The 434046-nt window shown below is 32.5% G+C and overlaps 20 protein-coding genes and 5 long non-coding RNA genes across 49 annotated transcripts; 10 read left to right on the top strand and 15 right to left on the bottom strand.

The window, feature by feature from the left end:
- The first annotated feature begins 49537 nt into the window (after positions 1-49537).
- Positions 49538-64950, top strand: LOC126918419 (uncharacterized). Its single transcript, XR_007711319.1, has 2 exons — positions 49538-49962; positions 64830-64950. It is a non-coding gene; the product is annotated as an uncharacterized LOC126918419 (long non-coding RNA).
- Positions 64951-89740: 24790 nt separating this feature from the next.
- LOC126918390 (ADP-ribose pyrophosphatase, mitochondrial) lies at positions 89741-91417 on the top strand. The gene is made up of 2 exons (XM_050726257.1): positions 89741-90516; positions 90614-91417. The coding sequence occupies exons 1-2, from the start codon at positions 90258-90260 to the stop codon at positions 91246-91248; spliced, it is 894 nt and encodes a 297-aa protein (XP_050582214.1). The 5' UTR covers positions 89741-90257; the 3' UTR covers positions 91249-91417.
- LOC126918376 (uncharacterized) lies at positions 91285-95533 on the bottom strand. The gene is made up of 4 exons (XM_050726231.1): positions 94100-95533; positions 93459-93731; positions 92598-92813; positions 91285-92489 (listed from the first exon to the last, which is right to left on the bottom strand). Exons 1-4 carry the CDS (start codon positions 94358-94360, stop codon positions 92010-92012), a joined length of 1230 nt encoding a protein of 409 aa, XP_050582188.1. The 5' UTR covers positions 94361-95533; the 3' UTR covers positions 91285-92009.
- Positions 95534-95863: 330 nt separating this feature from the next.
- LOC126918382 (peroxisomal biogenesis factor 3) lies at positions 95864-97293 on the bottom strand. Its single transcript, XM_050726245.1, has one exon. The coding sequence runs from the start codon at positions 97291-97293 to the stop codon at positions 96175-96177; it is 1119 nt and encodes a 372-aa protein (XP_050582202.1). The 3' UTR covers positions 95864-96174.
- LOC126918416 (mitochondrial import inner membrane translocase subunit Tim8 A-like) lies at positions 97159-98304 on the bottom strand. Its single transcript, XM_050726297.1, has 2 exons — positions 97944-98304; positions 97159-97591 (listed from the first exon to the last, which is right to left on the bottom strand). Exons 1-2 carry the CDS (start codon positions 98034-98036, stop codon positions 97403-97405), a joined length of 282 nt encoding a protein of 93 aa, XP_050582254.1. The 5' UTR covers positions 98037-98304; the 3' UTR covers positions 97159-97402.
- Positions 98305-98413: 109 nt separating this feature from the next.
- On the bottom strand, positions 98414-100330 carry LOC126918396 (NADH dehydrogenase [ubiquinone] flavoprotein 2, mitochondrial). The gene is made up of 4 exons (XM_050726265.1): positions 100152-100330; positions 99506-99568; positions 98975-99433; positions 98414-98842 (listed from the first exon to the last, which is right to left on the bottom strand). Exons 1-4 carry the CDS (start codon positions 100206-100208, stop codon positions 98669-98671), a joined length of 753 nt encoding a protein of 250 aa, XP_050582222.1. The 5' UTR covers positions 100209-100330; the 3' UTR covers positions 98414-98668.
- Positions 100331-105331: 5001 nt separating this feature from the next.
- Positions 105332-217766, bottom strand: LOC126918353 (netrin-B-like). Its single transcript, XM_050726174.1, has 7 exons — positions 215277-217766; positions 156742-156930; positions 124457-124606; positions 123046-123141; positions 112241-112309; positions 111365-111575; positions 105332-110614 (listed from the first exon to the last, which is right to left on the bottom strand). Exons 1-7 carry the CDS (start codon positions 216643-216645, stop codon positions 110470-110472), a joined length of 2229 nt encoding a protein of 742 aa, XP_050582131.1. The 5' UTR covers positions 216646-217766; the 3' UTR covers positions 105332-110469.
- Positions 217767-221525: 3759 nt separating this feature from the next.
- LOC126918334 (uncharacterized) lies at positions 221526-235782 on the bottom strand. Of its 6 annotated transcripts, none has more exons than XM_050726111.1 (12): positions 235413-235782; positions 232226-234662; positions 232015-232148; positions 231772-231907; positions 231488-231646; positions 230963-231101; positions 230645-230874; positions 229829-230145; positions 227737-229161; positions 227499-227658; positions 227254-227422; positions 221526-226725 (listed from the first exon to the last, which is right to left on the bottom strand). In XM_050726111.1, the coding sequence occupies exons 2-12, from the start codon at positions 234525-234527 to the stop codon at positions 226539-226541; spliced, it is 5358 nt and encodes a 1785-aa protein (XP_050582068.1). In that variant the 5' UTR covers positions 234528-234662; positions 235413-235782; the 3' UTR covers positions 221526-226538. The 6 variants fall into 6 exon arrangements, with proteins under 6 accessions (XP_050582068.1, XP_050582065.1, XP_050582069.1 ...); XM_050726108.1 differs by having other exon boundaries at positions 229829-230151; positions 235413-235781; XM_050726112.1 differs by having other exon boundaries at positions 229829-230151; positions 230645-230862; positions 235413-235781.
- Positions 235783-235948: 166 nt separating this feature from the next.
- LOC126918360 (gephyrin) lies at positions 235949-240831 on the bottom strand. 3 transcript variants are annotated; one of them, XM_050726183.1, is made up of 12 exons: positions 240743-240831; positions 239511-239612; positions 239230-239381; positions 238979-239166; positions 238289-238502; positions 237728-238012; positions 237596-237662; positions 237416-237530; positions 237066-237341; positions 236847-236986; positions 236559-236746; positions 235949-236491 (listed from the first exon to the last, which is right to left on the bottom strand). In XM_050726183.1, the coding sequence occupies exons 2-12, from the start codon at positions 239539-239541 to the stop codon at positions 236261-236263; spliced, it is 1887 nt and encodes a 628-aa protein (XP_050582140.1). In that variant the 5' UTR covers positions 239542-239612; positions 240743-240831; the 3' UTR covers positions 235949-236260. The 3 variants fall into 3 exon arrangements, with proteins under 3 accessions (XP_050582140.1, XP_050582141.1, XP_050582139.1); XM_050726184.1 differs by lacking the exon at positions 240743-240831 and adding an exon at positions 239913-240068; XM_050726182.1 differs by lacking the exon at positions 240743-240831 and adding an exon at positions 239710-239867.
- LOC126918350 (carnitine O-palmitoyltransferase 1, liver isoform) lies at positions 240455-254929 on the top strand. 7 transcript variants are annotated; one of them, XM_050726153.1, is made up of 16 exons: positions 240455-240637; positions 245857-246020; positions 246141-246277; positions 246369-246645; positions 246825-247148; positions 247446-247645; positions 248294-248498; positions 248575-248682; positions 248767-248792; positions 250249-250314; positions 250799-250861; positions 251138-251252; positions 251427-251696; positions 252865-253014; positions 253086-253295; positions 253372-254929. In XM_050726153.1, the coding sequence occupies exons 2-16, from the start codon at positions 245880-245882 to the stop codon at positions 253474-253476; spliced, it is 2397 nt and encodes a 798-aa protein (XP_050582110.1). In that variant the 5' UTR covers positions 240455-240637; positions 245857-245879; the 3' UTR covers positions 253477-254929. The 7 variants fall into 7 exon arrangements, with proteins under 7 accessions (XP_050582110.1, XP_050582116.1, XP_050582117.1 ...); XM_050726158.1 differs by having other exon boundaries at positions 240511-240529; XM_050726156.1 differs by lacking the exon at positions 240455-240637 and adding an exon at positions 244874-245025.
- Positions 254930-255978: 1049 nt separating this feature from the next.
- LOC126918388 (protein SET) lies at positions 255979-261518 on the top strand. 2 transcript variants are annotated; one of them, XM_050726253.1, is made up of 5 exons: positions 255979-256353; positions 256956-257145; positions 257693-257898; positions 258012-258276; positions 258386-261518. In XM_050726253.1, exons 1-5 carry the CDS (start codon positions 256096-256098, stop codon positions 258409-258411), a joined length of 945 nt encoding a protein of 314 aa, XP_050582210.1. In that variant the 5' UTR covers positions 255979-256095; the 3' UTR covers positions 258412-261518. The 2 variants fall into 2 exon arrangements, with proteins under 2 accessions (XP_050582210.1, XP_050582211.1); XM_050726254.1 differs by having other exon boundaries at positions 255982-256353; positions 257702-257898.
- Positions 261519-264721: 3203 nt separating this feature from the next.
- LOC126918337 (fibrillin-1-like) lies at positions 264722-284794 on the top strand. 2 transcript variants are annotated; one of them, XM_050726119.1, is made up of 19 exons: positions 264722-265199; positions 268198-268503; positions 268926-269186; positions 269759-269906; positions 270167-270381; positions 270921-271073; positions 275840-275992; positions 276130-276267; positions 276812-277070; positions 277174-277346; positions 277548-277876; positions 278130-278710; positions 279030-279124; positions 280056-280393; positions 280917-281398; positions 281537-281861; positions 282214-282466; positions 282786-282915; positions 283403-284794. In XM_050726119.1, exons 1-19 carry the CDS (start codon positions 265118-265120, stop codon positions 283806-283808), a joined length of 4827 nt encoding a protein of 1608 aa, XP_050582076.1. In that variant the 5' UTR covers positions 264722-265117; the 3' UTR covers positions 283809-284794. The 2 variants fall into 2 exon arrangements, with proteins under 2 accessions (XP_050582076.1, XP_050582077.1); XM_050726120.1 differs by lacking the exon at positions 270921-271073 and having other exon boundaries at positions 264723-265199.
- A 3011-nt stretch (positions 284795-287805) lies between these two features.
- Positions 287806-307514, bottom strand: LOC126918347 (serine/threonine-protein kinase PLK1-like). 2 transcript variants are annotated; one of them, XM_050726149.1, is made up of 8 exons: positions 306124-307514; positions 296877-296981; positions 296056-296172; positions 293674-293888; positions 292195-292618; positions 291206-291639; positions 290798-290931; positions 287806-289935 (listed from the first exon to the last, which is right to left on the bottom strand). In XM_050726149.1, the coding sequence occupies exons 1-8, from the start codon at positions 306922-306924 to the stop codon at positions 289592-289594; spliced, it is 2574 nt and encodes an 857-aa protein (XP_050582106.1). In that variant the 5' UTR covers positions 306925-307514; the 3' UTR covers positions 287806-289591. The 2 variants fall into 2 exon arrangements, with proteins under 2 accessions (XP_050582106.1, XP_050582107.1); XM_050726150.1 differs by having other exon boundaries at positions 290798-290928.
- Positions 307515-309190: 1676 nt separating this feature from the next.
- LOC126918355 (pleckstrin homology domain-containing family M member 1) lies at positions 309191-312077 on the top strand. The gene is made up of 2 exons (XM_050726176.1): positions 309191-311782; positions 311873-312077. The coding sequence occupies exons 1-2, from the start codon at positions 309839-309841 to the stop codon at positions 312035-312037; spliced, it is 2109 nt and encodes a 702-aa protein (XP_050582133.1). The 5' UTR covers positions 309191-309838; the 3' UTR covers positions 312038-312077.
- Positions 312078-312717: 640 nt separating this feature from the next.
- On the bottom strand, positions 312718-317338 carry LOC126918357 (spindle assembly abnormal protein 6 homolog). The gene is made up of 5 exons (XM_050726178.1): positions 317270-317338; positions 316962-317195; positions 316326-316852; positions 315501-316249; positions 312718-315218 (listed from the first exon to the last, which is right to left on the bottom strand). Exons 2-5 carry the CDS (start codon positions 317151-317153, stop codon positions 314668-314670), a joined length of 2019 nt encoding a protein of 672 aa, XP_050582135.1. The 5' UTR covers positions 317154-317195; positions 317270-317338; the 3' UTR covers positions 312718-314667.
- A 1104-nt stretch (positions 317339-318442) lies between these two features.
- Positions 318443-403396, top strand: LOC126918602 (inositol-pentakisphosphate 2-kinase). 5 transcript variants are annotated; one of them, XM_050726674.1, is made up of 10 exons: positions 318443-318762; positions 340947-341171; positions 354005-354076; positions 388313-388520; positions 394554-394758; positions 399651-399850; positions 400252-400674; positions 400756-400959; positions 401205-401560; positions 401730-403396. In XM_050726674.1, exons 4-10 carry the CDS (start codon positions 388329-388331, stop codon positions 401947-401949), a joined length of 1800 nt encoding a protein of 599 aa, XP_050582631.1. In that variant the 5' UTR covers positions 318443-318762; positions 340947-341171; positions 354005-354076; positions 388313-388328; the 3' UTR covers positions 401950-403396. The 5 variants fall into 5 exon arrangements, with proteins under 5 accessions (XP_050582631.1, XP_050582632.1, XP_050582629.1 ...); XM_050726675.1 differs by having other exon boundaries at positions 354005-354080; XM_050726672.1 differs by lacking the exon at positions 340947-341171 and having other exon boundaries at positions 318443-318740.
- Positions 323546-325107, bottom strand: LOC126918604 (uncharacterized). The gene is made up of 2 exons (XR_007711375.1): positions 324124-325107; positions 323546-324049 (listed from the first exon to the last, which is right to left on the bottom strand). It is a non-coding gene; the product is annotated as an uncharacterized LOC126918604 (long non-coding RNA).
- On the top strand, positions 359410-365106 carry LOC126918603 (protein BTG2-like). The gene has a single exon (XM_050726677.1). The coding sequence runs from the start codon at positions 360179-360181 to the stop codon at positions 360695-360697; it is 519 nt and encodes a 172-aa protein (XP_050582634.1). The 5' UTR covers positions 359410-360178; the 3' UTR covers positions 360698-365106.
- Positions 376138-379831, bottom strand: LOC126918606 (uncharacterized). Its single transcript, XR_007711377.1, has 2 exons — positions 377862-379831; positions 376138-376660 (listed from the first exon to the last, which is right to left on the bottom strand). It is a non-coding gene; the product is annotated as an uncharacterized LOC126918606 (long non-coding RNA).
- Positions 380795-384640, bottom strand: LOC126918153 (uncharacterized). Its single transcript, XM_050725795.1, has one exon. It carries the CDS (start codon positions 384638-384640, stop codon positions 380795-380797), a length of 3846 nt encoding a protein of 1281 aa, XP_050581752.1.
- LOC126918152 (uncharacterized) lies at positions 384661-386071 on the bottom strand. The gene is made up of 2 exons (XM_050725794.1): positions 384944-386071; positions 384661-384870 (listed from the first exon to the last, which is right to left on the bottom strand). The coding sequence occupies exons 1-2, from the start codon at positions 386069-386071 to the stop codon at positions 384661-384663; spliced, it is 1338 nt and encodes a 445-aa protein (XP_050581751.1).
- Positions 388534-389311, bottom strand: LOC126918605 (uncharacterized). Its single transcript, XR_007711376.1, has 2 exons — positions 388789-389311; positions 388534-388700 (listed from the first exon to the last, which is right to left on the bottom strand). It is a non-coding gene; the product is annotated as an uncharacterized LOC126918605 (long non-coding RNA).
- A 1401-nt stretch (positions 403397-404797) lies between the features above and the next one.
- Positions 404798-427285, top strand: LOC126918600 (neurofibromin). Of its 3 annotated transcripts, none has more exons than XM_050726667.1 (25): positions 404798-405133; positions 407612-407936; positions 408031-408249; positions 408389-409076; positions 409353-409623; positions 409713-410090; positions 410178-410364; positions 410807-410848; positions 411002-411075; positions 411331-412202; positions 412601-412902; positions 413062-413623; positions 413725-414273; positions 414377-414571; positions 414834-416922; positions 417307-417447; positions 417522-417780; positions 417850-417965; positions 419037-419153; positions 420208-420267; positions 420691-420893; positions 421812-421998; positions 422346-422608; positions 423838-424008; positions 424164-427285. In XM_050726667.1, exons 1-24 carry the CDS (start codon positions 405074-405076, stop codon positions 423923-423925), a joined length of 8247 nt encoding a protein of 2748 aa, XP_050582624.1. In that variant the 5' UTR covers positions 404798-405073; the 3' UTR covers positions 423926-424008; positions 424164-427285. The 3 variants fall into 3 exon arrangements, with proteins under 3 accessions (XP_050582624.1, XP_050582622.1, XP_050582621.1); XM_050726664.1 differs by having other exon boundaries at positions 404799-405133; positions 420181-420267; XM_050726665.1 differs by lacking the exon at positions 424164-427285 and having other exon boundaries at positions 420181-420267; positions 423838-423961.
- Positions 427006-428433, bottom strand: LOC126918607 (uncharacterized). Its single transcript, XR_007711378.1, has 2 exons — positions 427431-428433; positions 427006-427357 (listed from the first exon to the last, which is right to left on the bottom strand). It is a non-coding gene; the product is annotated as an uncharacterized LOC126918607 (long non-coding RNA).
- A 159-nt stretch (positions 428434-428592) lies between these two features.
- On the top strand, positions 428593-432820 carry LOC126918601 (electron transfer flavoprotein-ubiquinone oxidoreductase, mitochondrial). 3 transcript variants are annotated; one of them, XM_050726670.1, is made up of 8 exons: positions 428593-428738; positions 430064-430171; positions 430293-430641; positions 430715-431021; positions 431099-431340; positions 431416-431810; positions 431893-432114; positions 432510-432820. In XM_050726670.1, exons 2-8 carry the CDS (start codon positions 430081-430083, stop codon positions 432671-432673), a joined length of 1770 nt encoding a protein of 589 aa, XP_050582627.1. In that variant the 5' UTR covers positions 428593-428738; positions 430064-430080; the 3' UTR covers positions 432674-432820. The 3 variants fall into 3 exon arrangements, with proteins under 3 accessions (XP_050582627.1, XP_050582625.1, XP_050582626.1); XM_050726668.1 differs by lacking the exon at positions 428593-428738 and adding an exon at positions 428918-429176; XM_050726669.1 differs by lacking the exon at positions 428593-428738 and adding an exon at positions 428919-429164.
- Positions 432821-434046: the final 1226 nt, after the last annotated feature.

Here is a 434046-nt window from a genome sequence, read left to right as displayed (position 1 = left end):
TTTTAAAGAGCATTTCTCGACTAAAGTTTAGGCAAAGATTAAGGATACATCTCTATTCTTTGTCTACGCCCCGGTCGGAAATCGCGCACGTAATATAATTTCGTTTCAAGAACATTTATCTTACATAATTAATTAGTTACAATTAATTCATATTTCACGAAGTAAGCTTTACTAGTAAGTGCTAATACGTTTCATCGTGACGCGACAATTGATGGTGGGAAGCAGTTGAATTTCACGATGCCTAACGTTATCTATGAATGAGAAGTCGCATGTTTTTATCCTGTTTAGAACAGGATATACGTGACATTAAATGGAAATTATGTCTCAGGTTATGAAATACCGACCTGTCAAAAATCAGATTGTTTCTTACGCCCCCTGTGATTTCTTACGGCGAACATAGGAATCATCACAGATAGACTCATCAGTGATTACACAACGAGTATACAGCATAAATCCTGCATCTTATGGTCCCATGTTCAAAAATATCGATCGTGTGAAAGAAACAGAGTGTTTGTTACGCCCTTCGCAATCTATAGCTGTGAGTACAGGAATTGTATTCAATCCAACCAATAAAGTTGGTAATGGAAAGGAAAGGTACAAGTATACAGTATGGGATACGTAACTAGAACCGAGTCGATTACTGCACAAATAATAATTTTAATGAAAAATGTTTCAAATAAAAATTTAATGATTTCAAGGAAGACATAATTTAGTATGATTAGTTTTTGGTAATTATGTGAAAGTCTCATCATCATCGGTTTCGATGAGTTTTTAATATATTACTGGGGGCATGATTCTGAACAACTTTTGTCTATGGATGCATGTAACCGCCGTTCAGCCCTAAATATTTCCGAGATACTCGTAAAAAGAACTGGAAAAGCTATTCTTGCTACACATTGAATCCTGCCCATTTGTTTACATCCATCAATCATCAATCTATTTGTATTTGTATCATACTTTGGGAATTTAAATAAACAGCTATGAAAACCTCACTCACAACTGCACATATGAGGCTGCAAGAAATGCTTTCGAAAGTTTACTTCAATATGTATGTAGCATAAAAAACTTGAATCTGTGCATGCTGCATCTCCGAATCTGTTAGTTATTCTCTATCGGTATTAAAAATCGTTTAAGAGTTAAGAAATCTAATCGTAACGATATTATATGAATTTTTAAATTTATGTAATAATTACTATCAGTTGGTGCAGTTTTTAATTGAACGAAAAATGATTCAGACACCCAATGAAGATAATAAAGACACACAAGGATTGCCGGTCACCTTGCAGCGACCGGATCGGGAGGACTAATCCAAACCCAATACATTAATGATATTTATGTGTAATTCATGTATAAAATATTTCTTACAGCTTCGCATATTCACTTCTGCGCGGGGCTTATATCCGAAGGATCTGTAATTTCACTAAAATATTAAAGTTACAATATCTTTTAAACTAATCATTTTTCATCCCAAGTAATACATTTGTGTAGGGAATTAAAAAATGTTACAAGATTAAAGTTATTATATCTTTTAAACTAATCGTTTTTCCAAAGAGATATATAGTACCACTTAAAAAAGTTACATTGATACTAAAATCTCTTTGAATAAAAATGTAAAAAGATATTGAAATATGTTATATCTACCTATCGAATTTTCGCCCATGAAGTCAAATAATTTTCACCTAAAACATTTTTTTACATGTCTAATACTTACTCTATTAAAAAATCTTTACTTTTTCCGATCGTCTTTATCATTGTGCGAAATGATAAATGCGAGTTAAATGGACATGTGTACATACATATATTATATGTCGTATATACATATATTATAGATTTTGGATTTCTTGGTGAAAGTATAGTTGCCAAATCTCATCCTACAACGCAGTTGTCATATTTCGATTGGGGTTTGGGTTAGGGTTAAGTTTTTCTTTGGATGCTGTATATACAGGTGCTATCCTTACGATTTCATAGCGTAATGTATACGATCCGGTTTCATAATCTCAATCGTGAGAGCGCACGATATTTTGATTGTTTTTACCTTCCTGCAAATTAACGTATAAACCGATTTTAACTTTATGGATTTCATTTTGTACACTTTTTCAATACCGACATGTTCCAATCTAAACTTTTTTCTGTAAAATCATTATTTTTCTTTCTACAGACGAAAATCCCGTCTCTTACGCACTTATGCGTTTTTTTTAGCAATGACGCCAAACTTTTTACGAGTCTCAAACATTTTATTTCTAATGATCTTGCAAACTATTTTGGGCAAGAAAATTACCACTTTATAATTTTCCCGAATTGTGGATGTTTCAAAGGCTAATTCAAATGGCTAATAATCTTAGACAGATATCCGCAATATGTGAAAGAGGAAAAGAAGCAGCTCAGATTGGAAAAGGGAGAGAGAGAGAGACTGGCAGACAGACAGACAAACAGAGAAAGAGTGAGGGAGAGAAAACCTTCTGAATAGATCCAAAACTGTCAAGTTATTTGAAAATGATCGGACTATTCGGACATAAGACTGGAGCCACACGAAATGCCTTGTAGAAATACATTGTCGTATGTGGAAGTTGACACATGAACGGTGTGCGTTACCGTCAACACTGCTTGCAACTTGTATTACTTTTTTCCCGACACACCTAACTTCATATAGCTAAATTAAGCCATATGTGAATTATGCTACATACTTTTCATAGAAAGTCATTGACGCCTGATGTACACATCTTCGTCTTTGTCGTTTTTAACTGGGTAATCAAAGAGAAGACATATGATATGATCGCAACAAGATCGTAACGAAAAATGTTGCACCTCTGTACAGGGCTTCAAATGTGTTAACTTTCGCCGTAAAATGTCAAATAAAATATGTATAATAAAAAAATGTAGAATAAAATGCAAAAATAAATTCTCATGTTGTCTTTTAATACATGCAATTGTTACATACCTTTCCTTCCTCTTAGTTCCACTATTCCTTTTGTAATCAAATTTTAAAATTTTTGAAAATTTGGATAGTAAAATAATTGTTACGTCGCGTGAAAAGTTCCGCGCGACGTCCTTCATTGTCTGACCGTCAAGGTCAGACACCCATGGAAAGCCCTCAATAAACCTAAGGTTCCACCATAAACCATAAACTTGTAGTATCGGGGAAAATTTGGATATAAATTTTTCCTGATACTATTTGTAATTTGTAATTTATTTACAATAAATTAGTTATACAGATATTAATTAGACAGAAAACGATGATTATTTAATTTAGAACTAAATGTAACAATCTTACTCTAATTCGACCACTCTCGCAACTGGACAACGCTAACAACTTAATCTCTCAGCTACGCTAGTAACTCACGCAACTCCACAACGCTAACCACTCGATCTCTCAACAACGCTATCAACTCTCGCAACACGACAACGCTAACAACTCTACTCTTCGACTCCTCGATTAACTCTGACCTCTCGACTCACTCTCACTTCTCGATCAACCGCTCAACGCTTCTCGATCAACAACTCTTTAAATTCAAATCGTCCTCCTCCATTAGCGTTATTTTCTCTCTAATCCCATCCTGTTAACGCTCCGCAAGAACTAGGTGACTTTAGTCACATAGGCTTTTTTCCCTATGTAAACTAACAACCGAAGAACAGACGACATTGTTTTGATCGATCTCTAATCAGGCTTTTTCCTTACGATACTACATTCGGTCATTCCTGACCATCACATCTACCCTCAGATGTGCTCATCATCACTGCTCTCATTTACATCACTAACACCTACGTTCCACCACTTCATGTGGTCGGCTGCAGTGGAAGTTGTACGCGGCCCCTCGTATTCGCCTTCTCGTTGCACTATGTAGTGGTTATTCCGCAGGACTTTCATCTACGCGGTACGCGCTTTCACCTTCGCCGACAAGAGGTCGAATTGATAGCTCGTCTTCGCACTATCTCAAATTCTCTTGCAGACGCCTCATTCTCGCTTTTGATTCGCTTATTAGAACTCGCGACAGAATTTGTTTGTACGTTCTCGACATGAGATAAATCTACCTCACGCACTCCCGTCTCTATGTCTATTTTAAGGACCTCCGGAAACCCGGAAATTTCGTCCTTTATTCTACGAATGAAGATATCTCCCCCCTTCATGTTTATCGCATGCAATTTCTACTATTAGAACTACTTTAATAATATAATTAATAAAATATTTTTTTCGAATCATAAGAGGCATCACAGTTTGCTGTTGAGTGCCGAAGCGCGTAGACGTGTGTCTAGTGCCTTGTGAAGTTCTCAAAACAACACGTGACGCCCATCTGTCGAAAGCAAATCTAACAAATCTAGCCAAGTGTTCTCAAACGTGCTAGCAGAAAATCCAACGCTACTAATCTCTGACCCGAATAACAGCCTCTCAATTAGTTATTTCAAATTGAATTAACTAGCTCGATGACGGCCCAAACATCTCAAACAGGCTCTCCGGAGCTAAGTTATAACAGCGCCGTTCTTCCTCCCCCGTGGCAAAGGGGCAATACATCTCTCTTTGCAAACGACCAGCACACGAAAAAACGCAAACTGGGAACAATCAAGACAAATGTGAACAAGTGTCAAACTAAACCACCAGTTAGCCAAGTGACCACCTACAACAGGTTCTCAATACTTCTTTTTTTTTTTTTATTTATTTATTTATTAGAATATTTACAATCAATTCTCGTTGAGAATTTTCAGTAACCTCATTTGGCGTGATATAATGACATGGCTTATAGTAGTTTTTATATTGTTGGTTCTAGTAGAATCTAAGGATTTAATCTAGAGGGTATTTTCTTTTTAGTCTGCGGATCTGGTCCGTCGTGTCTAGTAGTTGGGTGACTAATGGGTTGTGGTGGTTGTTGACTCTTACGTTATATCTGCTTCTGGACTTGTGTATTTCATCTTTGACTGTAGGTATCTTGAGGTCGCGGTGGATTGCTTCGTTGGTAACATACCAGGGTACATTTAATAGGGATCTTAGCGTTTTCGATTGGAAGCGTTGGAGTATTTCAATGTTGGAATTACTTGCTGTTCCCCGTCGTTAGATTCCGTAGGTCCAGACAGGTTTTATTACGGTCTTATAGAGCGTAATTTTGTTCTGCGTGCTTAGGTTGGAGCGACGGCCAATGAGCCAATAAAATTTTTTGAGTTTGTCCCTGAGTTGTTTGGATTTGTCTAGGATATGTTGTTTCCAGGTTAATCTCCTGTCCAGATTCATGCCCGGGTATCTGACTGTGTCCTTGTTGGGAACTATTATATTGTTAATGGAGACCTGTGGGCAGGTTTGTTTTCGCAGCGTGAAGGTTACATGTGTGGATTTTTTTGAATTAATTTTGAAGCCCCATTTTTGGAACCACTTTTCCATGGAGTCGAGACATCGCTGGAGAGTGGATGAGGCAATTACCGGGTCTGCGTGGGTAGCTAATAGCGCTGTGTCGTCGGCAAATGTTGCTATTGTTATCTCGTTTGATATAGGTAAGTCGGCAGTGTAGATGGAGAACAGTAGGGGTCCGAGGACACTACCTTGGGGTATGCCGGATTCTATTGGGAATGTTGCGGAAGTGGCGTCTAGGCATTTAACTATGAATTGTCTGTTGGTTAGGTAGGATTTTAAGATGGAGTAGTATGGGTGGGGTAGGATCTTTTTAAACCTGTATAGTAGCCCTTCATGCCATACTTTGTCGAATGCCTGTTGGATGTCTAGGAATACCGCTGAGCAGTATTTTTTCTTTTCAAGGGTTTGGCTGATCATGTGGGTTATGCGGTGGATTTGCTCTACTGTTGAGTGTTGTTTTCGGAAGCCGAATTGGTGGTCAGGGAGTGTTTTCAATTCTTCTAGGAGTGGGAGGAGACGATTCGTGAGCATCCTCTCGAATAGTTTAGACAGGGTAGGTAAAAGACTGATTGGGCGATAAGAGGTGGTTTCATATATTGGTTTACCGGGTTTAGGGATGAGGGTGATTAGTGAGATTTTCCAAGCCTTGGGAAAGTGTTGAAGGCGGAGGATAGCGTTAAAGATTGATGCGACGAGTGCAATCCCTTTTATGGGAAGTTCCTTGATTACTTTATTTCCTATTAGGTCGTGACCTGCTGCTTTCTTGGGGTTTAGGCGACTGATTGCTTCTTTAATCTCTGCAGAAGTGAAGGGCTCAATAGGAGGGGACATTTGGAAGGGAGTGTGCAGGTATTCGGTAACGTCTGCAGCAGCTACGGAGGAATGGGGTTTGAATACTTCAGACAAGTGTTTGGCGAATAGGTTGGCTTTTTCTATAGGGCTACGCGCCCATCCGCCTTGCGGGCGACGGATTGGAGATATTATTGGTGGGGGGCGCGTGAGTTTCCTGGAGGCCTTCCATAGTGAGTAGTTGGAGTCGGCTGTGGGGGACAAGCTGGCGAGATATTTGTGAAAACAGTCATTATTGTAGTTTTTTATGGTTTTGGGTAGTTTTCTAGTTGCGTTGTTTAGTTTGCGTTTGTCCTCCGGTGTTCTATGGGTCTGCCATACTCTTCTTAGTCTACGTTTTTCTACAATTTTTTTTGATATGTACTGGGGATATTCGTGTTTGCTGATGGACGTTATTGCCGGTGTGGAGAAGCGGATAGCGTTTATTATGCTCGTGTTTAGGTATTCCGTGGCTGCTTCGATTTCTTCATTGGTTTTTAGTGAAGTTGAGGCTGAAGTTGTGTGTGTGAAGATTTCTCTAAAGAGCTGCCAGTTGGTGTGTTGGTTATGAATGGAGCCATTAGGTGTATTCTCGATGATAGTTGAACTGATTGTTACTATCACGGGGGAATGGTCAGAGGAGAGATCAGCCGAGGAATTGATTTGGACGTGTCTTGACGAGATATTTTTAGTTATGAGGAAATCAAGGAGATCGGGTATTTTGTTTGTGTCGGTGGGCCAGTGTGTGGGTTCGTATGTGGTAAGGTAGTTGAGGTTGTTGGTTATTATGCTGTTGAGGAGGTTTTTGCCTCTTACTGTAACCAGTCTGCTACCCCATTGGGTGTGTTTAGCGTTGTAGTCTCCTCCGGCTATGAATCTGTTGCCCAGGGTATCCAGGAAGTAGTCGAAGTCTTCTTTGGCGATGGAGTGTCTGGGAGGGCAGTATACAGCTGAAGTGGTGATTGTACCATGACAGTCCTCTATTGCTACGTTTGTTGCTTGGTGGTAGTCTTTCTGGAATGGTTGAAGTTCGTAGTGCTTGATGTTTGACTTGATTATGATTCCGGTGCCGCCGTGAGCCTTTCCGCTGGGGTGTTGGGTGTGGCAGAAGTTGTAGCCGTGTATTTTGAGGTAGTTTTTGTCGGTGAAGTGGGTTTCGGATATGAGCATCACATCGATTTGCTGTTGTTTTAAGAATAGATCTAGTTCAGATTTGTGCTGAGCTAGACCGTTGGCGTTCCACAGAGCTATACGCATTGGTTTTATTTTTCTTCTGTGCGTATAAATTTGTCCATGAAGAGTGTGAGTAGTGACAGCAAGTTGTTAATTTGCTCAGTTTGCTTCTCGATAATTGCTTTTTCGAGTCTGGTAAAGTTGTCTGTGTTTTGTGGGGTGGGAATTCTATTTTCTGTGTGTACACTGTGTGTTTTCGAGTTGTTTACGTTTCTTTGTGTTGCCTGGGCATAGGACATTGATGGTGCGGTGAGTTTTTGGGGTCTAGGTTCTTGTATGGTTATCTCCTTGGGTCTCAGTTTTGGATACTTATTATTATGTAGTGTTTTATAGGCTGAGCATCCTTTGTAGTTCGCAGGATGCTCTCCTTGACAGTGGATGCACTTAGCGGGGGTTTCAGGGGATTTGGTCAGGATTGGTCAGTGGGGTGATTACCTGCACATTTTACGCACCGGAATTTTGATTTATTTATAGGAAATATGGTTTTATATAAAAATTTTAAAAATTTATCGATAGGGCATGAGCCTATTAGCTTAAACTTGGCCTATTATATAAATGTTAATTTTAATTATTATTATTATTATATTTAATTATTATTTAATTATTTTAAATGTTATTTTTATAAATAATATATTTAAAAAAAATTTCGAAAAAAAAAAAATATTTTTCTTTATAAAAAATTTATCTTTATCTTTATAAAAAATTCATTATTTTTTGAAAAAAATAGATTATCTTTTATATATATACAAGTGTATATTAATATATAATTATTAATTATAAATATAAACAAATTATAATTTTAATATAAATATTTATATTATATAAAAATATATATATATATTTTAAAATTTAAACCAAATAAATATATTATATAATTATTTATATAAATATTATTGTTTATATAAAATATTATTATTTAATAATCTTTAGATATATAATTATTTTGTAAAATATATTGGGAAACATAAATATCCTATGTATCGGTGTCTGTCTTGGCGGCGTCTCCTCCGTTCGAGCTCCAGGCCTTGGCGTTGCTGCGCGTGTACGAAAACCTGAGCGGCCTGGGTTCGGGCGAGGATTGCTACCCGAAATTAGACCTGAGGAATGATTCCCTTAGATTGGGAAAAGATGCAGGAATGCTCCGGCAGCAATTCGAAAGAGGTCCCGGGATATTCCTGTTAACCGACCGCGGGGTTTCAGTCGGTAAGAGTCCGACACTGGCCCCCGCTTCCCAGAAGTGAGACGGGGTGACCATTTCCCCACGCAAGGAAAAAAAAGAAATGATTTTTTGAAGATATTTTTTACCACTGAGCTGATAAATCAAATAACAATTGAAAAAACAATTATGCTGTAAAAATGATAGGCTGAGGACACTGTTATCACATTCAATTTGGTGTAATGTCACCAAGGAAGAATTTTGGCCAATCCAAGGAAGCATCTTGGTAAATGTTTTATAAATTATATCATACAAAAAGATAAAGAAATTAAAATTACAAAATCATATTTTCAAAGATGTAAATATAGATAAATTATTAGAATATAATGTTTGTGTAAGTTAATTTGCGCATAAAATCGTTTTACGCTACCAGTAAGACACGCGTCACATATGCGTTGAATCATATCGAGTTGCTACTTGTATTGATTGTATTGATTAGTATAATATCTAGATACAATAATCTCCGACTGGATCGCAGCAAATTGTCAACTTCCGTGGTGCGTCAGAGAAACCTCTGTTCTTCGGATTACGATTATGCAATTACATACATGCAAATATCGAATGTTGCTGTAATTACATGACAAAAAATTTAAAATAAATAAAATAGTCAGTTCGTAACAACCGTAATATATCCGTGTTTTCATACAAGCCAGACTCTACGTTATTAACTTTGACTGAAAAAATAGATTTAAATGTACTTAAAAATACAGTTATCTAGATTATTAGTTCTAATCAGCAGAGCAGCTCTACAACCTCTTCACGACGATGGTCGTATGGGCAGTTTCGGGGTTAATGTACCCTGTGGAAAGGACAAATTTTGATGGGCGCGCATCAAGTAGGAATCTGCAATTTATTCTTATCAAAACAACGTGTAGCATAGAAAGTAAAAAGCAGATATACGTGTAATGTATACAAATTTATTAACTCATTATAATTTATTCATTTATTATTTATTTAAAAATGTGTGTTACAACCGAATGTTACAACCTTCCGAGTGAGACAAAAATTCTGTTCTATCCGTGTTTTTCGCTCGTGAGCTTTTCGTTCGCAGTCGGACCATGACCTTTGCACCATAACATACCGCAGCTAAACAATGCAATTTTACCATGACTATAGATTTTATTGAATTACGCGAATACAGTGGCTACCGATATACAATGATTAAAGATTATGTTCAATTCTATGAATTGGCAATGTAATTAATTACAATGGTTATATAATAAATCACTTTATGTGCATCGCCGTGTATGTGTTTGAATACATAGGATTGGATATTATTCAGCTTGTTTTGAGACCGTCGGTCTGACAAGTCTCTGAATCCTGCCCGCGGTGTTGGATGTTCGTTGTTCATTGGTAAGATGCAGATGTTGGCCATCAGCCGTTTGACAATCTCAGTGGCTGTCCTTATTGAGATGATTTTGGTAACGCCATCCTTGCCTTGAAGCATCTCGGTGATACGGTCGAATCTCCAACGTGAAGGAAGAAGGCAATCCTCCTTGACCACCGCTATAGTGCCCAGGCAAAAATCCTCTGGAGTAGCGATGCGAATAGCATCCACGAAATTTCCATCGTTGTTAGAATGAATTTCTCCAATTTATATAGGATAATTTCTAAATTTCTCTGCATACAATGAACCAATGGAAAGAATTTAAGAATGCGTCTGTGGACTCGTAAACATCGACCGACTGCAAAGGATCATCTCTCCATAAAAATGACCGTTGCTCGCGTGTTATAAGAACTTGATTATACGATTATACACGTCTTAACGCAGTGCTCTGTATAAATTCTCTAATTTATCGTCAGCTGTGCACAATGGACGTTTGAGCCTCTCAGCGCTAACAAACGATACAAGACGCGATTGTAGTTTCTGAGGGTCGCACTTATTGTTAGTATGTTCGTTCGAGAAACGCCTCCAAATCTACTAAAGTTTCCATGCGGCATTATAGTTATCGTCGGACATTGCCAATGCTTTAAGCGTCCAGATCATCCTCTCTTCACTGTAGACTTTAAATATAAATAGTGAAATTGCTCAATGTTGCTCAAGGATTCGTTTTGATTGATCAGCGATTCAAAGTTATTGCGGAAGTAATCGCAAATGATGCGTAAAAGACAGTGGAATGGACGGTAATTTTATAGTAGCCGGCTGCGGACACTGCAGGAGACGCACTCGTTTCTAACTGCCTGATTCGCGCTGTTAATTGCGAGAGTGCCTTCGAAACGAATAATCATTTAGATATGTCTGAGTCTCGTACATCAATTTAAAATACAGATCTTGAAACTCTTTCGTTGATGAAATGTGAGATTCCTCCTCCTCACTTCCCTTTTCGAGGTACGATTGAATTTGTTTCTGAATAGACAGAAAGCGATCCATCAGCGGTACACTCTTAACGATCCACTGACAAATGAGCTCGTTAGGCGCAATCTTTCCTTTCGTTCTCCAGAAATTATCGAATTTCGAGAGGTCTGATGTAATCCGAAGGCGTTCAAGTTTCAGTAAATCGAAATCAACCCCCCTTCTTAGTGTAGTCATCGTTCAACGCAAAACAAGCAATATACAAAACTCGACGATTCACTGCAATGCAAGTTCGTGAAGATGTTTGTTTGTCAACGACTGCAGGCTCCACACCTAGCTACTGCGATGTGCCTCGTCTTGAGTTTCCAGTACGCTGATTACCGATTAATATCCCTCTGTCAACTGATCTCTGGATCCGGCATGTGCTTCCTTCGGATCTGACTCTCGAACTTCTTGCACGTGGTCTCTGACTGACTTTGCTTCTTCTTAGCACACTAGCACTATGAACCAGACTGACTCGTCACACTGAGTATCGACCTGATCGCGTCCGAACAAACTGGAATTGTGAGCCGATTGACGAAGGAAAGCAGTTTATAAACCCACCCCCAGAAAGTAGTTCTTCAGTCCCACTCCATAACCATTGGTTTTCGTAAGATGGAAAACAATAGTTATGAACGACTGATTTCCCCTATTAGCCGACTACCGATCGCTTAAAATGAGAGTGGGGAGGATAAAGATTTCCTTAATTCACCGAGTGGTTTACGACACTCTTGAGCCTTCAGGAATTTTCAGGTTTACACCCTTCTTAGACCCCATTCAGCAGAGTCATAAACCCTTAACTTTCCAATTGTCTTGAACAACTACCGTTCAAATATTGAAGAAATTAATCGCATATTCATAAAATTAGGATTTAGCATTAAGAAAGTTTCTTATTCTTGTAACGGCACATGAGACAGAGGATAAATAAAATTATATTGTTGTTTTGTATCCGGACTGCAGATCTTGTATCAGATTGCAAGTAATAGTCTGGTCAAAATAGAAATTTCAAAGAACAGAAATTCCAACGGAGCTAAATTTTGGTAGAGAACTTGGGTACACCAGTAGAAATGAAGGGTGAAAAGTCCCCATTGATCCCATGTGTGCTAAAAAAGTTATTCAAGGTTAAAGTTAAAATTTTCTGATTTTTTTAATTTTTCTTGAAAACGGTAAGTTTTATCGAAAATATAGCCCAGACAAAAATTGGAGATCATAAAATTATCTACAAAAATGTTCCGCATAGTGGTTGTTGACTCTTGTGTTATATCTGCTTCTGGACTTGTGTATTTCATCTTTGACTGTAGGTATCTTGAGGTCACGGTGGATTGTTTCGTTGGTAACATACCAGGGTGCATTTAATAGGGATCTTAGCGTTTTCGATTGGAAGCGTTGGAGTATTTCAATGTTGGAATTACTTGCTGTTCCCCATAGTTGGATTCCGTAGGTCCAGACTGGTTTTATTACGGCCTTATAGAGCGTAATTTTGTTCTGTGTGCTTAGGTTGGAGCGACGGCCAATGAGCCAATAAAATTTTTTGAGTTTGTCCCTGAGTTGTTTAGATTTGTCTAGGATATGTTGTTTCCAGGTTAATCTCCTGTCCAGAGTCATGCCCAGGTATCTATCTGACTGTGTCTTTGTTGGCAACTGTTATATTGTTAATGGAGACCTGTGGGCAGGTTTGTTTTCGCAGCGTGAAGGTTACATGTGTGGATTTTTTTTCATTAATTTTGAAGCCCCATTTGTGGAACCACTTTTCCATTGAGTCGAGACCTTGCTGAAGGGTGGATAAGGCTATTGTCGGGTTGGCGTGCGACGCTAATAGCGCTGTGTCGTCGGCAAATGTTGCTATGATTATTCCTGTTGATATTGGTAAGTCGGCAGTGTAGATGGAGAATAGAAGGGGTCCGAGGACACTGTCTTGGGGTATGCCCGCTTCTATTGGGAAAGTTGTGGTAATGGCGTCTGCGTATTTAACCATGAATTGCCTATTGGTTAGGTAGGACTTTAGCATGGAGTAGTAAGTGTGTGGTAGGACTTTTTTAAGTTTGTAAAGAAGCCCTTCGTGCCATACTTTGTCGAATGCCTGTTGAATATCAAGAAATACCGCTGAGCAGTATTTTTTCTTTTCGACGGTTTGGCTGATACTGTGTGTTATTCGGTGGATTTGCTCTATTGTGGAATGCTGCTTCCGAAAGCCGAATTGATGATCTGGCAGAGTTTTCAGATCCTCTAGGAGTGGAAGGAGTCGATTCGTTAGCAACTTTTCGAATAGTTTTGACAAAGTGGGTAGAAGGCTAATTGGACGATAGGAGCTAGTTTCGTGTATTGGTTTTCCGAGTTTAGGGATGAGCGTAATTAGTGACGTTTTCCAGGTTTTGGGATAGTATTCAAGGCGAAGAATTGCATTGAAGATTGAAGAAATGAGTGCAATCCTTTTTACGGGTAGTTCCTTAATTGCTTTATTACTTATTTGATCATGTCCCGGTGCTTTCCTGGGGTTCAAACGATGGATTAGTTCAGTAATCTCTAGAGAAGTGAAAGATTTATTAGGGAGAGACATTTGGAAGGAAGAATGCAGGTATTCCGTTATTTCCGGAGCGGTATTGGAGGAATAAGGTTTAATAATATTAATTTAAAAATAATTTTTATTAATGAGTATTTAATAATTTAATAATTTATAAATATTATAGATTTTAAAATTAAAATATATTAATAAGTAAATGTATATTAAAAAAAATAATAATAATAATAATTTTTAATTTATTAAAATTAAATATAACAATGATTGAATTAGTAATTAATAAATAATGTTTTAAGTTTAAAGTTTATTTCTATAAATATATAATATATATATAAGGAATTCGGCAAATTTAATATATCCACCTGTTTAACAAAAACATGGCTTATTGAGTAATAATTTTAAGTCAATTCTGCCCAATGATTTTAAAAATTTAATGGCTGCAGTATAATTGACTGTACAAAGGTAGCATAATCAATTGTTTTTTAATTAAAAACTGGAATGAAAGAGTTAATGAGATATACACTGTCTATTATTTGTATTAATTTTTTTATCAGAGTATATAAATATTATATTTATTAGGGTTATTTTAACTGTAATATTTTATGGATTAAATAATTGGTCTTTATATTTTTTATTAATTTTTATATTTCATTTAATTTTTTTAATTATAATTCGAGGGGTTTTACCACGAATTCGATATGATATTTTAATAAAAGCGTGTTGACTTGAATTATCAGTATTAATTTTATTATATTGTTTTTTAATTTATTTAATAAAAGAAATAATAATATTAAATTATTAATATTATAAAATTAATAAGAATTATAATCTATTAAATTATTTATATTGTGAATTTAATAAATATTTAAAAATTTTAATAGAATTAAATTTAAATTTATTTAAATTTTAATAAAGTTAAAAGGTTTATATATATATATATATATATATATATATAAATTATTATAAATAATATAATTAAATTTATAAATTTAATAATTATTTAATGTATTTAATTTAAAAATTTTATAATTAATATTTTTATTATTATTATTATTATTATTATTATTATTTATTTTTTTAAAAGTTAAATATATTTTAATTTTATTCAATTTAATTTGAATATTTAAAATTTTATATGATATATATGATATATAAGTTTTATATTTAATATATATATATATATATATATTAAATAATATAATTATTATTATTAAAGATTAATTAATTAATAAATTTTATATTTATAAATATATTTTTAAAGGTTAATATGTTGAAGGTTAATTAATTAAGTTAATAGAAAATTTTATTTCTATAATATGATTTCAAATCATAAACTTATTCAAGTTCATTAACTAATTTTTTAAAATTAAATCTCATATATTATTTATATAAAATGATAAAATTATATATGTAGTATCTTAATGGGTCTTAGAGGGAAGGACAAGTAATGATGTTTTGATTTAATTAATAATATTCGAAGCAACGAAATAATTACAATGCTGTCGTACGTCTTATTTTCAGACGCGGCTTTCGACTTCCCGATTCACACTCTTCGGCTTCTACACTCGCTCGCTCTCGCTTCTCAATTCACACTCTGCACACCTTTTGCATCCGTCCTCTCCGGCTTCTCAACTAATACTGACTTTAACGTCTCTTTGTCTTTTCCCGCCGTTCGAGACACGTGTCCCGAAACGCCCGTGGCCAGGGTCACGCGGGCCCTTTCCACGAAACTATCCACTTAAAAAGGATCGACGACACATTGATGTACCCGACGATGCGGCGGCTCTCGCGACATTGTTTACGATTCGGCAGATATCTTAGGCCTTTTGTCCACGATACTACATTCGGCCATCCTGCAATAACATCTGCCCTCAGATGTGGTCTTCAATTTCGCTATCGTCGGATGCGTCGTCTTCGGCGTTGAGGACCCAAGGCTTCATGAAGTCGGCGGTCGCCGACGTGTGCGTAGGCCCCTCATCCTCCCCTACTTTCTCCACCATGTATCGGTCATTCCACATTGTTCGCAATACCCGGTACGGACCTAAAAATTTTCCCCCGAATTTTAAACCTGGGCCAAATTGAGTTCTCTTAATGGCTACCAGATCTCCCCTTAGGTACTGCTTCGCACTCTTCCGTCTTTTGTCGAAATTCCTTTTGTTTTCTTCTTGCGTCGCAGCGATCTTCCTTTTCGCGTCCTCACGTAACTCACGACGCTGTTTTTCGAAATTCACGCCCCACTCTTCGTCGATTAATCTTCTGGTTACATATCTATCGGCCTGACTACACGTTGCGGCATCTAAAATCTTACGGACTTCAATGCCCTTCTTCTGTGCGCTTCTCAACCGTGCAATCAGCCCGTCCTCACACTCAGCCACATACACAGCACCCGGCAGTGAATTTCTACTCGGGGTATCCGCGTACTCCATATTTTTGCCCGGCCTATGACATACCTGACACTTAAAATCGCCTTCGTTTTTTCGCAACTTCACCAAGTCGTCTATTTCTCTTTTCTCAGACGGCGCCAGTCTTCGCGGTCTTTGTACTATGGGTTTGTCGCTTTTCAACACGATTTTCGCGGTTATCCCGACATCCCGCGTCTTCTCTGGCTTATACCCCCTAACGATATCGCGAATCGCTTCACGGTAGTGAGGTTCCTCTATGTGCGCTACATCTATCTCGTCAAACTGTTCTATCACGTTGACCCTCAATATATCCGACGCGTCTTCGTGACCGTCAGCCTGCCCGTCGGCCGTCATTACCTTCGTAAATTCACCCGAGGTCTCATTGTCAGCGGAACCCAAACCATCAAACTTAAGTTTACAATTTCCTAGCGGTGGTGATCCTAACCACGCATACTCGTCTGATCGTATGAACGTGAGATCACTACCCGTATCTACTAACGATGTAATCTTACAGTCATCTATCGACACTTCTTTCACGTACTCCTTCTTCTCGGGCCTCGAGATGACGTAAGTCTCGTTTGGTCGTGCAGTACACTTCGCCGCAACATGTCCAAATTCGTTGCAGCTAAAGCACTTCACACCTTTCTCTTTCTTTGGACACGTAACACTTAAGTGATCGTCACCGCCGCAATTGAAGCACCTTTTGGGATCACTGCTCGTTTGCCTCGACTGCTTCCGTATTGCTGATCGTTCCGCTTCATCGTCCTTGCATTCCCCAAATTTTGTTTTCGCCCTCATCTCACTTTTCATCGCTTCATACCGCTTGAAGCGTTCCTTCAGCTGCTGCATATTCCTGGCCCCGTATAGTATGGCTTTATTCGCGACCTCATCGGGAATACCCTGGATAATATAGTCGATTACCGACTGTGTATCGACTCTTCCTTGTCCCGCAATCTCACGCATATTATACATATACTGAAGCAGACTCTCGTCTGTTCTTTTCGTTCTATGTGCTAATTCTTGATGTACCTCCCGGTCACTCACTATGTCTGGGAATTCATCTACCAACGCCTTTTTAAACTTCGCCCAGGACTTCGTGCATCGTTCTTGGCGTGCGAAAGCTTGAGCAGAGCCTGTGAGAAGCTTCCTGGCGAAAACCACCATGTGGATGTCCGACCAGCCACACACTTCCGCCATTTTCTCGAAATCCCTTATCCATTGGCTCACATTCGGTAGGTCATCTCCGCTGAATTTTCCTAACGAGTCTTTTACGTCTTCAAACGTTAACACCGTGCACTTAGGCTCGTCTTGCCTTCGTCGTCTTACCACTGGAGTCACCCAAACTCCGCCGTCTTGACTACTGAGATCGTGATTCCCTGGACCGTTGCCGTCTAAACGGTCCCCAATCACGCCCATCTCATCGTCATCGTCGTCTTCTAAAACATCATCGTCGTCGTCGTCTTCTTCTCGTGCACCGTGTTCCCGCTCTAAGCGTACCGCAGCCAGCAATCGCGCTACCAGCTCGCGCTTTCTGCCCGCTAATCTCAGCCGTCGTTTTCTCAGCTCGTCTTTTAACTCAGGTATTCGCATCTGAGCCACCTGCTCGTCAGTCAAATCTGCTTCTCCTGCATTGTAGTCACTCATCGTTCCGAAATATCACTTTCACTTGTCACTTAGCGCTCTAGATCCCGGCTCGAGCCCCCAAAATTATGTAGTATCTTAATGGGTCTTAGAGGAAAGGACAAGTAATGATGTTTTGATTTAATTAATAATATTCGAAGCAACGAAATAATTACAATGCTGTCGTACGTCTTATTTTCAGACGCGGCTTTCGACTTCCCGATTCACACTCTTCGGCTTCTACACTCGCTCGCTCTCGCTTCTCAATTCACACTCTGCACACCTTTTGCATCCGTTCTCTCCGGCTTCTCAACTAATACTGACTTTAACGTCTCTTTGTCTTTTCCCGCCGTTCGAGACACGTGTCCCGAAACGCCCGTGGCCAGGGTCACGCGGGCCCTTTCCACGAAACTATCCACTTAAAAAGGATCGACGACACATTGATGTACCCGACGATGCCGCGGCTCTCGCGACATTGTTTACGATTCGGCAGATATCTTAGGCCTTTTGTCCACGATACTACATATATATAAAATATATGAAAGTGAATAATATATTTAAATTAGTATAAGGATATTCAATTATTTGTCCTCCTAATCAAGTTAGTATAATGAAGATATTAATAAATCATCAATATATAAATTTATTAATGAAGTAGAATTTATTATTTTTTAATTTATTAGAATTAATAAGAGGAATAATATATAAATTAAAAATAGATATAAATAATATAATTATATAATAATAATAAAATTGAATATGCAAATAAGAAATATAATTCAGGTTTAATATGAATTGGTGTAATTATAGGATTTGCTATTTTAAAATTATCAGGATCTCTTAATATGAAAGGTAATTGTAAATTAATTAATATAAATATTGCTAATGTAAAAATAATGGTGATTAAATCTTTAATAGTAAAATATGGATGGAAATTGATTTTGTAAATATTTATTTTTGAATGAATAGGATTTGAAGAACCTGTAATATGTAAAATTATTAAATGTATAAATACTATTAATAGAATAATAAATGGTAAAATAAAATGAAATGAATAAAATCGATTTAATGTATCGTTATTAATTGAAAATCCTCCTCAAATTCATTCAACAGTAAATTGACCAATATATGGAATTGCTGAAATTAGATTTGTAATTACTATAGTACCTCAAAATGATATTTGTCCTCATGGTAAAACATAACCTAAAAAGGCTGTTGCTATTGATAAAAATAAGATTGATACACCAATTGATCATACTTGAATTAATTTAAATGAGTAATAGAATAAATTTCGTGCAATATGAAAATATATAATTAAAAAATAAAATGAAGCTCCATTTATATGAATTAAACGAATTAATCATCCTGAGTATATATCTTTTATAATATTAGAAATTCTATAAAAAGCAATGTTAATATTAGGGCAATAATGTATAGATAAGAATAATCCTGAAATAATTTGAATTATTAAAAATATTCCTAGAATTGAACAAAAATTTCATATATAATTAATGTTGATTGGTGTAGGTAAATTAATAAATGATAATGGTAAATTTAATATATGAGTTTTATAAATTATAGAAATTATTTTTTTCATTTTTTTGTTCGTAAGTTTTTATTTTTAATATAACAGATTTTTGTTATAATAAATAATATTAAAATTAAGAAAATAATAATTATTAATAAAATTAAGTAATTTGGTTTATAATATAGATTTTTAATAATTTTGAATTTATTATTTTTGTAAAAATTAAAATTTAAATGTTTAAGAATAATTTTTATTTTATAAATTTGGAAAATTATAGTTAATAAAATAAATGAATTTAAAATTAAAATTTTATAAGTATTGTTTTTTTTTTTTTTTATTTTATTGATTAATCTAATAAAATAAGAAAATATAATTAAAATTCCTCTAATGAAAATAATTATTAAAATGTATAAATTTATTGAAAAAATTTGTTTTAAAATTAAAGTATTAAATGTTATATAAATAATATATAAAATTAAATAAATTAATTGTTTTAAAGGTGAATTGAAGATATTTATATAAAAATAATAAATAATTAATATTAAATTAATATTTAAATTTATGTATATAATAAGATTAAGAATTAATAAAGTTTTCATTTTTATTTTTATTTAGATTTTGTTATATTAATATTATAATTAAATTTTTAATTTACAAAATTAATGTTTTTATTAAACTATAAAACATTTATATTTAATTAACAAAAAATAGTTTAATTAAAATAATAATTTTGGGGATTATTGATATTTAAAAAAAAAAAATTTTTTTTGAAATTTAATATAATTTATATATATATATAGATATATATATATATAATATTGAATTTATTTTAGATTATTTAATTTTGTAATATAGTGTTTTTAATATTAATTGTTGTATTAAATTATAGAATTTATTTTTTAAGATTTTTAATTGGAATTAAATATTTAATTGCAATAATTTTATTTTATTTATTATCAATAGATTATAGTGGATTTTTCTATTTAATTTATTTAATTTATTCTGTATGTGAAAGAGTATTAGGATTATCATTATTAGTAAGAATAAATTATGAATATGGTCATCAAAAAATTAATTTTGTGAATTTAATATAATGAATGAAGTTTTAATTTTATTAGTTGTAATATTTTTGATAAATTATATTAATTTTTATATTTTGAGAAATTTAATATTTTTAATAAGATTTAATATTTTTAATAAGATTATATTTTTTAAAAAATATTAGATGAATTAAGTGAATTAATATTGTTGGAGGTTTAAGAAATAATAATTATTCTAATTATTTAATTTTAATAATAATTTGAGTATTTGGAATAATTTTTTTAAATTTAAATGAAATAAGAAAAAGTTGTTTAATATTAAATTTAATTTTATTTTTTTTAATATTATTAAATTTTATAGCTATAGATTTATTAGTATTTTACTTTATATATGAATCTAGATAGATTACTATTAATTTTTTATATGGTAATAGAATGAGGATATAGAGAGGATCGAATTTTAGCCGCATTTTATTTAATATTTTATACTTTAGTATTTTCTTTACCAATATTATATTTAATTTTTAAAATATTAGAAAGAAGAGGTAGAATAATTTTTTTTTTTTTATTAGAGATTAAGAAATTTAAATTTGATTATTTTAATTTTATTTATTTATTAATATCTTTTTTAATTGAAATTCCAATATATATATATATATATATATATATATATTTCATGGATGATTAATTAAGGCACATGTAGAAGCTTCTTTTTTTAGATCAATAATTTTGGCTTCAGTAATATTAAAATTAGGAAGATATGGAATATTACGATTAATTTTAATTTTTAAGAATAAATTTATTAATTTATCTTATTATTTAATAATAATTAATTTATTTGGAATATTAATTTTAAGAATAATATGTTTATTTCAATTTGATATAAAATTAATTATTGCTTCATCTTCAGTGATTCATATAGGAATTATATCTATAGGAATATCAAGGGGTTTAAAAATTGGTTTATTAGGAGGATTATTAATAATAATTTCTCATGGATTAGTTTCTTCAGGTTTATTTTATTTAGTTAATGAAGTTTATAAACAAACTAATAGACGAATTATTTTTGTAAATAAAGGATTAATTAATTTAATACCTTCAATATCAATAATATGATTTATAATATGTGTATATAATTCAGGAGCTCCAATTTCTTTAAATATAGTAAGTGAAATTTTTTTTATTAATAAGATTAATTATATGATATAAGTATTTATTTATATTTTTATTTTTTTTATTGTTTATTTAGATTTATATATTCAATTTATTTATATAGATTTATTCAGTTTGGAAAAATTTATAATTTTAATATTAATTTAATAAATAGAAGTTTATTAAATTATTCAACTTTAATTTTACATTTATTACCATTAAATTTATTTATCTTTAATTTATTTTTTTATTTAAATAGTTTAATTAAAAATATTGAATTGTGATTTCAATGATATATAAATATAAAATATTTTAAATTATTTTAAAAATAGTTGTTTTTGGAATTATATTAATTATAATAAGTTTAATTTTTATATTTTTTGGATTTTATATTTTATTTATAAATAAATTATTTGTTTATGAATGGATAATTTATAATTTAAATTCGATAAAAATGAATTTAATTGTAGTAATTAGGTTTAAATTATTAATATTTATATTTTTAGTTATATTAATTTGTTCAATAATTTTATTATATAGAGTAAGATATATAGATTTAAATAATAAATATTTAATTAAACGTTTTTATTATTTAATAATATTATTTTTATTATCAATCATTTTTTTAATTTTAAGGCCTAATATATTAACTTTATTGTTAGGATGGGATGGATTAGGATTAATTTCTTATTGTTTAATTATTTATTATCAAAAGAATTTAGCTTTTAATTCAGGAATAATAACTGTGATTTTAAATCGTTTAGGAGATTCAAGATTATTAATAATTATTTCTTTTATAATAATTTTTGGTAGATGAAATTTAATTTTATATAATATAAATTTATTAATTTTATTTATATTTTTAGTTATAGTATTTAGAAAAAGTGCACAATTAGTATTTATAATTTGATTACCTGCTGCAATGATAGCTCCTACACCTGTTTCTTCTTTAGTTCATTCTTCAACATTAGTAACTGCTGGGATTTATTTATTAATTTATTTATTAATGCTGAGCTTATTTATAAGTGCTGAGCTAGACCGTTGGCGTTCCACAGAGCTATACGCATTGGTTTTATTTTTCTTCTGTGCGTATAAATTTGTCCATGAAGAGTGTGAGTAGTGACAGCAAGTTGTTAATTTGCTCAGTTTGCTTCTCGATAATTGCTTTTTCGAGTCTGGTAAAGTTGTCTGTGTTTTGTGGGGTGGGAATTCTATTTTCTGTGTGTACACTGTGTGTTTTCGAGTTGTTTACGTTTCTTTGTGTTGCCTGGGCATAGGACATTGATGGTGCGGTGAGTTTTTGGGGTCTAGGTTCTTGTATGGTTATCTCCTTGGGTCTCAGTTTTGGATACTTAATATTATGTAGTGTTTTATAGGCTGAGCATCCTTTGTAGTTCGCAGGATGCTCTCCTTGACAGTGGATGCACTTAGCGGGGGTTTCAGGGGATTTGGTCAGGATTGGTCAGTGGGGTGATTACCTGCACATTTTACGCACCGGAATTTTGATTTATTTATAGGAAATATGGTTTTATATAAAAATTTTAAAAATTTATCGATAGGGCATGAGCCTATTAGCTTAAACTTGGCCTATTATATAAATGTTAATTTTAATTATTATTATTATTATATTTAATTATTATTTAATTATTTTAAATGTTATTTTTATAAATAATATATTTAAAAAAAATTTCGAAAAAAAAAAAAAAATATTTTTCTTTATAAAAAATTTATCTTTATCTTTATAAAAAATTCATTATTTTTTGAAAAAAATAGATTATCTTTTATATATATACAAGTGTATATTAATATATAATTATTAATTATAAATATAAACAAATTATAATTTTAATATAAATATTTATATTATATAAAAATATATATATATATTTTAAAATTTAAACCAAATAAATATATTATATAATTATTTATATAAATATTATTGTTTATATAAAATATTATTATTTAATAATCTTTAGATATATAATTATTTTGTAAAATATATTGGGAAACATAAATATCCTATGTATCGGTGTCTGTCTTGGCGGCGTCTCCTCCGTTCGAGCTCCAGGCCTTGGCGTTGCTGCGCGTGTACGAAAACCTGAGCGGCCTGGGTTCGGGCGAGGATTGCTACCCGAAATTAGACCTGAGGAATGATTCCCTTAGATTGGGAAAAGATGCAGGAATGCTCCGGCAGCAATTCGAAAGAGGTCCCGGGATATTCCTGTTAACCGACCGCGGGGTTTCAGTCGGTAAGAGTCCGACACTGGCCCCCGCTTCCCAGAAGTGAGACGGGGTGACCATTTCCCCACGCAAGGAAAAAAAAGAAATGATTTTTTGAAGATATTTTTTACCACTGAGCTGATAAATCAAATAACAATTGAAAAAACAATTATGCTGTAAAAATGATAGGCTGAGGACACTGTTATCACATTCAATTTGGTGTAATGTCACCAAGGAAGAATTTTGGCCAATCCAAGGAAGCATCTTGGTAAATGTTTTATAAATTATATCATACAAAAAGATAAAGAAATTAAAATTACAAAATCATATTTTCAAAGATGTAAATATAGATAAATTATTAGAATATAATGTTTGTGTAAGTTAATTTGCGCATAAAATCGTTTTACGCTACCAGTAAGACACGCGTCACATATGCGTTGAATCATATCGAGTTGCTACTTGTATTGATTGTATTGATTAGTATAATATCTAGATACAATAATCTCCGACTGGATCGCAGCAAATTGTCAACTTCCGTGGTGCGTCAGAGAAACCTCTGTTCTTCGGATTACGATTATGCAATTACATACATGCAAATATCGAATGTTGCTGTAATTACATGACAAAAAATTTAAAATAAATAAAATAGTCAGTTCGTAACAACCGTAATATATCCGTGTTTTCATACAAGCCAGACTCTACGTTATTAACTTTGACTGAAAAAATAGATTTAAATGTACTTAAAAATACAGTTATCTAGATTATTAGTTCTAATCAGCAGAGCAGCTCTACAACCTCTTCACGACGATGGTCGTATGGGCAGTTTCGGGGTTAATGTACCCTGTGGAAAGGACAAATTTTGATGGGCGCGCATCAAGTAGGAATCTGCAATTTATTCTTATCAAAACAACGTGTAGCATAGAAAGTAAAAAGCAGATATACGTGTAATGTATACAAATTTATTAACTCATTATAATTTATTCATTTATTATTTATTTAAAAATGTGTGTTACAACCGAATGTTACAACCTTCCGAGTGAGACAAAAATTCTGTTCTATCCGTGTTTTTCGCTCGTGAGCTTTTCGTTCGCAGTCGGACCATGACCTTTGCACCATAACATACCGCAGCTAAACAATGCAATTTTACCATGACTATAGATTTTATTGAATTACGCGAATACAGTGGCTACCGATATACAATGATTAAAGATTATGTTCAATTCTATGAATTGGCAATGTAATTAATTACAATGGTTATATAATAAATCACTTTATGTGCATCGCCGTGTATGTGTTTGAATACATAGGATTGGATATTATTCAGCTTGTTTTGAGACCGTCGGTCTGACAAGTCTCTGAATCCTGCCCGCGGTGTTGGATGTTCGTTGTTCATTGGTAAGATGCAGATGTTGGCCATCAGCCGTTTGACAATCTCAGTGGCTGTCCTTATTGAGATGATTTTGGTAACGCCATCCTTGCCTTGAAGCATCTCGGTGATACGGTCGAATCTCCAACGTGAAGGAAGAAGGCAATCCTCCTTGACCACCGCTATAGTGCCCAGGCAAAAATCCTCTGGAGTAGCGATGCGAATAGCATCCACGAAATTTCCATCGTTGTTAGAATGAATTTCTCCAATTTATATAGGATAATTTCTAAATTTCTCTGCATACAATGAACCAATGGAAAGAATTTAAGAATGCGTCTGTGGACTCGTAAACATCGACCGACTGCAAAGGATCATCTCTCCATAAAAATGACCGTTGCTCGCGTGTTATAAGAACTTGATTATACGATTATACACGTCTTAACGCAGTGCTCTGTATAAATTCTCTAATTTATCGTCAGCTGTGCACAATGGACGTTTGAGCCTCTCAGCGCTAACAAACGATACAAGACGCGATTGTAGTTTCTGAGGGTCGCACTTATTGTTAGTATGTTCGTTCGAGAAACGCCTCCAAATCTACTAAAGTTTCCATGCGGCATTATAGTTATCGTCGGACATTGCCAATGCTTTAAGCGTCCAGATCATCCTCTCTTCACTGTAGACTTTAAATATAAATAGTGAAATTGCTCAATGTTGCTCAAGGATTCGTTTTGATTGATCAGCGATTCAAAGTTATTGCGGAAGTAATCGCAAATGATGCGTAAAAGACAGTGGAATGGACGGTAATTTTATAGTAGCCGGCTGCGGACACTGCAGGAGACGCACTCGTTTCTAACTGCCTGATTCGCGCTGTTAATTGCGAGAGTGCCTTCGAAACGAATAATCATTTAGATATGTCTGAGTCTCGTACATCAATTTAAAATACAGATCTTGAAACTCTTTCGTTGATGAAATGTGAGATTCCTCCTCCTCACTTCCCTTTTCGAGGTACGATTGAATTTGTTTCTGAATAGACAGAAAGCGATCCATCAGCGGTACACTCTTAACGATCCACTGACAAATGAGCTCGTTAGGCGCAATCTTTCCTTTCGTTCTCCAGAAATTATCGAATTTCGAGAGGTCTGATGTAATCCGAAGGCGTTCAAGTTTCAGTAAATCGAAATCAACCCCCCTTCTTAGTGTAGTCATCGTTCAACGCAAAACAAGCAATATACAAAACTCGACGATTCACTGCAATGCAAGTTCGTGAAGATGTTTGTTTGTCAACGACTGCAGGCTCCACACCTAGCTACTGCGATGTGCCTCGTCTTGAGTTTCCAGTACGCTGATTACCGATTAATATCCCTCTGTCAACTGATCTCTGGATCCGGCATGTGCTTCCTTCGGATCTGACTCTCGAACTTCTTGCACGTGGTCTCTGACTGACTTTGCTTCTTCTTAGCACACTAGCACTATGAACCAGACTGACTCGTCACACTGAGTATCGACCTGATCGCGTCCGAACAAACTGGAATTGTGAGCCGATTGACGAAGGAAAGCAGTTTATAAACCCACCCCCAGAAAGTAGTTCTTCAGTCCCACTCCATAACCATTGGTTTTCGTAAGATGGAAAACAATAGTTATGAACGACTGATTTCCCCTATTAGCCGACTACCGATCGCTTAAAATGAGAGTGGGGAGGATAAAGATTTCCTTAATTCACCGAGTGGTTTACGACACTCTTGAGCCTTCAGGAATTTTCAGGTTTACACCCTTCTTAGACCCCATTCAGCAGAGTCATAAACCCTTAACTTTCCAATTGTCTTGAACAACTACCGTTCAAATATTGAAGAAATTAATCGCATATTCATAAAATTAGGATTTAGCATTAAGAAAGTTTCTTATTCTTGTAACGGCACATGAGACAGAGGATAAATAAAATTATATTGTTGTTTTGTATCCGGACTGCAGATCTTGTATCAGATTGCAAGTAATAGTCTGGTCAAAATAGAAATTTCAAAGAACAGAAATTCCAACGGAGCTAAATTTTGGTAGAGAACTTGGGTACACCAGTAGAAATGAAGGGTGAAAAGTCCCCATTGATCCCATGTGTGCTAAAAAAGTTATTCAAGGTTAAAGTTAAAATTTTCTGATTTTTTAAATTTTTCTTGAAAACGGTAAGTTTTATCGAAAATATAGCCCAGACAAAAATTGGAGATCATAAAATTATCTACAAAAATGTTCCGCATAGTGGTTGTTGACTCTTGTGTTATATCTGCTTCTGGACTTGTGTATTTCATCTTTGACTGTAGGTATCTTGAGGTCACGGTGGATTGTTTCGTTGGTAACATACCAGGGTGCATTTAATAGGGATCTTAGCGTTTTCGATTGGAAGCGTTGGAGTATTTCAATGTTGGAATTACTTGCTGTTCCCCATAGTTGGATTCCGTAGGTCCAGACTGGTTTTATTACGGCCTTATAGAGCGTAATTTTGTTCTGTGTGCTTAGGTTGGAGCGACGGCCAATGAGCCAATAAAATTTTTTGAGTTTGTCCCTGAGTTGTTTAGATTTGTCTAGGATATGTTGTTTCCAGGTTAATCTCCTGTCCAGAGTCATGCCCAGGTATCTATCTGACTGTGTCTTTGTTGGCAACTGTTATATTGTTAATGGAGACCTGTGGGCAGGTTTGTTTTCGCAGCGTGAAGGTTACATGTGTGGATTTTTTTTCATTAATTTTGAAGCCCCATTTGTGGAACCACTTTTCCATTGAGTCGAGACCTTGCTGAAGGGTGGATAAGGCTATTGTCGGGTTGGCGTGCGACGCTAATAGCGCTGTGTCGTCGGCAAATGTTGCTATGATTATTCCTGTTGATATTGGTAAGTCGGCAGTGTAGATGGAGAATAGAAGGGGTCCGAGGACACTGTCTTGGGGTATGCCCGCTTCTATTGGGAAAGTTGTGGTAATGGCGTCTGCGTATTTAACCATGAATTGCCTATTGGTTAGGTAGGACTTTAGCATGGAGTAGTAAGTGTGTGGTAGGACTTTTTTAAGTTTGTAAAGAAGCCCTTCGTGCCATACTTTGTCGAATGCCTGTTGAATATCAAGAAATACCGCTGAGCAGTATTTTTTCTTTTCGACGGTTTGGCTGATCATGTGTGTTATTCGGTGGATTTGCTCTATTGTGGAATGCTGCTTCCGAAAGCCGAATTGATGATCTGGCAGAGTTTTCAGATCCTCTAGGAGTGGAAGGAGTCGATTCGTTAGCAACTTTTCGAATAGTTTTGACAAAGTGGGTAGAAGGCTAATTGGACGATAGGAGCTAGTTTCGTGTATTGGTTTTCCGAGTTTAGGGATGAGCGTAATTAGTGACGTTTTCCAGGTTTTGGGATAGTATTCAAGGCGAAGAATTGCATTGAAGATTGAAGAAATGAGTGCAATCCTTTTTACGGGTAGTTCCTTAATTGCTTTATTACTTATTTGATCATGTCCCGGTGCTTTCCTGGGGTTCAAACGATGGATTAGTTCAGTAATCTCTAGAGAAGTGAAAGATTTATTAGGGAGAGACATTTGGAAGGAAGAATGCAGGTATTCCGTTATTTCCGGAGCGGTATTGGAGGAATAAGGTTTAATAATATTAATTTAAAAATAATTTTTATTAATGAGTATTTAATAATTTAATAATTTATAAATATTATAGATTTTAAAATTAAAATATATTAATAAGTAAATGTATATTAAAAAAAATAATAATAATAATAATTTTTAATTTATTAAAATTAAATATAACAATGATTGAATTAGTAATTAATAAATAATGTTTTAAGTTTAAAGTTTATTTCTATAAATATATAATATATATATAAGGAATTCGGCAAATTTAATATATCCACCTGTTTAACAAAAACATGGCTTATTGAGTAATAATTTTAAGTCAATTCTGCCCAATGATTTTAAAAATTTAATGGCTGCAGTATAATTGACTGTACAAAGGTAGCATAATCAATTGTTTTTTAATTAAAAACTGGAATGAAAGAGTTAATGAGATATACACTGTCTATTATTTGTATTAATTTTTTTATCAGAGTATATAAATATTATATTTATTAGGGTTATTTTAACTGTAATATTTTATGGATTAAATAATTGGTCTTTATATTTTTTATTAATTTTTATATTTCATTTAATTTTTTTAATTATAATTCGAGGGGTTTTACCACGAATTCGATATGATATTTTAATAAAAGCGTGTTGACTTGAATTATCAGTATTAATTTTATTATATTGTTTTTTAATTTATTTAATAAAAGAAATAATAATATTAAATTATTAATATTATAAAATTAATAAGAATTATAATCTATTAAATTATTTATATTGTGAATTTAATAAATATTTAAAAATTTTAATAGAATTAAATTTAAATTTATTTAAATTTTAATAAAGTTAAAAGGTTTATATATATATATATATATATATATATAAATTATTATAAATAATATAATTAAATTTATAAATTTAATAATTATTTAATGTATTTAATTTAAAAATTTTATAATTAATATTTTTATTATTATTATTATTATTATTATTTATTTTTTTAAAAGTTAAATATATTTTAATTTTATTCAATTTAATTTGAATATTTAAAATTTTATATGATATATATGATATATAAGTTTTATATTTAATATATATATATATATATATATATTAAATAATATAATTATTATTATTAAAGATTAATTAATTAATAAATTTTATATTTATAAATATATTTTTAAAGGTTAATATGTTGAAGGTTAATTAATTAAGTTAATAGAAAATTTTATTTCTATAATATGATTTCAAATCATAAACTTATTCAAGTTCATTAACTAATTTTTTAAAATTAAATCTCATATATTATTTATATAAAATGATAAAATTATATATGTAGTATCTTAATGGGTCTTAGAGGGAAGGACAAGTAATGATGTTTTGATTTAATTAATAATATTCGAAGCAACGAAATAATTACAATGCTGTCGTACGTCTTATTTTCAGACGCGGCTTTCGACTTCCCGATTCACACTCTTCGGCTTCTACACTCGCTCGCTCTCGCTTCTCAATTCACACTCTGCACACCTTTTGCATCCGTCCTCTCCGGCTTCTCAACTAATACTGACTTTAACGTCTCTTTGTCTTTTCCCGCCGTTCGAGACACGTGTCCCGAAACGCCCGTGGCCAGGGTCACGCGGGCCCTTTCCACGAAACTATCCACTTAAAAAGGATCGACGACACATTGACGTACCCGACGATGCCGCGGCTCTCGCGACATTGTTTACGATTCGGCAGATATCTTAGGCCTTTTGTCCACGATACTACATTCGGCCATCCTGCAATAACATCTGCCCTCAGATGTGGTCTTCAATTTCGCTATCGTCGGATGCGTCGTCTTCGGCGTTGAGGACCCAAGGCTTCATGAAGTCGGCGGTCGCCGACGTGTGCGTAGGCCCCTCATCCTCCCCTACTTTCTCCACCATGTATCGGTCATTCCACATTGTTCGCAATACCCGGTACGGACCTAAAAATTTTCCCCCGAATTTTAAACCTGGGCCAAATTGAGTTCTCTTAATGGCTACCAGATCTCCCCTTAGGTACTGCTTCGCACTCTTCCGTCTTTTGTCGAAATTCCTTTTGTTTTCTTCTTGCGTCGCAGCGATCTTCCTTTTCGCGTCCTCACGTAACTCACGACGCTGTTTTTCGAAATTCACGCCCCACTCTTCGTCGATTAATCTTCTGGTTACATATCTATCGGCCTGACTACACGTTGCGGCATCTAAAATCTTACGGACTTCAATGCCCTTCTTCTGTGCGCTTCTCAACCGTGCAATCAGCCCGTCCTCACACTCAGCCACATACACAGCACCCGGCAGTGAATTTCTACTCGGGGTATCCGCGTACTCCATATTTTTGCCCGGCCTATGACATACCTGACACTTAAAATCGCCTTCGTTTTTTCGCAACTTCACCAAGTCGTCTATTTCTCTTTTCTCAGACGGCGCCAGTCTTCGCGGTCTTTGTACTATGGGTTTGTCGCTTTTCAACACGATTTTCGCGGTTATCCCGACATCCCGCGTCTTCTCTGGCTTATACCCCCTAACGATATCGCGAATCGCTTCACGGTAGTGAGGTTCCTCTATGTGCGCTACATCTATCTCGTCAAACTGTTCTATCACGTTGACCCTCAATATATCCGACGCGTCTTCGTGACCGTCAGCCTGCCCGTCGGCCGTCATTACCTTCGTAAATTCACCCGAGGTCTCATTGTCAGCGGAACCCAAACCATCAAACTTAAGTTTACAATTTCCTAGCGGTGGTGATCCTAACCACGCATACTCGTCTGATCGTATGAACGTGAGATCACTACCCGTATCTACTAACGATGTAATCTTACAGTCATCTATCGACACTTCTTTCACGTACTCCTTCTTCTCGGGCCTCGAGATGACGTAAGTCTCGTTTGGTCGTGCAGTACACTTCGCCGCAACATGTCCAAATTCGTTGCAGCTAAAGCACTTCACACCTTTCTCTTTCTTTGGACACGTAACACTTAAGTGATCGTCACCGCCGCAATTGAAGCACCTTTTGGGATCACTGCTCGTTTGCCTCGACTGCTTCCGTATTGCTGATCGTTCCGCTTCATCGTCCTTGCATTCCCCAAATTTTGTTTTCGCCCTCATCTCACTTTTCATCGCTTCATACCGCTTGAAGCGTTCCTTCAGCTGCTGCATATTCCTGGCCCCGTATAGTATGGCTTTATTCGCGACCTCATCGGGAATACCCTGGATAATATAGTCGATTACCGACTGTGTATCGACTCTTCCTTGTCCCGCAATCTCACGCATATTATACATATACTGAAGCAGACTCTCGTCTGTTCTTTTCGTTCTATGTGCTAATTCTTGATGTACCTCCCGGTCACTCACTATGTCTGGGAATTCATCTACCAACGCCTTTTTAAACTTCGCCCAGGACTTCGTGCATCGTTCTTGGCGTGCGAAAGCTTGAGCAGAGCCTGTGAGAAGCTTCCTGGCGAAAACCACCATGTGGATGTCCGACCAGCCACACACTTCCGCCATTTTCTCGAAATCCCTTATCCATTGGCTCACATTCGGTAGGTCATCTCCGCTGAATTTTCCTAACGAGTCTTTTACGTCTTCAAACGTTAACACCGTGCACTTAGGCTCGTCTTGCCTTCGTCGTCTTACCACTGGAGTCACCCAAACTCCGCCGTCTTGACTACTGAGATCGTGATTCCCTGGACCGTTGCCGTCTAAACGGTCCCCAATCACGCCCATCTCATCGTCATCGTCGTCTTCTAAAACATCATCGTCGTCGTCGTCTTCTTCTCGTGCACCGTGTTCCCGCTCTAAGCGTACCGCAGCCAGCAATCGCGCTACCAGCTCGCGCTTTCTGCCCGCTAATCTCAGCCGTCGTTTTCTCAGCTCGTCTTTTAACTCAGGTATTCGCATCTGAGCCACCTGCTCGTCAGTCAAATCTGCTTCTCCTGCATTGTAGTCACTCATCGTTCCGAAATATCACTTTCACTTGTCACTTAGCGCTCTAGATCCCGGCTCGAGCCCCCAAAATTATGTAGTATCTTAATGGGTCTTAGAGGAAAGGACAAGTAATGATGTTTTGATTTAATTAATAATATTCGAAGCAACGAAATAATTACAATGCTGTCGTACGTCTTATTTTCAGACGCGGCTTTCGACTTCCCGATTCACACTCTTCGGCTTCTACACTCGCTCGCTCTCGCTTCTCAATTCACACTCTGCACACCTTTTGCATCCGTTCTCTCCGGCTTCTCAACTAATACTGACTTTAACGTCTCTTTGTCTTTTCCCGCCGTTCGAGACACGTGTCCCGAAACGCCCGTGGCCAGGGTCACGCGGGCCCTTTCCACGAAACTATCCACTTAAAAAGGATCGACGACACATTGATGTACCCGACGATGCCGCGGCTCTCGCGACATTGTTTACGATTCGGCAGATATCTTAGGCCTTTTGTCCACGATACTACATATATATAAAATATATGAAAGTGAATAATATATTTAAATTAGTATAAGGATATTCAATTATTTGTCCTCCTAATCAAGTTAGTATAATGAAGATATTAATAAATCATCAATATATAAATTTATTAATGAAGTAGAATTTATTATTTTTTAATTTATTAGAATTAATAAGAGGAATAATATATAAATTAAAAATAGATATAAATAATATAATTATATAATAATAATAAAATTGAATATGCAAATAAGAAATATAATTCAGGTTTAATATGAATTGGTGTAATTATAGGATTTGCTATTTTAAAATTATCAGGATCTCTTAATATGAAAGGTAATTGTAAATTAATTAATATAAATATTGCTAATGTAAAAATAATGGTGATTAAATCTTTAATAGTAAAATATGGATGGAAATTGATTTTGTAAATATTTATTTTTGAATGAATAGGATTTGAAGAACCTGTAATATGTAAAATTATTAAATGTATAAATACTATTAATAGAATAATAAATGGTAAAATAAAATGAAATGAATAAAATCGATTTAATGTATCGTTATTAATTGAAAATCCTCCTCAAATTCATTCAACAGTAAATTGACCAATATATGGAATTGCTGAAATTAGATTTGTAATTACTATAGTACCTCAAAATGATATTTGTCCTCATGGTAAAACATAACCTAAAAAGGCTGTTGCTATTGATAAAAATAAGATTGATACACCAATTGATCATACTTGAATTAATTTAAATGAGTAATAGAATAAATTTCGTGCAATATGAAAATATATAATTAAAAAATAAAATGAAGCTCCATTTATATGAATTAAACGAATTAATCATCCTGAGTATATATCTTTTATAATATTAGAAATTCTATAAAAAGCAATGTTAATATTAGGGCAATAATGTATAGATAAGAATAATCCTGAAATAATTTGAATTATTAAAAATATTCCTAGAATTGAACAAAAATTTCATATATAATTAATGTTGATTGGTGTAGGTAAATTAATAAATGATAATGGTAAATTTAATATATGAGTTTTATAAATTATAGAAATTATTTTTTTCATTTTTTTGTTCGTAAGTTTTTATTTTTAATATAACAGATTTTTGTTATAATAAATAATATTAAAATTAAGAAAATAATAATTATTAATAAAATTAAGTAATTTGGTTTATAATATAGATTTTTAATAATTTTGAATTTATTATTTTTGTAAAAATTAAAATTTAAATGTTTAAGAATAATTTTTATTTTATAAATTTGGAAAATTATAGTTAATAAAATAAATGAATTTAAAATTAAAATTTTATAAGTATTGTTTTTTTTTTTTTTTATTTTATTGATTAATCTAATAAAATAAGAAAATATAATTAAAATTCCTCTAATGAAAATAATTATTAAAATGTATAAATTTATTGAAAAAATTTGTTTTAAAATTAAAGTATTAAATGTTATATAAATAATATATAAAATTAAATAAATTAATTGTTTTAAAGGTGAATTGAAGATATTTATATAAAAATAATAAATAATTAATATTAAATTAATATTTAAATTTATGTATATAATAAGATTAAGAATTAATAAAGTTTTCATTTTTATTTTTATTTAGATTTTGTTATATTAATATTATAATTAAATTTTTAATTTACAAAATTAATGTTTTTATTAAACTATAAAACATTTATATTTAATTAACAAAAAATAGTTTAATTAAAATAATAATTTTGGGGATTATTGATATTTAAAAAAAAAAAATTTTTTTTGAAATTTAATATAATTTATATATATATATAGATATATATATATATAATATTGAATTTATTTTAGATTATTTAATTTTGTAATATAGTGTTTTTAATATTAATTGTTGTATTAAATTATAGAATTTATTTTTTAAGATTTTTAATTGGAATTAAATATTTAATTGCAATAATTTTATTTTATTTATTATCAATAGATTATAGTGGATTTTTCTATTTAATTTATTTAATTTATTCTGTATGTGAAAGAGTATTAGGATTATCATTATTAGTAAGAATAAATTATGAATATGGTCATCAAAAAATTAATTTTGTGAATTTAATATAATGAATGAAGTTTTAATTTTATTAGTTGTAATATTTTTGATAAATTATATTAATTTTTATATTTTGAGAAATTTAATATTTTTAATAAGATTTAATATTTTTAATAAGATTATATTTTTTAAAAAATATTAGATGAATTAAGTGAATTAATATTGTTGGAGGTTTAAGAAATAATAATTATTCTAATTATTTAACTTTAATAATAATTTGAGTATTTGGAATAATTTTTTTAAATTTAAATGAAATAAGAAAAAGTTGTTTAATATTAAATTTAATTTTATTTTTTTTAATATTATTAAATTTTATAGCTATACATTTATTAGTATTTTACTTTATATATGAATCTAGATAGATTACTATTAATTTTTTATATGGTAATAGAATGAGGATATAGAGAGGATCGAATTTTAGCCGCATTTTATTTAATATTTTATACTTTAGTATTTTCTTTACCAATATTATATTTAATTTTTAAAATATTAGAAAGAAGAGGTAGAATAATTTTTTTTTTTTTTATTAGAGATTAAGAAATTTAAATTTGATTATTTTAATTTTATTTATTTATTAATATCTTTTTTAATTGAAATTCCAATATATATATATATATATATATATATATTTCATGGATGATTAATTAAGGCACATGTAGAAGCTTCTTTTTTTAGATCAATAATTTTGGCTTCAGTAATATTAAAATTAGGAAGATATGGAATATTACGATTAATTTTAATTTTTAAGAATAAATTTATTAATTTATCTTATTATTTAGTAATAATTAATTTATTTGGAATATTAATTTTAAGAATAATATGTTTATTTCAATTTGATATAAAATTAATTATTGCTTCATCTTCAGTGATTCATATAGGAATTATATCTATAGGAATATCAAGGGGTTTAAAAATTGGTTTATTAGGAGGATTATTAATAATAATTTCTCATGGATTAGTTTCTTCAGGTTTATTTTATTTAGTTAATGAAGTTTATAAACAAACTAATAGACGAATTATTTTTGTAAATAAAGGATTAATTAATTTAATACCTTCAATATCAATAATATGATTTATAATATGTGTATATAATTCAGGAGCTCCAATTTCTTTAAATATAGTAAGTGAAATTTTTTTTATTAATAAGATTAATTATATGATATAAGTATTTATTTATATTTTTATTTTTTTTTATTGTTTATTTAGATTTATATATTCAATTTATTTATATAGATTTATTCAGTTTGGAAAAATTTATAATTTTAATATTAATTTAATAAATAGAAGTTTATTAAATTATTCAACTTTAATTTTACATTTATTACCATTAAATTTATTTATCTTTAATTTATTTTTTTATTTAAATAGTTTAATTAAAAATATTGAATTGTGATTTCAATGATATATAAATATAAAATATTTTAAATTATTTTAAAAATAGTTGTTTTTGGAATTATATTAATTATAATAAGTTTAATTTTTATATTTTTTGGATTTTATATTTTATTTATAAATAAATTATTTGTTTATGAATGGATAATTTATAATTTAAATTCGATAAAAATGAATTTAATTGTAGTAATTAGGTTTAAATTATTAATATTTATATTTTTAGTTATATTAATTTGTTCAATAATTTTATTATATAGAGTAAGATATATAGATTTAAATAATAAATATTTAATTAAACGTTTTTATTATTTAATAATATTATTTTTATTATCAATCATTTTTTTAATTTTAAGGCCTAATATATTAACTTTATTGTTAGGATGGGATGGATTAGGATTAATTTCTTATTGTTTAATTATTTATTATCAAAAGAATTTAGCTTTTAATTCAGGAATAATAACTGTGATTTTAAATCGTTTAGGAGATTCAAGATTATTAATAATTATTTCTTTTATAATAATTTTTGGTAGATGAAATTTAATTTTATATAATATAAATTTATTAATTTTATTTATATTTTTAGTTATAGTATTTAGAAAAAGTGCACAATTAGTATTTATAATTTGATTACCTGCTGCAATGATAGCTCCTACACCTGTTTCTTCTTTAGTTCATTCTTCAACATTAGTAACTGCTGGGATTTATTTATTAATTTATTTATTAATGCTGAGCTTATTTATAAGTGCTGAGCTAGACCGTTGGCGTTCCACAGAGCTATACGCATTGGTTTTATTTTTCTTCTGTGCGTATAAATTTGTCCATGAAGAGTATGAGTAGTGACAGCAAGTTGTTAATTTGCTCAGTTTGCTTCTCGATAATTGCTTTTTCGAGTCTGGTGAAGTTGTCTGTGTTTTGTGGGGTGGGAATTCTATTTTCTGTGTGTACACTGTGTGTTTTCGAGTTGTTTACGTTTCTTTGTGTTGCCTGGGCATAGGACATTGATGGTGCGGTGAGTTTTTGGGGTCTAGGTTCTTGTATGGTTATCTCCTTGGGTCTCAGTTTTGGATACTTATTATTATGTAGTGTTTTATAGGCTGAGCATCCTTTGTAGTTCGCAGGATGCTCTCCTTGACAGTGGATGCACTTAGCGGGGGTTTCAGGGGATTTGGTCAGGATTGGTCAGTGGGGTGATTACCTGCACATTTTACGCACCGGAATTTTGATTTATTTATAGGAAATATGGTTTTATATAAAAATTTTAAAAATTTATCGATAGGGCATGAGCCTATTAGCTTAAACTTGGCCTATTATATAAATGTTAATTTTAATTATTATTATTATTATATTTAATTATTATTTAATTATTTTAAATGTTATTTTTATAAATAATATATTTAAAAAAAATTTCGAAAAAAAAAAAATATTTTTCTTTATAAAAAATTTATCTTTATCTTTATAAAAAATTCATTATTTTTTGAAAAAAATAGATTATCTTTTATATATATACAAGTGTATATTAATATATAATTATTAATTATAAATATAAACAAATTATAATTTTAATATAAATATTTATATTATATAAAAATATATATATATATTTTAAAATTTAAACCAAATAAATATATTATATAATTATTTATATAAATATTATTGTTTATATAAAATATTATTATTTAATAATCTTTAGATATATAATTATTTTGTAAAATATATTGGGAAACATAAATATCCTATGTATCGGTGTCTGTCTTGGCGGCGTCTCCTCCGTTCGAGCTCCAGGCCTTGGCGTTGCTGCGCGTGTACGAAAACCTGAGCGGCCTGGGTTCGGGCGAGGATTGCTACCCGAAATTAGACCTGAGGAATGATTCCCTTAGATTGGGAAAAGATGCAGGAATGCTCCGGCAGCAATTCGAAAGAGGTCCCGGGATATTCCTGTTAACCGACCGCGGGGTTTCAGTCGGTAAGAGTCCGACACTGGCCCCCGCTTCCCAGAAGTGAGACGGGGTGACCATTTCCCCACGCAAGGAAAAAAAAGAAATGATTTTTTGAAGATATTTTTTACCACTGAGCTGATAAATCAAATAACAATTGAAAAAACAATTATGCTGTAAAAATGATAGGCTGAGGACACTGTTATCACATTCAATTTGGTGTAATGTCACCAAGGAAGAATTTTGGCCAATCCAAGGAAGCATCTTGGTAAATGTTTTATAAATTATATCATACAAAAAGATAAAGAAATTAAAATTACAAAATCATATTTTCAAAGATGTAAATATAGATAAATTATTAGAATATAATGTTTGTGTAAGTTAATTTGCGCATAAAATCGTTTTACGCTACCAGTAAGACACGCGTCACATATGCGTTGAATCATATCGAGTTGCTACTTGTATTGATTGTATTGATTAGTATAATATCTAGATACAATAATCTCCGACTGGATCGCAGCAAATTGTCAACTTCCGTGGTGCGTCAGAGAAACCTCTGTTCTTCGGATTACGATTATGCAATTACATACATGCAAATATCGAATGTTGCTGTAATTACATGACAAAAAATTTAAAATAAATAAAATAGTCAGTTCGTAACAACCGTAATATATCCGTGTTTTCATACAAGCCAGACTCTACGTTATTAACTTTGACTGAAAAAATAGATTTAAATGTACTTAAAAATACAGTTATCTAGATTATTAGTTCTAATCAGCAGAGCAGCTCTACAACCTCTTCACGACGATGGTCGTATGGGCAGTTTCGGGGTTAATGTACCCTGTGGAAAGGACAAATTTTGATGGGCGCGCATCAAGTAGGAATCTGCAATTTATTCTTATCAAAACAACGTGTAGCATAGAAAGTAAAAAGCAGATATACGTGTAATGTATACAAATTTATTAACTCATTATAATTTATTCATTTATTATTTATTTAAAAATGTGTGTTACAACCGAATGTTACAACCTTCCGAGTGAGACAAAAATTCTGTTCTATCCGTGTTTTTCGCTCGTGAGCTTTTCGTTCGCAGTCGGACCATGACCTTTGCACCATAACATACCGCAGCTAAACAATGCAATTTTACCATGACTATAGATTTTATTGAATTACGCGAATACAGTGGCTACCGATATACAATGATTAAAGATTATGTTCAATTCTATGAATTGGCAATGTAATTAATTACAATGGTTATATAATAAATCACTTTATGTGCATCGCCGTGTATGTGTTTGAATACATAGGATTGGATATTATTCAGCTTGTTTTGAGACCGTCGGTCTGACAAGTCTCTGAATCCTGCCCGCGGTGTTGGATGTTCGTTGTTCATTGGTAAGATGCAGATGTTGGCCATCAGCCGTTTGACAATCTCAGTGGCTGTCCTTATTGAGATGATTTTGGTAACGCCATCCTTGCCTTGAAGCATCTCGGTGATACGGTCGAATCTCCAACGTGAAGGAAGAAGGCAATCCTCCTTGACCACCGCTATAGTGCCCAGGCAAAAATCCTCTGGAGTAGCGATGCGAATAGCATCCACGAAATTTCCATCGTTGTTAGAATGAATTTCTCCAATTTATATAGGATAATTTCTAAATTTCTCTGCATACAATGAACTAATGGAAAGAATTTAAGAATGCGTCTGTGGACTCGTAAACATCGACCGACTGCAAAGGATCATCTCTCCATAAAAATGACCGTTGCTCGCGTGTTATAAGAACTTGATTATACGATTATACACGTCTTAACGCAGTGCTCTGTATAAATTCTCTAATTTATCGTCAGCTGTGCACAATGGACGTTTGAGCCTCTCAGCGCTAACAAACGATACAAGACGCGATTGTAGTTTCTGAGGGTCGCACTTATTGTTAGTATGTTCGTTCGAGAAACGCCTCCAAATCTACTAAAGTTTCCATGCGGCATTATAGTTATCGTCGGACATTGCCAATGCTTTAAGCGTCCAGATCATCCTCTCTTCACTGTAGACTTTAAATATAAATAGTGAAATTGCTCAATGTTGCTCAAGGATTCGTTTTGATTGATCAGCGATTCAAAGTTATTGCGGAAGTAATCGCAAATGATGCGTAAAAGACAGTGGAATGGACGGTAATTTTATAGTAGCCGGCTGCGGACACTGCAGGAGACGCACTCGTTTCTAACTGCCTGATTCGCGCTGTTAATTGCGAGAGTGCCTTCGAAACGAATAATCATTTAGATATGTCTGAGTCTCGTACATCAATTTAAAATACAGATCTTGAAACTCTTTCGTTGATGAAATGTGAGATTCCTCCTCCTCACTTCCCTTTTCGAGGTACGATTGAATTTGTTTCTGAATAGACAGAAAGCGATCCATCAGCGGTACACTCTTAACGATCCACTGACAAATGAGCTCGTTAGGCGCAATCTTTCCTTTCGTTCTCCAGAAATTATCGAATTTCGAGAGGTCTGATGTAATCCGAAGGCGTTCAAGTTTCAGTAAATCGAAATCAACCCCCCTTCTTAGTGTAGTCATCGTTCAACGCAAAACAAGCAATATACAAAACTCGACGATTCACTGCAATGCAAGTTCGTGAAGATGTTTGTTTGTCAACGACTGCAGGCTCCACACCTAGCTACTGCGATGTGCCTCGTCTTGAGTTTCCAGTACGCTGATTACCGATTAATATCCCTCTGTCAACTGATCTCTGGATCCGGCATGTGCTTCCTTCGGATCTGACTCTCGAACTTCTTGCACGTGGTCTCTGACTGACTTTGCTTCTTCTTAGCACACTAGCACTATGAACCAGACTGACTCGTCACACTGAGTATCGACCTGATCGCGTCCGAACAAACTGGAATTGTGAGCCGATTGACGAAGGAAAGCAGTTTATAAACCCACCCCCAGAAAGTAGTTCTTCAGTCCCACTCCATAACCATTGGTTTTCGTAAGATGGAAAACAATAGTTATGAACGACTGATTTCCCCTATTAGCCGACTACCGATCGCTTAAAATGAGAGTGGGGAGGATAAAGATTTCCTTAATTCACCGAGTGGTTTACGACACTCTTGAGCCTTCAGGAATTTTCAGGTTTACACCCTTCTTAGACCCCATTCAGCAGAGTCATAAACCCTTAACTTTCCAATTGTCTTGAACAACTACCGTTCAAATATTGAAGAAATTAATCGCATATTCATAAAATTAGGATTTAGCATTAAGAAAGTTTCTTATTCTTGTAACGGCACATGAGACAGAGGATAAATAAAATTATATTGTTGTTTTGTATCCGGACTGCAGATCTTGTATCAGATTGCAAGTAATAGTCTGGTCAAAATAGAAATTTCAAAGAACAGAAATTCCAACGGAGCTAAATTTTGGTAGAGAACTTGGGTACACCAGTAGAAATGAAGGGTGAAAAGTCCCCATTGATCCCATGTGTGCTAAAAAAGTTATTCAAGGTTAAAGTTAAAATTTTCTGATTTTTTTAATTTTTCTTGAAAACGGTAAGTTTTATCGAAAATATAGCCCAGACAAAAATTGGAGATCATAAAATTATCTACAAAAATGTTCCGCATAGTGGTTGTTGACTCTTGTGTTATATCTGCTTCTGGACTTGTGTATTTCATCTTTGACTGTAGGTATCTTGAGGTCACGGTGGATTGTTTCGTTGGTAACATACCAGGGTGCATTTAATAGGGATCTTAGCGTTTTCGATTGGAAGCGTTGGAGTATTTCAATGTTGGAATTACTTGCTGTTCCCCATAGTTGGATTCCGTAGGTCCAGACTGGTTTTATTACGGCCTTATAGAGCGTAATTTTGTTCTGTGTGCTTAGGTTGGAGCGACGGCCAATGAGCCAATAAAATTTTTTGAGTTTGTCCCTGAGTTGTTTAGATTTGTCTAGGATATGTTGTTTCCAGGTTAATCTCCTGTCCAGAGTCATGCCCAGGTATCTATCTGACTGTGTCTTTGTTGGCAACTGTTATATTGTTAATGGAGACCTGTGGGCAGGTTTGTTTTCGCAGCGTGAAGGTTACATGTGTGGATTTTTTTTCATTAATTTTGAAGCCCCATTTGTGGAACCACTTTTCCATTGAGTCGAGACCTTGCTGAAGGGTGGATAAGGCTATTGTCGGGTTGGCGTGCGACGCTAATAGCGCTGTGTCGTCGGCAAATGTTGCTATGATTATTCCTGTTGATATTGGTAAGTCGGCAGTGTAGATGGAGAATAGAAGGGGTCCGAGGACACTGTCTTGGGGTATGCCCGCTTCTATTGGGAAAGTTGTGGTAATGGCGTCTGCGTATTTAACCATGAATTGCCTATTGGTTAGGTAGGACTTTAGCATGGAGTAGTAAGTGTGTGGTAGGACTTTTTTAAGTTTGTAAAGAAGCCCTTCGTGCCATACTTTGTCGAATGCCTGTTGAATATCAAGAAATACCGCTGAGCAGTATTTTTTCTTTTCGACGGTTTGGCTGATACTGTGTGTTATTCGGTGGATTTGCTCTATTGTGGAATGCTGCTTCCGAAAGCCGAATTGATGATCTGGCAGAGTTTTCAGATCCTCTAGGAGTGGAAGGAGTCGATTCGTTAGCAACTTTTCGAATAGTTTTGACAAAGTGGGTAGAAGGCTAATTGGACGATAGGAGCTAGTTTCGTGTATTGGTTTTCCGAGTTTAGGGATGAACGTAATTAGTGACGTTTTCCAGGTTTTGGGATAGTATTCAAGGCGAAGAATTGCATTGAAGATTGAAGAAATGAGTGCAATCCTTTTTACGGGTAGTTCCTTAATTGCTTTATTACTTATTTGATCATGTCCCGGTGCTTTCCTGGGGTTCAAACGATGGATTAGTTCAGTAATCTCTAGAGAAGTGAAAGATTTATTAGGGAGAGACATTTGGAAGGAAGAATGCAGGTATTCCGTTATTTCCGGAGCGGTATTGGAGGAATAAGGTTTAATAATATTAATTTAAAAATAATTTTTATTAATGAGTATTTAATAATTTAATAATTTATAAATATTATAGATTTTAAAATTAAAATATATTAATAAGTAAATGTATATTAAAAAAAATAATAATAATAATAATTTTTAATTTATTAAAATTAAATATAATAATGATTGAATTAGTAATTAATAAATAATGTTTTAAGTTTAAAGTTTATTTCTATAAATATATAATATATATATAAGGAATTCGGCAAATTTAATATATCCACCTGTTTAACAAAAACATGGCTTATTGAGTAATAATTTTAAGTCAATTCTGCCCAATGATTTTAAAAATTTAATGGCTGCAGTATAATTGACTGTACAAAGGTAGCATAATCAATTGTTTTTTAATTAAAAACTGGAATGAAAGAGTTAATGAGATATACACTGTCTATTATTTGTATTAATTTTTTTATCAGAGTATATAAATATTATATTTATTAGGGTTATTTTAACTGTAATATTTTATGGATTAAATAATTGGTCTTTATATTTTTTATTAATTTTTATATTTCATTTAATTTTTTTAATTATAATTCGAGGGGTTTTACCACGAATTCGATATGATATTTTAATAAAAGCGTGTTGACTTGAATTATCAGTATTAATTTTATTATATTGTTTTTTAATTTATTTAATAAAAGAAATAATAATATTAAATTATTAATATTATAAAATTAATAAGAATTATAATCTATTAAATTATTTATATTGTGAATTTAATAAATATTTAAAAATTTTAATAGAATTAAATTTAAATTTATTTAAATTTTAATAAAGTTAAAAGGTTTATATATATATATATATATATATATATATATATAAATTATTATAAATAATATAATTAAATTTATAAATTTAATAATTATTTAATGTATTTAATTTAAAAATTTTATAATTAATATTTTTATTATTATTATTATTATTATTATTATTATTATTATTATTTATTTGTTTAAAAGTTAAATATATTTTAATTTTATTCAATTTAATTTGAATATTTAAAATTTTATATGATATATATGATATATAAGTTTTATATTTAATATATATATATATATATATATATTAAATAATATAATTATTATTATTAAAGATTAATTAATTAATAAATTTTATATTTATAAATATATTTTTAAAGGTTAATATGTTGAAGGTTAATTAATTAAGTTAATAGAAAATTTTATTTCTATAATATGATTTCAAATCATAAACTTATTCAAGTTCATTAACTAATTTTTTAAAATTAAATCTCATATATTATTTATATAAAATGATAAAATTATATATGTAGTATCTTAATGGGTCTTAGAGGGAAGGACAAGTAATGATGTTTTGATTTAATTAATAATATTCGAAGCAACGAAATAATTACAATGCTGTCGTACGTCTTATTTTCAGACGCGGCTTTCGACTTCCCGATTCACACTCTTCGGCTTCTACACTCGCTCGCTCTCGCTTCTCAATTCACACTCTGCACACCTTTTGCATCCGTCCTCTCCGGCTTCTCAACTAATACTGACTTTAACGTCTCTTTGTCTTTTCCCGCCGTTCGAGACACGTGTCCCGAAACGCCCGTGGCCAGGGTCACGCGGGCCCTTTCCACGAAACTATCCACTTAAAAAGGATCGACGACACATTGACGTACCCGACGATGCCGCGGCTCTCGCGACATTGTTTACGATTCGGCAGATATCTTAGGCCTTTTGTCCACGATACTACATTCGGCCATCCTGCAATAACATCTGCCCTCAGATGTGGTCTTCAATTTCGCTATCGTCGGATGCGTCGTCTTCGGCGTTGAGGACCCAAGGCTTCATGAAGTCGGCGGTCGCCGACGTGTGCGTAGGCCCCTCATCCTCCCCTACTTTCTCCACCATGTATCGGTCATTCCACATTGTTCGCAATACCCGGTACGGACCTAAAAATTTTCCCCCGAATTTTAAACCTGGGCCAAATTGAGTTCTCTTAATGGCTACCAGATCTCCCCTTAGGTACTGCTTCGCACTCTTCCGTCTTTTGTCGAAATTCCTTTTGTTTTCTTCTTGCGTCGCAGCGATCTTCCTTTTCGCGTCCTCACGTAACTCACGACGCTGTTTTTCGAAATTCACGCCCCACTCTTCGTCGATTAATCTTCTGGTTACATATCTATCGGCCTGACTACACGTTGCGGCATCTAAAATCTTACGGACTTCAATGCCCTTCTTCTGTGCGCTTCTCAACCGTGCAATCAGCCCGTCCTCACACTCAGCCACATACACAGCACCCGGCAGTGAATTTCTACTCGGGGTATCCGCGTACTCCATATTTTTGCCCGGCCTATGACATACCTGACACTTAAAATCGCCTTCGTTTTTTCGCAACTTCACCAAGTCGTCTATTTCTCTTTTCTCAGACGGCGCCAGTCTTCGCGGTCTTTGTACTATGGGTTTGTCGCTTTTCAACACGATTTTCGCGGTTATCCCGACATCCCGCGTCTTCTCTGGCTTATACCCCCTAACGATATCGCGAATCGCTTCACGGTAGTGAGGTTCCTCTATGTGCGCTACATCTATCTCGTCAAACTGTTCTATCACGTTGACCCTCAATATATCCGACGCGTCTTCGTGACCGTCAGCCTGCCCGTCGGCCGTCATTACCTTCGTAAATTCACCCGAGGTCTCATTGTCAGCGGAACCCAAACCATCAAACTTAAGTTTACAATTTCCTAGCGGTGGTGATCCTAACCTCGCATACTCGTCTGATCGTATGAACGTGAGATCACTACCCGTATCTACTAACGATGTAATCTTACAGTCATCTATCGACACTTCTTTCACGTACTCCTTCTTCTCGGGCCTCGAGATGACGTAAGTCTCGTTTGGTCGTGCAGTACACTTCGCCGCAACATGTCCAAATTCGTTGCAGCTAAAGCACTTCACACCTTTCTCTTTCTTTGGACACGTAACACTTAAGTGATCGTCACCGCCGCAATTGAAGCACCTTTTGGGATCACTGCTCGTTTGCCTCGACTGCTTCCGTATTGCTGATCGTTCCGCTTCATCGTCCTTGCATTCCCCAAATTTTGTTTTCGCCCTCATCTCACTTTTCATCGCTTCATACCGCTTGAAGCGTTCCTTCAGCTGCTGCATATTCCTGGCCCCGTATAGTATGGCTTTATTCGCGACCTCATCGGGAATACCCTGGATAATATAGTCGATTACCGACTGTGTATCGACTCTTCCTTGTCCCGCAATCTCACGCATATTATACATATACTGAAGCAGACTCTCGTCTGTTCTTTTCGTTCTATGTGCTAATTCTTGATGTACCTCCCGGTCACTCACTATGTCTGGGAATTCATCTACCAACGCCTTTTTAAACTTCGCCCAGGACTTCGTGCATCGTTCTTGGCGTGCGAAAGCTTGAGCAGAGCCTGTGAGAAGCTTCCTGGCGAAAACCACCATGTGGATGTCCGACCAGCCACACACTTCCGCCATTTTCTCGAAATCCCTTATCCATTGGCTCACATTCGGTAGGTCATCTCCGCTGAATTTTCCTAACGAGTCTTTTACGTCTTCAAACGTTAACACCGTGCACTTAGGCTCGTCTTGCCTTCGTCGTCTTACCACTGGAGTCACCCAAACTCCGCCGTCTTGACTACTGAGATCGTGATTCCCTGGACCGTTGCCGTCTAAACGGTCCCCAATCACGCCCATCTCATCGTCATCGTCGTCTTCTAAAACATCATCGTCGTCGTCGTCTTCTTCTCGTGCACCGTGTTCCCGCTCTAAGCGTACCGCAGCCAGCAATCGCGCTACCAGCTCGCGCTTTCTGCCCGCTAATCTCAGCCGTCGTTTTCTCAGCTCGTCTTTTAACTCAGGTATTCGCATCTGAGCCACCTGCTCGTCAGTCAAATCTGCTTCTCCTGCATTGTAGTCACTCATCGTTCCGAAATATCACTTTCACTTGTCACTTAGCGCTCTAGATCCCGGCTCGAGCCCCCAAAATTATGTAGTATCTTAATGGGTCTTAGAGGAAAGGACAAGTAATGATGTTTTGATTTAATTAATAATATTCGAAGCAACGAAATAATTACAATGCTGTCGTACGTCTTATTTTCAGACGCGGCTTTCGACTTCCCGATTCACACTCTTCGGCTTCTACACTCGCTCGCTCTCGCTTCTCAATTCACACTCTGCACACCTTTTGCATCCGTTCTCTCCGGCTTCTCAACTAATACTGACTTTAACGTCTCTTTGTCTTTTCCCGCCGTTCGAGACACGTGTCCCGAAACGCCCGTGGCCAGGGTCACGCGGGCCCTTTCCACGAAACTATCCACTTAAAAAGGATCGACGACACATTGATGTACCCGACGATGCCGCGGCTCTCGCGACATTGTTTACGATTCGGCAGATATCTTAGGCCTTTTGTCCACGATACTACATATATATAAAATATATGAAAGTGAATAATATATTTAAATTAGTATAAGGATATTCAATTATTTGTCCTCCTAATCAAGTTAGTATAATGAAGATATTAATAAATCATCAATATATAAATTTATTAATGAAGTAGAATTTATTATTTTTTAATTTATTAGAATTAATAAGAGGAATAATATATAAATTAAAAATAGATATAAATAATATAATTATATAATAATAATAAAATTGAATATGCAAATAAGAAATATCATTCAGGTTTAATATGAATTGGTGTAATTATAGGATTTGCTATTTTAAAATTATCAGGATCTCTTAATATGAAAGGTAATTGTAAATTAATTAATATAAATATTGCTAATGTAAAAATAATGGTGATTAAATCTTTAATAGTAAAATATGGATGGAAATTGATTTTGTAAATATTTATTTTTGAATGAATAGGATTTGAAGAACCTGTAATATGTAAAATTATTAAATGTATAAATACTATTAATAGAATAATAAATGGTAAAATAAAATGAAATGAATAAAATCGATTTAATGTATCGTTATTAATTGAAAATCCTCCTCAAATTCATTCAACAGTAAATTGACCAATATATGGAATTGCTGAAATTAGATTTGTAATTACTATAGTACCTCAAAATGATATTTGTCCTCATGGTAAAACATAACCTAAAAAGGCTGTTGCTATTGATAAAAATAAGATTGATACACCAATTGATCATACTTGAATTAATTTAAATGAGTAATAGAATAAATTTCGTGCAATATGAAAATATATAATTAAAAAATAAAATGAAGCTCCATTTATATGAATTAAACGAATTAATCATCCTGAGTATATATCTTTTATAATATTAGAAATTCTATAAAAAGCAATGTTAATATTAGGGCAATAATGTATAGATAAGAATAATCCTGAAATAATTTGAATTATTAAAAATATTCCTAGAATTGAACAAAAATTTCATATATAATTAATGTTGATTGGTGTAGGTAAATTAATAAATGATAATGGTAAATTTAATATATGAGTTTTATAAATTATAGAAATTATTTTTTTCATTTTTTTGTTCGTAAGTTTTTATTTTTAATATAACAGATTTTTGTTATAATAAATAATATTAAAATTAAGAAAATAATAATTATTAATAAAATTAAGTAATTTGGTTTATAATATAGATTTTTAATAATTTTGAATTTATTATTTTTGTAAAAATTAAAATTTAAATGTTTAAGAATAATTTTTATTTTATAAATTTGGAAAATTATAGTTAATAAAATAAATGAATTTAAAATTAAAATTTTATAAGTATTGTTTTTTTTTTTTTTTTATTTTATTGATTAATCTAATAAAATAAGAAAATATAATTAAAATTCCTCTAATGAAAATAATTATTAAAATGTATAAATTTATTGAAAAAATTTGTTTTAAAATTAAAGTATTAAATGTTATATAAATAATATATAAAATTAAATAAATTAATTGTTTTAAAGGTGAATTGAAGATATTTATATAAAAATAATAAATAATTAATATTAAATTAATATTTAAATTTATGTATATAATAAGATTAAGAATTAATAAAGTTTTCATTTTTATTTTTATTTAGATTTTGTTATATTAATATTATAATTAAATTTTTAATTTACAAAATTAATGTTTTTATTAAACTATAAAACATTTATATTTAATTAACAAAAAATAGTTTAATTAAAATAATAATTTTGGGGATTATTGATATTTAAAAAAAAAAAATTTTTTTTGAAATTTAATATAATTTATATATATATATAGATATATATATATATAATATTGAATTTATTTTAGATTATTTAATTTTGTAATATAGTGTTTTTAATATTAATTGTTGTATTAAATTATAGAATTTATTTTTTAAGATTTTTAATTGGAATTAAATATTTAATTGCAATAATTTTATTTTATTTATTATCAATAGATTATAGTGGATTTTTCTATTTAATTTATTTAATTTATTCTGTATGTGAAAGAGTATTAGGATTATCATTATTAGTAAGAATAAATTATGAATATGGTCATCAAAAAATTAATTTTGTGAATTTAATATAATGAATGAAGTTTTAATTTTATTAGTTGTAATATTTTTGATAAATTATATTAATTTTTATATTTTGAGAAATTTAATATTTTTAATAAGATTATATTTTTTAAAAAATATTAGATGAATTAAGTGAATTAATATTGTTGGAGGTTTAAGAAATAATAATTATTCTAATTATTTAACTTTAATAATAATTTGAGTATTTGGAATAATTTTTTTAAATTTAAATGAAATAAGAAAAAGTTGTTTAATATTAAATTTAATTTTATTTTTTTTAATATTATTAAATTTTATAGCTATACATTTATTAGTATTTTACTTTATATATGAATCTAGATAGATTACTATTAATTTTTTATATGGTAATAGAATGAGGATATAGAGAGGATCGAATTTTAGCCGCATTTTATTTAATATTTTATACTTTAGTATTTTCTTTACCAATATTATATTTAATTTTTAAAATATTAGAAAGAAGAGGTAGAATAATTTTTTTTTTTTTTATTAGAGATTAAGAAATTTAAATTTGATTATTTTAATTTTATTTATTTATTAATATCTTTTTTAATTGAAATTCCAATATATATATATATATATATATATATATTTCATGGATGATTAATTAAGGCACATGTAGAAGCTTCTTTTTTTAGATCAATAATTTTGGCTTCAGTAATATTAAAATTAGGAAGATATGGAATATTACGATTAATTTTAATTTTTAAGAATAAATTTATTAATTTATCTTATTATTTAGTAATAATTAATTTATTTGGAATATTAATTTTAAGAATAATATGTTTATTTCAATTTGATATAAAATTAATTATTGCTTCATCTTCAGTGATTCATATAGGAATTATATCTATAGGAATATCAAGGGGTTTAAAAATTGGTTTATTAGGAGGATTATTAATAATAATTTCTCATGGATTAGTTTCTTCAGGTTTATTTTATTTAGTTAATGAAGTTTATAAACAAACTAATAGACGAATTATTTTTGTAAATAAAGGATTAATTAATTTAATACCTTCAATATCAATAATATGATTTATAATATGTGTATATAATTCAGGAGCTCCAATTTCTTTAAATATAGTAAGTGAAATTTTTTTTATTAATAAGATTAATTATATGATATAAGTATTTATTTATATTTTTATTTTTTTTTATTGTTTATTTAGATTTATATATTCAATTTATTTATATAGATTTATTCAGTTTGGAAAAATTTATAATTTTAATATTAATTTAATAAATAGAAGTTTATTAAATTATTCAACTTTAATTTTACATTTATTACCATTAAATTTATTTATCTTTAATTTATTTTTTTATTTAAATAGTTTAATTAAAAATATTGAATTGTGATTTCAATGATATATAAATATAAAATATTTTAAATTATTTTAAAAATAGTTGTTTTTGGAATTATATTAATTATAATAAGTTTAATTTTTATATTTTTTGGATTTTATATTTTATTTATAAATAAATTATTTGTTTATGAATGGATAATTTATAATTTAAATTCGATAAAAATGAATTTAATTGTAGTAATTAGGTTTAAATTATTAATATTTATATTTTTAGTTATATTAATTTGTTCAATAATTTTATTATATAGAGTAAGATATATAGATTTAAATAATAAATATTTAATTAAACGTTTTTATTATTTAATAATATTATTTTTATTATCAATCATTTTTTTAATTTTAAGGCCTAATATATTAACTTTATTGTTAGGATGGGATGGATTAGGATTAATTTCTTATTGTTTAATTATTTATTATCAAAAGAATTTAGCTTTTAATTCAGGAATAATAACTGTGATTTTAAATCGTTTAGGAGATTCAAGATTATTAATAATTATTTCTTTTATAATAATTTTTGGTAGATGAAATTTAATTTTATATAATATAAATTTATTAATTTTATTTATATTTTTAGTTATAGTATTTAGAAAAAGTGCACAATTAGTATTTATAATTTGATTACCTGCTGCAATGATAGCTCCTACACCTGTTTCTTCTTTAGTTCATTCTTCAACATTAGTAACTGCTGGGATTTATTTATTAATTTATTTATTAATGCTGAGCTTATTTATAAGTGCTGAGCTAGACCGTTGGCGTTCCACAGAGCTATACGCATTGGTTTTATTTTTCTTCTGTGCGTATAAATTTGTCCATGAAGAGTATGAGTAGTGACAGCAAGTTGTTAATTTGCTCAGTTTGCTTCTCGATAATTGCTTTTTCGAGTCTGGTGAAGTTGTCTGTGTTTTGTGGGGTGGGAATTCTATTTTCTGTGTGTACACTGTGTGTTTTCGAGTTGTTTACGTTTCTTTGTGTTGCCTGGGCATAGGACATTGATGGTGCGGTGAGTTTTTGGGGTCTAGGTTCTTGTATGGTTATCTCCTTGGGTCTCAGTTTTGGATACTTATTATTATGTAGTGTTTTATAGGCTGAGCATCCTTTGTAGTTCGCAGGATGCTCTCCTTGACAGTGGATGCACTTAGCGGGGGTTTCAGGGGATTTGGTCAGGATTGGTCAGTGGGGTGATTACCTGCACATTTTACGCACCGGAATTTTGATTTATTTATAGGAAATATGGTTTTATATAAAAATTTTAAAAATTTATCGATAGGGCATGAGCCTATTAGCTTAAACTTGGCCTATTATATAAATGTTAATTTTAATTATTATTATTATTATATTTAATTATTATTTAATTATTTTAAATGTTATTTTTATAAATAATATATTTAAAAAAAATTTCGAAAAAAAAAAAATATTTTTCTTTATAAAAAATTTATCTTTATCTTTATAAAAAATTCATTATTTTTTGAAAAAAATAGATTATCTTTTATATATATACAAGTGTATATTAATATATAATTATTAATTATAAATATAAACAAATTATAATTTTAATATAAATATTTATATTATATAAAAATATATATATATATTTTAAAATTTAAACCAAATAAATATATTATATAATTATTTATATAAATATTATTGTTTATATAAAATATTATTATTTAATAATCTTTAGATATATAATTATTTTGTAAAATATATTGGGAAACATAAATATCCTATGTATCGGTGTCTGTCTTGGCGGCGTCTCCTCCGTTCGAGCTCCAGGCCTTGGCGTTGCTGCGCGTGTACGAAAACCTGAGCGGCCTGGGTTCGGGCGAGGATTGCTACCCGAAATTAGACCTGAGGAATGATTCCCTTAGATTGGGAAAAGATGCAGGAATGCTCCGGCAGCAATTCGAAAGAGGTCCCGGGATATTCCTGTTAACCGACCGCGGGGTTTCAGTCGGTAAGAGTCCGACACTGGCCCCCGCTTCCCAGAAGTGAGACGGGGTGACCATTTCCCCACGCAAGGAAAAAAAAGAAATGATTTTTTGAAGATATTTTTTACCACTGAGCTGATAAATCAAATAACAATTGAAAAAACAATTATGCTGTAAAAATGATAGGCTGAGGACACTGTTATCACATTCAATTTGGTGTAATGTCACCAAGGAAGAATTTTGGCCAATCCAAGGAAGCATCTTGGTAAATGTTTTATAAATTATATCATACAAAAAGATAAAGAAATTAAAATTACAAAATCATATTTTCAAAGATGTAAATATAGATAAATTATTAGAATATAATGTTTGTGTAAGTTAATTTGCGCATAAAATCGTTTTACGCTACCAGTAAGACACGCGTCACATATGCGTTGAATCATATCGAGTTGCTACTTGTATTGATTGTATTGATTAGTATAATATCTAGATACAATAATCTCCGACTGGATCGCAGCAAATTGTCAACTTCCGTGGTGCGTCAGAGAAACCTCTGTTCTTCGGATTACGATTATGCAATTACATACATGCAAATATCGAATGTTGCTGTAATTACATGACAAAAAATTTAAAATAAATAAAATAGTCAGTTCGTAACAACCGTAATATATCCGTGTTTTCATACAAGCCAGACTCTACGTTATTAACTTTGACTGAAAAAATAGATTTAAATGTACTTAAAAATACAGTTATCTAGATTATTAGTTCTAATCAGCAGAGCAGCTCTACAACCTCTTCACGACGATGGTCGTATGGGCAGTTTCGGGGTTAATGTACCCTGTGGAAAGGACAAATTTTGATGGGCGCGCATCAAGTAGGAATCTGCAATTTATTCTTATCAAAACAACGTGTAGCATAGAAAGTAAAAAGCAGATATACGTGTAATGTATACAAATTTATTAACTCATTATAATTTATTCATTTATTATTTATTTAAAAATGTGTGTTACAACCGAATGTTACAACCTTCCGAGTGAGACAAAAATTCTGTTCTATCCGTGTTTTTCGCTCGTGAGCTTTTCGTTCGCAGTCGGACCATGACCTTTGCACCATAACATACCGCAGCTAAACAATGCAATTTTACCATGACTATAGATTTTATTGAATTACGCGAATACAGTGGCTACCGATATACAATGATTAAAGATTATGTTCAATTCTATGAATTGGCAATGTAATTAATTACAATGGTTATATAATAAATCACTTTATGTGCATCGCCGTGTATGTGTTTGAATACATAGGATTGGATATTATTCAGCTTGTTTTGAGACCGTCGGTCTGACAAGTCTCTGAATCCTGCCCGCGGTGTTGGATGTTCGTTGTTCATTGGTAAGATGCAGATGTTGGCCATCAGCCGTTTGACAATCTCAGTGGCTGTCCTTATTGAGATGATTTTGGTAACGCCATCCTTGCCTTGAAGCATCTCGGTGATACGGTCGAATCTCCAACGTGAAGGAAGAAGGCAATCCTCCTTGACCACCGCTATAGTGCCCAGGCAAAAATCCTCTGGAGTAGCGATGCGAATAGCATCCACGAAATTTCCATCGTTGTTAGAATGAATTTCTCCAATTTATATAGGATAATTTCTAAATTTCTCTGCATACAATGAACCAATGGAAAGAATTTAAGAATGCGTCTGTGGACTCGTAAACATCGACCGACTGCAAAGGATCATCTCTCCATAAAAATGACCGTTGCTCGCGTGTTATAAGAACTTGATTATACGATTATACACGTCTTAACGCAGTGCTCTGTATAAATTCTCTAATTTATCGTCAGCTGTGCACAATGGACGTTTGAGCCTCTCAGCGCTAACAAACGATACAAGACGCGATTGTAGTTTCTGAGGGTCGCACTTATTGTTAGTATGTTCGTTCGAGAAACGCCTCCAAATCTACTAAAGTTTCCATGCGGCATTATAGTTATCGTCGGACATTGCCAATGCTTTAAGCGTCCAGATCATCCTCTCTTCACTGTAGACTTTAAATATAAATAGTGAAATTGCTCAATGTTGCTCAAGGATTCGTTTTGATTGATCAGCGATTCAAAGTTATTGCGGAAGTAATCGCAAATGATGCGTAAAAGACAGTGGAATGGACGGTAATTTTATAGTAGCCGGCTGCGGACACTGCAGGAGACGCACTCGTTTCTAACTGCCTGATTCGCGCTGTTAATTGCGAGAGTGCCTTCGAAACGAATAATCATTTAGATATGTCTGAGTCTCGTACATCAATTTAAAATACAGATCTTGAAACTCTTTCGTTGATGAAATGTGAGATTCCTCCTCCTCACTTCCCTTTTCGAGGTACGATTGAATTTGTTTCTGAATAGACAGAAAGCGATCCATCAGCGGTACACTCTTAACGATCCACTGACAAATGAGCTCGTTAGGCGCAATCTTTCCTTTCGTTCTCCAGAAATTATCGAATTTCGAGAGGTCTGATGTAATCCGAAGGCGTTCAAGTTTCAGTAAATCGAAATCAACCCCCCTTCTTAGTGTAGTCATCGTTCAACGCAAAACAAGCAATATACAAAACTCGACGATTCACTGCAATGCAAGTTCGTGAAGATGTTTGTTTGTCAACGACTGCAGGCTCCACACCTAGCTACTGCGATGTGCCTCGTCTTGAGTTTCCAGTACGCTGATTACCGATTAATATCCCTCTGTCAACTGATCTCTGGATCCGGCATGTGCTTCCTTCGGATCTGACTCTCGAACTTCTTGCACGTGGTCTCTGACTGACTTTGCTTCTTCTTAGCACACTAGCACTATGAACCAGACTGACTCGTCACACTGAGTATCGACCTGATCGCGTCCGAACAAACTGGAATTGTGAGCCGATTGACGAAGGAAAGCAGTTTATAAACCCACCCCCAGAAAGTAGTTCTTCAGTCCCACTCCATAACCATTGGTTTTCGTAAGATGGAAAACAATAGTTATGAACGACTGATTTCCCCTATTAGCCGACTACCGATCGCTTAAAATGAGAGTGGGGAGGATAAAGATTTCCTTAATTCACCGAGTGGTTTACGACACTCTTGAGCCTTCAGGAATTTTCAGGTTTACACCCTTCTTAGACCCCATTCAGCAGAGTCATAAACCCTTAACTTTCCAATTGTCTTGAACAACTACCGTTCAAATATTGAAGAAATTAATCGCATATTCATAAAATTAGGATTTAGCATTAAGAAAGTTTCTTATTCTTGTAACGGCACATGAGACAGAGGATAAATAAAATTATATTGTTGTTTTGTATCCGGACTGCAGATCTTGTATCAGATTGCAAGTAATAGTCTGGTCAAAATAGAAATTTCAAAGAACAGAAATTCCAACGGAGCTAAATTTTGGTAGAGAACTTGGGTACACCAGTAGAAATGAAGGGTGAAAAGTCCCCATTGATCCCATGTGTGCTAAAAAAGTTATTCAAGGTTAAAGTTAAAATTTTCTGATTTTTTAAATTTTTCTTGAAAACGGTAAGTTTTATCGAAAATATAGCCCAGACAAAAATTGGAGATCATAAAATTATCTACAAAAATGTTCCGCATAGTGGTTGTTGACTCTTGTGTTATATCTGCTTCTGGACTTGTGTATTTCATCTTTGACTGTAGGTATCTTGAGGTCACGGTGGATTGTTTCGTTGGTAACATACCAGGGTGCATTTAATAGGGATCTTAGCGTTTTCGATTGGAAGCGTTGGAGTATTTCAATGTTGGAATTACTTGCTGTTCCCCATAGTTGGATTCCGTAGGTCCAGACTGGTTTTATTACGGCCTTATAGAGCGTAATTTTGTTCTGTGTGCTTAGGTTGGAGCGACGGCCAATGAGCCAATAAAATTTTTTGAGTTTGTCCCTGAGTTGTTTAGATTTGTCTAGGATATGTTGTTTCCAGGTTAATCTCCTGTCCAGAGTCATGCCCAGGTATCTATCTGACTGTGTCTTTGTTGGCAACTGTTATATTGTTAATGGAGACCTGTGGGCAGGTTTGTTTTCGCAGCGTGAAGGTTACATGTGTGGATTTTTTTTCATTAATTTTGAAGCCCCATTTGTGGAACCACTTTTCCATTGAGTCGAGACCTTGCTGAAGGGTGGATAAGGCTATTGTCGGGTTGGCGTGCGACGCTAATAGCGCTGTGTCGTCGGCAAATGTTGCTATGATTATTCCTGTTGATATTGGTAAGTCGGCAGTGTAGATGGAGAATAGAAGGGGTCCGAGGACACTGTCTTGGGGTATGCCCGCTTCTATTGGGAAAGTTGTGGTAATGGCGTCTGCGTATTTAACCATGAATTGCCTATTGGTTAGGTAGGACTTTAGCATGGAGTAGTAAGTGTGTGGTAGGACTTTTTTAAGTTTGTAAAGAAGCCCTTCGTGCCATACTTTGTCGAATGCCTGTTGAATATCAAGAAATACCGCTGAGCAGTATTTTTTCTTTTCGACGGTTTGGCTGATACTGTGTGTTATTCGGTGGATTTGCTCTATTGTGGAATGCTGCTTCCGAAAGCCGAATTGATGATCTGGCAGAGTTTTCAGATCCTCTAGGAGTGGAAGGAGTCGATTCGTTAGCAACTTTTCGAATAGTTTTGACAAAGTGGGTAGAAGGCTAATTGGACGATAGGAGCTAGTTTCGTGTATTGGTTTTCCGAGTTTAGGGATGAGCGTAATTAGTGACGTTTTCCAGGTTTTGGGATAGTATTCAAGGCGAAGAATTGCATTGAAGATTGAAGAAATGAGTGCAATCCTTTTTACGGGTAGTTCCTTAATTGCTTTATTACTTATTTGATCATGTCCCGGTGCTTTCCTGGGGTTCAAACGATGGATTAGTTCAGTAATCTCTAGAGAAGTGAAAGATTTATTAGGGAGAGACATTTGGAAGGAAGAATGCAGGTATTCCGTTATTTCCGGAGCGGTATTGGAGGAATAAGGTTTAATAATATTAATTTAAAAATAATTTTTATTAATGAGTATTTAATAATTTAATAATTTATAAATATTATAGATTTTAAAATTAAAATATATTAATAAGTAAATGTATATTAAAAAAAATAATAATAATAATAATTTTTAATTTATTAAAATTAAATATAATAATGATTGAATTAGTAATTAATAAATAATGTTTTAAGTTTAAAGTTTATTTCTATAAATATATAATATATATATAAGGAATTCGGCAAATTTAATATATCCACCTGTTTAACAAAAACATGGCTTATTGAGTAATAATTTTAAGTCAATTCTGCCCAATGATTTTAAAAATTTAATGGCTGCAGTATAATTGACTGTACAAAGGTAGCATAATCAATTGTTTTTTAATTAAAAACTGGAATGAAAGAGTTAATGAGATATACACTGTCTATTATTTGTATTAATTTTTTTATCAGAGTATATAAATATTATATTTATTAGGGTTATTTTAACTGTAATATTTTATGGATTAAATAATTGGTCTTTATATTTTTTATTAATTTTTATATTTCATTTAATTTTTTTAATTATAATTCGAGGGGTTTTACCACGAATTCGATATGATATTTTAATAAAAGCGTGTTGACTTGAATTATCAGTATTAATTTTATTATATTGTTTTTTAATTTATTTAATAAAAGAAATAATAATATTAAATTATTAATATTATAAAATTAATAAGAATTATAATCTATTAAATTATTTATATTGTGAATTTAATAAATATTTAAAAATTTTAATAGAATTAAATTTAAATTTATTTAAATTTTAATAAAGTTAAAAGGTTTATATATATATATATATATATATATATATATATAAATTATTATAAATAATATAATTAAATTTATAAATTTAATAATTATTTAATGTATTTAATTTAAAAATTTTATAATTAATATTTTTATTATTATTATTATTATTATTATTATTATTATTATTATTTATTTGTTTAAAAGTTAAATATATTTTAATTTTATTCAATTTAATTTGAATATTTAAAATTTTATATGATATATATGATATATAAGTTTTATATTTAATATATATATATATATATATATATTAAATAATATAATTATTATTATTAAAGATTAATTAATTAATAAATTTTATATTTATAAATATATTTTTAAAGGTTAATATGTTGAAGGTTAATTAATTAAGTTAATAGAAAATTTTATTTCTATAATATGATTTCAAATCATAAACTTATTCAAGTTCATTAACTAATTTTTTAAAATTAAATCTCATATATTATTTATATAAAATGATAAAATTATATATGTAGTATCTTAATGGGTCTTAGAGGGAAGGACAAGTAATGATGTTTTGATTTAATTAATAATATTCGAAGCAACGAAATAATTACAATGCTGTCGTACGTCTTATTTTCAGACGCGGCTTTCGACTTCCCGATTCACACTCTTCGGCTTCTACACTCGCTCGCTCTCGCTTCTCAATTCACACTCTGCACACCTTTTGCATCCGTCCTCTCCGGCTTCTCAACTAATACTGACTTTAACGTCTCTTTGTCTTTTCCCGCCGTTCGAGACACGTGTCCCGAAACGCCCGTGGCCAGGGTCACGCGGGCCCTTTCCACGAAACTATCCACTTAAAAAGGATCGACGACACATTGACGTACCCGACGATGCCGCGGCTCTCGCGACATTGTTTACGATTCGGCAGATATCTTAGGCCTTTTGTCCACGATACTACATTCGGCCATCCTGCAATAACATCTGCCCTCAGATGTGGTCTTCAATTTCGCTATCGTCGGATGCGTCGTCTTCGGCGTTGAGGACCCAAGGCTTCATGAAGTCGGCGGTCGCCGACGTGTGCGTAGGCCCCTCATCCTCCCCTACTTTCTCCACCATGTATCGGTCATTCCACATTGTTCGCAATACCCGGTACGGACCTAAAAATTTTCCCCCGAATTTTAAACCTGGGCCAAATTGAGTTCTCTTAATGGCTACCAGATCTCCCCTTAGGTACTGCTTCGCACTCTTCCGTCTTTTGTCGAAATTCCTTTTGTTTTCTTCTTGCGTCGCAGCGATCTTCCTTTTCGCGTCCTCACGTAACTCACGACGCTGTTTTTCGAAATTCACGCCCCACTCTTCGTCGATTAATCTTCTGGTTACATATCTATCGGCCTGACTACACGTTGCGGCATCTAAAATCTTACGGACTTCAATGCCCTTCTTCTGTGCGCTTCTCAACCGTGCAATCAGCCCGTCCTCACACTCAGCCACATACACAGCACCCGGCAGTGAATTTCTACTCGGGGTATCCGCGTACTCCATATTTTTGCCCGGCCTATGACATACCTGACACTTAAAATCGCCTTCGTTTTTTCGCAACTTCACCAAGTCGTCTATTTCTCTTTTCTCAGACGGCGCCAGTCTTCGCGGTCTTTGTACTATGGGTTTGTCGCTTTTCAACACGATTTTCGCGGTTATCCCGACATCCCGCGTCTTCTCTGGCTTATACCCCCTAACGATATCGCGAATCGCTTCACGGTAGTGAGGTTCCTCTATGTGCGCTACATCTATCTCGTCAAACTGTTCTATCACGTTGACCCTCAATATATCCGACGCGTCTTCGTGACCGTCAGCCTGCCCGTCGGCCGTCATTACCTTCGTAAATTCACCCGAGGTCTCATTGTCAGCGGAACCCAAACCATCAAACTTAAGTTTACAATTTCCTAGCGGTGGTGATCCTAACCTCGCATACTCGTCTGATCGTATGAACGTGAGATCACTACCCGTATCTACTAACGATGTAATCTTACAGTCATCTATCGACACTTCTTTCACGTACTCCTTCTTCTCGGGCCTCGAGATGACGTAAGTCTCGTTTGGTCGTGCAGTACACTTCGCCGCAACATGTCCAAATTCGTTGCAGCTAAAGCACTTCACACCTTTCTCTTTCTTTGGACACGTAACACTTAAGTGATCGTCACCGCCGCAATTGAAGCACCTTTTGGGATCACTGCTCGTTTGCCTCGACTGCTTCCGTATTGCTGATCGTTCCGCTTCATCGTCCTTGCATTCCCCAAATTTTGTTTTCGCCCTCATCTCACTTTTCATCGCTTCATACCGCTTGAAGCGTTCCTTCAGCTGCTGCATATTCCTGGCCCCGTATAGTATGGCTTTATTCGCGACCTCATCGGGAATACCCTGGATAATATAGTCGATTACCGACTGTGTATCGACTCTTCCTTGTCCCGCAATCTCACGCATATTATACATATACTGAAGCAGACTCTCGTCTGTTCTTTTCGTTCTATGTGCTAATTCTTGATGTACCTCCCGGTCACTCACTATGTCTGGGAATTCATCTACCAACGCCTTTTTAAACTTCGCCCAGGACTTCGTGCATCGTTCTTGGCGTGCGAAAGCTTGAGCAGAGCCTGTGAGAAGCTTCCTGGCGAAAACCACCATGTGGATGTCCGACCAGCCACACACTTCCGCCATTTTCTCGAAATCCCTTATCCATTGGCTCACATTCGGTAGGTCATCTCCGCTGAATTTTCCTAACGAGTCTTTTACGTCTTCAAACGTTAACACCGTGCACTTAGGCTCGTCTTGCCTTCGTCGTCTTACCACTGGAGTCACCCAAACTCCGCCGTCTTGACTACTGAGATCGTGATTCCCTGGACCGTTGCCGTCTAAACGGTCCCCAATCACGCCCATCTCATCGTCATCGTCGTCTTCTAAAACATCATCGTCGTCGTCGTCTTCTTCTCGTGCACCGTGTTCCCGCTCTAAGCGTACCGCAGCCAGCAATCGCGCTACCAGCTCGCGCTTTCTGCCCGCTAATCTCAGCCGTCGTTTTCTCAGCTCGTCTTTTAACTCAGGTATTCGCATCTGAGCCACCTGCTCGTCAGTCAAATCTGCTTCTCCTGCATTGTAGTCACTCATCGTTCCGAAATATCACTTTCACTTGTCACTTAGCGCTCTAGATCCCGGCTCGAGCCCCCAAAATTATGTAGTATCTTAATGGGTCTTAGAGGAAAGGACAAGTAATGATGTTTTGATTTAATTAATAATATTCGAAGCAACGAAATAATTACAATGCTGTCGTACGTCTTATTTTCAGACGCGGCTTTCGACTTCCCGATTCACACTCTTCGGCTTCTACACTCGCTCGCTCTCGCTTCTCAATTCACACTCTGCACACCTTTTGCATCCGTTCTCTCCGGCTTCTCAACTAATACTGACTTTAACGTCTCTTTGTCTTTTCCCGCCGTTCGAGACACGTGTCCCGAAACGCCCGTGGCCAGGGTCACGCGGGCCCTTTCCACGAAACTATCCACTTAAAAAGGATCGACGACACATTGATGTACCCGACGATGCCGCGGCTCTCGCGACATTGTTTACGATTCGGCAGATATCTTAGGCCTTTTGTCCACGATACTACATATATATAAAATATATGAAAGTGAATAATATATTTAAATTAGTATAAGGATATTCAATTATTTGTCCTCCTAATCAAGTTAGTATAATGAAGATATTAATAAATCATCAATATATAAATTTATTAATGAAGTAGAATTTATTATTTTTTAATTTATTAGAATTAATAAGAGGAATAATATATAAATTAAAAATAGATATAAATAATATAATTATATAATAATAATAAAATTGAATATGCAAATAAGAAATATCATTCAGGTTTAATATGAATTGGTGTAATTATAGGATTTGCTATTTTAAAATTATCAGGATCTCTTAATATGAAAGGTAATTGTAAATTAATTAATATAAATATTGCTAATGTAAAAATAATGGTGATTAAATCTTTAATAGTAAAATATGGATGGAAATTGATTTTGTAAATATTTATTTTTGAATGAATAGGATTTGAAGAACCTGTAATATGTAAAATTATTAAATGTATAAATACTATTAATAGAATAATAAATGGTAAAATAAAATGAAATGAATAAAATCGATTTAATGTATCGTTATTAATTGAAAATCCTCCTCAAATTCATTCAACAGTAAATTGACCAATATATGGAATTGCTGAAATTAGATTTGTAATTACTATAGTACCTCAAAATGATATTTGTCCTCATGGTAAAACATAACCTAAAAAGGCTGTTGCTATTGATAAAAATAAGATTGATACACCAATTGATCATACTTGAATTAATTTAAATGAGTAATAGAATAAATTTCGTGCAATATGAAAATATATAATTAAAAAATAAAATGAAGCTCCATTTATATGAATTAAACGAATTAATCATCCTGAGTATATATCTTTTATAATATTAGAAATTCTATAAAAAGCAATGTTAATATTAGGGCAATAATGTATAGATAAGAATAATCCTGAAATAATTTGAATTATTAAAAATATTCCTAGAATTGAACAAAAATTTCATATATAATTAATGTTGATTGGTGTAGGTAAATTAATAAATGATAATGGTAAATTTAATATATGAGTTTTATAAATTATAGAAATTATTTTTTTCATTTTTTTGTTCGTAAGTTTTTATTTTTAATATAACAGATTTTTGTTATAATAAATAATATTAAAATTAAGAAAATAATAATTATTAATAAAATTAAGTAATTTGGTTTATAATATAGATTTTTAATAATTTTGAATTTATTATTTTTGTAAAAATTAAAATTTAAATGTTTAAGAATAATTTTTATTTTATAAATTTGGAAAATTATAGTTAATAAAATAAATGAATTTAAAATTAAAATTTTATAAGTATTGTTTTTTTTTTTTTTTTATTTTATTGATTAATCTAATAAAATAAGAAAATATAATTAAAATTCCTCTAATGAAAATAATTATTAAAATGTATAAATTTATTGAAAAAATTTGTTTTAAAATTAAAGTATTAAATGTTATATAAATAATATATAAAATTAAATAAATTAATTGTTTTAAAGGTGAATTGAAGATATTTATATAAAAATAATAAATAATTAATATTAAATTAATATTTAAATTTATGTATATAATAAGATTAAGAATTAATAAAGTTTTCATTTTTATTTTTATTTAGATTTTGTTATATTAATATTATAATTAAATTTTTAATTTACAAAATTAATGTTTTTATTAAACTATAAAACATTTATATTTAATTAACAAAAAATAGTTTAATTAAAATAATAATTTTGGGGATTATTGATATTTAAAAAAAAAAAATTTTTTTTGAAATTTAATATAATTTATATATATATATAGATATATATATATATAATATTGAATTTATTTTAGATTATTTAATTTTGTAATATAGTGTTTTTAATATTAATTGTTGTATTAAATTATAGAATTTATTTTTTAAGATTTTTAATTGGAATTAAATATTTAATTGCAATAATTTTATTTTATTTATTATCAATAGATTATAGTGGATTTTTCTATTTAATTTATTTAATTTATTCTGTATGTGAAAGAGTATTAGGATTATCATTATTAGTAAGAATAAATTATGAATATGGTCATCAAAAAATTAATTTTGTGAATTTAATATAATGAATGAAGTTTTAATTTTATTAGTTGTAATATTTTTGATAAATTATATTAATTTTTATATTTTGAGAAATTTAATATTTTTAATAAGATTTAATATTTTTAATAAGATTATATTTTTTAAAAAATATTAGATGAATTAAGTGAATTAATATTGTTGGAGGTTTAAGAAATAATAATTATTCTAATTATTTAATTTTAATAATAATTTGAGTATTTGGAATAATTTTTTTAAATTTAAATGAAATAAGAAAAAGTTGTTTAATATTAAATTTAATTTTATTTTTTTAATATTATTAAATTTTATAGCTATACATTTATTAGTATTTTACTTTATATATGAATCTAGATAGATTACTATTAATTTTTTATATGGTAATAGAATGAGGATATAGAGAGGATCGAACTTTAGCCGCATTTTATTTAATATTTTATACTTTAGTATTTTCTTTACCAATATTATATTTAATTTTTAAAATATTAGAAAGAAGAGGTAGAATAATTTTTTTTTTTTTTATTAGAGATTAAGAAATTTAAATTTGATTATTTTAATTTTATTTATTTATTAATATCTTTTTTAATTGAAATTCCAATATATATATATATATATATATATATATTTCATGGATGATTAATTAAGGCACATGTAGAAGCTTCTTTTTTTAGATCAATAATTTTGGCTTCAGTAATATTAAAATTAGGAAGATATGGAATATTACGATTAATTTTAATTTTTAAGAATAAATTTATTAATTTATCTTATTATTTAATAATAATTAATTTATTTGGAATATTAATTTTAAGAATAATATGTTTATTTCAATTTGATATAAAATTAATTATTGCTTCATCTTCAGTGATTCATATAGGAATTATATCTATAGGAATATCAAGGGGTTTAAAAATTGGTTTATTAGGAGGATTATTAATAATAATTTCTCATGGATTAGTTTCTTCAGGTTTATTTTATTTAGTTAATGAAGTTTATAAACAAACTAATAGACGAATTATTTTTGTAAATAAAGGATTAATTAATTTAATACCTTCAATATCAATAATATGATTTATAATATGTGTATATAATTCAGGAGCTCCAATTTCTTTAAATATAGTAAGTGAAATTTTTTTTATTAATAAGATTAATTATATGATATAAGTATTTATTTATATTTTTATTTTTTTTATTGTTTATTTAGATTTATATATTCAATTTATTTATATAGATTTATTCAGTTTGGAAAAATTTATAATTTTAATATTAATTTAATAAATAGAAGTTTATTAAATTATTCAACTTTAATTTTACATTTATTACCATTAAATTTATTTATCTTTAATTTATTTTTTTATTTAAATAGTTTAATTAAAAATATTGAATTGTGATTTCAATGATATATAAATATAAAATATTTTAAATTATTTTAAAAATAGTTGTTTTTGGAATTATATTAATTATAATAAGTTTAATTTTTATATTTTTTGGATTTTATATTTTATTTATAAATAAATTATTTGTTTATGAATGGATAATTTATAATTTAAATTCGATAAAAATGAATTTAATTGTAGTAATTAGGTTTAAATTATTAATATTTATATTTTTAGTTATATTAATTTGTTCAATAATTTTATTATATAGAGTAAGATATATAGATTTAAATAATAAATATTTAATTAAACGTTTTTATTATTTAATAATATTATTTTTATTATCAATAATTTTTTTAATTTTAAGGCCTAATATATTAACTTTATTGTTAGGATGGGATGGATTAGGATTAATTTCTTATTGTTTATGTTGAAAATAACAACGTGAGTTCTCGCTCGCCATCTATATGCTGACGGTTAGTTAGAAAAGAAGTAACTAGAAGTTGTTCCTAGACACGGTCGATAAACCTGATCGATAGTTTTAGGACCCCTCTTGCCTTTTTTTCTTTCATTCGTTTGTGACCCTTCTAAGTGTGTGCAATAAAGGTTTTTCTGCTTCGAGAAGTGTGGATGTATTATCTATATAACATAATAATAACTAACGCGATCCTACCTCTAAAACATAAAATAACAACAGGTTATGGGCCCAGGTTCGATAATTAGTTATTATTTTTATTGAAAATATTTTAAATAGTGAGAATATTAGGGAGCGCAGAAGATAACCTAAAAAAAAAAAAGGAGGGAGCACGTGGTCGATGATTCAGTGTTGAATATCGTAAAGACGCCTTATCAAAAAAAAAAAAAAATTGCTTGAGTTATAATACAATAATTAGAAGAACATAAAAATGTCGAGCGGAATGAGTTCTAATATTGAAAAACTAAACAGAGAAAATTACGACACGTGGAAAATGCAAATGAAAGCAATACTCGTTAAGGATGACTTATGGGAATATGTGGATGGTACAATAAGTAAACCCCAAGCAGCGGATGAAGCCTCTCTATGGAATAAAAGGGATGGTAAAGCCCAAGCTGATATTATTCTTGCCGTGAGCTCGAGTGAGCTATGTCACGTGAAGCATTGCAAAACTTCACACGAAATATGGAATAAATTAAAGGAGGTTTACGAATCCAAAGGGCCCGCAAGGAAGGCCACGCTCCTGAAACAATTATTGTTCGCGAGAATGTCCGGTAATGAAAATATGTCCGATCATTTAAACAATTTTTTCAGCCACGTGGATAAGCTAAAGGAAATGGACATTGAAATCGCTGATGATCTGCTGTCAATCCTATTGTTATACAGCGTCCCGAACACGTATGAAAACTTTAGATGTGCGATCGAATCGCGGGATCAATTGCCTACTCCAGATGTACTCAGGACAAAGCTATTAGAAGAAGCTAATTCCCGTCGCAATTCGAATGCTGCGAGCGATCACCAGGAAACCCTACAAGTGGAAGATTCAAACAAATACAAAAGGTATGACAAAAATAAAAATTTCTTAAATAAGAATGGACTTACTAAAGCTAATAAGGCAAAACACATTGAATGTTTTTATTGTCACAAACGTGGACATAAGGCGAATCAATGTTTGAAGAAGAAAAGCGACGATCATAAAGCTCAACTAGCGCAAGTCCCTGAAATACCCAACACTGAACAATGCCTACATATTTCCAACATTCAGGACGAAGATAATCAGGGTAATAGTATTATTACTGATATCTCGTTGAATACAAATATGGAATTACCGAAGGAATGGTGCATTGACAGTGGTGCGACGTCACACATGTGCTGCGACATAAACTGTTTTGAATCCATAGAGCCAATCAAAAATCAAAGGGTAAGATTAGCGAATGACAAATTAGCACAAATCAAAGGTAAAGGTACTGCAATACTATTTAGTTACAAAAAAATTAAACTTGAAAAATTCCGATTGGAAAATGCATTGTACGTACCAGAATTAAAGGCAAATTTGATCTCGGTATCAAAAGTTACAGCGAAAGGAAAAAGAATCATGTTCACAAATACGACGGCCACAATACTTGGGGAGAAGGATGAGATCATTACCACCGCAAGTCGCAAAAGGGATTTGTATATTATAGATACAAAACCTGAATATGTTGGTATGGTGTGTGAAAACAAAAATACACTTATGGACTGGCACTACAAATATGGACACTTGAACGAATCTGACCTGTGGAAATTAATAAATAAGAATATAGTAAATGGTCTACCTGACATAAGACGGAGTAAAATGAATGCTTGCGAAATATGTCTGAAAGGCAAACAGGCAGCAATCCCAATACCAAAGAGGTCCGAACCAAGAAAATTGGAAATATTGGAACTGATACATTCTGACGTATGTGGTCCCATAAAACAAGCATCTGTAGGCGGAGCAAGGTATTTTGCCACCTTTATAGATGACACTTCAAGGCTAGTACATGTGTATATCCTCAAGACAAAGGATGAGGTTAAGAGCGCATTCTTGAAATTTAAAGCCTTAGTTGAAAGACAAACAGGAAAAAGGATAAAAGCCCTCAGGACTGACAATGGTTTAGAATATCTAGGAAAGGAGTTCACAAATGAATTGGAAAACTGTGGTATTCGCAGGGAATTTACAACTCCCCATACACCTCAGCAAAATGGAGTGGCTGAGCGAATGAACAGGACACTCGTGGAGATGGCACGATGTATGTTGATACAGTCAAACTTACCTATTCATTTTTGGGCGGAAGCTGTTAACACAGCATCATATATTAGAAATAGATGCCCAACAGTTCATGGTAAAACACCATATGAAATTTGGCACAAAAGAAAACCAAATGTGAATCATCTAAAAATTTTTGGCACTGAAGCTTATGCACTAAATAAGCGGCCCGATAAAGGTAAGTTTGAAGCAAGATCAACAAAATGCATTTTTGTTGGATACGCCGACGAAGCAAAAGCATTCAGATTATGGAATCCAAATAAAAGAAAGGTTTATTTTCGCTTCTAACGGAGTAAGTGCAATTTTAGCATCTCCTAGACCGAATTTCTTCACCATATCTTTAATGTATTTCTCTTGACTTACCCTAACCTCTTTGGTTTCGTTATTTTGGTAGAATTGCAGACCCAAACAAAAATTCAACTTTCCAAGGTCTCTCATTTCGAACCTTTTTATTAAGTTCTCTTTTAAATGATTAAACAACTTATAGTTGTTAGTTACTACTATCAAGTCATCCACATAAACTGCCAGTATGAGGATTTTATCTCCATCTCTTTTTGAGTAAACACAAGGATCTTCTTCCATTTGTCTAAGGTTGAGTTCTTTCAAGAAGCCATTCAATTTATCAAACCATTGTTTACCCGATTGCTTCAGTCCATATAATGACTTCTTCAAGTGATATACATGATCTTCCTTGCCCGATACCTCGAAATACTTGGCTTGTTGCATGTAAATGTCTTCCTTTAAGTCGCCGTAAGTGTACGCCATGGTTATATCCAATTGATATAAGTCCAATTTCAATTTGGCAGCTAAAGCCATAATGACTCTAATGGAAGTCAATCGAGCCACGGGAGCGAAGGTTTCGTTGTATTCTATGCCCGGTTTTTGAGCAAAACCTCTCGCTACTAATGTAGCCTTTCTGCGCTCAACCTCTCCATTTTCCTTGTATTTGGTCTTTAAGATCCATTTTGATCCAATTGGAGATCTATTCGCTGGGCACTTTACCAATTCCCAAACATCATTCTTAATCAAGCCGTCATATTCTGTTTTCATGGCTTCCTTCCATTTTTCGGCATGGGGTCCAGATAACAATTCATCCACTGACTCGGTCAAATTATCATTGACTAATTGCACCATTTCCTGATCTATTGGGACTGTTTGGTAAATTTTTCTTGGCCTGCCTACGTTTCCTGTACGTATTATGGTTGGTCTTCCTCGCCCCCTCTTAACCACAGATCCATCTTGGCCACTATTTTCATTTTGATCCATGTTTTCATCATCATCGTGTTCTTGCTCTTGAATCTCTTCTGCGGTTTCCTCGTCAAGTTTTTGGTTTATCAATTCATATTTGAATTGTTCATGTTCATTTTCAGTTTCATCATTGTGGCATTCAATATTTTTTAGGAAGGAAACATCTCTACTTATTATAATCTTTCTTTTATTTGGATTCCATAATCTGAATGCTTTTGCTTCGTCGGCGTATCCAACAAAAATGCATTTTGTTGATCTTGCTTCAAACTTACCTTTATCGGGCCGCTTATTTAGTGCATAAGCTTCAGTGCCAAAAATTTTTAGATGATTCACATTTGGTTTTCTTTTGTGCCAAATTTCATATGGTGTTTTACCATGAACTGTTGGGCATCTATTTCTAATATATGATGCTGTGTTAACAGCTTCCGCCCAAAAATGAATAGGTAAGTTTGACTGTATCAACATACATCGTGCCATCTCCACGAGTGTCCTGTTCATTCGCTCAGCCACTCCATTTTGCTGAGGTGTATGGGGAGTTGTAAATTCCCTGCGAATACCACAGTTTTCCAATTCATTTGTGAACTCCTTTCCTAGATATTCTAAACCATTGTCAGTCCTGAGGGCTTTTATCCTTTTTCCTGTTTGTCTTTCAACTAAGGCTTTAAATTTCAAGAATGCGCTCTTAACCTCATCCTTTGTCTTGAGGATATACACATGTACTAGCCTTGAAGTGTCATCTATAAAGGTGGCAAAATACCTTGCTCCGCCTACAGATGCTTGTTTTATGGGACCACATACGTCAGAATGTATCAGTTCCAATATTTCCAATTTTCTTGGTTCGGACCTCTTTGGTATTGGGATTGCTGCCTGTTTGCCTTTCAGACATATTTCGCAAGCATTCATTTTACTCCGTCTTATGTCAGGTAGACCATTTACTATATTCTTATTTATTAATTTCCACAGGTCAGATTCGTTCAAGTGTCCATATTTGTAGTGCCAGTCCATAAGTGTATTTTTGTTTTCACACACCATACCAACATATTCAGGTTTTGTATCTATAATATACAAATCCCTTTTGCGACTTGCGGTGGTAATGATCTCATCCTTCTCCCCAAGTATTGTGGCCGTCGTATTTGTGAACATGATTCTTTTTCCTTTCGCTGTAACTTTTGATACCGAGATCAAATTTGCCTTTAATTCTGGTACGTACAATGCATTTTCCAATCGGAATTTTTCAAGTTTAATTTTTTTGTAACTAAATAGTATTGCAGTACCTTTACCTTTGATTTGTGCTAATTTGTCATTCGCTAATCTTACCCTTTGATTTTTGATTGGCTCTATGGATTCAAAACAGTTTATGTCGCAGCACATGTGTGACGTCGCACCACTGTCAATGCACCATTCCTTCGGTAATTCCATATTTGTATTCAACGAGATATCAGTAATAATACTATTACCCTGATTATCTTCGTCCTGAATGTTGGAAATATGTAGGCATTGTTCAGTGTTGGGTATTTCAGGGACTTGCGCTAGTTGAGCTTTATGATCGTCGCTTTTCTTCTTCAAACATTGATTCGCCTTATGTCCACGTTTGTGACAATAAAAACATTCAATGTGTTTTGCCTTATTAGCTTTAGTAAGTCCATTCTTATTTAAGAAATTTTTATTTTTGTCATACCTTTTGTATTTGTTTGAATCTTCCACTTGTAGGGTTTCCTGGTGATCGCTCGCAGCATTCGAATTGCGACGGGAATTAGCTTCTTCTAATAGCTTTGTCCTGAGTACATCTGGAGTAGGCAATTGATCCCGCGATTCGATCGCACATCTAAAGTTTTCATACGTGTTCGGGACGCTGTATAACAATAGGATTGACAGCAGATCATCAGCGATTTCAATGTCCATTTCCTTTAGCTTATCCACGTGGCTGAAAAAATTGTTTAAATGATCGGACATATTTTCATTACCGGACATTCTCGCGAACAATAATTGTTTCAGGAGCGTGGCCTTCCTTGCGGGCCCTTTGGATTCGTAAACCTCCTTTAATTTATTCCATATTTCGTGTGAAGTTTTGCAATGCTTCACGTGACATAGCTCACTCGAGCTCACGGCAAGAATAATATCAGCTTGGGCTTTACCATCCCTTTTATTCCATAGAGAGGCTTCATCCGCTGCTTGGGGTTTACTTATTGTACCATCCACATATTCCCATAAGTCATCCTTAACGAGTATTGCTTTCATTTGCATTTTCCACGTGTCGTAATTTTCTCTGTTTAGTTTTTCAATATTAGAACTCATTCCGCTCGACATTTTTATGTTCTTCTAATTATTGTATTATAACTCAAGCAATTTTTTTTTTTTTTTGATAAGGCGTCTTTACGATATTCAACACTGAATCATCGACCACGTGCTCCCTCCTTTTTTTTTTTTAGGTTATCTTCTGCGCTCCCTAATATTCTCACTATTTAAAATATTTTCAATAAAAATAATAACTAATTATCGAACCTGGGCCCATAACCTGTTGTTATTTTATGTTTTAGAGGTAGGATCGCGTTAGTTATTATTATGTTATATAGATAATACATCCACACTTCTCGAAGCAGAAAAACCTTTATTGCACACACTTAGAAGGGTCACAAACGAATGAAAGAAAAAAAGGCAAGAGGGGTCCTAAAACTATCGATCAGGTTTATCGACCGTGTCTAGGAACAACTTCTAGTTACTTCTTTTCTAACTAACCGTCAGCATATAGATGGCGAGCGAGAACTCACGTTGTTATTTTCAACATAAACAATAAGAAATTAATCCTAATCCATCCCATCCTAACAATAAAGTTAATATATTAGGCCTTAAAATTAAAAAAATTATTGATAATAAAAATAATATTATTAAATAATAAAAACGTTTAATTAAATATTTATTATTTAAATCTATATATCTTACTCTATATAATAAAATTATTGAACAAATTAATATAACTAAAAATATAAATATTAATAATTTAAACCTAATTACTACAATTAAATTCATTTTTATCGAATTTAAATTATAAATTATCCATTCATAAACAAATAATTTATTTATAAATAAAATATAAAATCCAAAAAATATAAAAATTAAACTTATTATAATTAATATAATTCCAAAAACAACTATTTTTAAAATAATTTAAAATATTTTATATTTATATATCATTGAAATCACAATTCAATATTTTTAATTAAACTATTTAAATAAAAAAATAAATTAAAGATAAATAAATTTAATGGTAATAAATGTAAAATTAAAGTTGAATAATTTAATAAACTTCTATTTATTAAATTAATATTAAAATTATAAATTTTTCCAAACTGAATAAATCTATATAAATAAATTGAATATATAAATCTAAATAAACAATAAAAAAAATAAAAATATAAATAAATACTTATATCATATAATTAATCTTATTAATAAAAAAAATTTCACTTACTATATTTAAAGAAATTGGAGCTCCTGAATTATATACACATATTATAAATCATATTATTGATATTGAAGGTATTAAATTAATTAATCCTTTATTTACAAAAATAATTCGTCTATTAGTTTGTTTATAAACTTCATTAACTAAATAAAATAAACCTGAAGAAACTAATCCATGAGAAATTATTATTAATAATCCTCCTAATAAACCAATTTTTAAACCCCTTGATATTCCTATAGATATAATTCCTATATGAATCACTGAAGATAAAGCAATAATTAATTTTATATCAAATTGAAATAAACATATTATTCTTAAAATTAATATTCCAAATAAATTAATTATTATTAAATAATAAGATAAATTAATAAATTTATTCTTAAAAATTAAAATTAATCGTAATATTCCATATCTTCCTAATTTTAATATTACTGAAGCCAAAATTATTGATCTAAAAAAAGAAGCTTCTACATGTGCCTTAATTAATCATCCATGAAATATATATATATATATATATATTGGAATTTCAATTAAAAAAGATATTAATAAATAAATAAAATTAAAATAATCAAATTTAAATTTCTTAATCTCTAATAAAAAAAAAATTATTCTACCTCTTCTTTCTAATATTTTAAAAATTAAATATAATATTGGTAAAGAAAATACTAAAGTATAAAATATTAAATAAAATGCGGCTAAAATTCGATCCTCTCTATATCCTCATTCTATTACCATATAAAAAATTAATAGTAATCTATCTAGATTCATATATAAAGTAAAATACTAATAAATCTATAGCTATAAAATTTAATAATATTAAAAAAAATAAAATTAAATTTAATATTAAACAACTTTTTCTTATTTCATTTAAATTTAAAAAAATTATTCCAAATACTCAAATTATTATTAAAATTAAATAATTAGAATAATTATTATTTCTTAAACCTCCAACAATATTAATTCACTTAATTCATCTAATATTTTTTAAAAAATATAATCTTATAAAAAATATTAAATCTTATTAAAAATATTAAATTTCTCAAAATATAAAAATTAATATAATTTATCAAAAATATTACAACTAATAAAATTAAAACTTCATTCATTATATTAAATTCACAAAATTAATTTTTTGATGACCATATTCATAATTCATTCTTACTAATAATGATAATCCTAATACTCTTTCACATACAGAATAAATTAAATAAATTAAATAGAAAAATCCACTATAATCTATTGATAATAAATAAAATAAAATTATTGCAATTAAATATTCAATTCCAATTAAAAATCTTAAAAAATAAATTCTATAATTTAATACAACAATTAATATTAAAAACACTATATTAAAAATTAAATAATCTAAAATAAATTCAATATTATATATATATATATATATATATATATATATATATATATATATATATATATATATATATGTCGGATTAAAGTCAGGATTATGGGGATGGGCGTTTAATGAATTTTCGTTGGAATTAGCCATTGCCGTGATACAATGGAGAGTTTATTAGCACGGGCTTATTAACAAGATTACGCACTAGTGATGATGACCTTAGGTTCGAAACGAATCCGCGGTCACGGGATGGTAAACGTATGTTCTCGCACAGTTCAAGTCTAACTCTTTATTAACTAGATGAGATGTATTCGCTGGTTGTAAGGTGGCACTGTCATTCGTCGATGAGATCGTACGAAAGAATGAATCTCCGTCTCGACGATGTCGTCGAGGAAAACTATATTGGGTGGGTCTAAGGATATGAGATCCTCGGATTCGTCAAAGAAAGCTTTCTTTCCAAAGGAGAGGGAAATTAGCGCTGTTGCTAATTGGTCGATCTCCATATCGGCGTTTTGAAAGAGATGCTGGCCGCCCTTGAGGGGAGGTTGTTGACGGGGGGCAACGCTCGTGGAGGATAGGTTTCTCCTATCTTCCCGTAGTTGCAACAAAGTCTATTTGACGGACTTCGCTTGACTAAATCTTAAGATCTATAGCGGGTCCTTACGTTAGCTAAACATACGCCACAAAGGCATGCCGACACCCGGCGATCATCTTACCCGAAGGACAAAATCTGCGTGTGGCGGGCCGCGGGATAGAAACTATTGAAGTATTTACTGCCACGTATCGCTACGACTATTTCTTTTAAGGAGAGGTATAGAGTTACTCTGTGCCTTTGTTAGATAAAACGTTCATCCCTTTGACCGCGGCTACGTTCGGCGACTGATTGTCGCCTCGAGCCCAAGCTCATGATCATAAATCTCGAACAATCGGAGCGGCATTCGTTTAATCCAAGTTACAGAGTTGCGGTATTCCCGCGAATCCAAGGAGGAGCTCCGGCGTTCTTTCATCTCCGACATATATATATATATATATATATATATATATATATATATATAAATAATATTAAATTTCAAAAAAATTTTTTTTTTTTTAAATATCAATAATCCCCAAAATTATTATTTTAATTAAACTATTTTTTGTTAATTAAATATAAATGTTTTATAGTTTAATAAAAACATTAATTTTGTAAATTAAAAATTTAATTATAATATTAATATAACAAAATCTAAATAAAAATAAAAATGAAAACTTTATTAATTCTTAATCTTATTATATACATAAATTTAAATATTAATTTAATATTAATTATTTATTATTTTTATATAAATATCTTCAATTCACCTTTAAAACAATTAATTTATTTAATTTTATATATTATTTATATAACATTTAATACTTTAATTTTAAAACAAATTTTTTCAATAAATTTATACATTTTAATAATTATTTTCATTAGAGGAATTTTAATTATATTTTCTTATTTTATTAGATTAATCAATAAAATAAAAAAAAAAAAAAAACAATACTTATAAAATTTTAATTTTAAATTCATTTATTTTATTAACTATAATTTTCCAAATTTATAAAATAAAAATTATTCTTAAACATTTAAATTTTAATTTTTACAAAAATAATAAATTCAAAATTATTAAAAATCTATATTATAAACCAAATTACTTAATTTTATTAATAATTATTATTTTCTTAATTTTAATATTATTTATTATAACAAAAATCTGTTATATTAAAAATAAAAACTTACGAACAAAAAAATGAAAAAAATAATTTCTATAATTTATAAAACTCATATATTAAATTTACCATTATCATTTATTAATTTACCTACACCAATCAACATTAATTATATATGAAATTTTTGTTCAATTCTAGGAATATTTTTAATAATTCAAATTATTTCAGGATTATTCTTATCTATACATTATTGCCCTAATATTAACATTGCTTTTTATAGAATTTCTAATATTATAAAAGATATATACTCAGGATGATTAATTCGTTTAATTCATATAAATGGAGCTTCATTTTATTTTTTAATTATATATTTTCATATTGCACGAAATTTATTCTATTACTCATTTAAATTAATTCAAGTATGATCAATTGGTGTATCAATCTTATTTTTATCAATAGCAACAGCCTTTTTAGGTTATGTTTTACCATGAGGACAAATATCATTTTGAGGTACTATAGTAATTACAAATCTAATTTCAGCAATTCCATATATTGGTCAATTTACTGTTGAATGAATTTGAGGAGGATTTTCAATTAATAACGATACATTAAATCGATTTTATTCATTTCATTTTATTTTACCATTTATTATTCTATTAATAGTATTTATACATTTAATAATTTTACATATTACAGGTTCTTCAAATCCTATTCATTCAAAAATAAATATTTACAAAATCAATTTCCATCCATATTTTACTATTAAAGATTTAATCACCATTATTTTTACATTAGCAATATTTATATTAATTAATTTACAATTACCTTTCATATTAAGAGATCCTGATAATTTTAAAATAGCAAATCCTATAATTACACCAATTCATATTAAACCTGAATGATATTTCTTATTTGCATATTCAATTTTATTATTATTATATAATTATATTATTTATATCTATTTTTAATTTATATATTATTCCTCTTATTAATTCTAATAAATTAAAAAATAATAAATTCTACTTCATTAATAAATTTATATATTGATGATTTATTAATATCTTCATTATACTAACTTGATTAGGAGGACAAATAATTGAATATCCTTATACTAATTTAAATATATTATTCACTTTCATATATTTTATATATATGTAGTATCGTGGACAAAAGGCCTAAGATATCTGCCGAATCGTAAACAATGTCGCGAGAGCCGCGGCATCGTCGGGTACATCAATGTGTCGTCGATCCTTTTTAAGTGGATAGTTTCGTGGAAAGGGCTCGCGTGACCCTGGCCACGGGCGTTTCGGGACACGTGTCTCGAACGGCGGGAAAAGACAAAGAGACGTTAAAGTCAGTATTAGTTGAGAAGCCGGAGAGAACGGATGCAAAAGGTGTGCAGAGTGTGAATTGAGAAGCGAGAGCGAGCGAGTGTAGAAGCCGAAGAGTGTGAATCGGGAAGTCGAAAGCCGCGTCTGAAAATAAGACGTACGACAGCATTGTAATTATTTCGTTGCTTCGAATATTATTAATTAAATCAAAACATCATTACTTGTCCTTTCCTCTAAGACCCATTAAGATACTACATATATAATTTTATCATTTTATATAAATAATATATGAGATTTAATTTTAAAAAATTAGTTAATGAACTTGAATAAGTTTATGATTTGAAATCATATTATAGAAATAAAATTTTCTATTAACTTAATTAATTAACCTTCAACATATTAACCTTTAAAAATATATTTATAAATTTAAAATTTATTAATTAATCTTTAATAATAATAATTAAATTATTTAACATCTATATATATATATATGTCGGGTTGGCGTTAAGATTAGAGTTAGGCCGTCATTACCTTCGTAAATTCACCCGAGGTCTCATTGTCAGCGGAACCCAAACCATCAAACTTAAGTTTACAATTTCCTAGCGGTGGTGATCCTAACCTCGCATACTCGTCTGATCGTATGAACGTGAGATCACTACCCGTATCTACTAACGATGTAATCTTACAGTCATCTATCGACACTTCTTTCACGTACTCCTTCTTCTCGGGCCTCGAGATGACGTAAGTCTCGTTTGGTCGTGCAGTACACTTCGCCGCAACATGTCCAAATTCGTTGCAGCTAAAGCACTTCACACCTTTCTCTTTCTTTGGACACGTAACACTTAAGTGATCGTCACCGCCGCAATTGAAGCACCTTTTGGGATCACTGCTCGTTTGCCTCGACTGCTTCCGTATTGCTGATCGTTCCGCTTCATCGTCCTTGCATTCCCCAAATTTTGTTTTCGCCCTCATCTCACTTTTCATCGCTTCATACCGCTTGAAGCGTTCCTTCAGCTGCTGCATATTCCTGGCCCCGTATAGTATGGCTTTATTCGCGACCTCATCGGGAATACCCTGGATAATATAGTCGATTACCGACTGTGTATCGACTCTTCCTTGTCCCGCAATCTCACGCATATTATACATATACTGAAGCAGACTCTCGTCTGTTCTTTTCGTTCTATGTGCTAATTCTTGATGTACCTCCCGGTCACTCACTATGTCTGGGAATTCATCTACCAACGCCTTTTTAAACTTCGCCCAGGACTTCGTGCATCGTTCTTGGCGTGCGAAAGCTTGAGCAGAGCCTGTGAGAAGCTTCCTGGCGAAAACCACCATGTGGATGTCCGACCAGCCACACACTTCCGCCATTTTCTCGAAATCCCTTATCCATTGGCTCACATTCGGTAGGTCATCTCCGCTGAATTTTCCTAACGAGTCTTTTACGTCTTCAAACGTTAACACCGTGCACTTAGGCTCGTCTTGCCTTCGTCGTCTTACCACTGGAGTCACCCAAACTCCGCCGTCTTGACTACTGAGATCGTGATTCCCTGGACCGTTGCCGTCTAAACGGTCCCCAATCACGCCCATCTCATCGTCATCGTCGTCTTCTAAAACATCATCGTCGTCGTCGTCTTCTTCTCGTGCACCGTGTTCCCGCTCTAAGCGTACCGCAGCCAGCAATCGCGCTACCAGCTCGCGCTTTCTGCCCGCTAATCTCAGCCGTCGTTTTCTCAGCTCGTCTTTTAACTCAGGTATTCGCATCTGAGCCACCTGCTCGTCAGTCAAATCTGCTTCTCCTGCATTGTAGTCACTCATCGTTCCGAAATATCACTTTCACTTGTCACTTAGCGCTCTAGATCCCGGCTCGAGCCCCCAAAATTATGTAGTATCTTAATGGGTCTTAGAGGAAAGGACAAGTAATGATGTTTTGATTTAATTAATAATATTCGAAGCAACGAAATAATTACAATGCTGTCGTACGTCTTATTTTCAGACGCGGCTTTCGACTTCCCGATTCACACTCTTCGGCTTCTACACTCGCTCGCTCTCGCTTCTCAATTCACACTCTGCACACCTTTTGCATCCGTTCTCTCCGGCTTCTCAACTAATACTGACTTTAACGTCTCTTTGTCTTTTCCCGCCGTTCGAGACACGTGTCCCGAAACGCCCGTGGCCAGGGTCACGCGGGCCCTTTCCACGAAACTATCCACTTAAAAAGGATCGACGACACATTGATGTACCCGACGATGCCGCGGCTCTCGCGACATTGTTTACGATTCGGCAGATATCTTAGGCCTTTTGTCCACGATACTACATATATATAAAATATATGAAAGTGAATAATATATTTAAATTAGTATAAGGATATTCAATTATTTGTCCTCCTAATCAAGTTAGTATAATGAAGATATTAATAAATCATCAATATATAAATTTATTAATGAAGTAGAATTTATTATTTTTTAATTTATTAGAATTAATAAGAGGAATAATATATAAATTAAAAATAGATATAAATAATATAATTATATAATAATAATAAAATTGAATATGCAAATAAGAAATATCATTCAGGTTTAATATGAATTGGTGTAATTATAGGATTTGCTATTTTAAAATTATCAGGATCTCTTAATATGAAAGGTAATTGTAAATTAATTAATATAAATATTGCTAATGTAAAAATAATGGTGATTAAATCTTTAATAGTAAAATATGGATGGAAATTGATTTTGTAAATATTTATTTTTGAATGAATAGGATTTGAAGAACCTGTAATATGTAAAATTATTAAATGTATAAATACTATTAATAGAATAATAAATGGTAAAATAAAATGAAATGAATAAAATCGATTTAATGTATCGTTATTAATTGAAAATCCTCCTCAAATTCATTCAACAGTAAATTGACCAATATATGGAATTGCTGAAATTAGATTTGTAATTACTATAGTACCTCAAAATGATATTTGTCCTCATGGTAAAACATAACCTAAAAAGGCTGTTGCTATTGATAAAAATAAGATTGATACACCAATTGATCATACTTGAATTAATTTAAATGAGTAATAGAATAAATTTCGTGCAATATGAAAATATATAATTAAAAAATAAAATGAAGCTCCATTTATATGAATTAAACGAATTAATCATCCTGAGTATATATCTTTTATAATATTAGAAATTCTATAAAAAGCAATGTTAATATTAGGGCAATAATGTATAGATAAGAATAATCCTGAAATAATTTGAATTATTAAAAATATTCCTAGAATTGAACAAAAATTTCATATATAATTAATGTTGATTGGTGTAGGTAAATTAATAAATGATAATGGTAAATTTAATATATGAGTTTTATAAATTATAGAAATTATTTTTTTCATTTTTTTGTTCGTAAGTTTTTATTTTTAATATAACAGATTTTTGTTATAATAAATAATATTAAAATTAAGAAAATAATAATTATTAATAAAATTAAGTAATTTGGTTTATAATATAGATTTTTAATAATTTTGAATTTATTATTTTTGTAAAAATTAAAATTTAAATGTTTAAGAATAATTTTTATTTTATAAATTTGGAAAATTATAGTTAATAAAATAAATGAATTTAAAATTAAAATTTTATAAGTATTGTTTTTTTTTTTTTTTATTTTATTGATTAATCTAATAAAATAAGAAAATATAATTAAAATTCCTCTAATGAAAATAATTATTAAAATGTATAAATTTATTGAAAAAATTTGTTTTAAAATTAAAGTATTAAATGTTATATAAATAATATATAAAATTAAATAAATTAATTGTTTTAAAGGTGAATTGAAGATATTTATATAAAAATAATAAATAATTAATATTAAATTAATATTTAAATTTATGTATATAATAAGATTAAGAATTAATAAAGTTTTCATTTTTATTTTTATTTAGATTTTGTTATATTAATATTATAATTAAATTTTTAATTTACAAAATTAATGTTTTTATTAAACTATAAAACATTTATATTTAATTAACAAAAAATAGTTTAATTAAAATAATAATTTTGGGGATTATTGATATTTAAAAAAAAAAAATTTTTTTTGAAATTTAATATAATTTATATATATATATAGATATATATATATATAGATATATATATATATAATATTGAATTTATTTTAGATTATTTAATTTTGTAATATAGTGTTTTTAATATTAATTGTTGTATTAAATTATAGAATTTATTTTTTAAGATTTTTAATTGGAATTAAATATTTAATTGCAATAATTTTATTTTATTTATTATCAATAGATTATAGTGGATTTTTCTATTTAATTTATTTAATTTATTCTGTATGTGAAAGAGTATTAGGATTATCATTATTAGTAAGAATAAATTATGAATATGGTCATCAAAAAATTAATTTTGTGAATTTAATATAATGAATGAAGTTTTAATTTTATTAGTTGTAATATTTTTGATAAATTATATTAATTTTTATATTTTGAGAAATTTAATATTTTTAATAAGATTTAATATTTTTAATAAGATTATATTTTTTAAAAAATATTAGATGAATTAAGTGAATTAATATTGTTGGAGGTTTAAGAAATAATAATTATTCTAATTATTTAATTTTAATAATAATTTGAGTATTTGGAATAATTTTTTTAAATTTAAATGAAATAAGAAAAAGTTGTTTAATATTAAATTTAATTTTATTTTTTTAATATTATTAAATTTTATAGCTATACATTTATTAGTATTTTACTTTATATATGAATCTAGATAGATTACTATTAATTTTTTATATGGTAATAGAATGAGGATATAGAGAGGATCGAACTTTAGCCGCATTTTATTTAATATTTTATACTTTAGTATTTTCTTTACCAATATTATATTTAATTTTTAAAATATTAGAAAGAAGAGGTAGAATAATTTTTTTTTTTTTTATTAGAGATTAAGAAATTTAAATTTGATTATTTTAATTTTATTTATTTATTAATATCTTTTTTAATTGAAATTCCAATATATATATATATATATATATATATATATATATATATATATTTCATGGATGATTAATTAAGGCACATGTAGAAGCTTCTTTTTTTAGATCAATAATTTTGGCTTCAGTAATATTAAAATTAGGAAGATATGGAATATTACGATTAATTTTAATTTTTAAGAATAAATTTATTAATTTATCTTATTATTTAATAATAATTAATTTATTTGGAATATTAATTTTAAGAATAATATGTTTATTTCAATTTGATATAAAATTAATTATTGCTTCATCTTCAGTGATTCATATAGGAATTATATCTATAGGAATATCAAGGGGTTTAAAAATTGGTTTATTAGGAGGATTATTAATAATAATTTCTCATGGATTAGTTTCTTCAGGTTTATTTTATTTAGTTAATGAAGTTTATAAACAAACTAATAGACGAATTATTTTTGTAAATAAAGGATTAATTAATTTAATACCTTCAATATCAATAATATGATTTATAATATGTGTATATAATTCAGGAGCTCCAATTTCTTTAAATATAGTAAGTGAAATTTTTTTTATTAATAAGATTAATTATATGATATAAGTATTTATTTATATTTTTATTTTTTTTATTGTTTATTTAGATTTATATATTCAATTTATTTATATAGATTTATTCAGTTTGGAAAAATTTATAATTTTAATATTAATTTAATAAATAGAAGTTTATTAAATTATTCAACTTTAATTTTACATTTATTACCATTAAATTTATTTATCTTTAATTTATTTTTTTATTTAAATAGTTTAATTAAAAATATTGAATTGTGATTTCAATGATATATAAATATAAAATATTTTAAATTATTTTAAAAATAGTTGTTTTTGGAATTATATTAATTATAATAAGTTTAATTTTTATATTTTTTGGATTTTATATTTTATTTATAAATAAATTATTTGTTTATGAATGGATAATTTATAATTTAAATTCGATAAAAATGAATTTAATTGTAGTAATTAGGTTTAAATTATTAATATTTATATTTTTAGTTATATTAATTTGTTCAATAATTTTATTATATAGAGTAAGATATATAGATTTAAATAATAAATATTTAATTAAACGTTTTTATTATTTAATAATATTATTTTTATTATCAATCATTTTTTTAATTTTAAGGCCTAATATATTAACTTTATTGTTAGGATGGGATGGATTAGGATTAATTTCTTATTGTTTAATTATTTATTATCAAAAGAATTTAGCTTTTAATTCAGGAATAATAACTGTGATTTTAAATCGTTTAGGAGATTCAAGATTATTAATAATTATTTCTTTTATAATAATTTTTGGTAGATGAAATTTAATTTTATATAATATAAATTTATTAATTTTATTTATATTTTTAGTTATAGTATTTAGAAAAAGTGCACAATTAGTATTTATAATTTGATTACCTGCTGCAATGATAGCTCCTACACCTGTTTCTTCTTTAGTTCATTCTTCAACATTAGTAACTGCTGGGATTTATTTATTAATTTATTTATTAATGCTGAGCTTATTTATAAGTGCTGAGCTAGACCGTTGGCGTTCCACAGAGCTATACGCATTGGTTTTATTTTTCTTCTGTGCGTATAAATTTGTCCATGAAGAGTGTGAGTAGTGACAGCAAGTTGTTAATTTGCTCAGTTTGCTTCTCGATTAGTTTTTCGAGTCTGGTGAAGTCTGTATTTTGTGGGGTGGGAACACTATTTTTTGAGTGTTCACTGTGGGTTTTCGAGTTGTTTATGTTTCCTTGTGCTGCCTGGGCATAGGACATTGATGGTGAAGTGAATTTTTGGGGTCTAGGTTCTTGTTTGGTTATCTCCTTGGGTCTCAGTTTTGGATACTTGTTATTGTGTAGTGTTTTATAGGCTGAGCATCCTTTGTAGTTCGCAGGATGCTCTCCTTGACAGTGGATGCACTTCGCGGGGGTTTCTGGGGATTTGGTCAGGATTGGTCAGTGGGGTGATTACCTGCACATTTTACGCACCGGAAATTATGGTTGCAGTATTTCTGCGTGTGGCCGTACCTTTTACACCTTTTGCATTGTACTATCTCTTTCTTTATAAGAGGTGGTTCGATCTTAACTATGGAGTTCATCAGCCGGTTGACGTTGTAGATTTATTTATTGTTTTGTTTTTGCTTTATATCAATAAAGAATAAGGATAGTGGGTTTTTCGTGACTCTATGCCTAATGTTGCTAATGTTAGTTACTTTGTGGCCAAGTTTTAGAAGTTCGAACTTTAGTTCGTGTAGGTCGACTGAGTGGTAGATATTGCGTAGCACCACAAGAAAAGGTCTTTCTTGCTTGAGCTGGTATGTGTGGAAGTTTGCATTCAAGGTTTTTAGCAACTTAGTTAATTTTCTATAGGCGTCTGGGTTTGTCGACAGAATTTTTATGTGGTTATTATTAATTTTTAACTTGTAGTCCTCTTTGCTGATATCTTTCTCAATGGACTTTATCATTGTTTGAATGTCGATGACGTCGCCAATGAATATTGGCGGGGGAGGGGGAATTCTTTGGGTATATAGATTATTTACCGTTTCGGTTGTGTTCATGGAGTCTTCTGTAGTTTCAAGTATTGAGAACCTGTTGTAGGTGGTCACTTGGCTAGCTGGTGGTTTAGTTTGACTCTTGTTCACATTTGTTTTGATTGTTTCCAGCTTGCGTTTTTTCGTGTGTTTTTTCGTGAATTGCCCCTTTGCCACGGGAGAGGAAGAACGGCGGTGTTATAACTTAGCTCCGGAGAGCCTGTTTGAGATGTTTGGGCCATCATCGAGCTAGTTAATTCAATATGAAAAAACTAGTCGAGAGGCTGTGTGAACACTTAGCTAGGTTTGTTGGATTCGCTTTCGACAGATGGGCGTCACGTGTAGTTTTGTGAACTTCACAGGGCACTGGACACACGTCTGCACGCTTCGGCACTCACCAGCAAACTCACATACCCAATGGGGCAGCAGACTTGTCACAGCAAGAGGCAAAAACCTCTTGAAAAGCATAATCACCAACAATCTCAACTACCTCACTACATATGAACCCACATACTGGCCCACTGACACTAACAAAATTCCCGATTTACTCGACTTCTTCGTAACCAAAAATATCTCGCCTAGATATGTCCAAATCAACTCCTCGACGGAACTCTCTTCTGACCATTCCCCCGTTATAACAACAGTTAATTCAGCAATAATCGAAAACCCACCTAATGACTTTATTCACAACCAACTCACCAACTGGCAGCTCTTTAGAGAAGTCTTTAACCGCTCAACCTCTGCCTCAATCTCACTAAAAACGAAGGAAGATATCGAAACTGCCACAGAATACTTAAACACGAGCATAATAAACGCTATCCGCTCCTCAACACCTACTAAGACTTCTATCAGTAAATACGAATATCCCCATTACATATTAAACAAAATCATAGAAAAACGAAGACTAAGAAGAGTATGGCAAACCCATAGAACACCGGATGACAAACGCAAGCTAAACAATGCAACCAGGAAGTTAACCAAAATCATTAAAAAATACAAAAATGACTGTTTCCAAAAGTACCTCGTCAATTTGTCCTCCTCTGCCGACTCCAACTATTCACTATGGAAGGCTTCCAGGAAACTCACGCGTCCCCCGCAAATAATCCCACCAATTCGCTGTCAGCAAGGCGGATGGGCACGAAGCCCTACAGAAAAAGCCAACCTCTTCGCCAACTACCTATCCAACGTTTTTAAACCTCATTCCTCCAATACCGCTCCGGAAATAACAGAATACCTGCATTCTCCCTTCCAAATGTCTCTCCCCATTCAACCTTTCACTTCTCTAGAGGTTACTGAATTAATCCCCAGCAAAGCACCGGGACATGATCAAATAAGTAACAAAGCAATTAAGGAACTACCCGTAAAAGGGATTGCACTCATTTCTTCAATCTTCAACGCAATTCTTCGCCTTGAATACTATCCCAAAACCTGGAAAACGTCACAAATTACGCTCATCCCTAAACCCGGAAAACCAATATATGAAACTAGCTCCTATCGCCCAATTAGTCTTCTACCTACTTTGTCAAAACTATTCGAGAAGTTGCTAACGAATCGACTCCTTACACTCCTAGAGGATCTGAAAACACTGTCACATCATCAATTCGGTTTTCGAAAGCAATATTTTACAATAGAACAAATCCACCGAATAACACATAATATCAGCCAAACCCTCGAAAGGAGAAAATATTGCTCAGCGGTATTCCTTGGTATTCAACAGGCATTGGACAAAGTATGGCATGAAGGGCTTCTACACAAACTTAAAAAAATCCTACCACACACTTACTACTCCATCCTAAAGTCTTACCTAACCAAAAGACAATTCATGGTTAAATATACTTAGACGCCACTATCACAACATTTCCAATAGAAGCTGGCATACCCCAAGGTAGTGTCCTCGGATCCCTGCTGTTCTCCATCTACACTGCTGATTTACCAATATCAACAGAAATAACTATAGCAACATTTGCCGACGACACAGCGCTATTAGCGTCCCACGCCGACCCGACAATAGCTTCATCCACTCTCCAGCGAGGTTTTGACTCTATGGAAAAGTGGTTCCATAAATGGGGCTTCAAAATTAATGAAAAAAATTCCACACATGTAATCTGCACGCTGCGAAAACAAACCTGCCCACAGGTCTCCATTAACAATATGACAGTTCCTAACAAGGACACAGTCAGATACCTGGGCATGACTCTGGACAGGAGATTAACATGGAAACAACATATCGTAGACAAATCTAAACAACTCAGGGACAAACTCAAAAAATTTTATTGGCTCATTTTCCGTCGCTCCAACCTAACCACGCAGAACAAAATTACGCTCTATAAGACCGTAATAAAACCTGTCTGGACCTATGGGATCTAACGATGGGGAACAGCAAGTAATTCCAACATTGAAATACTCCAACGCTTCCAATCGAAAACGCTAAGATCCCTATTAAATGTACCTTGGTATGTTACCAACGAAGCAATCCACCGCGACCTCAAGATACCTACAGTCAAAGATGAAATACACAAGTCCAGAAGCAGATATAACGTAAGAGTCAACAACCACCACAACCCATTAGTCACCCAACTACTAGACACGACGGACCAGATCCGCAGACTAAAAAGAAAATACTCTTTAGATTAAATCCTTAGATCCTACTAGAACCAACAATATAAACTATTATAAATCATGTCATTGTATCACGCCAAATGAAGTTGCTGAAAATTCTCAACGAGAATTGATTCTAAATATTCAAACAAATAAAAAAAAAAAAAAAGAAATCTTATTATAGTTGCTTGCGCAGAACCGTAAAATGGTATAGAAAAATTGTAATAGTATTAATATGCGGAACTTACCTCGTAAATGCGTGGTATGTAGATAGGAAATGGGGTACTAAAAGTATAAAAATTTTAAAATTTCGCGAAAAAATCATTAATCATCTTTTAAGTACAGTGAATCCCTACTGAGAAGAAATGCCAAGTAAGAATGAAGTACTGCTAAAAAAACATTCACATTTTCTGCAGTCATACCAAGCGCCCGCGAGAGAAACGAGACAGCGGTGTAAACAATGTTATAAACGCATTTCTAGAATAAAAGGTAGAGAGTATGCCGCAAATAAAGCCAAAAAAATAACAACATATTGTGATCGTTGTAAGGGCCAGCCGGCACTCTGTCTGACATGTTTTAAAAAATTGCATAATATATAATTAATTATGTTAAGTTTATAATATTGAATTGTTACGTTTTTATTAGTTGAATGTCTGTTTATAATATTGAGATAAAATAACATAAACCTATGTTTTTACTACCTATCTTGTGAAATACAGGTGTGACCCGCCGTGATACACGTCGCCTCACGGAACAGATACGTGTGACATGAGATATTAACAAATATCATAATCAATTCTATAAAAAATTATATTCAAGCCCAAAATTTTCAATTTTTTTATTTCATATTTTGTATATTATAGCGATCCGAGTCTGTTTCTGAATTGTAGCAAATTGCTCTTCGTTTTCTATTTTGTGGCGACATTTTCAGGTTGAAGATTCTAAAAAATTATAAAGATACGGATCGGCATGTTAACACTTTACCGACCAATAGTCGATTAATCGGTTTTTTGTCGCCGACGCTTACCGACCGATAGCCTATTAGTAGGCTTTTTCTGCCGACAATCTTTTTTATTATTTGAGCATTTGCTATTTAGTACTAAAGTACCTTGCTCAATTGCATCAGTTGCGTTGCTTTGTAAGCTCCCACAGTTTTATACCTATTTAAAAAACCTCCCGTTCACGATGAACGAAAAGAATGGTATTGGAGAATAAACCGAAACAGAGCCGGCGCCAGGGAGAATCTGCGCTTGAGCTGTCGGTCGGACATGCGTATGCTGTTGAACCGCCAGCGGTCAGTAAAATGTTAAAAAGAATATCTAATAATGGTATATTTATTTTAACGGAAAGCAACAATTGATATCTGACACTGATATATCAGAAACAAAGACTATATATTCTGCCTGTATATTGTTAACACCGTTGCAAAACGTTGCGAGGATAAAAATAGTGTGAATCAAGACAAATGAAATAAATCACCACGTATCTATCACTATCATTCACTACGAAACAATGAAAACTGGTGGTGTCCGTCGTATTATGGTTTGTTAAATCGCAATTGGAATACATGTATTTCTTATTATGTGTTTCATAATGTTTCTCTGAACTAAACAAGCGAGCAAAATTATATAAAATTATGCAATATACGTTCTGCATTACATATTATAACAAATTTGTAAGTGCACAATAGACATTTAATATATACACATAATGTATAAAAAGCAAGCGATAAATAGCAATTAATTTTAATTGATACCCGACTGTCTGCAATGTCTCTCACGTGGTGAAACATCGTAGTCTCCGCAAAGACTGACAACCACTATTCTCATTAACTAAATCTAAATGATTGAGATCATTCTCGATTGTGATTATGTTGACCATTGATTTAATTATAATTCCTACCGCTCCAGTAGCGCTGGTATCTTATTTTATATTAAACCGATAACGTCATATGTGACACGGAAATGATATGGGGGTTAGGTGATCCAAAAACGTAGGATACGAAAAGTTATTAAATGTCACGTCTATTCCTTTAATACCTTATCGGTGCTTGTATATAGCTACCTGTCTTGATAAAAGATTCGAAGAGTAAAAGAGAGAGAGAGAGAGATAACTGACGATGATTGACGATTGTTTTATTTTTTAAATGTATAGCAAGCATAGTGATCAAGAGTATCACGATATTCAATAATATTTAACTTTATGATCGAACTTAAAAGTAGTTTGTTTTACTTTATGCGGATAGTAATTATTAGAATGATTCATTATAAATGCAGGCAAGGTTTTTACCCATCTAGTAATGTAAAACGTTTCGAAGTACCTGAAAATAAAGTGGCATGGAACATTGAATATTCAGAATATAAGCCAATTAAATATACCGCTCCAAGCCTCAAGGGAAAACCATGGGCAGATTTGGAAATCGATGATATTTCATTTCAACCAAAATGGAATGCTGTTGATGGTAAGCAATTCATAAAAGCTTTACATATTTGATCAATCACTATTAAAATTTTGTGCATTATAATATTTTTAAATATGTATTAATTTATTGTCAACAGGAAATGTGAATCGTAAAAGTTTTACAAATGACTATGTTATAAACGAAGATGGTTGTCCTTTAAATCCCATTGGTCGTACTGGTATCATAGGACGTGGTCTCTTAGGACGATGGGGACCAAATCATGCAGCAGATCCAATTGTGACCCGTTGGAAACAGGATATTACAGGTGTAACAGAAATAAATAAAGATACAAATAAACCAATTTTGGAATTCGTTGCTATACAAAGACAAGATTCTGGAGAATGGGCTATTCCTGGTGGAATGGTTGATCCAGGTGAAACAGTCTCAAGAACTTTAAAAAGAGAATTCATGGAAGAAGCCATGAATTCTTTAAAAAGGGATAGAGCAGAAAATGAAGAATTAGAAAAATCTCTAAGAAAATTTTTTGAACAGGGAGAAGAAATTTATAAAGGATATGTAGATGATCCTAGAAATACGGATAATGCTTGGATGGAAACCGTAGCTTTAAATTTTCATGATCATGATAATAATGTTCTTGGAAATATAAAGCTAGTGGCTGGTGATGATGCACTTAATGTACAATGGATGGATATTGATAGAAATTTGAACTTATATGCTAATCATAGTGAGTTTATCAGAAAGACAGCAGAAAAACGTAACGCGCATTGGTAAAGACATTAAAATTTTTAGTAAATAAAACGTGCATAATTATTTTCATCTTTTATTATATTGAAGATTACAAAAATTGATCGAGATCGCTTATATACATACAGGAGAATATGATATTTTGTATGTATCAGTTTGTAGAAAAAGAATAAAATCACATAATATAAAATGAAAACAGTTAGTGATGATAATTATCATAAACTCTTTTCATTTACTGTGCCAATCATGTGTTCCATAAAGCAGAATTAGTTGATAACATATTATATTCTAAATATACATGTACAATGTATATATTCATCATAAATAACAACGTATTTTTTAAAAGTCTATAAATTGAAGTATCATTAAAAACTTCATATCTCCTCATTAAACTAAGTATCTTACCAAAAATGTCATAAAAAGGAGATATTTGTTTATAAATATGAGTTTATGTAATATAAATGGAAAAAGATATAAATATAATATAAATGGCATACATAAAAATACTTTTATATGTATTACAATACTTCCAGATCACAAATTTTATTTCATGAATGTCTTAAAACAACTCTTGGCAGTATGTTCTACTAAATAAATATTTTTTTAAAAATACTGTATATCCTGAATAGATCTTGTTATAGAATTAGTCAATTAATATTTTTATTTTTAATCTTGATAATTCATAATATAATTGACGTAAACGTTATAAAAAAAAAATATATATATAGCATATCTCAAATACACGAAACATTACATTTCATTTTTACTTTTAATAATCTTGCTACATTCTAACATGTCACATTACAATTATTTGACTCCACAGAGACAGGTAATATATTTCGTTTACTTAACCCAAAAATATTGAAAACAAATTCTATAGAATTCGTACATTCTACCACGGTTTGCTTATGATCAGAATCTTCTAAAAATTCTGCTTCTGATTGTGTATATAATACATTATTATAATTAATTAGCTTTTTAAGAATATGATTCATATCCTCATTATTTTGCATATGCTGTAAGATATTTGTGCGCTCATTCGGAAGAATTGTATCAATTTCTTTTCGTTTAACTTGGTAATAATGTTTCTCTAAATCTAGCGCATGCTGCGCTTGTCTTTGTCCTAACTTTGCTGCTTTAATAAAATAACTTCGAGCTCTATCAATATCTACTGTAAAACCACCTCTGCCTTGAGCATGAAAAACTCCTAAATTATATATAGCATCTGCATGACCTTGTTCTGCTGCATCGTTATAATGTTTGGCAGCCTAAAAAAAAAAAAAATATAAAACTTAATAAGATGTAGAATTTTGTATTCTTTATGTAACAATTTGTAATTTCCATACTAAAATATGTATACTTTTAACATATTATACCTGCATGTGATCAACCAATGTTCCAAGTCCTAATTCGTGACACAGTCCTAAATTGAACATACTAGCAGCAGATGATAAACTTGCACCAGCAGTAAAATGTTTTATAGCATCTTTATAACGTCTCTCTTCTAAAGCTTTCAAGCCATATTGAAGTTCGAATTCAGCCACAGTTAATTTATGAGTATTGGCAAATTCTTTGGTAGCTTCTTTTAAAGCCTAAGAATGTAGAATAAAGAATAAAAAAGAATAAAAAATAAATAAAGAATAAAAAACTTTTTTAAAAAGATTTTTTTAAATTTTAGATAGGTTTATAATCAAGATAGAAAAAGCTGAAAACAGTTAATTCTGAAATAACCAAAATTATATTTTGTTTTTATATAATCTTGTAATATATATGAAATAAAATTATAGTCATGGCAAATAAAATTTATGACAGTTTGTTACTTTTAGAATAAAATTTCAATATTAAGTGAATAAGAATATGTTTTGGAAAGGAAATGTAACAAAAAATTTGTCAAAATCTTATATCCGTTATGTTTTGCTTTTTTACAATGTTACATATTATATTATTAAATAATGATTTACAATTGAATATTTAAAATTAAAATTATTTATTAAACCACTGATTATAAAGTAAAGTACTAAAACCATAATGAAATCTCATTAGATATACATATTTAACATTAAGCAAATTATAGTTATATTATAAATTTGTATGAAAGAAATATATAGACCATTAAGAATTAAAATATATGATATAAGGTCTAAATGTAAATATTACTTTAATTAAAGAATGTTATCTGCTCTCTATTATAAATTGTTTTGTCAGTGATTATAATGTCTGCAGAATAACATTGTCACCTCTTCAATGGTGATAGGCCCAAATGGCTTTTCTGGTTTCCATTCTGCTTCATTGTTTTCTTGAGCATGTATTTTATTATTGGCGATACAATTAATAATAGGCAAAATGTGTTTTGGTTTTAAATTTAATACTTGATCAAGTAAATAAGAAGTATGTACTTCTGGAACTTGTAATAGTTTGTTTTTTAAGGAATCAACTTGTTCTTTCTCAAAAAGCCTTCTGCGAAGACATAATGTTTGGCATACCACCCATCCAACAGCTAATACACTTGTCTATTAAAAAAATTATCATATTATTTATCCAAAAAATAAAAGTAATTTAATTATTGCTATTAATATAATAAGTTAAATGTTATAAGAAAAGCATATTTACTAAAATATAATCTAATTTGAAATTTTGAATATGATTTCTATGAAAGTTTAGACTTAATTGTAATTTAATATAAAGAATATTGAGAAAGAAAGAGAGAAATGAAAACAAAGCTAAATATATATATATATTCAGCAAAAATCTAAATGTAAAATATATCACAAAATGGAATTTTACATATATAATTTTAAAAAGAGTTAAGTTTTTCTAAAAGAATATATTAAGTGAAAGGATTATAGATAAGAAAAACAAACAGAAGGGAGCAATTTACCCATCCTATAGCTTCTGACCAAGTGTATTTTGTATTCCATTTGGAATCATGATCTTTGTCTTTTGTACCACTAGCTTTTGTTGATCCACAAAATTCTTTATTAACAGGAAAAGATGGTAGTAACAATTTATGATTACACGTCAAATTAGCTTTAGTCTCATTTTTTGTATTCGATTCTTGAGGCGTTTGACAATAAACGTTTGTACGACATGCACGTCGTTCCAGAGTTTTACGAATACCACGAGCTACTAATTTCCACATCGTGCCAGTTGATTATGATACAGAAAGTATTAAAATTTTTTAAAGTTGTAATGTTAAAAGCTTCTATCTACATACATCTACATCGCATGGGAAAAAACGATACACTAATGTAAAAGTGATTAGTAAAACTGACAGTCGAATCACTGATACTATACTATGGATATGATCGCGGCCTTATTGTGTCTTCAATATGTAGCGCCACTATCGTTCGACTGGTCTACTTCACCTTCCTGTACTTCCTTTTACTCTCACACGTTTTGTCATTGTGTCCACTAGTGTAAAATATTGAGTGTTGCGAGTGCTAAAATTAATATGGTCGCAATGAAGTCGTTTCACGTAGCATCGCAAGATTTTGTGTCCTTAGTATGCTTAGTATGTACGTGGTTCTTCACTTATCTCGAAACCGGCGCTCGTGAGAACATATGAGAGTAGCAATAGTGTAACATGTACGCTTATTACTATAATCAAATGTCGCTCGCCATCTATAAGCTGTTACTAGAAGCATCATTAGGCTAGAACACATAGCGGTTTGGTCGCCGATGAAGGACTTTAAATTTGACGTCACAATAAGGAGAAGACGATCGCTAAAATAGCAAGCCTTGTGTTTTCGCTCGACGATTTTATGTCTCTGCGCGCTCCCGAAGCTTCCAAGCAAGCAAGCGCATCCAGTTCTTTTCCCACACGTAATTCAATTGTTTTCTTTTAATAACTGATACCTTGAATTATGGTTATCTGAAATGTAATTAGAACATAATTTTTTTTATTTAAAATTGTGTTCAAGTGCCAAAATTATTAGCGAAAATGAAAATTTTCACATTCCTATAAACATCGAAGTCTTCTTTTTATCATTAGGTAATTTTCATTTTTAACATATTAAATATTCTTCTATGTCATATTTCAAAATTTGTTAACGATCATTTTCTACAAATTGGCCACTATCTTATGTTCTTACGAGCGCGGGTTCCGAGTTAAGCGAGTAACTCTGTACTATATATATCAAAAAGTCGAATTCTATAATCTTTTCTATAAATTGCGCGCGCAATCGCCCTAAGTGTATTTTAAAAGTAATAATAAATACTTTTAAAAGTAATAATAAATGCTTGAGAATATTATACGCCATGCATTATATTCTTAAATATAAATTTTTAAATGAACAACTATCTTCTTCTACCTTTGTTGAAATTAATAAATTATTAAATTAATTAATTAATATACTACATTAATATTACAATAAATGTAACTTGACATTTTTAGACTAATAATTTATTAATTAATTAAATTATTAATTACTTATTATTAAATATTGTTAGATATTATTAATTATTATTACATTAATTAATTAAATTATTAATTAATTAATAAATTATTAGTCTAAAAATGTCAAGTTACATTTATTGCAATATTAAATCATTTACATGGAAGCGTTCATTTTTGCTGTGTTTAAAAAGATAGTATAAAAAGAAAATGATATAAAAAGAAGTATCTGTGAAAAAGTAAAACATATTTCTTAAGAATATTATATATTGTAATGAAATAGTTCAGAATATCTTTACAATTCTATTTTTGTAGTGTATATGTGTAATAATAGGAATTTCATGATACATTTTAAATATATAGTTGGACACTAAAGTGCTGATATCCTTTTACAATCTTTTACTATGTTATTCATTCCATAATTTTGTTTGAAATAAAAATTATTTGTGTTTAAAGAAGTATTTATAGCTACTTTTATCAAATGCAATTCATCATACTATATTTTCGTATATCATACATATAGTGCTCTGTGTACGGTATGAATATCTTAGTGGTTAATTTTAAAAACTAAATGCCTCATAAATATTTGCTCCAAGTGTTTTAAGTTCATTATTTGTTATAAGACGTTGTAACAAATCGCTTTGAAAATCTTTTAATGTTGGTTTATCTGGTACTTGTCCATTTATAATTGGTATTATTTTAGCCATTGGCATGGATACCTTATTAATATTTATAAACGCATTTGAATCATACTTTGTGTTTATGCTAGTTTGACTCGATGTTCCTGGTACTGAAACACCATTCTGAATAGTTTTACCATTTTCTACTATAGGAGAAGCAACAAAGAATGCAGAAATGTGGTCCACTAGTAAACTAAATCCGCTTCTAATACTACTTTGTGTTAAATTTTGTACTTCTTCACTTTCTAGAAGATCCAATGTTTCATTGAATAATTTTAATAATATAGGTGTTTGTTCTTCCTCACAATTTGATAATAGCATGTATTCAGCAAGATTTTTTACAGGATCTTTTGAACTGTCTGCAGAAAGAGAAGATGTTAAGGCCCAGTATATTTCTTCTATGTCTCTTAAAGTCAATTCTTCTTTCAAACAAATTGATGCTGTTATTTCTGCCACCTTGTCTTTTATGAGTAAACCCAATTTTTTAATTCCTTTGTATATAAAGTGACTTGAAAGTGACATATATTTTGTTTGTACAACATTTTCTGTTGTTGTACCATTAGAATTCTGAATATCCTTGTATACATGACCGCCCATTACGTTAAATTGAATTCTTATTAACGTTGCTAACATGGCATATGAATAAACTACTAAGGCAGATCTAGCAATTGCTAAAACTTTTAATTCATTCCAACATGATACTTTATCAGGACAACCATTTCTAAGCTTATCTACAACAGCATTAGTATCCAAAACTTTTATTATAGAATCTTTTAAAGTTAATGTAAGAGACATTATCATCTGACTGCATGTTCTTTCATTACATTCAAAATATTGACGTCGCTTTGATCTGTCCAGCATATCTTTTATTTCTTTCTCTTGCCATTCTCGAAGTCTACGTGCTGTATATCTGACAAAAATAACACCGCCAACTATGATACCTCCCAATATAAACTTTCGTCTATGCCGGTTCACAAATCCACGAAGACTTGAAAACATTTTTTTTACATAAATTGTATAAAATGTTGTTTACAAAATGTTATGTATCATAAATAGTAACAATATTTTTGCTCAATTAACTATGAAAGTGTCTTAATCATGAAATAATTTATTGCACATTCACTTCTGCAGGATTAGTTAAAACTGTATTTCTTGATCTATATGCAATAAAGTTACTTGTATCGATAAACCTCTCTACACAATTTACAATACAACTTCGATTAGTTGAACTCAAGGAACTACCAGGTGTTCCAATACAGAGTTGCCAGCAAATATCAGTTAAGTTAAGTGTCAGTCTCTGAAAATAAAAAGATTACATTTACATATATTTGCAATAATATATTGCAATTTCTTTTTCAAAATATTTTTGTATTTATAAATCAACTAACTAATCTCAATACTTAACACATAAAATTAACATACTGTTAAAAGACATTATTTTGGATATAATTTTATATTCAATGCAAAAGAAAACAACTGTTGTTACATACAATATAAAAGTCAATGAGTATCCTGCTTATTCTTCATTTTCTAATATTTGACGATAGATATTACTTTCAATATTCCTAATTCCGGAATTATATTAATTAAAAATTATTGTACGGAATATTAAAATGACTTAAAAGAGAAATATTTATTTATAAACTAACCTGAAATTGTTGATTTTTACTTTCTCGCTCAATGAACGTTTGTAGTTGCTCGTCGACCGTACCTTTCGATCTTTGATCCTTCATAAACGTCATTATTTAATTCTCACCGTACTTTTTTTAAAGCTGAAATGATCGTATATGACCATTATACTATTATTATAATACCGAAGCTTATTTTAATTTTCACTTACTAAGAAAATGAACTTAGTCAGGGCAAATTAATAATAATAAATTAACAATAATGATAAAATTCAAGGTTAGTATTAAGTTTTGTATTTATGAATTTAAATTATTTGATAGAATCAGATAGAATCAAGAAAATGCAATTTATAATGTGACGGACTTCAGATGTGTGCCGTGCCAACTTCAGTCAGTTACCTCTAAAATCCGCTCATAGTTCACCGATTGAACGATTTTTAAAACTCATAATTTAGGAGCCAGAAAGAATATTTAAATAAAACTAGTCTCAATTAATTCTTTAGGTTTCACATTTTTATTTGAACCTTCAAAAGTTCAAGAATTCTGCCTAGAAGTCAACAAATTTATTTTTTTTAATTGTCACATATCAATTAGTTCTATCTTTTCACAGCTAGATGATGATAAGATACAATTGATTAAATCTTATACATATTTTTTAAATAGTATATTAGGTAATCTATTTATACATCGAATCAGTACTAAATCCCTTACAGATTATACAATGTATTATTTATATATACGATAAATTATAAATCTGATCTAACACCAAATCCAGGTCCTGGTGGTGGTGATGTCAATGATGTTAAACCAGATGCCGGATCTGCTGCAAATCTAGGAGAATTTTGTGGTCCTGGTGGCGGTCTTTCACCTTTTTTAAATGCATTTATTATAGCTGTAGCACTTTCAGGCGTTAAATCTTCCTGTAAGAGATACTAATATTACTTATACTTATTTTATGAACGTTCAATTTATTTTAAGGCATATCCTGAATCTAAAATCAAATTAGGATTATCCAGTTAGGGCTATGAAATATTTTTTAAAATTATACTTACATAGTAATCATCATTAACTTGAAACATTGGTGCATTAGCACAAGCACCAAGACATTCTACTTCAGAAATAGTAAATAGTTTATCTGCAGACATTTCTCCAACTTTACAATTTGTAGCTTTAACTACAGCTTCCACAATGGAATCAGAATCTCGTAACCAACATGGAGTACAGGTACAAATTTGTACGTGATATTTTCCCATTGGTCTTCTATTGAACATTGTATAAAATGTTGCAACTTCATAGACTCGCATGTGAGGGACATTTAATATTTCCGCTACTTTGTGCATAGCAGAAATAGGTAACCATCCATGTTGACGTTGAGCCAGATCTAACAGAGGTATCATCGCACCACGTTTATGACCTTCAGGATAAATTTTTAAAAGAGCTGCGATGCGTTTCTTGTTTGCTTCATTGAATTCAAATGGTATACTTGGATTATCAACTTCACTATCTCTATGCTATTCAATATAAAATGAATTAGCATCGATGTAAAATATTCATTAATTTCATATCTATATAATAATACATACAATAAATAACTGATCTGAGATGCGAATGGTTGAAGTATACAATCCTCTAGCGTTCTTGCAATTCTGTTTAGCCAAAAAAAGTAAATAAATAATACAAATTATTCAAAAGAATTTATTAGATGTCAGATAACTATACTTTGTGATCTGTAAAGTATTTAAAATACAATATGTTTAAAACAATGAAAAAAATTACATTACCTACTTGTTTCACAGAATGTTTTTATTTTCAGAAGAAAAAGGAAAACATTTTATCAAAGTTAATTTTAATTTGATCATAAATTAGTATTTCGAAATATAATGTAAAATATTTATTAAATGATAATGAAGTATTTGAAAAAGTTTGGACCATATAAATTGATATGTGCATATGGATAATAACATATTTTTCATAATAAGAATAGTATCAATAGCATAAATAAAACTTAGAATTACTTGACATTGGTTATTAAAATCCTTTTATATTTTTAAGTAGTTACTTTAAACAAGTAAAGATAAGGAAAACTAATTTCATGATATCATTTTAATGTATTTTATTACTGTAAAATATACGGTAAATTTATATAAATAAACAAAATTATATAAGATTATGAAAGAGGTTATGACACTAGGAATCAGGCTATACAGTATTAGGCTATATAAAACTTACGGCAAGAGTATGAATTATACGCAAAGGTAAAAACATGGTTTTAAGATTATTGTACATTTATTGTTAACAGTTATTCGCTTCACTTTTTTGTTTCTGCGAAATAAATATTTAAATCGCAATTTGAGATAGATCACATTTCTTCGTTTAGAGCGTCACCTATTGGGTCGATTTAAAATTAAAAATTGCCATTTTCAAATTAGCGCTAATTTTAAGTCATCACATGTGCATATACGTATATAATAAGTGAGAATAACAATTTTATTGTAGTTTGTATTGGAGTTAATATAAAATGTAAGAGAAATTGAGAATAATATCTAAACATGACAAAAAATAGAAAGTAAGAAATACATATAAAATAATTCAAATGAAATTATGAGAATTACTTATTACAATATTATGCAATTACTAATTAAGTTGTATTTGTGTTTCTAAATTAGACCAAAGGCTGACTTATAATTTAAATCAGAAGTATAAACACAAAATAAAAATTACCACCTAATGACAAAATCCGCGGTCACTTAGTTGCCAACCCAATAGAAATATTTATCTTTTTACGATTTCACTTTCCTCCTAAATACAAACGCGCTTTTCTTTATTGACGTTAGATACATGTTATTTATCATTCCGTTTAGCAATTGCAAAGATGCGTATAACAAATTTAAACGAATAGCTCCATATTGTTTTTTCGTCAATATTTTATTATATATTTTTATTAAAAATTTTTAATAAATCCTATGTTTTGTTGATGTACAAATACATTCTTCGTCAAAAAGATAGCCCAGGTGTGCTATCTTTAATTTCTCAATAACGCGTGCAAAGTTTTTCGTCGGTAACGTATAATATTAAAACATTGAGCTCGGAATATGTGGTTCGTTAAAAATAATTAAAAATATTATGAGGTTTAGTGTGTAACAAAAAAAATTGTTTTATTTTATGAACGAAATGATAGCACATGTACAATAAGAAAATAATAATCAACATAAATTATAACTAACAATAATTACTTATCAAACATATATACTTATTTAATAATAGGTACATCCACCTTTACTTTCTGTTACTTCTATTGTACGATTTGCTATCGATTTATATAGTTCCCAGATATAACTTAGACTTAACGTATCCCACTCGCGTACAATTGCATTTTTTAATTCCTGTATATGTTGATACTGCTTTTCATTCGCGTATACGCCGTGAACAAGTTCTGCCCAGCAATTTTCAATAATATTAAGGTCCGGAGAGCGTGCAGGCTACAGCAAAATAGATATATTATTTTCATTAAAATAAGATTGGACCAATCTTGATGTGTGTACAGAAGCATTATCTTGTTGAAAGATGTAATCAGGTCCAGAAATGCATTCTGCATGATTATTTATTTGTTTTTTGATTAAATTTATGTATCGAACACTATTCATTCTCCCATCGATGAACTTGATACTTGTCTTGCCGAAATAACCGATGCCGGCCCAAACCATCATGCTGCCTCCTCCCATTTGTCGTCGAATTGCTGATATTGCCTCTTTTCTTATGTCATGAAAATAGTATTAGAAACCATCAGGACCATCCAAGTTGAATCTTTCTCGTCTGAAAATAGTACTGTTGAAAATGACAACGTGAGTTCGTGCTCGCCATCCATATGCAGATGCGTTAGTTATAAGAAATAGTAACTAGAAGATAGTTCTAGATACAATCGATAGATTTAATCGATAGGTTTAAGATGTTCTTTTGTTTTTATCCCTAGTCCATGTAAGAAAGTGTAATAAAGGTTTTTTTGGCTCAGAACGGTGTGATAGATTTATCCAAAGAATAAAATAATAGCTATTGTGATCCTACCTCTGAATAAAGAAATAACAAGTACCCTTCTCCATTTCTTTTTCCAATGCATTCTTTCTTTTGCAAAGCGTAAACGTTCTACTTTGTGTTTCGTTGTTAACGAAGCTTTCTTTTTCAATTTTAGTGCTAGTGGAACTCGACGTTCACTTGAAACACTGGCACTAATACTAGATTTTTCCAGTATTCGCTTTGTTGTTAACTGCGAGATTGGAAGCTACACCCAAAATTGCTCGCTTATCACGATCGGATAACGATGACGAGTATTACTTTACGATCTTTTCTTATTACTTTTGATATTTTTGCTCCTGATAACTATTGCTGTTTTAGTTCAAGAATTTGCTTTTTTTCAGACTCGTTTAATTTTTTTCCGCGTCCTACATATTTACAAATTTATATAATATTGTACTGTAATCTTTACTCGTTGATAGATCATGAACTACTGAGCAATTTCTAAACATGTTAACAGAGTGTGTTATCATTTCGTTCTTAAAATAAAATAATATTTTTTGTTACACACTAAACCTCATAATATTTTTAATTATTTTTAACGAGCCGTATATTCTGAGCTCATAATGTTTTGATATTATACGTTACAGACGAAAAACTTTGCACGCACATTGAGAAATTAAAGATAGCACACCTGGGCTATCTCTTTGACGAGGAGTGTATATGTATAAGTGATGTTACACAGCCTCCTTCGCAACTGGGCAAGTTACAGCCCTGATATGGTACAAGATGGTATAGAATTTCAATAGGTAAAATTAAACGATTTCAGATGATGTACGATCTTAGATTTAGTGTAACTGTCCACTCCGAAAGTGGATAGCATTTTGAATATTTAAAAATAAATATCAATTAATGTATCGTTGCATTTACCATAAAAAAGTATTAACGTATTTAGATTGAATATTGATTAGTTTAAAGGATATTGTAACATTAAGGGGGTATTCTAGTTTAGAGGCATGAATTTCGGGCGGATTTTGAAGTTCTATATAAACGAAACAAAAAATATTTTTACTATCTATTTTTTTATCATTTGTTTATTGATATTTTAAGCTTACATAAAAAATTAACCGAAAAAATAAATTCAAAATTCACAAAGTTATGAGCTGGCAAAGTGAGGGGTCCAAAAAAAAGGGTGTCCTGGCGTGCATGATTTCAACCCTTCTAGTCATCTGAAACAAAAAAGCCGTATGGATTCTCAATTAGTAAAGATGTAGCTATAGCCTGAACCTTGGAAAAGTCAGAAAAATATCTTTTCACAAAATGGCGGTCGTTTGAAGAAAAAGTTTCCTTTTTGGCATGTTTTTTAGCAATTCCGAATTATTTAAAAATAGTAAAATTAAGAATTTTGATCTGAACGTGGTTCAGGCGACAGAGGAATGTATAAAGAATATTCACGTCAAATTTCAAATAAATCGGTTCATTAAAACTCGAGATATCGTGCACGCTAACTCGAAAAAAGTAGTTTCGAGAAAAAAGCGTTTAAGTTTTGAGACAAGTTTCCGGCAATTTTATTCATAGAATGGTACAGCATATTTACATATTTTTAATCGGCGATTCCTGCTCTATATAAGAAACTTTCCTCTACTTCAAAATGCTCATTCTCCGAAGTTCTTTTATGGAGACGAGCAGTCCTGGCTTCCTTTGATGCCTCTGAAGCTCGGAGTTCAGAGCGCTCGATGCGAACTTTGTCTCGCCTGACTGCGAACGCATGAGCTTCTGGGCCAATCGTGATTCCCATGACACTTAAGATTCTTAATATGGGTATAAAACCTTCATTAAAAATACATACTGCGAGGAAAGTGGAAATTTGAATTGTCTGCGTTTCTGCGTGGATGTGCTTCGGAGCAAAGGTCCATATTAACGAATTTAACGATTCGTTATTATTTTGGATTTCAGAACCCAAAGATCGCTTCAACTGAATTATTGAATTAAAAATACATTAAAAAGTGATAAAATACAATAAAGATTTTATGAGGATATTCAAACGTAGGTACTCGGGCAGAGTCTACCGTCTACTGTTTATTTGTTCCAGTCGGACCGGAGCAGATGCCGCGTCACAAAAATGGCTGTAACTCATAAAATAATTGAAATTTTGAAAAATCCTTTTAAGGGCATATTCTTGAATGTCTAAACTTTGGAGATATGAAAACAAATTTTCGATTTTTTCAAATTTGTAGAATAGAATACCCCTTTAATTCATTGATTTATTCTACCTAAATGATACATAAAAAATAACTTGAAAAATCATTTTGTTATATTAATTATATTATTATATTAAACCATTAATTAAATTAAATTAAATTACGATGCTTAATTTATTATACATATATAATGATAACGTACTACAATATAATATAAATTATATATGTATACATATATAGATACTATAAATATATAAATCATTATTAAATTATTATCCTCAGATAGGTTATCGTTAGTTATTTAGGCTATTTTTTTTAGAGTTTTTAAGATCACTCTTAGTTGTTTTAATTTGATGGAATCTTACAATCTTTTTTCTTAACTTCTTTGCCGATTTTTCAGTAGAATGGAAAGACAAATCTAATAAGATTTATCGAAAAGGTCTTATTATCATTAAAACAGAAGAAATAGTGAAAAAATATATTTTAAAGAAAAATTTGTAGAAGCTGTATAAGTATACATATGCATGTATATATATTGAACAATAATCAGTTCTCTACTGTCGTCAATAGATTTTCACAAATTTTGTCAACATGTTTCATAAGATCTAGCCAATTTAATCTGTGATTAATCCAAGTATGCATTCGAATTCCTAACAGCATTTCTTTTCCAATGCTGTAGAAATTTAGTTTACTCTGCTTTGATTAGGATTTTTCAATAAAATAAGAATCAATAATTTTATTCTCGATTCATCAGCGATTAAATTGTACGTTGACACTTCGCAAATACTGATAGAAATAATAATAGTATACCATCAGAGTATTATGTTTGTTCTCTATGATTCATGATTATAAATTATGACTACTTTTTCGAAAGATCCCAAACGTACTGATTCACATCCTCTTGATTGGAGAACTATTATAATGTATAATATATCGGAATAGTATAGATATGAAACATTTCAATGTATACAAACGTTATGTGAGAGGTCAAACCAATTTGCTTTCAATAAAGATGTGTGTGTGTGTGTGTATTGCCAGTACCTATGTATAGGACTGGTTTATGGATATGGCATTTTCTTTTATTCATAGGGGAAACGAAATCTATGGAGTTTATAGATTTATTTTGAGAAATTTGTGGGCATTATATAAATATATGTATGAATAAGAAAGGTAGAAATAAATCAATACAACAGGTCTATATCTTCCTTATGCATTGTATTTATTATTCATACAACTAATCACATTTATTACACCACAATACACAACGATACACTTAATAATTTAATCGAATCTAAATCGTAATCGTGGTACAACAGTAATCGATTAATAATGTAGAGGTATAAATAGCACACTTACTGTGATATCGTGTATATTCTACGATATACATACAACTGGTCAAGAATTTCGTAAAATCTCGGACCTGTAATCGGTATTCTTCCATCTACAATACTATCGCGCGAATCATTCGTAACTAAACGGTGCAGTTTTTGCTTTTAACACGCTCGAAGGAAATTGAACAACGGAACTAACAATAAGATCCCCTTATTTCTACATATGCTGTAATTACTTTGTGTAATGACACCGAATGATCGTTAGTTCTCAACTGTTAATTTTTTGCAATCTGCCTTACAAATATATCTATATATGTATGTATATAAAGAACAAATTTTTGTTATCAATCGATGTTGCATCTTTATAAAAACGTCGTAATAAACTTAATTATTTGTTGCTACGAAATAGTTACGCGAAGTATTAAATCATCTTAACGTGTAAGGATAGTTTTCAGAATGCAAAAAATCAAGGTGTTACATCATTCTAATTTCTAAGTCTCTTATAAAAGGACTGGAAGATGTGTTCAAATCATTTCGAACTGATAGAACAGAATTAAATATGCGTTTATACTATGCCTCGTAATATTACAAAATTCGATCGGCCGTGACATCTTTAGCAATTTGATCGAGATATTATAATAAGCCACATCGATCGATCGATCTTCCTTGTAACGTAATACATCATTCTGTACGTATATCCTTTCTTCCTAACACTCAAATATATGTACTAATTTTGCGAATAGCTGATATATTCTTTACTTATACTAAAGCTATTTTAGGTTGGTACATTTTATACACGTAATTATAGCATAGGCGACGGAAACAGTGAATCTTCGAAATAACGTCTTGCGAACAATGAGATTACAATAATTAAAGTATGATTCTCTTACAAAAATTCTCTTGCCGTTGATGTCGAACAGTGTTATTTCAATCGAATATTATTAGTCGTGTTCATTACTTTAATTTTTATTTACGTGACTCTTTTTTAGTTTTTTTATAATAGAAATCATAAATTTGGGAGAATAATCCAGTTTCTTTCAGATATACTGATAATATTTATTAAGGAAAATAAATAGAAAACATTTTTTTTCGTTTGTGATGCTTTCTATCGGAATGAAAATACATTTTAAGTGATTAAGTAATTAAAAAACAAGCTATTAGAAAAATATTTCTCTACGTATCAAGCCTCGTAAAAAGAGTCACATAAACGAAGATTTAGAGTACGTATATCATCTTACGTCGGTTTTATATAAGTTCGCTGTTACGATCACATGAACACATGCAGCGTTCGGTATTCATTATTATCGTAAGTACATTGATGCATCGTTGATTTTGATATATAAAACGATGCTTAATCGTTCTCCAATTGCGGAGGCAAGATATTGTTATTACAAATCAGAATTATTTTCACCAATTTTTTAAATTGATATTTTATTCTAAATTATGCTATGGATGTTTTGTTTCGATTGGTTTTAATAATAACTAATGAAGAATTTCTCTCTAATATTTTGGAAGTAAATTTTCTTTTTACTCTTTTTACGTTTTCATGTTTAGAAATGATGAATCGTATGTTCCGTTTTACGAGACGGAATTTTTATAGTCGTGAATATTATAAACTAGTCAAAGTTGATTGATCTATAGAGATCTTTTGCAAAGAGAATTTTCTCGATTTGAGATAGAAAACGCTAGTAAGTATTGAAATAAACAAGTACATACAGAATGTCTTAAAAGTAATACATATATTGTATTCACTATCAAAATGTCAATTTTGATATGCATGATAATAAAAATGCATAGAAATGCTTGGTAAAATAAATTTTACTAAACATTAAGCTTGCAATTAATTGAAAAGTTGTTAATTAGGTAAAACGTTTAGTTTCAAATTTAAGAAAGGATGAATATCCAGCACCCTATATACATGTAGCTAATATAAATGAAGTCATAGTTTAGGAAACGATTGAAAATATTTGTTGTTTATTTAAAAGATGTTGATAAGAAAATTAATTGTCGAATATTACAAATAAATTTGTTCGATATAGCTGATTTAAAAAACTTTTAAGGGAAAATTATAAGATGTACGTGCCTGTCACTCTTAGGAACTTATTTGTTAAGCAGGACAATTATCATCAATCATTTTATTTAATGTACCTGTATATGTGAATGTTGTTATAATTAATTCCACTTAACGATAAAGTTTCCCATTTCATTTGTAAAATTTCCACAGTCGGGTTATTTTTTATTGTCGAAGTATACACGAATAACATGCAGGGAAAACAAGTTTTAAAATTCGGAAGAACAATTGATTATGTTCGTGTTATGTAAAATTATAAAAGGAAATTTCTCATTACTAATATACACATACCCTTTTGTACGAAATTTCATATTAAAGCGCATTAAATATATGTTAATTAAGTAAATACCGTTTCCCTTTATGTCTTGTCAAATTTTATGACGACAACAAGGTTAATTTTAATCATCGTAACATTTGAAGCTACGACAATTCTTTTTGCAGCAAGTAGTAACCGATCATTCGATGAATAGTTATTTCCACACATTTCGAGCTTAGCCTCTATATTTCTTCGATAATCGTTACTACTATTATTATCACTACTGCTACTAATAATAATACTAATAATAATATCAACTAGAAAAGAATCTTAATAATTTATATAGAAAATGTACAAGAAAATCTACATTCAACGTACGCGTATATCTTTATAAATGTGATCGATTTGTGATAACCGAATGAGAGAAGAATAAATAAATTAAAAAAGAAGGTTATACTATATGAGAAAAATGGGAAGTCTGAGAGCGGGGAAAAGACCATGTACAATGTACAACGTTGTAAAATCTTATTGTTAGTCTAACTGGTGGCATAACTGCAATAAGAGAGATGAAATATCGCTTTGCAGGAACGATTCGTAAACCCAAAGAGTTTGATATACATGACATAAAGAATCTTTTAGGCAAAACACCATGTGTCCACGTTTTTGTCAATAATAAAACTCCACAGAATTTATAATATGTATACATACATGTCATCAAATAAAAGGAAAATAAGGTAGTAAAAACTTGTTTATCTGAACTCTCGTATATAAATATCGGCAAATTGCAGGCAGTGTTTGTGCACAAATATTGTGTATATTTCCAATTATTATGTAAATTATACATATAATAATATTGTGTATTGTTATTTAATTGAATATATTGTGTTTGTATAATAATTTACTTTATGTAATTTGCGTATTATAGAAATACAAGGTACAATAGAATGTACTATAGCACATATCTATTGTATAGCTATACGTACTCGTATATGAGTGTTTTATAAGCTAAGAAAGGATGATAGAAACTTTGATTTTAGTTAGATTATACATATCCTAAGAATTAGAGAAACAAGTTTTTGTTACTTATGTGTATATATATATATATAGTTTATTAATTAATAAACAGATTTCCCAATTGCATGAAATGAATGCGTTCTTTCTATTTTTTGACACATCTTTAATTAAAGTAAAAGAAAAAATGAAAGTATTACGAATTTACTAATAAAATCATTATACCGCATTATTATTCTTTTGATTACGCGTGTCAATATTGCATATTCTTCGCATTCGTAGTGTATCTGTATTATATATAACAAACTATAAAAATGACATATTTGTACGAAATAGTGATACGACTGATATGCATATAATTCTAATTTACTACCGAATACTGCACATTTGATTCATTTTATTAATACATTTAACGGCATACAACATTCTTATCGATTTTTTTCGCACATTTTGAGCAAAATGTTAAATTTGGGACTAAAAACGTTAGGTTTTAACAAAGATAAAGTATATACGTTGTCTGATATTCAAATTGCAACGTAGCGTAGTAAAAATCAACTTATGAATTATAATTTGTAAAACGTAACTTCCTTTATTGTAAGTTATAGTGCGATCTCAATCTCTTCTGATTTATGATATAAATTGAATAGAAAAAAAATATAAGCTATAAATTCATAGAAAATGTATACATATATCGATATAAATGTCTAACTAAGTCTAATTTAATACAAAATATTGCATTTTTGGTTGGATGAAATGCATGTGAGAAATGTTGTTGTTGCAATATATGTATACACAATTTTTCCAAATTTCTAGAAAATTGTTGCATATTCCACAATACATTGTAAAATAATAGAAATCTCTAATTAGATATACATACTTCATATATTTTATTACCCAAATTATTTAAAAAGTTGTAAAAAATACATACAGAGATGCGTATATATGTTTACCTACTATCTCTCAAAGATGTGAGAAACATGTACATATTTCCATATAGACCAGATATAGCAAATTTTAGAACATGCCAACTAAAATCCTAAGCTCAAAAAATATATCACCGAGACTGTTACATTTATAAATTTACAGCTTTATTTATAAAAATTGTATAACATAATATACAAAAGTTAATAAGTTCTTAGAAGTAAGTTAACGTGTATTTGGAATTATTTATCAGAAAAGTCAACAAAAATAACCAAAACATCAAAGAATAAAATTAAGTTATCAAATAAACCGTTCATCATTTTATTCGATATAGATGTTGCTTTCTATATTGATGATCCTTGACGTAAACAATTTATTAGCTTTGATAAATTAAAAGTCTCTGTATGCAACATAAACCAACTTACGCCCTGTTCACGTGTATTTGGGTTCTCACTTGCACTTCATTTCGTTTGAGTTTTCTTTGTTACTTATCATTAATCTTAGGATATCGTCGAGTATTTTTATTTTGTTCGAGAAGTAAGTATGCGAGAGTACATACAACTATTGGCAGTTTTGAAAATGAATGTGCATCCTTTTCTACGTACATATACGAGTAAAGTTTTAACTTCTGTTTCTCAATCTCTCTGGTTCGTTCATTTTCTTTTATTCCATCTTTTTCTTCTCCGCTGCTTGCTCTATCTTCCCAATCTTTCTCCGTCTAATTTTCCTTGGTGTGATGCAAATTAGTTCAATGGCACGATTTTGCCCTCCGCTGGAAGCGTCGCATTCGACGATGCCACTCGTCGCGCCATTCGATCACAATCGACCTCTGCGTCACTGTCAGTCCACCTTGACCTCCGCCATCGCTTTCTTGACCAAGAATCAAGTACGATCTGGAAATTTCAATGGTCTAACTAAAAAATCAATTCGTTATTGTTTATCATTCCCTAATTCTTTATAACCAAAAATTTCATTTGCTTGATAGGTATAAGAGAGAAAGAATACAAATTAAAATGCAATTCATTAGGTTATACTTTCTTGATTTAATCGTCATAAATAGATCATTTGATATTCAGGATAGTGAGATAGTGTAAATATTAATACGATGCAACAGTACATAGTCATAAAACGAAATAAAATTAAAAAATTAAACATATGGATGCACATAGCTTTACAAATGGTTAACTTGCCTCGGTATATGATATTATTTAAATATTTTTGTAAATTATTGATCCATCGATATTTTATTGTATCCCAGCCCTTTTTAAATTAAGATATTTATATCTTATGTGTGAAATGTGTATATCTTATATTTATATCTTAGTATGTGAAATTGCTTCTATTGTTAGCAAGAAGCTTCATCATTACCGTTTTAAATAATAATCTGATTAAGTCGTATAATTCGATGTAAAAAGTATGAGTAAAGAAAGTATAGAATCTAACCTTCGAAAGTTAATTTATTAATTTTGTTTACATCACATATATACTTACTTGTTCCTTATCACAATATTTTATGCTTTTTTCGCGGTAATTATTTTAAGATATTTTTTAGAAAATACGCTTATTAAGATGTTACTGAAGGATGTTTTAAAAATAAAAGTTTTGATTCATTGCAAACTTTAGATATGTATCGAATAATTTACCTGTTTGGCTTGATTTTCGGGCATCTACAGGCTAAGTCGGCCGAGTGTACGTAAAGAAACACGTCACCACGACGAATCCTCGAGTTTGAAGATTTTTTATAAATAAAGTCAACATTTAAGGTGAAACGTATCCAAACTGAACCAGACACGCTCGTTCCTGCTGGAGAGCCATCGTTCTTTTTGTGTCTATCTGTTATCCTACCCAGAATAGCTGAAAGAAAAAATATTGGGTAATCTCTTAGTTCTACCTCTTTTTTGTGATTTACCGTATTTACATATTTTACAAGTTTAAAAAGGTATAACGTCTCCTAATTTATACATTTTGTCAATTATGATCTCCTGCTTAACACGATACATAAAGAAATAAAAAGATTTGCTCCATTTACGGTTACATCATTGACGTACACGGGTAAACCAATATCGTTCATGGTGCAATGAATTTAAGTTACATTACGCCATGTGCAGTAATACTACTTGCCATTTCATTTGTGACCGGAAATCAAGAAGTATCGTCATTTTACTGTTGGTTGCATAGCAAATGAATCACGAAGGAGTAGGATAACAGTAAATTTCGTTAATTTTACCGGCGAACTTAAATAATTATGTTTGCTAAATGCTACATTATGCCTAAAGGAGAGAAAATAGATGATACAAAGAATGTATAAATAATATGAGAATTTGTCTATATTCTGATAAGAATTTTTTATTGAAACTGAAAAAATTGCTTGTTTTTTTAATAAGCATGTAAAATTATATTATGAGAAAGAAATAATGGTAATATCTATGTATCATTTTTTACTTTAAACAGAATTTTAAGAACTCTTAGAATTATTTTTTGTAATGACACATAATCTACTACCCTAATTGCATACTTACCATAGTCTCTTTTGCAATACTTGTTCAGGTTTAATCTTTTAGTGCTGGCTCGACATTTTCCACATTGATCTATAACAAACAGCATAGGAAATTGCTTATAAACAATATACAAGAATTTATATACGAGAATATACAAAATATTTTTAGCTAATGTATTATTTTCTCTATATACATAATTATAAAACGTTTCATACATAGACAGATTTTTGCCACATTTCACACGTTTATTTCTGTTTGCATTTTCATTAGATTTTCAATTGCATCTCGATTGATAACATATTATTAAATGGCAAGAAGCAACAGTTGTCCCTCGTTGGAACCGAGAAAGGACCTAATCGATCTAGCTAATCATCGACTAATAGCTTTAACGAATACAATCTTATAGACACATATAGTTATTAACTTACTTATTAACTAGACTCTGATATTTTTTGTGATCTCAGCATATTATATCTAAATTTCAAAGTAGATTTTCATAATCTCAACCTAGAAAGTAATATAAAGTCATTTCAATTGCTTACTATACATTCGGATTATAAATGTGTAGTAGGTGAATTCGATACTTCAATTATATCGTTGGTACATATATTTTCTGTATTTAACGAAGAACCCTTTTTGAAATTTTATGCGTTAGCCTATGGTTTCTTATTTATTAATCTAGTTTATGGGACGTAATCAGAATAATCAATAATATTTTATTAATACGGTCTATTATCATTATTGGGAACAGTTGTGGGTGCAGCTATCCATTTATTATCTAATCATTTTATCCAACAAAACGATATCCATCTATACTATTATCTCAAACGGCATGGCCACCGTACAACGTGTCCTTGTCCCGAAGTCCTGCAATTAACTTTCTTCGGAATATGTTCCAGTGGAACAGCTCTTAGCCTGATCATAACTAATCATCTTTGCGAAGGATATGCGCAATATGCTTTACAGAATAATAATGCATCGATTGAAGAAACATTAGGTTTAATTTATGTAGCAAAACGCTATAATTTTACACGTTCCTTTAATTCATTATACCTCAGGTATTATATTTCCCTCATGTTCATCGATTATTGTTTCTAAAAGCACTGACTAATGTTAGTTATAGAATATTAACGGCATCGTTATTTGAGTTAAATAAATTGTTTTCCTTAGTATGCAAAAAAATTAAGAAATTGTCATCTCTTGTAAGTAACACATACCTATATACACATACTATATACGATTATTTCAATGTACTCAAAAATATTTTTTTCTCTTGTTTAATAGAGTTTTTTGCACGATCATCTATCTAGTGATTTGCATAAGACAACGGAAGCTTTATTTTACAGTAAATCATTGATATCATTTGGTGAATTATAACACGAAGTACTTGTCTATTTCAAGTACATACAAACCGATGTAGAAGCGTACTATATTAAAATGAAGTATATATATTATCGAAAACAAGACTAAAGCAATAGACAGACGATTTAAGATACATCAGATTGGCGTACATGAAACGGACTGATGATAAAAATATTGAAGTGAGGATAGAGAGTTTGTAAAAAGGATTGAAATAAACACAAAAACTTCTGTTTGTAAATTTCATGCCATTTTAATGAACCGTAGGCTCTCTGCAGGTCGATAATAGAATCCGTACAACGTACCGAATCCCCCGAACTACGAATCCAAACTACACGCAACCAGTACACACGCGCTTCGCTCCACTTCGCTTTTGCTCGTTCGTTGGCTAACCAAATTAAACGTAATTTGAATTTCGTTTGAAATTCAATCGATGTTCCGTTGGTAGACGGGTTCGCGTTATCTAGTAAAAAATAATGAAAATTCTACGCCCGTACCAAGCTACGGTCACGTTCGTCCATGCTCGAACATGTCTGTCGATATTTCAAAAATTTTAATTCTGTCAAACAAAATACCAAAAAGAACAAATCGCTCGGAGAAACTTTTCGAACGTTGATATTTTGTGCAAACGTGACTTTTCATTCTGTTTCCAATTTTCCGTGCATGTAGCATTTCTATGAGATAATTCTCCTGGCTTGTAACGATGGATCTATAGAATGAAAATTCATTAAATAAATTAATAATGAAATTGGCGGATAGTTTGATCTTAGCTCCTTCGACTATCATCTGTAAAATATTTCTCGAAGAAGAGGCTTGCAATCAATTACACAGCAATATCGAAATATTGATGGAAATTTTGAAGGCCTGGTCAATCTGATAACTTATAATACTTATAAAATTCATACATGGCAATGATAGATGTACAGTTATATTTCCTAAAGAAGTGTGCGCAAGCAAAAGTTAGTCATTTCGGGCAAGTTCAAGTTCTATCAAGTTTTATAGATCTTTAAATTGTAATACTCAAATTTACGAACAAAAGATGTTATTAGATTAATCTTTGCTATAATTTATTTGTACTGTAATGTTGTTTCTATAAGGAGCATAATTTATGGCATTACCATGTACATAATTTTTCTTGTCGCATGTAATTTCTGTTACGAAAGAACACGAAAGTAAGCAATGTTTCTTAGTAAGAATTCGCTAGTTGTAGACCAATTTCGTTGGTAGCTCGTGAAGTATACCATCGAATCAATTAACCGAATTACGAAATGGAGAATATGAGTCGAAAGCGAACCAGATATGCCGGTTAGCTGCTATGCCACGAATCGATCGTGATGGCAGAGACCTCAGACCATAATCCGTTTAATTCCTGACTAACGAGACATCCTTTGTGTCGATTAACCCGTGCCAATCGGCATCAACCGAACGAGCAATAGCTTCGCCATCAAATGTATCCCAAACCGTAAGGTCCGCTTTCCGATCGAGCGATTCGATCGATCGAATAGATGCACCTCGAAACTGATTTCAGTTGCTCTCCTCGCCGCAATGAGTCCGATGGTATATTGCAATCACCGAACAAACCACCTAAATCCAATGTTCCAGACCAAAAGTCAGATGCAACCGCAATCCTCTACGACTTTATGTCGATTTCTACGTAAGGCGTTACGTGAATTTTGTCGTGATTTAACAATTTTTTGTTCTCTTTCTTTTCATATGTTAAACGATGTATGGAGAAAAGAATAGAAAAATATGTAGAGATTACAAGAATGGAAGATTATTCGAATATTTGATATTATATAAACATCGAAATAATTTATTTATTATTTTCTATTAATTGACTTTTCACATGTATCAATATACATATAAAAATGCATATATATAAATATTATTCCAAAATATATTTCAGTTCATACTATTTCATTCTGCCTTGTGACATCCTTATCAATTTTTAACCATTTTAAAGATATATATATCTTCAATATAGCCTTAATTAGTATATATACAGAATTCCATCCTGCGCAAGTACTTGAATTTTTTTTCTCTTTCTTTATTTTTCTTATTTATTCCACCTTTACGATTCATGTATCAGTATGAAGGGAAAATCTCAATTTTCTATTGAGAAATCAGAGACCTGTCTCTGCAAGAGATGTTAATGTTTATTTCGTATTCAAATCACGATAGATTGAGTAATGCTGGACTTCTATTCCGTTTGTGTTTTACGCGCAGAAATTAGCATGGGTTATTTCGTAAAAAAGAAATGTTTTAACATAGACCAGTTTTACATTTTTTCTAAATATTCCTGTTTCTTTTAGCGCTCGAATATAGGATGCACGCGAGGTATACTCGCAGTCGTAAAGTAACGTCTTAATTATAAAAGGGTCTTGTGGTACGATGCATGCCTTACGAGGCACCCTAAGTATCTTACCGCGCAACGGCCGAGTGGGACTTTAATGGACGCGTGGGTGCTTGCCTGCCAGTCGTGACAGTGTAGAGTGTAGAGAATCTACGGTTTTTCGTGCGACTACCTTTTGAAACGCCCCCACCTTGCAAGGGTAAGCGTAAACGGTGCTTTTAATGCGATGTACTTTCATGACGAAATTAAATGACTGGAATCATAGCCTACCGTTTAAACGAAATTTACATAGACATTTACTTGTCATCATAGTCTCCAGTAAGTTGCACCAACGCAACGAGTCGAGCATTTGACACTAATACCTCCAACTTCTTTTCGGTAGGTATTGTATGCGTTTCAAATCTATTATCGTCTACTTCGAAAATTCATATCATCAGAGTTTTTAAGGAATTTTCTAATTTAGATTTTACCTGAGATAAGTACAAGCTTGTCTATTTGTTATTTTTATTACGTATGAATTTTGTTGTATAGTTAGATACTAGTTCGATTGTATTATATACAATACAGTTTTATATTACGTATGGCTATATTAAAAAGGAGGAAACCTTCTGTGGAGAAAGTAGTATTCAATTATAAAGTAAATAAAAGTAACAAATAATAATTTTAGAAGAACGATTCCGAACTTTTTCATCTTCGCGAACATAATCTTTTTTCCTCGGTTTATATAATCAATATGTTTCTATTGTTTAAAAATTATGGAATTACCTATTTATTGTTGTTGAAGACGTTCGTAACTTCTTATTCGTAACATAATTGAAGAATTTTTAAGTTGTATACGATTGGTTATATGCACATATTTACATTTACACGTAAAACAATTATTTTTAGCAATACATGCATATTTATTTACACATTTGCTATAACATTATTTTAATCTAAATTTAATAAGACTTTTTAGAATTCACTTATGGGTACAGTATAAGATACTTTTTTTCTATCACTTACTATATATTAATCATCCTTATTATGATTCATCTAGGGATTTTGTGCGACGCGTAGATGAAACGAGACAAGTTTAGGGAAAGTTTCATGATATTAGAAGCTGAGGCGCGACCTGGAGTAATGGAAGTTGAATCGCAGGGGTGAAGGGAGGAGTCAATTAGTCTTGATTTAAATTAGCTACGGCGGCTGGTAATTAACTTTGGTTTAGGACCCAACCGGCAAGCCTGTACTGTAATAATGAAGATAATTATTACGATAGAAGTTATCATATACCGAGTGATACAATATTTTAAGAATATTCCAAATACTTACGTCACGCTATTATAAATATCATATTAATTTTAATATTATATCTATAATGCTAATAATGTTATAGATATATTAATACTTAATTGTGATACAAAAAATTCTTTTATATTAGGGAATAACTTATATCACTAATATTCAAATATTTTGTAAATAGGGTAGTTTTATCCTAACTACTCTATTGTATAATCATTAATTAAATAAATTTTCAAAATCTAAAAATTACTTTCAAGATTTATCAGCTATTAGAAAGCAATCAGGGTATCGTCGAAAATATATATTATCGAACTAAATTGTAAAAGGCTGACACGATGAATTTATCATGCTGTCAAACGTCCCCTTTGGCGAAATGCGTGTTCAGCTTTAATAGTCCACGAAAAACAGATCGATTGCTCATCGCGAGTACGTAGCATTGACAAAGCGAAAGGTCATTTCCTTCGAAACATTCTTTTCGTTATACGGATGTACACCATACATCGTAAAATTCTTCCCACAAATGGACTTGTAATTTAGTAAACGTAACATCAAGTAGAATTGATCCGATTAGCGAATTCCAATTCAATCCAGATATTAATAGGAAGTAGACGGTTTAGTAAGATTAAATTTGTAAGATGTCTGAAAAATGGTACACAGAATAAATTGAATTAAAATACTTGTAGACATTTTAACAAAGTGAATTTCGATTTGTTTTGATTTTTATTTTGTTGTTTATTGTGGCATGTAACGAAAGGATACGGCCAGAGCTACTTTAAAATGCATCCATGATTGCGGAAAAGGAAGAAAACGGGAAAGAGAACGAATCGATGTGATGTACAAACAGTACCAGGGCTATGTTTCCTGAAATGGAAGGACCCTTAGTGGGCGTTTATTCGAGCGCATACGCAATACGCACAAGCAATAGGTTCACGCGTCGGTACAGTAAGCGAACTGTAAATTAACTCGCCTTGTAAACCAGACAACAAGTTTATCTCTGCTTCTTTCATACTGATGCTTCTTTGACACGTTATACGTCTATTGTTTTTATCCCTTAAACCAATTAATTTCGATTATTTTAATAAAATCAGGTAAAGTATTCTAATCGATGTCGATCATGTTATTGATCTGTTACCTTTTGATCTCATTAACTGCTATTTCTAATCGTATCACGTTCCGTACGTCATTTAGTTTGAATGTCAAAAGAATGCTACAAGTTACAATGGATAACTAGATTAACTAAAGCTGAATTATTATTAGCAAGTTAAAACATAAAATATGAATTATACTTTGGATTTATCATAAAATACATGTTATATATTTAAAGGTAGTATCTATTAAGATGATACATATTTTGTAAATGTACTAAAACTGTATACATTTGTCTATAGCCTATGTAACCTATCTATAATATACATATAATATTATGAGTTAAAATTTTTACACATTTATTTTATTAATAAAATTTGCACATATTCATATACATTTACAATTTATCATACATAGAGCTTTGCGCAAGGAAGGAATAAAAATTATTAAAGATTACATTGGGAGAAAGTTGTAACACTAAAAATTATGTATATAATATCTTACAAAATTACTTTAAATAATGTAATTAATAAAGATTATAATAAAAAAAATATTTACAATATGCCAAGATACGATGCAATGAACTTTTAAACAGGAGACGGCAGTTCCCTCGATACTTAGTTATTTAATGTTAATTTCATTTATCTGAACGTTAATACTGATTCGTTACAAATAACGTGGAAGCGTTAAACGTCGACACGATGATAGTTCTACTTCCTTTCAGCATCAATTTTAGGTTTTCCATCGAATTTTTAACGAATTTACGAGGTGAAATCGTAACTCATCGGCAAGCTGGCTCGATACAACGTAAGTACTAACATGTTATTACGTTCAGGTGTATGCCAGGGCAGAAAACATCGATAGCCGTGGGCATTCCGTTTTTAGCATCGCGGGCTCATTGTTCATAAGCGTTGCAAACTAGTAGCTGGAGGATACTCGTCGCTCCTTCCCGAATGCTATTCTTGCAAGGAATAAGAGCATCTCGTATCGCGTATGCAGGCGTGCATACATCGCATCGGGAGTATGCATCTTGCGTCACGAATCGCATCTATATGTTAATGTTGCACGCAACCGCGCGCGTAATTCTCGTTGCACGCACCCACGCACTGGTTCCGTGCTTCGCTGCCGATGCATATGAACGCGATTGCGGAAATCCTGCAATCCGTCCCGCGTCCATTCCAGTTCTTTCGATCACGGCAAATTGATATTAACACCCTTTATCTATACTAATTGATGTACATAAAATATTGTACCTGAACGATCTTTATCATCACTTCTTCTAGCTTGAGGAATCGTTTAATTGTAATCTCATGTACATACAATTAGAAAAGTTCTGTTCTTCAATATTCGACGATTAAATGGTTTCCAATTCTTAATAAATTACAATATAAATTTTTCAACTTTTTTTCGTTATATTTTATATGTTTCGGAGAAGGTGTGTTTCGGTAATACATTTGATATCGTGTAAATGAATATACAATAGAATAGACTTTCTATTCTAATATTCCCAATATTACAATTTCTTTATAGTAATAACTTCAAACAATAATGCTTAAATTAAACAAGAAATTTAATTACGACTTTATTATTTAAAGTCGTAATAAAAAAATACATACAAGGACTTTTTTGGATCTAATAACACAAAGCTTTTTATTGAGAGTATATGCATGTTTTACATGGTCAAAGTGTAGCGAATTCAGTAGAGTGTAAGCACCTTGATTAATACATATTATTCTCCACAAATATTACTTTCGATAGTCAACGGAAGTTGCAAGTATAAATTCAGTTATTGCATTTGCAACAACTAAATAGTATCACACCATAAATTTAAATGTTATGTATCAATTACTCAGCAGTATATAGCAATATCGAATGAAAATTAAAGAATTGTTTTCGGTAATTTGGAAATGTTTTATTTTGTGTACTTAATATTTAATCGTACTAAATCGTCAACCTTTTGCAAGCGCGATCCCTCGCTTTTCTTCTTGAATGCATATACAGGCAGTCGATTAATTCTTTTGAAAACACTCGAACGTTATTAATTATTGAGCGAGCTGACGCTTGAATGTAAGTTCACAGACAAAAATCCCACATTACGGTCAACGTATCAACATCTAGTGCACCGCATTATACAATAAGTATATCCCTTGTTATCCCCAAGAGTGCAATTCTACTTAACTATAAAACCTACGGGCTCGATAACGGTTTTGGGTATATAAGTACTTGTAAGGCATTCAATCGCTCCGACGGAAGTAGTTCTCCTTTACTCATTTCTCGAGCTAGCAGAACCAAATAATTTCCAAATGGAACCGCGTCTACATGTGCACATGGAAGCAGTGCAACGAAGACGCGTGGAAATAAACGTCGGACCATTAAAGGGTCTCCGTACAAATGTATATCTGAGACTAAATAATAACTTGGGAACCAACCCTCCTGTATCATTGCGTTCAGCGACCACTCACGGAAGGCGTAGGAGGGGGAGAAAGCTTACCAAAAAGAGAAAGGGAGTTAACAAACGGAAAGGGAAACAGAGGTAAAGGGAAACACCAAACATGGAGCGAGAAAGACAAAGACAGAAAAGATGACAAAAATACAAAAATATTGCAAGGAATAAAAGGCAAAGACGGACAGATGGAATATTAATTTTGAATATAAGGAAAGCAAAGAAATAAGATTGCTTGAACGAAAATACAATTCAATTTAATATTCCAGATATTGCGTTCGTTTCTTAACAGGTATAAATTGAAAAATCATTCACTAAAAAAATATAGCGATTGTCTTTGTAATATATATAATGGATAAAATTCACAAAACGGAATAAATTGTTTGTAGGTTTGAAAAGGGTGCTTGTTCTATATTATTTTTAAAATTATCGTTACCGTTGAAAAAAGTTATTATCGCTGGTAATTACGGACGTTACGTACGAAAAGCTAAAAATTATCTAAGGAGGTGTTTCTCCGAAGACGTATTTACACTTCTGCTTTACATATTACACTTCTATATCTTTCAGAATAACAATGCTGTTCGTAAATAGGACTATTGGTTTTATTCGAAGGAAATACATCATTCATCAGCGACAATAACTATATCTACTCTCATAAAGTTGAGCTCCTCTTATCTGCAAATTATTGCGTCGAGATGGTAATATGTAATAGTGGGAGTAACTGGAACCTCGAGGCAATGATATGATACTTGATCCTACTATTGAACATGTCTACGGGACAGGATAATGCGTCGTTATTTATTGTTGTTATACTCAACATATTTCTTTTGATAACGATACTCATAGCTGAAATTTGTTAGTATTATCTATAGTAATAGAGCTGACAGAACGAAGGAAAACGAATAAGATACGTTTAAGATTTATATTAATAGTACGAGGAATGCACATGTATGTATATCTTATAATTAGGTTTAATACATTGTATTATAATATTTGACGATTTATCGTATTGTACTAATAATTGCTACATAATTCTGCAATTAAGCAATATAATATGATTACTCTTACCTTTTCCCTCTAATCCCAGCATTTCTCGAGATAGAAATTTGAACGTGTTATTGTATTTCCTTTCAGGATTATTCGTAATTTGATTAACCAAATTAAACAATATGAATATGGTATAGGTACTTTCGAGAAAATGCATTTGCTTTAATAATAATTAAACATGTGTATTATTACGTTACTAAATTGTAAAAATTAGAAACTAAAGATTTTAAAAGGAATAAGTAGCCGATTTAACCATAAATGATTACATAGGCAATTTGATTTGATGTTACGATTTATTCCAGTGTACACACTACAAACGTGTGAATAAAAACGGTAAATTTTATGCTCGTACAACCGTACAAGTAGGCCGTTGGAAACTTAGAGCAAATGGGCAAGCCGCAAGTGAGGGTAGCTTTAATTAAGCCATTAGGGTGGCTGAGAGGCTGCGACCAAGCGGCTAGACATTCCAACCCTCTATTCCCTCTCTCTTTCTCTCTCTTTACGTCGCGTCAGCCAAATTAATATTATGCTTACATTCCATACTGCCACGTGGCAAGCGAGTTTGTATCAGTATAAACATTCTAGTCTACCTTCTCTGCATTTTCCTATATGTATGTACTGTGAGCATTTCTGTTTATGGGAATTACAGCGGAAATTACAAATAAGTCAGATTCTTTTCCCGCTACAGAAAAATGTTATTATTCTCTACGTACTTTCATATATGCGTATTTCTTATCGATCGCTTTTCATGTCGTTTATTTTTAGTTATCATTATTTCATTAATAGATCGATATATCAATTATGTCAATAACGATTAATAATCAGTGTTATTCGTATTTATATCGGTGTGTTAGTATGGTTTGTTGAGAAACGTGACAAACAGCCTGCATGTATTTACACGAAACAGTTATAGCTCATTGTTAGTGCTAAAGTGTTGTTTGAAACATACATTATGTATAATTCTCCACTTTGCAGTCGAATCACTCTATATTCTATATATTACTTCATTATAGACGTTTCATTCATTTTCTTCTCTCAAAGTCTCGAGTCTCAAGTCTCAAGTCTCGAGCCTCAAGATATCATTCGTAAAGATTACTAATACGCGATTAATAAATGGCATTTTTCACATTCATGGTATCTTTTCCCACGGGGAAAAAGTGTTAAGTATCAAGAATTAAAGCAATTTCATAAAAGTATCAAGAATTAAGGCAATTTCATAAAATACGTCACGTTTGTTGATTTGATATTACTTACCAGCTCGTCCATCGTAACCGCGCTCGTCGTCGTCGTCTTCGTGTTCTCCGCTCTCCTCACCAGCTGTCCCTTGAGTCTGCACAACCCTCGGTATTTCTGCGAAAAGGAAAATAAATGTGAAATCATTGACGAAAAGTTACACTAAATACAGCTCGTATCTCTTCTAAAAGGCTACATGGTTTCCTCTTTCGTATTCGCAAATTCTGCCTAATTGGACGCGCGATCGTGCGATAACACGTTCGAACGGTCGCGTGTTCCTTCTCGTTGATCGATCGATCGTTTCTAAAAACAGGACGGCTACGGTCGAAAATTTCATGCCATTTCTTTTTCTCGCGTCTCAAGTGATCCTTTGCTGTCTGAACTGTTAATGGAATGTTGGAGTTTTCGTGTGTTTTGCTAGATACCGAGTGCCCTAATAATGAAGATTTCCAATTGAGTCATTGTTTTACTATCCTGCGTTGCTGACTTTACATTGATTGCGTTGTTAACATTTATTGGAAAATTCTTACATTTTAGTTAAAAATGAAATAGAGTCAAGATTATAAAAATACTTATGTACATAACTATACTTTGTATATTTTGAAATGTTATTATGCATATTTCGTTATATTTTATCAAAATTACTACATCATTCTACGCAATAGAACTCTCTTTTTTTGTTTGTTATAAGAAATGTGTGAATAGTTCGTATCTCGCATTTTTTTTAAAATTACGTGTTTCACTGTTCATAGATTACATGCTTGTTAGTCATAATAAACCAATGACAGATGTACAATATTATTACAGCAAATTCTTTCTCATATAAGAATAAACTCTCAGATAAAATATATTCTAACATTTTTAGAAATTATTTATATCGACTGTCATACATATTTATGAATTTCATTATAGAAGGGCTATATTTTTATGGGCATTTAATTAATAAGAAGGTAATGAATACTTCTTGATCGCCCAGTGTATCGGAGAACGCTTCAGCTTTAATGCAAGGGTCCCTATGTGTATAACAAGTTAGGATAAACTCTATAGGGAATGGTGCACTGCGATATACTAGACATAATTAAGTCTGCTACATACATACTTATATATATAAGAATATATACGCAGTATATATATACATAGTCAATTTATTAGATCATCAATGGTGTAGAAAAAGGTGATAATCGGTCATAAGAAATATAAACTGCCGTCTTGAGTAACAATTTAAAGAATGTTATTATATATTAAATTACTATTATTATTATCAATTTCCAATATATGTGACTAATTAGTTTCGAGTACGTATTTATCTCGTAATACATCAAACATTTGATGGTATCATATAAGGTACGTAGATCTTCTACTTAAATGAATAACAACACATGAAATATGAAGATCTTAATGCCTTAAGGCTTTAGGGAATTTGTATACTTACTGATACAAGGTGCAATGTGCGATCTACTCTGTTGGTAACCTCTGGCACATCTGTTACAAGTGGTACCAGTTACTCCGTCTTTACACGGACACTGGCCGGTACTTTGGTTACAAGTTTTTCCGGAAGCTCCGATCGGATGACAGTCACACGCTGTAACACGCAACATGCAAAATAAGGGATGGTTAATTATAGTTATATTATTAGTTGTAGTAAATAGTTAGATATATCCAGAAAATAATTGGTGTTATAAGATTTTATATAATGCTAAACACTCCACGTGCTTAACTCGTGCTACTTTTGATATACATAATACCAATAACATAATACTATAACATTTAACTTTCAAAAAATTTAAGTACAGTAAATATTTTCCTTTATAAGGTTTGTGATTTTATTAATAAAATATTATGAAAGAGTTAGTATATATGTCTTGCTTTCTGACTAAATGCACGATATAACTACATAAAGAACAGACATACAGATTATGCAAGTTTGCGCTTGTAATAAGAAAATCTGTAAAAATCTTTGCAATCTATAAAAATCACCAATTATAGCAGCTACAAAGAGTTAATACAGTACGAATAACACGTACCTTTTATCGTTTCGAAAATCTAACGAAAGTCAAATTAATATTACTTTATAATGATCTATTACCTAAATAATTAATTATATCAAACTACAATTACTTAAAAATTAATAAGATCGATCAATTTCATCAATTTATTCCTCATTTCCATTCTTTAATCACCTTTTCTTTCAATAATCGAGCGCTAGCCACGTGAAAGTTATAATTCCCGATGTCACTCGTTTATTCATTGATCAGTGTTTTCGCATTCAGCGCATCCGGAATTAAGAGAGGTGGAAAGAGGCTAAAAGCAAAATCGAGGGAGAAATGTTCGCTCGAAAAGCCAGCTTGACACGTTCCTTTTGCCCACTTACTTATGCAAGCTCGTATTTTTCATGCGAGAGAGACACTGAAAAGCGGTTAATTACGATTGCACTTCGAGCCGAGTGCATCACCGCGAAAATTTAGGAGGAGACTCTCGAAAGCTCTGTCGGTCGTTGCTCGTCTGCATTTCCATTTTCCCTTCCCTCTTGGCTCACTTCTTTTCTATTCTATCTTCACTTACAATTGGCTACGGTATTACTATTTTACAGTAAAACTGTTATTGTATTTGTATGCGGTATTACAATGAGCTTGTTGCTCGTCTGTGAATACCTACTGATCGTTTCATCTTTCTTTTCTCCTCCCTTTTTAAAGTTTTACATGCAAATATTACAAATATATACAATATATATACAAATATTACAAATATTACAAATTTTAATATTTTTCCTTGACTATTTACAGCTAGAGATGTTCGACTAACGTGTGATGAGTGTTGTACCTAATGACATTATTTTAATATTTCTACATCGATCAAGATTGATACATTGAACGAAGAATGACTAGGACAAGTATAATCTATTCTACTAAATTGTATAATAAAAGATCTGTTGCTTTCACGATTAAATCCTACTTTTCGGTATCGTTTTAAACATTCGTAAAGTATCGCTTTGCAGACTATTCCTAGTAATTCGTCGTTCGAAAGTTTAAATATTTTACTGCCAGTATGATTTTATTATTTGCTACTTAAAATTACTATGTCATCAAAGACTACATCGATCATCAAAAGTTGGCAATAAAAAGGAAGCAAATGTAAAAGTGGGTGCTCGAAGTATTTTCAATTTTCATTTTATTAATTTTAAAATTACATGCGATTGCGAAAAAAATAAATGTAAAATAATTCAGGAAAAGATATTAGACCGACAATGAACGGCGATGGTCAGTCCAAATAGGAATACAATCTCTACAACATGAATACGAAGTGACCATTTGCACTTCCGCGAAACGGATTAATCTTGAGGAGACTGCCGAAGGGACGAACAACCGGTTCACGCTTCTTCCACATTCATACCATGAGCACAGAAGAGAATTTTAACCGTGGCCAAATGGAAAAGTGCTCGAGAAGTTAGCAGTAGTATTCTCAAATTAATTTAACAAAAGCAGATAACAGTTTCGCTTGTCTCTTTAAATCGTTATTTATTCTTACTTTTTTTCATTTCGATTATTTTTTATTATAGATATTATCATTTAACTTGCAGTGATTTATTTTATTAACTATTAGGAATTTATACTTATCGTACAATAAACTAAACGTGTCCATGTATAGTGGTAAATTATAATTTCTATTCTGTTTACTTCTGTTGTTGCTTTGAATTCATTTTTTCCTATACAACTCGTTACGAAACATCAGCCGCGAAACTTACCACCACTGATGCAAGAGAGTCGATCTCCAGGAAATCAAACCGTCATGTCGAATGTTTTTTTCGTGGCGATCCTCTCAATTATCACACGGCCATTTAAACGCGCGTGTTCTGTGCATCGACTGTAACAAGGCGTAACGCGAGTAAAATGTAAAATGCTCATGATTTACGAGCGGTGCATGTACTTTCTTTATTCTCGTAGGTGTCTCGGAGTCATGTTTATATTAGCTAGCAATAAGTGACACGCCGGTATGCCTGCTCATTTTACAGGCGTAAACGTGAGTTACGGTGCTCCGTTGTGCTTCCTGAGCACGCTATTCGACCGATCGTTCCCCGTGACCCTTGCGAAACGCACTCCGACAGTTTGTATCGTTGCATGCATCGAACATCGATCCGTGAGAAATCTGCGCACGACGTTTTTCGATCAAATTATCCTATTAAAATGGTCCGTATAATCAGGAATTCGAAAGTTTCCAGCCGATCTCGAGTCAGTTTTTAGCAATTTGCACATTGCACATACACGCGCGTTTGTTGTTTGTTTTCCTTACATATGAAAATGGGAAAATTTATTTTATTCACGAATGCGCTATTTTAGTGTAACGTTTGATTAAAGTCGTAACGTTTGTTAGGTCAGCCGCGTACACCCTTCGAGACTTTGATCTCTTTATAGCTTTTAATCGAAAAGAAAATCAGATGCCTGTTCCTGTACTCTGAACCGAATCACAGGAATTTCTCCACCATCGGAGCTCAAAGCGTTTTCATTCTTTTACGAGTTTAATGAGAATTCACGTTAAATAAAATGGAACTATCGTCCTTCTGGAGCTTTTAACAAGAGAGTCTTTCACTATTTGACCTTGAAATGCAAGTCAAGAAAACATTTCCTCCAGTTTTCTACCCTCGTTTGTTATCTCATGGGAGTGAATGAAACGCTGTGTTTTCATCTTCGATGCGTTTTGTAACAATAATGTAAGTATTTTTGTTCTTAAAGAGTTGGAATATTGTATGAATATTAACGATATTCTCTTTATTTTTTGGTTATTTTGATGGAGGAAGAATCTTAGAAGAAAGGAAGGCTACCATATATGTACGTGTATATGATACTATTTATATGATTATGAATATTTCGGCGTAATATTGAAATTTGAAGTAACAAAACAGAGTAAGTATTATGAATTCTACATTCCCACATATAGCTTAAAATGCTAGCTTAGAATATTTGAAATAAATTGCACGTATGTATATGTATATATATATACATACGACGTATACACGGGAAAAAGGTTTTGATCAATTTTAAAATAAATATTAAGCTGATTCAAGGAAATATAAAATATTATACGATCCGACCCTCGTACTACGAAGCGGCAAAAAATATAATTGCAGTGGTGGAAAGCGCAAATGCTGCATTCGTCGCGATTACGGTTTAACGCGCTGGAAAAGCAAAAGAGGGAAAGACGTTCATAAATTCAACTTACCAGGCCACTTTTACAACAGTAGACCTACACGTATTTATATCCGGATATCTACATGAAATTGTTAAGGCGCTTTAAGCCGATTACCGCGGAGGGTCAAGTTGGCCTTGCTAGGTTTCTTCCTCGTCGTACTCTCACTTTCCCTCGTTTTTTAGACGTTGAAAAAGTTATGGTACATTAACGAGTTGAGTGCATCAACAAACTTACAAAAGGGTTTTAAGGGATTAACCAGAGTTATTAAGAACGCCTCTGTCGAAGGGGAAAATGCAATAAAGAGCGTTCACTGCTTCTAATTCCTGTTTCGCGCTTGCTTCTTGATTTATCCTAACGGATTTGTTCTGTTTTGTATCTAAAAAGAAAGCTAAAAAGAAAAGAAAGTTCTAAAAAGTGTCTAAAAAGGAAGTTCGATCCTTGTCATGAAAAATGTTTGAGACATGTTCGCCAAGCAAATACAAGAAATTACCTTTTACGCCTTTATCTTTCTTCAAGTGGCAATAACAAGATATAAATTATAGATCTCATTTTATCATAATACATACACACACACACACACACACATATTCTATACATATACTATACTTTTATACATACATATATTAGTACACATATATTATTATTGCAATGTAAAACACGAAAAGCAGTGAATAAATATTAAAACAAATATTAGAAACGTACAAATATCGTGCGAAACTACTACAATCAGTAACAATCGCAGATCTTTTTGTTCATCTATTTTTTTCAAGTAAAAGTTATATAGATAGTAATATGAAATTTCTGATAAAATACAACAATTGACACCTACTTGTATTTAATAGTAATAATAGTTATAAGAGTAATTATATTACCTATTCGTTTACACTCATTTTCGACGTGAAAAATCGTAATGATTAATTTCCCAATTAATAATTGATTAAATAGATGATATGAAATCCCTAGTACGTATTTTGCATCAATATTCGTTATTATTTATAGGAACACTACTTAAAGATAGCGTAAATCTTTACGTGTCTACTCAATTCGTTTAAGGAAGAAGATGGGATAAATCTGGCAACGAATTTGCATACTGAAATCACCCACTTGTTTTTGCTCGCAGCAGGTAGCACGTGGGTCGTTTGATGGTTACTCTCTACCTACGTTCTTCTTCAGTCTCGTAAGATCACAGCACCCTTCGTTTCGACTAACTGCTGTGTATCAACAACATCCGGTCCCAGATTTGGTTGTAAGAAATCTTGCAGCCTTCGGTAGATGAAAGCCAACGAAAATACTTTTCAGCAAGGGAATTCGTCAAAATAAAATTCTTTGTCGTCTCTTGGGAAATAAGAAAAATTCATCTGCGTAAACCACTACTTTAAACTCGCTGTTATAAATTATATTTTTTATTTTATTTATACGAGATATTAATATTTATCTTTAAAAAATGAAAAATAACGCGAGAATAACGTGTATAACAGAACGAATTAAGTAGGTGCAGTAGTATATAAAATGTGAAGTTTTATGCGTACATCCCGGGTTATAAGAAATTTTCCGTTACTATTCGACTTCATGCGCGTACGACTCGTTAAAATCAACTTACGTTTGTTGAAATTACGTCACGCTACAAGTGAAGTTGTAACGTAAACACTAATGCAATGGATCGTTTCATATAGATGTATAGGATATCAGGTGGAAAATTGACACCTTTCGTTATATCGCTGAAAATTGATAAAACAGAAAAACTTGTTTTGAGAAATAGACACATCGATACATGGATAGCGATGCTTTTAAAAATACCAGATTACTTTTAATTAGATTACGTAAATTAGATATTACTCGGATATTACATTAATTTTCAAAAGATTTTACACCAACTATCGTTATTATTACCTATATCAGAGATTCTAGAAATGGAAATAAAAAACGCTGTTCTTTTAGAAGTATAGAAGATTCTTGAGAACCGGATAGGAAAGGACTGGTTCTATCTACTGTTCCCTCAAAGAGAAAACAAGACGATATATTTTTATTTTTGAATAAAATCCGTTACGAATATGTGACACGATATTGTGATGATAAAAAAAAAGGGAGGCCCGTAAATTCCCTGCGCCTACGAGATTAAAGCACTTGAATGGACGAAACACGTGATACCGAGAGTAATAAATGGATCGTACAGAAAGATAGTCAATTAAATCGAGAACAACGATCGGTACATGCGGCGCGTGGATGCCAGCCAATTTATTAATCGGATTATCAGGCTGATTTCCCTCGAGTAAACCTGGGCGCGGGTTGCTCGATAATGTCGATCCATCGAAGCCTGAACAGTTCCCCCTCTGTTGATCTCGTCCCTCTACACCCTACTCCATCTTTCCAAGGAAATTCCCGTCGTCTCTTACGTCGAGGATGTTTTTCTTTTCCCACTTAGTAAAACAAGTGGGAAATGGCATGTGAAAATCCAGTTGTATTATCTGCTCTTTGATAGAAGAACAACGTTTCTTAGATTGTCAGCTGAGTGTTGCTCAAAGACGCTTTCTTTAGATTCAAGATTCTTGTCAAAATCGAGGTTGCTTCTATTGTAATTGGAACATAAATTTCCGCTCGAAGAATAAAACTGATGTGAAAATTCTTCTGTATATCAAAGATGTGTCCTTTGGAAAACTTAATAGAAGTAGAATATGATTCATCTTGGAAAGTATCATTATTAATCATTAATACAGATATTTAAACGTAAAAGTCGTAATAAAAAAAATCTTTTTAAAAAGACGGTTAGTTTTTATATAATTTTATATTTAAATGATTTTTATATCTCGATTCTAAAATTCACATTCAGAATTCGATAAACATTCTTTTTCCAAAGCATATTTTCTTAATTTTATAATAATAAAATAATTTCAAATAAAATTCTCCATCTTAATGTATTTGATAAAAACTCGAATTATTTGTTATTATCGTGGTAAATCGTCCACTCTTTTCCAATCGATAAAGTCTAGTCCTCCCCAGGACTTACGGCTCATTTGACAGCCGAATTTTCCGAAAATTCCACGCAATCCGAGAAGCCTCGATATCATTCGGTCGTTGATATATCGAATATTGAATAAAGCAATCACCATAACATCGCGCGAAATTGCTTCGTTATCTTCGAAACCTGTCATCGAAGAGTGATTGAACGATGTCATTGCTAGCCCCCAGTGCCTCGTCAAGATGATGGAAAAATAATTTCCTATTGGCTGATGTGTTTTCTTTATATCTAGACAGACAGTAATTGTAGGGGATGGAATTAAATGCATATTAAGAATTCAATAATATCGTAATATAGTAATATGTTAATAGTAATAATGATGTATTATATTTATTGGCAATTGATGAGTAATGTATTTTCTTTCATTTTCTACACTTGTCTGTCGCCATTTTATCCTGCTTCTATAAAAGAATCCTATCCTCACGAAATCCATCGTTTTAACCTTTAATATTCATCATTTTTAATATTGAAGATCACAGATAAAAAGTCTAGAATACATTTTTTTTGTTTAAGGTTTCGTCTTCAAGAAAATTGAATGTAGCCATTGGCCGAATATTGGACTAATTCTCGATTGCTGTTAAATATGCGAACGAATAGCGTAAAAGGAACATGCTTCGAATGTGTTGTTCCTAACGGGACAAGGTTATTCCTTCTCTTTCGATCTTAAGTCGTGCTTTCGTATGGCATAAACGAGAAAAACCTTCAAATCCGATTCGAGACACGCTCGTATACTGGTTGATATATTCGCGTCACGACACTCACGACGAGAGAGCGGGCTTCTATTTTGGATTCGGTTCGCCTTGCGTTTCCAACCCCCGTAATCAGACTCTGTGTCGAAGAAATTCGGATTCATAATTCAGGGCAGTTTTTCTTCCTCGTTCCTACCTCCGATTTTCGTCCTTTTTTCTTCAATCAAATACGTGGAACTCAGCACATTGTTATCCCTTCGTGTACATAGGGTGGATCGAACGTCAACGTCATGAAAGCATATTCTCATTGAAATTCCGTGCACGAAATTCGTATTTCGTCATATCTGCATGCTTCTTGCCACATCAGAAAGATCAATATACGATGACTGTAGTATTTCTTTGAACGTGGCCAAGGAAAACTATCGTCGAAGAACAATTGTCAAAATCCTTCTATGCAGGTAATATTAGTTACATCGAAGTTGACATTTTCTCTTAGAGAAGTTGAAATTGAAATGCAAATTTGTGAAAATTGGTCACGACGTCCTTGATATTTTTTTTTCCTACAGTTTAGTTCGTATATAAATAAATTGCAGGTCTAAAACTGTCTGCTATAATTTCAAATTATATTTACTTGAGTGATATACATAAAATGATTCTCTCTCGCATAATGAAAAGAAAGTCAACTATTCTAAACGGAATGGTATCATAATAGTCTGATAATATATATGACAATTATTTAAAGAGTTCTCATCTCCAGTTAAAAGGACATTTAAAACTTTTCAATGAAATTATTCCGAATTATTGTCCAGATGCTTGATTAAAATTCCTGAACTCTCATACGTAGTACGTTTATGTTGCGTTTCGTGGTTAATCGTTCAGTACATAAAGCCCAGTGGAAAATTTGCATCGAAAAGTGTCCCGAAATGGGGATGCTACTCACATCCATCGCTACTTAGCTCCCATTCTCCATGTAGTAGCGTAGTTGTGTGATTAGTACGTGCACACTGCACACTGTACACGCTGGCACGTGTATAGGTAAGGATACCCACCTGTGGCGGGAGTATGCAATAACGATGGGCCTGGCCCATCTTATGTAAACACGCTCGCGTGAGGAGAGCCTCTTAGCTGCTGCAGAGACCTATGTAGACTGTAGACTGTAGACTGTAGAATGTAGACCCACGGCATGGCACCGACGCATTATGCACTCGATTCACTTCGCAAACTTACATCTTCGTGTACGGGTCGTTATATCGTCAGAATGTTCGCGTCTTTCCTTTTCTTAGATCGTCTGGCCACGATTTTTCCCGGAATGCGAAAACAATGCTTGCAGCCTGGAACATCCCTACTTTAGTACCTATTATATTATGTATTTTCACTGAATAGCATCTCTCCGTTCCTTTTTCTTATTCGTTGTACACGTTTATTTATAATATTTACAAATATTTACAAATAAACGAGATCGGATCTAACTGGTACGTTTTCGATTTTTCGATCTTTGTAATTCTTGTTTGATTTAACGAATTGAACTTCCATCAAAGATAGATCCGTGGTACGTTAATCAATATATAAATTTTGTTAGTTCTACATAAACTAGAACGATACAGATTTTAGTTATCTATTTAAACTAGATCGATTTGGATTTCTTTGGCGCTCTGTCATTTAATATTATCAGCTTGAAATTATCGCATGACACGCATCGACGATTACTGTCAGTGTTTGACAAAACCGGCTACTACTTAAAGCGACATAATAACGTCTCTCCTCGATATCCTGCATGAAAAATTCCGTTACTATTTCAAGGTATCGTGTATAACGTTTCGAAGCATTCCAATCAATGTCAGTTCTCGTTTGTACAGATAAATTACTCAAACGGGAATGGAAACACCAAGGATTTAATTACTATTGTTCTTATCACATAATCTTAAGATGAAAACGATTGTGCGATTATTATGACAATTTGAACAACTATGATCGTTCGCACAAAATCCGAGAGAAATGAAATATTATTTTGGTGTATGTAAGATGCTAGAATCCTTTGGAGTTAATTCAGTTCAGAGTTTAATCTACTTTTGCAGAAGGAATTACTATCTGACCTCTTATACAACATTTTCAGCCGCACCCTATGCGTGTATATGATGTTTGCAGCAAACTATAAGCGATTAAAATGTTATTTGAGTAAACGGCATTTCATATATGCTAACCTAATACATACAGGCACGCTAATAATCCGTGACAAATCACGTTATTTAGATTAAAGTTAGAAACCCGTCGCCTAATGTCATCGGGGACTTGTTAATTTTAACGTTGTTTAATATGCGACACTTGAGAGAGATAAGATACGAAAAATATGCGACCGCTAAATCTTATCCTAATTCCATTAACCACTCTAGTTTCGAAAACACTTTAGTTTTCTTGGTTTTCAAATTTAGTAAAATTTATAGATGGATATGAAATAATAAATATTAATATGAAATATTATACGCGTTGCATCATACACATTAAGCAAGAATATCCTTTCCATCAAATTAATGCCGAATTTAGTATTTCGTCGCATAATTTCTAATTCTTTTATAACGCAAAAAAGTTAAACATTGAATATTACATTAAATATCAAATAGATATATTTATATAGTAGATTTTCCGAGAAGATAATTTCTATCGAAAATAAAGATGATAGATCTTGTTAACCAAAAATATTAATTATTTATTAATTATATATTATACATTATATATAGATATATTATTATTGATATATCTATATACAATTTATAAAGAATGTTGCATTTCTGCTCTACAAATTTACTACAAGCAATTAAATGTGCGGTATTAAGTTCAACGAGTTCAAACAGGCCGGATGGGTGAAGCAATATTATGTTACACTAAATGCTAAACTAACGAAACATTTCGTGCTGAAAAAATAAATGGAGGAACTTGAAAGAAATGCCATTACAATTTTTAAACCTACATACGTCGTTTGATGTATAATTATAGATATCTTATAGAAGATATCTCTTTGACAAAACTTGTTCCCCGATCGGCCGTTACAATATGAACAGGCAGTCGATCATTTTTTTATCGACCGGCTTCTTTGGACCGCGGACGTGCGACGCAGAGAATGGAATGATTGCCCAAGGCTGCATTTATGTTTGACATTTATAGGAAACGACATTTGCGTTTCATATTCTTTCGCACCGGGGCCGTTGAGATTCCTATTACCTAACGAATAAACGAAATTGAAGATTCGAAGGTGATAGATCCAGAATGGATCGTCATTTGGAAAATGATCGAAGATGTTAGTGTTGAGGGTGAAAGTGTAATATATATATTCATATAGTGTATATATGTCATATTAGTATAATAAAGTGATATAATAATTAAAATAACTGGTAAATAACTTCTTAAAATAAAATATTTATTTTCTACAGATCAATCAGTAAGTACTATGATTATACTAAGATTATTAATATGCTTCGGATAAGCAAATGGAAGCTTCTCAGATTATAAAAATCGGATACGTTTTCAATCAAAATAAGACGTAGTCAATCATGATTGCAGATCAATACCGAATACAAAGTATGAAACAGGTTTGGAATTCATCGATCTTTGTCAAGGACTGTCGTTTGTGTGCACACAGGGTCAATCGCGATTGTCAATCATATTTACGGGTAATTTTGAGTAACGATATACGATCAGTTCCGATTGACTGACGTAGAAATATGAGATGTCATGGACTTGCCGAATTATTAAACGTAGTAAGAAGATTCTACAATTTTTGTACGCAATCGAGCGACCTGGTTCGTAGCTATGTATCTATATAGAATATAGTATATATAGATACTCGATGCGTATCGACTGCCTACATGAATATACGCATAAATGTTTATGTACATATATCTATATGATATAATTTAATGAAATGATATAATTTTTGTTGAAATTTAGTTGAAATTTATCCTACTCGTAATAACAAGGCGGAGTAGATCAACACCCTTTTATTTCCTTACTCTCACAGAACTTTATGAAAATATTGCGTTATGATAAGTACATAGCTACATGTACAATATGCGTCCTCTGGAAAAAATAGTTTACTATAGATATAAATAGTTTTAAAATGTTCAAATATTTTCAGTATTAAATAGTCAGTACTCTTTTGTTCACCCTATAAGTAGATATTATACGTGTTCGTAAACGTACGTGAAATTTCGATCAAAGTTTGATATACTTGAGTGCGCAAAAGAGTAGAAATTAATCGGCAAGCTTGCGTAACATGGAGTAGTACCTTGAATATGTGTACGTAAATTGCAACGCAACATAATCGAATACAATCGGGTTAAGTTAAAGAATCAACAGGCAATTATTTGGAACGCTCGTTTCATTTTCTATCGACAGATCGATTTGGGTTAGATCATCCTCCGCCGGACTTTTTGGAATATCGTTTGTTCATGGAAAATCTTTCCGGAAGAAATTAGCACGCAAGGGTGCGCAAAGGTTATGGTTATGGCTAGCTATTAGCGTAATAATATTCGTCCGTCTCGCGGACACAAATGCCGTACGAGAAAGTGAGTCACCGTCACCATAAACGACCGTCGAATTAAGGCCAGTGTACGCATAAGCACGCGTCAGGACAATCGAACAATTGCAAGCACGACATTATGTACTCCGCGACTGGTCAATGCCCTTAAAAGACCAATCCAGTCGTGTACAATGACCTTTTTTTTTTTATCATGTACTTCTAGGTTTCGTTTTTCTTTTTTAAATTTATGCAATTTCTATAGGCTGTAATTCTATAAAAAATCTTCATATGAGATTGTAGATGTTTTAAACACCTGATTAAACGGTTATTGTTTAGAACTATAATTTTAGAACTATAAAACTATTAATTTTTGCAATGCAACGCTTTTTAATTAAAGAAATATAGAACCTATTGACAATTTCCTTAGATGACATATTGAAATTTATTATTTGTCCGTCTATTATTGTGCATGTAAAGTTCTTTAATATTTAAGCACTTTTTACACTTTTTAATATTTTGATATTGCTAAAATTTAGGAGAACATTTTTAATGGTAAACTTAATCTTCATTTTACTTCTCTCAACGAATTTATATACTTCTGTAATTAAAAAATTCGAAGATAAATAATTTTATAAAATACTTTTGCTGCTTATAAACAAGTTCGGTAACGCGATCTTCGATTGAGTTTTGATAATATTTTAATGTAAAGAAAAGTAAATGTTTGTAAAGCTCCCATTATTCTCTTATGCATATAATACGTGTTCATGAGATTGTGAGATATGAAACGAACAATAATTGCAACAAAGTCACTCACCAAGTTCAGAAAAAGCGTTTATTGTGGCAGAAATAAAATTAGAAAACCCTTGAGAGCTTGTCCCTACATATCTGAAACAATGGAATTAGATAAGAATTATTCGATGCAATGATCGGCGCGGAAAGTGAAATCCTCTGCCAATAGTTTTCCATCTTATTTGCCGTTCATTCAATAATTAATCATATAATTATGCAGTTAAAATGATACATTTAGAAGTACTATCATAACTTAACTTGACGTATCTAATTGTAAGTAGGTATTATTTTAATAATTTCATTTAATAAGGAAATAGATATACAATATTCATAGCAAGTAAGAAAAGTGTACCTATATTAAAGGCTTTAGATTTCAAGTTTGATTCGACATTGTACAAACAACTATGTATCTTCGAAGCTCTCAAGATAAGTGAATCACATACCTATGTACATCCCTATGTATATCTCTAAAATCATCCTTTGAAATAATATAACTACTATATTGCACAATTTTTAACAAAAATTTTCATCAAAGTTCAGTTGCCACTTACTTGTCACGTAAAGCAAATTTTTCTGATAAAAGGATTGGTGATACGTCGAAAAGTAAAAGAAATGCAAAACTTATAAATTCAATTTATAAAAATTATTGCCTGTATATAATTATCGTGTTGCAGTGGAAATTTGAATTTTAAGAGAAGTGTAGAGAAATCACGTAGGAAGAAAGGACGGTAAGAATCAAAGATGATTGGAAATTCCCAGTCGCTCAGACAATCTGTTGAGATAACGGTTGGTCGGAAATGCTCGTTATATATTTCCTTCGGAAAAGTTACCTTTGAGGCATTAGTCCTGCTCGTTTTGTAGAAACCCTACGGGTTTGTTTATCGACTTCGTAGTCGTAATTACGAATCAGGAACAAAGATTTGGTCTTTAATCGTACCAAACGAAATCAGTTTATCCTCCTTTATCGATGTTCGCATAACAAAGTTCAATTTTAGAACGAACAAAAGTTCTGCCCGATTACATCTTTACTTTCATTTCGATAGCTAAATGTGTAATAACAAATACATAGTTTTATTTTATTATGCATAAATCGTATCGATCGTATACGTCTATATTATTAAATTTGCTACGTCGTTGATTGATTATTTTATTTAAAAAGCTAACGCGTCTTAGCAGTTATTTTTACAAAAGAGTAAAAAAGAAAATTCTCAAATGTAAATAAATTTCATTAATTGGTTTACAAGTAATTTAGTTGCACGAAATGTGGTGTATTTCTTATACAAACTGAAGTACATACGTGATATTATTTTAATAAGTCTATAAATATGAAATAGGTTTATCAAAAATTGGTCGTGACAAATGTCATATTCAATGTTTTTAAAAGTCGTTTAATCACCAGTACAATACACGTTATTATCCGCTTTAATACACAACAAGATCCAATTTAATACATAATAACTTACGAAAACAAATTATACAATTTATATTTGAATAACTGCATAAATTGATGCATGTGCATACAGGAATATACAATATGTACACACTTGTGACTGATTCGTATATCAAAACGTGAATATACTTATGATCGACCAACAATGTATTAAAAGTTGTGAAATAATTTAGTTAGATGGAAAATTTCAAATCATCAATCACGTTAAAAAAATTTACGAATTATATTGAAATTTGAATAGTAATGACAATACAAATTTGTCAGCTTATTGGTTGAACCTTCGTTCAATTTCAGAACATTTTATAATATCAGTGTTTTACGAATTTAAAAATATTTAATGAAAAAGGTATTATGAGAGTCAAAACACGTTCATATCTTATTAATATTAATTTTTATGTATGCAAACGTGTAACGAATATATAACATAAAATATCGAAGCAAACAGTAACAGTGGAATAACATATATTCTCCATTTGTTTCAATGTGCATAATGTGTAAAAATGAAATAGTTATGTATGAATTGAACAGTCTTATACTATTTTCCGATGTTGTGTTATCGTTTACGTATTTCTTAATTCTTGTGATATGCATTAAGGCTTATTATGTATAATAACTATTTCATGTTACGTATATTTATTCACTTGTTTAGTTCTACTTCTTGACCGTTTCAGTATTTGGGTATATCGAATCAAATAACGAATACATTTCACTTATGCCGTATACGTGAGTACTATGAGCTCATGTATGTTTACTTAATTAAAAACGATACATGTGTCTGTATTTACCTTTTGATTACTACGCGTGTAAAAGAATTACACATGTTCTTCATACACATAATAAATTAATTAATAATATTAATTTTAAATTATTATAGATTCGATAAAAAGTAGCAAAAACGATAAATTTATAGTATCGAATTCCTTTTTACATCAGCTCAATTCTTGCATCAGAGAATAAGCACATTAGATGGAATAAATACTTGTTTCATTTTTTACATAATATCATAACATAATAGAAAAAAACCGATTTCGTTATACCATCTACTAACATATTCGCTTTAAAAATTTCACTCCAATATGTTTATGGCATCGATCATTAACAGATAGTCTTTGGAGAAATTATACTTCATCTATAATCAGGCAGACGATTAATCTCTGGTTTTCGAAAAGATTTTTGCTCTCGTGGGTACGTGTAAACATTAAATGGGCTAGGTTATTCCTTCGATCGCTATCTTGAGGTATGAAGATATCTTGGTTTATTAAACAGTTTAATTTGACACGATCTTCGATCAATGGCCAGTATTAAATCCGTCCAGAAAAAGACGCGAAACTTTTTCCTGGGATGCTAATTAACTCATTTCTCATCACTCGTAGCACGTTAACTTTGGCTCTCATTAAGCGATGATCGATCAACTGCCGAGTGTCTACGGGAATTGAGCGACATAAATATCGTGCAGAGTAGTTCCACTCTTGTGCAAATTGTCTTGTTCACAGTTAAGCATCAGAGATAGAAACAATCTTAACGATCCTTTCCTCCGTTCATTATTAATGCACCGAGTACGCGCAAGCGAATTCTTGTGTTTTGCAATTATATATTTAAATTGATTAGAAACTTGTAATACTGGTAGCGTGAGTGTGTTGCTGTAACGCCGGACACTTGATTATCAGAGTTAATTAAAAGATAGATACAAAACGAATAATGAAGTATGTTTTGTTCACTATTGCATATTCGGTATATATATTTATATTCTTTTTTTATTAATTCTGCATTATAATAAACTAATAACGATACCCGATTACTGTTCGATTGTCCTCAATTATTAAATTTCGCATCTATCTATTGGCAAGATATCTCGCGATACGACACGTTCACACGATGCTACGGACAAGATATCTCGTGAATTTTTTTTATTAAGACATTTAATACAAAATTATCAACGAAATTGTATTGCAGAAAATCTTGTGCCTGACAAGTTAAATCACCGTAATCGTTGGCGTTATTACTTTACTGAATTAGGATCGATCGTAGTTTATCCATAGAGAGCCGTTTAATACGTTCAAATATGTGTAAGAGATCAGAGTTGTAATTTCACGGCGGACTGCACGAAACATTCAATTAATAGACCAACTTACTTATTGGATAACGCCAATTAATCTGCGATATTAGTCTGTCGCTTGTTTGCGTTTACGAGTAACTTGGCTCGCATACCATTGGGTTTATGAATCGTCGCTCAGCAGGTGGGGCTCTGGAACGATGATAACTATAGTTAGGTTTGCAGTAGATATACATATACTATATAGGTACCACATTACACATACGTGGATCTTTTATAACACCAACCACGCTGCCGATAAATCGTCGATTATATCTTTTCAAGAACAACGCTGTGAATGCAGATGCAGTTATAAAATATCAGGTCTCTTCCTCTCGCAAGTCTTCACGAAAATAACGATCTGGAATGAGTCTGGACATCGTCACGAGTTCCCTTTTTGAACAAGTCCGTAAACAGTACGCTGGTGAAACATACCGGCCTATTCGAAAATACATGCATCAACGAAAGAATCCTGTCCGGAGGTAGACAAAGCGCAGAATACGTTTAACTTAAGAGGAACATGTCAGTTATCACTTTACACTCAACCTTTTACCCTTAGGCAACTGGCCAGCCTTACAACAGCGTCAAGTTACGTTTTCCAAACGTTCGGCACCTTCTGTCTCTCCTTTCTTTTTTTTTTTTCCAGTAAGAGTAGTTTTTATTACCTTCCATACTTCCATGCTTCCTGCGTCGCAAATTCTAAAAAATCGAGACTAACATACCAGCTTACCGCTAATTAGAAGTAGTTCTTAAAAGTAGTTGAAAAGTAGTTCTCTATCTATATACAAGTATCTATATACATAAATAGTAGCTTTTAGGAGCTTTTTGAATATTTCAGAGGTTTTATATAAACATTTATTCTTTGCGCTTTTCACTTGATTCTGAGAATATATCTACATATACATAAGTATGTATAATATGCCTACCTACATTTGATTTCATTCTGATTTCACTTCAAAAATAAACATTTTCCTATATCTTTTTGGCAATCCCTAAAATAGGGATATAATAGTTTAGTTGTTTAATGATATAATATTTTTAATTTTTAAAACAAATCTGTGAATTTATGAAATCTTGAAATTTTTTCTGCTGGAAATTGAATTTTAGACGAAGAGTAAATAGAGTTCTATAAAGAATAGAAAGAATAATTATTACATACGCTTGATTTTATTGCATCAGTCACAAGAAGCGATAATACAATAAAATTAGATGATTTCACACCTTCGTTCGCTAGTTGTATCCATTTCGTGTATCAAACAGGGTTCTGTTTTTCAACGGTAAATACCATTACTTCGGATCTCACGAGATCGTTTCGTCGCTGTAAAATGCGCAAGAATTCGGAAAGAATGTAGTGTCTTAGCACTTAGGGTTTAGAGACTTTGTTGATAACGGCGTAATCTCGGAATTGTGCACAGTCTAAAGTATCTGTAGCTGCGCGAAAGACAAAAAGTCCGAGAAACCGATAAAACATGCGAGCTCGTGCATGTAGCATGTACTGCGCGCGTACCTACGTGTAACGAAACACGGATCGAACTTCGCCGATCGTAAATCACTGTTCAACCTAAACACAATGCCGCGCCGCGCCGCAACGATTCCCGAGGATCGTTTCAAATCTCCTTAGCGCAGACTGGCGTGCGTTACAACGCGTGCAGAGAGACACGGGAGACCGAGTGCAAGTCTGTGTTCTCTTCCCGTGGATACGTCCACAGGGAATAGTGCACGCGGCTGCGTACAAACAAATAACGGTTCAACCAGACTACGAGTTTGCGAAAATATTTATAGTAGGCGTCTACTTTTATCTGTTCGTTCTAGCAACGTTCTAGGCGCACGCTGATTTCGTCAGTAGCTCCTCGCGGAATTCCTAAGGAATCTAATACAGGCCATGTGTGCGTTGTACCATCGCGCATCGAAAAGTTTCTTCATCGATCATATTTAATTGAAACCCAACACCCGGTCGGTTATCCCCCTATAAATCTGGTATCACTCTCAAGTATTTTCACGGTCGCAACGCGTACCTACTACCGTGCAAATCTGCGCAGCGATGTAAAGGGACACTAGGAAACGTGATGCTATTTGGAGAGCCTGCGAGAATTTTCAATTCATTTTCAATGGACGATAGTTGGGCGTGGTTAGATGCGATGAGGTTTTATTTTTCGATGCATTACGATCGCGTTTCAATTGCGTTACGCAAGTGGAGGGTAGGTGAGCTTTTTCAAATATTTTATATAGAAGTAGTTCATTCACATTTGAAAGATACTTATCGAATAGAAATGACTGAACTTACTGAATAGATCATAATAAAATTTCACAGAATAAATAATAACGTTGCACTATGATCGTCGCTTTTAGTAACAATAATAATGTTATACAATTATTTCATACAATTAAAGTATACCTATAGAGAACTGATTCCGATTGCGACGAATACTGCTCTCATATTTGCGCGATCGTTGAATAATGGAAGTGTCTCTATCTTCGTCAGTAGTACCCTACTCTCGAACTTTACTTACTTTTACAAACAAAAACAAGAATTTGATGTAAGTAGACAGCGGTGTAATATTGGACCAGAGAGTGCGAGTAAATTTTACCACCCCTATGGTCACCCTTTTCGGCCAGCATGACAATTTGCCACGCGACGCCATAGATACCATAGCAGGTTCCTCGGCTATCAGGTTTCGCCCTATTACACCTTTCATACATTTATTACAGGTTCCCTCTATCTTTCACCTGCGTAGCGAACCGGTGATATGACTGACGACAGGAGACGGGCGAGACCTTCCCGAACCCTTCTCACACATCAAAGTCTCGTATTCCAGTCATTCTATACGCGTCCAATCAAAACTATGCGGCTGATGACGTCTTCATTCGTACGAGCCAGGATCCGAATCCCCCTTTTTACCTTCCTTTTTGTTGCGCGCTAATTGATCCAAAGTGGCTTCCTGAACCTCCACCTCTATGATTCCGACACTCACGAATAAAATAAAAGTTCAACGACACCGACGTGACATCTAGGACTGGGACAAAAGACTCGTGATTAGTCACGATATTGAAAATAAAGAATTATTCACTACGGAAAGAATTTTTTTTCTCTGAAGATAAAAATAAAAGAGTAAGATATGATGTAAGGTAGATAAATGATGTGACGTAAGTAGTAGATTGTTCATCATTTTCGATAATTCATAGGTGTTTCTTGTAACTTTTTCTCTATATTTTTGTCATTGACCAAGGATATTAAAATATTGTTAGAGTACAAGAGTTACTTTTTTCCACATTATTAAATGTTTCGTTCGATCGAATACTAGCTTCGCTTAACAGAAAAATAGCTTAAAAATCACTTAGACCTGTTAATTAATTATAATAACAATTGAATCTCAATATTTTTAAACAAACGATTTATCTACCGAGACAGAAAATAAATAAAGTTTCAATTGTACGATCTTGACACGCGTAAGTTATTGGAACGTTCTATATCTGTAACTCCCATGAAGAGTTAAATTTGTTGGTTTCGCGCTTAAAGGGTAACACGCTTTCGCATAGTACATACATCAAGTCCTTAAAGTTTAAATGCGTTTAAACTGGGAGTAACGTAAGCTATTAAGAGGTTAACCCCAGCTGCTACATATTTGCATGCAGTATCGTTCCCTTAATTATTCTTAAGTTACGACTTCGTGTCACGTACAATAGTTCTGTAACAAGAACATTTAATCGGTAACACGTTACGATTATAACATCTGAAACCATAACGAATTGAAATTGCATGTGTAGCGTGGTTTATATCCAGAAACAAACATGACGTTTTGATGTTTCGAATAAAAGGATATGAAGCGAATCAATGATTGCATATAAAAGAATTATATAGCAAAAAAGTTTATTCGACTCAACTTCATTTTGTATTATCATCCGTTAAATATAGTAATAGGATTCGCACTTAATTTTTTTATCATAAATAAATTGTTTCAATAGCAAAAAGAGAAGAACGATCAATCTTTCAGATATACAACATTACGTTGAAATGTGTTTACCTTTGGCTGCTGGAAAATTACGTCCCTCCTCCTATCGTCACACTCTAATATTATGCGAAAGTAAAGCATAGTCTGTAACTATAAGCAGACTTTATTTCCTTCGCGCGAAAGCAGTGAAAACAGAAAAGTATTGAGTATATACATACATATAGATACGTTGTTTCTCGTCGTCGCCGGCTGAGACCGACGCGACGATACGATCAGATAAGTTGCTGTTTGAAAAAAAAATTGTCGGGGCAGCGGTGGTTGTCATTAACATTTCAGAGGAAGAATTTTTTCAGGCAAGGGAAAGAACAGCTCCGAAGAAGAAACATGCGGCCCGGCGCGGCACAGCACGCAGCGGAACGGAGCAGCGTCAGTTGCTCGCGTGGTGGCGAGCTATCAATTTAATCGTTTCTCGATGAATGGACGGATCGGTTTTCTTAAAGTGCCGGTTTCACCCGGAGAACCGCATTTCTTGACCCCCCTTTAACCGGACGTACGGTGCGGTGTATTCTCGATTTGTGCTGCGTTCACCGTGGGTCATATATTCGTGCCGTGGCGCGCCCTTAAATTATGCGCGCAATTACGCGTACCTGCATCGCGTAAGTGCATGTCCGTATGGGTGTTGCGCGTACTCGCGCAATCGCCTAGAGAACGGACAAAAAAACCGAGAGCGAAAGACAGACAGAGAGGAAAGATTGCCGAGGGAAAAGGTTGAAGAAAAGAGACTGATAGTGAACGATAGAGAGAGAAAAAGGATACATAAACGTGCGCGAAATTGCAACTTCTCTCCGTACTGTTCCCGGCAATCCTGCTTTTTTTGCGAGGTGTTAATGACGAGTAGAGTAGAAGTGGCTGTATCGGTCGGCCAAGTGCTCTCGAGTTAGCGAGATATGCTTGTGGCATGGATGAACGCGTCGCGCCGCGTCGGTTGAATGCATCAAGAGACAAATATCCTATACTGAGGATGTGTCGCTAAGCCATAATGCGTTTCGAAATGTCAACACCGATAGGTCGACATCGAGCTTCATAGAAGTGGAGTTGATGTCACTTCGTTAGTAAGAAGAAAGTGGGAACTGAGATAACTTATTTCCTTGTATTAGAATTATTTTCCTCACTTATTACTATTCGAGGATTTCTTTGCATCGCGACACGTGTATATATTCATCGTATTTCTACGTGAACTTTACATGAACGTAATTGATTGAGTGACGAGTTAACTTTATTTGGACGTTCCTTTAATTCGGAGTATGATAAAAAGTCCATTATTCGAATAATATCGTCGGCAACGGGATTACTAATATTATTAATAATATTAATATTATATTATTAATATATTCGGTGATGTTTATTTTCATGCGATTTAGAAAAATAGAAACAATTGAAGTAGATAGGTCGTGATAGGTGCGGAAGCCTAGTGCTGGTGTGTGGAGGCCGAGATAGGTTCTGCTGCGAGTGCAGATGTTACTGCTAGGGTATTGCTGTATTTTCTTCTTATTTAGGAATCGTGGAAGAAAAATCGGCCTACGGGCGCCGGGATTTGAACCCGGGTCCCGAACATGTTCGTAACCTAAGGCGCTAACCACTGCGCTGCCGTCGTCCGACACTAGTTAGTGTCGAATGGTGGTATTTGCTATTGAGTGCCGCCACACAGTTATCCAATGACAACACGTGAGATATTGATGATAGACGTTCCCAAAATTGACTATACTATTCTTTTTTAAATAAATAAATTCTTAATGCTTTTAATAGTAAAGTAACAATGTAAAACACCAAGTTCATCATAAATTAAAATTCTTAACCAATTTTGTTTTCTAATATACATTGTTATATACATCAGAAAATTTGCAATTTTAACTAAAACTTTACTTAGAAGAAAATCGAAGAAAGCAATGTGGGGGATGTAGAAATAATTTAGCAAAGTATGGTTTCAAGTTTTATGTTGTTTATTAAATATCATCGCAACCTCTTTGGTATAACCTCGCATACTATTGCTTCGAAATGCGAAAGAACCATTTCATCTTTCTCTTTCATCTTACCATTTATATCATTTTATTACATCATTTAGTGTATCATTTTATTTTACAAGATATGCGTAATATGTTACGCATCATCTTCGTTTAGTCGCTTTTAAAGCATTAGATTCTTGTATTGTTAGTAAGTACACTGACAGAATGAACATTTTGCGGACTGAAGACGCAAATGCGTTAAATAACATAACAGTAAAAAAAAGCAATAGATGCTGTAAACAAAATGTTATGAAAGTGTTTTTACGTTACATGCTTGAATAATATGGAACGGTATCAATATATCGGATATAATATTGGTTGCTCGGAAAGTTCGTTCCAATTTGAAGGAATTTAGTAAAATAATAAATTTTGCTTAGTATCTTTCCTTCGGAGAAATTGTTTTCAAGCATATCACATTAAAAAACGTTACTAGAAGTATCTTTAAATGTGTTCATTAATTTTTAACAAAATATTACGCTTGTTAAATGCTACTCGAAAAGTTCGTTCCGATTTTTAACTCTTTGATCGACATAAAAAATCATATTGAAAAATTTTTCGCTGAGAAACCTGGAAAGTTCTGGAAGGATGAAATATTCAAGTTGCGAGAAAGATGGGGAAAGGTTGTGGAACGAAATGACACCTATATAATTCAATAAATGCATATCGAATCGAAATGTAAATCTGAACGAACTTTTCGAGTGACCATGAAAATGGATCTTTTCAATCATTCCGAACATACGCGAGAATTCAGGCTATATGCTTGTCGGAGAATACGATCCTCGAAGTGTTAAATAATACGAAAGAGTTAAATATGTATACGATACACTTGAAGCAAAGAGACAAATTTTAGTAAGAACTCTTTACAATTTTTTAGCTTTTTTCCGAGAAAAATAATTTCCATCGGGTACCAACACCTTTGTTTTATATCTTTTTTGAATGCAACGTCATTCCATGGTAGTATACATTTAAAAAGGCCATTTCATTCTTCGATGAATAGACGATATGGAAATGAACCTCGAAAGCAAAACTCGTAATCAAATTTTCGAATGCACGCGCATTTATCGGGTGTGAATATCTTGAAGCTCTTAAATTGAATTCAAAGTGTACAGGTATAAGGTCGGTGTAACGTCGGAGCGTTAAAAAAAAGAAAGAACATCAAAAGTCGACGATCGATGACCGCGGTCGTCAGTAGCCGCTGGCCGAGCCAGTGGTTGGCTGTCTTAGTCTTTAAGATTTTCTTTTGGAGAACGAAAATAGCTGACGTGGCGATACTTAGGCGGCGGCGCAGCAGGTCGGGAGACGCTTTTCAGATAGAGAAGTATCTCTGACACCGGGTGTATACCGCGCGTATAAATTTCAACGTGTATACAGGCGCACACATAAATCGCGCGTAACCCTCGGGGTACGCGAGTAAACTCGCGCGCGCACTGGCCGCGGCCTCGCGAGAACATAGAAGCATGCAGCCAGTTAGGGAGGAATGGAGCAACTCGAAAGGTGCCCAGAGAAGAAGAGAAAGGGAGAAAGAGCGAGAGAAAAGAAGAAAGAAGAGAAGAGGAAAGAAGAAGAGGGAAGAGAAGAAACAAGAGTCCTGCGTGTTCAAACAAAGGTGAGTCTGCAAGTTGCACCTCGGCTGCAGGTACTCTGTACTCCGTACTCCCCTTGTATCTCGCTACCTTTCTCTTCTTTTTCTCGACCCTTTGCGCGTCCTCTCTATGATTTTATCTTCCTTTTGCCAATGTTACACACCGCGAAGGTTACATCCGGCCGAATGTCTTGTTGCCAGGTGTATAAAGCGAACATTCTCCCGATTCTTCTCTTTCTCTTCTCCGTGTGTCTTCCCCCTTCTCTTTCTTTTTCATCTTCTCTTTCTACGTTAACCTCGTCCTCGCATTGCGCAATCGGCCGATCGTTGCGTTAGGAAAGGAACCAAGGTGAAAGGTGTACTTACGTTCAAATTTATAAGGAACGATCGGGCTCGCCTCAAGTGATAGATAGGATTACATTACGGTGATTAAAGAGAATGTTATCGCGCGTTAGCTAGCTTTCTATTAATTCTTGGATCGTGTACCGAGCCATGGTTCATTCCAGTTAATCCATTCTCTAACTTTTCACTGTCAATCTTATCTACGATCCGCATAAACGTTCCATTGTTTATAATTAATACTGCCTGTCGAAAAAATGATAACATGGAAGCTGGAAAGCTGTTGTCAACCGATATATCTCTCGTATATTGGTTCAAGCTGAAATTGCTAAAAGTTTTTTTTCCCATTCGACGCGTCACGATGGTCGTGAGAAGGATAGGTAAATCATCTAAAAGAGAAATTGAGTGGAACCATACGTCAAGTGAAATTTTTCCATCAATATTGTCATTATTGAGAAAGATGCTGTGAAACTCTGTAATCCTGCATAAAGTATACAAATTTACATATTCGTACCTCCTGTTAAACCTGTTGAATGTTTACATGCATTCTTTAATCGAAGAAAGGATCCCGTGTTGTGTTGCAAGAAATGTAAAAAAATATAAAAAGAAATAGTATGTTGTATATATATACATATATATCGTTAATTTTTAATCATTGATTCGTAGGTGATTGACAAGAGTTTTAGAATATTTGAATTTAATTTAAATTAGTGTGTCTTTTTTGCGTAAGATACAGGATAAAGCTAACAGACCAATAGTAGTAATAATATAAATTAACAATATATACCCTAAATTTATCTATAATCCAACGATTAATGAGAGTTAAGACCAGAAAACGTCCAAGTACTTAATGGTATTATTAGCCGAAGTATTTCTTTAATTTTAATAAAAAGATACCTTCCTTCAAAATTGGTATTGGGGTTATGATTTTGATCTTATTCAAATACTAATTCGCTCGATAGTTTTTCCTGAAGTCCGCGATTATGCGAAATCTTGTATTCCATCGGTATATTTCGTTTTAGTCCCCTGTCAAGATTGGATAATTGGTTCAATCTGATTAAGGAGATCATTTATGGCGCGGTGTGGTGCGATGTGGCGCGGCACGACAGCCTCCTAAACCTCTGAAAATCCTATCCCAGCATAATTTGTACAAATATTTACCAGTGCCGACTTTAGTTAATAGCTTATCCATTCACCTTGAAGCCAAGTTGTTGTCATCAATCAAAAGTTGATAGAAACTCGATATTATCAAATAATAAATAGTAGTTAAATAATTTTATTGCAAACAGTGCGATTAACGAAGTATTAAAAAGTACAAATATTTATATTGTTTGACACAAGCACAACTCTTCGAATATTCTTTTTATAATTATTTCGTTGAGTACAATAAATACAAGAACCTTAGCCAGCGTTAAAAGTAAGTTTTAAGAAAAATACTTGAACGAAGGTAAATATTTAGAATCGCGTTGTTATGTGCTGAAATTTGGCAAAAGTAATATAATAGCAGTAAAGTAATAAAATTGCTTTCTATGTTAATATTACAATTATCGAACATAAAATCGGATATAATATTACCAAAGCGGTAGGTAGGTAATATGTATACTGAAAATAATGGTCAAATGCTTTTTGATTCTAAAATAGTGAAAAGCTAATATATAATATGTACATACCTATATTAATTCGGATAATTAATATTCAATTTGCAAGTAAAGAGCCTACGCATCTATATTATATTTTATTATTGATTTATTTATTAAACAAACACGTCGATATAAAGAGTAGGGGTTAATTTTATATCAGTGATCAATCGAGTATTTTAGGGAAGAACGAAATTCTTTTATGATTAATGTGTTGAATAAATACGATTCATTTTAATTTCATTTCCGTTCGGAAAAACGCTGAAATATTCTATAGCAAAGGAAACAGAATCGTTTTTATGGGTCGTAAACGAAATTCGATGCTTACGCGTAATTACATGCGTATCGTGTATTTATCCGAACAAAGGGTAACGAGGGCTGCCGGATTCGAGTGCACTTGATTTCTTTGTCTCGTTTTATCCCGTCTAGACGATCGATCATACCTACTGTACGTTTTGCTACTCTCCACAGGAAGAAACAAGTTAACCGATGCAAGAAAGAAAACTGCAAGAAATACATGTCCGTTATTACAAAAATATGTCATACCATACATATACGTCAACAAGACTTTCAACACGTGGATCGCGTCATTGATCGTCCGTTGATAATCAAGACTTATTTTTAAATATATTTAGTAAATTATCACATATTTATCAACTGTACTAGATGTTGTTTTACGTAGAGTTTGGAAAACATTAACATTAGTATATGCACAAATATTTGGACTTGTGCATTATTGTTAATTGATTATGTTTATAGTTATAGCGTATAATGTTATATTTATAGTTATGTACACACCTGTTCATTAGTATTAAAATACGTAAAATTATTAGGGAATTGTCAAAACTTTTAAGTTCATAATTTCGTTTGGAATTTTAGACTGTAAAGAATTCCATATGCTCGATATCATGGTAAAGACCTGGCTTATTATGTGTAATAAGGTTAAGTGTTCCCTCCTATGTCGTACCTCTCGATCAATATGTGAATTATTAGATTTTCTATTGTATTTATCGTTGTTTGATTCAATGTGTACATATACTGTAAATGTTTCCACAAGTTAAATTGAAGTTTTACAAATTTTTATTTTTATTTAACTTTTTATTTAATATATGGAGAATCTATCAATACATACTTATCAATTAATTATTTACATTTGCAAATTATCTCATTTTTGTAAAATAATAGAACTGAAAATCCTGTTAATCGATCGACGCATACATGCGTAAATATTGCTAGGCAAAGGTACACAAACCCCGGTAAAAGTCGAAGATAATATAGATATTAGAAAGAACGGATAAGAAGAAAGAATAATAAAGAAGGGAAATATGGGAATCGAAGTACAAAGCAAGTGAACAAAGTATCGGTTGGAAAGAAAAGAAAGGGGGTAATACCTATGCCTGAAGAGTGGGAGGGAAAGGAGGTAGAATACTGGAAGAAGGAAATGATAGCAAAAGGCATTGAAAGATAGAGGTAAAAAAGATGTAAAGGGAGTCAATAGGGAAGAGGAAGGGGGGGCGTGAGAGACTAATAGTGCTGATCCCACTGCAAGCACCGCTGGTTTAAGACCCGACTAAGTGGTGGATAATGAATATGCTTACGTGTGTTGAGTATGCGAGGAAAGCTTTGCACTTGATATCGGGTTCAAGCACCTTCCGACTGCTGTATACGTGTACGATACTATACCTTTTTCGTCTGTGTACTGTGGTTTTCACAAGCTTCGAGCTAAGACCATCGCCAGTAGCTGATGACAAGTCTGATGAGCTAGGAAAGTATGATATTAGCACCGTTATAATTTCGCTCTGATACTTAATTAAAATAAAATAGCAAGGTCAGGGTTTCGGTGTAAAATAATATGCATATTTTTTTCCTTTGATCGACGTATGTATATGTGAATGTGACATAAAGATCAACGACATCTGAATTTTATCTACGCGATGTGTTGAATCGTATCATGAAATCGTAAGTAGAAACTGATAGAAAATAAAAAATCGGTAGATGATAAAAAATGTGAATCCCACAGAGATAATAATAAAATAAAAATTCAATAAAAAAAAACAGAAAATATCACAACATAAAATTCTGTATTTATATTACGTATTGATTACAAATATTTATTATGTTTTGCAAATATTTCTAATTTGTAATTTGACAATTGGTCACGTGAAAAAAATAATTCCAAATGATGTTTTATTATCAATGTATTTTAATTAAAAAGATAGAAAAATCATATGTATATTTATTTCTTTGTACAAACGAAACATTTTTCTAGGAACTATCCATACATATGACTAAATTCGTTACCTTTTTATTCATAAAATCAAAACGATTTTGTGATAAAAAAATCGATAGTTTAGAAAATTTTGGTGCGAATGACTACTCGGAGACTTGACAAAGGGCCAGTAAGGTTGCCTGAAGGGAGACCACGAATGTCTCGGTGACCGATTCTGTTTGAGAGGCAACCCTTGCTGGAGGGTGTAAAATAAACACAGGCTGAAGCTTTTGGGGTAGGATACAGTTGAAACGTATCGTTCCGGTATGGCCACGCGTATTATACAAACAAGGGAAGCCTCTAATATTACCAGCCAATGTGTGCAGTGTGCACATACAGGCTGCTTCACGAGGAGCATGACAATTCGGTACTGAGCGATATCAAAACTAAAAAAAAAAGAGAGCGAGAAAGGAAGAAAAATGGAAAGAACGAAAGAATGAAAAATGATCGTCTACGACTATTTTTCTTATTGTAGCAGATTCGACGTATTAATGAAATACAGTTTCTTCGTTACGATATTCCGTAAACAACTTTATTGTTACTAGTTTTATATTAGTAACTAAAGAATATATTTCATTCTTAGGAAAATTCGTTTGTATATTGAAAATAAATTTCTAGATATTCTTTTCACGATGTTAATTGTTTATAGCCATTCTTCTTTCGTAGTTTTCGAAAGTACTGCGATAAAATACATAGGAGATTATTTGGAGAAAGTCAGAAAAAAGAGACTGGAAATCTGAAATCAGCTTTTTAAAATAATAGAAAAAGAATGGCAGGAAACAAAATTATTTTGCTGAAAAATTAGACGGCAACATTCTTAAGAATTGCTGCCGTCGAGAAGGTAAAATAAGATATTACAAAATGTTAACTGTTTTAAATTAAATGACATATTTTATTGTAGCCAAAAATCGAAGAAAAAATTGAACCTGATGCAAATGCGGATATTATTACATACCAACTTAGGAATTTACAAAAATAGGCATAAAAATATATAAGCACAATAATGCCATGTTATTTTAATTAATTTTTATCACTCGGACGCCTTAGCGTTTAGTAGCATTGCTGTCAAGAACAAGTAGTTTACCTAAATCATTCGAACACTTCATTGAGATAAACCGCACATAATTCTTGTTCGCGATTTCGCGAACCAACCTGGAAGCTTTAGCCAGGTGGTAAACGGAACGCTAAAAGTTCCCTCGGCTGCAATACGTTTTGGTGGGCTGACAATTTTAAAAGATTCCGTGCGTTCGCACGAGGTGGGCAAGCATCCACGGGTCACCTCACAACGACATTAGATACGGCTGTTAGTTCGTTGACGAGGCAACAAATTTCCCGAGCAATTCAGTGTGTGCCTGTTGGAACGAAGGGAAGGGGGAGACGGAAAAGGTGATGGGAGAGGAGGGCAGGACAGAGCAGAAAGAGGTGAACAAAACGCAGTATGGAAGGGAGAGAAGGTCGGAGAGCGAGAGAGAAAGCGGGCGCGAGGCTCGTCGTCGTCGCCGTCGTCGTTCGTCGCGGTGAAAATCTCTAAACGAGCAGCGGTTGCCTGACCTGACACAGTACGTAGCAGTCGACAGGGCCGTATTTTCCATGTGCTGGAAACTACCAGCGCAAAATTGAGAGGGCTCGCTGTGGGAGCCATTTGGAGTTCACTAACCGTGGAAATGGCACGAGTACTCGATGCAACGTTGCGACGACGTGACGCCACGGAGCACGTGGAAAAAGGGGCGAATGCCTTTCGGAGATGCATCCCCTCTTGACTGCACTTCATTTTTCCCTCTTTTAAAATATATTCTTTCCGAGGGAAGTCGCGGCAGCCCGTTTGCGTCTCTAAGTGCCACCGATCTTACTCCTTGCCCCTGCCTTTATTTATTTGTCCTTTTCCCGGGAAGGTTTCTCTTACCTCCGTATTTTTATCAAATTCGCGTTCCAAAACGCTTTCCTAAAAGTGTACAGCTGAAATTATTGCGTAGCTTAGACAGTTGGTATTTTCTAAAAACTAGTAAACGAAAAGACACGGCTGAGGAAAGAGGCTAAACGTAATTAAACGCGTTTTGAACTAACAACTCATGGTTTTAGATATGGCGCAATCGTGGCTTCCTTGTGCTCACAATCAGTTGGCAGTGTCTCTGGCTCGCATATAAAACACAAGTGTCGGGCCAAGGGCTTGCGCGTGCTCTTGCCGCGAAGATAACGAACAGTCTGTATTCTCGTTAGCAGCCATGGCAGCCGTTAAGATAACAACGAGACACGACATTCACCGCGAGCTCTCGGCACGAAAAGGAGATTTAAACTCGTCTTAGGATGGTAGAACTTTCATAAATTAGTCCCCAGAGCGAAGAAGCCACCATCGATGCGGATTGCGTGGGACGCACCACGGCCGTCATTTCATTTCTCTCCTGTGAAACGTAACCTCGGGCTTTCGGTGCGAATTAAATTTACCGTGAAACAACGAGAACCAACCCCTTTCAGGAGCTAATTAACGTGCCGGTAACTGGTTTAAGGTTCGTTAAATTTTATAATGTTAATGGAACGCAGTGTCGAACATGACAACGTGAAACGCTATATGCTGAATCGACCGCTCGTAACCATAAAATCGGTACATTATCATTGAAAAAATTTCATCGCATTGATATTACATGCGTTGCAAAGCTCTGATTCCAGAAAACTTCCTTCCTATGGATTCCGCGATTCTACGCATGCAGCGCTTAAGTATTCTAATAGGTTGCAACTTCTTTCTAACTGAGGAATTGATCTATAAATACATATACGTATACATATTTATGTATTATACGAAGAGTACAATCGAGATACTCGTAACAAAAACGACGTATGTTACATTTTTTTTTCACTTTTTTGCTTCAAGCAGATAACTTGAACTGATATTATAAAAAATGATCTCTGTATGTTGATTATCGTCGAATGAAAATTGATCGGTTATATAAAAATTTTTGTCATCAGATGTAACAATTATAAACATCTCTCGCGTATAGATGTAATGAAATTCTTCGATATCGTATAAATAAATTATCGTTCGAACAAGTACGTTCCACGAAATGATAAAAATACGAAAATAAAGCAACGTAAGTCAGAGTGCTGAGAATGAGAGTTCAGCCATTCTCTAAAACATTGATCTTGTGACGAGTCCTGTATTAGGATCTGCGGGTTGAAATGACCGTGACTATACTGCTGATCATGGTCGACTGTTAATTTAGTAAGTGCGGGAGGAGGTTCATAGTCGCGGAGGACTAGACAACAAATCCAGTGTGTTCCAATCATACGAATGGAATGTAGTACGTGAACGTGTACACATTGGATGCACGATGGTGCACCATGCACCATGCACCATGCACCATGCACCATGCACCATGCACCATGTACCACCGCGCGAGCATGAATACGTTCCGATGTGCTTTCTTGCGTTCAGAGATCGTTATCCTCGCAATGGATTCTGGCCCTAGACAAACCGACATAGATTGAATGTCTCAAGATTGGAGCAGAGGAGCAGTGCTCGGTTGATTGCCACTTTGTAACAGTACCGGAAAACAGATGAAATTAATAGTAATAACGGATTAATAATTGGATTCCGCTTGTGACACGAACGCACACTTCAGTGCTGATTGGCAGTTTAGCTGAATGGAATCATATCTGATCCATGTAGAGAATACTTGTGCCGTGGCGAAGGTAAAGTAGATGAGATTTGGACTGAGATATCCGAATATAGATTTTTTTCTATACACAATTATTAATTACAACCAAAATTACTGTAAGGTACTGTATTTAAACTGTAGTAAAATATTGTACTGTGATTAAATTTTTTCCTAGATATAAGCATATCTATTTCGCTGTCATTCGGATTCTCATTTTTATATTTATGTGTTAAATTAGTTTCTATTAATACCGAGAACTATCTTGTACCTTTTTAAAAATTAGTGTGTAACCTGCCACGATGATCTATCAATGTGTATGTCGCATTGATACTGATATTCTTACGTGTCTGTTCATAGAACGTAGAATTTGTAGGAAGTGAACAAATGTGCCAGGAACATGCAAACGATTGCAACAAATAATCCCCGATTGATAGATCAGTGGGAACAAGCTATTTTAAATTAGCAGTGATCCATGGCTGTCGGAGGGTACTTACGTTTGCAGGCTTTACGATGTTGGATCGGTCTCGCCGGATCCCTGTAGTAACCTTCCCGACAATAGTGACAGTGTCTTCCTGCTGTAAAATGCCGGCACTGCAGACAAACGCCTCCGCTGACACGACCCGACAGCTTGTATAGTTCCATGTTGAATCTGCACTTTCTTGCATGGAGATTGCAGTTGCATTCTGAAACAGATACACGTCCGATTAGATGACTAACCGGTCCTTCCATTTTGCTGAAGCAATTTTGCTTTCCGAAACAGTTTAACCTCGTATTACTATTAAGTGGACATTGGAACAACGCAATCGTGTTCATTTTACAATCTTCCTAAGAGTAAATAAATGCCGACCATATTTCTGTAATATCATATATCTTGGTAAAGGAATTAAACACAGTAAGTCAATGGCAGACTGACAAAAATGGTGCAATTGTTGATCTATTTTGTCGGAATAAATGTCTTCAAGTGCCCTACTTGTTCCACTAGGATTCCATTACTTCACGATCAATTAGTTGAAAATATAATTTATGCGTTACAAAACAACAATTTATTATTTAGAATATAGCTTGGAATTAGAATAAATGAAGTTATAAAAAATAAAAAAAAAAAGGAGAATACGTGTATGAATTTTTTCGGACATTCTACCTGCATCATGTATTAACAGTATTTTATATGTTATCTAGGTTAGGGTACGAGGTATAACCTCTGGGTATAACACACTTTAAATGAAATCGATATATGTAGAAACACTTCGCTTTGTGAAATATGAACGTTTTCTACTTACAGATAAACGTACGATACAATCAGGGGAAAATGGCAGGATAAAACGATTATTATATTAGCGAAGAATGGATAGCACATTCAAATTTGTGTCTTTAATCCTCAATAAGCAAAGTTTCTTTTACCCACAAGAAAAAAGATTATGGTTAACGACTATTTCTGATAGGACAAAGTAAAAACTACATTATAATAAGTAGATTGCAAATATTTATACATCTATTATGAGAACCTCAGATGTGTAAAAATATGTAGAGTAAATAGAAACAAACGTTTAGCGACATACATAAAATCATTCTAATCTTTAAAAATATACATACGCAGTTACAATTTCTACAAAAAATTACGAATTAATCGTATTTCCATTTAATTTAGGCATACAGTTCTAGCATTAGTATACCGAGAACGCAATGCACAATAATGTCACCACGTTTCTTGAGAAGTTAACGAATCGGAGGAGAAATATTCTTGTGTTTATCGTAATTGTGAATTTCAAGCGTATTCATTGGAAGCAGAGAGAGAGTCGTGAACGAGATGGAGAGCGTCTTGTCTCGTATGCGTTGACAATTTTCCTTCGCTTTCTTCTTTTCCCCGATTCGCCGGAAATGTCCCGCGCGGCGCGGCGCGGTGTCGTCATATCGAGGGCGACCCGTCCATTGAATTCTCGAGAATCGAACAAGAAGTATCTCCAAAAGACTCGTACTTCCTCTACTCGAGCACGTCGTTCCGCAGTTGTTCTTCGTGACTTCTTGAAAATAACAGAATAATTGAGAGGTACCAAGCGAATAGGAAGAATAGGAGAAGACAAACGGGGAAAAGTCGGTAGGGAAGTTGCAATTTTAACGATTCTTCTTGCACTATTCGTATACGACCACTCGACCCAATAATCCGTGTATCGAACCAAACTGAGCGTGCCTTATTTTCCGTTTTCACGCGAGACGCCATCGTTATGCGCTTCTTTTCGCTGAGCCAACTCTTCACATCCACGTTAATGTTTCTTCGCATCCGCGTTAACGCTTCTTCACACCGAAATAGATTTTTATGGTCCTGAAATTTCGCCTCGTGGTCTGGATTGTCAGCCTCGTTCCAGTTACCAACTACAAGCTACGAGCTACGAGCTGTGAGTCGAGAAAAGATTCGGCATGTTTTATGACCGAGTTAAGTAACCAACTCAGTTTTTTTATACTTTATCGTATGTTAACGTACGATTCGTAATTCTTATTTTCATTCAAAAATAGATAAATATGCGATAAAAAGGATGTTCGTACTATGATTATCGAATAAATATTTCGTTAAATTTAATTCGATCTCTTTTAACGAAGAAATGTGTTATTTGCTTAATAATTAATCATTTACTGCACAATTAACTCGGGAAGGCAGGAAAAACATTATCGTTAAGGATGCGTGGAAAAACCGAAATCAGATGCTTTACACAGCAATATATCCCATTACCTACGAGATACAAGATACGGGATTCGATGTAGAGGATAAAGATGAAGGTGTAAGTGTAGGTATAAGTATAGGTATAGGTATTGGTATAGTCGTTAAACGCACGTGGAATGTAGCGTGGCGGATCGATCGAATAACCTCTCGATAGTTAATAACCTTGTTCAGCCACCGTCTGAAATTTCTTGATCGATTCCTGTTATTAAGCTGTGGCTGGCCACGCTAAGGCCCCGGGTTGTTTTCGTAGAGGCAATCGCTGTAATTAGCGATTAACCGTGGTATAATCGATGTTCTACGTCTTCTGGATTTTCCTCTGCTCTTCGAAACCAACGGGGTTATGCTTTTAGCCTCGTTAAGATTTATCGACTACCCCGAAGAAAAAGATTTACAAGCTTGAATCTCGGACCATGCGAATCGAAACGCCTCGATTCTCTATTCTTTATAGCGAACTTTCCTTTTTCACCTGCTCTTCATATTATTGCGTGTAAACGTGGCTTCAGACACATTACTTATTGCCATTAGCAAGTGTCACCTTGTCAGCGGATTTCACTTAGAATTTATCTGCTTTAGAATGTAGATACATACATATATTATGGTTACGTTTCAGTTAGGTATTTTATTGTTCGCAACAGAATCTTTTCTGTTCTAGGCTTTATTCGATCAAAGTACGTAAGAGACAGTATTTAATTTCTTGCACGTGTTGTCAATACGTAACAGTGCGTTTAGAAATCGAAAATATCAGATTTGTGTAATTCTTTGAGACAAACAGCTGCGATGAAGTTGCGATGTAATTTACATATATCCGGGTGTAAGCATGTATCTTCTCTAGTCGTTGTTCAACGAATTTCCGGCATAGAAGGATGTAAAAATCTTTGAAGATTCTTTGAGTCTTGACTAGAATACTCAAATTATTTTAGACGTATGATTGTACATCGTGAAGCAACGTTGTATAGTTTAAGAATATTTTGGTACAACAAAAGCAACCTATTAAATACATTAAACAACTGGATTTTATACGAAATAATGTAAATTTAAAAGCCTCTCTTAAAGATATCCTATATAACAAGGGCAAATGGTGTTCCGAGAAAAGCAGAATTATACATATTTAATAAAATATTATATCGTTACTACTTATTTATTTAATTTGATTAAAAGCATATCCTTCGTATATGAATTTGAAATTGACAACCCGATAGTTAATCAGAAATTAAAATCGTTCTTCGACAGCTGCGGGTCCATTATGGATACGTAATAAAGATTTTCAAAGCAAGAGGTATTGTTCCTTGCAGACGTGGCACTCTCGTGATAAATTAGGTCAAACGGTGCATTGTTTCGCACTTAGATCGAGCGAATACCGCTTGGTGATTGCTTTTAGATGATAGAGCAGTAATTACAGCCATCCCGGCATATCGCTTCTAAGGGAGGTCTATTGTCGTAAGAGACGTCGAGGACCATGGTTCCATCAAATTTCAATACGAGTCAGTTGCCTCTGCAATTAGTGATCTTAAACGCATTACGACACCTTCACACACGCCGCTTTTATTGGAACAAAGAAGAGGTCGTGCGTACATTATTAGGTTGCTAATTAGTTTCAAAAATTGATATTATTTAAAAAATATAAATTAATTATATATAATATAGTACGTAAATATAGATACAAACTAAAGAAAAGTACCCTATATTTAAATGTTATATTTACTCTGTTGATATATGTATGTACTGTCATCCTGATCTATCATAACATATTTTTACCTTTTTAAAGTACCTATTTCAAAATATGCATAACATTTCTTTCCAAAATTAATTGATACAAGCTACTCCATTTTAAGACTTTTCTTTTCACAAAGATTCCCAAAGAATCTTTTCACTGTTCGTTATCTTTCCATCAAACATCTTGGGTTGGGACATCTTAAAAATTATCCGGTTCTTTCCGGATCCCATTGCCTTCTTCCTCATATGTATATGTGTCTGTGCCTATGCAAATGTGCACATATACGCGTAAAAGCTAATTAATCGAATTACACTGTCTTGTTTAAAACAATAACGATTCTCTAATGAACGAGGAAAGGACATTCGTTCTGATAAGAGAAGATGTACGCCTTGACTTTATTCGCTCCAAACCTTCTCAAACTGTCGAGGAAAACGCTATAGTCGCCGACCGAAGACGATTGTATCTCGATCTATGGTGAAACTATACGTCCCTAATCGATGCAGGAGCAAGTATTTCGAGATAACGTTTTACTTTTTCTTTAAGTTACTATATCGCCTATTATCTTTTAGTAATTTCAGAACACATGCTTCCCCGCTACGAACGACTCAACGGACTCAACAGTAACGGCCAACCTCAGTTGATCGCCAGATCTTGGAAGAAACAATCTCAAATAAAGAGTATTTAATGCAAGTCCTACATAATGTTATTACGATCGTCACACATACATATGTAATGTACATATATCATATAAAATAATATCAAGAAATGAACTATGTATAACTGCATGTGTATGTGTATATATGTATGTATAATATAATTATATATATATATAGGTATAAGCGGCTTTTTCAATTCAATTCTAAGAATTCTACAAACGATCCACATATTACATCGCAGTTACGTAATTCTCAACAAATGTATCCAATAAATCAACGACTAACGACCAAATTGCTTATAAAAAGACATATAAGTACATGTATGTGTTTATATACTTTCGCTAATATATATATATATATATATATATATATATATATACATGTTCATAGGTTAATTCATGTATAACAGAGGTAAAATTGAATCACCGCAGCACGTTCGAAATAAAGAAAATTTCTTTATTTTTATCTATGAACGTAGGAAAGCATAGTGATTCATTTTCTGGTCGTTAAGTCAGCTTGAACGTGACTCGTGATATATAATACGTATTCTCCTCTCGGTATGGAGAACCGATGTTCTTTCAGAAAGGGGGTTATATGGTTAAAATAAAACAGCCTAACGGTTCGGTTACGAAAGTTAGCATGAAACGGATTCGCAGAACCCTGGCTACTGACCGCGAATGGATCGCGTAAAGTATCACGATGTACACGGTCGACACAGCCGAGAAGGGTTCGTGACCTTTCGCAGCCTTTGAAAACTCGAGTGTCTGTATCAGATCTTATCGATACAGCTGGCAATCAACGTTGAACTTCTCTGAAGCTGATGATACCTGGTTAGGTTCGGCGGACTGTCTTTGAATGCCAGAAGGATAGATCTCCTAACGTTTCGGTGTCTAGTAGCCGCTCTGTGAACTACATGATGCGTCATGTTTCGGGTCCCCGCTCTCCGCTAACGAGCTTAAATTTAATGGGAATCGTTTCGGTTGCCGACTAAACGAAATTCCATTCGAAACCTCTTACGATCGGACGATTCCAGGCAATTCAAATAGACGATCCAGATATTGAATTAGCTTTTCATTAGACTATCTTTCCACACTTCTGTGAAACCTCCCGTGAAATATTAAATTTGTCTTTTTCGGGAAAGTAACAATTTTTTCTTTGCTTTTAGTTTTGCGGACCTAATGCATTGCGTTGAAAACGTTACTCGATTATATGTATTTTTTATATAAACCTAAACTTGAAAAGAATCGAGGATGAACTTTTAGAACTCAAAAAATGTTGCGATTTTCACAATACTATAAAACTCGCTTTGTATTACATTCACCTGACATTTTAAGTAATAGTATATTTATGTATACCAATATATATAAATGGAATATATATAATATTAATCCGTGATGCAATACAATGTTGCACTTACGATAACAATAAGAATAATAAAAATACGAATTACGAAGATACTAAGGTAAATCTTTTTTAATTTCTGCAGAGGTGTGATCAGACAAATATCAAGGAATATCCAGCTAGACATTTGTTGAAGTTGAACAAACATGTTGGTCTTCGCTAAAGGCAACAGCGGTAGTGGTCCGATTTTAATTCCCGTAATCCTATAAGCCTTCTAACGTGATTTCACGCTTTCAGATCTCACGTGAGTTTCGTTACGGTGTAGTTTCAACAGACAAGTCAAGCGGACAAGTTTTATTATTTACTAAATAATCTATTCTTTTAAAAAAATCATTTTTCAATTATCTACACTCTTTTTATCATACATAGTAAAAATGTATACCGTATATTCCTGAAAAAATATTCATTCTACTTTTTGGATTGCGGTGAAAAAATCTAGTTGGTAAAATTTAAAATCTTTTTTTGTTAGCGTCTGAATTCTTGTAAAAGGTATCTTGTATACGTATATACGTATACGTCCTGTTAATAAAAAACAGATAAGAATCGGATATTTCTATATTTTTCGGATATAGGTATATACGTAACCCCACGCTCTTTTCTTCGTGAAGCGCAAATGCATTCTTCGGAATGTTTCATAAATATTTTGTAATATTTTACGATATTTTAAAAATATGCCGATATTTAGGTATTATCGATTTATTTTAACATTTCTCAATATATTTTATAATAATTCCGAGGAAATTCAACCCAATTCTGTAGCATACGAATTTTGTAGCGCGAAATAATAATTTATATTACAATTTCCAAAAGATTATTGAAATGATTCGATGTACATATATCCATAAATGGTACAAAATAGAAAAGTAAAATTTACTTTCTTATATAATAAATGCCGGAAAGTCTGAAATATCTTCGATAAAATTGTTATTTAATTTCGGAACTCTCAGTCAGTCTCAATAAATCAGTTGCGTAAATCCTGGTCAATAATTACATTTCAAAAGGCAGTTTCCACACGCACTTATTATAATACATACATGTATAAGCTATACGATATTCTGAAATTGGTTCGCACACTTTCATCGTCTATAATAAAGAGGAAATAATCTCAAGTCTGATTGAATCTCTTATTTAACGTTACATATTTTTTCCTTGTCCTTTTTTTATGAAATTTAACTTAAAAATAATGGATCTTGGATCGTGCTTAAGATAACGAACCACAATTTGAAACTTTTATAACTCCTTATTCATGCTCATCATGCTAACCAAGCAAAATAATAATCACAACATCCTTAAAATCTTTTTAAAATTTCGCTAATAGTACTTCTAAAATGACCACTGACTCAAGCGGAACGATATCATGGTGACAATAAAAATAAATCTTCCTTTACTCGTTACTAAATTTAACCAAACAATTTGAAATGCACAGTCAGTTACAAAAAATTCATTGCAAAATTACAAAAATACATTACAGAAACAAAAACAGTAGGTTCGATAATCTTTTTGACATAAAATGTTGTTTTATACCAAGTGAATAACTAAAGCTGCTAAAGACACGTTTATAGAAATTATTAAACTTGTAAAGTTAAACTTGTAAAACAAAATTAATTGACGTTATTAAACTTGTTAAGAAGAAAGGTAATAAATACAAAATATAACGTTACAAATGTAACGTAAAAGTAAATACATCTACTTATATTTACATAAAAACATAGCAAAGAATGGAGATACATAACATATTAAGACCTTATAAATCTTCCCATTGGCACTTTCTATATTTAACAATTAACAACCATTTCGGAATTGATGAAATTAAAGATTTTGGGAATTGTTTGACATATCGTGGTGGACATATCTTGTAGATTTATGAGTAATAATAAAGCATGTAATTTTTAAGGTCTGCAAAAAATGTTGAAAATGCTGTACACACAAGTATCTCTATCTGTACACAGAAGTATCTCCGAATTAAATTTTCGTGCACGGTTTCCAACGTACTTTCCGTTTTTAGTTCTTCGAACGCCGAAATGATCCTCGCTTTTGCTTGTGGAAGACTTGTGTTGTCTTCGGAATAAACTTTTGATTTAATATGTACATTTCTACATAAATGGATAAAGTAAACAATGGTTTGTATCGAGAGCCGTTTGACAAGTCATAGTAAAGTGCATACGTACTCGAAGGAAATTCAAAGTCGATTTTCTCGAAAACAAAGTCACAAATAAAAGAAATTTATTCCATATATTCGACTTATTTTCTCACGTACAATCACACCCTCCAGATTGCACCGTCAATACTGGGATACCCTGTATAATTGGTACAGCTCACTGTGTAATAATAATTTTTTAACAATTCAAACAGCCTGTTTATACTTTTTTGGAACGTCGATTGACATATCCAACAATCTGGTTCGAAAACTTAAGCTCTTTCAAACGCGAAGAGCTTGCCAATCGTGTTTACATTTATAGGGACTAGAATTTCAATTACATCGAGCGAATCGTGTATTAGTGGCGAATCGCGTATTCAGCAGTGAATTCCTTCCGACAAATTCCGTCGACATAATGTCTCCATATAACACTCATCCGACAAATCGGTCGCGGAAGCTGCATCGCTGTCTATCATCGGAAAGATCAGCCATGGACAGATATAGCACGTCGACGTCGAGTAAACACGTGCCTGTATCCTGTATATTCGGGAAAGCGTAAATTTACGAGCCAATAAATTATCACGGCACGCCTATCGTGACATCGCTTGCAAAACGCTAACAAGCCGTTAACGCCGTTGCGCGGCTCTCGACGTTAATGAGCAACGGCACGCGTGAAAACGGATCTACTGAAATTTTCACGTGCCTGTCTGTTTGGGAGAAAAAGAGTGCAAAATGAAAATTTCGAGGTAACCTTTTCTAATCGCATCATAATAATTTATAAAACTAAACTAAAACGAGAATCGACTATATACATAATTTCGACAGCTTGTTACATTTTTATTTACCGTGCAAAAATCGTCAATTGTTCGTCATTTTTATCGTTTTACTTATATGCCAATATATTATGTTAAAAATTAAAATTATATAATTACATAAACTTGCACGATTATAGTCGTACATCTACTATTTGCAAATAAAGACAGTTTCGAAAGAAACTTTCCGTGCAAGCTTTATCGCGTGGGAAGGTATTCTGCATTTTTAAATTAGTTTTAGATTCACCGATATTATTAATATTAGAGAAACAGCTAAACCGTACAAATACGTACAATTTTTTAGTCCCTTTAAATGCAATGTCATACAGTTAATCGAATGTCACATAATAAGTTTTGCTGTTAATAGATCGAATTTTTGGCAAGTTTTTTAAAACGTATTTTTGGCAACTCCAAAGTTTCTCGTGCTGCTGAGTATTTATTTATTAACGTATTGCGATTTGAATCTTAGATTTCAGATTCTCGAGTTAATCATCGAAAAGACGTCCTTTTTCGTTTTCAATTATTATTAACGGTGAAATGCATAAGGAATCGCGATCAACTCGTCAAGGCAAACAAGAAGTTTCAACGAGAGACTGCTTATTAAATAAAGCACGAAACGAAAGATATGATAAAGATAGAATGGAAAATATACGATTGCGGGGCATCGGGGAACGAAGTGTAGCCTGGAAGGCAGATGGAAGAAAGGGGTGAATTACAACGACTTCTTTCGTAGCTGATTCGATAATGGGTGCTAGAACTGCTAGAAGTAACGCTATAAACGACGCTATGCACAGACCAGCGTCGGTTGTTCGCCATTCTCATTACAAATGGTCTCATCTTGAGACACGTGTTTGTTTATGTCGTCATCAGTCGCGTACCGTCGTTGCTACTAGCTCCAAGCACTTACTGCAAATGTATTCCACGCGAGAGGTATGCGAAGTGGAACGACTTTGCTATCCGCCGCCATTACGGCTCTTCTCCCTGGACTTATATTACGTCAAGAAGTTGTTTATTCGATAGGGACAAACACTTCGTACCTTGCAAAATGTATCGCTCTCTCTCTCTCTCTCTCTCTCTCTCTCTCTCTCTCCCTCTCTCTCTCTCTAACAACGTCTGCTCAATGAAATACTAAAACGGTTCGATCTGGTACACGTTCAAACAATTTTTTATATTACGATAAATAAAAAGTGAATTTTTAATTCGTGGATAATATTGCAAAGCTAGATTCTATTATTTAGCTATATTCGCTTCGAGTTACCGTAAATAAATAATTATTTTCTAAATTTTTTAACTTTGAGTAACTTTGTACCTGCAAGAAAGTAAAATTATCAATTTTAGTTTTGATGCAACACAAAATTCCAAAAAGTCCCGCTTGGTTTACAGAACACGCGCGAGAACAAAATTTATTAATAACGTGATTTATATTACGGCTATTGTTTCTTTCGATTCAAGGATCAAACGATAGAATCTCCACCTTTCCATTGTAATTCATCTCATTTTACGTTCAAAATATATTTAACGTGATGTTTGCACATTAAATGTCTATCGGTTACTACTGAATCGAGGAGCGTGTTAATTTAAACGTTCCTATTGCCTAGCGCGGATTCGTAAGTTTTTATTCAAGATCGGGAAACCGTCTTACGATCAAACCGTCGCCGGATTATCTGCTTCGAGATCGTAAATCCGTTACTTTATTTCTTTCCTTATCTCCGAGGATGGTGCAAAACTCGCGGGCCAGTAGTAAACCCCAAGGTACGTAGTAAAAAATAACAAGGCCATTCCACGGAACATTGACACAAAGCGAGGGCGAATCGACGTACACTTTATTCTGCCATTCTATGGGCCAACCTTCACCGTATGATCCCAAAAAATCAGTCGATTAAATGGTCTGGAATCTACAATTGGCTCGTGTTCCTCGCGGAACAACCGTAGCCCGCTTCGATTCAATTCCAAAGATCTCCGCTTCACACACGCAAATCTTTTTCTCACAATCAGTAGATAAACCGTCACCAGACCACGTGACCAAGTTGGCAACAAAAAGTGCCATTTTCATCTTGAAATACTATTATTCTATCAAACAAATGGCCTTTCACATATTAAATTCGTCGATTCACATCTTGTAAATTTAATTTCATTGTGCGAAAACCCATTTAGCAAATCGATTATAAGATTTTCCAAAAATACGTTTACAGTGTAAAGATAGCATAAATGAGCATAAATATTAAGTTAAATTTTAAAGAATAATGCTTTTCACTTTTCTTATTTCTTAATCTACATACGTAGTTAACGACTGTGACTTTTGAACGGCTCGAAAATATGCATACTTTCCTGTAATAAAACATTCTCGATGAAGTATTCAAATTAGTGAAAAAGTTTCCTGATTGGTTAAATTTTCTATTTCAAAATAGAGCACTAGTTATCAATTTTACATGTTCATAACTATGAAACTAATTTTAAATAAAACATCCTTAATGTCCACTAACCTAACTCTCGATAACCTTTTAACAACCGTTTATGATAATATGTACTATGACAGCGTACGACTGCAATTTGAGTTTAACATAACTGGCGTCCGCTATTTTCTGCAGCTATTCCCTTAAGTTCAGATGCGTGTAACGCGGAAGCGAATTTTCCTGTAATTTCGATAAAATATTCCACTTTTAACAAATTTAAATACCAGTCTATATTACCCGTTCCAAAGTGTGTGGGACGCAAAGTGGAAGCACGCGTAATTTTAATATTAACATGTAAATGGTCAGAATTACAGTATTATGTAAAATGTCGCTTACTTAGCTAGGGTTATAACGTAACTGCGCCTAAACAGGAACGAACGTTACATTTGGATTGGTCTCTAAATACACATATCTATAGTGCTTTTTCGTATAATGTAATAGGGGAGATCTATATGAAAGTGTATATGAGCAGATGTAAAAAGACATTTTATTTGACTTGATGCTGGCGGATCGAACGATGATCAAGAAGAGCCACGTCGCAGCCATGCGATCGGCTCGGCGTTACTTAACCCTTTCGTCTTTTACTTATTCCTACAGTGTCCTCCTTTTCTTATCTCGAGAAGCCACAACCACTGTCACAACTACAATCACAGCCACACCAACAAATTGACACGTGGCAGAAGCGCGTTAGAAATCAGCACGAGACAGGGATCGCGTGAATACCATTTTGGCAATTATTCTATATATATGTCGAGTTATCATTAGGGTTAGGGGCGTGTAACGAATCTTTATTTGGATTAGACATTGTTGTTATGCAATAGAGAAGATATTTACTAACACAAATATGATTATTACAGAATTTGACAAGTAACCGTGGTAATTAGATACTCGAGATGCTAATGGCAATGATCATAGGCTCAATAACGAATCCACGGTCAACGGGGTAGCAAATGTGCTTTCTTCCAAAGTCCAAGTCGAACTGAATTCATAATTTAAGTATAACTCAACTTACTTCTCCACAAGTAGAACTCAACTAACTTCTTCAGTCCAAGTCGAACTGCACTTATATACTCTTCTCCGTATCTTTCTGTACCCCTCGGGTCAACTATATTTTTTAGGAAAGCTATACAATTAGTCCATACTTCTGTTAGGTAAAAACGTCCATCCCGTGACCGTGGCTACGTTCAGCGACCCATTGTGTCACTTCGAGCCCAAGCCTATTGTCATAATTCTGGGGCACACATAATCGGATTAAATCATAAATAACTACTTCTAAGTTTTATTATTCAAACACCGCTATAATAAAAGATTTAGACTAAAGTATTGGGGGTCTTCCCAAAAATTCTAAAAGAAAGGCCCCGATGTCCTTTCATCTCCGACATATATATATATATATATATATTTTTTTTTTCTTTTTTCCAATGAAAATAACTTATAAATGCAGTTTTGTTTTTTACAGTAACTACGAAGACATTTTAAAAACAACGTTTTACACAATAAGTATATTTATAAAGTTTAGAATCATAACTGGATGATTTTATATAGATTTCCTGCGCGTTCTATAATACATATACCAAATAAATATTATATTATTATAAACTACGCACGTGCTTTAATAATCACAATTCGAATGATGTTATCCCTCTAACTCAACAAAATAAATATTTTGGTTGCATTAAAATTACGATCGATGATTTCAATGTCGAGGATTCCGTGGTTTACGAAGTTTTGTTTTGTTTGGCATTGAGAATCAAAGTCCAGTGTACGCGCTCGCCCACGTAAGTATCTCTCCTCCGTACCTTTGTTTTCTCTGTCAGCTCTCTAGAAATAGTCAAACACGCTTCTCTACTTCACGTAACCTAAGCACACATCGTCAAGTGACGTTTTACAATGCGACGTACCGCACCGCGTCGTTTATACGCCATCTAAGATTGTAAGTCCTGCGAAGCTATCGCAGTGTAACACAATCCGCGTGTTATAATTCGAGGGTAGGAATGCTTGTGTAAGAATCCATGATCGTAGAAGTGCTTTGCCTGCGCACATATACACTCGTTCGCTTGTGTAGTTTGTTACAGGTAGGTACATGTAATCGTGAACAAGGGCTTTCGAAGACAGCCAATGTTCACCTGATTGGAAAATCTGAAGTACCTCGTTTCTAACGCAATTACCGTTATATGACGCGTCTATGTTGAATACTTTTTCAGAGAAACATTGTCATGTTTATAAAAAAAAAAAAAACACGTGAAAAAACACGAACGTGTTGAACGCGATAGCTTTAAAAATACGAATAGGTACATATACGCGGGCAAAAGTTGAGAGAATCGTAGTATATTCGTTAGGTATATAGATATAATACGATAGCTACATGGTAGCTATTCGTCGATACGGATAAGCTGGAAATCGAAACGATCAATCGAGAATTCTTGGCATTCGTCCATTTATCCTCCGAGATTGAATCAAGCAATGGACAAAAAATAGGGGGAACAAGGAATCGATAGCAGTGATGCCGATGCCAGAGAGGGAAGGGGCTTGCTCTGGGTACGCTTACAAGCTTCTCCGTTGGAAAGTAGTCTCCAGGGAGCTTTAATTAAGCAACTAATTTCGAGACACACTTTACTCTCGCAGCCTGCCTGCTGGCAGACATACGAGCCTAATGCGAACGCGCTGGAAATTTATTGGGGGGTGGGAGGGTTAAATCGAGCAGTCAACTCGTCGTAGCTACGCCCTTCGCGTTTCACCAGAGGCAAATAATGGCAAATAAAATCCCCCTGAAATTTCGTTACCGTTTGATTTCTGTTTCTAGTTAATTTCTCTCAACCTATTGGAATAATAATTAAAACGAGGTCATTTAAGGCATGTCAGTGAATACAATTTAAAATATGGAAATGGAGGAATACGTCGGTCGTCAATTATTTCAACGTCGATGTTTTAGAGGAGAAATATGCGTTCTTTTTTTTTTTTTTTTTTTTTTTTTTTGCTCCCGATATAACGGGAATATTGCTTCCATATTGATACCCGCTATTGCATGAAAAATAAATCGTGACGCTGCTGCTCTCACTAGGGGATACAATATTCGTTATTGAAATATGTATATGTTGCTGCAGTAATTGATCCATATCTTACCCTGACAAAATACCGTATCGGTGTAAGAATTCATTCAACGTTTCTCGATTTCGAATATCGAATAATGTTTACATCTAATCAGGTAAATTCTTGTGAATTCGATATAAAAATCTTGTTATAAAATGTGCGTACACTAAAATCAAAAGGAATACCAGTAAATGTGTTTGATTTTTTTTCATACCTAATAAACGAATTTGATTATATGTACGTGTTACGTTATCATATATCAAACAATTTTCGAGACGCATTAATATTTTATAATAATAACAATAATTGTTATATTTATAATAATATAATATAATATACTTGTAATAATAATTATAAAAATATAATAATAATAATAATTTATGATAATAATATTCATAATAATAATAATCTTACGATATCGTAACGATAAACGTTCGATTAATCGGACGATTGGAAATACAAATAAAAATAGCCACGCGCATAAAGCAACATTCTTATTCGAGACATAATTACCATGAATAATTTTTTATCAATTTCTTTCTAAGAAGAAAATGTGTATCAGAGTGAGCGTAAGTTTTCGTCCGCGAAATAAGGGTATATGACCAAGTGTACATGAGCAAGGATCGCTTTAAGCTGATCTCCAGCGGGTAACGCGACGCGCGACGAGGTAAAGAGCAAAAATTTCGCGCGTCTCCTGATAGTAGCTGTTCCCAACCCCCGGGGGAGTCCTTCCGAACCTGAAGGGAAAAACGAGTAAGGAGCAGAGGACGCAAAAAGAAAGAAAGAAAAGGAAAGAAAGAAGAAGAAGAAAAGAAGAGAAAGGAAAGGAGCGAACCGGCTAGGCTGTCGGTTATTTTAATGAGAGTTAAAGACCTTGAGTACACGTCGAATAAATCATTTTGCCGGGGCGCTAAGTGCACGACGGAGGGGAAGTGCATCATTGGACACCTCTCTTTATCCGCGCGGATCACAGACAGGCGCAGTTGCGATGGCATACGTTGCCGTACACCGCCTACGTGTACCGTTCGCGTCCGCGTTTTCATGCCGAAATGCATACCGAGACGACGAAGCGACGCAACGCGACGAGCGCGTACGCGCGCGCACGTCCGCCTACAACACGCGTTCGTTCTCGCAATAAAATGTCGAACAACAGCCTACGAATATAAACGAACCCATGCCCACCCGCGATACGGCCTACGAATATGCCGAAACGACCGTTTTACGCGCGTACGTGCGCCTATCAGTTTTATCAGCTTCCTAATTAATATGCATCCCAGACACTGCCATTCATAATGTTTCCGTCGTGTCCGTGACGAGAGAAAAAAAAAGTACCGCGCCGACTTCTCGTAGGATGTATTATATTTGAAACACGCTACGGTGAACATTGTTTACGATGAAAACAACCATCCCGTTGACGCGACGTCGTTTTATCGTCGCGTCGTAGCCACGCGACTTTACGCGTTCTTCGCATTTGTCGCCACGGATTTGCACGGCTTAATTTAAACTTAAACTACCTCTGTAGAGAGGTTTCGCTTGAATTACACGTGAACAAACAATACCTTTTCTTTAATCTTTCTGCCACTTACATATGCTCTTCGTCTATTTGTCAGAAGTACCGATCTTAAAAGAAGACAAATTCTTCCACCAAGTTCCGTTCTGGAAATCAACACCTTTTGCATATTTTTTATGTTTCATATGCGTCTGTATAAGAAATATTGCTTATTAATAAATACTCTACTAATATAGGATATAAGAACGATAACACGTTTCTTATTTTTTATACGAACGTAGAACATTTATTAAACAATAAGATATTTTTTTCGTGCCAACATCTCGTACGGATATTCTAGTCGTAAATGAAATAGATTAATCGTTGAAAATCGATTAAAAAAGATTAGAAAGAGTTAGCTGTCTTGCAGAGGATAGCACGATACGTACAAGTGGTGCTGGGTAGGAAGGATTTCGATGAGAAGCGAGTTCAAACCGTGAGATCTATTAGGTACGTTTCATACATTGCTCGCATGCGTGGTGTGCACACAAGACGGCCACCCTAGTATCATGTCTTTAGATATACTTGCAGGTATACGCATGGTTATACGTTATATGTATACGCGGTACAACATATATTCAGGGTAATAAATATTCTTCATCCGAGTCAGCATCGGCTCGCTTGATCTTTCATAGCCGCTCGTAAAGTTCGTTGGGGTGGGCCGTAAAATTTGTCGACTATCTGAAATATTTGAGACCCTCTTTCGAATAATCCCTGCGAAAACTTTGCCTTATTTCCCGCACAAAAATGTAGCGGCCGATATTTTACCAAGCTTTTACCGAGTAATAAACTTACTAACTACATTCTGATAAAAGAGGAAGAAAATCAAAATATGTAGGACTAAAATGGAAAATTGAAAATCAACGATACGAGAGAGATATCATCCCGACCAAGCAGCAATTGCCTGGGGCCTGGGGAATAAAATCGGTAAAATTCTCCCATCGCCGAGAGAACTCTAACAAATGGAAGATACACCGCGACTTCTGGAGGCAAGCAGATACCGGCTGACGAGCTTAGTTACCCAATATCAGCTTGCAAACCTTGAAAAGGTTCTCCGGGGTAACGAGACGAAAGTTTTTCCAGTAACGAGGGAAAACTTTGTCCGAACGATATCACCTCGAGGATCAGACGACTTTCTTCGAGTTCGTCTAACGAAACGTAGCCGCAGGGTTAAGTGGGTGACACTGGCTGCCTAGGGTTCGATTGCTTGGGAAATTAGCGAGAACGCGTTTCCGCTATTTCCGAAGGGAAGAAGATCTTCTAGAGAACGCGAATTCCCCTCGGGGTCTACTTTTGGCGCATAGGTACTATCGTGAGAAAGCGAGAAAGATCTGTGAAATTTGGACTCCAATCTTCAGCCAGAAGAATTTCATTAAAAGAACATCAAAAGTTGTAAAAAGATTTAACTAATATTTAAACTTTTATACTTTTCTCGACACGTTCCGAACAAAAATAACGAACGATCGCTTTAATTGTATAGTTAGTATCTACGGATATGAGAATTTTTTTCTTCTATTCCTGTAAAATCTGCTTGGAAAAAGATTCACGTTCCAAGATAAATAGAATGAACGATTTATTTTAGCTCGCGCAATAGAGTTAAAGCTGTTAAAAACAGTCAAATTTTAGTTACTAGCTGCCTTCCTTATACCGTACGAGTTTCAGATTTCTCTTCACGTTTTCATGAACCCAGATTCCTGATGGTATCGTGGTCTGTAGCTACCTACAGTTTTCTTATCCTTAGCGCCTAATATTTCGTTGTGTTACGTGAGCTGGTACGATGCAACTCCGTTAGGAGGTGCTTAGAAATTTTAATAGTTGCATATTTAACGAATGTATTTTAACAATTCTATTTTGCACTATGTTTTCACCTTTCCCTATAAGGATCATGATGGGAATAATTCTCGACCAAAATGAATAAGTATGCGAATTAATAAATGTAATAAATGCAATAAATGCAAATACTATAGCAAAGAAATTACCTGAGATTTCAACGTGTTATATTTCAACGATAGAAAAGAATGTCATTATACCGGTTATAAAGACTTTATATTCACAAAACTTTTATCAGGATACGTTTTAATTCATTCCGTTTCTGAACAATCGATCCATTTCTGTAAATACAATTTTGCCAGCCAGTTGTTGCGACGACTAAAAGAAAAAGCTATGACCGGAGTGATATTAAAGAATTTAGTTAGAAATGCTTGTTTACTGTGAAGCTAATAAATGATATGAAACTTTTGACGAGTTTCATTTATATGCCTAAAATTTCATAGAAAATGGGAAATATTTTATAAATTGCAGATCTCTCGTTTTTCATCAGAAATATTTCGTTGAAAATATTTTCAACGATACGAGTTGAGTACACTTGTTGAAGCACTTTATCGCGACATGTTAAAAATATTATTTTAAAGAAACAATTTTTCAATGAAAGAGTTTGAAATTTTGTTTCTTGCTTACAATGCTCGCGCTATTAGATGTCAGAACCTTTTTCCAAGTAGCAGATTTATCAGAAAATGGACATGGACAACTATTTTTTACATACGAGCAGATGGATAACCTAGATAGAATGTTTATATATCTATATCATGGTTTTTGTATAATGTCAGGCAATATGTGTTTATAGATTGATAACCATATCTTCTTTCGCATTGTATGAAGATATTGTGCACAATAGAAAAATATTCAGTGTCATTGAAATATTAAAATTGAAGGAATTTGCCCAATTTCTAGTATTTAAAACGATGGAGCTTTTTTTAACTGTACGCAATAAACGTACGTACGTTATAAAATCTTCAAAATATGTATACTTAATTTTTGAGTTTCAGTGAACTCCGGACAATCGATTTCGTATTACAGATAGAAAGTACTGTGATAAAATCCTGTCCTTGTCCATTTTTTACAATTCTATCACTTATGAAATATCAGTTAAAAATTGATAATAATAACGAACAACCGGTACGTTAGCCCTATTTATCGTTTTGTCTTATTACTATGAAACAGGGACAAACCATAAATAAAGAAAAGCACGTTATCTCGAAAGGAGATCGTTTCAGTGATCGGTATAGCTAATTGCGACAAATCTGTCGTCTGTTAGGATTTTTCTTCAACTAGCGGCGGCTTATTATCTGATTTCACCAGTTCTGGTACCTTATTATAGCCGGAAATAAATCAGTAACCCTCGCTTCGGTCGAATCGTTTCTCTGTAAAGTTCAGTGTCGCCGAACGTTTACCTGGTTTTTCCAATTTCACAGATCGCCGAAGATTTCCGTTGTTATTTCATCCTACTCTGCTTCCACCCTAATATCCTAAAGAAACGAACACTTTCTACGATCGAAGACAAACTACCAACCTGGGATTTATGGGGCTACGTGTACCATCGTTTCATCTGACTTCAGAAAAACACGATCAGGGAAACAAAAGTGAACAAAGTTCTAGAAAAGTTTTGAAACATCATTTTATTTTGCTTTTATTACAAGAAATACTTGCTTCCGAAAATAATAATGAATAATAGCACGAAAATAAATCCTGATAATAAATAACGAATTTGTAAAACCTTTTTTTTCGCTCAAATAATTATTGAAACATTTCAGACAACGAACTGTCTGAATCGTTCAATCAGGTAACGATTGAAAATAATTGCTGTAATACAGGTTGTAGATTGCCTTACATTAATTTGTATCTGTTATAGTTTACGATGTATCGCAACAAATACGAATTAAAATCAGTACCTGGTAGTGATCTGGTAGTGATGTTGTTGGTAAGTCACTGCTGTGGAACAAAATTGGAGTAAATGCCATACGTATGTGCGTCAGCGTGGTGTTAGATCAACGTACCTAGTAGATATTTTGCGTGGCACGAAGAAAATGAACGTTCAGACTATAAAACGAAAATATGATTTAAAAAATGATTTTAATTTTGAAATACTTTATACGCAGTACTAATTTCGTGATGTTTTGAATATTGTCAAAAGCAAAATTAATAATTACATTTAAAAATTGCATTTAAAAATCACTTGTTATGAACTCTGTTCAATTACACTTATGTAACGTACATTAACGTAAACTAAAGCGTAAAAATAAAACATGAACGTACTGTTCGAATTGCTAAAAATGGCATACTCGTTAATGTATACAAATCGTAGCTCTATGAATTAGAATATCTTAGACTGACATCGTAGCGTCTTAATTAGGTAATTGTTCGAAAGTCCGCATAACTCTTCATTTCAGTTATAGAAAGTTTAATCCACTTTTTGCATAAACACGGTCTTTCTCTCATTCTCTCAACTTTACCTGCTCCGATCCAAAATTTCGTTTATTTATTTCTAAACCGTTTATAAAGGTATTGTGTTAAGACAATTACATAGAAAACAGCAAGTATCGTACTATTGTATTGTAGGAATACCATCTAGGTCTAACGGATACAATTTCGCTTATAAAAGTAACAAGCAATTGCGTACGCTATTCTAAATACCGTGTTCTCTTCTTTAAATGGCATTGAACGACCATTATAAATCGAGCTGACATGACGTATCGCTATTCTTATACGCACCACACTATAAATTTCGAACCAACCATCCTAATAGCTCTGAAAATATTTTTTACAGGACTTGCATGACACACATTCCTCCAACGCGACGGACACATGGTCTACATTTGATCGGTCGATAGGGTGGTATCGTCTATTTGTAAACATAAGAAAGAGGAGCGTAAGAGTCTCGTAAATTCATCGGCGCGTTTGCGATGTAAATTTACACAGTGAACGCCCTTCCCCTATAGCTACTTTGATTTGAATACCATTTTGAATCTCTAAGGAAAAAATAAATCCACTTGTCTAATCACTTCGCTGTATCCTTTATCCTTCAAATTTCCACATTTCATAAACGGAAGTATCTTTGATTTTTCATCTAGCAAATTAAGTAAGCAGAGTGGCGCGTCAAAAATTATGTACATCGACAGAATCGACAATTTTCCCTTCTTTTCATCGGCCGATACTTTTTAATCAGAAAAACTTTCAACCGTCGCATCGCGCCGCACTGTTCGAAAACGAACAAACGTAAAGCTCGTTGCTCACGAAATAGAAAGGCAAAAGATGGATTAAGCGCAAAAATAATTCACCCAGTGCTGTTCACAGAAATTGTGCGTCGACGAGATTCACAGACCCCTCCGGCGGATTAATTCCAGCTATTTCCAGCATTGAAAATATTAATTAAAAAAGCAGCGAAATCTGCTCGCCTCAAATATTGGCATTTTCCAGATATCCAAACGGGAATGCTCGAACGATGCGTTATCGCTTCGATTGAACGAGAATTCTTGCACGTTTAAGCACGATCCCTTTATCAATGTATCAATTTTTACAGAGATAATCCATTTTGCTTGAAACGAATAGAAATTTGTTACGTTAGAGAGCAAGGATGCTGTCATTTCGTCACACATACCACTGGACTCATCCTAAATATATACATTTATGTAAGTACCTACTTATAATAGGAAAATATTAAATATGTTTAAACAAATTCCATAAGAAAGTTTTATGTTTACACGTAGGACAATGTCTATATATAATACACATATATAGTACAATTAACTGTTTATATTTTATAAATTTTTATATTTTCCATTCCTTTATGAAAATCCATAATGCACTTTGAAATGTTCTTCAGAAGACGTGAGTCAAACGTACTGTGCCGTCATCGTTTCGGTACAGTTAAAAACAATCAGGAAAGGCGAAGAATTATTCGAATCGAGCGGTTACGAAGGTTAAGACAGGTCATTACAAACGCGTTGCGGCTGTACGCGGCAGTACGTTGGCCGCGTTTACACAGTAAATATATCAATGAATTTATGATCCTGGCTGATCCCTAATGGCCTCACAAACAGATCTTCGTCGGGCTATGCGCGTTTCGTGCTTTCGCTCCAGTCGAAAGATGCATTAAAACTGGAGTGTCGAGAAAATGGAGGGCTGCGATGTAAATATAATGTACCTCCGCTAACAAGGCTCGTGTCCTTTTAATTTTCAACCAGCTTCCTAACCCTTTTTTCTACTAATACGCCGTGCTACGAGCATTGCAATTACGTAACTTGACGGGATGAAAGCTAATCGCACGAATCTATAGGTATATTGTAATTACACAAACACTGCTTGAAAAATATTCGCTAAAAATACATCCTTCATAATCTTTCAAGGATGTAACATATCCCGGTTTCGATGTTGGGAACATTTTAAATTCCTTATCACCGTGCCAAAAAAGTCAATTCTTTCCTTTTTTATCTACTGGCTTTGAAATCATTTTAAACCAATTCCGTGACGTTTCAATACGTATACTTTTCGCTTCAGAACTTGATCGTTTCCGAAAATATTCTTGTGATAATAGATACTGGTAAAAATTACAATTTTCAAGTCATAACACTTTGATAAAGAAATGAAATAATACAATGACTCGATAGAATCATAAAAATGTCGATATATTTACTGAAAACGAATAGTTGTTTGACGGAGGCAATCAAAAATTACGTGAAATTATTTCCGACGGAGATCGAGGATCACGAAAAGGTATTTTATTTCTCAAAGTTTGTTCAGATGAGAACCCTGTTTGCGGATGAGCCACGCACGGAGGAAGCGAAAATGGGTGAAAAAGGGAAAAGAAGCGAGCGCAAAGCCGACGTTAGCGACCATTAGCTTTTAGCATGGTACCACGAGAATGAAAAAAAACGAAGAAACGAGCAAAGAAGGTGAAAAATCATTTGAAAATTACCATTTTTAACGCGTTAACCAACCTGTGTTCTGAATTCTTTTATTATCATTCTCACGACTACAACAACAGTTTGTTTTGCTCTTTTCGAGAAATAGAAAAATTATATTTTTTGCTTCTTTTGCGGTCACTCTGAACGATCAATATTTTTATTTCGAAATCGCTAATCCATGAAATTAAAAAATTATTTAAATTTATCATCGCAAATAATATTCAGGCATTATTCATCGCAACATGAATTTGATCTTCGATGTGCATAAAATACTCGTAAAATGGTATTAACAAACAGTTTTAGCAACGAAAGTTTGTTGTTAAACACGTTTTCGGAAGTCTTGTTGATCCAATTTATTTAAGACGTCAACGCTTTTATTTTATTGAAAGATATAGGATTGATTCTGCATAAGAAATTCAAGAAAATATTTAAATACTTTATAAAGTATTATAAAATAAAGTATCTAAATCTTTTCAAATATAATTATGAGAAATAATTAAAACAAATAATATTTATCCGAAAAAGTTAAGATTCCTTTAACCACGATTTATTAGTCATACAAATATTTTCCGCTCCTTAAGCTATTGGTATTACATGACTCGCTTCTCAAAATCAAACAGTTTCTTTCTCACGAATCTTTTCGCCCGTGGAAAACGATATTTGCAACTTTATACGAACGTGCCGATAAAAATTCCTAAGCATGAACATACAAGCACAAGTTATACGTTTCGTTCGCGTGGTGTTTCAACGGTGTAATTAAATAGAAAATACTATCCGATATTTTATATGAAAAATGTTGTAGTAAACAACAAGAAGACTACAAATACGCAACGCGCGCATCAAATTATTTTTCATATTTATTCAAGTTTCGTATATTTCCGAGTTTTATCTTTTCCACAAAAATTTTATCATTTATTTTTATTATTTATTTACTCATTTTTTCGTTCTGTTGCGGGTGAAAAAGTGTAAAGCTGATTCGATAAAAATGTTTTCAATTCCAATTGAGGTAGTCGTAAAACGTGAAGTTAAAAAGAACGATAACTGCAATTAGTATCATTGCTAATAAAGATGATAATGTATTCAATATTGCGGAAATGGCATTAAACACGATTACAGTTATGGCAGGTCAAAGATAGCACGTGTCCCCTTTCACGTTCACGCTAGGCAGTCGCGCTAACAGCTCGTAACAAACCCTCTATCCTCGCATATGGAGAGCTGATTTTTACATAACCCTGATTCAACTATGCTGGCATACCTGGCCCGCGCTTCAAATTATCGATCCTCTACACGTTTTGACAAAGAATCGGAAGTATCAATTCGTATTGACGTATATGTGTAAGTAGGCAGCATGTATACGCATTTTGTACATTGCTGTACATATATAGGGACCAGCGCAGCTGGCACGAGCTATATACGTATATACAATAGTGTACATATACCTTTAAAATGGATACATATGAAAAAAGATTTCATAAAGTAAACGGAAATTCCGTTGAATAAAACATATTGAAATCACAACATTTTTCAGTATCGCCATAAGTTGGAAGATAAACTGGAAAATGAGAATTTAACTCATTATCAGTAAAAAGAAAAAAAATTAAAAAGAGACAATAAAACGAATGTAACCTCTTATAAAACGAAGATAGAGAAGCGAAAATAAAATATAAGATAATAGAGCACGAAAATAGAATAATAGCCATGATACATGTGAAACGATGGAAACTTAGAAACGCTTTACGTCCTAATCACGATCATAAACATGTAACACTGATATAAAACACTTATATTTTTAAGTGCCTTTTTTTCTAGCAATAGGATTGAGAAATTTCGCCCTACAGAAGGATTCTTATCAATCAACAATGTCTTTGGGGTTTTTTTCACAACGTTCGCCCGCACGAGATCTCAGGATTACAGGGCCCGATAATCGAGTCTCGTAAAAAATGACTCTGCTTTTCGAGTCACTGGATTTTTATGGCATGTTTCTAGGAAAACTGTTTGGTCAATGATTTCTCGTTAAAGATGATTTCTTCTGTTCTTCCGCTTTACATACATACATTATACATACCACGGTTCAACTTATCAGTGCAAGAACTGTTCTAAGGTGTCGCCGTTAAACAAACGGAATTTGATATATCGACACAACATGTTCACGTTTACAAAATAATATTCTACACTTTACTTTTCATTTAGTTTCACTTAACTATGATTATTACCTAACGTTGGCCATAAAATAAGTGCATTTTCTCAAAATCTTGCATGTAGAAATGCCAGGTACAATTTATTATGTTTTTACATTTACGCGAATCATTGACTGAAATTATTAAACAGCAAATATTGGAAGCTTTTAAACTTGTACAATTTTTAGTACTTTCTAGATGATAATTCAAAATGATAAATCTGGAATGATGAAATTACATATACATAGTTGTTGGAAAACTGTATGTACATTGTATCAAATGGAAATTACTTTAATTAAATACATATTTTAAAGAAAAACTACGTGCAATTACAGTTGCATTCTTTCGAAACGACATGTCACACGCACCAGTCTAACAGAGTAATATTTGAAAGATAAAAATACCTATTTACCTACATGAGTATGTAAGTTTCAGGATTCATACATATATTTAAACTCAGAGTTTTATACTCTAAAATTTCATGAGTTAAAGAAAAATGAAATAACACGAAAGGGAAGGCATTCTTCACCGTTGGTAGTCGGAAATCTCAATATTACCTAACATCCATCTGCAAACTTTGTTTCGCCCTCTTTCGATCGCGTTTCGAGCCATTGTTGTCCGGGAATAACAGGCTTAATCTCCCCACACAATTTGCTGGATCGTCTCTTTGGCCTGTCGACCCCCATCCCCCGTATTCCCTCTATCCCTGCCGTTTTTTTTTTCTTTCTTCTTCTTTCTCGATACTTCCCATTCCCTTCATCTTTTTCGGCTGGCGTACACACGCGAGTGTCAGAAATTACGAGAGCAGACGCAAGTGCGCTCGTCTAGAAAATTGCAGCTTATTTTCGGCCGATCGCTGAGCCTGGAGAGTGTGTTCTTTCATTAGTACGCTTCGAGTTTCGAGTTTCGACACAGCGTTGCAGCCCTGACGAATCACTAAACTCTCTCCTCGCGGAACGAACTCAGAAGAATACCTTTCTCTTTCTCCGTCTAAAACAGTGGTTCTTAACGTCATCGGCACAGTTACCTGTTAATTTCAATTAGCAGGCCAAAAATAATCTTCTCCTTTCTGTCCCATTAGAATTCCGTAATAACTTTATGGTACTCAACTGTATACAGTTGACTACCGAACTAGACTAGAACGAATGTAATAAAAATTTAAACGAAGAACCACTGAACATTGACGAGTATCCCTGTTTTCGTTATTCTTCGTGTTGCGATTATTACTGATTTGGCGTGTCGTTTGTACCATTCTATTTCCTTTATTTATTTTCTACTCTCTATTATTAAAGCGAAGGAACTTAAATGTACTTATTTGGACTTATAAATACTTACGAGTAAGTTAATCCGGATACGTAGCCATGGTTAACTTATGGATATATTATTTATACAATTTATTTGTTATATGTTTACAGTCTATACTGCGTTTTGTTATTCTCCGTTTGCTTGTATTTTACGAAGAAGATAGGTGCCTTAAGGCTTTTTTACATGTAACATTTTACATGTAATAGGATGTAATTAATCATTAATTTTGATATTCGATTGACAAAACGATGATATTAACATTCTTTCAAATTCCCGTGTTTTTCTTATGCACGATTCGTGATACAAGTGCAGAAAATTGTACAGCTTATAAAAGCAAATAGAAATGGTAGTTTCTTAAGAGATAAACTGTTGTCTACACGACGGTGATTAGAATTATTATATCTTACACTCCGAGTGTCTACCGACGACGAATTGTTATCGAAATTATAAAATATATATGTACATACATATATCGTGCACAATCAACTATCAAAGTTAATGAATCGTGCGTTCCGGTACTTAGTTACGGCAGCGTGCACAATGATTGCCACAACAGAAATAGAGGTGTGGCATCGTCCAAGACGATACTAATTTGTCGTTTCTCTAGTCCTGTTTCTCCGATGTTTCCTCGTCACGCACGACAGAAATCGTGCAAAAATTCACATGCCGTAGGCAGTCGCCTGAAATAATTTTACATTTTTTTATTCACAAAGAGGGCTGCTCGAAATAACCGAAGAGGAATAATGTTTATCATCAACAGTGGCTTCATGAAATCCCTAACAAGATTTCTCAACGAAAATATAATTAGTGCAAATTCCTATCGGAAGTAACAAATAAGTGACGTTAAATGAACTCGGTATAGGTTACAAGAAATTTATACATGTTCTTCGAACTAAACTAAACTAATATAATCAAAACTATATTAAACTGCAAGTTTAAGAGAAATTTACTCTATATTCTAGATTAACGGACATTTCGAACGAATCACTATGCCATAAGAAAATCTAACTCTCCATAGTTGTATCCAATATCGTCGCTAATAAGAATAATACATTCGTATTGTTTGTACGATATTAAGCACGATACCGTTTATTAGAAAATAAAACATCGAAGCGCGTGCATCAGGAACCAGAAAAAATACATACCGCGGCACGATAAAGTGGCAAATATCTTGTGAATTTTACGACACGATATAAACGAAATTTGCGAGCTAGTCGACTGCGCCCCTTTTTCAGTTATTATTATCTACTTGTGCATTACGCGTGGAAACGCGAGCCGGATGTGCGTAGTGTGTAGTCGTGTACCCGAATATCTAAGTACATGTGGACCATCTCGAGGAAGAAGGATCGTAATTCCTTCCACGACAATTCGACGCCTCTGTGCCTCCTAACGCCCACGCGGTAGTCGCACGTCGCGTCGCACCATGCAAGCACTTTCATACACCGAGGTTATACAGGCTGTTTCATCAACTGCGCACTATCGAGGTGACATCGATCCTTTCGTGAGACAAACGTTTTACGATCTAAGCGAAAACTCAGCTTTCACGATAAATAACAGCGCTTAAATCACACGAACGACTCGTAGAAGCCGGTTCAGAGCCGATCAGGCAGACACGCGTTGATCGTGACATCTTGCCCGATAGGCGAGCACCGTGACTGTAGCATACATCGCATTCGTGCTAGCTCGGCGCGGCGTCGCAATTGTCAGCAGTTCCCTTCAAGAAATTTTCATTTGCATGAATAGAACTCTCGAATTTGTACATAATACGCATTTACATAGGAAAAAACAGTAATTCCGTGCAAGATTGAGACGCGAATATATCACAGAACCGTTAGGTGGATATTCTAGCTAGGTGTACTATGACACGCTGTCGACGAAAATTTCAACGGCTGAGATAGTCATACGCATCGAGATTGTTTTACGATAGTCGATATTTTTGTAACGTCCAGAGTGTGATAAAAATATATGTAGGAATTTTCATATCTTTTCCTTATGGCTATAATTGAATCGAAAATAACGTATCTGCCTTCTTATCCTCACTCCCTGCGAATAGAGACGAGTTCTTTGCGTTCGAACGAAGGACCAACAATTTGATCCTGTAGGATAAATTCTACGTGGAGACTAGGAATACCATCGTTTACCATCGAAATACTACATAGTGTAAACAGTGCATTACCAGGAGCGGAAACAAGGTTAACGAAAGATGAGAGGATACGGAAAGAAGGGGGCAACAAGCGCAGCGCGGAACAGTAGACAGCAGAATGCGTACACGTGTCGAATACAAAGAGCACTTTGGAAGAGGAGTAAGAATCGCCCCTGCCGTGCCAAAGCAACGGTAATCTAGTTTCAGCCCCGAGGGGAAAATGTGCCAGTGACGTACACATTGGGTCATCGCTGGTAGACGAGCCCTCCCGTATCATCCCGTATCCGCTTGCCTTGTTCGTCAACGGTGCTGCTAGTGCACGATTACTGTTCCGGCTTCGAGAAACTAGAACCATCTCCAGAACGTTCGTAGCCAACGTCAATTCCACTTAATCTCTTTCTAACTGTTACATTATTACCTGGAGACTGAAGCTCCGCTCATCGTAATTCCGAACCATCTTTTCCCTTCGCTTTATTCGATGAAACGAAACTGAACGCAGTATTCGCTTTTGTCGAAGCTAAATACCGTATCATTTTTCATACTCCAGACATTTTCGTTCGTTAATAACGCATTGCTAAATACATGCGTAAATAATAGGTGTGTATTCACGCTCAACCTGAACCGATATGAAAATAAGAGGTTAATGCGGCGGTGATAATGATGATACAGCCGTGAAGTTTTCTTTTGTAAATAAAAAGAGGAAATTGCGCGGAATGAAAGAAACGTGTCGATCGTCGAATGAATTGGAAAGACCATTGATTTGCGATCGGTCTGGCGTAAGAGAATCATAAGTCATCTTCCTACCAAGATGAAAAGCAAAAACACGATCTTGCCAATGTACCGTTTTACGATCCAACGTTCCAACTGCCAACTTTCGAGTTTCTTTAAATTCGGGATAAATCCCGCTTGTCAGGTAAACGAAATTTGCCGTTTCGGAGAAATCTGGTCATAAGAAAGCAAACAAAAGAAGATTTAAAGAAATATGGTCTGTTCGGTTTCACAAGTTTCGTTTACTTTTCTCTGGCTTCTTCGTGAATACGTAAGTTTACCAAGTTCTTGGATCCGTAATTAAATTTCGTACGCGACCTTTTTTTCTAACAGATTGCTGTCCTCAACCCCCGTGTTAATGAATTTTACTATAAATACAAATTATCCTTTGAAATTAAAAGAAAACGTAAGAACGAATAAAGAAAAGATGTTAACAATATTATTTCTTCGTAAGTTATTAAAACAATAACCAGAAACCGCTTTTTCCTATATTATAGTAGTCATTGCACTGAGAATATTTAAATGACATACATAATACAACTATCAAAACATGCCTAGAGAGCGTAGGAGGTACCCTCATTTTTTACTCAGGCATTTGCATTCCTCGATTTGGAGTAGAATAAAATTTGATACGTCGAAAGCAAAATTTGCCTGTAATACGGAATATGCCATAAAACGAAATATTAGTACATCTTCCCTTTCTTTCGTTACATTCAATCTCCTGCATATATATATACCTTAAACGATTGATATTCTATAGTATCACATAAAACATCGATTGTATATCTACTTACAGTAACAGTCGCGAAAACGAAGAATTTGCGGTGCTGATTTCGTAAGCCGCGTTCGACCAATTGAGAAAGTATCGCGTCAAATTCGCCACAACTAAAATATTTTCTCGCTTGTTCGTTCGTCCATCCGCATCCTTTTTCGAGTTTTCGTTTTTCTAAAGAGACTAACTCGATACTCATTCACCGATACATTCTGGGTTCGTTCGACCAAGTTGTTGATTTTCATCTTGCCGATTTTTGTCCGACATCTTTACAAGCGTGGTGTTTTGAATTACAGAGAGGACCGGATAGTAATTTCAGGCTCAATTACCTCCTGTGCATCGATACGCGTTATTTAAGATCCTGCACGCCTCCCTTCTCGGAACTGGGTCTGTGTAAATTCAAGCTGTTTGCACGTGTCAAATTAAAAACTTGTACAGATACACACGCGTGCGCCCATTCACGATATTCGTGTTTCGCGAACTCGATAATCTCGCAAATTTTCTTCTCACGATTTCAACGATCGGTGCAAGGGAATAAAAACAATTACAAAAAACTAAAAAACGAATTATTGGGAAGTGCTTTGGGATCGCTCGAAAAATATTCAGACAGCACACCGCTATTAAACAAACGTTGGCGGAGTGTTGCGTAAACACCGATCAAATATTGACACTTGGTATTCGAATAATAGCAAAGCGAAATGTCGATTCTTGTTGGAACGTACTTGACACTGTATGTATCTACAGATACAGTACGATAAAACGATAAAACGTGGTCCTGCATTGAAATATATAAGGTGTCTCTGAAATATACGGTCGAACTTTGGAACCTTAAAAAAAATTTTACATAACGCAAGGACCAAAAAGAGTTACGTACTTAGATGCAAATGCAACGATGCTTTCGTTCTGCCTAATTCTTAGATATATATACGTTTCAACATTACCATATTAATTACTTTCCAGCAAAAGTAACACAGTTTTTTCTATAACAAAGTTTCAAGACTTTGAAGATGCCTTCGACTCCAAGTACTACAGGAAGAAATCGTTTTCAATCATTTTTACTCGACAGAAATCAAACTGTTTCTAACTTGAAAATAAAACATTGTCGAAAGCCATCTTTACGTAATTCCTTTCAACCTTTATTAGACTGTTTCCTCAGAGTTATCTATCTCTAAAGCGTCCAGTACAGGTGTATGTATGTAAAAAAAATTATTTGTACGCTCCCTAAATTAATTACAATTTCAGCTATTCCAGCATTCTATCGTCAACGTGACACTTTAAGGTGTACTTCTCTAAATTTTATACAACTGTAACATTCAACATGACAAATATCGGGAAGATGGTATAATATTTATCATAGCGTTATTTACATTTTTCACCAACAGATTTGTATACGGACGCTGTTATATTTCCGGTCGTTATCGTGTAACAAAACTTGGATTAAATTTACGCTTCTATCAGGTTGTTGCGCTTTTTAAATTTATCGTAATGTCAAATATAGCAGCAGTTGGTTTAAGCACTTCCTGTCAATTAGGTTATACGAGTAACTACATTAATCGACGAGTCGTTACGGCCAACGTCTTATGATAAGGAAAACACCTCCTAATGAAGTCGTAACTAATGCCAACGGAAATAAAACCGTTTAAAGAACATTCCTGTCAACGTTTATTCATAGATGTATTGGAACAGGAATCGAGTTAGGAATGGCTGATGACTAAATTATTTCAATAGGTTGTAATTTTTATAAAATTGGTTCCCAATTTAACGCAACGTTAAAAGAATTTTATTGACAAGTTGACCACTGGCGATAGATGGATAGGTCTTAGATAACACGTAACATTTATAATCGTCATTTACTATTCACATACAATTTTTCAACTTTCACCTTCGATCACATTCATTAAGTAACGTACAGGTACCAACAACGAAACTGTTTGTAACTTATGCTAATTCACCGAAACATCAAGAAACAGGAGAAAGACGCGATGCTATTAATTTCTAAATAAGATTGACCGTCATTCGTCTCGTCTCGTTTCGTCGCGTCGCATCGAGTCGATTCGAGTTCGGCAAAAGAAGTTTCACCAGTCGTAAACGAGGCGACGCAGACGGTTCTTTAAGCTCGAACCATCTTGCACACTATCGTTCCATTAGTATTCACGAACGCATTTATTTCGCGCGCAGTATCAAGTGGATCTTTTATTTTCGCTAATTAATTCCAACTTATCGATACCGATATAGCAATATGAGAAGCATCAGCAACATGCCGCTCGTACCGAAATCCCTGGGGATTTTCTACCGATCACCACCTCGTCCGTCCTAAATTTCTTTCCCACGATACCCTTAGCTTTTCCCTCTATTTATTCCCCCAACCCGCCTGTTCCTTCTCTTCGGCTCACCGAAATCTCTCACTCTTTTTGTACGTCTTGTTTGTATTCGTAAATATTATACATATATATATAGAGAAAGAAAGAGGGGGGGAGAGAGAGAGAGTATTCGAATTAAAAACTGTATTTCTATTTCCATGGAGGGCAAAGAGAGGACGAAAAGATTCGAAAATATCACGAAAGGAAAATATCAGTGGGACATGAAGGAGGCTGCTTCTCTAAACATTAAATACCCTTAGACTTTAAACCGTTGCGTTTCTCGAATGCTTGTTTAAGTTTAAGAAGTGACAGTTGTCAATCTAGCATTACTTTTGTCTTCTTTTCAGTTTTTTTTTACTTTTTGTTCGTTAGTAACAACAATATGCAATTGAGGCTTCGTAAATTATATACATACGTATATGCCGACAATTTTTAATCGTACATAGTAAATAGTTTTTAACAAACATACAAACAGATTTTATAAAGTTAAACGAAGGTAAAGGTAAAAGCTAATATTTGAAAGCTAAGTTCCATTTTATGAAACTTAATGAGAGTTTTTTACATTTATTTTTATATCTTTTTGTCCAATTTTACTGAAAATGCGAATTCTATATGAATAATTTTGCTCCAATTACGCACCAATCCATTCAACTAATGGACAAATAAAATCAAATAAATAGATTAAAGTTACTGAATATTTCTTGATAATATTGAAATTTTCAGCAGTGAATAATTTTTTATTCATATATATATTATAGAAATAATGTAATATATGGAACAGTTTCATAACTCATGCCGCAAGTTTTTCATTTTCCTAAATATTTTTCATAAAGAAAACTTTAATCGACTACTTTTGGTCTAGTTCGTCGAACAAACTACATTTCATTATAGTAACAGCTCTGTGTGCGTATACGTACCTATTCAGCGCTTAACGATTTTGCTGTTAATATATTGTGTCCTGTTCACAAGAATACTTGAAATTAAATATTCATCAAACTCTTGGTATATGTATCGTTTGATTTATTGAACAACACGAATAATTTATCGACGTGCTGAAGACCCATCGAACAGGTATACAAACTAGTTATAACACCCTATTTGCACGCATAACAAACCTATTGTTCTGAATAACAGACAGAAGCTGATATTTTAAGTTTGATCAAACGAAACAATTCTTTAGATACTTGTTAATACTGAATTGAATTTGGTATTGCTTCCTCAAATAAAACTTTAACTGTGCATATGTATACCATACATGTGTACTATATATATGTGACAAGATATTACTTATATAATGGAAATAATATTCAAACGATTCTCGACAATTAACTACCTATTAAAATTAACAGTTGAAGAATTCAAACATAAAATAACTAAAAGAAACTCGATCGATATCGCGATGTGAGAAGATGTATATCACGGTTTTATTCGCCTTGTCCATTATCGATTTCCAAAAAAATAGTTGCAGTGTTGTCTGTTCGAGTAAAAGTATTTTTCTACGATGATTTTACGCGATCGATATCATTCTGATTGCAGACGACGAGAATGACTCTCCATCTGCACCTGTTTATCTCCAGAAAGCGAATTTCTACCGGTGCAGTAGCGCGGCGCGGCGAAGGAGTAGACCTGTTTAAACACCGTGACAGATTTTGAACGTGCAGGCTCGTTGGTTCGGTTGTGGCTCTCCCACGCGTGCACTGTGCACGTGTATACGTCGGCATGGGTGGCGGCCACGGCGTTTTTCAAGGGTGGACAACGGAACAATAGATTGGTAGGGTGCCTTCGCACCTCGAGGCCGGCTTCTAGTCGATACCACGATTATTATTCGCTCGCTGGAATTCCTTTAAACGTCCCTTTGCGTCCAAAGGCACCACCCTCGACTATTTCCAGCGAAGACCGGCGATCCCTATGAATTTTAAGTACAACTGCACCGAGCATTCGTAGCCACGAACCAGCACGGATTTTCCGTCTTGAATTTTTGACGCGTGCAGATGCAAGAATATCCCGTGAGCACAAAGCGGAAACACACCTGCGTATCGAACCGGCTCGACAAAATTTCTCTTCTCTTATTCTATCCCGTATCCGTCCTTTTTCACCGATTTATTTCGACTATCAATTTATTTCAATGCAATGCAACCTTCAGCACGACTTAACACCCGAGACAGATTATACCATTATACCGTATCCCTGTATAGGCAAACACACATTTTTTTACACTTTTACAAACAAATAGACTCGTTTATGTTTAAACCTGATATTTCATTGCTCCGGTTTTTAGAAATATCTAATGATCTAATGTACCTATTACGTACAGGTAGTTGTCCGTTAAGTTAATATAAATTTGCATTTTCTTATAATAATGCAAGTTAATTTATGCGATAGCAGCCTATCTTCTACGATTGAACGCGATAAGAACGAAAAAGAAAGCCACTCGCACTTTGATAAATTTTTCCCCACTTCACGATAAGGGATATTCACTTTTATTGCTTTCGGGTTATCAACTTACGAACGTTATAGCGTCGTATTTTATGCAGATAGATTCATGCACATTCATATATCAAAAATGTTCATACAAGATATCGACGATGGAAGAAAATTGATTACGTTTATTTCTGAATTCTTTCGAGCACTCTAAGCGCGACGCAATGTAAAGTTTTCGTACGATATGCTCTTGAATAAATAGTCATACATTTTTTTAAGCGAATATGGCAACACTTTTATAGTTGATATACTTTCACCGGTAAAATGGACGGACGATGTTCTCGAGATAATCGGGAAGCAACGAAGAAAGAGGCATTCGCTGTCGAAAATTCGATCACCAAGACCACCAGGATCGTACTATCGTACGACGCGTCGCGAGGAACAGTTAGCAAGACAGGCATTTGTCATGGAGATCTTACTTTCCATTGACGAAGCAGAAAAAAAGAGAAACAGAAAAACCGGTGAAAAAGAAACCTTCTGATAGAGACCATGAGCATTGAGCATAAGCCTGTTCCAATGGAGATGACTAGATTATTCTTGAGACGTTCGTAACACGTCGAGCGTATCTCGCAGTCAATAAATCATATTCGATAGTTGGAACAGGATATGATAAGGTGCCGATGTTCCGAGGCCATACAATTTTATACAACGCTCGCAAAAACGCTATTTGTCCATAGTTTGGCAACATTTCGTCTCCTAAGTTGATATACCATATATTATGCATGTTATATTCTATGTGATACGTAACAAATGTCTAATTAAAATCTACGATAAACTTTCAATTTACGCTGAAACGTTATTTCAAATAGAGTGCTTATCTAAATGAGAGAAAGACTTCAACTATAATTGATATGTTAAAGTTTCGGTTCATAATTTCAGTTAACTAAATCAATCATGTATATTCAGATATACGATAATATTACATATATTATATAAATACATATTATTACGATTATACCGTAAATACTTAAAGTAATGTAAATTTAACAGCTTACCACAACAGGATTTGATAATATGAAAATATGAAAGTATGAACAAAGTTCTGGTGACTTTATTAGTCTCCTTGCTACTTGGTACAATAATTGTAAGAACATAGTATGATACATAGTATTCGTCGGTCGTACAGTATAGTAATAATAGTATCCAACAGTAGGTATATTCTTTGTATAGAACTGGCTCCATTGTTATACGATACCACTGATGTAATGAACGAAATCGTTATAGGAATTTGCAGAGAGTAACTTTTCGATATATTGTGACGCGAACTTGCCATACATATACATATCTATTTTAAAAATTTAGTAAACAAGAGTAAGGATGGAGATATCAATTTTTTAACTCGCGAATAAATATATGAAATCTGATTAGAGCGAAATCGAAGACGATACTTCAAATTTTAAATTTACAGTATTATCGCGGTATTTGAGGATCGAACGCAACGATTCTCTGTTCAATTGTTTGATGTGAATGCGGGTGGTCCGAGCGTAGAAATCGCGAAGACGCCTACGCGAGGATCATATTGAATGTTTACATACCTCCGCACGTACCTTTAAACTTAAACCTCGAATCCAAATCATTCGTAATTTTTCTATGTTTATTCACTGTTTGTTGATTTTGTATATACGTGCTCCTCGGAACGCAAATGATAAGTTGTTAAGTTAAGAGCGAACGTCCAAAACACTTAACGCTCTGACTCTGAACGCCACTTCATTTTGTGTGAATAACATACACTCGACGCAACTACTTTACAAGTTGTAACGATCACGCTCTCAAAGGATCTTCGTGTTATCGTTATAAATATAAATTATATCCGTTTCGCTGTGGAATCGTAGAGGTGAGACCGACTTTTCTCAACTTTTGCACATAATTGTTCTTCTCTTTTTTAAGCGTTATTTCAAGATATTGGAAAATTTACATCGTAAAGAGTTTAAAGCAGTACAATGGCGAGAATTTTCAACTTAGTAATTATCATAATAACTAGTACTTGCTTTATTTAGTTTATTTACAACTTCTAAAAGGAACATGGAATATTCCAAGCGAAGAATCTAACAGGCAGCCTGTTGCGTAGCTTTTTTTAGCAATTCAATCACGAAATGAATGCGCATTTCTAGCAGATCGGCACGGCTCGCAAATCTTGCAGGATTGGAATGCACCGAGCCAAAACTGTCTTTGCCCACAAATGATAAAAATAGTACCTATACGCGCCGATGTTGCGTGCTTCAGCATCGCAGGAAGATGTGTGTTATCCCCCGTAGGGAAATTCATTATCTTTGCCTATTTTATACACGACATATTTAACCCACGAAGCCTCTCCTTCATCGAAAATTCTTTAAAGTGCGATATCGCACTTTGATTCATAGGGAACATATATTTTGAATACATGCAATAAGAATCACTCATGTTGAAATTCAATTTGTATAGATTTACAATGACGTTTCTAAACCTACATTACGTTTGAGTTTTTCGCAGCAGAGCAACGTTACGATCACTGCTGCTACGAGTATAATATTAATACATGTTCGGTCGCGCCTTTATTAGTCCGTTATTATTCCGTATACTCAGATTTGTAACGCTATCGTATCATATTTATATAACCTAAGCATAACAGCTAAATGTCCCATAAGAACGGCAGCGGAGTTTTGCATTTTGGCAAAATAGGACGTCGACGAAGCCTGATAGATGAAGAGAAACCACTGATACGAGCTGTATTCGCTTCCATAAGGGTGGTTTTTATCGTTATTATTTATTATCGTTTTGTAAACCATAGTTTTTCTTTCTTCTGTGTGCCAAAGACTTCAGTCTGTTTAAGAATCCCAAATATACAGAAATATGTATCAACCCTAGTCATCGCAACAATTTACGATTCTCAAGATTATTTACTTTAGTACGAAGACGTCGAAAAAGAGATTTCAACATACAACTTCGAAGCAAGTCCAGGTTGCGTGGTTCACATAACGTTAGCGTAACAAATGGTTGATGGCTTATACAGAATATAATAAATATAAAATTTCAAGCATAAGATCAATTATCGCGTGTAATAGAAAATTTGCGATCCATTAGATAATAAAAATGTGAGAACATAGTACATTTCCTAAATTCAGAGCAATATTATAAAAGCGCAAAACATGTAAGATAAATGTTTATAATTAAAATATGGTAAATAGTGTAATAATTATGATCAAAGAAAATTTATCTTTAGAAAATATCTAATACCCTATAACAGTATGTATCTCATTATTAATTCGTATCAAACCAAATATCATTTTACCATTTATAATCGATTACTCGATATATGTACATATGTACAGCCAGGCTGTATAACGTGATTAAGAAATTTTTGAAAAATGACTCGTTTCTTATATACAAATATATATGCGTCTTTGAATTGATTCAAAGCACACTTTTACATTAACTCTTGTGCGATAAGGAGGAGTTGTTTACAGTATGTATTGTGGAACACATATTATTTTGTCGTATTAAAAAGAGACTAGATATTTATTTAGCTACAGATTTTTGGCGCTCTTGGATTTGTATAACGTGAAATCCGTATAACACGGAACGTATATTTCGCGTTACTTTAAGTTTCTCTCACCAAATAAAATTAACTCGTACAATTAGCTACGTAGTTTAATATCAAACATCTTCCATATCTGTAAATTTGCAAATTCAATTTGAATAGAAGGCTCCTTTATCATAGCGTTCATCACACGTACCTAACTGTAAAGATTGAAAACGGTGGTGATTTAACATTCTATCTAGTCAAGATACGAGAGCATCGAGTACTTATTAAAATTTTAGCCACCCGATTAACGCGTTAAATGATCGACAGGTGATTCGATTATTTGTTAGCGATTGATAGTCAGTGGAATTCCGTAGCTCGATAATATCGTGCTCCATCTAACGTAACCTGCCACCTACACCATACGAGTTCATCTTATCGTGCTGCGTCACTGTCTACCTTCGGATACGAACAGACACTTTTGTACCTGCATCTTGGCAATCAGATAACAGAATCGACAGCTACGCGACATATCGAGTCAGTGCTTATTTTATATTTTTCCATTACGTTCAACCGGACTACATATCTTCATCTTAAGATAGGGCAGTGTTTCACCCGAGATATAGTATTTCCCTATGTCTTACTATTGAAAATAGTGTACTTCCTTTTAAAAAATAAATAAAGCTGGTTAAATAATTAATTATCATCCGTTCTTACTGATCTAATTAATTAAATTACTAGCATTAATATTAACTGGCAGTATGAAACTTCAATATTTAATGCTTTCTTCAAATATATACTGATATATGTTATAATTCTAGTGGAATTAGCAAGATAATTGATTATCGATTGTTCGTTCCAGCTGATTAATGAATATCTAAAATAAATTCAATTGTTTTACAAAAACAATATAACGAAGAATAATGTTTAAAAAATTATTTAATGTATTTATCAGTACGAAATATTTTTCAAAAAGATACAATAACGTTGATGAGATCGAACCGCATTTAAACACTCACAATCAGGGGTAAAATAAACAACAAGCGCAACCGCTTTTGTGGGCTTCCGAAACTCTGTTTATTTTTTTCCCTTCTGGATGCTCTCTTGGAACTCTCGATATCCTAAAGTCTAGAAGAAGTAAGAAAAGCAGAGAACCGTTTACTCATTCGGCTACTACAACACACGTATCGGTTTAATCGTTAATCCACATTCTTTGTACCCTTCTTTGTACGTCGCGTCGCCATTACTTCTTTCTGTTATCGCGAAGACGGATTGTAAGAATATAACTCAGATGAATGTGACTTACTTTTCGAACTTCTAATTCCAAGTATTTCACTTGTTAAATTATTTGTTCCTTATTAAATCATTTATTAAACTATAATTTCGTATATGCTTTAACATTAACAGATTTAATCGAGCTGATGAACAAGCTTTTGGCAAAGCAGTAAAGTTACGAGCATTACCAAGGCTAATGCTTATCAGAAAGGACTATTTAACTTGTTCTGTCCGGTTGAAAGGTTAAAATGATGCTTTATATACGGGTTAGTTAACTGGCCGTACGAGAATTATATTTCAGCGATCATTTGTACACGTGGGAGATCAACGATCAACAAGAATATATAATACGCGATGGAACATTGGTTATTCCTCCGACCATTATTTCTCTCAACTCTTCAATGGATCGCTTTTAAGAGGATAAATCCTCTTCAAGAATGAATCTTTTTCAACTGCGAAAGACACGAATGCCTTTGATCCCAGTTGGAAGAAAGTTCAGAGACTGTTCAATCGCGTCCAACGATTAATTTAATTCTTGATTTTACCATTGAATCCTTTCTTTTTGTTTCTACATTATATTTATCCGTTAGGAAGCATGAGATGAAAATAACGACGTAATTTATATTGTTGGAGCCAAGAATAATGCAATATAACAAATATAAAAAGGAACATTCGACGATTTTATTAACTTATATATTTATTTTCTAAAAGATTAACATTTCCAAAAATTAATCTTTTACATTTCCAGGATTTTCCAGGAATCGTATTCAATGAAAATTGAAAATAAGGTAAAAATGATTGATCCAATGTTACATATCGCCATATCCGATGAAACAGAAAAGAAAACTTTATTTCGACATTAAGAATATTGTTATATAGACGAATAGAATTTCGCGTTATCTGACAGTTGTAAAGGCTTCATAAAACAAACTTTTTTAATCGAACCTCTTGTTTCATCTTCAATTTTATGCTTTGTTCCATTATACATATTCCATGATGATTGTAACTAAAACCAGAAAATAATTTTGAAATGACTTAAATTTATTACTTTCGATTATCACGTTCCCTATATAAAAGCCAAAAACGAAGAAAGAAAAAAGAATCTGGATGATGCATCTGAATATAAACTAATCATTATATTATATCGATAACAACATTGGTTTAGTCCAATCGTGACAATAGCTCCATTTCTTTCGATCATCGACAACCGAAATTATGGCAATGATAAAAAGTAACGATTGCTTGAATGTACATAACTGTGAACATACACACTGTAACATACACACTACTCACACATATGAGCCATTTCGCGTTTATTCTATTGTTTCATCTTCGAAGTTTACATCTTCGAGTTTACGCAGTTACTATCATTGTCGATTCTCTTCTTCTACAATCGTGGTTATGTGATTAAGCGCTCAATCTACGCGAGACAATGCGACGTCCCACCCGGTCAATTTATCGAACACCCACGAGGATCAAGGATACTTCCACATAAACGTGGCTCTCGTGAAGATAAGAAATAACCGAAGGTCGCCCAGGTCGCTAAAGAGAACCTCTGGCTCATTCCCTGCCTTCACCTTTCCACGTCACCTTTTTGAATGATCAACCTTCAAGGATCGAAGTAAAGTATATACCGAGTTCATACTAACATTCTACTTTTTTACCTTATTCCTTCTTAATGTTACCAGCATTCACAAAATTCTAAGTAGAAAATTTCACTTTCTTCAATACAGATGTTAATATAGATTTCGATGAAAAATATAAATTAGACATATATATAGGTTAAATATTAGACATATGTCATAACGCTCTGTAATAAAATTAAAAAAAAAAAATTGTTATCTCTTTTTTTATTTGTTGTTTGTGTTTTATTTGTTATGTGAATATTTTAATTCCATTTTTGTTATTTATTATATTAATTAATTAATTTAATTGCACAATTTGCTTCACATGTAAATTAATAAATTGTATTTCTCGAACCCAAACTACGCTATTTTGTACAATAGAAAATTCTTCTTTGTACAATAGAAGTTCCTAAACCGAAGACTCCCATGGTTTAACTCCTAAAGAGTTGTTTAAGAGTACCGGAAAGACTCGGGTTAGTACAGTTTCTTTCGATGTAGTGCATCTTTCTCCGTAACGCTGTCACGTGTTAGGAGTTATCTTTCGGTGGTCAGGGAATATAGTCTCTGGACGTAGGTAAAAATCCTGCGAACCGTGCAATCCCAAAAGTTTCGCAGTTCTCTACCAGTCTCTTTTTTCTTTCCTTCTACGTTTTATTGTTATTTCACTGCCACCCTCTCCCTTGTCGATTTTTCGCTTCGTTCTCCTTCCACAGAATAATATAACCTTTCGTTTTCTGTCTATATTTTTATTTAACTTATATCATTGAACAAAGTTTTAATGCTTCGAAAATGTTTTAGACATTGTTGTTTAAAAAAAAGTTTAGTTTGTAAGTCACAGTTTATGGAATAAATTGAAACTATTCTGAGTTAACTCCCTCTTGAGAATCTTTAAACAGGAATTGTCCGTTGAAACGTATCCCAGTAAAGGCGGCTATTAATTTCCAAGAATAGTAATCAAATCCTTTAATTTCGTGTGTTTCAAATATCTATTTAAATGTTAATCTCCGTCAACGATATACCTTTGAACGAAAATTCACAATGTTCACAACGTAGCCGCAAGAATGGAAAGTGTATATAGGAATAAAATGCCGTATTTCGAATATAAATAATATTATTACTAAACCACGTTATTTCATTGTTACGATTAAGTACAATAATGAAACACGACAGAACGAGGAATAATAGCAGTTATCGTAGTTTATTAAAATTTGACGACGGTTATTTCAAGAAGTATTTTCCTGGTCTTTCGTGAAAACTGCAAGCCGTGCCCGCGAAACAAATCTTGTTGGAAAAATCACAAAGAACACGAGGCGAGAGGTAGTTTTGTTCAATCAACTCGCGCGAGCGAATAATAGAGTTAGCGAGCGGCAACCAGAAGTTTTTGCACCTTTTTAGCTTGCACGTCGACCACTTGATTAAAAGTTGGTGCTCGCGGTTCGTCTCTCGGCAGAAGTCTCTGACTAATTGTAAGAGTTGCTCAGACGGCAACTCGACCTATTCAGACGGCTAACAGCTCAAACTAAATCTAGCAGAGAACGCAACGTGTTCTATGTTCTCCGACAGAATGAACGAACAAACGAACGAAAGTCGAACCGCGTCACGTATACACGATCGCGAATCGGCCTCACGTACCAACTTACTAACGTACCAACGTACCAACGTGCTACGGGCAGAGTTCTCTCTGATTGTGAGAAGAAGTAACTAGAAAGACTGAAATTCTGTTGGCATACGCGAAAGATCGCGGCTGATCCCCTGACACCGGTAATCGAGGACTAAACTTCCACAGCAGCGAATCAAACGAACGAGCGCTTCGCACTGAATAGCGATTATCGGGCACCGGTTTAGATCGAAGAACCAAAAAATTCTGCTTCCTCTCTCGCCGCCTGCATCTATTGCTTCTCTGCCGCTCCTTCCTCCGCATCATCTTTCCTCCCTCGTTTTCTATCGATTGAACGGCATTACCGTTCGCTCTCTTCAATTATTCGAATCAGCTGAAACTACTTGATTCCCGTCCATTTCGTTCGTGGCAAAGATTTCAGCCAGCGGAATTTTCGAAATTCCGTTAACTCATATCGAGTCGATTTGAAATCATGCTGTTAACAGAAAGAAGAAAGGCGGAAACGCGATGCAGGAAAATATATGTGGTTGTGTGCAATATGTATTTTCCACATAGAGTATCTAGTGGTAAATCTACTATACGTTACAATTATTTTAACGAGTAATAAGAGGACAGGTGTCGTATTGTGTTAATGCTAATTATAAAGCGAAATAAATATTTCTGCTATATGTATATGCATATTATAAAATTTGATCATTGCGTAAAATTTAAAGTAGCCGTGATTGACAAGCACGATAACGTACGAACAAAATAAAATCTACTAATATTAATTCGAACAATGGCAAAACATGGTTAGGGATTAGCTATGTTTTTCGTAAAATATCTATATATGATGTATGTAGTATTAACTTGAAACGGTGTTCTTCTATTTCCTCGTAAACGACTCTTTAAAAAAGAACATACGAATGACAATCTCTGTCTCTCTTGAATTTTCTACTTCTTGTAGAATTAATAGCTTAACATATTACGTACGTATGTTTGTCAGAAAATGAAACTTGAACAAGAAATCGTTAAAACCTTAATAAATCGTAACTGTTTAAAAAAGATAATTTAACCGAAAATTTAAGAGGAGCTGTTAAATGTATCGTGTTTCTAGAAAGTATGTAGGTAATGGTCCACATGAACCACAATGTCGGTTATTCCAAGAAACTTTACCGACATTCCACCAACAACTCGTGCAAAAAAAAGAAACTCGCAGCATACTTCGTACTTTCACAGACTAATGAAACGTGTAACTATGTAGACTTAATAAAATTATAAAGCAACAAATTAACGAAATATTAATACTTCGAATAATCATTAGTATATATTCGTATAATCGATTATAGTGCGACCCGTGTATATATGTGTATACCGTATACATTAGTACAGTTAGTAAGGTTGTCAGATTGTCAACAGCGAGGTTAGGCGTGCAATCTGAACTCACAGATCGCAAATAGCGATTTATTCATGCAAGAGGAACAAACAAATTCGATGACACTCCTACGGGCATGAGATCGTGCCGCTTTCTAAACCACGGAGCTTTATCTAAATCGACAGGGCGATATCGGGTCGTCCGTTGTCTCTCGATCGGCTCACCTCGAACGCAGCTAGCGATTCCGATACTTTCTACCAGTCAGATGTACTATCTTCTCGACGTGTAATCTCGACACGGTTCGCTATAACAATCCCTTACTGCTTTGATGATAACAATATGATAAGACGGCTTTTTCATTGAATAATAAAACGCCAGAGGAATTTTTCAGATCAATGCCCGATACCGGCTCGAATACCGTTTGAGCATCGCGCGAAAACTTTTAAAATTCCTTCTATCTTCTGTGAAAGTGATTGAAAGATAGCACTGACGCGCCAACGCTATTCCTTCTATTACGAAATTAAATGCTAGATAGAGAAAGATAAGCGAATTTACATACATATTTCACCCTTAGTCTTACCATATCGTAGTAAAACAATTTAACAAATGACAAAGTAATAGTAATATCACAAAACGAGAAACGACAGAACCTAGCTATCTATCTAATAATTATCAGGTACTTCAAATGTTTCTTATAACCTGATCTTAACGATTAGCTAAACAATCAAAATGTTTGAACGAGCTCTTTGATCCCAAGGTCAAAACAGAGCTTTTGTCGATTTAAGAAATCATTAACGTTACAGACATTCACCCAATTCAGCCAATAATAGAATCACTCGAGTTTCGATCGTTCGTTCCAATAGATCCAGAATTCCAAAAGCGTTTCGTGGCAATATTTGCTGTAGTGGCCGTTAAATCAATCTATTTCACGAGGTCCATAAAACCAATGAAATCATTGATCTCATTTTGTTCGGAGATCAAACGAAACGCAATATTTATCTTGCTAAGAACTTGCGTTCTCGTGCGTTCCCCCTGATGAAGTGAAAATACGTATTATATAATCTATGTATGTACGATATATATATATAATTCACTACTCCAATTACGAATGGACGTTTATAATATTCAATTACATTCAATTACAAAATCACGATTTAATATTAAAATTAATATAATGTGCACGCGTGTGTTACATGCCGGAACAGAAAGTAGTACTTTTACAAAATTATATATATCATCGAATAAATTTTATGAAATATGTATATTTTATGGAAAAACTAAGGAACACCAAGCAAATGCCAATACAATTCTTGAAAGATACGTAGATAGAGAATAATAAAGTTAATAATATAACAATCATCGTTGTTAATAAAAATTTTCTCCGATTATGTGAGCATTTTTATACTCTCGCGGTATATCATTACGAGTGTAGGGAAATAATCTCAAAAGAAAGAACGAAGATGGAAGATTGATTTATATGCCTGTTATATATCCGTAATAACAATAACCATGGCGACAGCAATTCTCTGGTATATAACACGGATTAACGTTTCCTAGAGCGTGCCTATCTTTGTCGTCAGACGATGAACATCTCTGATAATAATGTGCCAACATTAGGATTTCTCCGCAATTTCATCGGCCAATTACCTATACACCTGTTCTAGTAGTTAATTTTGGTATTCCGATTTTATCCAACTGGGTAGTATTTCGAAATTGCGAATTTTTACGTTTCTACTAGCGACTATTAACATCAGAATTATCGCTATAGATACAAATACAAGAAACGAAGAGTGCAATATGGACGTAAATAAGAATTTTATCAGAAATATCGAAACAATAGCGTACATCTTTAAAACAGTTACGATATGAAACTTAGCAATTTGATAACTTTTAATCTTTTAAACAATGTCGTCTTGCAAACGTAAATAAATTTCGATTTTATAGCGTATACGCGATAGCAATGGACAGCAAATGTAACTCACTCAAAGTGGATATACGTGTACGTAGGTATGTAAGTAGGTGATTATAAAGCAAGCAGATGAATTTTGTTTAACGAGTATAGGCGTTCGTACGATGGAAAAGGTTAAATATAAACTTACAGTATCTTTGGAAAGAATGCAATGTTGGAAAAAGGAAAAGAAAAAAGGAAAAGAAAGGAAAAAGAAAAAAGAGTAAGATAGTCTGCATTAATGGGATATCTGTATTGTAACATAAACAGAAAATGCCGTTAAACCACGGATGGTAAGAAAGTTAAAAGCGACATGCAATTTCAAGATTGTGAAACTTGTCACGCCTCGGTAAGAGTTACACTACACGACGGGTAATGAAATTCTCGTGGAAACAAAGGTAGTTAAATGGGAAAGAGGAGAGATGGAGAAAGGCCAACGATGGGAAAGAAAAATGCGGGGAAAGAAAGACGAAGCAATGCCAAGCGAAGCAAAGCGAGGTAAAGCAAAACAAAAGGAGGGAATGGAAAGCGAAGTAAACCGACAGAAAAGTCGAGGCGCGGTGACGAGACAAGTTCCATCGAACGGTTTCTAAAAGGCGATGCCAACGAGAGGCCATTTAAGGGAATCCTGGGCAAAGGTGTCGGTGACCTCGTTGATCCTTCGACTGGTTTCAAACGTATCCGCGGAGGATCTTTTGTCGATTTTCGCTTTGCAAATCGCGACGAATGATAACGAAGGAAAAAACGAGATCAGGGGCTCGTCTTCATCGATAAGGGGGTTGGAGAGACAATTTAAAGTTTAAGGTGTGCAAAAATAAAGAAGAGGAAGCAACGAAGCACCAAGAAACACGGCGCGGCACGGCGCGGCGCGGCGAGACAAGGAGAAAAGAGAAAGGGTAAATCGGTGGATGTCGAGCGTGCACACCGCGCATGCGTGCGCACGGGTATGCGGTCGCCGTTTATTTCGGGATGAGCGCGAACTCCCTATCCTTCCCAAACGACTGCAACACCGTCTCGTTATTGTTGTTACTGTCGTTGACTCGGTACCGTTGCCTTGCCAACTTCCACCCGGTTAACGACATTCAAATTACGTCCTTCTACCACCCTGTGTTTCACCGTTCCGTACAACCTTCTTCCCTTTTCCGTCTATGCCTTTCGTAAGAGAGATCGGTTCGAAAGAAAAAAGTATCTCGTAAGTCGTAAGCAAGCCGTAAGCTGTAAGCCGTGAGCGATAAATGCACCGCCACCCTCCGAAAGTACTTACCTCGAGCAACCCTCTTCAGTCTCTTATCCTCGGCGGCATCGCTAATTCGATTCCAATTTTCTTACAACTACCAATCTTTACGATGGTAAACGCAAATAATTTACAATTCAGTTGATAAACGATTAAACAGGCGCTAACTTGATTAAAGTCGCATTAAACGTAAACGCTATAAATCTCATTTTACCTTAAACAAAAATGTATAGGAATGGGAAAAAGCGCACAATGAGAAATATATCTTTCTATCGATACACTAGGAACTCGTTATCGGACGAATGAACTAAAATTCATCACGTACATAGTTATGTATATGTATAGTTATGTCTAGTATTATTGAAAAAACTGGTTACATTGAAAACGTTTATGGAACGTGTTTCTCTTGACCACGACGACATTGGCAGCCTATCTAGTTTTATCGAATTATCGTTGATTTGCGCGATACGCGGTCCGTTTCAGGTACAAGACGCGAGAAACAGGCCACTTTTAAAAGACACGCGGGTATTTCTATTCGGATAGAGAAAACGGGTAGAGCAGCGATGTTGCACAATTTACGTATTGTACAGCATCGGCAGCTACGACTAATATTTTAATATTTGGTTGCAAGCATATGTGCGTGCGCCTCTTTAAAGGGGGCAAAATGGCGCGAAAACGGGAGCAAAAGAGAATTTGGCAAGGCATAAAAATCGTTGCGCCCTTTCCATGCAGGCATGATAGGTTTGGCAAGGAGGCGACTACGGAACGAACTAGACGCCGTGCCACACCGTACCGCATCAGTCACAGCAGCGATAATAAGCGCGCGTAAATCGAGCTTAATTCGCGGAAGAAGTTGCAAAGTGGAGAGAAACAGCAGCTAAAAGCGATGCGAATCTTCGAGCGAGAATATCCGCAAATCGCGGAAGCACCTGTGCACCAAAGAAAACGTGTCCACCGAGTCGCAGAACAAGATCGTGAACGCGTCCGTATCCGCGTATATGAGAGTGCGTGCGCAGTGTGCAGTGTGCAGTGTGCAGTGTGCAGTGTGCAGTGTGCAGTGTGCAGTATGCATGCACACGCGTGTATACGTGCGTGTGGTAATGGTAATGCGTACGCGTAGACGGGAGGGAGAACGCGTGGTGCACTCTCGAGACACCGTGTTTCACGGCAGACCGCGTGGCAGCTCCTGGATTTATTTATACGTCTCGCGTACCTAGCTACATACATACATACATACGAACGAGCCTGTGGTTCGCGCCGCGTTCGGATAAACACCCTGCGCGCTGCGCCAACTATCGCCTGTATTTATGGACGTCCCAGCAACCTTTCGATTCGGGACGCAACTAACGCGAATTCAAATTTATGCTCACCTGGCTCACGCTCCAAGTCTCTCGGATTACCACCGGAGTTTCATCAACCCTTCGTTCGATCGTTCCATCATCTTTGACAAGCTGCACCAACCGTAAGGCAAATGATAGCGGAGTAGGATTACATGCTGATGCTAACTTTAGACGAGTTTACATTCGTATTCGCTTCGATTCGTGAGTTATTATTCTTCCGGTGACAAGTAGAGCGGGCAAGATAGAGAGTAATTTCGAATATAACCCAAACTGTTTCGATTATTTATGAAAAAAAGATACCTCGATCGAAAGTCGAGGACAGAAGAGACACTCAAACGGTAGATAAAAAGAACATTTCGTACTCACTACCAGTCGAAATCAGTTCGTTATTTGTTCAACGCGATACTTTTAATGTCTTACGAAAGGAACGCACGCACTTCCTTATAACTATTCGCTTTCACACACGGGCGCTACCTACAGCTTCTTAAATCGTTTCACCTATGTAACAGGAAATAAACGGGACAACAGTTTCTCGTATCGATCTTGTTGTGCGATATTTTCACGACGAATTCTCAGAATCCTTGAAAGTTCTAGCATAATCGCAATCTCTTACATAATAGTTACGTAACAACACTCGTGTAAGACTTAAAGAATTTCGTAATTACATACCGTCGTAATTTCGAGACTGTCTGCATCTTCTCACGAACAGCAGACTGCATAGCAGTATGTATCTGAATCTCTATCTTCTGTCAGAGAACATCTTTTTCTTTCTACATCGTATTGCACTGCGTTCAGAAATATCTTTCAAATGAAAATGTCGAAGATTTTTCTGGCATACGTATCTGCCATGATCTCCGAGGACGAATCGCGATTCGAGAACATTTTACACGCATTTGCAATTTGCGATAGGAGCTTGAAATCGAAGCGCAACGGGACGTAGAATTCGATCTAAATTTATTGTTTCAATGATAATACCACTTGCATGATAATAACACTTGCTTTTTTCTGGCATTACCTTCAATAACGCAACTTGATGTATCTTAATAAATGAAATCATATCCAAGAATTTTACTATTTCCTCCGATATCTTGCTCCTTTTTCAAATATGGACTCTACATAGCCCAAAAATTGTCAGGAGAATTCTGTGATAGTTAACCCCGGTGTAAGTAATTTTGAATTTCTTCGAGAACATTTAGAATCGAGCATCGTCTGTTCTTGTACCCAACATATGTTACTCTACTACAACTCATATGTTATTCGCGTCCCGTAGCATTCGACAGAATTTTCGCGACGGTCGTTTGCGTGGTCGACGACGTTTCTGAAATTGAAACCGTGTAAAAATTCATCACCCGAATAGAAAGACTCGTGGAATTTCCAAGAGAGGAAATCGAAAGGGCGCGATTCGGTTTGGCGAGAAGACGAAAAAGGCGGGGCAAACGCGTGGTACGCGCGAAATTCACTACGGGGGTCGAGCATATTCTCAGTGAAGCTTGTGGTGTAAATCTCGAGCGCATATGCAATGTATGCGTAGGTATGCGCAACTCGATCGTACGTACGGTCTACGGTGTACAGTGTACAGTGTATAGTGTATAGTGTGCAGACACAAACGCGAAAATCGAGGCGGTGAAAAGGCCTCTCATGCGACCGATATATGTACATATTTCCTTTTCTCTTGGCCGCGACTGTAGCCACGACTGCAGCCACGACTGCAGCCTCCACCAAACACGAATGCATCGTATACTCCGACAACCAGACCGGACCAAATTCAAATCGTTGAAAGTATACTTTGTGGTTCTACGACGAATAGCAACGATCCTGTTACGGTGAACTTGAATCGGACCCTTTGAAACTCTTAGCCAGACCAACGACTCGGTATCGGTTTGATAAAAATAACGTATCGAACAGGCTTTCGGTCATAAGGATCATGCATATCCAGTCATTGACTTTCCGCTAGGTACAAAATTACACAGCCGTATCATGTTTGTTTCAATTTTTATTCGTTCTATTCGTATCATTCATTTTACAAATAATACCACTCTGAAGTTTATTATACCGCATGCATTTATTCAAGATCACGATAGCAAATTTTCAATCAACCATCTTCTCTATGAAAAAACTTGCTTTAATCCTTAACGTAAACGTAAACGTAATCGTTTAACATGTGTTTATCTTGCCTGTCACCCCAAAGGCAATCATCGTCACAGTTGTCTCATCAGTCTCGTCGTCGAAACATTTATATCTTAAAAAGGAAGTAAATATCTTCGAAACGAACTTACACACTCGCGTATAGCACCGAAGAAACAGAAAAAATGAAAGAGAGATCGAGGGTGGAAAAGAAAAAGAAAGAAAGCAAGGGTGGGTGAAAGTGAGAGGAAAGAAAGAACCATTCATCTGAAAGGTCGCGACGACTCCCATTCATGCAAAGCGCGTCGGCCTCGCATCGCGAGGAAGAATAATCGTTGTACGTTGTACGTTGTACGAGCGTCGCGTCGGCGTAAGACCACGGGGACCGGGCAAAGAATAACATTCGTGCGGTCCCGAAACGTGTCAGGAAAACAGAAGTACTTACAAGTGAAAACAATCTGTCATACGACTACCATTTTGATTTTGTCGAAAGTTATCTTTTATTTCTGCATACTTTTCGAATTATCTGTATCAACTTCGTTCGGTTAAACTTTTCAGCTGGCCAATTTACAAGCAACGTTGTTTCATCCGGTTATTAAACTTTGCTAACTGCTTGTTACAAATTTTATACTCTGAATCGTGTTACGTATTACGATACGCGTTCGAATTACTCACAACGATAATATAATATATTAAAAACGTCTTTTACGCATGCGTGTATGTACGTACCTACTCATTATCACACAATTGAGTCCTTTCCACAATTGAGTGCCTAGTCTAAGAACTAATGGAACGTAATGATTTATACGTACATAAAAATAATGAAATAATAAACAATATTCGCGACATCTACCAATGCCATAAAACTCGAACTCGAACAATCAAGGCAAATGGAATTTCATTAGCTTGCCCCAAAAGTTTCTCTCGTTTTATAAGGAAATAATAGACGCACAACATTTTTTGTTCTATATTATTTTATTGAATTATGTATGATCCATTTTGTTCTATCGGAAGAAACGGAACGGAAGAAACTTTTGGAACGATCATTAATATATGCATAAACCTAATACCTACCTTCGTATTTCTCACAAGTAAACCGTCGTAACTACTTTCAACGCTCAAAAAAAAAGGAAAAAAGGGAAACAAGGGATTGGCGATGAGACGCAATGATGAATCTGCGTAGCGGTGAGAACGAGAACGAAATTCAAGAGGTGCTCGTAATTAAGTGGTCGGTCAAGGTGAAGCGTAGCAAAGGAAATTCGAGACAATTTTCTCGCAGGAATTGAAAAAGTAGAATACTCGAGTATAGGAATGCTGCGATGGCGAAGAAATACTCGGCTGGTTTTTACAAGGAATCAACGCGCGCCGGGTGCGTTCAAGTTTTCGAAAATCTCCATCAGAGAGGGGTAAACGTGCATGCTTTTTATGGAAACGACAACAACCTCGCCAGACGATGCCAACTACCGACGAAACTCACGAAACCCTCGAATCGCGGCAAGAAGTGTCCAATTTAAAATGTAAATTGCACCGGATATTTGGCATATCGCGGTGCGCGCTGCGAAATGGCTGCGAAATTAAAATGTAATTTAATTCGAACTCCCTTCCTTCGTTTCGTCACCCTGTTTTCTTCCTTGCCTCTCTTTCCTCTCGTTCCACTGTTTTTTTTTTTTTTCTTCTCTCGTCTCTGTCACGTATACACGTACTCTGTAGCTGAACGAAAGCCGTTTACGTTTACCTACACAGCGTACCACCTTCTTTATCGATTCCCCGTCTCTCGAACGGTATTTCGTCTCTTCTTTACAAGTGCATTTCACAACGAGTACATATTACCCGTTCCACTACCACAAAACTACCTCGTTGTGTCCGCAGCGAAGAACTATGATTTCTGATTTCTCTATTCGTCACGCGACACAGAAACGATGCAACTTTTACCAAAGCTTATTATTAGAAAGCTTATCATTCTTGCCACTATTATCGTTAACCCCTGTCAGTCTTTACGTGCAAACGCCAAATTTTGCTACTTTAAGCATACTTAACATCTATTATTTGCAACAAATCACGTATGCAGATATAATCTAATCGAATCTCAAAATATCTTTATATTTACCTATATAAATATTTTGAAAAATCCGTATTCTTTACGAAAGATATATATCTACATTTAAAAGACCAACTACATACGTACGTAGATATACCTATTTCTATAAATATAAATACGTTTCCGAAATTTCACTTTATTCCATTATTATTACCCATCATAGAAATAGTTTCTCAATCGGTACGTACAATCATAATCACGTCAGTTACAAGTTTTTCGATTATTCAATATGCAGAAGGATGCGATGAATTTTCGACAAAATTATATACCTATCGACTTGGAAAATTAAAATTCTATCAAGAAACTTAACGTTCTGGACATATACTTCTCCATTGCGTGTGTTCTGCTACGAATATGGAGATAGATTAAATATTCGTAAATAGTTGTTAACAAAAAATTGACCGACGCGATACGACGAAAAAGACGACGCGAACCAAGTTGTATTCCTACGGATGCCATAGGCAAGCACTCATAACCATCACCATAGCAACCGTTTAATTGGAAAAGGATCCCCGTAATAAAATCGTCGAGTGTTTCTGTCATTCACGTAATTGTTCACAGAAGGGCGCGACGAATTTCAGGCTAAGCCTCTTCATCGTTTTCTTCTTTGACTGAAATTTCTGTTGGCAGGCAAGTACATTTCTAGCTGAAACTGGTCGCAATCTGTTCCGTTTCTTTTAAGTAATTCCATTCTTTTTCAATTGTCGAAGTTTTCGATTATCTAGAAATCGATGTACGTTAAAACAAGATCGGATAGGTAATTGCACTCAAAAAAAGAATGTACCGATTTACACTCTGCAAGCACATATATACATACGCTTAATAAAAAACATACACAGAAACATACATGAATACTTATACGGAACATACCCTATTTAAGTATGCTCGTGTCGTTTGATACCTTTTTCAATCTCTATCACCATTTCAGTATACGTCCAATTGTACGAAACACTCTGTATTCGCTACAAAAACGTTCCTATTTTCCCTATAAATTACTAGTTACTATCTATCATTTACAATTTAATTATTTTACATTGTATTATATCTTTTTACGTTGCAACATTTTGCATATAGTATACCGTTTGCTACAAAATCTTGACAAATTCTCTATCGAATTGTTACACGTTAATGATTAACATCGGAATACGATAGTCCACTAACTACAACGAAAATATCCTGGGAGCGCAAAACGTTTTTAAAAGTATTACACGAGAGAACTATTAACTAAAACAATTGGATATACTTAGCTATGTTACGAGTAAACGAAAAACGACACAGAGAGAAGAGCAGGAAAAAAGGCAAAGGAAAGCAAAAAGAAAGAAAGGAAAAGGAAAGAATGAAAGAATAAAAAAAGAAGGAAAGCACGGAGCAAGAATTACGGTACATATGCATATATATACAGACACGCGTATAACTACGCGTCGTATGAACATAAACGAACCCTTGAGAACATAATTCATTGCCGTAAATAGCAGTTACAGTTTACAGCGTTCCGTGTCACATTAACGGCAACACACCTAGGCCCCCCGAGATCTGTCTTTTTCCACCTTTATCCAACCGAAACCTTAAAAATCAATTTACAGGAAGATAGCAGAAGCGAGCATTGACATGAAATAAATCGAACGAAGAAAAGTGAAACCATGTTCCAAGTTAAACACTCCTATTAACCGAGGTCGTATTCGAAACGCGGAATTCCCTGTAGAAAATGCGAACGAAATCGTCACGCGAACTGAATAATTCACGACTGGTAAAAGATCGATTCCGAATCAAACGTTAAATGTACTAAGTCTATGAATGCTTAAACCAATCAATGTCAGATTATCTAGAATCTACGTATTCGAACAGTGTCCAGATTTTAGCTGTCTGGTACAATCGAGCCAATACTACCTATTAGTGAAAAATCTTACAAGTCGCCATAAACATAGTTACGAGTCACCGTTATATCTACTAATCAATTTTCTTGCATAGATATAACGGTAAATTTAGCAATAAACTTTCACGAGTAAATATTACAAATTGGTGGATGAAAATTCATAAATCATTGAGTGATCAATTTGGAAGAAAAAGTTCGTTTTCCAAGACTCTGTAAAAATTGTACGATATAAAGTTTGACAATTTATAAAATTGCGATCATTATGCAATGGACGCTTGCAAAGCGTATTACTAATAATATCGATCATCTAACTTGAAATTTGTAATCTGTCAATCTCTACTATATGCGTAATAGTGTTAGTATCGATAAGATCGATTTATGTGAGAAGACCTTGTTAGTAGAAATGAAACAAAGCAGCAACGTAAAGAACGATTATCGTAAAGTTGGTACAGTTTCACAATAATAAGAAACCATTAATTTAAAAAATTAGAGAATCGCTAAACTAACAGGCCTGCCTGAACAGCGAATACCGAACAGAAAAGGACCTGGAAATCTCATATTTCCACGAGACACATACAAACGTACATACGTACATCGTAAAACACATACTGCCGCTTGTAGTACTCAAACTGTAAACTCTAGCATATGTTACTTAAGCGCTTAAACGGTGTTAGCTTATGTTGCAAGAACAAAAAGGCGTGCAGCTAGGAAACATTGAAAAGAACTGGAATTACTTTATATTGCGTGTACATTTGCCAGAAAGGGCACAGACGCTGCACGTACAGGAGTAAAATTTACGGGCCTTATCCGTTTCCCGTCTCTTTTCTTTTTCTTTTTCTTTTTTTTTTGCACCGATTCGTGTATACTATATTACCAAAGCGCTGCTTGCCATAAGCATGACATTTATGAGTTCTGTCCTCAGCGTACCTCATACCTCATAATATATTGTTCATATTTTATACATTTGTACATACTTATATACATGTAGGCATACCTATATATATAGTACATACCTATACAGAGTTTCAGAAGTACAGAAGTTTCAAAAAGTGAAGTAGCTGAAATACCTGTCAAATTTTTTCATATCTTTTTAATTAAGAACGACATGCAACAATTTTCCAAAATTATCGTTTTTCGCGACATGAAATTCTGTACGATAAAAATTTTACTTCATTTCCTTTACGAGTGTCCAATATCTATAGGCGTATCTATGTGTAATCACAGAATTTGTTATAACAAATGTACTTGACCGAATAACGATAATTAGTTTTAGCACGAACCAAACGGTTTCATTGGTTCTTAAGAGTGTTTCAATTATTGCAATTACAAAGTACGACTAGGGATTCCGTTTCATTCTCATTTATACATCTTCACTGGAATCAACAAATGGGAAATTTCATTTGGAGATTTTTCACTGAGAATTGCCAATTACATGGTATTACGTACTTACTAACATAAATTGGTCAGATCGAATCAATCATCTGCCATGTAATAATTGGTATTAACAAATCAAATCTATTTTCATCAAGCCATTAGAAACTATGAATCTGTCTATTTTATTAGTAAGCAGATACATATCTACTACGAGGCAACATATGAATAACGTTAATGTTTTTAATATTTTTAATATTTCTCTACGAAATGCATATAAAATTGATAAAAAAGAAGGCAAAGAAACGAATAAGAGCACTTTTCATTTTTTTACTGAATAGATATTCAAACTATAAAAGGTAAGAACTTAATGTTCTACGCTTTATCCAATAAAGAAGTGGTAAAATAATTTTTTGAAATGTGGATTACTTGAAAAATCTTGAATAATTTTCAAAATAATAATATATCTTGTGAAAGTAATGACCGATTAATCTGTCACTTGGAATCGAAAAGTTTCGAAAGTCGTCGTTCCCGTTTGGCAACACTTGCACATCTATCGATTGTATGTATTAACACTTTTTCGAAATAGAAAGTGACACGAATAAGATGAAAAGGTATTTTTAGAATTGAAAAACCGTGACTCTAAACGTATTTTTTCAAAAGTTGCATAAAATTTCAAGACATTTCATTGTACATATTTCCAAGGAAAAGTTCACTGGTTTACAAACAGGTACATAGTTGATACATTTATCGACGTGTAATTGTAAAAAAAAAATGCTACAACACTAATGTCGCGATATTCCGTAGCCGGCGCGGATCGCGGTTGTCGCGCGAAGAGGGCGTCCTTTATCGATTCGAAACGATTTTAGAGGGTGGTTTGCCCCTGACGTTTTTGATTTGAGCATACATCCTCGATCCGAGTCTCGAGGCAACGCTTCGCCGCTTCGAATTAAGGGGTGAACCGAAAGGAGTGCCCCCACGCCCTACCCCTAGGGTCGACTCACGGACAAAACAGAGAAAGGGAGTAAGAGATGGAATCACGAAGAGTGAAACGGAATACGGAAAATCGAGATACGAGTACGAGAATCGAGAATGGAAGATGCGGAACGAAGGATAGAGGAACCAGTCACCGAAACGAAACGAGAAACGAACTCTTCGTCGTGTTCATTTTCTATCGTTTTAAGCGGTGCGTGACCAAATAATCATCCCTAGTAGTCAATATATACAAATAAAATTTTCTACCGTTCGATATACGTACGTGTATATATACGTACCTATATAAAGTATTAAAGGTAGAAAACTTTTAATTTTGCACGCATACACACGATAATAAATACGAAGCGTAAAAAAGATTTCTACTTTCGCAATCAACCGTGTATCAGCTGCTGTAACAGTTGAAAATCTGAGATCAGCGATAATTACTCATCTTAATATGCTTGAAAAGCCTAAGAAAGATTATACCTATACACTTACTCGTACATCAACGAAGAATAAACAGATAAACGGTGCAAATTGCTTCGACCTTTCAGAAATATGGATACGTTTTATTTCTAAAGACACAGATGTCTTTTCGATGCTTTGTCGTGTCTCTTCTCTCATCTTAAATAGAAATCGGATCTCTTATAGGTCATAGGTATGTACGCGACTTTGCGACGTCGGAATTTGTTCGCTAGAAAAATATTTTGAATGAAATATAACCGAGATTAAAAGTATTCGTAATCCCATAGGTAAAGATGAAAATGTTCATTTTGTCGGAATATGGACACCCTCTACATTTGAAATTACGTCCTTTCGATCGTGGATTATGGGTAATACGAGACGACTTACAGCCAGAGCTTCGAGAGAATGCGCAACTCGTCAAAATATCTATACGTTACTCGCAATCAGAAATATTTATAAGAAATGTACACCGTAAATACCGTAACAAGATATAGGATACTACGTATACCACGGAGTACAACACCCGGACGAAACGAGATATCGTAACCATGCATACGCGCTATATAAATAAAATAAATTGAAAATTAGTTAAACGACACAACTCGATCGTAAATCGTGAAAAATCGCTATGAATGAACATCGGAAGCACCTTACGTGCGTGTAAATCTAAACTATTTGGAACTATTTCGAGGAAAGCTGCGGTAATCGTTAAGCATGGCTCGTACACGGGCACGGGAATACTAAGTGTTAAGCACACACGTGTTACGTGGAAACGGCGGAGGATCGACGGAAAAGGTACCGGCACGGCGCAGCGCGTCGCGCGTTGGAACCGTTCTAGAAAACACTCAGTTCCAAGTAATCGAAGAAGCTTGAAATTCAATTCGATTCGAATCGAGAGACTCGAATTAGAAATTGGAGATAGTGGAGAGAAGCTCGTAACAAACAGAGAGACTAACCTTTGCATTCGTTGGCATCTCTGGCAGTGGCTCGTGCCCATGGTCGATCGAAGTGGAACGGGCGACACCTCTCGCAGTCTCTGCCGGCGGTGTTATGCCTACACTCGCAGGCGACCTCGCCGTCCTTGCCTTGGATGCACCTTGCCGCGTGGCCGTTGCACTTACACCTGCCGCCGACGGCGAAATCCGAGACCGCGTAATGATGAGCCAGCGTGCTGGTCCCATGATTACTGGCGAGGGTGCTGCTCGTACTGGTCGAGACGGTGACCGCCGCCGCCGCCGCCGCCGCTGCAAACTCGCTCTCATCGTCGTCAACCGCGTCGTTCGATTGCATCTCTTGCGGCGCGATAACCTGATGTACCGAGGGCAAAGCGGTCGCCAATGAATCGAGCAAACCTGCACGAGCGGGGCTCTTCTGTTGATTCTTCAACCTCTCCTCTCTCTCCCTCTCGCGTTTCGCCAACTCCTCGAGGCCCAGGCCATGATCGCGGTCGTGATCGTCGCCAGTTCCACCTAGTTGCAAGACTTGTTCCTGCGACGGCTGCTGGGGCATGTGAAGCCGATTGAAGACGACACGAACATCGGTCGCGGTAACCCAATCCTGAAGAACCGGCGAGTTATCAAAGTCGGAAGCCGACGGGCGGCCCTCCAGGGTGCTGAACGCGATCCTGCCGACGGGCGCGAGGCCGTTACCACCGGTATATCGATGACTGTCGGTGCATCTGGCCTCTTGCTCGTTCGCCTTTGTGATGGTGGCGCGATTCGGTCTGCCGTATACTCGCCGACACTGAGACGAATAGAACTGGAACGGTTGCCACGTCTTCCCGTAGTCCATCGATTTGTAAATCGCGATCGAGTCCGGCTTGGCCGCTTTTGGACAGAATTGCAGGCTGACGTAGGTCAGTTCGTATTTCTTTCCTAGAGAGAGGGTCAAGGTCACATTGTCTGGCGGTGCGGAGAAACTCTGGGAGGTGACGAGAGGCTCGCTTCGCCAGCAGGTCACGTTGTTAGGGTTGCTCACATCCGTGAGGTAGCTCGCAGGAAATCGACGTCGCGGCGTGCTGTCGTCGCAGATGTGGCACTGACCTATACCCGTGCTACCACCCGGCTGTTCGATCACGTCGCAGTACCTCGTGGGCCCGCCGCTTCCACAGGTCGACGAAGCCTCCACCGCCGCTCCAAATGCCGCGTTCACAAAATTCGGGATGCATCGACGCGGTCTGTCCTCGTCGTAGCACGGGTCCGACGGATGTTGTTGGCTCGGGAATGTCTTCGCGTAGATCTCGCTACCCGCCAATGCGTTCCCGCAATCGAACAGAATCACTCCGCAGACGATTCCCAACAATCGTGCCTTTGCTCCGCTCTTCATCTTCGTCGAGTTTGTTCGCGCGCGATACAACTTTTCTCTTTCTCTCTTTCTCTCTCTCTCTCTCTCTTACTCTCTCTTACACGCCTCCTTCCCTTCTCTTCCCTTCCCTTCCCCGCCCCTCACCCTCCCCCACAGCCCCTTGCTGTGTCACCTACGCACAAACCGTCCTTGTCTCGTTCGGCGATTATTTCCTCGCTCTGTTCTTCTCTCGGGTAAAGCGACACCGTTCGAGTTTTCGATCCTACCGAGTTTCGAATCGTCGGATCCTACGCTTCTCTCCTGCTCGTCATATCGACCGATCGATTAAACTTTCACGATCAGAGTGTCGATGCCCACCACGAAGCCGCTCGCTTCGATTTTTCTTCCTGTTCGCATTATACCGGAGGGCTGGCGAAAACAAAAGCGGTCCCGCTTGCGAACCACACGCGTTCCCTCCTTCAAGACTAGACTAAAAGATCTTCGATTCGAATTTCGTCGCGATAGCGATCGCGATTTCGGAACGAATTTTTCCAATGTTCGTTCAACAAGGACGATTCGACACAGGCTAACCAGCTTCGATATATTTCATCGAGCGTCTCTCGCAATCAGGTGTATTCGATTTTCAAGCGGAACGCGCGTGTCAATTTCATTCCTAAGCGAGCCGTGCAATTGTAACGAGTCGGGGGCGCGTGCGCGTGTACACGCGACGGCTGCGTTTCAACATGAAACGAATCGTATCTCGGAAAGACGGAACACGGAACACGGTGCACGACGCGCGGCTCGCCACAGATCCGAATCAGCGCGATGCGATGCGATGCGATGCGATGCGATGCGATGCGATGCGACGCGAAGAAAAACGAAAAACCGACGATCAACGATCCTTCACCGACGGCGGCTTGCCGCTAACTGAATCACCGTCCTTGCACGGTGTGCATCCGAACTGTTCCGATTCCCAGTCCCTCTCTGACTCGCGCTTCTCCCCACCTTCGCTCTTCTCTCGCTCGCAGCTCACGGCTCTCCGAGCCTCAGTCTCCCTCTCTTTTCCCTTTGACCGTCGGCTCGCATCCTCTCATCCAAGACCAATTCCTCTTCGGCCAATCCGGCAACGCCACTACTCGCAACCACCCCACTATTCTACTACGCGTTCCGCCACACTGGAACGAGCTTCGAGGATCCAGCAGCCACGCCGCGCCGCGCCGCGCCGCGCTACCGGAAACCAACCGACCACTGGACCAGCGAACGATATTCTCTTCGCTCCTCTTTTCGTCCCTTCACCTCCTCCTATCGTTCCTCGCCGCCTCGACTCCTTGCGTTTACTTCAAGGAACATCGGCCCGATGAAATTTTTGGAGGGCTGCAACAACTTTCAACCAGGATCATCGTTAACCTTGATCGAGCCTCCATTTTGCTCGATTTTCGCTTAGACCGCGCCTTACCTGCGAATCCATCTACTCTTTATGTATCTTCATCGTTAACCCTCCGTCGCAAGATTTTTTCTTCTTCGAGAAGACAATTCGATTAATTAAGATTATATGCGATCGTAATTTTGATTCGCCATAAAGAAATTAGGAACTGATAGTTGCTAACACAACACATTGGTCGAATATGTTTAATCTATTAGTTTGACATCGTCGATAAGACTAATTCATTAACGATCGTGTAATTGAAAATATTATCGAGGTACTAGCACTGCTAACCTATTAATTAGTTAGCGTTAGATCACTAACAAGTTCGCCAATTTTCAGCTGAAAACGAACAGTACCATACAGAATAAGGTAATATTACCTTGGCCTTCCTGTAATTTAATTTCTCTATAATTTTCTCCCTTAACTACAAAAGAATGAGATAACTCGCGTTACCTAGAAAATTGACCATAGGTATATGTAACTCGTTTACCGAAATAGCAATTTATCGCTTCGCAACAAATAAGATGTGAAGACACGACAAGTGCAAATATAGTTTTCAAAGGAATGATCGGTTGTCCTTTAAAAGAGATATGCCTACCGAAAAGACAAGCATCGTGACGAAGTGGAGAATAAAATTATAGTTTAAAATAGGTTGAGGTCGAGAAAAGCATTTCTTAGCATAGGGTTTGTTTCATAATGGTCGTGCCAGAAAGGAGACGAAGGTTTCTTTTCCTTTCCATCGATTCGATAGGAAGACAGGTCCTGATGCTTGCATGGATTATGGAGCGGGTTCTCCGAGGGTCTATTGGCCGAATTGGCGAGTGAAAAAAAAGCAGAACGGGAATGCAGCAGATACGGCGCGACGTTGAAAAGCAACAAAGACAAGATAAAAAGAGAGAACGGCCGAAACTTCCGTAGATCGTCACGCGATGCCTACCTCGAAGAAAGTCTCTCGTTGGTTTCTACGATCACCGCCAATTAAACACAGCTTCAAATTTTTTCAAACGAACAAAATCGGTAGTTCCTACAAAATCTCCGATCAACCGATACTCAGCATGTGTCACCTTGCTTAAAATATTTTCATTTTCCTACGCTTCTTGCCCTCGTTCTTCTCGAATACAATTTATATCGTTAAATCGATTACCCTATACTGCGGTTGCTATTATTCTCCTTAAAAATTTGTTAATTATATTTTGTTACTAGGATTTCCATATAAATTTTGTAAGAGAATTCATTTGGTAACGCTGAACAATATGAATACGAACAACAACAACAACAACAACAACATAATACATGTTTTACCAACTTATTTTTTGGAATTTTTATTATTTCAAAATGGAATATTTTACTTTCCAAGTGCTTTTAATTTTTCTTGCAATTTCTACAAACTTTATTATACGTATACCTACCATCTATAACCATGTACACATAGGTATACATATGTATATAAGATTTACAATTACTTTTTCTATTATTTGTTTGTTTGTTTCTTATCCTTGTTGCTATTTTTCTTTTTCCAAAATTTTAAAACGTACAAATTAGACGATAGTGTGTCCGATGATGTTACTCTGTCGAGATATTAAGTATAAAATATACATGTTAGAAATAGGAGTACTTTCAAGAAAATATTAGAAAAAATGTACTTACATATTTATTACGTTATTTTCATTTCTCGAGTGTCTTGCCTCTTAACGTACATTTATTTGCGTACATTTTAAGGTTAATCTATTTATGGAAGCGATACAAAAAAGATAATAACGTATTCGAAAGGTGGTCTCGAACGTCATTTCAAATATCGTTTAGAGTTTTAGATGTATCTGGTCGAGATATTTAATATTTGCCTGTAAACCTTTGCAAAATATAGAAAAGAGCTACTTCTCGACGAGTAAAATTCTTTTCAAAAGGTGCCAGAAGCATTATCGCGATATTCCAACTCATCCCTCGACTCAACAATTCAATTCATTCAATGGCAGTCTTCTTCTCTATAGATTCTACACTATAGCAAACTGCGTTCATTTTAAGAAACCGATTTCATTTTGAAATAGTTCTGTGTATTAGGTCGTCCGAAAAGTTCCTTTCGTTTTATAAGGAAATAATGGATGCACGACATTTTCCGTTTTATATTATTTTATCGAATTACGTACGATGCATTTTGTTCTATCAAAATAAAGATCACAAGGTTCGACAGATTAGGTTTCATGTTTGTATAAAGAGGCATGGTTGTAAAAGCCGGGTCTGTAAAGAAAGACGCTTTTCGGACATACTAATACATACCTATAATATTATACATATACGTATTATTTACGTAAAAACTCCGCTACACGTCTCCTGCGAAAATAAAAATAGGACATTTATTTAAGATAAATATATAGTTACATATACCTGTATTATTACATTATAAAATGTAGAGTCTAGCCTGAAAGTTACTATGAAACATTCTTTATTATATAGCGGCAATTGAAATAAAATTTATTACGTTGTAAGATTGTTAATTTCCATTCTTTTTCTTTTTTCTTTTTTATAAAATTGTTCGGTAAATCTATATGAAAACTATTATTGTTCCCCTCCTGATTATTAGACACAGAAAAACATTTTTCTTATTTAATAATCATCATTCATACGATAAAATCTCTCATGTATAAATACTTTCGTACAAATAATTAAAAAATCATCGCTTGTGTAGCTATACGTATATAGACAAATACCTAATTTCTACCAATAATAGATAACATGTATCTAATTATTGTTTTTATGACATTTGCATAAATGTTATAAAGATATTGCCGATACAAGAACAAAGAATTGCCAGAGATAAAGATGGATGAAAAATGAAATTTATGTATGTAAGGAAATATAAAAAAAGATATTGAAATTTCAAACTTTCTCAGTCGAAGAATTATATCGCTTGGCCAGGCTCCAGGTTGATCGTTACGATGGCAATCAGGAAAAAAGAATGTTCTCGTAGGATCGTGACGTGGGGCGTGGACGATAAACGGCATTCGTTAATCGAATTAATGTAATCTGAAGGAATGGCTAGGCGAGCACGAGCGGGCGTGATGACATTCTCGGTTTTAGGCTTTTCGGCTTAGGCATCTTGGTCCGGATTAAAACTTTAGACTTTAGACCGATCGACAAATGACCAATCCTATACCTCTCGGAATATCTTTCGTTTAGCCTTTTTTCCCTCTTTCCGGAGGTCTTTCAGCGAACTTCCGGTGCTTAACTTAAATTTAATACTAACGCGTCCTCTTCCTTTCTCTGCTCTTCCACGAACTGTTTAACTTTTAACGATAGATCCAACTTGTAAAAAAAAAAAAAAAAAATAAAAACTTGAGTAAACGATATTTAAATCTAAAAAAGGAAAAACAATTGTGGGTTTTCAAAATGTATACATGCCTATATGCCTAAATACGAAAAATACATGATAGAGATGATAACAAAAAATAAATGAAACTGTACATCACGTAAAAGTGCATATCAATTAAAGTACATAAAATATTACGAACGTTTTTAATCGAAAAAGCTCAAAGCTTCATTTTAATTTTACATATTTTTTTATATCGTCTACATTGCTGTAAAAACATCGACATTCCAATAGATAATTCTGTTTAATACATTTTGTATCGAATAACTTTGTGTAACATCGCTTATACAAAACTATATCAATTGCAATTTAAAACTGCCTCGTTTATCGCATAGTCCACGCATTATATTTTACGTAGGTACCTGTAGGTGGTAAATGTATATATAGGTATGTAGTACTTACCTTGCACTGCAATTTACAGAAATTAACTGTAGAAACATTTCTAATGTGATTAAATATATTAAAACTCGTAATAGGTATGTACCACACTTTTCCTGCTTTTCCTTTCTCTATACATATTTAACTCTCTTTGTGGTATTTAACAAGCCACGCGTTATAATTATTAAGAAGTGTCTGGAAAGTCAAATCACGTATCTATGCGTTCCTTTTCTCTTGCTTACTGAACAAATAAAACAGAGAAACGCCCGCCATTATTTGTCTGTTCAATATTTACTAGTAAATCTGTATTTACGATTTTAAATTGTTGCTACGACAATGTTTTCGGTGACAGTAATAAAAATAGTATCGATGATCGCTTCGTACAATGTTTCTCTTTTTACCTCTGGCCCCAGCCGATAACTTTTATGAACAACAAAGAACAGAAACGTCAAAACGTACAGAGTGTTTCATAACTTATAAATTGCATTATCGCTATAAATTTACAGCACATGGTTACACACACATATATATATATATATATAAAAGATAATTCCGAACCGTTTTGATCCTCGAGTAAACGTATAGTACAATATAGTAACAATGTCAAGTATCTTTATCTTTAAATATTATCATTTTTCATGATTGCGTACACGCAGTCAGCGTGTTTCTATGAATTTCGACAATTTTCTATGCTAACAATGATAATGGTATTAACAAATTAAACATAAGCATAAATATAAATATAAAGAATTGAATAAAATAAAAGATAGATGATAATACAATTTACAGCGACACATTTTTCTTTTATTTTCCTAAATAACTTATACTTTAAACTATTCATATTCATATATTAAATACACGTACGAAACATGGAAAAGAAGAACGCTACAAGATATCTATTTATGACAAACTTTTAATAGCTGTATAAATATTAAATTATTGTACTAAACTGGAGGGCGATTTCGTTAGATTAGATTAGAATACGTTTAAAATAAAAGAAGATATGTTTGCAAAGTACAAAAAGCACAGTGTTAGATTAATTTACAATCCATGAAACACCCTGTATACACATGAATGTCAATTGTACTTCAACCAATCGATTACCAGCATTTTTCTATAATGTCGAATATAATTCAAATTTAATGGGAAATAATCGGAACAACAATTTCTTAAATATATCCTCTTTTATACGTTAAAATTTATTTGAAATTGTTGCCCGGACTGTTTTAAACGCCATTAAACGATATTCAATTTCAATATCATCGATAAAATTATCATTAAAATGCACAAAAGTGATAGTAATAAAAGTTGTTATTCTCGTCGCGTATGCCACAATTATATGTTCAAACTGATCGATACATAGAAAAATATTATGTATACATAATACTGCGATGAACCGTAAGAGGAGAATCGATATCGACATCGATCGATATTAAACTTGTCATTACATGGTATCTTACATGAAAATATGTTAAAAACGAGCGAAGAGATATCGCCAAGCGTTTAGTTTGTCAGATACGTGCGTATTATGTGTGTTGACTGAACGGAGGAAAAAAAGAGAAAAAAAAAAAGTACACGACTTTCATCATACTGAAAATATAAAAGGCATACACGTTTACGGGATACATCAATTAGCAAAAAGCTGAGATTAACGAAGACAAATCGAACGAAGAAATCAAGAAACTGCACCGTAATTAACGGAGAGTTCACTGATTAATCGTTCGCCAACTGTAAATTCTACATATTTTCATTAAAGATCAAAGCGAATGCCAGGTGTTTAAGTTGAAGAGCTTCGCACACACGAATCATATACCTCTACAGACTTAAACGATTAAATTTTTCGATATACTCGATGAAAATTTGTCGGCTACGTTAAATGAACAGACGATATGCAACGTTTTTGTTTCATGTTTTTTTCTGCAATGTTCCCACATTAACCATCGTTGAAGTATATCTATATATTTGTTTCGTTTGCGCAGTGAAGAAAAGCTGCTGGTTCTTCGCCTTTCTTTGTGTCAGAGACGCGTAGCAGTGAAATCGCGCTTATTGTTAGATCTACACAAATATGCGAGTTACACAATGTGTACATGTTGTGGCTCGACCTTTGGACAATTTCGATTATCCTGACAAATGCATCGGCGCATCATAGTCGCATACGTGATGCGATCTCACTTATGCGATAAAAACGAATATAAAACTATTTGTAAAAGATCGCAAGAACGGTATATGATGCATCTACATGCGCCGCATTTCTTTCATACCGCTATCATTTTATTTAGGCTCGATCGTCACTGATTAAAACGGGATACAAAGGTAAAGCGTGTTCGTATTCCTCCGTCTCTTTTCCATCATACGGCGCACGATGATACTCTCACATAATTCTTCATCTACGTATGTACACACGTAGATAATGCTAACATGCTTTCTTACCAATAGATTTATTGATCATATCTAATTGATCGGTATAGATAAAATAATAAATATAAAATATATTAAATTGCCATAAAAGGATTTCGAAAAATGAAAAAATGATTTGATATATTATATAAATCTTTATCTTTAAACATGTTCCTTATCATATTGCATTTCTTAATTATTTTTTTCTTTTTGTTTCTTTCTTTTTTTTCAACGTTTTGCCATTATTATTTCCGCATCACACACACGCATACACAGACAGGAACAATCACGGGCGCACTGCCCTTCCCCTATCTATACTACATATAATATTTCGTTCTATCGGAAATAACTTAGTATCTATATCCAATATATTAGGTATTAAATAATAATCGTATCATCAATATATTAATTTTAAATAATATAATTTCTAACAAAACACCCGCCACTCAACAAATAATCAAAAATATATGATATTCGACGATATTCTTATTTGGAATTTCAGTAAAAATAATTGCGTTCCTAAGATTTCTACTACTCGTTATTATAAACTCTTGTGTAATATAATTATATTATTGGCTAACGTAAGGTTCCTTGTAATTCACAAATATATTTTTGGCATACTACGATGCGATACATTGACTATATATGACGCTAACGAATAACATATGACTCGAAATAATAAGGATACAGGAGATTATTATAGGTACGACCACACTTTCCCCAACAGAATAGAGATTGTGATTCTAAAGAAATTAAATAAACGTTAATGCTTGTCGTAGGAAATGTACAAGTACGTGACGGGTTAGAGTACAAATACCGTTAAAAAGGACAATATTTTTCGATTAAAAAGTTGCGATAAGAAAAATATAATTTCATTAAAACAAAAGAGAAGTTTACAAAATACCGTTTTATTCCACGCAGTGATCGAATGTGAATTATCATTCTAAATCACTCGAATCATCTATCTTTTTTAAATAATAGTTCTACGTACTCGGTAAGATTTTATTTCATTTAAAAGCGTAAAAAGCAATAAATAGATATTTATAAATTTACAACGGAAAGAATTGTGAAATATTTATTGTGATATGGCAGTTTGATAAATTTAAATTAGAACTTTATAATTTCCAAAAAAGTTTTATAACTGCTCGAGTACGCGAAACTTAGTGTTTCAGTTAAATTTTAATCAGATCAATTCCATTTCTCAACACTTCGTTATAAATGACCGTTATTAAAAATGAAACTTACATTATTTCTCTGTAATAAAATAATGCATATGCATGGATCTCGTGAACCATCGTAAGACAATGGAAGTGTGTTCTTTTTCCTGCTTGGTGTCCACTTTCATCTCACCCATAGAACACAGTGCATAGTGCATACATTACTATTTTCACTAGATGGTCAAATACCCCAGGCGTTTGATTTCTACCTTGAAACTGTTCGAAGGTCCCCTCCAAGAAGGGCGCCATAATGATACATAGTATATACGTATTTGTATCCCCAATGTGAAAAATACTCATTTAAATATAGTAAATACTATTTCACGAAAAATAGGACTCTCTATATAAAATTGTCAAATTCTATCATCTCCCTAAAGACGTGTTCCATTTGCGGTAAAACAACCCGTATTGATGAAACAATGATCGTACCGATTGCTTTGACACGTAAACATCCGATTCACGTCAAATGGTATTTTCATTGTCAAGCGATATTGAATATTCCGATAGCTTGATTATTCATTTGGATACTTGTGGTGCGGTATAACGAATTCTATACACTTTTATGTTATCTTCGTAATAGATTTAGATATGAGTTTCAGAATGTTTATTGCCAGAATTAATAAAAGATTGAAGACTTTTATCGTATCGCAAGTAAGAAAATAAGTAAAGCAACGATATCTATCTTATAAGTATATATAATAATTACCCACTTTAAGGTAATATTAATTATATATCTTTTTTATATTGATGACTTTAAGAATTCGACTATTTTGCGTCATTATATGTCAAGAATCTATGTCTTCTCATTCCTTTTAAAAATGTAAGACCTTTTTAAGCAGTGAAATTTACCTTCCAAATAACCATTGTATAAAATAGGTAACATACAAGTAGAAAATTCTATTCGTAATCCGTAACCGTTAATTATAAAAAAAAAAAAATGCATTTATACCTGTATAAACATTTTTCTATATACATAAAGCTTCAAAAACAATTATCGAAAACATCGATGAAAATTCATTGATCTTTAAAATCAAAATAATTTCATCAATATGCCTATTACGCTTGAAGGGAGACCTACGTTCAGTTTCAATTTATGCAGCAAATTTTGTGCATTCCATTGGTTCCAGCACGAAGCAGTTTATAAAAAATCGAGTCATCCAGGATTCTTAACAAGTTTTTTACCGCGATAATCGTAAACGCGTCGACAAAAGAGAACCATATCCGAGGGTACTGGTATCGGAGGCTGCCGATTTTCTCTTGGATATAGTTGATCACCCGGCGGAACTATTAAACCGGGGCTTTCTAATCCTTCTTCGATTCTTCGTAAATTTTTACGATACCTATAAATAATATTAAAATTGTGATTGATGTTTATCTCTTTAAGATGTTTTATCTTCTTAAATCTGATACTCCTTTTTATGTAAAATATTTAACTGCTGCACTAAATAAATTGCATTGCAAGTTATATTCATTAAAAAGTAAGTTACATTTTTATAGTTTTATATTGTCATTATTGCTCAATTCCATTTGAACAGTAATTATCATGAGATATTAAATTTTAAAGCTTTGTATTTTTATTGAAATATAGACAATGTTTGCAACAATGAATTAACTAGAATTTATCTGCGTTAGGTGTCGATAATGATAATAAACAATTATTGGAGTTAATTAGTTTTTTTTTTCCTTTTTTTTTTTTTTTTTTTTTTTTAACTCAAAATATCTTCGAGCTTTAAAATGAAATAACACAACATTCCCTCATCACACTGTAAAAGAACAAATTGTGATGGTGATGGCAAATTCAACGTCTTATGTTGCTTATATACTAAGTGTACATAATAATTAATACATTGAAGATATTATCAACTCACCGACAATATTCATTGAATGTCAAAATATAACATTTATCTTCTATACAAGCAACACTATTTGCATCTCGATGCCGCGAAGCGAAAACTTCGTCTTCGGTATCATATTGAGTTCTACCTTGCTCGGTATGTTCAGGTCTGTAGTACCATAACAAAGAAAACATCATTTCACCTACAACAGAACTTATTTGTTTTATTTAATTTAAATTTACTTTATTATCTCTAAGAACTACCATTAAGAAACAAACCATCATCTGGATTTTCCCATAGTGCAGCAATTTTTGCTACGAATGGTAAATCCGCTTTTCGTGGGCCACTTTTTAGTAAAACGCAATCACGAGGTCTTAAAACATCACCACTTTCATGTTTCATGCTCGCATAACATCGACGTATAGCCGACTCTTCGTTCTAAGGCAGGTAATAAAATAAATAGAACTGTTCAACATATTTCTATATCATGAATAAATCTGTTAGTTGTATGTTTACCGTTAAATAAACTTTGGCTTCAAATGGATCACCTTCCCAACTCCAACCATTACTCCATTTGGGTTTTAAAAACGTTTTTCTGGTTAATAGTAGGCTTTCACTTCCTACTAAACAATCTTCGATTTTGGAGCTAGATTTTTTCACAGGCAGTTTCTTTGTATTTTTTCGCTTCTTTTTTATCAATGCTGGTTTCTTACAAGGCTCCTGAATGTCATATGTTTTAGATTTTGTTATACTGTCAGGCTTTTTACCATTATCCTTTATTTTCGCTTCATATACTTTGGATTTTCCTTTTCCTTTATATTTATTCTTCTCGTGTGTTCTTGATTTTGTTCGTGTTTCCGTTCTACTTTTGGATTGGTTACACTTGGTAATTACCTTTGACAATTTTTCTGATGTCAATTCTTTTACTAAATCAACTTTTTTAACAACCTTCTTCACTGCTGACAATAAGTTTACCTCTTTCTTTTTCTCTGATTTTTCAACATTTTTACTCTTACGATCTCTTTTCTGTGTCATCTGTAAACTTTGTTGAATAACATTATTTATAGTTTCCATAATAGAATTATCACTGGCAGCATGCTTCAAATAATTTGGTATATTGTTACTTGTACTTTGTTTAGAAGTTTTTGACTTCTTTGTTACATTTTCAGAGCAATTTGGATACTCTACTTTACGTTTGTGATTTTGATTATCTTTTTTAGGTTGTTTTTTCTTTGAAACACTTTCATCGCTGTTGTTATCAACCTTTTTTATAAGTGGTAAAATTGGTATAGAAATTTTGGTTGAAAAATCACTATTATTCAAATCTTGCGAAGAACCAACAGAAAGAGTCCTTTTGCTTACTTTCCTTTTTTTCCTACTATCAGATAAACTATCCAAAGATAATTTTCTTTTCGATACTTTTTGACATTTTGGATGTTCTTCTTCTATTTCTGGTTTTTCTGTACTTTCTTTATCTATAGTTTCCTCGATAGTTTCTTGTACAGTTGGCTCATAATCCGGTTTTTTCCAGCTTTCACTATCGATCGTAACAACATCACTCAATTCCTCCTTAACATCTGGATCTGCATCCAATTTATCATCAAGCAATATTCCAGAATCTTTATCAATTTCGAGAATGGCCATTTGACCTTCCTTCATACATTGTTCACATTTCATAATATCGCACTTGTAATCTGATTCACATTTAACGTTACAATTTGCAACGCAGGACACATTGTCGCCCATTTCCACGCTGCAGGATTCACATTTCACATTATTATTTTCCAATTTAAAATTATGAAATTTGTTACTTGAACATATTGTTACTGCTAGCTTTTCAGATGGTGAAAGAGTTTCCAATTTGACTTCACAGGTTGATGTACATGCATGTTTCTGACATCCACACTTTTGTAACTTATCCTCTGAACAATCTTTTTCATCCTAAAACAATTGTAATTACGAGTTATAAATACAAAATGTATCAATACATCTCTTATAAACTTGTAAAACTATTACATTAGTTAATATAGTTATTATAATTTTCTATTCACTGAATATTGATCCATAGCAGGAGTATATTATGGAAGTTTAATAATTCATTTATAAATCTACATTAATCTTTAATATTATAACATTATAAACTTCAAGTCAGAAATCGACTATAACAAACAATTCTGAAATATTTATTACTTTCATAAACCTATCGGTGACAAGCGACGTATATAACACGTGTTTAATTTGTTCAGATATTATCGTCTGAAGTACGATAACATGCACTGTGCCATGATCGCATTTAAAATCACTTTTGTAAATAATGCTTGAAAAATCATCAGATATTTTTATACGAATTCAAAGTACAGAAAGCATACTTTCTACATGTTCACTTCTCATGATGTAGGGATTTTAATCACTTTCGAAAATCCTCCATCCGCGGAGTACGTTTGTTAATGAAACTGCTTCGTCGTTGAAGAGTTAATAATACAAGAAATGTACTAATTTAAACAACAGTAAATGAGCGATTAACGTATTACAAGAATAATATAACATACGATAAAATTGATAAGATAGCATGGTTCAGGTTATAAAGTACTCTAAACGTAACACAGACCTTATTCTTACAATCCGAATTTTGCGGGCGATTATGTCCACCGACTATATTATGAGACGGAGGGACCGACGGTTGGTTCTGATTCAGGTTGCGATGAGTGTTAAGTTGGACGCGATCCGTATCCCAGGCATTGGCACCGTGAGGCGGCGCTAGCCCGGCTAGCCCCCTCGCCGGCGAGGGCGGACCTACCAAAGCACTGGGCGGCAATGACAGACCGGGCCCCGATACCACTGGCGCTCCCTTACCATTACCAATAAGGGGCCCAGTATCCACGTTTTTTGGACAAGACTGCATCGGGCATGGGCAACCCTGAAAGGCTGCATCTAAAACGAATTATTTTCTAATATCATTTTTATTTTACCAATTTTATTTCGTATAAGTAATTAATAAAACTACAACATACTTTTTATCCTATCATTTCTTTTTTCTCGATAAGATTACCATTTTCAAGTTCATAGTATTTAACCCTTTCGCTACGGCAGTGTGCTCCGTCGAAGTGACACCTCTGTACGGGCCACCGTGCCGTCGGAATAACGGTACTGAACGGAGCACTGCGATGGAAAGCGTGCATACGTCATCGCGCGGACGTCGTCTATAGGCGACGCTTGTACACACAGATCGTCACGCGGATGTCGCCTATAGGCGACGCTCGTAGCGAAAGGGTTAATAATAACTAACAACTTAATACTAGAACAACCATGAGTCTTAACAGCATAATTTATAATGATTTTCTAGGAAGGAAAAATCGTCCTGTACTTAGACTATTTTATAGAAACAATAACGAAAATATGCTTGGTAACTGTTTAAGATACTCACGATCTACAAAAGGTCTTCCTTGAGAATGCAAGTATGCCGGATTGGGTGGTGGAGGAGGTGGTGGTGGAGGTGGAGGATATCCTCCATAATATGGTGGCAGGGGGTATTCACCAGGTGGCGGTGGAGGTGGCTGATAATCAACAACTGCTGGACCTCCTGCAGTACCGCCGCTACCAGGACCGCCACCTCCACCAGATTCCTGATATCCATAATACTGCCTGAAAAGGTATCTTTTTTTACAGTACATTAAAAATCAAAATTGTATACAATCATAATTTTGCTAAAGTAACGAAAAATAACATGGTTAGCATATTTTACCTTCTATAAGTGGGTGCATATTTATAATAAGGCGGTGGATGAGCATGTGGATGAGAATATGTTGGTGGATAACACAAATCTGCATATTGTGGTGGTGTACCATAGTATTGAGGGCAATACGCCCTATAAAATCCACCTCCTAAAAAAGAAAAAAGAAATAGAGATAAGTTAACTGATAAGAAATTCAAAATCTTTAAAAATACCTTACAGAAAGTTCATTAGGTGAATCTTTTATTGTATGCATTGTTTAGATATATCTGTTTAATAGATATTGAATAAATTAAGAATTTTGGACTAAGAAAGTTTTTTAACATTTTAATGTTAGAAACTAAAGTTAGAATTAGAGTTTTTGTTAATTTGTAAATCTGGATATTCAGAATATATGTACATCCCATTGATTTTATACCACACTATATTCTTCTTAATAAATATATGGATGAAAAAAATTGTTCAAAGCATTAAAGTAATTGAAATTTATCAAATTTAAGATTGTAATGTAAAATAGTTATTAGTATATAAATATACCTGTACTGCTTGTTCCTCCAGAAGTTGTAGAAGTTGCAACTAAATCATCTGAGCCTTCAGAATTCTGTGGAGGTGTAGGTGTTGGTTCTGGCGGAGGTCCCTTAATAGGTGGTAAAGTTGGTGGGTGCTGTATCAGTGGTCCAGCCGGCTGATAATATCCTAATGTTATATTTCGTATATATTATACTTCTATGTATTTTTGTTCTTTCAAACATCAACTTGATTTTCAATATATTTCACATTTATTTAATAAATAATTGTAATAAATAAGACAGATAGTTTACCATGTTGATGTGGTGCTGAAAATGCAGAATGTCTTCTAGGCGACATATTTGAATGATTACTCTGACTCCCTGGTGGTTGCATAGAAGATAGTGCCCCCAATGGTGTATATGATTTACAAGGTTGCTCCAATTTTTGCTGGGGTAAAAGATATAAATGCATTTAACAATTTTTAAATTAATACATACCTTTTTTAAATTATATTTAGAAATAAAGAAATTCTTAAAACACATAACAATACCAACCTGATCATGGAGCTCAGTAGCAACTGCAGTAGCTGCAGTTTGGGTATGGCTTGTTGAACTTATTCTATATTGCATACCAGCAATACTGCAATAACCTTCATGATGCGTAGATCGAGTTTGATTAACATAAACACCTTAAAATAAAAATTTTGTTCTAATGTAAATAGCAAACAAATATAAAAAGTGAACTTAATGAAATATAATCACGTACCAGTAATAGTAACATCTGTATCTTGGTTCACAATAACAAGTTTATTAGATGGTTTTAGAACTTCATCTTGTTCTGGATTTTGCCTTGATTTTCGTTTCTCAATGTCAGAATCAATTTGTTTACGCTTTTTAATAATTTCCACTTCTGATTCACTGGAAGAATCAGAACTGCTACCACAACGATTTTTTTCATCTGAGTAGGAAGCAGCTAGAATAGCTGTAGCATTGAGGCTTGCCATTCTTTTACAAACAACCATATCCTTTAGATCCATTACTTCTTCATTTTTCTTTCTTCGTTTGATTATTTTTTTCTTGTTATGTTCCATATTTTTATCACGTTCACACTCATCATCAGAAGAAGATGAAGATGACGAACTTTCTAACATATCCCAATGCTTTCCACGTAATCCTGGTACATTCCTAAGTTTCCTTTTTGGGATATTTTCTTCTGCTTTAGTTTCTACCTTCTTTTCTTTTTCTTTGCGAATTTGCTCTTCTTTCTCCTCTTTATTTTTCTTTTGTTTTTCCTTTTCAGGCTTTGGTTTGCAGAAACCACCAAGATAAACCCCTCCAGTTTCATTTTCATATAAACAATGTACTTTGGCCAATGCATTCAGGGAAGCTACTCTATATCGTTTTGGTCCACTCCAAAACCCAAACAATCTCATTCTTCTAACACGTTCATCAGATGGTGAACCGGATCTTTCTTTTTTCTTAATTTCCTTCTGCTTATTTTTTTTTGTTTCATCATCACTTTCATCTTCTGATTCTGATAATAATGCATTGCCACTTATATTGTCCCCATTAATCGGTTCATCTTTCAAGTTTGTGTCAAGTATATTTTCACTATCAACTTGCTCTTGTTTAGAAGAAGCATTATCATTTGAGCTATCTTCACAAACTTTTATTTGTTTACCAGATTCCTCGGATGATGTTTCCTCAGAAGAAGAAGAAGTTTGGCTAGTGTTCTCTATTTGTACTTTCACAACTTTCTTTTTCATTATCTTTTTCCCTATTTTTGGAGCACATTTAACAATCTTTTTAGTATCTTGTGATTTTGACTGGGATTGTTCTTCTTTACTACTTTTATCAATATCTTTATCGTCTTCCAATTCGCTTTTTATATTAGTTGTATTTACTTCTTCGTTTAATTCATCTTTAGTTATAATCTTCTTATGTTCATTTGTTAATTTTTCTGTTTCTTTTGCATCCAATTTTTTCTTAGATATAACCTTTTCTACAAGTGTTTTTAGCTTATCATCTTTTTTTAGTGCAGTATTTATTTTATTACTTTTCGAAGGCAACTTAGCTTTCATATGTTTTCCTAATTTTGGTTTTTTCTCTTGCATAATTTTGTTTTTAGAAATATTAACATTTTTTCTCTTTGTTCTTTTCATTGTTTCATCCTCTTCACTTACAGATGTTTCTTCATCTTTTACCAACTTGCTTAGTTTAATTTTTTTATCCACCAGGTTTTGAACTACCGATAAATGTGATTTTTTAGCTAAAACAGTCTTTTTAGAAATACCTTTTTTTTGCATTGATTTTGCCTTAGAATCTTTTTTAGTTCGTCCTAAAGGAGACTTAGTATTTATCATACCTTTCTCAAGGAGCTTTTTACGATCTGATTTCTTATCTTTTATCACAGATATTTTCATATTTTCCTTGATGTCAGGCTTCATCAATTTTGAATCTTTCTTTTTCTCATCTTTACATTTTTTCTTCGCAATGGTACTAAGGTGATCTAACTTTTCCTCATGCAAATCATTCTCTTCTGTAACACTTGAAAGTTTCGCTTGTTCTTCTATATTTTCATCATCAAATTTACCGCATTTCTTTTTGTCTTCTGGTTTTTCAGGTTTCTTCTTATTTTCCATTAGTTGTTTATCTACTTTTGGCTTCTCTTCCATTTTTTGTAATTTCTTTTTCTCTGCACTGTCGCAAGTAAACTCATCTGTGATCTTCTCATCTGTTTTATCTGATTTCTTTTCCTCAGTTTTTTCCCACTTCTTTTCATAATCTTTTATACACTTCTTTTTTTCATCCACTCTTTCAGATTTTTCTTTTCGCTTTTCTTCAATCTTTTTCTTATCTTCTATCTTCTTTCTTTCCTCAGTTTTTTCTGATTTTTTCTTATCAGTTTCTATTTTTCTTTTTGCATCCTCCCCCTTCTCAAGCTTCTTAGGCTTTTTCTCTTTTCTTATATCAGATATAGATTTTTCTAAAAATGATCGACGTTTTTTAGCAATTGCTGGCATCTTTGTTGCCTTCCGGGCAACTGCTGCCTTTTTCTGTGGCTTCATTATGATTGTTTCCTTTACATTTTCAATTTAATGGAAATGTGCTCAATATTTAAAAAAGCGCTGAGCAAACCATTAAAACTACCTAACTGCCATTGTAAAATATTATAACTCTTGTAACTTTTTTTAAAACTATCTCTGAAAATAAAACAAATATATGAAAATTTATTAGCGTTTTTCTATCATAGAAAAATAACACCAAACATATAGTAGCAAAGCAAACTACTTTTGAAATGTACTTTTTTAAAGATATATTATTAGCAATAAGAAAACTTGTCTTATATGCATTAAAAACTTGTATAATGCAAAGATAATTCTTTCTCTTTTTTTTTTTTTTTTTTTATGAGAATCTCAAGATGACGACGAATTGACACACACACATACTAGTATTTTATATTGTTATTCGAAATAAAATGTGTTTAAAGGCAATTAAAGTACAAGTAAAACGAAGTGAAACCAGTTCCATATTTCCTAACAGTCAACAAAGTATCTAAATTCTACGGTAAAATGAAAAAGAATTACGATCGAGATTGTCGAATGCGCGAACTTTCATCGACTTGTTGACAAATCGATCCCTTTGAATTTCATTACTTCCATCATATAATATACATCAGATAAATTCGTTGCTCAAAATTTTTCACTAGAATCCGTTCATATTTCATAGAGAAAATACAGGGAACTCACAAAAAATGTAGAGCCCACGTTGAAGATAGAGAAATTAAAAGGACAAGGACAACAGGATACTTTTTAAATGTATCCGTAGATGGCCACAAGTGGCTAACATAAACCTACTCTACTGATCGATGAATTTGTCACGTACGAAATTTTGTCCAGCTCATATACTATTATAAAAGTTTCTAGTAATATATTTTCAACAAAATCACTTACATGTTTAGAATATAAATATAATCGGGCGACAGACAATATACATAAACTAACGCATAATTTATGTTTACGTCTATCAAGCCCTTTTATTCTTACACACGGCCCGCGAACGCTTTTTTAAACAATAAATTAATACACCAATACAATAGACTAGTCCGACAATATTTTATTTGAACACACCACCAAAAGAAGCAATAACACGATCGTTTTACTAATACTTCCCGTCTGGTTTCATGAAATCTAACACGGATTTCGCATTTCTTTCTGCCGAAACACGTATCTCACTCGACGTCCCTGCCCTTTTACCGTTGCCTTGTCGGCCATTTTCTTCCTCGCGCCGCTCCCCCACTCCTCCTTTATACCATGCCAAATAACAGATTCTATCTCTGTGGTTTTCTTTACATCTCCACCAGATGGAGATAGATCACTTCTTCATTTAAACTCAGTAGCAGACAGCAGTAAAGATTTTTCTCATCTCTTCTTCACGTAAAATGATATAGACATACATATAGAGAGAATAAGGAATAGAACAAAATATATAAATGTAACTCACAAATTTATTTATACAAAATTTTGTCGTTTAAAACATATTTTATTGCATAATTACAATGAACATTACACAAATATGTATATAAATAAATATAAACTTTGAAAAATACACATTGTTTTTAACAAACAATATTTTATATGTATAAATATTATATATATGCACATTTATATTATATTACATTGTATTATTATACACATTGTATTATATTACATTTTAATTCCATTAACCAAATATAGAATAATAAAGTGTTTATAACAATTTCATTTTTACCCTCCTATTTGTCTTTGTTCAATTATGACCATTACTTAAATCCCAACAACATTGCTTGTACCACCTCCCCTTGTTGTAATACAGTTTTTTCTGCTTTACATCCTGGTAACATTAATAATGCATTTGCATTTTTACAGCTAAGTAATTTACTACTAATTTGATTTCCAGTACTGTAAGCTAATGGCAAAGTATCTACATCATTCCATTTTAAAATTGCTCTTGCATACTCCGGACGTGGATCCAACTTGTAGGATGACATTAACTATCATCAAAATATAATTAAATACTATACAGACTAATAATTTGAAATACATAAATATATTACATACTTTTGCTGACACAATCGTTGGCGTGGAAAAGTCTTTGCATAATTGCTTTAGTAAAGGCAATGCAAATAAATTCATAGTAACAGTTGCAGAAACTGGATTACCCGGCAAACATAATAAATATTTTTTCTTATTTTGAAAAGAGCATGTTGCAAAAGTAGTTGGTTTCCCGGGTTTCATGTTTACTCGTCCTAAAATTTAAATGTTCAAATGTTTATTCTAATATTCAAAATTATTGTATATATATTGTATGTGTACAACCATAATTATACTATTAAATAATGATATTACCGAAATGTATAGTAGCATTAAAATAATATTGCAAAATAGGCTTCAGCATATCTCTATCGCCCATTGATACAGAACCCGATGTTATGAGTACGTCGACTTGTTTTAGAGCATGTTTAATCTTATGCACCATAATGTTCTCACTACATAACATATAACAATTAAACTAAAATAACGTTTTTTAAATATATGAAATAAAATATAAATAAAAAAAAAACTTACTCGTCCAATGCAATGCCCATGTCCAAAGGATCAAAACCATTTTCCTTTAACATTGTTAATAATGTAATTTTATTACTATCATATATGTGTCCTGGCATTAAAGTAGTCCCAGGGCATTGTAATTCATCTCCTGTAGATAATACACCAATTTTTGGAAGATCAGTGACTAATATCTTTTCGTAACCACATGCAGCAGCAAGCCCTAATTCTATTGCTCCAAGTTTTGTTCCTGACATTAAAATTAATTCTCCTTCTTTAATATCGCAACCAATTGGCCTTAAAGTAAATAAAAGAAAGAATAACTATTATATTATTGTTTAATGAACATCATATAACTAAAAACAAGATACCTAATGTCCTGGCCCGGTTGTACTTCTGTCATAATTTCGATTTCCTCCTCCTCCATACTATCTGAAGTTCCCTTTAAAAGTTTAGTATCTTCAACTTGCACAACTGCTGTTGCATCTTTAAATAAAAAATAATAAGAAAATGGCAAAAAATATTATTCCAATTGAGCATATTAAACATACCATCTGGAATTGGAGCACCTGTATTTACTCTTACACATGTGCCACTTTCAAGTTTAATCGCAGTGGCCTATAAATTCATAATATTGAAATCTTATATTAGTTATATCAAAATACGTTGAAGATATTGCTTACAGTGTCTCCTGCTTTTATTCCACTTAGTACTTTCCTTCTGCCTTTTCCATCGCTTACTAAGACTGCATAACCATCTTTAATAGAGGCTCTAAATGGTGGTAAATCATACTTAGAATATAGATCACTACTCAATATCCTCCCATGACATTTTTCTAGATCCTCCTCTGATGTAGCATTCAAATTTAATAATGCTGCATGTTCATGTATTAACTGTAGAGCTTCTTCCACAGAAATCATTGGATATGAAGATTCTCTACAGCGTTCAACTATACTAGCTAAACATGACTGTAGAAAAAGAATATACATATACACTTCTTTTTACATATATTTATGTTTATGTCTATAGCATGTTTGAGTTATTGCCGAAATATCAAATATCTTATAAAAGGTATTTTTCATCCAAAATTTTATCTATCGTTCCATCTATAAAGAAATCTATGAGTAATATCTCCCCAAAAATCTTCCACAAAATCAATTTTTTTACATTCTGTATATTTCTTTTTTCTATGCATGAAAAGTTATTCATTCAATTAGAAGAAATGTTATTTAATAAAGCCTTACCATAATTTCATCTTGTTCTTGTGACAAGGGAATTTCTGCAACAATATTATTTTGCACATTTGCATGCGTATCTTTTATTCTTTTCTTATTATCTCTAATTAAGTCAACAGCATGTGGTATAGCAGATGCGATTACGCTTAAGCATTCCTTTGCAGCTTTTGGTGATCCCGGTAAATTTATAATCAATGTTTTATCTCGTATTCCACATACACCTCTTAATAACAACATATATTTAAAATATACATTTAAAGAGTTCCGAAAAACGTATATTAATGAAAAAAAAATTATGGAGTGTGCATATAACACACATTTTGTAAATGCTTATCAACAAAACAAACTTTGTAAATAAATAAATGTTAGAAAAAGAAATAAGCAGTTACTTTTTTTAAAAAATAATATCTGTTATATTAGTTAGACTAAGAAGGAAGGCAACAAACATGTTAATATTACAACAAAAATGTTAATAATATCGTACTCTATAAATAATTACCCAAAAATAATAATAACAATATTTGTCGTCAATAAAAATAATAATAACAAAAAAGATTTGTTATTTAACAAATTTTCTAATTTTTTAATGAAGTACTGTAACATATGCTAACGTTAATATAAAATATGAAAACACGACAAGTTAAAATAATGATATCAATGAATAATTTTCAAATATCTAATTTTATAAAAAAATTGTACCTAGATAACATAGCCAACGGAGTGATTTTTAGACTGGATATTAGCATAGCTGCAATTATTCCAGGAGCTTCCTTTTGAATAATATGTTTTGTTGCTTCAGGAGTTACATCTCTTTTAGAAAATCCTGTTCCACCAATTGTAAGAATAACATCTACTAGTCTACTATCGCTCCATGAAATTAGATGTTCCTATACATATAAAAATATACATATACATATATCAAGTTATGAAATTCTATACTAAATAATTACCGTTATTGTAAATTCTTCATCAGGAACGATACTTTTATTACATATTTGACCTCTTAAAATCTTTCCAATATCAGACTTTTCATCTTTAATACATTGTTCTATTTCATATCCACTTTTATCTTCATTTTTATATTTATAGCAGCTGTCACTAACTAATGATAAAATTTGCAAATTACTACATATTACGGTGTTATTAAAGTGAATCAATAAATAAAATTTGTAAACGAATCAAATTTTGAACAATTGTAAAATAACAATGAAATAACAATGTAATAACTTACCTGTTAATAATCCGAATCTTATTGAATCCATACTTTGTACGTAATTAACTTCACACGGATAAGTAAGTACTAAATAGTTAAATACTTGTCCGTTTAATAACACTAAAATTATGATAACATGAAATTAATAAAATTGGTATATAATATAATTGGTATATAAATTATAATCTCAATAAGTAAATTATTATAGTAAGCATACAGTATAACAATTTGAAAACACCAGATTTAATTAAAATAATATTAACATATGCATATATGAGTATATATTTAACATTTATGTTTTTAGATAACTTGTTTTTAAAGAAAAATTATAAGCTTATTATCTTTCAGTATTGCCAATCTTAGTTTTTGTTATCGTTAACGCATGTTCTATAGTATAATGTAAGTAACATACATATTTACCGCACTCATAATAACCATATTTATTATTAAATAGTGATAATTATATACGAAAACAACATCGCTGAGAATTATTATTTATCGGATCAAAAGATAAAATGATTAAAGATAAAAATATTAAACAGATAAAAACTAAGATAATATTTAGCTAAAAAAATGTACATAAATAAAGGTATATACATGTGTGTATGTGTGTGCGTATGAACGCGCATGCGAATGCATATGTATAACGTGACACTAAGGTAATTGTTATTTGAATAAAAGTGATATTGTTGTGTTAATAAATACATAATTTATTAAATTTTTAAATTATTGTTAATCGACTAAATAATAATTGTTAGCCAAGTAAATCATCATTATGCATAAGGAATCCTTTCGTGTATTATAATAGGTAATATTTTCGTTATCATCGTCGTTGCATCGTATATATGTCATATATACAAATTAATATATACAAGTAGAGATATTAACGTGTAAGTGATGAGCATTGTATAGTATAGTTTAGCCAACAAGTTGGCAACTTGATTATTTTATACAGTTGTGAATATAGGGAGGGGGTTAAAAGGCTGAGTGAATAGTACATTATATACGAAGTCGTAGTGGAGGCAGTGGAACAAGAGGTGTGTAAGGATTGAGAGATATTCAAAGATTTACAATCCTATTACTTTGTGAAATTTCTACCATAAAATTTACTTTTGTATGCGTCACGGAAATTCTTGTTAACCGAGGTAATGTTTTGATAATTAATTTCTATTTATTTATAAATATAAACAACACATGAGAAAATGGAAGTTTATTAATAGCGACTAAGTAAATTATTTTGGCCTACTTACGTGAAAAAAATCCAAGATGGGAGGCACGACCACGCACTGACGCACACCCTTCACTTTAACCAATCAGAATGCAAGTTTCAGTTCTTAAGGCTAATAACCTTTGGCTTCCATTTTATATATACAAAAGAAACAATATAAGTATACAGTAGGAATATACCGTTTTCTAAAAACAAGAACATAGTTATTATGTTTTATAAAATTTATATAATTTAAAGAATATATATTTCATATACTGAATTCGGTTTCATAATATACTAAATAAATTATCTGCGTAATAACATATGAATGTATTAGCATGATACGTTAAATAACTTTCTAATTAAATTTCTTTTTCATTATTATTATGGTTTAAGAATAATAATAACAACAACAATAATAGTAATAATAATATATTGGTTATTACATATAACAAATTTGACAATTCCCAGTATGTAGATTCAAAATATTTTTGGAAGATCACTTGTATTCTCAATATTCCATATGGATATTCCAACTTATATTCATGTGCATTACAGGATTATTAGTATAAATATTATATATATATTATAAATATTTTATAAAAAATATTTATTTTCTGATAACAAACAATTTTTGTAAAAACAGATTTTCGTAAAGTATTACAGCTAAATATATGCATACATTATTATATTTCTATATCTTTTTTAAGACCTACGTGTTTTTTTTTCAGGTAATACTTAAAATTTGTAGCTACATACTTGATATACATAATAATGTTTCAAATTTACGTGTATGTGCGTGCACATTAATCTGTATTAATACAATCTTTAATCGATCATAATTAATATTTTGTATTCAAATTTAAGGGATTTTCAGATATGATAAAATTCAGCGGAATATCTATTTAGATATTTGTTTTTCCTTTTATGCCATATCGAAACTGCAATGATTTTATGATTGTCTTTTATATTAAAATAATTCAATTTTCCAGTAAAACTTTCAATATGATCCTGTGCGATGTCAAAATTCAGCTTTGCATCAGAAGTCAGAATTTAGTTCATACCTCCGCTTTTATTGTAATGTTTTGCTCAAAGTTTTAATTTTTGAATTTAATATAGTAATATGAAATAAACACAAAAGTTATAAATTACCAATAAAAAGAAAAACAAACAAAACTAAGTATGTAAATATATCATATCTCGATATTGAACGTAGAGTTAATGGATACAATTAAAAAAAAAATTACATATTTCATTTAGAATTAATAAGCTTTGTCATCTACATGTTTCTCTTAATCAGCTTCATATGAATTATAAACATCTCATTAAGCATTGGCGATCTGTAATCAATACTAATTTTGTAAACAAAAAAGAAAACTTATATACTTTTGGTATAGCTAGAATTATGAATACATTCACGTGGGAGATGATGAACCACCATAGAGATAATAAGCATCAAATAAAGCTTCGATTTATTGCTAGTAGCAAGTTACATATATGAGTACGAAGCTCTAATATTTGATAGGGATTCACGATGTCGACATAGAAATTATAGTATCATGGTGTTGGAAAACAATATCTTTTTTGTATCAAATTATGATAAATGATGCTATTTATTTTGTCTTTGAATTAATACTGTATCAGTTTTTTCATCACAGACTCGTCCAAAACATAACACTACCTTTACCCATTTGACACTGTTCTTCCATAATCAAAATCCCCTTTTTTATATGTGTTAATAGTAATAATCCAAGTCATCTGAATTATCTCTCGTAGATTAATACAAGATATCTTTTTTAACTTTTTATTTTACTGTACATGTTATGTATTTATTATAAGGTTTATTTGATCCCTCATACATTTTACCACTAATCCAAGTTTCTTTTTCAATCTTAATGTTTCTCTTCAATTTCTGAATAATTACACATGTTATGAAATATAAATTCATTACAGTATGTAGAAGCCATAGAAGTGTTTGCTCTTTTTTCATATTATAACTATCCAACAACAGTTTTGTATTTTGAATTTCTCCGTTGTTTAATTTTTGTTGCAATCTCATTTTTATAACGAATATCTGTGATATTGTTAACGATAACTGCCTGTGTCTATACATTATATTTGCACAATTCAAGGAAAATTAAGAAATCTAGACGATAGTTGAAGTGTGCTATCACTTTGCAGGCTCTATTTCACATGTCTTATTAATAAACTTAAAAGTCAAGTAATAATACAGTTCCATGCTAGCAATTAAATATTATATTACTAAAAGGTACTATTTATGTATCATTCGATACATACATGTATTTGCTGTTCGGTAGTGAATTTATTATATAAAATAGATATTCTAAGGTAAAACTGATTAATTACTTTAATTTGTAAACGAGATTATTTTCCACTTATGCTATAATATTTTTATTTGGTAATTTGGGGAATAAATTGTATAAAGCAACCTATGTAAATTCTTCATCACAGAAAGTATATTTTTTAAAACATAGTAAATTGAATCCATTATTACTTGTTGTGCGTGCAACGTTTGTAAACAGTCCTGAAGTTACAGCAACACGATTCACTGATAAATATCAGCTATACATATATAATTCTTTTACTTTGGAATATGAAAAGTAATGTCATAGATATATTGCTTAATGCATTATATACATACATGCACGCGACGCACGCATGCACACGCACACATATCTGTATATCTTCGGCCTTTGATTATACATACAAAATAACCTTCAATTTATATTTTAATTAATGGTGACTTAGAAATTTTGTAAACTATAAAGGAAGCAAGAATGATAATTAAATATAGTGGAGTGTCATTTAAATAATGAAATTCTTGACTTAATACATCTCTTTTCATACCATTTATTTATTTTCCTTCCAACAGTAAGTACGATATTGTAGATTAGGAGGAAATAGGCTAGTTGATCTTATTAAAGAAGCCACAGTTGTAGCACATACATACACATATACGTATACATAGATGCATCGATACATAAATACTTTTTACACTTATAAAATATGTTGTAAATGAAAATTGTAATTAGTAATAATAATAAACATTCTAACTTTTTCTAATTTATATACAAATTATCTGGTTGTTTCGATATTATTACATAAAAATATGATTTACTTGATATAATTATTGACCAAAAACAATATTTTCATACAATGAATTATAGCAATAACAAATTAAAAAATGGATAATGATGCGTTCTTTGGAAAAAATCTTATCTAATTTCACAAAGACTTCAAGATCCCTATTTTGGAATGATAAATATCCAATTTTGTATATAACTAGATGCACAAGATAATTACTATAAATGAAACTAGTACGATATTTAGGAAACTAACTTAAAACTAACCTAATTTTGTTGATCCCAAAGTTTATATACAAGTCTTTGAATATTTTAACAATTATACGTGACAATTAATTCCTATTTGTCTTCTCTTAACTGAAATAATAATTGAATTATAAATTTCAAATATTTTATATTAGAATCTAATGGAATTTGGAATTGGCATTGGAAAATAAGCAATATATCCTTCCATTATAACATATTCTTATAGTATCTTTTTTAAAAAGTTACAAATGTACAAGATTCAAGATATATTACCACTCATACATACATACATAAATAAGTACATATCTGAATATTTAATTTTAATGGCAATAATACGTAAATTTTATCAGATGTACAAATTAATGGCAAATATGATCTTTGATATCTTTGCTTGAAATAATGGTAATAGCTTTCCTATCAATTTAAAATCAAATTTTGTTTTCAATAAGAGTGCGAGCGTGCGCATAATTAATTTGTAAATTAAATAACTAATCTAACTTGAAAATTATTTTAATTAAATAATTTTAATAATGAATTATTATGAACTTTAGTTATCTGTTTTTAAAGAAATAACTTTGCGAAGAAACAGCTTCAAAATTCTTGATTTGTTTTATTTATATCTTTATTTAAATTATCTGTCATTTCAATATTCTATATGTAAAGTACTCACGAATGTCTGTCTATACAAATTAAACGTTAAGTTGAATTAAAAGTTAAGTTTGAGATGTTTTCGTTTGGAAATATATTATTATATTTATATAGCAAAAAATAATTCATAGAATAACACTTGGAAGAGAACATTGCTAAGTTAAATTAAGTAAAAAGGTTTATATTATATAAATTTACAAAAACTTTGAGAGACACTATTATTTAATATGATCAAGATATCCTATATTGTAGAATTCATAATAAATACTATTTTAAAATATATGCAGATTATGTATGCAAGTGGACTTAGGATGTATAGTGAGATCAGGTAATTGTTTGCTAAAATTACGACCACTTTTCCAACCAGACGAGCATCGTTCAAAGTCCAAGGTTATATAACCGAAGCGTAAAAGTGAACCGTTTCTATTTGAAAGTATACGTGCGTGTTATTTTCAACTGTTTTAAACTTTTATCGTAAGCTAAAGTGTATTCTTTTTACATATAATTAGAAATAATTATTTAAAAATGATATAATTATGGTTGAACCTTTAGATAGCTTGTATATCATACTTGATTTTAACAATTTTGTTAGTTCTTACTGAAGTTAATAATCTTTCTTTGTTATGCGCAACAAGTACATAAATACAGACTTATAGAATGAAGCATATGATATATTCATGTTATAAGTGTGCATTTAATGTTTTCTAAAATATGATAGCTTATACATATGCACAGTAATGCAATAATAAGACGTTTTTTTTATACTTAAGAAATTAATAACTGGATAAAGTTTTATACGTACATATATAAAATCTATATATTAAAATATTTGAAAATTGCATTATTGTTTTTTCTAACTTTTATTGAACTTTACATTAGAAATATCACTATATTTTATTAAATTATGTAACAAATGACACTAAAATTTTCACAAATATATTTGTACATTTAATTTGGATTTATAGTACCCAAAAATAAATTTTTACTGAAATATCAGAGAAATTATACAAATTATAGGCAAATACATATATGTATATCTTAAATGTGGAAAGTATATATGTATAAAGATTAGATTAAAGTTAGAAAAAAAAATGTATTCTTTTTAAATACTAATTATTGTTACTATCGTTGTTATAAATTTGATTTATACTTATTTCAGTTTTATAGCATATAACTGGTGATATGGCGGAAGCACATTCAGCTGTAGCATTTAGTTTTTCTATTACTCATGAGGGATGGGATGTTAATTTTGATAGAGAAGTCTTACATTTGGTGTGGCAATCAGGTATCCGTTCTTGGAAGAAAAGATTTTTTAGATTTGTTGTAAGTAAATAAACATTAATTTAAAGTATATTTAAATAATATAGATAATAATAAATAAATAAATAATAATAAAGAAGCATTTTGAGGAAGAATTTAAGAAAGTAATTAAATGAATTTCAGAATAACTTGAGAAGTGGTGTATATCCTGCCTCCTTAGAAAGTTTATGGTTCACTATAGCTTTGGTAACTGCAATACATTTTGCTGGCTACAAAGTACCTTATGACCTTGTTGGAAAAGCTGCACCATATCTTTCAGGGTAAGTTTAATTATGTTTATTTAATATAATTTTTGTGTAATTGTTAATGGAATTAATAAAAGCTTATACTGCTGGTGTTTACATTGCGTAGATCTTCAATATTAGCACACTTAGCAGGATCATTTATAGTTGGGTTGTTTTTGTGGTTGATAGTAATATATATAATGCGATACACCTTGAAGTTATTACTTATGTACAAAGGATGGATGTATGAGTCAAGAGAAAAAAGGTCTAATGCTTCAAAAGTTACTAAGTTGTGGTCCACATTAGTGAAGTTGTTCTTTGGATGGCACAAACCAATGCTGTATAGTTTTCAAGGATCATTGCCACGACTACCATTACCCTTAGTGGAAAATACAATGAAACGGGTTAGATTATAGAATATTTCGTAATCCTATATAAGCCGTGAGTAAGTACTCACTTTTTTAGAAAAAAAGATGGTCTTTCATATTTTTCCCCTTTTTCTCTAAAATATGTCAATTTAGTTATTTATTATTATGATATAATTAAACGTAATATTAATAAAAATATATATGCATTTAATTAGTACCTACGCAGTGTTCGACCATTGCTTGACGATAAAAATTATTCTCGAATGGAGACATTGGCAAATGAGTTTCAAAGAGGCATTGGTGTGAAGCTTCAACGTTATTTGATTTTAAAATCTTGGTGGGCCACTAATTATGTTTCTGATTGGTGGGAAGAATATGTTTATTTACGTGGGCGATCTCCTATCATGGTGAATTCAAACTTTTATGGTATTGATGCGATTCTTATGTATCCTACTCATGTACAAGCTGCCCGTGCTGCAAATGTTATTTATTCGTGTCTGCAGTATCGACGATTGATTGAACGCCAAGAATTAGAACCGGTCAGTATATAAATAAGTTTTTATATGTAAAATATTTTCTTCTATTTCTGATTAATTAAATATTTTTGTATTGATTATATATTAAATCATATTTTTAATAAATAATTATTTGAATTTATATTTATTATTATCTATTCATTACTGATATTACATGATTTCAATACCTTTGCTATGCCTTATCAAAATAATCCAGTATTTAAATCTAATTTGATAATAGATGGAAATTATTAAAATTTTGTTATATTTTAAAACAGTGCAATATATAAATCCTTAGGTAATACTTATTTTTTCTTGCAGATACTAATTCAAGGTTTGGTGCCTCTCTGTTCATGGCAATATGAAAGACTATTCAATACAACAAGAGTACCAGGACTTGAAACAGATAAAATTGTACATTATCAGGATTCTAAACATATTGTTGTATATCACAAGGGAAAATATTTCAAGGTCCTTATTTATCACAAAAGCAGAATTCTTCAAGCTTGTGAAATTGAAATGTAAGTGAAATATCGTAACATATTTAAAAATATTTCAGTCCTACTGTGATAATTAAAGATCCATTTTGTACATTATACATCATACAATTTATACATTAAGAATAATGTACAATACATTGTACATTATACAAATAAATATATGACAAAATTAGTTTTATTATCCAAAATGAAAAATAAAAATGTAAGATATTATACCTTCGAAGATTGATTTATTAAAAATTGTTTAAAAATTTGTGTATATATATATATATATACACATATTTTGAATTTTTATTTTATTAAAATATTTTATTTGTGATTTTGTTGTCTTCTATAATCTTGAACTTACTTCTAATTATAGAAATCACAGGTTTTCCTGCTTTACAGTAGAATAAAAAAGATTGTGATTTAAGAAAAATTAAAGTATTTATATTTAAAAGATGAAATAGTAATTAATGAGACACACTTATAATATATGCATTTACTCCATAAGTATCAATTTCATTTCATGTAAAAATAATTTATAATAGCATTGTCTCCTTCCACAACAAATACTTTTTTAAGAATATTTTTTTTATATAACATTGTTTAGAAAATATTTTACCATATTCACTTAAAACAGACATTCTGTATTCTTATGTACATATATTGTATTTTTCATTATTTCAGGCAAATGCAACAAATTTTAGATGATAAATCAGAACCATCAGAAGGTGAAGAGAAATTGGCTGCTTTAACAGCTGGTGAAAGAACTGCATGGGCAATAGCTAGAGAAGAATTTTTCTCGAAAGGAGTAAATAAAGCATCTTTAGATCTTATTGAAAAAGCAGCATTTGTAGTTGCATTAGATGATGTACCATATGTATACGATCCAGTAAGTGATACTAGAATTGTCCTATTTGTAAATTTGTATAACATTCATAATTTTTATACATAATTTTTATCATTAGGAAGATCCAGATAAATTAGATCAATATGGTAGAATTTTATTGCATGGTAAAGGATATGATAGATGGTTCGATAAATCATTTACTTTATGTATAGGAAATAATGGCAGAGTAAGTGATATTACATGAAAATATTATTCGAAAGCAATATAGTACAATTTATAAATAATTACTATATATTGCTATGTTTTACAGACTGGCTTTAATGCAGAACATTCATGGTGAGTATTTTATATTAAGATACGTAAAAAACAAAAATATGATTAAACTATATAAACTATACAAGAAAGTAATATATAAAATAAGCAAATAATTGAAAGAAAAACATTTTATGATGAAATGAGCACATATATTATTATATATTAATTATATTTTTTCTGACATAAACTGAATACCTTTTGTTAATATCAACTAAATTGATTTTACGATAAATGTAGAAGCATTTTGAAGCAATTATGACCTCATCTTATAATTCTTTGCATATAAATGATATATGATCATCCACAAAAGTCTTCATACATATAGTAAGAAACTCATTTTTATGAAATAAAGCATATACATATATGTAACGATGTATATGATAACATATTTATTTCTTAACATACAAAATAATAATAAAGCAGCTCTTCATCATCTTGGCAAAGAATGTTTTGACTTTGCAGCAAAGTTTTATAACATTTAATTTTAATAAAAATGTGCTTTTTATAGGTTGTATAAAGATTTTTGTGGGTATTCGTATATTTAAAAGAAAAAGAAATTTCATTATTATTATTTTAGTTAAATTATTTTAGTTATTAAATTTAGTTATTTTAGTCAAAAATATTGCAATTTAACCTCCTTAATCTCTTAATACTTACCTTGCCAGGGCCGGTCAAACGACTGATTTCAAAATTTAATTTAGAATTGTACTTTCATTGTTATTTCTTTTGTTCATCTAACTTTATGTAAATTTTTATATTATTTGAGTAATCAATTTCCCAATTTTTGTTAATATAAGAATTAAGAATAAAGTTGGATGAATAAAAGAAACAATAATGAATTGAAATTAATTTTAAATTAAATTTTGAAACCGTTCATTTATTTGGGTCCAGTAAGGTTAGTGTTCATCCTTGTATGACAAGTCAAATTATCGTTTATGATTCATATAAAGTGTTAACACAAAGCTGCAAAAAATTATTAGCAATCATATCATACGATAGTATCATTTTGTTTGTTTTTTATTTTTTTGTAGGTCATTCAGCTTTGACCATTCATTTTTTTTAATTTTGTTTATATATAAACGATGCAAATAAACAAAGCCCATCAAAATTCGTAACGAGCCCCCTTTATTCCAAATTCGCCATGAATGCTTCTAAACGAATAATATTTCAATATTGCTTTTGTATTCTCTGTTCTTTACAAATTTAATACAACATGTAATGCAACAACAATGTTGTATTATATGTTATTATCTGATATATAGAATCCTAGATACTAAAGATTTTATGTAAGTACGTTTTGAGTAGGATTTTAAATTGTATATGTATGTAATGCTTTGCACAGATCACAAGTGATAGTGTGATGTATTTTTATAATCTGTTATTTAAAAGTTAAATTAATTGACTATGAATATTTTATTTTGAATATTAAAAAATCATAATATATTGAAATTGATACATAATGATAAGTAATGAGCAGGGCAGATGCTGCAGTGATGTCACATATGTGGGAGTACGTGATATCTCAGGAGGTCACCAATAGAGAGTAAGAAATTAAGTTCATAGCTTTTAGGGTGTTCTTCATGTCTTTTGCTTTTCTTCCCTACTCTACCTACCCTTCGTAAGCTAATTGGAATACATTATTTGAAGATAATTGGAAGATTCATGAAATTTATTCAACTTTTACATAACATGTTCTTATTTTTAGGAATATCTATTTAACACAAGTACATAAAATATGCTTAAAATTGATCAAAAATAAAATAAAAATATGATTATATTTTTATACATGCAATTGTTTAGTATTTTTTTGTAATTTATTTCTATGTATGAGTAACTCTTAGTATTACACATTTTGTGTAATTCTTAGATATAAAGATATGGATCTCTGAAAATCTGTAAATATTACATTCTTTTCATCTGTTTTATGTATACATCCTTATCATTACTGATCCTATTAATTGATAGAATTTTAATATCTTTTTTATGCACAATAATTAAAATAATTTTGTTTACAATATGCTTGTTAGGGCTGATGCACCTATTATGGGATCTCTATGGGAATATGTTATCGCTAATGATGTGGAAATGGGGTAATTCTTTTTCTTATATTTCTCTGCCTTTAATTATCAAATGCATCATAAGTATTCAAATAATTATTATTCTTAATCTATGTACATAATCTAATAACTATTTTTTACACTTCGTGCATTAACAACTTTCTTAAAAAGCTTTTGGTGTTTTATTATGTAATTATATTATATTGTTTGTGCAAATATGATTTACTAATATGTGTTCATGTATTTAATATAAAATTTTACAACCTTTTCATATTGCATATTTTGAAAGATTGCTCAAATGTATTATAGATATAAGGAAGATGGATATAATAAGGGAGTACCAGAGTTCACACCTCCACCTCCTGTTCGACTTCAGTGGGATTTGAATCCAAAGTGCATAGCCACAATTGAAGAATCAAACCAAGTAATAGACATGAAATTGAAAAATTCCTTTTTACATGCATATTTACAGTTATTTTCTACCAAAATTCAAAATTATTAATAAATCCATGACTAAAATACTAACTTACATTTGATATTTCTGATTTATTTTGCACAATAAAAAGTTGATTATATTAAGAACATTTTTAATTATCAGGTTGCACAGAACTTATTAAATGATGTCGAATTACGCATTTATGTACATGATGCGTATGGTAAAGGGTTTATGAAAGTTAATTCGATGTCACCAGATGCATACATACAAATGGCCTTACAGTTAGCGTATTTCCGTGATTCTGGCAAATTTAATTTAACTTATGAAGCTTCTATGACTAGACTATTTCGGGAAGGAAGAACAGAAACTGTGAGGCCATGTACAATTGAATCTACGAATTGGGTAAAAGCAATGGAGAGTAAAAATGCAACTGTAAGTAATACTATAAAATTTATTTGGAGTGTAAACATTTTTATATTACAATTTTTCAAGCTGTCAGGAACAAGTTGTTGCACTATTAGGCTATTTGGCTATTTAAATTTTTAATATTGGTCAAAATCTCGATTTCTCGAATTTTTTATTTCAAAAAATTCATTCAAAGTATTTTATGATAATGATATTCAATTCAATAATCAGAATGTAATAGTTAATTATCAGGACATAATTTGATATGAAATTAATGTTTTTTATAAACGGGTTTACTGTAAAAAAAATCTTTAATGTGCTACATTTAATATGTTATACTAAAATAGTTCTATTATATTAGAAAGTTTGATAATTATTTACAAAGCAGATGGCTTTACCGATTTTGAATGATGTTAAAATGTCCGTATTTTTATATGACCCTAATTTACGAATTTATTCAATTAGGGTAAGAAAGAAAAATCAATCAGTTAAGGATAGATAAAAATCAATCCGATTTGGCATAGATAATTGTGGGATAATAACGCTACTGTGAAATAATTTAGGGTATTAAATAATAAGACAAATACAATTCATAGTAAGTTTTATATTATATTATTGATATTCGAAATTGGAAAAGGCGATTATTTAATTATCGAACTCATATTATTATCGAAACAGAAAGTTTTGCAAATATCTTGGAAGCTAAAATCGAGTAACGGTAACATGTATAGAGGGAAAAGTAGTTCAAAAAGTAGTTCAAAATGTTGACCTTGATAACATATCTCAAGATTATTGAAATTGGTGAAGTTGTTCGGTTTGTAAATAATTACCGAATTTTATTACTATTATAATTAATTAATTATAATAGTAATAAAATTCGGTAATTTGACATAATTATGTCAGAAAGTTCTTCTATCATAATTTAAGAATAGAAATTTATTGAATCTACTTTCATATCAACTTTTAATATTTTCATACTCTTTGTTAAGTATTAACTTTTATCAAAATACTAAAATGCCTTGATATTTATATAGAGTACAATTAATTAAAACAGAGTCTAACTAATTAACTATATAAATATTTATAGTAACATAATTTCTTTTCGTGTCTTTTAAACAATTTGAAAAAGTTAGTTTTATTTAACTCAATTTATTTATTTTAGTATTATGTAATTTATTTTATATTCTTCTTACAGGTTGAGACTAGGTATGATTTATTGATGGCAGCAGCAAAACAGCATCAAAAAGGTTATCAAGATGCTATGTGTGGTAAAGGAATAGATAGACATTTATTTTGTTTATATGTAGTATCTAAATATCTAGAAGTAGACTCTCCTTTCTTAAAGGTAATGTTTGCAAGAAAGAAATATAATTATATGATTTTTCTCAGAGATGTTTCAAAGAAATTTTCCTTTAGGAAGTTTTAAGTGAACCATGGAAATTATCTACTTCACAAACGCCACATGGACAAACATCATTAATAAACTTGAAAAAACATCCAAATTGTATCTCTGCAGGAGGTGGCTTTGGTCCTGTAGCTGATGATGGTTATGGCGTTTCGTATATTATTGCTGGAGAAAATCTTATATTTTTCCATATTTCATGCAAACGTAATTCTCCAGAAACAGTAAGCAGTCATATAAATTATTATTATTATGTAATTACTTCATACATAGCTAAAATGTTTATATAATTATTTTTAGAATGCAGCTAGATTTGCAAAACAAATAGAAAAAGCATTAGCTGATATGAAGAATCTGTTTCTTGAAAGAAAAAAGCTGCAAACTCAAAAGAATGGTTCTACATAATTATTCTGCAGCAAAAAGAGATGCAGTTACGTATACTAGTGGAAAATTTCAATTTTAATCCTTTTTTCTAAATGTTTTAAGATGATCCCTTTACATATTCAAAATGTATCTTTTGTAACGTTGTCTGCAGAAAGAACACTAAACATTAATATTTCATGCTCTTTAACAGCGTACATTAAATTTAAAAACGTACAAAGTTTAATTATATTTATTTTTATAATAAGCATTTTATGAAAAACGTTTTTGGATGGAAAACATTTGTAAATTATAATAATAATGATTAAAAGATATTGTCATTAAACTTTTATGAAAACTATCTTAGAAAAAAGAGATATATACTGCTATTTTTATATTTTATATTACTCTCAGGAAAATTGTTATAAATGAGGTTATTGTAAAACTTATTGATTGAAGATTGAGCGTTTAATAGTAAAGTTTAGTACACAACATAGAGAAAAACTAAGAAACGTAGTATGAAATTTTCAAACAGACTGCTGTTTGAATAATAAAATTGTGTATTCATTATGCAATGAGAATAGTATTAAATTTTGTAACCGGTTTCATCTCTTCTATATAGTAGAAGATCGAAAGTTTAATTCATTGTATAATTAAGTTTTCTATGATATAAATAAATAAATATATATATATATTAAATTACTTTATATATATATATATAATTTATATATTTAATTACTTTATATATATATATATATAAAGTAATTTAACATTTTTAACTTTGTACCAATTTTATCAATTATACGAGTTCTAATCATATTCAATATAACTACAGAATGATTATTATTAGTGAAACCATCAGAAATTGCGAATATATCTTAAATCATTATTAATATTCAAATACTGTTAGTATTGCAGTATAATCAATCAATAACTACTATTTTTATATTTTAGATGTAAAGAAAAATTATTATAATTGATTAACAATAAGTTTTATATTAACTGCGTATTAACTATAGCGCGTGTTATTTGTAATACAAAATATATATATATGATACAAAATGTGATATACATATATATATACACATATATATTATATATATTTTATATATATAATATATATATATGATCACATTTTGTATTACAAATAACACACACACACACACACACACATATATATATATATATATATATATACATATATACATGTATATGTATATATATATATATATACATATATACATGTATATGTATTTATATTTAGTTTTAGAATATATTAAATAATATGCCATAGATCTATATATGCAACCTATCAATGCAAAATTTTAATGTTGTAAGTAGTTTATATATTATTCATTTTACTATATCTTTATTAGAACTGTATTTCAAGGTACTGGTGCTTTTATAATTTTATTACTCGAATTTACAATTTTAAGATAAATATGTTATTCTATTTGATGTAAACAGAAAAAATGAAATATACGATAATAAGATGCAACTATTTGGATTTATAAATATTCGACATACCTTGAACGTGGAATAATTAAATGATCGTAATGAATAAAGGAAAAGAAATGCATTAATGATACATAAAATTATATCTTTTGAAATACCTGAAGCTTAAAAGTAATCAGTTACTATATTACATACAAAACATATTCACAGAGGCAATATGAAAAGATCATTCAACTTTTTCATTTAAATATTTCTAGTAATTATTTTTAAAACGTTATGAGGACCAAATACTGACTAACTATTGAAAAGATGTATTACAGACTTGAATATCTGGGAATTTTCAGAACTCAACGGTGGAAATAGTTTTTTCTCATGATAATTTTTTGATGGGATTTCAAGGCTACTAGTATTTTTTTAAACAAAATCTGACAGAATTATATATTTATTATTCAGTGTTCTTGTAGAACAGGAAAAAACAAATACACCGACTTTAATAACCACTCAACATTTAATCTTGACATATTTGCGTTTGAAATGGGTGTATCTATAGATTATGCATATATATGATATTTAATTATGCTCGACAGATAAATTTTTCGGTTCCTAGACAAAATTTATTAACTTTTCAAGTGCTCAGATAAAAGTCTAAAACCTAAAGAATTAAAAAATTTAACAATTCATTAATTTATAAATATTTTTAAATTATTATTTTAGGTTTTGATTTATCAATACTATTTATACAATAAGGTGAATATAAATATTGTCTTATATTGAAAAGTTGTCTTTTATATCGAATATTTATTGTAAGTCATACTTTTGTATATATAATTGATATAAGCTATAAAGCGTATACATATTGTTAAATTATTTTATTCTTTGAATATTTTTCAAAATACACGCTTATGTAAGGGAAAGTAGAATTTATATGTTACACATAACATACGAAATGCGGTGTGATAAAAATATTTCGTCGGAACGAAATATTACAATTTCTACGTTTCACAATGGTTTCAGATAACGTAGTAAGACTTTCGTTTTTCGAGTAGCGTAGTTTCGCGTCTAGATGAGGTATCAAACTTATGGTTGTAGTTTAGCTTGCTTACGCGCCGCGAATTCGTGACACGAGCACGAGCGTGACGAACGCGGAGTGAGTGCGTACTGAAAATAAACAGAGAGTAGTGGTGTGGTGACAAGAGCGCGGGTCGAACGATGGCTTCGCCGAACAAGAAAGCCAAGGAATTAGAGGATCCAGGTTCGGGCGAGGGTGTTGAATCACGCGATTACGACATTGAAATACAAAAGACACTCGAAGAGATTGACGGGTGTCAGAATCAAATCGATGGCCTCAATGAGAAGGCCAGCGATGAAATCCTCGAAGTCGAGAAGAAGTATAATAAGTTGCGTAAGCCCTATTTCCAGAAACGGAATGACATTATTAAGAGGATACCCAATTTTTGGGTCACTGCTGTATCCTTTCATATGATGACATTACGGTTTCGCTAATAATAGTTACTAATATATCTTTGACGTTTCTCGGCAATGCCGGCGTCCACCGGCGCTAGTCGCCATCTTGCTTCCTTGTGTACCTATAGAACTATGTATAACTACATGCGGTCACGCGGAATGCAATATATATTTATTTTTTTTTTAAATGTTTTACATGATCGTTGTTCTAGTAATACGGTTCATTACCTTAAATATGCGTATAGTTTTTCTTTTATAGTATATTTTTGTTGTATATTCTAATTAGCAGTACATAGTACTCAAATGTAAATATTTTCTTCTTTCATGATCTTTTCTTCTATGTTTACAATGTTAGATCAATTGAACAATTATTTTTTTCTATCTCTTTTTATTTTTTTTAGTTTATATGTAGTTCTATTTGATTTACATCCAAAATTACTTTAAAGTACCAGAATATAAAATTTCATACTTCTACTATTGAGAAATATGTCGTCCATAATATTAACATAATAATATGTATGTAAATATATTGTACATTATAAAGATTAAATATGATAAAGATATGATATGACAGGTTAATGTAAATTTCCTTAGTGGATCTGTAGTTTGTAAACAATAAGGAAATAGCAGAAATATTGGAAGAAGATGAGGAAGATGCACTTCGATTTTTAAATAAATTAGAAGTTGAAGAATTTGAAGATATTAAATCAGGTTATAGAATTAATTTTCATTTTGATGAAAACCCATATTTTGAAAATGACGTCCTTACAAAGGAGTTTCATCTAGGTTCTTCTGGTGAGCACATTTCTAAATCTAAATTCTATTTTATAAATTACTCTTAACATTAACATTACTTATTATGTCCCTTAACATTACTTCAATTGTATCAATTTTGATTAGTTATTTATTTTATATTTAAAACTATGATTTCCTACTATATATTCGATAAAATTTTAATTTTTAATATAATTTTCAAAAGTTATTGATTTATAGAATAATATTAAATTATTTATACAGATTTAATTAATTTCAATATTAAATTATATGTTCAAACAATGTAGGTAATATAAGTAATAAGTAACATAAATAATAAGTTATTAAATAAAGTAAAATTACAGGCTCTGTTTGTACAGAATGACAAAGTTTGTAGTAAACATTCTCAAATACATATAAGCCTTTTTAATAAGGTTTATATCTAACATGATAGAAAGAATTAAAAAAATAATTTTATTATATTGTCTTATTTATAATTGTAACACAAACAATTTGAAGAAGTTGTAAGTGGATGTTAAACTCCTTGTTGAATAATCATAGTTTTGATGTATCTCCTGCATTTTTGCAGGAGATCCAGCATCTCAAAGTACATCTATACGTTGGAAAGAAGGTGCAGATTTAACAAAAAGAGCAAAAACCAAAGCCCCATTAAAAGGTCGTAAAAGGCCATTAAAACACAGGTCATTTTTTGATTGGTTTACGGATCATGGAGATCCAAGTTCAGATGAAATAGCAGAGTTAATTAAAGATGATATGTGGCCTAATCCATTACAGGTAAAATTATTCATATAATTATATAATTGAAAGAAAAGATCTATTATTATTGAATATTTGGACTTCATCACATAGAAAATTTGGTTTTCATATACAAAATTATTTGGTTTTAGTATTATTTGGCACCAGATATGGATGTTGAAAATGGCATTGAAGGTGATGGTGAAGATTGCGATACGGAAGAAGAGGAAGAAGAAGAAGATGGTGGTGCGGATGAAGGTGATGAAGCAGGTGAAGGTGAGGAAGGAGATGATAGCATAGTTGTTGTCGAAGATGATGTAGATGAAGATGATGAGGAAGAAGAGGCTGTGAATGATGAAGATGATGGAGTAAACGAAGAGGATGATTTATTGGTAGATGACGAAGTGGATCGTGAAGGTATAGACGATATTTTTCTTTTTTAATATTTCTATTACATTATAGTAGATTTATTATACGTAAGCTTCTAATGTATCTAATATATTTCTAATTACTGTTTATGTTACAGATGGCGAGGGAGAAGAACCAGAATAGAATATAAAGTTGGTTTTCCACAATATTGGTTACACTCATAGACACTAAAAGAAGGATCGCTGAAAATACACATCAGGTTGATTGAAAATAAATAAAGTTTGCAGGACTGAAAATATTGAGCCATATGAATACACCTTGGGACAATTTTGGGAAAATAAAGTAGAAAACAGAATTCAGTAGACCTGATCTTTATCGGCGTGAAGGAAATTGTATGTACAAAAGTACAATATTTGTTTGATTGTGCCGAAACAAAGAAAAAATGGTCTGAGATAAATTAGATAAGTTTCACACTGCACTTTGTTCTAAAGCTGTACCGCAATACAGTACGAATTCCTTAGTTATATTCATATGGCCTAGTCATTCTCTATAGAGTAGGTATACGATGAAGAACACCTGCTCATCTTCATCGTGATACAATTACATTAAGGAAAGAATAAATTATAAGATATAAACGAGATAGTGGACAGGTGTTCTTTTCGTCTTGTTTTGTCACAAAAATCTATTTCATCGCACTACTTCCGGAACGAGGTGTTTTAAATATTTTTGAGAGTGACAGTATGATAGATATATGTTCAAATATACAGTATTCGATTTTTATCGTGAAAAGATTTAATTTTTTAAAATAGTAAAATGTGTGTGATACATTTATTAAGAATTGTAATTTATTATTAGAATACATTTATGAATTATAATCGTAATTTACAGTTACAGTTTGTTTATTAATTTAGAAATGTAAAGAAAGTGAAGGTAAATTTAATATATTCTCAGTAATTGAATTTATTTTGAATGTCAATTAGAAACATATCGCAAAACATAGTAATGTGTACAAAGCTGTATAGAATGTAAAGAATTCATGCTTTTTTTACAACTTTATTATAATTCTGTTATATCCGCGGTGTAACATTATAAATTTATACTATTTGAGAGTGTCGAACGTTTTTATGCAGTTATTTTTCATTATGTAACATTTTGTGATTTTCATATTGATGATAATACATTAATGTTTTACACACACACACACACACATACGCGTGCGCGCGTGCGCGCACATTCATATATGTATGTATATGTATTAAGTTTACTATCGATCAAATTGGTTTATTATTTCAAACTCAATTAAATCTCTATCCATTTTGAATGCAAATAAAATGTAACTATTACATTATTTTAGCGCATTCTTTTGTCACTTTTTGAAAAGTGTATCATACTACAATTTAGTGATGTTGAATGATATAATAAAATCAATTCTATTATGTTAAGTATATAAATCTGTTGAAATACGATTTAAATAAATCCAATGCAATACAATCGGTAGATATAGTAAAACCCATTATTTTGGTGGATATTTATTACTGTTCTATTTATTCAAATATACAAATATTTGTATTATAATTTGTCAAATGTTCTACTTGATCAAGAATTGATACTTGTCACACTCAAAATGAAAATCATTCACGAAGGTCACCTCGTTCTTCTTCCAGATTTTACATTATAAATTTTCCACTTTTGCGAAGAGAAAATATATCGCAAGCGTTTTTCATGCGTAATTTTGACACGTACTTTTAATTCTAACAGCACCTTTATACATTATTGTTACGCGCCAAAGGTGAAGTTAGAATGAGGAGTAATCATAACTCTGTTATATCTCCCGCGATGTGCCAACTAAGAACACATTGCGATCGATTTTAGATTTCGGTGCAAATAAGGGTTCTATTGAAAGGTTTGATTAAGCGTTTCCTTTGGAGTCTAGGAAAAATCAAATAATTACATCGCCCAAAATAGTTAACATGCAGTTACATCTGATTTAATTACTTAAAGTTATCCAAGAAACATGTTTTAGGATAAAATCTGTTTATTAGCTCTTGGATAAAACAGTTTCGAATTAAGGAAAATCTTTCGATTAACATGAAATTATTATAGTATTGAAAATCTCTTAGAGTAAGATTCCTATTTTTCTACCAAATATTTAAAGGTTAGCAAAGTAAGCAATTATTTGATTCCTCCTAGAAAACGATAAGGTACGCTTGTCTACGACATATTCTGTCATAATTATCAGCCAATGTCCTGAAGTGAAATATTCAATGTTAATGCGCGTTAACGTGACGTATTAGACCTGCGTAGAGATTTGGCATATGGCCGCACAAAGGGCACCTATGTCCGAGATAACTGAGTCAGAATCAGACGGACGTACAACAACTGGGTGTAAGAATTTTCTGAATCAATCGACGTACTCGTGTCACGCAATCATACAGTAAATGAACGAAATAAAGTTGTCAGTTTGAGATAGGAATGAGTTTTTTATATTTGAAACTACTTAGAAATACGCAAATGTAAGACGTTTTAATACGAAAAATGATTCAACATTTTATCCCAAATTTTTACTTTTACAACATTATCCGAGCAAAACACATTCAATATTGTTATATCAATTTTCAAGTACCGTCTTTGCACGATTTATTTTTCTGCTTATTTTTCGTTGCATGAATTTTCGTTTCTTTAGAGAAACTATTTTCTAAAAATATTATTTTTATTTTAAATTACCATCCCTGATTTTCTTCCTTTCTAAGGATATAAAACGAAACTTATGAAATTTTGTCAAAATTTATATAATTATTTAAAGCAAAAAATGTAACAGCTTACGTTTCATGCTTACCTCTGTTTTACCTCACTCTTGTAAAAACTTGCAAAGAAATTGATATGACAAAGGAATAAGATGGAAAAGATATAAATATAATAGGTAATAGATACACATAAGCATTACATTTAAATATATACTATTCTGTATGAATTTTATAAGAGGTAAAAAATTCATTGAGAAAATGCTTTAATCGTTATAGAGTTTTGTTGATATAAAGGGAATCAGGGGTGTGATACTAAACGACGATTATCCGAACTAATTTCGGAAATTAATTATCCTCGATAATTAATGTTTTAAATACTCAATATAAAGCAATGAACAAAGTGTTTTTTAAAATACGGTACTTTTGAAAAGTAGGCAATTTCCAAGCTAAAAATTATCCGTTTTGTAGCGTTTCAATATAAATATTACTTATAGTTTTACATACGTAACAATTATTTTATACAGTAAAATAAAGAGACTCAATCAATGAATGCATTTTTATTAGATGGGTATTTGCATACAAATAACAAGTATTTATCACAAAAAATAAATCTGTTGTAGCGAGTAAAACAAAAGTACTCTTTCTTTTCTTTTTTCTTCTGTTTGGAAAATTTTGTGTATTTATTAATTTTACACCTATTCTTATTAATTCCAATTCTACGTTGATATCTTAATTTTAATAACACTTCTGTTAGAAAATGGTCAATTTTCTATTATAATAATATCTTTTTTCTTTCGCACATATTCATTTTCGTTCTTGTTATATTTTTTCGAGGAAAACTGACAAAGAAAATGTCAACTTCGTATCATCTATAGAAAATATCACGTATTTACAAAATTCAGTAGAAAAAGACGGTTTTTATAATTCAAGTCGTGTTTAAATGCTATACATACATATAATGGATACTGTGGAGTTATCGTATTTTGATAATTGAATTTCTTGTTTGGATAATCGACGTTTCTTTTATCGCCTGAAAATGTCCTAATTTTCAATCAAGTTTACCATTATTTAGGTAAGCTAGAATAAACCATTTTTCTAAATTAATAATTTATTATTGTACGTCTATAAGAGTTTAAAGAATAATTTGTAAAAATGGCATGTATTTTCTATAAGGGTAACATGTTTCATCTTATTTTTTTGTCTTTTACATTGTAAAAAATAATATTTGCGGAAATTACTTTACAGTAAGTTATAATTTATTACGATATTAAACCTTACCTTATAATTTCTGTCATATTTTGCTTTGTATAGTATTCTACATATACATAACCTTTTTGTCTCTATATATATGTATGAAGCAGCATTTTACTCTTTGAATTACCAATTTATTAATTATAATTTATTAATATATAATTATTTGTTTCAAGTTTCAGATGATTGAAACTCATGTATCGGAATTTTGAACTAATATCTTAAAATAATAATCGTATAGTTTTAATTAAAGTATAATTATGCATATTGTTATATTATTATAATATTATTATAGAATTATATTAATTTAATTAAAAATAGGCAATGGCGAGTATTGGTTTTGAGGAAACGTATGTAACTAAAGGCAAGTCATTTCTAAATATTATATTTTCACTTTTCAAAGTTACCAGTGATCGCTTTTTCCGGAAAAATATCGTCATTGTAAAGAATATACAAAATCGGGTATACGAAAAATCAAAGGTTAATCAAATATTACTATACTAAAAATTATTATTATATGGAATGAGAAAAAATGTTGTTTACGAATGATCGAAAGAAATTCTTTACCTTCCTCATATTATATCATCGTTATGTTTATTTCAACTTCTCTTGATTCCCTTTCAAGGTATATGTATACCATATATATACATATATAAGTAGATTATCCAGATGGTGCCATTGAAAAGGACGTAAAAAAGGCACTTCAGGTTCGACGACGATGCGTAAGTATGCAGACGACGGATATAGATGGCGAAATATTTGATTTTTTTACAACACAAGACAGTGTAATCTGGGTATTAGACTGTTAGACGATTGCTATGGAGTTGCGCGTGTCATGGTCATCGCAACCTCGCTAGCTCGATGACTGTTCTCGGCCTACTGACTGTTATTCTTGTTCCTGTTGCACGTTTTTACTTCCGTCTGCTACCGAGATTAACCGACATTCGTATACAGAAAAACGCAATAATTTCTTTTTTTTATTGTCTTTCTCTTTTTTTATGTAATTATTTTACGTTGCATCAACCACAAAGTTATGCTTTTATCATTGTTATTATTTATATTACTACATTGTTATATACTTATCATGTTTTTATTATTTACGTTTGCTCTATGAGAAAATGAATTTTATGTGCATTTTTATTTTCTGGTCTCTCTATATATGAATTAATGGGAAAATCAGTTCCAATAAAACATATTCTTACAATAATAGTTTCCTTCAATACATATAATACGTATTTGAAAATTTAATTACGTAAATGTAATAGAGTAAGTTTAGAAAACTTTTACGTATACACTGCGCGTGTTACGTTCTATACTTGTACTTAATCGTCACGAATAGTTTTCTTGTACTTTTACCCAATATATTTAAGTTAATTGAAAGTTATGTGATGATATAATGATAACGCGCCACACAACGCGTTACATATATGAATTGTCTTGGATTCGAATTACTTAATGATGCTTAACAGGCATCCGAACAGTAAAATATACAAGCAACAAAGTTTTTATAACTGTATATTGTTTAAGTGTTTAAATGTTTTAACTACTACTTATACTACAAAAAAAATTAAGAAAAGAATTAATTTATATAAGAATTAATAGATTCTTTTATAACAGACCTTTTTAAATAATTAGTAAAATAATAAAGAAATAGATAAGTAGATAAAGAAATAGAATAAAAAAAATAACATGATTTCGTAAGACTGACTTCGATGGAAATTGGTACTAATATTGGCTATCTGGTTCCGATTTTCAATCGATACACAGAAATATATAGAGATAAAACATTTGAAGATATGTATTCCAAAGAGAACGAAGGACGACACGGATGGCCGGCAAGAGAGTGGTACGGAAATTTGCGAGATCAACAAAGCGTCTACTGTTCATGAAATACCGACAAAAAAAGGATCTCTGATGCTGACATCGAACCGGGAACACATGCCGCGAAGAAGTCACTAGTACTATGATGATGATCAACACACTCTTGAAACTTACGGAGGGGCATTTTCTTTTGAAAAAAAGGCACACATATGTATTACGTTGTAGCAATGGAACTAAAGTTCTTGTACATACATTATTAATATGTATAGAGGCGCATATTATGCATATTTAAATGCAAAGTAACAATTCAGTTAAAGTTAATAAAATCCAAGAATTTCGGTTTTCATACTGTTAGAACTATATAATGAGAATTTTGTTTATTAATAACCTAGTTCCCTTGTCATTTTCAGATCCAGAGAAACCTAAAAATTAGTAATTGTCAACAAATTTTTCAAGTTTAAATTCACTGTAACAGTGTATTAAAAAATATATATATACATGTACACATATTCGTATAACGATATAATAACGAAATAATAGATAAACATGGTATTTCCAAATTACATAATGTTAAAAAGAGTTAAAATTATTTATCACGAGCGGGACAACTTAGGTGAGGATATATAAGGATAAGAAAAGAAATAAAAGAGGAAACGATCGAAGGATCTTGTTAGGGCGAAGTTTTGAGCAAGTTCTCAATCGGCGCCGTTACTACCGACGAAATCAGCCTGATATTTATGCGCGCGCACACGAAACAGGGACAGAGTGCAGACGGGAAAAGGAATCGTATGGTAAGATAGAGTGGGACAATTCAAGAAATGAGATGCACATAGAAAGGTGCAGAGGAGAAAACCGTGCTACCGGCAAACTGAACGCTTTAATGCATGTCGAGCGTTTGCTCGGAACGCATCCGACAACACAGAAGAACGATATTTCACTTTCAAGTCAACGATTCCGACTCAAACTCAAACTGGCAACGACAAACAGATAAATTAAGAAAAAGATCGTGACAGTTTGAAAGATTGTGATATTTGTACGCGGAAACCAGTTCGTTTTATGGGAATTTTAAGAAGATGATCCGATTCGTCGATCTATGTGCGATTTTCTTTCTACTTCTGGTCATTCGGTTGGAGCAATTTTCTCTACAAAAGCGAGGTATCTTTCATGTTAAGAATTTTATTGGAAAATGAGTTTTTATTCCTAAAATCGATTTTATTGTATTAATTATCGATTTGTTTTTGGATGATAAATCTCGAGATAATCTGCAGCGTAGAGCCTGCATTCAAATGTAAATTTTTTATCTAGACTTAGATCTTTTTTTCGCTCCATTTACTACTAGCATAAACAATGCATTTTCTTCTATCTGCTATGTGGTTTCCATTTTATTTAATATGACGAGGAGAATGTACCTAGTTGTTAAAAACGTAAACGATTAGATAATCTAAATCTATTAATCATACATTTTTCCTTCGAATCATGTTTTTAACGATACTTTTAATGATTTGTAGCTAGAAAGGAAGAAACGAAGAACTTAGAGGATTCCTTGTTTATCATTCAGACAGATGTATTTTCTATTTATTTTATCAATTTTATAAAAAGGAAAGAAATTTCGTGCAACACGGTTTCTTTCATCGATAACGGAGAATAAAGACAAATCTTCCAATTTTACTAGATGGCTATGATAAACATATAATGGGATAAAATGGGTCATGACTATGATGTATGTACATCAAAATGTTCAGCCTGATATTCCGATTAAAACAATATCTTAATCTTGAAGAATATTAATCTTTGAGTTATTTAATATGCCTAATAAGTATGTTTTAATCCAGCTAATTGTCAATTATGGGAAAGGAAATTAAGTAAATTCTATTTATTTAAATATTAGATTCCTTATTCGTAGAGAGATGACAAACTGAATACGCGTTAGAGAGATCGCTTTCTTAGAATTGATAAGTGAATTGATATGAAGTTGACACGCGTAAAGTAACGTTCGGTAGATTTTTAGGATGGATAGTTTACAGTTTAGAGATGTTCATGGTAGTATTAACGATGAGAAAGGATAGAGAAATTAAATAGAATGAATACTTAAGAGTAGAGAGACACGTAGTTCCGGGACCGAGAGTAAATAATAAACGAATAGTAACTACTTGCATAGCTTAGAATCTATCATATTTATAAATGAAAGATGAGTGTTCTTAATTTGTTAATGGAACATAATTATTTTTCAAACATATTTTGTCCTATTTGAAATAAATATTATCCATATAAATAACTCTAAAACGTTTAAATAAAGATAAGAATTTTTTTCTGGATTGAATTCGGAATTTATATAACTATGTAGTTAGTATCAAATATCGCTAAGCTAGAAAAATTTGCCAAATATCTAACTGGACAAATTGTAAAGTGCAAATTAAATAATAATAAAAAAAAAAAAAAAAAATCGCAGAGATGTGACAGTCAGGAAGGGTTGCGTAGTTTTCCAATGAAATAACAAGGAAACATACGTATGCACTAGTTCCATTCTTATCATTAAACAAATTATGGTTTTGTTATTACTCAGTATGTATGGTCTTCATTGATTTATAGAGACTTCTAGCTAAACGCTGCAACAAGAATTGCTTTTACTACTGTATAGTAATGCATAGCATATAAAAATATATCCAAGCGAAAATAATGTAAGTATATCTCTCTTTATAAAAAGATAAGGAATATAATACTACAACAATATTAATTACTTTGAACGAAGGAATGAACGATAAATTAATATTTCCTTGTATTTATTTTGTATTTTTTGATATTTTCTAATATCAAATGTTAAAATTCACAGCGCATTTTAATATTAAAGAAATTTCGTATAAAGTCAGATGTTCGTATACATATGTACAGTATAACGTTTAGAAAGTTGATAATTAAATGCACTGAAAATGTTAAGAAATTTTCAATATTAGAAAATTTATTAGAATTGTGCAATTGTGATGTCACTGTAATATGTACTAATGACAGCAAATTCGAACTATAATCGTAATAAACTAGTAGCAATATGTTTATTAGGATTATATAGGATTATATTGTTAATTCTTTATTAATAGTATAATGATAATGCAACGTTTTAGAAAACATTTAACAATATGTTTATTTCGCCTATTTCATGTATTATATTTGAAAAACTTAATTCGTATGACTCATGTGATTGAATTCGTTTAAAGATACAATAGAGTTAAATAGAGAGTACTCTATATTACATTATACATATTTACGAGTATATCAAGCATGTCATATTATTCAATCCAATCATTTAAGATCTACATTTAAAATCTTTTATTTAAAAATAAAAGTGTTGTTGTATGAATATGATAAGCACATAGATGAAATTGAATCCTGGTTAGCTTTAGTTTAGTTTAGTATAAAATTAAATTAGTAGGTTATAAGTTTTAAATAAAACTTATACATATGTATATACGAATAAATATGGAATGTCATCAGTTGGTATATTTTTTGCATAATAAACTAAATGTAATATATCTTACGAAACGAATTACGAGTAAAAATTAAATAACAAAGACTGGTAAGAAATAGTTGTCTATCTACAATTGTTCTTCTTATCGCTGTACATGTGGCAGCGTCAGAAAGGATTTTACGATTTCACAATAGACTTAAATTCTGTCGAGAGTTTGTGAAAACGATAGGCAAATAAGATATAATTTTACGTTATAAGTTTATCGTCAAAAATAATTATTTTTTATACTTTACACTTATTTCCATTCATAATGGTTTTAAAAATGATGATCGAAGCGGGAACAATAAAAGGGAGATTAACTACTAAAAATATAAAAATCGATGGAATAATTTGATATTTAACACTAAGCATTTTATAAAATTAAGAATAGACAAACCGATTTTCAGTTGTTTCAGGTAAAATTTATTAAATGTTTGAGATTACAAGTATTAAGATTTCTGATGCCTTAATTGTTTTATCGACGGAAACAGTTGTTATAATATAATATAACGTAAACATTTGGTGAAGTAATTTATATTCTCAAGGAAAATGAGAAAAAAAGGTTCAAGTTATGAAGAAGAAAGAATTATAAAGACCGATATAATTGTTATTAGAGAGATTTGTTAAGAGAAGTATATTTTGTTTGTGTAATAGGGGCGTTGTTCAGCGAAGCTAGAATGGAAGCAGAATTTGAAAAATGCTGTGGACTCGGTACTTCGTGGGCTTTGGAAGGCCTAAGGTGTGAAAAGTTCACAGGGCCGGTGTCTGGAGTGCCGACAGTCGAACAAGGTCTTTGCTTAGAGGCTGTGGACATCTGTTGCGTGAGAGCATATCACGAGGAACAATGCAAGAAAGGAAAATTAGATGCGCATGCTGGTTTAGCGTGTGTTTCTGATACCAAAAGTAAACGTTCAGGGCCGGGTGATTATCACCGTGACTGTTGCGAAGCTTGTAAACTGGGTAATTTACTACATATTCATATAATTTTTTGGTATTTATGTCTCTTTATTTTTTATTTATTTCTTTATATAGGAAGTATATTACGAATAATAATAGCAAAAATTTTTAGTAAAGAAAAAAGTATTTTCTTAACTATGATTTTATTTTTTCTCAATTTTAATATTTCATATCTTGAGATGCGCGATTATTATTGACTACATATTTATTTTGATCATATCGTTATTAGATCTAATAATCATTTTCTTTAAGTATATCGATCCATATTGAAACAGTACCACACAATTAATAGAAAAAAATTTAATAATTTAAATAACGGTGTCAAAATTATAATTTAATAATCCACATTAGAACCAGTGTTTTTTAATTCTGCCATTCTTTTTCTTTATTAATTATTCTTCGTTAATTTTGAAATTCCTTCAAAGGTATTTTAACTGGATCTATGGGACAAGGATGCGCTTTTAAGAAATTTACATTTGGGAATCCATGGGATCCTGCATTTTTGGAATGTTGTTACGAAGCGTCACCGAGTACAACATCAACTTCTACCACAGATCTTACAAAGGCAACGTCGTTCAGTGAGACTACCGATACTGAATCAACTTCATCTCCATCAACATCAACTTCTTCATTATCTACCGAAACATTGGCTTCGACGTCTTCTTCCCCATCGTTACCTACGCCTCGTAAGTAGAAATATTCAATAAAGTCCTATAAACTCCAAAATCGATCATGTTTTTATATTTAGTTACTACATTATGAAAGTCCATTATCAATCATTAAAATGATTGAAAAATACCGCTGAAGATCTCTATCCCAAAATATCTTGTCTTCTATGTCCATATTTTATTTGTTTACAAGGTAATTTTTTATTACCTTACATTGAGAGTTCCTCGAGTGATTGTATCACAAAAAGAGTTTTGCTGTTTTTGCTGTCACTTGCGGCGGAGAAATTTATTATAACTGTATCTTTTAAAAGTATTTTAAGGAAGTAACAAGAAAACTGTTGTGTGATTAAAAATTAGTATCAAGTATTCATACGTGGAAATGTTTTAAGATTACAATCTCGAAGATAAATCAACGATTCACTTAGAAAGATATATTTAAATCTTTGCGGCATAGGAAAACAATTAGATGAAGTCACGAATAATATGTGATTGAGAAATAAATAAAAAATTCGACATTACTTGCCAGTTAATTTAAAATTAATATAACAACGATCATAACAGAAATTCAACGTCATAATATTAATTTACAGCATTAGATGACATCTGTCAACTTATGAAGGGATTATTGTGTTCTGACATTTGTGTCCCTACTCCAGGATCTTATTATTGCAAATGTTACGAAGGCTTTACTCTATTAGAAGATGGAAAAACTTGTAGTCAAGACTTACCTACTGACAGGTATAAAAGCTTTATAAGATATTTATATATATACGTATATTATATTTTACTTCTGCAAATTTTATAATATTGTTCATTTTGATAAATATTCAGCGTTAAAATTATTATATATATCTACTGAATTTATAAAATTAATTTACTATTCTATTTACTACTTAATTTAATTTACTATTAATTCATTTATCGAATATTTTACAAAAAAACAACATATTTTTGTTGTTCGATTATATTATGTCATTGTGCAATCGTATATGATCTAGATGCAAATCGAGCAATCCATGTGAACAACTCTGCACGGACAATGGAGTTGCAGTTACATGTAGCTGCAATCCCGATTACGTACTAGCGAAGGATAAACGTTCTTGTTTACCTAAATCATCGGAAAACAAAAGTACAATTCCTGAGGATGATAACGAGTTTTCATCTCTTTGTCCCACTGGTTATCGTTACAATGCTACCAATCAAGTGTGTGACGGTGAGTATGAGAGAGATATTTAAATTAAACTATTATTATTAATATTTCTTAAATGTCAATAAAGAGAACTCAAACTAACCATATTAACAGTGAATTATTTTTATGAATTAACTTATAATATATATATATTATAAGTATATATATTATAAATATATATATAAGTTAATTTATATTATTTAATAATATATATATATTATAAGTTAATTTATAAATAAATAAATATATATATATTGTATGTGCATACATATAATTCATATAATATGTATTACAATGTAAATAAATGTAATACATATAATATATATATGGTAATACATTCTTCGAAGTTAAATTTGAATATCTAATTAATTTGTAGTAAGTAATAATTCATTTTATATCCTTTGACATTAAGTTCTTAATGTTTTATGAGTTCTAAATTCACTTTCAAGCATATTTTATGTTTGCTTAATGATACGAGCTTTATTTTTTTTTTGTAATGATGCACTGCAATTTTGCTTGTGTCCTTGCTTACTTTTGTTGGCATTGTGTGTCCCACCGCTTAGACGTGAACGAGTGTATAGAAAAAGGAGCATGTCCTGGTCACTGCGAGAATAATATAGGATCTTACACGTGCACGTCCAAACATAAACTTGGATACGAAGAGGATACTTGTCCTCCTGGATACCAGTGGGAAGCCGCTACAGGTTTTTGTACAGGTTTGAATCTATTTAATTTTCTAATTGTTTAAGAGCACATTTTCAATTATTTATTTTATAATATTTATTTTCAATATATCTAATTTACATATCTAAATCTTCTGGATTGGATATATACGTATAAATAATTTATATATATAGTCTCTCGGCAAGTGTTCCAGAGTATCTACGTTATGTTCCATTACAAGGTTGAAATAATTCAGAGAACTTTTAGCTTCGATAACTTCCTAATGAATAAGTTTAGGACATAAGTATGTTAGTACTTTTATGTAGAGCACAAGGAACTGCATCGATTGCAGTTCAAAAATATAGGTTTCCACTTTAAAAAAGTGCAGTTGCATTTTTCTGATGCGCTGATGCACAAAGGTGCATAAAATTAGTCATATATTATGCACCGCCTGTTACTATTTCACTTCCCACTTATGACATCTTCTTCTATCCCTAACCGTTTAGGAGATTCGGCCTGTTCCAGTTGTGTGGAACACCCTGTATATATGTATATATATGTCGGAGATGGAAGGACACCGGAGCCTTCCCTTTGGAACTTTGGGTTTCATATATTCTGCTTCTTCCCCGTTTTTATTCTCTTGTGACACTCCGTTCTTCTATGTCTGTAAGTATCACAGCGGTAGCACTTAATCTGGGAATCTGATAGCCTGCCTCGTTTAGCTTCAGGGTCCGCCGATGCATTATTTGACAAAGGTGCCAGCCTCTTCCGCGCGCAAGAGAAAGCTCTCGTTTCCTTATGGAATTGATCCCGGGTCTGGATATCATTCGTGAGTGCTATCCGTTCGACACGCGAGTCGCGTGAGATCAGTCGAAAGAGGACGATGGCGTTAATTTGTTCGACGTTGGTTAGATTTTCCCATCTCGCTGACAGGAGGGAGTGGAGGCGGTTACCGAAAGCCCTCGTGGATTCGTATTTCAGTGGTGGTTCATTGAGTACCCTAATTAGCGCCTCCATGCCACCATAACGCGCAAGAAAGGGTTTCGTAAATTTTGTCCAAGTAAGAGCGCTGACCGGTACTTGCGTAAGCCACTATGCTGCAGTACCCTCTAGAGTACGACTTATAGTAAGATATAACTCGTCGTCTTGTAGAAGCCTTTTTTCCATAATCACACTAACCGTCGCGCACCACGCAGCCGGTTCGGCGCCCGCGATTTCAGGGTTAAAACGCGGTAGCGATAATTTTTCGGGTTCCGCACTCGATCTTTGCTCTCGCGGCTGAGTCAACTGGCGCACGATGGCCGCAAGCTGTTCCACCACTGTTATAAGCGGCCCTGATCCCACTTCTGATGTCGGGTCGGCGTTAGGATTGGGGTTGTGGGCGTTTGACGAATCTCTACTGGAATTAGCCATCGTTATGGTACAATGAATGACAGAGTTTATTAACACAAGTATGGATATAACAGATTTGACAATTAACTGCGACGATTAGGCACTCGTAACACTAATGGCAATGGTCTTAGGTTCGATAACGAATCCGCGGTCAACGGGATAGCGAACCTTACTCTTCGTCAACGTCTAAGTTGCACTCAATCTTAGAACGTGGAGTAATCGCTACGTGTAAGAACGATACTTCAATCGTTGATGAGATCGTACGAGAGAGTGTCTCTCCGTCACGGTGACGCTGTCAAGGAAAACTATGATGGGTGTGTCTAAGGGCACGAGGTCATCAGATTCGTGGAGAAAAGTCTTCGTTCAGAGGGTGAGGGAAGTTGACGTTACTGTTAATTGGTCAATTTCCATGGTGGTGGTTAGAGAAGGATGCTAGCCGCCCTTGAGGGAAAGTTGCTAGCGGGAAGCGTCTTTTGTGGGAAAAATAGATTTCTCCTATCTTCCCGTATTTGGGACAAAGACTGTCTGTTTGAAGGATTTTTTATAACTAAAACTTAAGATTTATAACGGGTCCATCGGCTAGCTGAACGTGTACTGTGGAGATGCGTCGACATCTGGTAATCATCTTACCCGTAGGATAGGGTCTGCGTGTGGCGAGTCACGGGACAGAAACCGTTGGAATGTTTACTGTCGCGTGCCGCTACAACTATTTCTTTTAAGGAGAGCTATACAATTAGTCCATGCCTTTGTTGGACAAAGCGTTTATCCCTTGACCGCGGCTACGTTCGGCGACTGGTTGTCGCCTCGAGCCCAAGCTCATTATCTCGAACAAATACAATCGGGTTGAATGACGATAGTTGCTTAATTACGGCTATGGTAGAATCTAGATTACAGTATTAAGGAGTTTTCCCAAAGTTCCAAAGGGAAGGCTCCGGTGTCCTTCCATCTCCGACATATATATAATGTATGTATGCATATATATGCATACATAAGTATATTATTTAACCTATTCAGAATTACAAAGGATATATTTCACGTATATAAGTGATTTCTGTATATGAGTGTGTATGTTTTTTTATGTTTTAATAAGGTAATGTACGCGAAGATAATGTACTTCTCAGATTTATAAAGTACATGGTAAAATTTTCTATACATAGAAATGTGCTTGAAGTTGCTTTAATAAGTATCATTGATTTTAGCTTTAATACTACTAATACAAGTCATAAGTTATTATTCCTAGCGTTCTTTTACATAACGAATTCTTTTTTATTTACTTTACTATGGTAATATTAATAAATGAAGTATGATATTCTATACATATACAAAGAAGTCTTTCGTCTATATCGGATCTTAATCGTATTTATGCAGTTACTAGTGACGGTAATTATAGAAGTAAATGCTCTATAAATTGTTTGTAAGAAGATATTATCCTTTTTTAAAGTTTTTTGTAGCTGGCAATCTACAGTAAGTATGTATGTATGTATGTATGTATGTAGATTTTCTTTTAAAATTTATTTAATTTATTTTATATTTAAAGTACTTGAAACATTCGAGGATCAAGCATTTTATTGCTGTAAAATAATTACCAAATATCATAGGTACTGTTATGGCGCAGCTTCCTAACTGAGTTAGAGTCGAAGAATGTGAAAATTTCTCGCAAGGAACCGATAAAATTTCCTAGAAAAATTGTTCGACTTCCGGATACCGTTCAGGTTTAGGAAGGCAAAGGTTTTGGGTTTTTAGATGTATATTCTTAACAAACTCGGTCCTTGACAAACAATATACAAGTTTTATACTCTATTATATTTGATGAATATGAATTACATGATGTTTGACGATGTATGAATGAACTCTTTCCGGCGATCACTCGATAGTTTTTATATCCCTGTTTGGTATGTGTTTCGAAACAGCGGCTGACATCAGAAGCGAAGTTCTGCTAGCCTTACAGAATGCTACTTAACGCAATGCTTTGAAATGAGGTTAAAGATGTGCCCAAGTGCCGATGCTGATACGAAGTGTTTCTGCATTTTTGGCTCCCTAATCTTTCCGAACTGTACATAACAGTACATTGAAGAATTTAATTTTTATCTATTTTATCGATTTTTCATTTTTCAATTAATGTTTTGCAGTTATAATTTACTTTTTATTATATTATTACGAGTTTCGAGCAATGCGAAGGTATTTCGTGGGAATACCGTGGCAGTGTAATACGTGTACGGACGGAGCTGATGCGAGTTCAGGTAGCCGCCAGGATTATCGTTTACGAGGACGAACCTGACGCTAAGTCAGTGGGTCGCAGAAAGGTGTAATTTTATGAACGAGTCCAATGCGAAATCGGGGAGTTAATGGCAAACAGGTTGCAGACGAATTCGATGCGAAATCAAAGCCGAGGCGGTGTTAGAAAATTGAAGAAAGTGCAAACGAATCTGATGTGAGATCAGGGAGTCACGAGAGAGGTTTAGTTTTCATTGACGAATCCGATGGGAAATCGAGGAGCCACTGGCTTGGAAAAATTTATTCTGTATTGAGACGTGTGAACGAACCCGATGGAAAATCAGGGAGTCGGAGAAAATGTTAGTAAGGCTTCGTGTAACTTTGATTAGTAAAATGGAAGTACGTTTCACTATGTTGTACATTGTACGCTATACAGGATTGTGGGCTTGAATGTTAAGGTTTAAATAATTCGGTTACATTATTTTATGCATTAATTTATATAACACAGGTATATGTATTGCATTCAAGAGATTGTTACGTTACAAGTGGATATGTCGCAAATAAATGAGCGAAGATTAAGGATAGCTTGCAGAAATACCGCACAGAAGTAGAGTATTTAGACCGTCTCACGGATCCCCAAGGATTAACGTTGATCGAAAGAGAACTTTAACCCGATTCCACTATACTAGTTCTTAACGAACGTATTGCGAAGCAACACGATGACACTTTCTGTCCAAGGAGCACAATTTTTCGCCTCCTGATACATATACTGTGAAAATCTCGAAACTCTACGTGGCCAAGGTGGTTCAAGGAGTTTATAGTATGAATATGGAAAATGTATAGATTTCCGAGAACGGTAGCCACCAGATGTTTATCAGAACTGATATCCTAGTATAATCGCGACTGTGCCTCATTGTTTAGATAAAATTCTGATAAAATTTAGATAAAAAGAAATTTTTGATAAGGACACCTTTGTTTCCGTTTCGTAGAATTGAAATAATGCAAGTGGAGGCCGGATGTTATTCATCTGTAACAATATTAATCAACTTTAAAAAATTTGAGTTACATTAGATCAATGAGAATTTAGATTATCTTTGCAATTTTTTATTACGGCAAGAACACGTTATATCTATGTTAGCATTTGTAAATCGATATTTTATATAAAATATTATTTTGTGGACGTATATTATCAAATTTCAATGTTTTTTTTCAGATATCGACGAGTGTCTTGTATTATTGAAACCATGCTCCGGAAAGAAAAATTTTTGTGTTAACACCCAAGGCAGTTTTAGCTGTCTAGAAATGAAGGGAATAAAATCTTGTCCCGCTGGATTTAAATTCAATAAATTGTCACAGCAATGCGAAGGTATTTATTGTATAATTTAAAATGTTAACTTAAAGGTGAAAACGTAAGGGTGAAACTTATCATAATGATACACACTTTTTGTGATTTCTTTGTAATAAAAAAGAAAGATATCAATCTACTCTTGTTTCCTTTTATAGATGTGAATGAATGTGTAGAAGGCATTCATAGCTGTTTGGAAGGTACAGAAGAATGTCGTAATATCGATGGTGCTTACGAATGTGATGTAAAATGTGACGAAGGATTTACTTACAGTGTTAATTTGGGTACCTGCATAGGTAATTATTTTCAAGCATTCTATGATTTATTAATGTGATTATTTCAATCGAATCGAATATTCAATCGAATATGTTTTACTTGTTTGATATTTCTAATGATAGGCTGTTTATTACATCAACAGGAAGTTTCTACTTCGATATTTTTATGCTCTTCTATAAATATGAGATATGTGCATGCATAAAATTTTTTTTATATCCTGATACTAATTAATTGAATGTTTGAAAATATTTTACCTCAAACGCTATTATGTGAATTTACGTTGATTCAGCATGTATCTTACTTGCATGTGAGTAAGAATTTATACACCTGTTTAATACTTTATCATTTCTTTATTTAGACAATTTTCTTTATCTTCTTAATCCTCTTTCCAAATCGATGCGTTATTTCTAACATGAAATAACCATTCCATACAATTTTTAGAATTTTAATCGAAAAATTAAAACGTGTTGATTCTGTTAAAGATTACTACTGAAATATAATTTTTATTATGAACTATTGCACCCTTTTATTTATTCTGTTTATATTTATGTATTACATTCGTAGATGTGGATGAATGCTCTGGCTCGAATAATCCTTGTCCAAGTTCAAATACCACCTGCAAAAATATGGTAGGTGGTTACGAATGCTTGTCTCTGAATCATTCTGAATATCCGTTTTCAAATGATAAGTCATTGATTTGTCCTGCGGGATATAAGCCGATAAATGATTCCAGGGAAGCATGTATCGATGTGGACGAATGTAAAGAACAATTGCATTCGTGTGAAAATACAGAACAATGTGTTAATGACATAGGTAGTTATAGGTACGTTTTCTAAGAGATCGTTTCACATAACAATTTTATACAACAATTAATAATATTAATCATCGATATGCGTACATATCTTTATTACATTTCAATTAATTAGATGCGAACCATTAAGTCACCAAGATGCGAATTTACGTGGAAAGGTTGAAGATATTCATGCTTATTCGTATAAAAGGGGACATAAATTACTAAGTTCAATCTTTCCGATTGTTAATGAAACAAGGAATTGCGAGAGAGGTTTCATATTTGATCAACGAAGTCTAGATTGTATCGGTATAAGAGTATTCAAATTTTGTTTATTTACTTATGTATTTTTTTCATGTGACCATTTTCATTAAAATAATTAACGTTCCGTTCGACAAAAACTTGATGTTATCTCTATTATATATATTATATCACATTATATCATGTTATATTATATTAATAAACTTAATCGATTGTTTTTAACTTTGTTATAAATTCTTCTTTCGGCAGATATCGATGAATGTAGCAATGGTTTATCAAATTGTGGAATCGCTGAACAATGCATAAATTTCAAAGGTGGATATAGATGTTCTCCAGTATGTCCGTCTGGTTTTCAATTATATAACAATAGTTATTACTCGAGTAAAGAATCTTGTCAAGATATAAACGAGTGTGCACTTGGATTACATTCTTGTAATGTATCGACTCACTTTTGTGTTAATACGAACGGTTCTTATATCTGTGAAGCATTTACAACAACAACAACAACAACAACAAGAGCAACAAGTTCAACGACAATTAACAGGCTATTAGATATTAAGAAGAACCATATAATGCAGGTATTGATTGATATATAAAATAAAATAAATAAATATGTTGTTCCTCTATTTTATTATAAATTCAAAATTTATTTTACATTAAATTTAAACATATTATGTATGTATATTCGTTTACATCTTTGTATTTTCTTCTTTAGTCTTTGTCACAAAGCTATTGCACGCTTTAAATTTTCTGGATAACTAATGGCGTTTTCCTTTTACAGTTATAAATGATCTAAACTCTTAAAAAATATCCGTGTAATTTATTTTGTAGAATATGGATGGTCACGTACTTTCGGAACCGTGTAAACTCGGATATGCTAGAGATATAAAAAGCGGAGAATGTGTGGACATCGATGAGTGCGCAACGAGTCTGAGTTGTCGAGACTACGAGCAATGTCATAATAGCCCAGGCAGTTTTATGTGTTTGCCACTATGTACCACTGGCTGGTATTTTAATACAGCGACAAAGGGTTGTCAAGATGTCGACGAGTGTCTTTTAGGCAGACACGATTGTCCACAGGGCACTCATAAATGCATTAACACAAACGGTTCCTTTTTGTGCGAGTTAATTCCGCCTTGCAGCAGCGGTTACAATCGATCTTTCAATGGTAGCTGTGTCGATATCGACGAGTGCTTGGAAAATTTGCACACTTGTCGATTAGAATTACACGAGTATTGTGTCAATAAAAACGGCAGCTTCGAATGTTTGACTAGATTACCGTCTTGTCCATCGGGTTATCAATACTCCTTAACTACTAAACGATGCGAAGATATCGACGAATGCGTTCGTGGCCAATACAAATGCGATACTAGACTTTTTGAAAAATGCTTCAATCTACCTGGAACTTACAGGTCTACATTGTTAACTTAATATTTTGAATTTTAAGTTTTACAGCATTACATCAGGAAAAAAAGAAATTAAGATGTATTTCAATCTACAACATAGTCACCGTTATTTTCTAGCTTTTTAGTTAATAGAAATTAACAAACGTATACAAATGCGGACGATCTTGCGAAGTGCTTTAAAATTTTTAGCGAATTTTCTTTTTTATTTACATGATTTTATTATATAATATGACCATTATGTAATCGAGGAATTTATTTAAGCACATAATGTGGTTAAATAATTCTATAAAATTAATAAATCGTATCCGTATCGTAATGTGTTTAGATGTGAAAGACCTACATCGTTTGAGCAGCGTCAACGTCAGAAACCTGCTTGTCCTTCCGGCTTCAGATATCATCCTCGACTAAGAAGGTGCACAGGTATATTTTACTACATTTTAATTTTCGAATTGAATTTACTTAAAATTGTTGTTAAAGTACCATAATATTCTATCCCCTCCCCCCCCTCTCTCTCTCTCTCTCTCTCTCTCTCTCTCTCTCTCCCTCTAAATAAAACAAAAATTAATTTGTACATAATTTTCATTTTAATTTTTTTTTAAACATATGAAATTAATAGAATAACTTATAAATTAATTTGTAATGATTTATAACTTTTTTCAGAATGGGAATTGACAAGTTTTGAATTGAACGTCGAAAGTTTGATATATTACGAAATATTTTAAAACAGTATCCTTGTTCGCTTATTGCATGTGAAGCATAGTGTACGGTTTACGCTCATTTTTGTTATAATGTGCATATTATTTTCGTAATATAATATAGTATAGTAACTCGTGATATGTTTTGTTATTGCTCGTTTTATGTGTGCAAGTGTTATGAGATTGCGATAAAATTCCGTCAATGATCAATTCCATTTCATTTACTTATAATTAACATCAATTTGTTAAATTTCTTGACTAAACATGAAGTGAAAGCATGTAGCATGTATTATAATGGTCATTTAATATACTTAATAGGTATTATAGCAAAAGTAATTTTTTAACAATCGTCGCGTTATGTAACTTGCCATGGATTCGTATTATATAAACAGCAACATACTTACAAATAGTTTATTTTAAATAATCATTGTTATTAAAACTTTATTTTCATGCCAGAGTAGTCCAACGATAACTATATTTTGTACAGTTATAGTAATTATTTACTACTTGCTTATTATTAGACGTGTTAGAATTATAAACAAATAAAAAAGTAGCTATTATTATTCAACTTCATTGACAGTTTTATTGCAAAAACGTTAAATATTTTGAATCTTTCGAAAAATTATTGATGAGAGATAAATTATCGTATTTGATAGATATCGACGAATGCGCGGAAGGTTTGGACTCTTGCGTAGGTGAAGTTTGCTATAATCAACCGGGTGGTTATAGTTGCGCAACACCTCCGAAGCCGAGAATCAGGAAACCGCCTACGACAGCCTTACCAGCACCATCAAACAAAAAGTGTATCCCTGGAACGAAATTCGTTAAGAATCGTTGTGTCGACATCGACGAATGTAAGGAAATAGATGATGCGTGTAGTAGCAACGAGGACTGCATTAATACCATGGGAAGCTACATGTGCGAATGCAGAATTGGTTTTAGGCGTGAGAATTTAACTCAAGCCTGTGTGGACATTAACGAATGTCAAACGCAGGTAAAATACATATTTCCGACGATAGTATTAACCATCAATGTCAATGAAGCTTATAAGTTTTATGGAAGATTTATAGAATTATAGAACCAAAACTTATATTCAACATCGACATATGCATTTTACGAGTAAAATAAAATAAATAAAAATTTGCTTTCAATACGAATAACTTATTCTTTGTACGATAAAAAAGAATTGCTTAGTGATATCTTCAATTTATATTCGATATTGCGTTAAGAAAGTTGTATCAAAAAGCTATCAGTATGTTTCTTAAAGAAGTGTTTTCAATGTGTTTTTAATTTTTATAATCATTTCATTCACTTCATCACATGTTACAAGTCGACGCAAAATTTTGGAGCATGTTCATCATTTTTCTTTAGGCAATGTCACGGATAATCGTTATTGTCAAAAATCGAGAAAAGTCAGTAAAAATTGTTGTTTTCAATTGCGATTATTGCAAATTAAACAATTCGATAAAAATCAGATTTAAATAAACGTGACAATAAATGTGAACATTTTCTTACAGGAAGATAGCTGTTTGCAAGGTCAAAGGTGCGATAATACTATAGGTAGCTACACTTGCACTCGATATCTATCGTGTGGTACAGGATATACTCTGAATGCCGCCACTGAGATTTGCGAAGACGACGACGAGTGTCTACTCGGTACACACGACTGCGGACCGGGTTATCAATGCAGGAACACACTTGGCTCTTATCGATGCGACCGTAACCCACGTATGCCGGGACCACAGGCTCGTATTGATATCCCAACGACGCTAATGACAACCACGACCAGTAGTAAATCAACATCCACATCCACATCCACATCCATATCTACAGCCGTTACTCCTACTTCATTAACTATCCCGGGAAAGGGAACGTATAGTTGTCTACGTGGATTTGAGATTGGTTCTGGAGGAAAATGCGTGGATATAGACGAATGTCAGAAAGATCCGAACATTTGTGGCAGAACAATGCGATGTATGAACACTCTTGGATCTTATAGGTACATCAATACGTTGGTCAATCTATTTTTTACAATTTAGCAAATTATTTTAATACGTAATATACAATTTAGAACGTAAAAACTGCGCTGCAATTTTCTGTTCAATTCCCCAATAATTGTTTAATAATGAAATTTCAGATGTGTATTCAAAGTAATATGCAGTAATGGGTTTACTTTAGATCCAACATCAGGGCAATATTGTGTTGACATAGATGAATGCGCGAATGGTACTCACGAATGTACTCCGGATCAAACATGTGAAAATAGAGTAGGTGGTTATGTTTGCACTTGTCCAACAGGACACGTTGCTGGACCGAATAAAGACTGTGTTGATATCGACGAATGCAGTCTTTATAATGTATGTGGACCAAACAGTCAATGCGAAAATACAGTCGGTTCTTTTCGATGTAACTGCGAAAGTGGTTTTGAAAATATCGGTGGTTTTGCTGGCGGTAATTGTCAAGTGAGTTATTCACATTAATTTTATTTCCAATGCTGGAAGAATTTCACTTTTTACACGTTTATCTTTCCTAGCTATTATGTTTTATCACTTAAAATAATTATTTATAATTAATTATGATTTAAATACGCGAGTGAATCAGCAAGTGACACCTACTCGTAAGATGTGATCATATATATTGAAAAACGATAATTGGTTTATGTTGATAATAGAAAAGAATTTTTTCATTCATTCGTATCTTTTGTTAAAATAAAGGAACAGCGTAATTTTATTCATTCATCCCTTTACTTATTAGGGAAAGTATTTTTATTATTAATTATTGTTAATAAGATGATGAAATCTCTAAAAATTTTAGGATATTGACGAGTGCCAAAGGACCCCTGGTTTGTGTCAACATATGTGTTTCAACGTGTGGGGTAATTACAGATGTGCCTGTAAACCCGGATTCAGATTAAACGCTGATAATCGTTCTTGCACAGACATCGATGAATGTACAGAGTTCAAAAATAACAACTTGTGTGTAGGAATTTGTGAAAATACACCAGGAAGTTATGCTTGTAAATGTCCAGATGGTTACAAACTCGGACTTAACGGCCGTACTTGCGAAGGTATGCTTGTTGTTATCTTCAAATTGTTAAATTATATTATGTAAAAATTTCCATCCTTAACTGTTAAAGGTTCGACGAGTAAAACGTATTGCATGCTCGATGAGAACTCTCAAGGTCGTTTATTAAGGCGTGTTCTACCTCCATTATCTCGTTGTTACGTACTTATAATTTGTACTTGACCTAGTCGTCGAAAATGTGGGTCATTAGTTGAATCTCAAGTTGCTTCGTCTGTCCTTGACTTTCCTTTGATGATAAAATTGATAACACACGTGACTTTTGTAATTTATTTTAAATTTAATTCTTTGTTACCTTCTCCAAGATATTGACGAGTGTCAGGCAGGACCTGTCTGTAGAGGAGCAGATGAAATTTGTCACAACACTAGAGGTGGTTATCGTTGCAATAAAATAAACTGTCCCGTGGGATATCACCGTGATCATGAAAGAAAAAAGTAAGTACATTGGTTTCTACGATATCGATACCTTATATTACTTATTACGTAATATACATATGTATATGTCTGTATATGTTAGCGTTCAATGTCATATTGTTCTACATAAAAATAACGACTAATATGACACATGTGATTGTTACGACGGTATTCTTTTTTTTGAATATGAGTCAAGTAAAACAAACTGATTTGCTCCGTAAGCAACGTAGTTCCATATACAGGACACATAAAAACATTAAAAATCGATAATAAATGTGATTGTGAAAACATAATTTAACATATGTAACATTTTTTACTAAATTCTACTAGCTTTTTTTCAATTTATTAATCAATTTTAACTTGCCGAATCCGCCGCATATATAATACGTATGTATATGCATATCATGTAGATAATTTATGAAAATAATAACATATAATACATATATACATAACATAATTAAGTAACTTTTGTGTAAACCAATTATATAACGGATTACTAAAATTTCAGCCGATGCGTGAAATCGTGGCCGTGCCATATCAACGATTCACCTTGCCTTAGACAACCATCGCATTATTCATACAATTTCATTACTCTTGTGAGCATGTTACCAATTGCACCTAACAGACCGGAAGAACTATTTAAAATGAAGGGATATCATCTGCCAGGCTCGACCATACAATTCAATATGGCATTCCTGGAAGCGCGTGCACCACCTGGGGTGCAACGCGCCACAGAATCATGTTTCGCATTGAGAAGGCCTGCGCCAGCACAGGTTGTTTTGGTAATGACACGAACCATACAAGGCCCTCAGGAAATCGAACTCGATTTAAATATGGAAGTTTATCATAATACGATCTTTGCCGGAAGTGCAGTAGCAAAAATTATAATTTTCGTTTCTCAATACGAATTTTAACAACGCTTCGATTTAAAAAGGCAAATGCGTAATTATCGACAAATTGTCGCGTATTTCGATTCATATTTGTATTGACAAATTTTTTTGGTACAGTTTTCATTATATTGCTAATATTTTATTTTAATTATTCTAAAGTTACTTCCATATCTCCACTCTTATTTTAGATTATAATTTCCTAACCCAAGTTTAAGGAAGCAAGGTATTATATTCGTAAATGTAACTAAGATTTAAATATAATATCATTTTATAATACGTTCTTTAAAAAAAAAAGAGTATTTCTCATATTCTTAAACTGTCACAAAGTAATTATATTATATATTTGTTACTAGTTTGTTACATCTACCGTACGGTGTTTTCATTGCAACTTTCCACAGAAATTTTCAGTATCTTTTCACTTTTAATTTCCAACATGCAAAAAGAAGTATCCAAGGCGGGCAACAATAGCTGTAGAAAATGTAAAATGAATCATAACGAATGGAACAATAATTTTACATATTGTATTTTCGGTAAATAAATCGATTTATATGTACATAGGGTATATGTGAGTTCGAACACGTAAGAAAGCGAAATAAAATCACATTAATCGTTCTAAATTAACTTTCTCCACGTTATTGTACTTTGTAAATATGTACCTTATCAAAATCGCAGTTTTATAACACGTTTCAATAACGAAACGTTTCTTTTCGCTATATTTAACAATAAATCTATCGCTAGTGATCATACTTTATGTACGTATACAGCAATTTTCAAGAGAATCGATCATACTCACTATATCTAGTTGTCTAATTGTAAGTCAAAAGTAACAAGATTTCTAAAATATTTACGCAATTATTATAATGTACATATGTAATTACATATGGTGGTATATACCATATACCATATGTATATACATATTATATCGTCCATATTAGATTTAAAAAATTCTGCATACCTACATATAATACGAGCATGTAAATATACGTGTATTCTTTTGCTGCACACCTAAATATTTGATTATTCCTTTTTCCCTTATGAGATGTATAACCTAATGCTAACGAATTAGAGATCTTTAGCATTCACTGCTATTAATAAAACAGCCACAGCATGATTAGCGGTGGAAAATATCAATAAAAAATAAAATATAGCTAACAGAATATACATAATTGCGTGTCAATCTATATTAATATAACTCTACTTATAACCTATAAACGCGTAAGTCTCCATCAGCAATAATATTATACGTGAGATCCGTATTAATGAGTTCCTATGTCAATAGATAATAGATGCTTCCCATTCTTTAAACTCATCATAATATTTTTATAATATACAAGCTCCAGTTGTGACTTCGTGCTTAATGACATTTTCTAAAAATTAATCTTCTCTTAAGTGCTCGTACATGTACATTTTATTTCAATTGCCATTTCATTTACAGTAAAAGCATTTTAAATCGCTATGTTTCATAAATGCATACTACTATCTATTCTGCACATAAAAAAAATTCAATATTGATATACATATTTTTAACAAGCTAACGTAGGTGATGGTATCCAACTTTCAAGGAAAGCATCCAATGGTAGATTTTATAAAGTAATTCTAAACTGCTTTTATAGTAGTTGTACATCAATAGCTATTAACAAGTATACTTATGGTAAAACTTATAACATATGTGTGTCTGTGTATATAAACGTGTGTGTATAGTGGTAATATATGTATATATAATAGCATAATATTATATGTAGTATAATGGTAAGTATATACGTGAGTTAGTAGTAACATATTACTACTGCCAGTACTACTAATAATTATAATAAATCTAATTATAACAGTCTGCATGCAGCAAGAATACGTCGCTGTGGCATAAACATGTGGATGACAATGTATTTTCACCTATCCTCTTCACTTTTATACTCTTATCCTATCGAAAAACCGCGTGAAAATCGGCATGACTAGGATTACTAAAGATCTTTAGATCTCTTAATTAAGCAGGTGCGAACAATTTCAAGTTTTAAATCAATTTTTAGCCATATTAACAGACTACTTTAATAGCAATGCAATTAAAACATAAAAGACGTATCAATATTTGAAACATGAAAACTACTTTATAAATGAAAATTTACTTTATGTCAAACATTACAAAATATACATATAATTTAATCATAATATCAGCTAAATTCAATTTATTAATATACGTTGCATATTGCTTAAATTATTAGTCAAGCCCACTTTTTCCAATAACTTTTGACATTAAAAATTAATCGTTTTTAAGATAACAATTTCGTCCACGAGAAAGATAAAAAATTTGGCACAACGTTTATATTTTGAAAATTTAACATTAAACAAATTTTTAATTTATATAGCACTGAAACTACCAAAAGCCAAATATTATTATATGTAAATAATAAACCGACCTTTTTTTATATGAATTTGAATTTGAATTTAATTTCAATTTAATACCTAATTCGCACTTGCTTATTTGTTAGTAATTATCATCACAGAGATGTCAAACGAATGTCAATTTTGAATAATTGGGTATATCGAACCGTATCAAAAACATATCGAAACGGTATGAATGTGACTCATATATATTTATATGTATCGTACATATTACTACATGTTGCCATTCATTATAATTCATATGTATATTTCCTGCTTATTTCGAGTTTCGGTTTCTGTATAAATTATATAACTTATTATCGCCTTATTTTACTTGCAAGTAGTCCCCGCAATTTACAGAAAACATTTACTATAGTTTATTATCAAAACCATATACCAAGCTAGTTAAAGTGTTGGGTAGATTATTTTTTTTATTTTTCGTTGAGATCTTTTTGGTATCTTTTTCGTTGCATAATAACAAAGTTTCAAAATTGTAAATGAATTTATTAAGAAAAGCGAAGCTATTTGCTTCTTTTCATTTGTGGAATTTAAATACTAAATTATACGTTTACAACGCAAGAAAGCTATTCTATAATCAAATGATCAAACAATTAAAAGAATTAAGAAAAAGTAATTTTTGTGAAAATTTACGGGGACTAATTATGTTCAATAAACGAATGATTTGCATACATAGTAATTTTAACAAACGAGCGTTTGGCACCAAATTTATCAAAAGAAAAAAGCTGTTCTACATATGTGTTATATGTATATGTTTGTATGCCAATTTAATTGGTCCGCTTAACTTTACATGTTCACTGCTATTAGTATCAAAGGATAGATGCTATTTAAAATAATTTATACCAGAGTTGTTCAACTAGTGCTCTATTTTATTTTATTTTATTTTAACTGATGTTTTAAAAAAAAAATCAAACTTCTCTACATTACACTAATAAAAAATCTTAATTTATATTGTAAACAGACTTTTGTTCAGTGTAGGCACTTAGAATGAGAACGTGTGACGTTTTACCGCATTCTTTAATAAATATACCATTTCTAAATACAATTGTACCATCTTTTTTTGTTTACCTTTTTTATTACGAACTATTCTATCATTATAACAATATATTAAAATAAACACTTATTCTTTCAATTTCCCTATATGTTGAAGATAACTTGTTATTATTTTATATTTATTGTTACTGTATATTAACAGCAATGGTTCAGAACACAAAGTTGAACAATCCTGATCTAATGTTTTGCAAAGGTAACAATACTTGTACTATAATGTACATACATATGATCTATATCAAAGCAAAACATTAAAAATGCTCTTGTATATTCTTAATTCGTAAATATTTTGGAAGCATACTTATTCCATTATTATACTATCAAAATTAAAACCGATTACATATAAGATAGTGTTCATGTGTTATCACACGAATTGAACATTTGTTGACGACAAGATACACATATCTTATGAAAACCAAAGAATTATGAAGAACAACTATGAATGTGTATATTGCACATTGTTTTGAAACTATTTCTTAAACATAAACCTAAAAAAATAATATATGCAGTATTTAGTTTGAAGAAACAAATACCCAACATTTTGGTTTAATTTCAATTAAAAAAACAAATAGATATATTCGTAAGATACAAATCATGTCTAAAGGTAACTGATTATTTCTTTGAACCGATATTAAGAAATAATATTACAAATGTTAAGGCGTTATAAATCCGGATGTATACAATTCATAGTCGTATAAAAAAGTATATAAACTAACAATATAATGAAACAATGATGTTAAAACTAATATTTTTTCCCATTTTGTATAAACAAACTTCGCATTTGATTTGTGTGAACGATTAATTTGTTTCAAAGCATGAATTGAAATTTCTGAAACTAGTCAAATTCTAACAAGAATAAGTGTAGGTATACACACGGTATTGCGTGTGATACTGTATTTGGTAATCATTTTAGTTGCAGGCTGATACCATTGTGTATATCGTCAACGACATAACTGCGGATATGATTTTTACAAAATATGAATACGCGATTGTTTGACATTTTATTACAGGTATTGTTTTTAGAATTCTATTCTTTACTGTATATACTTTAATTAAAAGTTTACGAAAAGCTTTACGTCTAAACGGTTTTTAAGGAAGAAAAGCGAGGTAAAATTGCCCTCATTTTTTAAGTCAGTCTCCCTGTGGTCTCATCATTCATTTTGTCTAACCTTATACAAAACGTAATATGTATATCACAACTTTGCTACATTTTGTAAAAAAAAGAAAGGAAACAAGATAATATCTCTGGATCGAAGAACTCAAACAAACGTCTCCTAACATTCATCTTCATTCTTCATACAATTTCCTTAACTATGTCTATCACGTTGCTTACGTTTAGCTGCACTCGAACTATTTCGAATTTCATAAAATTATGAATCGAATTCATAAGAAATGAATTCGTCGGTAAAAATTATATTCATGAAATGTTGTAATAACTTAGATTTCTTCTGTATATGATAGCAAAGAACCTACATAATAGTATCTATTTTTCATTTCTCAGTTTCTCAATCTTATAATTTCATTAACTATTTTATTTAATCAATTTTATCATATAAAAATATGTATTACATTGTAAAATTAGTACTCGCTGTTTTTAAACATTTTTTTCTTAACATTATGTAGTAATATACGTTATGTGTATATATCATATATACATATACTCTTCGTTTAATGTTCATCAGATACTTTTTAACATCTTAAAAATTTTTTGTAATAAGCAAGAATTTTGCCATTAATACTACATTTTATTCGGTCAGAAGAACTTTTGTGAAATTAAATGTTTTAATGCAACGAACTCTCGTGTCCTTAAAAATATATTTTTTAGGTACTAATAAAATATTTTGTACATTATAAATATTTTTTCCTATAAAAGTTAAATTAGTATTAAATACGTGCGTACATGCGCGCCTTAAAGTTTTATTTATAATATAAATAAACAAAAATATTAATAATCAATATACATAATATCGATGTATGCAATAATTTGATACAAATTAATATATATAGTCCAAATATGTAAATCTAAATAAGCCTGGCACATTGGCAGAGGTATGTATTATGCATATCCCAATTTACACATAGAAGAAATAAAAAACAATAATTAATTTGAAAAACTCGTTTCGTATGACTTTTTTGTTTTTCTATTACTTCTCTATTCTTCAATTTTATTTATAACGAATTATGTCGGATAAATTTTAAACATTAAAAATAAAGAACCGTATAAAAAATCGAACGAGCACAGCTAACGAAACAAGAAGTATATATATAATATTTATATTTATTTTTACTGCAATAATATTTCGCATAAAGTATAAACTTCAATCGTTTAACGAGTAACACACGTTCCAATGTATCTTTGATAGTCAAGCGATTGTGTTATTATGCATTTCTGCAAATTCTTTAGATACTTTGTAAACATAATATAAACGCTCGTAGAGGTCTGCTGTACAGCCGAAATCTCGTATATCGTTCAACCAATATGAAGATGTACGTCTACTGGTATCGATATATGTGATTAGATGTCCTTTGTTAGAGGATTCTTGCGAGACTACCAATTTTGTATGATCCTCGAAGAAATTCACTTGTAAAAGAGGTACTGACAATTCCATCATAATGGTCTTGTCAGTTCTTAACCATCTTCTCATTCGCGGTACACAAACGTTTTTTGAGTGTTTTGATGCAACTCGTTGCTTTTTAATTTCACCACCTTAAACACAATGAACAAATAATTCTTATTCCTTACCACCACCCTGTATTATATATATAATACAACTGTATAATATATATAATAATAGTATATATAATAATAATATATATAATATAGTATGTACACTATAAATAATTATGAGATTTAATAGAAGCAAAAATTATAAGTAGGAGCCATATATTCATAGAGCTAAAATTGCATTGAAAAGGTATTGATTTTTGTCTTACGATACGATTTCGTAAATTTTGTCTTACGATTTACTGTCTTACGATACTGGTTGATAGCTATATCTATTCTTTTACATTCTTTGCATAAAATGTTTATATAAAATGTATAATCATTTTTTTGCTTATAATTTTAATATTTTTAATAATCATAATAACTTGGGATTTATGAAACTCGTAAGGTGTAACCTTATTATTATACAAATTATTAAAGTATTAAATTGATGCAATCATACCAGCTATACTTTTGCACTTCTATCTCTTAAATAGTAATTGCTTCGTAACATTTTTTTTACAAATGAATCTCAATTCAACGGCAAAATATTCGATTAGTCCGTTTTGTATAGTATTTGTAAATTAATACATGCTAAATAATTTATTTGTTTGAAAAATATATGTAGCGTTCATTTTTTCATCTTCAAATTTCTTTTTTCGTCAAATTTCTCATCTCTTCAAAACAATGCTAGCGAAACACGAAACTTGTCGAAAGTAGAATATTATTTTTTAATTAGGAAAAGTTTTTAACGTAAACGAACAATATTTTATATTAATCTAATATGTTGAAAAATACAAAAATATAAAATTGTATGCCATTTATGACACATTTAAAACTAGATGGTATAACATGTATAATTTACCTTCAGTCATAAATTTATCCATGTACTGTGTGAAACGTTGCAATAGTACAAGTTTCTTCTGCAAAGCAGCTGGAACGTCTTCCTCTCTATGATATTTTGTTACTTCATCGTCGGTTGTCACATACTCCACCCTTCTTTGCAAATGGAACCACATTTTTGAATAAGTTAAGCACATAATTAAAAAATGTTTAACTGTTTGTAATATTATAGAAATTTCTAAATATTACTAATAGTTATTTATTTAGTTTGCTTGCAATTACTACTTTTTCTTAAATGAAATATAAAAGCGAAAGGCTTGGATGTCGTAACTATTGTTTAGTGTCTCTATCCAGTTTCTTTCGAAATAGAATTTATTTTAAGGAATTAAAATATAAGATATGATATAATGTTAAAAGAAGAAATACCGACCTTCTGTCATGTGTGTAACTAATTTTTGTATGATCGTTGAATAAAATGCCGACAGATTTATCGGAGAGCTGAAAACCTAGGCCATACTTGTTGGAATAATCGATCCATTTAGTGATAAACAGAGGTACGACATCCCTTACAGGTGGATGATTACGTAGCTTGTTTCTACATTTTATTTCTGTGACACAGCTTTCTAACGCTTGATGCATTTGCATACTCTGAGCGGTGTATCCCGTTTTCTTATGATCTGGACAAAGAACACTGTTTAATCTTTGTCTGAATTTTGGCACTTTTCGAAATTTTCTGGCTAACCAACTGATCACTTTCGACCCCTTTCGTAAATTTTTCTGGGAAAGATTTGTTTGATGATAATGCTGTTGTATATGCCGTTGGTCCTGATGCTGTTGAGATTGCTGGATAGTATGAACCTGTAACTGGAATAAAAAAGCTAAATAAATATTAAACGAAATAAAAATATTCTCCTACGATGAAAAATATTTTACTAATTAAAATTAGAACACACTATAAATGTAATTACTATAGATTCAAACGAAACAAAAATTTTACTTCATCTGGGAAAGTTTGTAGTTTGGAAATTATTCAAATATTACTAAAAATAATTTGGTATTTAGGAATTACGACTAAATATTTACTTTTTGCTTTTTAGTACGTGTCTACTGTTGTGTTTAAATATTCAAGAAAAAACTGCATGTGTACATACAAAATTCTTTAAATTTCGTTTTATGCCGTGTATACATATTAGCTAAACGTTGTTAAGTTGTTTCTTTTGTCATGTAATCTCGTACCTAAGCCGATATACATACATACATATGTATGTGTATATATATATGCATGTATGTATTTGTGCAACGCAATAGTAAAACCAAAAATATGTGATATTGTAGGCGTAGGCGTGGAAAGATCTGTGCGATCGGATCTAATAACTCAAGACATGAAAAACGATGTCGTAATACGAATCGGTAGTTTACCTGAGTATTATTAAGTTTTTGATTCCTAGACGTTATAGAATTGGATGAAGGCGATGAATCGATTATAGAGGTACGTGGCATTTGGAAACAAGAAATACGAGGTAAGGAAGTTGGTACATATTCCTTGGTAAGATAAGCATGTTCCTTCACTCTTTCCAAAGATGGCCGGAGTTCAGGATTCGGCTGCAGAAGCCACCTGATGAGATCTTGCCCATTTCGGCTCGCTATCGAATCGTCAACCTCTCGATAATGATTGTTACATATTCTAGCGTAAGTTTCCTTAAGAGACGCTGTGTCGAAAGGTGGTTGCCCTACCAATAGGGCGTAAAGTATGCATCCGAGCGCCCAAACATCCGCCTCGTAACTGTATGCTTGCTTATACAACACTTCCGGCGCAATGTAATTCGGTGTTCCGCAGATCGTCCTGCGCATATAAAAGAAATTATTACGATTTTACTCGTATTAATTATGAAGCTGCTTGTTATTCTCAAGCCACACATACGTGTTTCCGTTACGCTCGCGTTGCTGCCGTGTAAATCGAATTACAGAGGAACTCGAAATTGAAACTACTTACCTGATGGGCGTACTTAAAATTATTTGATTCGATTACATAATAATAGAAACGTATTTACGATCGACCAGTTCCATCAAACATTGTAACGTATGCAAAATATTAACAAAATAAATCATGAAAATACAAATTGCGTCAATTCGAAAATATGAAAAGTATACAGACTGTTAAGGTTAAAAGACAACTATATATGTATACATATATATAGTTATGTATATGTATATAGTAATATATGTGCATATATTGTATATATTATTATATATACATATCGGTCAAGAGTTTAAGTTGAATGTAAATTAGTATTCTACCAGCGTAACAAATCAGCGAAAGTTCCTATGTTTAAACGTGGTTCTCTTGATTTATATGTGTAATAAATGTAAGGAACATATAGATATAAGTATGCATGTGTATTACTTCTCTTTTTATTATTTCCTTATTCTCAATAATATATTGAATTATATTTGAATTATACCTATACTTGGATATCAACTTACTGACAATGTTTGCTGCTTTCTTGCATCATAAATAAATAAATAAATAAATAAATATATATATATATAAGTCTTTCACGAAATATTCATAACATTTTAATTACAATAACTTTTCATAGGGAACTGTTCATATCGAAGCACTTAATATCATTAGTATTATTTAGGTAGTTTCTCAAAGTTTTAATTACTTTTAAATGCGCAGTCGATTAAATATGCTTTAACTAATTAACAAGAGAGAGAAATTTGACAATCTTTAGGAAAACGAAATAATTCGCTGTGAATGCAGTTTCTCGTATTTTGGGTCAAGTTCTACGTAGGTATAGTATAATAATAATAATAATATATAATAATAATATAATAATAATAATAACAATAATAATAATAATAAATGATTAAGAAAGATCGAGGATAACTTACACCCGCCTGCACTGTCCGTCAAGCCTTGTCGCCAGTCCAAAGTCCCCGATCTTGACAATCATACGATCCGATAGGAACATATTACCTGGCTTCAAATCTCGATGAACAACTTTCTGAGAGTGAATATACGCAACGCCCGTTACCATTTGTTTCATGTAATAGCGTGCTTCCGGCTCCGTAACTTTGCCACGGTACTTGAGCACATGCATCAAGCTCTGTCAAACAAAAGTGACTTAGTTTTAACTTAATTTAACAGTTAACACGAAAGGCTTAATGTCGAATAAATTATGGATCACTTAGAGATCTTTGACGCTTGTCTTCTAAATATTTCTGATAACTGATAATACAGCGCAATTCACAACATTTTGAATATCAATTGAATTCACTTATCTGAACGCAACTCCCGTTACAAACGCGCACGTGCATACACACACGTGCGTAATATTTTATCTATATATTATACCTATATATAACAGATATAATAATATTTCTGTTTAATGCTTTGACGAAATGAATTAACTTCTACGAAAGTAAAAGCGTCGAGAAATCTGTCGGGAGGTAAACATGAAAATAATTTCAAGTTATTCTTTATAGGAAAATTATTTGAACTCGTAATTACAGCAGTAATACCTATTTTATTTTGTATTTTACTAATTTATTTAATTTGGATAAATACATTACATCATGCCGTACCTATATCGTATATCATTATAGATACAAAGTTAACGAATATTAAATATTGCACTCTGGCGATAAAATAAGTACAGAAGACATGGCACATTGTCGGTATTTCGACTAATTAACGTTCGAGAAAATGTGATCACAAAGAAGGAAAAATATGCAATTTCGTGTTATAGTTAATGATGCATAGCGTAAATCGGAGATTTTCGCTCAGAGTTGGCTTTGCGAATTTACGACGCGACGGGTCGCTAGTTTGTTGCAAAGGAAACGTCCCATGTAAACGTATGTATGTATGTACGTACGTTCGCGTTGCTCACATTACGGATAATTGTTATTGTTACGTTGTTCGAAATTAGTAACTTATTCGTAAACGCTATTTTCTCTTTCACTGGAATAAAAAAGGATGACAATTCGCTATGCTTTCTAGTCAAAATCTAAATGAATTTTACATAGAGACAAACTTTCCGATTGTAATTTAGCCATATAAAACTGCGCGTGCGGGTCGGTAGGTATCTAGGAAATTATAACACATAATTCTTTAGATATCGATATTTTGACAACAATGGCAAGCTTCAAACATCGTGGTATGAATTGAATAAATTTTTGCAGGGAAAAGCAAAATATTAGTCTAAATTCGAGTCTTAATTGTATTTTTAAGTCTTTTATATTTGTTGAATGATAATTTAATATTCAGCAGATCATCTTCTTAGTATTTCAGCGACAGTTTCCTCCTTAATATGTTCTTATATTGTACCTATTCGTATGTTGTTGTTGTTGTTGTTATTATTGTTATTATAGAGAACAGTTCCTCAATAATATCTTAGATAAAGAAATCACTATAATATCAGCAATGTTGACGATTTTTTAGAAGCTAAAGATAATCGATGTACGATTAATTGAAGTTAAAGTTAACGGACCAGCACATCCTAACGTAACGGTATAAACAAGTGAACGATTAGTCATGGATGATAGTGTAACTAAGTGCTAGTTCTCTTTCCTGCTCACACGAAAATCTGATGCTTGTGGTTTGTGGTTTCATCTAACAATTCTAACTCTAGCCAACATATATATGTACATACATATAACAATGATACGCGTTACACGAAACGAAATATGTACATGCATAGTGAAAATAAAAGTTGTCAAAGATTATCCAGAGAAAATTCTAATTAATGTTTACGGTTGGATGTTGGTATGAATTTAGTGTCAATAACACATATAATGTATTAACTTTTAACAGATGCATACTATTTTATAAGACAAAGTCTATAGAGAAGATCTACACAAAGTATTGCACATTATTTTTCGAGTACCTGTTGTCGGAAAGGTTGACAAATTTTCCTGAAAAGCCGAGAAGAAAGAAATATGTACATGGTCGGTTTCAGGATGAAGATCGTAGAAGGCGTTAAAGAAAAGAACAGCGGAACAATTTTATTTCTTTATGAGGATTGTAAATTGTTACACGGTTAATTCTAAGCTCCAAGTGTTGAGTGAGCTCCTAGTAATCTTTCTGACTAACATAAAAGCGAGGTTTTATTTAACATAACAGGCAAGCGAACTTGCCTTGCAACGGAGATCGACTCGACTCGACTCGAAAGCAGAAGGTTGGAAAATTCTTGCAAAGAAAGAATATGTCGTAGGAAAGTGTACAGTGTACAGTGTATAACAGGCAGATAGGTATACGAGACATACGATAGATACCTTTCGAGGACAGGCTTCTAGAAGCATATACACATTAAGGTTATCCTCAAAGTAGTGATGCAGCTGGACAACGTTCACGTGATTCAGCTCTTTGTGGATCATAATCTCGCGTGCGATCTACAAGTAATAGATCATTATTAAACTCGCGACCATCTCTGACCACCTGCAAAACTTCAAATGATTATCTTAATGACGGTCTTTGCCCAATTTAGCTGTTTCAAAGTAGTTTATATATATTATAAATTAAGCACACCTACTATTATCATATCTAAATCTTCTCTAAATTTTATCTAAATTTTATCTCGATTTTACCTAATTTTAGATAAAAGCAGCAAGTAAATTATAATAAACAAATGTCTTTGCAGGTTTCCTTACTTTGCTTTATATTACATACGTACTTTCTAAAAAGTGAAAATTATAAATATGTATACGTATTATGACATGTTTGCATAATACCCTCGAATGGTGGAGATTTATGGTTCTTCGAACACAAGAATTTTATTAATAGTTCCATAATTGAAGAATATCCTATTGATTCCAAAAATGCTTTGGAACGGAACCAAATAACCGTTACGCACTTGCCGACTCTTTAAAAAGAATGTCACCTTCATGATGTCGGAAAATATTGAATTTCACGAAAGAAACTTGGTACTAAATAAATGTTATCAACTATATACGAGTTATAATGCATGATGAGTTCTATCGAACAGTGTAATTATAGTGTTATATAAAGATATAAATTACTTTTATACTGATTAAAAAGATCATTAAAATAAAAAAATTGAGATGTAAGTATGTATGTACATATGTAGAATACAAACCTTCTGCATATGAATTTTTTGCATCCGATTCTTCCGAATAATTTTGCAGGCATATTCATTTCCATTACTGACATCGGTCATGAGAAAAACTTTGGCAAATCCACCCTGAAAATAATACAAAAACACATAGATAATAATTTATTTCATATCTTATGAAGAGATAGGTATAATTACATAATTACATATACTTATGTATACCTATAGATTATATTACATAATAACGTACACTGTAAATCACATATCTAATATGTGATTTGTGATACGATCGTTTTTATCGTTGAATCTATCATAAATCCGATTTCAACTTAAATTAATTACATATTTGCTGGTGAAGAAACAATTAGCAGGTAGATAGAATTTGTTTCTTTTTTTTTTCTTTACTAAGACATATGAACGTATGAAATAAATTTGTAGTAAAATTATAGAGCTAGAAAAGAACGGATGCGTTGCTTACAATCTACGATAAAAAGAATTTAAATTCCTCAATCTGATCGTAAGAGACTTTAGGATCAGAGTAGATATCTGAATTAAAGGAAATATTCAAATGGGTATAAATTCAAAAAACTAAAAAAAAAGAGACATAGGGGAAAATAGTCATGCGTTTAAAATTAAAGCTTATAATTCAACTTCGCGTTAGATTCTACAATTTCACCTGTAACATCCATTTCAGCTTCTCGGAGTGAAAGGTTTTCTCTTTTAGGGGCATTTGCTTTCGTGCTGCTACGAGAATATCTTTAAATTATCTTTTATTGCTTTGCTACGGTAGCTTTAACGTTTAGCGAGAAGGAAAGTAAAATCAGCCGTCACAACGCGACGCGACATAGCATTCTTTTATTACTTTTGCAAATCATTTTCCTTCCTTCTGGGACACTTTTACCTCGACTAAATAATATAAACATTGCGTTATTCTTAGCAACAACCGACTTTTCACTCTTCTTTTAACTTTTCATCAAAAAGAATGTTTAACAGTTTTCTTTTACGAATGTAAATAAATGATCTTTTATTTTCGATACAGTATGTGTAATTTTTACCTACGTTCTTTTTATTGCAATAGCTTCTACAAATTTTTGTTACAACAATTAACGAATTTTAATTAGCTTAAACCGTTTGGTATTAAGAATCCCCCCAGTCACAGTTTACTAGGGGGAAAACTAAAGTAATGCTGAAATAGCACAGGAACAAAGACCTAGAAATAGCAAAAACGTGAGAAACTACAGAGCGGGAAATTCTTGTAGCGTCTAGACCGTGATCCGTGATCCGTGATCCGCGATCGTCACGCGATTTAAATTATCTTTGTCGCTAACCATAACCGCTGCCCTGACGTATTTACATCTGATCTTTGCTCAGGGTCAGAAAACGAACAGTTCGCGCTCCAGCCTGGCGACGCGAATTTTTTATTTGGTTACGTCAAAATACTATGTAAAATAATATACGATGATGATAAATGGAGCAAACGAACAAAACGAACGTTCGGGAAATATCGATACAAATGAAAGAGCGAAAGCCAAATTTGGTTTGTAACATTTGCCGCTCCGCTAAATTTATAAATTTCAGAAAGAAAAAGAATATTTCGCGTTTATTTGTTCCATGAAGAAATTTTCGATAATACAAAAATAATTTTTATTTATATCGAAATTCTCCAGCAATGTTCTCTATATGTACAAGATATTAATAACAATTAATATCTTAAATATCTCAACTCGTCTGTCATAAAAATATTATTTAAACAAAATCTGCTATAGCTATGACAGTTATGACAATATTGTTCTTGTCCTCGGTTCGATTAATAACTTGGTGCTAAACTAAACTTTCAAGAATAATTTACTATAGATCGTAGATTTTAGATACTAGCTAGGCCAACCACGTAAGTACGGTTTAAAGCATTTATGGCTTGTTTAATAACAGTGGTGCGTTTATTTTTAAGTATCCTCAGTACTCCTCTAAAAATACATTACCAATGCATATTTGTAGTCTACACAGCTGTGTTGCTGCATGGGTAAAAAGCAATCACTGTCTTTCTTTTCTGTTTAACCATTTAACGGAATGGACCACCATGAATGTGAAAATAAATTGCCGCACAGCTTCGACAGTACAGAAAAACGGCTGCTATGTTTGTGTTTGCGACTAGAAATAATATATTAATGCCCTTTGAAAATACACGGTTTTTATTAAGAATTCAGTTTTATTTTATATCGATATAAATATGTATAACGTGTATTATACAAGTGTTCGTAAGCCTGTTTATAAAAACACTAGAAAGCAAGTTGAATACCTAGTTGATCTAACACTAACATAAATCTAGCTATATATGTATATACATATGTATACATGTATGTAGTTGACAAAATCTTAGATCATTCGAATGATATCAATGTCTTTTATTTCGAGATAAGGTGTAGATGACATTTCCACGTGCATACTCATCTAAATATACGTATCAATTTGACAAACTGCCAGAACAGTTTCTATTTACTGTTAAATAAGAAGAGCACAAGATTTGAATTACATCTTACATCTACTCTACGTCTAGCTGTCTATCTTTGATATTAGAAATGTTTGAATTTTATATTTTCTTTACCTTTCTTTTATCTTATGCCGATTTTCACCTTCACCTTCGTCTCAAGATTATCCTTTTCCTTTTCAAGTCAACTTACCACTTTCTAAACATATTGAAAATAATTATTTAGATAACACTGATAGTTGACTGAAAATTGTTAACATATCGAAAGTAACAGTAGATAATAATGATATCGAATAGAAAGTTACGAGACAAACACAACTATTTAAAATAATTTAAACTTTTAATTTTAGCGGATTATCCTGATCTCTACAAAATGTAAATTATCTTTTAGTTTCTACTTGAATAAAATATTGCTTCTCTTTCTCACTCCAAGTGATCAATAATAACGAATATACATATATTATATATCCATGGCATATGTACTATATATGTATGAGCGCTCAATAGTCAATAGATAAACGATAAAGTAAAATACTTGGGAGGGAAAAGCTTTTCATTAAATTGACCTTGACCTATCGAAGAAGAAATGTCACTCTATCTTCCAAATTACATACTACTTGAATAATAAAAATGAGTGTCTCGAACTATCGAATTATTTGTAAAATATCGAAATGCTTTTTTTTTTATTAAAAACCTTTCGGTGTAATCTTGTGGTAATCGGTTTAAATATTTATATCCAGGATTTTTATCTTTTAAGATTATTTGTATATCCTTCCAATAAAAAGGGAGTTAGTTATGATGTTACGATAGTCCGAATTTCTGTATAAAGACATGTGGCAAAAACAAGAGACGCAAAAAGTGAATGAAACGTAGATAGAATGATTTCTTTACAATCGAATTAATAAGCTATATTACGTGCATTCCATAGAAACCGGTCGCGCAGATTTTCTCCTTCAAGTTGATGCATACCTATATAGATCGTTTAAATCTAAGATCTCTACCCCTTTATACTTCACACTTTACATTACAATTACACCATCGTACATCGATACAAACGAAACTTCCAAAGCGGACGCATGAAGCTAAATTGTTTCCATATGACAAAATCAATTCTTTACTTCGCGTAACGCTATCTATATAGATACATATGTTCTACGTAGCGTACTTATGTGATACGAATATCATGTGATAATTATAATTAAACTTGAAACTCGAGTAACGATGAAAAACTATACATACGTACAACGTCAAGAATAATTATAAATCCAATCCGATTTTTACATTTTTCATAATATTAACACGAAGTTTAACAAAATCATTTATATAATTTCATATTATAATGTAAAACAAAGCTGAAGAAAAAATTGAATTTTGTTTTATAATTGTGTTTTTGGCTGTGAAGGGATAAAAGAAGTTAAATGTTAATTTTGTTACCTTTCCATTTTAATAATTAGTGAATTCACCTTTACTTTTGATTACTTTCATTAATCTGCTAGGTACACTATCCGCTAGTAAGTGAATACTTAAAGTTTCTCAATGCTGGCTATGATAATAATTCCGAAATCTTGAAACCACTTTTTTGTAGTGGCAGCTGATTATGAATGGGAGCAACGTCTTGTTGAAAAATTGTCCTTTTATTTTCTATTTCGGTTACGAAAAGCAATAGAGTTCATCAATGTATCATCTCCTGATATCTTATAGTGTTCAATTTAGCCTTTACAAAAATAATCTCTCTTAACATATTCAGGCATGAACAATGATAACGCAGAAATGTTTTTGAGTTTAGAATTATTCGCAGCACTGTATATACATATGTATGTGTGTGTGTGTGTGTGTGTATATATATATATATATACATACACATCATATACATACGATATATTATATTATATATTACAATAATAGTACTTACTTAAAAAATTGTTACATTCCTCTACTGCGTAGCTTGATCCCCCCTTTACCAAAAGATCCACCCTTTATGCAAAAGATCAACATTGCCAGTTTAGTCATTGTATAACTTGCATTTGAAAAACATTTTTTACATTCATGCGAAAGCTGGAATGCAAACTTAAATCCGTACAAATTTTGCTTAACTAAAGAATTTTTAAAAATTTAATAATAATATATTGAACATATTCAAATTAACAGTAGATTTTTAATCATATATTTTCAATATTACATCTTTAAATATTTAATCGTAACTTTTACAAAAACAAATTATCGGTTAAAATACGACGTACTTCTTTTTAATAAAAATATCGAAAATATTCATTGAAAAACGTTGTTATATTACATTTTCTTAAATAAAGATACTTTTTCATTTTGCGTGAAATTTCCTAGAGGTTGATAAACCTGAACAATCTAACTTTATCTTCTAAATTCATTATGGTTTCGTGGTTGCATTTAAATAAAATGACAGAAAGAAACCTAAAAACAAGTTGTAACAATATTATGATCTAATGAATGGAGATAAAACGTCGTACAAATTTTTATTTGAAATTACGTACAGTCTTGTTTGTTTCATAGTAGGTATATCTCATAGTGTCGCTGTTAAATCGCGCACGGTTGATTTTACCGAATGAATTGTCATCCAAGGGCTTCTGATTATTCATTTCACAGAGAACTTGATGGAATTGAAACACACGTGATTTAATTAATCAATATAAATATTATATTGCCGATAGAAATATATACATATTGTATAACCAAACTTACGTCGATAATTTGAAACGCTTTATTGTTACATATAATTCAATTAATTTAGCGAAGAATCCGTAACAAAAGAACAAATTCTATTCTTACATTTTTTTACATTTACATCCTTCCTTTCTGAAATTGTTTATCTTCTTCAAAAGGCTTATAAAAAAGCACAGAATAAATGTCAATGTAAGAGTTATCACAAATTCCATACAAGTAGCATTTCGTCACACATAATACAATATCCACAGCCTTCTAAGTAACTTCAAGTGAAAAACGTTTATGTATACATACATATGCATGTATGTATTTATATTAGACTGAACGTTCTTCGACTATCGAGTCTACACTAGTTTTTTTATCTCTATCACTCGTTTCTATAATCAGAACAAGATATTTGTGTACATAACGTTACAGCATCAGCCACGATACTTAATCGGTAATTGAAAGATTTGCCCGATCAATTTTGTTGTTTTAAGAACTTTTAAAAATAAAGCGTCAGTACTAACATATTGATCATAAGGAACATTTTATAGATAGGTATAAATTGATCAATGGCAACAAATATTAAAATGTTTTAAGCACTTTTAGTTTCGGTACAGTAGATAATAAACACGATAAACAATCCAGACGCCGGAGATCATTTATTAAAGATCATTAATAATAAGTCGTTACTAATTACTTAATAAAGGCAATCAGTACTAAAATTACCAAATAAATAAATATTTAATTATTTAAGAAGAAAGAAAAGTCGTCTTAATAAAAAAAACTGTAAAATAACAAACGTGAAACGTAATCACGTTCATTCATTTCGAAAATGACTAAACCCCTTCAGTATTCAGTATTTAGTATTCAGTAATAGTCTTTTGTCTTTCTAAATTAATAGTTTGCGTAATCTCGGATTAAGTTAATTTAATCCTAAACAGATTTTCATCGGGTAAACGATTATAAAGAAGATTATATATATATATATTATATATATATATTATATATATATATATATATATATAATATATATATTATATATATATTATATATATATATATATATATATAATCTTCTTTATAATCGTTTACCCGATGAAAATCTGTTATAACGAAAGAACATTGAAGACAATACTTGCATAGCGAGTGCCGATATGACAGTCCGAGATAACATGAATAGCAAATTATAGACGACTTAATTTGATCATGCACATTCCTACTCTTTGTACAATTTCAAATAGAAAATAAATTCCCAAGGAAGTACCATCTATGAAATTAATTTAATAGACACCAGCAACTCCAACTTCCATAGAAATGATGAGAACTGCGTACATATTTTATGCATGTGAACGCCTACGAAGAAAAAAGCAAGTGCAGGAGAAAGGAACGAGTAAGGAGGAACAGAGAAAGGAGAGGAAGAGGCCCATCTGTTGAACTTATCCTCATGGTTGCACCACAAATACACCAACAGCCAAGATGCACATATATATTGTATATCTATTGTATATATTCACGTATATACATACATACATATATAGCAATCTGTAGAAGGCGCAAATGTCAGTGACACGTGTATACGATGTGTACGTATAGGCAAAAGTAGACTTTGCATAGTTGGAAATAATTACTAAATAAATATAATTAAACAACTTACAATTAGTTAGATGATCCGTAAAGCATTACTTATGTCATAAACTATAATAATTATTTTGCAATAAATATCTCAATTAATCTTCACTAACAAGTTATTTTCCTTGTATCTTATTTCAAACACAGAAATGCGGCGATTAAACCAATTACTTTACATTAGGGTTACCTTTATATGCAATATAGCATTGTCTTGAACAATTACAATCATCAACAACAAATACTCAAATTTATTACATATTTTCGATATTGCTTTTTATTGTATTTTTATGTTCTTTAGTATATCTAAATAAAATTTAATGGCAATGTTATTATATATCGCTTATTGTACATCTTATTGACTGAAAAGTTATTCTTGTATAAAAGTAGCGATTTTCATAATTCTAAAAAAGTAATACACAAGTATATGTACATATATAAAAAAGACAATATTGCACTCATAACAGATCATCTCATTTGCCTGTGTTTTAATGAAAAATCAATGCGAATCTATTATAACTTCTATATAATTTGTTACCAACTAAGACAGAAATGTATCCGACAGAAACGTTTCCAGGATAAAAGGCACGAATTCGTTCCTTTTAAGCTCGATCTACGTAACAAGCTGCTGATATATTCACAATCAGTCGAAAATAATAAAGTAATGGTGCAAAATAAATTACATAGATGTAGGTCGAAAGGCAGGGAAAGGTGAAAATATCATAAGTGAGTTTCGATGAAACATCAAAATCATCGAAGAGCAAGCTATGTACATATAACGGAAAGCTTGATTTCTAACATAAAATGCAAGTCAGACAGAGTAACGTCCGAGTAATCGGGATGACGAAACAACGACCGGTTTTCTCGAGTAGAGGATACATAGAGGATACACAGTTTGAGTTTGAGAGTATATACATACATTGTACATCCTCTGAAATCGTCTGTCTCTCTCTTTCCTCTTTCCCGTTGACAAGAACAACGAGAAGCCTCGCAAACTCGCATCTTGCTACCGATCGATCGCACCGCACCAGCCGGAGACAAAGAATATTCCTTACAACTACGTGAACCGATGCCGATCGATCCTCGCCGATGCTCTTCAGATATTTGGAATTTTTATCAGATTTCGCTTGCCAAATGTCGTAAAATCACTCTATCAGGATTCAGGACTATCAAGAAGATTACGTAATCGTAATATAATACATGCGGGATACGCTTCGATCGACACGGGATAAAGATTTCAATTCAATTATGATCGTTTTTCCCTTGAACTCTTTACAATTTATATATTTACTTATCATTAGCGTAGACTTAGACATTGTAGATCATTGCTTCTCTCACGATTCTTTGTTTACCATAAGCTTCCTTTGAAATCAATAGATTCCACTATAGAAACAGGACATTCTCTGAACATTTTGCATTAAAATTTTTGATACGCTAAAACGGATACCAAGTGATTCTGTTCCTTCGATTTTCGGTTTTCGAGCATTCAGAATATAATTAATTATTGGGAAACAAACACAAGGTTATATCTCGCTATGATATATAGAATGCAATTAAGAGACAACTAGACCCATACAACTACAATCAGATGATACGGTAAACAAAGTAAAAATATTTTATTATGTATACATATGTAAATAGAATTATCATATAAGAGGAATTGAAATTATAATTTCGTAAAATAACGAATTAGTAGGTACTATATACTACGTATAGTATATAATGTATGAAAAGTGTTATAGAAAGATAAGTATTATTTCACGAAATATGAACTGCTTACGATGTTGGCAACACAAGAAATTAATAATCAAGTAAACGGAAAACAAAGATTTAAGACGAGTTACCAATGTGACCTCATAGTACCTACGATGTATATATACAGACAATATATGCACAAATGTATATACACATACAAAATATTCTCATATCTAAACATCTTAAGTGTACTTGTTAAGTGACTAATATATATATATATATATATATGTGTAAATACTTACTTGGTACAGTTGGTAACTAATCGTATTTAGATTGTAAATCATATTACTCAGTAAGGTAATTTAGTGTTTCTAATTAACCACTTCATATATTTTCTGTTCTTCGATCTAAATACTAAATTACCAAATGTAAACAAGACTTTTGAAATACTCAAATTTATCTTATATTTATGTTTTTATGTCGTAATAAAGAGACAACATTGGGCATTGTAACATAGAGCATTGTAAGTAGCAGACGTAAATAATCGCTATAATAGTAATCTTAATATCAAAATATGTATATCAATTTAAGCAGCAACCAACAAAAACGAATGTTGCGCGTTACACGTCATATTCTCAATGTTATTAAACATAATTGTTGTGAATAATCACGTAAAAATTAGAGACTAAATCTTTAAAATTAGGAAACCTTACTTAAGGTAAGGATAAGGAAGAAAAACCGATAGTCGACAGGTGTTTGCCTTTTATTTGTGTAGGGTTTTTACCTTGCCAAGAAGTTGTCCCTTGTAATAGGCATTTCCTTGAACGGGGTCGACAACGTAATCCAACTCCTCTTCCGCAGAATTGTTCCAGGAAGATGTGGAAGGTCCTGCCGTGATCACGCTGGTTGTTCTTATCAAAGACGAGGCGGTATTACCAAGACGACTTCCACTGACCGAACAAGTTACGTTATTGGTACTGGTGGTAGTAGTGACGATCGCGACGTTATTCGTCGACGAGGAAACATCTTGCACGTTGTTGTCACCTCTGGAATATAGTTGCACGGAAGAAGCATAAATAAGCGTGGATGTGCGCGTGGTGATGCAAGTGGTTTCCTCGCCGTTTCTTTTGTAAATATCGACGACACCATTTTCCTTCGGTGCTTCGAGAAGACAACTAGGATGTGCAGAGTACGTTGAAAGATCTACGTCCAAGGGTAACGAGGTCGCGCCGTATTTCCGACTCTTCCGACGAACGAGGCTCTGCAAGGATGCGGAAACCTTGGAAAAGCTCTGACGTGATCCATTATTTACGGACCTGCTACTACCAGCTGATTCGATATTCTTTTTCCAACACTCGGACTCGAGGATAGTTTTAGTTTTATCCGTCTCGTTGCTTTCCTCCTGACATCGAGCAACGACCTCCGCCTCTAACAAACGACAAGCTGTTGTTTCGGTATGCAACTCGCCAGGGATCGTCTCCAAGAGGAGACTTTTATTGCTCGTTTCGTATTCTCTCGGAGGCGATGAACTCCCGACTTCCACCTCGAGCGTGTTCGAAGGTAACATCTCTACTTCTACGTTCATTTAACGATACCCTACAGTTTCGAAGAGCTTGCGTCTATAGTCTGTAGTCTGTAGCCTGTAATCTCTAGTCTATAGTCTATAGCAAGATATTTTTACTTTTCTTCAGGAAATCAATTATTCAGCGCACCCTGAACGACGTAACAACGATTCTCTTCTGCTCCTCCTCCTCCTCCTTCTCCTCCTCCTCCTCCTCCTTCCTCTTCTTCTTTTTCTTCTTTTACTGCTGCTACTGCCACCGCTGCAACGCGTTTTTCCGCCAACTTATACACTATGACATTACATTCTGTTGTTCTGCGGGATGTCATGTTATATTTGATTTTGGCATTTAACACAGACAACGCCTACTTCTTCACATCCATGACATACGAGCACTCTGAGATCGCTCGATAACGGTGTCGCGACATTAAACACTGTCAAACAACTTATCTGTTATTAAAAGAGCAAGCGTTTCCAATACAACTTCCAAATGTCAATTAGCAAATAGTATTCGGAACCGCGTACGAGTTGAAACAAAACGCACACGCTCTCTTATCATCGATCAACTAATAACGATTAGGTATACAACACAGACCAACATCTTGACCAGTCGAATCATCACTGTTCCGCGCGCAGCGCGCACCGACCAAACGACCCGACACCCTACGTCTCTGTTCTCCCCACTACTTCCACCACCTGACCTCTCATTGTCAGTGCCGTAAATAAAAACGACGTTGCTTTGACATTTTCCGCCTGCATACCGTAATTCTTAAAATTTGTTTTCTTTGTTCCTATATCTGTGGTCCGTACACCCCAACGTTTTGTACTACGATAGAACTTTTCATCTACAACTACGCTTGTTTCTCTTATTATTAACACGAAATATTATTTTTCAATAATAAATAAAACACTTGAATTTCTTACATCTATTCAATTACATTATATTTCATAAAAAGTCAAAAATATAAATATGCTCTCATGCAAATCGCTTTTTTCACACAAAAATGTTAAATCACACAAAATTATATTCTACCAGCTTTGTAACTTAATAAAATACCATAAAGGCACCTCACCTATACACCGGTAACTCGTGAGAAAATGTATTGTTTCTTGTCTCTAATGTGTAGAGGGGAAATGCCGACATCGGAGCACTATTTTTTTATTTGCAGAAAGAAAATTGTTTAAATTTACAATGTAGTATATACGTTTTTATCATACTCTACATCCTACATTATCAGATTTCTTAACATTTCTTGACGTTTCCTCAAAATGTTATAGGGAAAATGTATTAATGCATTTGATAATGCAATTGATATTTCGAAAGCAATGCACTTTATATACATTCAGAATGTTCATTTCCTTAATAAGGTTCAGAATAAAAGTTTGGAAATATGCATTAATAAGACCGATAATCAAAAGAATGCTACGGCCCTGATTCTAGTATTTGCTTCGCTGTCCTCGTGTTCAACTTGCTTACTTCTTCCCTCTGTCTCTCTTCTTTACCATACCAGAACTCTATCGCCGTCAAACTAAGAACACTTCAGAACACGCATCGTCCTATCATGCGTATTCGGTATTCGGTCGTTAGCACAAGTATGTATATACGTACATATACCTGTTTTAACATTTGAGATACTCTAAGCTAAATGCATATCTAAATATAGGAACGGTGTAGCAACGAAAACTTAATTATAGAATCTAAAGCAACTCCCATATATTTAATAAATTAATTTTTTTCTAAGACTGTTTAATTTCAGAAACTGATTCCAGTGATAAAATTTTGGTAACGTTCTTGCACAATGAAGCTAATTGTGTACAAACATAAAATTCGATAGATTTCCATAATATATGAAAAGAAATATGCATAGGAAAAAAACATTACTCGCGGTAAGGAAATATGTATAGTCAAATTATATACCATTTACATAATATTATTTCTTACATTTCTTATTTATTATATCTATTTTCCAATTTCTATTGCAATTTAAATTTTAATGTCAAATTATTGAAATTAAGAACATCATTTAAAGAATATAAAGTTATAATTTTGCTTCAAAGATTTTGGTATTATAAATACTGACCTATAAACAAAACGAAAATTTTAACTATAAACTGTAATAATCATTCCTTTTTATTGAAATAAATAAAACGTATTACCAAAGTAAATAAAACGAATTATCATCTAATATCTACCGATTAATGAATTAATGAAACAAATAACTACAATACCATTTGTTAAATATTTACTATTAACATATTAAAGTACATTTATTGATACTTAATTAATATTGCTAACATGTATTAAAAACATTTTCGAATATATATCAATGTGAAATGTCATCACCAGCTGATATAGCACACATTGATGTATATCACAGCGCAATCTATCGTTTTGATATGTATTACTATCAAAGAAAAGTACTAAGCTGACGGAAATGCTGCTGATTCATAATCTGTGTATAAGAATACCCAAGGAATGTTTCAAGTGTCAGAAAGTAACGAATCATCATTATGTTAAAAATTGATTTAGTTGTTCGTATCTTAAGATAATGCTTATAAATTTTTAAGTTAAATATAAAGTAAACAGGGTTGAATAGTTTGTTATTGTGTGACGTAACCTATTTCTCACACATTCATCAAGAGATTACGTTGTCATGCGTTATTACTGGTTCGAAGTTCGCGTGCTTTTCTTATCACGTTGTGATTTGTATTTTTTCTGACGGTACTTCCTTGTTTCTTTGTTAGTATCAGCGTAATGTACGAGTTCTGCCAATGTAATTTACATAATATCTACTACGTCTCATTACCACAGTTAGTGATTTCATCGAGTTACCTTCTAAAATTTAGGTAACTTTTTCTATTATAATCACAAAGATGCTTGAAAGAGGAAACTATAATAGCGCAACTACTACTCTTGTGAAACGTCAAATTCGAAAAGATGAATTCGTTTTTGAAAACAGTCAATCCAATGATGAACAAGAGAATTGTATTAATCAGAGAATCGTTGCAAAAACAGTTAAATATCAGCGTGATGGAAATGCAAAGTGCACCAGGAGTGGAGGAAAACGATACAGTTGGCAATTGCGACGAAAGTATGACTCTGTGCTCCGTTTTGGAAGCTATCTTCCTACATGGATTAAAAGACAGTCTTTTAAATCGAGTAACAGAAGTTTTAAGCGGCCCAGATTTCAATGCAGTGCCACAACCAAGTTTTTGGGGTCCGCTGTTGGTATTTTCACATCGACAAATTATAGATCAAATACAAACATTAAGTCAGCTTACGACAGAAGTTGGATATTGCAGAGCTTGGATACGATTAGCTTTAAACGAAGGCCTTTTAGCTAGCTATTTTTGTTCCATTAAAAGAGATAATTCAGCTTTAAAGCCATACTACAATCGATCTGCATTCATTAGAGATACAGACCTTGTTGAAGTTGCACAGAGACTAATTGAAAGTTTAGACAACATATGCTTTAAACTAGCTTGTAATAGTAGCTTATTAAATTTTTGGTCGAATACTCCTCTTCTATTAGCAGGCATATGGTCACCACCAATGAAATCTTGTCCAATATTTAGTGCAGTAGATATTGCAAAAACAATAACTACAGAATTAACAGATGGTGATAATTTTGATGAAGTTGAAACTGCTAGTTCTATTGGTAGTTTAGGTTCATTTAATTCATCACAGTCTGCTCTTAATAATGCAGGTTGTATCACAGAAGATGAAGCTTTAAAAATTATACTAGCTAATAAGAAATCAAATAACACTGGTATAGATCATTTTACCAATAATTCAAGAGGAACTCCGCCTTTGAAGGAGGAAGAAGAAGAACAAGATTTACAAACAGGAGAAGAAATAGAAAAGAAAATTTCAAATAATGGCAGTCCAAAATATAATGCGGAAATATGCAACAATATTGAAGATTTGGGGGTTGGACATACTGTAGAGAATCATGAAACATTGCAAAGTATTGTTTCAACTACAGTAGGGAATTCATTAATTGGAAGATTGGGTTGGTCTACGTCATTTGAAGATTGTGAATCTTCATTAACTTCATCTGCAGTATCTCATGACTCTGGAACAAATGCAGCTCGTACTCCTGGTGATGGACCTACGTATGATGCAATTATTCAAAGCTATCATACTGTTGGAAATGCATCAGTCCTAGATCTTCAAGAATTTTTAAAAAAATATCCAAAAAAGCAACAATCTAATGATGGAATTAAAATTCAATCAGAAAATAAAGCTGCAATAAATTTTGACGAACAACTGGGCAAACTTCCCAAAGAGAAAGGTTTGGATGTACAAGATTATAGTTGTTTTGAATGTGGCCATGCAATTGGTATGACCTTTTCAAAAGCACATGTTTGCTCTTTCTCTGGTAACTATTATTGTTTAAACTGTATGTCACAAAATGAATATCTAATTCCATCACGTGTAATTCATAATTGGGATTTAAAATGTTACCCTGTTTGCAATAAGGCTGCAGCATATTTACAAGATTGTCCTACACTACTAGATCTTAAAATCTTAAATCCACGAATTTATATGGCTGTAGATAGTATGGCACAATTACAATCATTAAGAATTCAATTAAATTTATTAAGAGCTTATTTATTTACATGTCGTGAACCTATAATTGAGTCCTTACAGAAAAAAGTTGCACCTAGAGATTACTTGTATGAACATGTTCATCAATATTCTGTTTCTGACCTTTATGATATATCCAATGGAATTCTTGCACAACAACTGCAGAAAGTAGTAGAATTTGCAAGAAATCATGTTATAAATTGTTGGCTCTGTAGTCAGAAAGGTTTTATATGTGAAATTTGCAATAATCCAAAAGTTATTTATCCTTTTGACATGGAATCTACATACAGAGTGAGTAAATATTTTTATTATAATTATATAAAAATAGTAAGAATGAATAAAATCTAGTTTAATAAGTTATTATATATTATGTAATTTTAGTGTGGAGCTTGTAATGCAGTATTTCACACAGAATGTTTAAATGCTTATAAACCATGTCCAAAGTGTGAACGGAGACGCAAACGAATGGATCTCCCGCTCTTAGATGTCGGATGTACAGAATTGTCACTGAGTGATGCACCAACATTTTCAGTTGATATAAACTAATAAATAGAATTTTTAATAAATCACGTATTTTTATTCTTTACGTACAAAGTGTTTATAATATCTTCTTCCTTATAAATTAATTATTGATAGAATATATTTTAATTAAAATTTTCTTTTATGAAGTTCAATAATTCAATATTTTATAAGTATATAGCAAGTCCAGTTCAAGTGTTAAATATTCAACAAATTATTCTTCGAATATACACGTTATACTTGTTGAATTCATTTTGAAATATTAAAGAAGATGATGACAGTAGTAATGAAAATGTATAGTTTCACTTGAAAACAGGTCTATATATTTCATTAACTTTTGAGTATGTAATTCAACAGCTTTCATTTAAAATATTTTTTGGTATTTTCACTAATTAAAGAAATACTAATAGCGCGTGTACACTAAAATCAAGAATAGTGTATATTGGCTTTATACTTGTATATAATTGTTATTTCTGTTTTATATAATTTCTCAGTACTACATTTGTAATAACTAATAGAGAAAACTCTGTACATTTAATATTTAAAATTCTCATTTCCATACCTGCAATATGTTAAAAGTGTGTTGCAAGTTCTATTAATTTTTTGAGATAGATTTTAGAATGTATGTAAGAAATATGTACATGTATTTATGTAATATATATTTTATTAAAATTTTATGTACAAAAGGTAATAAAATATATCAATCATTTATTAAGTTATTTTATATTTATTGTATTTAATACTGTTATTATATGTATCCATCCATGTGATGTAACAAATCTCTTTCAGTATGGCTTATACCCAGCAAATATATATTTTACATGTGTACTCATAAAACTTAGTCGTAATGTTTTTAAACATTAATAAAAATTTGATACATAAAAACATGCAATTATATTTTTTGTATATATATATATACACACATATAACCAGCATATGAAATTTAGTGAAATTTCATTATTGTATTATTGAAAAAAGTGAAATATATGTATCAAATACCTTGTAGACTAGAAATATTTCATGTCTGAAAGAAAATATATAAGTAAAATTTGTACAAATAACCATATAAAAAATTGTAGAAAAGCAAATATTAAGAGATTCTTGAATAATAAAATGTTACAATTACTTTAATTTGTTATTCTTACATATTTTTGATATATTTACAGTTTTTGTTATACAAGGTGTTTTAAAATGTTGGGAACAAACTTTAGAAGCACGTAATAATCATCAAAACAAGCAAAAATGTCTTAATGAGCATTGGTCGAAAAACCATTAATTTTGGAATTAGGAGAAGTTTAGTGTACAAAAAATAATTCATAATAAACCAGTTGCTTCGTAAATGAGGTAATACAACAAATCGAAAACTGCTGCCAAAAGATATATAAGAGGAATGCTGTGGATCTTTCAACATGTGCGCGCTTCTATGGGAAAATATGTCGAAGTGTGTATTAAAACAAATGGAGAACGTATTGAACATATTTATGCTATAAAGATAATTTCTTACTGATAAAAACATCTTGTAATTCCGAAACTAATGGTTTTTCGACTCCTGTATATTAAGACCTTTCTGTTTGTTCTCATGAGTACTACATGCTCTTAAAGTTTGTTGCCAATATTTTAGGACGCCCAGTATTTATAAAAATTGTACAATTTGTTGAAGCTTCTAGTTCATTTTATTTGTATTAACATCTTATTTTCGTTATATATTTTAAAGATACTGAAAAAATATTATGTTACATCTAATAAATACGACTATTTCTGAAAATACCTGATACAAAATACGCACAAATCGCTTTTATTATTACAAAGTTATAAAAAATATACATTTATTTTAAGACAATATTACATGAATTTTACTAAATGTAAATTTATAATAAATCCTGCTAATCTAATTTTATCATAAGACATTCCAATTATTCAATACATTTATTCAGTATACTAGAGATTAACATAGCTTAAAAAATTTGTAACAACTACGATATATACACACTTTAATCTGTATGATAAAAGTTTTCCCAGGTACCTATTTAAAGAATAAGATTATGATTTTATGAACTATAATAACAAACAGTATTTAATTTTGAGACAAAATGTTAATTGAATCCTTATATAGCATTTTGTTGATTTAAAATTTGAAATCCACGATAAAATAGCTACATAAAAACAGTGATGATTTGACACAGTGTTATTAAAAAATATTATCTGCATGTGATGATTAGTAATTAATATTCTATATTATTTGTTATTATATCTGAGATGATTATGCTTCCCAACATTTACTTTTTTTTTTTAGCGAATATAGAAGCAAATTATGTACTTGCAAAAATATAGATTCTTATAATTTTTATTACATTATTATCTTTTAGCAATAAACATCGAATTAAATCACTTAGACAAGAAAAATAATAAGAAATGAGTATGTCTATCATTTCCTCATAATACATGCATATAAATTTATAAAAACAATATCTTTAGATATAAAATTCAAAATATGTTTTAACATCATTTGCTTTGCGTAACTATTTTGTACTGTTTTCCAACATTAAACTTGAAACAATAACCATTTATCCTATACATACTATTATATTCTGATATGTTTTATATGGCATCACAACTTTGATGTATATTACTACTGATAGTCTTTGTTGTATATTTAATCAATGTAATGTTTTCGGAAAATATGCAGATGGTAAAATTGGCTTATCAGATAAACCTGCCCTTCTTAATCCACTCTGTAGTGTGACACTTGTACTTTTTATCTTTGTACCATTTGGTGGTACAGATGAATTATTATTTTCTACAGCGACTGGTACCAAAGACGAACCTGCGACATTTCCAGATAACTTGTTCAAAGAATTAATACGTTCCATAGGTGTACTAGTACTCGAAATTTGACCACTTTTATTAAACGTTGATATGCCCATTGTATTATCAGTAATACCAACACCCATTGATCGTGCTGTCATACGTGTGGTTTGATTAATATTTGGATTTTGTACAATAGGATTTCTCAGTGGCAATCCAGATAATGCATTCGATTGTACTATATTGGGTGCAGATGTACGTGTTTCATATTTATTACTAATTAATTTATTCGTTCGAGGTAATGTTAAATGAGTTGAAGATGGTACTGTAATTGGTGCTGCTACAGTAGCATTTTGTAGTGGAGATTGGCTATCTGCTAATCGTCGATTTAACCAACTTATTACTGCAAGAATATAAAAGAATAATATTAAATAATATAGCTAATATAAAAGAATAATGTAGAATATAAACGAATAATATTAAATATATAATGCAATCTCTTTTAAAATACTAAAATAGAATACTAAATATTATTTTTCTGAATAATATTAAATATAAAAATATTAAATATTACAGAAACAGAAATAATATAACTAATAATATTTAATAATTTAAAATTATTATACTGTGTATACATCATTAAACAAAAATTTTATAATAAAATGTATTAAAAATACTCAATTACCATTATCATTATTCTTTATTATTTTTTCTTTCTCCTCTAACTGATTCTGTTGAGTTTTGAGCTGATCTTTCAAATTTTCAATCTCTGTTTTTGCATCTTTTGTTTCTTTCACTAAATTTTCCATTTTGTTTTCTAATTGACCAACTTCTTTTTGTTTAGTATCTAATAACCTTTCTTGTTCAAGTGCTATACTGGTTCTTAATTTTAATTTAGATTTTGTTGAAGCAAGCTCGTTTTGTAATTTTGTTAATATTTCATTAGCTTTAACCAAATCATCACTTAAATTTCGTAAAGAATTTTGTTTGCGTTGTAACTGACCTTCTTTTTCAGTTAGAAGATCTTCTAGGTGCTGTTTTTGTTCTTTGGCAGTTTTTAACATTTCGGTATGTTTAGTAATAAGTATACCTTTATCTTTTAATTCTTGTTCAAGTACAGCAACTTTTGTTCTCAAACTATTTACTGATTTATCTCTGTCGTGATAATCTGTATCTAATTTAGAATTTTGTTTTTTCAGTAGATTCAAATCTCTCTGAGTAATATTAAGGTCTTTTTCAAGATTTTGCAACTGTTTAAGTTGTTCCACATTAGTTGCTTCAAGAAGAGATAACTTATCTTTGTACGTTGAATTTTGTGTACGTAATTCTGCCAGTTCAGTATGAAGCTGTTTTATCATTTCTGCATGCCTACGTTCTATTTCTATTTTTTGTTTTTCACTTTGACACTGCCACTCCAACTGTGCTTTGGCAAACCTATCGAAGTTTAGAAATCCTTAATAAATATTTTATGTATATGACCACACATAATTATATAAATGTTGTTACATACTTATCTTTTTCAAGGCCTATTTGTTCCGATGAAAGAATTTGCATTTGACTTTTTTCTGTTATATACTTTTGTTCCAATTGGTCCAACTCCAGAGTTTTTGTTTCTACTTTATTTAATAAATCATTCAATCTTGTTTCAAGTGCAAGTGCATCTCTATTTTGTTGTAAAATATTTTCTTTCAAGTGTTTAATTTTCATGGCCATGTGCGTTTTCAAATCTGAATCACTTGCAGGTGATATATTTAGGCTTAAATGACATAAATGTTTAAAATTATTTGTTTCAACCAATTTTAACATCCATTCTCCACCTTCTTCTGCTAATAACAACAAAAACTTTGGTGGCGATTTTGATAGATTTGTAGCAGGTATTTGACATTGCTCTAATAAATATATTAGTTGAGTCGCAAAATTATCAAAATCTACTAATAATCCTTGTTGAGATTTCAAAATTTTGAAATCGTCTTCTGTGATGAATAAGGAATAAAGGAAACAAGGATCATCGTCATCTGCTAACAAAACACATAAACTCTGTAATATAAATACGCAATATATTATTAAATAATAAAAATATATCTCCAACTATTCTTTAGTATATCAACAAATTATAGGCTAATGTAAACATTAAAATGTATGCTACCTTGCGACATACAGGACTAATGCCCGCATGACTTTCCACATTAACCCTCAGCTCACGTTGGCGTTCTTCTTTATTTTGTGGCTTCATATAAACTCTTTGCACTTTAGTATATAATATTTCTACATTGTTCAATTGTAAACCAGAATCACCAGTCACTGCACCACCTATCGAATTATTTAAATAATTCATCATTTGGTTATAGGTTTAATAAACATCTGTTAATCCTGGATCACCCTGTATTTTAAATAATAAGGACGTTTTAATTTTCATTTCATTTGTTAATTTTTCATAAATTATAAAAAGTTTACATGAAAGCTTTCAAATTCTGTAATCTACATATCAAGCCGAGGTACGCGTATTTCAGGTGCTGCCATCTTTTAGAGTTACGCATTACTATGAATGCCCCTCCTATTCACTCCAAATTTTCCAATTAATTTTTTTCACTTATTACATCTAACAATAAATATAATAATTGATTTACTTACACAAATTAATTTCGTTTTAGTGCTTCTTAAAAGTGCTGTATGTTGTTACTCTTCATAATTAACGAAGTAAAATTTATTTAAATGTTATCTTTGTATATACTAATAACTGCTAATAAAAATGTCATTGCATATGCAATGCTATTTTTGTAAGTACTAATAACTACTAATAAAAATGTCATTACATATATTTGTGTAGTAAATATGTATATACATACTTGCACATGTATGTACTTATGTAAGTACGTATAAATAATAATATTTAAAAACAGCATTTTTTAAAAATTTGCATTGACATCTATTTACGTATAGAAATATATACGTATATAATATAATAACATATTTTTATATATGTACATATGTATATGTGCATATATCAAGATATGTATATTTTTATATATTAAAATCCATTTTTATTTTCATTAAACAAATATATAGAATATATATACTTTTTCGTTTGTCCAACTTTTATTTTGTATTAGTATTGTTTTTTAGTTTGTCATAAATAATTAATATGATTTTATTCTATATGTATTAATATTAATATGATTATTAATATATTATAGATTAATACAGCTAGCTATACAATATATACTATAAATAGCACTATATACATATGTGCATATAAGTAGTGAAACTTATTTTCTTTCCACAAGTATGTTATGAATAATATACATACAATACGGTTAAAACAATAGACGTTTGAATCCGATCCAAATAGTGGAGCAATGGCGGCTGCATATAATCGAAGTATATGTGTTCATTTAATTCTTCTAAGAAAAGTGTTACATTTGTCTTTAGATTGATATGTATCTAAACTTGGCAAGAACAGAGCATATGTTTGACTTCTTAAATGTATTTTCAACATTTCTAACGGAATTTACTTTACTTTCCCGCGTAATAAGAAACTTCCAAAACTGATTGGTTGACTCTTTTGAAAGCAACCAATAGTATCAAGGATTAAGGATGTGACGTATCGTTTAAAACACTGTACATATACGTCGAGTTGTAACCGCGGTCGCCATGCCATGCGGTTGTTCCGCGATTGACAATTTCGTTCCTGAATATGTCGTTGAAAAGGTTTTTTGTGAAATCATTATATTTGTTTCGAGAAGAAAAATTTACGGGGTGATAGTGTCGAAAAAGTGAGTGCATAATTACTATGAAGCGACAAGTGACTTTCTTTTGAGAATTAAAACCTCGAGTCTTCACCCTGTCGGTTATATTATTAGAGGTTGGATACAGCAGTTACAATTTGAATTTGACTATGTATTCAACATATAAACAGGAAAAGGAGGTAAGCTTTCATTTTGTATTAAGTACAACTTGTATATTATTCGAGTAATTTTTATTATAACAAACATTAAGTATAAAATTTGTACTTCATGAAAACCTTCGTATCAAGAACACGTCGACCGGTTTGCTCGCAGCGCTCATTTTGTTCATTTTTGATCTGTAACTGACTATCTTGTGCTGCCCTCTAACAGATATACATGTTTTAATTTCGTATGCAAGTTTTCTAATATTTATTCGTACATTGTGAATATTTATGCAAATTTATATTTTTATATTTTTATGTACACAATTAAATAAGTATTTACATATTTAAGTTTCCGATAAATACGTAAAATACAAATATATGAGCAAAGTAGTTATAGAACATATGAGTAGTTAGATACTGATCATAAGCAGCTTTGTTCTTTTATGGTTTAATCACAGAAATTGGTAAAATTGAAAAATATAAACATATTATATATGTATATACATATAAAACATATGTACATATATATATTATACAAATAACGGTTTGATTTAAAATAGTTTAGAAAAAACATTCAATTTTCTCTTTATACAATTTCATTTAATTCAATATAATTCAAATAGCATCTTTTTAAAAGTTTCCATTTGAATTTAATCCTTTGCATGCGAAACAGTTTGGTATATTTTCCTCGGATTTCCATTTAAACTGGAGTTTATTTTCATTTTATTCTTTATTTTATGAACAAATTATACAAGACCTACTTCATTTGAGATAAAGTGACAAATTAAATTGCGGAGTATTCTTCTCAATTTTACCTTATCTATGTTTATGATATATCTATGTGCTTACATACGTATGCACACGTTAGACTTACCCTTTCTATGTTAAGATTGTTATTTGATCGTGGAAAAATTAAGTCTCTAGCGTGCGCGTACATTATATATAGTTATAATTATAATATTACATACGTGCATACAAAACAATATAATCTAATGTAACAATCAAAATTTTAATGTTTATATGATATAGACCGTGAAACATTGACGATGATCTTCACAAAAGTTTAGTGAAGAGTAAAAATATCTAAATAGATTCTACATACATATTGCTGACAATGAGCTTTTATCTATAGGAATCCGGAATTATTGCTTTTATCTATAGGAATCCATAATTATCTGTTTCTCCTTTGCATCGTTCGTTTTCGATACAATATAATCTTAATATCTTCTACCTCGCAGAAAGTTGATTATATACATTTGATATATTTGTGATTTCCTAATTTCTTTGAAAATGTAATTGTCAAAACAGATCATAGAACGACTTTACATTTGTCGCGTGATTGTCATATTTCTATCACATATTATGCCCGATCTAGGCAAGTAGCGATGTGTGTACATTGTCACAATTTTAAGAAGATTCATTCTTCGAATGGTGCAATATAAACAAGTAAATGATTCTCTTATTAGAAATATAAATCTGCTGAAACGTACAGTGTCACTAATGTGGAATTGTAACCATACCATGTTGCAGCATTTATTTGCACCAGTCCTTAAACCTGTTGATAGTCGTTATTCGCGTTGTAGTTTGTATTCTTAAGTCACATGTATGCAATTGAGAATACCTAAGAAAGAGATTTTCCTAAGTTAAGTATATTTTTATTGTGTAATTCTTCAAATGAAATAAATTGTAATTAAATTTTCCTACCAAAGCTATTCAATTTTTAATGCTACAAGTTTAGTTATCGATTAATAGTTGGTCTGGTCGCGGACAATCCAAATTGAATATATATACGTAGTATGTATATAATATATATAATAATAACAAATATATAATAATACATATTAATTTTGATCGCCTTATGAGAGGACTAAAGTGAATGGTTCACGTAAAGTAAAGAGATATGCTCATATCGCTGACGTTGCCTTAAGATTTATCAATAATGCAGCGTAAAGCCAAGGATTCATGAGGAAAACTTATTTTATTGGTCTGTAGTCTATACTGAATCAAGACGTGGCAACAGAGCATCCTTATATATATACCACGAGCATGTATCTTTCGTGCGAGAGGCCACGGCATTGTAAAATTCCCAATTGGCTTCGAGGTCATCACGCTATCGACCTCCATTTCATATTGACTTTTTTTTCAACATGGATTTGTCGAAACTGACCACTGTGGTATTGCTCCATCGATATTCTTGTCTCGATACGCTAACGACATTAACAGGGAATAAGCACTCACGTACAAGCTCTTGTTTTTATAGTGTACAATTGTTGCTTTAATTTTCCTTTACTTGAAAATCGTCACGAAGAAATTTTATAAAAGCGTGATTTACGTGATTTTTTCGAGGTCATTAAGTCGGATATCGTCAGAACATACTTCCTTTTTTAAACAAAAGCATATATTTAATCTGTTACTTTATAAGGCACGCGTTTCACTTCTGAGACAGTATCTGAAACATTGAGGAATAATCGTAATACATGTAATAATTTAATCTTGTATCTGTACACTTTCAAATTTAGCTTTGCAATTATTTCTTCTATGCAAAGAGTAGCGAGCAAAAAGCATATAAAATAATAATATTTTTAGTGATATTACTTTATTTCGAACTTTAAAAGATAAGTAAACTAGTTTTGATTCTTATTTATTAATGAAATATAATTTATCCTGTATTTAACCGTCTCATACTTTTAACTTTGTGTAACTTGGTTGCGTAAGTTTTTTGAAAGAACAGTGCTCATTTATTTCAAAGTTCTTATGCAAAGAATTTATTCTTACAAACTTTTTCATATATATGATATACTTTTTTGTTGATTGAATTATTTAAGAAATAGGTTTAAAAAAGCATTCTGTAAACTATTAGTAAGATCTTAATAAATTATGTATGTTAATTCAAAAATTTATTTAAATCATTTTTTTATGAATTTTTGCAGAAATTGTATTACATACATATAAGTTGATATTGATTTTTTCGTTCGTTAGAATTTGTTTTCATTAAATAAATCCTTACTCTCACTAAATTTAGTTTGTATCAGATGATGAGTAGTCAGAAGTCTAAATAGTAGTTTTACGCAGTTAAAATTCTAATCACTTCCTGCGAAACTTTGTTCCGTACGCAGTATCCTCAATAGTGATGGATATTGGATAATAAGGAATAGAACAGTGTTACAGATAATCAATAGAACTGATTAGACATACAGAAGCATAGTTTTATGCATATATTGCCAAATATTTCTAATCGATGAAAAACCCGAGTTTTTAAGAAAATCAAAATTACTTGCTTAAAAAACTTGATCAAAGGAAAAAGTGTTTATATAAATTCTTTTGATAAATTTATGGACGTCTGTTAAACATTTTTTTTAACTTAATTCAAAAATTTCGCAAAAGTTATGCATTTATAATAAATAAAATAAAATGAAATTAATAATGATCTTTCGCGAGTTAAAAGTTATTTTAATTTAGGATCTGATATTTCAAGTACTATGTACATATTATTGATCTGTGAAAATATAAAATTTATCTATAATAAACAGCAATGCAATATTTATATATGTTCTATTGTTGAAATGTGGAACATTACGGATTCTTGTAATATGTATTACATAAAACAAGTATTTCTTGAGAATGTCAGAACTGTAATATTTTATCTATTTTTGATTTGACGATTATTTAATCGTTTCAAGTAGTACATGTATGTATAGTATATTCTTAAAATTAGCAATGTATATAAATAGTTCGCTATAATCAAACGATCATTATGTGCATTGAAAAGATAGATAATTTAAATTTTTGTTATTGTTAATGCAGAAATTCTGGAAAATGACATCCCAGTCGATCTATCGCAATTTCTCTGACTTTTATAAAACGTGTCGATTATCGATATTGCAGTAGTAACAGTGAAAGTAAATACTAAAATCATTTTCTGGTTGTTTCAGAATTTCACTTATTACACATATCGATTTTTGAATGCAAATTAGTGCAATAATCTTTAGCATTTCTATATCGTATATAGTACCGTATATTTCTATATAGTATCTATATAGTATATAGTATCGTATATTTCTATATCGGCGCACGCGCGCGCGCGCGCGCGCGTGTGTGGTGTGTGTACCGTCCTTATTTGATTGAAAGGCTTATTAAAACAGGAGGTTTATCTTGAATAAAAGAAAATGTTTGGTATTTATTAATATATATATTTATATATAATCCTATATTTATCTCGCTGTGTCTGAAAAGGACATGGACTAATCGAGAAAAATATTTTTTAACGTTGATTAACGTTAATGATGGTGATGGTAGTACAGATGTACAGATCGTTTACTACATCGATCGATACTACTGATGGTTTATATTGAAGATAGTATTGTTAAATAAGATTAATAAATTGATGCACAATTATGGAGATGGTTGTTTTTGAGCTTGGTTGATGCAGAAGGCAACACGGCAAACGAATACATGTCTTCGTCTTCCTTTTCATGGAAGAAGAAAATGCCGTAGGTCTGTGATTTCCGCTTGGCAACAGCGCACCCGGTTGTCCGTGCTGCCTCGCTGGGTCGAGCCAGTGGCGTAATCAAGAGAGGGGAAATACGGTCGTTCGATTCCCTTCTCAAGCCTTCACAAAAAAATACCCGCTGCAACAGGATAAACGAGAACTTCTTTTCAGTAATACACTTTGATTTTTCTGAATAATATGTTAAGTACAATATAAAGACTGCAAAGAACTATTCAAGCTGATATTATTAACTATTAATCAACTGTAATCGTCATTTAGTTTTATACGAATACAGTTTATGAATACATAGCGATAAAATATTTTTAAAATTATTAAAAATTAATGTTATAAATTATAGATTTGCCAAAATGCATAATTTTTGTTACTTTAACACATACAGCGAAAAATATTTGTGAATACATTGATATACTAATCACAGATAGTCTCCTATACACAACAATATTAATATACATAATTATATACGTTATGCATACATACTTAATTACAATATTTTACTATAATACATGCATACTTAATTAAAATATTTTTGTTCGTTTTTATAAATTTTTTTAAATTTCCTTTTTGTCTTGCTTTATCATACTTATAGCATATTCAATAGTTTTTACATTCATACGTAAATCTACATTTAAATTAAATAATAAATTTAAAATAGTTTTTACAACTGTATTAAATTTTCAAATTTCTCTTTTCTAAACTTTGACACTATACCCATGTTTTCTTCTTGGATACATTGTTTCGTAATTTTACCAAGAACTGCAAATTTTTCTTTCCTTTTTTTTTTATTTAATTCTTTTCATTCTCAATTTGTCCAGTTTGGACATTTGGTAGAACAGAACTGTAAATTGACCAGTTTCCATTATATATATCTGTTGCTTTATACCGTATACATATTTGCTTCATGATAGTTACGCTACTGAGTCGAGTATCCTCCTCTTCACCTTGTCCCCTCCTTTGCACACTGTATCAGAGGCTTTCACGCGTCTCTCTTACTTACACACTGGCTTCTGTCTCTCTCTTTTCCCAACTCTCTTCTCTTATCTCTCCCTTTCTCCCCTCTCTATGTTCACTTTTTTTACTCCCCGTTTCCCTCCATGCCTGGTCGACGGCCATTTTTCTCTGCTTGATAGAAATTCGGCAACGTTGTATATACGATATACGCTTGCACACACAAAGAGTATCGGAAAGCATTGATGTACATATATATATACTTGGGTTTTGTTTACAATTGGTAGTACCTACATATCTAAGGATTGAATTGAAATATTTTAACTTAAAGTCGCTATGAGTTGATAACGACCGTTGACTGTTATCAGAATTTCTCTATTTTATAAAACGAAAACATGACAATCTATTACTTGCGTAGTGACCTGTTGTTTGCATATTTAGACATAATGTTGCTTTTTTCTTTCTATTATACATCCTATACATTCTGAGTGATATTGCTATTGCTTACTATTGTTTTACTACGAAGAACGTTGAATTTTGAAACAATGATGAAACTGCTGAAAAATTTATTTACGTTAATAAGTAGATGATTAATGAAATAGACATTGAATAAAATATAAGTATAAAACAAATGACAAGAAAATTTTCATTGGATATACAAGTGTGTACCGAGTTTCCGACTGGTTTGTACCTGGACGACGTTTTTAAAAAAAAAAAAAAAAAATTCACTGTGTTATTACGTTGCGTAACGGGCCTTAACCCTCAAGCCTGAAGCGACAGAGGCAGCGCAGGTCTGACTCGCCGCCTCGCTGTTCGCCTCTCTGGTTTTCCCTTCACTCTGCGGTGCGGTGCCCCACTCATCTTCCGAGACCCTCCGATTTCCAACTCTGCTGCTTGCCTCTCTTCGCTTCAACGGAGCGTCCAACGTGCGTCTCGACATGACGCGACGTTCCCTTCTGTCTATCTACTCTGTAGTTTCCCCTCCAGCTGTGAACCCTGGTCTTTCTATATAATTTTCCCATGCCTTCCCATACTGCGCCCCTCTACATATGTATACATTCATATACACACATAAGAATAAGTAAGAATGTGTTGCACGCTGCATATAAAACACTCGCATATGTGTTTGACAAAATTACATTTTTTGACCGTTTTAAATTTTTCTACAGTTTCTGCGGTATTGTATTTTTACATTGTATACCGTAGTATATATGCATATCGCAATCGCAATGTTATCTAAATTTCATTTTACAAACTGAGTTACATACATATATGAATAAAATAATAGTTTATCCCTGTGGTTCTTCATTGTGTCTTTCTCGAAGTAACTAGTTTCGAGTGCCTGTTTCTGTGATCAGATTAGAACGCGGTGGTAAAATTCGCGGTCGATCCGATTGAAACGAGCTTTTGAATAGATAGTAAGTAGGTGCATACGAAGAACTGGTTTGTTTGTAGCATATATATGATAAATCTATAAATCTCTTTCGGTTTGGGGTTTCCTCGTTATTATTAGCTAAGACCTAAGACAACAAAGTAGGTTCTCAATTCCCAGAAATGACGGTACCACGTCGGTTACGGCGCGGCACGTGGTAAAGAGTCATAGTATCATATAATACAATTTTATCATTAACTGTAGGTGTTTGTAGCACAGAATAACGAGTAGTTTTATGTAATATGAGAATTATCGATAATATACATAATTCATTTATATTATATTATCGACATTTGTAACGTACATTCTTGGATTAGATTTTTTTTCGTAATAACACATCCATTTATAGTTTAAGATATTCCAGATATACTGCGTATTGAGCGTAGGCTGGCAGATAAAACCTTAGCCTTGGACATAAATGGACTTGTATTTCTCATTTTTATTTTGATAGCGTATATACACACTTTTATCATCTTCAATTGTGTGTTTATCATCCGATTAATTGCTTCTCTGTCTCTGTAACTGTTTATGCTCGTTTTCGTTGCGTCCATGTAAGATTTTAATTACACGTATATACTTGTTTTTCAGTTGGTATGCCTTCTTTTATCGTATGCCTATTTTTCAACCACGTAATTAGTAACATATTTAGTTCGTTCAAATACTACCTCGATGGCGATATTTACGAAAATCAGTTTTTAAATTTAGTTGCATAATCAATTTTTACAAACTATATACTTATTACAATTATTATAATTATGATTATAGTTATAAACATTTTTGTTTGGTAAAATTGGTTCCAAGTTAAAATAAATAAAAAATAGGAAGAACATGAAATTAAATTCAACTTGAACTCAAGATTTAAAGTGCGTATACGAGCAAGAGTACATAATATGTGTTTTCAAAGGAAGGGCGATAAAAGAAGCTCTCCCGACCTCGCAATTCGACCTCGTTTCACTACGCCGTTTCTCATCCTGTGGTGCGGTGTGCGGCCTCGTTCTCTCTCTTGTTTTTCTTGTTGTTGTTCTTGATGTTTCTTGCCCAAACAAAAGAAAAGAAAGGAAAAAATGTCTGCTAAACGACTTTTTCAATTTTCAAGGCGTCATAGATTTTAAATTCTAAGTTTTAAGCTCTTAAAGCGATGGAAATGGAAATCATACAACAATCGAAGCCTAACTTACTTTTAAGACACCTATTGTATTAGTGGTTTGTCTATACACTATGCTATTATAGCGTATACTACTTAGACAGTTTTAATTTTAATACCAGACATACGATAGTAGTGTAAATTAGCGTGTTTAACGTTTAGACATACACATTAATATAAAATCTTAAAGCATTTAGAATCATGAAGTCAATGATATTGAGAAAAAAAAAATGGCAAGATGTAACAACTGTAGGCTCCACCGGTCCTATAACGAAAATAGTTACAGCATGGTTATGGCAAAAACATAACTTGACTGCTACTATTTTTCACCATTGTTATGATATATCTTACGAAATAATCGCAGATGTATATTTTCTACTTACGTTGTTAGATTTTATCGCTTATACTATCTAAAGTCTAAACAAGTGTTACGTTAAAATTCTTTTTTGCATGATTTTAGTATGATAAAGGGAGATTTAATCAACACACATGGAAAATTAGGAAATGTTCATATATATATATATATATTATTTTCCTGTTGCGAAATGCCATATAATTAGAGATACATGACAATGTCGTGTATGCTGTTTGTATGCGCAGAGTAACATATACACGTACCGTGTACTTAAACATTTCATACTATTTTACAAAAGAAAGCACTAATTAATAAGAATCATATACATTAGAAAAATTATTTGTAGTGAACATTTACTTTATTATTTGAACTATATCCTTTATTGTTTCAAATACTAGTTCCTTTGAATACTAACTGAATGCGTTTTATTTGAATGCTAATATGCATATTGTTAGAAGTTAGTTACTTCGAAACAATATCGTATATCTCTTTATAATATAAGCGATAATAACCAAGTCTTACTCTACATAACGAAATCTTCTAATCTTCGTTTAATTTTGAGTTAATCGTTCGCGTTTTGAAAAGATGAAGTTCTATGTTTGGTTGGTGGAGCAAAACTGAGAAAAACCGATCTGAATAAGAATGTCAGTGAGTGAATTCAGTGAATTTTCACGATCGCTGGTATATATAAGTAGTACTGGTTCCTGGTGCGTCATGGAACGATGGTCACGAGGTTGGCCAGAGTCAGAATATAGGAAGGAAGGTAGATGGTAGTCGATGCGCATGTGCGCGCTTATGTTCGACTATGTGTGCATCCGTGCGTGCGTCATATAGGCTTGTTGTTCGCCGTCACCGTGCCGTGCGCTATGTCTCTTTCTATTCTCTGGGGAGACAGAGCCCTAGCGACCAGCTGTCTCTGCAACTCTGCACTCTACATTCTACTTTTATTTGTTCCCTGCTGCTTGTCCCTTCACCGCGTCTCTCTTTTTACCACGAGTCGAGTCGAGCCGCGATCATTCACGCGTACAGAGACTCTCGTCCCACGTAATTCTACCACTTATTCAAAAGGTGCGCTCTTAGAAAACGTTCTATCTAGTATAGTATACCTATACTATTATAAATATGAAGAGATTTGCGCTTCTGTTCCGGCCGCTCATCAGCCTAGTATAACCACCAGCCTTTGATGTTTAATTATATCTTGTTTACTTGTGCAGGATCACATCAATACCGAGCACAATTCATAATTGGAGAAGTTGTCAAATCTCCTTAAAATAGCATTAAAATTCTATCATTATTGCTATCAGGAACCTCTTCCTGTTTAGTTTCCAAGAGAAAGAACAAAATCGAGAAAAATTCAAGTAGAAACGGAACTCATTGCGTCTAATAGATTAGTGTTTGCTAACTAAATATATTTACAATCAATTTAAGAATAAATTTTTCCAGTTTACGTAGATACTATCAGCTGAATGAATATGCGTAATATTTAACGTGTGTCTTATTATAAATTCGTATAAATAATGTGTATTATTATAAATTGTTCATCAATTGTTTTCTAAAATAAACATCTATTATTTACTACGGTATGTAGCATAAAGTGAGTCGAGGTTATGTTTCTTGTTCAAGTTGTGCACTAGGGATGTAATATGTATATAATAAGTAGGTTAACAACAACACGTTAGTAACAAACTCATAAACTGACAAAGAATCGATGTGACAGTGTCCTATTTTTTGACTCTCAGAACATAGTGATAAGCTTTACCAAACACCTGGAGCGTGTAATGCAATAAGCGATCTCTCGTAACGATATCAGCTGCCGCTCTTAATTTGAATGTAACTGAACGTACACTATATACTATATATACTCATAAAAATTCATTTTTGACAATAGTAATATAACATCTGCTTGGAATAACGAAATGAGGAACATATATCTACATATTGAGTATTATATGTAATATAATGTTGTTATATTTGAGTTCGATACATTAAGAATTTGTTTATAGGTATATTGATTATCAATTTTCTGTCACCTAATTTGTTTTATTTCGCTTTATTTTATGAAAAAGTTAATAAAAATAATAAAAAATTTTTCTCTAGCAAATATCAATATTGTAGACATACAGAGGATTCAAGTATCTGCATAATATGTGTGTGTGTGTGTGTGTGTATAAAACTTTTTAATACAACTTATTGCAACATATATATATATATATATATATATATATATAATATAGATATATAATATAGAATCCTTTATCAATATACATAAATACTACTGTAATAGATTGCCAGAATTTATTGGAAATAGGAGTAAGAAATATAGAACGTATCTTCTCGAGTTTACGAAACAGAAGAATGCAGCTGATTGAATATAGGTACGTATGACACCGTGCACTCTCATTTTGTTCTGTAAATGGCTAATGCCATGCGTAATTTCTTCATAAACCGGTTGCAATGAGATAAAACAGGAGTAGAACAAGCTCTACATTATACCGGTGACTTGTAGAAGTTGTTCGTCATTATTAAAGATGCTTCGTCCGCGCTGCTCAATATCATTCTCAGTCTTTATAACCTATATCTATGTATTTATGTATGTAACATATATCTATGTATTTATATATGTATGTACAATGTACATACGTGTATCACCAAGTAACTTGAAAGTTACTTATACACGTATATGTATATATACCATCGGTCATAAGTTACTTTGATTAATTTCTAGCGAATTTCACAAATGAGTTTTATTAAAGTGTATAAATTAGTAGGAAATTAATGACTGATATGATTTTTTCGATGTCAATGAGATTTACTTATATAGACGTATCCAGTTTACGAAGTTATTACGAATTCTCTATTAAAAAATTTGTTTTTCAAAAATATTTTTACATAATTAATTTATGTAGAGTATAGGTGTTACATTTCGTAAAAAATAAAACATTAAATATAAAAATGATATGATTTTTTCAATAAGAAATTCCCATGAATTTCATTTCACAAGTATTTTTATATTAGAAATATATATAATGATGCTACTAATACTAGTACTTACCATTTAAAAAAAATATGCTTGCCATAATATTTAGTTTTTCGAAACAAAATAATGTTTTCCTCTGATACTGTTTTCTTATCACCAAAAAAAGATAAAATTTAAAAGATGATTAAGCTAGATTATTCATATAACGGTAGACCACCTGTAGTGATTGGTTTTATTTGCGTTACTACTACTGTGAGAGATAAAAATAAAAATGTTACTACTGAAACAATCACGTAAAGTTTACTGTGGTGTATACGCATAAAAAGGATGTTGTAAAAGATTAGGAGAATGTTATTACGTTTAAGTTATGTGGCGGCACTTGACAGCAAATACCACTACTCGACACTAACTAGTGTCGGAGGACGGCAGCGCAGTAGTTAGGGCCTTAGATTACGAACGTACGGGACGCGGGTTCTCGAATCCCGGCGACCGGAGTCCGATTTTTCTTCTACGCATCAAAAATGGAAGAAAAACAGCAGTGTGTAAGCGTGTATTGAACAAGCGGAGCTCAAATGTTGTCCGAAACATGGCTGTCCGTCCCGTTGTTCGAAGCTATATTTTAGGAGTATCATCTATAATTTAAAAAGTCCATGTTACATGGTACGCAAATTGCACAACGATGCAATAATATCTTGATTTTTTATTTACAAACATTTACAAAAGGACAAAGGTTCGTGCACGAAAATTTCATTGTTTCCAAAAGCTTTTTCTTTTGTAATTTACACAGATATTATATTTTATTCTTATACTCGATTTCATGTGTTAGTGGAAAGGAGGTCGAGGTTAAAAAAGAGAGTACAATTTTGTTATCTAATTTTATAAACAAGCAATTCTATTTAAATAATAGATAAAGTAATAGAACATGTTTTAATCTCCTTTTTTTGTATATTCTCTTATTTATTTGTGATGTAATTTTTTCACATACTTTTTCTAAGGTAATTTAAATTTCAAGGGAAATTTCACATTATTGAATTCAAGTGAAGTTAATAAGTTTAGAAGCTAAGTAAGTATATAAGTACAAGCAAAGTTCATTATTTCTCTATTCGATAATTAACATTTATATGTACAATCGCACACTATATCATAGTTATGATGGCATTTCAATGTTATTTTAAAGATATTCTTACCAATAGACATTAATGATACTTCAGAAATCTTTTCTACGTAGTTCAATTATAAATAGTTTTGCCTGAATATTCGCTCTTGATAAACGAACGTACAGCAGATGTTTTTCAGTATTATGTATCTTACATTTACAGAGCTGGATAAGCGCAGAAGGATCGGTAAGGAAGGGTGAAAGTAGAAATGAGGAGGGGCAGGTTTGTAGGAGTAGGAGGGGCGCTCCAGTTACTTGGTTCTACCTTCTACCCACGCTCCTGACCCACAAGAAATTGAGTGGAGGCACCACTTCCTGTCATATTCATGTCATTTAGCAGCCTCTGTCGATTGCTTGATAGTGCTTATTTTCTATTTCTCTCTTTTTATCACACGTCAGCTATAATTCTTCGATAAAGTTAACTGCGAAGCTTATAACCATCAATAAGAAACAAGATAAATATTCTGCACTAATGCAAAGTAAGGGAAACAAATATATATATACGACTTCTTAATTTACATTATACATTTTATAACATACTTGCTATCATATTTTCAGATTATTATTACGTACATATCATACATTCTTATAATTTCCCAAACTTTTTACTTTGAGTAAATATAAGAATAAAAAATATAAGGATAGAACAATACTTTATTGAAGACAAATGGACTGTAAAAATACAAACAAATTAGTCTTGCTTTTTATTTTAATTTCTGTAGATGTGATTTGTTCAAGAACAAAATTTCATGTAAACGATGAAAGTTGTATATTCTAGTAAAATTCAGAGCTATAATTCGTTAAAAGGTAATTAATGGAATGGGAACCTATACTGACTTTAACTATACTAATTCAACTATGTTAAAAGGTAATAAAAAAATATAAGAATAATTTATCAACGAACCCTATTTACAACTTTCCATTTCCACGCAGCAGAATGTCCCGTAATCGTTTTGAATTGCTATAAGCAAACTTGCATTTTGCAAATAACAAAACTATGGAACAGAAAAGCAGACTTGGAAAAGTTTTACCACTTATAAAGATATTGATAGACAATTACTAAAAAATTTTTTCACCAGGCGAAGATATTGTAATCGATGAGACACGACGAGTTTCTTGGAGAGGACGACTAACATTCTAGCAATACATACCGACGAAATCACATAAGTATAGTATAAAACTATTCAAACTGTGTTCCACCGAAGGTTACACATGGTCTGCAAAAGTATATTCCGGACGAAATATCACTGAAAGTAAGCAAGTTAGCATAGCTGAAAACGTCTGCATTGAATTTGCAGATAAATTGCTAAATAAAGGACGAACTTTGTTCGTCGATAACTTTTATACGAGCTCTCATTTAGCAGTCAAATTTTTAAATTTTAGGCCGCATGTATAGGAACTGTACGGTACAACAAAATATATATGCCCAATTTCGTAATGTCGTACCAGTTGAAGAGAGGTGAAATGATAACACGAGAAGATAAGAACGATATTGTGATGCTTAAACGGAGAAATGTTCGAATATTATCAACAAAACATGCACCCATTATGATTTCAAGCTCGAATTCTACATATCGCGGACGTCCTCCGAAACAGAAACCTTTGGCAACCTTTAGCATCTAGAAAATATAAGTAAACTGGATACGTCATTTTTGTGAATCTCCTGCGGCAGAATTTTGCAAAATTACAGATTCCCTGAAACAACGTGTGATTTCTGTACCGTTATACAGGGTGGTTGGTAACTGGTGGTACAAGCGGAAAGGGGGTGATTCTACGCGAAGAAATAAGTCGAAAATATAGAATAAAAATTTTTCGTTTGAGGCTTTGTTTTCGAGAAAATCGACTTTCCGCTTGCACCACCAGTTACCAACCACCCTGTATAATGGTACAAAAATCACACGTTGTTTCAGAGAACCTGTAATTTTGCAAGATTCTGCCGCAGGAGATTCACAAAAATGACGTATCCAGTTTACTTGTATTTTCTAGATGCTATAGGTTTTTCGGTGATTAGTATTTAGGAAACGATGGTATTTTTCGTGGAGCACAGAGCACAGCTGGTGCTGGTAGAGAAAGTTCGAACGAGCGCTCATGCGGGCGTGTCCTGTATGCCTGTGTGTTCGACTCCAGCCCGACAGATGTTTTTTGGAGGGTGGAGGCACCGTGCTTGGCCACCGCTGCCGTTCCGCTCCGCGCTACTGCCATCATCGCTACTATGGTGTATCCGTATCTTTTTCGAAAGGTTTCCCTTGTTGCCAGATCTCAGGTCCTTTCCTTTGTTCGTGGCACGATCAAAGACACTGCTCTTTCACAGATCCCTCGGAAATAAAACTTGTTAAACCGTTCTTGTTTTCTTCTTCTTCCCAATTCCAACCATAATCATTACTGTGATTTTCAATTATTTCTCTCTTTCTGTACCTCAAGACAATGCATCGTGGAGAAGTTATTTTTCTGCTTTACTGTGCTTTAAAAATTACCTGATACCGATACCCGAACTAATACCTTCATCATTTTTATATGAAACCAGTGTTTATTTAAGATTTGTTTATTCAACTAATCGTAAGAATTTGAAGTAGTGCGTAAATAATGTTAAAAATAGAGTAGAAAATGACACTATTTGAAAAATGAAAACTTGGAAACTCACAATTTACTATATTCTGTATTTTCTATATTCTTCATGTTTAACATACGTGTGTTGGATTCAAAGAACCCAATGTATTATGTGTCAGTTTTCAAGATAAGTTTTTTTCATAAATTTTATAAGACATACCTTATTTATGCAGACAAAATTTCAGAGACTCTTATCTAATATCACGCGCAAGTCAATATACTCACTTTCTTGTTTCATATGTGTGTATAAAGGAGCGAACGGAACAACTATCAATCACGATTTTATACATATATCATGGCTATTATGAGGAAAATGATGAAATATTTGCAAAAAAGATATTTAACTTTACGTAGATACGAGAGAACGACTTAAAATTGCATGTTACAGCGCTATATTGTTGACTGATTTTATCAAAAGGAAACATTTAGAGGGAAAACGAGGATGAAAAAATGTCGTTTGGAAATTATAATAGATACAAGATTATTTGAATTCAAATGACCCAATAATAGTCTGCTAAAAGTCTGCTAAATGGATACAATGTTATTATACTCGTATGTACATATTTACATCTGTTATAAGTCAGCATATATGTATGTATATGTACATATACTTATATATATATATATATGGATTTGAAAAAATGAGAAGAAAGTTTGCTTTGTCTCCAAATGTATGTGGAAAATGGAAATGTCAAACATTCCAAATATAACCTCTTCCCCATTAATCAATACATACATACTTACGTGTGTATATGCAGGATATTTTATTTTGAGATCGAGAAGAGATGTTAGAGGATAGAAAATCGTGTCAAGTTATCTTTCGGAATCAATTCAATTCTTGGTAGGTTATGCAGGTGATTACCAGTTGAATCATTGGATGAATAAGTCTGTGTATATATGTACTATATATAGTGGAGTGAGGGAGAAGAGAAAGGAGAAGAATGGAGGAACACAGGTAATTGGGAATGCAAACGTTGCGAGGAACCGATACGATGACGCAACGACATAAATCAGGAAATTGATATTTTTCCGTCTGTCGTAGTTGGTCCTTTTCCTTTAGCATTTCTGCTGTTTCCACTTGGACAGACTCGAAGAAACATCACGATCCGACAGGTGTGTTCTGACTTCTGATAGCATTGATGGAAGTAAAATTTTTTGTTTACCACTTTCTGCTTACCGCTTCAAAATCACTTCATTATCATTACAAGCACTTTGATTATGTTCGTCGTTATCAGAGCATTTTGATTGCATTCGATACTTCTTTAGCTATTTCTTCTTATGTTATAGATTATGTTATGGTAGAGATAATTTGACCTATCTTTCGTTATAATATCGCTAAATTATGCTAAAAGTTAATATTTGCTTGCGTTTGCAAGTAATCTCTTTTTCAATAATATCCGTTTGCTTGATCGAAACCTGCGCGATTTTAGCATTGGGAAAGAGGGTAGTAAATAGTTGTATGAAAAAACGAATGATATTTATTAGTCATAATTTAAACTTAGAACCGTGTGTACATTTCGTATATATTCTCGCATTAGTTTCAAATGTTACCAATGTAATTATGATAAATCAATGAAAGCTTTCTGTGTTAGGTGTTGCATTATTTTAATGAGTCGATGTAGTATATCGTATAACGTAATTCTATTTCAATTGGGCATCGTTAAATTATATTTCGTTGCAACACAACGTCGCAATTGATCGGAATAGAGAATCTGAAACTCATATAGTAACTCTATGCGACATAGCGTGAAGCGAAAGATTTTATCACATGATTTCCTGTAAACATTTTCACGACAATTAGGCCAGTCCGGTGAGCTCGACCATCGCGTCGAACGAGCGATGGTGATGGCGATGGTGATGGCGATGGCGATGACGATGGCGATCGATACATACCGTTACCGTTAGTTAAATAATCCCCGTCGACCCGTTTATTGTTGCTCTTTGTATATGTTGTTTCCAACTCTAACAATCGACCACATCGGCAACATTCAATGCCGCTTTTTCCTCGTCGAAACGAACCAACTTGGATCTCCTTTCGCAATGCTATGCCGGAATCGTTACAAATTACAACTTACAACAGTTACTAAAGAATAAGAGCGTGAGAAACGCGAGACCGTACACCGAGCGTCAATGAAATCCATGTTCTATCTATTTTTTATACATACATAATATAATACCCTCTGCCTTTATATAATACTTGAGCAAAATTCTATTTTCTCAATTGCACTTTTACGATTCTTCTATCTTCTATTTTATAGCTTTGGAATTCTTGCTTGTTTGATTTTTTTGAAAATTACTAATTACTAATCACATTTGTGTATAATCATATTGGATAAAATACAATGATATGGTAGTTATGTCCAGTATTAAGGATAAATATGCTTGTACGCGTAAATAAAATTTATTTATTTATTAAATAAAATAGAAGTTATTCTTTCGATGCATTCTAGGAGAAATTCCAAATTTTTGTTATATAGACACAAATACCGATGATATAAAGTTATATGATATCAGCTGGACGCGTCCAAAATTCAAGTAACGAATTACGAGTAGCAGGTTCCTTCTTATAATTGGTTTAGAGCAGAGAAGATGTCGCTTTATTTGTATAAAAATAAACTGACTGTAGATCGATTTTGCAGTAACGTAGGTTACATAAAATAAAATAGACAGGTGACGCAAATAAGAGACAAGAAGGGTTCGTAATAGGTCATGGGCTTACGTGGGGTGTAAATGGCGAATTATTAATAATAAAAATCGATTCGTTCGAACGACGCGATAACTCATTTCAGCTTTAGTCAATCTTGAAGATTTGCGCGATAGAATTGTTGAAACGATCGTTAGATATTATTTGTCTATTTTCTAATTTTAAATATTCGAGTATACAGTTTTTCGATTATTGTAATAGGCGATAAATTGCGAATATTTTCTTTTATTCAGATTTCTTTCTTTCTGCTTTATACTTTATCATCTTGCGCGATGTTATTCGTCATTAGCCACTACCATGCCACGTAACGTTGTACGTTACTACTCTCGGTTTGATTGAATTACTCGTTAACTAATCTGCACGAAAAAGGATAATTTGAAATCTTGCGTCAAGTGCTTTTCTATGTATTATATGCATATACATATATTGTATATCCGAGAAAAATGCATTTTCACAAAGCTAAAATTTCTCCGATTCGTTTCCGTTCTTGAGATCACAACCGCATAATTTTCGATCTATTTTTACAGCGACGTTTTATGTTGATCCGCAAAAACAAATATTTCACTGGGAGATTTTCTGCAAATTTTTTGGATAGAATTTTTGAAAGACGTACAATTACATTTGACCAAACAGTATAAAACACAAACAGCGATGGCTGGTGTATATCTATATTACTCGTAGTTAATGAAATTCTTCTTCTTGAATATCGGAAAACAGTAAGGAGTGACGTGGGTATGTAGGTAAACGAGTAGCAGTTATTTGTGACAAATAATGGAATGCTTATTACCACCATCAAAAGGAAATGCGAAAAGGAAATTAAATACGCGTACGCATGTGCGATATCAATTAAGGAGTCGTTATACCTTTGTTATACATATGTATACTTTGAAGTTGGTTTCGAACGACGAAACCAAGTCAAGGTTGAAACAATAATCGTTTCTTCTAGTAACCGTTGATCGTTACATGAAACTTTATATATATTTGATTTGAGTAAGGCAGATTAATAAATGGTAAAGTAGAACTCGGAGTGAGACTGCGAAATGTCCAGACAAAGGCCGCTTATTATCACCGTTATCCATCCTGATAACGGGACTTAGTTTTCTCGGATGTTTCTGTTTGATGACTCGCAGAGATCCGACTTTTTATTCGCGCGTTTTCTTTAAGAAAAATCAACCGATTCTCTGTGACCTTCCTTTAATTGGATACGTTCCAGGAAATTTTACGAGAACAGAAATTGATTTTCCCCCTTCGTCTGGTCGTGCTGGAAAGGTATTTTTCAGTTACCGTTTCTTATCTTCCAAATATTTTCTGTCTTTGTCTCCCTGAGGCAATAGTTTCTCGAATAAGTTGTATTTTGACTGGAACAAACGTCCCTTCGTTTGGTAAACCACCGACAAAATTGTAATGACTCCCTAAAAAAGGGACAAGAATGTCGCATGCGGCAGAAAAAGGTGGATTTGATCTCAGAAATCGATAACAAGTGGTAATATCTGTTCAATTATTTTAACCACATTTTAACAATATTTCCATGTCTCAAGAATCGAAGAATTTTTGATTACGCATTCCAATAATCGACAACTTAGAAGTCCACCTTTGGACAATCAGTATCCGAATAATTATAATCAGTACACTACCGTAATCCCAGAATTGGATGAAAACGCAGCTTAACAGAATCGCAGCGAAAACGGTTGGGCTTTACCAAGATATTGAACAATAGTTCAAGAGTTAAATAAAGTGCCGGCCAAGGAGGCAGAATATTTGAAGCGTGATTTTATAAATTTCAAATGATAAGTGTTTAATTGAAATTATAAATACGCAGTGTTTGCACTTAAAAAACACAGTTGCGTTTGAAATCTTTAAAAAGCCTCCATTTTGAAGATTTGAGATGCATCATTTAATTTTTCCTAACGAAATTTTGTTTATCTTCTATCGCTTTAACTTTAATTTGATGTTATGGTTTGTACCAGATGCGTTATACACCCTGTATATTGTGTATAATATATACATACTCGCATGTACATATGCGACATGCGACTATATATATATATATATATATATAGAGAGAGAGAGAGAGAGAGAGAGAGATTGTTTGCACGCGACAAAGCGACTATAAGCTAAATAAATCCGCTTGTAGCATGTTCTTATTCTGTTTCTGAAGACAAAAACAAACGAAATTCTCTGATGACGTCAATGAATCGTTATAATTTTACGAGTCTACGAGAAAGTTTGCTGGAAATTCTTTGAAACTGGCTGCCGATTTGGGTCAGTTCTAAAAGTCTGTATGGTTGTTCTGTATCCTTTCTTTTCGTTTTTCTCCTTTTCTCTTTTCTCCTTTCTCTTTTTTTTGTGCTTTTAGTATAGCGTCTTTAATTGCACACGATACGTTGCGTTGTTTCGTATTTTATTCAAATCTTTCCAAGGTATTTCTCTGCACAGGGAAAGTTAGATGTTTGGCAATAGCCACGCGGTAAATGTATATTTATCATAAAACATAAAATGTTGTGAGATTATTCTCTTTATGTTTACTCTATTTCTAATCTAAGGAAATATCGAAATTCAAATACTTTTCTTTTGTAATACAATTACGTATATAGGTACTTAGTTAAACAACGGTTTATTATTGTTACATAGATTAATTATTTTTACATTAACTGTTTTTATGTTAATCTCACTTTTTACATCATAACGGTGATTCGATATCATCGTAAAAATAATTGATTTCTCCAGCTAGTACATATAAATATACACACACGTAAGTTACAATCTTAATTCATATTACACATATCTACATGCATATATTTACTACAACATATTTTAGTTAACATGAAGCCGTAACTGACGCAAAATGATATTTTGCCTTCCAGCTAGGCTGACTTTAGTCTAGGCTTCTGATACGATAAATTTCAGTAAAAACTTTATCGAAACAACGGGAATCATTATTTTATGCTTCGCTTTTTACTTTTATCTTGTTATTTGCGTTATTCGCGTTCAAATTTTTTTACGTGACAAGTGATGATTTTCTATCGAGTAGCTTCTCTCTCTCTCTTTACACTTTACTTTTACGTATGTATGTATGTAGTAAGTTGTCCGATAACTTTTAAATTTTAAGCGCGAATTTTGTCAAAAATTATTCTCTTGGAAAGAAATAACTAAATAGCTGATATAATTGAAGTAATGCTGCGGCAACTTCGTTTCCTATTTTGGAGATTCTCCTTTTTCATTCGTAAATCATATCCATTTGTATTGCTAAATCGAGTAATAAGTTCATCTTATATTTTATGTTAATTAGGCGATAATCTGGCAATCGGTTGACTATAATTTAAATTACCACTTAATTTATACAAACACAAGTCAAGTTATTTGAATTAGGTATTTGACTAGTCGAAACGAGGCTGTACCGTATTTCTCTATTGTAAAATGTAGGTATTACGCCTGTGAGTTCGAAATCTCTTCGTCGAAGTCATCAACTGAACTTGCCAAGTTGACGATTCCAAGACTGCGGAAAAGTAACGAAGACGACTGTTTCGATCGTTCGCGGGGAGACGCGATTTCGAAGAAGCGCGTCAACGGGAATCGTAAATTCCCGTTACGATTCGAATAATTGACGCCACGAATAGATCAATCCTCTATTTCGATTAGGATAATAAGGGTGGCTGAGTGAATATAACGCTGATTTTAACAGGTTATAATATATATATTTCCAACAATTAAATAACTTCAATATTGGATACAATTGTGTGTATGTTGACTGCCAAACTACGAGTGAGTACGGCTTGAGACTCTTTTCGAGTTGATGATGACAAGACTTCCATCGATTGACTGTCTTCGACTTGGCGATTGTGATGACTGACTTTTTACTGACTCAGACTGTTACTCGATTGTTACTCGATCTGTTACTCGATTTGTTACTGACTGTTACCGTGGAACAAGTCTAGAAATGTGGTGACTGTTCTGTAGTTGTAGCTCAAGTCCAGAGAACAAGTGAAGTTCGTTCTCGTATTATTACGAAGGAAAGCTCGGGGTGAGTGTGTTTGTTGTATGAAGAAAGCTGATTCGTTGCTTACACTTTTCAAGAGGAAAGTGAGGGTAACGATCCGCGATGCCCATTGGTTATGATCAACGTTAATGAATGAGAATAGGTGGATGAAGCCTCCTACTAACGTGGTTCGTGTGTGACATTTTTCATGCGAAAACCCGCTTTTATCGTTAGGTCACTACCCACTTTCTCCATAATTTGTAAGATCGCACAATAAACCTAAGGACTGTTCTAAGGACCATCCATAAACCGACAATACTTGCAGGATTAAAGATTCCTGCAAGATAATAAGATTAAGTTATAAAGATTACGTTAAAATGATTTTATGGTGGTTCTTTAGGTTTATTGAGGGTCTGAATAAACCTAATAAATAAAGGGTGCGCGGGCCTTTGGCGGTCAGACAACGAGGGATGGCGTGCGAATTGTCTCACGCGACGTAACAACGACTGAAACTACAAGAGATCGTAATCGCCGAGATTCGTAGTTTCGAACACGGATCGAGCATCAAAATGGCTGTCAATATCGCTTCTATCGCAGGTTGCAATAGAGAAATGAAACGAATCAAAACGAACAACTTTCCAAGAGCAGTAGACAGCTCCGGGTAATTTATTCGACGTTATTTCGATTTAAGTAAATATACAGCAGCGTGGCGGTTCGGCTCGAGAGAAAGTCTTGAGATGAAACCTACTCTGTGCAATGTATTAACATTAACCATAACCATTAACCTAGTCTCCCCCGGGAACGCTCGAACGGGAGGCTTCTGTTCATTAACGCCGACGCTCTTCCAGAAACTTCCTTCTCTACAGACGCAGAAATTGGAAAACCGTTTTGTTTCCTGTTTTGTTATTGGTCATCTTCTAATCTCAATTTTAAATAATTTCAATACATTTTACTTATTTGATTCGTTTCCTTCGAACAAATTAACACTTCAAACGAATTCGTTGAAATATTCTTCCCTGAATCTTATTTTATTTTATTCCGATACTGTACATTATATATGTACATATGTACGATATATTTATTTACATCATAAGCAATAAAGTCAAATTATTTCACTTATCTTACAAGAACAAATTTTCACTCAAAATTCTTCTCATTTCAATTACTCTCGAATAATATGCAGAAAAGTGTATAAATTTATATGTTTGTTATTAAGTTAAATACGTACAATGTATGATTTGTACGAAATACGAAATACGAAGTATAAAGTACGATATACGATATACGATATACGCAAAACGATATAACAAAATTCGGGAATCCATACTGTATCTGTTACGTCCCGTGACCCTATCATATACCAAAATCTATCCATCGGTCAAGACGGTACGCCAAATAATCCTAATAATAATCCTAAGGAACTATCATAAAATAAGTGTTTATTTGCAAATTATAATAAAAAGTAGAAATCTCGCAAGTAAAGTAAAATACATACGGAACTAAAATTCCATTTCATTAATGTAGAATTGTAGAATGTATTTGTACATAATTTTTCTTCCTTACAATAGGATTAAGATTCCAAAACTTTCTTAAAATTACCTCAGTTAATTACATAGAAACTACAACCATAACCATAACAGACAATAGGAACCAAAAGAATAGATAATACATATATCGTTATGTTTTGAATTTCTGACCTAATTTATTCACTTTCTACCTGATCATTGTAGAATATTATACGCGTTGGTCGGCCTCGTCTATTAGTAAATAATATTTTTTTTATCTATCAAAACCATTAATTGTTCTTTCATGAATTTTCGACACTATTTTTCCAAAATTTACATCTCGTTTAACTGTTTTCGTTTTTTATTATTATTATATTCAACTAATACATACATATATATTCAATATTCGCTTTTGTTAATTCAGTTTAAGTGTTCAGTTAGTTCGTTTAAGTGTTCTGGTGTTTCATTATTAGTTGAGATAACAATTTTAAATAATAATATAGCAGGAGTAAACGAGGGTTCCTAATCATCGATCCAATATTTCTTTGTTTTTATTTATAAATAACTATTTTATTTATAAATTACTATTACTAGCCGACTAAATCGTCAGTTTTTCATGTCGAAAAGTCACGAAGCTTTGTCGTATATGTATTATAGTATATGTAATATATATGAATTGTAAATTATAATTATTATTGTTGGCGTTTACTACAGTGTAACGATCTAGTAATGTCCTACGTGCTACGTGATCAGTGTCACGTCGAAATACTAAAATTTCCTTAATTGTATTTTGCTGTTTACTTTTGACACTGTTTTTCGATCACTATTCTGATTACAAATTGGTGGTCCATTTTTAAACATGTCTACTTAAAAGAAAGAGGTATGTTATGTATCACGAAATTATACGTGAAAATTATTTGACTAATAGATCACATAAATAAATATGAATAAAAGTTTATTTCAAATTTCAATATACAATAAAGTTTGCTTTTTTATTTTTCGAATAGCAGGCGAAAATAATAATAGTGACGAGTGATGAACTAGGTATTGTCACCATCACACAATGTATAATTAACATACACGCGTTTGCAATAATGGTTCTTCATCAGCTCTTAATCAGCTCTTAATCAGACACTGAATTATACATATTCAAAATTTTGTTTTAGAATTGTAGCCCTTGAATTTTTGTTAATACGGATTTACTTCTCTTGTTTTTTATATCAATTTCGTACAAATAATCGCGCGTCGTATTGTAAGTTATGATGAATATTCATATTCTGAGAATATAATTGCATTCTCATGGTGTTAATCTTTGGTCATGTTTCTACTTTATGTATACGTAATACTCTATTCGACCCCCGATATACATACTACATACATAATATGCATTCTCGTTCAATTTTTCACTCATTGTCAGAGGAGGAATATACAAGACACATTTGATAAGACATGGTCGTAGCCCGAATACATTTTGGTTTTCTTTATAAATTTCCGACAGCTGATGTAAAAATAACTTTTAAAAACAAAGCTGTGATCTTTTTATCATCTCCATTATTTTTCATCTCTGTTGAATTTACCTTTAAGCGCAATTTTCCAATTGCAAGTAAAATACACTACAAATGATTTTCCAATCGTAATAAAATAAAAACAAAAAGTAAAAGTAAAAGTAAAGTTATATATAGTTACATTCGTAAGGATTACTGATAAACAACAAAATTAACTAACTCGTTTAATTAAATGTTACTGTATATAATATTATACATATGTAATATTTAATTGATAAATTGTATATGTAATTTTTCTCGCGAAGCAATGTGATAAAATATCGACTGTAGGCTACAATAGCGAAACGCTATCAACAGAATAAAATAATATTTCAATAATGTGAATAAATGATGAACTAAGAAAAAGAATCGTATTGAAGTTACAAGAGACGCCTTCTCAACGAGTACCATACATACCTTCCGTGATCGAAATAAAAATTTCATTACACGACCATCATGTCACACGTAAATATTGTTCAACACAGACGAGACAATAAGCTTTTACTTTTTACATAAGCGTCACTCACTCGAGTTTCTGTTTTCCGAAAACAGGAGAGGCTACTCGTTAATCTCGGTCAATGCTTTGAGCTGTTTCTGATTACATACTTTGTCGCTTTGTAAAGATTATTAATATTCTTTCCGCTTTTTCTACCTTCTATCGTTTAAATTATAAACCTGTGTATAAGTATAAGAGAATCTTCGAATTTTAGTAGCAGTAAGGTATACTTGGCGGAGGCTGAGCACCGCTTCCGATCTACCGCAAGGATCGGAAAGGAGGGGAAGAAAAAAAAAGTAGAACGAAGAGTTTTCTTCGAATGGAGGGAGGTTCCACCTAACAGTTAAGTTAACCGGCCCTGATGGGCTTCTTCGACTTGGACCACTGCACTCACGTTCACGTTCACGTTCACGTTCACGTTCGCGTTCACGTTAGCGTTCGCGTTCGCGTTCACGATCACGTTCACGTTCACGTTCACGTTCACATCCATACACATGCACAGCCGCGCGTGCGCGCATCTCGGACTTCATTTTCAATCGCACGACTGCGACCGCTTGAGCTTAAGAGTTCAACATCTCATTCTCTCTTATTGTTAGCCTCCCGTTCTTTTCATCCTCTATTTAACTTGTTCCACGCCTATTTCATTGTTTGTCATGCCAGGATAATAGTAGGAACAACGAACAATCGATTCTGTGTCACGCAAAGTAACGCGGAGAAAATTCATCTACATGAAAATATAGAATAGGATTACACATTTTTATAGAGGATTCGATTATCGTATCTTGAATCGAATTATCGAGTGTTATTCTTTTTGTTTTCGGATCGACGTTGTTTTATTAACTAAAAATATCGACTAAAAATTTGAAGCTTCATATTTTTGCATAATAGCTGTGAAATGAGTAGCTCTGTAGGTTTAACCGAAAACCAGTTTCTACTTTGCAGTTTTAACGATAAAGGTGTTTGTGCAAGTTATCATTCTGTTCGAAAAACAAGGTAAAAATCTGTCAAAAGATAAATCCGGGCGAAAGGCAGGTTTCGAAAGTAAAACCATGTATGTTTCTCGTCTCCGATTTCTATATATTTCCAAATCAAACAGCTAACCGATCCGTGGTTTGAGTTGAGCACCTCGCGCGCGCCGAAAGAAAAGTAGGATGCATCTACAAAACAGTTAGATGGCCCTGATGTTAGTAAATCGCCAAGCCTTCACGCCTCCTTTCGTCTTGATACATACACTACACAATACACATGTGCTATATTCGATTTTTTATCTACTTGCAGGACTCGGACTCTCGCGTGTCGTATTTTCATAACTTCCTTCTACTCTTTTATCGTAGGTAGAAAAATTGATCTCAACCTCGATAACTACTTATGCAGCTAAATATATGTACATATTTACATTGTACATACGATATTAATAAAATCAATACGTATTTTCAACTAAAAATTATGTGTAATATTCTCATAACTTTTGCTTAATTTAATACTTTTTAACCGACCATGTACTGAAATATATATAGAATGAAAATCAGATTGAACAAAATCTTTGTTTAGTTAGATACTGTGTACATCGAATGGAAACTGTAGAGAACAGAAAATACTAATCAAACATTAGATTAAGAATGTTTGTATAATACGATTGATAATTAATGAAACATATAGTGGAACTCTTACACTTTTATTAGTACATATTGTCTTTTGAATAATTTCTTCTAGAACGTTTCAGCGAATATGGATTGTAATTTTTATTCGTTAAAGCATTATAGAATACAATCTATAATTTATCGAATACTAGCTGGTCTTAAATGTTTATTACAATGAGTTTGTATTAAACTCTTCAAAATTAAACGCAATTTTGATCTTCTTTGCAATGCCTAGTATATAATACATAATATGCATGTACTACATGCAACATGTATTACAATTTTCAATATACTTAATACTAGAACCATTATACGTACTAATTTCGATGTGTAGGTACATAAATATTAAATATTTACGATCAATTTCAGAAGCTCCTGTTGATTTTATTGCTAATGTGAGCAATTTTTATAAATAGCGAATAATGTAAACAAAGTAGGTAAATACTAAGAGTGTTACTGTGCAGACTTATAAGAAAGGAGGAAGTATAGAATATAAGGAGAAGTTCGTAGTTGTGAATGTATCTGATATTACAAAATTAGTCAAAATGACGATACATGTTTCGATAGCCAGAAATGGACGCAATAGGAGGAGTAGTCATGCGTTGCTATATGGCTATATCGCTATATCGCTATACCGCTATACCGCAATACCACTATATGCTGTTATTTGTATATATGAGACTTTTTTTTACCAATTTGAACATTACGCGTTCTTATCCTTATGTCTGTGTTGAATCTATCAGAAATAGCGAATTAAATCCGCACTTCTTTACTCAGCCATTTTCTCATCTCTGCACAGTAGATTGTTTGAAAATTGCGTTGTATAAGTTGTATTATACGTAGTTGGGCCACACAACCGACCCGACCGGTTTCACAGATCGACATCCTCGTTTCCTCCGGACTGTCGATCTCTGGTCTCTCGCTTCTATTCCGCATTCGTGCTTCTTGACATGTTTAGATGCACGCTTAGATACGTTGATGGTATACATAAATTATAGACTTTCTAAGATGTAGCGAGAAACTCGTAGGTATAGTCATTGCTTGGATCTAACAATTTCTCACTACTCTGTTTCAAATTTATTTTTTAGCCGGTAATAATGAATCGAAAACTAGCTACTTCGTAGAAGAAGGTTGGAAAATTGACCTCCCTAAACGAATCGATAATCTCTTAGTCACACCGCGAAGTAGTCAAGTGAAATTGGTCCGTTGTTGTGTGTCGGTTTACGAGGCTATGCGTCGCATCGTAGAGGTATCCAGAAACTCGAGAAAGGAAGCAAGAGACGATACCGAAAAGGCAGAACTGGTAGAAGATGAAGAGCAAATACGAAGAGAAGAAGAAGAAGAAGAAGAAGAGATACGAGTATGGAGTCAGACTCTTACCAACCGCAAGAAATCTGTCCTTCTTGGCATGATCTTCTTCGATACAAACCTGTCGGCAGCTTGCCAGCGCAGCGTGCAGGATATCGTATGCGACGCGTTTGTGTTCTGGCCAGATAAAAAAAGTGCCCGCTTTTATAGGTTTCCATATGCGGGTCGTCGCGCGTCTTTTTTTATATTTTTACAATCGTGTAGTCTGCTTTTGTCCATGGAAATCCATTTCTACTCCCTATATTCTACAATTCTCATTTTTTGTAAAGCTTGTTTCATTGTATTCAAAGCTACTGTAAAATTCACTTTACCATACTTGGCATGGTAGAAAGTATAAAATATAAAATATAAAATATTATAAAGTATAAAATAAATATTTATTTGAAAACTTATCTAAACTCAATCTGTTGACTTATAATTTATAATATAGATAATATCGAGAAAATTCATGGTATGGATTAGAATTTCAGCTCGATATAGATACAGATAAACTATATTTGTGAGAAATTTTGTTTAAACACTAACTTTGACTCGAATTCTTCGAATTGGGCATTATCAAATACATTTGTGATACAAATATTAAATACAAATTGTGATAATGTTAAAGTATCTTTTAGCCGATATGATGTTAAAACCTGCTCTTACTTCAGTTCACTATCAAAGGGATTCGTAAAACAAGGGGTTCAATTAATAATTTAATAATAGAGTGTCAATCCCATTATTTTCTCTGGAATAGGTTATACATACATACTTATGTCAAATACTTATTTGAATTCGAAATTTTTATAACGGTATGTGAATATCACTAAAATGTGTACATATATAAATTAATGGGAAATCAACATTTGTCACCTTTTTATATTGTTACTTGCTGTGTAGTGTACTTATCTGCCTCATAGTGTAGAAATTAAGTAACTCGAAGATGAAAAGCTTTTCAAATAACGAAACTGTTTCATAGAGCTTGGCATCTACAAATATCAAATTTGTCGTTGCAAGTTACTTTTCAAACATTCAAACGTAATTGTATCGTATCATTAGAAATAATAGTGTAGTATCATGGATGAGGGGCCTAGGGGGTGTTGTACGGATTATAAACAAGCGGTTGGTGAGCGTGTATGTAATGAGGTTAAGACAAAAGACAAAGGGTTGCTAGGGGACAGTAAACGAATTAACAGTAGTATGAGTTGAGATGTCAGAGAGTGCGGATTGCGTTGATGAGAGTCGTTGATTAATTATTCAGTTGTGTTAATTATTATACGTTTGCTGCGATTAGTTCATGTTTAACAAACATTATTCTCTGTTCAATTAACACCTGTTCAATCTAATTATCATTAATAAACTAATTAAAGTAGTTACGATACTACAATAGAATACTTTTGGAGCGGTAGCGTTACGTATTATCCGTATCTTTCGCGTCTTTCGTGATATCTTTTTCTCAAAATTTTAAAGCGATACTTGGAGTAATATTTGTTTAGTAAAAAGTTAATGGGAAATTAATATTTTTGGAGCGAATTTTGCTAGCTTTTATTAATCAGCGTATACCAGGTTGAAGCAGCGCTATTGATTTTTAGAGAAGCAAGCCTGCTGGTTTGTATGTGGTAATTCCTCCTTTCCCCTTCGTCAAGTTTTCGAGAAGGGTCACTCCATAATTTGAATATACAGCACCCCGTTTATACTCGTGCCGGCGAATTTCGAGTTTGCTATATTTGACCGACCATATGGTTCGTTTTACCCTAGTCGCCCCCTAGCCGTAAGGTTTCAGGCATTCCATTCGTTTTCTGCTTTGCAATACTACTTTTATTGAAAATCATTTGACAATTTTTTCGCTTTTCGTATTTAAGTACAAACATATTAGGGATAATACTTTCTTAAGAGCTTTTGATATTACATGTGATTATTTTATATATCCTGATATTTTTTACACACATATATATATATATACATATTACAAAGAGAACTATATTATTTAAAATTAGTATTTACTAGTAAAATATCGCTTTATTATTAAATAATCGCTCAAAAGTATTCGAACTCTTACTTATCTTCGATAGCGTGTAATTTAATTAGAAAACTAAACTTTGATTTTATTATCACGATTATAAGCAGGTACATATGGATGCGCGATGTTAAGATATGATAAAATTAATTTTTGAAAACTAACGTATGGCATTTGTATATAGCATTTGTATACAGGGTGTACTATTATAATTCTGAAACGAAAACCGATATCGATAGGAAAACCTACTTTTCGAAGTTTATTCGTCTTTCAACTTTCAACAAATACGACGATATATTATAAAAAGCGTTCTTAATACTGAACTTGTTTTTCCCGAAGCGTGATTTCTTGTGCGAAAACCTGTATTTAAGTAACGTGGGCTCTAAGGACGAGCCACCATCCTATTTTTAAATCGACCCTATGACTGTTCGTTGATATTCGTTCGTCGTGGAAGTTTGCCAAGCTACGAAGGTGCTATAGTTGAGATCTCGATGACTGCAGGTTTAGTCGGAACGGTTCGGGGAACAGTTCTTGGTAAACACTTTAACGATAAAGCCACGAATCCTTCGCTCTCTGCAAGAGGTTCGCAAACGTTAGTAATAGCAATATGTATGCAGTAAAGTAAGCATTTGGACGAGATCAGTAACGTTCATGAAACTATCGCTTCCTCAGTTTGTATGATTTGCGCAGCTATGGCTTCAAAAATTATTACAAGTCGTCACACTTAATTAAAAAGTGTGACAATGAAAAGAGAAGAGATTTAACAAGTTTTAAAACTAGCAAATCTTCATATTAGATTTTGATAAATTTGAATTGTTCAAAAATTATAGTCGAAGGACAGAAAGTAACACTGAATTTTTTATTTGAACATTTGATCAAAAAATAAATGAGAAAAGATAAGCAAACTATCTATCGGATATTCACTTATAACAATAAATAATAAGATTATCATTGAGATTTTGATTTCAGAACATGGTTCATTACATTGTTTAACATGTATCTAATTTCTAATTTTCAAACCTTCGGTAGGTGATTCCTGTAGACTTTTGCGAGCTAAACACGAATCTACAAACCGGTTTTTCCTAAACCCTACAGGTTTAGGAAAAATCAATTTTAAGAAGAATTGCATATCGTAGTAACATTATCGAGTTGCGATTGAAACGAAAAAATTCTGTGACCTCTCCTGAATAAAATGATATGTACTGTTATTGCATTATAAACATTTATAGGTGTTTAAATGCACCGTTTTTTATTTACATTTTTCAATTTATTCCAAAAGCTAAAGGTCTGGAAGAAAATGTAATATTAGTACGCGATAGAACAGATTTATGCTAAGGAAAGAATTAAGAAAAGTATTAAGAAAAGCTAGAAAATCAGCATTTTGATTTAAATGCAAAAGCGAAACGTAATACCATATTTGGCAGAATACAGGGCGGCGACAGTGGTACTCAATGTTGACGGATGCTTTACCTTCCGTTCGGCATACCGGAACCGTTAAATGCGCGCGGTCGTTAGTCGCCGGCATTGAGTACCATTGCCGCAGCCACGTGTTTTGCCAAACTTCTTTGTTTTTTCATTGGAATCAAAAGATGACTTTTTAGTTTTTCTTTATGCTTTCCTTAGCAGAAATGTCCGTTCTATCGCGTAATAATGTTAGATTTTCTCCTAGTCCTTTAGTTTTTTAAATAAATCGGAAAATGTAAGCAAAAAGTGGTGCGTTCTAGGTGTCTTTCGCCTTGATCATCATTTAAACATATTTAAATATTTAGAATGCAGTAACAGTACATATCATTTTATTCGGGAGAGTCCACAGAATTTTGTCGTCTCAACCGCAACTCGATATTTGTTACTGCAAAAAGCACAAAACATCTTGAACAAGTTGAAAATTTGCAATTTTTTTCAAACCTGATTTTTTTCAATAACTGTGGCTTCTGGGAAAGAAACGGTTTGCAGATTCGTGTTTAGCTCAAAAGTTTACAAGATTCATCTACTGAAGGTTGCGTCATCGGAAAAAAGTTAAAATTTCTTAAACAGTGTTATGGAATTAATACTAATACTATTAATTAATATCAAATCCTTTTATAATAGCATAACAGTAACAAATTTGGTAATAAAACACAAATTGGAATTTTATAAATTGCAGATAAGTTAGCTGTCTACTGTATTTGACGTGTATTTGTAAAGTTATAAAAACTGTAAAACAATTCACAAAAATATACGCAAGTCTGTAACTTATAATTATTTGTCAATTCAATTCGTATGGTAGAAATATTAGATTTATTTGTACCGTAAGATTAGATATGAAAATTACATCTACTAAGCTGTGTATACTATACATACATATGTATGTTTCATAGATATATACTTGTAACCCTTTCTTTTTTAACATAAATTTTAATGTTCATTCTCGGCACGATTTATGGATGGTAACCAGGCATGTGCCGCCTTTAATCGTTGTATCGTGAAAACGGATTCTAGATACTATATACTATATATTATACGCTATGAAAGGAATATAAAATGAAATTTTTTTCTACTTGAACTTGGTTAATTACCAATTGGATACGTATGAACGACCAATAGGATGTTATTGTAGATGCAAAATTAAGTACAAAATTGAGAATAACATTTTTCCGTTTAAGGTTTCATTTTCATGAAAATAGAGTTTAGTTAAGAATCGGCCTGAATATACCACACGTATGATACATTTTCAAGTTTATTTTTCTCGAAAACAAAGCTTCTTGCGAACAAGTTTTATCGTACATTTTCGACTTACTTTCACACATAGAATGACCTCCTGTCGATTATTTAGTTCTATCCAGGCCGAAATTTGTCACGTTCAATTATACCTGATGAATTTTCAAACTTGATTTTTTCGAAAACAAAGCCCCGAACGAGCAAATTTTACTGTATACTTCTCTCTTATCTTTTCACAAAGATTCATCTCTCATCCGCTTGACGTATTTTTGTGTCACCTGTATGTAACCTGTACATATATTATTATACATACCTACATATGTATTATACATATGTATTAAACAGTGTCGATTATTTTCACCATATCACTATATAAATTGAATGGTTGTAGGTTCGATAAACGCATATGCTCTACTATTATTTTATCGACATGCAGCATATTTAATTTTTTTTTATATTTTTGTAGAAATGATATTCCTATAAATCGTAACATACATTTGTTCAATCGTGTTCAATCCTTATACCCCTCAATCATTCTGTTTACGCACTTGAGTTATTATATTGTCACAAGTGCATCAGTACGTCAATTACCATTGTTTCAGTATCTACATCTACACTATCGCATCTCTATCAGTAAGGTGTAAACGAAATTCAATTATCTTTAATAAATAATAATTATGTACACGGGTGAATTAACAACTAACAATATTATAAGTACATATATGTATGTATATAACAACCAGTAATAACAATAAGTACTAATTAATATAATTCATACGGTTTCCTATTGCATTATTGCTCGGATGCTTAACAACAACAGTCTGTGTATATGTAAATGGTTGTATAATGGTTGTATAATCTTAATGCCGCTGCCTTAAAAGGGTTAATTGCAGAAAGACATTGCGGTCGTATCCAACTTTTAATTCTGCGATCTTATTTTAACTTTAAACTTGACGAATTGACAAGTATATAGTATAGTATAGTATATTATATACTTACATAGTATATAGTATACTATATACTAAGTATAGTTATTTCCTTGAGTAGGTAACGTAATTGTTTGCTTTAGTATCAGTATCTATCACAGATGCATCAATGGTGCATATACCGTAGGATGCGTCAACGTTCGCAAACATTTGCGAGCGTAGTGTTCAGTGCTCGTGGTCATGCGCGTCACGTTAATCTACCGGTATTCGCCGGTATTCTTCCACGGTGCGTCGTGTCGCGTTGCGTCAGATAGAGACGCGGTTTTGTAGTAGCAATAATAGCGGTACTTACCACATCCTTCTAGTCGATCGTGTAATCAGCCTCAGATAAAAGCATATTATTCCCTATTTTCGATTTATTTTTGCATAAGATACTATCACTGTCTATATGCATACATACATATATATATATATATGTATACGATACCTACACTGTGCTGATTGTAAATATGATATTTGTATTTACATGTTAAAATCTATTAGTTCTAAAAATATATTCGCAACATTTCGTTTCCGACTGTTAATCACAGAGTCAATAGTGATGTTTCTTATTTATCAAAAAGAATATAAAATATTTACATAAAACAATTAATTATCGATCGTTCATAACAACATAAGTACGAAGTAAATACGAAGCAACGGAAGTAATCATTCGTTAAAATGTTAAATCTATTCGTGTATCCTGCGCTAAGATGATTTACTGTTAGCTGATTACAAACGGCGACTACAAAGTGCGCCAGCTATTTAAAAGGAGTATTTAGGCATCGATCGTTTAAAATTTAACGTTTAATGTTTATCACAATGTTGTAGATGTGTTTGAAACTTTGATAGCGACCTTGGAAGCTACAAGAAAATTTGTTCGCGTTGAAATGATTCGAATATCTTTTGTATAATGATCGTCTGTTAAAAAGCTAACATAACGAAATGTTATAATATGACATATATGGTTATATGTATAATGGAATAACATTAATTAGTACCTATTATATATGTGTATAATGAAGTAAATACTCAGAAGAAGTAATAAAGTTTTAAAATTTCGGATTATTCTCATATGTGTTACGAGTTATTACAATTTATAGAGATACACGAAAACATAGTATCGCAATGAACAATAATTACACAAAAATATGGCTATAGGTTACTGTAGGTGACTATAAATGACTATAAATAAATGACAAAATAATGTATTGTAGTACATATGTAATTAGCTAAAAAATGAAAGTAATATCCATGCGCTCATGTTTAGCTTTCTGTTGCAGGTGATATTAAAGAACATGCGTCACTTTCGCCGAGTCGTGATTGACGAGAAAAGGGGCAACTTGTAAAAACAAGTAAGTAAGCACGTTAGCTAAATTAATGAAGAACGCAGAACCGGCGGCAATACACGATTTCTCAATATGTATGGAAACTTTACTCGAAACCTGTCCATATACGCCGAGAATGAAGCCAGCCAGAATAATCTGAGTTTATCGATCGACTCTTAGTTGCCAACTTGGCAACGGCAAACTCCCGGAATTACGAATGAAATGTTCTACATAGTGAAACAGTTGGCAAATCAGGCCTGCTTTTCATACCTTTGCAAGGCCCTTGCCATATACCTCTCATATGGTATACGGAATTCCGTCTTCCTTCCCGGATGTTTTGTATTTAGTATCTAATTTTCTCTGAAAACGATTAATTACGATCAACATTATATTATAGCATATTATTACTATGCGAATAATATTGAATTATTCGTTTTTAATTAGTATGTTATTTAATTAAGAACGCGTACTGGCTGAAAGTGTCACTTATACAAATAAAGGAATATGTATATATATTATATTATGGCATTATAGAAACACGTGAGGGCGAGCGATAGAGAACAGAGAAAAGTACCTCCATTGTCCTTGTGTTGCTTTGCGGGACTTTCCAACGCACTATACATAATATGTATGAGGATTGCGCTAGTATAGCGATCCAAACACGTTTCTGAATATCATATACAATATTGAAAATGTACATACATACATACATACATACATACATATATATATATTGTACAGTACACACAGAACCAAAATCGAATCGTCTCGTTTGTGCAGGCAGTTCTTCGCTGTTGAGCGTTGAGTCACACAGACGAGCGTTAATTGCACTTAAGACTATACGATAAAGCTGGACGGAAATGCTCGATACCTTTTACCACGAATCCCGAGCCAAGCTTGAACGCGATCATTGCCATTATACCGTTGTACAATATCGGCAATTTGTTTGCGCGCTCTCTCGTAATCCGTGCAACGGAAATTTAAGTCTGTTACATTTACGCGAAGCTCCTATATAGTTCCATGCAAACAAACAATGCTTCGAAATCGTTCTACTTGTAATTGTGATAAGACTGTGACAATTAGTATGTAAGCTTTGAAAATCCTTGACGATCTAAATTACATAATTTCATTCGACTAATTCGTAAAGTAATTTACAAATATTTATGTCAGTTAATTAAATTAGTACACGCTATTATTCTAAGACTTTTAGTTTCTCATTTTTTGTCTTTTATATTGAAATTATGAAATCAAATGTTTCCCGCATAAATTGCTTTCATACATACATTTCTTTTCATAAGTTTGAAATTGATCTTTTTAGAATCTTCAATGTACATTTTAAATCATTTCAATTGTAATCGCGGTTATTCAAAAACAAACGAGGAATAATGTGTAGAGTGCAGGGAACAACGTCCATTGCGTTCAAAGCTGCACGATTTATGTATGTATGCGTATATGATTCTGGCTCCCAGAACACCCTTCCATCAGTGGTTCCCAGTCAGTTATTGGACATTTGCATAAAATTTGGAATGAACATTTCATAGTTTTCATATTTTATTCCATATATTTTGTTCTTTTTCAAAATAATAAGTGGCAGAAATTACGCGATTCTAAATGGTATTTTTAGATTTCGATATTTATAAGAAAAAATTTCGTTACGTTACGTTAATATTTTGATATGTTGTAAACTCGAAAGACTGAGAGTTACTGATCCAAGTCGTAGAAACGCTATTGATAGAATTTGTGGAAACAGAGCAGTTGAGAAGAATTGAAAGGGTTACAAGAGTAGGCAGGCAAGGTTTTTTTGGTATAAAGGTTGCGTACGGTTGTCGGCATCGGACTTGTAGTCGTTGTTATTAAATGAAGAACAGACAGACTCGTCACAGAGCTACATTTTATAATGTGTGACACGCATTTCTAAACTGATGCGACGGGACTGGTTTAATGTTCGATCGATCGGCTCGGTCTAAGTAGCTAAACAGTACGGGGTCGGTAATGCTTATTGTAAGATCATGGATAGTGAATCACCCTCGACCATCAGGCATATACCTACGTACGTTCTTTAGGTATGCTTTTATCAAGCTTGCTCAGGGAGGGAACTAATCCACCGATGCCGACGGTAGAACGAAATGGACAGGGGAAATTGTGAGAAAATCGATACAGTACACTGCGTTTTTTGATTCAATGAAATACGATATACATACATAAGTGAATTTTTCGAATTTCGAGCAAAGAAAGAAATATAATATAATATTATATATATGTATATAAATGTGACTATATGTATTTTTATAATTCTAGCTTATAATCGTAGGCCCTTTTTGTGTCACTGCATAGAAACAGGAAAATGTCACTTTTTCTGCTATTATCCAATATTCACTCTTTACTTTCAATATTCAATACTTTACTTTCAATACTTTGTCATATTCTGTCTTCTTTCCTTTTTCAAATGTTTTAATCTTTATCATGAAAGTCGTAAAACTCGATCAATACCTCAAATACCTCGATAAACACCACCTCAAAATGTTTTAAAATAGAGACGACCAGCTAACTTTTTCCTTAGGTCAAAAATGCATATTTTTGCTTCCAGAAATTGAAATAATATATGTATTGACTGATATCTGACTGATATAAAATATATATTTTGCACCGAGTACATATTCCGAACAGAAAATAATGCTATATTTGTCATCTTTCGTAATTCTTCGTTCACTTTTTTAAACTGTTGTTTTTATTGATCCTATGAAATGTATCATTCAATTTTTAAAAAGCGGAAGCAAAATAAAACAGAAAAATAGAATTCAGTAAAAATAAAAAAGAAAAATAGAAATACAAAAATGTATCGTCTTTTGATTTGAATATAATTAACGTCACATTGATATTGACAAAGGAGGAAAAGAAAGATAACCTAACCCCAACCAAGTAAAATGAAAGAAGAACAGAAATGTAGGATTATGTAATATAATGTAATATTAGTTAATATTAGAATATCCGTACATATGTATTATGATATCCATTTACTTAACTTAACACTGGAAGAATAATAAGTATAATAAGGCTCACCCTTTTTTCCTGATGATTTGCATTAGTAATACAGTTTATAAATATGTAGTAACTATCAAATAGCTTTAAAGTAATCTATATATATTTTATAGTTAGGTACAAGTATCTTATCGAATCGATTTTCTTTTTGACATATTTTGATACAATAATTTTAGACAAAAAACGTGCTTGAATAATTGTGCAAGAATTTATTATTAACGTGGTACGTGATATATCTTGCAGTTTTATATATATAATGAAAAACTCATACTCGACACATATTCGTGCTTCTTGAAAGGTATAGTTATCAGCGCGAATCCAATATACGTATAATATATACATTTTTACATTACATCATCAAATGTAAGACTGAATATATTCGAGGACTTTGGAGCAATGAAAACATTATTAACATGTACTACCGTAATATTTATTACGCGTTACATGTTACAATATATTAGGCTACTGCAAAAATCAATGCTTTGTTTCGAAATCTGCAATAAGGGTAAAGATACCTTATAAATATAAGGAAAAGTATAATATTATTTTAGAAATCTGCTATAATTTTACTTTAACTTTTAAAAGAGTATATATATGTAATTGCATGTTATTTTACAATATATACCTACATAATACATTTTTTCAAACCATATTTTAAATGATCTAATATTTACTTAGATCTGATCTCATATTTACATATTATATCATAAATCAAGCCGGTTTCAAGTAGGTGACAAATATTTGAAACATTTTACAATATCTTATAATATGTAGTTTGTATCGGATAGGTTACATTTATTAAATATTATATTATAATGTATAGTATTAATATATAATATCATATAAGATATATAATATAATATATAATGTTATGTTATGTCTAGACATATTATAAAATTTATGTATATTATTTAACCCTTTTAGTACCAATGAGGATATATCGTTGCGTATGCGATCAGCGCCTTACTACTCGCATCGTCAGAGCACTTTATCTCAAAATAAATTTATTTAAATAAACGTTGTAAATCTTTGAATTTTTCTGCAGAAGCCCTGTGTGAGATGTTTCGCAAATTAAAAAAATTGTTTATGGGTTTAACTTTTTGTTACATTTCGCGATGGTTGATACCGACACTGCGTATACGCTAATGCCATAAGATAAAAGTTCGACACGGGAGATTTGCTTGAGATCGTAATCACAGGTTTTAGATAACACTGTTTGTAACAGAATATCTCCTTATGTTTCACAAAATAATCTTGCATCAACAGGACGAGAATAAAATTTTTGATGGACCTGTGCGAAGATCGCGCACAATTTGTAATCTGTGTAATAAAGGATTACAGGATGTATATATTAATAAATTATTTGTGTGACTAATAATAAGTAAATAATACCCATTCACTATAATAATATTAACTATAAATGTTTATAATAATATTAGAATGTTATCTCAGTGATGTCATACTAGCTACACTAATCACTTGTTTTGGAGTAAGTAATCCCCTTGACGCTCGTTGCGCATCATGGGATTATCATTTAGTTTTCTGTTTTTATAATAGAAATTTTGTTACAAATAATTGAGAATGCAATATTTATGCTTTATACTACGTGTTCCACATCAAACTATGACTAATCGATGGTTTTTCTTAATTGCAAATATTGTTTATAAAAGAAAATTGATAGTTTTATTTTACCTAATGATTTTGAATAAGTATTACTAGTATGATTTTCAACACATTTTGACCAACCAATTCAAATACAATTGGTATTAATTTATTCTCCTTTATTTCGTAATATGTTCCTTTTCTAATTTTGAAAATATCATTCTTACTTTTTTTTAGTGATTTTTCCTCAAACCTTATCAAATCGTAGCAATTGATTCGGTAGTTTTGGCTTAAGTACAATTCTTTTGGTCGCCACTAAAAAGGTTAACATAACGTTTAAACAGTTTGTTAAATCGTTTATTTTTCAGTAATAATGTATAATTAATCTACACTAGAAAATACTAATATTTCTTTAATATTTCTTATTTCTTAGATCGTATATTAGTATATTTATATGCGTATCCGTAACTGAAATTTTAGAAAAATGTTGTGAGGACAGAAAATTATCAATTGCAAACTTGATGTAGGTAGTGTATATAGTATACAGTATACATAAACCAATTGAGAACCTTTATTCGCGCAGACGATCCGTATTCGGGACGCAGCTGCAAACATTTGCGCAGCCAAAACCGCGCAGATTGCGGTCACGTGACCGACAGTTATGGTGGGAATCGGAACGACCCAATTAGAGTGCGGCTACAATCCCCACTCTAGATTGCGCGAACAAAGAGACAAAGCTACTTCGTTCGCGTCGACGGTCGCTGCCACTAGAAAGTCGTTGGCAATTGGTGGGTGCGGTTGTTGTGTGAGTCGCAAAAAGTGTGTCGATTGAGTTTCGCGAGAAAGTTTTGCCCGGTTACAAGGTGCACTAAGTGAAGCGTAGAAGAAAAGAAGATTATTGTTGCTGCATTCTTTGAATTTTACGTTTCATCGTTTTAACGAATCTCTGTGGTATCTCAGAGATCGATTGGGAGAAACGAGTTGGAACGCGTTTACGATCGAAAAAGTTACGATCGTCACGACATCTCTGATTTACGACAGATTAATTTCGTCGCTTTTGGGAGACCATCCCAACGAAATTTGAAAATTCTAAAACAGAAGATACGCGCGACTATCGCCGAGACTTTTAAGATTGAAACAAATTGTGTCATATCTTAGTCAATATTTGCAAAAGAACAATCGAAAAGCGCTCAATATTTCTTTTCGCGCTGGAGCGTCGGCGAACGAATACTAAACGCGATCGTGCGACGTGGCGGCGACGCCATTTTGTGAAGACTCCTGTGTGCGAACCGCGAGCAACAACGGCCTCTCTCGAGCCGTGACCTCTCGAATCACGGAAGGAATAGTGCTTTCTTTTGATCGCGTCGTCTCACGTCTCTATTGGGGGAAAAAACAACGGAAGAAGTGGAAGAAGAAGAAGAGTGGTACTGTACTATCAGCAAAATTCTATCATAGACCGTTCGTCCTGGGTCGCATTGCATACCAACCATGAGACTGGAAATTGTGTCAGCGGCGGATTTTTTGGTGCATCTACTGCGTCTTCAGACAGGTCAACTGTCTGAACGTCAGCTGGAGATGTTCAAGTCCTCTTTGACGGAGGTTTTGCGTCATCGTTACAGGGATCACTGGTTCCCAGATCGACCAAATCGTGGTTCCGGTTACCGTTGCATACGTATCAACGGTAAAATGGATCCAGTCATTGCACAGGCAGGTGCTAACGTCGGTTTACTGCCAACGGTATTGCATAGCTTGTTTCCAAGCGAGCTCACCATGTGGATCGATCCATCGGAAGTATCCTACAGAATCGGTGAAAACGGATCCATTTGTGTTTTATACGAACGTACAGAACCTGAACCGGAAGAGTCTCAACATCAGCACCAACACCAGCATCAACACCATCAGCAGCAACAGCAACAACAGCAGCAGCAATTCGAAAGTTGCAAGGATTCGTTGTTATTGGAGCATTCGCAATTTAGCGAGCAGATCGCCGCGTTCGTTTCCAGTTGAAGCGTTTTTCTACATAAATTCATCGATGCAACAACACTAGCATCTTGTTTCGTTTTCACTGGACGTGCATCACGCTCTCGGATTGATCAAAGCACATGGGTTTTATGATATGTGATGGCGTTCCTCCGGTCGGGTGAATGTTTGACTCGTGCACACGAACGCGCAATTTTACTCTGTCTATAAGTCGAGTTTCAAAGGAAATGAAGTGTGCACTGTTCTATCTAAATAAGGACAACAAACGTGTAAAAAAAGTGTTTAACCGTTTTTTTTTTTGCTAAAGCTGATTTAACCGAAAAAATTCGTCCAATACGTATCGTTCGACGAGCTTTTGTCGGAGTCCCAACGATCGTTATCACGACCGACTCTAGTCCAACCGTACACATACATATGTGTCATCCTGAATTTTTGTCAACCATACGAAAGAGGAAGAGAGGATATTCATGGCAAGAAGAGCACCATCATCGTTTGAATATTCGAGGAGAATATTGCGCGTTCGCGTAACGACGATGTCTAACTAGACCAGCGGTCCTCTTACGTTTTGGCGTATTTCACGAGAAGATCCAGTTTTTTCAGCTCTTTCTGTTGAAAATACCGACTGCTAGCGAGATCGCGCCCGCAAATGTGAGAAAATAATATGTGGGCGAGCTCCGCTCCGAGGGTCTCTCTCAGACCGACAAATTGATCTCAGCTCACCTCCCGCGTACTTCCGTTTATCTCGAAAAGAAGTTACGTCTGGAGTGGGGGAACAACGAACCAGTCTGTGGCCCTCTCTCTGTTCTCGTGAGAGGAAAAGCGAAACAAGCTTCTCCCCCCTCTCCCCCCTCTCTTGGAAAGGATTCAACAATGTGTTTTTATCGTCGCAAATCTCTTTTCTTCCACGAACGTTTTTTATCTATCAATCTAATTGATTATTCCGAACCCTCTCGTGTTCCGATGTTCTTGGTATGCTTTCCCTCCGCTGATGAAGGTCGAAGGACGAACATCGAGGACGAAGATGAAAAAAGAAGCAATTGGTTTTCCAGTGGAAAATTGACGAATAACATATATACTGCATTCTCTCTTCTATCCGCATGGTCAACACGCTGGTTGAGCTTCAAGGACTTTTTCTTTTCTCTCTAACCTCGCACGGTCAATGTAAATTACCACCGAGTCACACACATACGAGTATACCAAACACATACCAAGAAAAACCAACATATATATGTTTCCGTCGCCACTTTGTCCAACATACAGAAGAGACCTGTTACTATAAATGATTATCGATCTGTGTCGACCTTTCCATTTTCTTCTTTGATCCGGAGCTCCTCTTACAGCACGCGTTTACAAGCATGCTAACGGCAATCATATTTATCAACTATCCTCGATGTCACTGGTATCGTAGCAGTGACCCATTATCGTTCTTGGATCGTCCATAGCCATTGTTTCATTGGTCATCAGTAGTCGAGCAGTCTCGAACTCGATCCACGCGTTGGCATCGTTGACACAATAAGAATACATGTTACACTTCATACGTACAAACCTTTAACAAATTGCGTGAGTTTTATATGTACATATATATAGGTATTATGTATGTAGAGAGCACGTATTGCGCAAGCCGATGGAAACCATATTTGCGCGAGTACGTTGCGCCAAATTGTATATTATGTATCTGTTTTGCGAGTATAGAGCGAAGGGGAACGAATGTATAAAAGAGAGCACAAGAAACTGAGTGCGTGATTGAAAGTGAGAATGTGTGCCGTGTGTGTTGCGTGCATATTATGTTACGTACGTGTGTTGCCATATAGGATGAATGAGAGTAAGAAAGAAAGGAAGGAACAGTGTTGTGTACAGTGTACGTGAAAGCAAGCACAAACATGAAGCAAACATCTGTGATTTTCTTCGAACGAAGAGAGAGCATGTTCGTGCATATATCGAATAATTATCTTTTCTGGTGTTTCGAACGTGACAGAGGAATCGAGTCGAATGAAGAATATATGTATGTATGTTGATACGAATGAGTGAGCAAAAGTTTATCCTTTTCATCGCAACCTCGATATTTTTTCTATTGCTCGATCTCTTTTTCTTATTGCTTTAGTTTTCTACTTTGCAAAATTGCTACAATCGAACAACCTTGTTTCATTCACATATATATATATATATATATATGCAATAGAAGTCGTAATGGGTATATTACGTGTTAGACACGCAAGTGTATGTGTGTGTGTTTCAATTTCACTTACAAGAAAATTTTGCTAACTTAAAACATAAAATTTTTCTTAAACTTTCGTAACTTCGTAGGAGACTTCCATATAAATATCGGGCAATTTTCGTCCCCTTCTTTTCATTTCTACTATTAGAGCTAATGTATACTTTTCTATTCCCCTCTCACACACACTGTATTACACTTATTCTAGGAATTGTCAATCTTCTCAAGTCCAAAAATATTACACAAAAATGTTCATTTTAACAATTTCTTTATACTCATTACGGCTTTCAAAATATATATATATATATACAGGAAAATGGGGAAACATGCCGACTTGCAAAGATTATTTTCTTACAGAAGAAGTAGAAAGTAACAAGAAAAAATTGTGTGACACGTACATTGTTCAAAGCTAGAAAGTTTTAAGAAAACGTACGAAATTTCCTGCAACACTAACAATTCTATTGTTTCGATGTAAAATCGTTCAATTATATGTATATGTACATACTCTCGTATATGTATATGCATATGTAGATACACATTTGTTTCATCATGGGTTCTCTGATGGCGTATCTAGTTTAGTGGGATTTCGATAACAACTATCAAGTAGAATATGAAAACGACAATCGTCTGATAATATGATCGGATGATATATCGTTTCTTCTTTATTTTCTTCTGTGACGGAAATACTTGTTCGAATATTCGCGCTAAATATTGAAACGTAGTGTGCAAGAATTTGAGAGAATGCCGTTCATTCGTAATGATCATAATATGAAATCGTGAGCACGTGTAGTATGATAGAGGACAAAAAACAAAGAGAGAAAAGATAAGTATGTTTGTGAAGAATAGAGCGAAATGGAAAGGGTAGCCTTGTCGCGTTCGGTGTCGAATCAGAAGTATGTAGCAATTATATAGAAACCATGTCTGTGATTATATTAAAAATAGAGAGACAATATGAGCAATCTCTGTGTGCGAGAGCGACCTAATTAGAGGTGCGTGTATGTGTCTCTGAATAAGATCATGAGTACACGTGCCTGTATTGTACTAATATCTAAAAGTATATAATATATAAATATGTTTATATTGAAAAGTATGCGTGGCAATTTTAAACGGATTTAATTTATAGATTAATTATGTTCACGATCAACCTCTGCGGATTGTGCATTACATATATGTATATGAACGTTGTCTATACGCATTAATTTCACTTCTTTTTGTTTGCATGTTCTTCCATCCACGTAAACGAGCTGTACTTTATGTTGGAAAAGATTCGATCGTTCCTATCGGTTAGTTTGGTTTTTCTCCTTTAACTGGTCCTATACGTTTACATATTTTGTTAATTTGCAATCGATGAACACATTAATACGAATTTGTGAACGTTCGATTAAAATTGCTAAGCATGCTCAAATTGTGACCGAGCGCGTAAAACTACAAGAATAGAAAAAAAAAAAAAGAGATTCGAATTCGCTCTTTCATTTCGAAGATCAGAAATGCAAACCGATTCTCTCTAAACGACCTATTGGGAAATCTGTCGAAAGTAATGTTGGACGAAACAGGTGAAAGTGTGAGAGTCGAACGGCGACGTAGAAAATCTCGCACACCGTCTAGTACTTACCATAGAATCACATAGCGCAGTTTCAGACAACAGCTAGAAAAAACATTCCCTTTCCGTTTTATTTGCCCTTCGCTTGGAGCCAGGAAAAAACAAAATTTTCACAATATCGTATAGGGAGTACTCGTTTAATATATGCCGTTGGATTCGCCTATGTGGATTATACACGTTGTAGATTATATCACACGTAACAGATGAACACATACACGAAATGAATGACATGACACGCGTAGCGAGAGAACAAGCGGAAACTAAGCGAAACAAGTTGCAAGAATGAGAGTGAGAGAAAAGCAGAACACCGTTTCATGAGTGAATTGTAATTACTATATATCCATATACATATATATACGAATATATTATATATACATATTTATATGTATATATATGTGTATATACATATATGTATATATATGTGTATATACATACATGTATATATATGTATATATACACACATACACACACATCTTGTAACTATACATAGGGTCCTTCAGGAAGAATTTGTACAAACCCGCTGGGATATGGCACCAGCAGTCTGTGATTTTAGCTTGGTTAATTCAGTATTTTTTTAAATAAAGTGAGACAAAATCAAGATAAATGATAAAAAAAAAAAAACAAGATTCGAATTGCGAGGAAGCTCGTGCATGAGATACGAGCAAGAGAAAGTTCTGCATGAGAAAACATTGTCGTTCACTGTGTACGTATGCTAGGGCCAGGAGTGGGGATGATGATGACGATGATGATGGTAGGGTTGAGGCGAATGTAAAGAACGCTTGCGGGAGGAAGGAGAGGGAAATGCAGGGAAGAGAACATATTGCAAAGTGCAAATGGAAAAAATATTTATTGCGTGTATATTTAATGCGATACTTGTACAAAAAATCCCAATAATTTAGTATTTCAATTTTTTTTATGCAAATGCGCGCGATTGTTGCGAACAATTGCCCTTTGAAATTCGCGAAAATTGTAAATACGATATTAATGTATATGCGATGTATTTCAATCGTGAGTTCACAAAAGTGACGCGTGAGACGGAAAGCGAGAATTTATTTTCTTTATTTTCTTTATTTTTCAAAATGGAATTCAAACATTATGTATGTATATATTTTAATATTAAGTTTATAGATTTTAATTTTCTATAGCCGGAAATTTTAGAGCTAGTTTAATTATAAGTTGTACGGTTGTGGTTTCAAAATTATAATATATATTGATTATATTGATTGATTACAGTCTCGCTTCGCGTAAACACGTGCAATTTTGCGATTGTTTCGAGATAGATTTATATACACAAATGCGAATACATGCGTCTTCCGTTCGTATTTTTCATTGTGTTCCCTCCGCTTTCTCTGTTGACATAAAATGACGAGTAACTGAGATTGTGTGAGAGAGAAAGGCAATATTCAAAATTATAAATCTGACATGTATATGAAGCGCGAATTTAAACTACATATATGCCGCGTGTCTTTCTTTTCTGTCAAATAAACTGTTTTGTTGGGACACCAGGAAGGAGAATGCACGAGATATAGTATAGAGAGAGGGTATAGTTTATAAAAGAACAAGGAAAATCAAGCGATTAGTCCGAGTCGAAGCATTTCTTTTCGAACGTGAGAACGAGAGAAAGCGTGGAAAAAAGAGAGCGAGAGAGGGAGAGGGTGAGGTTTGAGAGTATAACGAGGGATAAAAAAAAGAATGAATATTGGACATTAGGAGAGCGTATAGCCTGGCAGGGGTGCTCAACTCGGGTAAAGTGGGCCGTGGGTCTCATCGTAGTAATATAATTGTGATACCGGATTTACTGTACGGATTAGGGAAAATTTCATACTGATTTTAATACGCATTCTCGTTTGAGACGAAAACCAAAAGGGAAGAACACTGACCCAAGGTTATCGAGATCCGAATTCGGCGACCCTGTTGGCCAGTGCACAAGTAAAAAAGAAACATTCGTTCACATATACACAAACGTACAGAACAGGCAGGACAGCTAATTGTAAGACACATAGAGACATACATAGACAAACTTTTATACATATACATACATTGGAGACGTACGATACGATATAACACGACACACTACGATTTCGAAATAATTGCGGGTGAAATAATCTGTTCGAAGAACTCTGCATAAAAGAAATTCACTTTACCGATGTATGTATACTACACCGTCATTAACAAACACATGTAAAACATATGTGGCAGACACGAATACACACACACACTCACGCGTAGACGAATACACTTTGACGAGATACATGGAACAGACACGAGGAACACGTTACGTACACTCTCGAATCTGTAGACTATAGGTTTAATATTAATTATTACGAATTATAATTATTATATATCTATTATTATATCAATGTATAATTATATTTAGTTTTTAGGTTACTATGTCTATCATTTCCCGCTTGTACATATGCCGTGAGCTCGAAAAAATTAAATCTTTATCAAAAGAAATCTATAATTTTTTCGACTGTTTTTGTACAGAGATAATAAAAACAAAGGCCTCGTGCTTATAAAATTTCATGAATATAAAGTACCACTGTCTAGTGTTTTGATTTTTGTCCTAAATCCCAGATACCAATTTCCTCTGTATTAGTTCGCAAATCGATGAATTTACATATTTGAACGTCGAGTTTTTCGTAATGTCGTTATTTCAATATAATCGATATTCAATATGAAGCAGTTCACAAACTATACAATAATATATATTAGGAAGAATCTTGGCAAATTATATAACGAAATCATAAAATATTATTAAGTACAATACGATACTTGATGAAGTATTCATATTTTCTTTTATCTCTTTTCTTGATTTTTAGTAATTTCTACCGAAATATATGTCATACACATGTATGTACTTGAAAATCTCATTTATTGCTTTGATTATAGTTTCGTTTCAAAAGTTACACTTGTATTTGTGTATTTTTATAATATATATTGCAGTATATGAATATATTTGTTAATAGAGTAAAATTCCTTCGCTATTTTAAAACGATTTGCGCGTCATGATAAAACAGGATATTTTAAACATAATTGCTTGTTTTATTATATTTTTTCAAGGTACATACTGTGATAGTAGAATTAAGTTTAAACGTGAAGTAATTCTATTACTTACATACGATATAACTACATATATCCGAAATTTTTGATGAAAATTAAAAAAAAGCGTTAACAATTCCAAGTACAATTTCCAATTTAGGATGACTACTGCAAATCACGCAATTGCCATGTATTGTAGATGAGATAAAAATGATTGTATTTTGTGTGCGTGTGTGTGTACTTTGATTCAGATTCATTCAGAATTAAAAACTTTATTCTACGCATATTATAGCCATATTATCTTTAATTTTTAATTCCATAATTTTGATGGTCAAATACAGATATACATATAAAATTATCGTTCACTTGATTGCCCGTCTGTACGCAATAGCCAAGATTTCTTCCACACATGTAATGTATACGATATTATGATCTGTTTACAAGTTATTCTGTGTCTATGATAGAAATTAGATTAATCATTAACGTAAGCGTAGACATCGACAAATTTTGTTTCTTGAATTAAAATTTCTTATAACACTGAACTGGTATTATTAGTAAAATGAAAAGTAGTCGAACAAAAATGATTTCCTTTGTTTTCAAAAAGTGTTTCCTATAATATTTATTCTTAAATGCATTAACAACTTGTAAATTGTTTCTCTTCTACTTGTCCGATAAAAAGATATTTAGCATCCATATATTCTCCTTTACTTCTTGGCTGTCTGTATATTGTATGTTCACAATTGTCTAAATTCAACAAATATTATATAAATGTTACAACCTAACATAATAGTATAATATCTAGTCGCAAATTAATTTCTGTAATTGCAATTTATTGAAATAATTTGGAAAACGAAGATGTTTAAATGATAGCACACATCGTACAAAATTGAAATGTCTATTTCGAAAAATGAATAAAAATTTCCCAAAAGTTTCACATAGCGAGTTTGTCGTGTCACAGAAAAGCACACTTTCCACAAAATGATAGTCAGGAATAATTAATAAATCCGAGCGCGTTTTTCTTGTTACTTTCTAACGATACAAATCGGCTCCATATCGCGTGAAATATCAGTATCGTTATCGATGACGAATTTTTACTCTACGTTTTAGTGTTAGAACGAGAGCATGTCCTGTATGGAAGTCGCGTTTGTGGAGCGATAATGATGGATAAACGATGAATCAAACATCAGGTAATCATCGATGTTCAATGATCGAGCGACTGAACTGATTTCGCAAGGACGATGAGTTTATCGTCATAAGCAATGTCAATTAAAGTTAGAAGAAGTGTGTTACCGTGGGAATACGATACGTAACTCTATTAAAAGTCGAACTTTCAAGTTGAAAATCAGCCGCGATTTACCTCGAAAAGAGAGTGCGTCAATCGTACGCTGTGTGTGTGTGTGTGTGTGTGTGTACGCGTCAACATATTTGGGCGAAAAAACATATTTCATGTTAACGAGATTAATCAGAGTATGTTTACAGAAAAATACATTTTAAGAATTATAATAGCATCTTCCTGTTCGGAATTCGTTAAATTTACATGGATCTGTCAGCTTGAAAGATAGAAATTCTTCTGAAATTCTAAAAGTTAGAAATAATCGTAAAGATCGTAGAAGTGAGGAGCAATGCAAATTTTATCGTATAATCATTAGATAGGATAAAATGTTTCTTTAAGAAAGGAACTTCACAATCATGTACGTGGATTAAAATTATTTAAGAGATCAGCATTTTATACAAATGTATGCATATACGGAATAAAGCAAATCACAAATATTCGGCGGAGAGATGTACGTGCAGGAACTGTAATTAAATAGCGTTTGATTGGAAACGGCAAGTTCATACGAAGGAGACAGAAGTTGTATCAGGCGCGGCGTAAACTCAACAGAAAAGTCGTATAAGATCGATTTGATAAAAATGGCGAAAACATTTCATCGGAATCGGGTGAGACGATTTTTTTTTCCTTCTTCGAGCTGAAATTATTTCATAACGAAAGAGGTTAAATCTTATCTGCAAGGAACAGAGGCGCAGTTCAAAAACCCGTTCCCGAGCGTTGTTAAGGTTTCTCGCCATTGAGGTTCACAGGCCATGACGATGTGGAACAAATACGAATACGAGGCACTTTGCCTCTCGTAAAGAGAGGAGGACTGTGGCGTCGGCGTGCGAAATGGCAACGAATTATTGTGCTATAGAGAAAGAAGAGCCACAAAAGGTGATGCGCCGTGGATGAGAGTCTGGGAGGAGGATACCAGAGACTGATACGAAGGCGCTGCTGAGAATGAAGAATGGTGAGCGTGCGGCACCAAAGGGGCTAGGGACGCGGAAACGGCAGCACCGGTGCAGCGGTGATGACTACAATCTACAACTACATACTCACCGCGACGATGTCGGATTGGCCAGGGGCGGCGGGGGGGGGGGGGCAAGCAAGAGAAGAGAGAAGGCGACCGATGGTTGTCGTAGAGGTCAGCCTCGGTTGTTGCCCTGGCCCCCTGACGTTGCTTGGTCCGCTCGGTTACTGCCCCCCTTATGCCTTAGAATCACGATATTCACGATTCCATTCCATTCGATGTAGTCTTTAGACTGTAGACCATCGCAATTTCTTTTCTTCCTCCTTTCTCTTTGTTTTAACTCCACCCCTTTCTATCATCCCTGCTTTGCTTCGCCACTTTCTCTTCAATGCGATGTTCCGTTAATAGAATTATCCGGTTTTCGTGTAAATCAATTCGATGTTTCTAGTCCAATGATCATTGTCCGTGATAAATTCGAGAATAATGTCGCAAACATGTAACGAAATAAGAAAGTTAATAGAATTAGTAGAACAATAAGGATTAGATATATGTATGTAATTAGCGAACGATGGACATTTCGAAATGATTTCAACTTTTCGAATACTACGAAAATTCAAACCGGTTCAAACATGAAGCGATCGGTAACTTAAAACTCCCGGGACTGTTGATAAATTTTGGATTTGAGTCTTGGTATATCTCTTTTCCTTCATTAATATCTTCATCGTTGATTATTTAATTCTAAACGTTTTTCAATTTTTTAAGTAAAAATGACTAAGATGAGATATTTAAGGGACTTGAGTTGGATAAAAAAGCTTATATATTCTATTGAATTCTTTCATTTATTACAATGAAAATTAGAGATTATGTTCATCATACAGATACGTATATATGTATGTATATGTATGTAATATAATACATTTTATTACAGGCAGTATATATACATATAGTGACCTATCTATATAACATAATCCTATTAAAACTGTTGTAAAACGTAAAATGTCAAAAGTGTAATGTTAATGTTCGATTAATTGATTCATTATATTATTCATTAGGCAATTTTTGCAGGTGAACCTAACTAATGAATATAATTGTTGATTTGTCTATATGATGGAAATGCCAAAAATTGATAAAATGGAAAAGAAAACTTGACACATTTATAAAAATAATAGGTACATGTTATAAATTTACGAGAGGTAGACCTGTGGGCAATGAGGGCATACTTTCTCGTTTCAAACCTTCTTTGGCTGTTTGAAAAAACGAATGTTCGCACTTTAAATCATTCTCCTCGTGTAATTTTGTCCCTTCTGTTTTCTCCATCAACGTTAGATATTAGAATGTTCTAATCCCTTGTCATTGAAACAGCACCATTGAAAACTTGAAATTGTAGCTTTGATTTCTTTAATAAAATTAAGGGTTCTAATTTCTCGTAGTAGAATTTATTAATTATATAAACGTTTGTTATATATATTTCAGCGGTCTCATTTTCTGAACCTGATAAATTGATAACGTAACATACGATGACGAATAATGTGTAACATTTATTTGGTGCAACATTGAAATATGTTCAGTGTACAGTAAATTGACCGGAAAGAAGGCATTCGATTAATGTTATCGATTGCACCGCAAAAGGAAATAGCTGTTCTTCTTTTTGATATTTGTTTCTTCTCCTGCTTTTGCTCTTATCATCGAATTGCCAACCTCTTTTCGCCTCTTTTCTTCAGTGCATTCTCCCTTCACCGTCTATTGTTTCTTTTGGTTGAGTGTAATTTACGTTGCAAAATCGTTTGTGCACGTCTCTAGTGTTGGAGGGCTCGCGAAAATATGGCGCCTTACACCTTACACGTTTCACGTGTCCGATATAAAAGGGGTTTGTTTTCTTCTTCTTTTTCTTCTTTTCTTTTGTTTCTTTTTCTCTAGTTAGCAGCGAAGATTATCCATTGTAAGTACAACTTGTTCCACCAAACTCATCGGTTTTTGCAATGTGATCTAGCCGTTCAGTGGATGGATCGTGATTCGCAGTGGCCTAATCAAAAACGGTACAAGCAGGTTCGTTTCTGTAATTTCGAGTCACGGAGATTTCCGAGCTTTTTTAAGCGATCCGCGCTTACATTTTTTCATGTTTTGGTTTGTAGCGTGGCGTGAACTCACCATTACATATTACACGAATACGTCGTCGCGTCCGTACGAGTTCCAATGAGACGCTTGTACTTATTGCAAGTCGCTGAGTTTCGCAAACTCATCGGTCGTTAACCTTATGCGAAAATGGATAAGACAGTTGGACTGTAGCAACGGCAACGCTGCCGAGCCGTTCTCTGTAGACATCGAAACGTTTAACAAGCGGCGACTAAGTGCTTTTAAACGTATGATTAAGCCTTTTTCCCTTGTGCTTCCTGGCTTTAATGCAGCCGACGAACCATTTCTATCATTCGTTTTCGTCACAAATCAACTCCGTTTCGACGGGTTAAATATTCGTCGGTGTACCTTCGTAATTAGAAAGAGTAAGTCGCGTTGCATCAGACGAGCTTCGAGAAACTTCTGTCGATCAAACTGCTTCTGGTTTCATCTTGACTACTGACAACAAATTTTTGTCCTTTGCAAATCATGATATATCAGATTGTCCGAAAAGTTTGTTTCATTTTATAAGGAAATACAATAATAGTTGTACAACATTTTTTGTTTTATATTATTTTATTGAATTATGTATGATCTATTTTGTTCTATTGGAACAGATGTCAATAAAATCATACATAATATAATTAATAAATAATTATAATATCTAATTATATTATAATAAATAAATGATCCAATAGGTTCATACATAATTCAATAAAATAATATAAAACAAAAAATGTTGTATACCTATTATTTCTTTATAAAACGAAAGAAAGTTTTGGGGCAACCTAATACAATATATAATTATTTAAGTGAAATAATTTCGTAAAACTGTTGTTGAATATTTTTATTTTTTTACAAATTAATATATAGACTGATTTTAATTATATATGTCTCATTTTCTAGATCTTTTTGATAGCTACTTATGCATCTTTCGTAACAATGACTGCTACCTGTTCACGAGTTTCGAACACATAGGTACATTTCATTTCAAGCGACTTTCCGGAACATCAAATGCAAGAAAATTGCTGTTTATAATGTTTCTCGATTGTGTATGTTTTGATGACTAATTAAGTTTACTTAGTCTAGTAAACTCGTATTATCTTTGTACATGTACGTTCAACGTAGTACTACAAACACGCGATGCTCTTTCCATTTTCCAGATTCGGTTGTACAACAAAGTGAATAACGAGATAACTGGTCTTGTAACTTGTAACGAGATTATCATTCGGCTATCACTGCTAGCTACTTTTTTACTTCATAACCAGCGTAATCGCGATAGTATTTGAACGATCGTCCCAAACTTATCTTCTGAATTCTTTCAATGCTCTCCGTTAAAAATCACTGAACTTATACATACTTATGCTATGGTGGGAAGTATCAACGTAGGACCTATATAAATATATACAATACATTATACATGTTCTTTTACACTTCGCAACATCAACTCGCGATCAACTCGCATCGAAATGAAGATTTTTTCAATTTAATTCTTCAACAATTTTCTAGTGATTTCAAGCTTTCTCTTTTTGATTCTGATAATCATTAATAATTTATGATCAAAGAACGAATTTTCATATAAAACAGCAAAGTGCAAGTCACTCATATCTGTATAATCTATATGTTCCAAGCATCATTTTGTATATTTATTACTACAATCTTTTATTTTATTTTATTTTATTTTATTTTATTTTATTTTATTTTATTTTATTTCATTTTATTTTATTTTATTTTGTTTTATTTTATTTTATTTTATTTTATTTTACTTCATTTCATTTTATTTTATTTCATTTTATATCATTTTATTTTATCACCATACATACCGTTGCATTGCAGACTATAACAAATGTTATTAATTCTTACTTTTCCCACCGGAATTAAAATCAGTAATCGTAATGCTTTTTCTCGCAAATAAAAGAAGTGTAGATGAAACATTTTGTTGTAGTTAACTCTCTTTATTGTAAAATTGTGAATTTGTAAAATTCATTTCTTTCCCGGAGTATGCCTTCATTATCGTTTATACTAGCAGGAAGAAAAGATATCGGGAAAAACGTTTGGATAGAAAAGAAAAGCATTAAATTATTGAAAAAAAATTATTCATTGTTCTGTACGTAGAATTTTCATCAACCTTGAATAATATTTCAAATAACTTATTATTTAGAATATATCTGTCCGAAACTGTTTGAGCAATATTTCCATGATGTTCTATCGCTGTTTACACTGTTTATAGGTTCTCATAAACGTGTAATATAGAATAGTATAGCATAGTACATTATAATATAATACAGTATAATATAGTATGGTATAGTATCGTATGATAGAATGCTGTATTATAGTATAGAATGGTATGTGTACATATCCTACATGCGTTCACTAGAGATTTCGAAAGTCAACGCATATGGTACGCGATCCTCTTTATTATTCAAATGACTTCATTCCTATGAATCATCGCTTCCCGTCTAGCCTTAGCGCATGGAAATATGTATTATAATACATATACTTACGCGCATATGTATATAATATATGTCGGTGAGGTCTATCGTTGTTACGTTAGGAAAATGAAATAATCATCTAATAATCAAATCGTCAAGATTGATAAAAAGCGTCAAGACTCTTATGACATGAAACATGTTAAGGAATTATTAATATCCGTGCTCTATCTTTATTCGTCGACCAATTTAACTCTGTTAAATCGCGTGAAACTCTGATAACAGATTTTATTGAAATGCAAAATGGTTGAGATTTCTCCTTGAAACGTTAACCTTATAGAACAGTTATGTCGTGAACTTATGACGTTTAATCGGTACAAATAATTTCTGCTCGTTAGTTCGAATAAAAGACAATTATCTGATTGATTGTGGTAAAATGCGACAAATTTGTTAGTGGAAGATTATAACGCATTATAACGCAACGATTATATACGCACGTATATATACAGAGTAAGTCAATAAGAAGTACCATCTTACATGAATTATTATCTTATATTTTCTGAGATACCAAGGTTATCTTGAATTTTTTAAATGGTACCGTATATTTTTTATAACGTTGGTCGATTCAGCTGGACATTCTCTACAAAAAAGTATTAATCTATGTATACCGAAAAACCATTAGTTTAACGAATATTTTAACTTTAATGTCAAATTTAATGTACAATATAAGTATAATACATACATATGATATGAAAAACAATAAGGAAAGACACGAAGCAATATCCTTGTGTTTACATATATACGTTGTCTTTATTCTTCATACGTTAAGTTTGGCAAATTGAAGCTAAAATATCTAAAACCAAACTAATGGTTTATCGGTATAAATAGGTTAATATCTTTAGTATGAGAATGTCTAGCTAGGTCGACTGCTGTTATAAAAAATATACGGTACCATTTAAAAAACTGTAGGTTACTTTAATATCTAAGAAAATATAAAATATAGAAGGATGAGCTTACATCCACCCGATTAGTTCCTTAAAATCTAACATAATTTATTTGAAACTTTTTTCGATAAAACCAGTAGGTAACGAGTGATCCTAGATAAAACCTCTTATTGACCCTATATTATAACGTCATAAACAACGTACGTACAACGCTTGCGTATTATTTGTTGGTATATAATTATGCTTATTATATTATGCTTGTAAGATATTACGCGTGATAACGTTTGCAAAGCTTTACATATGAAATTTTTGCTTCATCTCAACAGAATTTTCATTTCCATTTCCCAATTTTTTGTTTGATTACAATATTGTTTATTATACACGTATATGTTTTATATCGTTCTCATACCATGTTTACGAAATGATTAATAAATGTAACTTAAATAATATGAGTTAATATATTACAATGCGTAACTACACACACTCTATCTATATTTAGCATATAAATATGTAGTAGAAGCACATTTCTTCGAAAGGGATTGAAAAATGAAGAAGCTCATATTTTTCGAAATATAAAATATGGTAGTATTTAAGAAATAAGCTTTCACAGACTAAATGTACAGAAGTTTAATTTATTCATTAAAACCTATACGCTTAAGCTTTCTCACGCGCAAATTAATTTATTATAATGTTTTTTTTTTAACATGATGTAGCTACAATTCAATTTAAGCAATCGGCAAGTTAAATCAAACTTGTCGATTTTCATACACATTCCTCCTTTAAAAATTAGAAATTATTGAATAGAAAAAGAGAAATAACAAATAAATAATGAAAAACACAAGTATATCATATTACGCTTCTATAGTTGTTATTATATTTGACATTATTATATTAACAACCTACAACAACACAAAAAGTGCTATCCGACGTGCGATCATTTAGAAATAACATATTTACTATTGTTTCTAATATCTTCTAACAAACTCTGTCTAGCTCTATGCATATTTCGGTTTCTTTCGTGTTATTTCGAACAAAATATAAAAAAACTAAACGAGAAATTGCTTACCAAAGTGTAGTGATAGTTTCAATATGAGAAATTTCTAGTTCTGTAAACGGAAGTTACGTATTACGCAAGAGGTAAGGTAACGCAGCAATGTACTAGCGGAGAGACACGAATCTTTTGCTCAAATACATTTCGTAAATATAACGAGAGAAAGCAGGCCGGCTTTGCCTGCTTGAATCATTCATCGGCACGGATGTAAGCGCGGACGTTACTGGAAACTTGAGTGTTGCCTGTTGCTTGTTACCTGTTTCCTGTCGCCTGTCGCCTGTCGCCTATCGCTTGTCGCTTGTCGCCTGTCTTCGATGTCTGCAAAAAACGTACATTATTTTATAATTGTACCTGCAAAATATGCGCAAAGGATATGATATAAACCATAATTTTATGCCCATAAAATTTAAAATTCATATTAGGAATTTTCTGATTTTTCTTTTCTCCCTTCTCCATAGATAAATTGTACATGGATGTGTAAATTTTTGTGTGATGCAATAATCAATATTGAAGAGACGACTCTGGACTATGACGTTTACACATTTATCTCTTCTGTTACTTATAATAAAAAGATAGAAAGGTATAGATAAGTTTTCATTTGTACCATTATATTCACTTATACATACTTTACACGAGTGGAGTGAAAAAAAAAATAGCAGTACACAAAAAGTGAAAATATTTTGAAGAAACGTTTAATTTTTATTTTTTGTTGCTAGCAAGTGAAAAAGATATTGTTATAAAGGTGGTAAAAATGATAAAGAGACGTGTATCTATATCTGTACTATAGGCAAGTAAAATTTGAAGTTTGTTACCCGGTTTTTAAAATATCATAGCAACCAGTTATCAATGTATAGATAATTTTTAAGAAGAAACATTATATATGTGTTACATAAGCTTTCTGTAATTTTGTTGTTATTTATGAGTTTAATCATTTTTTATATGTATACAATTATATGCACATAGTAATTATTCCCTTGTATTATCTGTTTACTAATATTTAAATACATCATTCTTTGAAGTTGAAAGATATAACGATTGCTTCCTGGGATCGCAAAATAATTGCAAAGTATACATATTTTCTGTGATTCTTTGTTTTCAAAACTTACGGTAGAAGCGGATAAAATTCTTGAAAAATAAAGACGGGAGTTGGGTAAAATAACGGTAGTTCACAATACTTGTATCAAGTTGTTAGTCTTCTTTTCTAGTTTCATGATTATTAACCTTAATTAAGGTAATGCACTTTAACAGACATGATTTTGTTATATCTAACATTAAACGATAGATATATCGGATAACAACTTCGATTCAGGTAATGTTCCCTGAAGCGTGGATTGAAATATCAAATAGTTGGCGCAAGCCATTATACCAGCAATTCTCGGAGAAAGATCCTTAATCTGTGGAGCAAGCGACGTTCTAGTTTTATTTAGCGTGGTTTTAAAAGCGGTATTATTGCCTGTTCGGTTCTATCGTTAAATTTTCTCTCAGCAGGAGACGGATACGAATGTGGATTGCCACGTACTTGTCGTGTTCCCGTCTGCAGTCTGCAGTCGGTCTGCAATCTCCTCGGGCCGACGTGACGCGATACAACGTGCTATTATTTGCTGCAAGTGCTACCATTTCTGCGTCATCGTTTCGCACACGTTGCTCACGATCCCGATGTATACATACATATACATATACATATACATATACATATGCATGATGTAAGGATCATCTCGTAAATTATGATACGAAACGGTGTCTTCTTGAATTTAAATTACACTTGAGGCTTGAGTTGAACAAATCAGGTGGGAAAGGGATGTTACTTTACTTCATGAGTATCTGCTTTCCGTAACGTCAATATGAGCCATGTAAGATTAGAACTGAAAATATTCTCATTATCTTTTACGATATGAGAAAATCCATCTAAATAAGAAAAGTTAAGATTTCATGTCAATGCACACAATTTTACGGAAATGAAAAATTAATCGATAATTTATACTTTACCTAATATTAATGTATGCACCTAATATCCCTCAATGCGAATAATCGTGCAGTTATAATGTTAAACGCAAATAATACAGAATACAGAATAAATACAAAAAATGCGTTTGTGCATAAAAATAGAAGATAAAAATAGAAGTCGGAAAGTTTAGCGCTTAACGTGTTAACCGCTATATGTTATATGTTATAGAAAGCTTGACTATATCGATCAGTTGTAAGCAATGTAATCGTCAGGAATTTATTAAGATTTAATTAACGCGAAGAGAATCTTTATACTCTGTGCATATGTATACACACGTTTCCTGTTACATACAGTAACAATAGTTACTGAGAGTAACAATAAGTCAACTTGTATGCTGTGGTTGGTCAAAATGAGCAAAAGAGGAGGGGTGCCGCCAAGGGTTTAGATCCAATGATCATGTCACCGTCCGAACAGTTAGCATTAAACGAATAAAAATAAGAAGACTTTCATACAAACGTTCGACAATGTCGACAATGACAGTATTAAAGTGAATATTGCGTTATATGTTATATCATATCCGAGTGCACAATATGTAAATATATACATACATACATACTTGATCGTAATATGGTGTTAATTTAAAGACAAAGACATAGGTCAATGGCAGTTTGATCCGCTGAATAAGAATGTGAAATTGTAAATCGATGAGTCGATCAACAATATCAACAGCTGATACATTGGGGTTAGATAGGTAGGAACGCGACCATATGTGTAACTAGTACGCGCTGTCAAACTAAATTGGTAAACCGATCATATCCGTTTCAAGAAAATTTCGATTAATCAGCTATAATCGATCACTTGAATCTTTATCGCGGTCGATTTCATTATTTCCATGTTACGTTACTAACTTTTTACGCATATATATGTCGGAGATGGAGAGACACCGGAGCCTTCCCGTCGAAACCGGAGAAAAACCCCTAATATTGTAATTTGGATTTTACCATAGCCGTAGTTAAATAATCACCGTCCTTCAGCCCGATTGTAATTACCTGCAATCTATGAGAATGAGTTTGGGTTCGAGGTGACAACAAAGTTTATAGCCCTCCATAAAAAGAAATAGTTGTAACGGCACTCGACAGTAAACATATCAATGATTTCTCTCTTGTGGCCCGTCATACGCAGACCCTATTCTATGGGTAGGTCGATTGCCGGTTGTCGAGACATTCGCAAAACATCTGCAGCCAGCCTAATGACCCGTCATAAACCTTAAACCTTAATTAACGAAAATAGGAAAACAGTCCTTTTTCCGCAAATGACACTTCCGAAGACTAACCAATTTAACAATAACGGCAATTTCTCTCACTCTCCGAACGAAGACTTGTCTCCACGAATATAAAAGGCCTGGGGCCACGAGAGAGTAGAGCAGTTTTTCCGAAACAGCGTGACAGTGAGAGCTTCGAGTACGACTAAGGTATCATTTCGACGGAGTGCTTAATTCGCGTGCTAACTGAGAGTGCCACCTAAGAGTTGCCAACGAGTAAAGGGTAAATGTATTTTCGAGCTATCGCGGGGAGACGTAATCGCGAGGAAACACGTCAACGGGAGTCGTAAATTCCCGTTACGATCCTAATGATCGACGCCGCGAGTAGATCGATCCCCTGATTTCCGTTAAGATAATAGGGGTGGTTGAATTAATATAACTCCGTGATTGGTAGGGTTATGATTATATTTTTCTCCAACAGCTTCGTTTAATCACACACAATAGTAACGTCGTTGAGTCTGAAGATTGCCTGGATCTTGCTCAGATTCTGACTGCCAATCTGAGAGAGGAAGGCTCGTGGGTCGTAGTAGATGTGGCGATTGATCAGATCCAACCTTGACTGAATCGAATCAACAGGATCAACCGAAAGACTGAATGAAGAGACGTTGACTGCTTGACTCCAAATGTTTGACTTGGGTGGCTTGCACTGACGACTGACTCGAACGACTGACTGATTCGGACGGCTACCTGTGTCAATGACGATGGAGGTTTTTAACGAAGTAAGCTGATTCGTTGTTCGTACTTTCCGTTATGAATGTGAGGACACAGATCCCCGTTACCATTAGCTAAGACGTTAACGGTTGAAGTTGGGATATGGAAGTATCCTAACGGCATGACTCGTGGGAAAACCCAGATGTTTCTAATCTCTAAATGCCTGATTTTCCCTGTCATATAATTAACAATTTTTCCCGTCATAACTACCAGCTTACTCCGTAATATTTAAGAACGTTCAATAAACCTAAGGACCTTTTAAGTACCCGCTATAAACCGAAAATGCTTGCAGGATTCAAGGTTTCTGCAAGCTTATGAGAATCGGTTTATGGTGGGCCTTAGTTTTATTGAGGGTTCTCTAATGACGTTTGGGTCTGGACGGTCAGACATTAAAGTACGTCGCGCGGACCTTTTCACGCGACGTAACATCCTCCCCCCCGTTGAGAGGATTCCGATCAAAAGTCCATGGATGGTATCAGGGGGAACTTTCGTCTGCGTTCTCCGCTGTTCGTGGTTGTCCGGGTTCCCTCGATTCGGGTTGACAGGGTAGTGGAATCAATCGTTTGACGCCGCGATCCAGGATGCTCGTCGCTGTCTTCACCGTGGCTGTCCGTATAATTCCGTCGGCTCCTGGGTGGACCTTAATGACGCGGCCCAAGGGCCAATGCATAGGTGGAACGTTGTCTTCTCGGAGAATTACGATTGTGCCCTCACGAATGCCATGTTTGCCCTTGTACCATTTGCTACGGCTGGTTAATTCGTTGAGATATTCTCGGTGCCATCGACTCCAAAATTCCTGCTTAAGCTGATGGATACGTTGCCAGTTAGATAAGTGGCTTGGTTGGATTGTCCTAAGATCTCGTTCCCGAATGTTGGTAAATGTGTCGCCTATCAAAAAATGTCCGGGAGTGAGGACTGGGAGATCGTTAGGATCTGTTGAGATGGGAGTAAGTGGTCGGGAATTCAACATCGCTTCGATCTCAATAACCAGAGTATTGAGATGCTCGAAGGTCAAGAGTTCCGTGCCAACGGCGCGAAGAAGATGCCGTTTAAATGATTTCACCGCGGCTTCCCATAAACCGCCAAAATGTGGTGAATTCGGAGGGTTGAATAACCACTGTATCTGCCGATCGGTGAGGAAGGTCTGCACCCTTTCTTGATGGTCGTCGGATTGTAATAGGAGGTGAAGTTCTTTCAACTCCCTGCTTGCTCCGACGAAGTTAGTTCCGTTGTCCGAAAGGATGGTCGCACAATGTCCTCTCCGAGAGATAAACCGGCGGAGCGCGGCAAGGAATGCGTCGGTTGTCATATCGCTCACTAATTCGATATGAACGGCTTTGGTAGCCAGGCATATGAATATGGCGACGTACACCTTTACCCTTCGGCGATTACGATCCCTTCTCTCCTTGACATAGAATGGGCCGCAATAATCAACCCCGATGTTCGTAAAGGGCCGCGACTCGGTAATCCGTGACTCCGGCAGGTCTCCCATCAGATATTCTACTGATGGTGGATTGGCTCGGCAACAACGGACGCACTTCTTGATGGTGCGCCATACTTGGCTTCGGCCGTCGACAGACCAATAACGTTGTCTAATAGCGTATAGTGTGGCCTGGGTTCCGGAATGATGGTTGCGTCGATGCTCCTGGTCGATGATGAGCTCAGTCACTGATGATTTTGGTAGAATGATCGGATGCCTTTGGTGGAAGGGCATCTGTGAGTTAGTGAGTCGTCCTCCGACTCGTATTATCCCTTCATTGTCGAGGAAAGGATTTAGGCGTTGGAGTTTCCCTTCCACAGACGTGGTCCGATCTTTTTGTAGTGAGCGAATCTCCTTCGAAAAATGGATGTTTTGTAGGAGTCTAAGCAATCTATTTTCTGCCGAAATGAGCTCATCTACTGTTAGAGATACTGCCCGGCTTTGTTTGTGTCTCCATCGAAAGCAGCGAGCGACGACTCTGGTTAGTTTTGACCATGACGAGTATTTTTCTAATATCGTATGGTCGACTGGGTTCGCTGCCAGGCAGGGTGACCTCTTTTGCTCAGGGATTTCGCCCGACGTAGTTGGGTTCCATGTTGGCCAATGCTCTTCATTTTGCTGGAGCCATTCTGGTCCATTTTTCCAAATGGACGGGCGCAGGAACTCCTTGGGCGTCTGACCTCGTGAGATGAGGTCCGCTGGGTTGTCGGCGGTGGGTACATGGCGCCAATCGGAGAGGTTAGTCTTAAGTTGGATCTCGGCTACTCGGTTCGCCACAAATGTTTTTAACATATGCGGCGAGGATTTGATCCACTGGAGCACGATGGTGGAATCAGTCCAGTATACGATCCGAGAGATCTCGATCGTCAGGGCCTTCTGGATTGATGCGATCAGGGTAGCCAGACGGAGTGCTCCGCTCAGTTCGAGTCGTGGGATCGTCTGTGTTTTGAGCGGAGCGACCTTTGACTTCGCGGTGAGTAGATGGGATTGGATGGAGCCGTCGGAACTAATGGTGCGGAGATAGACGCAGGCTCCGTAAGCCTTCTCGCTGGCATCGCAAAACCCGTGGAGTTCCATCCTAATCGCTGCTGGTATTACAGCTTTTCGTGGAAACCGGACGTTGTTTATCAACGCTAATTGGGTGTAGTACCGGCTCCATTCCGTATGCAAATCCGCGGGGAGTGATTCATCCCAGTTGATTTTTAATGACCATATATGTTGCAAAATAATCTTTGCTCGAATTATCACTGGAGCTAGCAATCCTAATGGATCATAAATTCTGGCGATCACCGAACTTATTGATCGCTTTGTAACGCGTGGGAGATCAGCAAGGGTATCGACTGAATACAGGATTGAATCAACTTGGGACTCCCAAAAAACCCCGAGGGTTTTTAGGGTCTGAGACTCACCTAATTGTAGCTTCCGGCATTTGTCTTGTTCGGATAGCCCCTTCAGTACGTCCGAATCGTTGGACGCCCATCCTCTAATATTGAAGCCGCCTGATTGCAGAAGGTCGGTGAGCTCCTTCCGAATCGACAGTAACTCTTCCTTCGTATCAGCTCCGGTGAGGGCGTCGTCTACGTAGAAGTCTCGCTTTAATACCAGTGATGCTCGCGGGAATTGGTGTCCCTCGTCGTCTGCCAATTGTTTGAGACACCGTATGGCCAAGTATGGAGCGGCTGACAACCCAAACGTTACGGTGTTAAGTTGATAGGAGTCGATCTCACCGTCGGAATTGCGCCACAGAATTTGTTGATATTTCCTATCTTCTGGGCGTATCAATATCTGGCGATACATTTTTTCAATATCGCCAGTTAGAACATACTGGTGAGACCGGAATCTAAGTAGGATGTCGAATAGATCCTCCTGCAACTTTGGTCCGGTGAGCAAAGTATCGTTTAGCGATACTCCAGTGTTGCTTGCCGCTGATCCATCGAACACAACCCGGAGTTTAGTGGTGTCGCTTGATTCCTTGATCACGCCGTGATGTGGCAGATAATACTCGTGATTAGTGAGGTGACCAGGGTCGATCTTCGTCGCGTGACCCAAGTCTATGTACTCTTGGATCACATTACTGTACGCGATTTCGTATGAGTTATCGCGTTGGAATCGGCGGTGGAGTGATGCGAGTCGTCTCATCGCTAGTGCCTTGGTTGATCCAAGGGATGGGAGCTGGCTGTTAAATGGAAGGGCGACGATGTATCGTCCTTCGCTGGTGCGTCGGACGTGATCTCGGAAGTGTTCTTCGCATCGTCGCTCTGCCTCTGAGAGATATTGAATCGGGGGTCCTTCGTCGATTTCCCAAAACCGCGCGAGATCAGCTTGCAGAGCCGTTGTGGAGGAGTGGAATGCATTTGTCGTGATTTGGTAAGTTGGACTCCCCCCGATTACCCAGCCGAATCGGGTTTTCTGTAAACGCAGTTCTGGCTCGTCTGGTCGCGTCAGATTAATCTGTCCGACGCACATCGAAGCAAGTGTCGTACCTGAACTCAGTAAGACATCGATCGGACCTGGCACATGAAATCGTGGATCGGCCAGATTGATATTCTGTGGTATTTCCAATGTCGAGCGATCGATGTGTTGACTTGGGATCAGGGTCGAGATAGCCGGAATGACGAGGAACGTTATTGTACGTTCATAGCTGCCGTCGGTTGACGTGATCGTAGCCGTTATGTATCGCCTTGCCGTCGTCGTTAAAGTATCGAGAACCCCAATTGGGACCGAACACTTCTTTTGTCTTATTCCAAGGAAATTGGCTAGTCTTCTAGTAATGAAGTTCATGCTGGATCCAGTATCGAGCAACGCACGGCAACGAATAGGTTGCCGTTTGTCGGTCAGCATGTTAACTTGTGCTGTAATTACTAGGTCATTGCACAATAATTCGGGATCTGATGGTCGGGTTTGATCGGTCCTTGTTGGGGTTCGGCGTGCCTGGCGTCAATTGTGTGTCTGTCTCGGACTGGTTGATGGACTTGAAGTCCGTGAAGTCCTTGGGTTGTGCTTCCTTGCGGCCTTCCGAGTCTTTGACGGGGATGTCGATGATCTCCTGCTGGAAGGGGAGGAACCTTGATCTGAATTGGAGGAAGTCGACCTTACCTTTTGCCTGTCCCGATGTAGCATTGTATGATGGCGACCTCCACACACCCTACAAGACCCGGCATGACAATCCCGAGTTGTGTGTCCCGCACTCAGGCAGTTCAGACACAGGAGTGCACTTTTGACCTCCTTCAAGCGTTCACTGACGCTTTTGGCTCTGAAGGCGTCGCAATGCCAAATGGAGTGTTGGCCCTTGCAAGAATGGCAGGAATTCTTGACCCGGGATGCGGTGAATGTCTGTCCTCGTGTCTTACGCTGTCGGATTCTTTTGGATTGGTCCGGTGTTTTAATTTGTTTGATATCGGAAGGTGATATGCCTGTGAGCGCTAGATTCTCGAGGTAATCTAGCAAATCGGTGTATTGAGGCACCTCCTTGTTGGTCAAGGTTAGCTCCCATTGTTGCCTGACGTAATCGGGTAGTTTGGAGCTGATGAGATCAAGAATGAGGCTATTCGGATATACGGTTTGTCCCAAACTGCTTAGTGCGTCGAGGTTCTGTCTTACGACATTGGCCAAGTCTCTTAGGGCCATTGGAGAACAATGCGTCAGCTTTGGGTAGTCAATGATTGCAAATCCATGGCATGACACGATGCGTCGGGGACAATCGTACCTCTGCTTGAGAAGGCTCAGCGCCTTCGGATAGTTCTCCTCATGGAAAACTAGAGAATTCACACAATTCGCGGCTTCCCCTACTAAGGAAGCCCGCAGATAATGAAATTTTTGTAAGGTGGTTAGGTGAGAGTTCATGTCGATAGTCGAGTTGAATGTGTTAAAAAATGCGTTCCAATTTTCGAATTTCCCGTCGAATGCTGGTAGCCGCATTTCTGGTAAATGCATTTTCGCTTCGGGAAAATCGGTGCCCTTAGATGGCGGCGGGATTGAAGATGGCTTTCCTTCCCGGAGATGCTGTATTCTCTCGTCCAGGGAACTGTACTGTTCCGACGCTACGCGTTCTTGAACGATATCCTCGTCCTCGATGTCGTCTAACTCGTCCTGGAGTGATAGGAATCGTTTCCACCCGGTTTGGAGTAGGGCTTGAGATGATCTCAAATATGCAAGATCTTGCATGCCTGACTGTTCGTATCTATCGATGCGGTCCCTTATAGTCGTTAACGTTCCTTCGAACAATTTATCACGTCGTTTCCTCAAGTTGTTGATCTTAGCTGGGGTCGGCATGATTCGGGATGTGGATCGACTTGAAATCTTCTTAAATTGATTACTCAGTTACGTCGGGACGCTGCCTGGTTGCGTGCCTCGACCAGTGTGTATATCTTTTTGAAGGTGTTGCTCCTGACGTCGCTGACCTTAATGGAGTGATACACTTCCGCTGTTGGATTCAAAGGGAACACGTGGCACTGTGTGTGGACACTTACTTGACACTGGCACGTGATCCGGCTCGAAGGACCATGTATTTTCGAGCTATCGCGGGGAGACGTAATCGCGAGGAAACACGTCAACGGGAGTCGTAAATTCCCGTTACGATCCTAATGATCGACGCCGCGAGTAGATCGATCCCCTGATTTCCGTTAAGATAATAGGGGTGGTTGAATTAATATAACTCCGTGATTGGTAGGGTTATGATTATATTTTTCTCCAACAGCTTCGTTTAATCACACACAATAGTAACGTCGTTGAGTCTGAAGATTGCCTGGATCTTGCTCAGATTCTGACTGCCAATCTGAGAGAGGAAGGCTCGTGGGTCGTAGTAGATGTGGCGATTGATCAGATCCAACCTTGACTGAATCGAATCAACAGGATCAACCGAAAGACTGAATGAAGAGACGTCGACTGCTTGACTCCGACTGTTTGACTTGGGTGGCTTGCACTGACGACTGACTCGAACGACTGACTGATTCGTACTACTCGAACGACTAACTCGTACTACTACGAACGACTGACTGATTCGGACGGCTACCTGTGTCAATGACGATGGAGGTTTTTAACGAAGTAAGCTGATTCGTTGTTCGTACTTTCCGTTATGAATGTGAGGACACAGATCCCCGTTACCATTAGCTAAGACGTTAACGGTTGAAGTTGGGATATGGAAGTATCCTAACGGCATGACTCGTGGGAAAACCCAGATGTTTCTAATCTCTAAATGCCTGATTTTCCCTGTCATATAATTAACAATTTTTCCCGTCATAACTACCAGCTTACTCCGTAATATTTAAGAACGTTCAATAAACCTAAGGACCTTTTAAGTACCCGCTATAAACCGAAAATGCTTGCAGGATTCAAGCTTTCTGCAAGCTAATGAGAATCGGTTTATGGTGGGCCTTAGTTTTATTGAGGGTTCTCTAATGACGTTTGGGTCTGGACGGTCAGACATTAAAGTACGTCGCGCGGACCTTTTCACGCGACGTAACAGTAAAGGAGTCCCGTTGACCGCGGATTCGTTATCGGACCTAAGACTATTGTCATTCGCATCGCGAGTACCTAACAATGGCTAATACTGGCGAAGATTCATTACCTGCCCACACCTCCGATCCTACTGGCTCTCCGACATATATGTAATTATTTCATATCTAATAGAAGGATTGCAAATGATAGGCAAATTGCTTCTTGTTAAATGTTTCTCATTGAACTTACGATTAGATAAATTGAATTATAATTTTTGGTTTATATTGTGCGTATGCGTGCGTGTGTGTATGTGTGTGTGTGTGTGTGTGTGTGCGCGCGCGCGCGTGTGTGTGTGCGTGCGTGTGTGTGTGTGTGTATGTATCTAGGTGAAAAAATCTCATAATTGCCAATTGTCCGACTGTTAAAGAAATATGAGACGATATTTGATAATTAACAATATTCTTTAAAAAAGATACTTACATGCACATAATACAACTTTTTCACTGCGTTATATAGCAATACGTTATCAAATTAATGCCTGCGTCAAGTTGCGCTATATATCTCGGAATATATCGAGACAAGAGACAGACACTGGTAGCTGAAAACAAACTATCAATATAGAAAGTTATCGTGAAATCCATCTATATATACGGCATCGAACTTTGGAGAATAACTGCTGATAGCCATGTTAAAAAAATAGAACCAATGCAGCCGATAATACTTGGAACGATAATCTCAGAAATAGCACAGATATTAAAACAGCTAAAGAAGAAATAGAACGACCCGCAAATATAAAACAAATATAAAGCTCGACTAGAAAATCATCCAAATAACCTAGCTAGCAGTATTGCACGGTAGTGTACACAGTAAATTTATATTACACAATAATTTAATACTGCTAGCAAAAAATCCAAACTAGATACTCTCTAATGGCGCATGATAAAACAATTTATCGAATGTTCGTACAAGCAAATTATAAATTTATCATGGAGTTAATAACAAAGAAGTAAACAAAATTAACGCCAGTTGTGAAGGTAGCAAGTTTTGCTTATTTTGCTTTACTTATTATTTCCACAGGGATAAAGATAAAACAATGACAATCAATGAAGGAAATCCTGTGCCGACCGCAACCTTTTCTTCAGAATCGATGACCACTTCCACCGGAAGCTTGGATGATGATTCCACAACGACGTCACAACTTTCACCTTTTTCATCAACATCCTTTATCGGAGATTATGTTTACAAAGGCGAGGGAAATGCGAATATCGTAGTTGCACTTCCACAAGTAAGACGACAAACTTTCTTATAATTAGACAATTTGTTGATCTACTTTATTTTCACTTTTATTGCTACATGTCTTTTTCTCATGTGTTCCATCGCAAATGTGTTATCAGCTTATCAGAGGCTTATGAGAAATTCCATATATGTAATATTTTTACGAATCGCATACACAGTATCAGAAAACCTATAGATTATATGTAATATGTACAGAACAATATAATGAATATTTAAAAAATGAATATATAAAAAATTATTATTTACTATTTACATACTTGCAGTCGTACATATATGGATTGGACGCAATCGTTGAACTTTAAACCAATTGAAAAGTAGCGTAGAATTAAAAATTCAATAAATGACTATAAATTAAAATAGGGATCGGTACTTATAATTTATGGAATAGACATTTATAGAATGTCGTTAAATATAATATGTATCAAAATTGAAAACATTATATACGTGTATATATTCGAATTCACTGTACATATTTCTTCTATTAGATCCATTAGACATCCATTAGACAAGACGAGATAGAATATAGAATATACACTGATGAATAAAGATAAACTGCTTATATAAGCTAGCATTGTCAATATATACTTTCATTGTTTGATAAATAATCATTGAAATAAAAACGCACGTCTGCCAACGTTTAATTGCCTTCCCGTTTTATGATAGAAAGAGTTTCCATGCATGATATGTACATATGTAGATATTTGTCACTCATCACTATTCATACTCATCATATATACACTTATTCATGAAAGACAGACAGAAAGACCAAGTGACAGTCGGAGAACGAGCGAACGACTGACAAGGACAAGCTACCATTCTCTTTGTGTCGATGCGCATATATACTGCGCACGCGTGAATGAGAAAAAGAGAAGCATAACTCTAATCTGTAACTGAACAAAGATAAAAAAAGAAGAGTGATTAAAATTAAAACGATGGTCGTTGACCTCCGTAATCGTTGGAAAGTAATTGTTAGATAGTGGGAAACTAAGCTGTTAGAGTTAGAGTGGGGATTTCATCAATAACCGATGAGTTTTTCGTTTCAAAATCATGGAAGATACCGTGATTGTGATTGTAAGTGCATAAATGACAAAACGATGTACATACATACATACATACATACATACACGAGTACATCATGCTATGAAAAACAAATTACATTCCTTCATCCTCAAATTCAATTATTAATCAATTATCAGTTTTCAAACTTGATTTATTATTAATATTATAGTAACAAATAAGATATACATGCATGTTGTCCATTTTTTTATCAGTGCATCATTTATCTGTTCTATTGTAACTTTTGTCTTTGTTATAATTATATTTATATTAAAAAAGATGCTGCATTTTATTGAAAAATCACCGATACTATTAGTACTACGGATAATACTGCTATATCGAACGATATTACGATTGCGGGAGAATGAAAAGAAAGAATATTTTATGTTACAGGTAATAAGATGTAAAGTATGATGCATAAATTATTATATTGTGTATATATTGGGTATACAGATTAGATACATACTTATATAGATATATGTAGGTATATGTATGTTTAATTTTTTCACTTGTTTAGAACCGAATAAACTCCTATAAATAATTTTTCTTATAGGAGAGAGTATCTTTTTCTATAACATTTTCCTTGATAAATACCGTGTTAAAACGGCATGCGTCATGAAAGTAACCACGTACATATATATACGATATATCGATACACAGTAATACACACTCTTGTTAGCACAAAGGTGGGTGACGCACGAGAAATTTATCTACAGCCACGTCAGCCAAAGGACAACCTTAGGTATATGTATATGAATATGAATATATACATGTACATGTATATGTATATGTATGTACATACATACATATATCGATTGGACGTTTATGAAAGGCGACAAGCACCTGACAAGTTCACATGGATAGCGCAAAATCAGATGTTCTAGATTTTATATTTGCTCGTATATTGACATCGCTTACCTACACCGACTTCTTTTTATCGATGATACGGAACCGACTCACCGCTAAATTTTTGCTTATTGTTAGCTCTATTGCGGTTAACCATTTGTTGATTCTCAAAAATAGAAATACAAGTTTGTCAATGATAAGTTCATCGCCACTGAATTATATTGAATTTCATTGAATTACACTGAATTACACTGAATTACACTGAATTATACTGAATTACACTCAATTACACTCGATTACAGCCAATTACACGTCGTCGCTGAACTGTTGCCAAGCGATCTAAAAGCCAAGTCCTGCCAGTAGCTTCAACGATTTTGAACAACATGTCAATTTCCATTAAACGATATATTATCCATTGAGATATGTGATGAAGATTTTGCATATACTTGCATTAATTCAAGAATTACTTGAAATGTCATATTTATCAATTACCTCAATTTGTATTCGCGTGTTTCTTCTATCAGTTCTTCATTCCCTTGATAGAAACAGATTGATAACATTTTATAAACTTAAAAAATGTGCATATCCAAATATATACATATGTACGATTTTTTTTTTCTAAAATCTCAAAACTTAATTTCACCTAAGATAGCACGCAGAAATTATATTATGTTATATTATATTATATTATATTACATTATATCATATATCATATCATATCATATCATATCATATCATATCATATCATATCATATCATATCATATCATAGTATATTATATTATATTATATTATATTATATTATATCATATTATATTATATTACACACATTTATGAGCTCAGCCACATTGATATGCCCGTTTTATTCATGTATAGCTGAGCTTTTAATTCTAACACTTTCAAAAGATCGTTATGGAAACATCATTGACCAACCGATCATGATCGTTTTTCATTTCCTTTCAAGAAGGTAATGTGGCAGGATGTGGTCTCGTTAGTGATATTGGCTACTTTCTGTATGAACCGTGGTGTACATACAAACATACGCACCAGTAATAATTAACGCCATGTCATTTAAGCAATTCACTGATAGTAATTGAAGCCTGCTACGCAATGGAAATTGTGGTTTGCCACGATATGAAATGTTGTCGACCTAATTTCAATTCCCTGACAAAGTCAATGGACAAAGTAACGGGAAAAAGGCCTCATTTTTTCAGATTTTCTATGCTATTCAACAATAAGTATTTTCGCGATGAGTTTCATTTGTTGCATCGCATTGCACCGTTTCGAATCTTGCTCTGTCTTTCTAATTAGATTCTCATGACTTCAATGAGAGTGTACTGCGATTTGATTTCTGGAATATGACACCACTGTGTTGAGTTCAATAATGGTAATAACAATAAGAATAACACAAAGAATAACAATAACTAAAGTACTATAATAAAAAATAGAAAAATAATACAATAAGTGTTCAAAGTCGAAAGAAAATACTGATATTAACTAAAATACTAGAATACGATTGACTAGAATGTACTCATTCTCATACGCTTGCACGCGAGTCCAACTGGTTCCTTATTCCTTGTTTCTTGACGCTTGAAGACAACGCGACTTGATGGATGTGTAATGTAATGTGTATATGTATGGATACATATCTACGTATAGAGACGGACGGCTTTAACTTTAACTTTAACTGGCTACCATATCTTCAGATATTTGTTTAGTTTAGTTTAAGTTTAGGTTTAGGCTAGAAGCGCGAAATTGTCAATCCGGTCCAGCCGGTTTTCCATCTTCTCCGCCTCAATTGTTGACGGTACCGATGACCGACACCGATATTAATACCAATATATGTACATACAGTGGCTCACGAAAGTATTCGAACGTTTACATATGCAAACTTGAATAGCCGAAATAATGTATATTAAAGTAATTTGCTTAGACAAGTAGATGTCAATAGAAAGATGGAAGTCTTAAGATTATGTCAATAAAATTTGAAAAGGATTCGACAACGTAGGTAGGAGTTATGATACATTTATTAGAAACACGCATTGTAAGTGACTCACAAAAGTATTTGAACGCTACATATATTATTAAATTATTTAATATTAATATTTTGTTGGGCCACCTTTAGCAGCAATAATGTGTCTCAATCGACGTCCCATACTGTAAACCAATGATTTTGTAAAACTACACTCAACGGAGTTCCATATTTCTATAATTTTATCTTTCAATATTTGCTTTCAGGTTATCTGAAATTTATTTAATCTTTTTCCGATTTCAGCCCATAAATTTTCAATCGAATTTATGTCTGGACTTTGCGATGGAGTAATTAACATGTGTGGTATGTTATGTACGATCCATTCTTTCACAATTCTAGCAGTATGCTTAGGATCATTATAATGTTGGAAGTGGAAATCTTCCAATAATCCTAATTTACGGACACTTTCTTTAAGATTATTTTTTTAAATATTTAAATACTTATATTTATCAAGGATTCCATCAATAAATATCAAATTTCCGGTGCCACTGGCAGCCATGCACCCCCACACCGTAACCGACCCACCTCCGTGTTTCACTATTTGATGTAAATGTCGAATTTCCAATTCCGTATTTGCTTTCCTTCACACATAATTTTGACCATCTGAGCCAAAAATGTTAAACTTTGACTCGTCCGATAAGGTGACTTTGTCCCAAAAAAAATTATCTTTATTAATGTAGGTTTTTGCAAAAGTCAATCTTTTATGATTTACCGCATTAATATATGACTTCTTTCGCGTTACTCTGCCATGAAAGTTATTGTTTCGTAAGATTCGTCGACATAATTCCGAGCGAACTTCTTTATGAAACATATCAGCTACCATACTTGCGAGTCGAGGAGCGGATGTAGTAGGATTTTTTTTTTCATTCGCCAATGATAACTTTCTCCTCCCTTTCAGTCAATTTCTTTGGTCGACCTGATCGAGTTTTGTTTACAAGTGTTCCCTCGTTCTTTGACTTTTTCATGATATAATGTATTGTAGACTTACTACTGTTCACAATTCCAGCAATTCGTTATATGATTTGCCGTCCTCATATAATCGGAATATTATTCCTCTTTCACACTTTTTTGTTGCAGACTTTTTGATATTCATTTTAAATACTATTGTACACACTTTTACTTTACTGTTACTGAAACGATATCCTAACATCAAGTAAACGTACCAATATTTTCATTTAGCAATGATGTTTACATTCGGTGGAAAGGAAGATGAAAAACTATCAACTGTGTTACAGCGTTAGAATACTTTTGCGAGACATCATGAATGTTTCTAATAAATATATCATAACTTCTGTCTGTATTATTGAATCGTTTTCAAATTTTACTAATGTAATCTTGAGACTTTCCCGTCGCTATAGATACCAAATTGTTTTAACAAATTAGTTTAGTACACCTCATTTTATTAATTGAAATTTGTAAGTGTAAGCGTTCGAATACTTTTGTGAGCAACTGTATGTCTTTCATATGAAATTGTTGAGGGGTCCAACAGTGAGTATAGTAAGAAATATATCAAATACCGAGGAGTAATTATAGTATAGTGTTTATAACTGTATTTGTGTAGAATTTAATTTTAAATAAATAGCTTTTTTTATCGAGAACGAGAGAGAAATTTGATGTTTCATTTTTGCTTCAGTTTCTTTTAAAGCGTAAGTGCATATAAACAAATAATAAACAGTTTACGATTCTAAATAATGTAATATTGTCTTCAAATTTAATCGAAATTATTGAAATACATATATAATTAAAAAATGAAAGCATTCTAGTTTATTCTGGTTTAGTATTACCTGATTGACATTATTTTAATTTATGCGTATAATTTTATTCGTTTTTAAAACAAAATTCCTTTATCCAAATGCTTATACCTATGTATACACAAATCAATATATAAACACATATCCTTTCACTGTATGTAAAATTAAATTGATTAAGGAAATTAAAAGGTTTACCCGTTTCATTTTGCCGCAAATTTAAAATCATTGTAATGACATTATGTGCGTATATACATTATATGTGTATCATTCGAATGTAATATATACAAAAGTAGTGTATAGGTATTATATGTATAAATCTAATGTTTCTGTATTTTTCAGGAGCAGAAAGTAATTCGATTTCGGAAATCGTTGCCAGGTGATGTTTCACCGGATGGCGGCAAACAACGAACGGAACGACAAGTGGAATTCGTGAGGTTTGTGGCTTTCTGTTTTTTGGGCCCGTACACGCAAGTCCCTGAGATTCTTCGTTACGATGCGAAAGACATTGCTAAACTTTCAGAAGCTATTCGACCTCTACGATCAGGTAACTAATTTCAAACTATATACATAGCTAGCTTATAACAAATTTTATATGAAACACTATAGAATAGACTACAGTGACGTGATATATTGAAATTATTTATTTTAATCATTTTAGTATACTTTTAAATTAGATAGACTTTGATTTACAAATTTAAAAAGTATCATATATATACATACATATGTATTATGTATGGTGATATGAATAGGAGAACGGTTATCGTCTATGGTCTATCCTACATGTACGAATATACTTCTTTATTCTCTAAACTTGGTTAGTACTATTTTAAATATAATAGTTAATAGAATATAATCTTCATTCGAAATTAATCAATAATCAAAGAGTACAAAGTAATATGTATAGCTAATTTTTATAGTAAGAAATTTTTTTAAATATATTTTTTGGTATCTTGGCGGAATACTAATTGTAATATGTACAATCTTGTTTCAAAGATACCTATAATCATGTGTTACCTGAAAGCTTTTCGGAATTCGATGAAATCTAATCCTATAGTGTTCAGTGTTCCTCGGCTTTACTTGCGTCTGTTAAATTTGTATTTTTTTCAAACTCAAGTTAATAATAAGGGTGAAAAAAATAGTGCGTGGGACCTTCGATCAAACCATGATCACAATCGCAATGGCTGCATGAATTTTCTGGAACGTATAAAAATCAATTCACCCAATTAAATTACATCATGTTTTCCACATTATTCTTATTGAAAATTCCGTTTTACGTTTATCTTTACTTTTATACGTCCAAATGTTTAAATTAATTTTTAGGTTTAGCGACAAATAACATTCTTTTCCCTCCGTTTATTTACAGATACTATGAAATTTATACTTCTTTTTAATATTTATCCAATAGAATTAATGTATTTCTTGTGATTAATACTAATTGTAATCGTAATTGTAATTTTTTTTTTTTTTTTTACTTCTAGAATACTACAATATATATATATATATATATATATTTTGTATGCATGTAGTTTATAGCCAATATTTAATAATAATTTGTATATTGAAGACTGAAATTATTAATAGATTAATATTGATTTGAATATCGCGTATCAACAGGCAAAAGGTATTTTCTCATTTATTTATTTTCTTTATTCGTTATCAAGTTCCATCCAATATCTCTTTAATTGCAAGAATGGGAAAACCGAACATGTAGATATATATATTCGTAGGCATTTATTATGTATATTTGCGTGCAATATATTCTCCCAGCCATTGCATTATTACGTACTCATAATGATGGGGTTACACTTCTCTTTTTCAGTATATCTTCAATCAATATGTAATAATATCATTGCGCTATATTATATTATAAAATATAAGTAATTAATGTCAGTTGCCTGTGTACTTTCAGTGTCACTGTGTAATCTGTAGTGTGTAGTGTGTAATGTGTGGTGTGTAGTATGTAGTGACGTTGGAACAGAGAACATGACCGCATTAAGGTTCAACTCGATTATTCTAGTGCAAGGATTAATCTAACAAAATGATATCACGACTTATACTAGATAAATCCGCACCACATAAAAATGACTTTTTATTGATTCAACTGTTCCAACTTTAAAAAATATTCATTAATAATGGCGCTATTGATTATTCGGTAGAAATATCTATATTGATTGATTAAGATTTTTAGATGGGAACATTAATACATTCTGTAATGATTGTAAGTCATATACATCATTATATCTACATAATATAAAATATTTCAATAAGTTAGACTGTACGTAAAAAACAAATTACATAGTACAAAACCCTTAAAGCAATAACATTACATTTTAATATTGCTAACAAAATATATTACAGTCATTTTAAATATTTATATTACACAAGTACATAGGTATAAACAAAATCTGTATTAGCCAATTTGTAAAACTATTAATATAAGACATACTTATCCTTTTTTTTTAAATGGCGATGTTACTCATGAAGAAACATATTAGCGCTTAGTGTATGACAGGGCGGAAATAATCATATAAAAATTAATTGTTGAAGAGCTAACAAGAATTCATGACATATATTTTATGAATGCTGCTTTTCTGTACGGTACACACACCATCGCGTCAGTACGTCACACGGTAACTGGTAGCTGTGCTGTGTGCACTCGAAATTCGAAATTCGAAAGAATGACGACGCGACACCGCGTCGTGCGACGTCGCATCGTATCGCCAGACACTCTTGAGAAAACATTAAGGTAGCTTCGCACTCCTTTGTATATTATTATGGAAGTATATACCTTCACGAAGAGGTGGTCCACACGCTCCCCTGAGATGGGCATACACGCGCGATCAATCATTCCTACGAAAAGGATACAGCCCCAGCGTAATATCCGCTTAGTTCTCCTTCGGGGAAGCTGATGCATGATCTATTGAGTCATCGAGTTTGACTCACCATCTTCTTCGCTACATCCCAAGTCAAACTTCACTTCAATATCATTTTCTCGCGCGTGGTCTATCCTCTTTCCCGAAGAATTATTACAGATGCCTTAGGAATTATTATAATTGCCGCAAGTTTAAAGATATTGTCGGATACTGATGAAATACAATATAGCTTCTGTTGCTTAAAAAAATATTTAAATTTTATTATACCGAATCTAATAACAAATAAAATGAATTTAATAACAAGATATGACCATGTCCCTACAATTTATAAATTTTATTATTAATTTAATAATTATTATTATAATTTATTATAATACGAGTTTTATTGCTTGATGAGCGCCATATTTTGAAACATACATGGTGCGCGTGAAACTTGCTTCTACGAGAATGCGACTAGCTGATAGGAAGAAATTAGAACGATATGAGAAACCGTTTGCGTAAAATGGAAACCGCTCGAATTATGAAGAAAACACGTTATACAGGAAATCTGAATAGCTTCCTCTTAATGACTTCTCGTACGTATGTATATTGTGTATGTATACTTCATCTGGACTAGGCTTTCCGATACTTTTCCCTTTTGCTTGCTACATGTTTGAAACGCCAACTATCGAGTGGCGACATAATATGCATCATAATAAACAGTGAGTCCTGTAAATTGCCTCACGATAATCGTGTCGAAATCGGTAATTTCATAGTTGACATAATTAATAACTATATCCGTTTGCAAATGTACATTACTGTTTAGAAGGTTAAAATACTTATTGCTATATAGTATAGAGTTACTACGCTATAACTTTCACTTCGTTTATTCTTATTATGTTATAGATCATAATTGTCAGAATATCTATCATATAAGATATTCGCGATGTGATGCACAGTACACTTTATTTTATACATCATTAATTTTCACAAAATCTTAAAAAAGTTGTTATTTTAACCCTTTGAGTGCTAAATACTCGCGGCCTATGCCGCCCGTACGGACGGCGCGCGTCTAGCGCTGACGATCGCTGTGGACGGAATACTTTTTCGGTAGACTGAACTCTGTTGATTGACTATTCAAAGCGCAAATCGTAATAAGTTATAGTAATTCTTTTGCACAAGATTAAATGATTCAAGAGCGTTATATTTTAGTTATTTTTAATTATTTATTATAAGCATTGAAATGTACAGTTAACTAGAATTTGGGTAATAAACTAGAAAACAATAAACTAGAAAACTAAATTTAGTAAATATTAACACAAGTTAATAATTTAGTTGTGTGTGAAAAATTCAGTGCTTGAGAAAACTAAAAAAAGCAGATGTAGAGTTTTCTTACAAGTGGTGATCACTTCAACAATAACGAGCCACTATTGGCATTTGTTTACTGCCGTAAGGAATGCATTTATATTTATTTCACACAAACGTAATAGTATCACTTCTGCGTAGGTGTTCGGAAAAATTGAAAAACCCATACATGCGTCCTTAGTCCATGCCGGGCACTTACAGAAAACGCATATATACGTCCTCAGTCCACACCGATAGCTTTCGCCAGACACCTATATGCGCCCACAGCACTCAAAGGGTTAATATTGGTAATATTTTGTAATTATACATTGAGTACAAAATTTTACCATTGTACCAATTATTTGTTTGAAGATAATTGCATAATTTTAGCTATGAGTATTTCATCTTGGAAGGTATAATCGTTTATGAGAACTTTGTACTCGATATAGATAATTATAAAATAATTTTAAGATAATATATTATTAATTTAGCAAACATTTTTGGCAAATTAAACCTGCGAAAACATTTCAAATGTTTTAAGACTTTGAAACGAACTATCATATACTTACATATGTACTAATATGTAGGTATATTAATTATTAAATAATAATTTTTTCATATTTTAATCAAAGTGAAGAAATGTTTCAAAGAATGACCCAAAGGATTTACATAATATGTGTTACTTACAATTACATTAATAGAATAAGATGAAAATTAATCCTCTAATATCTAATTATAATAAAATTATAATATTTCTAACTTTTATCCTTTAAAGATCTAATTAACTTAATCCCAAACACGCCATAACAGAGGAGAGTTGTATTAGTTATACTACTGCGTATTATATCTATGACAGATATTATACATACAAACTATACTATACATTATACACTATACGCTATACATTACGATACTGATAGATAACACAATTAAGTTTGCTTCGCCCCACGACGCAAACTTAAAATTCAAATGTCCCACATGATACATGGTCAACTTTAAAAGACGAGCATTAGTTACTGGCCAATAAATTATATCTCGATAATCTGAACAAATTTTTATTCAAATTTTAGTTATTGTCATCAACGATGATCACACGATTTGTCTATTTTAGATACATAGGTACATATTCCACTAATAACATGGAAACTATGCTAATAAACATATGTACTTATAAATGAATGTTGCTTTCGATAGATCTTTCTATCCACTAATCATATTCTAAAATTGTCCTTTTTTTCAGATAAACGACGTAATAAGGAAATCATGGACATATATGCCACAACATTTCCGGATTACACGTTTCTTCCAATAAAATTCGATACTAATCTCTTTCCAACTAACAGAACATTTTGTGTTGAAATTAAACCAAAACAGGGCTATCTGCAAGATATTGATCGGAAATTTCAAAAATGTCCTTACTGTCTGACACAATATTATAAGGTAATATAATGATTTCATGTTTACAATAACGGCACGCCCTATACATATATATATATATATATATACATGTACTTCATGATATGTACTTCATATCGTAGTTATATCATGCAAACGTAATGTATAAATATGTACATATATTTCTCATATCGCTCATCTACTACAACGATGATATAACTTAAAAGTAAAAATTTTAGGGAAAATATATTTAAATGTTTTATATAAATAAGAACTACTTCCTATACCGATAAATCAACTTTTAAATCAAACGGCAAATTCTAAAAAATTTTTTGTTGCAATAAATGAACAATATATGACATATTATTATTTTTCTCTTTATCTTTCTCTGAAGATGAAATTAAATGAAATGAATATTTTTAATTAATGATTTTTTATAATTTCAGTTAAGGAACAAGATGATTACATGCCGTAGCACTTATTGTCCGTTTGATCTCTTCTCGGGAGTGGAAACTCGTATGAAATCGGCACTAAAAGCACTACTAACATCACCACAGAATAATCTTAAGATTTTTAAGGATGGCGTTATAGTTTATGGCCAAGAATCAACTTGCAGTGATCTTGAATGTGTCTTGACGGAATGGTTTCACAATTCTATTAATTTTACAAATATAGAATACATTGATCACTTTTGTAATTTAATTTGCACTGCTCTTTTACGTCCTCTTATTTCGGAAGAATTTAAGTCTAATATATTTCCTGCGCATGAATTGCGCAAATCTGTTATCGAACAAGATTCGAAGACGTCCTCATACATTAATCCAGATCTGATAGCAAGAGCTAAGAAATATTTGTATTTTACTGGAGAGGTAGATATTAACTTTAAATCCTTGTGACATTTGCTTATTTTAGTCAAGTTTAAATATAACATAAATTTATCTCTTTTACAGACGTGCAACTTAAAGGGGGAAATATTGCCAAATAATTCGGTACTAGAACGAATACTTCATATGCAGCGGCTGCCTTTTATTAGCTCAGAATACGTTTATAATACGTATTCAAAATTTCGTTCATGGCTAACTAATGATATTATATATTCTAATTTAATAAACATGTTCAAACTTGATGATCGAATATCTTATCCCAAACAAAAAGTAAGTAAATATTTACTTATTGTATATTACGTATTATACATATATTTAATTATTATATATATCAATACTTCTACATTGGAATAATAAGTTACGAAACAACATATTTCATTTACAACATTTATCATAACATATGTAACTATATATATACGTACATATATCTGTTTTATAGAAATGAGTTTTTATAGTAGTAAAGATATCTTTTAGTAATATAGTAGAGATATCTTAACAATTTTCTTATTTTTCAGAAAACTATTATAGGTATTCCTGAAACATTAAGAGACACTTATATACAAACATATGCCAAAGATACTTCGATTTCAAAAAAATCCAAGTTTGACCACGACGATTATTGTGGCAACAAACGTATTAATAAAACTAGTGAAAATATCTTTATATCGAAACCAATCTTAATTCCAATTGAAAAACATAATTTATGGTACAATAAATTTAGCGTATTAAGTAACGCAGATAAAGTACACGATAACGAAAAAGAAACATATTTTTATGTAAATACTGAAAGTATACTATGCCTGCAGAATTATCTCTTATTTTCATGTGCTAGAGATTGTTCGATATTGATGTCATTTCGAGAAATAAATCCGTAAGTTTCGAAAATATTTTATTCTGTGAATAATGAATATTGAATAATATTTTATAACAAAAATATTTCAATAAAATATTAAAGAAACAATTATTTAAGCTTTGAACAGTAATCGAATTTCTGGAAATTTGGATACTAATATACTTTTTTCTCTAATATATATATGTAGGAATACAGTATCGCCTACTCTCGATAAAAATATAATACAACTTCCGGATGGACTCAGTTTTGTTTGTAACGTCAGGATTTCTGACATAGATCCGAAAAGTCTACATTGCATTGAAAAACATCGGCAACGGGACATCGATGTTTTAAATTCAGTAATATCCTTTCTAGAAGAAGAATTTATAATTAAACATCAAAAGTCGTTTGAAAAACGATTACCGTAATAGTAATCTTCAACTATAAGTTAGACCTTACTGTGTAACGTTGCTCTATCCTCATATCTTTTAAAAATATAGATGTTATACATATATGTATGTTTTACGTATCTCTATGGTATATGTAATATTTATAAATGTAGAGAACATATGTATAGCTGATATGTTTGTAGAACATGTATAATACAGAAATTATAATATTTTTATGTTACAGTTATATTGTAAAGTATTCACAATTAATAATGCAAATTCACAATTGTTCATTAAAATATATACTTTATATATTCATATATTCATCTAACATAATCAGCAGGTTCATTCCTCGGTCGACATGATATTTTAGCTTGTTCTGATAATTTAACAAAAATGTTTCAAACAAAAACTCATCAGTATCAGATGAAGAATGTGCGGATGTAAAAGAGCTTCCAGAAGTTTCACTTTTCCATTAACACACACACGGAGGGGAGGGTTATCCTTTATATTTCTATTAAATAACACCATATATCTTTCCTGTCATATTGTCAACATGTATCATTTTAATTATCTGATCCTAATAACTTAATTTGTTCCTAAATCAGTACTTACACCTTGATCGTCAATATATATTGATGTTCCTAAACAAATGAATGAATTGGTGATGAAGTTATAAACTACATTTTATACAAACAAATAAATTATATTATTATATGTAATTAAAAATCAACTTATACTACAAATAAGAAACAGATTATATTGTTATAGTATCAGCTAGTTAAAATGATATATGTCTACATATTTAACAACGTTATTAAAGTCGTCCTTTTTGGTAACTGAAGAATATGGCCAAAAAATACATATATGGTATCATTTGAAAAATAAAGAACGATTCATGATTTTTATGAAAAAATTACACTTTTAATGTTTGATACCACTGAACTTTTGTTTGAAACATTAATTTGTTCGATTGCCGGAATCAGCACAAAAATCGTAATTCATGTACCACTCCGTATAAAAAAATAATTATACTATTATTTTATCAATATAATGATCACTAGATAATCTCGGTAATATTTTTGTTTCAAATTTTAAATATTAATATTTGCATTCAGTCAAATCATTATTTTATTTAAAAATTTGGAAATATTTATATAGTATCTAGTTATTATTAAATTAAGATTTATATTTCTTATGATAATAATATCGAGTTTAATTAAAAGTAATCTAATGATAAATTATTGTTCATGGATAACCATTAGATTATTAAATTTAATTACCATTAATATTTAATATTTAACAAAATAAAATGAAAGCATGTACATTACGTGAAAATATTTGTAACCGTTTACTTAATATAAATTAAGTAAATGCATAGACATCACATTAAATTTATAATGTACTGTATATCACATCATGTTTTATTACTAACCTATATGCGAGTATGTAAATATTTAACGAAATAAAAATGATTTACATTGTATACTATTATTATTAATAACCAGTATTAAATTGAAAGCTAAAGGTTTTATATAGTACATTTTAAATTATTTAGTACATTTTAATTTATTTAGTATATTTTAATTTCCATTAAAACGTATATCAATATACGTTAATAAGTAATAAATGCTTTAATCGAAAACGTATTCATACATATGTACCTCTGTTTTAAATGATTTAAATCACTCCTAATAACATGTCATTTTTTAATGATTCTGCTTTTTACTTCAATACATTTACTTTTACTTATACCTAAAACTTTTTTATAGCTATGTAATATAAGTATGTACTAATACAGCTAACAGCGTTAAGAGAGGGTAAGAGAGAGAAAACTTTTATTAGTAATATAAATATAAATAGTTGTATTAAATAATGGTTACATTATTATAGTCTGCAATGACCATTAGGACATTTTCAACTAAATTATAATTCCATGAAAAATTTATAAAGAAGAAGTTGTTCTTAACACTAGAAATTTGTTTCAGAAAAATGAAATTGGAAGTGGACAGTACTTAAAACAATTTTAAAACTGATATATGATAGAATCAAAATCATTTTCCGTCGATGGAACGAAAATAGAATATTTAGCACCATATTAAGCATATCTAAAAAGGAGAGAGAAATAAATGCAATTAAGAAGATACAGTTAAACTTTCAAATTTTAATTAGCCATATTTTTAATATACATACGATATATTATGAGAAAAGAGAACATTCAGATGTTGGCAATTAAGAGAAAATTATCTAATTTATTAATTATCTTAACAAACGTGTAAATACTTTATGAACAATTTGATTAAATTTTTGACTGATTAATTACCTCATATACCAAATCATGCTAAGATTATGAATAACATGATTAAGATTCAGTAGAATATTAGCAGTAGTTCAAAAGTATACTGAAAAGACGTCTGAAAGAATTATTTGAAAATTCTATTTGAAAAATCTAGTAATAAAATCCTTTATAGTAACTTGAGATTAGCAAATTATAAATTTTAGTGTTAAATTTTAGTGTAACAAAGTGTAGCTGTTATTAATAATCAAAATAAAAATTTATCATTCAATAAACAAATGGGTAAGGACTAAGAAATGTTATATTTTATAAAATATATGAAATAGTGTGAGCATAAACTAAAATTGTGAAAGAGAAAAAATATTTTAGTTCAATTAAAAAATCAATACACAATACTTTATAATCTTTAATATATTAGAAAATAGATTTATAAATACAAATATAACCTTATTGGGACAATCATCTCTATTGACGGTTAGTAATTTAGAAATACATGCATATGTCATTTCATATATGTGAATAACGGGGGTATTTAAATTTTGTCATACATCCCTAAGACCGTGACACGATTGGTTGCTTAGAAGAGAATGTTGTGCCGTCGGGTGACTCCGGCCTGTATCGGTTCTATCTACGAGCATCTTCGTCCCAGACCCCACTATAATTCTTTGACTCTGTCACAGTCATGGCGCATGGCGCGCCGCGCCCCTCCCCAACGGGAGAGAAAGAGCAAGTCGCTGCGGTGCTCTCGTCTCTTGCCTGCCTTGCCAGTCGACGTTCGTAAATGGCGACGTACCGATGTCGAATGCACGTAACGAACTGGTAAATCGTCGTACGTGATGACGGCTCGTCACTGAACATCGGACGGCGATGGGCACACAAAAGCCGGAAGAATGGGCGAATTTGCTGATCACACGTTTCGAGGAACAGGTACATCTCAGCTGTGACTCGAACTACGAATCTGTTTAGCATTCCTTTTTTCTTCTATTCGTCTTCCCTCTTCGTGCACCCTTCCCCCTTCAACGCCCCTCTCTTTCTTATCTACCCTCTTCCGGTGCTTTCTCTTATTGCTTCTCACTCTCTTCCTCTATTTACTTTCCACTTTTGTATTCTTTTTTAATCTCTTCCAGTATGGTGTCCTTATTCTCAGTTTCTTCTTTTTTCTTTTACTTTTCTGTTTCTCGCTTCATTAAAAGATTATTCATTTAGAAAAAATTAGTATTAGTTTTATTGCTTTTTGTCGCTCCTCATTTTCATAAACTCTATCGAAGAAATAGCAGTTAAAATTAGGAGAAATTATTGAATGAACGATTATTCGAAAGACTGGCAACGGTCAATCTAATCGCTCATGTAAATTTGACACGATTTGTGTGTAGCAATTCCTGGTAACCAAATGCAAGAAACATAATTTTCATTGGTGAGTGAAAAAGTTAAGGCATAGAGTGACACAAGTAATATTGAGTCGGCAATTTTTACATCAGTAAATTTTCTAAATATCATTTTTCAACACTTTAATAATCGTCTGCTTCACTAGAAAAATTCAATTCTTTCCATATTCTGTACGACGTGACACGATGTGATCAGGCAAGGTATGTATTTATGTATAGAACAATTCAATGTTTCTACGGATTACCGATGGTGATGGTCATGACCAACAATTGTTTAGGTAGAATTTCGAACGGAATAGTTAAAAATTGTGTTGTTTATGATTTTTATGTGCATGTATTTTCATATTTGTTCTGTTTCCCTTAATTTTTTCTCCTTTATTAGTGGTGAAAGTATAAAAGATATTTTCTACACAGTATTTAAATATTATTTAATGATAGCGTCTACTTTACAAATGTAGCGATTGTACCTCATTTTCCATAGGTATTCTAGGATTTGCTACAAATGTAAAATAGATTTTAAATGACGCAACGACCCTAAATCAATCTCACAGATTTCACGGCAAATAAAGTGGCATTTAGTATAGAAATTTCAATCGCTATATTATCACTATTATTAGTAGTAGTAATAATTAATGATTGGTATCGTTATTTTTCTGGATGCATTGTCATTCATTTGTTCGTTGATTCGTTCATTCATGGGAAGATACTTTCTCGCGGTCTCCTCCCTCTACACGCCGGGGAGTCCACGATTTGACCTTCGCCCCCTCCTCCCTTTCCTCTCCACCCCATTCAGTTAAGATACATATAGGGTGTTCTAAAATTCATCTACTATTTCAATAATTTGTTAAGACTATTATTTTATTATTATCGAAATAAATAAATTGCAGAACTATGCTATATATATATTTATTTATTTATTATATATTATATTAAGTATATGTATACTTGCAATTTTAGAACAATCGATTTTTTATTTTATGAATATTTAGAAAATTGTTCGGATCAATATCCGATGACAATGAAAATTCAGGTCATCCCTATCATTTGAAGTTAATAAGTTAAAATACATTTACAAAATAGAGATTAATTTTATTTCGTTTTTCTAACACTCATTAGGTTTTTTGAACCAGTTGAAAGATAATATTCTATAAATATGATGTAATTTTACGTATACCGTTTACATGAGTAATTTTATTATGTATGACATCGTCAAGAAGGATGGTGCAAACAATTTATTACATAATGAAATTCAATATTTCATGCAAAAGAAGTTTAAGATTGAGTTAGAGATACCCTATAGATTATAGAGTTTCATTCCTCATCCCGTAACCCCTCTATACCTGTATCCTACACAACATCGCATCCGTCGTGTCACGGATACATGAATGAAACTTGCATTCACATCGCGCATGGCTTATTGAAGAATTTGAATCTATGGTATACTTCAACGCACTTTAACTGGCTCGCAAAAGTATGCCAACACTTATATTTGCACCTTTTAACAAGTGAAATCTATGTTATAGTGAACAGAATGATTAATTATTTGTTATTCATTGCTAATGATTATCTGTTAGGATAATAATTTAAAAAAATATCTTTTGAACATATTTTTTATATGATAATAAATTTTATGATTTATCAAATAAATACATATGTACATATGTATGTGTGAGAAAATGAAGGAAAGAGAAAAGGGGGAGGTTTATATACTATTTAGTTATGCCAATATTTTATATTTTAATATTCTATATCTAAAACTCATGAATGTTATTAAATTTACTAATTTGCATTTTACATTTTGTACATATATAATACTAGTAACGTCGTTTAAATTAATAGATAAGGGGTAATATAATGATATGTGTGTACAAATTTATTATATTTCTTATACATTTGATTTCTAATTAATAAAAATATATAAATAACAAATTATTATAAATAGAAATGGATAATTTCTATAATTTCACATATAGTCATATATTTAAAATCTAATACTAAATTTCTTACTTTTTGTTTTTAGTTGCCATGTCACAGTTGTCAGACCACCCACTCTCGTATGAACGAAGAAAGAAACAAAAAATGTCTAATACAAATTTCTCGATACCGTTTCTCTCTTGTAATATCCAGCCTTACCAAAATACTTCAGAATGTTAATGAAATGGTGCCATCTATTGGAGGTCAACGTATATTTCATAGTACAGATCAAGATCGGCAGTGTTATGAATCTATTACCATTATTTTGGATACCTTGGAAAAGTGTCTTGCAAATCAACCAAAAGATACAGCTAAATTTGATGAAGCTATGAATGTAAAGTTTTTGCTTAAAGAGATATGTCAATTTATAGGTAATTATGTTTCCAGTATTATTAACATAAATGTTTGAGTGCAAGTATTACTTATAATGAGATTTAAGAACGTAAATAACAATATTATTTTTAGATATACCAAATGATAATCCACAAAATGCTCACTTAAAAAATTTAGCTAGCAAGGTTTTGTTTGCACTAAGTTTAAATTTCTTTAATGCTGTATTTAACAGAATATCATCCAGACTTCAAGAACTGGCAAAATGTGGAGACGAAACTGCTGACTATAGTGATATTGAATTAATTCAGCATATTAATGTGGATGTATATAGGTTAACAAAACTTTTAAATGGTAGTTTATCATACTTATTATTCATTTATTATATACACTTGTATATATTATTGTATATATGATAAATGTTTTTTATCAGATTATGTAGAATATATTATATATATATATATAACTATTCATATTGTCACTATTATTGCAGAAGCAATTCAAAAATTTAAACAGCTTAAGAAGTCAGCTCACATAGTTCTTATGAATTCTTTGGAGAAAGCAATATGGAATTGGATGGATACTTATTCTTATGAATTTGCTGAACTTCAAAAAGAACCAAATGAAGATCTGGGAAAAGCATGTGAAGAACTATTTGACATTCTTGATACATTTGCGGACAATAAAAAAGGAAGAGCTGCAGCTGTCTGGCCTTTACAAATTATGCTTCTAATACTTTCACCAAAAGTTTTGGAAGAAATAGTTAATGCCGATTTTAGTACTCTCTGTTCATCAAGACATTCGAAGAAAAAGCAATTTATTGACAGTATTAAAAAAGGCCTAGGAATGCATGGTAGTTCTAGTAGACAACTAGTAGAAGCTGCAGCAGTTACTTGTATCAAACTTTGTAAAGCGTCAACTTACATTAACAATCTGGATTCAAATAATGTTATCTTCATACTTGTTCGACATGTTATGAGTGATTTGATGGCTCTACTTTTTAATCCAGGAAAAGTATTTTCTCGTGGTCAAAGCTACGTTGCCCAAGACATCGATCTAATGATAGACTGTTTTGTTAGCTTCTTTCGCATTAAACCTCATAACAACGAAGTACTTAAAGTCTGCTTGAATCTGAATTATCCATCGACGTACCAGTTTGTCTTGGTTAGCTCATTATACAAGTAAGAAAAGAAATATTTTTGTTCATTCATAATTGAATATATCTATATAATCATATTCCATTGCAAATATAAAATTATACATTACATGTTATAACCAAACAATATGTTTCATGAAATTCAAGGGAATAATAATTTGTTAGTTAACTTAAACATGTGATGATAAATTTTTGACTTATAATTGTAATATTCTGAAAAAGAATTTTGTTATCATTATTTTAAATGAAATAATTAATTTTTTTAATAATATTAATATGGTATTTATAATTTTTATTTTAGAATCGTAACTCAACCAAGACTGCCATGGTGGCCTCAAATAGATCTTCTGTATTCTCGTAGTGCAGAACTTAGAAATATGTTTATTGATATCTTAAATAAAGTCACACAGAGTTGCATATCACACACACCATTACGAATGATTCAAAGTTTAACACTTAAAGGTAAAGAACAAAATAAGTACAGAGACCGTGGAGAAGAAGTATCGAGTTATAAAAATTTACTTTTATGGATGGTGAAACTTATTCATGCTGATCCTATGTTATTGTTGAATGTAAATACTTTATATAAAAATCTCAATTTTAATTCGCAGGAAGATCCTTATACATATATCTATATATATATGTGTTATTTATTTCGCAGAATCAGGGAAAAGCTGGTCATGAAATTCAAAGTTCAACTTTAGAATTGATTAATGGTTTAGTTTCACTAGTTCATCAACCAACAATGTCAGACATTGCTTATGAAGCAATGGAAGCATTATTGGTATTACATCATCCAGATAAAATAAAAGCATGGAATCCAGAAGCACCAATGAATACCTTTTGGGATGTTAGTTCACAAGTTCTGTTCTCAATTTCCCAAAAATTGATTCAGCACCAAATCGTTAATTATACTTGTATATTAAAATGGCTTAGAGAAATATTAATTTGTAGAAATGCTTTTCTGGCACAAAATAAGGATTATGCTAATGTGGGTAGCCACATTGCTGTTTGTAAGCAAGCACATATTAAACTTGAGGTTTGTTTAGATCTACAATATATCAGAGAACTTTTTTTTTTAATATTGTTATATTTGTTTTTTAATTTATTGCTTTTTATTTTTCAGGTTGTATTTTTCATGTATTTGTGGAGTATAAATATGGAAGCAGTTTTAGTATCAATGTCTTGTTTTGCATTGCTTTGTGAAGAAGCAGAAATCCGTTGTGGTAGTGATGAAGTAGCAGTAACTTGTTTACTTCCAAACTATCACTTATATCTTGAATTGGCACAAGCTTCTACCGTGTTAATCACTGGTGAGTTTAATTGTCCAAAATATTATTTCAATTTATCCTTCATATTAAATACCATATATTCCAAAGTTGAAGTAGAAATTCGAACCGAGATATAAGTGTAAAATGACATTACAATCTTAATTTTGTTTTATCATACTTGTATATAAAGGCAATATTTTTATTTTTTAAATTATTTTATAATATTTTATTTACTTCTACATGAATATATTTTATATAAAATCATAATACTACCGATATGTACTTCTACTAAAAACCTTTAAATAGAGAAATTAACATAAGATAGCATCTTTTTTTAAACTAGTTTCGGTTCGGGTACCTACTAACAATGATTTTACTTGAATTCAAACATTCATTCATGAATTTTTGAATTCACTTTGTATTTTGATTAGTATAACCCTTATATGGCTGCAGTAGAGTATTAAAGACCTTGTTACCATAACAGCCAGCGGGGAAAGTAAGCTATGCTATCGTGATAATAATTATGGTAAGTGCAATTCAAAATATTATTCGCATACATGTATACAGGACTAAGATCGTTTTATTTTTCTTTACTATTCTAATTATTATATGCAATAGTAGAATAATTATTTTGTGATTAACATTAGTGCATTTTACAAGCATATTATATCTTTTTTAGGACGTGCTGCTTTACAAGAAAGAATTATGGTCTTATTGAGGAAAATAGAACACTGTGTAAATGGCATTCAACCTGTATGTATATACATATAATATATATAATGGATATATGCATGTATACTGTATATATTATTATATTAACAATAGTAATATTTTAATTTAAGAATTATTTTTCAAAGAAAAATGTGCAAGTTAGATTATTTTAAAGATAATATAACATGATGTAAATGTAACTTGTTATTATAAATAATTTTACAAAATTTATTTATTTAATGTTCCTTTAATGAGAAAAAAGATAATATACTCATAAAGTTTCCTTCTTCTTATTAGGCTTGGGAAGAAACGTTCAAAAATTGGGAAATAACTTCTCGGCAGTTGATGTCTTATCCCAAATCTAAAACAGAAGATAGTCAGATAGAATCATTTCATCGAAGTACAGGGAAGCGAAGAGCATCACACCAAAATTCAGAACATGAATTAGAAGAACAAATTAATGAGTGGGCTAATATGACAGGATTTCTTTGTGCCTTGGGTGGAGTATGTTTACAGAAACGTTCTCCAAATAGATCATTGTCAGGAATGCCACCAAATTCAGAACCAAAAAGGAGTGCAAAACAACAAGATCCTACACCTTGTTTATCAAATCCAAGTCAGGAAGTGCAATATTGTACACAATTTGTTTATAATTTATTACGCCTATTAATTTGTAACAATGAAAAATTTGGCAATCAAATTCAGAAACATGTAAAAGAATTGGTTGGGCATGAAATGAGTCCTGCACTATATCCAATTCTTTTTGATCAGATTAAAAGCATAGTCGAAAAATTTTTTAATCAACAAGGTCAAGTTATAGTAATGGAAGGTAATACGCAATTCATTGAGCATATAATATTCATAATGAAGAATATCCTAGATTCTAAAACAGATCAACCTTCTGAATATCTTGGAATGACTAGCATAGAAGGAATGATGTTAGCAATTGTCAGATATGTTAGACATTTGGACATGACTAAACATTCTATTCTTATAAAAACAAAATTGTGTCTGCTAGTCGAAGCAATGATGAAAAGACGAGATGACTTAGCATTCCGACAGGAAATGAAATTTAGAAATAAACTTGTCGAATATTTAACTGATTGGGTGATGGGTGCTACTCATCAAATTACTCCATCTACTAGTGGAGACTTGACTGTTTACACACGGTATAGATGACTTTTTCTATGAAAGATATTTATATTAAATAATATTTTCCTTTTTGCTTAATTTAATAACTGTTTAATTATATATTATCATATGTACAGTGAAGATAAAATACCTATTGATTCGTTATAATTGAGTAAGAAAGCAATATTATTGAAACATATAGAAATGATCAAATAATTAATTAAGAATTAATATTAAAAAATTAGCTATGCATATATTTTCAGTGCATTTAATTTATTGCAGATGCAATTTTATTGTTTATTAAAGAAATTAAATATTTTTATTAATTTATATCAAATATTTGGTATAATCTTATTATAATATTATATTAAGTCTCTGTCTAATATAATGAATTATACGTATATATCAAATATGTTTGTTTTATTTGATTTTTTAGAGATTTAGATCAAGCATGCATGGAAGCGGTCGGAGCATTGCTACGAGGCCTACCTCTTCAACCCGAAGAATCCGATCGCGGTGATTTAATGGAAGCAAAATCTCAGTTGTTCTTAAAATATTTTACTCTCTTCATGAATTTATTAAACGACTGCAACGAAGTAACTGGCGAAGAAAAAGAAATAGTATCTCAACAACCATGTTTAAGTAGTGGCAAATTATCTACTTTACGCAACGCTACTATACAAGCAATGAGTAATCTTCTCAGCGCAAATATTGATAGTGGATTAATGCATTCTCTAAGTGAGCAAAATTATAATTTATTTATTCGTGACACTGATATTATTGATATTATTGACATTTATTGATGGCTTAGTATTATTGATATAACATTAAATATTATATTAAATTTTCTACCGACTTTTGCAATTTTTTATAATTTTAAAATTTTTATATTTGTAGGTTTGGGTTACAATCCAGATTTACAAACACGGGCTGCATTTATGGAAGTTCTTACCAAAATTCTACAACAAGGAACGGAATTTGATACATTAGCAGAAACAGTATTAGCTGATAGGTTTGAACAATTGGTTCAACTTGTTACAATGATTAGTGACAAAGGAGAATTACCTATTGCAATGGCCTTAGCTAATGTAGTAACAACGAATCAAATGGACGAATTAGCACGAGTTTTTGTGACATTATTTGATGCTAAGCACTTGTTATCTTCTCTCTTATGGAATATGTTTTATCGCGAAGTTGAAGTTTCTGATTGTATGCAAACATTATTTCGTGGAAACAGTCTTGGAAGCAAAATAATGGCATTTTGTTTTAAAATTTATGGTGCCAGTTATTTACAAAATTTATTAGAACCATTAATTACTCCGCTATTAGATGATCCCACTACTGGTTTTGAAGTTGATAGCGCTAGAATAGATGCTAATGAAGATATAGAAAAGAATGGTCGTAATTTGATTGCATTAACTCAAAAAGTATTTGATGCTATAGTATCATCAGCTGATCGGTAAGTTATTAGAAATTGTATAGTTAATATTAATATAAATCATTTCTTAAAGAAATTTAGCTGTTAATTGACATTATATTAGTTTCATTGTATTTTCACAGGTTTCCACCACAATTGCGGTCTATGTGTCATTGTTTATATCAGGTACTCAGCAAAAGATTTCCACAGTGTCCACAAAATAATATTGGAGCTGTTGGAACTGTAATATTTCTGCGATTTATTAATCCAGCTATTGTATCACCTCAAGAAATGGGTATTGTAAATAAGCCTGTACCTCCGCACATTAAGAGAGGTCTTATGTTAATGTCTAAAATTCTTCAAAATATCGCAAACCATGTAGAATTTAGCAAAGAACAACACATGTTACCATTTAATGACTTCTTACGTGCACATTTCGAAATTGGAAGAAGATTTTTTATACAGATAGCATCAGATTGTGAAACGGTCGATCAAGCTAATCATCCGATGTCGTTTGTGTCGGATGCCAATGTTCTAGCATTACATAGATTGCTTTGGAATCATCAAGAACGAATTGGCGATTATCTTAGTAGCAGTCGGGACCATAAAGCAGTAGGTAGAAGACCTTTTGATAAAATGGCTACATTATTGGCTTATCTTGGTCCTCCGGAACATAAACCAATAGATTCACAGTAAGTAACAATATTAAATACATTTCTTTTATTATACAAATCATTGTTACGAATGCTATTTATGCAATTTTCATATGTATATTTAAGTGTATTTATTTAATAGCTTACTTTTTTCATCGTCTTACGCTCGATGGTCAAACATTGATATGTCTTCAACTAATTTTGAGGAAATTATGGTAAAACATAATATGCATGAAAATGAAGAATTTAAGAGTATCAAGAATTTAAATATATTCTATCAAGCAGGAACTAGTAAACAAGGGTATCCAGTATTTTATTATATTGCAAGACGATACAAGTATGTACCTTATAAATTTGTTAATGTATATGTTACAGATATGAGCATTAATTTGATTAATAAGGACTTTTTTTTATTAGACATTAAGAATTATTATTTCGTTAAGTTATTACCTTATATATTATATATTTTTTTTATATAATATTTATATATTATACAAAATCATATAAGGAGAAACCTGATGAAAAATGTTTGGTTGTGTGTATGTATATTTGGATTTATAACTATGTGCTAATGTAATTTTGCTTCTATTTTTTTATAGAATTGGCGATACGAATGGCGATTTGCTAATATACCATGTTATTCTTACCCTAAAACCATTCTGCCATTCTCCATTTGAATTGGTCGTTGATTTCACTCACGCATGTTCAGACAATCGATTTAGAGCTGAATTCCTACAAAAATGGTTTTATGTATTGCCTAAAGTTGCCTATGAAAATATTCATGCCGCATATATTTATAATTGTAATAGCTGGGTGAGAGAATATATAAAGTTTCACGATAGGATTTTGGCACCGTTAAAAGGTAATAGAAAGGTAGTTTTCATAGACGGACCGGGTCGTTTAAATGATGTGATCGATGTCGATCAACAAAAATTGCCTGGAGCTACTTTATCCCTTGATGAAGATTTAAAGGTTTTTAACAGCGTTTTAAAAATTTGTCATAGGGATACTAAGGTATCCGTAAAAGTTGGACCAACAGCGATACAAATTACCTCGGCGGAGAAATGCAAAGTATTGTCGCATTCCGTTCTCTTAAATGATGTTTATTATGCATCTGAAATAGAAGAAGTTTGTTTAGTAGATGACAATCAATTTACATTGACTATTTCAAATGAAACTGGCCCATTATCTCTTATTCATCAAGACTGTGATAGTATAGTACAGGCTATAATTCATATAAGAAATCGATGGGAATTATCACAGCCGGAATCTGTATCTATTCATCCAAAGATAAGACCTAAAGATGTACCTGGAACATTATTAAACATGGCATTACTGAATCTTGGTAGCTCGGATCCAAATTTACGAACAGCAGCATATAATCAACTGTGTGCTTTAACTGCAACATTTGATTTAAAAATAGAAGGACAACTCTTGGAAACATCTGGACTTTGCATACCATCAAATAATACTATATTTATTAAACATTTAAGTGAAACCTTAGCTGCAAATGATCCTCATCTTACACTGGAGTTTTTAGAGGAATGTATACAAGGTTTCAGATTGTCAAGCATTGAGTTAAAACATCTTTGTTTAGAATATATGACTCCGTGGTTAAATAATCTTGTACGATTTTACAAGCCAAACGACGAAGGAGGGAAACGCCAGAAACAAGTTACAAAAATTTTAGAGAAATTAATTACATTAACTATTGAGGAAGTGGAAATGTATCCAAGTATCCAAGCTAAAATATGGAGCACAATCGGAAGACTACCCGACTTAATAGATACAGTCTTGGATAATTTCATTCAACGTAGTGTCAGTTTTGGACTTGGTTCTCCTACAGTTGAAATTATGGCAGATACCGCCGTAGCTTTGGCTTCTGGAAATGTTCAATTAGTGGCAAAGAAAGTAATAGGAAGACTTTGTCGAGTTGTTGATAAAACTTGTACTTCTCCAACACCGTTATTAGAACGACATACAAGATGGAATGACATTGCTATTCTAGCAAGATATTTATTAATGCTATCCTTTAATAACTGCTTGGACGTAGGAAAACATTTACCATATTTGTTTCATACAGTGACATTTCTAGTTTGCTCTGGAAGTCTGAGTATGCGTGCTTCTACTCATGGTTTGGTCATTAATAGTATTCATTCGTTATGCACCTGTAGTTCACCTTCCTTTTCAGAAGATACTTATCGAATATTACGGATGAGTTTAGATGAATTTTCTCTTCCAAAATTTTATTTACTTTTTGGAATTAGCGAAGTGAAATCTGCTGCGGGTACAGCATTTAGATCTAGTTATAGACATTCGAATGAAAAATGGTTTAGCAACGAGCGTAGCGTTACAGGAACACATGATAAAGAAAGACTTTCACTAACCAGTTTAGAAATTATTACTGATGCTCTTCTTGAAATTATGGAAGCTTGTATGCGGGACATACCACACTGTGATTGGTTAAAAACTTGGACTTCTTTAGCAAGGAATTTTGCTTTTTGCTTCAATCCCGCTCTTCAGCCTCGAGCTTTGATTGTTTTCGGATGTATTAGTAAAAGCATAACTGATCAAGATATGAAACAGTTACTAAGGATATTAGTAAAAGCACTCGAGAGTTTTAATGATATCACTTTGTTAGAAGCAATTATTATGTGCCTTACTCGATTACAACCTTTGCTTAGATCTGTAAGTTACATAATAGTTTATTTTTTATTATTAATTTATTATTAATTATTTATTAATTACGTATTGATTAATTATTTTGTTTATTGTTACGTATCAATATATTTCAAGGAACGTGATGTTAGTGCAAATTGTGCCTTTAATATATTATTAAAGTTAAATCTTATATTTATATTATACAAAGTAAAGTTTATTCTATTATCATGAAGTTCGGTAATAATTACTAATAAGTATCATTAACATAATGATTTCATAACTTTACAACAGTGAAGTTGTTGGAATTTTAATTAATCTAAAATTAATTATTTATATCTAATCTATATATATATTTATATTTAATAATATATACTATTATAATATATATTTATATATTTTCATATTTTCAAGGAATCTCCTATACATCGATATTTATTTTGGGTTGCAACATCAATTCTTCAATTAGATGAAGCTTCTTTATATGCCTGTGGTTTAGCACTGCTTGAGCAAAATTTACACACTCTGGATTCTCAAGGAACTTTTGATGACAAAGTAAAGATTTTTGTATTGTATTAGATAATCATATTATGTGTTCATCTTTATTATAAATTGCATAAATATTTTAGACCTTGAAGCAAGTTATGATGTCAACACGAGAACCTTTAGAATGGCACTTTAAACAATTAGATAATGCTGTGGGACTTTCGTTCAAATCAAATTTTCATTTTGCTTTGGTTGGTCATCTATTAAAAGGATACAGACATCCTACACCTACCACTGTTACAAGAACAGCCAGAGTATTGACTATGCTGTTAGGTATTGTTGCTAAACCATTTAGAAGAGATAAATTTGAAGTCACACCAGAAAGTGTGGCATACTTGTCTGGTAAGTTTATATAAAATTTTCTATTTATGAATTGAAATTACTAATTATTATATATTTATATCTAATTAGCGTTAGTATCTGTATCTGAGGAAGTGCGGAGTCGATGTCATATTAGACATGCTGTGACCAAAACTGTAGAATCTGGTAGCACAGATTACCTTGATATTTTGCTTCCACACAGTACAGTAAGTTATTCTTAGATTTTTTTTCATATTAAAACCATATTCTAAATTTTAAATAGAAAGTATTCAAGACATGCATTATTTATGGTCTAATGTCATTTAATTGCGCATTAATCAGAATTACTTTTACTAATACATATTTGAACTTAATTCAAGTAAAAGAACGAAAATCAGTTTATATATTTCTCGTATAACGAAGCGATATCTTGTTATTTAAAGATAATTGGAAAATTTGCTTTTCTAATCTTTTTTGCTTATTATTAATGTTATATTGTCTACTGTTAGATCGTGCGTAAAAAATGTCTTGTGGAAGGAATTTACAAGAATTTTGTTAATTTGATGCAGTTATACATAGTTTGTTGTTAATTACAATTTTAAAGTTATTTTCACATCGTAATTTGTTTTGTCTGTTCTGTATACATAGAAGTATATAGGGTGTCTAAGTTTTAAATGATCAAACTGCACAGTTTATTTTATGAGTAGAAATAAGAAAAGAATATTATATAAACATAGGTCTACAAAACCAAATTTTAGAAAAAAGTTACACAAGAAATATGAAATCTAAAGGCAATAGATGAATATTATCATGAAAAACGGATTCATCGGGGAGCATACATTGTTCGACCAGCGAGATCGTCAAAGTTTACACTATCTATAGTCAACAACAAAAGTGTATCGCACAATAATTGATTCGAAATAAGAACCGATTCGTGATGCGTTCAGTGATCTGAAGCAAAAGCATCAAATTCGGAAAGTAACAAACTCAATCTCCCAAAAATATTCGAAACGTAAAGACCTAACTGAATTGATTAGTTTTCATATTCCTTGTATAATTTTTTTATAAAGCATTTACAGACTCATGTTTATATAATAATCTTTTCTTGTTTTTACTTATAGAAGAAACTAATGAGTCTGATCATTTAAAACTGAGACACTCCGTATCCGAAATATCCTAATCTTTTTCATAAAATGGCATTAACTTTTTTAAATTTCAAATAAATGTGTACATGTATCGAACATTTAATATCAGAATATTAAAGAAGTGATTGTGATAAATTAAATATTATGATACAGGATACGTCTAATGCAACATCAAGTAATCCTACTAATCGCCGGCAAAAGTCATGGGATCTTCTTGATCAGTCTGCACTCACTCAAGCTAGACAACAGAAACAATATTCAACTCATCAGGTATGTTTTATTTGTTAAGTACGATTACATTTTACAAAACATGTAAAAATGATTTATAAAGACATTATTTATTTTATAATGCATTATGTATTACAGTATCCATGTTTCATTTAAAATTTGTTCAGGATAATGATAATCACATCCAAAAAAGTTTATTTTTCAGTAGATTGTTTTTATTACTTTTGTTTTAAATATTACAATAACAGTTATCTATAAATGAATTGTTTTTTGCTGAAATTTACTACTATTTACTTATATATTATACATTTTAAGACAAGAAATTGATTATTCGTTAAACAAGAAAAGATTATTATTTTGTAAGTAAATTATACAGTTTTTTTAAAGGTGTGTATCTAAATATATATATATATAATAATATATATATAATAATATATATATATATATATATATATATATATATATATATATATACCTACATACAAATGTTTGTATGTACATAATAAAATAAATATGTAGATAATTACACATAAGTATATATATGCAGCTCTTGATGTATTTGTATATTTGTAATTAATTTCTGTTTCTATTTATTTCTATTTGTATTAAATAATTTACTACATCTAAATTCCTTAATTTTATGAAACTTGAAATGTGAAAATAGAATTAAAAAATAAGCAGATACAGTAGTTAAAAATATACTAAGATGATGTTTTGAAAATTTATAATTTACGTTGTGAATTATTCCAAAGTAAACAAAATAACAACAATATTAGTAGTCTGAAAGTTAGTAGATACAAAATATTCATGCATTATAAAATAAAATTAAATTTAAGGTTTTAAATATTTTATAGGATATTTTAAAAGTGTAAATTCAATTTTACATTAAGTAATATTGTTTATTGTTTTATATTTTTGAATGAACCTGTGTTTACTCTTTCGATGTCTATGTTCGCATCTACCTATGTCTACCTTATGTCTGCCTGGAAAACACATTGTAACTTGTCCCTTATACATATCACGCTCCATCAATTTGTACAATAATGACGACGTATACGTCATTAACAAGACTGGACGGATTTTATTTAAAACGCAGCGATCCTTTTCTGTACCAACTGCGAAGGAAGCGAAGTCGAATGAGGAAGTTGAACCAAAGGTATTATTTACTCATCATATATATAATCCTCATAAACATCTCTTCTTAAATTTATTAACATCTAAACAAATACAAATGTACATATGTATGATTTCGTAATATATGTACATATAATATATTCCCATTATAGCAGTAGCGATAAATAGCTGAAAGAAATTCAAGACATTAATTGAATTTAAATAAGTTCAATGTGAGAAAATTAAACTTTCATGTAATTTTCATTTATACGTGCATTGACATAAAACTGCATAAAGTAAGAAACCATACATATCATTTAATTTTGCCTTATGACATTTCTGCTTCAATCGTTTTAAAAATATCTACAGCTTGACCCTTGTTATGTGTACTAAAATTAAGGAAATGAACGTACGAAGTAAAATAAAAAGATACATATAAATGGTAAAATTTCTATAATTCATACAGAATCGAAGTGCCAGAGTAAGCGTGAGCAACGAAAATAATATATTGCTTGATCCAGAAGTACTGACAGATTTCTCAACTCAAACTTTGGTTCTAACTGTTTTGGTTACTTTAGTTAAAAATTCAACCGATGAAAACGAACAACGGATTCTTTATGAATATCTTGCGGAAGCCTCAGTGGTGTTTCCAAAAGTCTTCCCAGTAATGTAAGTTTTTATCTTTCAAAATTTTAAACAGATTATATTTACGTTGAAAGCATCTACAGCAATTACATTACTATTTGTTAAGTGTTACAGTAAGCTAGCGTGATTTTTATAATTTTAAAATAAAGATGCATTTAACTGTTTATTACGCTGTTCCTTGTAAATATTCAAAACATGAGGGCACATGACTTCACAGAACAATTCACTACATACGTAAAGATAGGAATGATGTTTACGGAAATAATATAAACTTGTTCCTGCGTTAATAAATAACATTAAGAAATTCGGAATGAATATCGAAGGGATTCCAACGAAGTCGAACAATACCTGATAGTTTTGAACGGAAAAAGAGATCTATTACAGACATTTAGTAATTTGTATTTATGTCGAGAGAGCTCGTTTAAAATAATTATTTAATAATTATTTATATATAATTATTAGATAATTATAATTAAATACTATGAAGATAAGATAATATGAAAAAATATCCATAATTCTCAAATCTTCAAATCTTCAGCATCTGGAACGGATACTTCTATATGTGATACGCTATTCACAATTATTTCACTTTGTTTAATGAATTTATTTCTGTCGAGAATCCAATGTAAGAATTCATTTAATTTAATGTAAGAAACTAGGAATAAGAATGCAACAACCTCCATGCAATAGACTCTGTACCTAGAGTACAAATAAATTATTATTATTTATTATTATTAATTTGTTTCTACATTTTTTCGTTTCACAGCTGTATCTTAGCCTTAGTTGAAATATAAAATAAGTATGAAAAACAGTAACATGAACAATTTGGTTTGCGAGAAATGACATTTGAAATAACGCATATGCTTACTGAGACATTTAATATTACAGAATTCCATAAACGTATACTTAATATTTTTTAAATGAATTTAAATCTATTTATAGTCATAATTTGCTTGATGCAAAAATCAACAATGTATTATCCTTTTGCCATGACCAAGGGATATTGAATTCTGTACAAGCAATTATACAAAATATGATAGCATGCGAGGATACAAGTCAACAGCAGTTACATTACTTACAAAGTTGTGGTTTTGGTGGATTATGGAGATTTGCAGGGCCATACACAAATGTAAGTACCCTAGGGTGAGACGGAGATAGTAGTGCAATCGAAAAGGGAGTAATTTTTCGTAAAGAAACAAGTAGAAAATGTAATATAAATTTTTTTGTCCGTAATACGCAGCAAGTGATAATGAGCACGAACTGTCAGCCGTGTCATGTCGTTACCGATTGTTGCTGTTCGAGCTAGCTTTTATGAACACAGATTGATAATATAGTACTTAACGAGATATAGTGACTTAAGTACTACAAGAACTTCTTTCCTTTTTTAATTTTTTACCCGAGATCACCCAATAATTCAAGTTCTACGTAATCTTTTTGATTGTTGCATTTATAAGTTTACATTGATGTATGTCGTAGTCCAATTGTACAGCCGAAAGCGCTCAATTATTTGTTAATTGCCTGGAAGCCATGGTGGAAACGTGTTTACCGATAGATGAAGTTGAAGCGTTAAATAGCAATGAAATCTCGAGTGAAAAATGTAAACGATCCGATAGTCATCAGTCAGAAGTCGCACAAAAAAACAAATCTTTAACTCATGGAGGAGATCGGACAAGTTCTCGCGCTTTTTCGGAAAAAATGGACGAAACTTCTCGGAGTAGATCTTCTTTCATTCACTTAGAGTAAGTTAACAATAACGATTGATTATTATTTGAGGCTGCCCCAAGTAAATATATCGAAAGATACATATATGTATATAGGTGCTACGGATCATGTTGAAACAGGTTGTAAAATATGAAAGGGGACATACATATATGTATAACATACTTACATTTATTCTGTCTTGCAATGATCCTGAAAAAAATACTATGAAGGTTAACTTCAGATTCAACTCAATGCCAGACTAAAATCCTTCTTATTGACTAAAATCCTCATACAGTGGCCTTGACGCCTTTGGAGAATCTTCGGGATTTCCAATAGGATACATGGTGCTTCCCTCGCACCGTACTTAGAGTTCATGGAAGGAGTTAATAGGACTCCGTCATTGTATTTTCAATCTACAATGCTGTACTGTAAGATCCACATCACACGCTGCACAGTTGTCAGTGGCAATTGAGAGGAATCAAATTTACAACCTTCGGGCAGAAAGACGGCACTCTACACTCTACACTCTACACTCTAAATATTACCTACTCATGTGATTTGCATACGTTATTTTCGAAATAAGAATTTTCAAAATTGGCATTGTGTATATCTGATATTTACAATGGGAAAATTACTCGATCGGACTTTGTACTTACATCATAGTTACCCTAAAAAGAACCGATTTCGTGTGTGAATGTCCTTGATAAGTTTAGTTTAATTTAACATAAATGTTGAAATCGTTTGCTTGGAGAGGTTTATTTTCCTTTGAAAGAATTCTTTATAATCTGTAATATTGCTGCCGATAAATTTTTATTTGCTTATGTTTCATATCGTCGAGTATTGTTGGGAAATATTGTTTCTTAAATGTCGCTAATGCTAACAACATGTTAGCTTCGAAAATCGATATATCTTGAAAATGACTTGTGCAAAAGATATATAATTTACTTACAAATGTTACACAAGTATTTTGATAGCAATTACAAGAACATGTAGTAGAAAATATAGATTCTAATTTTAACACTTGAAGTTAACTTTCACAAGGCTTATAAAGGTTATAATAAAGTCAATGAATGTCAGCATGATCCATTTCTGTTAATATCTTACAGCTTTCGTGTGGAATATTTGTTTATACGTTTTATCTTTCGAAACATTTACTTGGGGAAATATAATTTTATTATATAATGCAATCGTATATTGTTTTAAAAAAGCATCTTAATATAATATTTTTTAAGAAAATTTAAAGTATTAATAAAGGTAGTAAATTTAGTCACAGTATAGATAGCAGAGGAGATGTTTCATTGGATTCTGTGGGCCAAGGAGAAAATACGAGTAGTAGTAACAATTCACAATCTTAGCGATTAATATGTGAACCTAAGAAACAGTGGGGTAAACATGGGCGAAAAGGACAAGTTGGTCAGAAGTTGCAAAGACAATTGAGGTACGTTTAGTTTCGAAACTTGCATGAGAACCATAGCGGTGCATGATGATGCCTTCATTTTATTAGTGAATAGAAAACAGCACTGCCTTAAGTAATAGCTATATTGAAATAATGCGTCTTTATAATACTAAAATATACATATGTTTTCAATTTAGAAACGCAAATATTTTGGCTCCGTGTTATTGCTGCAACATGTCGAATCAGTTTAATCCAATGCCGTCCACTTCATGTTAATGTACCCACTGGAATCGAAACAATTAAGCGCAATCTGTTAGTCGATATACTACTTATTTTGTTATTAGCAACATATTTCGATGGTTTTGTATTATCTTTAAATTTACGTTTAATACAACGATTAATTGTTTCTATATTATAGTGATAATATAGAAAAAAGTTATGCAATGAGTCCATCATCGATTTTTAATACGCCAGAGTTATGTTTTGTATAAATAACGATTTTTAAAAGTACAATTGTTTAAACTTTTGTAATTAGACAATTGTTGTAATTAATCAATATATATAATATTTCATAGTTTCATGGCGATAACTGAATATTCATGGATATTTTCATTCCTTTACAGCTAAATATTTTTATATCATCTGTCCCTATTTCTAAACAAATTTAATATAGTCCCGTGTTATTAGAATAAAATGATTATATAAATAGTTTATCAGAGAAGTCCAACTATATGAGTTCATTTCTTGGTAATATTTAGTGGAAGGAATGATATTATTTTCTGATAGGAATTATGTTCCACTTCGACTTGAGGTTAAGATAACAAAACAAATAACGAGATTGTTGTTTTATGTTGCGGTAAAATGAAGCGGTAATTGAATCGAAAGAAAATGTATGTTTAATGAAAACATTATGTTATGGGCACCAGCAAGTCAAATTCTTGATAAAAGAATTCCATTGAAATTGCAATGAAGTAATGAAGATACTCAAAACGTTTGTGTAAATAATTACAGAACTTTCATGTACAAGAATATAAAGATATAATATCTCGAGAGGAATGTATTTATAAAAATAACTAAGAATGTTCCATGTTATCACATTTACTGCAAAGAAAAAATGCAGTTTGACTAGAATACGATTCTGGATCAGTGCAAAATCCTTCAAACAGTATGTCACAGTCATGTATGAAGAACTTATATTCTTTTCTACATAAATATATTTATTGTTTGAGTGTGATTGTATTTTGTTCGAAAAAACAATAGGGTACATGTGCGTTTTGCGCGATTGCAATTGCAAAATTCGCGTATGTTTATGAATAGAATTTCGAGAGAGTCGAGAACTCATCTCTCGAATATCATAATACAATTGCAGCTCCTTGCACTTGGCCATTATTTATGAGGCATGTGCACATATTTTTATATTGTTAATGTTTAATGAATTTAAACAAGCTTTAATTCAGAATCTTTTCCTGTTAATATAATATTTAACGATATTTATTCATAATGAAATATTAATTGAAAATATTCAGATATTCAAAAGATATATTATAGATATCGGAGAAAAAGTGGCAAGGAGTTGACAATACAAAGACATTTTGGACCAGCATACGTCCGGTGCATTGGAGGCTCTTTTCGTCTCAGGATGCTCGAGCAACCGAACGATCGGTCATTTTTAGAGTTCTCAAAACAAAACACCAATGATTCTATTGTCTACCACTTATTAAAGTACAAAGCAAGACACGTTATTTTTTCCCGAAGCGCATAAAAGCATGTAGGAGAGACAATTTATTAGTAATTAGTGAAAAAAGAAAAAAAAACAAACAGTGATCGGTAATGATACAAGTGTCGATTTTTCTGTCGAATATCAGTTACGAAAATATGAAAAATATATACATTTAATATACATACACATAATAGGTTGATCGCAGCAATAGAGTACCCATAATGAATTCGATAATGCGTTTGTACATAGTATATAAATATATTATATGCAGGATGTTTCATAAGTTGTCGAACAATATCTAACGGAAAATTCAATGAAATTATTAATTACGTTTTCATGTATTGTATAATTGAGCATGGTTTTATTTTAATATTCAATAATTTGTGCAAAGATTTAGTTTAATTGCAGGGCATGAATTTAAAAGTGTCGATTTTCTTTTAGTAATAGACGTAAAGCTTACGAAATACTCTATATATAGGGTATTTCATACGGTATACATATACATATACATGTGTGCACCACATTTGCAGAATACTAATTTAAATTAATAATAATAAGCTTGTCATGTTTTCATAAGACTATTGATTATTAATTTTCTAGGAATCAGCAGATAAAAAATTGTCCATGTAACGAATCTAAATAACTATAATACTGTCATTTTCTTGCATGTTGTACGCTAGATAATAATACTTTTATTTGGCTATAAATTTAGTGCAAAACATTTTTTAAAATACAATCAAAATTGAAATGCAGTCTGTCTCATTTTATTTATATGTTAGAAAGAATCAACTTTGAAAAGTCGATATTAATTCTATTACTGCCTGATAGTGTCTTTTTTGTGATTTTACACCAAAGATATAAATGCCATTTTATATCAGAATTTAACTAATTTTTATGGTTATTTTTAATGGTATTATTATTAATGGTATTTTTATTACACAAATATGTAAGGGAAAATATTAACAGTAAGAAAGCTAATGTATCTATTTTTTAAGAATCTTTAATTAAAAATTAACATTCAATAGTCTATCGAAAACAGTAACAATTGGTTTATTCATTCAAACACGAACGTCACATGCTAAATATATCATATCTTATGAAATACTCTGTATATACAACACATAAATACACTATATAAATATTTGTATAGCATGTACATATTTTAGAAATTTATAATTTTATGAAAACGAAATTGTTTCAAAATTGTCGAATAAGAGAATATATGTTATTATTAGGAAATACGTTCTATAGATTATTCGTTTGTTTACGTCGAATGTTAATGTAAGATATACAATTTTCTAAATGCTTGTACTTAGATATTTTTGGCGCATTTCAAACGAACTGCGCTACGAACAAAGCATTGTTAATCTAGTTAAATGTTTAAGTGTTATATCTACTTAGTTCGTGCAGTACTCGTGACTATAAAACGAGAGATTCCTCGAACAGAAATAAAATAATTCTTAATGGTTTTACATTTCCAACATTGAAATTATCGAATTCCTTATCAAAGTTGTGTAAATAATAAACCAATCGATGTTAAAAGAGTATATTTATAACAGATATTCTAGACAAATATACTATCTTAATGTTTTCGAATAATTTTTTTCTCCTTCAATTCACTTCCACTGTCCTTTATATTTATTGATATAATAATATCGTATGCTGTATAGACTTAAATATATTATATTTTTAATTTAATAATATAAACATTTAAACGTGTTAAGATCATTCTTTCTCAATATACCTTTAAATTTATCGCTTTTAAAGTGTATTTCCTTTTGATGAATGCGAGCCACGAAGTTCCATATTTTATAGCTCCGTTTATTTAACTAAAAAGTTTAATTGGTGCTCTATTAAATAAATGTCTGATGTTTAAATTCATTCTTCTAAACGTGAGCTGCTATTATATGAACGACAAATTGTAAATAGTAGGGAGAATTAGTAAGCTCATATTATATACATGAACTACTTGTCCCGCGACAAGTTCAAATAGATGGAATTTTACAGTATATATATGTAATTCTAACGCGAAAATTGGTAAAGTTAAAAGCAAAGACAAGGTGTTATGATCATCAATAAATAACAGAATAAGCGTCACATTAAAATACTTTTCCGTTCCCAACAATTTAGAGATTTGTATATGGCTATGAAATCTCTCTTTCTCTCTCTTTCTTTCTCTATCTATCTATTTATCCATTTATCTATCTATCTACATATCTATCTATCTATCTATCTATCTATCTATCTATCTATCTATCTATCTATCTATTTATCTATCTATTTATCTATCTATCTATCTATCTATCTGTCACGAATTACTATTCTAGACAAGAATTCTAACATAAAGAGTTCTATAGCACGCGTCAGATTGAATTAACAGTTAATTCAAACAATAATTTTGAACAAGAGCTACTATTTTTTTAACTTTTTAATGTTGACTACTGTGATACAATTATGGTATTATGTAGCAAGCAGTATGAGTTAATTGGCTACGATTGTACATATGTTTTTACTTAATTAGGCAACTTATTAATCTCTTAACGAGACTATCATTGATTCCTGAAATTTAATGGATTGGATTTTTGTGATAGAGTGTAATGAAGTAATATTTTCTGAAGTATTGTAGAAGTATAAAATTCTATAAATTCTATACTTCGTTATGATTATAGGATATCCTATTTGATACATATTTATTCTGTAATTTCATAGAAAACTTTTAGTTTTACATAATTTAATTAGTAGCATTGATTAAGAATAAAGTACGATACTAAGTCGATAACGTCGCATGTGACACGAAAATGATAAGAAGTTCAGATGATTCTAAAAACGTGGAACTAGAAAAAGCATTATGTGTTGCATGTCACGTCCAATTTGTACCTGATCTGTGATGGTACAAAGTTCCATAAGATATTATCAGAAATATAAGAATATTATACATATATGTAATGTATCATATACCACACATATGTACTGTGCGTTACTACAAAGATGACTAACGTAAGGAATACTAGGCCGATCGGTTATTTCGGATAGACTGAACGCAATTATGAAGGTAAGCACGCGTATTAGTCAAAAGTGTTAGATATTACAAACAGGACAGCACAACACGCGTGACGGTGAGCGATACAAAGCAGTACCTCTATGGTCTGTGCAGTCTCGCTAGTTAACTTTCCAGCAACGCACAGTACATAGACCTATCCTGCTCTATATGTACTGTACAATGTATATATCTACCTCGCCTGTGGTGATGGTGATAACCTATTTTGTACATATTTGTGATAAAATCATGACTTTAGTCTCGAGTTTCAAATTTTGATGGCTGATTTTGACATACATTTGTAGCAGCAGTTGACCGTTGATACTGTAATATACATGTGTATATATAAATGAGTAGTAGCACACATTATTATCGAGATCATAGTTCATTCATTGTGATATGCAGTTATGTCTCGAGTAATACTTATTGCATCAAATAATCGTAAGTTTATTGGTAATGTTTGCTTGATATATAATACAATTTTACTATCTTATTTCTATTATCTTTAAAAATTTTGGATTTTGACAAATGACTGTTAGATTACTCGCACAAATCTTCATTTTAACCGCAATTTATTGTAAATTATATATTATACATTATTTATTATATATTACGATATATAATAATTATTATATATTAATTTTAAATTTTTTATTGTGATTATAACATTTCTTATATCACTAACAGCATATTGTGAGTTTTAATTTATATTAAATAAAAAATGAAGATAATAAACAAATATTCTTAATTAATGTCCGTTATCAAATAAATAAAACATTTTTACATTATTAGATATTGCAAAACATATAAAAACTTATTTTGTTTTGTAACTACGATTTATACATAGAAAATATACATATGCACATACATTACTTTTGTGATATACATATAGCTTTATATAGTTTTATTTTATACACCAATTACATATATCTCATATTTTAATATATGCACATAATATATTAATAATATACATAGAGACACAAATGAAAATGTATTATGCTAGAGAATTACTGTGTTAGAGAAATCTCTTTAGACTTTCACTGTTAGGTTAGGTTTGATTGTTGATACTGTTGATTTGTACTAATCTATACAAGACTATACTTGTTAAATTACACGTAGCAAGGAAAGTAGTGCACAAGTGTCTTGCATTTTTATTGGTCTTTATAAATATTTAACATATACCTATATATAATAATAAAAAAAATGTAAAATATAAAGGTGATTAACATTTGTGAACTTCCTATAATAAAATTAAGATATTATAAAATATTAAGATATTAATTGTAAAAAAATTGTACCAAATATTACTAATATCTTATTTTTATCATACTTCTTGATAGAACAGAGATTTCAATGGATGTTTCAAAGAGCTTATTCACAAGAAAAGTTTCGAAGAATTACAACTCACTATACTATTATACCCAGAGAATCAGATCCAAGATGGAAAGGTATAATTTATAAGTATGAAATTGAATATGAAAAAACAGTACTTTTTATTAATAATATACTATATATATATGCAATAATATATTATTACATGATAATTCAAGAATCAAATATCATTTGCAGGTGTAAATATGGAAAGATATGTAGATGAAACAGATATTTTAATTGTGGGAGGTGGACCAGCTGGATTATCTGCTGCAATTCAAGCACGTAAATTAGCAGGAAAGCATGGAAGAGAATTGAAAGTTACACTTGTTGAAAAGGCTTCTACTATTGGTGGCCATATTCTCAGTGGAGCTTGTATAGATCCAATAGCATTAAATGAATTATTTCCAAATTGGAAGGAATTAAGAGCACCTCTGAATACCCCTGTTACAGAAGATAAATTTGCATTTCTCACTGAGAAAGGCAGATTACCAATACCTATCTTAAAAGGAATGCCAATGTACAATCATGGAAACTACATTGTTAGGTAATAAACTATAATATGATAAAGTTAGTCATGTTAGTATCCTAAGCATTTTTCACCTAATTTTTTGTTTTAGATTAGGTCATGTTGTAGCCTGGCTTGGTGAGCAAGCCGAAGCTGCAGGTGTAGAATTATATCCTGGATATGCAGCTGCAGAAGTACTTTATCATGAAGATGGATCCGTTAAAGGAATAGCTACAAATGATGTTGGTATTAATAAAGATGGTTCACCAAAGGATATTTTTGAACGTGGAATGGAATTGCATGCAAAATGTACAATTTTTGCAGAGGGTTGTCATGGTCATCTTACAAAACAGATTTCAAAGAAATTAAATCTTAGGAAAGATTGTGAACCACAGACCTATGGTATAGGGTTAAAAGAAGTAATTATCATTAAACATAAATTTTAATGCATTTTAATATAATTTCAAAACTATAAGATAGATATTAATGTTATTAGATTTGGGAAATTGATCCAAAAAAACATACGCCTGGCACTGTCGAACACACTGTTGGTTGGCCATTGAAAAAAGACACTTATGGTGGTTCGTTCTTATATCATCTTAATGAAGATACACCTCTGGTTACTATTGGTTTTGTTGTTGGTTTGGATTATTCTAATCCTTATTTACATCCATTTAAAGAATTTCAAAGATTTAAGCAACACCCAAGCATTAGACCAGTACTTGAAGGTGGGAAGAGGTAAGATACCGGTATGAATAAATTAATATTTATATTTATAGGAAGATTCATTCTAAATTTTACATTTTGTGTTAGAATTGCGTATGGTGCAAGAGCCTTAGTAGAAGGAGGTTTTCAATCTATTCCTAAACTTCAATTCCCTGGTGGTTGTCTTATTGGTTGCACAGCAGGATTTCTTAATGTACCTAAAATTAAAGGAACACATAATGCTATGAAGAGTGGAATGTTAGCAGCAGAAAGTGCAATTGAAGCTATAATTAATGCAGAAAATAATCCTTCGCCAACAAAAGGTTTAGAACCGAAATCTTATACTGATAAAATACAAAACAGTTGGATTTATAAAGAGCTGAAAGCTATAAGGAATATAAGACCCAGTTTTCATACTCGATTTGGTGTTTACGGGGGTCTGCTATATTCTGCATTTTCAATGTTAATTGGAGGAAGAGAGCCATGGACTTTGTCTCATGGAGGTAAAATAATTTATAATAAAATTAAATAAGAAGGTAGTAAATGTCGATAAAAGATAAAAATTATTATTAATGTTTTTTCTAGGTCCGGATTATAAAAGCTTGAAATCAGCATCGGAATGTACACCGATAGAATATCCACAGCCGGATAATGAAATATCTTTTGATTTACTATCGTCAGTGGCACTTACTGGTACAAATCATGAAGCCGATCAGCCACCACATCTTACTTTGCTTGATGATACTCTACCAGTAAAAAGAAATTTAACGACATTTGCCGGGCCAGAAGGTCGATTTTGTCCTGCTGGTAAGTACATATTTCTAAACGCATTTAATATCATTATTATATTATATATTTATTTTTTTAAATAATGAAATAGGTATTTCTATTGAGAATTATAGAGAATTCTTTAATACATTTTTTACTATAAGGAAACCATGCTTGATAAATTTTGTGATTATAAATTTATTAACTTATACTGACTATCGAATATTAAACTTTGATATATTGTAGTTATTCTATTAGTGGAGGAAATCACTAATATCTTATTAGTAATAAATAGCTTATAAATTAAATATACGCAGTAGTATATAATATATTGTATAGTATACAATACAATCTATACAACAAATATTTGCAAAACAAAATATACGAAGAAAGATAATAAAAGTGCTTTAATTATTATTATTTATACGTTTTAGGTGTTTATGAATTTGTACCATTGGAATCTGGAGAAGGAGAGAGGTTGCAAATTAATGCTCAGAACTGCATTCACTGCAAAACCTGCGATATTAAGGACCCGAGTCAGAACATTAACTGGGTTGTACCAGAAGGTGGAGGTGGCCCAGCTTATAATGGAATGTAGAGAAATCGTATTTTTATATATAAATAATGATTTGTTAAAATACGTTGCGACATAACACAGACAGATAATATTTTTGTACATATATTTAAATGTGTTTATAACTTACCGTAAACATACAATAATGAAATAAAAGATTTACAAAAACCATTTTTTATTTGTTTATAACAGTAATGTAAAATTGCTTGTATATATGAAAAACAAAAAGGTACTAAATATATAGACAATTTGAAGATACAAGTTTTGTAAAGAAAAGAATAAGTAGTGTGCAGATTTGGAAAGTTGGCATTTGGGAGGGAACCTAGAAAATACACATGAAAGCCAAAAATCCAAAGCATTACTAACACACTTGGAAATCTTGAACTATAAACACACTTGGAAATCAGAAGTCCAAAATCTAATCCATGAAAGAGCATTTTAAAGTAAAAACTTGTAAATCTAATTTGAGCATAAAAATCTTAAATCTAACACATCAAAACCCACTTAGCAGTTGAAAATCCTCAACCTAACCAATGAAATCCAATTTGGGAGTTGAAAACTCCAAATCAAGTTCTCTCAGCTGCACTTAGAGGATAAAAGGGTGAAAAATCCAAACCTAATTGTTCCAAATAAGGAAACTCCAAAATATACTCTGAAAACGCACGTGGGAGCTTAAAGATACAGATATAATAGACGTACGTGGGTATTACAAAATCCTAATGTAATCGTTACAGACGCATGGGTTATGTTTGTATTTTTTGGTTTGCAGAATCACTTTTTCATATCATGTTCGAATTATTTCGTTACCAGATGAGAAAATTCTAATTTTGACCCATGTAAAGGCACGTGGGGTCTAAGGAATCTAAACGTAACAAAATTGCAGCATAAACGCAATTACTCCAGACATGTTTTGACGTATTCGATATGAAATTTGAGCTCTTAGATGAACTATGGTGAGTTTGGTATGTATTGTTGGATGTGTAGACACGACTAATACAACTGTAACCTCGCTAGAAGCTCATGAGCGCTGAGAGATTTCAACGTAACCTAATTGTAACCTAAACATAACTATTTCAGACGTGTTTTGACGAGTTTGGTGTCACGACAGGCACACTTCAAATTCGATAGACTGATGACGGAGATAAAGATGTGGTGGCACTCGGCGACAATGTATACCGCCGGAGTGCCTAATGAGCCACCAATATCCCAACGGTCTTTCCGTCGAATGTTCGAGAAGAAGGCGGTTTTGAACTGAGCCGGTCGTGAAGATTGGTTTATGATCGTTTTGTATATTTTTAATTTGTTTTCTGTTATTTTATATAAGTTGGGGTTGATATTCAAGCTGATTCACACGGATTGATTATCACACCTTTTATTTCTGTTTCTTATACAAAACG

The sequence above is a fragment of the Bombus affinis genome, chromosome 7 (genome assembly GCF_024516045.1).
Source record: "Bombus affinis isolate iyBomAffi1 chromosome 7, iyBomAffi1.2, whole genome shotgun sequence".
NCBI classification, from domain to species: domain Eukaryota; kingdom Metazoa; phylum Arthropoda; class Insecta; order Hymenoptera; family Apidae; genus Bombus; species Bombus affinis.
Note: the sequence above shows the minus strand (reverse complement) of the source record. Positions and strands in the feature narration are given on the sequence as shown.

Coding starts and splice junctions, on each gene's coding strand:
- LOC126918390 (XM_050726257.1), top strand. CDS start 90,258: ATGATCGAACTTAAAAGTAGTTTGTTTTACTTTATGCGGATAGTAATT. Junction 90,517..90,613: donor AAAATGGAATGCTGTTGATG/GTAAGCAATTCA, acceptor TATTGTCAACAG/GAAATGTGAATCGTAAAAGT.
- LOC126918376 (XM_050726231.1), bottom strand. CDS start 94,360: ATGTGGAAATTAGTAGCTCGTGGTATTCGTAAAACTCTGGAACGACGT. Junction 93,732..94,099: donor GGTCAGAAGCTATAGGATGG/GTAAATTGCTCC, acceptor TTTTTTTAATAG/ACAAGTGTATTAGCTGTTGG. Junction 92,814..93,458: donor GGCCTATCACCATTGAAGAG/GTGACAATGTTA, acceptor CTACATTCTTAG/GCTTTAAAAGAAGCTACCAA.
- LOC126918382 (XM_050726245.1), bottom strand. CDS start 97,293: ATGTTTTCAAGTCTTCGTGGATTTGTGAACCGGCATAGACGAAAGTTT.
- LOC126918416 (XM_050726297.1), bottom strand. CDS start 98,036: ATGACGTTTATGAAGGATCAAAGATCGAAAGGTACGGTCGACGAGCAA. Junction 97,592..97,943: donor GTAAAAATCAACAATTTCAG/GTTAGTTTATAA, acceptor TTTTATTTTCAG/AGACTGACACTTAACTTAAC.
- LOC126918396 (XM_050726265.1), bottom strand. CDS start 100,208: ATGTACAATAATCTTAAAACCATGTTTTTACCTTTGCGTATAATTCAT. Junction 99,569..100,151: donor GTATAATTCATACTCTTGCC/GTAAGTTTTATA, acceptor TTGGCTAAACAG/AATTGCAAGAACGCTAGAGG. Junction 98,843..98,974: donor AAGTTAATGATGATTACTAT/GTAAGTATAATT, acceptor TATCTCTTACAG/GAAGATTTAACGCCTGAAAG.
- LOC126918353 (XM_050726174.1), bottom strand. CDS start 216,645: ATGAAGAGCGGAGCAAAGGCACGATTGTTGGGAATCGTCTGCGGAGTG. Junction 156,931..215,276: donor AGATGCCAACGAATGCAAAG/GTTAGTCTCTCT, acceptor TATCTGTTTCAG/AATGCAACTGCAATCTCCAT. Junction 111,576..112,240: donor GTATTGCAAAAGAGACTATG/GTAAGTATGCAA, acceptor TTTTTCTTTCAG/CTATTCTGGGTAGGATAACA.
- LOC126918334 (XM_050726108.1), bottom strand. CDS start 234,527: ATGAAGCCACAGAAAAAGGCAGCAGTTGCCCGGAAGGCAACAAAGATG. Junction 231,908..232,014: donor CTACTGAGCTCCATGATCAG/GTTGGTATTGTT, acceptor CTTTTACCCCAG/CAAAAATTGGAGCAACCTTG. Junction 227,659..227,736: donor AAGCCAAAGTTTATTTAACG/GTAAACATACAA, acceptor TACCTGCCTTAG/AACGAAGAGTCGGCTATACG.
- LOC126918360 (XM_050726183.1), bottom strand. CDS start 239,541: ATGGATTCAATAAGATTCGGATTATTAACAG. Junction 238,013..238,288: donor AAGAACAAGATGAAATTATG/GTAAGGCTTTAT, acceptor CTTTTTCTACAG/TCATGTTTAGCTAGTATAGT. Junction 237,342..237,415: donor CAACCGGGCCAGGACATTAG/GTATCTTGTTTT, acceptor ATTTACTTTAAG/GCCAATTGGTTGCGATATTA.
- LOC126918350 (XM_050726153.1), top strand. CDS start 245,880: ATGGCGGAAGCACATTCAGCTGTAGCATTTAGTTTTTCTATTACTCAT. Junction 247,149..247,445: donor AACGCCAAGAATTAGAACCG/GTCAGTATATAA, acceptor TTTTTCTTGCAG/ATACTAATTCAAGGTTTGGT. Junction 248,793..250,248: donor TTTAATGCAGAACATTCATG/GTGAGTATTTTA, acceptor AGTAATGAGCAG/GGCAGATGCTGCAGTGATGT.
- LOC126918388 (XM_050726253.1), top strand. CDS start 256,096: ATGGCTTCGCCGAACAAGAAAGCCAAGGAATTAGAGGATCCAGGTTCG. Junction 257,146..257,692: donor GTTTCATCTAGGTTCTTCTG/GTGAGCACATTT, acceptor GCATTTTTGCAG/GAGATCCAGCATCTCAAAGT. Junction 257,899..258,011: donor TGTGGCCTAATCCATTACAG/GTAAAATTATTC, acceptor ATTTGGTTTTAG/TATTATTTGGCACCAGATAT.
- LOC126918337 (XM_050726119.1), top strand. CDS start 265,118: ATGATCCGATTCGTCGATCTATGTGCGATTTTCTTTCTACTTCTGGTC. Junction 269,907..270,166: donor CAAGACTTACCTACTGACAG/GTATAAAAGCTT, acceptor TATATGATCTAG/ATGCAAATCGAGCAATCCAT. Junction 277,347..277,547: donor ACGAAGTCTAGATTGTATCG/GTATAAGAGTAT, acceptor TTCTTTCGGCAG/ATATCGATGAATGTAGCAAT.
- LOC126918347 (XM_050726149.1), bottom strand. CDS start 306,924: ATGAACGTAGAAGTAGAGATGTTACCTTCGAACACGCTCGAGGTGGAA. Junction 296,173..296,876: donor AAAAAATTCATATGCAGAAG/GTTTGTATTCTA, acceptor TATTACTTGTAG/ATCGCACGCGAGATTATGAT. Junction 291,640..292,194: donor AAAAACTTAATAATACTCAG/GTAAACTACCGA, acceptor TTTTTATTCCAG/TTACAGGTTCATACTATCCA.
- LOC126918355 (XM_050726176.1), top strand. CDS start 309,839: ATGAATTCGTTTTTGAAAACAGTCAATCCAATGATGAACAAGAGAATT. Junction 311,783..311,872: donor ACATGGAATCTACATACAGA/GTGAGTAAATAT, acceptor ATGTAATTTTAG/TGTGGAGCTTGTAATGCAGT.
- LOC126918357 (XM_050726178.1), bottom strand. CDS start 317,153: ATGATGAATTATTTAAATAATTCGATAGGTGGTGCAGTGACTGGTGAT. Junction 316,853..316,961: donor TTAGTCCTGTATGTCGCAAG/GTAGCATACATT, acceptor TTTATATTACAG/AGTTTATGTGTTTTGTTAGC. Junction 315,219..315,500: donor AATAAAGAATAATGATAATG/GTAATTGAGTAT, acceptor ATATTCTTGCAG/TAATAAGTTGGTTAAATCGA.
- LOC126918603 (XM_050726677.1), top strand. CDS start 360,179: ATGAGACTGGAAATTGTGTCAGCGGCGGATTTTTTGGTGCATCTACTG.
- LOC126918153 (XM_050725795.1), bottom strand. CDS start 384,640: ATGCTGACCGACAAACGGCAACCTATTCGTTGCCGTGCGTTGCTCGAT.
- LOC126918152 (XM_050725794.1), bottom strand. CDS start 386,071: ATGCCGACCCCAGCTAAGATCAACAACTTGAGGAAACGACGTGATAAA. Junction 384,871..384,943: donor GTCATGCCGGGTCTTGTAGG/GTGTGTGGAGGT, acceptor CCTCCAATTCAG/ATCAAGGTTCCTCCCCTTCC.
- LOC126918602 (XM_050726671.1), top strand. Junction 388,521..394,553: donor TCGTAGTTGCACTTCCACAA/GTAAGACGACAA, acceptor TGTATTTTTCAG/GAGCAGAAAGTAATTCGATT. Junction 400,960..401,204: donor TATCTTATCCCAAACAAAAA/GTAAGTAAATAT, acceptor CTTATTTTTCAG/AAAACTATTATAGGTATTCC.
- LOC126918600 (XM_050726664.1), top strand. CDS start 405,074: ATGGGCACACAAAAGCCGGAAGAATGGGCGAATTTGCTGATCACACGT. Junction 408,250..408,388: donor GTTAACAAAACTTTTAAATG/GTAGTTTATCAT, acceptor CTATTATTGCAG/AAGCAATTCAAAAATTTAAA. Junction 422,609..423,837: donor TCTTCTTTCATTCACTTAGA/GTAAGTTAACAA, acceptor TAGTAAATTTAG/TCACAGTATAGATAGCAGAG.
- LOC126918601 (XM_050726668.1), top strand. CDS start 429,131: ATGTCTCGAGTAATACTTATTGCATCAAATAATCGTAAGTTTATTG. Junction 431,341..431,415: donor GTACTTGAAGGTGGGAAGAG/GTAAGATACCGG, acceptor ATTTTGTGTTAG/AATTGCGTATGGTGCAAGAG. Junction 432,115..432,509: donor AGGTCGATTTTGTCCTGCTG/GTAAGTACATAT, acceptor TATACGTTTTAG/GTGTTTATGAATTTGTACCA.